The 576716-nt window shown below is 38.3% G+C and overlaps 4 protein-coding genes, 2 long non-coding RNA genes and 1 other non-coding gene across 11 annotated transcripts; 5 read left to right on the top strand and 2 right to left on the bottom strand.

Annotated features, from left to right (window-relative positions):
- The first annotated feature begins 103853 nt into the window (after positions 1 to 103853).
- Scn7a (sodium voltage-gated channel alpha subunit 7) lies at positions 103854 to 168095 on the top strand. The gene is made up of 25 exons (XM_041631544.1): positions 103854 to 104040; positions 123791 to 124038; positions 125834 to 125952; positions 126352 to 126441; positions 128245 to 128373; positions 129870 to 129961; positions 133502 to 133708; positions 133953 to 134022; positions 138032 to 138173; positions 139313 to 139519; positions 144207 to 144303; positions 145337 to 145575; positions 146978 to 147148; positions 147661 to 148017; positions 148892 to 149326; positions 151497 to 151602; positions 154037 to 154191; positions 154797 to 154970; positions 156772 to 156879; positions 159417 to 159695; positions 160388 to 160441; positions 160828 to 160965; positions 162541 to 162645; positions 163150 to 163420; positions 166903 to 168095. Exons 2-25 carry the CDS (start codon positions 123805 to 123807, stop codon positions 167964 to 167966), a joined length of 5043 nt encoding a protein of 1680 aa, XP_041487478.1. The 5' UTR covers positions 103854 to 104040; positions 123791 to 123804; the 3' UTR covers positions 167967 to 168095.
- A 29098-nt stretch (positions 168096 to 197193) lies between these two features.
- On the bottom strand, positions 197194 to 209743 carry LOC121433148. Its single transcript, XR_005972288.1, has 4 exons — positions 209601 to 209743; positions 202655 to 203620; positions 197971 to 198063; positions 197194 to 197628 (listed from the first exon to the last, which is right to left on the bottom strand). It is a non-coding gene; the product is annotated as an uncharacterized LOC121433148 (long non-coding RNA).
- On the top strand, positions 201304 to 326867 carry Scn9a (sodium voltage-gated channel alpha subunit 9). The gene is made up of 27 exons (XM_041631406.1): positions 201304 to 201421; positions 261232 to 261539; positions 264582 to 264700; positions 265001 to 265090; positions 265614 to 265742; positions 267048 to 267139; positions 268093 to 268305; positions 279115 to 279178; positions 280319 to 280460; positions 282290 to 282496; positions 285133 to 285420; positions 287494 to 287865; positions 290679 to 290808; positions 291773 to 292011; positions 293578 to 293751; positions 294458 to 294814; positions 296359 to 296835; positions 306224 to 306341; positions 310337 to 310491; positions 312067 to 312240; positions 315676 to 315798; positions 319327 to 319608; positions 320316 to 320369; positions 321199 to 321336; positions 324005 to 324109; positions 324372 to 324642; positions 325675 to 326867. The coding sequence occupies exons 2-27, from the start codon at positions 261282 to 261284 to the stop codon at positions 326865 to 326867; spliced, it is 5964 nt and encodes a 1987-aa protein (XP_041487340.1). The 5' UTR covers positions 201304 to 201421; positions 261232 to 261281.
- Positions 244749 to 350979, bottom strand: LOC121433146. 2 transcript variants are annotated; one of them, XR_005972287.1, is made up of 5 exons: positions 350653 to 350979; positions 282317 to 282428; positions 281290 to 281434; positions 252895 to 252939; positions 244749 to 246043 (listed from the first exon to the last, which is right to left on the bottom strand). It is a non-coding gene; the product is annotated as an uncharacterized LOC121433146 (long non-coding RNA). The 2 variants fall into 2 exon arrangements; XR_005972286.1 differs by lacking the exon at positions 244749 to 246043 and adding an exon at positions 249736 to 249973.
- A 12273-nt stretch (positions 350980 to 363252) lies between these two features.
- Positions 363253 to 486640, top strand: Scn1a (sodium voltage-gated channel alpha subunit 1). Of its 4 annotated transcripts, none has more exons than XM_041631641.1 (27): positions 363253 to 363497; positions 401541 to 401853; positions 422146 to 422264; positions 424598 to 424687; positions 426389 to 426517; positions 428135 to 428226; positions 428922 to 429191; positions 435083 to 435146; positions 435607 to 435748; positions 436301 to 436507; positions 441586 to 441867; positions 443360 to 443740; positions 444947 to 445079; positions 446531 to 446769; positions 448073 to 448246; positions 449530 to 449886; positions 451014 to 451496; positions 458680 to 458800; positions 460387 to 460541; positions 462289 to 462462; positions 464168 to 464290; positions 471740 to 472021; positions 474151 to 474204; positions 475697 to 475834; positions 478513 to 478617; positions 480415 to 480685; positions 483280 to 486640. In XM_041631641.1, the coding sequence occupies exons 2-27, from the start codon at positions 401590 to 401592 to the stop codon at positions 484455 to 484457; spliced, it is 6027 nt and encodes a 2008-aa protein (XP_041487575.1). In that variant the 5' UTR covers positions 363253 to 363497; positions 401541 to 401589; the 3' UTR covers positions 484458 to 486640. The 4 variants fall into 4 exon arrangements, with proteins under 4 accessions (XP_041487575.1, XP_041487574.1, XP_041487577.1 ...); XM_041631640.1 differs by having other exon boundaries at positions 441583 to 441867; positions 483280 to 486639; XM_041631643.1 differs by having other exon boundaries at positions 443360 to 443707; positions 483280 to 486638.
- LOC121433318 lies at positions 428306 to 428441 on the top strand. The gene has a single exon (XR_005972307.1). It is a non-coding gene; the product is annotated as a small nucleolar RNA SNORA43 (small nucleolar RNA).
- Positions 486641 to 497173: 10533 nt separating the features above from the next.
- Positions 497174 to 557737, top strand: Ttc21b (tetratricopeptide repeat domain 21B). The gene is made up of 29 exons (XM_041631498.1): positions 497174 to 497301; positions 501824 to 501953; positions 502049 to 502159; positions 508224 to 508390; positions 510296 to 510418; positions 514535 to 514692; positions 515879 to 515963; positions 517296 to 517394; positions 517634 to 517826; positions 518271 to 518368; positions 518679 to 518879; positions 522275 to 522404; positions 524444 to 524601; positions 526522 to 526743; positions 527283 to 527521; positions 529102 to 529174; positions 529702 to 529812; positions 530681 to 530819; positions 532035 to 532141; positions 533553 to 533741; positions 534944 to 535054; positions 536332 to 536413; positions 540185 to 540335; positions 540540 to 540701; positions 543627 to 543822; positions 548671 to 548895; positions 551669 to 551789; positions 555809 to 555876; positions 557253 to 557737. Exons 1-29 carry the CDS (start codon positions 497281 to 497283, stop codon positions 557328 to 557330), a joined length of 3948 nt encoding a protein of 1315 aa, XP_041487432.1. The 5' UTR covers positions 497174 to 497280; the 3' UTR covers positions 557331 to 557737.
- Positions 557738 to 576716: the final 18979 nt, after the last annotated feature.

The raw sequence follows: 576716 nt of genomic DNA, 5'->3' as shown, positions 1-576716 counted from the left end.
GCCCAGAGAGGATAAATAACAGATACTCCTTCGCTTTTGGTCCATGTTTTATTACAGCAACAGAAAGGTAACTAGAACAGTAAGATATCATTAGTAGTACATAAAGGCAGTCTGCAGAAATCTTATACGGTAAAGATCTCCTTATTGTGTTGGAGGAAAAAAAAGTAAACATTCCTGAAGAACAATGATGAACATATTCTGCTGTCTCTGCCATATTCAGGTAACAATATCTTATTAATGGGGGTTGAGAAATAGGCCCTTGAAAATTGAATATTCATGTTCCAAGTGCCATGAATGCATCTTCATTAAGATATTATATCTACCACAACTATGATTAGAACTACTTCCTTAAAGTTATGGTAGGCTAGCATACAGGTGTCCTAATGCATTTTTCTTTATTTCATTAATTAAATGAAGATGAAATAATTAAACATGGTTTAATTTTTGACACTGGTACTAATCTGTAATTTTTCCTAGATTGTGTTTCTGATTACTACATTGGTAAGTATAGAAAGTGGGAAGTTGATAAATTTCAGAGTTTCCACTTGGACATTACTAGCATCGTGACCCTTATTTCACCAGTCAGAGAACCGACGTGAACATTCTGTTAACTACATCTGTCTGAATTATATATACTTTGAACAGGAATATGTTCAGAGATTTTGCCTGAGGATTCAACGGACTAACTGCAGATGAAATAGAGCCAGGTTCTACTCACAAGTATAAAGTAGTTCTCTAACTTAGGACTATGATGACATTGCAGGACCTTGATCAGAACTCATATCACACTGTCAGAATCTGTGTCCAATAGTTATGAAAAGTCAAGGTATTCTACTGACTAGGCAGCAAGTGCCCACGCGTTCCTATTGGGAATGACCAGAGGAATGTCTACCATGGGTCACTGCAGTGATACTTAAGAATCTTTCCCAAAGAAAAATCACTCTTCTCTTCAGGTGGTAGCCTTTGGGACTATTTGGTAGTTCAAATCAAAAAAATAAATGAGTGACTATTGTTTTTCCTTTTGATGACGGAGTGAATATATACATTTTACAGATAAACAGCTTTATATAAGAATATACTTTATATGTGTATATTTATACAAATCTGAGAAATGCACACTATAGATGATATATACCTACATATATAAAGTTGAAAAACACCAGATGACTCCAGGAGTAACACAATATGTCAGTCACTGCCCTGTCAGGTTAGTTTTAGAAGGATGGCGGCAGGGTTGGGAGAACATACATCGGAATCTTCAGACTGGATGGTGGGTTTTGTTTCAAAACATGATCTGGTGCACTCAAGTTGAATGCTAGTCACTTTTGAGGAAGACTCTTCTCTTCATGTTGGCAAATATCCAGAGCACCCAGTCATTAATGGACATCAAGCCTGTAGACAAGGGCCCCAAAGAGTCAAGTGCAGTGTCAGACCCAAGTTTCTCTTACTCACTTGACCTTCTTCAACTACTTCACACAGAATGCTCAAATATTAATCCAGTTTTATGTAGGGAGATCATTCACTCATGCTGCCTTAAGTTACTCCAATAAAAACTTAATGTCTATTTTTCCTTTGTAGAAGAAAGCATGCCACCTTCCTCCCAGTTCAGGTTCAGAAAATGGTTATTATCCTTAACAACAGTAATTGGTAAAACTGGTTTACATTTCTCATTCATCATTTCAAAAACATAGAAACTGCATACCTTAGCCTCCCTCTCAGTTCTGGTAATGTAATTCATGGAATTTATCAAAGATACAAATTGTATAAAGGACACAAATAGTCAGAAGCCAACATGTTAATCCCAGTGATAGGTTTATTTTTTTTGGGGGGGGGGTTAATTCTATTAAAAGTATTTTAAAAAGAACAACCTGCTTTTGTTGTTTTAAAGGGTTTTAATTACATGTATTTCTCTATTGTGCATGTCTGAGCATGTGCAGATGCATGTACACATACATGTGCCAAGGTCTTTGTGTAGAGAATAGTGTACAAATTGTAAGAACTGGTCTTCTTCTACCATGTGGGTACCAGGGATCTACGTTAGGTCACCGGTGTTACAGTTGAACAAAACATGTCAGCCCCTGTCTGTTTTCAATTCCCGGGTAATATACTGTTTAGTCAGTTGTTAAAGGGGAAAGCAAATAAACTATAAATACAAAATAGTTGTGTGCTACCGTGACTTAGCAGGTTAATTAGAATGCTCTCTGCTGGTCTTCTGAGACATCAGATGTGACCCATGGAACGCATCCAAAAGGCAAGCACTAAGTATCAAATGTCCTCTCTAGAAGCCTTAGTTTTAAATTAAGTCAACCATAATTATGTGCTTGTTGGAACGCATGCACCTGCAAATGTTATTAACATTGCAACCTACTTGGCATATTAGCTGCTGTGTTTACAATCTTAGGAGACAAAAACATAAAACAGAATTTTTTTTTATCAGAGTCAAAGCGTGGTCATTAACTCCATTCTTCATCGTGCATCTTTAGGTTTGTTTGTGGTTATTTTCCAGGGAAGGCTGTCAGTTGCTCTCTCTGCGTTTGCTTTATTGATCTTTAGAGAACAATAGCATTTCAAACTGAAGAGCTATGTTAGTAGCAACAAATAATTAAAAAGGCATTCTGAAGGTGAGATGTATTGTTGGAATTTGAAAACTCAACGGAAGTCATGAGCAGAAATGGACTCTTTTGTGGCTTGAGGTTGCTAAAGAAAATTGCCCATTGTCTTGTAAAATGTATCTAAAACAATATTTCTAAAGGTGAAGAGACAGTTGATGATAAATGTTTCTAAGAGAGAGGTCTGAGTGAGAAGGACCAAATAATTTTACTATACAAAATGATCCTTTTTGAACTCTGGGATCAAGTACAATCAAAAACATTTATACTACCAGTTTATATAATTAAACTATTCTTTTATTTCCCTTACAATTAAAATAACTCCTTTATCAAGACACTCATAAATGTGTAACAAAATGCTATCCTACACAGACAACTCTTCATGCCTTCTCTCTTGTCTTGCTGCCAGTGTTTTTTCAAGTTACAAAAGGAATGGATTATTTAGTCAATTAGAAAAATAAAATCTAAGGAAATGAAGAGGTTCATATTCATTTCAAATCACCCAGTAAATCACGCTCACCTTGGATCATGCACAGCAGCTGCCAGGAACATACACCTGCTCAACTTGTTTTTGATCTTGACACCTCAAACATAAACTTGCAGGTCTTTGTTTCCACTCTTGACTCATACCACACCTTAGCTTATAAATTTCATTAGAACGCTACATCTAAACCAGTACTTAGACAACAGCCTGTACCTTACTAAGCTAGAATTTCTAACTCAGCATTGGTATTATTCTCTGCTCTTCCACTTCTGTCTCCTCTTTACCCACATTCTTCTCTTTACACCTGTTGACCGAGGTTTCTGTCCTTCCAAGTCCTGCAGCCATTATTCCCAAATAAATACACCAAGGTCTACATTAATAATAAACTGATTGGCCTGTAAGCTCAGAATTCTTATTAACTAATTCTTACATATTACATTAATCCATTATTCTTATCTGTGTTAGCCACGTGGCTTGCTTCCTCTGAGGCTGAGTCACAACTGTAGACTGAAACTTCCCTCTCCCCAGAATTCTCGTTGCCCCGCCTCTACTTCCTGCCTGGTCACTCCACCTATACTTCCTGCCTGGCTACTGGCCAGTCAGCATTTTATTAAACAATTACAAGAAACAAATCTTTACAGGGTAAAACCATTGTCCCACAACACACACCTTCCATTCATATCACAGTAACACATCAAACAACCAATGTAGGTCACAGGTTACATGGTGAGTCTCACTAAGGAAGAAGATGTCAAATCACAGTGAAGTTTATGGCATCATGAAAACAATCTGCATCAGGAACAGAGATTTTTAACTGTCATAATTAATAAAATATTTAAGAATTATTGCTGTACAATTTCCTCAAATAATTCGAGATATACTGCAAAGATTATCTCAAGTTGGATAAGGAAAAGTACACAAGTACACAATGCCTCAACTCCACTCACAGAACCACAGGTCACTAAGTATAGTTAGCATCAGGAGAGATCATCCTCCCCAGGAAAAAGCACACTGATTGATTGTTCAGTGCCAAAAGGTCAACAATGAAAACATGCATTATCAGTAACATTGTATGAACTCAAAAGGTTATACTTAGAAACACACACACATGCATGTAATAACACTGAACAGAGGGATAACGAACTTGTAGAAGCTCAGGGAAAGGTATATGCAAGGATTTGGAGGGAGAGATAAAAAGGAAGGGAGAAATCTAATTAAATAATAATCTCCAAAATAAACAAACAAACAGAAGACTGTTCCAACTATAATTGCATTCTTTAAACGCTAAGAGCCATCATGTAAAAAAAAATAAAAGTTTAAAATATTGTTAACTTGCTTGAAATGCAAATTTAAATTTATTTGAGATAAATGTGATATCTCTATTATTCCTAAAGGAAGAAAAAGATTCTACTTTCAATTCTGAGCTTAGTGGGTGCTTAGAAAACACTAGAATTCATGCCTCTGGCTCTCAACAGTTTACAAATTGTGCTAGGATTGGAGATAACTTTTTCAAACTACTTGCACACACCTCATTTAAAGTCACATGGGCCTAACTATAATCTAGTTCAGATGCTTCATTAAAGTAGGGGGGAATGTAAACCCGGAAAGAAAAAGCTTGCCTAAGGTTTCATTGCTAATTAAAGTCAAATGAGATTCTATTGCAGCCTAGAAAGGCCTTTTTTCTTGTTTTTTTTTTTTTCAATATGATCTTTTCCTCGAAATGATGAGTTAAAACTTCAGTAAGGATACAGAACATTTAGGAGACAGCTCAGTTTCTCAATATCTTAAGAGTGAAGGCTTCCTTCAGATCTGTGAGTAGATTCCCTTGAGGGGACATGCATCGCCTGAAAGCTTCACGGTGTGAACTATCAGCTCTTAGCATACAGTCTAGAATGAGTGGCTGGAGAGATTTTTCAACAGTTAAGAGCACCTGCTTCTCTTGCAGAGGACCGAAATTCAGTTCTCAAAACCCACACATGTGGCTCACAACTGTTTCAGCTTCAGGGTTCCAATACCCTCCCTCTGGTCCTCAGGAGCACCTACACACACATGGTCCACATACGGCAGGAGCACACACACACATGAACACAGACAAATAAAAAAATCATGTTTGTATAAAGATTAAATAATGTCATATTTCACCCACATATAAGTCAACTGCAGATATCACTGTAACCCTTTACTCTTTAGGAAGATCTGTAAAAATCATTACAATAAAATAATTTAGCTTTCAGTAAATTGCTATACTTCCTGGAGCTCCAGAAGTCAGTACATGGTGAGTCAGCATGTAGGCAATTTCAGGCCTCTGTGATATAGTGAACCAGCATTAAAAATTTCATTGAATATATTTTAATAAAGGCTGAAGCATAACAAAAGAAAAAGGCACTTAGATAAGAAACACACCCATACAGGGTATGCACTTCTCAAGGAGGATTCGGAGGAGTAAAACCTAAGCAAGCATGGGTACAGGCTTCGCTATCAGACAGTAAATGACTGTGTTCCACTATTAGTCATATACATACTATTGATGCTTTTTTTGTCTGTATGCGCAAAAGCTAAATCTTCCACAGAGTGTCACTGATTAGCCTCTCTGTACCAAGGTCTGTGTGGAAACCCGTCATGTCATGCTGCTTAGCTCATGAAGCCTGGTGGCAAGCTCCATCTCACAGGCAGCTGTTGAGAGACGCATCTCTGCGTGGCTGCTGGCACGAGACTGTGAGACCAGGAAGCCCAGTGCAGCTATATTCTTGTGCATTTAGAATCTTATTATAAAACTGAGTTTCTCAGGCCCTCTGGAAATTCAAGAGCCTCACATTGGTACACCAATGTGAAAAGGGAAGAGGATGTGCAATGCCCTTCTATGTGCTGTGAATATGTCTTATTAAAGTTGATTAATAAAAAAAGCTTATTTGGCCAATAGTCAGGCATAATAGAGACAGGTGGGAAATCCAAACAAAGATAAAGCGAAAAGGAAGGTCGAGAGGGAGACACTTGCAGCTGCCTGGAGAAACATGAGTGAGACAATGCCACAGCCAAGTGGCAATACATATTAATAGAAACGGGTTAATTTAAGATGTGAAAGCTAGTTAGTAATGAGCCTGAGCCATCAGCAAAACAATTTGTAATTAGTATTAAGCCTCAGGGGGGATATTCAGGAACTGGTGGGCAAAAGAGAAACTTCTATTTACTAGCTGTAATAGAGATGCCCAAATCATATTCAGTTCAAGATAACAAATGGCATTTTAATTATGAATATTCTTTTTTGAATTTGGAAGTAGAGAATTGTTTCTTCAGTAATAATATAGATCCAACACACCCCACCATGAAAAAAAAAAGATGTTTTTTGAATGAATGTTAAGTTTTCTTCCAGAAATGAACAATGCTGAAGGCAGGGCGAGGTACTTAATTTTTGAGACCAAATTTGGAATGTTGTTTGTGTTATGGTTCAAGATTTATGATGAAATGATCACAGGACCCTCAATTTTGCATAGGAAGGAGATGGAGATCAAGGGGCCTGGTAGGCAATGGTGATATCCCAAGTTGTTTGGAGTATTTTCCCAGAACTGTTCCTCAGAGCTGTGGTATGCCAAGAAGATCACTGCTGTTTCAGTAAGGCAGACAGCTTTGTCATTCGCTTAAGATGTTCATCAATCAAGCCAATTGTTCCTTAGATGAAGGCAGAGAGAAGGGAGCTCAGAAAAACTCAGAAGAAATAAAGAACAAATAAAATTGAATAGGTTAGGTCACTGCTGATCCCTCTGTTCAGATGTCAGTGAGACAGAATTTTTATTTACTTTATTTTGAGACTTATTTTGTAAATGTGTTTGCAGATGCTTAATACATGTTGAAAAGATCCAGAGATAGTAATAATCAATAGTTTCAATTAACTTCCTAAAAGACTCAACACACGTGGCTCCAACAGAAGAAACAATGTGTTGGAAGGCATTACTGGCTGGTCAGAGGTTACAGTCTCGCATGGCCTGGCAGCTTATGTCAACAGCTTGACAACATGGGGCTCCCTTCTTCCAGAAGAACTTCCTGCCTCCACCTGCTCTTATCTAGAGAATACCCCAGGGCCTGACCTTATCTGGAAGCCATCTCTAAACCAGATGCCTGATTTATCTTTAGCTCAAACCCTGGCATGGATCCCTGCTAGAACCCTTCTCCTCTGCACATACTAGGGGCCTTATGATAGAGCCTTGCCATTTCGTGCAAATTAGGGTTTGTCCTCAGACTCCACAATCCTATACATTTCTTATACTCTGGAATAAAGTTAAACTGATTCAACAAAGGCTGTGTCCTATGGAGAAAGAATAGCTCCTGCCATTTGTGCTCATGGGCTGCCACGTACAAACCTTTCTGTTCTGTTTCTCCCTTTTGCCCTCTTGGCCTGGTAGCCAACAGGCCAGGAGGGAAAGAGGACCCCACACACAGTGGGGAGCAGGGATGACAGAATCAGTAAGGTAACTTTCAGCCATTTTCTTCTACCAGTTTTCACATCAGTCTTTGATTTTAAGTGATTATACTACTTTCTGGCTTTTTTTTTTTGAGAATATTATTTCAGTATCTTATTGTTTATTTGTTTAGAAACTTCTCCCGAACCAGTCATTTGTGGCCACAACCTGTAGTTTAAACAGCTTTTTCATCTTTGAATATGGACTATTGTAAAATTCTCTTTGCCTCACTCTCTGGCTCTATGTACTACTGTAATGCCATACCTGACAAGAACCAAAGGAATCTGCAGTGCTTAATAGCTAATAAGGAAAGGAATATAATCTTCAAAATTCCCTGAAAAGCAATAGGGAGTAGAATATCATTAAAATGAAAATGACTTCAGAACAGTAGCATCTTTTAAAAAGCCCACTTGGAGGTAACTATAAGATGATGGCTCATTTATCATCCCCCTACTCATCAGCTTATGAAAAATTGTAGTATTAAAAAGGACCACTGTGTCTTGTAGATATAAAGTCAGAAAATCAATTTATGAATCATGGTAAGTCATGGTAGGTACTAGCAATGAGGCAGCTTTTGAGATATTTTTTGAGCTTTCATGGTGTGGAGGAAATAGAAAGATTTTAATCAAAACAACACTTTTATTTAGGTAGTTAGAATGAGTCTGCCTCTCTATACAATGCATGATTTTCTCTAGTCCTTCACTATGACAGAATTTATGATAATGAATGTATTTGTCTGAGGCAAAATTTGGAATCTAAATTAGTCATTGTTTATTTCTCCAATGTACACCTTTTTCATGTAATTTATATTAATGGATAAATCATAAATTTTGCTTGAAATAAAATAGATTAATATTATATAGAAGTAGACATTTTCTAGCCAATCTGGAACTGAAAATTGCATAATTTGGGTTCAACATTTTAACTATGTTGCAGCTTTCACATATCCTCATTCAAATTCATATTTGTATGAGTTATTTTCTTGTTGATATTTTCACCTTTGGGTTACTATAAGGCATTTTACTTTCTCTAATTTATGGACTGTAGGAAAACATAGGCATGTAGGGAAATATAAAAGATTAATCCAAATTACTGAGTTAGCTCTACTTTTCCACTGCTGAGACAAAAAAACCATGAGCAAAGAAATGTAAAGAATAAATGGTTTATTTTGGTTTCAGGTCCCAGATAATTAGAACCCATAAAAGCAAGGAAGGTCTCATGTGACAGTGGGAGCGATAAGCTCAGAGAGAAAACAGGAAATAGTGTGACAGTAAACCCTCAAAGGTCACCCCCAGTGGCCTACATCCTCGAGGAGTGCTGCACCTCTTAAAGGTTTCATAACCTCATATGAGTTACTTCTCTATTGTTGTGATGAGACCAGTAACCACGACAATGTAAAAATGAAAGTACTTAATTTAGGTTGTGGTTTTAGGGCATCAAAGTTCACGATGCTGTAGCAGGGGCATGGTGTTTATATCATGGTGTTTATATCATGATCTACAACCATGAGATCCAGAAACATCCTGGGTATGCCTTGCCCTCATGACACACCTTCTCTGACACGGTTACACCTTCTAATCCTTCCCAAACAATTCTATTTCCTGGGAACCAAGTATCCAAAGTACGAGCCTTTGGGGGCTACTATCATTCAACTTACCATACTCCCCTAATTGCACCACAAACTGGGTACCAAGTGTTCAAGTATATGAATCTACAGGAGATATTGCTCATTCAAACCACCACAGAATAATATTTAAAATCTGGTCAGAAACAAGCGGTTTTACTTTCTAGAGAAACAGAAGTGTTCTAGGTCATTTGGAACTTACACACTGATACTTTAGATCTAACATTCATAAATATCACGTATACTGAAACTTTTGTATGTCTCTCTGATTTTACATATTGAAACATTTTCCCCTCAGTATTTTCATTTATAAATCATTATAAGGCACTTTTGTTAGTTCTGTGCTATAAACTATAGGAAAATACAGATATGCAGGAAGAAAAAAGATGATTTCAATTCAGTACTTCCAAACCATGCATGATGCAATGAAACACTATCTGTGTTTAAGTATAAAAAATACAAATACATGACACTAAATCAGAGATTGAAATAATTTTTTCATAAATTAATTGATTCAAAGTAATTCCTACCTTCAAAGTCTTAATTTTTCGTCATATCTGGAAATTTTTTTTTGGTGCATGATAAAACACTACTCCAAAAAGTTTCCAAATCATGAAACTACTAAACTGCATCTCAATAGCCCAGCTTCCGTTTGCCAATGCATAGACTTTATGAGTTGGAAGCCAGCCTGTGTAATGCAGTCACAGGTTTACTAAAACATGCAAAAGTAAGGGTTATCACAACTGAGCAAGAAAAAGAAAGAAAACTTTACATGATGGTTACAATTTTTATCAAATTGACTGGGCTAAGGAGTTTCCATATAGCTGGGAAAAATTTTCCGTGTGTATCTGAGAGTGTTTCTTGAATACTTAATGGTGAGTAGAAATGGTCAAATTCACCAGTGCACTGGGCACCATATGACCCAATGAGCATCTAAATAGGACATCGAGGACACCCATCTTCTATTTCATACAGTAGGGTCTTTGGTATTTTCAACATGCAGGTTGGGACTAGATCATTGGTGTCTCTCATTAGACAATGAGTCTCAATGAGAATTATGATCATTGGCTTCACTGGGCGTTTAGAGGACAGATCATGATACTTATCTCCTCCATTTTTGAGCATGGAAATCTCTCAAATCATTGATACAACTATTGTCATATATCTATATCTAAAGATATGCATGATACATGGTGTGCTGTACATGGGATGTGTGTATTTTTCTGTGTACACCTCCATACCAAAAAAAAATCCCCTCGGAGAAATCATTGAAAGTGACATTCCCAACAGGCTGAGCAAATGGGTCAAATAGACAAGGAACTGTGATCCCGAGCTTCAGTTCTCAAAGGTAAATGTTGTAAACCGTCCTTAAGCTAGATCCTCAGCTATGATGAACCACATCCTTCAATTCTATGCTGCTGTAAGCCTGTGCATCCTCACCTGCCCTGTACTTTTGTATTATAAAGATATCCTAAGGTGTGCATGGAAGTTGGATTGGGAAAGAATTGATCAAACTGAATTCCATGCAAAAAGAAAAAGCCTGAGGTTAATGAAGTCTTTGCCTGTGTGAGTATGCTTTCACAAACATAACAATGAATATTACAATAAGATTTGAAGTTAAATTGATTGATTACTGTTAATTATGCCAAAAGCTTAAATCTGAGAACAAATTCTATTAGGTGATTTTGGTGTCAAAACAAGAGTGTTGAGACAATGCAGTTGAAACTCAAATATTAATTACATTTTTACCTTATTTGTAGTACATAAAGGTTTTCTATTTTATTGTTCTCTTATTTTATTTACTAAATGGAAATAATATAACCATTACTTATATGGAGACAAAATGACCACCAATTTATTTACATTTGTCTTAATAAGAAGAAAAAACATCTGATATTTTTAAAGAATATCATAAAGTTCACTCTAATGACATAAACAAAAAAACCTAAAACTTCTAAGTACTCATGTATAATAGTGGAAAGAATAAATGCTTTGTCTGGGGTCTCTTTTATGGAAAATTATAAGCACATACCCTCATGACCTCCCAACACTTAATATTTACTTTGGGATTAGGATATCAACATAAAACTTTGGAGGAAAACCATACATTTCAAACACTGAGACCATATTAGTGTGGTCTCTACTTAAAGTTTGTACCTGGTCAGGTATTGCTTACATACATTTTTCTTCCTCAGATTCTAAATTTCATGTAGTTTTCTGTCAGAGTTACAGCAATAATAAAACCCAAAAATTAAGTGCCAAGTCAGAAAATTCAAAAGCCTGAGGAGAAATGCTTTGCTTAGAACCATTTCATGTTAGTATTTTTACTAGATTGTATAACTCCGCAATAAAGTTAATGCTCCAGACACCTCTAAAATGCTGTTTTCAATATAACTTTTCCAGCATAAGTCTCCTTGGTTCTTCCTCCAGGGCACATCTAAAGTTTAGGTAAATGTCAAATATTCTTTCAGAGGTGATAAAACGAAGATGAAAAGATAGTCATCCAAGGAGGGAACTACACAGTAAATTTAATTAGGCCAATTTATCCTCTTGAATCCAGGCCCCGCCCTCATAACTAACTAACTCTCTTGCTTCCCCACAGACCCCTTTCCTGTTCCTGATAAATGCTTTTTTATGTAACCTAAGGGGCCGGTATATATGCATACAATTAATTTGATGGCATATGAATTATAGCTGTGCTAATGATTTACTACCTGCATTTCTTTTCTTGTGGATATTCTCAGTATAGTTTCCACAAAAATAGGCTGCAAATAGTTACGTTGAATTTAGATTTTGCCTGAGCCCAGACAGAAACAGCTGGTGAAGCCAGCACAATGTAATGTTCAGACCTTGCCTGAATGCTATGCTATAAATACACAGCTTCTGCATTTTACTTTATGGGAGAATGGAGATCTCTGTCAAGGCTTTAAGACAAAATGATCTGATGGGGTGATGTATAAACAATGAATCTCTTTTCCTGCCCAGCTTACAGGCCTGGTGTGCCCAACATCAAGGATACAGCAGGTTCGGTGTCAGGTGAGAACTGTGTTAACATGCGATTTAAGAACTTCGGGGTACATCTCTTTTATTAGTTCACCTTTTCTTGGTTTATTTTTCCTTGATTTCTCTGTGTAGGCTGGATGTTGCTGCTCTATTGGATGTATCAGAAGCAAAGATTTTCTCCCACTCTGTAGGCTTCCTCTTCACTTGCTTACTTGTTTTCTTGGCCATACAAAGGTGGTTGTTGTTTTTTTTTCATCTTATGAGGTTCCATTTGTCAATTGTTAGTAAAGAGAAAAGATGAATAAAGCAATTTACTCATGACCTACCCAGCCAGATATTGCCAATAGCACAATAATGGTACTAAGATCTGTTTATTTAGACTTAAGGCTTGCTCAGTAAGATAGCATTTATGCCTAGTATGGTAAATCTAGCCAGCTAGGTGGCTAGTAAGGTTACAGACTCCAGCAGAGAAGCTACTACTGCCATTTTGCTCACCCAACATAATTTTTTTACTGCATTATAAATACTTATCCTTATATGTACAGGTTGCAGCAAAGATGAAAACTACTACTGAAAACCAAAACTGGTGAAATTGCAGGGAAAACTGACAAGGGGGTACCCAGCTGTAATGAATACACCTGTAATTTTACCCCCACACCTGAGGCTCAGGGCAAATTCGGGAGGAGGGAGGTGGGAAGATTATATGGAACAGTAGACCAGGATGTGTGCTGCAAGATAGTGTCTTCTAAACATGATTGGGTTGTCACACCAGCAAAATCTCAGCAATAATGTTACTTAACAAGACCTGCATAATAACAGGGTTGGGCAAATTTTCAGAAGGCCTCACCGTAGATGAAGAGCTACAAGCAATTAGCAGCTGCTAAGGAAGGGAAAATCAGCTTTCTTCGAGGATGGGACTCCTGATAGGTTCTCTGAGACGAAGTTTCAGCCCTTAGCATGTACAAATGAATGGCAACCAAGTGGTCTAAAGGACTAAAGTGTTATGTATGTGTATGTGGGGTCTGGGGGGGGGGAGGATAACAACTTATGAAGAGGTTTTGAATGTGAGGACAAGGCATGGGAGGAGTTGGAGAGGGAGGGGCAAAATAATTTATCTTGACTGATGGCTCTTCTCACATCTGTTCCAAACGTCAATCTGCCCTTGAAGATATTCTCCTAAGCACCAAAAAAATTTTACTCTCACAAAAGTCAGGGAATAGGCCGAAACATGTAGATAGGGCTAGTTGGCCACTGTGGGTTTTTAAGTGCTGGGGAGGGTACGGAGTAGGAGACATAACCAGGCAGAGGCAGGGAGTGCTAAAGTGAGCCATCACAAGAAGGCTGCCTACAATTCACACAAAGCAGCTGCTTATCTGACAGAAAGCCCTTAGTATAATGACAAATTTCCAAGCATTGCTCCCCTCTCACTCTCAAGAGCCCTCAGGAGGACTCAGGGATCTCATCTGCAGACCTCCTCAAGCAGGGTCCCTGAAGAAAGAGGATGCCTCCTACAGAATCCAGGAGCAGTGACCTCTAGATAAGGTTCCTGTTGGGTGTTGAGCTTTCCAGATAAAACCAGGGAGTAACAGACCCTTCAGAACCAACTATACACAGCCAACAAACCCCCCATATTTTTCATATTTTCCTGTGCCAGTTGTGAGCAGTTTCTCCCTCTCTAGGTATTAAAAATGTAAAACTAACATTTGGAGCCTTTAGATGGTGCTACTAATCAAAGATTTAAAAAAATATTATGCGAGGTAACTGAGACAAGCATAATCTTTAATTTTTTGAATATTTTAAACGTTCTCTGAGCAGCCAAATGAGGACTCCTGGACCAGCTAGGGAGCCACTGCACTATGCCAGTGATCTCTACCATTCAGAAATCATTCAGAAATCAAATCGAATCACCATCCTCTTCGTACCTTCCAAATGTGTTGCAAATGCCCTACCTCTTCTCAGAACATCCTACTATTCACTCTTCAACCGTCTCATGGCCTTGAGAAATGCTAATAACCTAAACCTACTAATATCTCAGGATTTCAGAACTTCTCAGTCCTTCCACATAGACACTCTCTTTTTTTTCATTTCCTTTTTTAGATTTAATTTTTGTCACAACATATTTCTGTGACACCCACAGAAATGTGTTCTTTCATATTATACATATATGTACAAATGTTTTCATTTTTTGATGTTTTTACTGCACCATGTTTTGGAAAAACATAGGAGATATAATAATATACAATAAACTTTAAAATTCATAATTGTGACTATTGCTCAAAAAATAAACAATGCAATAAAAAATAGGACCAGATTACATTGTCCCAGAGAACCGAGACTATATATCATTGCTATTAAATTACCTAGTACATAGATTTGTCTTTATTATCAACTTATAAGACATGACAAAAATAAATGATCTGCTCCTTCTGTTGCCTCATCCCTTTGTCTTACCGCCATGAGGCAATGACTACTTTATAAAATAATAGAGTTATTTATCTTTCTCTTATGCTTCAAATCATAGGAGTATTTCATGTTCGTCTAGGTATTGTTAAGTTGGTTCAGTCATTTAGTTCTAGTGTGAATCTCTGCATGGCTCAGATCTGATATGCCTATCTCACTTCAAAACCTATTTATTGTTGAATCCCTTTGTAACCACTCCATCTAAAATTCCAACCAGTCCAGGTCATTCTCTATGAGCCCAGGCTGCCTTATTTTCTTCAAACCCTCTACCATGCTCTTAAAATATGAGTTTTTGTATTCATTTTTTTGTTTCCCTTAATATAATGTAAATTCATGAGCTAGAGGAACAATCTCTTTTTTCACTGTTCTTAGCATACAAAACAGATGCCAGAAAATAACACATGCTTAATAAATATTTATGGAATGAATGATTGAATGCTAGTTATCATTTTTATCAAAACACCATTTTGCTTGTTGCTCATAACAAAGGCAATCTTGGTCTAGTTCTGCTTCAGCAATCTGATCTAAAGCCTGACACTGAAAGAAGCAAGATGACCCACATACTGACCAGAGGGAGGTTGGGCAGCAGAAATCACACAACACAGACAGTCATATGCTTGCAAGAATGAGTAATCTAGCTTTCTATTTTAGTCATAATAGGCTTATTTCAGTTCTAGGTCCATAAGTATAATGACTACATTAATGATCCTAATTAATATACATACCTCAGTTTGTTTGTATATTCCCTTGCTAATTTTAGTCCTTTTCCAATACAGCTCTTAGACTGATCTTGTGCATTCTCATTTCTAAAAGGATGTTTATACTTATTGTGCAAGCAGAAGTTTCATAAATAGGTATAATCAGTCAATGGATAACTGTGTATTTCTGTTTCTCTATGAGCACACATTGAAAACAATGAAGGATTTGGGTGTCACAGAAATATAATTGCAGCCTTTCTAAAGTATCCAACAGAGAGTTACCCCTCTAGAATACTAGACAAATAACCCCAAATTAAAAAAAAAGCTCAATATAGACACAAAAAATAGAACAAAAAGCAGAAGACAGGCTCAAATAATCTGAAGACTCAACAAATTTCAAATTTTTATATATTAATTTTTGTAGCACAACTAAAATAGTAGATAATCCAATGAGGAAATAAACATTAGTGTGTTAATAACGCTTAGATCTGTAGATCTGCAATAAAATTCATCTCTCTGATCCTCATAATTCTCTACAACTTAAGACATAAAAGGTCCATTTTTTTTTTGGTGACAACAATGAAGTCACAATCTAGTGAACAATAGTGGGAGCCTTCTATACATTGCTAAATTTAATCTTTATAACAGGTCACTTGTGGCTGAGACATACAAGGTAAATAGTCATCTAAGTAAACAGTAGATAAAAATCTCAAAACCTGGATATTTATTTTTCCAGTCTATATTCTTACCCATTGCTATTTTTAAATGGTTTATATTTTCTGTTTTTTATTTATTTATGAGTATGCATTGTGTGTGTGTGTGTGTGTGTGTGTGTATGTGTATGTGTGTAGATGAATACGTATAGCTGCCCTTTGAAGTTAGAGAGTGTGTTGGAAACCCTGGTTGCAAGTGATTGTAAGTAACTTGAAAAGGGTGCTGAGGCCCCAACTTGTATCCTCTGGAAGAGTAGTAAACACTCTTAACAGCTAAGCCATTACTACAGTACCCCATTTGGATTATTTAAAGTAACACCTCTGTTTAGAATGTTCTGAAAATCTCAGAACCAACATGTGCAATGCTTAACTTTCTTTTAGTTACTTTTCTCATGAGTGATAAAATTCAAACAAAAAAAGTTAAAGAAAGACTTCCTTTGCCTTAGATTTCAATAGCACAAATGTCATTTTGGGGACACAATGGTATCTGGCATGTGAGGTGTCCAATCACATTGCATCTGCAGGCGAAGAGCAAGAAAAGATTAACTCCCATCTCAGGAGCACTTCCCATTTCCATTCAGCCTGACACCCGGAATAGCGCTACCCACATTACACCGCTGCTCACCCAATTCTAGAAACGCCTTCACATAAATGCCTGTCCCAAAACCTAAACTGCTAAAGTTCGAGTTAGCTGCATTGTCAACTTGATACAGCCTACAGTCATTTGACAGAAAAAGCTCCACTGAGAGACTGCTGAGTTCAAGTTAACCCAGTTATGTCTTTGGGGGATTTCCCTCTTTATTAATGCAGGAGGGGTCTAACCCATGATAGGTGGGTACCATCTCCAGGGAAAGGGTCCTGAGTTTTACAAAAATAAAACACAAAAAGCAAAAACAAGTCTGTAAGCCATCGCACAAGCAGCATTCCTTCATCTTTTCTGCTTCAAGTTCCTGCTTGAATTCTTGCCATGACTTCCTCCAAGAATGGGCTTTTTGCAATCTTTAAAGCTAAAATAAGCCTGTTCTCTTTCTAAGTTGCTTTTTATCAGCATGTCTTATCTCAGCACAGAAAGGAAACCAGAACAGCTATTGCTTTCGTGGCTTCATTTCTTTTAAAGTGTTAGATACCTCTATGCGAAGCATCCTTCCTCTGCCGTGTCCTTATCCTTCAAATTCTGTGAGGCTTTGTCTTTCTCTCAGAAAAGCTCTTTGCCACCACTTCAACTCTTCCATCTTGTCACATCACAACACTGGTGAAGTTACAACTGTTCAGTCTCTATTGCTTCTCTCCCCTACTATGTCAAGTTGTTCTTCTGTGCCTGTTCTTCAGCAGAAGACAGAGGGCTCCTGAGTGCAAGCAAACGCCTTGTTAATCATGGTGTGCGGCGTCTGGCATGTTGCAGATATTCAGTGAATACAATCTAGGTGAAAATTAGTAAGTGCATGAAGCACTTTCGTTATCTTTTCTTCTCAGTCTAGGAACAAAACTCATTCTGTTGATGAGTTTTTAGAAAGAAGTTCTCAAAAAGAACAAGTAAGCATTTAAATAAAAATGGTACCTAACGCAAGGAAAGTGTGAAGGTATTGAACATGGCAGGAAAGATCTAATAAACTGTTACCTTACCACTCTATTGAGATATTTTTTTTCCTTAAACACAACATACCCTTAAGCACTAGGTCAAGGCTTTAGGATGACAGGATATTCTATTCTTTGTAATCTAAACTGAAGTATAAATCAAACAAAGTTTTCTCTGGCCTATGGTATGTAATTACTTTATTTTCCTTTTCTCTTTTTACCTACTAAAGATCCCTGGCAACATTATAGGTTTCCTGTTCATACAGAATCAGTTACAAACCTTTATCATGTTTTATATACTCAGTCTTGCTCAAAATGTGAATGAGAAATTTACTCATTGACAAAACCACATTTTAAAAGATAGGAAACAGAAGCTTTTAAAACTGTCATTTTGAAAGTTTATGAAGACAAAAAGACTAATCAATTCTTTCTCTAATCTAATGCATCAATATATCATGAAATTAAAAGAGTGAAATTAGTTGTTCGCTGAGCCTTTCCCAGTTCTGATTTTTGAAGAAGTCTTACACACCATGGAAAATGGAGTAGAAGTGTGTGTGTGTGTGTGTGTGTGTGTGTGTGTGTGTGTGTGTGTGCGCGCGCGCATTTATGCGTAGATGTGTGTCAAAGCCAGAAGCCAAGGACAGGTATTTCATAGGCTTCTACCTCACCTTTTGAGATAGTTTCTCATTGAGATAGTCAAGTCAACTCAGAGGTTGATTTGACTGGTTGGACAATGAGCTCCAAGAACCTGCCTATATCTGCCTCCCTCCACTGCATGGCAGAGTTAAAGACCCTCATGATCACATCAGGTTTTTAGTGCAGGTTCTAGAGATCTGAACCCAGGTCCTCATACTTCTGCTGCAGGCACTTTACTGACATCCATGTCCCCAGCCTTAGTCATTTCTGTATAACAAAAAAATAAGAATCATTAGATATCTTTAATCTAAACAGCCAGTATTCTGCAAAAGTTTTTATTTAATTCAGCAATGACATGTCAAAAGGAACAAAAGAAAAAAGATTTTAAGGAGATACTTGTAGCTAAGTATAATGTATCTTAATCAGAAAAAAATATTGTTTTTGCTTTATTTGTAATGTAGTTTTCTGAGCCCTGTAATTTTGGACAAATAAGGCCTTACAATATGACAAAAATTGGTAGATAAGCACTGATAAATTCTGGTAAGAAGGTGGTATTTTATTTTTCACAAATAACATGGATCTTCTCTCAATTTTTTCATTACTCTGGTTAAGACTAATATACTAATTTTATGCACTAAGTTAAGGCTGGTAGAAAAGGTCTTTTGAATGACATAATCCTGTGTCTCCTTCAAGCTCTTCATTATAGGTAGGACTGTACTATGACTAGCCGCACATAAATGTCACTAAGATTTCATGTGCTATTCATCTTGGGTTTACCAAGTACCTGGTTTTGAGTAAATACTCAAATAAACACAAGGCATCTCCAACTCATAGAAAAAGTAATTATAATATCCTGTTGTGGTTTTACAGTGAGGAACAATTAATACCCAAAATTACACCAGTTCAAAGGAAAGAGCATAATCATTACATAAGATCAACGTCACCAGGAATTACAGCCATCAGCTATCATACATATCACTGCCTGCACCCAGGGCGTAAACATTACACAGCATCATAAACATCACTAGACTGCCCAGAGTTGACGGATAGGCTCCCTGTAGAAAGTCCTTGTAAACTGATTTGCGTTCTTCATTGTATATTTATCTGTGTTCTTTAGTTTATTTATTTACTAAAGATTTCTGTCTCTTCCCCACCACCGCCTCCCATATCCCTCCCCCTCCCCCAATCAACTCCCCCTCTCTTTTCAGCCCAAAAAGCAGACCGGGTTCCCTGCCTTGTGGGGAGTCCAAGGACCTCCCACCTCCTTCCAGGTCTAGTAAGGTGAACATCCAAACAGCCTAGGCTCCCACAAAGCCAGTACGTGCAGTAGGATCAAAACCCAGTGCCATTGTGCTTGACTTCTCAGCAGTCCTCATTGTCTGCTATGTTCAGTGAGTCCGGTTTTATCCCATGCTTTTTCAGACCCAGTCCAGCTGGCCTTGGTGAGTTCCTGAAAGAACATCTCCATTGTCTCAGTATGTGGGTGCACCCCTCATGGCCCTGAGTTCCTTGCTCATGCTCTCTCTCCTTCAGCTCCTGATTTGGACCTTGGGGTTGTAGTCTTTAGCAGCATTGTTTGTAATAGCCAGAACCTGGAAACAACCTAGATGCCCTTCAATGGAAGAATGGATGAAGAAAGTATGGAATATATACATATTAGAGTACTACTCAGCAGTAAAAAACAATGACTTCTTGAATTTTGCATGCAAATGGACAGAAAGAGTAAACACTATCCTGAGTGAGGTAAGCCAGACCCAAAAAGAGGAACATGGGATGTACTCACTCATATATGGTTTCTATCAATAAATAAAGGACATTGAGTCTATAATTCGTGATCCTAGAGAAGCTAAATAAGAAGGTGAACCCAAAGAAAAACATATAGACATCCTCCTGGATATTAACCTTCATCAGGCGATGAAAGGAGACAAAGACAGAGTCCCACATTAGAGCATCTGTGCTCTTTAGTATCCAGACTGATAAATATTCAGGTAATCAAATTTATCAGATGTGCTTATTTTCATTCAAAAGCATGAATGGTCCTTGCTTACATTCTCTCTATGAAAACTTGATGCACTTTATGTTATGTTCATTTCTAAGACTGGATGAACACTTTTAGAAAATCAGTATGTACCTAAATGCCGGGGACACTTCAAAAACATTGCTCCTCCACTTTCAGGCAGAAGAAGAAGAAGGAGGAGGAGGAGGAGGAGGAGGAGGAGGAGGAGGAGAAGGAGGAAGAGGAGGAGGAGGAGGAGGAAGAGGAGAAGGAGAAGAAGGAGAAGGAGGAGGAGGAGGAGGAGGAGGAAGAGGAGGAGGAGGAGGAGGAGGAGAGAAGAAGAAGAAGAAGAAGAAGAAGAAGAAGAAGAAGAAGAAGAAGAAACAGGTTTAGCAATTTCGTTTAAAGGAAAAATAAATCAAGATCTCCTAATTTTGATCATTCATTTAAGATTGGTTAAAATAGGCCAAGTGGTGGTGGCGCACACCTTAAATTCCAGCACTTGGGAGGCAAAGGCAGCCGGATCTCTGTGAGTACGAGACCAGGTGAGTTCGAGACCAGCCTGGTCCACAAGAGCTAGTTCCAGGACAGGCTCCAAAGCTACAGAGAAACCCTGTCTTGAAAAACCAAAAAATAAATAAAATAAAAGATTGGTTAAAATGACTCTGTTCATAAAACTCACAATTTACAAATGAAAGAAAATAAATAAAATACAACAAAAGCAAACTGAGCAAGCAATAGCAAACTGAGCAAGCAACAGAGAACAAGTCAATAGGCAGCACTCCTCGATGGTCTCTGCCTTCTTTCCTGCATCCGGTTTCTGTCTTGAGTTTCTACCCTGACTTCCCTTCAGAATCAATTGTAAACTGTACAATGAAGCCAGTCCTTTTCTTCCCATGTTACTTTCGGCCATTGTGATTTTCACAAGAACAGAAAGTAGGTTAAGACAGAGTAGATCTCAGAATGTTCCTCCCATGAATTTTTCCCTTACATTTCCCAGACTTCCTCACAGCTCTCTCCAATGTGTCCTATTGAGCAATTCTATTGTCAGTCCTTCAGCTGTTCACTGACTATAAGCTCTAACCCTTCTCATAAATAAGACTTGGATTTCCCCTATTTAATGTGGGGCAGCTCTGGTTCTGTTATCTGTATCCCTTTATTTCAAACACTCTGGGCAGTATCAGTATGCCTGGGACACTTCAAAAACATTGCTCCTCCACTTTCAGGCAGAAAAACAATCTTCAACTAAAACCTATATTCTATGCTTTCTCCTCAGTCTATATTACCATGAGCAAAACCATTGATGCACCCTTGACATTTGCGGTCTCTACTACTTGATATTGAAGATATTGAATTGTACTGCCTGGATTCATTAAAAATTAACCCAGATATATTGGAAGTCAGATATAATGATGTAGCAATTTCATTATAGTTATGCTACTATTCTTTTCACGAAATTTCATCTGTCCTACTATGTAGTAGATTTGCTCTTCTGAAACTAATACTCAAAGCATCGATTCTCGCCAGTCTGTGTTTTCTCGCTAACAGACTCTCTACTGTGGCAAAGGAATCCTGAACCTAAATTAAACTGAGCTAGTCAATTAGTGTACTGGAAATGGCCCACAGGCAAGGGAAATTAGCAATGATTAAAGCATTGACACATTGCAGGGCCTAAAGAAGGAAGTGAAGTCAAGCTAACTCCTTGGAAATCTAAAATTCTTGGCTCTCCATAAATGAAAGTCTTCCAAATACAGTGTCTTCTGATATCGTGTGTATATATCTTGATGTCCAGGCTTCTTCTGAACAAGAACTCAGAAGTGATTTGTGCATGTGCAATACACAACTTTATCCCCTTTCAGCCACTTCTCTTACACATATTAGATCAGTACATAGTGCATAAAATAAATTAAGGATATTTAGGATCACCAAACAAATATGATATAGAAGCTTACTCTGGCTGACTCTAAAAAAACCATCTCTTCAGGATTAGAAAGCAATGGAAAAATTGGAAAAGTAGTATCAAAGAGTGACAGAGATGGTTTGGGGGTGATAGATTTTAAAGTAGTGAGAAGTGAGTGACAGGGAGCTTTCATTTCACTATGAAAGGAATTCAATATAAGATCTAGCTTCAGAAAATTATATAAGCAATAGTTTTAACTCCTGGGATGTAACTGTAAAAATAGATTTCTAGAATTATTCTTGCACAACTGAGACTACATCCATTGATTAGCAACCCATTTCACAGCTTCAGTAACCATAATTATACTCTGGCTGTATGTGAGACAAATTTATATACATCATATGAATATGATCTTACATTGTTTGCTTTTATGACTTTTTAAACTCTTATTTAGTTTAATATTTTCAAGTTCATCTGCATGTTGCAAATTAAATTTTTCTCATGAGAATAAAAAATCAAAAAGATCCAAGTACTAAATAATATTTTATTGAATATCCTTTTCTCTCTTTATTTATTTATCTTGGATCTTCTTAATAGTGCTGCAATGAACACTGCATTGTTTGTACTTGAAGGTGCTAATTTTAGGATGTGTGCGCCACGTCTGTCACCTCATTCGCCAACAGAGTCCAGGAGTCTGAACTGATTTACTATATAAATGTCCTGTACATCCCTCAGAACTCCATATTGCTTCTCCTGATAACATTTTCTGAGATAGAAAGGCAATTTCTTGGTAAAGACTAAATGAGTATCAGTGCTCTTCTAGAACACTCAGACAAGCTTTCGAAGGAGTTGCTTTCATGAATAAAAATACAGGGATGGAATGCTTGGGTCATTTCTGAATTGTATTTTTTTATTTTGAGAAATACTTGTGCAACTTTCTATAATGGCCCTATCATTTTCCATTCCAACACATAGTGTATATGGATTTAGTTTGCTCACACCTCCAAAAATTCATGTCTTTGGAGGTTTTTCTTTTGAAGCACTACTCTATCCAGTATGAACTGTTGTCCCATGTAGATCAGCGCTTGCAGAATAATCTTTCCTGATTTCAAGCCCTTTACACTACAAAACCGTAGCAATTAAAACATCACAGTTTTGTAAAACACCAAGCACGAGGAAGGTAGGAACAGCATCCTCAAAACTAAATGTGGTAATTTCATCTGTATACAAAATATTCCATGTAGCATTCTCTAAATAATTAGCAGGTGTATTACTTCTACATGCTTCTTCCTAAACACTCAATAGCAAAATACTTTATGTTATGTTGTGCTTATTAGGTTTAGAGCTTTGGAAAGGCATCATCATGTTAAAAAAGATAAAAATCTGTCACCAAGCACTGTCTACAACATCCAGTCTCTTATACTGATTTTAAGAACTGATCTGACCTTGAATATTTCTCCATCTTTATTTGAAGTCATTCTTCATATTACTTATTCTTTTTTAGTCACAACGACCTCTTGTTGGTTCTTCCAATATTTCAAGTGTTCCACATTGGAGTCTGTAATGACAGATCACTCTACTGAGAACCCCCCTTTCTCTTCTCAGAGGACTAGCTCATCCCTTCCTCCATCTTCATCTTCATAAGTAGAACATACACTCCAGGAAGGCAGACATCAGCCTGTTCCTAGGCAGACTTCACTGTCGCAGATTCTGGAAGAGTAGATGCTCAACAAGTATTTAGAGTTGTTTAATAAGTGAGTGATATGTTTTTGTTTGTAAATATATTAAACCAAAAGGCAGTCTGTTCCTTAAAATATGGATTCAACACAAGAATTTCTTTTTTGTATATTTGCTTGTTTTAGCATTTTTTTTAATTTGGTAATTTTTGAAAACAGCCACACTTCATTCTTTATCTTGGAAAGGCATGCTAAAATTATATAACACAAGATGTGGTACAAATGTAGTTAATTGAGGAAAATTTTACCTGAACAAACCAAAAATCCAATATAAACAACTCTCAAATGTTTTCTATGCTCTTGTTAATTCCGCAGTATTCACTCCAGGTTTCTGTGCTATGAAAGTCAAATCAGACCATTTTTATCTGTCAAAAATTTTAATTTAACACAGTTAAGCTAAAAAAGAAAGTTAGCCACATCAAAAAACTGACTCCAAAAAAATCAAGGCGTATCTAATGATTGAACAGTATTGAGCCTGAAAGAAAAATAAGAAGACTGCTACCATCCTAGGATACTTGGGGCTTGTGACCAGCAATGCAGTGAATATTCTGGTATTTTTAGAAACATTAGGAAAACTCACAATTTTGCCAGACTCACAGCTTAAATACTCTGTTCTTTCTGTGTCAGATACTTCATATTGGAGGGGATGGAAGAAGATACAAAGTCTTTAGATGGAAATAATAAATCTTGAGAGAAATTAATAAAAAAATAAGTTTCTCTGAAAAGATACACAAGGTTTTCAAGATCCTAGATATTACTCAGAAAAAAACATTAAACTAATCAAATTCAAATTGAAAGGAAAGCTACTAGTAGAATTCCGATTAGAGCATACCTTAAAAATATGTATTTTAATAAACCAGAAATATAAAAATAATAATTTTATAGATACATATAACCTACAAAAAGTAAAGATGATAGTATAACCCATTAACAGCTGTAATGAGAAATAAAAATGAAACAATAATTAAACATCACCCAATTAGAACAAGTCTGGGTCCCGATGGATTTGCTGCTGAATTCCACTAAAGCTTTAAGGCACATAAACTATGCTTCTCAAACTACTTAATAAACCAGAAAAGGGAGGGATACTACTAACCTCAACTTATGGAGCAACTTTTATTCTGATGCCAATGTCTGATAAAGACACAACAACCAAGATGAATGTCTAATTCTGAGGAGCGTGTATAGGAAAATTTTCAGTAATGCACTTGGAAATTAAATTCAGTGGTGCAGTAGAAAGATCAGCCAGTATGACTAAGTTGGATACATTCCAGGTGTACAAGGATGATTCAATACACAGTCAACTTAATATATCATATTGGAAGACTCTAGGACAGAAATCATATTATCATCTCAATGGATACAGAACATGCTTTCTACAATGTCAGAAAATCCCCTCATGATACAATCTCTAAGGAAACTTAAGAACTGAGGAGACACATATAATATAGATAGATACCGGGCATGCAGTAGACCTTAAACCACCGCTACACTGGGAGAGAAAAACCCCTAGGCACTTCCAATTTCCAAATAAGAAAAGGGCATCCAATTTCCTCACTCTTATTGAATATACTTCTCAACGTCTTATCTTCAACAATCAGATGATGGAAAGAAATAGGGCATAGATGAAGGAAAGGCCGAAGTCAAGTAATTCCATTTGTAGACATTGTGGTTTTATACACAACAAGCTCCAAAAGCTCTAAAACTTCCACCAGAAACTACTTTCAGATTTGAAAAACACTTTCAACAAGGTAGTAAAATATGCAGTCAGCATATTAAAATCAGTAACTTTTTTATATACCAATTATAATCATATGAAAAAGTAATTGTGAGCAATAATCTGATCACAGTTTCTTCCACAAAAATCATCCACAACAAACCAATTTGTGGAAACAATGTGGATTTTTATCAGCAGATGAATGAATGAGTAAAAGGTTGTATGTATACATGATGTAGTTTTATTATGCCATTTGTAGAAAAATGGCCAAAACTGGAGGGAGTCATGCTATTTATAAAGTAAGCAGACTCATAACAGCAAATAACACATTTTCTTTCTTTCATACATGGATCCTAGATACTACACAGATACATAAATCATTTACATGTGTGTGTGTGTGTGTGTGTGTGTGAGAGAGAGAGAGAGAGACAGAGAGAGAGAGAGAGAGAGAGAGAGAGAGAGAGAGAGAGAGATGCAATAGTAGAAAAGATATTGATGAGAAAGGAAGAAGATTAACATAGGGTGGAAGAGAGAGAAAAAATATTGGGGGAGAATATATGCAATGAATGTAATTTACTTGAATGAAAATTTCTCTGTGTGTACAATGAATATATGCTAGCATATTTTTTATTCTTTACACTGAGAATTTCTTTGGCTGCAGCAATTCTTTTAAAATTTATCTTACTGTCATTCATCTACGTTTCCATAATTTGATAATTTTTAAACGTACATTTTAAAGTTATATTTTGGAACTGTACCTGCTTTTAGAATACTAATGTATGCTTTTATTAAACATTACAACAAGGCAGTTGATTTGGATGATGTAGGTCCCGGTAATTGGAGATAAAATAGGATATAACAACTTTTATGCAAATACACGATACACATGTGTGAATATGAGCCAAACTGCATTAGCAGTGACAGCCAGCATGTCTTTATTTCACACACAGGAAAACTGAAGCTTGGAGAGATTGTAAAATTTACAGAATTAGAAAAGAAACCAGGATCAGGAGATATAAACATGACTTCTGGACTGGTTCTCTTATTTCAGAAAACATTGTCTAATAACTTTAGCAAATCAGTGGCATTTTCAGCAAAGTATCCTAAGTCTTGAGGAGAGTAATCAGGTCCTCATTAGCAAACCCACTTTTGTCTAATGAGCCTCTGTGGCCATAGCCCTGTCCCTTGTGGCTTGAGAGAGCAACCATTTGCACATTGCTGGTTAGTTGTGTATTTCATGCAGAGTTGGAGGAAGCAGCATCCCCATGTCTGCATCACACAGTGTTTAAAGCAACAGAGCTAATATGAGTCTCTAAGTACCGACAATAGAAATGAGTTAGGGGGAAAATCCAAGAGTAGGTACAAATTGAAACAATCTTTCAGCCTTCTGTGAAATTGTTTTGTTTTCCTTTTAGGGTTATAATGATCTCTAATTTTGTATGTTGCACAAAGTGTGGGTTTTACAGATTACTCAAAATTCTAGCAGGTCCAGATGTACAGCAAGCCAGATGCAAGGCTTACAGAATTATTACTCTCTGCTGTCAACCTGGCTCACACATCTCATAGTGCATTTTTTATTTATACATGAAAATTACCAACACTGTCGACAAGAAAGAATATAAACTAGTTCCCTGGAAAACAATCTTTCCTTGGAACAGAGAGTATCAACATTCAAACTTTTAAATATACCCTGGTTATTTTCCTTTCCTTTACACAGTAAAACTTAACTGAATTTAATTAATATATTGATCTAATTTCTGCAGTTTTTGTAATGAAGATGATATTGGAGTTAATGCATACATTATATATTTTGATACAAGGTAGCATTTTTGTATGCTCTACATCAGCACACCATGTCCAAAATCCTGCTGAGCTGAGACAGAACAATTATTGATGTACCCCAAAATTTTGCCTTTGGTAACCAGACAACTCAAGGCAGGAGAACACTGATCTTCACAAAAAGGAAAAAAAATTAACATTCACTCTGTATAAATTTTCAGTGATCCTTTAATGAAAACAGCCATTTTCTTCCAGATGTTCTTTGTTTTGTTTCCCCTTTTCAGGTCTTCTAAGGCACAGGACAAACTAGCAACCTTCATTTTTTTTTTTGTTTACCTCAGTTGGAGATTAACCCCAAGACTCACTCATGCTACGCAAATAAGTGTTCTATACCCACTGAACTAAATCCTTAACTATCTGAAATTATTTTTAAATTTTACAATATAGTTGTGACCATTACAGGAGACAGCCTCATTACCTTCTTCAAGATTGCATCCTAATGCAATCCTCCCGCATCAGCCTCCCACATTCTAGGATTACAAGCATGCACCTGGCTACATACTGAACGGAGAGGGACTTACGTGCCCTGTAATAGATCACCAATACAAGCCAAGCCTTGTGGCTGGCTCTCTCTCATACATATCCTACCTGGTAGTTGCCTTACATGAGAGGCTCATCCAAAATGAGGGGAGATACTTTCAAACTCTTGGATTACGGGTATGGAGCTGCAGGATATCGTGATGAATAAGAGGAAACTGATCTCCTCGAATGGTATTTGACAGAAATGCTCAGTTTGTTCTTAGACTATTGATAAATCTAACTTTTTCAAGGGTTCATGATGGTTTAGCCTTGATTATCTTGCATTCACTAGAGATAAATATTAACTATCTAAAAATCATTGTGAGATTAAATGTGAAATGTCGCTTTAAAAACAAAGTCTTCACCTTTATATGGATAAATGCAGTTGTACTTCCCGTTTAAGGAAGCGCAGTTGCATGTGTAATACAGAATTCATATTTAATAACAAAGTATTTTATTTTTTAAATCAGATGAGTAGATTTTTAACTTTTATCACCATAAAATGACCAAAATTTTTAAAGTTTATGTTAGTTCTATCCACTCGAATAAGTATTATATATGCCACAATATCAAATTATGTATCAGAAATATATTTAATTTATTCATTAAAAAAATCAAGTTGAATTTTTACCAAAAATAGTTTATCAGTTATGAAATTCACATGCGATTGTGGCTTTATTTTGTTTCTATGACTGCAGTATCTTAGAGCTGGTTAATTTTCAGTGCTGGGTATGGGTCTGGCTTTTAATCAACAATCCTGGATGCAAATATTGCTTTGAATTAAAGACATTACTTCTTATTTATTAAATTTTATTTTGTGTTTATGAACATTTTGCCTATAGGCACACATATTTATCACTTCTTCAAACTTCAGAAGAGGGTTCTGATGCCCTGAAACTGGAATTATGAATGGTAGTAGATAGGGAGGGGACAACTCTCTGACCTTGTGACCCAATGATATTTTAAAAGAACTATAATAAAAACTATGCATCTGATTTCATTTCACACAATTCATCTTACAAATTAACTTGATTAAATGTGATTGCACATAATGACTTATAATTACCCAAAGTGTGCGTTCCAATTACCTTTAGTCAGAGATACAGCATTAACTAAATAAAACTAAGCACATCAATTATAGAATTGGCATTTTTGCTTAGACTTATAAATAGATATAATGCTCTCCAAATTTGCCATCTCTCTTGAAACATTTTTCATAACTTTTATCTTTTCTGGATCTTTTCCGTTCCTACTGAGTTACAGGGCATTAGTTTCTGTACTATGGTTAAATTTCTACACTTATTGAGTTCTTCCTCATATATAACATTTGCCAAGTTTGACAATCCCATTATTTAAACTTACAGGTATTGCTAGTAAAAATGACATTGAAAGAACAGCAATATTAGCTGTGGGGGGTGGCCCACACCTTGAATCACAGCACTCAAGGGAAAGGCAGAGACAGGCAAATATCTGAGTTCCAGGCCAACCTTGTTTACAGAGTGAGTTTCAGGACATCAGCATTGGTATTGAAAATACTATTTCTCTTTTACATTACACGTCATTTTCTAACTTTAGCACCTCATTAGGAGGAATTTTAAATGTTTCTGGGTGACATTCTGAAAATGTAAGCAATGCTTGTATAATATAGTATATGCTTGTATAGTAGAATAGGATTTTGAAGTAGCCCCATAAATGGTGATTTAAATATTGATTGTTTTAAACTTTACTAGTCTCATCATGTCAAATCATTTATAAATTAAATTGGCAAATATATTATGCAGATATTTTCTCCTTATTGAATGTTGTGATGTTACCCTTTGAGAAACAAAATTCTTCTGTATGTGGAGATAGAGGCAATAATTTTCACATCACTTTATTTTTAAATTGTTGTAGATTTTTAATTGAATTACATATATGTATTGTAATGGGAATAATCTAGTAACACCGGAGTAGTATAAAACAAAATGTATCAGCATGTCCTTAAATTCTCGTGATTTATCTATTTGTTTGTTTGTTCTTGGCTTATCTATTTGTTTGTTTGTTCTTGGCTTCACTGGTTAATTTTTACAAACATCCTAAAACTTATAATTAAATTTTCAAAATCTTCTAAAAGTAAGAGTATATTTTCTAACTCATTCATGAAGCCTTCACTGAAGGCAGAAACTATAGCTCTCCATATTTTATGAACACTGACTATTGTTTTACAAGTACAATGAAGCTGAATATAAAATAAAAATGTTTCTAAAACATGAAAAAATAAGGTTAGTTCTAGTAGGATAGGGTTAGGTAATCATGGAAAATCTAGTTAGTGCAATTTTTTTTTTTGCCAAAAAATAAAGCATTAGAAACAAGGTCATTTTTAAAAATGCAGAAAACATATGGACAAAGTCAACATATCTTTGTCGTGTAAACACCCACCCCATCAGCAACAGAAGGGACTCATCTAAACTAATGGGGTATATCTAAAGATGTGGGCAGAAATAAATAATAATTGCAACCACACTTAATAGTATAGCACTTATATTTTTCTTGCAAGGTCAGGGAAAATACAAAGATATCTACTGTTGTCACCATGTTCAATCATAACACATGCAGTGCCAGTCCGGATGATTAGACAACACAAAAATTATCCACTCTGGGAAGAGATAACCAATCACACGGTGCTCACTAAAAACACTGTTAAAACTAATAAATGAGTTGAGCTGAAAAATGTCGCATAATACATAAAACACATAATCAACATTCACAAGTTGTTCATATTTTATAAACTAGCAAGGAGTAATCTGAAAATAATTCTGAGGAAGCAGTGAACTAATGTGAGCACTAACTACTAATAAAATCAGAACAAAACCATAAATTCTCTTCTTTGAAAACTATAAAACACTATTATTTAATGGAGGTGGGTGGTCCTTGGACTTCCCACAGGGCAGGGAACCCTGATTGCTCTTTGGGCTGACGAGGGAGGGGGACTTGGTTGGGGGAGGGGGAGGGAAATGGGAGGCGGTTGCCGGGAAAGAGACAGAAATCTTAAATAAATAAATAAATAAATAAAATAAAAAGACATACTGATAGCCAAAATCACATGGCCCGATTCTTTGCACTAATGGTAGGTAATAGAAAGCACATCAGATCCACAAGGGGCCACTGAACTACATTAGTAACATTGAACACATGGTAGTGTTTATGAGGACATGGAGAAATAATATTCCTAATAGAGTATTAGTGGCTTTATAAGACAAGGTAAGAGGATTGGAAAAGAATCTTGCACTTCCTAAATAGTTTCAACATAGTTATAAATAAGCCGGCAATTTTATTTCTAAATATATAAGCCAGAAATATGAAAGCATAGACACACAGAACAACCAATACATTAATGTTCATACTGTTGTTCACAGTAGCCAGAAAGTGTAAATAATACACAGGCTTATGAACTAATCAGTGGTAACAAGGAAATTGTATATTCCTCAATTGAAATAGTATTTAACAACTAGCAGAAATTAAGTACTAGCCCTTGATACCTGATACCATGAAGCAAATCTTGGAGAAATTATGCTAATGAAAAGGAGGGAGTCACAAAAGATCACAACCTGGAAGGTTCTAGGTTCCTGCATGCTGACACATGCCTGTAATCCTAGCACTTGGAATTCAGGTACATGAGGGGAACAAGTTCAAAGTCAATATGAGCTACATAGTAAATATAAAGGTGACTTGGGTTGCATAAAAAGACAGCCTCAGCATCTTGCACACATAAAGAAACAGATCTGTGAATACAATGTATTAAAAGCAGACACACATCATACTACAGACATAGAAAGAAGCTGGTAATGGCCATGAGGTTTTTGTAGGGGAAGTGATGGAAAGTTAAAAAAAAAAAAAAACAGTTTGGTAACATTTGAAAAGCTTTGTCTCAATATTAAAAAAACTCTTTTTTATAGACCTCAAAACACTTTTTCATGGAAGAAGTCTCAATATAAAATAAGTGCAAACCTGTGTTTTCCACAGTTCGTTAAGGCACAGTTTCATAAAAGGTGTTGTTTCCCTCTCCAAATAAGCAAGACACATCAAAATAATCGCCATTTTCAAATGTTAGCATTTTAAGAATCGTTAAGCTGGATTGTTGAAACTCTTCAAAACCAGCACTCTAAGTTGATTATTGTCCTTGATTATTCTACAGAAGATGGATTTTCCTCACTAATGTAAGTGAACTGATCTACTACTTTCAAAAAGCTAATGTAAGTACATAAAAAAAAAACAAATAATGCTGATTTTTCTGATAATCTCTTGTTTAGGGCACAAGACTAAATGATTCTAGGAGCAGTTTGTCACTGAATGTCTTGAAGTGTTTTCTTTCTTTCTTTCTTTCTTTTTTCTGCTTTCTGTAATTGGTATGCAAACTTCTGCCTAGAGGACCTAAATAACAAAGTGAGTCACATCAAGTGCGGTGTTGCTGTAAACCCAGATTAAATAGTGCACCTGAACTGTAATGCAAATACTGTGATTTCTAGTAGCTCAAAGACAGCAAATGTTTTACTTTTGCAAGGCTATTTGTTGTCACCGTCCCCCTTCATGAGTTCCTCAGAGGATGTGGAAACTTTACTCAGGGTTTCAAAAAACCCAGAGAGAAACACTTCAAGGGTCCAGGCACCCCTCAACCTTTCCGGCCCTTTAGCAAGCTCATTGCCTGCACATGGTGATTAGGGTGGCCCAGTGAATGCTGGGTATATTCTTGTGCCATGCAACTCTTATTTGAGGCTTGGGATATCCAGATATACCAGGTACTCAATTGCTTGCACCGTTGTCAGATTTTTAAAGTTAATTGTGGGGCTAGCAGCTGAGATGAAGCCCTAAAATATGTATGCATTGAAATCAAGTGAAATATTGGAAGTTATCATTTTCCATTACTTCACGAACTAATTTCAGAACATTATCGCCTTTAATAAATGGCTCTTCATTGTGTACAGTCTTCACAGTTATATGTGACAATGTTGTTTGTGGTCACAAAAATGAAGCACGCAGAAACCTAACTAAAGCACAAAAGGTGCATTGTTTATTCAGTGTGTTTGATCAGCATCCTGTATTTGAGGAAGCTGTACTTTCAAAAGACCCTCTTTATAAAGGGTCAGGTCAACTGAAGCCAAAATGTTCACTCACAGAATTGGGAAGAATGGCCCATGGGCCAACTACTTCCACAATTTTAATTCAACTTGTAACATTTGTAGAGTTTGCTTCATTTCATGAAAGCCTTAGCATCTGCCAGCATCTGTTCTTTATCACTAGAGGTCTGCAGCGTTATCCTGCATTCAGATATCAGTGGGTATTAACTCACTGCTACACAATCTGATTCAAGAATTAAAGTGATGGTGGCTTTCTGTGTGCCTTAGAAATTTCTACTCCTTAACAACAGGAGGGGATAGCCCTCATATTTGTTTGTAGAAAAGCATTAGAATCTATGGAAGAAAATGTCAATATGAAATAAGTTTCTTATATTGTACTATATATATATATCTTGAAATAAATGTTAAAAAGACAGATTTCATTAAATTCTAAAACATCTTTTTTGTCTTTTTAAACAAATATCCCTAGTTGCACCTCTTGACTCACAGTGGTTCCTGGTTAATCATGAGTTGGTCTTTTCACCTTGGCCCTCCTCTGTGAATACCAATAATTCTAGAAGCAACACTGGCTGATGACATTGCCTTGAGAAGGAAAAGCCAATGTTCTGTGTAAGGGAACTTGCTGCCTTTGTACATTACTCAAGAATTAAAGCCAGGAGCTTGCCTTGTGAGTCCACAAAGCAAGCTGTGCCCTCAGAGACTCAGATCCTCAGTGCAGTCACAAAAGTCCTTAAGAAACATTATGCTAAGCTATTATACTCACTCGATTATTCTATAACATTGACAAGTTTTTGGTAGTTAGATTAAGAAATGTTATTCACTCAAGCTATGAAGTTTTGAAAAAGCCATGACGCAAGATGACACTTTAGGTAGGACCACATGCAAACAATTATTAACTATTGCCAAGGAAATGTATTTAAAGGAAATAAGAAAGAAACATTTATTTTAATGCAAATTTTGCAAATTGTCTTAGTCAGGGTTTTATTGCTACAATGAAACACTATGACCAAAGCAAGTTGGGGAGGAAAGTGTTTATTTGGCTTACACTTCCACATTGTAGTGCATCATATAAAAAAGACAAGACAGGAACTCAATCAGGACAGGAACCTCTAGGCAGGAGCTGATACAGAGGCCATGCAGGGATGCTGCTTACTGGCTGGCTCCTCATTACTTCCTTAACTTGCCTTTTTATAGAATCCAGGACTACCACCCCAAGGTGGCACCACCAACAATGGGTTGGGCTCTCCCTCACTAAGAAAATGCGCTATAGTCTTGCCTACAGTCTGGTTTTATGGATGCATTTTCATAATTGTGGTTCCCTCCACGCAGATGACTCCAGACTGTGTCTAATTGACATAATACTATGCAGCACAGAAACAAAATACTAAGTGGTACACCCGAATTTCTTTTTTTCTGTTTTAATATAACTATGATCTCTAGATATATTATGACTGTAAATGCTTTATAATAATAAAATAGAAGGAAGCTATTGAACTTCCACATCCATAGTCCAGAATTACATGGAGCTGTCTATTAAGAGGAGGAATATGGTCCCATTTTTCTGTATTAATAAACGCTAATAGCGGTTCTGTCTCAACAACTCCACTTCAGCAGCTGTCGCAAAACCTATCTCCTTCTTGGAACTGTGACTCACAGCTCCAACAAAAGTTCTATAAAACAATGTCAGGAAGCAGCCTGAGAGTCGGCAGCACGGATGCCTTAACCTTATCCTCATTCACACAGACGAGACAAATGATAAATTATTTTAGTTAAAAATTCTTTTGGTGTTACTGCTTTCATTTTTACCCTTTTCATGTTCACCTTCCATGACATGCCGTGCTCAAAACCTACTCCTGAATTCTTTGATTTTTTTTCTTTGTTTTCTCTCACATCTTTGTCTCAGAGCCAGAATAATGTCAGAGGCTCTCAGCATCTAAAATCATGATGGTTCCCCCAACACAAAGGCAAATGCAGCAGAAAGTGCAAAATCACTAAATCAAAGACCAATTGTTATTAATTTTACTTCTCTTATTTCATATGTTTTGTCAATTTTAATATTATTTCCCCATTTCTAACAAACTTTCATTCTGAAGTATGAAAAAATAAACGAAAGAATTGGGTAGAGAATAAAAGAGATGAGAAGGAGCACCAGGAGAAGGGGAAAGGAAGAAGGCGATGAAAAATGAGCAAAGAAGGTAACATAAAGTGAATAAAGTAAAAAAGAATGAAAAAGAAAATAAAAATAAAGAAAATTTCTAGGAGAACTAGAGAGATAAATGGCTGGAATGTGTGCTGCATATTTTAAACATGCTTTAAACTTACCATTTTATTAATAGCACAATGGCTCAAGATTATTTTATTGTTTTTCTAGCTGGTGGAATTATTTTGCTTCTGCCCTGTCTATTTGTTATCTTCTTCCTCCTCTATGTTATTTTCAAAACCTGATTGTTAAACTAGCAGTATCAGTATCATGGTGCTACTTTCTAGGGGTTCTTAGGTCTCACTACAGACTCAGTACTGGGAGCGCTAGAGGGTGTGGTAGTACAATGTGTCATCAACGAGCTAACCAGAAATGTCTGACCCCTGAAATGGGTTTGCTTCCCCTTGTTTCTCCATGTGCTGCTTGCCAGACATGAAGATTCTGTGTGTTTATTATTTTCCCCATTGCTCTGATAAAATATTTAATAAATGTTACTTTAGAAAAGAGGTGTTAATTTTGGCTCCCAATTTGAGAGTAGAGTCTAACATGGCGGGGAAAAACAGCAGCCTGTTCATAAGGCTATTCTTAAGGCATGAGTTGTTTCATCCCCAGTCAGAAAGCAGAGGGAGATGGAGGCTTTGCCTCCTTTCTCCTTTTCATTTAGTCCAGGGTCCCAACCCATGCTACAGTACTGGCCACACTATGTTGAATCTTCCCTTTTTGATTAAACCAGTCTAGAAATCCTCATAGACACTCACAAACTTTATCTCTAAGGTCATTGTTGCAAGGAAAGCCAGTCTGCTTGTTTGTCCTGGCCGCCCAACTAGCTTACACCTGAAATAAGCATCAAAAAATTGTATTAATTAAACCACTGCTTAGCCCATTAGTTCTAGCCTCTTATTGGCTAACTCTCACATTTTGATTTAACCCATTTTTATTAATCTGTATATCGCCACGTGGCAGGCGCTTACCGGATAAAATTCCCAGCTTCTGATTCTGGTGGCTCCATGGCAATTTGCTGACTCTGCTTTCTTCCTCCCAGAATCCAGTTCCTTCTTCCCCGCCTACCTAAGTTCTGCCCCTATCAGGCCAAGGCAGTTTCTTTATTCATTAACCAATACAAACAACATATAGAAAGAAGGACCTCCTACACCAGGTGATCATAGATCATATAAATTTAGCTGGAGGTCTAGATACAATTAAATGTCTAGATACAATCATTAATTGTATGTCTACATCCAGAATACTGCTAGTCATTCCTCAAGTTTCTTTGCAATTGTACCTTTTTAATCCACTTATCTTCTACTCCAGTAACTGTTGCTACAATACCACAGATTTAGATTCACTTTCTTTCTCTATTTTGTGAGACAGGAATACTTTAATGAAGAATAGAATTTGGCTGATGATATCTTGGTCTTTTCCATGCAATCTATACTGGACACAAAGGAGAAATATCTTCTGTTCGTGAACAAAGCCTGTTGTGACATTTTAGTGTTCTAAGCTGATAATGTGATTTTAACTTTCTATAACATGCTTATGAACTAGAAAGAAAACACATTTCAAAGCAAATAACCCCCAAAAAAGTAAGCTAAGAAACTTTAAAAAAAACCCAAAACATAGACATTTCAAATGGTTCATTTTCTTATAGAGATCTATTGGTTCACTCACAGATTTTTCCATTAGCTTTCTCTTCAAAACTACTTGCTCTTGCCCTTCTCTCCCAGAGAACAAATATAAAGACTGCTGCTGAAGATGGGCTTTAAAGACACGAATTAGGAAAGACCAGGAGTGGAGTCTTTTATGGGATTCAGGACTCTGATGCTGGTATAAGAAAATGAGGTATTTTGTCCTCCAGGTTGGAGAAGTTTTGACTTCACATATTGAAACCTTTTTGTTTGGTTGGTAAAACCAGGAAAACATTTCTCTCCTGTCCAAGGAATCTCTAGGCAAGGTAGGTAATGGTAGCTTAGGGAATCTTAATACAGTGAGACATTGTAGTCATTCCAACTACAAAATGAAGAGAAAATCGTGTTACCCAAGTCCTGGGTTTCAGACTCTCCAAATCTGACTGAGTTTGGCACGAGCCAGTGCAACAGTTCTATTGGTGAGATGTGTCTTGCTCTGTCTAGAGGCTTCATTCCAGAAACCCAGCTTCTAACTGGAGCCCTGCATATCAAGGGAAGATGCACTTCTGCTGGAGCTTCTGTTCACTTCTGAAGGCTATACATCTTCACACCCCAGTAATAGACAGAAAGCAGAGAAACCTTTTCCGAAACCCAAGTATCTGTAGAATATGCGTGAAGCCCTCTTTCCTTCCACACTGTTGATGCCCCCTTCCTCTTCTGCCCAATGCAGTGTTCAGTGTTGAAGGAGTTAAAACACAAAATTGAGCGAATTCACAAGGTGGGAATAAGTCACCGATGATACAGTGTTCTGATTGTGTGTCAGACATTTACACTAAAACAGTAAATGACTGATGTGTATGGATTTTAGACTAGTGGAAAGAGAAGAGTAAGAATGCTTCTCATTGTGGAAAAGAGGTTGCAGATATTTAATTATGTTTGACTACCTATATTAATTTTTTATCATATGTTGATCATTGTAGAGATATTTAACACAAAATACATATTTTAATACTTTAATTAATTCCTTAGCCTAGTAAGCAGATTCCTGTTCTTCCCCATTGTACAGATGAAAAGTGAAGAACAAAACAAAAAAAACTATATGATTTATTTTTCCAGACATTTTGATTTCAATATGTGGAAGCTATATTCAATCCAAGTCCCATTTGAAACCTTATATAGAAAGCCATCTGCCTCCCAAGCCCTGTGACAGCAAAAACTGAGGATTTTACAAAAAGAATCACCCTGTGACTTCAACCTTGGAAAAGTTCTTCCCATGTCTTTTTGAAATATGAGTTTAATTGGTCTTAAATTGGATCAGCCACATCCTGAAGGCTTAGAATTGTCTCTTCTAAATTCTTCTTGCCCTAAAATGTTCTTATCAAGAAACTTAGAAGGAACACAAAAATCTTGTTAAAATTATTTTAGCAGGGTTTTTTTTTTGTCAGAAATCCTTTAAAATGCAAAATTTGTTCAAGGGCTCGGCTTATAGAAAGTTATCCTGGCTAAATCAAGGTAGTTAAGTGATTCTGAAGCAGTATAGTAAATAAAGACAATAAAGTATTGGAAAATTATCCTGTGTCCTTAACAATATATTTAATAGCACAACTCCTTGCTTGTATCTGTACCCTTGCTGAAGAGGTTATTCTTATCACATATTAGACAGTTGAATAATTTTTAAGGTGCTACAGAGTTAACATCCTGGTGATCCTGTTTCTGGAATGGCAAAGTTGTTGGAAGGGAAGTATTTTACACCGAATGCTGTGTTACAAACCTCCCAAGACTGTTCTCAGCTAAGCACATAATACCGTACCTTGCAGGAGCTGAGTGCCAGAGAAGTTGCTCATGCTGCAGGGTACACTCCACAAACAGCAAACCCTAAAATCTACCACAAAATAAAACACAGCTAAGGCATTCCACCTTCCTTCAGTATCTTTGTGGCTCCTGCAATGGAAAATAAATTTGTAAGATTCATGTAGAATTTCTGCAAGTCGGGAGGTGAAGGGTGAAGTTAGAACACAGAGACAACACATAGGGAGGTATTTCAACTCCTCACAGCATATATAGCTTGCAAGAACTGGAAGTCTGCTTCATTATGTGTACTGTAAGACTCCAAAATCTCTCCTTAACCAAAATTTCCAGATGATCATTTCCCTTCAATCTTTTCCCCTTGATACCTAGAACCGTATTAGCCATATGTTACCATCCCTGAGAAGGTCATGCAACTGTAGACTTCACTCACACCAACAGTTTTTCAAAGGCAACCCCTCCTCTTGCTCCTGACAGATTTTTTCTTATAATGTTGTTTAAACATACAATGTAGGCTTGTCATTATAAAAAGTTGGTTGGGTATAATTTTTGTATCAACTATTTAACCATTTCTTCTGCAGAGGGCTCACTGGCCAATTTGCCCTGGAAACATGACCAGAAGCAATGACTCTTTAAAAATCAGTGGGTTATGGGGTGAAACGACACCTTCAGGTCCTTCTGTTCTTCAGCATCCAGTGGAAGCAGAAGTGCCTGAGATATTAAGGTTCCAATTCCCCACTTAAAAGGCATTATGACTTATTTCTCAAGATCACTGTCGGCTCTTTCTTTTCTTATAGACTGACTTTGATAAGCTCGATGGTCAATGAAAGTATTGCCTGTGTTGATGAAGATAATATTTCTTGCTACCAATGAATTATTTACCGCTTTCATAAAACACACTGACTTCTAAGAATTGCACTGCCTAACCAGGGGCCAATATTACCAAATCTCTTTTTCTCCGGGATTGTGTTCATCCAACGGTATGCAAATAGATGCTACTCATGTCACATTAAGGATAAAAAGATCAGGAATAAGTATATTATAAACTCTTGCCAGCTGGAAGAGAAAATATCCACAACAGTGGATGAATTAGAGCATAATAAATTATAAGTAGCCAATTTTTAACGTACAAAGCGGTCTAGCAACCATGTGTTGGCTTATACATAAGTAAAAAACAACATTCCAGCACTAAGGATGTAGCTTAGTAACAGAGTGCACTATGGGTATGTGTGAAAACACTAAAGAATGCCATCACACCACAGAAAGCACAAAAGCAAATTAAACTGAAATGTAAAGTAAGTAATATAGAATGATTAACTACTGCATTTTAGAGTCTTTTTCATTAGTAACAAATGGACAAAATAACAAAGTAAAACCCTAGCAAGTATGCCAAAGGGAAATTAGTATAAAAGCTTGTGTCCAAACTGTATCAATACAGTCATACTTACTTTTAAATTTTAAGTATATTTTAAAAATAAAAAATACCTTGTTATTATAGTTAAGCACACTGTGAATGCATGAAATTACTTTAAATACCTCAGCTATGTTGCACACGTTTTATAATTTCAATTCTTAACTCAAAGGGAGAAGATAAACCATAAGCATTTCCAAGCAATAAACTAGTTCATTTCTAGATCTGATATTATTTAATATATTCAATTTCCAGAATTTACATGAATACGAAAATCTTTGGTCTGTTTTATACCATTGACATACATACATTCCTTATAACTAATTATAATAAATTCGAAAGTGTTTAGAGTCCTGCTTCTTGAAATCTGAAATGTCTTTTCTATCATGACCACAGTTTGCTAACAGTTTCTACTACTCTTAGAGGCAAAGTTCAGCCTCTTGTAAGATGATGGCAGTTGCTAGGGTGATGGTAACCCACTGGAATTGACAGTTCTTAGAGAAGGAAGCATGGGAACAAAGCATAAACACTTTTCCTGTTATTGTAATGAATGACTGGCAGGAGCAACTTAGGGATTTAGTTTTGACTGACAGTTTCATAAGATACAGTTCACTATAGCAAGGCATGGCAGCTGTGACAGCTCACCTACAGCATCAAAACAAGAAGTGACAGTTCCTAATGACTCAGAGGATCAGGAAGCAGAGAGCTCAGCTTGAAGGAATGGGTTATAGTATTCAAAACGCAACACCACCAGCCATGCTTCCCACCACAAGGATGCTACTGCCTCCACATGCAGAGTCACCAGATTGGCATCAAGCCTTCAAACCCATGAGCCTGTGAGAGACCTTCATATTCAATCCACAGCAAAATGAAACCTCAAGAACATTTATTATAGAGATAAGACAAGAACTACTGTCCTTTTTTCTAAGCCACCTAACCTTCAGCATAAAAATAATATTCCAAAGTTGTTTGTCTCATGTAATTAAAGTTGATAATATAATATGAAAATACATTTTTTTTTGGTAAGCAATACACTTTCTTAGCTCTCCTAGTTTATTTCTTCTCCTAAGTGTTCCTTCCCTGATGTTGCTGAGTAACCATTTACAGGTTTAGGCTTTTCTGATAATTACGATAGCTAGAATACAATAATGAAGATATGAACTTACCTTCCAATATGGGAGACAAATCTTTGAATACCCCCAAATGGTATGGCCCTCACTCCACAGGTAGTTGGAGGATGTTGGCAAGAAGGGTGCCACAAACAGCATACTGAGAACTGGGATTCTCAAACCGCCTACAATTAGAACTCTAGTAGTTCCAGGGCTTTGAAAAGATTAACCAGAAAATCAATCATAAAATAATTACAGTCCCCACCTTTTCTGTATAATATGAGATTGTAGATTGCCAGTTGGGGAAAGAAGTGATCTTAAGACAATATTTATTTTGTATGCCCCCTACTGGCCACATTGGTGAGCCACAGTTTTAGTGTGAGACCCTTTGTTCAGCAATAAAGTAAAGAGCAGTTGAAAAAAATTCCTGATGTCACTCTCTGAAAATCACATGCCAATCTTTTTTTTACCATACACAAATGAACACATAGACATACAGACAAACAAATAAAAGAGTATGAAGCTACGTATTTGCTGGAGACTTGCAGTCGATATATTCATATATTTATATGAATGTGTATTATTAGTTTCTAGCATCTATCCTCTTTAATGCCATCTACAGGAAAAGTTCCTTTTGCTTAGTTTTATTTTGTTTGGTTGACAATTCTTGCTTCAGGGAAGCTACCTCAGTGCCAGACACTAGACTGGAGCATGGTGAACTGTGAGTAACCACAATGACCCTCTTGTCAGTGATTGATTTCAGAAAAGTGTCCCACTTTCAAAGAGGGAAATATGAGGAGATGTTTTCTGGGAATCAGCGACACAGTCGGTTTTTTTTCTTCTGAAAATAACTCCTGGAATGACCTACTGTCTAGTCTTTGTGATGATAGTGATTTAATTGGAAGTCTGAGAAGTTCGGCAAACTTAATTAACAAACTCAAGTTAAAGCACCTGGGGTGGGGAAGGAGCAACAGCCTGAAGAGTTTTCTGGAAAAAAAAAATAGAGACACTAGATAACACATAGTTCAGCTTATGATAAATATTAACGGATGAAAATCCAGTTATATTATTTCTAAAGGAATAAAACTGATAGGGTAAAAGCAATTTTTCTCTATATGACAGGTGTTTCCATATCTTTCTATTTTTTCTTCTGCTGCTCCCGCATGCTTAGGAGATGCGGAGCAGATCTGTGAGATTATTCTGAAACTTGCCTTTGTCTTGTGGCTTCTCCCTCTAATCACAGAGAGCTATCAAGGCTCTGTGCATTCTTGATGCCAGCAAGTGAAAAATTAATTTCTGTTGAAAGCTGAACTTTAGACTTTCATATCTCAGAAACTAGAAATAGAAACTTTTATCACTTCAGCTATAAAAACAATCTCAATAACTTTTTGGTACTTACGTAATGCCTCTTAAATGGGTCATTTTGTCACACACATACAAACAAAGATAATATGATGTTATGTTTTTTTTTCCTTTTGTGTGCTTCTACAGATTTATACGTATCAGTTATTTCTCTTTCAGAGTTCACCGGGTTCAGAATATTGCCTACTGAAGAGCAGAATTCCTATTTACTAAGAAGATGAAGAGCTATTGGAAAACCAATATATCATGATCTATTTTGGTATTAATTCAAGCTAATCTATCTAGTTGTCATGATGCTATGGATACATTGTTCATTTTGACTCACTATGTACTGGTGCCACCATATATCAGATTTATTTGCCACTGAAATCAATCTGAGGATTTAAAAATAAAATGTTTGCTTACTGAAATATTAAAACACAAGATACTATTTGTTGCACTGATAAATAAAGAGCGGTACTTTGGGAAGGATGAGTGAAGTGAATAAGGCAATAACCTTCCCAACAAAGGAGATGACAGATGGTAAAGATGGGAGCAAGTGTGAAAAAGCAGCAATGAAAATGAGATATAAAATTGTATTTAAATTGTTCACTTGTTTTTTAATTTGTTTATATTTCCTTCTATTTTCTGATAGCTTTAAGGAAGACTTGGTTGCTTTGATATTTTTAACAGGAAACATGATTGTTTTATTACTATCACATTGAATATTTTGGACACGGCTAGGATCAAATCCAGGACCTCATACATTTTAGATTATTCTTCTGTTACTGAGTGAAACCGAAGCCCCTGATTGTGTGTTCAAGGATGCAATGTCCTAGTTTTGACATGAAATATCCTTGTAGTCTTTAAAATTAACTACGGAAAAGAGCATAGACACATCTGCATGAGGACAGATCTCTAACAAAGAGAAACGTTTTGTCCTTTAAATATGTTTGTCAGTAATTACAGAACAGGATCACTCTAAATTTCCAGCTGTATCAACTTCAACACAGTTTTCACTGCTGAAACTTATCTAAACATTATTTCTGTTGTTAAATATCGGCCTATAAAAGCATTGGTTCTAGTCAAAGATTTTATCAGTTATGGGGAGTTTTTGAGTCTTTCTTTTGAAATGCTAGATATTTAGAATGTTTCTGTACATGAAGTTTTGACATATAGTTATTATTAAAAAGAAGATCAGAAATATGTAGGTTTGTTTTTTGTTTTTGTAACAATAAAAGCTGTATTGAGGTAGCAGTTGCATATATGTCGACATTTTAGGATTGCTCATACTGACTTCATTATTCATAGTTTGACTGTAACTCTCTGTACCAAAGCCTCCTCCCAGAGGAGCCTGTCCCTTTGCATGTGTCTACATACTGAGCGAGTTGTCCAAAGTTCACTTGTCATCTTGGATATGATTGCTAGTTGCAAGACCTTGCTTTAATTACAGATTCATGAGCATGGTTGAATGCACAAAGGTAAATGAGATCAAAATTATTCAAAAGTTGTTTAGGCAATTCAGCGAGTGTGGCAGGAATATAACTTGAATTCAACTTAAGAAAATTTAAGAATTATGAATTAAACAGTTGATTTAGTGTAACTCATAGAAACATATGAAACATGGTATTTTGAATTTTATTTTTAAAAAAGTCTATGTGTTGACTAGATCCCTATATGTACTGTGAACCATACTCTAACCTAGGGGAAAAAATCATAGTGGTCAATTTATCTCTTGAAAGAATTTCAGTAGTTGTAAACTTTTGCAGTTTGAATATTTACAGATAATTACTTGATATATACATATATAATATCTTTTCTAAGCCAGGATTTGTTCTGATCACCAGGGATGCAAAAGTAAACCATCTATCACAGAACAGCTGCAATGAGTTAAAAAGAAAATTAAGGCAAACTAGAAAAGTTAACAAAGTTGATACAGAACACATTTCATTTTAGATGGTTGGAGATGGCTTCTCAGGAAATGAAGCATTTAAAAATGCATTGAATGAGCAAGTTATTCAGATATCTGAATAAAAGAATTTTGCAAAGAGAGACAATAGCAAAGTGGAAGTTGAGATACAATGTAAAGCTACCATTACTGAAACAGACAAAGCAAAAAGAGAAAGTAAAAGAGATATTCAGAGCAATAGCTGGGTGATGTGGGAGTGTCATATATCAATCTGTTGATTTCATTGGTTAAGCAATAAAGAAACTGCTTGGCCCTCATAGGTTAAAACATAGGTGGGAGAAGTAAACAGAACAGAATGCTGGGAGGAAGAGGAAGTGAGCTCAGACTTGACAGCTCTGCTCTCTGGAGCAGAGACGCCATGCTCCCTTCTCCTGGGCAGACGCGGGGATAGCTCTGCTCTCTGAGGCACACACAATGAAGCTCCAACCCAGGATGGACGTAGGCAAGAATCTCCCTGGTAAGCCACCTCTTGGGCTACACAGATAATTAGAAATGGGCTAGTCCAGGTGCGAGAATTAGCCTAGAAGAGGCTAGATAGAAATGGGCCAAGCAGTGTTTAAATGAATACAGTTTGTGTGTTGTTATTTCGGGCATAAGTTAGCAGGTGGCCGGGGTGCTGGGGACGCAGCCCTGCCGCTCATATTACAACAGCTGGGGTCAGATCTTGTGGGCTTTTTAATTATATTTAAAGACAATAAAGGCAAATCTATTTTACTATTTGTGAAGGAACCTGTAGATGTGTTCTGAGGAAAGTGATTAGGTCTCCTAGCCATGGGAAGATTCCTTTGAATCCTAAAGATGAAAACAATAGCAAAAATTTGAACAACAGGGAGATTAGAAAGAATGACTCTATGTGTTTACAGCTCTGGGAAAACTGTAATCTCTTTTATTTCTGTTTTAAGTACAGCTGAGAACCTTTGATATTACTGGAATAGCTCATCCTATGCTGCGTCATAGCTGTGATGGACAGCCATGGTTCTTAGCACTTCATAATTAAAAAGGTCAGATTTCTGCGTACTTATTTTTCTTGTAGTTTTCTTCAAAAAAATCTTTATTTGTTGTTTTTATTCTTAATTTTGAAAACATTATTAATTCTTTAAGAATTTTGTGCAATGTATTTTGATGACGTTACCTGGACCCCTCCCGTTAGCTCTCCCACGTCCACCCTCTCCTCACTCCTACTCCCAACTTCATACCGTCATTTTAAAATGTTTTATTGTTTTATAGCCCATTAAGTTAAATTGTTGCTACTCGTACATGCCTACAATCTAGTCAACCTAACAAAGCGTACTGACTCTCCTTCCCCCAGAAGTCATCAATTCTTCATAGCTTTTCAGGTAACTAGAAGTGGATGCTCATGGACCACTTTCCCTCCAGGCTAGGATGCTGATTTACCTGATCTTGTGTAGATCACTTGCAGGCAAACACAAAAGCTATGAGTTTATAAGTATAGCTGTCTGGTCATGTTCAGAATCTACACTCTCATATTGGTCCTCCGTGACCTCTGTCTCTTACAATTTCAATTCACTTCTCTCCTACAATGATCCATTAGCCTTGCATGGGAGGACAGATGTTATATTGTGGTAGTTGGTATAGTTGCCATATGTGTGGATGAGCACTTCATTGAGATTTATTCTCTAAATCTTGACGAGATGTGAGTTTCTTCATTAACCACCATCCCACTACCTGATGTAGTCTGTGATATCTACTAATATATGGGAAAGAGATACAAATTAAAAGAAAAGTTTAATAATATATCCATTTAGCAGAATAATAGTAATAGTGTTAGCCCTGGAGTTTATGAGCTTCTCAACCATGGATTCTTGCTTAGATTTAAGGTACAGGCCTGTAATGCCTGAGGGGTGATTTCTAAAACAATTAGAAATTACTGGGTTGCCCCCAGGACCTTTGTACCATTATTGCACCCATGATCATATTCTGGCATGCCGGTCATTATTGTCGCTCACAGGTTTCACAGCTGGGTCAGATAACTGACTCCTCTTTTCTCCCCGCTGCCTACGTAGTACATTCTGATTCTATGGAAGTTACAAGCTTAATTTTTATTGACTTATTTTGTAGAAATGTCTTCTCAATGCCTTGACTGAGTGTCCTCAAGAATCTGAGTTTACAGGGAGTGATGAGGAACTAGAGCAATGGGTGAGCTCATGCCAGTCCTGAAAGAAAGGCAGTAGCATTCATTACCTGGTGTTTCCTGGATCATATTGGGATGATAGAAAGCAAACAAGAAGAGGAAAGGTGAGAGAGAGAGAATTCTTTAGAGTAGAGTCAGTCAACCACTGACTGTATGAAAACAGAAAACCTTTGATTAACTAGAAAAAAACTAAAAAAGGAAAAGGCACATACATTGCTTTGAGAAAGCTGCCTCTGTGTTTTGGGAGATGAATTGGATGAGAAAATATAGCATTATTTATTTCACAATCATTCCCTGCCTGGAATCAATTCAGCACGGAAGAATTTGCCTCCCAACTGATTACGTCCATTTAAATGCCATTCTGTGTTATTTTTCTTTTATTCAGAAATATTTGTTTTGTGCCTGTTATGTGACAGAAACCATACTCAGTAGAGCAATGAACAAAACAGAGAAATGTTCCATACACCGGCAGCTAAAATTCTAGCTTCAAAGATACAGGAATAAAGGCCAGCTGGCCTGGGTCTGAAAAAACCTGGGATGAAACTGGACTTGCTGAACATAGCGGACAATGAGGACTACTGAGAACTCAAGAACAATGGCAGTGGGTTTTTGATCCGACTGCACATACTGGCTTTGGGGGAGCCTAGGCAGTTTGGATGCTCACCTTACTAGACCTGGATGGAGGTGGGTGGTCCTTGGACTTCCCACAGGGCTGGGAACCCTGATAGCTCTATGATCTGACAAGGGAGGGGAACTTGATTGGGGGAGAGGGAGGGAAATGGGAGGAGGTGGCAGGGAAGAGGCAGAAATCTTTAATAAATAAATAAACGGAAAAAAATGTAAAAAAAATACCTAATAAAACAAATAAACAGCTAAACAACAAGCAGGCAGTCTGAAGACATAAATTCTATGAAGAAAAATATAGTTGGGTCAAGGGATCTGGGAAGCTGTAAATGGGGGGCTCTTGTTTCACACATGTGACACATGCCTTCAAATAAGGTTATTTAATTTCCCCTTTTATCCCACTATATATAGTACCTCACAATAGAAAAGGCAAGTTTCTTGGTCCCCTGTCATATCTGACCATTGACCACTGTTGCCTAATGAAATGTTAAGTAGAAGGGATTTGTGCCAGTTCCATGCAGATTCTTAATGTACAACTGCCTATTTTTGTGTTTCTACATTGACCTTCTAGAAAAAGAACATGCCCCAAACGTGAGCTCACATTTACACAGTTTTTATATTAAGTTCATCTTTCACAGACTCACCAAAAACAAAAATCAGTACTCATAAAGATTAGTAAATGTGTCAAAACTAGCTAAAGCTTATTAATACATATGTATGTGCAATTTCTTTAAAAATGAGATGGCATTATACATATGTTTTTAGCTAGCACCACATTCCTTACCAATCAATTTTATTAACATTTAAATTACAAATAATGCATGCATTTCCTGAAAGTTTTCAAACAACTTATATTTCTCCTGCTTGCCAAATTCCATCCCAAGCAACATATAGTGGTAAAGATTTGTAACCAATGCACATCAAAGCCTTCTACCTCACTTCCAATCTTATAACAAATACTAACAAAATAAGATGATAGGATCACCTCTAATATGTAATAAATTGTATGCCTGCTCCCATGTGCATTCTCATTTATAATAGTATTATGGTTCTCTTACCAAGATGCAGTAAGCATATAAGATAAATTGCTCTGTTGTCCATAGGAATTAGAGTTCTATAGTCCTACTGTTCTTTGTTTATTTGTGTAAATGTGTGTCAAATCTCTGTTTTGTGATTACAAATTTAAAAAACACATCCTTACATATACTTTTCAATAGTGTTAGGAAATAATTTTTGAAGTGAGTAAGAATTACATGTCTTATTAAATAAAATACCATATTTTTGTGTCTGCATAATATTTTCATTGATTTTTAATTTATTTTTATTGAGCTCTACATTTTTCTCTGCTCTACTCCTCGTCTCTCCCCCTCTCTCCAATCCTTTCCCAAGGTCCCCATGCTCCCAATTTACTCAGGAGATCTTGTCTTTTTCTACTACCCATGTAGACTAGATCTATGTCTGTCTCTCTTAGGGTCCTCATTATTGTCTAAGTTCTCTGGGATTGTGATTTGTAGGCTGGTTTTCTTTGCTCTATGTTTAAAAACCACTTATGAGTGAGTACATGTGATAATCATGATTCTGGGTCTGGGTTACCTCACTCAAAATGACATTTTCTAGCTTCATCCATTTGCCTGCAAAATTCAAAATATCGTTATTTTTTTCTGCTGTGTAGTACTCTGTTGTATAAATGTACCACATTTTCCTTATCCATTCTTTGGTTGAAGGGCATTTAGTTAAAATGTGTATGTAAATGGCTGATTGTTTACATTTATGGATTTTCTCCAGTCTTTTACTGATATGTATAAAACTGCCATTAGCATTCTTATAATTTACTAATTATTACATAAGCATAACTTTAAGTCAATTCAAAATGATACATAATTCTAGAATTACGATAAATACTGCCATGATTTTTGTAACAAGATAATATCATCAACATATAACAAAGAAGAATGGTCTTTTTTCAAATATATATTTACTTGAGTTATACCACATTAATGCTGAGTACTAATAAAGAAGTCTTATTTACTTTTAGTTCTTTCCCAATAACATAACAGTATTTTATTGTATTTAAATATATGCATATACTCATTGTGATGTTTCCTATGTTCACTCTACTAAAATAAAATTTGTAAAAGGAGGACAGAAGGCACACACTTCCTTACAGAGTATGATAGTGCATTTCCATGTGCCAACTCTGTATGTAGATAGAACAGAAAACTTCAGTTAGCTGTTGCTTAGATTTTGGCCTGTTGAATTTTTCTCAATTGTATTGACATACTATTGGGGTATATAAAACATATATTTAACTATACAACTTGATAAGTTGTGACAATTACTTAAACCCAAGTACGTATTACTGTGATTGAAACAATAAAATGTTCTATTTATTCCCATCAGTTTCATTTTGTTTATTCATAATTTATCCCTTATAGACAGTCTTAGTCATTTTTCAGGAAAACGCCTTGAATTCTCCTATTGGGTTTTGAGTCCAGCCTCAATATGAGGGCTTTTGCTTTTTCCTGTTGTATCTTTTTGTCCTGTTTGGTTGTCATCTCCTGGAGGCCTGCTCTTCTCTGAAGAGGAAATGGAAGGTGAGTGGATCTGAATGAAAGGGGAGGTGGGAGGAGCTTGGGTGGTGTGAAGGGAGTGGAAACGGTGGTGTCTTATTGTATAAGGGAAGAATAAACTTCTTGAATTAAATACAATCAGGACAACATACTATGCCTTTTATAGTGTCTTCCCTTTACCATAAACATTTTGGTGCTAATTTCAAGTAGTGTCACATACTGAAAAATTTTCTTGCTATTGCTAAATTTTTATTACCACAATTTGTTCATTCATTGATGAATACACATTGGTGGTGTTTTCAAATTTGACTACTTTAGAGAACATTTCTATCAGTACGGATACATCTTTCAACAGCTAAACATTTTCATTCATTCAGAAAAAACGTTTGTAGTGTATGGTCAACGTGCTAAGCCTAAGTTTTACTTTTCCAGAGGGAGGAAAGGTTCATCTGTCTCAAACTTTTCTTGCTGAAGATTTGCAAGCTGTTTCTCAGACTCATTGCCTCATTTTATGTTCTCAGAAGCAGCCTCATTTTTGCATGCACTCAGCTTTGACTTTGTCCTGACTTGCCACAGCAGCTCCACTGGGGTGAGAATTGTATAATCAGACGACATTATGACAAGCATTATACTTGAATATCCATGATTTCCTTCGGCTGTATTAAATTTTGAGTAAATGTTTTGACGATTGAATTGATGATATAATAAATTTCTGAATTTTATTAGATTTCTGCTTATTCACAATGTCTCCACCAACCTATGTGTGAATAACTGGTTTACTCACATCGTTTAGCACAGTGAATTCTAAGGGCCCATGTAAGGGGATAAAATCTACAAGAGGTAAAAAAAAAATATTTAAAACTTTTAAGATACACTATTTACATTTTTATAATGTTATAAACTCTCCAAATATTTAAACTTTTATTTCTAATGACAAATGGGTTTTCATTTAGTAGTAACCTAAATAACTTCTCTGGATTGCCACATAGCTTCATATAAAAAAAAAACAATAACAAGAAAATCAAATGTGATAAACTTTATATCATAATACAAATTAAAATCATAGCCATGAGTTGTGTTTTATTAAAAGTATAAGAATTTCATTTCTAGAACTTGTCCCTGTACGCCTCTAGTTTCAGGGCTTTTGCTTAAAAGTTTATAACTGTCAGAAGCACTCAAGGAAACTTTACTGAAGGATTAGTTCAATTTTCTAAATTACCACAGCTTCTAAAAAGACAATTCTTAGCAGATGAATATTTTTTATAACTGTATCATTTCTATCAATATTATCACTATGTGACACACTGAGTAGTAATTTAGTTTAATGACTATTACTTCCAGTAATATCCTCAACTTATGATGGTTTGAATGTGACTCCATAGACCCATGTGTTTGAAGGCTTGACCCACATAGGGAGTGGTACTATTAGGAGATGAGACCTTGCTGGAATAGGTGTGGTCTTGCTGGTGTAAGTGTGTCACTGTGGGGGTTGACTTTGAGGTCTCATAGACGCTCAAGCCTACCTAGCAGCACACCATCTCCTGCTGCTGCCTGCCAATCAAGATGAAGAACTCTCAGCTCCTTCTCCCGCACTGTGTCTGCCTGTTTGCTGACCTGTCCTGCCATGAAGACAATGGACTAAACCTCTGAAACTGTAAGCAATTAAGTGTTTTCTTTCGTTTTAAGAATTGCTATGGTCATGATGTCTCTTCACAACAATAGAACCTTAACTAAGAAACTATTCTATATTTTACTCTACTACTAATAAATGTTGAATACTATGATACTCAAAGACTTTATTTTCTATTCAATTCAATGACACTGTTTTTCAATCCATTAAATCCAATGAGATGTTCATATATGAATGGGTGTGAATCCATCTAGTAGAGCATTGGAAACCTTCCACGAGTCATTTTTTTTTAAAGAAGGAATGATTCTCTCTATCTCAGGACCTATCCACTGTCAATAGCTCTTCAACATCTGGATAGGACTGTAGATAATGCATGCCATTTATGCTGGGTTTTCAGATGACTTGATCTTGTGTGGGGCTTATGTAGATGATGTGAGATCATGATTGTGACAGCCATGTCTTGTCCAGAAGGAGGCATTTCTTATCACTTGTCTGGCACATCATTTATCATAAGATATATGATTCAGAACTGGGTAAAACCCTTCATACCTTTTCTTCTCAAGAACCCTGCATTGCACTTTCCAGCACTGCAGAGGTTATCTATCACAGAGTATGTTTTCCGGTTGGTTGGGATTGATATTTCCTTGTCTCATGGCCCAAGTGTTTGTTATCTTCAATAACAGGCCTTTAACATCAGGTTATAAAGGCTAATCAAGGGCTATGATAAGATCCTGCATTGTTTTTGAGACCTCTGGGAATTCCCTGGCCAATATCTTTCAGGGAGGCAACCTATGTCTTGTACTGTGATTTCCATTAAACAACAAAAGTCCTCTATATTCCCCTCTTCTTTATGGCTGCATTATGTAGGTTTATGGCCTTGTGAAGTTATGATGACTTTACTTTAAGGTGGTTATACATACCATGACATTATTGCAAATTAGGTCACATTCACATCTGCTAGCAGTCACACCTGGAACATGTCATTTACATAGACACCAGTCAATCCATAATACTATGTATCACAAGCTTTCATTTCCTTTCTAAGAGAATTTGAGGCCAGTCTGGTCTACAAGAGAATCTAGATCAAAATACTGGGATGCAGGAAGTTTAATTTCTCATAAAATAGGGTATGGATATTGTGAAACAGTCATCCATTCCCATCTTCTCACTTTGAATACATGCATATGTGACTTTGCTGTCAAATTAGAGCCAGAATAGTTACTGGGAGTTACATAGATATGGTCATCTCCACCATCTATAAAACTGTCAAGTAAATTCTTACTCCAGAAGGTTTGCTAAGATGTTAGTGACTAGAAGCAACATAAACATAGTTTGATTTGCTGTTGGCCTGCTGTGTTTATGACATGAGAGCATTAGGAAAAAATGCAACTAGAGAGCATAAACCAAGAAGATTTAATGCAGACTTCATTGGTGGAGTCATAGAAGAAACAATTTCTCAAGCCTTAGAGGTGTTTTATTGCTGCTTTTAGCATTCCCTGCATCTTTCAGCAATCCTTGCATATAAATATTAAAGGTATCTTAAAGAGTAATTTATATGCAAATACATGGATATTAAACATCACATGATTTAGAAACTATTACATAGTGTTTTGAGGGCTACAGGAAAAACCAATTTGGGCTTTTCTAATTCGCATATTTTTATATTTCAGTAAGAGTTTGCCTTAATTTTACCTTTGCTTTATGAGAAAATAATTTGCTAAGCATATTTATCTTATGAAGAAATTGCCCTGCTTATGTGACAAATTATATACATATTCTTTGTAGCCTGAAAACATTTATATATGAATAATTGATATACTAATTATATCTTATTCTCAGGCATTAGTTAAATCAAGTTCGCCATGTTATGCTTGTAGGAGACTTTAGATCAAAGACTGAAGAGAACATGGTAATCTATCTCACAAAAAGTTGTATCTGTTTAAGAAAACGGCATTTTAATTCATGGTTTTATTGTTTAAAAATCAGGTCTTTTGTCAGTGATGTAAAGAAAAACACAACATTTCCTTCACTGGATGTTATTTCTAAGTGCTGATTTCTCTCACATTCTGAGACAGAGGGAGTTTGAGTGTGTCAGTGTTGAGACTGGTCCTTGTTATAACTGAGAGAATAATGGCATTTTGAAAGTATAATGCTTTCCTTTACAGCATGGCACTGCCCGTGGTGTCGCTTCTTAGGAAAGTAATGAGGTAAGTATATCAGGTTAGATCTTTGGGAGCAGTGCGGACACTAAGATATTTGTGTCTAGCTTTACTCAACAGGATTTCAAAGGCTAGGGGAAGCTGCTAAATTTATTGTAATTTACAGATAAAAATCATAAAGCATTTTTAACTTTTTAATATGAGTCCTCAAGGAGCCAAAACAATACTGGTGTCTGGTAAGAGTCTGGAAAGAATTTAGAGCCTAAATGCTAAAATGGAAGCAAAGGATGTCATTCAGGTGTTCAAAAGAAAGTAGAACAGATTATAGACTCAACAGCATTTTATAAAAGATAGTTACTGCTTTGTTCAAGCCTTAATTATTTCCTCATTTGAGCAGACTATAGTTTCAAGGCCAAAGAGTCTCATAGGATTTGAAAATTTTCTAATGCATTGAAGAAAGCACTGAACCAAGAGGTCGGCATGACATTTTATATCTACCAACATGATGGTTTTACATACTTGCAATGTCAGCTTCCTCGATTCTTGTATTGGGGATAGTTAATGAAATGCCAATTGCATGTTTTCTTATTGTTTTTATTGAGCTATGCATTTTTTTATCTGCTTCCCTCCCATCCTCTCTCCTTCTCTTCTACCCTCTCCCATGATCCCCACACTCCTTTCTTGGGTTGGAGTTTTCCTTCTAGTACTTTGTGTAGGCCTGTATTTGTGTCTAGGTATTGTTTAAATCCTGTTCTGTCATGAAATATCTTGTTTTCTCCATCTACTAAATCTACTAAAAGGTTTGATCGACATAGTAGTCTGGGATGGCATTGTGGTCTCTTAATGTCTGTATAACACTTGACCAGAACCTTCTAGATTTCATTGTTTCCATTGAAAATTCAGGTGTAATTTTAAAAGGTCTGCCTTTATGTTACTTAATCGTTTTCCGTTGTAGCTCTTAATATTCTTTCCTTATTCTGTATGTTTGGTGTTTTGATTATTATGTAGTGAGTAAATATTTTTGGTCCAGTTGATTTGGAGTTCTTTAAGCTTCTTATATCTTCATGCACATATCCTTCTTTAGGCTGGGAAAGTTTTCTTCCATGATTTTGTTGAATTTATTTTCTGTGCCTTTGAGTTGGATTTCCTCTCCTTCTTTTATCTCTATTATTCGTAGGCTTGCTCTTTTCATGGTGTCCCATATTTCCTGGATATTTTATGATAAGCTTTTGTTAGATTTAATGTTTTCTTCCATTGACAAATCTATCTTCAATGCTTAAGATTCTCTCTTCCATTTCTTGTATTCTGCTTATGCTTGCATTTGTGGTTATTGATTGTTTACTCAGATTTGCCATTTCCAGAATTCCCTTGCTTTGTGTTTCTTTATTGTTTCTATTTCAGTTTTCAAGTCTTGAATTGTTCCCTTATCCCATTTTATTGTTTTTTTTCTTGGTTTTTTAAAAAGAGTTTTGTTGATTTCTTCTAATTTTTTGTCTTTTCCTCCATTTCTTTGAGGGAACTTTTTATTTCCTCTTTAAGGGCCTCAAACATTGTTCTAAAGTAAATTTTTTGGTGGCTTCTTCTGCTTCATCTGTGTTTCAGCGTTCAAGAATTGCTGTTGTAGAGCCACTAACTTTTGGTGGTGCCATGTTGCTCTTTATGTTGTTGAGTGTGTTCTTACCTTGTTGTCTACCTATCTTTTCCTCCAATTGGTGCAGTTGGGTCTATGTCTCCAATGGTCTCTCCTCCAGGTACCAGTAGATACAAGGCTCAAACGATCACTCCTCGTGGTGGAGTCGGGGTCAGGGTTCTAGTAACTCTGGAAGTCGGGTCTGCTCATGCTGGCTCTGGTGGAGGGCTGGCAGGCACACCTTCCTTGTTTACTTGCTCGGATGGAGTTCCGGTGAGAGGGTGGGAATGCCTTCCTTGCTTGTCTTCCTCGGTCCGAGATGGCGATTCTGCCTCCAGTAAGCTCAGAATGAGACGTTTATATGTTTTTAAAACAGGTCTCTCCTGGTGTGTTTGCTGCATTGTTTGTTACTACAGCAGAGATGTCAAGTCTCTGGCTGTAATAGTTTCCTCTGAAAGCCTCCAACAGCAGCTAGGAGAAATCAGAGAACATTTTTTTTTACTTCTCATTGAAAACCTGGCTAAAGAGAAAGATTCAGAATGCTTTGGTGGACATTCGACAGTTTCCTTATCACCTATAGTCATAAAGTGTGTGATAAGAGATGATTATAAGGGCTATAACATCACATTGTCAATTAAATGTGGGAAACTCGAGGGACCCTCACTAACAGTTGTTCATAGATTCAGAAACCTAATGTACAGAAACATTTCAATGAAAGAATTTAAAACCAAGAACTTGGAATCCCTAAATCTCCCTGAATTCTTTCTAATAGGAGCGCCCCTCCTCAACTGTCTTACACTCCATAAGATTACTTATCTTTGGCCACAGACACTGGTAGTGCGCAATTCTCTGGAAAATAACAACCTATTATGCCCATGAGCTGAAAACAAGAAATATATTTTATACTCAAACAGTCCCAAAGGAGAAATAACAGACCTGGTGTGAATAAAATAACCTTGACAAAAAGAGTTGCAGAAATCTGGTGATCCAAATATTAATAAAGTGGTGTTGCCTGGAGAAAGAGTTGGGAAATACTCAGCTGTTCTAAGAGTAATGATGTGTAAACTGTGAACTGAAGCCAAAGACCAAAAATTGTCCCATGATTTAGTGGTCAAAAGTGGCATTTGAGGCCAGAAGAAATCCAGATATATGGTCTGTGTCATGGTGTGGGGCATTCATTAGGAGCTTGATGTGTTATTAAGGTATCCCAGCCATGAAAAAAAAAAAAAAAAGACCTAACAGAAACCATTCAGGAGCAATCCTGTTTTAGGTGTGAGTTTGAAAGGCTGAAGTTCACAGCTGACTTGCTTTATTGTTTCCTAAGCTCTGATGATTCAGGTCGTCATTGCAGAAAAGCCTGGCAGAATAAACTTGCTGCCTTCACAGTGCTGTGAAGCAGAGAAAAAGAGAGATCTGAGAAAGAAAAAAGATTTGTTTTTCTTTTAAAGTCATGACCCTGTGACTAACTTCCTCCTGTAAGACCTCTCATTCATTTGTGAGGCTGACACTTTTGTTCACACTACATTTCTATGGCACCACCAGCTGGGCACCAAGTAATCAACACGTGAACTTTTGGAACATTTTATGTCCACAAAAAAAAAAAAAAAAAAAAAAAGAAAGAAAGAAAGAAAAGAAAACCAACCAAACAAAAAATATAGAAATATAGCCTGTTTTCTTTGTTCTTAGAATGTATTCTTAGAAATGAAAATACTTTTTAGGTTTGTTCCTATAAGTTAAGAGTCATTACAGTTGATCAAGTTATTACATTAAATAATGGCATATCTACAACCGTATTTAATGTAATAATTTGTTCTACAATACCGAAAGACAACAAGTCAGTATCAAATGACTTGCAAATTTTAAGTGAGTTGATGTTCTTATTTTATCCACCATTAATTTATTTCTTGGCTGTGAATGATGTTACATTGCTTCATGCCTGATTAGGGGATTTTACCAAACTTATCTGAGAAGCAAAACAGAATTTTAGTGGAGAAAGATTAATATCTGTTCACATACCTGTGTTGATTTCTTTAGCATTCTTATCAATAAAGATAATCACATTCAGAAATGACAGACTATCTGGCTGTTTCACATAATTCAACACTTCTACTCCTGGTTCTGTGTGGTCCAGAGGGATATTGAATGCAATATTACTCTTCAAAATATATCATTGCATTTTGATGATGAAATGCTAACCAACTGTGGTGGATGTTCTTGGTTGTCAACTTCATTACATCTGGAATTTACTAAATTCCAAGTGGCTGGGAACACCTTTTGGGTATTTTCTTAATTAATCATTTGAAGTGGGAAGACTCACTTCTAGTCTGAATCTTCTGAGGTGGGAAGATCCACCTTTAACCTGTTCCACTCCTTCTGCTGGTTGCCTATGTAAAGGACATCGAAGAAGGATGCCTGCTTTCCCTCTGCCTGTTTGCTTTCACCTACCTAGTAAGTCCATTCCTTCATTGACATTGGAGCATCCTTCTCTGTGATTCCAACATATACTGAAGCCCAAGTGAGACATTTAGTTTCATGGACAGTAAGCTACTGAATTCTTGGAATTTCCATTAGTAGACAGCCATTGTTAGACTAACAAGACAACAGCCATGCTAATAATTCCTCTGTCTGTCTCTCTCTCTTTCTCCATTTTTTATATTCATTCTATAAGTTCTGTTCCTTTAGAGAACCCTGAATAATACATTTACAATGATTGATTGTTGCAAAATCTTGCAGCCTGAATAAGTAACCAACAGGCAAGACAATATGACATAGACTTTGCAGTGTTACGAGGACAGTCACATCTGTGCACTATTTATGAAAAAGGCATGTGATGGGATGTCCCTTCTCGGTAAAGAACAAATTACATCGTATCCTATGAGCAAAGAATGGAAGTGTTGATTTGCATTCTTGAATTCATTCAAAGAAACGCATATCATATTAATGACTTCTGTTCTGAGATCTTTACCAGACTGTTTATATGGGAGGCTGGAGGGAGAAAGGACTTTATTACAGAAAAGGGACCAGTTGGTCTGTTATTTGAATCATTATTTACTGCACTCAATAGTGAAAGTAGGAGAGTTATTAAGGATTGGGAGCCAGGATTTATCCCAGAATTGGGTCCTTTACCTGGTAGAAGCTGGTTTTGGAAGGTAAGAAACAAATACAAGGTCTTTCGTGATTGGATCATATCTGATCACTGAATGATCATGTTGGGCATTTGAAAAATAAGTGTAATGCTTTAAAATGTTTTTATATTTTATTCTAAAAATATTCATATATTTTACAAATGTGGATGACTTTATGTCTGTGCCTGGTGCCTGTGAAGTCCAGTAGAAAGACCTGGACGCCAGGAGTTGGTGTGACAGACGATTGTAAGTCTCCATGCCCATGTTAAGATATAAAGCCCAGTCCTCTGCAAGAGCCACAAGCACTCTTAACTGCCGAGTTATCTGTCTAGCTCTGAAATAGGAATTTTTAAATCAATTTTCACCATTAAAACACCATAATATTAATAATATACTTAAATGAAAGGAATTATGATTAAAGAACACTCTTAGGAGAAATAGTTTCCTGAAAAGTGACTAGGAGTTAAGCATTCGTTTGCATGTTATCAAGGCACCGAAGTCGCTTCCGGGCCACATTGCATGTCAGACCCTTAGTCATTCAGTCTCTTCAGTGACAAGTTATAACACATACAGAATTAGCAGACCTGACATAGTTGGCCAATCATATATTTATTTATTTGTAGATCTAAGGTGTGAAACTAAGACATGTGATAGCTACTTCTTTTTCTTTTTTTGTTTGCATTTTCTTTTATTTTTTTTAATTTATTTATTTATTAAGGATTTCTGCCTCCTCCCCGCCACCGCCTCCCATTTCCCTCCCCCTCCCCTGATCAAGTCCCCCTCCCTCATCAGCTCGAAGAGCAATCAGGGTTCCCTGACCTGTGGGAAGCCCAAGGACCACCCACCTCCATCCAAGTCTAGTAAGGTGAGCATCCAAACTGCCTAGGCTCCCCCAAAGCCAGTACGTGCAGTAGGATCAAAAACCCATTGCCATTGTTCTTGAGTTCTCAGTAGTCCTCATTGTCCGCTATGTTCAGCAAGTCCGGTTTTATCCCATGCTTTTTCAGACCCAGGCCAGCTGGCCTTAGTGAGTTCCCGATAGAACATTCCCATTGTCTCAGTGTGTGGGTGTACCCCTCGGTCCTGAGTTCCTTGCTCGGGCTCCCTCTCCTTCTGCTCCTGATTTGGACCTTGAGATTTATGTCTGGGGCTCCAATGTTGGTCTCTTTCTCTGTCTCCTTTCATCTCCTGGTGAAGGTTAATATTCAGGAGGATGCCTATATGTTTGTCTTTGGATTCACCTTCTTATTTAGCTTCTCTAGGATCGCGAATTATAAGCTCAATGTGCTTTATTTATGGCTAGAAACCAAATATGAGTGAGTACATCCCATGTTCCTCTTTTGGGGTCTGGCTTACCTCACTCAGGATAGTGTTTTCTATTTCCATCCATTTCATTCTTTTTTTTTCTTAATTAAGTTTAGAAGCCAGGGTTATGCAAAACACTCCACCAACATACCATACTACCACCCAAAGTTTTAGCACAGGTGTTTGACATTGCACATAGATTGGCATCGAAAACACTTCTGCTTTCACTGCTTAGCATCTTCATATCTAAATTGGGATAGTTACGTGATTGACTTTAATAGAGGTAAGAATTAGTGTTAGTTACTTCCAAACTTAATCAATGTTCTACAGTAAGTTTCCTTAAAATTGAACAAAGGTTCAGCTGTGTTTACTGTCTTTATGATGACTAATTGGATGAATGAAGCTGAACACAGTCTGACAATATTTAAAACTATTTAATTGTCTCCATATTGATTTAACAATGTAAGTGTTCTATCAACCATAAAGAAAGGATGTTAAATGATCCAAAGTTAATTAGCTTTCAATGCTTAACCAGTCTTTTGAGCCTAAAAGCATAACAAGAATTTTTTTAAAGTATGATTTTTCTTAGCTTGGCTTAAGAGTGCTAAAGACACTAACCATTATTTAATGAGGCATAAGTAACTGTAATGGAGCATAAATTTTTTGCTGAAATTTCCGTTTTGTGAGACATAAGACTTCCTTTGATTTCTGATTATAGGGATGTTGCTTCATTTCTGAAAAAAAAAACCTAGCTTAATCCCTTACGTGTCAGAGGCTATGTTAATATTCAGCATATGGCAACTGATAATTCAAATGTCCACGCACCAGAGGAGTGACTCTTATGGAGGGTAATCCTGTCCAGGAAAGGTCTGCAGGAATATTGATCCTGAAAACTGTTACTCACTTTTGCTTAGGCTTGGTATCTCCCCAATACCTGCATTGTAGGGTGTAATCTCATGTAATGTGTATATGTAATACCTTGATTACATCTCATTCTTATGAGCATATATATCTGTGGGTGATCAGGAAGATGATTTTTCATTTAGTTATTTAGTGTTGATATATAGAATTACAGCATGCTTCAGAACTGGATCCATTTGTTCCACAAGGACTGTGGACACTTACTAGCCTGACGTGTTCTTTTGCTCAGATTAACTGCACACGATAAGCTCACTTTCACCTCAAAGTAAGTTCAAACTAGACAAAAGGCTTTTTGTAAATAGATCATAAGTTTGGAGCTTTGCAGTTATGCACAGAATCAGAGTCACAGATGTCTGGCCAGGTTGTGGGGCAGAGTACCCCAGGAAGGGCATGCAAGTTCTTTGCTATCCAAGTCCATTATCAATGGACTTGTGTCTCAGTGTTTGTCACCCGACACACACACATGCATGTACGCATATACACATGCATGCACGCACACACACACACACACACACAAACTTGTTACATTTTTTACCTATAAATATGGAGAAAAAGGTAATGAAACTTTTTGTAAAGAAATCAGTCTGCTGTTTTATACCAGCTTTCTGTACAATGCTATGTAACCACTCAATAAATACTCTTTAATTAGCAGTAAACCACTAAAAGATAATTAGAGGGGTAGTTTTTGCTTGTTTGTTTGGGGTTACTTTACATTTTCATTGATTTGGAATTTTATTAGAAGTCTTAGACTGGCATGTTGGTGCACACTCATAACCAAAACATTTGGAGGGCTGGAGGGCTGAGTTAACCTAACTTGAAAATAAGTAAAGTTTATGTTTTGTTCTCTCTTTGGGTATGTCAATATATATATATATGTATATATATATATATGTGTGTGTGTGTCTGTGTGTGTGTGTGTGTATATTTGTCTTTTGTTTTCATTTTTTCAAGACAAGAGTCCCATGTGAAATAGTCCTAGCTATCCTTGAACTCACTCTGTAGACTAGGCTGGCCTCAAACTCCAGAGATCCACCTGTCTCTGCCTCTCAAGTGCTGGACTTAAAAGCATGTACTAATACCACCTGGCTAGGAATGTTTTTGACCTGTGTAGACTGAACCTATATTTCTGAACATGGAATAAAATAATTGCCTGTAACATTCACAGTCATATATATTTCCTATACAATTAAAAATAATGTTAGATATTGAGATATGAATAAGAAGATCATTCTCAGTTTGTGTGATCTGAGTTTAATTCATATCAATCAAAATAACATTTTCAATGTTCCAGGTTTTACAATTAATTCTTTGATTCAACTTGATTAAACTATATTTTTGTGTAGGGTGAGAGATGTGAGCTTAGTTCTATTTCTATACATGTGGACATATGTTTTAACAGTACCATTTATTGAAGATGCTGTATCTGTTGGTAAGTCTTATGTGAACTTGATACAAACTAAATCATCTAAGAGAAGAGAATCTCAATTAAGATAACATCTCCTTAAGATCAAGCTGTAGGCAGGTCTGTAGGACATTTTCTTAATTAGTGATTGATGTGGGAGGACTCAGCTATTGTGGGATGGGCCATCCCTGGACTGGTGGTCCGGGGTTCTATAAAAAAACAGATTGAGAAAGCCATGGCCTCTGCATCAGAGCCTCCTTCCATATTCCTGTTTTGTTTAAGCTACTGTCCTGATTTCCTTCAAAGAGGAACAATGATTTAAAAGTATAAGCCAAATAATCTCTTTCTTTTCAAAGTTGTTTTGGTCATAGTGTTTCATCACAGCAAAAATAAGACTGCCCAAGGCAGTCTTTTCTCTAGTGTGTATTTTGGCTTCCTTTCCAAATACCATACTGTAGTTGCATGAATTCATGTGCAGATTTTCTATTTTGTTCCATTTTTTATGCATGTCTGTTTTTGAGGCAGAACCATGCTGTTTTTATCTTTATATCTTTGTAAAATAGCTTAAACTCTATTATGGTAATCCGTGCATTATGATTCTTTTTTTCTCAACACTGTTTTGTTGTTTTGACAACAAATACTGACAGGATATATAGAAAGGTTACTCACTATTGGTGCGATTGCAAGCTTGCACAGTCAATACTGAAATCAGTGTGGAGGATTTCCAAAATGTTGAAGCTAGATCCACCATATGACCTAATCAAGCCATTTCATGGCATGTGCCCATGAACTGGACATCCTGTGCCATGGATCCTGTTCAGCTGTCAACGTTAATTTTCACTCCAGTCACAGTGACTAGGGAGCAAAAATCACATGACGGTACCTCTGATAATAACAATGGAAGACCTAAGCAACAACAAAGCCAGGTGACACACCAACACACACATACACACACGTATATGAAGATGTTATGAATTTGAGAGGTAGTAAGTTATGAATTTGAGAGGCAACCAGGAGGCATTGTAGGGAGAAATAGAGAAGTAAGATGCATAAATACAGCACTCATATATAAAATTCTCAGAAAATTAAAATAAATGAATGATGCTGTTGCTGTCTTTTTATCTCAGTATTGATAGCTTTGTACAGTTTAGAAAAATCTTTCTATAATACAACATTAACTTATTTGCTTATGATACATTATTTTGGTTCAGTATTAGACTTAATTTGATAAGCTGTCATTTGTTTCATTAATGAGTTATTTGTTTTCTGCCCTTGACTGGTTTTATTTGTAACTATGGTAACTATTTTTGTTAAGTATATTGGTGAATCTTTACTGTTGGAAAAAAAACCATCTTGGTCCTGTTAAGATGGGTTCTTTCAAATATCAGAAATTCAATTATTTATAATCATAGGGAAAAAATGAAACAAAGCTTTTACTACATTTTAATTTGCAGATACCTTTCTGAAGAAGAAATAATGTATTTTAAAGGGCTATGAAAATGATACCATCATGTTTGTTTACAACAAGATTCCTTAATCAATTACTTGAAATACTTTCTAAAAATCATTTATTTTAATTTTTTGAGATATAATATTCTAATAGCATAACACTTCATTTCATCCAATTTGCAATATAACAAACTTCTTGGATTTTAACTTTGCCTCTTTTTGCAAGATAATACAACACAAAAGTAACTAAATTAAATTCTCTATATACTTTCACACAATGAATTGAAAACTGTTATCTTGTGGTGTAATATTCATAAAATATATAAGAAATAAAAGGACAAACATTCCTAGTCCAGTTGTATTGACATATACACAAGCATTCTCTTCAGCCAGAGAAACCAATACCAATAAATCCATAACAATGCTGTTGAAAAGGATCAACAGCTATTTCTTTGTTATTCTCTATCGCTTTCTGCCTTCTGGAAGTCGATTACAACATTTGGAGAACAGCTGCTCTGACTTACCTTCCCATGGTGATTTGGAAAATCATTATGATGATGTATTTTTAGACCTAGAAACAACCCACCTCTGTAAACTCAGCAGAGTAACACGTTGTAGCTTACTAAGAAGTGCATTTTGTTTTATTAAATATTTTAAAAGCATTTGTAGGCATGATGTGAACAGGAGCATTTTAAATGCCATATAAATGACAATTTGTATATAATTTAAAATCTGAAAACATGGAGTAACTAAGTATTTGAGAAGAAGATATCTCTGAGATAGGATGGACTAGGAAGCAGAAGAACTGAAGGTAGAAACAATCTCACAGTTGTATAATATTACCAATTACGTTTGTAATGTGTTTTAAATACTAATATCCCATATTGAAAATGATATTAAATACCACTGACACACTGTCCCCAAATGTGTTCATAATAATCTGTATGCCACATCTTCTATTTACTTATAACCGAGACATTGCCTACAGCCTAGTGGGATTTTAGTTAGAATAATTTATTATACTGTAATGTGATATTTAACTTACAAAACTAAGTCCTTTGTCAAAGAGTATTTAATACACAAACATCAAGGTGCATGTGTACAGATTTTGACATGGTCACAAAAGCCACTGGAACCCACTAGGCTGTGATTGAATGGTAGTTCACAGCTTTTAATAGGATGTAGCTAAATGCTATGTGTCCTATTCGTTTAAAGAGAGCAAGTGAAGCCAGTCAACAATAAATGTGCTGTTAATACTACCAGATATTTTTTTATTTATTATTATTATTTATGAAATTTGTTCATTTATTCTTCATCCCACTTGCAGTTTCCCCTCCCTCTTCTCCTCCTGTCCCCCATGTTTCCCTGTCCCCCCATCCACTATTCCTCTCTTTCTGTTCAGAAAGGGGCAGGACTTCCATGGGTGTCAGCAAAGCATGGTGTATCAAATTGAGGTAGTACTGTGCTCCTCGACCTTCTATTAAAGCTGGGCGAGGCCACCAAGTATGAGGAACAGGTTGCTGAAAGGCAGCCAAAGTGATAGAGACAGACCCTGTTCCAAAACCTAGGGGTTCCACAGGCAGATCAAGCTACACACTTGCATGAAGAGGGTCTAGGTTGGTCACATGCAGCTCCCCAGCTGTCTGTTCAGAATCTGCAAGCTCCTATGAGCCCAGTTTAGTTGTTCCTGTGGGTTCTCTTGGCACCCTGGCTCAGACAATCCTTCCTTCCTCTCTTCAATAAGATTACCTGAGCTTGAGAGTAATAAGAGAGACTTCTTGAAGGGATGGTCACATAGAAACGTGGTGCAAAGGAAACTTCCACAAATCTACAAGGATGATCCCAGCTAAGATTCCTAGCAATAGTGGCTAGGAAGCCTGAACTAGCCATCTTCTGTAACCAGATTAGTAACTACCCCTGTATCATTAGAAAGCCCATGGCTTTGCATAATAGTTTATTGAACTCTCATAAATGGAACCCATTTTTGCTGTAGTATTGGAATAAGAAGTCTGGGGTCAGGAAATTTTAAAAAAAGTCAGATGTAACATGGCAGAATTTGTTTCAGTCAGTGCTAACATTTTGTTTTCTTTCTATGAATCATACATTCTCCTTTTAAAAAAAAATGCTCAGCAGTAGAAATCCTCCTGACCTATGCAGTTAACCTCCTTTGATCCTCAAATCTTGTCATCGCTTTCATGTAAACACCTGTTCTATGAACTTTATTGAAATGGAAAGACATTAAGCCCAAAACTGGCCAGTTGGAATTTTCCTCTAATGCTAACGGAGTTAACCCAGAGGGATTAGAAGGAGCAGCCTCCAACATCAAGGCACCTGACTTCCATGAACTACTTAGGCAAAAATGTTCATTTTACATGGGAAAGACGAAAGAGGCAGAGCCACAGGCACAAGCAGAAGTAAAAAAAAAAAAAAATGTAGATTCAGCCTGAGAACAAGAAACAGGATAAAAGCTATTTTCATCATCTTATAACAAGATTCTAGTTCCCTTTACATTAAATTAGGAAAAATTTGTATTATAAACATTCTTTCCCACCCAAGTAGAGTTAAAAATGCTTTCACTTTTAGCAATTAGAACTAAATGATGTCACATAAATAATTCAAAATGATTATTGATTAAAGTTTATGTCTATTTGTTTTCTGCTCAATAATCATTTATTTCTGCAAACAGGGCATTAATATTCTACCGGGTGTGTTGGGATAATTGCAAAAAGAAAAAAAAGAAAGTTCAGAGGAAATGTTGACTTTCATCTTTCCACTCACGGAGATGAAGTGATTGTACAAGTACACAGAGGAGGGAAGAGATTGGGCCTGGCTTGATCTTGCTTCTCATCAGGTCACCCATATTTATTTATGCTTTATTGTGAATACATCACTGGTGCTCAGCTGTGGGAAAGGAGAAAAAGCAGGGTGTGTGTATGTTCAAAAGACTATACCTCAGCCTTAGGTGTTCTGATTCCAAAGAATCAAAGCAGTTACATGGATTTTCTACATCTCATGGGGTCGTTACACATAGAGAATCACAGACACATGATAAATGTGGAACCAACAGTCACTTTATCTCAGTTCATCTTCAAACAAACATGGGACTTAGCTACCTTACAAATGAAGAAATTGAGATTCAAGTAATGTCTTTAATGTTATAGAGGAAGTAACTGGCAAAGCCAGAACACACATTCAGGTCTTTTTGAGCAGCATTCATGCAAGATGGTCACTTTTGTAGATCTCAGGGTTTGCAGCTATGCTGGTGGCTATTTTACAATTCTAATAACATCAGAAATTGCGCTATTTTCTTTTATGACTATTAGAATATTGATGAGGTTTATTTTTCATCAAACCAACTTAACAGTGGGATGTTTATTCTAGTGTAATGATAAATTTAAAAGTAAACAACATTGTAGAAATTCCAAGGAATATGTGTAACTACAAACTTGCTAACCCAACAGAGTACACAAATTTAAAATTTAATGATATATGAAGTTTGATTTAGCTACTTTCCAAGACTAACAACTCCCCAAAGCACTTCACTTTAATATATTAATTGTTTTTAATTATATGTTGTAGAAAGTAGGAAATCTTTGAGTCTTTAAAAATATTTGAAATATTTTCAGCATTATTTATAATGAATATTTTATCATCCATATCTTTATTGGATATATATATATATACTTACTGCTATCTAAACATAATGGTATAGATAAGTTTGTAATAAATATCTGAAAATAATTATCCACAGAAATGACTATTTTTTGTATATTTTATAAAATCTACACTGAAAGTGTTTATCACACATTGGGTAATTTTACTTATTAATATCAAACTACATTTATTTTTTGTAATTAAAATATTTGTGTAAAATTATAAATGCTGTGAAAAATTATAAATGCAGTGATTTTTTTTTAAAATTCATTTCAAAATTCCATCTCTTGCCAGGTGTCAGGGCCCATAGGCCCCAACATAGAAATTATTTTTCCCTAACTGGACTGGTACGGAGGCGCAAGAAATAACAAGACACAGTTTATACAGTCAGCCCACAGTCATCTCAGAAGGGCATTACAGCGCACAACGCCTGTCTGCACTCTATGCGCTACCATACAGTTCGCCAGCTTCAGGCAAGGGGCTGGAGGTTGAAACACACAATGACAAACAGACAGAGAGACAGAGACAGAGACGCAGACCTCTAAGTCACTGGTAAGAAGCCCTTTATTCAATAGCCCTATGGAGGCTTCTATACCCAACAGTCAGGTGGGTCAACAGGTGAAAACCTTATCCTCTGATCCTGAAGGCCAAGGCAACTCGTGCTCGTGAAGTAGAGCTGGTAAACAACTTTGACACAGCCTTTAGTAACTCAAATCAGAAGGAAAGTAAAGATCTCTAGCAGGGAAGAGCAGCTGGAGGCCAGGACTCCAAATGGTCCCAACAAGGCATCTCAGGTTTCCTCCATCCCTGAAGATCTACCTGCATTTATTATACAAAACACCTTTTATCCCCCAGGTAAACCAAGGTGGATATTCATTAATATTCACTTTCCAAGGAACACGGGGCTAGCGAAACTCCTGCAACTTAAGTCACCAGCTTTGGAAAACACCTCTTCTTAGACGATCTACCTTATAACAAAGAAGGAGCAATATATCCTGGCCTTTGTTAGGTGGCTATCTTGCTTGTTTGCCAGGATTGCAGCTGCCTAGCGGTCAGTGAGCTTGCCTGTAAATATTTTGTATGAAATATGGGCCCACAGCAAGGATCCCACATAAACTCACACATTCAACTAGAGTAATCCCCTAAATTAATTACTCATAAAATACATATAGGTAGGACAAGATGGTACATATCTTTAATCCCAACATTGGGAGGCAAAGGCAGGTGGATCTATAAATTCAAGTCTAGCCTAGTCTACCATGTGAGTTCCAGGAAAACCCTATCTTAAAAAACCAAAAAGTCAAAACCCCAAATAAAGCAAAATCTCATAAATTCAGTGCTGAGTTTTATTGTTACAAAATAGATCCTCTTAAACAAGTTTCATTAAGCCTTTAAACTAAGTCTGTCTATTAAGAGATACTGTTTGCAATTATGCTTCACAAAATGACTTAATTCTTCTAAAAGTCATAATTATTCCATTTTGAACTGTAAAATTCTGACTAGTAACTAGCAGATTAAAATTAATTCACATGAGTCTAGAAGAATAATTTTGAAATACCACTTGAAAACTGCAATATAGTTATGTATTTAGGGCATTCTTTGAAGAAATAATTACTTTCAAATGACACCAAATCTCCCTTAAGCCTTATAACAAATTATTTTATTTATTTAGAAAGAAAATGAAGATTCAAGGTGATCCTTTTTTTAAAAAATATTCATTTATTTATTATGTATACAATATTCTGTCTGTGTGTACATCTCCATGCCAGAAGAGGACACCAGATCTCATTACAGATGGTTGTGAGCCACCATGTGGTTGCTGGGAATTGAACTCAGGACCTTTGGAAGAGCAGGCAATGCTCTTAACCACTGAGCCATCTCTCCAGCCTCAAGGTGATCCTTTTTATTATGTTTTAAATGTGCTTTCTCTTTGAAGATTTCATACATATATATCATATAACTTTATCTTTTCTTTCTTTTTTTTTTTTTTTTTTTTTTTGGTTTTTTCGAGACAGGGTTTCTCTGTGGTTTTGGAGCCTGTCCTGGAACTAGCTCTTGTAGACCAGACTCGTCTCGAACTCACAGAGATCCTCCTGCCTCTGCCTCCCGAGTGCTGGGATTAAAGGCGTGCGCCACCACCACCTGGCCCTCATATAACTTTATCATTTCCACCTCTCATTTCTCCTCCCCCAACTATCTCCAGAAATCCCATCACATCTATGCCCAATGACTTATTTTCTTTCCTTACTGAAGACAATCAGTGATGCCTATATGCACATTGGCCTGCAGTCTGGGTATGAGGAACCTTCTAGTAACGACAGCCCTAAGGAAAAGAGATTCTCCCTGTAGCTGTTAGCTTCCGATGTTCCCCAGTCTGGGGTGAAGCCTTGAGATTCTCTCTCCAATCCATGTTAGGATTTTTAAATTATAATTTATTGTTTGAAAATATTATAGATACAGGTAAATAAATCTGAAAAAAAATCATTCAACATTCCTCGTGTCAAATTTCTTCATTCCAAATTGTATGTGTTCTATCTTTTTAAAATTGAAAATGAATTTTTTTCATACAATATATTCTTTTGTTTCATGCTTCCCCAACTCCTGCCAGATCACCCCCGCCGTCCCACCCTCCCAGGTCTACACCTTTTCTTTCTCACCACCATTAGACTACAAACAGACATCTAAAATAGTAAAAACAAAAAACAAAAAAAAAATAAAGACAAATCTGAATAGGACAAACCAAATATACAGAAGAAAAAGAGCGAAATAAAAACCACAAGAGACATATTTAGACTCAGAAACACATACATTGGCAGATACAGAGCCCATAACAGCTCAAAATAAAAACCATAATATATAAGCAAGAGATCTGTATGGTAAGAAAACAGTTCTCAGACCAAGAATTATCATTCAAAGAACTTCCAAAAATACCATTGAATTCATTTTGTGTTGGCCATCTAATGCTAGACATTAGACTTGGCCTTAAAAATAGTTTGTATCCCCAGTGAGACTAATTTTTCCTTCATGAGTGGTTATCAGTTGGAGAAGGTTCCAGGTTAGGGATATGGCCTTGTGTCCACTACAACTCTCAACACTTCGACTCCATCAGATCCAGATCTGAGCAGGCCCTGTGCACGTACCATTCTCTGTGTGTTCATATATGGATCTGCCCTTCTGTGATTAGAAGACCTCATTTCCTAGACCTCTCCATCTTCTCTGACACGTATACTCTTTCTACCTCATTTTCTCTTGAGGTCTCTAAGCATTGGATGGAGAGATCTTAAAGAGATAGCCAATTTAGGGCTGCGTAACATGAGGTCTCTCACTCTGTATTGTCCTTGTGTGGGCCTCCATTCAAAGAGAATGGCTTTCAAAAAGCCAGTACAAGCAGTAGAGATAAATCCTAGTCCCACTGCCAGTGATCCTGCAGTCTGCCCCAGTCATAAACTGTCACCCACATTCTGAGGGCCTAGTTTCATCCTATGCTGGTTCTTTCCCTGTCTGCCTGGAGTCAGTGAGCTCCTATTAGCTTGGTAAGCTGTTTCAGCTGGTATATCTATCATGGTCTTGAACTCTTTGCTCATGTTCTTATTCCTCCCACTCTTCAACTGGACTTTAGGAGGTTAGCCCAGTGCTCTGCTGTGGCTCTCTGCCTCTGGTTCTATCAGTTGCTGGGTGAAGGTTCTATGGTGACATTTAAGATAGTCATCAATCTGCCTACAGGGCAAGGCCAGTTCAGGCACCCTCTCCACTATTGCTTAGGATCTTAGCTGGAGTCATCCTTGTGGATTCCTGGGAATTTCTCTAGTGCCAAGTGTCTTGCTAGCCCCATAACAACTCCCTCAATCAAGATATCTCTTCCTTTGCTCTCTAGTCTTTTTTTCTTACCCATCTCAACAATCTCGTTTCCTCATGTTCTCCTCCCCACTTCTTCCCTCCTTCTCCCCTTCTGCCCTCACTTCTCCCCACATCCCTATGCAGTTGCTGTCTGTGTTTTCGGAGTTGTTCTTGTTCTGCTCTGTACTGCTCGGTTTGTGCCTCAGGGAGCCATTGAGGTCTCTCACGGTCCACTTTCTTGGTCTGCTCTCTCTGTCTGCTCTGTGCAGTCGCAGCCTGTGCTCTAAAGTTCCTCTGAGGTTGTAAGGCGGGTTGGGGAGGATAGGAGGGTTTGGGGCAAAGTGGGACTTGTAGCTTACAATGTCTGATTGATGGGGTGAGGGTGTTGTAGCAATCTGTCTGCAGGAAGCTTACCTGCTGGCTGGCTAGAAAAGCTGATGCAGGTGGGGGAGGGTAGAGGAATCTGGGGTTTTGGCCCAGGTACTGAGAATCTAGAGAGTGGAGTGCTCCACTGTATGGGTGATCACTCACCTCTTGATCCTCTCTGTGCTGTTGCAGCCTGTTCTTCAGAGTTCCTCTGAGGTCATGGGTTTAGGAGGATTTGGGGGCCGAATGGAATTGCAGCTTTCAGGGTCCAATCAATCCATAGTGAATATTCTTATTCTGTAGCTTTTACAAAGGCACGGGATCACTCTTCATCATGAAAATGTTTTGAAAGAAAGCTTTATTTTCACAGTATTACCTGGAAACTCTATGGAATGCATGGAACCAGTTGCAGTAGGCATGCTAGTACTGGTTCTGAAGATAATACTGTCGTTTGCAAATGCAGTCAGCATTATGCACAAATGCACACACACACACACACACACACACACACAGTTTATATTTTCACCCTGTTAATTATCATCTGTCTGAGAAGATCAATGCCTTGCTATTTTGATTTGCATTCCTGTGACTCTGCAGAGCATTGTCTAGCAAACTGGTCAGCAGCACGGTAGGTACTCTATCTCCTTCAATGATCTTTTGTCCCTCTCCCTCCATTGGACTTCCTGTCTTTTCTCTGGTTAACAGAAGTTTCTACTCCTTTATCTCTGTCATGTTGGATCTAGCTTCTCCAAGAGAAAGACCTCTGTCTCTGCTCCTTCATATCTATCATGTGAGACCGTTAAAGAAGGCTGCCCTCTGCTGGCCGGATGGAGTCCTCACAGCGGGCACCAAATTGACACCATGTGGTTTGGGCTGGACCTTTCAGAATCCAGAACTGAGGGAAATAAATTCTGGTGAAGCCACCTCAAATTCTGATATAGTTTCCTGAACTGGTGACGAAGAATCCTTCTCTAAGTTACTTTGCAACCTTTGTTTAGAATAACTTTCACATTTATTTCCATTTCCTGTCGTGTATTTGACACAGCACATTGCTTGTTATGCTGTTAGTCACTGTATTTCTCTTTCTGGATGCTCTGTAAGGTGTTATTCATTGCAATTATCTCACTTCAATTCATTAGTGGGTTTTTTTTTTTTTGGTTGGTTTTGTTTTAATTTCCCAATATGTCTACCTCCCTATAAGAAAAAATAGACATATTAGAACATTCCATCTCTCTGTTGTGTCTAACTACCCTCACTGCCTTTTCTTCCTTGGTCAGACACTTATTTTTTCACTAGAATAATGTCAGCAAATTGAATTGCAGGTTAAAGAAAAATATATTTAGGAGAGGATGCAATTTAAAATTTAAAAGAAAATATAATAACAAACCAATAAAGGGAAATATTCTTAAACCAAATTCCCTTCAAAAAGTATAAGTAATATTTAATTTGCATTGTACTTGGTAGATAATGAATGAACAAACCAACGAGCTGGTTCACTGTTCTGGAATTTGACTTGTTCTGAAAGAATCCTGTGAAGTTTTATCCAGAACAATATCTTGCCTTGCTTTAGCAAATTTCTGCTCCCTGCTAGCCAGAAGATTTGGTGGTTGTTAGGCAAAGTGTGAGCTTCATCCTTGGTTAATTCATACTCCACATTAGCTTGTGTTCCAGGCTAGGTTACATCATAACAGCTTTGGCTCTGTCCCTAAGCAATACACAGTGTTTTGCTACAGAAAAAAAACTTATAGCCCATTTTAAAAACACTCTGTAGACTCTGTTCTTTATAAAATGCTTAAGAAATGACACACACAAAAAGGACATCTTACTTTTTGAGTTTGATTCTTTAAATACAGAGCTTTGGACTGTGCTAGTTGTCAGTGAGATCGTAGCAGCACCTAGTGTCTGGCTGTGGAATCACATCAGATACTGGGAATCTGATGGGTAAAACATAGAGGTTAGGCATCTGGCATAAGTTTGGATACTGATTCACAGCAGGTCAGTTCAGAGACGATGCCTGTGTTTCTAGATAACTGTTCTGAGACACGTCAGTGCAAGAGAAGTCTTTTTCATAACCAAGAAGCAGCCAAATAGTTACAAGGATGCTCAGTGGAAGTAGTCAGTCATGTGTCAACTTTAAAAATAGGGAGGCCTGGGCCTAGAGAAGTGGCTCAGTCAATATAGTATATGCAGGGAAAGGAGGAAGACATAGGTTAGATTCCTGGAACTCACATAAAAAGGCTCGATATAGCAGCATGAGCCCATAATCTGAGCTCTGGGGAAGTAGATAGAGAAAGACACTGACAGCTTGGTGCTTAGAAAATCTAGTTGAGTGGGTGAGCTCCAGTTTCAGTGAAGGACTTTGCCTAACCTTGATCTCTGACCTCCACAGCCACACACATACAAAGTCATATGGACACACACACAGACACACACATATTTGTGCAAACATATGTGAACACATACAAAGAAATAAAAGACTTAAGAAAATAGAAGTTCTGATTTGGTGGCAATAAAAATATGATGTATTAAGTAAGGTGTGTGTGGGTGGCTTTGGTACCTGAAAACCAGAAACCATACATGTTTAAGAATAGTCATGTATATGCATGAGTGAGGTCATATTACTCTTCTTATTGTCTAAACTCAAGTAGATCTTAATATACCCACTTTGACATTGATTGACCTACCAAATAAACCACAAGGAAAAGACATGGAGGCTATTTATAAATCAACCAACGAATGTGATTACATATCTCTGATGAAATATTGAGAAAGAATCTGAATTTCATTAAATAAAGAATACACTTTATTGTATTTTTGTAGGCTATTGAACCTACACTTAGCTGAGTATCTCCGTGTAGGGGAGGAAATGTTGGGATCTAGCCAGGTGCTTGTATGTGTTAGGCAAGAACCCCTCCTGGCTGCTTTGTCAGATAGAGATGGTTGTCTTAAGTCTAGAAAGTAAGGATTTTATCTCAAAAATCAAATAACTAGATAAAAGAATTTAAATATCTCATATTATTTAGAAATAATAAAAGAGCACAGTCAAATAAGTATCAAATTAAAGAAAACAAAACTAAAATTACAAAGAAAAAAGAAAATATCTAATTTATACTGTATGATAGAAAAATATGTTTATTGAGGTGAAAAGAAATAGAAAGAGGAATTGGCATTTACCCTAAAATACTACAAAATGCAAATAGATATAAAAAGAAAATTGTATCCTAGCTATTCATCTGTGGCTGAAGGGTCCAAACACATGAGGGAACATCAAGCATTCCAGAAATTTCCAAAGTCTGGATGCTTCTTAAATCTGCATATAAGGTGTGCTCACATCTTCAGCAGTGCATCTATCACAGTGTTTGGATCTTCCATCTAATCTTGGATTGCTGAGAGTACATCCTACTATGTAGGCTGGGGCTCTGCGATATCCCCTGTCTGCACAGATGTCAGGAAGAGGCCAAACTTCTTTTACCTAACAATGCACAGGTAAACATCCAGCTACGGAACCTACCAATAGTAATCATTACCGTTCCCGTACAAACTCATGTTCAAGTTGTTGGCGTGCACTTTATGGAGCTTGTCTGTGTACTCTAGTTAGAGCCGAGCATTGATGAATCAATGAATAAAAGAACCAGATCCTAGCATACCCTTCAGTTCAGCTTCATTGGTAAAATTTCGGAGCCTAATTTTCAAACATACTAGCCTTTTATCTCGCCTTCACGTGCTAAGTTCCAGAAGATGCAAAGAGAAATTAACTAAAATCACTCAACCTTCCTGATCATGGGGACCAAAGAAATCACAGTAAATTGTTGAGTCTGATTGATAGCAAGTCCATGTTGTTTTAAAAATATCACCAACTGCCTAGACTATACCAAAAGGCAGTGTAAGTCTGAAATATGCCAATGCCCCCCCCCTCCCATTTGATAAGTCCGTGGAGGGTCCTTAAATGGCGGACTATGCTGAAATTAATGGAAGGTTAGCAAGTTGCAGTTTGTCCTTGAAATGATCCATAACCGAACCTAATGAGACAATGTAAAATCACAAAGAACTGTAGAATGAATTACCAGGGTCACTGAAATGAATGGCTAGACATAATGAAGCTCAACTACAAAGTGATGATTGATGGGAGAGCAACCACATACGAGAAGAATAGCTGCCCACTGTATTTCTGTCCCTTTACCAAAAGCATTTAGGTCAAGCACTCATGTCCAGTCTTTACGTGATGGATGTGGTCGGCCCATGAGTGACCACAGTCAGCAGGAAGAATTAACTCTCCAATTTCACAATGACATTTGAAGTTGGTATCTTCTCCTTTGAGATTCTGGACTCTGCAGATCTTGCCTAAATGGGTGAACAGAGACCCTTATAAGCCAAGGTGTTTGTCTAATCAGGCAGGAATAGCTTTTCTTGGCAACATCTAGTGAGATCACACTCCACTAGGTGAGTTTACACTCCAAAGCTGAGAAAGCCAAATATTAGCCTGTGAGAATTTTCCATAAGTTTAGCTATAGTGAGACTGATGTTCGCCAAGTTGAAAGCTCTTTTCTTAGATTACTCTGAGGAGTAATACTGGTTAATGATTCAATATTTAACAAATATAGTCAAATGTCATTGTGGACCCCCTCCCCCCAGTTTGTGGGTTTATCATCACCAGTAATAACGTACCAGAAATACAATGTATATAACTTATCACCTTTAGATAAAAGACTATACCAAGAATAAATCTCTACTATTTAAATATGCCTTTAGTCATCTTGGGAAAGTCTCTGGCCCGGAGATGATAGGTAGATAATGTGTGGAACAAATGTGAAAATAAAAATATTCTTCAATTGTGGAAATATTTAGTTTATACATACACACAAACACAGTGGTGGGAAAACATGTAGTTTGAGGCACAAATCTTAATTTGGCGTATGGTGAGAGGGAACAATTGACAGCAGAAAATGTAAACCTTGCTATTTTTGTTTTGTTTATTGTTGATTTTCTTCACTCTGCAATGTATGGAAATCATAGTCTTCCTGCTTAAGTCTCCTTAGTTCTGAAATTAGAGATGTGAATGGAATGACCATATACCAGGCTGGCCTTGCTTCTGATTTATCACAAGCATTCGGTTTGAATGATTTGAGTTCACGTTGCCTCTTACATAGTGGAGTTTATATATCAGAATTGTAAAGATTTTTGAATTTATGATGCTTTTGTCTTTCTTCCAACAATCTCATACAATGTAAAAAATATGCTGCTGAAATTAAACAACTTTCAAAATCAGTAAGTCATCATGTGTTTGTACCTGCATGAACCACCTCTTCCTCTTCCTCCCTTGCTCTAAAACTATTCTGAAAAACAAAAATCTTCCTAAAACACTGGCTAAAAACAAAGCAAAACAGGATTTCCTGGTGCAAGAACTTTAGATAGTCCCTGCCTCAGCAGCTGAAAAGTATTTGCATCTTTCAAGGGTGTCAACATTAGTCCCTGCTGCTTTACAAACTCCCAGGTGAAAACCAACCAACAAAAACTCTACTGCTATATCATAATGATATCATGTTCCTATTGCTTATGTGGTGAATTTCCACAAATACAGGGGCTGTCCACAAGACTTAAGGTTGTCAGAATTCCCAGTCTCAGCATCCTTTCTGAATCTCTAGGGAAGAACCTATTTCCTTGCTTTTCCAGCTAGGATTGGTCCTCAGCATTCTTTGACTCACAACCCTGTCTACCTTTTAATTACTCTCATTTTTTTATTTTTTTTTCTGTTTGTACTACACTTATTTATGTATTTGTAGGGACATGGAGACATGGCACTGACTGTGTATGGAAGTAGAAGGACAGCTTTAGGGAGTTGTTTTCTTCCATTATGTGGGTTTGGGGAATTAAATTTGTGTCATCAGGCTTGGAGGCAAGTGTCTTTATCAGTGTTACCTTCGTTCATCTTAAAGTTGCCACGTATTTTTTCATTCATTCATCCACCAAATTCCTAAAGAGCTAAAACAATGGAATTTCAATATTATAAAAAAAGACAATGGGTTTTTATCTGCATTTAATATGGATTTAGGAGAGCCCCAAAGATCACATGCATAAACGAAAAAAGAAGTCTATGCATGTAAAAATGACTGTTGGAGCAGCTGTAAGGAAAAGAAAGTGAGTTTGATCTGTTCAAGACAGTCAGTAGCTATTTCTGCGGGATGGGAAGGATAATTATTGCAGGTAACATAGATTGTTCTAAGAACTGCAAGAAAGAGAGCCACTGGGGTGTATTGATTATTGAAGTCGGTGTTAGAATGCCGGGAGGTTTGCGGATGGCGAATGCCATGAAGAGCCATATAAGCCATTTCAAGATTGGGGTTTTTAACATATTAAAAGTAGGTATACACAGTTTTATGATCTGAACATAGTTTTTCTTGAGTATAAGCTACAAAAAACAGAAGTATGTGATAGTGAGATTTACAGTTGACAATACAAGGCAGCACTACTTTAATTTGGGGAGACAGTTTATCAAGATAGATATCATAAAAAGTCTGATGGGTAATGTTTCTTTTTCCCTTTGGTTTATTTTCGCTGAACAGAGAAAACAAAGGAATCTTCTCTTCCAAATTATAAGAGAAACAACATTTTTCAATGCAACCATTGTAGATACAATATTTCAAGCATTAAGAACTGTTCTTGGCTAGAAAGAAGTCAGTGTTGAAAAAGCCTGGATGAATTTAATGCCATACTGATGCCCCGCTGCCTGAAATTGCCTGACCCAAGACTTAGCTGGTGATAGGAAATTTGAATGCAGTGAAGGGTGCTTTTTCTCAAAGACAATTATGTGCATGTTGAGTCAAGGCATGAAAGATTATTCATTGACATATAGAAAACACTGCCTACCTTGACTCTATTATGGACACATCTGGGCACTAGGTAACAATGATGAGTAATGAAGCAGGAAAGCTAAAAATGCAACAACATGCTAGCACTGAGAGAAGCGTGACCCTAGGCAAAGACTGGAAGGCATCGCATAAGCCTGGGCTTCTTGAAGAAAGGCGTGTTAGATCTGTGAGGGTAGCCAATTCCATCCCTGGCACCACAACACAGCTGGGACAGAATGGACTAGTACATTATTGCCAATTTCTCCTGAGACCTAGGTGGGTAGGCGGTGAGGACTGTGGTCAAAGAAGAATCCCAGACCTACTCCTTTACAGACCCTTCCGTGAAGAATGAACGACGCAATGGCAAAGTTGCTGGGTAAGCTGGCATGTTCAGAGAACCTTAGAAGTGCTGGAAGCATAAGCAGTGAAATTTGAACCACTGGGATTGTTTCACACTCAGAACAGAGAAGATTGGCCACATGGTTAAAATTATGATTTCCTTTAAAAGCTACTAAGGTTGATACACATTACTAAGGCATACGTATATCATATCCATGAAAAGGTATGGATGCAAGTGTATAATTCAGTGAATATTTACAGTGTGGATATATTATAGACAGACAACTAACTTACAGATCAAACCAAAACCCAACAATCTTTTTATCATCTTCTCCCAAATAAACCACTATTCTGTGGGGTTTTTTTTTTAATTATAACACGATTGCATCATTTCTCCTTTTCATCTTTCCAAACCACCCCATATATTCCCCACTTACTCTTCTTCAAATTTATGTTCTTCTCATTAATTACATACTGTTACATGCATATATATATGCACATATATGCATATCCATAAATACTACCTTCATAATGCTTTTTTTGTGAATATGTTTTCAATGATGGCCATTGGGCATTGAACAAAAAACTTAATGGGAATGATCACATCTCCTACTCTGAGCATCCCTTAGTTATCCGCAGTTCTCTGCATCAGGCTGAAGCCCCATGGCCTTCTCCCATACACTTTGGCAAGTCCATTGCTGTTGTCCTTGTTAGGCTCAGGTTTAGGTAGTCATGTTGGTGAGACTGCAACAACAATTACCACAGGATATCCTCTGGCTTCTACAATCCTTCCTTGCTCTCCTATGCAATGTTCTCTGATCATTAGATTTGGGAGCTGTTCTGCAGATGTACCTAGTGGGACTGGGCTCTATAACCCCATATCTTGATTGCTGTGACCATCTTTAAAGATATCTAGTATGGGATAATGATTTTGTACACTGTAAAGATTTGTCACTCGTATTGGTTTAATAAAATTGGTTTAATAACATGCTGATTGGCCAGTAACCAGGCAGGAAGTTAAAAAAAAAAAAGACTAGGAAAATTCTGGGAAAAGGAAAGGCAAAGAGAGTCACCAGCCAGATTCAGAGGAAGCAAGATGAGAATGCCTTACTGAGAAAAGATACCAAACCATGCAACTAAAAACAGATATTTGGACCACCGGACAGAAATCTCAAGGTCCAAATCAGGAGCAGAAGGAGAGAGAGCATGAGCAAGGAACTCAGGACAGCGAGGGGTGCACCCACACACTGAGACAATGGGGATGTTCTATCGGGAACCCACTAAGGCCAGCTGGCCTGGGTCTGAAAAACCATGGGATAAAACCGGACTTGCTGAACATAGCGGACAATGAGGACTACTGAGAACTCAAGAAAAATGGCAATGGGTTTTTGATCCTACTGCACGTACTGGCTTTGGGGGAGCCTAGGCAGTTTGGATGCTCACCTTACTAGACCTGGATGGAGGTGGGTGGTCCTTGGACTTCCCACAGGTCAGGGAACCCTGATTGCTCTTCGAGCTGATGAGGGAGGGGGACTTGATCGGGGGAGGGGGAGGGAAATGGGAGGCAGTGGCGGGGAGGAGGCAGAAATCTTTAATAAATAAATAAATAAATAAAGGAAAATAAAGAATTATGGGTTAATTTAAGATGTAAGAACTAGTTAACAATAAGTCTGAGCTAATAGGCCAAGCAATTTATAATTAATATGAGCCTCTGTGTGTATCTTTGGGACTGAATGGCTGTTTTCTTGGCGTCCTCCATCCATTCTGGCTTCTATTATATTCTTTCTGCCTCCTTTTTTGCAGAATTTCCTCAGTCCTGTGGGAGGAGGTATTTGATAGAGACCTCCTGTTTAGGGCTTCTCTCTCTCTCTCTCTCTCTCTCTCTCTCTCTCTCTCTCTCTCTCTGTGTGTGTGTGTGTGTGTGTGTGTGTGTGTGTGTGTGCATGTTGTGTTAAGGAAACAACACTTATTTTTCTTATTTATATATGAAGTTAAATCAACACCACTCTTTTACTAGCCTATTCTATGTATGCAACTTCTTATAATCAGTTTCAGAATGAATGCTTGAATATCTAGACATATCTCTACAATTGTCAGTGTTCTATTATGATAGATTATTTGATTTGTCTGTCATCAGATGATTTTACAGCTTTAAAATAAGTCTTTGTGTCTGAAACCATTAGTCCTTTCTTGTCAACGTTGTAATTTTTATTGTTCTTGACTATTTACTACTGTTTAAGTTTATAGCTCGTTTGCCTGTTATATACAACACAAACAATGTTATATAGAGATTTTCCGTGGAATTGCAGTGCATGAGCAGAATAGTTCAGAGTAAGTGCCAGGAAGTAAAGCAAAGGTTTACACACAGAAAGAGAGACATGTACACACACACAGCACACATATATGAAAGATCTCAAAAGCATAGCCTCACTTTACAAACTAAGGAATTAAGAAGAGAACAATAAATGAATTTCAGAGCTAGCAGGAGGGAAAACTACTAAATAAGAACAGATAAGCAAAACTAACATGCATTGATGCAGAAAATTAAATGAAAACTGAAGAAAGCCAATTGAATTTTAAAGTTGTTTTCTTCAAGCTACATAAGTACTCTAATTTTATATTATATTTAATCTTGAAGACAGTTTCATTACCCTCCTCTATCTGCTCACTCATTTTGAATGCAATCATTTAAAAGTTAGATTGAAATCTCAATAAATAAATAAATATGTGGTATTTACCTGAAATAGTAATATATCTGTCAATTGATCTTGAAAGTATAGCATATTTCTTTTGGCATACTGATTTTTGTTTGAAATTGTTAATACAGAATTCACATCACCATAACATCTTTTACCCACAACATTGTCATTTAAGTTTGAACACATCTTTTTGGACTTCCTATTTTTTGGAGCTATTATACTAGTCTGTTTCATTTTGTTTTTGTCATATATGGAAATGGTATTATTCTTTTTTTTTAATTTATTTATTTATTAAAGATTTCTGTCTCTTCCCCGCCACCGCCTCCCATTTCCCTCCCCCTCCCCCAATTAAGTCCCCCCCCTCAGCCCGAAAAGCCATCAGGGTTCCCTGTCCTGTGGGAAGTCCAAGGAACCCCCACCTCCATCCAGGTCTAGTAAGTTGAGCATCCAAACTGCCTAGGCTCCCACAAAGCCAATGCTTGCAATAGGATCAGAAACCCATTGCCATTGTTCTTGAGTTCTCAGTAATAATAGACAACCCAATTGTTTCACCCTGTCATCTTATGTTTTACAGTAAGTGGTTCAATTTGCCCTACTTGGTATTCCTAAAATAAACACACATTAAAATGATTTTACCTCCTCCTTTTCAAATTTATGAATTTGAACATCATTAAATCCTAGCAGTTAATGGCACATCTATGACTTCTGTCTAATTATATTTCCAGTATATTAGACATAACTTATTGTTGAAAAAAACCAATGTCATAATTCTTTCATTTTCAGATTGAATAGAATAAAATTCAGATTTTATTACATGGCAAGTAAATAACCAACCTTTTCTGCTCAAATTAGGAAAAAACCTTTATATTTTCTTATAATGCCATGTTGCTTCCTCAAGTAAACTATATATGTGTTTACACACACATATATATACATATGTATGCCTTACCATGTTTCTTTGTACAATGAAATGTGCATGCGTCTCCCTCTATTGAATATTTTTTATTCTACATGGAAAAGATTTATTTTTCTTCTAAAGAAATGTTGAACACTCCCGCAAACTCTTGTCCTGGTTTCATTGTTGGTTGTAAAAGCTACTTCTTTGTTTTTTGTTCCTTTATCATGGAGTCTAGGTTTTGATGAGATTGTCTTGGCGGTGGGACTTGGTGTGGGGTTAGCCTATCACTGGTCACATCATTAAAAACCTGAATTCCTGTCCCAGCAGCTGTCTAATAATATTAGCTTCTGAGTTAATGATGGGATTCTGTACCCACGTCCCCCGCCCCCTTTCTGGGTTTTGTCGTTGATGTTGTTTGTTTTTCTGGCTGGAGCTTGAAGGGTCTTGTGGCCGTGTCACAATTGCTGCAAGCTCATGTGTTCATCTTTCTTTCTTTCTTTCTTTCTTTCTTTCTTTCTTTTTTTTTTTCGAGACAGGGTTTCTCCATAGCTGTTTTGGTTCCTGTCCTGGAACTAGATCTTGTAGACCAGGTTGGCCTCGAACTCACAGAGATCTGCCTGCCTCTGCCTCCCGAGTGCTGGGATTAAAGGCATGCACCACCACCACCCAGCTCATCTTTCTTATTGTGTGTGGAAACCAGTTTCCTTGGAGTTGCTCACCATGAGAAGTTTGCTCTTAAATCCTTTTGTCCTCTTTTTTTGTAAGGATGGCTAAGACGTGGAGTGAGATGTGACTGTCTGATTTACGGCTGAGCACTCTACAGGCTTTCATTTTCTGCACGTTGGCCACATGGCGGAGTCTCTGTGTGAGTCCTGCTTACTGCTAGGAGAAGCTTCTCTGATGAAGGTTGAGAGATGCTCTGATTTGTGAGCATAGCAACAATCATTAGAAGCCATTTTGATTCTATGTTCATTTAGCAGAATAATAGTATTGGCTTCTTCCCGAGGGTGCAAGACTCAACTATCCAGGGTAATTTTACAAAATACAAATGATGTGTCAATGTGTCTTATCATTGATTATATATGCAGAAAATGACAGAAGTTTTTGGAAAATCAGACTCAGTTTTTAATGTGGAGAGCATATAATGATTGTGTGGTTACATTTGCAGCATTTGGAGTTGGTATGGCCTTATTAAAGCAACCTGGACCAGCCTCCCGTTCCTTGACCAAACTCTTCACTTGACTGAATCACAATCCACTCACGAATTTCACCTCCTCATTTTTTCCAACTTCATTTACATCTTATCAATTTTTTCCCTTTGTTTTCAGAAGGAGTCCTGATCCTAGAATGATGGAATCGGTGAAGTGTAATTCCCAGTGTTTCTGTAACGACACTTGAGTGAACTGTCCTGGGCACACCATGCACCCTGCTGGACGAGTTTCTGAATTTTTAAACTCAAGATTCTTGGTAAAGTTAGTCCTTTAAGGCTTTCCATGGCTTCGCTAATGGAAAATGGACAGACTCCTACATCACTGAAAATTACATTAGGACTGAAATTATATTAAATATTAAACACTACCCATCTAGTCACACCGACTCCAGCAAGAATAATAGAAAATAAATTTGGAGTTAAAACATAATGTGCCTGGCTTTATTGGTGATTGCAATCTCAGGAGAGCAATTCTGAGCGATGAAAATCACTAGTAAAGAAAAAGAAATAAATATTTGCTTGAGATACAAGAAGTACCTCAAGGAGGATTCAGCAGGGTAGTCACAGTGACTTCTATTTGTCTTGTCTCTCTGAGTGTTCAAAGAGAAGCTGTGGGGTCCACTGCTCTGCAAATAGGTTCATTCAAGGTTACAGAGAGAGGTTTTGATTCAGTTACTGCTGGACTCCAAGGCTTCACTGGTCAAACTAGTTTTATTTTATTTATTTTTTGTTGGTTCTTTTGTTTTGTTTTGCCATAGAAGGTGAACTTCCATTCATTCGCAGGTGCCTCATCTCACTATCTCAGATCTATACGGTGATGTCCAGTCTCACCAAATGCTGCAGAGAACTTTCTCTGAGTGGAGAGTAGTGGAAGTAGCAATATTCACGCTGCCTCAGTTAGGGGTAGAAGATTTATAAAAGCTATGTAAAGTTGGCAAAGGAACAACTGGAGCTAAAAAATGATCTGGAAAAGACAGTTGAGCTGGTAATAGGTGTCAACACCTTGGGCATGGTGTTCTCCTCTGTAATCCCAGAAGGCACCAAGGATGGGTTCGAGTATGAGACTAGCTTAGACTACATAATGAGACCCTGTCTAGTAAACAATAATAACATATGCAGCAATATTTTATTACAGATATATTAATGTAATCTGTGTTTGTCCAGAAACTCCTGGGATACACTAAGTATTTCTACTTTTGGTTTATTAATGAATAAAATAAATTTATTTGTTGATTTTTTCATTTAGTGCTTAAAACAGCTAAATATTTCCCAGTGCCATCATTTTATAATAATTTTATACTGCTACACCCTTAGTATTTGGGAATCCTAGCACTTATTCTTGTCTGGCATGCCCACTCAACATCCCTAGTAATCAATTTTGCAGAAAAAAACTCACAGGTAGAAATTCCAGCAGACAATGCTGATGGTCATTTTTCCCAAAGCCAACAATTTTACCCACATGTCCCTTGGTTGTTTTTATATAGCCTTTTGCACATGCTCATTAATTTTTCAGTATGTTGTGCACTTTTCATATGATAAAAAAAACTTGAGGTGGTAAACTATAACATGATTTTTGTTAAATGTTGTGAAATGAATTTATAAATCAGCCAAGGCAGAATGCTGAGTAGATATAAGTAAGTCAGTCAGGGAAAAAATGAACAACACAGTAATTGCTTTTCAGGTCATTTTAAGATTTGTCTTTTTATATCTAAATCACAATAAGGCTGGAAACTCTGTTACTGCCACAAAAGATGGCTGTTTCTTCTTATTGTCTCTATTGGGTGGTATTTAGAAAATGGATACAAAACTGACTTACATTTCTGACTTAGGAAAGCTTAGGAGGGGTTCTCTTTTCAACACTGCACTCTGCAATCCCAATGGGCCAAGAGGGTTATTATGTTCTTCCAGCTCTTACATTTCTAAGATGTCAGTGCTTGGCCAAAGCAGCTGCCTTAGGAAAGTAGTTGGAAGAGGCCACTGCCGTTCTCCTTGGTAAAGAGAAATCCCTGGTAGAGGCCTGGCCTAGCTGGTGCTGAACAACCACGCAAGAGGCAGCTAGTTGGGGACAGAAAGTAAAGAATGAAGAACTGGAACCTCAAAATACTAGCAAACAAGTCAGGCACCTCTGGACAAATCACCCCACAGTTACATAACATCCACTGTTCACTGTATGGTAAATCAGCGTAGCACCACACTGCATATACACAAGCTTCTGCTTTTCTCTGCAGTTAAGTGTTAAAGCCCTGGATCCTGTTCCACGGGCACCATAGATTTGCTCAAGTTTTCCAGAATTTCAAAATGCAAACTTCAGCCTGAAACTGCCATTAGGATAGAATGGTTCATGGGCTAGGGCCTGCAGATCAGGGCACAGATCTTAGAATAAGTATGTTTTAAGTTACTAGTTATTCTGGGATAGCATGTTTGCACCATGTACCTTTATGTTAGCAGGTAACATGCTCATTGAATGTCTGTACTGAGAACTTCCCAGTCTAAGGTCAAGGCTGTCATCACTTTTATTCTTTGTGTGATTTAAAAGATCCCTGTCTCTTGTATGATGAGACTCTTGTATGATCTTTTAAACCAGTCTTGGAAAGGTTAGGTTAGCTGGGTTTTGAATCTAAAGAAGCGGAGATGCAATCATTGGGGGAAAAAAAAGTATTCTGTGTTTTTCCAAGGGTCTGAGCTACAGTTATCATGGTGTAATGATTCCCAACAAAGGAGAAAGTGTATAACCCTTAAGGAGCATCTCTGCTCACCTGTGATAAATGTCTGAGGAGCATAATCTGCATCTGTCTTAGTGACTTAATCTTGTTGTAGTTCTGACTAAAGGCAACTTAGGCAGGATAAGCTTTATTTTATCTTGCAGATTCCAGGCCATCATCAAGAGAGACCAAGGCAGGAACTCAAGGCAGGGACGTGAAGTGGCAACCATGGAGGAGCATGGCTCACTGGCTCATGCTCAGCTTGAGTTTTAGTACAACCCAGATCCACTTGCCTAGGCATAATGCCATACACAGTGTGCTTCCCCCCCCATACCATCATCAGTTATAGCAACCTATCTCCGACATAGCCCCATGCCAATCTAATATGGGCCAACCCTCCACTGAGATTCTGTCGGATGACCCCAGGCTGTGCCAGACTGACAGCTGAAGTTACTAGAACACTGACAAATTCACTGGTACTTAGGTAAGTACTGCTGTTGAGGCTTCAAAATAACCGAGTAATTGACATCTTGGCTTATCATGGGACAAAGGAATTAGGGAGGAAGAGGAGGGTCTGAATAATAATTGTGACTAATAAAACTCTGGAAGCAAATCCAAGAGTCCAAGGCCCTGGATTACTCACAAGCGCTGAAGCAACCCTGACTTTAGCAGATGACACCACTTTGAATATGAGCTGTATGCATGCAATATTAAAGATAAAACGTCAAAGGTACAAAAAAGAGTTTTAAACAATTGCTTCTAAACAAATGATTCCAGGGTGCTCCTGACAACTGCAGAGACCTCAGAAAAGTGGTCCCTCTGGTCTCAGGGCCCCTGGGGCTCAGAAATGGTTGGGTGGTGGTAGCATGTTTTCCACGTTTCTCTTCACTCTCTAAGTGCATTTTCAGCTTTTCTTCCTCACTCTTAGAATATTGGAAATCATTACCATTGCAGCAACGCGCACTTTTGTACCATTATAAATACTGACATTTATTCTTAATGCCTCGGTGTGGAAGCCAAAAAGCAATTACAATCGATATAATATGTAGAAAGTTCTTTTTGTTATAATCATAGCATTTGTAGAAGTCCTGAGATCTGAAGCTCTCGTTGTCTTTGAAGGTAAATTCTCAATTATTAGTCAAATGCAAAATACAAATTTTGAAAGCAAGTTTCTTAATAATAAGAAGAAATGTCTCAAATATGCCATTTTCTTTTTTTTTCCCTTTAGGATCCAATATAAAAATTCTTTTATGCTTTCAAAGACTCACCCCCCTCCAAGTGCAGCAAAGATTTTCTTTTATTCTCCTTCTCCAAACAAATTACCTTATGAAAATGAAATTTTAACATTGATTTCATACCTGTTCCTTTTAGCTTACCTGGAACTTCAAAATATTCTTTCCCTGAAGCCCTTCAAATCTAATGCTTCCTATCAAAGTAGCTTTAAACAACCTAGTAACTATTCTGTTATTTCTTATCAACGTATTTATTTCACTTTCCTTATCTTTTTATGACTGTGTTAAGAGAGCAGGCTTATTATCAAGAAAGAATGAGTCTGTATTATTTCCTTTGTATTATTCTCTAAGCACTAATTTTCATTTCTCAACAAATATGGACTTTCCATACTTTATGCTTCATAATAAATTTTTATAGACCAAAGTTCATTATTGAAATTCCTTCATTAGCCAAAGTTTCATAATCACTTCTGGAATTGTCTAGTTTACTTTTTAAGTTTTTTAAAAAATATATGTATGTGTCCATATGCATATGTGTAGAGAGCCTCAAAGTCCAGAAGACGATATCAGATCCCCTGGAGTCGGAATTACAAACAGTTGTGAGCCAACTGGCCTAGGTACTTAGAATCAAACTTGAGTCCTCTGTGAATGCAATGTATATTCCTAACTATTGAGCTACCTCTCCAGCCCTGAGTCCTTCACTTTTAATCCCGTTTGTCTGGGTGGCATACAAGGCATTTCCAAACACCAGGGGGCAGTAGAGTATGTTTCATGTTTAAAATACAACTTCTGTTCTTAATTTAAAATTTTCAATCACTCATATTTAGAAAATGCCACTATGCAGATTTTTGGAGAATATGTTGAGGAAGTCCATTAATAAATAATATTTATAAATCAGAGGCGTTACGAGTGCATTAAATTTGAGTTCACTCTCTATAATGCAAATGATTCACAGCTACGCATAGCTGCTGATTACCTTGTTAGTCAGACATATTCATCACTGCAGAATGTTTTTTTTTTTTTTGGATACCACAGCCAAAGGTAATGTAAAACCATATCTTCTGAGAAGATATGCCAGGAAAAAAAAAAATGAGCCAGAAAAGTTTGGTGTCAGCAAATAAAAGTGAAAAGTAAAATTTTCAAAAAAGGAATGATTCAACAGCACTGTGTTCTGTCATTGAAGGGATTTCTTCTTCGTGTTATACAAAGTCTCCAAGTGTCCATATTACAAAGTGATGTCATAAATTATCAGAGGGGCCAGTATTTCAAGTAAATGGAGTACTAAATTTTAAGACATCGTGGGGCATCAAGTAGCTATCATAGAACCATTTCCAATTTTCTTGTTTTGTTGTTAAACTGTGAAAATTATTTTCCAAGATAAAACAAAAGAAACAATAAATTAGGAGGACACCGTGTGATGAGGTGGACTACTCCCATGTACCTCTACAGGGCATTTTTATTCCTGTAAGATGCTCTTATAGTTAGTTGACCCTAGCGAGGTCATTTCAGGGTAAGAGCAAAGAATCTAAAGTCAAATTTAGGCCTATAAAAGAGTGAATGAGATGAAAAAAAATGACACACAGAAGCTATTTAGGAGAAAAAAGACAGGAGAGGCAGGAGTACATAGAAGATCAAAGGTTGAGTTTCTTGCATCATTTCCTAAAGAATTGATGGGCTGTTTCGCAAACCTTGTGAAACAAAATATCAAGTTTGCTGGGTTTGTGCAGGTATCCTTTTTCTGTAGAGATAGTGCATAGCATATCTGCAGTTGAATGGAAGAATTTTGAAATCAAGATAGATGGGAAAAGTGATTCAAGGAAGTGCCACCTAAAGTGCATAAAGAAATCGAAAAGAGAGAAAAACTCCATGAAGAAGCACAGGATCTCATATTAATGGGATGGGAGGGGATCAGTTTGGTAGAAAAAACTGAGGGATCAGTCTAAGAAAACCCACAACATTGTTCTCAAGGCCTTCTGTTTCTTCTCCATTCCACATACCATTGTCAAGAGAGTCTCTGTGAAGAAAAATGTGTCCGCTAAAACTTAGATTTTAGACTAACTTAGCAACACTTATTAGGTGGAGCCCTATAAGCTGACAGTGTTTGGTACTTTTAGAATTATTCTTGCACATGTCTGTTTGTACCAAGACGAGAAATATTCAGAAAGGCCGCAATGCAGCATCACTCATATGATTTTTAAATATTTAGTACATCTGGGAATCTTCTTTATGTTTGCTACTCATGATACATAATTTATTTGACCCCTTTCTCCAGCATTTCCAGAGACCTCGTTTTATTCTGCTCTAAGTTCCTAGGAAGCATACTTAATTGCGATGTGATATCATTATTCACTTTAAGCTGTTCGTCTTGATTTGACTCCAAACAGATATATGGAAGTAAATCCCTGATCCTACTTTTGCTCTAATTCTTCTGCAATAAACCACAGGGTTGTAGCGAGCGTTTATTAAGTAATTATAATTCAAAAGCCCTGTGTTGGGGCAATGATTTAATCTTCTATAACTTTGGATAAGGGTGCACTATCATACTTTCCAGGTAGCAGAATAATGCAATAATTAGGTTTGCTATTTACTCCTATTGTTCAGCCGTCAAAGAGGACAAAAACACTTCTGAGTTTCTAAGAAGCTGATACATCTGACACAAAAAGAGGCATGTTCTCAGATTCCTTGGGAATTGTCTTCTGGGAGGAAGATCTCAGTCAAGTAAATAATGACAGCATTGATAGAAATCAGAATAGGCTATGTGAATGCTTGTAACTGGTTTTGGTAACTGGAAACAATGGAATCCACCATCTCTTAAATATGCCTGGTAACAACAGCTGGAGGGAGATAAAGCAGGAGACATGACAACCAGATGATATTGGAGAGGTAGTTGTCTCACAAGTGTTGACTAATTCCTCCAAGCTATATAATATGGAGAAGAAAAAAAAGAATCATTTATGTTCTGCTGTGAACTTGTCGAAATGATGAATTTTGACAATAATCTATTGGGTTCCAGCTTGTCTGAAGGTTTGGTGTTTCTGCTTCAGGCACAAACTCTGATGGAACTGTAGCTATGTGACTGAGATGTCAACTTTGGAAAACTGTAGGAACTAGATAAAGCCTAGGAAGAATGTTCTCAGGGGCAAAACAAGACCATAACGATGGAGAAGTATGGGTGGTGTTCAAGAGACCATTTGCTCAAGCCCTGCTTCAAATGCTGTGTTTAGTAGCTAACTGACATATAAAGAACGTTGGAAAAACTACAAAGTGGTAAAATCTGATGTAAACTGAGTCTTGTGTCTCTGTTTATCATTGCCATACTTTCCAGGTTCCTGTCTCACCATAGCAATTAACTTTGCACTCTAGCCCAGATTTGCTGTGCAAAGGGGCCACCGCACTGCCCCCTGCCCCACCCCCTCAACCCTGGAATATTCCATTCTGGACTCACTGTGGATTCTTGGAAGATTTGTTCCATGCTGCAGCTGCAATTCTTATGGATGGGTCTTGAAGGACCTTCTCATTATTTTTGAAAGGAAAAATAGCCATCTTGTCTGTGAGACTGGCTGAATGAGATCCTTTGTCTAGAGAGCTTCCTGAAGATCAGGGGGACTGTGAAAGGCCCGCTAGGGTTTCTCAGGCTACAATTATGACTGGAATGTTATATAACAAGGCACAAGACAGATCGTGCTCTGGCAGCCTTTCTAGACATTCACCTCATCCTGCTCAGGTGGAAAGACAGGGAATGCCATCTCCTTAGTGTCTTTCCTTAGGTAAGTGTTCTGTAAAATAAGTAATTCCACATTGTTTTTCATTAACAGCTTAGACAAAGCCAGTGATTCTTGTAAGATGTAGGACACTAGTAGCTCTGTATTTGCTGATCACTTTATTTAAAATTGTACATTGATTATTTTTAATTTATTTTTTAAGTCAAAACATGAGCATAGTTTAGGACCTTAGACTTTCATTAAACTCTCATTCTTCCTGAATACTCTTTCAATTATTTAGCTGTCATTTAGCTTGAAATTAATCAAGTTCTATTTCACCTTATCAATGTATACGTGAAGCATTGATGCTGACCATAGCTTCTGACAGTATCCCACCAATTTCTAAGATGAAAATTGATCATCATCACGTTTCTTCTCCTTTCAGGCAAACACACCGTCAACGAGGCAGAAGATGCCTGGTTCCATCCATAGTGGCTAGATTCACAGTTATGATTCTTCTAAACAAACAAAAGTCGTGTGTGTGTGTGTGTGTGTGTGTGTGTGAATTAATATTAGAAAGGATTCTAATTTATTTTTAATTGGACTTTTAATTTTCTCCTGCTTTAAATTGTTCTGAGGAGTATACTTTTTCTGTTGCCTGAGCTGTGTATCCTCAAAAAAGGTGATGTATCTGGTCCATCCATTCTGATTATTAGGAAGCAATCCCTGCACTTCCTGTGTGCAACACACCTATTGGGTCATGGGTATTTGCTTTATGGAGCCCCCATACTTACTTCTTAGGAAAGCCTGCTTGTCTAAAGTTTCACCCTATGCTCAGGAACTTGTGTGTTTGCTTCTCCCTGGACATAACCCATTTTATAATAACTTCTTAAGCAAGAGTGAACATGAGATCTTTTCATTGTTTTTCTTGTGCTATACATTTTCTCCACTCCCTCCCTCCCTCCCCCTCCCCTTCTACCTGAGATATTTTTAATCAAGCAAAATGGATTTTTGAGACATTACACCTGAAAAGATCTGTGTTCTTTTGTGTTGACTAGTGGCTTGGCTTGGTATGAACTCTAAATTGGAAATAATTTTCTTTAGGAATTTGAGCATACCCATCCATGTTCGTGCAGATTTCCATACTCATACTCATAGATCTCAAGCCAATCCCCTGATCTTTTAATCTACAGTTTTATTAGAATAATAAATTGTGCTTTTCCAGTTATTTTTCTGGTTTTATTTCAAAAATTCATATTATATGTAATTTCTTTCCACCGCTCCTATATTTTTCCTTATTTTTAGATTTGTTTATTTTATTTCAAATTATGAGTGTTTGCCTGTGTGCCTATATGTGCATATATCTGTACCACATGCATGCTTGGTGACTTCAGAGGCCAAAGGAGGGTATTGGATCCTTTAGAATTGGAGTTTTAGGTGATGTTGAGCCAACATATGACTGCTGAAAACTGAACACCTGTCTTCTGTAGGGCAAAAAATGTTCCAAAACCCTGAGCCTTCACTTTAGCCATCCTCTCCTCTTTTATAAAAAAAAAAATCTCCAAATAATGTAGGAACAGAGGCCCAACTGACTGTCTCTTGTCCCCAAGTAAAGCAAATGAAGCTTCCAGTACTGGATTGGGGTTGCATCAATTGTGTTGTGGCCAAATGGGACCCATAGGAATCTCCCCCCCCCCCCCAAAGAATCTGGCTGCTACCAGGGCAACAGATTTCTCTCCACAAACTGTCAGAAAGACCCTACTGCTGAAGAAAACAGTCACACAACTCACTGAGAGTGGGGAAGTAAGTAAGTGCCTACATAGAGCCTTCATCCCTATGTTCTGGTGTCTTTGGCAAAGGAGGGTGCTCTATACATGAATAAAAGAGAAATATAAAGACCATGCCAGCCCCAAACTCTTAATTCTATGGTGGTGTCCTGCCTGCCAGATATGCTATGGCAGTGGTGACACTAAGCCTGTGGAAGGAACCAACCAATATCTGATGTGCCTTAAGGCCTGCCTCTTGAGATGAAACCCATACCCCCAAAAGATTGGGTGACCAAGAACCAGAACTAGGTAGCCCAGGGAACTAGGGTAAAACCAAATAATACTAATCTAAAAAGCAAACAAACAATTACCCAAAACAAACAAGCAAACATTGTTATAAAATGACTCATAATGACATTCTGATATACACATAGATCAGTGCTTGGTTATGCCATTGCCAAAGAAGAATCCTTTTGTAGCAACTGGGAACAAAGACAGAGAACCACAGCCAGACATTAGGCAGAGAGAGAGAGAGAGAGAGAGAGAGAGAGAGAGAGAGAGAGAGAGAAAGAGAGAGACTTTGGAACACTCAGCCCTAAACAGGATGTCTCTATCAAATACCTCCTCTCCCAGGGTTGAGGAAATTCTGCAAAAGAGGAGGCAGAAAAGAGTATAATAGGAGCCAGAATGGATGGAGAACACCAAGAAAACCAGGCCCTGCAAATCAACATGATCAAAACTCTTATGAACTCCCAGAGAATGAGACAGCATGCACAGTACCTGCATGGGGCTACACATGTGCATACATTATGGCTTCCAGTTTAGTGATTTTATGTGATTCCTGAGTGGGAGAAGAAATGATTCTCTGATTCTTTTGCCTACCTGTAGACTTTTTTTCCCTTCTGCTTGATTCACATTGGTTTTTATTTTTTTCTTGTTATATTTTATTTTGTTGTATTTTATCATTCTCTCTTAGAAACTCATTCTTTTCTAATCAGAGACAAACGAGGGGTGGATCAGAATGGAAGGGAAGATGGGGAGGACTATGGAGGAGTAGAGGGAGGGAAATCATAGCCAAGATCTATTATCTGAAAAGATATATATTTCCAATAAAGTGGAAAGGATGACGTTATCCAATGTCTCATGAGAGTATACAGTCATGATGCCTCCTGATTCTTGAGGCTGACTCAGATGTACAGCGCCTCAGATTTCTGCCCCACAAAGGGGATGTCTGTCATTTCAGATTGCTTATGAACTTCCCTTTTTTTACCTCCAATGATTCAGAGATTTTTAGTACATGTGCTTCTGTGTTTTTATTCCCTGACATTCTGAAGGCATTCTTCAGATTATAGCAGTGGCTATAATGTTCTGTGCACTGTGCTTATGGGTGAGGGTGAGAGGACCCATCCTTGTGAATTTGAAGGCATTGTCTTCTGTTTACCTGGTAATCACTTGACCCTTCATTTTCTTACATTTGTACTAATTATTTGAGAATTTCATGCAATGTATTTGGATGATTCACCATCTTATTAAAGTCATCAAATGCCAGCATCACTTGGCTTACATTGTGGTACATGTAATGTACATGAGAGAAAGACCTTGTAATTGCCCTTGTAAAATTCAAAACATGACAACTAGAATTCTCAGCACTAAGTGAGAAAATTGACACAACGGGAAGAATTGTTTTATTTCCAAGAACATTTTTCCAAAAGCTGTTTTCAATCAAGCCTTTTATCTTTGACTATGTTTATTAACCCAGATTCAAAAACTTTGTGATGAAAAGTTTCTAGAGTATGTACTTGTCATTTGAAATTGACTGCAAAAGAAGTTGACAGGGAAGATTGGGATTAAACTTCTGGTGGCCTAAAGATTCTTCAAAAATGTTCCGTTTGTAGCACCCTGGCTTTTCCAGTTGCACTGTGACCAATTATTTTTTTCAAAGAGAGATATATAGCTGTATAAAGAGAAACCCGACTTGATTCTCACCAATATCACTTTCTGAAGATAATGAACTCTTGGTGTTCCTTTGCTTTCCTTGACTGAATCATTTGTCATGAGTCTGGTGTGTTGCAATCCATATACATGGCATTAGTGTTCTAGAGGTTTCATAGTTTCACTGAGAATATGGTTAGGAGATTTAACCATGAAATCTTGAAAAATTTAACATAGCAATGGTTTTTGGCTGGTATTTTATCTAAACAAAATAAGGTTGTTGAAGAAAAGGAAACAGATCCACTGAAATGACTCAGTGGGAAGGGAAGGCACAGGTGCAACCTACCTTGATGACAAGAATTCTGTTACCAGAACCCAGATACAGGAAGGAGAAAACTGACTCCCACCAATTGTGTCCTGATACCATGGTGTGCAGAGGTGTGTGTGTGTGTGTGTGTGTGTGTGTGTGTGTGTGTGTGTGTTCATGCACATACATCCATGCAGGGATAAATAAATAAATAAAAGTAAATGGAAACAAATATATATTTTGAAAAACTAGTGATTTAACAGAACTAATAAAAACCCTACTGCTTACACTTGCCTACCTGAATTCATCACCTTATAATTCCAAATCACGTAAGAGAAATGTTTTATCATGTATCGGGATGTTTTGTTTGCAGGTACATTAGACATCCTGGAGGCAGGGATAATCCCGAAGGAGAGACAACAGATTTGAATAAGTTCAATTCTTTGGAACATTGTGGCCCTTCTCAAACCCTAACTCTTTGAGAGATACAAACTCTGCTGTCTTTAAGTTACTGGTTATGTTAGGAGATTTAATGATGTAATATGACTTCTGTACATGGCATGAACATGTCAACAATTCGACATATACACAGGCAACGAAAATAGAACTTCCAATAAGTTGCAAGATGCAACTTATCAATTATGTTTTATATTTTATTTTTATCACTTGGAGTCCTTTGGGTCTCTTCCAAGTGTGTCTGGGAAGTAATTGCAGCTGGTTGTTGGACATGTAATTGAAACTGGAATGCATTGTGGTTAGAAACACTTTGAACATGAGCTTCAGACAGGCTGATGTACACTGCAGTCTGATTCTGAGGATTAAGGCAATATTATAAAGCCAAGGAAGGCTTGAAACAGCTCAAAAATCCTAGATGAAAAGAAATTTCCCCTTCAAGTGTTTAATATATTTCCTAACTTTAAATGTTTAATTTATATTTCTTGTAATTTTCTTTAGAGATTTTGTCCACATTTAGAAGACTTTGGAAACTCTGAGATAAAATGATTATTATTTATATATCCTAGGGGTTCTGTGAAATTGGAATTAGTTTAAAATCTTTTCCAATGTATGATTAATGGTATAGTTTCTGCCTAACTATTATATGACTATTCAAGTAGCTAAAATTGCCAGCAGGTTGTCCCTTCATATCTGAGAATCTGAGATTTAGGCTGTTTACATTATTCTCTCTGCTATCAAACAACTTTTACTGCCTTATTCACTAGTTAGGCCCACATCCCAACAACTACAGAACATAGGACATGGCTGAAGATTGTGATAAGGTTTTCTTGAAGCAATGCCAAGAAGCTCAAGCTTATAAATAGAATTGTTTATAGAATTCTATGCACATAAAAGAACATGATGAGAAATCAACACTGGCTTTGTTTGCAAAGTCTTCAACCATGGAAGTCATCCCTAGTGATATTTCAGATTTCACCTTGAAAATCAATTAGCATTTGTAAAAAGTCTTGTGAATTCTGAAGAATTATACATTCTGTGGTAGGCAATGTAGTTCCGCGGTATGGCACTTGGCACTATAGCATGAGTGAGGATGTGGATTCAACCTCCAACATTTCAAAATAAAAAGAGACAAAATGCCAACACCCAGGAAGACATGTGTGTACAGTACGATTTATAATTTATTCACGCTTAAAAGCTATTGTCCTGGTTTTTGACAACAGTCCAAAAGCAGTACGTATTCTTTATCATCCCTCAACAAGGATAAAAAGGATGCTGACTAGGCAGAATGGACCCCTATCAATTTATGTTGAGAAAACGGCTTCTTTCTTGTATTGTTAATTGAGAGTAATTCAGAACATTTGTGAAGTTACACTGCAGTGTTTGGGCATCTGAATGCATTGTGAAAATAGTCAAACTAATTAACACATCCATCACTTCATAAACATCTCAGTGTGTGTGTAGTGAGAATTTTAAAAATATGTTCTAGGCAATTAGGAAATTGACTTGGTTAGTATATAGTACAGCGTGTCATCAAAGCTTATTGCTTCAGCATAGCTGAAATACCTGCACACTTTGGGTGGCATCTTTAGTTTCCCTCCTCTCCCACTGCAGCTTCTACAAAACCCATTGCTAAGGTCGATGTTGATGCTTCCACATATGGATGAGATCACTCCAGTGATTATCTTTCTGGGTGTAGCTTAGTTCCTATAGAGTTACAATCAATCGTTCATGCTCTACACATCACAGAAAGTTCTCCTCTTACAGGCCTGTAGCTTTCTAGTGTGTGCATATACCTAATTTTCTTCATCCATTGGTGATGCAGCTAGGAAATGAAGCAGCCTGTGAGTAATACTTAATTATACATGATGTATCAATTTCAATTCCTTTGGATTTTTACCCAGAAATAACAATAGCAGATCCTATTATAACATTATGTTTAATATTCTGAGAACTTCCATACACCTTTTCACAATAGCTACACTAATTTACTTTCCAATCAACTATATAGAGCTGTTCTACTTTCTGCATCTCCATAGGTGTTTTTCATCATCATTTCTTAAATAATTGCATATTTCTTATTTTTAATAAAAATATGACTCCATCATTTCCCTGATCCCTTTCCTCCTTCCAACCGTTTCCATATATAACTCCCAATCTACTCTCTCTCAGATTCATGCCCTTTTTTCCTCTGTTACTGTCAAATATTTGTATGTTTGTATAAATTCATAAATACACACACATACAACTTGCTAAGACCAAATATCTTTATTAGTATGTATATGATTACATACAGAGCTTGCCACTTCATATTGGATACCAAACTTAAGAAATTCACTTCTATGGAAAACCATGTTTTCCGCTTTCAGAAGTTTCTAGTTGGGGACAGTTCCTTGTCAACAGTGGCCCTGGTAAGATTTCCTTCTCCACAATAGAGTACCTATTGGGAGTAGCTATGTTCAGGACCTATTTAGTCAGACATATTGCGTAGGTATCAAAGATGTCATTTCCCTGATGCTTCTAGGAGATTTGACCTCAGAACTACTGGTTCCCTGGCTCTTGCAAGCTTTCCCCGCCCCCTTTCTAGTATATTCCCTGAGCCTAAGGGGCAAGAGTTGCATTGTGGGTGTATCCTATAGGAGCTTGGAACCCCAGAAACGGTTGTTCTCTGCATTTATTGAGTTGTGACTTTCTATAATTGTTTCTATCTCTTACAAAGACAAGTTTCTTTTATTAGGATTAAAAGACATATTTATCTGAGGGTATAAGGATACATATTTAGTTTGTATTTAGGAACTATGCTGGATTAGTGTGAAATAGGTTCTCCTTTGTGATCAACGACCTCACTAGCCTTGAGTAGTTGGGTAGGTTTCCAGTTCCAGATACAGTGTCTCTCCTGGAGATAGGATTTTAAGTCCACTTAGATTTGAGCGAAACCATTGTGATTCATAGAAAACACTGTTGGACAGGACTATTGGGTATTTCCCTCTCTTGGCAGATTACATAGGATCTCCTACTACTATGAAAGTTAGTCTTTAGGTGAGATCCAACTCAGATCCTCCAAATCCTCTAATCAAACACATGGTACCTTCAGTCTTTGAAAAGCAACTAAGGGCAGCAGCAAAAAAATGGTTTTGAGACTCAGTAGCTGATGTATGGAGAAAAGAATCCTCTGTTAGGGACAGAAGTCAGAGGTCTTCTGTTGGATCTTTCTTGTACATGATGTAAAGGTTGTTAGGAGTGGCAGCAAAAGTTTAGATGGAAAAGAGACTATTTATCAAAAAATTAACTCTTTTTAAAATGTGTTTTTAATTAAAATGTAATCACATCTTTTTCTCCCTCCAAATCTTACCATATACATCCTTCATTGTCCCTCTCTCCCTCCTCTCAAATATATGGCATCTACTTTAATCTGTGAATATATATATATATATATATATATATATATATATATATATTACTAAGTATATGTTTGCAACCTTCTCGGTCTTATAATATTACTTGGTTTTTTTGTGATTTTAGAATTGAGCATTTGGTATTGGATTAACAAACTGGGAACTATTCCCTGGACAAGGCAGTATTTCTCCCACTCTCAACTTTCCGTAATTGACTGTAGTTCTTTGGCTAAGGTTAGAGCCCCATGAGATTTCCCTCATCCTTGTTAGCAAGTCTATTGATGTGGATGGGATTCCTGTCTTGTACAGGCAGTCATCTTGGGGAAACTTCATGGGTGTAGCTTCTCTAGCATGTCTAGGAGACAAAATCTCAAAGAAAACTTCTTCTGGCTCTTACCATGTTCCCATCCCTTCTTCTGTTATGATTCCTGAGATTTGGATTCAGGACTTGTGCTATAGGTTTATCAGTTGGGGTTAGGCACAAAAAAGTCACTTGTTCTCTTCAGTTTGATTGGTTATTTCTTCTCTAATGGTCTCTGTCTGTTGAAAAGAGACATTTCTTTGATAACAAATGAGACATACATTTACCTATTGGTATAAGGATACGCATTAATAATGCAGTTATGAATTATACTCATTTAGTAAAGTGGTATTTGTAGATTCTCCTCCCAGAGGCATGACGGCGCAAGACCTCTGTAGCTGCCTATGGTCTAAGTACCAGGCATGATTCCCTTCTTGTTGGATGGGTCTGAAGTCCAGTTAAAGAGCTGTTTATTATCACTAGGCTGTGCACGCCACTATTGCACTCTTAGGTTTATCCTCCAATGTTGGACATTATTATAGCTCACAGGCATCACACCTGTGTAGGACTATTGGTTGCTTCGATCAGTTGGGAGCCTGTGCGACAACTATGGGACTGTGAAAGCTAGTCCTCAGCAAAAACGCTTTCATGTCAGATCCAGCAGGGAGCTCCCGGTCTTGTTTCTGAAGTATATGATATCCCCAGCATTCGAGACTTATGTTCCACTTCTGGGAGACAGCCGATGACAACAAAAATAGTACATACTACTGAGGGACTTTTCTGAACAACCCTGAATAGCAACTCAAAAGTGAATTTCTCATGCCCATTATTTGTATTATTATTTATAGATAATCTGTACCTCTTCAGTAAATAACTCTCCGCACAGATGGGAAATTTCCATTTACACTGTAAATGTCTACACATTTTTTAAAGTTATTTTAGGGAAACAGATATAATATACTTCCTTATGACTTTTTAAGATATACAAAATAAGTTCTAAATACATAGGGATACCAATAAATTCAGGTGAAGTTACAGAAGACAAGAATGGTGAAGTCTGAGGCATAATTTTGAAATAAGAATATACTTGCATTTGGTAGAGTTAATTGATATTTTGTTGTGATTATTTCTACACACAGATATGTAAATTCTGGGGTGGTAAGATAGATCAAAAAGAAATCCGGATACAGCTGCATTTCTGATACTGACATGTTTATATTATAAGAAACATCCTTTGTTTATAGGGGCTATAAGAAAAATACTGTTCTCATGTCAGGGATTGTTTTAAATAGTATGCTTTTTTTGATAAGGCAAAGCACATAGGTCCACAGATTCTGTATTTTTAATATATGCTGAAGAAAAGTAACTTAGAAAATATAATAACATGGCTCATTTTGTGTTTTAACAAGATAAGTTCCAAAACAAGATGTATATCCGAGTCTACATTTTACATTTCTTTTTGCTGAGAAAAATGGAAAGATGATTTAGCATATTCCTAAGAATATATTACATGTAGGAATATTTCAGATAGTACCATTATCTGACAGTGTTAGCGGAGTGTTTGTTTTAGAACAAGTAAAAGTTTCCATGTGGCAATATAGATCCAGTACAAAGGGTTTCTATTTTACTTGATTTTTCAGATCACAAGTTTGCAGATGCCTGCTTTTCACACAATATAGAGAATTGTCCTTGTTTATGCTCCTATCAAGAAACTTATTTAACCTTTGCGATATTGAGGGGTTAGTATTTTTGGAGAATTTCATGCAAATTTTGTTTTGAGCAAGTACACACCTCACTTTTTACCCTCTAATGCCTCGTTTTCCCCTTCCAACAACTTACCCTTCACATTTCATGTTCTTCTCTCTGTCATCTGTATTTTTTCTTAATCCTGTAGGTCCATTCTGTGCTGCCTTATATGAGCATGACAATATTACAGGGGGTTTCTCCAAATCACCATCAATCCTCCATCACTTCTCAGATAGAAGTAAGTTTCTTGAGTTCCTCCCAGAACTGTTCTTGGATTTTGGTTGCCTTGATCTTGTAAAAGTCTTGCCATTTAAGTTACAGTGCTGTGCACTCATGTGTATCCCAGTCTTGTAATATATTGACAAAGAGTATACCACTGCAGATGTCCACCACTTCTGAATCTTTTATTTCTGCCCCTTTCCCATAATGATTCCTGAACTGTAGCAGGAGGGGGCATGATACCTACCCCCTTTTAAAGAAAAGTACTCCAAATCCTCTTATACTCTGTGCGTTGAACAGTAGTTGTAAGTCATGGATTTCTTTGATGAGGGTTGAGAAAAGCACTAATCTATGTTTGTAAAGACAGGAACTTAGAGTGTAGTTTATTACTATGCCCATTTGGCATGATAAAATAATAAAGGTTCTCTTCTATGGTTCTGTGATCTAACTGGAAACTGGTCTGGGGCCCAGTTAACAATGCCAGGTATAATTTCTGTCTTGTGGATTGGGTTCTATGTCCAATCATAAAGTGGTTGCATATTCCAGTAACACTTGTGCCATTTGTACCACTATACAAAAGAATATATATCTTGCCCAGACACCCAGACAGTTATTCTTGTAGCTCGGAGGGTTTACATAGGACCCTCCAGCACTATTAAAGCTAACCAGTAGGAACAAAACTTCCAAGGTCAATACCAGATTTATTTCTGTTGACCGAGGTTTCTGTCCTCCCTGATCCTGCAGCTGTTCAGTCCCAAAGAAATACACAGAGGTCTACACTAACATAAACTGGTTGACCTATTAGCTCAGGCTTCGTATTAAGTAATTCTCACATATTAGCCCATAATTCTTGTCTGTGTTAGCCATGTGGCTTGGTACCTTTCATCAGCGAGGCATTTTCATCTGCATCCTCTACATCTGGGTGATGACTACAGACTGCCGTTTCCTCTTCCCAGAATTCTCCTGTTCTCATTGCCCCACCTCTACTTCCTGCCTGGTTGCTCCACCTACACTTCCTGCCTTGCTACTGGCCAATAATCGTTTTATTAAAAATAATAAAAGTGGCAGGATTAAAGACCATTGTCCCAGAGCATATCCTGATTCAAGTATGTGGTGTCTTCAAAAATAAAATCTGCAATCAAATTCTGAGGGGCAACCAAAAGAAATAACCTTGGTCTATAAAGTTGGGAATTGTGTCTATAGAACCTGACGGACAACTTAAATATTGGTAGCCCATAGTCACCACTGTGCATTATGAAAGCTTACGATACTTGAGGAAGGCATTTTCTCTCCATTATAGGATGATTCCATTCAAACTCCCTTTACACACACACACACACAACACACACACACACGCACACATGTGCTTCTACAACAATAACTTTCCATATGGTGTTTGCCTATGTCTGAGAATTTTTAAATCAGCATTGTTAGACTTACCTTATATTTGAATGTACTAAAAGACACACAAAGTCACTTTGGTGAGAGTGGAAGACTGTCCAAAGAAAAGCTGTCTGCATTAGGAAATGTATTTGCTGTGACACTATGAAACCTGGGGAAGCTGGAAATCCATGTGCCGGATTTGAGGAATAAAATCAAATGGATGTTTGGCATTGCAAAATTGTGACTTCCATCTTTTAGGTATGACAATAATACTGGGTTAAATTCCATAAAATGTTTTTACTCATAAAGGTATGCTGATCAAGTTTTGAATAGAACGTTATGATAAATATGAACAAAATAAGATTATACAATGAATGGTCTATGCTATGTTAAAATCTTTCCATCTCTGCCCTGGTTTAAAAAAAAAACAGTCTAGAACGTCTTCGCTATATTCCTCAAACCAAGATGTAGAGCATGCCACGTTTTGAAAACACAGATAAGTTTCTTCTGCACTTCCTATTCCACTAGCCAGCAAGGGACACAAATACACAGTGCTCTTAGTCTTCCAATCAAGTCTTTCTCTCTTTTTTTTGACGTTTTTATTGATTTTTTATTGATTTTTATTGAGCTCTACATTTTTCTCTGCTCCCCTCCCTGCCTCTCCTCTCCCCTTCAGCCCTCCCCCAAGGTCCCCACAATCCCAATGTACTCAGGAGATCTTGTCTTTTTCTACTTCCCATGTAGATTAGATCTATGTATGTCTCTCTTAGTGTCCTCAGCCAATCAAGTCTTTCTTAAGCAGCGGCACACCTCCACAGAACAGCATCCACAGTAATGTTCAGGTTTCCATGCTGAAGGCTGGCAGGCTGTCACAGTCTAACATTGAGCCCATTATGTTCTATTGGCAATCAAAGCATGGCAGGGAAAGTTTCCTGAAAGCCAGGGCACTGAGTTTGCTGTCCTCCACCGTCTCTTTCCCCTTTTCACACACTCCAGGGGCACACAAACACAAGTCAGCCCCACCCAGCTCTTGTTCTTCTCCCAGGCTTTGAATCCTTTACTCCTTCACCTCCTTGCCCAGTGTTTTCTCTCGCTCTCTCTTCACTAAATCCCACTCCCATTTGTCTGCCTGGCTCCTTCCCAGGCTGCAGGAGGATGCAAAGCCACTGCTGAAGCTGTTATTGCCTCTGCAGCTGGGTCTCTGTCAATATCACCCGCCCACGCTTATTGGGCTTCTAGAGTCACAGGCTGGCCAGACTAGAGGGTGGGGGAGTGGCCAAGAGAAGGGAGGGGGAAAGCAAAGGAAACAAAAACAGCTACCAGGCTTGTTGGGTATCTGTCTGTAGGTGGTCTCTGGGTCTGTGACTGTGGAACCACCCAGGTGGCTCAGTATCTAGCTGGCAGCAGCTGGGGATAGTGAGCACAGCACAACAAACCTCCTGAGCAGAGATCTGAGAAGAAAGAGAAGCCCAGGAGAGCAAAGAGCTCTCAGGAGCCTTGCTTCTGGGGCTCTTGCTGGGGCTCCGGTGAAGATTATCATTTGGCAGGAAGTAAGTGCATTCTTTTTCTCGTAGTGACAATTCCACTATGTGGATAGCTCATGACTGCGCCCTGCGTTTATGACCCACTCCACCTGCCGACCCTCTGATCAGTCTTTGGGAAATGATAGAGAACAGAAAGAGCGTTAAAATCTAGATCAGAACTAGCAGCTGCAAGGTGGGTGTTTTCTCTGCGTATGTGGTTAGTTATCTCACCCAACCAGGTAAACTGAGGCTGAGAGATGCTCTGTTACTGTAAAATTTCTAGAAACCCCTAAATGTAATGGTTAAAATAGACGTTACAGGAGGTTATGTGAGTTCGATTATACTGTTAAGGAATTCGGTCTCTGTATTTTGGCTAATTTTGTGCATGTAAGAGTAGAACTTTGGAATAAACATCAGTAATAGAGGAGAGGAAACATGTTACTGAAAATCATGTCTTTATTTTGAACAGCTTGGAGTTTAGCATATTTGGTTCAACGTGACTTATGTTTTGTTCATTGTATTGTTTCGGTTTCCCAAACACTTTTTTTCAGGGTCTGTTTTTCATATTAAAGTGTTGATAATGTTATTCTGGTCATGTTATCTTTAAGACTTGGGACAGTGTCAGATCAGTACTGATGCTGAATCCATGCAGAATTCTCAGCTGATGGACCCTGTCAATGTGCCATGTAGATGCTGGCTGGGAAAGCCTGAAATACAAGTGTGGCAGTATTTTGGTGGACATTTGGGGAGAACTTAGAGAACAGTAGGAGGGCACTGCTGTGGGGTGATCACAGTTCTGGCTCCACGCCTGCCATGGCTATCTCTAAGGCTAGGGCTACTGCAACTTTTGCAACCAACACAGCCAAGACCCATGAGGAGTATTGGCCCTCTTCCTTTCCCTTTAGGCTCCCTCCTCTCACTTTACGGCTGACTCCTGCTTTCATTACTATAAAAATAATTTCCTGAGTTACTGAGATGCCCCATAACGGAACTAGAATCCCTATCACGAAATTTTGGAGATGCAGGACTATAAAGCTTTATTTTCATTTTGCATAACAAAATTAGCTACTAATATTTAACTTAATTGCAGTTTGTTCTCCTGTTTTGTAAATGATACACCACAAATTTCTGCAAAGGACGAATAAAGACAATATGGCTTGTTTTAGGAAAATAATCGTATGTGTAACTGCTGGTTACAAAAGGAGTTTATCTGTGTTCTTCTCTTCTTCACTAGTGTTTCTCATTTGAAGTGCAGTACTATGGGAAAAGGGAGTCTTTGGACACGTCTTTCTAGAATGATGAGAGTGAGTGAAAGTCAAGTATGTCTCTCTCTCAGCAAGGGTAAACCTGGAAGTGTGTTATGACCTGTGAGAGTCGACCCTTTGCAAATGAGAGCCAGTCGTACTGTAACAGCCTTGGGGATTCCTACTTTTTCTCTTTTCAGTTTAAAATTTTGCTTTTGCTGTGTACTTTTGTTTTCTGGGTTAAAGTAATCAAGCATAATAAATAGATGGTGGGGAATTGATTTGCTGTAGCCATTAATATGGATGTAGTCAAGGTTAGGCATAAAACCCTCAGCTACAGAAATCCATCAAGCCTTGCAGGACACCAAGGGGTACCATGAGCCTCCCCTTTACGTGTGGATGTTTTTTAAATAATAGCATCAACTGAAATTGCCCATGAGGCTCTTGAAAAGAGGCTTGCAAGCCTTGGATAACATAGTGAGAACCTGTGCCCTGTTGTAGCTTGTCAGTCTCACCTGTAGAACTAAAGGAAGAAGTAAACACTTGGCAACTGGACATTGTGTCTCCTGATTCTCATGTGATAGCATGGACAAGGTAGTTGATATATACTGTGAGTGAATTTGTCAAAAGGAGGTGAAGTCATGTCTCATCAGAGTAGAAATGTAGAGTCAACCATTCGCCCAACCTTTCCTTGGATACAAATTATGCTAATGTTCCCAACTCTAGACCTCACTGGAATAAGCTCTAGATGGCAGAGCAGTACTCGGAGATTCACCCCCAAGTCTCTCTCCACTCCTTAAACTTTGTCTTCAAAGCTTATGGCAGAAACATTAGTGCCAAAGAGACATTCTTTTAAAGAAACACTTTTAATTTTTGAAATTATAATACTGTCATATCATTTTACCCCTTGGTTTACCCCATTTTTCACTGTACTGCTTTTCCCCACCCCATTGCTCTCTCACAAATTCGTGGCTTCTATTTCTTTCATTGTTGTTGTATTTCTGTGAGTGTGACCTTTTATTTCCATGAGCTGATATCAGAGTGAATCACTGTGAGACTATCTACTACTCCTCTCCCCCTCCACTGGCTGTCCAAAGATGCCATTTTTTTCTCATGTGAAATTAATTTGTAGAAACAGACATCATTTCCCTTGCCTTATTGTACTCTTCTCTTCTGCACCTCCTCTGCAATTTAATATCAACTACAAAAAGTCTCACCTCCCAAACAATGAACGATGGAGCCTTTGGCTTTGAGGAGAATGTTGCCATATGATGGTTCATCCTGGGTCATAAGGAAAAAATGTGATGCCACATAAGTATATGGAGAATATAATTTAACTGGGGAAAAAGATTTAACACAACCGAGAAATATCCACAACAACCATCATATAAATACCATGAAAAGTCAGAAGAAGAATATGATCTTTTCTTAATTAGACCAAGTAAAATATTTCTTTGTGATAATGTGAGAGGGGGAGCTTATTTCTATAATTATTTTTATAATTAAGACATTTGCTTTTAGCCTAGAACATTAGATGTTGATTCTTTGGGAATCATAATCCTGGATGAATTATCAGTGTCCAGTGGAATATTCCATACTTTGTACTTGAAATGCAGAGAGGAAAACTTCTAGTTCTGTACCCTCTCCCTTTCAGTCTTCCCAGAGTCCACATGGCCTGCACCACTGATTAACTTGTGGAAATAAGTCTCATTTTCTCTGCCTCAGTCCTCTTCTGTATTTCTTGGGTGATATAGTTACAGGTTGCAACCCCGGCTCTGGTCCATGGCTACTATCTTCTCTTGACCTTATAGCCCTTTATAGTCATGGTTTTGCTCGATGCAAAGTGAAATTAGAAACTAATTTATGGTCATTTGCCAAAGTTGTTTTAAAAGTTTCTCTGTTATTGCTCTCCAATTTGAGAAGGCTAGGCATCCATTGTGTTTAGTTGTTTTCATGTTTGAAAACCTAGAGAGGCTTTTGGGGACTCGTGGATCCTAGAAGATCAGACTAGGGAATTGTAAAGAGAAGTAAAGAGGCTATTCCCAAAGGCCGTCAGGCCTTCAGGAAATGTCACAGTTCTGGTTCTAAGAAGAGCATTTTGTAGATCTAGTGGCATTTAAAACTCTTGTCCAAAAGGTCTTAGGGTTCCTGGGTACTGTGTAAGCTCCATTCATTACTGGATTCCCTTTGTATTTCTCTAACAGAGACAAGAATGCATTCCTCCTCCTTGAGGTCGTAAGTGGCCTCTGGCCAGCTTCTTCTGGCCGAGGGTCCGACAGACGAGGCTTGTAAGAATATTTGTTTCTGAAAGCTTTTGGCTTTTCCCAGCATACTTGTTTTGTAGACCAAACAAGCACGGAATGAGAGTTTTCACTATCTCAGTGGGAGACCTTTATAGGGAACCGTGTAATTGGCATAGAAAAGTCCAAATGGATGTTAATCAACTGAAGCGGCGTTCATTCTGGTACCCAGGGTCCTCCCTTAATTCCACTGTCTGGATAGTTTTGAAAGTTCACTATGTTGAAACCCACCTTCTTTCACAGACTTGTTTACAGTGTATCACCCAGGCATTCTAGTTCATATTTAATTTTCTTTGGATTTTCCCCCTTTAAAAAAATAAAGTTAGTTTTTGACAGTTTCCTAAATATATACAGTCCATTTTGAGAATACTCACCTTCCATTGCAACTCCTATTCTCTTCCTTTCCCCATCAATTTCCCCTCTTCCTTGTAATTTCCCTTTCCATCATTTCACATCATTATTTTATTTTGTGTGTGTGTGTGTGTGTGTGTGTGTGTGTGTTGTAACTCACACCTTTAACCAAGGTTCTGTCTGTAAGGAAGCCTGTGAGGCAATCTGCTGAAGCATGGGGGAATCACCAATAGCTACACCACTGAGAAAAATAAAAAGACTTCCCCATTTCTCAGCACCTAGCAGCACCCACTAGTTTCTCAGCTACAATAGTATCTTTCTTTCCATGAAATTAACTTGTAGAAATAATTCTAAATTTCTCTACATTTTTCCTCTTCTATATTTCTTGGGTGATGCAATACCAGCTAAGTAAAATCTCTCATGCACAACAGTAAATGATAGCTTCTTTGAGGTTGAGGAGAATATTTTCATCTGATGGATGTAACATCTGTGACTGAATGTTTACAAGCCCTGTCTTGTGAACCCCAGCGCAGGAAACTATACCTGCTAAGAGTTCCTGATTTCAGCTGGGTGGTGGTGACACACGCCTTTAATCCCAGCACTCTGGAGGCAGAGGCAGGCAGATCTCTGTGAGTTCAAGGCCAGCCTCGTCTACAAGACCTAGTTCCAAGACAAGTTACAAAGCCACAGAGAAACCCTGTCTCAAGAAAAAAAAGAGAAGAAAATTCCTGATTTCAGTGACCCTCTCATAACCATAGGGAGTCTTACAGTCCTGTTCTACATCATCTGGTCCTAAGATTCTTTTCGTCCGTTCTGTGATGTTCCTGAGCTTTGGAAGGGGTGATGTGAATGTTTTATTTAGTCATTTATTCTCAAGTGACACAGAATATATTCAGGGTATTCTGGTCATAGATAGTCATCGTTTATTTACTTATTCTGTCCGAAGCTTGAGCAACCCTGGGTCTCTGTATTCAATATTATTTGCTGGAGAAGCAAGCCAGTTCTCTGATCCAGGATGAGAGTTACATCTATCTATAGTCACAAGATTCAATATTTAGAAAGTTTTATATCACATCTATCTAGCAAACAATAGTAGTAAGTGTTCTCCTAGGGTATATGATCTCCCCATTAGACATGGGAATCTCTGGTATCAGGTATGCCTCCCCTCTTGTGGACCAAACCCATAATCTAACAATAAAGAATTGTTACTCTGTAATAGTCTCCACTATTGTACCCATAGGTAGATCTTGCCAGTTAGGTCAACATTATAGCATTCAAAATCTACCACTGGGAAAAAAACTTCTGTGTTAGGGTATCAACTGCGATGAAGAGACAGTATGATTTTATATAAAAAAAAAAAACTCTTACAAATAAAAAGCATTTAGGCCGGGCGATGGTGGCGCACGCCTTTAATCCCAGCACTCGGGAGGCAGAGGCAGGCGGATCTCTGTGAGTTCGAGACCAGCCTGGTCTACAGAGCTAGTTCCAGGACAGGCTCCAAAGCCACAGAGAAACCCTGTCTCGAAAAACCAAAAAAAAAAAAAAAAAAAAGCATTTAGTTGGGGTAGTTTCATTTTCAGTCCATTATCATGGTGTGTCATGGTGGCATACAGACAGACATGGTATTGGAGTTAAGAGGCAGTTCTGGGGCACTGGGGGTGACTTGATCGTATATGAGATCTCAAAATCTGCCTCTACAATGACACATTTCATCCAACATGACAATACCTACTCCAACAAGGCCACACCTCCTAATAGTGCCATTTTCTTTGATACCGTGACTACTCCTAATGACTTTCTCTACCACATGCCTATCAAACATCTTCTGTTTGGCAGAGAGGAAGCTTTCACTTCATTTTGACATTGATTTTTCTGTGTTCTACAACCAAAGTATGTGTTGTTTTACAATAGTTTTTTACCATGTATTCTAGTGTGCCATCAAGAGTAATATAATCTATTTTGCTTTAGGGGTTTCTGGCACCTTTTTGAGCAATAATTCTTAGCGTTGTTTCCCACATCTGGCACTGGTAGTGATCTCAAGTTTTTATCCTGTGGGCTCTTATAATTAACTTGACCCTGCTACTCAGACTGTGGATGACATTAATCCCTCCTTCCTTTGTTCAAGGCATATTCAAAGACTATCTATCCTGATTATAAAATTGACGCATTATAGCTGGGTAACGGAGGAACACACTTTGATTCCCAATACTCAGAAGGCGGAGGCAGGTGAATATCTGAGTTTGAAGCTATCCTGTTCTATAGAGTGAGTTTCGGTACAGCCAGGTCTAGGCAGATTTTTTTCAATCCCAGCAATGCTTCCAAATAACTGCTCAGAAACTTAATATTAAATGTAAATGATTGGCTAATAGCTCAAGTGTATTACTACCTAACTCTTACATTTAAATTATCCCATGTTTCTTATCTACCCTCTGCCATTTGGCTCTTGGCTTGTTACCTCATTTTCTACATATCCTGCTTCCTCTGTGTCTGATGACTTCTTCTGACTTCACCCTCTTCATCTCAGCCTCATTAGTTTGGTTGTCCCACCTATATTTCTTGGCCTGTCTACCAACCTGTCAGCTTTTTATTGAACCAATTCAAGTAACAAATATTTACAGTATACCAAAGAATTATTCCACAGCACCCAGGGCTACACAGAGTAACACTGTCTTGAGAAACAAAAAACTAGTTCCAGACTAAGGTTAATATTCTCTTAAAACTGTGATGGACTCTTTACTTTAGAATTTGCTGACATTCCTTCACATATTAGGCCATCATTTGTAGTTTGCAATTCATAGAAAATCCTGAATTATAATCAAACAAGAAAGGACGTACACATAACTGAGTTTCCTTCCTCTTTAGACTGAAATTTATATATTTGCTTTATTCACTCTTCTATTGATAGATACTGAGGCTGCTTCTGTATCATTCTGTATTTACTGTGGTAAATAATGGTACAATTAATAAGTTCATGCTGACAATCTCTTAAAGATTCTGATTTCAGTTTTTATATGCACTATTCATTGCACTGTGGATGAACCTGGGATATATTATGCAACATTAACATAACTAATAGAAAATAAATCTAGTTACCTTGCCATTCATAGAAGATTGATTCTAGGACCCCCTTTGGGATTCCCAAATCTGTAGAATTTTATATTTCTTATATCAATTCATGTAATGTTTTCATTTATCTATGCATCTTTCCCCATCTATATCATGTCATTCCTAGACTACCTACAATATATATTATAGTGTCACTCTATATATACAACATATAATATAGAGGCACTGTAATATACAGCATATAATATGATACCACTGCATATATATAAAATCTAATATAATGTCGCTGTACATATACAACATATAATATAATGCTGGTGTATATAGCAACGTGTAATATTGTGCCATGGTGTGTGTGTGTGTGTGTGTGTGTGTGCATAAGTGTGTGTGTGTGTGTATCTGTGTGCCACTCTATATGTACAACATATAATAGAGTTCACTGTGTGGATACAACATCTTATATAGTGCAACTGTGTATATATATATATACATATATATGTATATATATATAAATATATATATACACATATATATGTCACTGCATAATACAACATATAATATATTACCACTGTATGTATGTACAGCATATAATACAGTGTTGTTCACAGCATAATGAGAAAATATTTATATATTTTAAAGCAATATATAGTGATTTTCATGAATGATTTTTCTCTGTCTTTGGTAGAATCCCTCAGTGTTTAACACACAGATACTGAGAACTAGCCATATTCCAGGATTATTTATATGAAGAATTTTTTTCTTTCCATTGCAATGGATTTTTTTATCACCTAATGTATCCTGATTACTATTTTCACTTCTTCTATCCTCCCAGTTTCTTCCCACCTCTGGTCCCATACAGGTCTTTCCATTTCTGTCTCTCATTAGAAAATAAACAGGCTTCTAAGGGAAATAATAAAATACAAAATGATAAGACAATGTGGAATTTAAAATAGTTTGACTCCTAGAATTAGAGTGAATATGATGATTACCTGAGGATGGGATTGTGGATTGCAGGAGTAATGATGTTGGATAAAGCTTTCAAAATTTCAGTAAGGCAGGAAGAATGTTCCAAAGGTTTGCCCTATGGTACAGTAATTGCAATCAAAAATATTTCTGTGTATATATATTTCATAATTGCTAAAAGATTATATGGTAAACATTCTCGCTACTATGAGCACCTATAAGAAGTGGTGGATATGCTGCTTAGCTTGATTAAATCATTACAGAATATATTCTGTGTTAATATTGCATTGTACCCTAAAATAATTGTTAATTCAATATAAAACAAACTTTAAAAATATATTAGTGTATTCTTACATTCTTCAAAAAAGTTTTTTATTCATATTTTAATTTCCCAAGATGACACTTCCTCAGAGTATGTTGGCTAGTGGGAGAGCTGGTCCCGCCCTTTGTTGGAGAGCTACAGAATCCAATCGCCCGCCAGTGCAAAACTGGTCCTGCCACGAGGCAGCATCGATGGTAGCATGGACACTGAGCTTTGGAACTGTCTCTCATGGGTCCAGAGCACTGCCCTGCATGTGGTGATGTGGGTGCAAGAGAACTAGCCCAGCCCTACTCTGGCCACTGCATGAATTTCTTCATCTAATGACATTTGGGATAGGTGCATGGGGAGAAAGACTCATCCTCACTTGGGTGCTAGCCACTAGGAATTTTACCATGCTGCAGTGAATATATGGATCACTCAAAATGGACTTGGTGCAGGGGACAGAAGAGAGGGTTGAACCTGGGAAGATTGGGAGTTGAGCACAATCGGGAAGCTTGATGTGAGATTCCCAAATAATCTATAAAAATAGAAAAAAAAAGTGTGTTGGCTAAAACTGTCAGAGTGAAAGAATTGAGCCAGAATTGGGGGTTATACTGAAAAGTAGAATCTAAAGCTAAAATTACTTGACCTGGTTACAGAACAGCTGCAAAAAGAGTAGGTCCTAAGACAATGCGGCAAAGTCTATAGGTCAGGCTAGATGGATTGTCTGTGAGGGACAAGTTACAGACTGAGCATCAGTTACCTGCAGTAACCAGCCCAGAATCAACGCAAAGGAAAACACCAAATGGAAGTAATCTCAGTCAAGTTATCCTTTAGTCTGAAAATTTCACAGTTTGACATTTCAATGTCTAAATTTTGGCAATACATACTGACTGCAAATTGTGTTACCGTAAAGAAAAAAGGAAGTTCATACTCTGATCTCAAGTGTATCACAGTGCCTTCCTGCATATGCCAGTCAAAGACCGTTCACTGAGATAAGTCTCCATTATATCTCTATAGAGTTTCACCATTAAAATTATTGATTATGTTAATTTCATTCAGGCTTCTCAAAATCTTATTAACTTCAATCATCTTTCCTTGTAAGCATCTGCTTTCAAAAATCAATGATTCTATATTTCATAGAGTCCCATTTAAAAACGAGAAAAGATCGGTGCCCTGAATATGATCACTTGGCTATACTCTGTGGAGAAAATGGATTCTGGTCAGAGAGATTCGAGAGGAAAGAATGTACCAGCGGGTGCAGCTGCGAGTCATCCTGGAAGGCAGCGAAGATGAAATATAAGCTATGATGCATCTACTAAGTGCAACAAGGCAGCCACAACCAAAGAAGATGTCAGTCTAAATTGGCCATTAAATGGCTAAATTGATTAGCAGTTAGCTTCCTGTATTCTCAAAAATTTATAACCTATTCAATGCTTGCTTCCCTCTGACTTTCACCTATGCCAGTGTCTGGAGTAAATCTAGTTTAACATATTATGGTAACTTATAATTCTCATTGTTTAAAAAAAAACAATTATTTGAATGGCACTGGAGTAATAGCTTGATGCATTGCCAGTGTCTGGTGCTTAACACTACCCATCCAAAATAGTTTGACAACTATTAAATGAGAAATAGTTTTATAATATTATGCTGCATGAAATTGGCATCTAAGCATCCACCTTTAATTGATGCACTCACTCTGTGGTTTTCTTTTTCCTTATTCTTCATTTGTGTGATTCTTTGCTGTGCCCTATATCCTTATTTGCTGATCAAAAACTTTTTGCAAGTTTCCTGGAAATGGTCACATGTATATCCGTATAAGATGCATACAAGTGGTATGTAGGACACTTCTCTGTCAAACTAATCTAAACCTTTGTTTCTTGGTGATTTTCCCCCATTCCCATGAGTTTGCTGATTAATTATTTACATTCAGTACATTAAATTCCCCAAAATAGCAATATGCATGAAGAGGCATTGGGTGGTAACCTAAAAAATCTCTGGAGATTTTAGCTGCTCTGCTTGGCTGCTTTATTGCAGATTCTGCTCTAGATTTCAACCTGAAAAAAATAGGCGTGAAATTAGGAATAAGAAAGAAAACATTGACTGCAACATTCCATTTTATTCTTGTCCTTCATTGTCTCTGAGAGGATCAAACAGCAATTGTGGGGCAGAGAATGCCACTGAAGCTGACTTAACCTTGTGAGCTGAGTTTGGAGAAGCCTATCATTGACCAAGTGATTGAGTGGACATTTAATTCATCATCTAAATCAGGTTCTTGTGGCAAATGAAAGAGGGTGTTGTTGATAGCTTTCTTCCACAGCTGGGGTACAGTCAAACTATCACCAGCTACTGAGAACTTTTGGCTGTACTATTTGAAGGTAAATTAGGACTCCCTAAGAAGAAGAGGAGAGAATAGAAGCAAAAGGATAAAGTGGCAAATAAACTAGACAAATATTAGTCATGGGGTAAGATGGAGGAGGTCCCCATGTGTTTAATTTCAAGCTTCAAGGCTTTAATGTCCACATCTTCTGTTCCCTGAACATCACTCTGAGAAGGTCACCCTCAACCCAGTACTCAGAGAAGGAGGAACTGCAGCTGAGTGAAAGTGGATACCTAAATAGGAGAAAAGAATGTGAATCTTATGGACCCAGGTGTTCTTAGTTATTTCATTCATTGACATTGGCTTATGGTTGATTCCTCTTATTTGGTATGCTTATCGAGATGAAAACAAGAAGCAATCTAGTGATGTATGTGCTGTAGAGATGTGGGAAGACGTTTGAGAAGAGCATGGTTATCAATGTATCTTTTTGTCTGCAGTACGCATCAGATTCACCTCACCCAGAGCTGGTCTGGTTTGGACCACTGTTTCTTCATTCTTGATAGATAGGCCATGGAGAATTCTGAAGTCATTCAGGAGCTAATATTCTCTTCAGCAATGCTGATGGGTCTGTGTCATTCCACAGTGCACATGCCGAAACTTTCAGTTTGTCCTCTCAGAGGTGACAGGCTTTCTGAAACACAAACTAAAAACCTTACATTGACGGCACGTTGCTGAAGGTTTTGTGTCCATATCAAGTTAACATGGGTCATGAAGAGTTAAAAAAAATACCTATTAGATTCGGTGATTGCAAACAGTAGAAATAATTTCTAATTTATGCAGAATGCTAAGTATGGACAGAAGATGGGAGCCCTGCAGGCTTATGGGTATAGAATGTGGCAAGAATGAAGAAATATCCAGAGAGTACTTGGGGAACCTACCTGGTCCCATCACCAGAATCTACTAGACCAGCAACTGCTAGCATACTGGCTGATGGGTCTTTCCTCCCTTTATGACCTCATGTAGAATGAGTGCCTGGGAAAAGATCATGCAGCTGTCCAGGTCTGAGTTCCAGGCCTGTCTCTTGGCTGCTCCGCGTGGAAATGAGGCTTGTTTCCTTTGGTTTCCTTTATGGGTATAATTTAAAAAAATAATATATAAAGTATATGACAGTATTCTAATTTTAGTGTCACTTAGGATTATTAAATTGATGAACAGTCTTTTGAAAAGGCTGGAAACCTTTAATGTATCCAGAAATATTGCAGTATAATAATAAAAGGTAAGGGCCATGCCTGGTAGCAAGCACATGTAACAGCAGACCTATGGAACCTAAAATAGAAATACTGCAATTTCAAGGCCAACCTGGGCTACTTAGTGAGAACTTGTGCAAAAATCATTTTGTTCTTTTAAAGTGAACAAGATTCTATTGTAGACACCTTCCTTTATTTTCAAATATTCTCTATGAGATGTTCTATTTCAATGATGTGTTCCATGAAGTTAGAGTAGGGTAAGGCGAAAGAAATAATTAATAACAGATGTAAGCAATCTGGAAACATGAAGCCAGGAAATGTGAACCACATTTGTTCCCAGTGTGATTAAGTTAATTATTGTCCAGGAAGTTAAGTTGGAAGCATTAGCCAAAATTTGCTGAATTTCAAGGAACCCTAGAGAAAAATAAGAGCTGTAAGTATATCATCAGTGGCTTATGTTAAAAACAGAATAAAACAAAATAAAGTACTTACTCTCAGGAGCAAGTACAAGAATTGAAATAAAGAAAGTTAAAGTAGCATTAAGGAGCTGAAGCCACAAGAAGACAAGAGTGCCAACTAAGTGTGCAGTGATGGAGTGAACACCAGCCAACTTCGGAAGCAGAAATTCTGTTCTAGCAGATGGGTGTGACCATTTCCTGTTAGATGTAGGTCTGAGCAACTGGATTCTTTCAGTATCCCCACATGAAAGGTTTTCTACCCTTGAGACTTACAGCCATTAAGGCATAATTGTGACAAATTTAGATTATGCTTGCAGAATCATTTGCTCCTTCTAAATCTGACGAGGAACTTCAAACCTAGAGAGATGTATGCAATGATTTATATATAGACCAGGCTCATCCTCTATCCATTTCAAGCCTTCAAGCTGAGCACGTTACAAGAAAATAATAAAGCACTGGGTGTGGCTGAACACAGGAAGGAAGGGAATATAAAGAGTCAAAACATTGATAATATGGTTGACCATTTCACTGGCTATCACAGGCTGCTTTTTATAGCTTGTTATTTCCATCATCATATTCAATTGTATTGAGATAGAGGCAATTGTTAGAAGAGGAAACAGAAGCAAACACTATGAAAATAGTAATAAGCTCAAAGCCCAATCAGAGAAGTAATATAAATAAAGTAGAAGAAAGCTCACCGCGTTTTGGAAATTCTTCAAGAATGTCTTTGTATTACAGTTGATCACTATAATTTAATGTAACCAATATTATTGGTTACCTGTAAGGACTTACACTCTCTTCTGAATATGTCTTTATAAATTTCAACATATTAGATGATTGTTTGGTTGACAAAGATTAATAGGTATAAAAGACTACTCTTTAAAAAATAAAGTAATAATAAAGGATATAATAACTAGGGTAGTGTATAACACCTGAAAGGTGTTGTCCTAAATGCTTTATATTTCTTACCATTGCTAACATTATCCTCACTTTTATCATTTCCACTTTATAGTTGAGAAAACCAACACATCAAGATGTGAAGTATCTTGTCTAAGATCAAAGACAAAGGATGTGTGTTTTATAAATTTCATAATCATTTACAAGTGCATAAATGCTATTTTAAAATAATAGTAATAATACAGGGCTGGAGAGATGGGTCAGTGGTTAAGAGCATGGGATATTCTTCTAGAGAACCCAGGTTTAATTTCCAGTACCCACATGGCAGTTCACAATAGTCTGTAACTCCAATTAGAGGGGAGTCAGAGCCCTCTTCTTTCCTCTGTGGTTACGGTACACATGTGGTACACAGAAATGCATTTGGGCAAAACGAACATCATCTTCTGATGTCCATACACACCCACACAAGCACCAGCACTTGCACACACAAGTGCAGACACATACATACATCACCCACAGACACATGAACACACACCAAATTCACACACATCTCACACAGGCATGTGGGTACATACTTAAGCACATAAACACGCAGAAAAAGACACGCATTTTATAAAGTAAGAAAAAGAATTTCATCCATTTTTCCCACACACAATCCTTTGTTAGACCCTGGTTTCAGTCATCTGTAAAATCATATACTATACATGCACTTGTTCTAATATTTATATATGCAGATTTGTACATAAAACACATGCACATAAATAAAACTTACTTATCTTTATCAGTATGCAGATTTATATTTACAATTTCTCACTGAATTTCCACTTTTGGAAGTTTTTAGATGTATCACAAAGTTGAGAAGTCAAAAATCCTAAGAGTATTATCATATTCTCCTAATACTTGAAATATTTCCCATATTCCATAAAATCATAAATAATAGTAATCGCTTTCAGCCAAATTTTATAACCCCCATCACAGCCTCTAGCCTGTACCCAGATGTCAACTATTAGGGTTTAGTCTTTTTAAAGGGTATTAGAGAGAACATTATCTCTTAGCTGCCACATATTTTTGTTTTTAATTAATTATAAAAAGATCTACTGTGGTTTGCAAAGCATAATAATTTATAGGAATCCTATCTATGAGTGCACTATATAGTTTGGAGGGCTACATCTGAGACATCCCAACCCAGAGTCCTACATGGAAATGTTGCAACAACTTATGCTGCCAAGAGTTCCTTAGGATGTGTTTCTGAACGTGAGTAAACACCCCGTGAAACCAGGACTTCTTTTATGCATATTTATTTATTAACTTATGTTACCGAGTGTTCCCCTAGGATGTGTCTCTGAATGTGAGTAAAAACCCTGTGAACTCAGGACTTCTGTTATGCATATTTATTTTATTACATGGCATGGATATGTCCACATGCATGCGTGTTTGCATGTGTGTGAGTACACATATATATGAATTATATTCATGTGTATTCCTAGAAGTTGATATTGAGTGTTATCCTAGAATGCTCTCACTTTATTTACCAAGAGGGGGCCTCTCACTGAACCTAGAGATTGCATATTTTTCTAGACCAGCACTGCAATTAGAGGAAAGCCATCGTTCCTGTGGGGATCTGAACTGTCTTCACACTTGATTAACAAGCACTTGAGATGCTGAGACTCTTTTCCAGTCTCTCTATTTTAAATTTTTGTTTAAAATGCATACACGCTTACTTTCAGAATCCTTTCAAGATTTTAAATTTACACCTTAGTTTTCCATTCAAATAATTAAGCCATCCGGAAATGGATCTGGTTGTAAAAGTGCTGGAACCAAGTAAAATGGCAGTTTCTCAGTTCTGCATCTTGCCACAGTTGCTTCTCCAAGCTTGGAAAATGCAAAGAGAAAGCACCCCAAAACTACACAGAACTCTCCCAGTTGACATAGTAAAAATATAGCAAATATCCAACCTTCCCAATATTGAACAAAAAGAGTAAAGCCAGGACCACGTGAAATTTTTCCCATAGTACCAAATCTTTAATGGTATTGTGACCAGCAAGGAAAGATGAAAACACAACTGGTGGAGGAATAAAATTGATATAAGATGATTGACAGGGAAAATGGCCTCTGTCAGCAAAAATACTGGAAAAAAAATCATTTTCCATAATCATTCTTTGAACTTCAATTTTCTGCTCCAATTTGAAAGCCATGTCTCAATATCTATAGATCTACAACCCGCCAAAGCTTAAAATTATGTTTAATGGTAATAACAAGAGTAGCACCGAGAAATATAAAATTGCTTGCTAGATTAAAAACCAACTTTAAATATTCTTACTTACATCTATGAGGGGAATAAGTCCTGGCTAAGTCCACAGCTGATATCAATAGGCTAAGCCGCTTCAGTGAGCGTGCATAATACTGCAGCTTCGAGATGTGAAACACAGAGTGTTGGACACCAAACCTGGCGCTGTCGCTGCTGTGTCCCCCAAACTGCCAAAAAGTGCTGCAAAAACTTCTTCCTCCTGCAGAAATGGATTGCCCAAGTTCCTGCCAATCTAAGAGCAAAACCTTAAACTGGTGCATGTGGTTGATTTCCCCCAAGCACATAGTTACTGGTAACTATATGAAACCAGGCAAATTGTTCTCCCAATTATCTAGTTCTTCCTTTTCACTTGTTCAGGGAATCTTTTACCATGACAGAACTGCAAATTCCCTAAGTCCAAGTGCAAATTCGTGCAAGTGGATTATATGATAGCAACCTCTTGTACTCCTGTCCTTATTTGTGATTTCATTTAAGCTCACCCAAATGTAGATCTAAGCACAACTGAATTAGCATTGGTCTTCATCAATTCCCCAGCTGTACCGTAATGCGGCAGTCATGTAAGAGACCAAGACACACCCACTCTTCTGTAAAATGATACTCACAAGAAAACTATGAACGAAAATGAAATAAGTTAACAGTCTTATCTCAAAATGATAGTCATTCAGCATGAGTGTCCGTAATTATGGTCACTATAATATTTTGATAAATTTGTCCTTATTAAATTTTAAATTCAAGAACTTGTTTTTTTTTCTGTGAGAATATACTCCACACCCTTTCTGATTCTCAGAGAAAAGGATTCCATTTTAATGAACAGTCTAAAATGTTATACAACTACAGCTTGTCAAGAGTGCAGCTGTGAGTTGAATGTGATATTATTATTATCTCCCAAAGCTGACTCTAGCTATTCAATTTTTTAGAAAGGCCATCTAATGGACAGATTAACTATTAATCTTTGTTTTCTTAGGCATTGATGCTGTATTAAGATAGCTCAACAGAAAGCATAGTGCCTGGAGCATATTGTATAAATTTCCCACAGAAATGCTTTTACTGAATTATGTTTAAATGATTAATAATTCAGTCTGCACTCTACCGTCTAAAAGTCAGAGGCCTGCCAGTTCCATTTGACAAATGTTTGCATTGCTTTGCAGTGCATAGAAGACAAATGCCTGCTGTCCATTTGTTTCTCTAGTCAACAATTTGGTATAGTTTCTTTCAGTGTCTGATTCACTGATAAAAACGTCATCAGGGATAAGTTGCTGTGAGGAGGGAGACAATGAGTCCCAATAAAGGCTACAAGGTGGTTCAAGGTTTCTGCTATCTGATTTAATCTTGTAGCATTTTAAGTTGCATATATATGAAGGATCCCAAATACGGAGAATTTTACTGATGTTCTCTGTTAGCTAATAAAACAATGAATTATTGTATTATTTTACCAAAAAACATACAGAAAAGGTAGGTTATATTTGGACTGTGCAATAAGAAAATGGACTGGCAACTTGAATCTTGAGGTTTCAGTAAAGTGTGTCTAGACTATTTCCATTAATGGGAGCGTTGTATAAGGAGTTTGAATCATCTCCTTCGTGTTTAGTGCTAATAAATGCAATTTTAATATACATGGGTTTAATACTTTTGGCTAGCCTTCTATGTGCTTCTTTAGGATGGGTGTGGTGGAGCTGTAAATTCAGTTTACCGAATTCCTAATCCTTTGCTCTCAGCTAACCTTTTTATTCTGTGGTGCTGTATAAAAGTAAAAAAATAAATAAAAAAATCTTAACATTTGATTGCTCCAAGATTATATTATATTGACATTATCAATCAATGCTTGTATCCATTGCAAACATCTCACCCAACTATCAATAATTGCATGCTTCCTCTTGCTTCTTAAGCTAAGGCATGATGCCCACATCAACTCATTCAATTTTAGAAAACACTTTATCTTAAAAGATAATCTCTTCTCCTATTGCCTCATTAATTCTAGTTTCTCCTCTGTGATAATACGGGAATCTAGTTTCCCTTCCATAAGAAATACTTGAAACACGTTGAAGCAATGTGGTTCCACACTGTGCCTTTTCTGTGTTGCTATGACACACTGTCCATCTGTTAGTTATTTTATTTTAATCAAAAAGGTTTTGCTCCATTTTACCTGTACTGAACAGAGGAGGATGTCCTCTCCATCTTCTGTCAACACAGGCTAAGGTTATAGTATCTTTCTTGGCAAGAGAAATTGGTATTGACTTGATATTAATACTGTTATTGATGTTAAGAAAGGCATATTGGCAGTTTTCTCTTTTACCATGCCTATCTCTTCCCTCTTGTACTGGTGTAGCTGGATACATCTTGTACAGGGTTCTGAGTCTTATATGCATTGTCAATATCGATGATTCTATTACATTTGATTCACATTCCAAATTTTATCACAAAGAAAGTTCTTTTTAAGGAACTGGAGAGATGGCTCAGTTGTTAAACTCCTCAACTGCTCTTCTAAAGGACCCAGATTTGATTTCCAGAATCATGAGGCAAACAGCCATCTATAACTCCAGCTGCAAGGAGTTCCAGGACCCAAAAGATCCACAGAAAATACATGCATATGGTAAACAGATACACAGATATGCTAAATGCTCAAACATATAATATGAAAGTAAAAATTAAATTTCAGAAAAATTTATAGTGATTTCTTATCTAGTATGTGTCCATTACTGTACTGGGGCTTTTTGTCAATGTGTATAATTTTATCTTTAATTCAAGAGGAAACTGGGTTGCATAGCTGAAAAATAAAATGTAAATATATAATTAACTTGACTGAGATGTCCTTAAGCAATAGGAACAATTTTAAATTTGAATGTCAATCTATCCAATTTCAAGTTTTGTGATTTTATTTGTTTCATTTATTTCCACCAAGCTTTTCCCACCACAGCCTAACTTACCAGTTTAAAAGTCACAAAAGATAATAAGGGGATGAATGGATCATAGTCATTGGTCAAAGTGGTTTTGGCAGAAATCCTTATAAGCCTATGATATTGCGGATATTTTTCTTTCATGCATGTTTTTGTATGTTGAGTCATTTTATGATTTGATTTTGTTATACATTTTAGTATTTTATTTTTATTATTAAATATGCAAAGTTCGTGGTAGAAATCTAAAGCACAAGCTTTATCAGTGTGTGTGAATGTAAAACAAAAGTCCTTGACATGTTTTTATCTATTGATTCATTTATTCTAAATAATGGAACTCTACAGTCATTCACCCTTTGAATTTACTTTCTCACTTTATAAATAAAAGGAGTGATTAAGAAATAATGAGACAATAACAGATAACACTTGACTACAGAAGGAAACAGTTGATGACTAAAAGCACAAAAGACGCTGTAGTTATTTCTTATGAGGTCAAGCTGTATCATATCATGCATGATACAGTAATAGTGATTAACATTTAATATTGTAAGCACCAGCCAGTAATAAACCAGTTTGTGTACAAAGATGCCTATGCTACATGTAATTTTACAAAACATATTAAATATTATATAATAAAAATTTCTAGAGAAAACTACTACTTGCAACATAAATCACACTTATTCAAAGCACTTTGACACCCAACACTAAAGTTTAATACATGAAGTGTCATTATTTGCACAGCATGGGTCTTTGTGTCTTGAAAAGACTAAATGGAGTTATAAATCAGAATAATAATACTAAGTATAATAAAATTCCAAAAAATAAAAAATAAAATAAAAAGCTTCTAAAACAATAAAACTGAGATATGATATCTTTAAATGTACCTACTCAGTTTGGGTGTCGCTATTTCTTGTATCTTAAATTATAAATTTTAATTTGGAGACCATAACTACTTTATGGTTCAGAGAATGATCCGTAACATTCTTATTTTTGATTTTGAATGAGACGAGTTTAGTAGGTATATAAGAATGAAAACTAAAAGAACAAATATCAGCAAGGGGTGGATGGATAGGAATAATTAGATAGTAGGAGAGAGAGATGGGGGGGTCACTAAATCAAATGCTCAAAAGAGGAAGCAGAGATCAATCGGAGAAGCCCCATTGAAGTTGTCAGCTGAAGTAATAGATTGATAATCCTGGGTGGAGCAGTGACTCAGGTAAAACTTTCCACTAAAATGAAAAAAAAATAGCAACAAAAACAAAATCACGTCATTGGAAGGGCTTAAGATATCCAGCAGAAACCGACTGTGGTAACTAAGGCCATCAGATAAGGCCCCAGAGCTTCTCCCTGAGTTCAAGGATCAGGAGACAATGTGCTGATGCAATGACTTCACACGTAACCAGATTTTATATACTTGTTCATTTTTCACAGGTGCAAAATTGAAAATGTTGACTTCCCCAGAGCCAAAGGGCCTTGTCCCCTTTACAGCAGAGTCGCTTGAGCTCATAGAAAATCACGTTGCGAAAAAATGCAACGAAGAGCATGAAGAAGAAGATTTAAAGCCAAGCCCGTGTTTGGAAGCCGGCAAACAGCTTCCGTTTGCCTATGGAAGCCTTCCCAAAGGAATGGTGGCAGAGCCCTTGGAAGATATGGATCCATACTACTATGTTAAGAGAAATGTAAGGATTGATTATCATTATGGAAACTATATTTTAGTTAGTTTATTTTCAGCCATTTAAAATATAATTGAGATAAGACATAATAAAAATAATAGAAAAAGAGCTTTTTAATAATGAATTTTATGTGAGGTTAGCATATTTAAGATAGTTAATAAACTTGATAAGGCATCGGGGTAATATTAATAAGCTTAATTAATTTAATAAATATATTAATTAATGTAATACATTCCTTAATATGAATGGCTTTTTGTGGAAATATACTAATTACATTTTTCTATTTATCAATTTAAAATAATCATAAAATAATTAGAATATGGGCAGAAATTTCAGACACCTTGATAATTTACTCAGTAGTCAGAATAGTGCATCCAAAATCAATTTTTTATTTTCATTCATGTATTCACAAACTCAAACCTACAAATTCTGTACACACACACATACACACATATTACCAGAACAAGCACAAAATGCTAAGTAAGAGAATGATTTTTTGTTAGAAAATACAGAAATATATGTGGGTTGGTGAAACCGGAAGAATACTTATCTCAGAAGCATAGTTCAGGGACTGGAGAAATGTCTCTATGGTTAAGAACGGTGAGTGCTCTTTCAGAGGTCATGACTTTGAGTCCCAGCACCTGTACAGCAGCTTACGACACTTACCTCTTTCCTGTAATGCTAGTTCCAGAGAATTTGAAGACCTTTTTTTGACACCCTGGGCACAAGACACCCACATGGTTCATGAATGCATCATGACAAAACAGCTATTCAATACAATAATAAAAATGAAGTAAAGTAACATTTCAATTACAGCTTGCAGAATACTTGAATTCTAATAAAGGCAAGATAAAATCTTGAGCAGGCAACAGCCAAGATCAAACTCAGGCCTTGCTAAAGGCTAAAAAAACACTGTCACCAAGTTACATCACCACACAGATGTGTTTATGCATACCCCAAAACTAATAATATCACTAAAGGAACATATTTAGTGAATATACATGCTTTATACTTTCAATGACCATATATATAATATATAGGCTTATCCGTCTATATAAATCTAAAAATATACACAAATGTCACTGTACACAAGCCCACATGCGTATATGCATATATAACACATTAACCTATATATGAATCACTTTCAATTTCAGAATATGTCTGTTCTTCTAATACACTCATTAAGTTAATGCTTTAATATCTAAAGTTCTTTTGTTTCTATTATATAAATTACCATTTTTAGGTAGGTTCATGTCAGTAATACCAAATAAATTATTTTTTCAAGCATTAATTTTTAGTATTTTACATTTTCCTTGTTTTATTTTTATTGCATCTTAATTAAAATATGATTGCAGCACATTTCCTCTACTTGTCCCTCCTCCGGATCCTCCCTCATAAATAATTTAAATAATTGACATGATATTTCAAAACATTGGTTCTTCTTTGCGTTTATAATGCTACATTGATTTTCCCTGGTATACAATTAACATTTCCCCATTTATTTAGTGAGATATTGCCCCTCTGATACCTTTAAGTGTGAATCCGTGCACCATCTGGAGTTCAGCTGGGAGACAGGGCTGTGGTAGCATTGCAAATGACTTTCCTATGTGTACGGCCAGCAAAACAAAGCAAAGTGGTGAGCAATCAGGTAACACTAACTATAGATGAAAACTGTGAGAACAGCTTCTTTTTACTTTAACTATGATTAGATAGCAAAGCCAAGGTAATTATGCCCAAATGTCAGACTGCTGAGCAGTGGTGGCAACTCTTAGCTAACTGTATTTTCTGTGGTTTCTTACAGACTTTCATGGTCTTAAACAGAAACAGAGTCATCTTCAGGTTCAATGCTGTTTCCATCTTCTGCACGTTGTCTCCATTCAGCTCTCCCAGAAGAGTAGCTATCAAGGTGTTGGTGAACCCATATCCTCCTAAGGGTGGTTGGCTGTGTCTTCAAAACACTAATAACCAGTCCGGATGTTCTCTTAGTCAATAAGGCTTTACCTTCAATACGCTAATAAGTCCAGATGTTCTGCTCTTTAACCTCTGCTGAAGAACTCTTTTTCCCATTGGTACTTTATGTCATCATATTAAATACTAATTTTTCTGGGTTAGTTTTTAAAAACACATGGAAAATAGAACTTAATAAAATAGTAATAATAGTTAACAACTGTTAATTCTTATTTTCCAATACAAATAACATGGATTTTCAATATTTACAAGAGGACCTTATCCCTTGTCCTTGTATCTATAAATACAATTTATAATAGTAGGCCTTTTCTAATGTAATTTATTATCTATTTTTCCTTGACCTTGCCTTACCCTTTTTCGCCTGCTGATTTTGATTAGTGTCCTCACTGACAGCTTATTTTTGTCGATGACTAATCCACCAGAGTGGACAATGGCAGTTCAGTAAGTTCTTTATTTTTATTATATACATAAAACAGTCTATAGTTATGGTTTTCAGAATTTTAAATTTATTGTATTTTACTAAGTTATAAAATTCATTATGGGTTGAAACAATACAATTGAGCTTGCTTAAAATTTAGTTTTTTAAAAAAATAATTATGAAGACAAGAGGTTTATTTTGCTCACAGCTACGAAGGTTCAAGAATACAGCACCTCGGCTCTTAGGTTTCAGTTCTAGTTAGGATATAATATGGCCAATGAAAAGAGCAGGAATTCTTTTCAAAGCAGCAATTCATATCTTGATACCATAAGCCAATGAAATTCATGAAGCCAACCTTAGGTTTTCTATGACTCTCTTGTGAGTCCTGTGGAAATGGGTGGGCAGGTACCTCAGTGACACCAGGACCTCCAAAAAGGCGCTACATCTTAAAGATTCCATCAAGTCTTTTTTTTTTTTTCTTTTTTGGTTTTTCAAGACAGGGTTTCTCTGTGGCTTTGGAGCCTGTCCTGGAACTAGCTCTGTAGACCAGACTGGTCTCGAACTCACAGAGATCCGCCTGCCTCTGCCTCCCGAGTGCATCAAGTCTTACATCACCACAGAGGGACCAAGTTCCCAATATGAAGACCCTGGCAGAACAATCCACAACTTAATATTTCTATCTTTTATTTACTCATATATTTGTGCAAAATACTGATATGAGCACCATGACTGCATTTTCTAAATAGAAACAAACATAAGTATATGTCAATTTGAGGGGTTTTTTTCCCACCTTACATTATTCTTAGTTTTTGTTTTGTTTTTGATTTTTTTGAATCAGGGTTTTTCTGTAGCTTTGGAGCTTGTCCTGGAGCTCTTGTAGACCAGGCTGGCCTCAAACTCACAGAGATCACCTACCTCTGACTTCTGAGTGCTGGGACTGAAGGCATGTGCCGCTTCTGAGTGGCAAATTATTATTAGTTTTTGTTGGTGTTTTGATTCATGATTGCTCTGTAACTCTTACTTGCCTTTACGCAGAGCCTTCTGGCTCAAACTCTTGAGTGCTGACATTCTAAGTGTTTATTATTAGTTTAAATATCTGCAGCTCTAAATGGATTGAAAGTTTAGTTGTATTAATTGGAGTGTTTAGGTCTTTCGCTATCTATACATACCATGGTATCATTTGCATGGGGTCTCACCTCATGATTGATTTCTCTCTTCTTCAAATTTTTTATTTATTTTTATTCATTAATAAATCATCAGTTGTGTACATTTCACTGTCCTTGGAAATCTAAAGAATCTGTTTTTCGGTAGACAAATGGGAAAGTGCATTAATTCTTTTTTTTTTTTTAGGAAGTAAGGCTTCTTGACAATATCTTCGAGCTTTAACTCTATTCAAAACAATTCTGTGTGTGTGTCACTGAACATATTTGTATTAAATTTGGATTTTAACCCTATGATAATTAATAATTCTAAAGTTTCTATTTGTAGTATATTTGAAATTTTCATAATTTACCTAGGTACTACATAAAGATTATATATAACCTCTGAGTCGGGACTGTTGGGAAGAAGTTTCATTGGGAAGAAGTGATCAAATCATTAAGCAATGTTATCACACAGGCATCACTGAAGGCCTCTCTACAGCTCTCTGCTAAGCTTCAAAGGGAACAGTACCTTGTCTGATTGACTGTTCCTACCCTACCAAAAGAAAGAATTTTAGTTTCCAGACAACTTGTTTTGCATAGTGGGTGGCTGTCAGAGACAGTTTTTGAGCTGACAGTATACTATTCTCAAGAGTTAATATTTGTGTGATTTTTTTTTTCCTACAGGAATACTCTTCTTGGGATTTACACATTTGAAATCCTTGTAAAAGTCATTGCAAGAGGTGTCTGGGCAGGGTCGTTTTCCTTCCTTGGGAATCTATGGAACTGGCTTGATTTCAGTGTGACCTTGTTTGAGTGAGTAGTGTTTTACATTGCAAATATTTTAAGGATTTCAGTTCATGGTTTCCTCGGACAACGGTTTCTGAGTGTCCATTACAAATGAAAGGAATGGGTAGTTTGCTGTCCTGTAGAAAAGGGGTATCACAAGATACATTGTGCGTGGTTTTTATTTTTGTTGTTGAGTTCAGGACATGCTTGTGTAATTTAGGAGGCTCTATTCACTCGAGGCTCAGTATTGAAACAGTTCCTTTAGCCCCATGGTTTGAGACCAGTAAATGTGCGAAATATCTGAATAAGGTGTTTAAGCCCTCACAGTTCGTGAGTGTTATGTATAATGTCATTTTTATCTAACTTTTCATTGTTTGTATTGACTGTATTCTCTTTGATGGATATGAAAATGGTCAACAGAGTAAAATTTATGTTAAAATTTTGAAACAGATCACTTTTTCCTTAAAAACAATTTTTATAAAAAAGAAAAACCAGTGTCTACCATACTGTAAAAATGAAATGTAATGACTGCTATCTTTATAATCATCGTCATTACTATTCCATTATCATCTGTTGTGTTTGCTGCCAGCTAACACTCATCTAACCTTGGTAACAGGCAGCCTGTCTTATTTGAATGTACACAGCTATGAAATTTGAATATATCGTTCTATGAAATTCCCACAAAGTCCTCTGACTAAGGAAATACCCCCCACTTTAAAACTGAGGTAATTGTGGCACAAAATATTAGCCGTATTTCCTGTCACACAGCTAGTAATCAGTGGGTATCACTTCCACCCAGGAATTCTGGCTGCAGAGTAGATTCTCTTTCACAGTATACATTCTACCTTTTGCTCGTATTCCTGATAATCATCATGGTCCTCATCACCAGGAGTTTAAATACTGAAGATGAATTGCATTCCTGTGTGTGTGTGTGTGTGTGTGTGTGTGTGTGTGTGTGTGTGTGTGTGTTTGTTCTAGACAGGGTTTCTCTGTAGGTTTTGGAGCCTGTCCTGGAACTAGCTCTTATAGACCAGGCTGGCCTCAAACTCACAAGAGATCCGCCTGCCTCTTCCTTTCGAGTGGTGGGATTAAAGGCATGCGCCACCACTGCCCAGATCTGCATTCCTATATTTAAAACCAGCTAGTAGGTTTTATTTTCATTCTCATGGTTTGTAATAAGATAACATTATTTTTTGTTTTGTTTTCATTGAGCTATATATGTTTTCTGCTCTCTTCTTTCCTCCCCACTTCTACCCTCTCCCATGATTTTATAGATGTGTTATAGACTGTTGTTCCACATGAAATTTGGCACAGAGTAAAAGAGTTACAATCTCAAAGCTTGAATCAGTGAACTACTACCACATAGTGGCTGCCTTTTTCAGAGCAAATTTGTCTTCCAATCAACAATTTCTAGAATGAGAAAGTGGGAGCATAGGAAATTCTTGGAAATATAGTTTCTCTAGCACCTGATTTCAAAGACCATAGATCCGATGACTTCTAAATAACTTCAATTACTCCCACAGGCTTATCACAAGATTTTCTCCTCTCAACTTTCTTGTAATGCTTAAAGCTGTAAGAACCTTTCGAATTTTGAAGATTATTCCTTTGCACCAAGGTAAGAAATGCTATTGGATTTATCTTCTTCATTGTGATTATTTTTTGTGCATCTGTGGATCCATTTGAACTTTCTTGTTATTACTCAGAAAGTATGTGAATTTGAACATTATTTCCAATTTGAAAACTATCTTAAGTCATGTAAATCTTAAATCTGCTTGTCAACCAGGAAAGGGAGGAAAAACAATACATGTAACTGTTGTTTATGTGGTGGGGCTTCAATACTTGTGATGCAAAATAAAAATTGTGATTATATTTTTGGTTATCTTTACATATTGTAAATAACTTATAAAGGTTCCTTAAATTACAAGGAAAGCAGAGATTCTAAAATAATACTTTTGACTCCTTATTTTCTTCATTTCAAAAAATCAGTAGAAATGAGTGAACATAGACTAATGTGGTTATCAGCAATACTATGTAAGAAACATAGTCAAACAAATTTATGACTTTAGTTAAAGAAAGACTTGAGGCAATTACAGTGGCTTCAGAAGGTGAAAGGTTTCAATTTCAGAAGCTTTCCAGAAAATTCTGTCCATCTTCGTAGTCTGGTCAAAGTGAATACAGACTTTTTTTTATTCCAATCATAGTTTCTGGTTTTAATTCTCATGTCATGCAACATATAGCACACAATAAATATAGCTATAACTTCTATCTATATGGTTTACAGAATAAATATAATAAATACAAGTTAAAAAGGACAGAGCAGAGATTGAGGTTTTGAAATAGGCTGAGAAAACGTATATAGAGTGTGTATTGATAACATCATGAACCCAAACCAAATGTAAGGAAGAAGATGCTATTGAAGCCATAGGAAGAAGAGTCAAGGTTGAGAGTGAAGATGCAGAATTAAGTTCTGCTGTGAGGGAAAAGAACGGAAATCAGGTCAGATTAGAAACTGCAGATCCAGGTTTAGCAGGTGAGCTTGGAGACAGGAAGATGCCAGTAGTGTGTGTTGCATCAGTGATAGAAGAACTGAGCCTGGCTGAAGCACCAGGCATCATCGGGAGTGCTCTGAATCGTGGTGCTTTCCAAACACCAGGTATCTATGACACTGCCATGCTAACTTTCTATCACTTGGTGGGGTTCAGGTGATAAGAATCGTTCATACCCTTTGCTCAGTCTAGCCTTTCCAATCTAATCTTGGACCTGGGTTGTCTGAAATGATTTTAATATGCTCATGCACCCCTCCAGACTCAGTTTTCCCAAGTAAATTTAAAAGGCAATACACTTTATGCTTTCTGGACTGTCATCTTTTATCTAAGTGCCAGGCAGTTGGCACTATTTTCAGGTCCTACCATGACCATTATCATCTGCACTCTCAAAATATAATCAAAAGCTGCCTATTTATATAAATAGCCTATATAATCAGGGCTATGGCACATCTTTAGAAATGACCATCTTACATAACCTTGAATAGTTTAGAGTAAGCCATAACATGATCTCAACTAGTAAGATTCCCTTGCTCCTTAGTACTTAAATACGGTACCAACATGTTCAGAGATGTTCTCACAGACAGTTAAAACAGAGCTGTGATCCTCACAATGAAAGATAGTGAGAAGTAACTGCAGCTTCCATTTCTGAAAGTTAAGCAAATGTTTACCTGTACCTTTTGATATGACGTGTCGTTAAAAACAAAAGACACACACACATGCACGTGCGCGCGCGCGCGCGCACACACACACACACACACACACACACACAAACAAGCAGAGTAAAGCAAGTTCACTGGGCTGCAGCAAATTATATAAAGTATGATGCAATCAACAGTAAGGACACCCAAGGTGGATGCAGTGTGTCAATAGTGAGACTTATAGGTAACTTTTATGGTCAGAACACTATGAAAAACAGATGTGTCCACATTATGAACTTGATGTACAGGCTGAGCAAAAAAGACAAGTAGACTAGAGAGTGATGTGACGAAAAACCCACCTATAAATATTTTAGAACATCAAGTTGCATATAGTAAGCATGGGTATTTTAGGATCTCTCAATTTACAGCCCAGTAAATATGTTTAACAAAAGTAGTTTGTGGCATGGCAATCGACCCACAGCCAGGAGTGAAACCAAATAGTTCTGCCCTGGTGCGAACAAAATAACTTTAACTTCACTTGTCCCCTGAGAAGAATAAGAACATAAAATGGCAGCATTTTCTTCTTCATGAGACTGATTTTTAAGAAAGATGAACAAGTTTTAGTCATTTCAAGATAGACATGTCTCTTCCTTGCACAAGGAAAGCAGAGTAGGGCACCTGCCAAAGGTATACACTATGTGAACAGATAGGACAAGACAAGAGGAGAAATGCAGCGCTCGAAAGAAAGCAATTTCATCTGTGCATTAAACAGAAATAAGAAAAAGAGCATATGGGGTATTTTACTCAATTCTAATGTTTTAGTTCTTAAAAATTGTTTTGTTTTTAGTATTTCATAATTATCCTCCCCCTCAGATCACTCTAGAACCCTATTCTGTCTCCATCCCAGTGCCCAGCATATTCTGTGTTGTTAATTCACCCTTGATTCTAAATGTGCTGCCCTCAAATGCTTGAGTGTGGGGCGATTCACTGGGCATGGCATGGTTGTTGCACCTGCTGGCTGCTGCGCACATCAACTCACAGAAGCCCTGCTTACCGCACAAGACATATATCGGCTGGACCCGTCTTCTTATTCTGAGAATTTCAACAGAAAAAAAAAACCTAGTTTTTCAGGCAGAAAATGAAAATTAGATAAAAACAGACATATATAGCCGGGCGGTGGTGGCGCACGCCTTTAATCCCAGCACTCGGAAGGCAGAGGCAGGCGGATCTCTGTGAGTTCGAGACCAGCCTGGTCTACAGAGCTAGTTCCAGGACAGGCTCCAAAACCACAGAGAAACCCTGTCTCGAAAAAAAAAAACAGACATATATGTACATTTTTAAGAATAATGATATGAATTATAAGATACTGGATGAACACTGCGTGGTCATATAAGTAAAATGTGTTATTATCAGTGCAGCAAACAAAGGCACAATATGAGGGAACACTACAGGGGTTCTGTTTCAGCTCATAATGGGTGTATAGAAAAGTTTAGAAAATCACATTCCGTGTTCTGCATGATTGGTGACCCTCAAAAAGACAGAGCAAATATGAGATATAGGCTTTCCCAAAACGTTAGAATTTGTTTCTTTGAGTTGTTAACAAAAGGAAGCCTTTAGAAACAGAAAAGTAGTTTTACTAGATAATTCAGACACAATAATTTAAATCAAAGACGATTTGTCTTGCTTTTCTGTATGAAAAGCCTGGGCAATGACATGACAAAGCTCAAACAGCCATATACTTTAAATACTATCTCTGTATTATCTCATTGAGTATCATAACTACCAATGTCACAGGACCCTCAAGCTATTACTTTGACTCCCAATATTTGTTAGTCTCAGGCAATAGGAAGTAGAATGAAGGAAAGATCTATCAATTTCAAAGAGACAGATATTTGCCATGAGGTTTGCTGTAACTGCTTGGTTGGAAATATGTTCTCTTTTAGGTGACAAAACGTGTGTCTTTCTTTTCAGGCCTACAGTCAATTGTGGCAACACTGGCCCAGTGTTTGAAGAAACTATTCGGTGCTATTGTCCTAACTCTGTTTTCTCTGACTGTATTTTCTCTACTTGGGATGGGTCTCTTCATGGGTAATCTAAAGCACAAATGTCTGCGTTGGCCGCAAGAAAATGAAAATGAAACCCTGTTCAACAGAACTGGAAGCCAGTATTATACTCCAGGTGAGAGCGGCTCCATCGAATGATGGAGAAATCTTTAGAGAAATGGACACTCCATTTCTGGGGAAATTATAAACGTTATAACTATACTCAAGGACAAATTTGAATCTCTTTTTCTTTTTTTGTAATCAAAATTACAAATTTTCTGGACATGGGCAGATGCACGAATCCTATGGAAATCCAGATGAGCTACATGTGACTGGCTTGGGATTAAACACAGACCCTCATTTCTTTCTCATCTTTTCAGAAAGAGCGAACTTCTACTATTTGGAAGGCGAGAGATATGCTCTGCTCTGCGGCAACAGGACAGATGCTAGGTAGGCGCGAGCAATGCTCTCCTCTAACATGAAATTATCACATATGCATTGAATGATATATGATTTCCTGCTACCCTCAGTTGACTTCATTTCCTTACTTTGTTGTCAACATTATGACAAAGAGCTGTCTTATGTTGTTTGAGAAGTTTTTCACAAAATTCTGTAGATTATGTATCTTGGAAACAACAGAAACACATTCCTCAGTCAGGCAGACCTAAATCTTCAGGTCCAATTTCCTGAAAATTTGCTGTCTTGCTCTTTTGACTTTTAGAAGGTGCCTTTCAGCTGAATCTTCATAGCTGAAGCAGGACAAAGTCTCTCAGATCGCCTCTGTAAAAGTAGTAGCCATAAACAGGAGACTTCATCTTGACCCACTCTATCATCAAGAGCCCCATCCCGTAATACCATCACCTTGGAAGGCACAATTCCAACATAATGACTTTGAACAAAAGCAGAAGTGTGTATTATGGAATATCATTAATTAAAGAAAAGCAACAGACACATGAGGAGAGTGACTTATTCTAGCCTAAGAAAATAGGAAATTACATGGATGGAACTCCAGTGAAGATCTGATTTATTATCAGTGAGTCCCAGCACCAGCAATTAGCAAAGGATAATATATAATAGATCCTAAGTTGTGAAATTTTATATTTTTCCGTAACTTATTCATTTTTTAATTTTATTTTTTTCTTTAAAATTACATTTTACATTCCAACCACAGTCTTCCCACCTCACCCCTCTTTCTGTCCCCTCGTCTTCCTCCCACCCTCCATCCACTCCTCCCAATGGGTCAGGACTTCCATAGGGTTAGCAAAGTCTGGCACATTAAGTTGGGTAGGACCAAGCCCCTCCTCCCTGCATTTAGGGTTGAGCATTGGGCATGGCATCCCAACATAGGTAATGGGCTCCAACAAGCTAGCTTAAGCACCAGGGATAGATCCTGGTCCTATTGTCAGTGGCCTCTCAGATGACCCAAGATTCATCACTGTCTCCCACATATGGAGGGCCTAGTTCGGTCCCATGGAGGGTCCACGGCTCTTAGTCTAGAGTTCATGAGTTTCCATGAACTTATTTCAGCTGTCTCTGTAGATTTCTCCATCATGATCTTGACCTCCCTTGCTCATATATTCCCTCCTTCCACTCTTTGATTGGATTCCATGAGCTCAGCCTGTTACTTGGTTGTTGGGTTATTCACCAATCTGATTGCAGGAGAAGGCCAGTTCTGGCACCCTTTCCACTATTGCTAGGAGTCTTAGCTGGGTCATTCTTGTGGGTTCCTGGGAATTTTCCTAGCACCAGGTTTCTCCTTAACCCCATAGTGGCTCTGTCTATTAAGATATCTCTTTCATTACTCTCCCACTCCATCCCTTCCCCCTTTGACCATCCTATTCCTTCACGTTTTCATCTCCCATCTCCTCCTTTTACTGCCTTCCATGCCTCCAGTTTACCTAAGAGATCTCATCTAATTCCCCTTCCCAGGGTGACCCATGTGTCCCTCCTAGGGTCTTCCTTGTTATCTAGCTTCTTTGAAACTGTGGATAGTAATCTGGTTGTTCTTTGCTTTACATCTAATATTCACTTACGTGTGAGTACATAACGTGTTTGTCTTTTTTTAATAAATTTATTTACTTATTTATTTTACATCCTTGCTGCAGTTTCTCCTCTTTCCTTCTCTTCCTGCCCTTCCCCTCTTTTTCCACCTTCCATTCCACTCCTCCTTTACTGTTCAGGAAAGGGCAGATCTCCCATTAGAAACAACAAAACATGGCATATCAAGTTGCAATCAGACTAAGCACCTCCACGTGTCTTAAGGCTGGTCAAAGCGACCCAGTATGAGCAGTAGGGCACTAAAGCCATTAAAAGAATCAGAGAACTTCCCTGATTCCACTGTTGGGGTCCCACAAGAGGACCAAGATACACAACTGCAACATAGATAGAGAGTCTTCAACCAGCAACAGATGGAGAAACCCACAGTCGAACATTAGGCTGAGCTCAGGGAATACTGCAGATGGAGAGAAAGATTGTAGGAGCCAGAGGGGTCAAGTACAACACATTAAAACTCACAGAATCAACTAACCTGGGCTCATAGGGGCTCACAGAAACTGAACCAATTTAACCAGGAAGCCTGCATGGGGCTGACCTAGGCCCACTGCATATATGATTGTGAGCTTTTTAAAGAAGAGAAATATTAATGATATGCTGTTATTTTAATTATTTTGTGTCTATACACATTTTACATTAATAAAATTACTTTAAATTATTAGTACATAATTATTTAGCAAGATCGCAAGGCTCATGCTAACACGAACTCCTTTTTTTATTATGTACATATGGGGGCGTGTGCCATGACACACATGGAGATAGAGGACAACTTTTCAGGAGTTGATTCTCTCTTCCATCATGTGAGTATGGAAACTTAGAGAGGTAAACTTAGGTGACTTAACCTACTTAACCACCTCACTGGCTGCATCCCGTAGATTATAATGGAGCAAATAAGAAAGTGACAAGCCACTGTCATCCAGCCATCCATATGGATTTGGGCATTGTCCTTGTTGCTTTGCTCTCAGTTGAGATGTGCCACCCATCCATAGGCTCCTTTCTTATTCTTTCTTTCCCCTTACATTCTGGGACTTAACTAAAGCACTAAAAAAGAGAAAGCTCACCAGTACAGTTTATATAACTTTGGGTGATTCAGAAGTTTTATTACTTAGCTTCCCTTCTATCCTCAAATCCAGTGTTTGGTTCTTTCTCTTTAAAGCAACTTGTTAAGTAATTCTCCACTTCAAATATAATCCATATGTTTTCTGAAGGCATCGACTGAATATTAAGGACATAATGCTATATTTCAAGGCAAGAAATACAAACCATATGGTGTTTCACCTCTAACACCATAGTCATCAGCATGGTAAGGTACCCCTATTTAGGAGATGACTGTAACAACAAGCATGCCTTTGCTCTGACTAGGACTAGCAGGCCTTGGTACACAAGTGTTTTTAAACCACTGGTTATTCCATTGTTTGTCTAAAACACACCAGCCCCAAAATAGTGTCGGGGAGAAACTACACAAGGCTATAGAGAAGAAAATAGCATTTATTGAGCCAATACCGTAAGGAACCGCATCACTCCAACCTTACAAAGATAAGTCTGAGAACTCCCTGAAAGGGAAGGAAATAAATATTTAATGTACTCTTTCCCACAAGTTCTAGCTCTGCTTTTCAATTATTAAAGTGACAAATGTTTTCTCACCCTTAAATATGGGAACTGAGGGTCTTAGGTGAGATCACTTGAAAATTAAGCCCTCAAATATTGTAGTTTATTTTTCTCACCCTTAAATATGGGAACTGAGGGTCTTATGTAAGATCACTTGAAAATTAAACCCTCAAATATTGTAGTTTATTTTTATCAGTGCTGTTTTCCAATATTTATACTCCCACTATATTTTCTTTATTTATACTTTCTATAGCTATACTTTCACCCTCCCCCTTTCTCTTTTACTACTATGGTGTTATTGCTTGGACTTAACGACTCAAAATGCTAAATAAATAGTTTACCACTGAGTCACATTTTCATCTTTTCCAGTTTGATTTTGAACAGCAAAATTATGAATAATAACACTGTGTTATATTCTTGAAATTGGTAGGTATTCTTGCAACAGTCATTGTAGATATGTGAACGAAGCATGTATTAGCCTAATTTAGACATTCAATAATGTATAACCATTTAAAGCATATATGTGATATACATTTTTGTCACATAAATCAATCTTTAGAAACACTTCTTGAAAGTCATCTTGAAAGTACTTATAATTCCTGTTCAAAACTTTTCATGTGTATCAACTTGAAATATAACTGAGGCTTAGTGTTTTCTGTAAAAAGACAATTATTGACCTTTGTTCAGGGGATAGCTCTCCGCTTTTGGGCAAGGGTAGATAGTATTTATGACTGCTCCATTGCCTGAAAGTTGCTTGATAGTGAATATTTCTCCCCCCTCCCCTTTTTGTCTTCTTTAGCCAGTGTCCTGAAGGTTACGTATGCGTAAAGGAGGGCACAAATCCTGACAATGGCTACACAAGCTTTGACAATTTGGGTTGGGCCTTACTTGCTTTGTTTCGATTGATGACCCAGGATTATCCTGAATTGCTTCATCAACAGGTAAAAAGAGATAATCTGTGGGTAACGTAACTGCAGATGTTAAAGACAGCTTCTGCACCCTTGAAAAATACAGCCCCAAACGTAAGTCAATTTATTAAAAAGAGATCGGACTGCACACAGGGGGAAGGTGTTTGTGGGGGCATTCGTGTGAAGAAAACTTCAAGGGCAAAAACAAAGAACGCAGCTGCTAAGTGTGAAACTCCCCATCAACTCCTGACCCTCTTCCTGTTGAGCCTTTCAAAGTTCATATCTACAGTGCTGCTCCAAGGTCAAGGCACAGACCCCGGTTTACAAGGGTTTCACTGTAGGAGGAGGGCCTGCTTGTATGTGCCGGCCGCCCTGAACCAAAATAACCACACAGAAACTGTATTAATTAAAACACTGCTTGTCCCATTAGCTCTAGCTTCTTATTTGCTAACTCTTCCATCTTAATTTAACCCATCTCCATTAATGCGTGCATCACCACGAGGTTGTGGCCTACCAGCAAAGTTTTAGCACATCTATCTCTGGCAGTGTCTCCATGGCATCTCTGTGACTCTGCCCTTCTTTCTCTCCTGTCCTCTCTGCCTACCTAAGTTCTGCCCTATCAACAGGTGAAGGCAGTTTCTTTATTCATTAATGGTAATCACAGCACACAGAGGGGACTCCCACATCATTTCCCTTAGGACATCCCAGCCTTAGAATGGTGCCAGGAATTGCACATTGTCACTTTCCCATAAATTAATGATCAAAGAAAATGATCTTTGTAACACATATTGAAATTTTCCTATACTTAAGGGGAGAGGGCTTTTTCTCTATTGATATTTTTCAGCTTCTTTTTTGAATGGGATAAATTTGTTTCTCTCAGTGTTTATTTGGTAATGAAGACATGAATCAAATACTTACCCTAAATTAAGGCATTCCTTATATCATGTCCTGATTTGATATCATATATGTTATACCATATGTATATATTTAAAGTTGAAGCAATTTTATTTCTTCAGGTTGTGCATAAAGACATAAGTTGTGATTTTATTTTCTTGAATTCATGACTAAATTACTTTTATAAAAAATTAATTTTTCATCTTAAATGAGGGACATATGGAAAGATAAAGATAGATAATAGTCCTCTTTCACTTCTGTATCCCACTGCTCCACAGATTCTTTATGCTTCAGGAAAGGTCTACATGATATTTTTTATTGTGATCAGTTTCTGGTTTGCCTTTTATATGGCAAGTTTGTTCTTGGGCACCCTTGCTATGACCTATGAAAAGGAAAAGCAGAGAGTTTCTGAGAAACACAGAGACATGGAAGCCAATGTTCAACAGACCACAAAAGAACACGAGGAAGGAAATGAAACAGCTGAGGTACAAGTTTATCATTTTAAGACTCATAATATTAGAAGGACTTCTCAAAAATCTTAGAGTATTTAGCCTTCTGACATATGATCGTATCTCTGTATTGTACACTATCAGAAAAAAATCATGCTTTTGTTGGGGCTGGAAAGATGGCTAATAAGTTAAGAGCGTGTACTGCTCTTGCGGATGTGAATGTGATGCTCAGTATCCATATCAGTCAGCACAATTACTTGAAACTACAGGTCCTAGCAACTCTGACATTCTCTTCTGGACTACACTGGCACAAGTATCAAATATACACACAAACAACACACACACAGGAACAATCACATGCCCACACATGAACTCACAAATACTACATTAAACAATGAAATAAGTATTTCATAATGCGGTTTCACTAAGAACTATTCACTTTTGTTTTCTTACATCACTATTTTTATGTACTCGTTTTTCTTAATATAATGTGTCAAGAATGACCAGTGTGTTTGAATATTTCATATGTGTGATTATTTGCATTGCTAATATTGAGAAAGCCTTGATATATTGTCTTCTTATAACTTGAAGTCTCCTGGTAGATATATAATTTATTAATACAAACTAGCTTCAGATAGCACATCAGAATTAGATTTAAATGGTGTACTCAATTTTAAATGATGACTTTCTCAATTTTTGCTATAAAGTACTTAAGATAATGGGTAAAAAGTAAAGTGCCAAAGTTAAAAAAGCAAAAGAAGAAATTAACCTCTGGCCTACTTAAGAAACAAGTGATATCATGACATATGAAATTATTTTATCCATGGTTGATTAAATCCATAATATTAAAACTAATAATATTTGACTATAAATTTAAATTCCTTAGTCTCATACTTAAATAATTTCCCAGACTGCTAGCATCCTACAAAAATTCAGCCTGTGTATCTCAAGGTATTAGCTGGAGTAATGTTAAGGAGATTGTATAAAATCCTTTTTAAAATTAATATACACAGCCTGGTCTACAAGAGCTAGTTCCAGGACAGACTCCAAAACCACAGAGAAACCCTGTCATGAAAAACAAAAAAAAAAGAATATACATTTATGAATAGGAATGAGGGGACTGAAGAATGGAACAAGGAGTAGATGTCAGCATTGCAAGTCATCACACCCCTTCCTTTGAATACTTTTTTAAGAAGAATGGAAATTCATCAAAATTGAGACAGAAAACAAAAGATGTGAGTTCTTCTATAGAAAGAAAAATAGGTAGTGGAAAGTAGTAGGCCAACAAATTGTCTAACACTAACTAGAAATTGTAGGAAGGCTAGCTGAGAGCTTCATTATTACAAAAATCACTTTTGCATTCAAAGCAGCTGAAGACTAGACTCTCCATACATGTAGTGATCAACACTGAACAGTCTCTGGGAAATTACCCTAAATGGGACTTAAATAACAGGAAGTAGGAATGTACCCAAGGACTTCATAGACTCTTGTTTCCATAACATGCATGCGATCGAACAAGAAGCAATTATGGACCGTATGAACAAAACATGTACAAAAAGAGGCTATTATCAGTCATAAGTGACAGAAAATGACAAAAGCTTTTTGTCTCTACAAGTCCCAAGACTTCAGATTGAACTCATAGGGTCTGAAGGAAATGTTGACTGTGTAATTTGTTTTAAAGTGGAATTTAAGAATCTCAAGAGCTTGCCACTACATCCCAATGTACCCAATAACTTAACAATACTTCTCTTATTCCTAGATGAAGTGTTCCATTAGCTATGATTATGAAATAGCTCTGATTATGAAAGAACATTGGTATTTCCCAGTTTCTTTTTTTTTTACTTTGGTAAAATCGGTTTTAGAAAGTTTTTCTAGTTTTTATTAAAATCATTAAGTTATGAAGAATTTCTTTTCTTGAAAAATCCTTGAACATTTCCGATGTAGAGTTTGCTAGCTAATGAAAATAAATCCATTTTTATAAGATCTCCTTTCTTTTTCCTTTTTATTTATACATAATGACATGCCAGAAGAGAAGTATTCAATAACTAAATGACCTTTCAAAATGGGTCAAGTTTCAGTTCTAAAGATGGGGTTGTACTCGAGACAAATTTTCATACTGTAGAAATTCTGAGAATTTTGTTGACTAAAACCACAGTGGTTCAGTCAGATAAACATGGCCTTAACTTTAGCGATACAGTAGATGCATGATGTTCACCACTCTGTCAGTCTTGGGAAACGTTGGCTTCTTCATCAATAAAATATGGATCATATGTATTACCTATTGCACAGGTGGTATAAAACCCAAATGAAACACACACACAACACTGTGTAAGGCTTTGACTTTTTTAGACAGCAAAACATATTATGAGAATAAATGTCGGGAAGGTCATTGTCAGTGTCATAGAGCATGTAAAAGATTGTTTTGATTTATCACAATCAGCATTACAATCTAATAACCCTTGACCTTTGCTTTTTGTTTCCCTGTTGACATAGAGTCTCACAGTGTACTTGTCACTGGCCTAGAACTCAATTAGGTAGCTAGCCCAAGATGGTCATGAAATCATCCTCCTGCCCAAGGCTCCATAGGCATAGATCACTTTACTCAGGTGGATCACATGACATTTAGAGGGGAAAAATTGCCTCACATTATGGGTAAACTAGTATATAAGTATAGAATGCTAATTTTATGAAACATAGCTCTTAATGAAGAACACAAAGGTATGAAATGTTCTAATTTTGGAGGGCAGTCAGAATGCCATATCCCCATCTAGAGGCAGAGGTAAAACTTAGGTTCTATTCTTTTGACCAGGTAGAAGTATGTTCCACTGATAGGCCTTAGAGAAGCTCTAATGCACCTCCCATCTGGTATTTTAAGTATTTCAGGGGCATTTGTGAAGCTGCCCTTTCTAGTGTTACCATGGGAGCTTTGGTGTAGCAACCTCTAATCTGCTGCACTCTCCTAGCTAGTACATATGGCCCAGTGCCAAAGCAGTGTGACCCTAAATTGATGCAGTTTACATGCATGAGCCTCCTATACACCATTAGCTGCTAGTACAACTTCAGGAAAAGAATGGAATATCTAAACACCAGAGTAATGCAAGTTATTTGAAAAGTGTAGGGTACCTTTAAGCTGACAGCCTTATGGCATTTATCTAATTAATCAAAATAGTATTAACAGTTCTCTAAATATTGGGGATTAGCTTTGATAAATGAATTAGCAGTATGATATTTGCATGAAACTCTTGGCCTAATAGAGAGAAATATCTATGAAACTGTCAGAAGCCCAGAGTTATCTCCAGGACAAAAAGAAATTTCACTGTTTTTGAATTTTGTCTCCTATAAATTGTAAGAGTCATAATATCAGTTTTATATAACCTTGCAATTCAGGTAAAGTATTTCCTTAAGTATGTCTAGCTTGAGTAAACAACTAACCTGACATCTGAAATTTAGTTTACATTCTAGTCCAATTATAAGGTGAGGGATGACGCTCTGTGGCTTTGCAGCATCTCACTTGGATGAAAGTGGGCATGTGCTGTGGTTGCTCCTAACCTCCTCTGCCTCTACTCACTGTGAAACCTGGGGAGACATAACAGACACGGATGTGAATGCAGTGATCTCTGCACTCTCTAGCTGCATCCGATGTACAATATCAGAACTTGTCAAAGAGCAGACTCTGCCAAGCAGGGTCTGCGATAGCAGTAGACTTGTGCAATAGGCGTTCCCATGATAGTTTTAACAACACTGTATATGCACGTCAACACACCATCCCAGGAGATTTCTTTAATTCTTCCTGTTATTCTTATGATTGGGTAAAACAAGAATCCATGCCAAAGCCTGGGATTTTAGAGTAGCTTTCTAATGCAAGAACTCCTTTATTAAATTTGTTTCAAAGGTTGGCAAAACCCAAGCAAGACCAGTGATCAGAGTTCCATCCTAGGGACCCAGATGACAGAAAAGAGAACTTACTCCAGAAAATGTCTTCTGACTTTCACATGTATGCTGTGTCATGTATGCGCGCGCACACACACACACACACACACACACAAACACACACACTCACACACACACAATAAAGAAACCAAAAACACACAGAAGATAACCATAGCAGAGAATATGTTGAAACATTACTGAAGGTACATGAGACACTGGAAGAAATGATATCTCCATGGAGTTAGACAAGCTCCACTCATTTACTGTCATATACATTCTATTCACACAACACTTTGAGTCCAATCCACTGTCTTAGATTCTTTAAGAGTTGATTAATCATATTTCCAAATTATTTTAATTGTATTGCGAGAATTGACCAAGTTAGAAAATTAATATATCCTTGAGCAAGGGGAGTATAGTTTTAGGGAAATATTCTCATTATTTAGTAGAATATTTGACAACTGGACATTCCATAACCATCCTGTAATCTTTATTAAATTATTTTTTATCTATAAATACTGCTGCTAGCCTTTACGGTCTGCCCTATTGATTGTTCGGCTCAGAATAGAAAATTTGATCGGCTTCAAATTTTAGCATTTATTGTCCAACTAATTTTAAATCACTCTAATACAGCCGGTGCCATAGGAAGTGGCTAGTGGTGGAACCCGGAAGGTCCCTGGAGGCAAGAACCTGTAGAAAGGTCAAATTCCTTATTCTCCTAGAGTCTCATTCTAAAGGTGTGTGTGTAGGTGGGAGGAACTAACTACTACAAAACCCACTTAACTTCTTTCAGATGAAAAGGACAGAAATAGAAATGAAGAAAAGATCACCAACGTCTGTGAACACAGTGTTGGATATACTGGAAGAGACTACCCTCGGACCGAAAGGAGGTAAATTGAAAAACTACCTGAACTCTACTCAGTAATGAAGGAACTAATTGCAAAACCTGTTCTTACATCGCTTCAGTTTATTTTTTTAAATCTAGGTGGGAACAAGCAAAATACAAGTAACAGCACGAGGCGATTAGAATGAGCATTATGGAAACATTGACAATAAGGTGTCTTCAATGTTAGAAAGTGTCATTAAAAAGTACCGAGAAATAATCCCAAACAGCATGTGCTACCGTTGAAGTGGAGAGAAACAGACACAGGTGTAAAGAGGTAGAGCTAAATTCCAGGTGTCCAGTATTATTTTCAGTACTTAGCACGCTCATTTTGTAGCCACTTCCCGTTGCTGTTGCCATGGGCTAAGTCTTCTGAAAGTCCATCCACACGCTGCTAATCACAGCCACAGAAGTAGTTTGTCTTTTCAGTTAATTGCTTGCTGCATATGTCCATGCTGCCCAGATATTCCTCACAAATAATACCTAATGAGTGTGTTAACTGTTTATGTTCTGTTAGTAAGGTTTCTGGAAAACTTCAGATTGCTAGTACTTCTGTTGGGATGGGAAGTTATATCTGGACTTTGCAGAGGTCTTTGCCTTAATACCGTGTTCTTCAATGATTGCTTGTATAATCATGATGTCTCAGGGTACTTGAGATCCAACTACAGCTTTTGTTTATATATCTAACCAATCGTTCTCTATTACTGATGACTTTAGAAGCTAATATAATGTAAAGCTTGTAAATCTCGAAATTGAAAATCGTGTTATCCTCACTCATAATCGGTTTATTAGAAATTTATGCTTTCCTACTAATAAGTTGTTTGCTTCATTTACATTTACATTTTTAGCTCAATAATCATAAACAAAATAGGGGTCATGAATTTTACTTTGTTATGTGTTAGTATAGACTATTTCTATTTGCTGATTCTACATACAAAATCAAGATCTGTAGCACCCTTTGCGTGAAAATGTTTAATTTGCCGACTATCAAGAATCTAAGCAATTTTTCAATAATTAACTTTCCTCATCATTCTTTTCAGAACCAGAAACATCCAGGAAGAAATGCCCACTGTGTTGGCATAAGTTTACTAAAACCTGCTTCATCTGGGACTGCTGCCCTTGTTGGCTAAAGCTGAGCGAGTTTGCTGATGGAATTATAATGCACCCATTTGCTGATCTTTTCCTTGTTATATGTATCATTTTAAACATATGTTTCCTGGCTCTTGCACATTTTCCAATGAGCGAGGAAATCATGTCTCTCATTAGCATTGGAAAATTGGTAAGACCTCATCACACATTGTTTTGATTCAGTTTTAGTTTTTTCTAACTGTTGTTCTAACTGTAGATTTTATTGCTATTGAATGAGATGCTGTATTCATATGTTCACCTAGTCCCTATATTGTAAATACTATTTTCATCAGCATTTTTACAATTAGAGTTCAGAATTCTATTATTTAAATTTGGAATCCTAGCCTGTCCCCGACAATGAAATTAAATGGGTTTAATTATTTTATTGTTTCTTTATTCCCAAGCATACATTCTAGGTATCGCTATCCTATAACAAACATAGAGCATGGGATGTGACAATAACACTGGTAGCTTCCTTCTGAATTCTGAGTCCTGACCACAGAAATACAGGGCCTCATTTGTTCCAAAGCCTCTCTTTATCTTATATTGAATTTTATCATTTTAACACTACATTTTGAGATTCACATATAGCTTTTCACATAACAATGCAAAAGGATAAAATAGATTTCTATGGATTTATGAACATGTTAACGCTCAAGCACATGTATGTTGCCTAAATTTCTTAACTTCTTTTGTTATTTAGTTGCTAAGTGCTAAATACAAAACAAAACGACAGGCCATTTCCAACTATATATTTTGTTGATATTAAAACAATTACAGGATTCAGGTGAGCTGGCTCAGTAATTATGAGTGCATACTACTCTTTTAGAGGACCTGAGTTCAGTTCCTAGATTTCCTAGTATCCACATCAGGCGACTCACAATTGCCTGTAATTCCAGCAGAAATCTGACTGTTCTGGTCTCTGCAAGCACACACACACACACACACACACACACACAAATTGTTAAAAAAAATAAATGAAATTGTTAAAATAATAGCTTAGTAAGTACATCCAATTTAACTTTTAAAAGATCATTTCCATAAGTTTATTCTGGAGTTTTTCTATATCATGTATGTACTGTTTTAGACTAGACTATAATTACAGCATTTCCCTTTTTCCCTTTAAATTCTCCCAAATAACCCTTCTCACCCTCCACCAATTTTACAGCCTCTTCTTTTTCAGCAATCGCTGTTGCATGCATATATGCACATGCATGTATATGTACTTCTTATAGTCTTTCATGAGTTGAATGGTTATCTTCATATATATACTATATCTCCAAAGGAACCATTTAAAATAGAACCACTTTTATTCAAATACTCTGTTTTATTCAAAATAGCTTTTGTTAAATAACCATGTTCAATAAACTAGGTCCTGAAAACTAAACAAAATGTATGAATTTATCATACTACAGACCTTGAAACCAAATAGGATCTGAGAAGAGCTGTACAGCAGGCAAGAGTACAGAGCTCACTCCACTTCACAGTTCTGTATGCATGTGTCAGGTACAGCCGTGGGAAGCCTTCTTACCTTTTCTTTGGTCTCCTTTTAGGTTTTTATTGGAATCTATACAATAGAAATGATTTTGAAGATAATTGCTATGCATCCATATGGGTATTTCCAAGTAACCTGGAACATTTTTGACAGTATAATTGTTCTTTTTGGATTAACAGAAATCTTCTTAGCAAGTGTTAGAGAGCTAACTGTTTTTATTTTATACCCGGTAAGTAGAATTTAAGAACTAATTTTTATTTCATCATAGTATATCTTATTTTCTTAAATGTAAAATGACACAGTTGAAACATTTTAAAAGGGAAATATTAGGATCCTTTGTGAAATTCATTCCATCATAAAATTAGTATTTAATGCTTTCTGTGTATATAACTGTGGGATAAATCTAATAAATTATGAAAATCCAATGTTATATATAAAGAAAATAATGAACAGTGTATATTTGCCCTACCAGAAATTAAAATTCAGGCCTGTCCTAATAACGTGTGCAAAACTGAGTGTCCCAATAAAGTGTGCATAGAATTAGTGCATGAAATTATAAAGTGTGTAATTGAATTATGAGTGTCAAATAGTCACTTGATTTTATTATTAATGCAACTGGTATGAATTGAAATTATATATATAATGACTATATAATTCTGATGAAACATTTTAGTATGCAAGTATTATAATCAACACTGACCTTTGTTGCTGTTTTTCTTTTATTTTACATTTATTCATTAGTTGATATTTATTAAATTGGGGAAATATTGTCCACCCTTTGAGAATTTGGTCCGTATCCTTGGGAACACATTGATGGCCCTGAAAGACTTGGTCCTGTTGCTGTTCTTATTCATTTACTTCTCTGCTGTGTTGGGCATGAACCTGTTTGGTCAAAGTTACGAAGATTGTGTCTGCCAAATAGACGAAGACTGTCAACTCCCCCGTTGGCACATGCGTGACTTCTTCCATGCTTACATGAACGCGTTTCGAATTCTCTGTGGCGAGTGGATAGAGACGTTATGGGACTGTATGGCGATTGCAGGCCTATCTTGGTGTATTCCTTTCTACATGATGGTCATTTTAATTGGAAATTTATTGGTAAATATTTCATGCCTTTATATTTTTTCTTAACAAAACACTTGGTATAGTGTATGTGTTTGTATGTGAAGGATTGATGGGATCCAGGGATTTCTAGCTTGATTGTCTACTAGTAGGTACTTGGTGATTATCAATTGAAATACAGTTGACCTAGCATGAGATATGTAGTAGCCGAGAAAAACTAACTGCAATTGAAGTTTTACCAAAAGGAATGTATGTTATTAGCAGTTTTATGTTTATGTCTTAATAGTATTGAAATAGATATAGTTTAATAAATTCACTAGTATATCCCTTATAAATGCATGTGTGAGTGAGTTCCATCATTTTTCTATTGACTTGCACTAGTTCATAATCTTGTTAGTCAAAGTAGCTTTGACGTCATGTGGAAAACCGTTAGATCTGCAGTCTCCAATTCCATGCAGACATATGAAAATGTAATTCATTTGTAACTCCATTCCCAAAGATGTGTTTGCTTGTGAGGTTTTACAAAGCACTTAAATGTAAGGCTGGCTGTCTGTCAAACCTACCTGCATACTGGCATTACCTGGGGAATTGTTAATGGTGTACTCATGCCTTGAAGCCACACCCAGAGATTCTGAGGTTATTGATATGTAGTCTTGTCCTGATCATCAGAATGATTTTTTATTATCACGTGACCAAACAGCACAGTAATTATTGTAAAACAATGGGTAAACAAGTTGCATTATAGAAGGGAGAAAGCTTTTACTTTTCAATATCCTTACAACTGAACTGCTGCCAAATAAGTTGAATAAGGAATCTTTACGTCTTCCAAGAAAATGATATGGCATAAAATATTTTAAAAATATTTTTTTGCAGAATATGATATAATAGTCAGTCTCATTTTCATTTAAAGGTACTTTACCTTTTTGTGGCACTGGTGTATTCATTCAGTTCATATGAAGCTACAACAGCAGAGATGAACAAAGAAGCCAAAAACTTTCAGCTTACCATGGCCAGGATAAAAAAAGGAATAAACTGTGTGCTTCTTAAAATATTGTGCACAAAAAGCACCGTTCCTATGGAAGCAAAAGACCAACTATGTGATACAAGTGTTAAAGACATTTCTGGCCACACTCTTTCTGAACTGAGCGATACCCAAACATTCCTGAGATATAAGGAAAAGAACAGTAGCCCAGAGAAAACCCCAGTAACTGAATCTGAAAGCCAGTCACTGATTGCTAGTCCCAGTGTCTCAGAAACTGTGCCAATTGCTTCAGGAGAATCTGAAATGGAAAATCTGGATATCAAGGAGACTCGAAGCAAGTCTGGGAATGGAGACAGTAAAGAGGTAAGCAGTTCTTTTATATTCGTTATTTAGAATGGGTTTGTGATTCTATTTGAGAATTAAATCAATATTGACATTACAGAATAAGATCGTGCATTTGATATTCACTCCATTGTCCCCAACTACTGTATTTCATGGTTTTGACCAAACTACTTAGATGTCCAAGTTGTTGTTTCCTCATTGGAAAATGAGGATACATTTTTTTTGGAAGGAAGAAGCAAGGAAAATAGCATAGCAGCGGAGAGAATTTGCCTAGAATTTAGTTATCATGTTGGAGATATTACATGCTATTACTGTGAAATTCTATAAACTAAAAACAAGACAATCTGTGGTGATGAAAAACCCCTTTAAGGAATCTAAGTTAGAGAACTGATGTGTGTGATTGGGAGATTTAATTCTTTATGCATTATCATCTTAAAGATATGAGAATAGCTATCCAATGGGTGATGGGAATTCCTATTTATCACACACCTACACATCTCTGTCTCATCTGAAGACTTGGCTTCCATGTATCTCTAGATAAAATCATTATCATTCTACTTCTAACTGGTGGAAACTCTTGATAATATCATTAGATTGTCTAGAGCACAAAATATAGAGTAAAACAATTATGTAAAATAACTGTAAATATTTGGATTCCAGAAACTGTCAATAATATTGTATAATTAGTTGTGCCTTTATTTGGTTAAATAACTCTTCAGAGATTTATTCCAGGATGTTATGTTTAGCTATGTATTTAGTCAGGTACTTTATTATGTAGTCCAAGAATATTAGTGTACATTGATTAAAAATACAACAAATTAATCATGTAAAGCACATTAATTAAAAAGGTTTAATATTTTTATTTTTGCAACCTATCCTTCCATTAAAATATTTATGTGTGTACAAATTATAAGACTGAACAAGCTACATATCAGACTGTAATACTTATAATATAGTTCTATGTCAATTTTTCATTATATTTAATAATCTAAAAAGTAAATTATTACTGTAACTTATATTTTGTTCTATTTGTTATATAATAAAGTAAAGTTGTTAAAAGATCATATTTATAGCCTGTATACATGTGTTTGAAATATTAAAAAATATATCTGGTGTATCATTTCAGCAACTGAGTCTCTGCACATTATTTTTCCTTTGCTCAGTGCCTTTAACCAAACAAATGCACTGGTATAGTTTTTTATTTCACCAAAACTAAATAAAATTGAAAAGAAAAGGGTTTCAGTAATAAAAAATACATATCTAAGTAATATTTCCTGCACACTTTGTATCTCTACTCAAGCAACACTTTTTGCTGAGATGACAACTGGCCATGTAAAGACTAGCAAAGAAAGCTTCCCATTATACTGATTGCACATGATCAAAAGGAATGACCAAACATTGTTAAGGTCCTTTTCCAATTGCTACCTAAATAAGCCTACATTAGTAAAGTTTTTTTTTATACATTCATGTTTGATTTATGTTAATTAGGAAATATTGTTTGATGCTACTCATGTACAGGATCCTGTCAAGGTTAAAGGATGATATGTCCATATTAAAATAAGGTAAACTAAAGCATTTGTCAGATGAATAAATCAAACATCACCTTGACCCAGCAGCCCTGTGCTTCATTCAGTCAAGGGCGAGGGGAAGGAAGAACCCTCTCTTTCCCCAGGATCTTCCTCCAGGGCTTGTCCATTTGCCCCATTCTGTCCTGGGCACAGATCACTGTGTGATTTTCTCATTTCCCATCATGATAAGCTCACACTCAAAGTTGGTGAACACAGACTCTTCAGAATGGATTTAAGATTATATTGAAAAGCATTCTTGTCTGCTTAAATTAGCATAGAATGACTTATTGTGATGCTGTCTAGCTAATTAAAACTTCATCTAGGTGGTCCAAGTGAAAGCCTTAAAATTCAAACTCCCTTATTTTTTTTTAAACTATGATCAAAGTTCTTTTTAGCTAACCTTTGATTTTATCTAATGTTATTCACTCAGTATTTCAAACCAATTTAAAAAACAAATCCTTATTTACAAAATGAGTTTCAGTATCAGCTCCCAAATTAACATGATGTTTTTTTTTTAATTTTGATAATATTTTTCCTGTATATAATATTTATATGAAATAAACCTAGAATTATCAAGTTAAACTTTGGCTGTAACTATTTTGTTGGGGCTATATTTTTTCAAGAAAATGAAGCAGTCTAGTTCATCTGAATGCAGCACTGTTGATATTGCAATCTCTGAAGAAGAAGAAATGGTCTATCAACATGAAAAGCCAAAGCTTCACAAAAATGGCAAGTAGCAGCTTCTTTGGTAATTTTTTCAAAATTAGACCTAATTTCTCTGAATCTAAATATTTTTTTTTAGCCTTAATTATAGAAGGGTTGTATTCATATTGAAATGTGTATTCATTCACCCACCCATAACTTAATAGATCAAGAAGTATAAAGGAAAAATCCATCTTTGGGAAAAGAGAGTCTATTTGGTATCATCTAATATGACAGCTGTCTCTGCCATCAAGTTTGATTTCACCTCCCTATTTACTGTCTGTTTTCTCTTCCTCTCATTGCTCCTTAATCTAAACAATGACAAACCTCATAAGCTGGTTAAAAAAGTTAGTGTGTGTGCTTGTCCATGCAAACACTGAATAATGTCATCAGTATCATCATTATCCTAGCTCACCGATTCTGCCTGTAGTGACTGACATAGTTGATAGAGAAAGAAACTTTGAGCACTTGTCTATTAGTAGAATAATATTGATCCTAAAATTTACTCAAATGTAGTATTCCTGATATACATAGTATTAAGAATATATCTAATGTTCATATTTAATTGCATACTGTAGTTATGCAACTGAGTACATTATTCTATAACATGAAAAACAGGAAGTATAGCTAAATCAATACTCACATTCATGTATTACATAAAATATTTTCATATATCACATATACTCTAAAGGGAAGTAAAATAATCTTAGACATTACAACTTGAATCAAAAATTATATAAATATAATAGGAAAGTAAATTATATGTTTAGATATTTTACATAGAAATTAATAAAGTCTATGGGAAAATGGTCTGTACCCTGTCACTTGTATTTTAAATAAATGCTGATTGGCCAGTAGCCAGGCAGGAAGTATAGGTGGAGCAACCAGGCAGGAAATAGAGATGGGGAAACCAGGCAGGAAGTAGAGGCAGGGCAACAAGAATTCTGGGAAGAGGGAAGTTTCAGGCTGCAGTCATCACCCAGACGGAGAGGAAGCCAGACACAGAGCAAGCAAAATGTGACTGCCTCACCAAAAAAGGTACCAAGCCATGTGGCTAACACAGACAAGAATTGTGGGCTAATATAAGTTATAGGAGTTAGTAAGAAGCCTGACCTAATAGGCCAATGAGTTTATAACTAATGTAGACCTCTGTGTGTTTATTTGGGACTAAACAGCTGTGGGGTCGGGTAGGACAGAAACTTCAGACAACAATCTACTGCATGAAAATATACAATTTCAGTGAGGTCTTCATCACACTAGATACATGACATATACTTCTCAGTGATTTATAATTCAAATGTGATTCCTAGCAAGATTAAGAAATTACTACGTATTTGGACTTTTTAGATCAGTGAAAAGTCATCGAAGTACTAACTGCCAAAAATCGTCAATTAATAGTTTTACAATAAGAACATATTTTGACTGAAGAGATGACTCAAGGAATAAAGTGCTTGCTATACAATCCATCATGACCAGATCCCAAGCATCCATATGAAAGTCAAGGCTGGTAACACATGTCTTTAATTCTAGTGATGGGGAAGCAGACACGGGGGCGGGGGGGTATCCAGGGAGCCAGCCAGTCTAGCTGAAATGGTAAGTTCCAGGTCCGGTGAGAAACCTGTCTCAAAACACAGATATAGAAGATATTGAGGAAGACATCTCAGTGTCAACTTCACACTTACCAACATGGGTAAATGCCCTGCCCTAAACACACACATAAATATTTCAGCAATGTAAATTCAAGGATATTAATCATCTAAAACAAAGGTATAAATATATCCCATTTTTAGAAAGATACATAATTTAACAATAAAAAACTACTAAAATGATTTTTTTAACTTTACATTCCACTCACATTCATATATTCAATACCTCCAATAACCATTCCCTTGTCAAGCTACAGATTTGTTTGTACTAGCTCTTTTTGGCAGAAAGGCAGGCTTCCTGCAGCTACATATACTCAACCCATGAAGTACTTGGCATTCCTGACTGTCTCTTTAAATTGTATCACTCAACTTTCCTATTTCCACGATGCCTAAGAATCAGTTTCTAAGACATTTAGCTGACTTAATATTATATGTGTTAATATAAGTAAATATCTTAAATCCTTGCACTGAGTATTCAAAATGTGATTCACCAGCTCCCACATGTGTGTGTACATTTGGGGTAGCATGGAGGAAGAGCTTTGATTTGTGTTAGTTCTCTTCGGTGTAGGGTTGAAGGACGTTCTGTTATATCTACCTGCTGGGTTATTTCCTCCTCCTCCAAACCCACAAGTTCAGTTCTTTGCTCCTCACTGATCGCAGACCACTGAGCAGCAGTAAAAAGTCAATTGTGTGTAAATCACACCCCATCTGTATCTGATTCAGTAAATAAGTCATTGATAAGGCATCTAAAGGTTGAGACATTTACTCTTTGTGAGTTTCTAGATATTTACTTCTACCAGTTTCCTTCTTGGCAGGTTATGAACGAAAATCTTCACCAGGTCATGTCAGCAGAGACTCTCGGAATGGAAATATTTGGAAGAACATAAGGAAAACTTGCTGCAAGATAGTGGAAAACAGCTGGTTCACGTGTTTCATTGGCATGGTCACTCTGCTCAGCACAGGCACCCTGGTGAGCACTCAGCCTCAGTAAACGTCTTGTGAAAATAACCTCTATGATTATCATTTCAAGATCAACACTATGCCAGATGGCTTTGCCCAGAATACTTAATATAGCTCCAGATTTAATGTTCTGCGATTTGTTATCACTAGAAAATATCTTACATTTTATTAAACAATACGTACAAATGATTCAATATTAAATTTAATATCAATACTATTTTATAATATGAAATTTTGTATCACTGGTCTACCTATGGTAAATGTTATATTTATAATATGTACAAACACTTAGTATTGATGTTAAATTTAAGTATCAAAATTAAATAATAATTTCAAAATTACATATAGTAATGAGAAAAGGAAGTAAAAATAGATAAACTAGATATAATGTACTATATATTAGTTTTATTTTTATTGATTTTATTGAGCTATACATTTTTCTCTGCTCCCCTCCGTTCCTCTGTCCTCCCCTTTCAACCCTCTCCCATTGTCCCCATGCTCCCAATTTACTAATGTCTTTAGTTTATGTCTCAATGCACTTGAGTTGAATTTAATTCCTTATAATCAGAGTTCCTAGAATTATTGTATATTAACATTTAAAAATTTTAATTACAGGCTCTTGAAGATATATATATTGATCAGCGAAAAACCATTAAGATCTTACTGGAATATGCAGACATGATCTTTGCTTACATCTTCATTCTGGAGATGCTTCTCAAGTGGGTAGCTTATGGCTTTAAAGCCTATTTCTCTAACACGTGGTACAAGCTGGACTTCATGGTCGTCCTCGTATGTATTTTTTTAAGAACTATTTTCTGTTTACTCTCAGCATTTCACCTTATTCCTACCTTCTCCCCCAGCACAGCCTCAACATCAGCATAATTTCTATAATTTCCCCATCTGTAATATTTAATTCCTATTCATATCCTGTCACTGCACAACTTGAAATATTCAACATTACAGTTCTAGATCCTTTTAATAATTCACCTGTGAAATTACTGATGAGAACAATTTTATTGAACAGTATCTTGGAAACATCACTAAAAATCTTTAAGTTCTACTGAATTGGCTTTCAAATACGACATCCACACTTTGACTTTTGTGTCGCCATCATCATCCTTCAAGGTGTCAGGGTTTCTCATGCCGCTTCTTAGCTGATATTCTTCCTCTGGCCAAGGTGTAGCTTCTGTTGTTTTCTGCACAGAAATCAAAGTGAAAAGTATAAGGTGGATGTCATTCAATGCACTTCTGTTTGTGGGATCCTATAACAGTCTCTCCTCCTCAGAGCAGAAGATTCTTCCAGACCCTACGTGTGATGAGATCACCTGCTACTCTACTTCACGACCACCCTGTTATTCTCTTGACATCTCATCTACCAGCACTGGCTTTTGAAACACTTCAAATTAGCCAGTGTGACTTCTGTCCTATTGCCTGGTAGTTATCCCACAATCTGGGATTTTGCTAGTATTTTTGTTATAGCTAAAATGAAACCTTTGAAGTCCTTCATCCTTTGCTAGCTAATTAAAACTACAACCATCCCTAGTATTTTCTTTGTCATTTTTTCACCTCAGTAAAACTTAGGAGTGTTAGATAATTTATTCCCTTCTTTGTTTTATGGTTTTTGTTCTTGATTTTATTTTCAATTTGTCTTCTTACACTATAAGATAAGTTCTGTTAGGACAGAATTTTTCTGAATATTATTTTCCCTCCTATCCCCAATGCCTTCTAGGCATACCATATAGCTAATAACATTTACCCAATAACTAGATTACTGTCTATCCTATGAACAACTGTGGAGGCTTTTCTACTTATAATTAATGACTTGCAGTAGGCAACCTGTGTCATCTAAGTCAGTTCTTACCATTAGCCTTATACTCCATAAAACAACAGAAAAAGACACTGCACATATGCTCAATGCTCCCTGGACGCTTATGTACATATGTGTTTCTAAGGCTATCTCAACCATCTTTATAGTACAGAATTAAGAACAAAAAGATATTATTTCTCTATATTGTATTGAAAATATAAGAAGCATATAGATATAATAAAAGTTTGATTATAGCTATACTGATCTTGTTTAATTCTAAGTCCCATATATTAAGTTCTGATGATTTTCTGAATATAAATTTACAAATCATGTAACTTCATACTAATAATTTTATAATTAATTAAATTAATATCTTTCTTCATATCTGGTTTCTGAATTCTTATTTTATATGATACCTTAACCATAATAATTCAGAGGTGAATATGTAAGTATATTCTATATCTTGTTTTAATGAATATATTTTCATTGCCATATTAAAAATGATCTTGTTTTAAACTGAAAAGCAATATAAATATTAATCTTGATCATATTGAATATCAAATTTATAAATCTTTATATAGGTAATGGTATTCATTTATGGAAATGATTACTGTCAAATTATTTTTAAAAAGATTTTAATGAAAATGATATTCTTACAGTTTGTATTATTAAGATACTGTGAAATGTATATTTAAGTGTTTTAAAGGTTGGATGGTAGGTATTGACGTGTCTTTTATTATAAGCACAAAGTTCATGATCACACTCTTTTTTAACGTTTTTCAGGTGTTTTGTCTTAGCTTAATAGGCAAAACTCGAGAAGATCTGAAACCACTCACTTCCCTCAAATTCCTTCGAGCACTCAGAGTTCTGTCTCAGTTTGAAAGGATGAAGGTATGACAGAAGGCTTAAAACTGGGCTGGGAGTTTTCATTTGGGACCATTACATTTCCACGAATTTACAGACTTTATTGTTGCTTTTAACCGTTCTTTTAAAACAGAAAAATAGCATATCACATTTCATGCAAATAAAGAAGCTCTAGCTCTGTTAGTGCTCTCTTAAAGACTTTAGTAGTTGATAATTAGATACAAAATTAACAGTATAAATAAAGATAAGTTACAAGTTGACAGGTTAAATACAGTTTCAGAAACAATGTATTTCTAACCCATATGTGTGTGTGTGTGTATATATATATATATGATATATATATCATCTGTGTGTGTGTGTGTGTGTGTGTGTGTGGTGTGCTTGTAACTGCCAGGAAATAAAACTTCAATCAGTTCATTAACTATTTTAGTATTTCAATGAATTCTTTATTAATTTTATAAATGTTTTGATCACATTCACCCACAACTCTTTCTTTGAACTTCTCCTAGATCCACCCCTATCTCCTTACACCTCCTACCCATATCATGTCTTTTTCCGGTGTTTTATTTAATAACTCATTGACTCTAATTTGTGTATACTTCTGGGTGTGAGAAATCCACTGGAGTACAGCTGACCCACCAAGAGCCACACCCTGAAAGAAAACTGACCCTCGTTCACCAGAAGACATCACTAGCCACAGCTCTTCATTTACTAACAGGGGCTCAGGAACCTCTTGATCCTCTTTTTACTCCATCCTAGAATGTAGACTTGTTTAATCTGTGCTGGCAGCAATGGCTGCTATCAGTTCCTGAGTACAGGTGTCCTGTCATGTCTTAAATACAGTTTCACCCTGGTCTTTCCTCACCAGTGGCTCTTAGAATCCCTCTGCCCCCTTTCTGCCCTGGTTCCTGGGCCGTGGGGAGGAAGAATGGTTTGAATGTTCCATTCGTGGCTGACCACGCCACAGTCACTTAGCCGCTCTCCTCACATTCTCCTGTTGTTTGGGCATTAACTGTTATCCGAGGCATGGAGAGACTTCTTCGGCCATGTCTAAGAGTTGGACTAATCTACAGCAAGAGAAATATAAATTTTTAAGATAGTTTGATACAATGTTCACTTAACAAAATAATAGTAGCAGATTTACATTTAGGACCTGGTCAGACAGCTTTGCAGCACTAAACATGTCTCCTCCTGAGGAGGATACCTTACATCCAACCAGAAATCGGGCAATTATCCCCATAATGCTTACAGCTATTGCACCTTGGCCATATCTTGTTTCACCATTCATTACTGCAGTTCCCAGCACTTGCAGCTTTTTTGAAGGTTTTTAAAGACTTTCCCGCCCCTCCCCCCAGCAGTCTGCATAGCACATTCTGATATAATGATGAAAGCTAATACGGAGGCAGCTTTCAATGACCACCTGATTTCTCTAGATCCTGTGACCAGTGTGTGTGGTGTCTTCTGCAATAGGGTCTCATCATCAAATACTTGTGAGAGACAAAAAGTAATGAGAATACTGGGGCCCTCAGGGTCCAACTACTCAAGAGGAGATATCCCACACATGCCCTAGGCTTTTGGTTTAGCAGCCTATGGCTTCTTGAATAAGCATAATCCCTATGTCGGGTGTCTACAATTAAACTAGTAAATGAATGTATGTAGATAAATATGTATGTGAATACATATATAGAGAGAGATTATAAAATAGTAGGTTTCCATATGGCTTTAGAAACATCCTCTGTGTTAATTGTCCCTCCCCCAGCTCCTATCCAACCCAACATAAACCTCATCCCAATCACTCCTCTTTTGTCCTTCTTATCACCTATGTTCTACTCACCCATCCCATTCCCTTAAGGTCCTTCTTCTCCTTTACCACCAATGGACCCATTTTAGTTCAAATTAAACAATGCAAAGATTCCAGGCTAAGATCACATAAAAGTTTTAGACAACATGTAATGATGATTGTTCTAGATCCGGGTTATCACTCAGCACAGTGTTTCCAGCCCAGTCCATTTACATAGACATCCCATAATTTCATTTTATGGTAGGTAGAGCTGCATGATCAGTGAGCCAATCCATCACCAATATATCCATTTCGGCTTCATATCTCCTGGGCCGTTCATTTATTGTCTCCTTTGTAAGTCCATCCTTTCAAAGATCAAAAGCTTCAAGTCAGTTCTCAGTCCATTCCCTATCACTTTTTATATACTTTCTCCACAGTCTAATTAATGCATTGAGTTTAAGTTATCTTAGCCATTCTAACATCATATACAATCTCAGTGAATGAGTGTGGTCACTGAATAAAAAATTTAGTCTAGTATTTGAACTAATCAGTTTTATTGCCTATCAATGATGTACCAATTTTTTACGTTTAAGGCCTTTTAGTATATTTTTATTAAAATCGACTATCTAGATGATTCTAACACTTTTTTATGAATTATTCAATCTCTGGATATGCATTGTATATGATTCACTATGGCACTATGTTAATGAGTACTTTTAATGTGATCAGACATGAAGACTGTTCTCCCTTCCTGATATAAAACCTTCATTTGTTTATTCTCCAGGTGGTTCTGACAGCTTTGATAAAAACAACATCACCCACTTGGAGTGTGTTTCTGATCTGTCTAATGACCTGGCTGCTTTTCAGTATTATGGGAGTATACTTATTTGCTGGCAAGTTCTACAAATGCATAGATCCAACAAGCGGAGAAGTATTCTTTATACATGAAGTTATGAATAAAAGTCAGTGTGAAAATCTGGTATTTAATGAATCAATGCCCTGGGAGAATGACAAACTGAACTTTGATAATGTTGGAAATGGTTTTCTTTCTCTGTTCCAAGTGGTGAGTATACTTTTTGAACTATTGAAAATCAAATTGACTTTCAATCTAGAGTTCAAACTTGTATTTTGAAGAGAATTTGGGTAATTTATAGATATGGCCATAAAATAGCTGAGCAGTTGTTAACTGATAACAATAATGAGATTCATGCTGTTCTAGTTTTCTTTGAAGATCTAATAAAACACAGTCCTTGCTCTTGTGGGGGAGAAAGTAGGAACAGCAGTGCAGACAGAAGCAAGGAATGGCAGGACTTGGCTCTTTCCTCCCCTGCTCATTTAGTGACAGGATCACAGCCTTTCAGTCTATTGGCTTGCGATGGTCTTCATACTGATTAACATGCTGAGGGATGGGTCCTTGGTTGTCTGATACCAACAAATACGAAGGGTCCACCATTTACAAGTCACGTGAATAAGACCAAAAGCTTTCATGCTTATTAGCATATATTTACAATTCAAAATTAGTTCCTATTTTCTCTCTTATTCTACTGAAACCATGCTAAATAGTTTATGAATATTAATAATTAGATAAATAAATTGGACATGTTAAGTGTCTTAGTTCCACAATGTATGGAAGTGTGGCAAGCCTCATCATTCAGCGTTTTAGAGCACTAAACAAGAAAAAAATGAAGGTTTGATTTTTATTTACCATAAAAAGTTTTCTATAAAATTCATCCATATTTATCTTACTTTCGACAGGCAACATTTAATGGATGGATGGGAATAATGTATTCAGCAGTTGATTCTGTTGATGTAAGTAGCTGACATTTGCAATGTCATTATCAAGACGATAACTTAAGCACAGATCACCAGAGTAATTTATAAGGATTAAGAATTTCAGAGTTGGTGTTTCATGGGCACTGAATATTTTCCCAATAACACATCAACAATTGAGTCTCAGCTATGTCTCTTGAAAGACTGTTATCATTTTCTTCACAATAACTGGACTAAATAAACACATTTAAAAGCCCAAATGAGCAAAGCCATGAATAAGACCATGATACCCTTGCACCAAGAAGCTAGGGAAGCATTTGATTTATGTATTGGGGTTGGGTTTGTTGTCGTCAGTTGTCTGATGAGTCTCACGTTTTAGAAAATTAGCATCCATGTTTTACTAATTTGTTCACGTTCAATTTTAGGTATATATGCAGCCTCTTTATGAACACAGCCTATACATGTACAACTATTTTATCATCTTTGTTATCTTTGGACTATTTCTCCCTCTGAGTATGCTGGTTGGTGTTACTGTTAGCAATTTCAACAAGCAGAAAATTAAGATAAGTATAAATATTCTTTGTATGTGCTTAAAATTAAACAACTTTACAAAATACTTCAAGAATTGTCTTATTGGTTTAATGTCATTGTTACATGTAAAAATATAAGTGAACAATAACTAATGTACTTATATATTGTAAACTTATATATTGTAAAATGTAGTCAGACAAGAGCTAAAGTTAAGAAGTTTCTACATTTATGTGTGTGTTTATAAATAATGGTGTAATGACCTTACTATGTCATTAGACAAATATATGCGTACATCCAGAAAAAAGTCCTATTCTTGAAATAGAGTCTGTCTGACTATTGTTTGATATAAGGAGATGATAGTCTTCAAAGCATTTTTGTGATCAAGTACAAGACACAAATGATGATATATGGTGATTAAATGTATTTCAGATTTGGTATTGCACAAACAAGGAAATCTTTCCAGAAATATACAAAATCAATGAGCTCTAATTGGTCAAACTGGATCAATTTCAAGATACTTCTCTCTCTACCTACAGTCATCATCAGCTCTGTCCAAATAGCGAGTGTGTGTGTGTGTGTGTTCACATATATATGCATATGTATGTATCCACATTTGCCTATCCATATAGAAACCAAAAGTTAACTTTGACAGAGCTCACCAAACTAGCCAGTGCACTGCAGGGATCTGTCTCTGCTTCTGCCTGCAACCTTGAGATTACCTGTGAGGTCCTCCTACAGGCTTTTGTCAGTTCTTAGACTCTCAGAATCATCCCTTTGTTTACAAGGCAAGCGCCTTGCCCCAGGCATCTCCCTAGCCATAGACAAGTTCCATACATCAATGTGTTCTAAACCTTTAGAGTCATAACCAGCATGGATCCAGCCTAAGTTAGAAAGCTCTTTTTTAAGTAGAGAAAGTTGCAGATCATAAAACGGATGCAGAGGCATGTTCAGCACATGGGTCTGCTACTCAGAAGGAGCTGAAAGCTAATTGACAACCTATAATTTGAGTCGATGCTGCAGCAGCCTAGGACTGCCCCACAATGGGACAATATATTAGGGTTTGTTTCTGGATTTCATGATGGTGGTACATGCCAGTTCTAGTGACGAGATTTTGACTCAAAAAATAAACAATGACTATTCCTAGATTAAAGACACTCTTCACTTTATATATTGTTATGAGATACTGAAATTAGCACTAAAAACACAAAAATGAATCAGCTGTTAGATAAGAGTGCTATACTTTCAGAATTATGTATAAGAATCTTTCAGTTGCATTTGTAAAATAAGACAATAACTGAATTTATTCAAATGCAAATCGATCCAATTCTAATTTTATTTATTCCTTCTTGTTAAAAGACTCAAATGTTATTTGTTGAAGTCAGTTCTTACAGTGGGCCTTCTCTATCTCTAACAAAAAATAGAAAAGTATAATGCAGATGATTGAACATCATGTATCCTGTGTATTTCATATGAATTTTCATATAGAAATATCAAAAGTTGACTAAGTAAAGAATGATGACCAGGTCTCTGAAGTACACATCAGTAAAGGAAAGAATTAGATGAAATGCAATTCGATTTTCATATATTTTATTTATTTATTTATTTACCAGGGAGGATCAAATATCTTTATAACAGTAAAACAGAAAAAGCAGTACTGGGCACTGAAGAAGCTCCTGTATGAAGACCCTCAGAGACCAGCACCCCGTCCCATAGTAAGAAAATATTATTTTAAATTAAATAAATAAATTTATTGGTAATAGAGTGCTTTCCTAACTAACCCTATCACCATGATGCTCGATCCCTATCACCATAAATAAGTAAACCTCTTTACCAAAAAGTAAATATAAGTTTATTCATTATCTTTTTTAAAAAGTTAAAAATGTGTGTTATTAACAAATATGTTAGGTGTAGTGGGGCATGCCTCTAATCCCAGCACTTGGGAGGTAGAAGCAGGAATATGAGGAGGTCATGGCCAGTCTTCACAACATAGCAAGTCTAAGACAAGCGTAGGTCACATTATCCTGTCTCAAAATATAGAGATAAATACAGTATGTATGTATATAATCTTTTGACACAATTATAAAATATATTCTTTGACAAAGAATTCACATGTTCCTTATTGTATTATTTTGAGAGGGAACTTGTAGAATCCAGAACTATGTATATATTTATATAAGTAACTTGTTAATCGATATTGCACCTTTCTTCCACTACAGAACAAGATCCAAGGCTTCATTTTTGACCTAGTAACACATCGTGTCTTTAATGTTATCATCATAGTTCTTATCTGTTTCCAAGCAACAACCATTATGATACAAAATGATGAGCAGAGTCCACAAATGGTAGCTGCCATCTACTGGATGAACTCCGTTTTTGTTGTGCTGTTCACTCTGGAATGCATACTGAAGCTCACTGCCTTCCACTGCCACTATTTCACCGATGTGTGGAATGTTCATGATTTTACAGTGATTGTTTTCTCCATTACAGGTGAGGTTTGTTTCTGTCAAATTTTCTATATAGAGTTAATTCAGTCGATCACAATGCCTACCAAGATAGTGACCCTTCAGAAGCAAAATGATGAGACTATTTTCTTCCTCAAAAGAGTGAATTACTGTTTGTAATATATATTTTTCTTTATATATTTCATGTGTTAGAAAGCTTAAAGTATCTGTCACAAACACATGATACCTGCTTGGTAACCTGTAGTTTGTGACATTCAAGGCTGCAAGGAGAAGGAGCTCTGTATTTTAAAGTGGCACTCACTAAGATTTCTTGCTTCCAAATTTAAAAAAAAAAATCCAACCATTGCAGCATTAGAATTTTAGGATTTAAAGGATTTTTGTTACTAGTTTCATAGTTTTAGGGTTTAATGAATTTGTCTCTAATTTTCTCTTCCTTGGGTAATCTCACTCTTTGTTGACTAATACATTCCATTAATCCTCTTGCCAAATAGGTCGGGCTCTGCATATAAAGGTTAGAAATAACTTGTATACGTACCTAAATTACAGACTCTCAAAGGATACATGTGCACAGCAGTACACGCGCATACTGCTGTTGTGTAAGAAGCAGGAGTGCTAAAGCACATATAGAGGGAAGGGTACCTTGTCAGTAAATGATGGTCAGAGAAAACATCATATAAGAAGCAAATTTAAACAAAGACATACTAGGTAAGGACATAGACAGTCACTGCGTCTAGGACAAAATGATTTCAGGAATCATTTTGCTTCTGTATAAGCAGAATGTGAGCTCCATGAGAGTAGATAACGTTTAAGAATTCATGATGTTAGATACTGCACCTAAGGCTCGGGGATCCTTACAGAAGAGGAATCAGTAAGTTTGTAAGAGCTAGAGGATCAGGAAGTTGGATGTGTCTCCTAGAAATGTCAGAAACCACACCCATAAAGTCTCCCCACTATGACTGTCTAAACATGGCTGAACAAGGATGCTAGACATGCTCTGGGGGTAAGTCAAAGAGATCTTGATCCTACACAAAGAACTACAGACAACTAAGGATTGTTGAGAGTGAAATAGTCTTTCCCAAGGAAGAGCACATCAGTTGGTGACCCAATACCAAATGGCCAGCCCTGAAAACATACATGCTATAATATTATACAGACGGAGCAGGTTATATTTATTTATTTAGGTGTGTGTGTGTGTGTGTGTGTGTGTGTCTAACAACAATTACTGAAAAAAGAGGCCATGAATTTGAAAGAGAGTAATGCAAGGTATATGGGAGGGTTTAGATGAAGGAAAGGGAAGAGAAATTAAAGTGATTAGATTTCGGGGACCAGCTTTAACAAAAAGACTTCTTGCCAGGGTAGGGGCATTGGGATTTAGAAATATAGTAAAGAATATGAAGACACATTTAAAAATAATAAAACAGAAACATATAGAATAGTACCAGGAGAGAATTCCAGTGAATACTGAAATCGCCCATGTTTAATTTCCAATTTCTTAAAGTACCCCTAACCACAAAAGGTAGGTGTAAGACAAAAAAAAAGGTGCTTTAACAGGGTACAAGGAAATGAATAGACCAAGTGAAGGTCACAGGCTTAGTCTGCTGTTGCAAGAACAAAACAAGTCACACTCACACCCTAGACCAAAATATTCTGTAAGCAAACCTCTCCCTGGGTGGAATCCAATGCTCTCATCTTAAAGGAACTTGAACCTTAGTCTTTTGTTTGAAGCAGAAACATATCTGCTTCTCTATTCCTGAAATGCAAGGGCTGGCTATTAGCCACACCTGTTGACAATATCCTTGAGGATAAAGAACTCTCTGGTCAAAATCTAGGTGGGACCTTTGTGGGAGGTAGAAACACAATAACCTTGAAGGAATTTACATAAATCCCAACTCTGACCTTTGGTCATTGTTGACATAGGCTCACAGTTTTGGGCCTCCCACAATTAGATTATAATCTCAAAAAATTAAAGAAAAACTTTTAAAGGTCTAATGATATTAACCAGGACTTTCATCACAGAAAACATAAACTACCCACCTGAAAGCACTTTAGCCCTTTCGGAATTGTCAGTACTTTCAGGAGAATAGTGAATTCATGCCACCGACTACTGAAAGAAGGACTGTGCGAAGATTAATAGAAAGATACAGAGAGCTGGAAGAAAACAATTACAGAACGACAATGAAGGGGAAATCAGTCCGTGAGAAAGCGATTAAAGCCTGATGCTCCACTCTTCTGGCCCCAGGCACTGATGCAGGCATCTGTAGTCAAGTAAAGAGTATGGTTGAGTTGAGTTGAGATTGTGGAAGCCTGGGGGGAGTCCTTTATTGAGAGAGAGGCTGAGGTGAACGGGCTGGAACCATTTAGTAAAGCCTTCATCTGACTAGAAAGGATGAGGACGGTGTGGAACACAAAGCCAGGGCATAGGAAAGGACTGAGTGGAACAGCACGATCCAGAGAGTCAGAATCTGACCTCTTAATAAAAAGATTGAACAAAATCTGCCTGCGAGTCCCACTGAGAAGGTACAAAGATCCTTATTCTGCTTTTGGCCTGAGAAATGTAGAGGGAAGGAGAATATGCCTTCTTCACTTTTGACAGTGTTTCATGGAAAATCATGTCATCAGGAGAACAGATTTTAGATAAGGTGCTTAATTTCCTGGTGATGAGCATGTGGATGAATTTGTGCGTGGTGAAATGAAGATGCTTTTTGAATAATGGAAGATCTTGGGAGACTGGGGAGAAAGGGGATTTTGGCTAGGGTGAGAGTCACTAACATACTTTAGAAGGAATATAGACATGACGGAACCTCACAAAAATGCCATCTTATCGGGTCGGCATTTTAACAAAAGTGTCAGCCATGATCCCTTCTCTCAAAAAACAGAGCAAAGCCTCATGACACTTCTCAACCAAAACCCAGTGTGACATTATAAGGAAATGCTTACAACTTCTACTCATATTTAAAGTTCTTTGGCCTGAAATACTACTTATAAAAGAAACAAAATAGATTACAATTTATGATTCGCTGAATGTTATACATTTTATACCTATAGTTATCAATAATGTCTTCTTGACTTGCATCGTTAATAGCTATCATAAGTTAATGGATTATGAAATCTTTGTGAGAAATTATATTATGCATCTCCCAATATTTACATGATACATTTTTAAGGCATTCAGTATAAAATTGAGCAAAATTCCTTAATTCAGAAATATTCGGAAAAATTTTGATTATTGACCTAAAGTGTACATTTGGTCATCTGTGATTTCAGAAGTACCTTGAAAGTGTGGAAAAAATGTCTTCAGAATTTGGTAAGTAGCCTAGTCATTGCTACAGTTAGTATTTAGCTCATCCAATGTTTAACATGCTGTTACGTGAGCTATGTTAAGGGAGGGATTGACGGTAGGTTCATGATCCATAGAAAAATAGAGTGCTTGCAAAATAAATGATGTTTTCTGTACATGGTTGCATTTGGGTAATTTTGTTGCCTACTTGTATCTCTTCTCACACTAAGGATTGTTGCTGCCTGTGACAATAGGACAACACTTGGTGCCTCCTTCATTTGTGCAACTGATACTTCTCTCTCGGGTCATCCACATCCTCCGTCCCGGGAAAGGACCAAAGGTGTTCTATGATCTGATGCTACCGTTGCTGCTGTCACTCCCTGCATTGCTGAACCTTAGTCTTCTCATCTTCCTGGTCATGTTCACCTATTCCATCTTCGGAATGTACAACTTTGCCTATGTTAAGAAAGAAGCTGGATTTAATGACGTGTCCAACTTTGAGACCTTTGGAAGCAGTATGCTCTGTCTCTTTCAAGTTACAACATTTTCTGGTTGGGATGGCATGCTGCATGCAATTTTCAACAGTCAATGGTCTGACTGTGATCCTGATAAAATTAATCCTGGCACCCAAGTCAAGGGAGATTGTGGGAGCCCTTCTCTTGGGATTTTTTATTTTGTCAGTTACATCCTCATATCATGGCTGATCATTATTAATATGTACATTGTGTTGATCATGGAGTTTCTGAGCATTCCTTATAAGAAAAAACACAGGACCTTGAGCGAAGATGACTTTAAGAAATTCTTCCAGGTATGGAACAGGTTTGACCCTGATAGGACCCAGTACATAGACTCTAGCAAGCTTTCAGATTTTGCAGCTGCTCTAGATCCACCTCTTTTCATGGCAAAACCGAACAAGGGCCAGCTTGTGGCTATGGATCTCCCTATGGCTGCAGGAGACAGAATTCATTGCCTTGACATCTTACTTGCCTTTACAAAAAGAGTGATGGGGAAAGATGAGAGAGTGGAGAAAATGCTTTCAGAGATAGAGTCCGGGTTTATCTTAGCAAACCCTTTCAAAATCACATACGAACCGATTACAACCACTTTGAAACGCAAACAGGAGGCAGTTTCAGCAACCATCATCCAGCGTGCGTATAAGAGTTACCGTTTAAGGCAAACTGACAAAAACACATCAGATATCCCTGTAATAGATGATGACAGAGATGATATCGCTTCTAAAGGTGTCCGTTCTGACAAAATCAAGGAAAAGACATCTATTCAAACCCACATCTAATTTCAATTCTCATTCCTGACTTCTTCCCACATCTCCCAAACACTTAAAGTTTAACTAAGTATGAGTACTGATCGCAGAGTAGAGAAAATAATTACATGTTTCTGTGCCCACACATCTCATCTCCAGGCCAAACTCATGTTCATGTTCTGTAGTAATAAGGGTGGCGGGGCTGCGTCCCCAGAACCCCGGCTGCCTGGCTAGCTTATGCCCGAAATAACAACACACAAACTGTATTCATTTAATCACTGCTTGGCCCATTTCTATCTAGCCTCTTCTAGGCTAATTCTCACATATTAATTTAGCCCATTTCTAATCATCTGTGTAGCGCCCCTAGGTGCGCTTACTGGGAAGATTCTAGCCTATGTCCATCCTGGGTCGGAGCTTCATCGCGTGTGTCTGCCTGGGCGCTGGGAGCATGGCGTCTCTCTCTGAGGCGTCTGCTCCCAAGAGGAGAGCTGTGGAGTCTGAGCTCACTTCCTCTTCCTCCCAGCATTCTGTTCTGTTTACTCCTCCCACCTATCTTCTAACCAATGAGGGCCAAGCAGTTTCTTTTTATTTAACCAATGACCTTCCTCCATCATTGTTCAGTCTGCCCTATACATCAGGGCCAAAAGCACCTCAGTATTGGTACAGTTAGCTAAAGCAGATTACTGTTGTAGTTTGGCTATTTAATTTTTTCAACATGCCTTGTCTGTTGGTGTCTCTAGTGGAAGATGAGGGGGAGGAGATGGGAAGAAATGACAGTAAAATTCAACAGCTAAATATTTTTCCTTTTCTATCTTATATGTGATTTTACAGGCTAGGTCACCACTCCTGGGACTTAGTTTCAAATATGTGATACTTCCTTAGATTGAGATTTTGCTTCTGAAATAGGAAGTACTGGATTAAATCAGAAACTTACATAAATAAATGCTTCTGACAGTAAGGGAAAATGCAGTTCTTCAGAAAGTGCCTTTGAGTTCAGTCATAGAGACTTTAGGGCTAATTTGTAACAAATACTTCTTAAGTTTGGCTGAACACCTCTTTTTGCTTTTCTTTCTTCTTCGCTTTTCGTATGCTTGCTTGCTTGGTTCTGTTGTGGTAGTGGTGGTGGTTTCACAGTAGTTGTTTAGTTCTGATTAGTGTATGTTGCTTCATTGCTTTTGGATTCCTGGTTCCTCATCACTCTGGCACTCTGTGCATAAGGTCCAGCTCAGCTACAGATTAGATTCATAGAGCAAGAAGCATAGAAGAACCTACACATTGAACCTACATTTTCTGTATTTTCTTTACATTTATACTTTTGTAAAAGTACACATTTACTAAATAGATATAATAGATATAAAGGTTAATGGACTAAAGCTTCACCTCATTATAAAAACTGATGTATTTTTTACCATTTATTCACAGCAGATGCATGCTATCACATAAATTAGAAGGGTTGAAGGGAACCAGTGTGCCTAGGGATTTTCAGTGCCCTAACCCTTAATTAGGAAACTGGTCAATTGAAAGTTCTTTTCATTGCACTTTGTATTTGCTGTAACTTAAAAAGTAGAGTGATCCTTAAAACAATGAGGACTATGAAATAATAGACAAAACTAAGTTGGTATTTTATAACATCATTGTACGTAAATTAATTTTAATCGCTCATTTATCTTTCCCTTGTCATTTGTTTTATATATTGTCATACATATAAGTGCTCACAAAATGTTTTATATTTGAGAATCTGTAAAATAAAAGATTAATTTTCACTACTGACATCAATATAAATAGTTGATTTTTACTTATTCATAAAATTGTTTACTTCCATTCCTGTAGTTGAGACTCTGATATTTATTCCATTTATATGAAAACTGATTTCACTGTGCCTATGAAGTCCTTCAGAATTAGCCAGAAAGAAAAAACATATTCTGTTGACTTACAAAGCAAGCTTTAAATGTGTTTTATGACACTTGGTGCAATTATATCCTAGAGATTGTAATTTGGGATTAATGCATGATCTTCAGCAACTTCTGTTATCCACTTCCGCTCCTCAGAAACTTAGTAAATTAACCAATGTACCTTGAAAGATCACCTAAGTAAATGTAATTTCAGAGTCCGGTGGGTTATTTTGACAGAAGTATTTCCCTTTCACGGTTCTCTCCGTCGTGTGATGGAGACAAGAAAGGCGTGGGAGGTTTAACTGGTGACAGCTGGCGTATTATCTCAACTTCTCGGATTTCCAATTCCTGGGAATGCCTTAATGTGGAAATTGCTGCAGATACTAAAACTGAATTGTGACTGGCTTTGCTTCCATAAATCCCACGAAGACCACACACTAATTTGAGTTTAATATCATTTTGCTATTACTTATAAAGAATGGTAAGCAATAATCACCCAAAATTGCAGGAAGGTGAAGGACTGTTGCCATATGTTCTACTTTTGAGATACTGCAAACATAATAAATGCCTCCTGTTAAGCACTCTTGGCTTTGTTCATTTTTATATTATAGGTTTGTAAGCCAGATTAGCAAATTTGATTAGTAAATGTTTGCATAATATTTACAAAGTAATTTATTCATTTTTTCATTCTCATGACTTGAGTGAAAATCACTGTGTTGCCCGTGGATCTCTGATGTTTAGGTGTCAGGGTTTGATCAGCTATCACATCTGTGAAAGAACAAACTGGGATTTTACTGACTCACACTGTATTTGAGATTCATTTAGTATAATCTCTGTATTTAGTCTTCTGTCTTACTAACATAGGATGTATTTCCGTTTTAATTAGAGGCTTATCAATTGTAAGGGCTTTCTAGAAAACAATTTTTATTCTATTGGTTTCCCCATTTCCTTTTATTAGTTTTATCGATTGTTGGTATAAGGCCTCTTGTTGGTTCCTGTTGCGGGAGGTCCTCCCACTCCTCCAGCCTATCACCACTGAGGTACCAGCCCATTGGGGCGTGGTTTCTCTCCCTTTAAAAAAGCGGCCACTTCCCTCTCCGCTCTCTCTTCACTTCCTGCTCCACCTGCGACTAGACTCCTTTCCTGGTTGCGTAGAGGGCTGTTGCCTGGGACAGTGATCTGTAAGTTTTTTCCCCTTTAAATAAATACCACCCTAATAATCATAACCCCGAATTGGTGTGGCATTGTTTGTGATTTACGCCTTCATTTTGGCGCCCAACGTTTGGTTTTAGAACCTCTCCTTTCCCCACTCGCAGCCGCGAGTTCGGCTTGGCGGCCCCAAGTTCGGCTTGGCGGCTGCGGGCTTGGCGGGCTCTAGTTCGGCTTGGCGGGAGCCCTCCCCTTCCTCAGCCGCCAGCTGCCTTGGACTCCCCACGTGGATTTAAACTCCACAGGCCCCCATAGTCTCTGGCCGCGTGGTTTGCTCTTTTCTGAGTCATTTTTAAATCTCCCTTGCAAGTACAGCTCTTAAGTGGCACGAACCAGAGCACGTGGTTGCTGAAAGCTGCAACCCCTCAGGGTGACTTGTTCCGTCTCAGGAATTGATTTAATTACATTTACTTTGTTGAGAAACTTGCATTTTCCAGTTTTTAACATCTACTAAGGCACTGAAACAGGACCATGTTTTCACCGCGACTCTGCAACAGCGCCACCTGCTGGATAATAGGTAATATTGCAGTTTTTGTTTCTAACGCAAATTTTACTGCTTTGTTTTCACTAATACAATGGATTAGTAAATTTATATTTACTAATACAATGAATTACATCATACAAGGTTTATATGATTATGGGGATACCTTAATTTGCTTGTTACTAGCCTTCAGTTTTCTTTTCCATATTCTATCATTAAGGAAGAATATGGCACTCCTAAGAACGATTGAATCTTTACGTACTAATAATGAACAGAAGAATATGGCACTCCTAAGAACGATTGAATCTTTACGAACTAATAATGAACAACTAATTGACAGGATTAAAATTATTGAAAATCAGAGGTTATCTGAACAAGTGGATACTATGACAGACAAAATTGATTCCATATCCAAGGGTATTAGAAAGTTACCTGAAAGGGTTCAGGCTGTTGAATTTGACGTTCAGACTTTATCACAAAGTTTTGATAAGGTAACAGACAGAATGTACCTCCAAGATGGGAATCTACATGATATACAAGAAAAGTTTAAGGAGGACATGTTATCTTTGAAGGAAAAAATTAAAGCTTTGGAATCACAGGTGCAGAATGGGGACCAAAAAATTGATACATCAGTGAAATCACTGGAAATATATACAGGTCAGGAGATTCAGGATTTAAGAGAGACAATGATAAAAAGATTTGAAAAGATTGGGGAAATTTTTGCAGCTGGTGAACAGAGTAAGGAGGCACAAGGACAGGATACAAGGCCTCCACCAGCTATTAGAACTGGCTTACCCAGGGTTCTAGTGACATACCCTATACTTAATTCTGAAAAAGCATCAACTTCTAAAGGCTCAAAGGGAGTCAGAGAAGCTAGATGGACACCAATAGCAATGAATGATCTGAAAGAAATTAAGCAAGCTGTTGTTAATTTTGGCTTGCACAATGCATATGTAAAGGAAATGATAAGGACTTGGGCTTCTAATGCTAGAGCTACTCCCCATGATTTCCATCAGTTAGTGTCTGCAGTTTTAGATAATGGACCTTCCTTGATGTTTGGAATTTATTTCAGAGAAGAATCCAAACATATGGAACAGCAAGGAAGAGCAAAAGGTATTGAGGTTTCCCAAGATCAAATTCTTGGTGCAGGAGAATATGCTGATCCACAGGTCCAAGCTCTTTATGACGATGAAGTACTGTGTCTATGTCACCAAGCAGCTTTAAATGCTTGGAATAGGATACAAGATCCAGCAAAAAGGGTTGAATCATATACCAGAATTAGGCAGGGACAGAGAGAACCCTTTATTGACTTTTTGCAAAGATTAATTAAGGCTCTGGACATAGGGGTAACAGACCCAGAAGCTAGACGAATACTTCTTGAATCTCTAGCTTTTGAGAATGCAAACATAGAATGCAAAAAGATAATTGGGCCTTTAAAGTCTAGATCAGCACCTATGGATGAATGGATTCAGCATACGATGAATGTTGAGACGTTTAGATATAATGATGAATCTTGGGTAGGAGAAGCGATTTCCAAAGCAATGAGGAGACATCAAACTGCCAGGTGTTTTAATTGTGGTAAATTAGGACATTTGCAAAGGAATTGCAGGCAAAGAATTTCTAGGAATAATATCTCTTCTGGGAATGACAAAAATAGGAGACCTCGGCCTTCAGGTATATGTAGGAGATGCGGTAAAGGCAGGCATTGGTCCAACGAATGTAGGTCAACAACAGACAGACGGGGCAATCCGATATCATCGGGAAACTCCTTGGGGGGCCTCTCACAGGCCCCCAAGCCAACAGTGGCCCAGTCATTCCCAGTCACAGTGGAGAACGTGCCTCACCAAGAAAATTAAAAGCTCCAATTTCTGCTGTAAAAAGTAATACTGGTCTAAATGAAGAATTACGTGTGGAGGATGAGTCAAAAAACCCAATAGGACAGAGTAAACGTATATTTTGGCAGACTTCTATTAATGATCAAAGACCAAAGCTAAGAGTCTGTATAAATGGCACTTTTATTGAAGGCTTATTAGATACAGGTGCGGATGTAAGTATCATTACCCCAGAATCTTGGCATCCGAATTGGCCTCTTCAAGAGGTAGATGTTCAGTTCCTGGGAATTGGAACCCTATCTCGTGTAAAACAAAGCACAAGATGGGTTGAATGCATAGGGCCCGAAGGGCAAATAGGAAGACTAAGGCCATATATAGCCAATATTGCCATAAATTTATGGGGCCGTGACCTGCTACAGCAATGGAATACCCAGATTAACATTCCTGTATTTCCAGGAACTCATAATTCTGGGAAGGATATGATGAGGTATTATGGAAAAAGGCCACCAGCCATTCAGGCTGTACAAGAACATACAGCAAATACCAAACCTTTAGAGGTACCAACGGCCCTACCTTTAAAATGGCTAACTGAGAAGCCAATATGGACCAAACAATGGCCTCTAGCTGAAGGTAAACTACAGGCATTGGAACAGCTGGTGCAAGAGCAACTAGATGCTCACCATATTGAAGAATCAACCAGCCCTTGGAATTCTCCTGTGTTTGTTGTAAAAAAGAAATCTGGTAAATGGAGAATGGTGACAGATCTAAGAGCTGTCAACAAAGTAATTCAACCTATGGGCCCACTACAATCTGGAATTCCTTTGCCTTCTCTGTTACCAAAAGGATGGCCTCTTATAGTTATTGATTTGAAAGATTGTTTTTTCACTATACCGTTACAAGAAAAGGATAGAGAAAAATTTGCCTTCACAGTGCCTACTTATAATAATTCTCAGCCTAATAGGAGATATCAGTGGACTGTCCTCCCACAGGGTATGCTCAATAGTCCTACACTGTGCCAATATTTTGTAAGTAAGCCATTGGAAATAATTCGTAAACAATTCCCCAAGTCCATCATTTATCATTACATGGATGACATCTTATTATCTGATTCAAATAAAGATACTTTAGAAAGGATGTTTGAAGAAGTAAAGAAAGTCTTGCCTAGGTGGGGATTACAAATTGCCCCTGAAAAGATTCAAAGAGGAAATTCTATTAATTACCTAGGTTACAGAATAGGGTTAGAGAAAATTAAAACGCAAAAGGCACAAATTAGGAGAGACCGGTTAAAGACTCTTAATGACTTCCAAAGATTGTTAGGAGACATTTCCAGTCTACGACCAGCTGTTGGGATAACACCTGATCTAATAGTTCATTTAAACAAAACCTTAGATGGTGATAAAGATTTGAATAGTCCAAGAGAACTGACAGCCGAAGCAGAAAAGGAACTGACAATGATTGAGGAAAAATTACAGGAGGCACATGTGGATAGGGTGAACCCAAATCTTAGCTGCATCCTAGTCATATTGCCTTCCAGAATTTCTCCTACAGGGATTCTAATGCAGAGGGAAGATATTATTTTAGAGTGGATATTTATACCTAATAAACCAAGTAAAAAATTAAAAACTTATGTGGAAAAGGTCTCTGAATTAATTATAAAAGGTAAGCTGAGACTTCGTCAACTAGCAGGTATAGACCCAGCAGAAATTATAGTGCCTTTTACTACTGAAGAAATAAAAAAGTTATGGGAAGACAATGAACCGTGGCAAAGAGCTTGTGCTAACTTTTTGGGAGAAATTAATAGCAACTATCCCAAAAGTGATAGACTTAATCTCATAAAAAGAACTTCGTGGATTCTTCCTAGAATTGTACGTGATGCTCCAATAACTGGAGCCCGTACGTTCTATACTGATGCAAATAAATCAGGGAAAGCAGGTTACAAGTCAGATGAATTGAGTAAGGTGGAACAAAGCCCTTATAATTCTGTCCAGAAGGCAGAATTATATGCCATTCTTATGGTGCTAAGGGATTTTAAAGAACCTCTTAATATAGTTACAGATTCACAATATGCAGAAAGAGTTATCTTGCATATTGAAACCGCTGAATTTATACCAGATGACACAGAGTTGACTTCATTGTTTATCCAGGTACAAGACATAATCAGGAACAGGCTTTGTCCAATGTACATAACACACATCCGGTCCCATACAGGTCTGCCTGGTCCTCTAGCCCAAGGCAATGCTGAGATTGATCAATTATTGATTGGAAGTGTGTTGCAGGCCTCAGAATTTCATAAGAAGCATCATGTCAATAGTAAAGGCCTAAAGAAAGAATTTTCCATTACTTGGCAACAAGCTAAGGACATTATAAAGAGATGCCCTACTTGTTCTTTCTATAATCAAACACCGTTGCCTGCAGGGAGTAACCCAAAGGGTACTAAGAGAAATGAAATCTGGCAGATGGATGTGTTCCACTTTATGGAATTTGGTAAATTAAAATATGTACACCACACCATAGACACGTATTCAGGTTTTCAATGGGCTACTGCCCTGAGCTCAGAAAAGGCTGATTCAGTAATCACACATTTATTGGAAGTTATGGCCATCATGGGTATACCTGCACAAATAAAGACAGATAATGGTCCAGCATATGTATCTAAGAAAATGAAACGCTTTTTTGATTATTATAATATAAAACACATTACAGGTATACCAAATAATCCTACAGGTCAGGCAGTTATAGAAAGATCAAATCGTACTATAAAGGATATGCTGAACAAACAGAAAGGGACTGAAAATACCCCCAGAAATAGATTACATAATGCTTTATTAACCTTGAATTTTCTTAACGCTATTGAGAAAGGAACGACAGCAGCAGAAAGACATTGGATAATGGAAAAGTCTGCTGAACTAAATCAACCGATTTATTTCAAAGATGTGCTGACCTCTCAGTGGAAGCCAGGAGATGTGCTACGTTGGGGAAGGGGTTTTGCTCTTGTTTCCACAGGAGAAGAAAAATTGTGGATACCATCAAAATTAATAAAGTTTCGATTTGAAGAGGAGAAACCTCTTGGAAAGGAGAAATGACAACTCATCCACAACGATGATATTCATACAGGTGGTAAGAAAAACATATAGAATGGGGGCAGGGTTCTGTTCTTATCTCCACAGGAAAACACTCATCTTTGAGAAATTCAAGGGACCCTGGATGTTTGGATACTGACAGATGGAAAAATACCTGCCCAATAGGAAATATCAAGACAACTGAATGGGTTGTGTAAGTAATATTAAACCATATTTCTAAATTTATAAAGCTGGTTTTGAAGTTGGACTCTGGCTCAGTCCCTCTCCAATTCCAAGCCTGTTAGTAAGAGAAAAACCCAGAGTTTCTGGAGTTTCTGTCTCATGTCAAGAGCCATGATATGGGACAGAAAGAAATATGAGTTTAGAAAACATCTTTGCTTTTCTTCATATCTATCATACTTTTCATTGAATATATCTATCATGTCTTTCATTGAATATATATATATATATGTCTATATATGTCTATATGATTAATGTTTAAGTTTTTCATAATGAACAATGAGTTTTTCCTGAAGTGACATTTGAAGTTTCCAGGAAGAAGATGGGGCCCCATAACAGCAACTCCACCTGGTTGATATGACGTCATGATACTGATAGCGCTACTACAAGACCTGCTTTTGGTACCAGCTGCACAAGACAGTTCCAACTTGGTTAGCTGAAATGGTGCACATCTTATACAACATTTTGGCCAGACCTGCACGAAAATACTCAGAGACTATTTGCAATTTTAAAAGACATTTTCTTGAAATTTAACCATCATTTTACTTTCACAGGATCCCCCAGAAAGAACGTCGCCCCTATGACAGCTGGAAGTAATTCTAGAGAACGACGTCCCCTCTCCCAGTAAAGTTTGCCCTTGGGTTTAGGGACATCATTTAGGGGTTGATTATAATTAGTATACGATTGAGGGTTGGGGGAGGAATTTTATACGCTCAGGGATCATTTTGAAAAAAAAAAAAAAGAGGGATGATGGGATAATAGATTTGTAATTGTGAGTTACTGTTTTTAGACAAATACATTGGTATAGATTCTTGTATATTGATACAAAGTTAAATTATATTGACTATTGTACGCATGCATGTTTCTACCTCTGTTTAAAACATTTTTTTATGTATTGACATATATTGTATTGATATATATATATATATATATATTGTATATATTTACCATATTGCAGTGTACATTTCTACCTCTGATTAAGATACTTATATAATGATTGTGTATTGATATATATTTACCTACTGCAATGTATATTTGTACATTGTTTATATTTGGAGGTCATTGTCTTCATTTGTTTCACAGTCGTTCATTGTCTTAGTCTTTAAGTTAGATAGATATTGAGAATTATATAGACTAATAGTCATCTAAGTTTGTCATTTATAATAGACTAATCAGGTTCTTTAGATATATGGAGATTATACTCAGTATAGATAGATAATCTTCAACTTCTTCAAAGAGCTGTAGAAAATGGCCTTTAATCTAACTCAGAGTTTTGTGGTAGTGAGACACAATTGCTCCTGGCAACACCACTCTATTCCCGAGAGAATGTTGAGCACCAAAGACACTCCACCTGGAGCCTTTCTTTTTGGCAGAACTGGCGTTTGGGCAAAGAAATGCCCATACCTCAACAACTGACAAAGATACAGAGCATGCATCAATGGATAAAACAGGACTGTCATATCCTGCCAAGACAGGGTAAGATAGTTTTGAAAAGTTGCTTGCCTTAGAAAATGGTATGTCAGTTATGTTAGGCCTTAGCCAAAGTTGGTTGCTTCAACGCTGCTAATGTGACTTTGGGTGATTGCCCAGGTAGCTAGTTGTCTCTGTAATTTGTTGCATGTTTTGGAAGTTGTTTTACTGAACTTCCTAATTACCCAGGTAACATTATTTCCCTTCTCAGATCTTCGATGGGGTTGAAGACTATATAAATGTAGTTACTTTCTCTCATGACTTGGCCAAGTTATTTATTATACAAGACCTAAGCAAGTTAGAATAGGATATTTGTACTTATTGTATATAATTTCATAGTAGGTTTAGAACTCTCTTATTTAAACAAAAGGGGGAGGTGTTGCGGGAGGTCCTCCCACTCCTCCAGCCTATCACCGCTGAGGTACCAGCCCATTGGGGCGTGGTTTCTCTCCCTTTAAAAAAGCGGCCATTTCCCTCTCCGCTCTCTCTTCACTTCCTGCTCCGCCTGCGACTAGACTCCTTTCCTGGTTGCGTAGAGGGCTGTTGCCTGGGACAGTGATCTGTAAGTTTTTTCCCCTTTAAATAAATACCACCCTAATAATCATAACCCCGAATTGGTGTGGCATTGTTTGTGATTTACGCCTTCAGGTTCCCAGCAGCTTAGCCCTGAAATCATCACACAGAAACTATGTTATTTAAAAGACTGCTTGGCCCATTAGCTCTAGCTTCTTACTGGCTAACTCTTACATCTTAATTTAACCCATTTCTAGTAATCTGTGAATCACCACGAGGTCGTGGCCTACCAGCAAAATTTCAGCATTTCTGTCTCCAATAGCAGCTCCATGGTTTCTCTTGATATCGCCTCCTTTCTCCCAGCATTCGGCTTAGTTTTCCTCATCTAGCTCTGTTCCCCTATAGCTCTGTTATAGGCTCAAATCAGTTCCTTTATTTATCAGTGGTAATCACAGAATACAGAGGGAAATCCCACATCAATTGATTTCTGTTATTATTGTTATGATATTTTTCTTTCTTCTCAATTTACATTATTCTATTCCTTCTCTTCATTTTCGTCCAGTAGAAAATTAAGTTGTTTATTTGTATACTTTCTTCATGACTAATATGCCTTAAGAAAAAAAGTTTTTTATCTTGCTACTCCCTACACTCATAATATTCAACATAATGTGTTGTATGTTTGTTTTTTTCAATATATTCTTTTTGGAAACATACAAAAATATAAAAGCAAGTTTGATCTTGTCTTACATATGATATTACCCAATAAGTTCAGAATATGCACTCTTTCTGAAACTGTGAATAATTTACCAAAACTGAACATCTGGTCCATAAGATAGATCTTCATCAATTTCAGAATATGGGTATCTGTAGGTCATTTTCTCCTACCACATTGAAATTTAGGTAAAAATTAAATGGAAAATAATTGAAAAGAGAGACTGGCACCTATACTCATGGGTGCACACAAGTGCATGCACACACACATACACACACACACACACACACGGAGGGCTCATATTCAAGAACTCTGACTATGCCTACATCATGGAATATTGATATATGTTTTATTCTAGTTTTACAGTGTTTCTTATGTTTGGTGTTTTAGTCCATTTTGAGTTGAGTTTTGCAGATCATGTTAGATAAGGGTTCATTTTTGTTCTTTGGCTGGAGAATATTTGGTTTACCCAATCTGATTTACTATGAAGACTTCCATGTGTACCCTGTGTGTTTTTGGCAACTTAGTCAAAAATCAATTGATGATAAGTATATGGGTTTATTTCTGTGCTCTCCATCATGTTTTTTGTCAAATAGTCTTATTTTTATGCCAATATGATAATATTTTGTCACTAACAGGTGTGTCTAACACACAATCTATGAACTGAATACATCCCAGGATGTCTGTGGTTGTGGCCAATCACATATAACTCAATGTCATGCCACAGTGGAAAAGGTTGAACACCTTGCAGACATCTTTAAAGTAGGCATTCGGATTAGATAATATGATGTTCTAGCTTTTAGAATTTTACTCACAATAGCCTTTCAATGCTTTTTGTGGTCCCATAGAAATTTTGAAAGTATTTTTTACAAATTTGGAGGAACATTTCATTGGGATTTCAGAAATGATACCATTGGATTTGCAGATAACTTTATTTGTATGGCATGCCACATTAAAAGAACAAAAGCTAACCAGGTAGTGGTGGTGCTCACCTGTAATCCCAACATTCCAGAGGCAGAGGCAGGTGAATCTCTGTGAGTTTGAGGCCAGACTGGTCTATAAGAGGTACTTTCAGAACACCTAGGACTGTTACACAGAGAAACGCTGTCTAGAACCCTTTCTCCCCCATAAAAAGAACAAAAGCTTAAATATAAGATCATTTTAACTCAATGGATACAGAAAAAACATTTGGCAAAATTCAACATCCTTTGTCATAAAATATTCAATAAATTGTACAAAAAGAATGTATGGGAATGCAAAGAATACCGACCACATGTGACAAAATGGCAGTCAACACCACACTTAATGATAAATAGTTAAAAGTTGATTTGACCTTGATGTTCAGGGATAAATTCCACTTAATTAGGGTAGGCTAGCCTTCTAAGGTTGATGGATCTTATATTCCTTTTAATTGCAGACATTGATGTATAATTTTCTTTTGTTGTACTCTTTGCCTGATTTTTATATCAGAAATGTTGGCATAATTAATTAAATTTGGCAATATTCCCTGTACTTAGTTTTTAAAAAAGCATTTACAAATGATTATTATTACTTCTTCATTGTAGAAGACCACCATGGAGTAGTTTGTCCTAAACTTTCTGTATCAAAATGTTTATAGAATAGAATCAATGAAATCCATATCAGTACCGCTATTATATTTTATAATGGAAATAACACTTTATTTTTAGAGATTTATTTTTAATGGGTTTTTTTGTCTTTTTTAAAAAAATATATATTTTCTCTATATTGAAAATAGTTTTTTTCACATAATGTAGGTAATTATAATTTCCCTTTTCTTTTTACCTCCCAGAATTTCCCTCATCCCCTGACAACTGAATCCACTCCCTTTCTATCTCTAAAGAAAATAAACAAATAAAAAAAAGACTATTCTATACAATGACAAAACAAGAACTAACATATCAGAGTTGTACAAAAACAAGCAGAAGAAAAAGAGCCCAAGAGAAGACACAGAATAATAGACCCACTCTTTTGCATACACTCAGGAATTCCATTAAAAGATACCAAATTGCCAGCAATTTTATATATGCAGAGGACCTGGTGCAGACCCATATAGTCCCTGTATATGCCGCCTCCTTCTCTGTGAGTTCTTGTGAATGTTGTTCATGATTGATTAAGAGGGCTTTATTTTATTGGTGTCCTCAATCCCCTCTGGCTCCTCCACTCTTATAGATATTATACTGATTTAGAAAACCAAGAACAACAACATGCAAAACCCTATGAACAGCAAGTTCTCTCACCTCAAAAAGCCGCTAATACAGTAGGCCAACAGCTCATGAAGAAAGTGATATAAAACACTTCAACCTTAATTACTAACAAAATTAAACATACCACAACTGCAGTGCTGGAAGCACATTGAACTTGTCCCAGTCTTTGACCACATCCTAAACATTTATATACAAATGAGGTGAAAATAGTTTTGACAAGTTTTACACCAATTCTTTTTCTCTGTCACTTCAATTTCCTATTTCCAGATCCATTCCTTGGAAAATCGCTTCGTTATTGCAAAAGCCCAGATGGCACACTTGACAATTTATTTGTGTGTGTGTGTGTGTGTGTGTGTGTGTGTGTGTGTGTGTGTGTATGCTTTAGGCATTGATTTTTATTAATCTTTACTCTGAAACATTACACATTATACATGACTAACATTATCAAGAACACTGATTGAGTCTTAATGCTCTCAAAGCTCCAACCTAGTAGAACTAGGGGTAGCCTGCTTCTCAGCTGTGTACCATGATGCCAGTGAATGAGCTAAGCCTCCCTGATAAGACATACAATTACAATTTATCAATAATACATGTGTCAAATAAAGTTATGCCACTTGGTGATAATGCTTTCTCAGAGAACTGTAAATTATCTAACAAAAAATTCTAAGTACCAGACTTGCAAGCCTGCTTTTGAGTTGTTGGTGATGGCAACCCAAGATGCTCAAAACATATAGGCTATTGCTGAGGCCCTTTGTTACCTCCCAGAAGATGAAGGTAGGTAGGTACCTGGTGCTGAAGACAGCAAGCACTCAGGACAGAGACATTGGAGGAATGAAGCTGGATATGTGATGGAGGTGGGTCTTGTATCTATCTGTTGCTTTCATTGGTTAATTAATAAAGAAACTGCTTGGCCTTTGATAGGACAGAAAATTAGGTAGGCAGAGTAAACAGAACAGAATGCTGGGAGAAAGAAGCCGAGTCAGGCAGTCGCCATGATTCTCCTCTCCGAGGCAGACGCAGATTAAGAATCTCCCCGGTAAACCACCAGTTTGTGGTGCTACACAGATTATTAGAAATGGGTTAATCAAGATATGAGAATTAGCCAATAAGAGGCTAGAACTAATGGACCAAGCAGTGTTTAAAAGAATACAGTTTCCATGTAATTATTTCGGGTAAAGCTAGCCGTGCGGGAGCTGGGTGGCGGGAAGCAGCCCACAGCTCCTCACAACAGCTATGATATGAAGCCACCTCTCTGAGGACTAGCTCTTCTTGTCTTAGAACTTGATATCCATGTTGCCAAGGCAGGAAAGCCACCAATATTTTTACCCAGTTGTGATACTTGTGAGCCACAACAATGACAAGCATGGCAAAAGTTCACTAAAAGGGTAATAGCAGCACTTATGTCTTAGAGGTAATCAACTGCTCTCTATTTAGATTTAGGATGTCCTCAACAATAAGATAATCAAACCTGGTTCTATGAAACCAGCCACACTCACATGTCTAGTGGGAACATGAATCTTTTTTTTTTGTTTGTTTGTTTTTCCATTTTTTTTATTGAGAAAAGGAGAAAAAAAACAAGTTTCCACCTCCTCCCAGCCTCCCATTTCCCTCCCCCTCCTCCCACCCTTCTCCCCCTCCCCCCACTCCTCTCCCCATCCCTCTCCAGTCCAAAGAGCAGTCAGGGTTCCCTGCCCTGTGGTAAGTCCTAGGTCCTCCCCTCTCCATCCATTTCTAGGAAGGTGAACATCCAAACTGGCTAGGCTTCCACAAAGCCAGCACATTATGTAGGTTCAAAACCCTGTGCAATTGTCCTTGGGTTCTCATCAGCCCTCATTGTTCGCCATGCTCAGAGAGTCCAGTTTTATCCCATGCTTTTTCAGTCACAGTCCAGCTGGCCTTGGTGAGCTCCCAATAGATCAGCTCCACTGTCTCAGTGGGTGGGTGCACCCCTCGTGGTCTGACTTCTTTGCTCATGTTCTCCCTCCTTCTGCTCCTCATTGGGACCTTGGGAGCTCAGTCCAGTGCTCCAGTGTGGGTCTCTATGAATCTTAAGAGAACCCACTACTGCCACTTTCTTCAACAAGGATATATTCCTTCCTGAGTTATAAATACTTACACAGTCCTGCGTGGCGGCACACAGCTTTAATCCCAGCACTGGGAGGCAGAGGCAGGTGGATCTGTGGGAGTTTGAGACCAGGCTGGTCTTCAGAGTAAATTCCCAAAGAGTTAGAACTGTTACACAGAGAAACCCTATCTTGAAAAACCAAATAACTAACTAAGAAAGTAAATAACCTTTCATAATCAGAGTAGTAGTTTTCTATAAAGGTATTTGCTGCATCTCTAGCTCTCATCAAAGACTCTTCTTTCCACAGCAATACCTTTAGAGAAAGTTACAACTCAATAAAATGCAAAGAACAGTTGACTGTGGGGTTCTCAGCTCCAGCTGATCTACCTAACAAACAACATATGCTCCAAAGGAAGTGAGGATAGGGAACTCTAATTCACTGAATACACTATGTCTTATCATATGTGAAAGAACTTCTAGAATTTGTTAAATAATTATTTTTAGTTGAACTTTCAATCATTCTTGGCATTTCAAGTCAAGATAAAGTATTTGTTCTTCCAACTACATGATATGTATTCAAACCAAGGTAAACTCTGACATATTCAGGATAAGTAAGATTCCTCAACATACATGCTAGTTTAATTAAAGGAGGCATGCTGTTTTATGTCACAGGAAGTTGCAAAAATTTATCTCTAAGATGCTGTTTTTCTTCTCTACTAAATGGTTAAATATATTACAATGTTGTCACTTCAATTTCTGCTCAGGAAAGCTCTGGATTTAGAAAATTCATACAAATATTCTATCGAAATGTGGCCTAAGTACATTAAGCCAAGGTGGCCCCATCCATTGCAGCAACATTCATGTACACAGAAAATGTCTCGTCAATAATGTAGTTATAAACAGGTGGCCATTCTGTGCTCTCTTCACCTAATGCTCTTCCCAAATACATTCTGAGGGAAGTAACTGGATGCCTTCATTAGCTATTGATCTACACAGGAAGAAGGTGTGATTAAAAGCTTTGCAAGGAAGGCATTGATTGCATGTGCATTAGCTTGAGTTGACCTGCATTTTTCTCTGCAGAATGCTGCTGAATATTGGAGCAATGATCAAAAAATGCAACACTAAACCAAAAATTGGAAACATTTCATAGTTTCGGGAATCAAAATCGAGAGTTAATACTCCAGGGAATGAAAGAAGCCAAAGGAGCTAACATGAACCTGATTTATAATGGGTTAGTGATGGTGGAGCAGGATTCAGTCCTGCCTGGGGTGTGTCTGATGAAACAGCATGATGGCTATGAGCCTTTTCCTCATTTATTTTCTTAATACCAATGACAAGAAATATCAAGTGGCTCCAAACACTTTCCTGAAATAACTATCAGGCGTCTTCAGCATAATTATATTTTTTATTATTGAAGATGAAATTATAGAACATTACTTTTCCAATCAAGGATATGTATTGAATTTTAAATATCACACCTTTGTGGATATATATCAGCATGATTATTTAAACTTTTGCCACTATTGGTTAGGATGAAAAAAAGGTAATCCCATAATTAGGTAATACACTGCAAGTACAAAGCTCTTGACCCTTTGCACAAATACTCAACATAAAATGGAAATGTGACATAATGTCTATGCATTATTAAATAGTTAAATAGGACTTTCAAGTAATTGTCTGATTGCAATGTTGTCTGTGTGTTTCATTTTGTTTTGTACTTTTGTATTTTAATAACAGTTGTATTTGATAATTTCTATCAATGTTTCCTCTACAATATTAACTGTGCTTATGATTTTCTCGTTGAGAGAAAATGATTTATCTAGAAATTATGGTCCTATATTGCTGAAGAGTTTTCTATAACTACTCTGTTAAACTTGTATGCTTCAGTATTTCCTGCTAAATTTTTTGTTTAATGCATAAACAATAAATATGCTAATGTGAAAAGACAAAAAAAATCAAACTCTCAGCTGCCATAGTGCAGGGCATAACCACTATAGATATGTTGATTTGGTAATAAAGTCTGAATCTTTGAGACAATTTATGAGGGATTAACTATAATTGACATTGCTCTCTCACAAGAAATGAGAATAGAAATGCATAGAAGAAATTTTGTTTAGACCTTAAACAGTAGCCCAATCAAGAATATTAAATGACAAAAGTGAGCAGGAGACAACAAATGTAGGATTCTCAATCCTATATTAAGTACTACTATAGATTTGACTTAAATATGACTCTATACCATGTTCCAAAGGAAGGCTCTTAAATAACATGATATAATACAATATTTGAGTGAAATGAAATACAATACTTAATAACATAAAATTCATATAGTCCAGCATTGACAGTATTATGTTTTTGTAAGTGCATATGTGAGCATGGGCATGTGTGTACACAAGAACATGTTTAGGTATGGTTCAAAGGCTGTCAAGATCAAGTGTCTTCCTGAATTGCTTTTAATCATTGTTTTAATTTCAAATTATATTTATGTATTTATTTGTATTTGCGCATGTGTGTATGCATGTAGGAACATGAACATACTGTAGCACATGTGTGGATACCTGAAGAAACATTTCAGGAGTCAATTCTCTCCTTCCACTATGTGGGTCCTGATGACTGTACTCAGATTGTCCAATTTGACAAGTACGTTTACCCAATGAGACATCTCAAGTGATTTCACTCTTATTTTTGAAGCTGAAGCTCACCACTTTAATAGACTAGTTGACTAGCCAGAAAACACTGACGATTCTTTTTATTTTTTTTTTTTGTCCCCTAAAGCTAGGAGGACAAAGCATGCATTTTGCAGTGTTTTATTTGGGGATTTTACTGCTTTGCAGAGACACCATGAACAGAGCAACTTTTAAAAAGAAAAATATCTAATTATGGCAACTCACAGTTCAGAGGTTCAGTTCATCATCGTCACTTCAGGAAACAAGGCAACATGCAAGCAGACATGGTACTAGAGAAGAAGCTGAGAGTTCTTATATCTTGACTCAAAGGCAACAGGAAGTGGTCTGTTACAATGGGTGTGACTTGAGCATATATAAAACCTTAAAGCCCACCTCCACAGTACTTCCTCCAAAGAGACCACACCTACTCCAACAAGGCTATCCTTCCTAATAGTGATGCTCCCTTTGAGTACAATTTTCTTTCAAACCACGACATTCCATTTTCTGGGTCACAAAGGCTTGAAACCATAAAATAATGCAAAAATGCAATGCTCTGTGCCACCCTAATATGTTGAAATTACAATAAAGTGTTCTTGCTTATTGCATATGTGACTGGTGTTTTTTTTTATGGGGACTCCTCACAGACCCTCACACTGTAACCCCATGTAGAATCAAAATGAAAAAGCATATCACATACAGCCAACATAAAATAAGACAAAATATATATTACTCTTCCAAAATATAGGGAAGGGAGCATAGTGAGGAAATACTCCTTTCTTCTATCCTTAACTCTGAAGTCGGAACCATACAGCTGAAGCTGCTGAGCTCTGTTGCTTACTGTCACTGACACATGGTCCCCTCCTTCAATTACTTCTCCACCATCTTTTTGTTTTCAGTTTCCTTCGCTGCCTAAACTTAGCTGTTCAGGAATTAGTTCTATAGACTAGGCTGGCCTCAAACTCAGAAATCCACCAGTCTCTGCCTTCCTAGTGCTTGGATTAAAGGCATACATCACTACACCCAGCCCTAAACATTTCTTTAATTCATTTTTATTAATTGGAAATTTAACTAGGTGGGATCTTGCCCTGAGATTACCACTCACTTTATTCCATTTCTTAATCTGTTTATGACGTTCAATACAGGATTTAGCTCCATCACACTTACTGGTGCTCTTTTTCTCCTCAAATTGTACATTTTCCTGCTCTTTTTCATTATAAATCTGTATAAGAGTGACCACTAGTAACCATACAACAGTGTCTATATTAGATTGTTTTGATAATTTTTTTTGCCAAAAGAATTAATCAAAAACTCTTAACTTTAGCCTCAGGCAGACTCTTTGGATAAAGGCAAAAGGCAGCCACATTCTTCATCAAAATACAATACTAGTCTTTAGGCTACACAAAAACATTCTTCTCTGAAATCTCCTGATCCTGGCACCCACAGTTCACAACAGACAGCACCTCTATCTCCATCCTCCTACTAGGATGGCCCATTGACCAACACAAGACTGCTTTTCTAATCCACAGTTTCAAGGTTCCTTCAAATAAAAGCGTGGTTAGTTTATCATAGTAACACCTCAGTTCCTGATACCAAATTCCGCCTTAGTTAGGGATTCTATTGCTGTGAAGAGACACCATGACCTTGGCAACTTTTATAAAGGAAAAATATTTAATTGGGATAGCTTACTTACAGTGCATAAACTTAGTCCATTATCATCTTGGCAGGAAGCAAAGCAGCTTCCTGGAGAAGGAGCTGAATGTTCTTACATCTTGACTCACAGGAAACAGGAAGTGATCTGTCACACTGGGTGTGGCTTGAGCATATATGAAACCTTAAAGCCCACCTCCACAATGATGCACTTTTCCCACAAAGACCACACCTACTCAAATAATGCCACTCCCCCTGATTGCGTCACTGCTTTAGAGAGCATTTTCTTTGAAATCACACATGTGGGCTTCTTTTTATTTGGGAGGTAGAGATTGAACTCAGGTCCTCATGCTAGCATGGAAGAAATTTACCATCAGACCAAGCTCTCCAGTGTATGTTGAGCATTTCATTAAAACTGGCATTCCAAGTAGAAAAGACACAGCAATGTGGCTCTGAAGATAATTTCAGTCACACGTAGCAACAGAATAAGCCAATTAGAACATAAAATTAGACACCGCACCTTATATAATTATATATCTATGGGCATGAATTAGAGGACTCTGAGATAGAAGAAGAAAAACAGAAAATATTTTTAAGCCCTGGAAAATCCTGGAGATAAAATTTTATTCAAAATAAACTGCATAGCTTTCAGAGATTGGATGCTACTGAAGAGAAGACAGGAAAGCATACAAATTTAACAGAGTAAGATGATAAATGAAAAAAAAAAAAACCTCAGTGACCTCTTGACCAATATGAACCAATCTGATGATCCCATCGAAAAAATAATAAGTACTTTGCACACAAACAAATGGTAACTGAATTCATTTCCCATAGTGCTGTGTTTCAGTGGAGGTCAGAGTGCTTTTCAGAGTAGAGCTGATCTTTTTTTTGGGGGGGGGGTGCAGGCTCAGGGGAGTCAACCGAGGTACAGGGGGCAGGGCTATCTGGTCCCATCCTCACCACCTGTGGCCGGTGGGAGAACTGGCATTGAGGTTATGAAAATGGAAGAGGTGGTTCTGCCCCTCACCAGCTGCACACTGGAGAAAGTGACTCCTGCACTTCATCTGGGCAGCACAGAAGAGCTGTTCTTGTTGGGGGAGTCAGGTGAACTGCCCATGGATGTGAGAGGAATGGGGAGGTACCTGGCCGTACTCCTCACTACCTGTGTGGGTGGTGGGAGAGCTGGCCCTGAGGTCTTGAGAGTGGAAGAGTTGTTGTTGTAAATAGGGGCGGCAGGGCTGCGTTCCCAGCACCCTGGCCGCCTGCTCGGCTAGCTTATGCCCCGAAATAATTACACGGACACTGTATTCTTTTAATAACTGCTTGGCCCATTTATATCTAGCCTCTTCTAGGCTAATTCTCACATATTAATTTAGCCCATTTCTGTGTTGTAGCATCTGTGTTGCGCCCCTAGGTGCGCTTACCGGGAAGATTCTAGCCTATGTCCATCCTGGGTCGGAGCTTCATAGCGTGCGTCTGCCCAGGAGCCAGGAGCATGGCGTCTCTCTGAGGTGTCTGCTCCGGAGAGGAGAGCTGTGGAGTCTGAGCTCACTTTCTCTTCCTCCCAGCGTTCTGTTCTGTTTACTCCTCCCACCTATCTTCTAACCAATAAAATGGGCCAAGGCAGTTCCTTTATTAGCCAATGACCTTCCTCCATCAAGATGTCCCTGCCCCTCACTAGCTACAGCACTTGGGAGAGTGTCCTCTCAACTTCCCCTGGCCCTCTTGGTGGAGCTGTGAGTGAGCTGATCTGAGCACCTGAGAGCCGAAAAACCAGTTCTGCCCCTTGGTGCTTACTGCATAGGGTGAGCTAGCCAGAGCAGGCCAGAGAGCTCCAGTGGTGAGGGAGTGGGAGAGCTGGTGGGCTGACCAACCCAGCTACCACCCAGGCCCAGAACCAGAGCTATGAGATGACCCACCCCAACACCCACACCATCTAGGATGTGCTGGAGCACATTTTGCAATTATTTAAGATAAGGCCTTTTCTAATATGCTCAATCAGATAATAAAGATGCAGAACAATTAAATGCATTGTAATGAAGTTTGTGGGGGTTTTATGCCAATGTCTGGCAAGCTACAAACTTTCGAAAGAACATTGCTACATATTCACATATTGTATTTACCATTGAACATTAACTGTTGCTTCTGTTTGACAGTCCAGGTATTTCTATAGATATGGTTTTACTTAATCCTCACAGACTTGTACAAGACAGGATTACTGGTCTCATGATGAGAGAAGCAGAGCCAGAATATTTAAGTAACTCCCCTTACCACACATTTGATAACCTTCCCATGCCTCTGGAGAAGAGACCAAGTCCTTCATTGATTTTTGAAATTTGCATTCCTTGGCCTGGATTTAACCTCCGTAGCATAACATTTACCTTTCATTTTATGGACCCCAACTTTGATCCCCTCATTTCAATAATAATAATAATAATAATAATAATAATAATAATAATAATTTTAAATACTCTTCAGTTTCAACCATAAATATCTTACCCATTGTGCACATACAATGATTTTGAAATTGCATGCTGGAAGAAACAAAAATAACATCACATTACTTTTTGGTTTGTTATCAGTTACATACATAAACCAATTTACTAAGAAAGCTAAATGGCAGGAAAAGGCTAAAGAACATAAATAGTCAAAATTGGGACATTTTATTTTGAATTCCTGAGACCTAAATATCCTTGTCAACGCAGGGTGATGATGTGGATCATTTCCTGAGAATGTATAATATGAAAGTGTCCCACAATTTAGCAAGCTCGAGCGAGCCAGTGCTCACCATTTCAGCTTTCCATCACCATCATCTCGTTTCTGCACTCCTCCTGGGGGTCCTAAGCAGGGTGGTATCCTTTACCGTGGGACAGCCACTGAAGAGTTTAGTAAAAGCAGTCGTGTCCATTAGGTCTCAGTCTGCATGTCTCTGATTATGTGTGTTAAGTTGTAATGTAGGACAAGCTTAATCAGACAACAAACTGAGATGTAACACAAAGAGTAGCAAGGTGTCCAGACAATGGGCTGTCAGTGATGGCCCAAGGTGTGTACCAGTCTTATTAAGTGTTTTCCTTGGTTCCCAACTTCAGACTTCCCTTAAGTGGAGATCAATAGTCTAGAGCTTTTGGAAGACTGGAAGACTCTTCCAGTCTCCTTCCTCTGGCTCCTAGGATTCTATCAATTAGCCAATTCATTCCTTGGCCTCCAATCCTTTATTTTCTTCCTTTAATTGAAGAGTCAGAAATAATGCCAAACTTTAGACACAGGAGACACTTTCCCACAAAATGCCTGCAGTTTTCCCGTAACGATTTAACATAAGGAAATTGACTCCATTTGCTCAGCATTGCTGGGCAAAGTAGATTTGCTTCTGTTATAAAGTTGTCAAGTCAAAAGCTTGCTGCAGTATTTCATTGGAAAATACTATCTAGCCTGGGTAGTAGAGAACTTGAATATCTTTCTTCAGGAACTCATAAGGTCCAAGCAAATAATCAAGACACTCATGACTGTGCTAATTGGTCCTTAGATATGAACTGCCTCTGCTGAGGGACTACAGTCTTGTGTGAGGCAGCTACTAGGGTGCACACAATCTAGGGCACTTCCTAAACAGGATCCCAGATATAAGCTGCCAATAGCCATACTGCCTCTGAATTGATTAGTCCATTGGTCCCCTGGGGGAAGTACAAAACAACTGTTTTCGTCTGTCACTGCCATAAGCCAGATCGCAGCATGCACTGAATGTTTTCTTTCCCCTTTATAAATGACTATTAAATGTGCAAGTCCCTAACAAGGGTAGATCTAGAAAATTATTGTATATATGTTGTGAGCTTGCAACACAGGATTTTAAGTTGATTTTGAAAATAATGAGGAAAGCCAAAAAGAAATAGAATCTATTTTTTTCCATTAAAGATGTAATTTTATACGGAGACTATATTCTATATACTCATTTGTTTTAATATTTTATATTTTACAGTATGTAATGGAAATTCAAAACATAACTTACTCTAACTTTAGTGCAGCATATGCATTTTTTTCACTAAATATTTGACCTTGGCTGTCAATAGCAAGTCAAACTCCGTATGTATAAAACTTTGTCATTTTCCTCCATTAAACCTGTTTCTCTGACAATCTTCCTTTGTTATGGAAAAGGAAAGATTTGTTAGTGAAGCTATCATCACCACTTGGACACTAGCTTGTACTGGTTACCTCCATGCGGTCCCTTGTGTGAATTCTATGGCACCCATTTCCTCTCATGTATGCTTAAACAAACCATGGCTTTTTGTCTCCCTATTTGTTCTTCACACCATTAATTTCTTAGTGTTTAGTTTTCTCCACAGCTTTCTCGCAAGTAATTTTATTTTATTTTAAACAAAGTCTCAATTCAGTGAGGGCTGGAACACTCTGTGCAACTCAGACTAATCCTAAAACTCAACTTTCCCACCTCAGTTTCCTGAGGATTGGAATGGCATGAGCGCACTACCACACGTGGCTGAAGTTTTCTTTTGTAATGGGAATGATGCTTCTAAAAATAAAATCTGACCACGGCAAGGTATGTTTATGAAACATTTAACTTATCTCCATTTTTGAAAATGCAAATATTCAAAACCTTTTATGGCAACATTGCTTCATCTTTGTCTCATCTTCTCCCATCTTCCCAAGTGCATCCTGCCTTTTGCACAGAAATGAGGTGTTCTGAAAATTGATAAAAAGAGTTTGCCACTGGAAACTACATTCTCTCTGCTTGGAATTTCTTCTTCAACCCCAGCCAACAACTTCTTAAACAACCTCTCTTGTCCAGACTAAGCATCACCTTTTCTGAGAAGCCTTTGTTGGCATTCAACTAACAATTACAATAATATGACACACTGTTCAAGAGGGCATAATGGAAATATGCAGGATGGGAATCTAAGAAATCCTTTTTAGGCCAAGGAGAATTTAATAATTGTGGAAGATAAGATTTTGAAGATGAGGTGATCATATGCAGGTTATAAGGCAAAGTGCTTGTCCCAGAAAGTGAAGGAGCAAATTGATCCCAGGGTGGAAGCTGTTTCTATGGCCTTGATAAAAATGCAAACCATTTAAGCTAAGGCAGTACAAATGAGACATACATGAAAAATATAAAAGACACACTTCAGTGTAAATATTTCAACAGAGGAAAGAGGGAGAAAAGGAGGAAGCAGAGTAGAGAAAAAGAAGTGAAGGGGGATAGAGATAGAAATTTCAGAAAAAAAAATGTTCTGCGCTGCTTTCCTTTCTGTTTGCATAAATAGGAACCACTGACTTTAGTTGTCTGCCATCCATCTAATTTACTTTTGTCTGTGTGTATCACGTTGTTTTTTCTTGTAATAATATCTAAAGTTGAGCAAAAAAGGAAGATACAAATTTTTGTAGTAGCACTCATTGCTAATTTCTGCAGTTCATCAAAGACACAGATTCTCCTCAGATGCTCCTTATTTCTCTGCCTTTTCTTCAGACTCAGTTTCTTTGGTTTTGGTCTTTTTTGGGGTTTAGTTGTTGTTGTTGTTTGCGAGGAAGGTGAACTTTTGTTTTTCCTGTCATCCAAGAGCAGTGACCGGCAGAGGTAAAGTTAGTGATAGTTTGGAGCAGCAGGTCAAGCCTTGCCGTACTTGGAAGTAATCTTCAAACACTGACTCAGAAAGCCTCAAAGGGCTGACTTTAGACAGCCTGTCTCAGAAGTGTGAGGACACCTCTCCAAAGAATGAGCCTCCCCCATGGATGCTGCCCTCTTTCCCTGTCTCACTCTCCTCCAGCAATGACTATATCCTGGGCATCCACTGTGTTCTAGACCTCATCTACCTGTCTGCTTATTGGTTCTGCCCAGCATCAGCATCATTTTTTTTTTATTTACTCCCATCTAGTTTTGTTTTGGTAGAGGAAGGAAAGAAGTCTCCAGGAATTAAGCTTTTTTATTTGAGATTCATTACTTGAAATCTAATTGATAACTCTTAAAATTTTCATTTACATTTAGAGTTACAGAATGAACATTTAAAAAAGTAGCATATCTAAATGCCTAAATTACTCTAGTGTTTATCCCTGTTCTCATTCTCTTTTAAAATGTGCTTGCATATAGCTTTGGGTTTACATGTTCCTTGTTTTCTTTTAAATAGGGAGAGACAAAGACAATCCTGTGATAAATGACGTTAAGATTCAAGAAAGGTTTTTCTGTGTCTGGTGTGTGTCTCACATCTGATTATATGAAAATGTTTAGAAAAAGCTTTTCCGGTGCTAAAAGATTCTATGCAATAATTATACAATAATCACAAACTATTGGGAACATATCAAAAAAAGAGAAATTGGTATTCAAATTAGATATATGAAATATAAAAGCTGAAACTAACTTCTTTAAACATCACTAATATATCATCAGAAAGATTGTCTTATGGCATTAAAGATAGATTTTTCATGTTTTTGTCAAAAATCTTGTTTAATATATTTTGATCTTATTATTTTACATCCCTCAACTCTTCACACTCACACCGCTAGAAAAGCAAAGAATTAATTTACTCCAAAGGAAGGACACTAGATATGTCAACCATACTCTAGGGCAGATACCATGGCAGGAGTAATGGCCAACACAAAGAGGACCCCATGTTTTATATATCCCTTTGTTTGGCTTGGTAAAGACACATCTAAGTCTGAATAGCCTAGCATTTCTATCCAGGCTGTTAATTCAACTTACACCAGTCTATTTCTTTGAACACCAGGTGGCAGTAAGTGAAGCATTTATCAAAGATGAGGAAGTGAAGTTTGAACATCTTGAATTCAAAATATATACAGTATCTACAGCATGCTAGAATTTATAACAGGAAAGAAATATTTCTGATCACGAGCTCTAACGTCAAAGTAATATTCATTTCTTTGGCCTCCATTCAACTAAGCATCCTTTAAGGGTGTCTTTTAACTTCTTCAAGTCACATGTTTCAGTGAAATTATACAGTTTTCCTAATTCTAAATGTTGCATAAATTAATAAAAAGAAATGAAAAGTGCCAATAAATAAAAATGCCTTGATATAATTTGGCACAAATGTTTTTATTTATATAGCAAAGAACTAAAATAAATAGACATTTGGGGACCTGTCCAAGACAATTGACCAACCAGGAAATGGCTTTATACTCTGCTCACTACACACTGATGTGTGTCATTTTTCTTCTTTACTTACTTACTTCGTTCTCGGGTCTAATTGTGAATAAATGAGCTGATGACAGGTTGATGTGCTTAGGGTTTATTTTGTTCTTCTACAGATATCAAATTTTATTTTCAACTCGGGTGATATTTTCTGACTTGCATTTATTGTACTTGTGAGACAGAGTAGCAAACTTCTCTGTGGGAATAACAAAGCCTGGTACTCAGCACCTGCTCCAGAGTCAAGGGATCTAAAGCAATAGCTCTGGTCTTTCTTAACTGTGTCTTCAAGGGAGATGGGTAAATATAACTTCTTCTGTTTTAACAATTCTACCTGGGGTGGAGAGGGGATAAAGATGGAGAGGAGATGTCAACAAGATCTGTTGTGTAGAAGAAATGAGTTTAACAATATTTATAATTTTATTCCAATTCCTGAGAATCAAAATGAAGGTAAACACAGTGGAGTTGAACCATGAGAAGTTCTGCTGTTTGTGTGACCAGTTTCAAATGATATAGTAGTTAAATTGACTCTGAAAGGATCCTGAAATTACCAGATCTTAACCAATCCTTGGTGTGTTTATTTTGTTATATTTTATTCATTGTTCTGTCTCTCTGGCATTGCCTTATTAGGAAAACAAGATCACCAGTCTGCTTGATTTTGGTGCCTGTTTTCTTCATCACTTTTATATCTGCAATCACATTGCCCTACCTGTTCCTTGGAACATTGACTCTACTTACATTAACTGACTGTACAATGTTGAACTAAACTGCTACAACACTGGAAGACAGACACAAGGATGGGCTATTACTCCTGTCCAGCCTGAGACACTTCAGTTGCTAGCTAGTGGTTCTGGCTTCCTGGGTATCAGTGTCTCATTAGCTGGTTAATTCAACCTTCAATTGCTTCAGCTTAGTTACCTAGAAAACATAGCATTGCCATTAGAGGAATAAATATCTTAGAGAATTCCTTCTTCTTCCTCATGACTCTGGAACAGAAATGGTTAATGGTCAGAACAGCCATGTTGCTTTCCTGACCAAGGCAATATTGACTGCTATTTTACAGTTGATAATCCGCATTGCCCTCCTTCTCCGCATCTTCTTCCATGCCTTGTTCATACAACCGCACTACCACTTCAGTTCAATGGATGTATTATAGACAAATAGAACTTATGGTTTTCAGATGGCCACCTCCCTTCACTGCAAATAAACCCTTTTCATTCTGCAGGCCTCAATCTGACATTTCAATCGATAGTTTCCATGAATGAGAAGGGTCCTAACAGACTTTCCTTTATTCTCCCTCTCGCACCAACCTCTCCTAATTCAATGCTTCATACCATTCATCTCCTTCTCCATTTCTCTGTACTTTTCGACATAGGAAATGACCTGGTGGTCATGGTTCTCTCTCTGACTCACTTCTCCTTGGCTTTTGCTGATATCGTGTTTTATCCAAGGTGTGTTCTGTGTCTTTTATGTGAGAATTCGGAGTAATCTCATTTTCCTGTCTTTATTGGCTACCAGGCTCCATCTTCTTTGACAGAAGGGTTGAGTCTCAAAGCGGGTCAGTACTGCATGTCAGTGAGGAGTCCCATGAAGGATTTTATTCCAACGAGTTTAGTTTAGGCTATTTTGAAAAGTGCAGGTGTTTGATAATTTGTAATTCAGATCTATCTTGACTGTGAGCATTCATTTGTAGTATGTTTCTAATAAAAATATGTGATAGTAAATCATAGTTCAAAGAAGACATATCTGTGTTTCTAGCTAGGGCACTAGAGCCTTCAAGGCGATGGTGAAATTTGGTTTCTGACCAGCAGCTATCAGAAAGAATTCTCCGACAGAAGACTATTTTGAGGGAACATTCAGTTCGTCTGGAAGGAGCACATAAAGCCTGTCATCTGGAATATTCCATGTACCATGGAGTAATTAGCTTCTCATGATGCAAAAATAGCAGCACCAACTCAAGCTCGCAAGGGATCCTTTGTGAGCATAAATTAAATAAAGTCCAGTACTTTTATCATTAATCTCAGTGACCAAAGCTAAGAGCAATTTTAAAGGCTAAATCTTTTATTTTTCTGATTTAAACAGTATTTTGTACTTGTTTATTGTTCACATGCAAAAGTGTGTGCCTGAGTGCATACACAAATGCTCCACAGCATGGAAGGGAAGATTAGAGGACAAAGTTTGGGACCCAGTTCTTTTCTTTGCTAAATGAGTTGAGGGGGGGTAGATATAAGCCAGGTCCTCAGGCTCGGCAGAAACCAGCTTTATCTTCTGAGCCATCTCAACAGCCATATTTTTCTGAATATTTTTATGAAAACATTCTACCCACTATGTATTTTATATGATATAGTTTCTTATTCATCAAATGATACATTCTTAGAAGAATCTGGTGGCAAATAAGTTTATTTCAATGTCACCAAAAATGGGCCTTCAAGTTACAATGTGTGGCATTCTATCCAAAATTTTAAGTACATTCTGCTTGAAAGAAAGCTGATATGTTGAAGGACTGTTTCTTCCTGGAGTCGATCCCAGTCCTGTGCGGAGAACTGCAGAGGGATGGAGAGAAACAGAGTGCTTATTTTTAACTCCTTCTTGTAGCAATTTAAGTTAATTCTTATAAAAATGCAGGACACATGGTAAATATGTTTTTTAAATTGCATAAAAACTAAATACATATCAAAATAAAAAATCCATGACATTAAAGATGCCATGGTTGTTATTCACATCATAGAAAATTGTGTTGTAGGGCTCTTTATAATGATAAACTTAGTACATAGTAATAAAACAACTCCTAATTACATAGTTCTATATGCATACATCAGCACTTCACTCATCTAGATCAGAGATATGCCTCCTTGTAGTAGATGGTAATTAACTCAGAGACTCACTACTGGAAAATATCCAGAGTTTGATAGACATTGGAGCACTCATTCCTAAGTGGTATGTCATCATCAAACCCATCCCTCAAGGTTCAGGGGTTTCTGTGGAAGAGAAGACAGAAATATTTTAAGAGCCAAGGTAATGGATGACTCCCAGAAAACAGTGTCTTCCTGATACAACAAGACTGATGTGCTTATGACTTCACAGAGACTATGACAGCATGTACAATATCTGTGTTTTAATAAGGCCGCTAGTTAGTTCCTGGCTGCTCAGCCCCAAAGTAATCACTCGGAAACTATGTTATTTGCAATACTGTTCGGCCAATAGCTTAAGCGTATTTCTGGCTAACTCTTACATTTTAATTTAACCCTTTTCTATTAACCTATGTATCGCCACATAGCTGTGACTTATCGACAAAATGCCAGCATCTGTCTCTGGGGGGGGGGGGGGGGGGCTACATGGCTTCTCCCTGACTCTGCTCTTCTTTCCCCCAGCGTTCAGTTTAGTGTTCCCCGCCTAGCTCTGTTCTACTCTGTTCTACTTTATCAGGCCAAGCCAGTTACTTTATTAACCAATGGATTCACAGCATACAGAGGGGAATCCCACATCATACCTATATAACTTCAGTTAGATGAAGTCCCAGTACCAAAATTGGAATTGGACATGGGGTCCCACCTCTAACCAAGAAGTCATTTGCAACTGGTACCCAAGAAAAATCACTGGATATCTCCACCACTTCAGGCAGATGGCCCCACATCTAGGAGTAGTTGGCTAAACCAAGACAAACTTCAACTCCTCCTATCCATGGACTTTTTGTGTGTTTTTTTCTTTTGCTGTTTTTTATTCGTTTTTTTCTGTTATTGGGTTTTTGTGATTAGTAGTTTGATTTTCATTTTTATGGTTTATATTTGTTTTGGTTTTGTTTTTGAAAAAAGAGAAATCCAGAGAGTAAAAGAACATATGGCTGGTCACCTAGGAAGATGAACATGATCTGTGAGGAAATGGAAAATAGGAAAGGACAAAGTCAAAATAGGATATGTGAAAAATGTCTAATTAGTAATAAAAAATTTAATACTTACTAAGAACTCTCAAACCAGTCCACATTTACACATCAAAAAATTGAACCACTGGGTTTCTATTGGTAACCACAGCTTTACTTAAGTCCCAAAGTTCTTAAGAACTCTGAAAACATATTGTAAATATAGTATTATTGAGAACATTTTACCTTCTTTCTCAAACATCCTTTGTTTTTTAGAAAGTGTCATGAAGATCAGAGATTGGCCTGTAGCTCATTATATTACATAATGATGGCCTTGAACTTCTGATCTCCCTGTTTCTATCTGCCAAGTACTTGAATTATGGGTGTGTTCTACCATGTCCAAATTCTGTAAGGTTGAGGTCTGAACCCACAGCTTTGTGAATGTACAAGAAACATTTTACGATCTGGCCTATGCCATCAGACATTGCTCTGTTTTCTTTTCTTTGTTGTTCTATTTTCTTCTTCTCCTATCACTGTGTTCATATTTTATTCTATTATGGAAAGGTGACATATTGCAGAATTTTCTGTCCTTTTATCGATGCTTTAGTCAAGATGGCCAACCCCTGGGAGCAATGAAGACATGAATTAATAAACTACAGTAGCTCCATATGGACAGCACTTCAGTGCTCTAAAGAAGTGATCCTTTAAGCAATGTAGGGTCATCAGTTTTAATAGACGCAGGGCGTTGGTGAAGACGTTGATAATGAAAGGATTCTATGCACATCTGGGAACAAGAGATTTGTAGACAATCTCTAAAAGACCTTCTCAGTGTTGCTGGGAACCTAAAATTGCTCTGCAGTTAGAGTTGCAAGATTCTGGGAGTGTGACATTGTTGCTTCCATCACCATCGAACTCTTCCTACATCTGAAATCAACCAAGGAAGAGGTGACTTGTCCAGCAAGTGGTTTTGAGAATCACAGACAAAGGAACTACTTCTCCAGAGAACAAACTCAAAAAATTATTTGCCTGTCCAGAGAACAAATAAAAAATTGTTTTCCTGTATAGGATGCAATATCCAAGCTCCCGCAACCCCCACCCCTTCCTCCAAAGCAGCAGGCCACGTGGATCTGGGGTTTCAAACCATGAGTACTGACTGAACTTCTGCAGTAGGAAACAAGGGAGCAAAGAAAGGTACTGCAGAAAAAGCCCTCCTACCTAAACTCATCTACGCCCTGTACTTTCTGAAAGCTGGGTCCTTAAGTCCACCGTGCCTCCGAATCCACCATCCTCTGATGATGGATTTTTTGTTGCCTCTCTTTAAGGAATATAATTTATTGCTTTTCCTGTCAAGTTTCTGTGTAACACAAGTGCAGACACAGCACACACACACACACACACACACACACACACACACACACACAGAGAGAGAGAGAGAGAGAGAGAGAGAGAGAGAGAGAGAGAGAGAGAGAGAGAGAGGTGCTGGACAGGGCTCTGCTCTGAAATTCCTTGGGGCAAATTGTGTGTTAAGGTAAGAGATCTAAAGTCTCCCTATCTAGACCTTCACTGTTTGCAGTCCTCCTTCAAAAAGAAATATACATTATTTACGTATTTAGAAGACCACACCCGTCTCTTACAAGAAGCAGGTAGAAAACAAAGACTACAGGTGGGTTTTGAGTACCACTACCCAGCTCTATCAAAGGCAAGCCCCATAGGAAGGAATAGTTCTTGGCCTCAACCTGGAGCCAGGGAGGAACCTGGAGCACAGTGCTTCGTTGCACCCTCTTCCCGAGCTCCAGCCCCTTGCTACTCTTCTCAACCTTGGAGTTTTTTTTTTTTTTTCAGGCTCAGTCATCAAGCCACAGAAAGTGGCTTCTCGGAAACATTAGCAGATTGCGCTGAACTGGAGGAAGGAAGGGCCTGGAGGGAGGAGGGGCGAGGTAAGAGAAGGGCTCTTTTATCTGCGGGGTCTCACAGGCGCAGGCTCGCACACACCCTACGAGCAAGGTGGCGGTGTATGCGGGGCTGTGCGATCCCTTCCTGTCCCCTTAAACTAGCCACAGTACAGAGGCTGCCGCATCCCGACCATCACCGCACCGCGCCCAACTGCTAGGTCTCCGCCCCGCGCGGTCTGCAGGGCTGGGCGGAGGGAGCGAGGGGTGGGGACCTGAGAGCCCAGGGAGCTTAGAGGAGGCCCAGCGACACTGCTGGCTGCCCGAGGGCGGGGTCGCCTCATCCAGGGCAGACGGGGAGCAGACTCGGTGCAGGCCTCCCCAACGCTCCAGTTGCGACTGAAGGCTCTCCAATCCTCCTGGCTAGCCTGGGTATCCGCGGCTGGTAGTAGCAGGCGCTCTGAGCAACAGGATTTGAAAGAAAGAAGCAGTGGCAAGAAAGAAGTGTGGGGAGAGAGGAAGAGTTCCCCTGGATAAGACTCTCGCAGGTGCACATCCCGGGTGGGCATGATCCGTGAGGCCAGGTCGCAGGTCAGTGAAAGTCTTTTTTTTTTTCTTGATCCTCCCTCGGATGTGGCAGAATGGGGACCTAAGGGTCTTCTTCCTTGTGCTCCCCTCAACTGCCACACCCACCTGTGTCTATTTTCACATAACTCGGATTTAGCCACCAAGTATTGCGCCACCAGGGTTTAAAAGTGGGTGGGTGGTCAGCGGAGAAAGAGATCCAACTACTTCAACCGGAAAGCTGCCCCCTCCCATACACACCCCTGCAGCTTCTCATCCTACCAGTTCTGGTAATGTGCAAAGAATAGGTAGCGATGCTTAATAATCTTTTTCTCTCCGGCTGCTCCGGCAGAGTTGTTACGTGGGTCTCAGTACCAGGGCCAGCTCATACTTCTTGACTAGAGAAAAGGCATATGCCCTACAGCTGTGTCTGCAAAGATGAGCACGCAAACGCAGATTAGCTGATTTACCTGGGAGAGACCAGAAAGGCTACGATCCCGGAAAAGCACTCACAGACAGATAATGGATCAGCTCCTTTCTCAACAGCTTATTTTTTCAGGCCAATCAGTACTGTATAATGGAACTTAGTACGTTATATTTCGACTATGTATGTACTACAACAGTGTGATCCAAACAAGATTATCAAGCAATAAACAAACAAAAAAAATCAATGCCAGCTTTTGTAATCATAGCAAAAAGTTTTACACATTTTTGTTTGTTTGTTTGTTTTGTTTTCTTGAGTTTAACATCCATAGTAAATAATCCGAATACAATGGCATTTTTTTTCTACAACGAAGCTTGGGGAATTTTTTTTCAAAGCTAGTTGAGAAAAGATAAAGACCAAATTAACATATGCTTTTACACAAATGATGGGATTTTCTGAAAGTGAGTCAGTGTTGGGGGAGGGGGTCTCTTCTGTCTAGAAGTATGCTCTTTTCTATCCCCTTTCCCTGTGCACTGGAAAAATATACCTTTTTCTTTCTGTTTTGGTCATTTTCATGTATTTAAACTAGTGTTTTCCTTCTTACCATTTAAAGTAAATGGGGTTTCTTTTTAAAAGTGTAATTTAAAAGAGACTTTTATTGGATTTCCATGTATGACATTATCAAGACAGCTAACTGTCTTGATAATTAGTTATCCTAATCATTCACTACAAGATGCTAGAGAAACTATGGAGTTTGATGTTATGGAAGACATACCAACCGTTTATAAAATTGATGCCAATTTTGTTTATGGTATTTTTTTTAAAAAAAAACCTACAGTTTTTAAAGGAACGTTTACTTTTAGAAGTAAACGATGGTGTCGCTGGCAGACAGCAGCACGCTGTCACGGAGGCCGGATATGCAGAAGGTGCGCCGTTTCTGGGATGTACGGCTGGGCTTTCCGTGTACCTGATGCTGCTCCTGGGGAGAGAGCTGAGTCAGGTTTGGACGTCTGCCAAAAACATCCAGCACCTCCTTATCCTTGCCCCAGCCCCTGGGGGAGCCGCAGGTGATCATGGGAGCCGTCTAGTCCTAAAGCTTCTGTGTTTCTTGCTACTTGTTGCTGAGGTGATTTGGCCACAAAGAAATTCAGAGGAGTCAGTGCGTTTTCTTCGGGGTATTTAACATGTTCAACTCACTTCGTCTACAGCAAGGGAAATCACTTTGAGCATTCGCATCGATAACAAAACCTATTTGATCTACTTGTATTATATGTGGGCACATGGCTACAAAGTGTGAGAAGGGTTTGTGTGGTATTTTTCTAAAACTTATCATTATTCTTATAAAGGAGCTAAAGTTTATTAATATAAATGAACCATGTTAGGCATGCTAATGATATTTGATTTTGCCTAAAGCTCCGTGTTAGATTTTTAATGTATTTCCAAATGTTTATAATCTGAGTAAGTGACTCATATTTCATTCAGTGTCAAAGTTGTCTTTGACTGTTCCCTCTCCCTCATGACCCCGTTTGTTCTTATCCGCGTCTAGAAAGACCTATGAGCGTTTCCTCCAAAACATATCTCTATTCCACAATACTTCTCTAATGTAGCTCATCCACTGAATTTCTATCTATACAGTCACCAAATCAGTATAGGTTCATGTCAGACTCATGGTTTACTTGGAATCATACTTCAGATGGAACACTTCTTCTCTCTTCACTTGAATGACTGGTTTCTCTGTGATGCATTCTCCATTCACAGCAATATCATCATCCTTATTCTTTGAAATACTCACTGCTTCATATCTGCAAAAGAAAATTAAAATTAAACATGGAAACACTAAGACTAGTAACAGCAACAACAAACTCCTTTTGGAATGCTGTTTATTTTCTAACCGCTCTGGTTAGTCTCACTTTCTAACCTCTACAGAACTCATCTTTCCCTCTCCCTTCCTCCCTTCCTCCCCCACTGTGTGTGTGTGTGTGTGTGTGTGTGTGTGTGTATGTGTGTATTCAGGTATCTTAGTACCTGAAACCCTGAAAGCAGTACCACAGCCAAAGGATGTCTCAAATACTGTCTCTGTTGCCTGTTGACACTCAAAAGAGTGTGTGACCATCTCCTTCTCTGAGTTTGTATCACAACTGGAAGATCTCTGTCTCCAGCAGATTGCTGTTGACACCTTGTCAGAGTAGGTTGTTGCCCTTTAATTTTTTTTTTAATCATAAACTGGTTGGCCTATTAGCTCAGGCTTTTTATTAACTAATTTTTACACCTTACATTAACCCATTATTCTTATCTCTGTTAGCCACATGGCTTGATACCTTCCATCAGCAAAGCATTTTCATCTTTCTTTCTTTCTGTCTGGGTGACAACTGCAAACTGAGTTTTCCTCTTCCCAGAATTCTCCTGTTCTTGTTGCCCTGTTCTACTTCCTGCCTTTTCACCCCACCTCTACTTCCTGCATGGTTGCCCCACCTATAACATCCTGCCTGACTACTGGCCAATCAGCATTTTATTAAAATACAAGTGACAGATCTTTACAAAGTACAAGACTGTTGTCCCACAGCACTCTCCCACACACACATTTTTTTCAAAACAGGAATTCTGAATCTAATCTCCCTTTTTCAGCTTTCTTTCCTCTATAGTAATTGTTATGCTCCTCAGATGTTTTTCAGAGTTGAACATTAAAAAGAAAATATCTTCACTACTGTCTTAGGTTTTAGAATAGAGTTGCCATGTAGAGGGATTATATGTATTTATATAAAGAATGTTGCATGAATACATGAATTATTTCACCATAAAATTCATCAATAATAAAAATGTATTATCTTATGTATCATCAACATTGTAGGTAATCAAACATCTAGCTTGTTTACAACTCTGCTTATGATTTTGAAGAAGTAAAATTAAAATTGCCTGGGATTCAATCCCATTTATCATCAGTACATGCAGTAATGTGTTCAAAGATAAGTAGAGTATTATGTATATTTAGGAAGACAGTGACAATAAGTGGATTAAAATATATTAAAAAGAAGTTGAAATATATGAACTAAAATGATTTCTCTATAAGTGGAAACTAATCAATAGTCTCATCACACTATTAGACTAAGACTTTAAGCATTTGAGGATCACCGAAATCACTGGTTAAGATACTAAAGTATTCGTTTTAATAAGGGCAGAGACTTGAGTAAACTCGGGGCATGGGCATATGCTGAGATGACCTCAAAGGTTCCTTATGATCTTATTGTTTCCTCTCAGTACTTGATGAAATTATCTTACATATTTGAAGTACTTATTTAGGAGGGCTCAGAGAGAGTGGAGGGGCCATGAAGATGCATCACCAGTACTGGGATAAAGATAGGTACTTCATCACTGATCCTGGTTAATGGTAGTATCATATAAAGAGAATTTTATCCCTTCCTCAGCATTTTGAATATGAAGTAAGTCTCTTTATTGCCTTCATTTTTCAAGATTCAAAGATTCCCCTTAAGACCCACAACCAAACACTAGACAGATCTCAGGAAATCCTGCAGAAGAGAGGGAGGAAGGATTGTAGGAGCCAAAGGAGTCAAGGACACCACAATAAACTCCCCAGAATCAACTAAAGAAAAGCAACTGACAACCAGGGAGCCTGCAAGGAAGTGACCTAGGCTTGGGAGGAGAGGAGGGAGGAGAAACTTAGGTCAGGATGTAAAAACAAAAATAAATACATACAAAAAAAAAACATAAAGTAAATGAGGACTGGAGAAATTGCTCAATGGTTAAGACCACTTGCTGTTCTTATACAGTTCCTAGCTCATACGGGGTGGCTCACAGTATTCAGTAACTCCCCTTCTAGGGGACCTGATGCCCTGTTCTGGCATCTGAGGGTATTACAAGCACATAATACATATGCAAACATGTAGCCAAAACACTCCTACATAGAAAACAAGAGCAAACTTTCTTATAATAAACAAACAACTTTGGTGTTAGTATTTTGTTGCAAAAGTAACTTTTGGTTGAGTGACCAGCTTTGATTAGTGTGTGAGTGTGTGTGTGTGTGTGTGTGTGTGTGTGTGTATGTGTGTGTGTGTGTGTGTATGTGTGTGTGTTCCCATTTGGCTTGGGTTTATTTTTCTCTGTTCAAATTTTGGCAATGTTTTATATTAAAAGGATCCATGAATTTTGACCAAGCATGTTGTAAAATTTGTTATTAATGTGACACACTGTCATAGTAAAGGGTTAGATTGGACCTGAGTACTAACTGAAAAAGGTCTTCCATTTTATAGCTCACTAATGATCTAGCTCATTTTATATAGGAATGTCTGGCATTTTCAGAATTAGGTGGAGTCATAGCAGCACTTGGCATGGCAAGGCTATATAAAATAGACTTTACGTGATGTCATAAAATACTATAAAAATTGTGAGAGGTCTTGGAAATATGTACATAATGCTTTTATGGAATCTCAGAGATTGATTTTGGTGTGCTGCTATCCTACAAAATGGAATTTCTTCATTGAGGGTTTTATTTACTCTTTCCTCTTTGCATTACTGGAAGGAAATGGCCTTCGGTAGCAAGGAAAGCCATCAGCCCTTGGCGGCTAAAAAAAGTAATGAAATTTGGATAGTCAAAACCCTTGTGGGTGGACAGGAGAAGTGCCAGACCATAATAAAGAGGGAAGGAAAGGGGAGACCTTGAGTGGTGCCAGAAAATACTCAGACAAATAAATGTGGATTGGCTCGATGTATAGAGCTGGGTGCTTCTGTCCTTGGAGTCCCACTGAGGAAATGGTCCTTTCTGGTTCTTTATTTAAAATAGCAATTATTACCAAAGAAACACACTGTCGTTGCTTATTTAATACAGAAAATAGAACTTTTTGGTTTTTTAAAAGTGGTAAAACAGAGACAAATTATCATAAATTGTTGTTTTTAAAAAAACCTATCATTGTAATTTCATTGCTAGCTACTTTGTGTGTCAAGGGTTGAGAGCACTGTGATTGTTCAGAATGTTCTTTAAAATAACTACTTTAATCTTTTTAAACAAAGCTTCCTGACTCCTTTATCGCAAATACAGTAAACCTCAAATGTACCTATGATTTTTTTCATTACGTATTTAGAGGAAATGAGCGCAATTTCTAGCACCCCACCCTGCAGTGAAGAAATGTCTGGCTTCCGTCTTTCCCTTTTGTCTGTCCTCTTTCCTCTGTTTCTTTTCGTAAGCATTTGCCATAAATGCCGCTACATACTCCACTGTCAAGTCAGACAAGACAAACAAAAAGAAAATTGACTTTGTAAATGAAGATTAATAATATCAGACAGGCGCATTAAGACATGTACAAGGACGGTAATTTTTAATGAAATTTGATGTGTATCGCAGGCCAAACAGGACTGCATGGTAACTACTCGGTGGCTTTTTAAATTTTGGGATAATGTCACTCGTTACAATCTTGCTTGTTGCTCATGAGGCATACATCTTGAAACCTGAAGTAATTAGGATAAAATATAATGTCAATATTTTCAAAGTCAAAATGAAATAAGTGTACATATTCAATTAAATATCAACAAGTAAATCAGATATAATAAATGTTCATCCTATTCCATGCATCGATTTGCATTCTATTAAGTAATTATCATTTCAAATCTATTGGGTAGCACTTCCTCAAGAACATGGCATAAGGAAATATGTAGTAAATAGGTAAAATAGAATGCTTTGCTGGCAAATTATGCTTTTACTTTCTCCTGTATGATAAAATTAATGTTTTTTTTCTGGCAAATATATTAGCTCCACTCTCTATAAATAATCCTACTAAGGAATAAAATATTTCAAAGTAAAGAGTTTGTATTCCACTCAACATATTGCTATGAGTGTCCAGATGGGCCTAGAACCCAAAATAAACCTTTCTTAACTGCACTTCCTGGTTGGTGGGAAACCAGCAAATGCAACCACACCTGGCTACATAAACCCTGATGTGTTACTCTGTGCAAACTCCTCTGCTCCTGGCAATTAACATGGAGAGAAGGGAAGTGGCATCCTCAGGGATCAATTGGGATCAAAGTCCTTATGATCTCTTCATTATCATATGACAGAATTTCAAGAATAAACTTGAATGGACTATGAAAAATGCCTCCGAAAATTCCTATTATATCCATATTCTGTTCCAGATCATTGTAAATCATGTTTATAAGATGCTAAAATCACATAAAGTAAATTTGTGCTTACTATAGTAGCACAACTTTTTATTCAAGATTTTTGTGTTAGTTGCTTTGCTTTTTCAGTTAAATCCGATGTCTCAAATTCAGTTTCATTCTCTGGAAAGTCATCAATATCCACTTTAATGATCGCTAAAGAAATAAATTATATTTGTGTATATTTATATATATGGCAAAAGTATAGTGATAAATATATACTTTTACTGTGCACACATGATGAGTAGGCATTAAATAATAATGGTTATTCATTTGGAAAGCTAGCATATTATAATAAGGATTGTTTTGATCATATTTTAAATATAATCGACAATACAGATAATTATTTTTATTTTATATAGAGTTCAATGATTATTGATGAGACTTTTCTCTAGCAAGTTTAAAAGGCAATTATCAGTTTTCATTTCTAAGTTACTACCATTTCATTTTGAATTTAACATTCAGTTGGTTAAGCATTTTGATAAAGGTCATTGCTGAACATTTTATATGAAGTATCTAAAAATTAAGAAGGAAAATATGGATGAATCTTGAAAATGAAGAGATAGATAATGCCCTTCTTTATTTCTGTCATCCTTTCGAACATGCACTATGATAATTCTACATTAAAGAAGAATTTCATTGATGGAAGTTATCTGTCAGATGTTCTACTAGCACTTTCGGTAATCAATAGTTACTTATCAATGTAGCTGTTGTCACAATATGGGTCTCATTGTGTAACCTAGAATCACTGGTCTGTGTTTGCCTCTCTCTCTCTCTCTCTCTCTCTCTCTCTCTCTCTCTCTGTGTGTGTGTGTGTGTGTGTGTGTGTATGTGTGTGTGTACTTTATATAACTGTCAGTGTTATATATATATATATATATATTACTTTTAAGGGATATTTTGGAAACTATATATCTGAAAAGTTCTTACCTATAAATGCCATTCAAATTTGCTCTAATAATTTTCTATCCAAATTATATCTTAGAACTTTCAAAGAAGCAAAGTTTCTGGGCATGGAACAAAATATCTGTCACAATCTCTATGTACATGACATACTAATAAAAATCAGAACCTTGTAATGTAATCCTTAAATAAGGGTAATAGTTTAACAGGTTTTATTCAGTGTTTTCTTCAGAAGCCCACAATTCTGCAGTTACAGAAAACAATGGGCCATATACTGCTGGACATTGACTAACACTACTCTAAAGATACTAGAAAAGAGACAGATAGTGAAAATGTTTCTGTTAGGGTGGACATGACAATATCTCGTTGAAATTACTGATAGTAAATGTATTAGTTTAGTAGTCTTACTAAGGAAGATCCCACTTATACAGAGCCCAGTGTCAAGGATTTGCAGCTGTTCCCTTTGAAAGGTAGGCCCCAGTCATTCTTTCAGGTGCGGATAGTAAGATGGAGAATTAGCCAGGTTTCCAACAGCTCAGTGAGTGATCTCTAAATTTTAGCAATGTGAATATTTTTATTTATTTATTTATTTATTAAAGATTTCTGCCTCCTCCCCGCCACCGCCTCCCATTTCCCTCCCCCTCCCCAATGTGAATATTTTTAAGGTTAAAAAAACATTCGTGGCTAGAAGTGTAACCCCAGTTGATAAAAAGTTACCTTCTGTAAGGAAGTCACTTTCCATAAGTATGATCAGCAGAACCGATCTAAAGTGACCTAGCAATAGTGGCCTGTCTTTTGAGTCTCAGCGTTAGAAACATGAGGCCACTGGGATATATTTTAAATTCTTCTATTTGTTGAGTTCCAGTCCAGCAGAAGACTCTATCTGAAATCAAGCAAATAAAACAAGAAAAACCCAATCTTCTAAAAGGTACAGAGCACCTGATAAACAACACTCAAGGTTTTATTGTAGTCTTTATATGCATATGTACACACAGAGACACACTTACACATAAACACACACATTTATACATATGAACATATATACACACACAAATGCTGTTCATATACAGAGACACATAAATGCCCTTCCTTGTATATATGTATGCATGTATGTATGTGGGGGGATATATATGTATAAATAGTGGGTGCTTATGTATTTATATATATGGGCTTATTCAACACAGAAACGTAGAAACATCTGGTAGTTTAACTAATTATTCAATAAAAGCTTTTAAATATGTAATGGGGCTAAAGTAATCCATATTTGTAATTAAATAGTCAAACCACATCACAACAATACTAAAGAAAAAGGATAAATGGGAAGATGGAAAAATGCTCAGTGCTCATCTTACACTTGAGGAGCATATTCTGCTTAAATGGAAGTTGAAACCGAGGTTGAAATTTCGGAAGAGTTACTGTATATTTGAAATGTCATGTTTTTTTTTTAGAAGTCCAGCAGCTGCTTATTGGTGTGATGTGATTGCAATTATTGTTGTCATGAGTTGTTTAACGTGAGAGAGAAGAAGCAGTCTTTCCAGGGAAGGCCTGAGGTGACTAAAAAACCATTTATTCCCCAAAGAAAAGAACTGCCATGAAGCATGGTGATGTTCTGGATGTTAGGAGGCCGGGAAGTAGAGGAAATGAGATGGCCTGGTAAAGAACAAGCAGGAGAGAAGAGGACAGTGTTTGTTTGAAGAAATTTTGTGGCTTGAAAAGTATGAATTTAGACATTTTAAATGAATGGATTATGAATATTTCTACTACTACACACATTGCTATACTCAAATGAAGCCTAAACCACAGTATTTTTACTCACAGTCAATTATCCCCCCAAATTAGTGTCTCTTTAACATTAGTATTTCAAGAAGATTACCCTTTGGAGATTTAGAAGTATTTTTAGAAGATCAATTTATTTTACATTATTGTCCTAATAATTGTGTTAATAGATTATTCTTTTAACATTTTTCTTAATAGAGTTCAAGTCAGCCTAGACCACGTAGTGAGAACTTTTCCCCCAAAAGAGCATAGGGATTTGACCTCTGAATTCTGTGATATATCTTAACCTCTTAAGTGACTGAGACTTACACCTTGTCCACTAGATTGCTAAGGTTTTTGAAAACTATAGTGAGATAGCATTTCATAGTTGGTAAGACAACTTGTATGCTCTTGGCAGGAATGTTGAAATGATGTAACTACTATTTAAACAGTATGACTTCCTTAAAATGTGTGTCTGACTCTTTTGCCTACTCTTGGGACTCTTGTCCTCCTTTTGGGTTGACTATTCCAGCCTTGGTATGAGGGCTTTTGCCTTGTTGTATCTTGCTTTACTGTGTTTAGTTGGTATCTCTCACAAGCCTGGTCTTTTCTGAAGGGAAATGGGGAAAGTTGATCTGGGGGAAAGCAGAGATAAGGGCAGAGTGGGAAGTAGTAGAAGGAAGGAAAACCATGGCTAGGGTACATTTTATGAGAGAAAAACATTTTTTTCAATAGGAATATTAAAATACAGTTACCATTTTGTACCAATCCAATCCACAGTTTCTATCAAAGGAATTGAAATCAGAACCTCAAAGAAATATCACTTCCCTATGTTCATGAAGATTATTTAAATAGTGAAGTACTGGAAATGACATTGTGATAAATTCAAAAAGAAAATTTGGCATATGCTTCCAAATGAATGTATTTAGCCTAGACGAAAGAAATCTTCCCACTTCTGTCAGAGTAGATAAACCTTGAAGTCATGCTATCTAAAACCAGCTGGGAGGGGTTAATGACTTATCTGAAATAAGTAGATGTAGTAGGAAAAGAAACTAGGGAAGTGATAGAGTGAGTGGGGGTTGTCAAGTGTTTTCTATAGATTTAAAATAGGTCTACAAGATGGATAAGTTCTAGTTATTGAGCACACAATGCAGTATGTGTAGTTAGCAATATAATGCTAGACACTTAAGAATGGGTTCAGGTTCTACACTGGAACCCAGCAGTAAGGTGATTATGTAACATCTGTGAGCCCTTGAACTTGATCTACAGTTCTGAAAGAAACAACAAACACAGGCTCAGACACTTCCAGAAGAATATGTTGGACAACAAGCCTGCAGTGTAAACTTCGGTTAGATCCCTGTTGGCATACAAAAAGAGTTCCCACAGCAGATCCTCAGGAATTACGTGTTGGAATCAGAAAACTGATTCCCAGTGGGACTGGTCTCTGGACTCTGGAAGTAAGCTGTGGCTTGGGCCTCCCCAAATGGACTCTATTTTTTTAAAGTCTTTTCTTCAGAATTTCATGCTTGTGTACAATGCAACATGATAATATCTAACCCTTTGCCCCTCACCAAATTCCCTCTATGTCTCCTCCAACATGTCCCCTCTCAATTTCATTTTTTGGATAATCCATTGCATCCAATTAGAGGCACCCTTTTTGCATTGGGTGTGGAACCATCATCTGAATCACGGGAAATTTACCAGTGCTCCATCCTCAGGAAAGAATAACTTTCCCCCAGCCTAACTATCCATTGCCAATATTTCCTCAGGACCTGGTAGAGTCTAGAGATCATCTACATCACTAATGTTAAGACTTTTATCCCACTTGATCTTTTATAGATTTTGTGTAGGTAAGAGCAGCTGTTGTGAGATCATGACTTCAATAGACGTGTCATATTCAGGAAGCAGCATTTCACAGAAGTACTCCACATCCTCTGATTCATATCTTCCCCACCTTGTTCCTCAATATTCCCTGGGCATTGGCCTTCACACAGATATCAACCCCTTATTCTCACTAATTTGACCAATTATACATCTTTCCATGGAATGTTATCCATTGCAAAATGAAGTTTCACTGATCAAATAAGAGGCCAAGTATAGTAACATATAGTATATGTTTCAAAAAAGTTTGACAACATAGCTACTTAGACATACAATGAAGAATCTCCACAGAGGCCTAAGATCTCTACCATGGGCTTTTGATTAGGATTACTGGGCCACTGAAGCAGGCCTCAGATCCAACAAGAGAGCAGCTAGTTACCCCATGACGGTAGTGTTACTATTGTGCCAGTAGGCACATCTTGCCTGGCAGGTTGATGATGTTGCAGTATATAGGGTCAGTGCCAAATACAATCACTGATGCCTCCTCCACCCCCACAGCAGCCTGAAGAGCTTCTTCTTGTACTATGGACTCTAACCAGCAGCATGGAACTTCCCTGTTTTGAGATTAATTTCTTTATGTCCAGCAGCCAAGGTGTGTGATGTCTTCAAAAATATAGGATCTGAAGACTAGTCTTGGCTTAACATACCTGGGAAGATGAAACCTCTATTAATGAATTGGGTTAATCAGATTGACCTGTAAGTGTGTCTATGAGGCATTTTCTTGATTGCTAATGGAAGCAGGATGGCCAAGCTCACAGAGGACAGTACCAACCCTAGGCAATTAGGCCCGAGCTATGTAAGAAAGGTAGGAGACATGAGACTGGAAGCAAGTCCAGAATTGTGTTGCTACAAGGTCTTTGCTTCAGTCCCTGCCTCCAGATTTCTGTTTGGCTTCCTTCAATGATAGGCTGTAATTTGCAAGGTGAAGTAAACCCTTTCTTCATCAAGTTGCATTTAATTGTGGTATGGAATACAGCAACAGAAAAGCCAGAGAAGAGGCTTACCATCGAGTTATGATGGGTAACAAAGGGCAATGACTGTATCCTGTGTTGTTTAGGAGACCTCTAGACCCCCCACCCCCCATGGCCAATAATTCACCAGAAGATGTCCCAGGCCCGGTACCGTGATTTTTTGTTTAATAACCCGTGTCTGTTGGAAGTGACATTACTTGCCCAAGCAAGGCAAATCCATTCAAACTCTTCTGTACGTTGTATTTTGAAATGAGCTCTACTACCAGTGACTTTTCTACAATCAGGAAAGCACAGGAATTTCTTCTGTTTAACCACAATTGTACTTCCAGGCCAGGGCCTTAGAATTAAGCTTTCTGTGGATGACTGAGTGGACATATGTTAACATGTACTAAAGTTGGTACATTAAAAAAATGCTAAAATGCTAATTTTTGTAAAGGTGAAACATTAACCAAAGATACTGAAAAGATGAACTATGGATCAGAGGGAGACAGCTGCAATCTCCTAGGGCTAGTGATCAATCATTAAGCACCATTTGGCCATTCTCCAGAATGAGCAGGACAGGTTTTGGCATCTAGGCTGGTGCTGGTGCCACTGAGGTTTGTGGGGAAAGAGGCCCTGGCAGGATCCCAAAGACCTGGAGAGGGTATGCCCAGGCGTCTCCGGCTACTTTCCAGAAGCCTCATATCTGTTCTCAGCATTTAGAGTTTCAGACAGCCCTTTGCTCTCTTACTTTTTAACCCCCCTTTCTTCCTTGAGGATGTCTGTGTTGAGCAGCTGTCCAGGTAATATTGCAAACACTATAGATTTCCCTGAGAAAAACGTGAAGACGTAATGCTAGTTGTGAGAGGAACATAATAAATATCCTCCATTCCTCATAATTGTATTTTAATAAATACTATAAAGGAGTATAAGACATGACAGAGAGGTGTGAAGAAAGGAAGCAATGGCTAAGTTGGTCAGAAAGCAAGGCTGAGACTAGTACTTAGTAACTCCTTTGGTTTGAGATTACTACCCATGGCTAGAAGTCTGTGTGGTAAGTCAGTGCTACAGTGACCATCAAGGGACAAACTAGAAAAAAGGAGGACAGACTGTGTCTCTTTTTTTACTCAATCCCTTTCTGGAGATACATAACACAATCAGAATAAATGAGTTAGAAATTAAGAAATTTTCATGAAAAAATTGTATTGTTTCATTTTGGTTTGGTTTGCACAAAAATATTTCATATTTTCTTTCTACCTCTAATGAATTATTACATTCTTGAAAGTTCTATTTTCTGTGTGGAGAGAAACAAGTTACTGCCACAAAGGGGAGCATTGTACCTCTGAGGTTCACATCCCAGACACTAAAATAGTAAGAGAGTATGAAAATGATCAACACATTTTGAGTAAGTTTGTAATTGTTCAACATTCCCATGACAGAGTGCTTCCAAGAAATAAACCAAGAAAAATCCCTGGTATCTCCCTAGGTGAGGCTTACAGGAGTGACTTTAGAATCCCAATGACTCCTCCTCTTTATACATATCAGGAAATAGTTCTTAGAGGAAAACAAATACCGATTTGTATTTCCCCATTTGCAAGGAATGATGCATATTTTTGAAATATGTCTTCAACATTTAGGTTTTTTTTTTCTTTTGAGAACTCTGTGAGTGGATCCTAAGTCCATGTTTTGAATTGGTCACTTTTTGTTGTTGTTGTTGTTGCTGGTGGGTAGTGGTGGTGGTGGTGGTGGTGGCGGCGGCGGTGGCGTTGTAGGTGGTGGTGTGTGTGTATGTGTGTGTGTTTTGACCTCTTATTTTTTGAGTTCTTTATATCATCTGTGCATAAATCCACTTTCAGATGTACAGTTTGCAAGGATACTCTCCCATTCCGTGGCTTCTTCTTCATTTGATTGATTGTTTCTGCAGCTGTGCAAAAGCTTTTCAGTTTTATAATGTTCTGTCAATTGTTGACCTCAATTCCAGGAAAATGGAGTCTTAGTCAGAAAGTCCATTCCTACATCACTAATCTGTAGAATACTTCTAATGTTTTCTTCGAGAAGCTTCAATGTTTCAGTTTAGGTCTTTGATCCAATTGCAGTTACCTTATGTGAAATTAAACACAGGTATAATTTCATTCTTCTCTATGTGGACATCTAGACATCGAGGTGGACATTCTTTCAACTGTGTGTCTTCATAGAATATTGGATGGTTGGAGTTACACATCCTCATGTTTGGTTCCTCTATTTTGTTCCATTTGTCCACATGACAATGGACATGTGCCACCACCATACTGTTTTCACTACTCTTGCTCTGTTATGTATCTTAAGGTCTGGAGCGACAATTCCTCCAGCCTTGTTCTATTTGCTTAGGATTGTTTTGGTCCTTTCCTCAGTGGGATAAGAATTCTTCATCCTTTGTGTAACTAGTCAAAAGTCAGATACTCTATTTTCTAATCTGGGCTGCTAAGGGTTATAATCAGCAATAGTGAAGGAAGCCTGGGTCCTGTCTCACTATAATTACACTCTCCATGGACCAATGCAAAATGTTTGTAAGGAATAAACTTTCAGTTATTGTGTAATAAATCAATGTCTTGTTTGGAAAAAAGCCAGAGATGCCTACCACTTAGAATATTCAGCAATACGTTATGTGGTACATAGTATTGGTTGTGACCAAACACATTTCATAAGTGAGACTGTCTATTGAAGAATTGCTTTGATCAGGCTATAGTCTTATAAGCATGTCTATGGGGCCATTTTCTTGATAATTAATTGATTTAGGAGGGCTTAATCTTAAGTTTATTTTAAGAAAACAAAATCAAAATATTCTTTTCTTTGGTTCACTTAATTCTTAATAAAACCACTATTTCCCCTCCATTAATTTCAAACTAACCCTCAGAGAAATTTCTTCCTAAGAACTTAAATGTGAAAGTTAGAGATTACCCCCAATATTGCTTATCTGCTCTCCCTTGTGGAGTTTAAATTCTTAAATTTTGCAGCCATCGACTTCCAATTTAGAGGCGACTGAGGCTACTAGTAGATGAGAAAAAGTAATGAAATCGTAAATATAAACATTTCAAAATAAATTGTTCAAAGTGATAATTAGAATTGTGACTTTTTTTTTTTTTTTTTTTTTTTTTTTTTTTTTTTTTTTGCTAGTGTGATCACTTTACTTCAGAACTCAAGTCTCCTGATGTTTTCTGGAGAGTAAATCTGAGGGAGGATAAAATGTTTCCTTCCTGCAGGCCTTTCCCCTCCACTGTGGTATATCTCTTAGTATCATCCTTGTTCATCTCACATCCCAGCAGACAGGTTGGTGAGTCTCTAAGGGTGTAGCTTCTAATGTTACTAAGAGGCACATTCTCAGAGCAAACTCCCTGTTCCTATGGGTCCTATACTCTTTCTACCCCCTCTTCCACTATGTTCCCTGAACCTAAAAAATTTGTTTTTGAAATTATAAAAGGTGGTATCTGGACCATTTTTAATAAATAATACTCATTTAAAGAGTTCATTAGTTTGGTGAGTGCATTACTAACTATGAAGTCAAATTATCAACAATTAGGAACATAGTCGAATAAAATTATTAACTTCTTAAATGATGATTATTATATTTAACTTATAGATGATATGCTTGACATTAGAGGCTCTATCTTGGTAGCTAGCTAAAATCAATTTTCTTATTATGATAAGGGGTTTTTATAATCCAAAAGGGAGAAAATCCAAAAGGAAATAACAATACATAAAGATGACATCTCTTTATGTCTTTCTCTCTATTGTACCACCCAGACATAAGTTAACTAAAAAAGATACACAGAGAAATGACAATATCTGATGTAAATAATCCCAATAAATATTCAATCACTTTATGAAAGCAATATAATTTAAATAGTGGGTAAAACTGAACTAGTGGGTATCTCATAAAAATTGCAATGCCTATATATATATATACATATATATGTATATGTATGGAAATATTAAAGTTAGTACTTCAAATATGTAGGGTGAAATATTAGTCAAAAGGTATTTTTGAGACACATTTGTTTGCATGTGATTAAAGAGCCCTTCAGATTACTATTTTACCTGTTATTCCCATGTGTATTTCAGAATAACCAAAATTATATACCACTCGCCTAAAGACAAGCTCGAACATTCCATGAAACATTTGTCCTGGAAGGTAGATGAGATTTGGCAATCTTTTCTTTTTCAGAATTAAAATTAAAATACAGTTTTGACTCCACAGTTCCAGTCTTGGTCTTTCGTCTTACATCTTACAAATGCCATTCCATGCAGTAAAAACATTCAAGAGAAGATAATGCATCACTAGGTAGAAGCCCAAATGTTCTATAGTGAAGGACTAGCTACCAAATTTCAGCACATGTATACAGTAAAAGGATATGAAGCTATGTAATAAGAAATGGTCCTGTTATTATTAATACAGAGATTTTTTAGGTTATAGATGATTTTAAAGATAATTTTATCTTTTATTTTATGTATATGAAATCTTTATTGGATGTTTGTCTGGGTGCCATATGTGTGATTGATGGCCATGGAAGCCAGAGAGGGTGTCAGATCCTTTGGAACTAGAGTCTTGGTTCATGTGAGCCACCATGTGGGTGCAGACACTGGACTCCTATCTTCTGCAAGAGCAGCGAAAAGAAAAGAAGAAAGTGTAGAATGTAGGAGAGAGGGAGCCACTGCCGCGCACCGCGCTCCCCTGTCTGCGCTCTGTGTGCTGGCACCCAGTTCGCGAGCTTTGGGCAAGCGGGCTGGAGGTTAAAATACACAAACACACACACAGACAAAGAGACAGCGACACGGGGTCATCCTTGAATTCCCCAAGAATGCCCTCTTTATTGTGTCCAGGGGCAGATTATATAGAGATAGCCACGCCCCAGCCAAACGCACCAGAAACCACTCTCCTGCCATCAGGAACTCCTGAAGGTCTCGTGCTCAGAGCAGCTGTAGGCACTCAGATCAGGGGATTACAAGAAATTCAGGATCTGGGGTCTCACTGCTCCCAACAAGCCACAGTATTTTCTAGGGAAGCATTTGTTTCATCACTCCTGAAACAACCTGAGATTTGGAATTTATCCTTATTGTAAAAAGTTCAATTAGTATAACTCATTATCTTATTATAATTGTTCAAGGTATTTCAAATGTTGGAGAACAGTACCCAGATCCAGTGTGTAGGAGATAGTCTAGATCGTATTGTTACTAAATGAAAAATTAACAAGATTAAATGTGGGGATTTAATTCACCCACAAAATTATAATGAGAATGTATTTAATGAAAGCATGATACATTTTCTCATTTTAAATTCAGATATATATCTATAAATGCATATAATTCAGACAGATTATATGTGTATATCTGGATGAATGTGAAATGTCCTTCTCAAAGATATTTCGTGGTACAGCATACACATTAAGGTTCTGGCTCAGAAAAGTTTGCTTTCATTACATTCGTTCTTTTCAAAATTCTAAGATAAAACCATAAAAATATCAGAAGAAGATATGTCAATATGTTTCCAGAATCTCAAGGTAGAAATGATTTCAATGGTGGTGGTACAAAGCCTTGTAGCCATGATAAAAGTTTTGCTCCTGTTTAAACATAAAACCAGCCTACAAATCACAATCCCAGAAAACCGAGACAACACTGAAGACCCTAAGAGAGACATATATGGATCTAATCTACATGGGAAGTAGAAAAAGACAAGATCTCCTGAGTAAATTGGGAGCATGGGGACCATGGGAGACGGTTGAAGGGGAGGGGAGAAGCAGAGAGGAGAGCAGAGAAATACATAGAGCTCAATAAAATTAATAAAAATCCCCCAAAAATTTGCTCATTCAGTTTAATTAGTTAAATACATTAATATGAACAAAATTCAATATTAACCAAAAAAAACAAAAACAGATAAAAATATGTGCATCTTTTACAAGGAGGAAGGCAATTTATCACTATGGTAAGCATTCTAAAACACATAATAAATTAGAAGCCTATTTTAAAGCATAAAATGCTGCACATAGTACACAAAAAGAAAAGCATACACAGTATCTGAAGTTATGAAAAGATCCTAGTGCCACTCGCAAAAAAATGCTGAATCTGCTTTTATAAAGTACATTTTATTAAAAAGTATATTTGTGTTTTATCTACATGTTAGTGTGTGCACAACATGTGTACTGTACCAGATGAGGCCAGAACAGGGCATCAGATTATTTGGATGTGGACTTAAGGACAGTTAACTTCTATATGAGTCATAGAAATACAACCTGTGCTCTTAACCACTAGCCTGTCCTACCAAGCCCTGTAATCTGCTTTATAGTAGGTTCATATTTTTCTCAATTAATGACCATCATTAATTTGTCACAAAGTTTGATTTGTTTCAACTTCATTTAGTAGCTAGATCAGACCCTGCCCCTGAGAGCCAGCAATTCCACTGCCGTTGTATCTCCTTAGGAGACATTCTGTTGGGAAGACACTTACATTCCTATGCATATTGTACTCTACTCAAGAGTGATAAGGCGTTACAAATCTATTCTCTGATAATTTAACTTTCCATACAGGCACCATTGAAGGTTTTGACACTGTGAATTTACAGATTATTTCTACCCAACCCCCAGTCCTAACCCCCCCCCCCCCATCATCTTGTCTTCTCATGTCCACTGCTGAGACAGATGGACCAGTCAGGGCATGCTCCCCCAGCGCTGCTTCTCTGAAACCACGGAGTCAGGAAATGTAATGAGAGTACTCAGCTGAAGCAGGGCGAGCGCATTTCTAATGGGGAGCTGTGACTTGAGAAATCACATCCATTAGACAAAGTGATTAAATATGCATCAGTCCTCTGGAAGGCAGCCGGGCAGATATCGGATACCGCAGCAGCGCAATCCCGCGTGCTCCATCTAAAAGGAGCATGTTTTTGCCGTCCATGTGTATTGTCTTTCAGTACCTCAGTTCAACTGCTGAAAGCGGGTTTTCATGAGAAGTCACACGGTTGATGGTTTTCTGTGAACTATCAAGTAAAAGCAGTTGGATCTTGCTAAAAATCACAAAGGAAGTGCTTCCTGCTTGTTCATCTCCACGCTAGCATATGCTTGCTTTGAATTACTGTTGTTTTTGTTTTGGGTTGTGTTTTAAGATAGGACCTCATGTTGCCCAGGCTGCACTCAAACATGATGTAGCTGAGGCTCGTATTAAACCACTGGTCCTCTTGCTCCTGTCTCCTAGGTTCTAGGATCCTAACGACATTACAGCCACACCTAGATTGGCTTTATTGCTCTTTATGGTTTGGGCACTTCAATCTTTCTAGTCATTTTATTAAATGCTTACCCTGTGATGGAGGAAGGTCATTGGTTAAATAAAAAGAAACTGCTTGGTCCTCATTGGTTAGAAGATAGGTGGGAGGAGTAAACAGAACAGAACACTGGGAGGAAGAGGAAGTAAGCTCAAACTCGACAGCTCTGCTCTCTGGAGCAGAGGCACCATGGTTCGCTCTCCCAGGCAGACGCACTCGATGAAGCAAGCCGCTAGGTTAGACATGCTGAATCTTTCCCGGTAAGACCGGTGCTCACAGATTATTAGAGATGGGTTGATCGGGATGTGAGAATTAGCCTGTAAGGGCTAGAGCTAAAGGGCCAAGCAGTGTTTAAATGAATACAGTTTGTGTGTTGTTATTTTGGAGCATAAGCTAGCCGAGCAGGCGGCCAGGTTGCTGGGAACGCAGCCCCGCCGCTCCAATTACTACAACCCTGAAAATCTTTGTGTCAAAAAAATGGACTTTTAAAAAGCATATGTATAAACGCATATCTTAAATATCTGATTTTAAAAATAAAAGATTGTAAAATACAAATTAGTTATCATTCCAAATAAGCCCTTTAAAAATGTTTAAACATTTTTAAATATAAAGAAAGGTTGCTATCAAAAGAGCATTTATAGTCCTCGTAATTCCTTTCTTCTTCTCATGTTAGCGAGATTGCTAGTAACCCCCTCAAGAGGTAACACAGGTACTTACAATTTTTTTTTTTTGGAATGAATATCCTTTTCCTCCCAGTGCCCATCAGCAAACATTTGGAAGATGACTGACAGAGAATATGTTTGCCGGATTGGAATCAGAGACAATCCCAGCATGTTAAAAAGTGTACTTGTTATATATAGGTCTATACCTTTATTCAAGACAAGTTCCAGACAACTCAATCTGTTGTCTCAGAAGATAATAAATTACTGAAAGTATTGTCACTAAACTGTTTTATTTGTAAGGGTACCTAAGGAGTGCCCTCTTGCAGAGCAATCCGTTTCTGTGAACAATTGCTTCCCTGTGTTATCCAATGGGCACATTCTGAGTTTCTCAGTCATGAAGGTCTAGAACACTGAGATCTGCCTCTGCTGTCTTCTGAATCTGCTGTAGTGATGCTTCCTTTCCCAGGACCAAGCGCAGCACAGGAGCAGGGGGCTGGTCTATCTGATAGCCCCGATGATTCAAATGACATGTCCAGAGGGAGACCTACCTGATAACCTCTCTGCTTACATAATAATATCAAATGAGCCCCTTACAATTTATATGTAGATAAGAGATAGAGCACTTTATACTACAAGGAACCTTGCAAGTGATGTAGCTGAAACTATGATTTGGTAAAGGATTTTATAAGCTGTGATGTTTTAGCTGGTGGAGTAGTGGGTTTTATAGAAAACAAGATCTGGGAATAGGAAAGATCTTGACTGAGATGCAAAGCAGACTGGTCATGCCAATTTAAAAGTTTCTCTCCCATATTTGAAAGAATATCTTTGTATAGATGCAACACAAGCTGAACTCCAGCCTTCTGTCCTCCATCTCAGCTTCTGGAGAGTTGTGGTTATTGGTATGTTCTACCATGCCAACCTGAAATATTTCTATAAATACGGGCACCATAGGCTTGCATGGTACTGTCCCAGTTGTCTGCATGGTTTTTCATCAAATGAAGTCCTGATTTGTCACATATGGATGGTGTTCTACTCTTTCCTATTGGTAGTATCAAACTTTCTCTGACATTAGAAGTAGCTTTTCTTAAGTTACAAGATGGTGAAAATTTTCTCATAAAATAGCTGATTCAATGCAGAAATTACAGAAAATTGAAATTACGTAGAAAATAATTAAAAATAAAAAAGCAAAGAGAAGGGTTTCTGAATTATGTGACATTTTCTTTGTTTCATTAGTGGACTTTGCATTGAATTACTTCTCATTTTTACATTCCTTTCTTTATGAAGTAAGAACTAGAGAGAGATGAATTAATAGCTATGTACTGACTAGGCATTTTATGTCATATCATCATGTAATTTAAGGTTGCACTAGATGCCTAAAGGATGAAGAGAAGGCAGGGTTACTTTGTTTTTGTTGTTGGTTTTTCTCTTTTTTCTTTTTTCTTTATTCTTCTCTCAGATAGTACATCCCAATCGCAGTCCCCCTACCCCCTTCTATCTTCCCAGTTCTTCTACCCCACCTCCCTTCTCTCCCAGATCCACTCCTCCTTCCTCTTCAGAAAAGAGCAGGCCTCTCAGGGATATCAATCAAAATGGCATATCAAGTTATAGTAAGACTAGGCACATCCCCTCATATCAAGACTATACAAAGCAACCCAGTAGGAGAAAGGGGATACCAAAGCAGGCAAAAGCAGATACAGCCCCTTGATCCCACTGTTAGGAGTCCCACAAGAACAGCCAGCTACACAACCATAACATATAAGCAGAAGACCCAGGTTAGTCCCATGAAGACTCCCTGATTGTCAGTTCAGTTTCCATGAGTTCTAGCCCTTATGAGTTCTAGTTAGTGATTCCATGAACTGTGTTCTTGTGGTGCCCTGGACCCCTCTGATTCCTACCATCCTTTCTCACCTTCTTCAGGTTTCCCAAAGCTCTCCTAATGTTTGACTGTAGATCTCTGCTCTGCTTCCCTCAGTTGCTGGATGAAGCCTCTCTGATGATGAGGTTGCTAGGCTCTAGTCTACGAATATAGCAGAATAACATTAGGAATCGTTTTATTGATTTTTCCCCAGTCATATTTTGTTCTGTCCTAGGTCTTTGGGCTATCCAGCCTCTGGTTCTTGGGCATCCCAAGGTGTGAGCTCCCTCTGGAGTATGGGTCTCAAGTTAAGACACTCATTGATTAGCCATCCTTATAACTTCTGAGCCACCTTTCCCCCAGCACATTTTGTATGCGGGACAAATTGTAGGTTGGAGGTTTTGTGACTGGGTTGATGCCTTAATCCTGGTCAGGAGATAGACAGTTCAGGCTCTGTATTTCCCATTAGTAAGAGTGTTCACCAGGGTCACCCTTGTGAATTCCTGCGAGTTTCCATTGCACTAGGCTTCTATCTTGCTCCTCACATCCCCACCAATTTAAGTCATCCATTTCAGTATTCCTCCCTCTACCCCCTGCCTGATCCCTCCTTTTCCCATCTCCATCAAGCCCCAGTCCACCTGTGAAATATATTCTATTTTTCCTTCCCAGAGATATTCATGCATCCCTTCCATGAACCCTACTTGTTACTTGGGCTCTCCGGGTCTGTGGATTGCTGTGGGATTACTCTTTACTTTACAGCTAATAACCGCTTATAATTGAGTGCACATCATGTGCATCTCTCTGGGTCTGGGTTATCTCACTCAGGATTGTTCTTCTAGTTCCATCCATTTGCTTGCAAATTTCATGATGTTATTTTTTAACAGCTGAGTAGTACTCTGTTGTGTAAATGCACCACATTTTCTTTATCCATTCTTTGGTAGAGGGACAACCAAGTTGTTTCCAATTTCTAACTATTATGAATAAAACTGCTATGAACATAGTTGAGCAAGTGTCCTTATGGTAGGATGGTATGTCCTTTGGTTATATGACAAGATGAACTATAGCTGGGTCTTGAAGTAGATTAATTCTCATTTTTTTTTTTGCGAAATTGGAAAACCAAATTGTTGTATCACAGTGAGAGCAACTACTTTGGAGACATGGATGAAATCCATGTCTTAAAAGGAAGAAGTCATGGATGAAATCTTGAAGGATGACCATGAATCCCTCCTGGGACAAAGTCTACAACTCAGGATCCAGGGTTTTAAATGAGTTGGTGGGAGTACATAGCTGGAAATGAGGCCAAATACAACTCTAAGCCCTTTGTGGTTGGTCCCAAACTCTCTGAGAATACCACTGTTGACTTTCAAACACAGAAGTGACTGGGTTGACTTTTCTAGTTGCCACTCTGACAGCAAAGTATATCCAATGGATACGAGAAAAGGAAATTGGAAATCTAGGGATTGGGAGACTGTGATGATAGTTCAGAGCAGAGATGGACTAATATAGAACCAAAATGAAAGCCTCTGAGATAATTCTTTATGGATAAGAACTGAATCCGTGAGCCTCCAAGAAATGGATGGTATTTACCATTTTTAGAACTAGCTATTGACAATCAGAGTGGTAAAAGTAGAAGAAAAAATTACAGCTTTCTGAACTTCAAGGGCACATCAAAGCAGATGCTTTTCATGTGGCTATATTGAATACCTTTTCATTCTTGGTTTGTAGGAAACAATCCATATGACAATCAATAAGCAATTACATAGAGAAAAAGGTGAGATATTATTCACTTTCTGTGTCTCGTGATTGATTGCTCCCTGAGATGCTTCCTGAGGGTCACAAGTTACCAGCTGAGAAATTAGAGGTATCTTTTCTTTGAGTTTGCACCGAGTTTAGGTCCCCCTTAATTTGCTGAAGTATAAGGCTCAGTCCATATAGAATATGTTTGTGAAAAGCTTTGAATTCACTGTGCAGATTCAAATTCTTAGATGTGGATTAGCTGGAGGACATGGATTCTGCTTGAAACAAATTCCCTTAGGTTTTTAACTGTTCATTCCTTTTCATGCCTTTGTGACTCTCTTAACCTTGCTCTGGATCAGATGGCATCTGGGCCCTCCAACCTGGAGCATATGTAAGATAGGTCTAGAGAAGGACCACACATCAGTCAATTCAGGTACTTCCAACCCTGGTCCCTGCATTTGTTTTCAGTGTTGCAATATATTGATTACTTCCCACAAAGCTGTAATGTTTTACAACACAGAAAATCTGATGGAATAGTACCAATACTGCCCACAGGTATGCCTTCAGCATTAATTAGTCAATTACAAAACAGAGAGATTTTAAATCACACAGAACTCAAGGACTTTCACACCAACCGAGGGCTATGGAGATAGCACTTAGTAAACCAGGAGAAACAAAAGCCACTCGTGACCAGGCTCCTAGACTCTAGGATCTGGAATGATTGCCTACTTGAAAAAGTCTGTCAGGGTGTCAAAGACTTTCTGAGAGCAATTATTTGTGAACTCCTGGACACAGCACAATAGCATAACCTTACTCTCATCTCTTCTTTTAAGATGTTTCTTGATTTGAGACATGTTTTATTTTGATCCATGAGGTGGGGGTTTAAGTAGAAACTACAGGAGACAAAAAAGGCAAGGTCTTGGAGGAGATTAAAGAAGGGGCTCTGGGTATGGCTCAAGAGAGAAATACAGGGAAGAACACAATATGGACCCTAAGATTATTTAGCAGTACTGAACTACCTTATGTTCTCAATTCGGCATAATCACGCAAACTTTGTAAAGTGTGCCATACCAATGACAACACATTGGTATGAAGAAAAGTGAGAGATACAGGATGACTCTGTCCTACTTAACATTCCTTATTCAATTTTCCATTTAAAATACTCAGTTTTTCAGGCAGAGTTCTACCTGAGGTGAAAGCGAATAGTTGTTTGGTCTCGAAACTATTATACAAGGACTGGAGTGTATCACAGGGATAGAATTCTTGATTGGTATGGGCAGGGCTCTGGGTTTGAGCCCTAGTAATATTAAAACAATAAGAACATCTGAAATGCAGAGATCATTTTCCTATGTTTCATGTTCAAATTTCTCCTCTGTTGGACTTTCAACATATTATTAAAAACAATGTGCATTATTATGATGTCTTTGGTCACATGCCTTTTCAGAGAGCTGGATTCCCAAGCTAAATCCATGCTACTGAAAGAAAAATGGTTCGTCTCTACATCTGCATGATGTTTAGTCCTTGCCAGCTACTTTAGGTGTCAAATAATAATGGATGCCTCCGCAGTCCCTTAGGTCACTAATATACTTGGCTTTGTTGTCAGGGTTGCAGCCGAACAATACCTTTCACAAACAGGTGTTGATTCTTTTTCCAGCCTGGGCGCACATCTCACCTTCATTAGGAGAAATGCCTTGAGAGGCCATTTTCATGTCATGATATATAGTTCAAGCAGGATCGACTTCGCAGTGTTTAATATAGTTTCAGCTGCTGTCACTGAATTATTTTATATCATTAATAGCATTAGCACATCCTAGAACTTTGCTGAGGTGAATAAAAGGCACTTAGTTTTCCAGAGGCGATACAGGTTGCTATGTGAGAAATGCCAAGTCATGATGGATGCATGGTGGGAAGGAAAACATGGTCCATGGCAGGAAAGATCTTTACTATTAAACTCTAAAATGAATCTGAGTCCTGGGTGATGAGAAGAGTCTCACGATGTGCTCTTCGATTTTGAAATGTTCTCCAATGAAGGCAGGGGACATGCTGAAATATTGACTGGGGCAGGACAAAGGTTAGGAGGTAGGTCATCACTAACTTTGCATTTCCTCTTTTTTTTTTTTCTTTACAAAGCAGGGAGACAAATTGCCTCTAATGTGGCACAGTTTACTGCAAAGGTCTTGAGATGCAGAAATATGAGATACCCTCCATCATCTATCTTGTTGGGCCATGTTTTCTGTTTGGGAATTTTCAAGGCAGATGGCAAAAGTTCCTCATTCCACACATTTCAGGAACAAGACTCACAGTGTAGATCTTCTTGAGATTGCCGAATAATGACTTAGTGCAACGCTCACAGGACTCAGTTATGCTGGGGCTGTGGGATTGGCTCAGTGCTGCTGAGTAGCATAAAATTTTATGCTTCTGTTTAAACATGATTTTTTTCTACCAAGAGGTCATATTTAACATTAGAAGACATTCTTATAAGATAAGAATCAAAAGACACTGAATAGATATCATCTACTTTTGTGGTGGAGGAAGATTTGGTAGTTGTTGAAAATAAAACTAATGGGCCAGGTAGTGTTGCTCATACTCATAACCCCATGTCTTAATTAGTGTTCTATTGCTGTGAAGAAACATCATGACCAAGCAGCTCTTATAAAAGAAATAATTAAGTTGGTGTTTGCTTACAGTTTCAGAGATCTAGTCTATCATCATGGTGGGGAGCATGGCAGTAGGCTGACCAGCATGGTTTTTGAGAAGGAGCCAAGAGCTTTGCATCCTGATCCTCAGGCAGCAGGCAAAGTGAGAGACGGGCTGCTGTGGGTTTTAGAAAATTCAAAATTCCCTCCCTCCCAGCAGCACACCTACTCTAACAAGACTATACCTACCAAAGAAGGCCACACCTCCTATTTCCTCCCTACAGCCCATCAACTGGGAACCAAGCACTCAAATGTCTGAACCCCTCCTCAACCCAACACACTCTCCTTGTGGTCTTGACAGCTTAGTCAAGGTTCCTTTTTACTGGTCAACTTTATATACACCTAACAAGACAGTCACAACACAGTCATAAAATTCTTTAAACATATCTCTTTTTCTTCTCATTGTGTAGAACTCCTTATGTTCTCAAAGCTGATAGCAAACTGACAGAAAGCCTCCTGCTTCTGCAGATGGAGTGCTAGGATTTAAGCTGTAGAGTATCACACCCAGCCCTAGATATGTCTTTAAACCTATAGTCTGTGGAAGAATTTCAGGATGCACACAATTAAAGTACTTATTCTTTGTCAGTGGATGTTCTGTTATTCGACTACATGTATGAAGAGTTTAAGTTTCTATAGCTCTAGATGTCGTACATGAAGCCTGTGATATTTTAGCTCCCATAATAATTGGGGCATATTCACAATAGAATCAACTGGAATCTAATTTGTCAATGCTATGAAGTTTGAAATGTGGTCAAAGCTTTCTTTTGGTGCCTGGAGGAAAAGGAAAATGCTTACCAAGGTAGCAAAGGCCATGACTCAAATGCTGTCATCTGAGAGCCTCTGCTCTGCATCCAGCGCAGAGAAATTGGGTTTAGTGACCTTCTCCTCCCACGGATTTTGTAGTTTCTTGTCATAAACACAGCTATGACATCAGTGACGGAAATTTCCATCTCCCAGCTTGTTTATATTTGTGAGATTATGCAAAGAATTTTAAAGGGATTTTCAGAAATCACACATGAAAAACATCACTAAAAGGAGATTTTAAATAAATCACATATTTTTAGCAGAGAAAGAAATCAAAGTAACAAGAATTCCAGTTTCACCTGTTACCAAAGATCTGACTTGCAGTAATGAAGCATTGATTTGAGGACTCTTTATGTAACAGAGATACATCTTTATATTTGTGGTAATTTTGAATAAGCATAGGAAAACTAAGTTTGAAGATCTTTAATGTCGAATAGCTAGAAGACTTTTCCAAACAATATAGGGAATTGTTCCCCTTCAACATCGTAAGAGGACATCTCACCCCTGAACTTTATTTTGTAGTTTCTCAAATTTCACGTGTGCCCATTCCTAGGTGACAGGTTGTATCTGTTCTTTAGAAGTTTACTGTTATTAGCCTCAAACTAAATAATAATTACTAAAGAGCCTTATAACATTGAAAAGATTACAAAAATATGTTCATTTATTCTGAGTAATGTGGTATGGCTAATAGATTTTTTTTTCAGCTAACTGCTTCTCTGGGTCATGCTTGATTGGCTAACTGGTACAAGATGCTGCTGGAGACAATACATAGGACAGATGGCTAAAGGGACAAATGTCATTTTCTCCCTGGACACATGGTCTTCTAGACCAGTGGTTCTCAACCTGTGGGTCTTGACCCCTTTAGGGTTGGTAATACAATCCTTTTAGAGGGGTCACCTAAGACCATAAGAAAGCACAGATACATTTACAGTATGATTCATAGCAGTAGCAAAATTGAAGTTATAAAATAGCAATCAAAATAATACTATGATTGGGGGTCACCCCAACACAGGGCACTGTATTAAAGGGTTGCAGCATTAGGAAGGATGAGAGCCACAGTTCTAGACTTTGCTCCCATACTCTACCTAGTAGTATCTCACAAGCATAGGCTTGGCAGGATTTTGAAGTTTTCTATGTGTTGAGGATATCCGGAGTCCTTCCATTACTTACGCCACAGAGCTTCTATAGGTAAGCAGAATATTAATATATACCATTGACTGCAAAAACATAAAACCAGCTAGAGAAGATGGGCACTGCTGTCATCTTCTCTTTTAGAGAAGCTGGGGTTTAGGGATATAAAGACATGCTGCCTCACATGACCAAGAAATGACAGAGTTGGAAAGTAAGGCAAGACCTGTCTATTTCATAATGACTAACACTGCATTGCATTCCTCCAACTCAAAGACCTCCTCTAAAGTGAGTTTCACATAAATGGAGAAATCCCTGAAAAATAAAGAAATTGTTTTTCCTTTCCAGAACACCCATCTAACATATATTTTATACAAATCAGGAATTTGTATTTAAAACAGAGGCATTTCTAGTTATATAAAACATTGGAGAGATGTGTTAGATGGAGAGATGGCTCAGCAGTGTAGAGTTTTGTTGCCCTTGCAGAGGACCCAGGTTCAATTCCCAGCACCCACTTGGAAGACTGCAACCATCCATTACTTCAGTTCCAGGGGATTTAATGCCTTCTTCTGTTCTCAGTGGCCACAAGACATCCACATGGTGCACATAAACTCATGCACGCAAAATATTCATGCATATAAAATAAATAAATCTAAAAACTATTTAGAACCATCAACATATGTCAAGTGGCTTAGGGTTGTGGCACTTCTTTAGGTAATGGTTATGTGTCTTGTTTCTTTTCCTAATAAAGCATCATTTGGAATCTAATTGAGTTGTCATAAAACTGTACTTTTGTTCTATAAAATGATGGATGTAGATGACAAAAATTATATGGAATTTTCTAACTTCAGCAACAAAATTTAGCTGATAATCATCGAACTTAAATAAGCTTTCTTCATCTGCACTATGTTACTTAATCAATTTTATATATGTGTGTCACCATGTTTATTGAGGAGAATACCAAAATTAATATTATGTTGAAAATGTGAATTCTAAAACCCATTGCTCTCTCGTTTGCTAAAACCATTTTTTGCGGTGTGAAAAACAGGTCATCTGTACATACAGATATATACAAACTACATTTTCTCTATAGTTTGGTGATTGATTCATTAGCTAAACCTATAAATAGTGTTTAAATATTTGAAAGTCCAGTCTATGACATTCACAGTTAAAATTTCATACCTCAGGTGAACTATAGAACAGTTTAATTTCTACAGGTTGTCTTTAATTTTTTGTCTTTAAATATTTGGAAGTACAGCCTATGACATTCATAGTTAAAATTCACACCTCAGATGAACTATAGAACAGTTTAATTTCTACAGGTTGTCTCTAAATTTTTCCATTTTGTGCATTTTGAATAAATAGCTACTATTTGTACTATTGAGGCTTAATTTAGAGAATCTATTAGGGCATGCTCATTTTGTTTGTATTTTAATTGTTATTTTGTTGCCAAGGATAGGTGATTAAAATTACTGGAGACTACCAACATTAAACACGTTAAGTATGAAATCTTCACTGACACAAATAGACTTTTAAATGCATGATAGTATAATTAACGTTATGAAGTTTGAGACTTAATGGCAAGGACTGGAAATGTGGCCGTATGATATAATCATCGCCAGCAAATGCCAGAAAACTAATCGCACTAATCAAGCATGACTACGGAACAATAATTATGGTCAATCTTGTGCAAAAAGTGAATATAACAGAACATGTCTCTATGACATTGACGAAATAGAATACTATCACTATTACTTGAAGGGGCTTATGTTTTCCACAAAAACATGAGATAATTTAATAGTTCAGAATGACTTTAAAATAAGGAAATGAAATATTAATACTACATGGCTTATGAATGTATGCATGTTCTTATATATTTTTCTTTTGTGCTTGAAAGACATCATTGCTTTCCAATGTCAGGTACAATATCATCAACAAATGACTTTGGAACAGCAAAGAACACAACTATTACTCTGTTATTATCTGATAAATTTTTATGACGCACATTGGAGTGCATGTCTGAGACATTTCCTGTTCCTTGGTCTTGTTATACTGGAGGTATGTTTACAAAGCAATGCAATAGGTCCTAGTATTGTCAGTGCTAAGGCCTAGCCTGTCCTCACAGTTCCTGACTGAAATGACAAGTTAATGTTATTGATGGAATGATTATGGCTCAGCTTCCTTGAGACCCAAACTATTAGTGGAAAAGCAATAAGACAATAATATGGGAAGGAAACAGCAGCTCCTGTCAGTGGTTATCCCCTCCCCTCCTCTCTGCATTGTATCATAAACAAAAGCAGTGCAGCAGCCACTAATTATAGGAAACCTTCTAGACTTTTTTGTAATTGGATCTATAATTTTTCCCATAGCAACTATGAGCTAAGACAAACCAGTTCACAAACCAGGGCTGGTACATTCCCTGGAGTTTTTACCTTGTTCCTCTGTAGAATCTTCAAATGAAGACGCACAAATAGATATTTGTGTATACGTATACTGGTGAGTTGGTACTTTGTTTTTCTTTTTATCTTTCTTCCTTCCTTTTCTTTTCTCTCTTTCTCTATCCCTCCCTCCCTTCCTTCCTTTTTTCTTCCTTCTCTTCCTTCCTTCCTTCCTTTCTTTCTTTCTTTCTTTCTGTCTCAACTATATTTCTGATGTTTCTAATTATTTCATCTTAAGTAGTATGGAGTGGTTGAGCCAAGCCACTAGAGCTCCAAATTCAAACTTGACCTCAAATCTGAGCTTTGTTTTTACTAGGATAGGACTCACTGGTCAACAATGAACGCTATAACAATGAATACTATAAATTTCAAAGCCTGATGTTGACGTGTTTTAACTATGTGAGGTGTCTATTCATTTTACCTTTCAAGAACATTGCTATCAATGAGGAAGCCATGAAAATGACAAGCTGAAAGACATGTTATGTTCTATGTAGGTAGTAATTCTCATTATTGTTAAAAGTTTTTGTTTTTCTCTACAAATGACATTCTACCACATGCACAAATAATAAAAACATCTTATTTTCCATGTTCAATTTTCAAAATTTTAGTTGCTTTCATAAAAAGACAAATTAATTATGAAGTGTTACCCATGGAAATAATTCCAGAAACAATGCAGTAATATAGCAATGTCATCAAATAACAAAAAGACGATTAGAAAAATAACAACAACACAGCTGGTAATTCTGGAGAAACAGGAGCATATCGAGAAATGCATGTATATAACCAGAAACTTTATTTTTACAGTTTAAAAAAGGAAGTCAGCAATGGTAAAAAGAGAGAAATTCAGACTGAACCAGAAGGATCAATGAAAACACCTGTATTGGTGCTAACAAGCGAATGTTTAGAGACAAGTCTTGGAAGAAAAAAACTTCTTGCAGCCAATTGTCAACCATATTTTCTTAAAGTAAATCATTTTAATTTGAAAAGTCCCCAAGTCTGTTCTTGTTCCTTCATATTACTTAGAACGTTTTGTCTTCATTTTCATTGTATGGACAAGTTTTTCAAGTGTTTTCTATTTCTACAGCTATGATATTATAGAATGACTGAATTCTTTCTTTTAAAGAAATTTAAAACATCAAAGTTCATTTTACTTGAGGAATACAAAGCACCTGGATGCTGAGGATATAGAAAATGCAGTATCCTGAAAGAGCAGCTGGTCATTGTCAGAGTGAGGTAAAGGGAGAAGAGGCTTCAGAGAAGACCCCTGTGGCCTGGAACCGTAGCTCAATTGATAAAGTGTTTACCTTGAAAGCGCGGGGACGTGAGTTTGATCCTCTAGAAACCACATTTTTGAAAGTTGGGTATGATGGCGTATGCTTATAATACCAACGCAGAAAGGCAGAAGCAGGAGGATCCCTCGGACTGGGGTTCCAGGGCTGATCATTTGCCTTCTTTTCCAAGAAGTCTTCCAGGCAAGCCAAGCCCACGCACAGTGCCATGGGCTGCAGAGCTCCTGAACAACTGAGAGGTTACACGGCTGTGGATGTTGGCACACCTGGTGCAAAGTCAGTGTTTCTCATTCTTCAGTTGTAGCCTCCAGCCTCCCTAGACAGTAGGCTTCAACGTCAGAGAATGCTGGGGGAATTCCATGAATATTTATATACCGAGGTTCTCCTTTGATTTCCTTTCTATCATTTTATTTCACAGATGTCATCTAATTAAAATTTTGACCTGTTGTGTTAAGGCACTTTTTTGTTACGGTTTGTATTTTGACTTTTAGCGGTGCTCAAGATAAAACCCAAGGGCTTGCAGGCCTTAGGCAAGTGCTCTGCCATTGAGCTGCCTCCAGCTAGTTAAAAGTGAGCTTTATGCTACCAACTAACTCTTCTTTGCTATACTAAGCTTTAGGATGAAGAGTCAGGTGGGGCAGGGACTAGTTTAGGTACAAAGAACTCAATGCTTTCTTGTTAGTGAACTCATTCATTTTAATCTCAATGTGTTTGTGTGAAAATTCACAGATTGTACCTTTTCATTAATCTTCCTAAAGTCACTGCACTTAGGGACAGGAGCATATGACAGTATGAGGACATATATATGGGTTACACTTTGACATAAGTCTAAGCGGATGTGTTCTCTTCTCAAAGACTTTCCATCGTTCCTCCTCCTCTCACGTAGTTTTCAACTAGAGTGAGGAAGATGTCACTTAGAGATTATGTCACTGTCACTTGAAGGGTATTACGAAGGTAACGAGTCTTTTCTCTACCACATAGATATCAGAGGGTTTGTGATTACTTGCCCATGCCCTTAAGGAAGTTAAGAACAACTTTCCTGTCATGTTAAATTAGATTTTTAAAGAGCAGTGAGCCAGAGATTTGGCCTAAACAAACCGACAAAGTGTGGCTTCTAGATTCCTGATGGGCAGGCATTATTTGATTAAATTTCTAGGGATTGTTTTATTTAATTACAAGAACAGCTCACCAAACAAGTTAGTCACTGATTGAATTTCTAAACTCAGGTCTGTTGAATAAAGCCAAATGAATCATTTTTCCTACCCGGGAAAATCTTCAGTGATTCAGATGCCAAGACCTTCATGGTAAATAAATATTCCAGGTCATGGACTTCTTGCTATAAGCCTTTATACACAGAGAAATTCTTCTCCTGGTGTTATATTTACATATTTTTCTACACTGAACAGGAAATAGAAGATCTTAGCCTTAGTTATTGCATCATTAACTATGATACACTTAGCTAAGTTAAAGCATCTAACTAACCCTCTAAATGACACCTGTTTCCTGGCAAAGTGGACTGAAAAGATTGACTCCAATTTCTTTTAAGTACCCACTAAGTACCGAAGTGGTTTCTGGTGGGATTATTGTGTTGTAAAGTATAGATTTGATCCCACTGGCAAAAACCAATGTAAACGATGAAGACAGAATATAGAATATTAGTAAGCATTACCCCTAAGAAGAGTTTTCATTGCTTGTCATGATCAAAAGTTCTTGAACTTTTCCTGAACATTAACCAGTATTTTCTTTCTGTTGGTTCCCAAATGAAAGCTTCATACATTGCATCTGTGCCCCCACTGAAGGATTCAATTGTTGTACCCTTTAAAATACTGTGATGCCAAATGACAGATCTTAGAATGAACATGAAGCAAGATCATCCATGCTTGAGATAGACTCTATATGGAAATAGTTGGTTCTCTAACTTATATTTGGCTGTGGGAAATCGTAAGGGGCTCTTACAATGTTGTGTAGTGTTTTCCTTTTAAGATGTATGGTGAACTCTAAAAGATCTCCTCATCTAAAGGCTGATGGCTAATTTCCATGCTAACTTTATTGAGCGTTGTTCCCATCAGAACAATGAGTTTGAAATTGCAGGCTGAGATTTGCATATTAAATCAAGATGGTTAATAGCCGTTGAGACCCAGTAGGGAGTAATTGATGTAGTCTTAGAATATTTGGATTTTCATCACTAGGCCATAAAATAGATTCGAGTGGTACATTATTTATTTCACTGCTGTGAAAAAACACCTGGCAAAAGCCACTTAGTAAATTGATTTTGGTTGACAATTCCAGGGGATCCATATCCACCCATGATGGCAGGGAAGGGAAAATGGTAGAAATGGGAAGTGGCTGGTCATCTTGTGGCCACATCCAGGAAGCAAGTAGTGATGAATGCTTGTTCTCAGTTTGCCTTCTTCTTTTTATTCAGACTTTGGACCCCAGCTTGTGAAATAGTATTATCTGTATAATCCACAAGTGACCTGCTCTAACAGGTTCTACAACAAACATGCCCAGAGTTTAGTTTTTGGTGAGTCTAAACCTCATCAAGTTGATAACCAAGATTAAACAACACGTGTGAGACAAATAGAAAGTGACAGTTAAGAAGATCATTTGCTTTAATATATTCTATCACTAATAATGTATTATATATAAGAAGTTGACTACTATCTATATATGCCATGTGGGAGTCTTAGTTAATTGGTAACTTTAGGAGGGGGTGATAGTACATACTTATAATTCCAGGACTTTAGTACTCAGTGAAGAGGAGATGAGGGCTCAGAAAGAATGTTCATGAGTTTGAAGCTTGTCTGGGCTACAAAGAGAGCATATAGGTGGGAGGGGTGTGAAGAGGTGGCAGACTACCTCCAGGTTCATAGGTATAATCCACTGATGCTCTTCCAAGTAGAAATGCTATTTTTGTGTGCCTTTGGGCTTCCTTTATGTAGTGCCAAAGTTATGGTCCTTTCATAACTTATGATAGTATTGAAGTTGTTCAAATATGGGATTGTTTTCTATCCCTCTATTTTAAAAGCTTATTAAAATACCATCAAAGAGCAGAGAACAATTGATGGTGGCATTCCTAGCCCTAAATGGAACAGCTGTATTATTTACTCCTAGTCACTGAGAACATTGCTGAAGAGTGGGTGGAAAGAATGTAAGAGCCAGAGGATGGGGAGAAATGCAGCAGAAAAGAAGTCTTCTGCTCATGACAAAGCCATTGCACACATGAATTCATTGCAGCTGTGAATATCTGCATAGACCTGAATGTGACTGGGTCAATCAACATTCATCATGTGTAAGAGGAGCCCATGAGACCACACTCCTCCCTGAGGGACTACTGGCAGTTAGTGGCTGTTGGGGAAGTGCCTGTCATTTTTTTTTTTTGTCAGCGGTGTAGCCTCTGAGAGGATTGTTTTTCTACAATGCATGATCTTCCCATTGAGGCTTAGTCAATGCTAATTAAACTTATTTGTGAGGGCCACATACAAATTAGACATGACGGTGGGAGAGGGACTTGCTGGGAAGAAGTGTCTCAGTGGGTGGTGGTTGGAGGTGAGGGAATAATAGTGTTAAAATAACTAAAGCTTGTTGTGGAAATGTAGGAAACTGTCGTGCAAGTAAAGTATTAAGTAACAAGCAATGAGATGCTTGTCCAGCACATGCAACACTCTTGGCTCCTTCTCCAGTACTACATACACAGAACTAAAAACATTTATTAAATCTCCTTATTCAAAGTATAGTTTGTTTTTAAGTGTTTCCATTATTTGTTCGCCTTTCACCCGACTAAACAGAGAGCAATTTAAACAGGCACTCAATAAATGCTTCAATGAATGTCTACAATGGATTAATGAGTTAGAATTTGAGTGACATGCAAAGTCATCGAGGACCCAAATAATTTGTTTGACTTTTTCTTCAACCTGACAGTTAGCGTGCAGTCCAACATCATTATCAGAGGACTAACATTTCAATTTGAGGCAGGGTGTTAGCTTCTCCTTTTTCAGGCATCGTATGGTATTCTGTGTAACTCTTCTCACATTCCTCTAGCCTGAGCTAAATTCATCTTCACTCATGAGGAAAGCTAGACAATGTAGTTTCCTAATTTTCCTTAAATTATTAGCCTTTTACCACAACAAAGTACTTGCCTAGGAACTTAAAAGAGAAAAGATGTTCATGTAGCTTCTACTTTTAGATGCTGAAGGTTTAAGATAAATTGGCCCCATCAATTCGGTATCTGGTGCTCCCTTGCTGGGCTGGATAAAGAGAGCACAGGGTAGTGAGAGTGACAATGGAAACACACGGAAGAGGTGAGTTAGAAAAATGAGGTCTGGGAGTCAGGGACCAGGCTTGCTCTTGTTATGGTAATCTACTCTTGTCTCTCTCACTATTCTTCAGTCCTAGTCAGCCTCAAAATTGTCATCCTGAGGGCTGAAATGGCAGGTAGGAGCTATATTGTAACTTACTAATAAAGGCAAAGGGATCCTGCCAAGTAATCTTTCCTAAGGACAGATGCAGTGACGTAGTCGCTATCTGCATCTCTTAAAGGTTTTGCCATTTCATACACCACCCTGTTGATGAGAGAGATGATGGCATATAAATTTTTTCAGGACAAACCCTATCCAACCCATAGGAGACTGGTTACTTGGATTTTCCTGATAAAAGAGGGTTGGGCAATGAATATCAAAATATGCATTTCCTGTTTTGTTCCAAATAACTAATGAAATTTATAGATGTTTTGTTTTTTTTATTTTCAAAAACAGTTCTATCATAAAATAATATTTTATTTAGTAATTATTTATCAGCACCATTACTTTTACTGAAAACAAATTCTGATATATTAAAACCTTCAGAAAGTCAGAATGACTTAAATGGATATTTTAGACAAGAAAAGCACGTTAGATATTAGCATCAAAATTTTATATTTTCTATAGAGGTAACCAGCACTAGGGCAAGCTAGGTGACCTTCTGAGGGTCTCAGAGGTAATAAAAGTGGTGAGGCTGAGCATGAATATAAATGAGGCTCACAAGACCTTCTCTCTACTACATTAGGATGGGCATTATTGACTAAACGAGCCTGTGTTTGGCACTTTGCTTCTCTGAAATGAACATTAGATTATAAATATTTTAACATTAATGCTAATCTGATGTCTTTTTCGTTTTAAGCTTTCCACATGGAAAGGAAAATTCTTACTAGGTTGCTTGCGGTTTGCACTGTGGAAGTGTGTTTATACACCATTGTTAGGTTGCTGGCAGCCTGTACTGTGGAAGCGTGTTTGTACACCGTTGCTAGGTTGCTGGTGTTACTGTGGAAGTGTACACATCATTGTAAGGTTTCTGGTCACGCTATACTGTAGAAGTGTGTTTATATACCATTGTCAGGTTGCTGGTTGTACTGCAGAAAGGTATTTATACACCATTGTTAGGTTGTTGGTGGCTTGTATTATAGAAGTGTGTTTATGCACCATTATAAGGTTGCTGGTTGTACTGTAGAAGTGTGTTTATACACCATTGTTAGTTGCTGGTTGTACTGTAGAAGTGTGTTTATACACCATTTTTAAGTCGCTGGTGGGTGACACTGTAGACGTGTGTTTAGAAGCCATTTGATAGGAATTCAGAGGATGCTTCCATAGAGGGATTATACAGCGTTTCCACAGCTGAACCAGATATCTATTTAACTCTTGATGAATGTGCTATACCATGCAAATAAAATGATCACAAAACTATTTTGGGAGGTTTAATAAGCTTTAAATGCATCACCAAGTTGTGTAGACATTGTGATGTATAGAGGATATAAAATAGACTTAGTACATTATTTTATGGCAAAAGAGACAGACATTTAAAATGTTTCCATGAAAGAGATTAAAGTTTCAAGAAAACATCTGAACTAGAGGAGGTGAAGTAAATTCAGTTTCCTTAACATGCAGAGAAACAGACAAAATGTAAAAGTATTCCTTCCTTCCAAACTTAATTGACTCCAGATGCTGGTGAATATGCCAAGAAAAACTATTGACATAAAAGGGTTATTTTGCTCATAGAATAAAAACACTATATCTTCTGCCATGGCATCTACTCTAGACCTGGTATTCCTTGTCATCCTGCTCCTCTCTCCCAGGAATGGATTTGAGCATCACAACTTCTGCTTGATAAATCATGGAGCTTCAAGACTCTTGAAAAAAATATATTAACTGTGCCTTTTTTCTTTTCCGTGGCAATTCAGTCTTCAGTTAATTTACCAGTTCTGATTCCTTTGGCAATCACCACTTATGCCAATGTGTTACTAAGTCACCTTGTCTATGTTAACAATGGTTTCTGATATATAAAGAGTTTTACTGATCAAATCCACCACCACTGGTTCTGAAATTTGGGACAAAAATCTAAAGAGAAACTGAATTTCCAAAATCTCAGACTGTCTTCTGAAAGGTACTTCATAACACTCGTTACAACGACAGTGAGGGAAGTTCTCACTGCTTAACTCCAGTTCCTAAAATAAACATCCTCAGCAACACGATGACAGAGCTCACTAGCTACGGTATGGATTTCTACAATACTTCTACCAAAACTTCAAAACTTTATTCCTAAAATGAAAAGAGCCATATTAATCCAGACTGAAGATTATTTCACAAAACTGGTTGCCTTCAAAAGTATGCAGGTGGTGAAAATAAATACTTCTCTCTCTCTCTCTCTCTCTCTCTCTCTCTCTCTCTCTCTCACACACACACACACACACACACACACTCACATGTATGATCTTTTCTGGCCTTCACATACTCTCCACACCACACACACCCAAACACATACATACACACACACGTATACACACACGTATGACTTCTGGCCTTCATAGGTGCTTCATATACTCCCCATACCACACACACATATACAAACACATACACATAATTAAAATAAAACTAAATAAGTAGAAATCAAAATTTGGTGGCTGTTGAGATGCTCCATGAGAAAGAAAACTTTCTGTGAATGCGAAAGGCTCTAAATCCAGATCCCCAGTGCTAGCTGTGGATCTCTGCATCTGCTTCCATCAGTTGCTGGATGCAATTTCTTTTATAACAGTTAAGGTAGTCATCAATCTGATTACAGGGGGAAGGCCAGTTCAGGTACCCTCTTCCCTATTACTAACTGGCTTTTTGGAGCCCATGCTCTTTGGAAGGATACCTTGCTCAGCCTAGATATAGAAGGAGGGCCTCAAAGTGATGGGCCAGACTTTGTTGAGTTCCCGTGGGAAGCCTTACCCTCTCTGAGGATGGGATAGGGGGTGGGGTGAGTGGAAGGTGGGGGGAGTGGGAGAAAGAGAGGAAGAGGGAACTGGTACTGATATGTAAAATCAGAAAAGATTATTTTAAAAAATAAAGAAGAGAGAGGGAAGTCAGAAAAATATTCTCATACAAATTGTCAGATGTCTTGCTTTCATGAGACAAGGCAGATGAGGCATAAATAATTTATTTAATGATTTTATCCTGTACCCTGCATTTTCAATGTACCCTAAATTTCCTGTAGTCACATGTCAATGAATTAGAGAAGTATGTCAGTTCAATCTACTTCTCCTCCATAGTAATATTGACTTGCATGACATCATTAGCATGAACACACAGACACACACATACACACACACACACATTTGTCTATCTACAACCTATGATCTCTTCTGCACAGTGATTTAAGGTATCACTTAAAGAACATGTTAGGAGTCATTGGAGCTGGGGCTGGCCAGATGGCTCGGTCAGTAATGGCACTTGCCTCCAAACCTGAAGACCAAAGTTTGATCCCTAGAACCCACATGGCGAAAGAATAGAACTGACCCCTTCCATTAATTAGTCTTCAGTTGACATTATCGGCAACTCAATCAAGCCATTTCATCTTTACAAATGAAATAAGATTTGAGCCAAGTCCTATTTCTTGTACGAGTCAAGTCTAAGATTACAGATGCCTATGGATAGACTCGAAAGACTCTGTGTGGCTTTCCATTTGGCATTCTGTGATAAGACAGAGCTGAGATGACGTGTTTGCTGCCTGGAAAATTAAGATCACAAGGGACAGTCAGATGAGAGAGAAGCCTGACAACAAAGGAAAGGCTTGGGGCCAGCAGCAAATGTGGAACAACCATAGAAGGGGTTAGCTCACTGCAAGCAAAGACCCAGCTGAGGTCTCCTCTTCCCCTGACCGAGTCTTCCTTCCAGAGTCCGTCAGATGTCTTTCCTGGGTGCTCTGGCTGCTCCCGGGTGGCAGGAGCGCTGTCATTGTTTACCTGCACATGTCCCCCAGGGGACTAAGCCTTCGGGGAAAGGACTAAGAAAGTCTCCTTTGTATCTGTGTCGTCAGCATCTGGCTTTAGCTATGGTACTCAGCAGACTATTCAAAATAAAATTTGCCATACACGCACACACAAAATTACAAGAAGTAAAACAGTAAAAAAAAATATACATGGCAAACCAGATGTGAAGCTATGAGACCAGATACTAGACTTTTAAATGTCTATTTGTATTCCAAACCTCCATGGAACATACCTTACATATACACAGGAAAATGTATTTTTTTAAATGTTGTTGGTAGGGCATGATGACTCCGACCTGTGCTGAAAGCAATTTGGAGACAGAGTCAGGAAGATCATAAACTAAACATCATTCTTTCCCCAAATGGGAAAAAAAAAACATATTTGATGAAATAGAAATAAAATAGAACAAACATTTTAAAGAGATATCAGAGTCATACAAGGCCAAATGTTTTGCCATGTGTGAAAACGGCCAGAGGTGACCTTAAAATCAGGATAACTATTCATTGTCTTAGCAATTTGTGTAACAATAAACTGGCAATGTATAGATCTCCTTGACCTTCATTATTGCTTTAGTCTTTGATCTTGATTTTAAAAAGTCTTCAAGATGTCTAAAATAAACTATAATGACAACAATAACCCTGTGTAATGTAACCAATCAATAGTAATGTATGATATAGTACTACTTAATTTTCACTTGCTAAAAACCCGTCAAAAGAAGGCGAATGTTCAAAATCAGTACTTACCACACTTTACACAGTAAAGTAATTTACTGTGAGAGAACATGAAGCTGGGTGGGAGGGAGGTGGGAGGGATATGGGAAGAACTGGAGGGGGAGGCAAACATTGTCAACATATATTGCATAGAATTTATAAAATTAAAAATGATACCTAAAGGGTATGTCTCGCTATACCCACTCTGAGAACACACCTGAGAAGGAGTCTAAATTAGCCCACAATAGGCGTGGGCACTCATGATTGCTATGCCACAATTAGCAACAGCTATGTTATTGAACCCATTTCCCTGTCTACTAGAAGACGGATGAATGCAGAAACTATAGCATCTATACACAATGGCGTTTTATTTGGTAAGGGTCATTTGAGGTCATTTGAAGGAAAGGGGATGCAACTTTAGATATTATTTAGTTAAGCAAAATAGGCCAGACTCCAAACAAACTAGAAATACCAGTTGCATTCTCTCATATGTGTAATTTAGTTTATGTATAATACATATTTAAGGCTATGAACACAGTATCATATGGAATGGAATGGGTAATATTGGAGAAAAGGAAAGAGATTTTCAGGATTGGGAAAGGAGAGAAGAGCAGTAGTGGGGTGAGATGAATATGAGCAAATGCAAATCTTGGATTGAAATACATCATTTTTACAGTGAACATACACTAAAGAGCATAATTTTATAATCAGAATATATGAAATCATATATATCATAAAATACATAGCCCCATGGAATCTTCACAAATAAAACGAGCCACGTGCCCAGCTCTGGATAAACGCAGATCTCTAGCACTGCAGACTATTCTCCTTCCTGTTATTAGTCTGCAATGCCAAGACTGGAAGGCTGCACAAGCAAAAGGTAAGTCTACACTGTTTCAGACACGGTTACACTAAAGATACACTTTGCGCAAGGCCTCTAATTTGAATAATTGTTTTAGTGGCGCCATATAATAATATCTGTGGACAACAGTTAAATGGAGACATGGGCTGGGAGTTTTGCCCTCTCATCAGGCAGCCTTCCAATGGTGCTAAGAAGGAATAACGAGGAGCTAGTGTCCAAGATGGTAAGGAAGAAGGACTCTAACTGAAATTTCCATCTCGGTGCACCATACTAGTCAAGACTATGGTAAAGACAGGTGGTTACTTGATAAACAAGGTTATATTGTATTTATTTGTTCTCATCTGGTGCCATTGTAAGGTTAAAAGCAAACAGAAGTGTTATACTGAGGATAATAAGGGTGACTTAAAGATTGATACAAACTGACCTAATTCTAGACTCCTTACTCCAAACTGATGTTTGTGAAAATTTTAGGTTAGGTTTTGCCTGATTGTTGAATTTAAGATAACAGAACAAATAATGCATCTATCACATAAATCTCTAAATAAAGAATATGACAAACATTGGTTGTACTGATCTTAGAGGGGCCAAAGTTAAAATAACACAAATGGAAAGCAATCCTATATGTGATAATACATATAATTTTTAAAAAATTTGAAATCATATCCAAAATTGTAGGTGCCTCTCTCACAGTGGAATAGATATATGCAAAATATTTTAATAAAACTGCAAGAATGAAACTTTAAGGCCAAAAATGATAACATTATTCAAGAGGTTTCTCGGGTCTTTTTTTGCAATTTTATCCAATGTTAATCAACATATGGATGTAGCCAGGAGTTCAGAATCTCCAGTTATCCAAATAATCCCAAGCTCTACGAATCACTTAGGAGACACTCTATTTAGAGCTACAGTGTCCAAATACTAGTGGCTTAAGAACAGGTTTCTATTAATGTTTATTTTCGCATCTGTACACAGACACAAAAGACACCTTGCAGAGAAGTACATGGTAACTGTGTTGTATATTGATGACTAGCAATCAAAATGGTTAACTAATGTGTTTATATTAAAAACAAAATTATTGATGCTTGGGATGTAGCTTGGTGAGTAAGATAACAGAACTATAAACAGCAAAAACCGAGTCTGAATCTCCATCATCTACATAAAAGCCAGGCACGGCGGACAGTGCCTCTAATCCTACCACTGGGGAGCAGACACTCAGATCCTGAGAATTCACTGGCCAGCCAGGTAGCTGAAAAGGTGAGCTTCTAGGTCAATGAAAACCATGTCTTAAGCTAATAAGGTAGAGAGTAAGAGAAGACACTCAATATCTTACTGTGGCCTCTTCATTTCCATGTGTGGACTCACATGCCACACACATACACAGCATTATACACACAAGGTATCTATGTTTTAGCTGCACTACTTATGATAAGCAAGAAGCAAAAATGGAACCAGCCTAAAATCTGTCAACAGAATAATGAATAAGGAAAAGAGGGTACAAATCCACAGCAGACTTTAATGCAACCATTTAGAGCAATGAAATAATAACATTTGAAGAAAAACAGATGTAACTGGAAATCATATTGTTAAGTGAAATTTAAAAAGACTCAGAAAGAGAAACACTGCATGATTTTTCTCATACGCAGAATATTTATTTATTTATTTATGACATGATTCCAAGGGGAAGTATTTTTATTTCTTACCTTAGTGTGACAGCAATGCATTATTGGTAACACAAAATTAATCACCAGTGTATATAATAGACACACTATCTAAGCAATTACCTTGATCTTTCCCCTTTCTTCCCATCTGTTCATCAACACCCGTGTCTGTCTCAATTAAAGTTCACCTATTAGGTCAGAAGATTCAATGCCTCACTTTAGCCTTCTCTGCAAATTTGCACCGAAACCAACTGAACTGTTGCATTTCTTCTGGCTCTTTAATAGGCATTCACTTAAATCTGTGTGTATATAGATACGTATTTAGACATTTCTGTACATGGGTGTAGGTCATGAAACTAGAAAGAGTATCATGCGAAGGAAGATACAATGAGGGAGTTAGGAAGCAGAGATGCTAATAAAATATATGCAATAATAATGTAGAACTTAGGACTAGCTGGGGGAAGAAAGTTAATCAGCTCGAGTGGGGAAGGGTGTGGAGGAAGGCTGTGGAGAATAATCAGGAACAAAGTATAATGGCATAGATAGTATATATGAATAAGTCATGATGAAATCTATTATTTTGGTTTTTGTTCGTTTTCTGGAGCTGAGGACAGAACCCAGGGCCTTGCACTTGCTAGGCCAGTGCTCTACCACTGAGTTAAATCACCAACCCCCAATATCTATTATTTTATATCCTGTCCGAAACAATTGATAAAAAAAATCAGAAAAAGGGAGAGAGAGGGAGAGGGAGAGAGAGGAGACTGGTATTCCCAGAAGCTGGCTAGCTGTGGTCACACAGTACAGTTTCATCAATGACCTGATTCTAGGCCACAGAGTGCCTAGAATATGTTTCTGGTAATTGCTCAATATTTCCCAAAACACTTTGTTGTAAATGAATTTGCCATTTTTTGTTTAGTTACTGCCTTCCTTTACAGTATATAAAGGAAGAAACCCCATTAGATAAAAAGAAGAAATCTTTAGTTAGTTTAGTGATCTTGTCATCCCACTTGGGTGTCGAGACTTGTGAAGGAAGGACACAGTATCTCCTTCAGTGCCATATGTACAGACAGTGTCAAGCACCATTGGAGTCTGCAGTTCTCATTTCGCAGTGTTACCAAAACGCATGCCTGGTCTTCCACAATGCTTTTCCTGTCACTGGAACTGAGATCCTACAAATGCAAAAGATGTGAAGGGGTGAAGAGGAGTTTTAGCTGCCGTGCTGACAAAGAGCGCTTTGTGTTTATAATCCATCTGTAAGTGCATCCAAGACAGTCACACTGGGGCTGTCGCTTTGCTCTGACGATGTCAACAGGCACTTGAATTTCTGTATAAGGATGCTTTCTGAATTAAATGGCTTTCTTTCAACGGTGTTATCCTGCAACAAAATCCAATGAGTGAGGATGCTTGTGCCTTGACAGCATCAGTATGATGGCTGTGTGATGAGGCTCTTATTAGTAACTTAAAATTGTCTAGTATGTTGACCACAGATGAGTTAAGCTGCTCATATTCTCACAAAAAAAAAAAATCCTTTACCACGCACTCTCTAAGCCACTTCGCCAAAGGATTCCCAAGTGTAATTAGTGCTCAGACACTGTGACTCCAGTCAAGTTCTGTTTCTAAGAGGAAAGCTCATTCCTCATCCAGGAGAGTACATTTATAGAAAATTATCTTACCAAGTCTAAAGACTTAAAAATTGATCAGCATTTCTAATGGATTTCCCATTGATCAAAGCAATGCAATTTTGTATGGCATAAAATATACAATTTCTGTATGAATTTTAACCCATCTTAATTAGCAAAGGTAAAATAAGAGATTCTATAGTAACTATACCTTGTCTTGATGAACAGCAGTTCCAATTATTAGTTAGTTATCGCAGGTCCACTTTATGTGATAAACACGATTGTATAAACATGATACGTTAACTGCAACGCTATTGGTTGTTTGGTTGTTTGATTTTTGGAACAGAGTGTTATACAGCCCAGTCTGTCCTCAAACTTGCTATATATCACAGGCTGTCCTTGAGTTCATGATCTTCCTAGCTTCACCATGAGTGATGAGATTGGAGGCATGTACCACTATGGGAGAGTCTGGCTTTTGTATAAGTTTCATTCTGTGATTGAGTTTTGGACAAAGTTTTTTTTTTTGATCTCCTATCTTGGAAATGATTTGTTTGCCTATTTTTATTAGATCTTGAGGAAATTCGTACAATATATTTGACCATGTTCACCCCCAACTCCTCACAAATACCCTTTCCCTCCCCACTCAACTTTGTGTTGTCTGTTTTTTATAACCTCTCAAGTACAGTAGCACCCTCCAGCAATAGGAAATCTAGCCAGTAGATACAATGTCTCCAGATCAATACTAGCTTCATTTCTCCAGGTTTTATGTTTCAAGGTTGATTTATCTTGAGCAATAGGGTCTTAAGGTCAAGTTCTAGCTGGTAATCAACAGCATTGGCAATAGTCTGTAATGTTTTGGGGGGGCCTGAGGGGCCTTCTAGCCAAGAACCCCACAAAGAGATAGACAATTTCAAACACTGAGGTGTTTTATTTGTTACTCTGAGGTGCCTAGTAGGGGCATTGTTTATTTGTGATAGAGGAACTCCATTAGAGCTATTTTTACATATGTGTGTATTTGTTTTAGAAAGTTTATACAGTAGGTGTGTATATAACTTTTTTAAAAAGGTTTTTAGTGTTAGTTATTCTCTCGCTTTGTTCACTTCTTTGTCCTGGCCTCTGATCTCACACCCTGTTTAACCCTTCCTGGGCTTGCCCTTGGCATTTCCCAACTTCTTTCTGTTGGTCCAGTGCAGACTGCTAGTTTTCAAACTTGTTCACACAACTTGCTTGTCAAAGTTGACATTTACTTATCTTTTTTTTAAAGATTTATTAATTTATTATGTATGCAGTGTTTTTATCTGTCTGTATGTATGCTTGCTGACCAGAAGAGGGCACCAGATCTCATTACAGATGGCTGTGAGCCACCATGTGGTTGCTGGGAATTGAACTCAGGATCTCTGGAAGAGCAGTCAGTGTTCTTAACCTCTGAGCCATCTCTCCAGCCCCCACACTTACTTATCTTTTAACTTATTTTTTGTGCTTTCTCTCTCTCTCTATCTCCTGCTCTTCTTCCTCCTCCCCTTTCTCTCTAGACACGAACAAGAGAAATGAGGAGTAACTATGAGACAGACAGAATATGTTTCTGTCTTGAAATTTCCTCTGTCAAACAAACATTTCCTTTAAACTAAACCTCCTTTGATTTCTCAGAACAAGGACATAATGAAGCCAGATTCTTAGCCAGAATATCACACAAGTGTCCCTGAGCCCAAGGAAGAGTCATTTCCCCCCACCCGAAACTTCAGGATCTGGGTCTGTACAGCCTGTGTTCCTCTTGACATTCCTGTCTTCCAAGCTTCTACAAGGATGGCCCCATTCCCTCTGCTCTGTGCTCAGCAGCTTTGCTCACACAAAGTAGAACCTTTTCCACATCCCTGCTATGAACCAGTTCCAAAAACCTAAGAACCACATTGCTGCGTTTACTACAACAGCTCAACTTTGCAGCAACATTTTTCTCGTTGTAATCAAAAGACCAAAGGAAATTCAGGAAGAATTGATTGTGTCTCACAAAGCATGATGTAGTCTGTCATGGTTGTAAAATTGGTGCTTGAAATTTCTGGCCACGTTGCTTCTATAGAGATAATGAACCCTGGTGCTTCTTTGTATTCAGTCTAGCAGTTGATGTGAATCTCCTTTCTTCAGGTGACCTAACTCAGATAATCCCACACAGCACACTCAGAAATTAGGAGATTCTGTATCTTGTTGATTTGGTGATCACTGTAATCTATCACACATTCCTTATTCTTGCATTGGGTTTTCTGATAGCTTTCTCTTGAGAGATATATATTAAAAATTGGGGTGGGGTGCCACACTAATAAGGTTTACACCATCACATCGTGTTAATGGCATATGTTATCAAGCTAGGTTATCTTCATTGATAGTAGTGATTTAGTTGAAGACCCTTTTTAAAAAGCACTTATGAAGATTTCATTCTGCTAGAAAATGCTTCAAAATGAATATCAGGACAGGTGACTCATAAACATAAGATAAATATTTTAAAAAAATGAATGAAGTCCAGTCAACATTTTACCTTTAAAAAACATCACTCTTTCAAAAGAAGTGACATTTTCAGAGCAGATTTTTGCTTGGAAGCAGACAATATCAATATAAAATATAAATTTTACTTTCTTTTTTTGCATTTCCACTGTTTTTATTTAATTTAGATCTGAACGGATTCTATCCAGATTTTTTTACATTAAATCATATTTAATATTTTAGAAAAAACATACAGAAATTATCTTCTTTGATTTTCTTTGTTAACTGTACTCTCTAAAAGTTTTTTTTATTGAAAAAAAAAATTTCCGCCTCCTCCCAGCCTCCCATTTCCCTCCCCCTCCCCCCAGTCCTCTCCCCCTCCCCCCACTCCTCTCCCCCTCCCTCTCCAGTCTGAAGAGCAGTCAGGGTTCCCTGCCCTGTGGAAAGTCCTAGGTCCTCCCTCCTCCATCCTGGTCTAGGAAGGTGAACATCCAAACTGGCTAGGCTCCCACAAAGCCAGAACATGAAGTAGGATCAAAACCCAGTGCCATTGTCCTTGGCTTCTCAGCAGCCCTCATTGTCCTCCATATTCAGAGAGTCCAGTTTTATCCCATGCTTTTTCAGTCACAGTCCAGCTGGCCTTGGTGAGCTCCCAATAGATCAGCCCCACTGTCTCCGTGGGTGGGTGCACCCCTTGTGGTCCTGACTTCTTTGCTCATCTTCTCCCTCCTTCTGCTCCTCATTGGGACCTTGGGAGCTCAGTCCGGTGCTCCAGTGTGGGTCTCTGTCTCTATCTATCCAGATTTTTAAAGATTTTTTTTACTTTCATTATATTTATTCATATATCTTGATTCCATTTCAAAGATTTTTTTTTTAAATTTGGTTTGTTGGACTGGCTTAGTATAGATACAGTTTAAGTTACCACAGGTAAGAAGCCCATTGGGTTCGGTGGTGTAAAATAGCCTGAGATGACAAGGCAGTTGTACACTGATCACTGTTTCCAACTCCCTGAAATAAAGGACAGACACTTTCATTGTCCTAAAGTTATAACTACGGAAGCAAAAAATATTGAAAACTGCCAAAAAAAACTTGCTGTTTAAATTTCTGAAGAAGATTTTTAAAAGAATACCTCCATTTTAAAACACAGATATTATATATAAGACATATGCTGATCATACTCATTAGAAATGAAAATCACCAATGATACATAACACAAATCTAGCCTATCTGAAAACAATAGAGTTCTCACATAACATATGATAATTACAATTTGAATTTCTATGACCAGAAGCCTTTTATGTGGTCAAAATGATAGAGAGGTCCAATAAGACCTTTGCTAGCTATAATAATGGTCAAACACGGCTCATGTTTTCCACATCTAGTTACTAACGTAAGAATTAATATGGAGATTCACTTCCATAATTTCCGAGTCACATCTAGGGGGATTCTTCCGTGAGTGTTCTCTGTACAAGAAGACTACAGCATCCTGGAAACTAAACAGATATCTTCAAAGTAGTATTTTACACTGTCGGTTGCCTCTGATTTTTGCCTCCTTATAGGTTTTAAGAACAATATCCATTCCAGACACCAGAGTCCCTAAGACTCTCCAGAGACTGCAAAGAACTGAGACACTTCTCTGCCTGCAGGAGGGGATCTTCTATCCTTTGTTCAGAGACTCCATTAGTGATGCTTAAATGTTTCTCAGAAGAGAAATCAAGTGTTGGAATTCACTTCCCTTTGAGTTTAGAAATATTGATTATGACTTTTAAAAGAGCCAAAGAATTATAATGACATTTCCTGAGCCACATACTTTGTTCTAATTAGCAGTACTTATAATATCTTCAAACAAAGTTTCAAATAATGAGAATTTACCTGAATGAAATGGAGCCACAGACTAAGTGCCCCTGCAATCAGTACTAGGGAAAATTCTGCAGTGTCTACAAAGGCATTTTATAAAGTAACTGGTAATGTTCTGAGTCCTCATTTTATTTTTGACAAAAAAAGAAGTTGCATATTTGGAATGTCAAGTCTCAAAACTAGTAAGTGGCAAATACAAGGTTCAAATCAAATATTTTCCAGCTCTGAGCTTCTTCTAAAGTCATGACATCAGATCAGATGTCTGCTACTTTAGAGAGACATGAAATGTTTTGTGTTTAAAAGGCCAAGAAACTGTTGGAAACTAAAGTCTTTTCAAACTAATGTGGTTAACAGACATTAGCCATAGAGGCATAACGGACTCAGGCGATGAATTAAAACAGAGACCGGAATTGAGGTCACACACACATGGCTTCAGGTGGCAAACACTGTCTGATACTTCCCACATTTTCTATCCCATATGAAATGTTTGTTTGAAAGTGCAATGATTAATCCTGCTTTTCTAATTAGGAAATTACAGTTTAAAGTGATCACACTAGCTACCTAGAGCCACAGCTCAGAACTATAGAGCCCAGATTGTGGCCATGGAAGATTAATCTTTGTCTTTGAGCTCTGACACATTGTGGAATTATATTACTCTATTGCATGCTGACTTCAGGGTAAACACAGACTGCTAGGAATATTTTAGCCATTTTATACTGCATAAATTAAAAGTGGGGCCATATATTCAGTATTTTATGAGAACTTAAAATTTAGATGAAATCACAGAAATTAGTGTATGTGAAAAAATTTAAAAGTATATATGTTTATAAAGCCACAGGCAATTGACAATGGCTGATAATGTCTGTTCTAGAGATGGGCCTCCAATCTCAAGCAATCACAGCCCTAAACACATATACATATGAGGAACAATAAATGAAGTTATAAGGTTTCGTTCATAAGAGTGTGTGTGTGTGTGTCTGTATGTGTCTTTGTGTCTGTGTAAAACAATAATAATTAAAGAATAAGAGGTTATGAAGTTAAGAAGGAGCCAGAAGGACATAAGAGGATTTGAAAGTATGACAGGGAGTAAATGTTATAAACACAATACTTAAATATGAAATTAAATAAATAGTTATCAAAATAAATAAATAGGACAAACAAAATGATCTGCACCTTTATTTCTAAGATTGATTAAAAAAAATATGTTCCTTTCAATGTCTTTGCTTTGGTAGGAAATTTTGTCATCTATTTCTGAAAGTTGGCAATTCAGCTTTCTAAAATAAATGCTAGAAAGGCTAAATGTACCTCCTGGTTAGTTTACCACAGCAATGGTTCTTCCTTGTCCTTGCTCGTTGCTTAGCAACAGATTGTCTGAGGTTACATTAGAGCTGACAGGTCTGGGGGATGATTGACTATGTAGAATACTCAGAGGAGAGCATTGCACGTCTCGAATGGATATAAGAGAAAAGGTTCAAGAGTGGACTTGCTGATGGCGATAAACTCATGCCAGCGGCATCAGTAAGGGTGAAAACATAAAGAATTAAAATAAAAATAAATATGCTGAAAATATTGCTTTGTTTTTTGGCTCTCTTGCTGCTGGACGTATGCTAGGAGAGCATGGGTGTTTTGTTACTCACTTACTGTTTTCTTTTATCATTCCTCTCTTTTTGTTCACTTATATTCTTTCTTCTGTAAAAATTCCCCCCTCTCCTCCTTCTTGTCCTCTCTCCCTCCCTCTCTTCCTCTCTCTTTTCCTTTAAACACGTTCCCTTATTCCAACTCTCCTTTTATCCAATGGTAAAATGATACAGAATTCTAAATAGTTTCTTTATGATGATGTTATGTTTACCTATATCAACTTTCAAATGGATAATTTTAATCTTCTATTTTGTGTGTTGTTCAAATAAAACAAAATTCAAAAACTTGTCTTTCAAGTAAAGGTCTCCTATTTTGACTAATAAAACCTCTCCATGAGTTTGTGCACGTTTGCATAAATATCTAGTTTATTTTTAAAAAAGTCCTTGGTCCAACAAGATGGCTTTCTAGGCAAGGGTTCAACTCCCAGGACCCACCTGGTGGAAGGAGAGAACAACTGGCTCCTCTGATCTTCAAGCTCCCTGCAACACACGTTTATTCGCGTTAGTTCTTAATGAAAAGGTCCAATTGCCAAATTAATAGTCTATAAAAGAAGACACAATAGGCCCTTCCCATTTCAGAATTACTAGGTATGCTCAAGTATCTGTATGTATTTAAGTTACATATATATTGTTGTCAGAAACCACAAAGTAAATAGGTGAACAGTGACATAAGCATGTTGTGGAAGCCATACTTAATTAGTTCTTGATGACTGCCTAACACAAACTTGAAAAATTACAACTTTAGTATTTATGGAAATATGAGGAACTAAGACTCATTAATTCCAAACTAAAAAATCTTGGCTTTATTTAAGGTAGAATGCCTGTGCACAGAAGCCCATCACGAGAGAGTTAAGGGTTACCAGGACACTTGATAATATGGACATTTGACATGCATTCCACTAATCCCACTCCCCAGCCATAGCTTACACCTGGTGCAGTGTCCAGTGTTCCCGTATACTGACCCAGGAGAAGACAGAGTCTTCCCATGTGTCACTTTGTTCTCTTGGCATATATCAATAAAATGAATTGCAAATTGTTGACAGTTTATCCCCAAATATATTTAAATGTTCTGAGTAGATAGCTTTGGAGGGATATGAAGCAGGCAGTCCTTTGAGGGCCAAATGCAGATGATGTATGTTTTCTATGCTAGAAGCTGCATGTTGGCTTTTTTTGGCTAAAAGTAGATGTTCGGGATCTCCCTACAATTTATAGCTTATTTTTTTTATATAATTAGTTTTATAAAATTAAGACATACCCATGGAAATGAACTCACAGTATTGTCTCATGCCTCTAGTCATTCTTTCCCTAATGTTTCCTGTTTTCTTCATATCTGTTTGGACTACACTTCTCTCATTTGCACTAGCTTTAAGCATAATTTTCTAATTTTCTAAATTGAATGGTAAAGTGCAATCCCCCTTTTACCCCATTTTCAAGTTCTCATCCGTTTGAACTATATTTATCTTCATTTTTTTTGTTGGATTTTGACTTGACCTGAACCTCTGTCTATTTCCAGTCTTACCTAACATGTCTGTTCCCACTGTGTGTTGGTTGTTTTTTTTTTTTTTTTTTTTTTTTTTTGTCTATGCTGTGATAAAACACTGTGACCAAGGAAACTGAAGGAGGAAAAGGTTTACTTGGTCTTACTGTTCCAGAGTAACAGTCTGGAGTTGTGAAGATACAAGGCAGAATGTAGCAAGCATGATTCCTGGAATAGGAGGCTAAGAGCACTTATCTTGAATTGAAAGCAGGAATCAAAGCGCCTGCTATCAGTGATAGGAGTCTTTAAAGTTATAAAGTCCATTCCTATGTGGTGTACTTCAAGAAGATACAATGTCACATCTTCTAAATCTACTCAAACAGTGACACCAACTGGGGATCAAGTATTCTCATGCCCAAGATTACATGGGATGTTTATCATTGAAACCACCATAACTCAATATAAGATCAGGACATCAACTCTCCTGCTTTTCCTGCATGTCATACCCTATCCCCCAGCTTATGCTCCCTATCTCATTGTGTGTCCAGTGTCAATGTGATATGTTCATATACACCTATCTGCTTGTTCAGTAACCACACTTACATTTCCTATAAGCATTAATAATTAGCAAGCTAGCAAAACAAACTGACATTCTTGTTAAATCATAAAAATGTTTTCCATGGTCATAAGTAATAAGGTGGTTTGACAAAGAGAAAGACATAAAATGCTCATTTAACTTTTGTAACTTGAGAACTCCATCAACCTTAATTAGTTCTTTTCTTCATTAATTCCATTGACTGGTCAACTCCATGCATATTTTCACTTGCTCTCTGTTTAGACAGCTTTTATAATACATAGCCAACACTTATTGAAGAAACAAATTTCCTAACCATTCTTCACACTTTTTGCTAACCAATCTAATCTTTTTTTTTTTAATAATTTTTTTTATTAAGAAAAGAAGAAAAAAAAATAAACAAAAAAACAAGTTTCCGCCTCCTCCCAGCCTCCCATTTCCCTCCCCCTCCTCCCACCCTTCTCCCCCTCCTCCCACCCTTCTACCCCTCCCCCCACTCCTCTCCCCCTCCCTCTCCAGTCCACAGAGCAGTCCAGGTTCCCTGCCCTGTGGTAAGTCCTAGGTCCTCCCCCCTCCGTCCATATCTAGGAAGGTGAACATCCAAACTGGCTAGGCTTCCACAAAGCCAGCACATTAAGTAGGATCAAAACCCCGTGCCATTGTCCTTGGCGTCTCATTAGCCCTCATTGTTCGCCATGTTCAGAGAGTCCGGTTTTATCCCATGCTTTTTCGGTCACAGTCCAGCTGGCCTTGGTGAGCTCCCAGTAGATCAGCTCCACTGTCTCAGTGGGTGGGTGCACGCCTCGTGGTCCCGACTTCTTTGCTCATGTTCTCCCTCCTTCTGCTCCTCATTGGGACAGGCAAATGGATGGAAATAGAAAACACTATCCTGAGTGAGGTGTCCCAGACCCAAAAAGATGAACATGGGATGTACTCGCTCATAATTGGTTTCTAGCCATAAATTAGGGCCACGGAGTCTACAATAGGTGAACCTAAAGAAGCTAAGTAAGAAGGTGAACCCAAGGAAAAACATATAGTTATCCTCTTGGCTAAGGGAAGTAGACCCAATTGCCGGGTAGAAAATTAGGATCTTGGGGGTGGGGTGGGATGGGGGTAAGGGGAGATGGGGAGAGAAAAGGTAGAAGGGAAGGAGGGGGGATTTGGGGAATCAGGAGAATTGGGATAAAGGAAAGGTGGATAGGGGAGCACGGAACCACAATTCTTAGTTAAGGGAACCACTTTAGGGTGAGCAAGAGATTTGACCCTAGAGGGGCTCCCAAGTGCCCAAGATGAGGTTCCCAGTTAGTTCCTTGGGTAGCTGAGGATTGGGAACCTGAAAGGACCCTATCCGAGAGCAATACTGACGAATATCTTGCATATCATCATAGAACCTTCATCTGGTGATGGATGGAGACAGAGACAGAGACCCACACTGGAGCACTGGACTAACCAATCTAATCTTGACTGCTTTCTGTATTCTAGGTGTCTTTTGTTTTTTTGGAAATACCATTTAGATCCAAACAAATTGTCATAGAAAATAAGAAATAAATTTTGAGTCTTTTTATGCCTCAACGTCTGTTCCATTTGCTATCAGGCTTGACGTGAGGCAAGAGGACACAGAGATTGACACACCCTACTTCTCTCACTGTGTTAGAGTGAAGAAGGTGGCTGGGACTTTTTAATGGTGATCTGATGATCTTTTATGTACAGTGATGCTCTGATTTCCGGAAGCTTTTAAACTCTCCAGAAATGTGTACATGAAAGGCAACTGCATTTTTAGCATTCTATTTCTGACATTGCTTATCAATTGTGTGCTGAAAAATTATTTTTAGATCCATGCATTTAGTTATAAAAAATATATCCTTATTGTTGCTGTGACCTATTATTTTATTTAATAGATTTTCTACTTCCTCAAAATTCTCAAGTAATAACCATTTTGTCCTTTTTACCATCTATAATAGTTGTACTTTTTATCTGGATTTAAGTGTTTGGTAAATTCACTTGTGTCTACAACTCTCTGTTTGGTACTACTGGCATGTTAATTTATCATTTATTGTCTAATTCCTACTGGGGAAAGAGTGGATTGCTTTTGGAGGAGGTTGCTTCTCTGTTGTAATATGAGCGTCAGGGCTGCCTCCCCAGCACCCGGCCGCCCGCATGGCTAGTTTATGCCCCGAAATAATTACACGGAAACTGTATTCTTTTAAACACCGCTTGGCCCATTATATCTAGCCTTTTCTTGGCTAACTCTTGCACCTGGACTAGCCCATTTCTTATAATCTGTGTAGCCCACAAGCTGGCTTACCAGGAATGATCTTAACCTGCGTCTGCCTGGAGTGGGAGAATCATGGCGACTTCTTGACTCAGCTTCTTTCTCCCAGCATTCTGTTCTGTTTACTCCTCCCACCTATGTTTTAACCTATGAGGGCCAAGCAGTTTCTTTATTGCTTAACCAATGAAATCAACAGATTGATATATGACACTCCCACATAACTTCTCTCTATGTGCAGGTGTAGGTTTGTGACCCCAAACAACTCATTGTTCAAAAGGGAGGAATGGCTTCCAGCTCTGTTTATATGCCTTGTATCCTCATATGCAGGCTACATTTTAGCATCCATGTGCAAAGAGAAGTAAGAGTCCCCCTCTCTCTGGACTCCACCCTGTTTTATTAAGGAAACACGAACACATTTAAATAAATGCAATAACTTTTGTAGAAGAGTAATTATTAATTGTAGACCAAGAGTTGCTTTTATTAAACATATTATATACTGAATATACATTTACTGTTTTATTTAAAAATGTGTGAATGTTAATTTCATTCCATCAGCTATCCATTATAAGACGCTTATAATCTATTAGTCTCTGAAAGCACTATTTAAAAGTTGTACATGTTTCTTCTTATATATTCATTTTGTTGCTTAAAAAATTTTGACTTTTGTATTTATTACAATTGTATTAAATACAAAAACATTTTAATAAACATCTTCATACTTGTTTGAAGGAATTTGACATTATTGACTTTAAATTCCTAGAAAGGAAAGCATTTGGTAATGAACATTAGCCAGTGTACTTAAGAATTTTGCAAGATCTGCAAAATATCTATGCACACAGCTTTGTAACTTATTTATTAATTTTATTTAGGCTTTTCATGTAAAATGTCATTGGTGTTTTGTTAATACCTTTGATGCATTAATAAACTATATTTAGCTTCCCATACTTTACTTTTTCTGTCTTTTACTACTTGACTACTTGTGATGTCAGTCATAGATAACATGAAATGTTGATTAAGTATTTGTATATTTTTAGTCATTTTGTTTTTTGTTGAGTTTTGCATGCTGATATGCTATTACATTAATACTTTATGAAGTAAACATTTTCATCTCTCATTTTTGCTATGTTTTCTTTAGTTTTTCTAAATGCCTTCAACTCTTTGATATTACATGGGTCTTACATTCTTTTTCTCTGTCAGTTATATCCTTCTTTTAACATTTTAAAGAGTTTTTGGGGTTTGAAATTATGGCCCAGTAATTAAGAGCACTGGCTTCTCTTCCAGAGAACCTGGGTTCAATTCCCAGCAGCCACATGGTGAGATACAAATCTGTAACTCCGTGTCTAGGAGATTTGAGGGCACACAATATACTGCACACCTGAAGCTAAATAAACTTTAAAAGAGAGTTTCTGTGATTTTGGATTTTCAATTCCTTTATAATTTTTTAATTTCGCTTAAACTTAAAGATTTATTTAAATCTTTGCTCAGGAACATCCATTCTGAAACTGGATGCCTTAATGAATAAACCATATGTAGTCTAATTACTCATCTCACAAGAAGGCTGTTAAGGCAGGCTGAAAGCAGCTGCTGTAACTGAGAAGCTCTAGCCCATCACTGATATCTTTGTTTGTTGAAGATTCCATTTTTTAGTGTGTTCCCCAGTAGAACCCTACCACCCAACCCTTTCACCAGACCATTGCACTGTAATTTCCAATGACACTCAGAGGCCAACTAGACCTCTTTCACTTTAATCTGGTCTTTATTAATAAAACAAAATGAAGTTTCACTGCTCCAGCATAAATAAAGATGTTGAAATCCTAACACTTTCTATATGATGTTGTTTCCCAGATAATGATATTAAATTCATTTGTCCTTCATCAAGAAAATATTGCCTATTGTGCTGCAAACATTAATTTACCATACATACACTCACCTCCTGTTTTGTATGGCATTTGGTTTTTCAGGAGTTTGTGTGTTGAGGATATACAAGGACAGTGAAAGTAATGGATGATGATGCTGATGATAGACAGACTGACAGACAGACAGATAGATAGATAGATGATAGATAAACACAGAGACACAGAGAGACTAAAGTAAGAAGGAAAAGAAGGGAGGAGAAAAGAAGGGAAGAAAAGGAAGAGCATAGACATCACAGACCATGACATGTGTCTGTTTACATGGATTTTTGTCAAGTAATTATTAAGAGGGGTACAATGGAAAACTCTGCCACCTACTCCAGAATGTGATTCAGTCAGTTCTCCACTGTAGCAAGGAAGTAGAGAAATGATGAAGATACAACCATTTATGTCAGAAATGTAGAACTTCATGCCACCACCAGAAATCTAGCACCTTCTATTAAGCTATAATTATCTCTGACACGTGCTTATAATTCTATTTCTTCATGAGAGCAGTAAAGACGCCTCAAGCTACTTCTCCTAATCACATTTGCCTTCATGCCAGAGAAGTCAAGGCTGTCTTTGGAGAGGATAGTGTGCCACAAGTTTGTTGAAGACAAAGCTATATTTTCTCTTAATTGTCACAGCTATAAGTATATGATATAATGAAGTGTGCAGATTTAGTGTTTGGTGAGACACTTCTTGTAAATAAAGATGGGTTAGCCGTTTAAAAAGGAAATGTGAAGTGTACCATGGCATGTCAACTACCTCATAAACCCCAAAAAGCATTCCTCACAAGAGCTTGTCCTACAAACCCTAAAACAAACTACGTTAAAAAAAGAAAATTGTATTGCTTGTAGGCTTTTTTGAAGAAGACAACAAGTTCTTCATGTCCCTAGTTAGTCATCCAGCAGAGTAAGGGAAGCAAATGAGCCACACCTCACTTTGACGTCTCTTGGCATATTGGAGATCTGTTTTTCAGTGGTGTCACCTGAGGGCATTGCTATGTGGTCAACTCCCTTGCAATGCACCCAGGTGCCTGAGGAGAAACATAATCCACTTCATCCTTATTGAACCACTTCTTGGTTTTGCCACGAGAATGGGAAAAACAAAACAAAACAATAGTTTCAACAATTTCTTTCTGCATTTATATGCCTACTATGGCCATTACTACAATTCACATGCAGTTTACATTGGGCTTTGGGGAAAAAAAGAGCAGAATACAGCGACTCTTCCTAATTTACTCTTTGGCATGTAATGAGGTCCCTTAAAACACAGTCTGTCAAGTTGTTGCTGCTTTCGCTGTTTTGGTTTGGTTTCAATTTTTCAGTTAGGATATGCACTGTAGCACAGTCTAATATAGAACTTAAGATTTTCTGCCTTTGCCTCTGGAGTTCTGGCATTATAGTGATGGGGCACCATGCTGAGCACCATGAGAAGAAACTTTTCTGATTCCTGGTATAGACAGCAAAATCCAATGTTCATATTGCCATTAAAGTCCTGAGAAAGACATACTTCATGACTCAAGTAAACATTCCCAAACATTTCTATGCATTTCACTTTTCACCTTAATATACAGAAATGTGTACATTGATGTGAATAGTCACATTGAGTAATTTAATATCAACACCAGTTCCAGAACAAAAAAGCCCGTTTTCTTTTTAAAAACATTGACCATAACTGACAATAGAAACAGTGTTATTTCATCTGACTAGCATTAAATAACTTCAATGATTGTTTATATGTAGATATATTAGGTAGATACAAACACACACAGAGATGAAAATTACACATTTAAAATATTTTTCTGGGGGAGTTGTAATTGGTGTTTCACTTTAAGCTGTGATTGTCAGATTCAAATATTTTAACCAAGAAGTTATACATGTTTCTTGCCCAACAGTTGTTACTTAATATATTGAGTTTATACACACATTTCCTCTTATATCTGAATCTGCTGTTTTGCTGTTTAATTTTTGGATTTGAAATTCAGATCCAAAGCCCTTGTGTGTGAAAGGAAAACACTCTACCAGTCCACTGGTTTCTTTGTTTTTGCTGTAACTAATGCCTGATGAGAAGCAAGCTTTAAGGAAAAGGGGGTCTAATTTGACTCACTGTTCAAGGCTACAGTCCACCATTGCAGTTAAGTCATGAAAGCACGACATCAAAGCAGCAGGTCGCACTGTGTCCATAATCAGGACACTCAGAGTAGTTAATACTAGGGTTCAGTTAGCTTTCTCCTCTTTATGAAGTCCTGGATCCCAGGCCATGAACTGGCGCAGCCTACATTCAAGGAAGGTCTTCAACTTCAGTTAATCTAATGTAGAGACTCACCCCCAGTCATATCTACAGTCATGATTCATATATATCAATATATATTATCCCTCACAGTTGGGTCTAGGGTCCTGCCTCCTAGGCAACTGTACATCCCATCAGGATGGCTCTAAGAGCAATCACAGTCACAAAATACACCCTGTACTAGAGCTGGTTGACATTAGCTTTTAAAGTGTCTTCTCTAGAAGCCGTGTAGTTACGTTTTCTCTTCTTTACTTTTAACCAGGTCTCTTAGGTAAGGAGCCAAAGGGGAAATAAAACAAACAGGATGAAAAGATGGCGATGCTGCCTCCCCCAGGACCGCAGAGCTTTGTCTACTTCACCAAACAGTCTCTCGCCCTCATTGAGCAGCGCATTTCAGAAGGAAAAGCCAAGGAACACAAAGACGAAAAGAAAGAAGATGATGAAGAAGGTCCCAAGCCCAGCAGTGACTTGGAAGCTGGCAAACAGCTGCCCTACATCTATGGAGACATTCCCCCTGGGATGGTGTCGGAGCCCCTGGAGGACCTGGACCCCTACTACGCAGACAAGAAAGTAAGTTATTGAGACTCCAGTGGTAGAGATCTGATGACTTCATTCCATCCAAAGATATGTAAAACGTAATGACTTCATATCATAAGCCTTATATTAAATACATATTAGCATGTTGAGAATATGTTCTTTTTGTAATATTTCGTTAAAACTGGTAGTGGAATTGGCCTTCTTATTTGATTTGGTTTGATTAATTCCTTCAACATATTCAATAGAAAATCTGCCTTTTTAGGTATGGCATAATGAACACATCTCCTATAATTTTATAGTTATGTGTTGGGAGCAGTTGAGACCCCAGATCCTAAATTTCTTGTGATTCCCTGATCTGAGTGCCTACAGCTGCTCTGAGCACGAGACCTTCAGGAGTTCCTGATGGCAGGAGAGTGGTTTCTGGTGCGTTTGGCTGGGGCGTGGCTATCTCTATATAATCTGCCCCTGGACACAATAAAGGGGGCATTCTTGGGGAATTCAAGGATGACCCCATGTTGCTGTCTCTCTGTCTGTGTGTGTTTGTGTATTTTAACCTCCAGCCCCCTTACCCGAAGCTCACGTACTGTTGGGTAATAGTGCACCGAGCGCAGACATGGGGGCGTGGTGTTCGGCAGTTATGACTATAATTTTTTACACTTATTTATTAAGTAGGGTGCATGGATGAAGTCCTAGCTTGTATTGAGTCAATTCTCTACTTTTACTATGTGAGGCCTAGGGATTAACTAAAGTCGTCATCAGGTTTAGAAGAAAATGGCGCTACCTGCTGAGCTATCTTGCCAGCTATTCACAGTAATTTTTAATTCTTATGTGTATGTGGATTTAAAAATTCCTCTAAAGTTTTATTACAAATGAGTAATGATAGCATACAAAAATCACTATACCTTAGTAACATTTTTATTTTCTGGTGAGAGAGAGAATGGCTGGATTCGAGGGGAGGTGGGAAGGAACAGGGTGGAGTAGAGAGAAGGACAACAGTAATCAGTATATAGCATGTTAGGAAAAAGTCTATTTGCAATAAAAAGAAAAAAATATAAAACACCAAAGATGCTCTTTTTATTTTTTAAATTTTGATTGCAATGTAACTTTGTCTTGCAAAGACTGTGTAATAACATAGTGGTTTAAACGTTAATTTTGACTCCTTTCATTGCCTTTTATGACACAATTCCTTGCCATGCATTTGTCAAAACCAGTTTGTTGAGACAATGCTTAACTCAGAAAAAGATAGATTTCCCCTACAAAAGACACAGACTTATGAGCTCATGTTCCCAATTTGGTGAAAAAGATTTATTGTAGGAAGCTTGTTTATAACTATATATAAAACTTAGTTTAAAAGTACAACAAAAGAAAAAGATCACTGCTTTCTAGACAACACAAGCATTTTGCCTTCTAAGTACAGGGAGTCATAATTTAGGCTTAGTGTTTTAGACTTAGTATTTCTGAGTTCCTAGCCTAGGATTGTTTTAATATGCTGAGGTTAACATTTTTTATTTGTCTAACTAAATGCAAAATGTATGAGAAATGTCACTTGCCTTGCACCGGACAAAACACAATATATGTTTTCTTTTTATACCTTTGTTGATTGTGGGTTTCACATCATGCATTCTGATTCCATTCATCTCCCTGTCTCCTCCCTCTCCTAAATCAAAACCAAATTTAAAAGAAAAAAAATCAAATACCAAACAAAAACAACACAAAAACAAAACCAAAGAAGGTGAATCTTGTAGTTGCTGTAGTGTGGCCCGTTGAAACATACAATTTACCTTTTAGACCATTCATCTTTACTTGCAAGTATTCATTTCCATGAGTCATTGGTCTAGCTTAAGGGAAACAAAATATTTTAAGGATTTTTTTTATTTTAAAAATTTTAAACAAACTTTTAAAACTGAATTTGGCCAATGAACTCCAGGACTGTGTATTTCCAGTAAAGGAAGAACTGAGCTACATACAAGTATATATTATTTTTAACAATTTCAATGAATGAACTTTTTAAAAATTGTTCAACGTTATAGTTATATAAGTAAAATACGAGAATCAACCTGAGTAGTTCGAAGGATGGTCCCAAGCTGGGGAAACAGCTCCATCATCAAAGTGCCTGCATTGCAGGAGGCCCTGTGTTTCTGCCCGGAACCCACATTAAAAAGAAAAATGGACTTTATGCTTTATAACCCTTGCCCTGAGAAGTCAGAGACCCACTAGACAGTCAGCCCAGCAGAATCTAAGAGCTACAGGCCAGTGAAAGACCCCGTCTCATAAAAACTAGGTCTGTTATACCTGAGAATACAAGTGAAGTAGTCCTCTGATTCCACATTTGCAGGTGCATCAGAACCCTCAGGCAACGCACACACACACACACACACAAACAACAAAAAAAGAAGGATATTTTCAATTCTGATATGCCTTACTTGTGAAAATTTTTTAACCAGTTTTGTATTAACTATGATAATTCTCAACAAGCTTAAAATCTCTCAAGGTATTGCGGTAAAAAATTAGTAATAGTTTCTACTCAATCTTAAACTCTTTGTAACAGAAAAGAGAAATTTATTCCTAAAGCCAATTTCAGTTATGACAAGTGATTGTAATCATTGAAGGACGCTGATAAAGGAAAGACTTAATGCTTTGAAGGCTTCCTCGATGGGCCCATCTCACTCCCCATGGTCTGCAGGGAGCTGAGATCTATGGCTGTCATCCAACACATCATCACAAACACATTTACATCATGAGACTTTTTCGGTGACTTTATTTTAGGGCAATTCAGCATGAACTTTGTAGTTCATGAAGCCATTGTGGCGGTGTTTAAAGACTGGCAATACCTACAAGTGAGCTATACATACTTGTATATAGCTCAAGTCTTCATTTATTGCAAAGAGGCCGCCTTGAAGTCCATTGACCAAAGTGACTGACACCTGCTTACAGGCATTGGAACTTCTTGTAGAGTTCCATGGCAGCCTTTCTTCTGCCCTGTGCTGCGATGTGGAGGTATGAACTTCTCACAGCATTGTGTTGGGTGGAAATGCTGGGAATATAGTGTCATCCTGATTCTTTTTTCTCCTGCAGACTTTTATAGTATTGAACAAAGGAAAAGCGATCTTCCGCTTCAACGCCACGCCTGCGCTGTACATGCTGTCACCCTTCAGTCCTTTAAGAAGAATATCTATTAAGATTTTAGTACATTCATATCCTTTCCGAAGCCTGGCTTCAGCAGTACCCCAGGATGCTGGGCTTGCTCCTGTCCTTGGACCTAGATGTGGGCTCTTCTGCACCTTGAAAGGTCTTTATAGATTCCAAAATAAATTATTCTCAAAAGAAAATGAGAGGATGGTCTTATTAGCGTTTTGGAATAGGTTAATTTTATTCAAAGCACAGAAAGAATAATCTATGCATCCATTTCAATTAATTTCTAAAGAAAAGTTGTGTTTGCGTTTCAATAAGTTCTTCCCTTTGGTGGTATCCCACACTCCTTGACTAAGAGCTACCTTATTCAGCATGCTGATCATGTGTACAATTCTGACGAACTGCATATTTATGACCATGAGCAACCCTCCAGAATGGACCAAAAATGTAGAGTAAGTGTGCATGGTTATATTTTAAAGTAGGGCTAAGTGGTCATTTTCATGATTTTTTTTTTATCCGACTAGAAGTTGAGAAGTTGAGTCTTTAAAACAATGTAGTTTATCTTTTCATGCATACAATTTTATTTCAGTTTTTCCTTTCCTCTGTGTTCATTCATTGTTTGAAACATTAGATACCACCATGTTTATGAAGAGTGAACTTGTCCTATCCCCTTGCATGTTCGTAAACATGATATGCACAGCATGTTAGTGGCTATGTTCTTCTTAAGCACTTTATTGGGATTGTCTAGGCAGATCTAATACCTATGTTCTCAGTTCCTTAAAAACCTGTGTCTTCTGTGAGTAGCTCTCATAGGGACGTTTTAAGAGTTCCTGGATATTTCTTTTGTAGTATATTCTGTGAGGTGGGGTGATCTACACACCAGCAGCATCCAGGAGATACTTCAAAAAACTGTAAAGATTTCAATGGGATGTTATTCATTTCACATCTAACATTTCAACAAATTATTTTCTTTAGGTACACTTTTACTGGAATATATACTTTTGAATCACTCATAAAAATCCTTGCAAGAGGCTTTTGTGTGGGAGAATTCACCTTCCTTCGTGACCCTTGGAACTGGCTGGATTTTATTGTCATTGTTTTCGCGTAAGTACTCTCAATTTTTTTTTTTTGAACTGGAAAATTTATGGAAGTCTTAGAACAGTATTCCAGTAAAAACAACTTTTGGAGACTGATTTTTCTTGCATGCAATGGCTATATTTAAAGGTAAAGGATTTGTATATAAATTACTTATTCACAGTCATATTTTTTTCAGAAAGTGTTTTTCACTCAAAACACATTTAATATAGAGATTATCTTTCTTCCTGCCCAGGATTTGAATTGGCATGTTTGCATTCAGTGTCAATTAGGTACACACTTTTCTTAAGATTTTATTTAAAAAACTTAATAGTGTGTGAGACACACTCTCAGTGCTCACTAAGGACTAAGCCTCAGATTTTAAGCACAGTGTCTGTATTTATGAGCTAGTAAATAAATTAAAACAAAAAGTTATACTGTGTACTGCTCCTACCATTACCATTAATGTACTGTAAAGCTATTGCACGGGCACCATAGTCTGCTTTAAGTATAATTTAAAGTTATTTATATCTTTTTGAAAATGAATTTAACAGAAACATTTATAAAGCCTCAACCTTAAGAGTTTCCTCTATTGTCTTGAATTATAAAAGTAATTGATATCTATCTAAGACATTTTGACAATTCAGAAGGGTCTTAGATTTCTAGTCTCGGGGTCCGTCATCCTTGCCCACCTCCTCACTCATCATGTTTCCTCCAATAGAAAAGCTGTAGCTCCATTGTCTCCTGTGGATAAGAAAATGGCAAGATGGATACCCTTCTCCTAGCTCCTCTTTCTCTATTGCTAAATTCTTGTGTCACGAAGTTCAGCCTTTTTAAGTAGGCAATTCAGTGTTTTCTAGTATGATTGCAAATTGTACAGTTATAACTACTATCTAAATTGAGAATATTTTACTCACTCCGAAAAGAAATCCTTCACTGATTACTAGTGACCTCCTAATACAGACTCTTGGAAACACTATATTGATTTTGCTCTAGGAAAACCCTGAATGATGAACATTTCATCTGGATGGAATTTGTTGAGTTTGGCTTCTTTTCCTTAGTATAGTGATTTCAATGTTTTAAAGGAGATTAAAACTATGTATTACTATACTAAGCTGGTAGGGGAAGCATTAAATTGTTTAGATAAATGAACCACATTAAAATACAATACTTGTATTTTTATCAAATGATTCAAATCCATATATATTAGATTACATTAGGTTAGAAAAAAAAAAGACTTGCCAAACTACAGATAGAAAATACTTAACAGTAACAGCACGGGTGAGTATTATAGACTCTACCTAGATTCTGAATAACTCTGATTTAATTCTACAGGTATTTAACAGAATTTGTAAACCTAGGCAATGTTTCAGCTCTTCGAACTTTCAGAGTCTTGAGAGCTTTGAAAACTATTTCTGTAATTCCAGGTAAGAAGTGGTTGATGTGGAGCATTAGGCCACTCAACTCCAGCTGTTTGGGAGTTTTCTTTGTCTGTGTGTGTGTTGTCACTGTGTCTGTGTATAAACCCCCTATTGCAGATATGTGACAGAGTTTGTGGACCTGGGCAATGTCTCAGCGTTGAGAACCTTCAGAGTTCTCCGGGCATTGAAAACCATTTCAGTCATTCCAGGTGAGAGTGGGGTTAAACACAGGGGCTGACTTTGACCTTTCAGAGAAAAGCAGTTCCTTCTAGAGCTCAAATCAAATTACATTTCTTCCATTTTGCATTGCAATCTTTATTTTAAAAGTCAGCCCTTGAGTTTAAGCAACTGCATGGGTCTTGGAGAAGGCAGATGACCACTTGGCTCACATCTCCTCTTGAAATTTTTCCTCCTGCCAAAGGGCCGATTTTCCACCTTTTCGGGAAGGAAAATTTCAACTAATCAGAACTTTCTATAACGAAGAAGATAAGACATTTCCGCATGTGGGCAGTGCATGAAACTGTCTCATCTCCTTCAGCAAACTGTTTCTTGTGTGAGAACTGCTTCAGTAGACATTGTCACTGTGAGCTTTCATTCAGTTTCTTACATTTTTCGTTTCATTACGTAGAGGTAGTTTGTTTGACTAACGTTTACTGAATTAGTGATTATAAAAGTTACCTTTGGGGGTGAGTGTGGCTATGGTTTCAGCAAGCATCATACTTAACGAATGAATCTGAAGATTCTTTGGGAATGTTTCACTAGTTTCAACCACTTGCTGAACTTCATAGAAACAAATTGTGCAGATCCACACTTTTGAACCAGAAGACTTCTCTGGTTTCAATTCAAGGCCATTGACTTGACATAATGCATGCATTCCTAGTAAGGCTTGTCTTTTGATGTGCTTTTCACTCAGAGTCTTTATGTCATTGTAAATGTGCTTTTCTCCCCTACATTTTAAGGACTGAAGACCATCGTGGGGGCCTTGATCCAGTCAGTGAAGAAGCTGTCTGATGTCATGATCCTCACTGTGTTCTGTCTCAGTGTTTTTGCATTAATTGGACTACAGCTGTTCATGGGAAACCTAAAGCATAAATGTTTCAGGAAGGAACTTGAAGAGAACGAAACATTAGAAAGCATTATGAATACCGTTGAGAGCGAAGAAGAACTGAAAAGTAAGAATGTCCCTGTAGTTGCTGTCAGGTAGAAATAACACCAAAAGTTCGACTCTCTTCTGACAATGCACGGGGGCTTGAATTTTTATTATTTTGAAGGTATTCTAATATACAATAAAAACTTGTCAGTATGTGATTTCTTGTCATTTTTAGAAGTAATATTATAAGCATTTATTTTCCTTGGCTTTCTAGTGATTCTCTGTGTAGAAAGCTGGGTTAGATCCATAACAATGAATTTCTACATGATAAAGAGTCAAGTTGCTAGGAACTAAGCGTGACTCACACTAATCATTAGATCTATTTATACAATATGGATTTTGTTCTATAATTTTATTTTTATAAAGACTAATTATATAATGTAATGGGCTATGCGATTCTATTTGTATTTAGATTAGGCTTAAGAACTATAATATCTTATAGCTAAATTAGTGGTAATAATGATCGAACTATCACTATTAAGATATATATCTATTGATAATATTTTGTAGTGTTTTATAAAACAAGACAACTTAGTTTTATTAACACCATTCTTATAATAATATTTTATTAACATGAATTTTATAAATAATGATAAATTTGAAAGGCTTTGTAGCACTTCTTGATAATATCTTCATTTATGATTGATGGAGTCGGCAAAGACTAATTCAGAGGAATCTCCCCCTTAGTAGAAGATGTTACAGAATCTCGGAAGTCTGCCAAATACAAAGCATATGCCAAACATCTCATAACGCTCACACTGCACTTTCTCTAATGGCTTCCCCTTAGACTGCTTTTCCCAGGGGCTATTGATGAACAAGAAGCAAAAATGAAGTCAGGTTGTATACATCTTGACACCTGGATAGTGTCTGTGTGACATGCCTAATTACCTTGGGGTATAAAATTCCAATCTGATCTCAGGATGAGGTAGAAAACAAAAAAACCTTACCAGCTTACGTCCCTTTTGCCAAAAAGAAATTGAAATTTCCTTGGTAGCAGGGAATTTACTTTCTACTTATTCTGGGTGTTTTTAAATACTCACTGGTGAAGTAAAAGCAAACCATGCCTATCTCAGATGGTGAAAGAGTGTAAGAAAAAAAGGAGTGCAAGTGGGGCTGATGGGAAGAAAAGCAACAGTTCCGCAGTCAACTGTGTAGTATGGACCTCATTACTATCACAGTTTACGACAAATATCATGTTTTCTTCCTTTTATCATTCTGTAATGTTCCAATTTCTGATTTTTGTAATCAATATCTCCAGGTTTATATTTCTAGAAAATATTATTTCTTAATATGTTTGCTATCAAAGTGGTGAATGCAATAAGTGGTTGTCCACATTTGTATTCATTTTTTTTAATTCAATTTGCAATTCTTACCTAAATTTAGGTTCTTTAGCACTCATGACACTACCATTTTACCTCTGAGCCCTAGCCTCTTCTGAATTCATAGCTTGAATGTCTTTCAGACCTTGGTTAAAAAAAAATAATCTTCAAACACATTTTTAGTAGAATTTGTTTGAGCAAAGAATGATTCATGAAACCAGTTGACTTGGGAATGAGATGTGCAGACAGTTCAGTCCATCAATTAGGTGGGCTCTATTTATAGACAAAGAAAATGGTCATGACTTAGAGAAACAGCTTCTAGGTTATAGATCAGCATTTGCCAGATATGGCTGTGGTCTGATCAGTTCACAGTTCACAATAACAAGCTGAAGTTCAGCTGCTGTGCTTGGTTAAGACGCAGGTGCTTGACATAAGGGTGGATTAGTAATTGTTTGTTTCTATTACATTTGGTTGCAGTTCTTTGTGTACGAAGATAATATTAAGCCAAATTTGATTTGACACTTTCCCCTTTTAGGCCAGTCCTAAATTTCAAAGTTTAGCTGAAATCACGGGTACCAATACCTCTTTCTGTTACCATGCCAACAGGGTTAGTGGGCCTCAATTTGGGATTCAGAATTCCCAACACCTGGTCACATTACTATTCCTTTCTGTGCTCATTGTGTTTTCATTACTTTTACTACAGTGAGATCATTTGGTTCATAACTGATCACTGCATAGAGTCAATTAAGTCTTTTGAGAGAAGAAAGTATATAAAGAAAATTATTTTTATGTCTATAAGGAAACAGTATAGGGTATTAATGCATATTGCATAACAGAAGTTCCCACAACTGAACTGATAAAAATCTAATACACAAAAATTACCCAAAAGCAGGTGATTTTTAAGTATTATTTTGCTTTTTCTTATATTTCTCATATCTCCCACTTATTACATATTAATATACTTATTTTTATAATCTGGAGATTGAGCTAGGACCTCACATATGTTAGGTAAAAGCACTGCACACTGAGTTATATCCCTAGGCACACTGAAGAGCTACCATTCCAAATATATTTATTGAAATGGAGTTGATGTTAGTGCTTGCTTACCAGCATATGGTTCAAAGCAATCTTGTTACTTAAAGAAGATAGCTGGACAGCTATGGCCTTTACAGTACAGTTATCTATTGTAGCCTATCCTATAATGAAGCCACTAGTCATGAATGCATTTACATGTATGTTGAGCTAGGGAAGGAATATTCCCTGCAAATATATCCTTTTAGATGGTTATATGGCGGCATCTACTGGTAAAATTTAGATGACTACACTAGGGCTCAGTTGCCTATTGGCTGTGTACTTACATTTGTGTTGTTAGAATTCTTTATCTATATTGGTCATTATTAAAATGAAAAGTTGTCCATGGAAGTGATGGGATGAGAATTATATTGCTAAATCCTCTGTTCCCTAGAGGATGACTGATGGAGGAAGGTCATTGGCTAATAAAGGAACTGCCCTGGCCCATTTTATTGGTTAGAAGATAGGTGGGAGGAGAAAACAGAACAGGATACTGGGAGGAAGAGGAAGTGAGCTCAGAGACTTGACAGCTCTCCTCTAGGGAGCAGACACCTGAGAGAGACACCATGCCCCGCTCCCGGCATGAAGCTCCGACCCAGGATGGACTAGGCTAGAATCTTCCCGGTAAGACCGGTTCTCACAGATTATTAGAGATGGGTTGATCGGGATGTGAGAATTAGCCTGTAAGTGCTAGAGCTAAAGGGCCAAGCAGTGCTTAAAAGAATACAGTGTCCGTGTAATTATTTCGGAGCATAAGCTAGCCATGTGGGCAGCCGAGCAGGCGGCTGGGGTGCTGGGAACGCAGCCCCGCAGCCCCCATTACTACAGATGACATTGTAAGTTACCAAAAAGAAAGCATGACATTCATCAAGGTTCCACTACGGAATGCCTGCATGGTTGTAGGCTACCAACAATTAAGAGATTAAGGATATACATTTGCTTCAGACTTTCCACTTTGATGCTGCGTTGTCCAAGTTCTGATATAATTTAACTACAAAATCATCTACAGCTTTTTAATATTATTATATTTAGAAGAATCCATTTATGTGATTCTGAAAACCCAACCCTAAAGAGAAGGCAACATTTGCAAATTGAAGAGTTTTCTTTACATTTCCTACCTTCAACTTTTAAAAACATTTTGCTCTACTATGGCATAAACAAGGTACACAGTGCAAAGTTGTGTTTTTTTTTTTTGAGAAAAGGAAAAAAAACAAGTTTCCGCCTCCTCCCAGCCTCCCATTTCCCTCCCCCTCCTCCCACCCTTCTCCCCCTCCTTTCATCCTTCTCCCCCCCCCACTCCTCTCCCCCTCCCTCTCCAGTCCAAAAAGCAGTCAGGGTTCCCTGCCCTGTAGTAAGTCCTAGGTCCTCCCCTCTCCGTCCATATCTAGGAAGGTGAACATCCAAACTGGCTAGGTTCCCACAAAGCCAACACATTAAGTAGGATCAAAACCCCGTGCCATTGTCCTTGGCTTCTCATCATCCCTCATTGTTCGCCATGTTCAGAGAGTCCGGTTTTATCCCATGCTTTGTTTCTACAGTGCAAAGTTTTTAAGAATGGAAACTTGGTAAGAATTAGGAATTTATTCAAATCATCCACATTTAACACCAGATCTACTTTATTTTAAATACTTCTTTATTTTATCCATGAGACACACAGCAGTATTTGGCTGACCAGATAGTACCTATTATTTGATGTGGATAAAATGACATAGCTTAGCAATATTAGTGCTGACCGTCTGAGGTAGTATAAAAACATGAAAAAGCTTTTATTGATATTTAATTATTTTATTAGATAAGATGTATTTTTATTATTTATTTTTTCTCTGCTCCCTTCCTTTTTTTCTCCCTTCCCCATGATCCTCATGCTCCCAATTAACTCAGGAGATCTTGCCTTTTTCTACTTCCCATGTAGATTAGATCCATGAATGTCTCTCTTAGGGTCCTCATTGTTGTCTTGGTTCTCTGGGATTGTAAATTGTAGGCTGGTTTTCTTTTAGTTATGTCTAAAAGCCACTTATGAGTGAGTACATATGATATTTTAATTATTTTCCTTGATGTTGAGGTATGAATTTATAAAGTATAGTGATTTCATCGTCATTAGAGCTGAAGAATCCTTATCTGTCTAATTAATGGAATGACAAATGCTCTGGTATCTTGGAAATTTATGTGATTTCTAAAACACATTTTAATAATTTGGCCGTAAAGACAGAACTGAAAGGAAGCCTGAAATTATGTATTACCTGACAGCACTACTTGGGTACTTCATAAATCAACTCAATTCTGTTTTTCTTGCTATAAGAACAGACGCCATTCTGAGATGACTAATGGGCCATTCTCTCAAGAAAAAAAAAATAAAGTTAAAATTAAAATAATAATAAATAAATGAATAATAATAATACAGCTAAATTCCAAGAAAGCACAGTTGCTTTCACTTAGTGAGTCAATCTAGATTTTAAAAGTTGAAAAGTTTTAGAAAAATATGTTACAAGTAATTCTCTTTTAACCTTATCCAGTTCTATCACACATAAAATTTCTTTCACAAGGTCTGTTTTGTATGGGACCCCCACGACCTTAATAGTCCTTTAGCTATTTGTGCTGTTCTGTGAGGAGTTTTCAGTCTGAAACAACTACCTGTTTTACTATAAGGCAAGAACAAAACATCCTCACACACCAAAGCTTTCTGCTGGGAGGGGACAAAATTTAAGTTAACCATGTAGTGAAGCAATGTTTAAAAGACATTAGATAGAACATTAAAAAATTAAACTATGTGAGAACTGAATTTAAATAAAACATTAGCACTAATGTACTCTAACTGAACCGAGAGCAAAAAAAAAAAGAGAAAACATTTTTGTCATTGTGAATATTAAAAATAAAAGCAATGGCTTGGTAGTAGAGTAAAGCACATGACGCTTACTCAGTTCTGAAAGCCTTACTCAGATAGCTCTGGAAATACAAACACACCTCAGGAGGGTCATAAGGAAGTGGAAGTGCCTTCTCAAGAAAGGCCAAAGACAAAGCCTAAAACATAACTACTTATCATATAAGGATAGGACAGAAATACATATGCATATTTTCAATATTATCTATTTCAAATGACCTATATTATATGAGAGCTTAATGTATGTTTATCTAAATATTCTAAAAGGCAGCCATGTATCAAAAATTAAAAATATAAAACTCTAAGCAACAACCTCCTTTAATATTCTCTTTCTGCCAAGAAACTACATAGTTGGCATTCACTAAAGCATATCAGAACAGTCGGGTAAACTGGCCAAGTCTATACTCCCAGCACTTAGTAGGCAGAAGCAGGACTGCCTCAAACTCAATGTCCTCCTGGCCCATATACTGAGTGTCAGGCTCATCAGGAGTACATTAAACCACCAACTGCCTCACCCCACAGACAAAAACCCCAAAGAGCCAGAGGTAGTGTAACATGACCACTATCCCAGCACTTGGGAGATACAGGCAGAAACATCAGGAGTTCAAGGTTATCTTCAGAAAACAGAGTTTTAGGTGACTCTAAGGGATTTATGACACTGACTCAGAAGCCAAAACCAAATCAGAGCCTTAAAGTCAAAACAAAAATTAAAAAACACGCATACATTAAAAATTAAGAAATACATTTACTGCACAGGGAATAATACGAAGTCTTTGTAATATGAGCATTATTATACTGAAATGGCACTGGGGTGTGGTGACATTTCACTTGTATTTTTTTTTTTTTTGGATTTTTTGAGATAGGGTTTCTCCGTAGCTTTTTGGTTCCTGGCCTGGAACAAGCTCTTGTAGACCAGGCTGGCCTCGAACTCACAGAGATCCGCCTGCCTCTGCCTCCCGAGTGCTGGGATTAAAGGCAGGCGCCACCACCACCCGGCATTTCAGTTGTATTTTAATAATAAAACATGCCTGAGGATCAGACGGTAAAATAGCCCCAGTGGTCAACCTTACTGACCAGGTAGTGGTAGCACACACCTTTAATCCCAGTAGCCATACTAGTTTGCCATAGAAACTGGGTGATGCATGACTTTAATTCCAGTCCTAGAGAGAATTATAAAACAGGAGGAAACAGCCTTTAGTCTCATTCTGAGATCCCTGGAGGCCGGACTGCCATTTTCGGACTGAGGTTGTGGTAATAGCTAATGGCTGACTACTTTGCTTTTCAGGTCTTCGGGTTGGTTTAATTTATTAAAATACAAGTGAAATACCACTATACTGAAGATCTTAAGGTACAAGCGTTAAAACAAAACTGTATTGGAACAATACGTAAAGCTGTCTTCACTTTCCAAAACCTTGCGATAATTTTTTTTTTTTGCGATCACTTTTATAACTACATATGTTGGGCTTATGGCTTCCGATCTCTCAGGGTCTGATCCTTGATTATAAGGGTTCTCAGCTGATGGTGGGCAGAACGTCTTAGCAGCAGAATCATGCTAGTCGGAGATGCTCAACTCTTAACTACCAGGAAGGAGAGTAATCTATAAGAGCAGGGGGAGAGAAGATACAACAGGACAAATCTCCAACCCCAATGACTTATTTCTTCAAACAAGCCCCACAGGCCACAGTTCTACCACCTTTCTACAGTCGGTTCAAGATTTTAGTGCATGGATGAATTAAACCAGTCCTTAGGTCAGAGCCTCATTATCTAACTGTCTTTGGAAACACTTTGCAGCACACAAAAAAAATGTGCTTAATCTCATAAGCATCCTTGATCACTCAGTAGTGTCGTGAACATGAAATGTTTATATGTACATGTGTCTTCCTTTTTTTGACGTAGACCAAATCTCATGTATCTCATATTGGCACTGAATTTCCTATAAATAGGACTTTGAACTTCTGATTTCCCTGACTCCATCTCTTAAGGGCTGGGGTTATAGGCATAACTCACCATACCTCATTTATGCATTGCTGTGCATCAGACTTAGGCCTTCATGTGTGCTGGGCAAGCATTCTACTCACTGAGCTCTGTTCACAAGTCTGGGAATCTATTTTCGACTCTCAGTGTGTAACTTGTGGTTGAATTCATGAGTCATGGTTATATCAGCTCATGAATCACTTTCAGAATCATTTATTTTACATTTTATACAATGATCACTTTCTCTTTCCAGGCCATTTCTCCTTTCCTTTAGATATTAAAATTATATTCTCTTGGGGACAATTAGCCCACAGATTCAGTGGCTATTTAGAAAAGATTGTAATGTGCTCTGCAAAAGCAAGGTGAGCTAGATGCATTGCTAAACCTTTCATCATGCCTGTTGAATTAAATGGAAGCTTGGTAGCATGACGGTTCAGGCAGCCCTAGAGCCTCTTCCTATGATTTGGCTCCTCAGTGACTGCTGAATATTCCTTGGTAATTTTATGGCTAATCACTAGGTAATCTTACCTCATTAAAATGTCATGTAGGTTTATATATTGAAAAAAAAAGATATCACAAGAGCCACATTTAGTAGTCCATATCTATAACCTCCACACTTAGGAGACAGAGGTAGGAGTATGAGTTTGAGACAAGATTGGGTTACATCAGGTTTTATGTAAACCTGAAATACATGGCAAAAGCCTTATATAAAAATCACAAAGTAAGTAAATAAACATACAAAAAAGGGATAGAAAATTGCATCTTATCTTGACTACCTTTATGTTGCCAGAGTCATCATCACTGAAGCATGGGCTTTTTCTTTCAAAGCTATTTACTGTCTCACTAAGTAAGAACTTTTCCAGTTTTGCTTGTATCTTATAAGTCAGACAAGGAGCTGGTGTGTGAGCCAGTTGCTCAATCTCCTCTGAAATTAAATGATAGTTTAATGGTAGTAGTGCTTGTCCTTCAGTGACGAATTTGTGTAGAACTTCGTTATTGGTCTATCTGAAAGTCATATATATGGATCATTTAAAAACTCCATAGGTATTTTAAACTATAATCCACAAATGTAGCATCTAAAGCAGTAAGATAATTTAATTGTATTGGATGCTGTAGAATCAATACCCAAGTATAAGAATATGCAACTTCGAAATATTTTAAAAAATTTTTAAACGTTTTTTTTCATTTTACATACCAACCACACTTCCCCCTCCCTCCTATCCTCCTTTTCCCCTGCCCCCCAACCGAAGTCCCCATCCATTCCTCAGAAAACATAAGGAGAGTCATCAAAGTCTGACTTATCAAGTTGAGGCAGGACAAAGCCCCTACCCCCTGTATCTAGGCTAAGCAAGGTCCTTAGGGAACGGACCCCAAAAAAGACAGTTAATGCGTTGGGGATAAATCCTGGTTCCACTGCCAGGGGCCCCACAGACTGCCCCAGCCACACACTGTCACCCACATTCCTATGCAGGTTCCCCAGCTATCAGTCCAGAGTCAGTGAGCTTCCACTAGCTCTGGTTAGCTGTCCCTGTGGGTTCCCCATCCTGATCCTGATTCTCTCTTAGACTGGACTCCGGGAGCTGAGATCAAAGTTTAGTTCTGGATTTCTGCATCTGCTTCCATAAGTTACTGGATGAAGGTCTTGTAATGACAATTAGAGTGGTCATCAATCAGAATACAAGGGAAGGCCAGTTCAGGCCCGCTCTCCACTATTGCTAGGAGTCTTAGCTGGGTTCATCCTTGTGGATTCCTGCAAGTTTCCTAGCACTAGATTTCTCCCTAATGCCATAATGGCTCCTTCTATCAGATAACTCTTTCCTTTCTCTCCCTGTTTGTCCCTCCCCCAACTCACCCATCCCATTCCATTATTACTACAAAATCCAATAATCATAATTTTCATTATCGTTGTTTTGAGCCAAATGGGAATTTGAACCCTTTAAAAAAAAAGAATGGAATTACATGCAAGTGTGGAAATGCCATAACGAAATCTATTATTTTATAAAATTAACACTCATAAAAATGCTAGAATTTGGGAGAGATGATGTAAGCCTTAGTCCTCTATGTATGTAATTTGGAAGACTGAGTTGCCCTCCAGTCATATCAGGAAGTCTTACAACTGAATGATGAAGAAAACAGGACATCCTTTACCAAGAAAAATGGGGATAAAGGGCACCAGAAAAGAGCTAAACTCTCAATATCTAGAACTTTCCAAGTCCTATAGATACTGCTTTGTGGGTGAAGAAGAAGAAAAGAATAATATAAAATAAATTGCATCCATTTGCAGTATTGTGTTATTGATTCTTTTGCGTCAGGTGTAGTACTTTAAGACACAGTTTAGAGCTTCTTCCTTCTCTGTCTTCTCTTCTCTCCTCCTCTCTCCTCTTTTCACCTCCTCTCCTTTCCAGCTCAGCTCTACCTTCTCTCAGAAAAACTTGCTAAAACCTGCAGCCTTGAATAGAATTTTTAAAATAATTATCAAAAGCTGTCTGTGTCTCTCCAAACCCCATCTTCATCACTGGTGCCTTCCATATACTTCACCTGTCCCCAGAAATAGTTCCTACCTACTGTATCCCATGCCTTCTTCATATCTAAGTATTCTTGAACCTGTTCCTACATCCATGTTACTCCTCTATCAACATATATCTTACAGGGTGATTACAATGGCATTTCAAACATCAAAGAATGGTTTCTTTGTCAAATTCCATCCCCTTAGAATTTCCTGGACACTGTTTTTCTTATTGCTTTAGTATATTTTCATTAGATCAGTTATAACTCTATACTTCTTTTTTAAGTTATGATTAAATTTGTTTAAATAAAATAAAAGTCAGTTTAGCTCAAGGTCTCAGAAGTTTGGTTCCATGGTTACTTAGCTTTGTTGTCTCTGAATTTGTGGTAAGGCAGAGCACTATGATAATAAGCACGTCCAAAGACTTGTGCTTACTCATCTTTTGTGGGAACCAGGAGGCAGAAAGAGAAAGCGGGAGATGGAGGAAGAGACCAGTGACAGAATGTGTCCTTCAAGGGCATATCCCCCAGTGACTTACATTTTTGATCCACCGGTGCCTGACCTTCATAGTTAGTTCTCTGTTGCTCCCAACATCCCGTTGAGATTGGTTCCATAATGCATTGATCCTATCATGAGTTTAGAGTCATTTTAATTCAACCAATAACAACCCAAAGGCTCTAACTATGACTCTGTGCACTAAAGAACAAACCTTCAACTCTAGAGTCCTGACGGTAACAATGAAGACACAAACCAGCCACTATCTGGGATTGCTACACATATTTACTTGTTAATTCCTTTCCTACATACACTAACATCCATATGCACCAGATTAAGGAAACTTCCCAGAGCTAGGCATTTTGTTTATCACTTGTGTCTTCATAATTATTCATAAAACTGGTCCATAAAATGTTATAAGTAGAGTCTTTATCAATAACGTATGAGAATATTAAAAGAATAAATGCTCATTACTGGGGATCAGACTTAGATGTTTGCGTACCTGTCTATATTCATTAACTTACTTGCCTTATGACTCTTACTGATTACATCCTGTAATGCGATATTGTTCAAATTCTTCCTAAACAGGATATTTTTATTACTTGGAGGGAACCAAAGATGCTCTCCTTTGTGGCTTCAGCACAGATTCTGGGTATGTAATATTTGCTTTGCTTTTAGTTGAAATGCTGCCAAGGAAAAATCTCACGCTCAATGAGTACTTTTGATTCGATATTACAATTTTCATAAATTTCATGGCATTGATTTTGCTCATTTTATCTAACAATAAACAGAGATTTTAAAATGTTTATAGTTTATGCATGCATTGGAAAGCAAGACCAATCATGAGATCAGGCTTGAATCAAAACAAAATAGCCATCATGAGAATCTAGGGATATACAAGAATACTTTCTAAAAGCCTATCAAAAATCGGTTGGCTAGTATAAGGCCTTACTTCTTGGAAAGAAGAATAACAAAATCAATATCTCTTTCCATCTCAAAGCTCTCCACTGCCTAATTCAATATGACTCATAGGTAACTGCTCTGACCAATTTACACAAGATCTTGTGAACTAGTTGTTTTCAGAATCTTCTGTTTATAATTTTTGATTTCTCCATACACCACCTTCAGTTTGCAGCAGAGCTTTGTTCTTGTCCTGCTTGCCAGCAAGGGGTCTCTTCATCGGGTTCTGGAAACTCTATGAACCTCAGAATCAACAGTGCTGCCCCTCCCACAAATGCTTCAGACACCATGTTCATCTAAGGAGGCTAAAAACCAATCTGCCAGTTTTAGAAAGTAAAAAATTTTAAAGCCAAAATTTTTATGAACATTTTCAAATGTTGTATATGACTATCCCTGGCTTTAATTCACCACAAGAGTAACGTTCAAAGAAGCCATTTTGCCAGAGGCCTTCATAGCAAACTCTATTGATCTGAATTTATGAATATGTTGCTAATGAAATCTTCCATTTACTAAATGGTTCTATGGTCAAGGAGTGGGTTAATCATGTCATTGAAATTCAAAGTCAATCTTAAATTCTTGAGGAAAGTTATTTCGCTATTCCCACTTGGAAGAAAGTGTATCTTTGAGAATTTAAGTAATCTGGCAAAATGATCAACTAGTAAATAGTGAAATGAGAAGCAATGGCCATTCTTTCTGACCCCAGGTTACAGTCTCTTAGTTGTTTTGCAATGTTCAACCTCTACATTGAACCTTGAGGTTAACACTCTGCTATAGTGTTCCTTACCTACACGCCAAACATATCGTGACCTGTAATTCCCATTTGTATCTGTAGCCAGTGTCCAGAAGGGTACTACTGTGTGAAGGCTGGCAGAAATCCTGATTATGGCTACACGAGCTTTGATACTTTCAGCTGGGCCTTCTTGGCCTTGTTTCGGCTAATGACTCAGGATTACTGGGAGAACCTTTACCAGCAGGTGGGTGCCAACAGAATCAGACATCTCTAAAGGCGATCAGTGCTCAGTGTGCTTTGATTCTGCCTTGGGAGCTGTTGTGGTTGCTGTTCCTTTCATTTCATTTCTGTGGACAATATGGGAATCCCGACATGCATTTCTAACATTAGAGATAATTTATCATGCTCATATTAGAACAGATAGTTCTTAGATCCTAAATTAATTTTCTTCTATGTTCTGAGAAATGTTAATTTTTAGGTCTTCCTTAGTATCCAACATATCCCTAGGGTCCGACACAAAGAGCAGAGTACATTGCAGTTTCTTGAGCTGTCTTTGCACACTCACCATTTCCTTCACATGCCTGGGCTGTCAGAATCCTGGAGAATTTCCTGTACTGTGCCCACCAGACTCTCCTGTTCTGTGCCCACCAGACCCTCCTGTCCTGTGCCCCCAGATTCTCCTATACTGTGCCCACTATACCTTAGTGTTGAACCTTTATTTACAATTAAATACTCAATTCTACTCCAAACCTTCCTCTCCCTTGTCAACTACTTCCTCTTCTGGGTTTCATGACCCTTAAATGTTCCTCAGCTTAAGCATCAATCTGCTCTAGTGTTCATTCCCATGGCCATGCACTTTAGCATGAATGTGAGGCACTCGCCACATGGGCTTCTCTATGTGTATATTAAATATCTCAGCACCCAAACCAAGAGGAAAGTAGTTGAAATGATAATTCTCTTATTTCATGTAACAATGAATTTCTTTTCTCAGAATTGTTAAAAGTACTTCTTTTGGCCTCTTTTATATTTACTTCTGTGACTATTATAAATGTTATAAAAACTATATAAAATACCTTTTGTAGGAAAATAAAATTAATAGAAATAATTCAGAGGTAGAAACCGAATCTTAGAATGCTGTACTGCTGGGCTCAGGTCCTCCTTTGTCATCCTCCAGAGTCTCCAGGGCCACTGTCATGGGACCAACATCACAGTCCACACCTTTATAATAGAAAAGAAGACTATCTTAGCTCAAAGTTAAGGTCATGCAAAATAAAAGCATTGACATACAAATTTGCAAAGGGACGACGAAAGATGGCCGTATTTAAGTTGAGATACGGAAGCTAGACTTTCTCACACATTGGTAGTAACCTTTGTAGAAAGTTAATGAAAATAAAAAGTTTCCAATGACCTAAATGTTCCACTTTTATGAATTTATTCAAGATAAAAACAATAACAACAACAGAATGATAGAGTGGGGAATTGAATAAATATTAAGGATTCCAGAAGTATATAGGTTTCACTTATATCTCTATACTATTCTGAATTTTTCTAAAAATGAAGCAAATGGCAGAATATACTGCATTTAAAAATAAATAATTTTAATTATTAATCATTAATAATGGTTTTACTAGATAAAAATAAATATCCATGGAGTCAACAAATAAATTTAATCATTAAAGCAATCTGTCTGCATCAAAATTTAAAATGATAATAATTTAAAAAGGAAAGAATAGGACTTGAACAATAAAGGGGGCTGTTTGAAAAATTAAAAGACAGTATGAGAGCTAAAGTTACCAGTAATTTCAAAAATGTGAAAAATGAGAAAGTTATGCTATATTTAATACTAATTATCAAACCTTAGTACTAGCCTGTTACATTGCTATACCTTTTATACTGATTAAGACAAGTTTGTTTAATACTGATTGTCTTCAAATATATTGCTTTCATTTATATTTATATAACATGAGATTATACAAAATATTTGATTTGCATGTTCTTTATCTATCAACCACAATAAAAGATTTAGTAAAATTTTTGCATTGTTAAAATAACAATTTCCTTTTCTACTCCCAGACTCTACGTGCTGCTGGCAAAACCTACATGATTTTCTTTGTTGTGGTGATCTTCCTGGGCTCCTTTTATCTGATAAACTTGATCCTGGCTGTGGTAGCCATGGCCTATGAGGAACAGAACCAGGCCAACATCGAGGAAGCTAAACAGAAAGAATTAGAATTTCAGCAGATGTTAGACCGACTCAAGAAAGAGCAGGAAGAAGCCGAGGTAAGTGTTTGTCACTACAAATATGAAGGCAGAGGAGAAACAGAGGTCCTTTCCATGTAGATTCTCCTGATTTCAGTAGACTATACTTGATGTTGGTAGAAAGGCCAAATAACAATTCCTGTATTCTGTGTGAATCGCATCCTTTTGTTTCTAATGTGCTTGAAGGAATGAGCTCTAAACAGAGCTAGAACGGACACTTATTATAATAATCTCCCAGTTCCATAGCAGATGTTCTGAGACATCACTTGTAATTCTACCACCCAGAATGCATCAGCATGACAGCTTCTAAGAATATAAAAATTGTGTCCATTCTCAGCAATAACAGCTTTTCCTTTGCAATTTCATGCACAGATAGCACATTCTGATTATTGCCCACCCTAATTCTCTCTTACTTTCCTCTCACACAATCGCCCTGCAATCGCAACCTACAAGTTCCTTTCCTACAACTATATCTTTTTTTCCTAACCTACTGAGTTTAATCAGGGCAGTCACTGTCCATGGATTTGCTACTATTCCCTTGAGCCCCATGAGCTAATCAGTGGGTACGAGACTGAAAACAACGTCTGCCTCTCCTCCAGAACCAATAAAAGCAACACATACACATAAGGCTGAAGGCCTCCTCACTCGTGGTTTTTAAACTTAGTTGATAGGAGCAGGCAAGGATTCCATCTTGTGAAGTGACCCTCATAATAGTAAGAAACTGTAACATGAAGTTTAGTCAACAATTTAGATTAAAACAAATGCTCATTAACTTTTGCTAATGTTATAAACATTCAGATTAAGACAGTCACAATAATGATTGTGATCACTTCTAAGTAAAGCACAGTGCGTGCTAGCTTTCTCTGCAAAGGCTTTAGTATTTCAGCTGTACAACTGTTTAGTAAATGCTTTAAAACCTGCCACGTGATTTGGTATAGTTAACCTCTTGAATGGCTCCAAAACTAGCCAGGCCAATAATCTGTGATATGGAGAAATACTGATGTACAGGTTTATGTAGTGCCACATATATTTAACATTAAAATGGTAAAATTAAGAAATATAACACATTTTCAAACTGTCCAAAAATGTATAATAGGATTATATCTTTGTGTCTTGACATTGTACTCATATATAAAATTATACATTTTTTGAGAAAATTTTGTAATGAGGAAAATGTTGATAAAATAATAGTGGGTGTAATGATAGACAGGATACAATCACAATTTAACTGTTAGACTAATACATAAATGACCTGGAGAAGTATAACCACAACTCCTTTCTGAGGGTAAGACTGAAAGTATCTTTCTGCTTTTCCTTTACATCTTTACATCTAGTTTCCTTAAATGATTTTCCTTTAGTCTTGAAATATTCACATCCACTCAAACCTATAACCTCATTTTTCCATTCTCTAACTCTCCCAGTCTACCTCTCCCAATTTCAAGTCAATTTTTGACAACCCTCTAAGTCTGATTAGTACTTCCCATAAGTGCTTGATTATGGGGTCATCCCCTGGACTATGGGTAAACTACCAATGGCCATACATACAAAGAAAAAAATGATTCTCCCTGTCCCAGGTGCCCCAACTGCCAGTAGCACTTCCATAAGGGGCATGGCCCAGAGAGTACCTGCCTACCTTCCTCATTCTTCCTGAATTTTGGTTAGTTTGCTCTTGTACAGGTCTCACGCAGGTAGCCTCAGTTGCTTTGAGTTCTTGAGTGTGATAGCCACATTGTGCCCAGAAGTCAACATTTCAAAGCTCTAATCCCTATTCTCTGGCTCTTGCCTTATTGTTGCCTCCTTTTCTGTGGTTTTCCCTGAGCCTGGCTGGGTGTAAGGAGGGAGGCTGATAGATGCTCCACTTAGGGCTGAATACTCAGTTTCTTGTTCTTAGTACTTAGAACAATCATGCATTCTTGCATTAACTGTTTCCCCCTGCAAAAATAAACTTCTATTACCAAGGCTGAGGACAGTCTAAATATGTGGGTATTGACATAAATACTTAGAAGACAACTTAGCAACGTGTCATTTAGCAAAATAACTAGGGAGTCATAAACCCTAGGATAAAACCCAGATGGAATTCTAATTTTATGTTTAGAACATAATTTATTATTTATTTATTTATTTATTCATTAGTGAGGTGGGATAGCTATCTTCTCTCCCTTGTAATTCAATTTCGAGATTTCATCAATCCCTTAAGATAAGAATCATTGACCTTATAATTTTTCTTGACACTTTATTTTCTTATTAACTTATTTCTATTTTCAGACATGCCACTCTCACTAAGCTATGGGGTTCCTGATTCCATGGGTCACCCTGAGTTGCTTACCTGATCTTCAAATCCATTATCTTAGCACACAGTTTATGTGAGTTTTATATCGCAAAAGTACCTGTAAAACTTCGACACATAGTACTTCAATTTATTTAATTCTAAGGAAGCTTACAACATGAAAGAGTTGCATTACAAAGGTACTGAAATTTATTATAATATGTGAGAGGAGAGACTATGCTTCACATGCTCATTGGTTATAATGCAACACAACACGGATTACTTCCTGGACAAGATTTGTAACTGAATGCCCAGTCTGGGTACCCTGAGACTTGTTTTTTTTTCAAGATTTGGAAATTACTTAAATGCTGGGATTGTCTTGGTTCAACAGGCCATTGCTGCAGCTGCAGCTGAGTACACGAGTATTGGGCGGAGCAGGATGACGGGTCTGTCGGAGAGCTCTTCAGAAACCTCTCGGCTGAGCTCCAAGAGTGCCAAGGACAGACGAAACAGAAGAAAGAAAAAGAACCAGAAGAAGATCTCCAGTGGCGAGGAAAAGGGCGACGACGAGAAACTGTCCAAGTCGGGATCGGAGGAAAGTATCAGGAAGAAAAGCTTCCATCTTGGTGTGGAAGGACATCACCGCTCCCGGGAGAAGAGGCTGTCTACCCCGAACCAGGTACTACCGGCGCCACCAGGCGAGGCTGCACAGCCAAAAGCCATTGCAAGGTTTAATGCTGGGGTCAGGGTTCAAGAGAGGAAAGGGACTTCACCATCACATTTTACCTAAAATGCTGCCTTTAGCTGGGTGTTTATGGAAAGAAGAGGGATGTATATGGTTTCTCAATTAAGTTGCCATTTTCATTTTCATAAAAAGCTATTGTTTCAGAATTGCTATATCTTCCTTAAGAAGCATTTTTCTAAAATAAAATGTTTCTGCAAACTACTATAGGAATGAAGAATGGTGTTTACAACACAGATTAATTCTTATGGTTGTATTTTGTCAATATTTTTAATACCTCACTCCTGATAAGAACAAGAGGAGAGAAGGAGAAAAGTGGGAGAGGGAGGGAGGGAGATAAGAAAAGAGAGAGGGAGGGAAAGCCATAATATAATCCTAAAAGTAGTTCCTCTATCTTTTTCTGTCCTGTAGACAAGCATGAACCAAAGTAGCAGGCAGCCAGTTTTGAATTTTGTCCATTCTTTTAATATCTTCACTCCAAGCACAGAAGCTTCTGGTTGACAAATAAATGAATTTCTTTCTTGTGGATTTTCCCTCTCACTATCCTGTTTTTCACACTGAAACCTCTACACTCTGGTTGGTCCCCCTGCAAGCCCATCAGATGAGCCGTGGGTCCAGAGCTACCAAACATTTACACACTCTACAACCCCATCTCAATTGTTGTCAAGACAAAAATATACTTATGGGTTTGATACTCCATTGAATAAACACTGAAGATCAAGAATCACATCTTATGCCGATCACAGATAGCTTTGACTTCACCTTCTCAGCTTCCTTTACTTTCCTGGATTGCTCATTTCCCATAACAGAGATGCTCACTGTTACCTAAAGATTTTTACACCTTCCCTTCCTCTATTACTTCGTACACATTGTCCCCCTTTTATTTATTTCTTTTTCTTTTCAAACTCTCTGTATAGCCAAGAACGACCTTAAACTTCTGACCTTATCCCTTCTACTTCTCCAGTGCTGGCATAGTAGGTATTGGTTACCACGGTTAATGCAGTGCTGGGATTTGAACTGAAGGCCTTATACAAACTAAGCGAGCATACTACCAACTTAGCTATGTCCCCAGCCCAGTCTGCTTCTTACTGATAACTTTCTTCATTAATTTCTTCTGACACAGTGGCACCTCACCTTCCACTATTTAGCTCAAGTACCCCACCCTCATAATCCTATACATCTTCCTCTGTCCTCTGCATCCCCTAATCTGGGGTTCCAGACATGGCCCGAGTTATCTGCCATTGTCATCTTCGCCATAGTTGGAAGTTTCCAGCTTCTGTTACTTAGGTGTGAAGCACAGACAGAAAAGACAGTCAGTCCTTGTCTGCAACAAGGTGCAGGCTAGGATAGGCAGCTAGAATCCTCATGGTACTAATGCAAGGAAAGACAAGAGGGAGTTTCTGCTTGTTCTGAGGCAAAACCCTTCCTTGTCTTACTCATTCTCCACTGTTCCCAGTGCCTGCCACTTGTCTTTAAAATAGCCAGCACTAACGTTTATTGAATTTAGTACTTCTAAATAATCTATCCTGTTTTCATTTATGAAATCAGTTTACAATGCAGAGGAGTCATATGAAGGGGACAGCTTTCCACTGTTCCCTTGGGAGCCACTCCCCCAACCGCCCCTCGCCGAACCCCGACATCACAATAGTCCCTGTCTCTTAATTTCCTTGACTACTATGTACTCTAAAGCATACCCAACTAGACTCCAGTCTATAAAATGATAGGTTCTCACACCTTATAGTGGATGAGTTTTAGTGCTAGAACTGGGGCAAGTCCTTTGCCAGGGTCTGGGAATAGATTCTTCTGATTGTTGCAGCCTTTTCTTTATCTTTTTCTTTCTTTTTTTTTCTCTAGAATTGATCTTTTTGTTGAATTGCTTTTCTTTTAAATACGATTCTTTTAAACATGCACAGCGTCGCTGGTCTCAGGCTAACGATTTGGTGGTAATTTCACAAAGTCTGCTCTTATTTGGAGCTCCAGAAAACACTTTCTGTCTTGTTTTTCTCATAGTCACCACTCAGCATTCGCGGCTCCTTGTTTTCTGCACGGCGCAGTAGCCGAACGAGTCTCTTCAGTTTCAAGGGTCGAGGAAGAGATCTCGGATCTGAGACAGAGTTCGCCGATGACGAGCATAGCATTTTTGGAGACAACGAGAGCAGACGGGGTTCACTATTTGTACCTCACAGGCCTCGGGAGCGACGAAGCAGTAACATCAGCCAGGCCAGTAGGTCCCCACAAATGCTGTCAGTGAACGGAAAGATGCACAGTGCGGTGGATTGCAATGGCGTGGTGTCGCTTGTTGACGGACCTACAGCCCTCATGGTCCCCAATGGACAGCTTCTTCCAGAGGTGATAATAGATAAGGCAACTTCCGACGACAGTGTAAGGATGTTTTCCATAGCTCAGGCATGCCTGGGCAATTACTCGTGCATCAGTCAGTCTCTCTGCTGGGGCGGGGGGGGGGGGGGGGGTGTCTGCTCTCTAGCCTGTGAATGGCTCTGTGTTTGGGGATGCCTTCTCTGTGAAAACACAGCTTTAATTCATAACTCAATCCCCACGAGTTAGGTGCTGCAACCACCTAATTAAAAGATATTTTATGGGGCTATCCAGATGGCTCAATGAGTAAGGGCCCTTGGCACAGCACGGAAGTCAGGCAACTCACAAAAGTAACCACTGTACAACTCTGGCTCCAAGGTTTCTAAATCCCTCTCCTGGCAGCTGTGGGTACTGCACTCACATGTGCATAACAACATAGACACAGATACACATAATTACAAACTTATACATAAATCTTAAGTTAACAATGATATTTTATGTCCCATGTTGGTAAAAGGATACATTTACTTATATTTGTGTTAAGATTACAGGCTGAAACCCATCACTTTAGAGAACATTTATGCCTACAACATATAGAGTAGGTTGAACTTATTAGTAGGCAGGCCTCACTTCTGTAAAGAAACAAGGATTCCTTGCCATCGACTTCTGTTTATTTCAGGTCACTTAATATATATTTATTGCAAGGGATTCTTACTTGAGTTGTTAATAACAAGAGTAACAACAGCAAACATACTCTTTAGCTTTTTAAACATCTGTATGAGAATATATAGTATTGTCAGCGCAAACAGAAGAAATAAGCCAGAATATTCTCATGGGATCATAGTTCAGGAGCAGCTCTGACATTTCCACAGAGGCCCTGTGTTTTAATTATATGTTCTTAACCTCCATCCCCACTGATTTTTTTTCCAGTTCCTGGGGTTTTCAGGATATGGCTCTTGTACACTGATTATGTTGTGTTGCATTAACAAATAGCAAGAGCTGTCACTAACGCAGCAAGTTTGATTCATAGACTACACACCTGTATGCTTGTGCTAGCAAACTGTGTAGTATTTGAAGTGAGAATAAAGTTCCATCAAAGTCATGGCCACATACACATTTCAGCTTGAAAAGAATGCATGTGCTCTGTGGTGACTTTGAAACGTCTATGCTTGCATGATACAGCTTAAGCCTTTCTGTTAAGATGGTGTTTCCTTGTGAAGTAGCATGTTACCTTCATATGAAATGACACCTAAGCTTTAGATTCCAATGATGTTTGTAATCTGTTAAATGCTATGCTATTTATGTCATATTTGCAGGAGATTTAACATTTTTTTAAAAAGAAATATTTTATTTAAGAATTGACTTTTTACCAGAGGAAAATCAAAACCACAAAACTAAAGGGCTAAGTTTACGAAACCTGAAGATTTGACCATCATAGAAGTCCGACATATGCACAGTTTACATGTGCACACCTACTATTGCATGACAAACAGTAAAATCTGTATGTTATAGACATGCCCATGTGAAAAAGAGTTGGTATAGGCAAACTCTTTTTTATTTGGGGCAAAAAGAGAGAATGGCAGAGAAAACACAGATTACATTCCCATACACATATATACAAGTGTGATTATGTATGCACAGCTATATTTTGATATTCATATATACATGACTATATACAACTTTGCATCTTTTTAATTATATAATTAGATGAATTATTAGCATATATGTATATTATACATATATTGATATATATGTGTTGGTAAAATTTTTGCTATCTATCACATAGCACATATAAGCTAATACCTGGTGCTGTAGGACTGTATAATTCTCTCTTTTTTTGGCTTTTTGAGACAAGATTTTTCGAGACAAGTTTTTGGGATTTAATTGTTTGACCAATTTTTTGGTTTGCTTGTTTGTTTGTTTGTTTGTTTGTTTTGGTTTTTCAAGACAGGGCTTCTCTGGGTAGCTTTGGTGCCTGTCCTGGAACTAACTCTTGTAGTCCAGGCTGGTCTCAAACTCACAGAGATCTGCCTGTCTCTGCCTCCCAAGTACTGGGATTAAAGGCGTGCGCCACCACCACCACTGGCTGGCTATATATATAGTATGTGGGTGTAATTTTTAGAAGACCAGTGCAGTATTTTTGTTTGTTTGTTTGTTTGTTTGTTAAGTCGGGTGGCATGCTTGAAAAACAAGCATTTTTGCTTAAAGAAGAATATGCCCGGCATGCCTCCATTCAAATTACTGCATGTCAGTGGCTTTTAGGGCTGTGGTTTTTAGCATGTGTTCACCTCTTTGAGGCAGAGCCTGTACTCTCCATGCTGCTAGTGTTGCCATCAGTCCGAAATATCTTTTTCAAACTGAGTCACTTAGCACTGTCCACCCAAAGTGTTATAAAGTCTTCTTTCAGCGATAAGAAAAAAATTCTCGAAGTAGTTTTCATTAATGTTGGTATCCCAACAGACAACGGAAATAGCAATGATGGAAGTTAGTGTTTGACCCTGCCCCTTTCTTCACACACCTCTACAGCCCTTGTCTGGTTGTTGTTGTGTATGGTTTTTTTTTCTTGGTAGATATTGGATTAAGTGGGATGTGCAGAGAGAACACAATAGTGCTGTAATGAGAAGAGCTATTTCTTACCCCTGAAGCAAGAGTAGAAGGCAAGATCTCTCCCTAGATGCATTTTACTTGTGATGGAAGCATTAGGTAGCCTTCCTCTTGCAAATATCTAGCAAGCAGCAGGGTCACCGTTTGAATCTAGTAGTCGAATCTCTGCTTATAAGCATTCATTACAGCTACCCAAGCAGGATTCCATTTCTACCTATGCTACATTAGACTTAGGTTCTTAAGAAGGCAATCAGTCACCTTTCCTCCCACTTCAGGGCACAACCAATCAAATGCGCAAGAAAAGACTTTCCAGTTCTTATTTCCTGTCTGAGGACATGCTGAATGACCCACACCTCAGGCAGAGAGCCATGAGCAGAGCAAGCATTCTAACCAACACTGTAGAAGGTATGTGATTAAAAAAAAAACTGAGCTTATGGGTTTTTAAATAAAATTAGTATAAACCATGATCACCTCTAAAGAGATTTGTGGAATTATTGACAGTAATTGGAAGCATATTAAAGGTGAAAGGGAACAACTAAAAAAAATGTTATTTTTATGAAAGGGAAGTTAAAACCTCAAGAGCATGTGAATTTATATGCCAGAGTATTCTATTAAACCTTTCAAAAGTGTTTCTTCATTCAAACAAGAAGCAGGTTACCTTAATCAATAAACATCACCAAAATTTATGTATATTTAAGTACAGTATGATTTTTAGTTATACAAATAATTTATGCATAATGTAAATGTAGTGTTATATATGTACATTTTTAATGAATGAAGTCACTTTCATGCAAAAAATAGTATTTAATCAATAGTAATGATAACCATTTGCTGAGAAGGTATGTGCACATGGGTATGTGTGTATTTGTAGGCTGACATTGAAGATATTCCTATATTGTTCGCCATATAACTTGGGGGACAGGGAGTCTCTCACTGAACCTGGACATCACTGATTCAACCAGACTAGCTGACCACCAAGTCTAATGGTTCTCCTGCCTCCACCTCCCCAGTGTTGGGATTACAAGCATGAACTTTAGTGCCCAGCTTTTTGTGTAGGTTCTAGGGATCAGAATTCAGGTCCTCATGACATGGCAAGAACTTGACCATCCGAGCCTTCTCCTCAACTAGTGTATATTTAACTGCGAGGTGCCCATATGTATTTGGTCGTTAATACCTTTTTTCTTCTTCAACTTACTTATACTTGTAGTACAAGACTTTTATGTAATCTCCTGGGCTTTCAAAGAAATAGCACTTTTATACAAAATTTAAACCATGACAAGTGTTTGAATATTAGATTTTATTGATGATTTCTAGTTGGTAGTGTATAAACTACATGATGAGTGATTTCATGTTTGTCGTTTTTTTCCAGAACTTGAAGAGTCTAGACAAAAATGTCCACCGTGGTGGTACAGATTTGCTCATACATTTTTGATCTGGAATTGTTCTCCATATTGGATAAAATTCAAGAAGTTCATCCATTTTATTGTTATGGATCCTTTTGTAGATCTTGCCATTACCATTTGCATAGTTCTAAACACATTGTTTATGGCTATGGAGCACCACCCAATGACTGACGAATTCAAAAATGTACTTGCCGTGGGGAATCTGGTGAGTTGTGTCCCCACAATCCTCTCCCTTGGGGTGTCAATCTTGCCATTTCCTTCTGGTTTTTAAACCTGTGGGTCTACAGCTAATTATACAGACATTGAACTTACCATATGAATCCAGCTACAAAATCAACCTTCTGATATTTATACACTATTTTAAGATACTTTTTCCAGTAGTGTTGGTTTCCATAAATAACAATATTATTTTCATATGTGTTAGCATTTCAGGACTTACAGTATCTTTTAACTGCCAAAATACCTAAACAAAAAAAAAAACATTTGAAAGTTTTAAATGTTTTTTGAAATGCATTTTATAATTGCATTGCTCTTCCTGAATATTCAACATTTTTTGAACCGCTTTGGGTGTATTGTTCTGAATTAATGCTGGTGAGGTGTCCAGACCTTTATAATTTCAAAGACCTCTGCTTGATTAAACCCAGATTTAATCTTTTATTAATTATGTCCATGAACAAATTCCAGAGTGTTCTGCATTAGATTTTTTCTTCTTTTTTTATTTTTTATTTTTTTTAGGCAAAAGGCAGAAGTATGTGCTTTCTAATTTCTGATGGAGTCCTAGGTCATGGAAATCAGTCTCCTTTCTGAGTTTATAATAACACATGAACTCAGAGGTCAACCTTTTCTCCCGTCTAACAACACAACAGCAAGTGGAGAACTCCCTGCTATTGCTCTTATAGTCCTTTTTATTTTTAATGGTCTTACCACTTCCCTTTGAACCATTTTTGTTCAGCTAAATTCTTTGAGGCAAACTGTGCCACAAGAAGGCCTAAGCAAAACTTTTTATGTTATATCTTTGAGTTTTCTGAGTCCTCTGTCATGAATTAATTGTTTTTAATAATACACGTTGCACATCAGTGCTTTAGGTATCTAACTTTATATGCCCCGTGTAGGTTAAACACTTTTCTTCTGCCCTTGTAAACCTTTAAATGTTGAGTCAACATGTTCTTTATAACTCTGTGAGCAGAAAGTATAAAAAGGAGAGAGGATCAAAATTTCAATATCTGAGTAGATATAATAGATAAATAGATATATGATATATAGATGACCAAATATATAAGTGATAGATACACAAATAGATGATTAGATAGAGACATAGTAGATAGATGATAGATAGAAAATAGAGTAAATGATAGGTAAATAAGCAATAATTATCAGACAGATAATAGATATAGATGATAAATGATGGAGAGATGATAGATAGATAGATAGATAGATAGATAGATAGATAGATAGATAGATAGACAGATGTAGTAACAGAATTATTAGGCAATTATCAAAAGCTCATGTCTCTGAAATTTTAAAAGATCCTTTTAAATGCTGTCTCTGATGATGAAAACTGACATGATAAGTAGAACTTTTAAAGTTTTCAATCTTTATATAAAAATTATAAGAAATATATGCCTTGCTTATAGAAAGAAACGAGGAAATTGCCACTTTTGAAGTGTCTAGCACATTGTATGGAACACAGTCACTACTTAGCTAATAGTCATTGTCACCATCAAGATGACTTTACTTTCCAATAACAGAAAAAATATTGTGTTTCATTTAGATCTTCACAGGGATCTTTGCAGCTGAAATGGTACTGAAGTTAATAGCCATGGATCCTTATGAGTATTTCCAAGTAGGGTGGAATATTTTTGACAGTCTAATTGTGACATTGAGTTTGGTAGAGCTTTTCCTCGCAGATGTGGAAGGATTATCAGTCCTGAGATCATTCCGATTGGTAAGTAGAAGCTAAAGATACTGCTGTATTCTGTAAGGAAGGGCTATCATGTTTGTTAAGGATTTCATTTGTTTTTTAATCTACATTATTATTATTTAAAATTTTTACAAGCTGAATCAAAGACAATATCAAATCTTACACTTAGCAAAATAAAATTCATTCATTTACAAATAAACTTAAAGCATTAGAATCTCATGTTTAATTAGGAACTTGAAATTATGTCCAGTTCTGTCTATGATGTATTCTAATATGATAGGAAAACTTTTAATCTAATATATAATGATACAATTCACAGTAAGAAGATTATGATTCTCAGAAATTTATGCATAATATATCCATAGCTTTATGGGTTTAGTAATTAAAGTTTAAATCATTATCACCCAAACAACTGTGCTGTCTAAAAAATATTAAAAGCATTAGAAAGTAAAATTAAGGTTGAGCTACCAATTCTAAAAGAACAAATACCATGCAAATAAGTTGCTTTCAGAATCATCAATGAAAACTACAACACTTTTTTCATAATATGCACTGCCATTATTATGGTAATAAGAAACTACAGAAATATTAAAAGACAGATAAAACAAACTATGGCCTTCAGCTAGACAATAATAACATGGAATGTAGATTGCAACATAAACTAAAAACAAAAATCAAGAGTAGAAACATTGAAAGCTGTTTTATAACTAATTCTAAACTTTGTTTTCAGCTACGAGTCTTCAAGTTGGCAAAATCCTGGCCCACACTGAATATGCTCATCAAGATCATTGGCAACTCAGTGGGCGCCCTGGGCAACCTGACACTTGTGTTGGCCATCATTGTCTTCATCTTCGCCGTGGTCGGCATGCAGCTGTTTGGAAAGAGCTACAAGGAGTGCGTCTGCAAGATCAACGAGGATTGCACACTCCCACGCTGGCACATGAATGACTTCTTCCACTCCTTCCTGATCGTGTTCCGGGTGCTGTGTGGAGAGTGGATAGAGACCATGTGGGACTGCATGGAGGTCGCGGGCCAGACCATGTGCCTTATTGTTTACATGATGGTCATGGTGATTGGCAACCTCGTGGTATGTAAGAGCTATTCATATACTTAAGTTTTCTATTACAATTATTTTCAGATGTTATTTTTGTAATTTTAAACTTTACTTTATAAACAAAGTAATATCTTTAATCCCCTTCACCAGAAAAACCTATATTTATATTTTTTAAACTTACCTCCTAGAAAAAGTCCTACATTATTCTCTCATTTTGATAGCTTTGTCATACAAATTAAGTTCTCTAACCTTTTAAAACATGAACTGTCTTCAAATATGAAGCTATAGTGGTAAATAATACATGATTAAAATTAATGATCCCAAGCTAACGGAGCAAAGCCAAAGAGAATATTGGTGATAGGGCCTCAATTCACAAAACTAGCAACTGGACCAACCTCAGAGTTCTTGCCCCTTCTGACCCATTGACTTAAAAATGGTTTCCATATTGCACAGTGATTACAAAGAATAAATAAAGAATAGTTTATGCCATATATACATCATGTGAAGTTCAAATTTTAGTGTCCATGCAAAGTTTTATATAAACATAGATATATTCATATGTGTTCTTAATAAAATACTAAAAAGATAACAGTTTAAAAGTACCTAAAAGTACTTAGCAAATACAAAATTGTTTTCTATGATTCTGTGTCAGCCAGGCTTTTTATTCCTGTAACAGACACCTGACATAAATGTTTAAAAATTGCTATCCATAATGGCAAGGCAGCATGTGGAGCCTAGCAGCTCACGGGATGTCAGCCAGGAAGCAGACAGCATTTTTAAGCTGTAATCTTTCTTCTCTTTCCCAATCTATTCCATTTCTCCCAGCCTATATAAAAATATGAGGTAGATAATTTGGGCTTGAAGACACTTAATATTTAATTGTAGCTCAGTTTTGTTTGTGACTCGCATTTAAAACTTTTAAATATACATACAATTTACATGTCTTCTGCCCTTGGTGAAAATCTAAAACTTGAAATTCACTTGGATACATAATTCAGAAATAAAAGGCAGGAATGACTTTGCTTTCAAAAAGACCTTGCTTCTAGGATACAGATTGCCCTGACCTCATTGGCCACTTCTTCCAGGACCTAAGTGATGCTCAATAAAGTCAGCCAATCAGTTTTATTGTCTTGTATGAATTGTGTTCAATGTGTTTAAAGCTTGACCTGAATGGTCAGGTACAATGAATGACAGTATAGTGGCAATAGTCTAATTTTCTTGCACACTTTGCTTCCCATGAAAGTAAGTAGCAATCAGAGGTGAGTTAAAAGAATGTTCGGGATCCATTAAAGGAATTTGGCTAGCTCACATGGCTGAACAGAAACAAATGGATAAATGACATGATGATCATGATGGGGGATGATTCTCTGCTCTTGTGACAATTCATCAGGAGCATTGCTGACCCTCTGCTGCCCATGCCCCCATGTCTGTATGCGGAGAGAGTTCTGACAAAAGCATTAAAAGGTGCTTCACTTTTTTGTCATTGTGGGTTTGTATTGTGACCTATATTTCTGAAAAGTGTACTTCTTTGTATTTCCCGTGTCCCTCTTCCCCCTCCCCCATCTACCCTGCTGTAGGTCTTGAACCTGTTTCTGGCATTATTACTGAGCTCCTTTAGTTCTGACAATCTTACAGCAATTGAAGAAGATACTGATGCAAACAACCTCCAGATCGCAGTGGCCAGGATCAAAAGAGGAATAAATTATGTGAAACGGACCCTACGTGAATTTCTCCTAAAATCATTTTCCAAAAAACCAAAGGGTTCCAAGGACACAAAGCGAGCAGTAGATCCAAACAACAGAAAAGACAACTATATCTCAAATCGGACACTCGCTGAGATAAGCAAAGATCACAATTTCCACAAAGAAAAGGATAAACTGAGCGGTTTTGGGAGCAGTATTGACAAAAGCTTTGTGGATGACAATGATTACCAGTCCTTTATTCATAATCCCAGCCTCACTGTGACTGTGCCAATTGCACCTGGGGAATCTGATTTGGAAAACATGAACACTGAAGAACTTAGTAGTGACTCAGATAGTGACTACAGCAAAGAGGTAAGGTCACCTTACATATATTGTTGCCCTAGCAGTTTGCAGATGTACTAATATTTGAGATGTCTGGTGCTCTCTGATCTAACGTTGGATATGCCGAGAGAGAGAGACTGTGTGTGTGTCATTACAAACAGCTTGCTGACCGTTTGCATAATATTTTCTTGCTCCTTTTTAATAACTCATTTAATCCAGTTTAGCTAACAGCTGCACTTCCCATCCTCCATTGCTTTCTTGTGGCCACAGCCTTCGTCTACACCCTAAGATTGCCTTGTCATCTCGATCACTCTTACCTGTACACTCCCTACCTGTCAATTCCAACTAGTCCCTCTGCCTCATGTCTCATGTAATCTGTGTATGAAAACTAATTTCAGTTCAGTCCACTCCTAATCATGTGCTTCCCGTGGTAGAGTTTCTGAAGTCTCCTGAAGTGTGCATTACATGTAAGGTTTCACACTAAAGACTGAAGCAGCTTTGACCACCACTACTTCCTCCCAGTCTCCTCCCAAGCCTCCTGAAAACAAGTAACTTTCCCTGTAAGCTGTAAGCATTTTATATCTGTGTTACTTTGCTTGAGATTTCCTTCTGTGGACAAACTCTGCATAAATGTTTAAAATTTGAATCTAAATTCTTCTATTAAGTCATTAGCTCCTAAATCCCAGCTTCCGTGAGTGCATACAAAGCTCTCCAAACACCTGTTGAGTTTTTCCTAATTTCTGCTCTAGCTGGCAGAAACTCATCTAATTTTGAGTCCTATATAATTTTATGCCTCTCTCTTGATTTATTATTTAGATTTGGGGTTTTATTTCTGGGGGAATTTTGGGATACATTAAATGGTGGTGTTGTCTCCCCAAACAAGATGGACATACATCTTTTGAGGAATGACAGCTGAAGTTATCTCTGTATTCCTAGTGAGTCAGAAATCTGGCTTTGGTCCACTATGAAAACCCTGGGTTCTTTTGCTCCAGTTTTTCTAGATTAAAATGTTCCTGGGCTGACTTTGCAGTCTCTGCCTTGTTTTTCAGTTAGGAGCTAAGGAACACAGACCACATTTGTCTGAAGTACATCCCTCTTACTTGCACACCTCTCCTCTAATGGCCGCCATCTCTAACTCCACCTTCCCCTTCCAGATTCCCAGTAGTTTTTTTCCCTCCCTTGGAATTGTATTCATTTTCTACCCTTAAATGTCTTTGAGATAATGATCAACATGTTCCTAGTGAGGGCTGATGACGCTAAGCAGACTGTACCTACTGCAAAAGTAGCTCTAGTTCCACATCAAATATTTCACCAGTTCCCTATTTCAAAAATCTACATTTTGACCAAAGGGATGAAACACGTCTCCCTCTTGCTTTCATTTCCCCAAAGCTCTGCTCTTTGTGGGCTATGTGTTATTTCCAGTATATTTCATGAAGACATTTCTATCCTTTCTTGTGTCACCTCTCACACAAGCAGGTTTGCTGGCAGAGGCAAACAATTAAATGAGTACAACATTCAAGTCAAAATATTCCATAGAGAAACATCTTTCCAAGGAATGACTCAGCAAAGTATCTTCATCAGTTCTGACTAAATTACTGTCAATAAAAGGGCATATTTCTCTAAAAACCCAGTTTCCCTCTGAGACAGAAAAGACATACGATCATCTACAGTGTACTTAGCAGAATAACACGGCCACTGCCTCTCGAAATGCAGACACTGGATTGATAGTTCTCACTCAGACTGCTGGGCTGTTGCAAGCCCTACATGTACTCCGGGAGCGTTCACACACTGCACAGATGTTTCCCATCAGCAATGAATTGCTTCCTCTTTAGAAATCTCAGACGAAGCGTGGGATGAAGCCATTTGCTCGATAAATACATATTTCAATTTACTATCCTCCAGGAATTGTTCTGCACTGCTGAGAGAGAGAAAAATCTTACTTTCTTTCAGCCATGAAACCCTACTGTGTGGTTTAAGCAGCAAGTTAAAATATAAAGAGCTCTGGGTGAAGATATGTTAGTGATTTACTAACCGTCTAGAGCTTCAGAAACACACTCAGGGACTCAGGTCATATTCCTTAACAGTTCTTGACTCCAGAGTTCTGGATTCAAGATGCGGCAGAGCCAACTTCAATCTGAAAGCACTAGAGTAAGACCCCACCAATGCTACTGCTTCTACGCCATCTGGTGGTGGAAAGCAATCTCGTTCAGGAGCAGCTCCACCGCCTACTTCTGCCATGATGTCTCTGTCTTCTGCCCTCTGTAATTACTCGAGACCCACAGTTTTAACCTCATCTAACAAGACCACATGTTGTTAAAGATTATTCCAAACAAAGGAGCACCCGAAGGGGTTCAAAAACTACACCAAATTAGAGTATATGAAGCTTAAAGATAAGGAACTGTAAATATTTAACCATTTTCATATCTTAAAATTCAGTTTCATATATGTCAATAAAACAAAGAAAAAATTTTAAAATTACATTATTCTACAAGTATTATATTCATTTTAGTTGCCTAAACACTATGCAACTAAATGAAATTATTTCATCCAGTACTTGAAGTCATGTACAAAAGGGATCGAGTTTATTATTTTCTATGACTATGTACTTAGCATTCAGACAGGTATAATTCTTTCTTTCATAAATTATAGTCATTAAATATTTTGACCCTTTTAAATATTTGATTTTCAAATTGACCTTAAAAGTTCATGTACACTAAGTAACCATTGATTAAAATAGTAATATCATTTTAATCTGACAGTTTGCAGTTGTGATAATATGCAGGCCATTGCTACCTTGGCAGACTAAACATATTCTATACCAGATCCTGTCGTATCCCTTTGAGGGCCCTGAAAATAATTGATGTATGTCTTAAGGCTGGAGAAGGTGGTCCATGAGCCAAACCCTGGCACACAGGGGTAAATTCACTAGCCGACTGTGCCACAGAAGGAAATCGCAGGCCAATAACAAAGCGTTCATATCCCTTACCTCACCCTCCCACTTACCCTCCACTCACTCATCTCTTCAGTATTTATTACTGTAAATCTGAAAGCCATCATCTCTAAAGGAAACATGAGGTGCATACCTGATATGAAATGCATGCACTTGATTGATCTGATAAAAAGTTACTTAAATTTTATGTAATCAAAGTTAAATCTTTTATACCAACTTACCGTAATGGTTTTTAAATTGTTCTTGTTTGTATCTCTTTAGATTTTATCGAATTTTTTTCGCATTCTCTCATTAAAGGGCAGTTTTTATTTTCACTTAGTATTGAACTTTGTAAAGTATTATCGTTCTCACCAGAAAAGCTCTTACTGGCTAAATTTCATTGTTTGTTAGCTCCTATTAGAGGGCTTGACTCTGCTCTTTTCGCTTAAGGTTCCTAAAGGAAATCACGCTTCTAGAAAATTAGACTTCGATCATTTCTTTTTCTCAGTTCCAAACGCTTTGAAAAATCTTTCCATCTTTATTGGACAATGAAATTTTTTGGTCTGAAATATCTAACTTCCATAGGTTTGGAGTATTATTTTCCCTCTGTGATGTCGAAACTCTTGAAGCTAGTTAAACATGACAACTAAAAGTTAGTGGTCAGATGCTTACTTTAAGAGTAGTGTTCTCACATTACATACTATTACTCACACCCAGCCCACAGTGTATATAATCTGTTGTTAAAGCATTGCTTGTATTGAAGGGCAAATTAAAAAATTGCTTAGTATATAATAGTGTAAGTATTCATTTTCTGAATAAGAGAACTGTAAAACTTGTTTTTATCTCTACTTCAGTGACATTTATTTATTTTTTTATTGTGTTTCAAATATAATACCTAATGGTGAACCCACAGCATGTATTTCAGACAAATGCTAAGTTTCTCCTTGCAGGTTTAAGCCCTTACACACTTTACGTCACAGCTGACTGCTTCCTCATGCTGCCTTTCTCAGCTTCAGAACCTAACCTTCTCCCTTCTGCAGGGGTAAAACCACAGTGGAACTCCCCAGGATGCAGCTCTGTGCTTTAACTACGCAGAGACACTTGTGACCACTTTTACACAGGTTACCTAAAACCTCATACATATACGATGTTTCTTCAGTGTCTTGCATGCTGCTCAGCTACAAAATCTTTCTGTCTGACCCATTGCAAGAAAATAGAAAAGTAGACAATTGTTGCATCGACGAATCTATGTCACAGCATGTCACTGGGGTTATTCCATCATTTTTTGTGACTTTCTTGATTACTTTTGGTATATCTTTCATGTTCTGAACTGATTTCAAGTGCATGATCTATATGATGCTATGGGATGGATTATAAAAGTAAGATACCATAGTAAATGACCTTTTAAATCATATTTATCACAAAATCACTGCCAGCTTATAAACTGAGTGTATAAACAGTTTTATTGAACTAAAATTTAATGGGAGGAATATTTTAGACATTAACACTAAAAGCATATAGAAAAGGACCATTTTTTCTAGCCCTGTATTCACAGATAGGAAAATGAAGACTCAGCATTTGGCTGCGTTCAGAGTGTATATCCAGGAAAGTAAGAGTACAGCTGACGAACCCAACATCTAAGTTTAAATTTTGAGTAATTTTAAAATGATTTAGCAATTACTAGTACTTTATTTTTTATAATCAATTCAAAACCTTAGATTAGACATGTTTATTCATTTTTAAACGCAATCAAGTAAATGTTAATGAGCTATGCCTCCCAAGGAGAAATAAGTGTTTGAAATGTGTCGTTTAATTCCAGAAGTAGTATCACCTACTAATGAAAGTCCGTTTCTGCTTCTACACAGAGCTGCCTCTGCTTCCAGTTTTAAAAAGAAATAAGTGGGCACTTCAGCTCTATTTTGGTGAGACAGAGACACTTTTGCTAAGGTTATGAACAATAACATAGGTTGCTTTATCTAAATTCTCTAAAACTTATATTTCAAAAATAAATTGTTCTGACATCAAGAAAAATTTTTTAGTTTTAGTATAATCTTTGAAAGACTGAGTAATAAAGCCATATTAAGAATCTTGCCTATTTTATAATCCAGTTCATATTTCTACTTTCTCTGTCATGTCGTATTATTTGTTGTCTATTGTGCAGTGAAGAAAGCAAAGTGTTATCCTGCAACAGTCACATTCTAGGAGCAAGGACACTAACAATTTACAAGGAAAAAGGAAAAAATATAAACAAAAACTCTGATATTTTAGTGTCCTGTATATGTGAAGTTATTGTTTATAGTTAAAAGAAATGTTTTCCTTTTCTCAATTGCTAGTGATTTGAATTCAATGATCTTAAAGAAAACTGTTTCACAATGCAATAAATATCCTTCAATTAGATCATGAATAAAATATGCATGTATAAAGTAGCACTTATATAGATATAGTAGAGCACACGGTATTTCAAAAATTTTCAGAAACGCACTTAAATGTACTTATATATGTACACATAAATATATATGTTGCTTACATATATGTTTATATTGTGAATTCATAAATTTTTGCCAAACTAATGTTATAGAAGATTCAGTACATATCAAGAAATTATATTCCTGGGGATGGAGAGGTGACTCGGTGGTTAAGAGTGCTTACTTCTCTTCTAGAGGGTCTCTGCTCAGTTCCAAGCACCCATGTCAGGTTTCTTATAGCTGCCTACAACTCAGCTTGGGGAATTCGATGCCCTGGTTCTGGTCTCCGAAAGCATTACACTAATATACTAATACAGACACACTTAAATACACATAGAATAATGGTTCAAACTGTTGACAAAGTAAAAACAGAGCTTTTCACTTTCACAGGGTGATTTGAAATATGATGCTTTGATGAAAGGCTGGATGAACGTTAGGAGAAACACTTTTCATGAATGAAACCTTTGTATTTTACATTGTACTTTCAATATTAGAAATTCTTATGTTGAAAAAAACTGGTCATTATTCTTGTCTTTGGCATTTTCCCATCCTGATCTTCACTTAGGGGATGACGAAATTGTAAAAAATATACAAATCATTTGTTTTTTTTTCTTTCTGATTTGTTTTGCATTTAAGAAAAATATATAAAACAGTTTGAGAGCCAGGCAGTGATAGTGCACACCTTTAGTCCCAGCACTCGGGAGGCAGAGGGAGGCGGATCTCTGTGAGTTCGAGGCCAGCCTGGTCTACAAGAGCTAGTTCCAGGACAGGCACCAAAGCTATGGAGAAACCTTGCCTCGGAAAATAAAAAACAAAACAAAACAAAACAAAACAAAAAAACAGTTTGAGGCTTTCAGTCTATACTTACACCTCACATTCTATCTTCACCTTTGCTTAGTTTAAGTCCTTGCCAACCCAATTGGAATTTCAACAGGTGTCAGTTGTGATAACATTTGCTAAATGCTTTTAGAATATTTTCTATCAATAGTCATCATGGTCATTCTTTGAAACCACACGGAAGCCTTGATACCACACGGAAGCCTTGAAACTTTTATTAGGGAAAGCCCCTCCTTTTTTAGTTACTAGAAAGTTTGAAGACTTCACTACTACATCTAGAAAAGAAATATGCAGCCTTCAAACTCCTTATGTTTCCAAATGTTGCTTTTGTTTGTTCATGCATTTAGCCAAAATCTCACCATTTAGTTGTATCAGTTGTTGTACATTGGATATAGAGTGCCCTTGTAGAAGATGCTGAGGGAAGTCACGACTCAGTAAGTTGTTGGCTTTCTTTTAAATCTTCTTGACAATGGCTAAGGCTGCTTTTATGATTTCTTTAACATCTGAAACTACTTGCCATGTTGACTGTGTGACTTATTACTGCTAATAACTGAGTAGAAGTCTGATCCTTGGGATGTCAACAAATCTTTCTGATAGCAGAAATGAGGAAATCTTGAAAAGAAAATAATAAAACAAAAGGGAGGCTTAGTAAAAGAAGAAGAATTTTGGTCGCTTATAATTAAGATGTAATGAATCATTTTGCTGCAATTTTGTTGTTGTTGTTGTTTAAAACCAGTTCTTTCTTTTCAATTTGCTTCTCTCGACCTTCTTGCTCTCCCTTACTTCCCACTGTTTTCATAACAGGGTAAAATAAATTTTCCAGGCCTTGCTACATAAACAATATATCTTTCCTTGTGTGAGGCAAATAGATTCAAGATGTGTAATTATTCTAAATGTAGCATATATCTGGGATGTCTTCTGTGTCAGACGTACAATAAGAAATGTTGAGTTCCGCATTTTCTACAGTGCATGCTATGTATTTTCTGGTTTTCTGCTTTTGAGTGAAAGATTGTTGTCTTTAGATAGTCATACTTGGAAGTTTATGGATCAAGAAAGAATCGAGTAGCAGTGACTGTTTTCCATTGTATCGTGAAGTAGTCTTTTGGTGCTAATGCCTGTGTTAGGGTTTAAAAGTAATAAATGTGTCTGAAATCAACATAGGGAGGAATTTTTTTAATATGATGAATATTTAACATGTCTTTCCTCACATTCAACATAATGAAAAACACAAAGGCAAATGAAAGAGAAAACTGTGAAATTTAATAAACCTTTTGGTTTTAACATATTTTCAATAATATAAGGGGATAGTTGTATAGTTGTGTAGCTATACAAGTTTAAAATGATAAAGATGCATTCCCAACCACTAAGTTAGATACACAGCGGTAGATAGATAGATAGATAGATAGATAGGCAGATGATAGATAGATGGATAGAGATAGATAGATAGATAGATAGATAGATAGATAGATAGATAGATATAGGCAGTAGGCAGGTAGGATAGAGATATAGATATATATATATATAGATATAGATATATATTAGCTATTTCAATAGAGTTGAGTCAAGGAGAAAGTGGAGATGACTTGTATAATTCTGAATCAAGTACATATTTCATAGAAGGAAAGAAATACTATTAAAATGCACTTGTAGTCAAGTCATAGAAGAAAGGAAGGCTAACTCTGGTAAACTTTATAACTTATATTAATAGTGAAAGCCTAAACCTTGTAGGAATAGCATATATATTGAAGTATTAATTTAATATTTAATAAGATGTTTCTAATTCTTCACCCTGGTTATTAAAAAGATCACCAATAATCCATGCCTATTTTACTGATGACTGATGTGTGATTATTATAACAATGCTTATAAAAAGAACTTCAATGTCCATCTTAAAATTTAATACTTCACTGGTGCTGAGATAAAATCCTTGATTACATCCTTGCCCTGATACTGTATCAGTGCAACTGTTAACTCAAGGGAACAGTAATGAAAAAAAAAGAAAAAAGAAAAAAAAATTTAATACTTCAAATGAAACCTATGATATTAATGCAAATTTATTGTCAAAAGAATCATTGAAAGGGAGTATCTTTTTTCATCTTAGCACCTTAATGTGCTTAAACAATTCTCCCAAACTTAAATTATCATCTTAATAAGGGAGTCACTGTCATGATAGGTGGTAGTTTTTCATTTTCATGTGTCATTTAGCAAACGCGGAGGAGAAATGAACTCTTCCATTGTGAGATGCTCTACCCCTTTATAAACCAATATTATGAATTTACCTGAGTTTTGCTGAAGTTACTGTATGTACTGTACCTGAAACCTTCTGTGTATGTGTGTATACGTGCAGACATACTACTCGATCATAAAGTTGGGGAGGGGAACTCGGTTACATTATGATCAGCAGACTGATCATAATGACGAGTTCATTGCTCTCCTGTGTGAGTCTACCGTGTTTAATTCCATTGACTTTTTGTTTCAGCATTTGCATGTGATGCTCTCTTAAGTAGCCACATCTTTTGCTTTCAAAAGAAATACTTTATGATCTCCTCTTCCATGCAATAAAATCTGAGATTAAGATGGGTGGTGGTTGGGACTTTAACATTTGGATTCCAATATGGCTTACATTTTATATTTGTCTTGATTAAAGACTTTCTATCTATAGCATCTGCTACCTATTCTGTCCTAAAAGGAAATAGAGCATATTGGGATATTATTGTACAATTTTTAAAATCCCAACTACTTAAAATCTTTTTCTGGCACCTATTGGCTCTGTCCTTTTAGTCGTGTGGAATTGGCAGCTTGTCACTTTTGTGTCGTGTTCCCCAGAGGTGAGTTTTCCCTAAAAAATAACTTCACCTAAGTCCATAATAAACATAATATTTATAGCAAATAATTTCTCAAATTTTAGCTAAAATAAAATGCTATCTTCTGCCAGCTTTGTCCAACTGCCTACTTACTGACATTATGAAATTTATTTTAGTGCAGGATGTGTAGATAGAACGATCAATTTTAGGTGTGCCGTAGGGTAACTTGATCTTAACATGTGTTTCTATGTTCTTATGGTCATCATACTGTTAAACATTTTTCATGACACTTTGCATGACTGGTCATTAAATGAGGCTTAACTGTCATATTTGAACATTCAATAAATGACCTCTTTGGTTGGGGTGGTGAATTCCTTTTTTAGAGACGGAACCGATCTAGTTCCTCCGAGTGCAGCACAGTGGATAACCCTCTGCCAGGAGAAGAAGAAGCAGAAGCTGAGCCCGTAAATCCAGATGAGCCAGAGGCATGTTTTACGGATGGTAAGGGAAAAACTGAAACTCTCACATTCATTATGTTTTGAAGTTTGTCTTAGTTTGTAATGCTACAGAGGACTATTTGCAAAACGGGGATTTCCTATTCTTCCAAGCATGGCTTTCTTAGGAAGTACCCTAAGACATTAGTGAATTAAGCAAAGACACTGGGAAATAAAGGGATCTACACTACAGTGATACACACATTTTTAAAGATATATATTGAATTTATTTTATATGAGAAATAAAAGAGCATTATAACCTGTCAATATATATTGTGTTTACAGAAATTAGTGCTTTGAGTATTTTCGTGAAGTTCTGTTAAGAGAGGTTAGGTTAAAAATATTTAAAGTTTTCATTCTGTCAAACCAGCTGGTAGCTGTCTGCAATCCCAGTAATTGGGAGATGGTGGCAAACGTACGAGGAGTTGGAAGCTTAACTTCATGTAGCCTGGGTTACAGAAGAACTTGTTTTAGAACAAACCAAAACAATTGCATCCAAATGTATGACTTCTGTTTTAACACGTTTTTTTAACAGCCTTGTAAAGATAATTTGTAAAATTATTTGCTGTCAAGATTTCTCCTGTGTAGTTTAGGAATGACACTTACTTAAAATTTGAGTATAATTATAATGAAATTGAGCTAATCAAATAATTTAACTCTTTAAACCGGGGTAGCATTAGGCCCACAGGGAATATTCTGTTGAGAAAGTCAACAGAAAAATCAAAGGAAGCAGAGAGATGCTAAGTTAAATTGGAACTTTCACCAAAGATGGGTTGGAAGATTTTGTTTGTTTGCTAGTTTGTTTTGTTTCTTTGTTTATTTTGCTGGGCATTGCTCAAATCTATTCATTCTTCTCTGATTCTTGCTTTCGCTTTGCTGGTGTGTTTTATCAGCTTGCTTTCCGTCTTTCTTTGCTTCCTTTTTTCCTCTCTTATGCCATGTCTTTCATTAGTTCTATGTGTGGCTTTATAATTCAGGTCTTTCTGCCCTTCCATGGGTGTCATGATGCTATTCACTGTTCTTAATGTCTTAGAAATCAATTCATTATAAGTATGGCCAACCAATTAATAATGGATATGACATAATTTACGGTTGTACTTGCTCCTATACTCCTCTGGAGTTATTCAATTAGTAAATTATATCATCAGAATCTGAGTTAACGTGTAACTTCTTTTTTAAAAGAATCATGGGTTTTCAGCTAATTTGGTAAGTGGAGCCAATTTATCATCTTTTAAAAATATTCTCAGCTCATCAATTCTTTGTACAGATAACTAATTACCAATTCCCACTTTAATATAGAATGGGCAACCCATTCAGTCTTTTATTTTCTTCATTTTGAGAGGAAATTATGAATGAAACATTTGTTTTAAAACAAGTAGACATTTTGAATGAGAGTACTAAAGAGCTTGTTCTCCTAATCAGTTTTAAATTGATTATATTGATCATGCTGTAATATTCTTGGGCCATCTGTCTTTGGATAGTTTCTTTGTTATCGGGGATCATTGGTTTAACATGATGAAACCCAGCTTAGACTTTATGTAAGATATCACGAAAGCTGATTAATGAACCCCCCAAAAGACAAAGACTTGATGCTCTGGGACTCATTAGACTGTTTAGAGATTCTGTTGTGTTTACGTTTAATTGATAGTCATTCTAAAGAGAAGATGTGATAGCCTTACTAACCAGCGAGGCTGGAAGTCCCTGGGGATTTGCCTTTGCCTGAAAGTCAGGCAGGCGACTGAGCACTCCTGCCTCAAATAAAGAGAAATCTCTGGGGTGTGATAAACCCTAGGGGCAGTCTTTGTGAGGCTTTACTTCAGGCAAAACTTTCCTTTTCTAATTACAGTGCAGTGTGTTTTTAATTCTGTAGTTATAAAAAACAATGTTTCTTTCAATTTTGAGACTGCCAAAAATGCCTCCAACAAAGCAAAATCTTTATTATGGTTATCTTTCTCCTCCAACACTTCTTGTCTTTAAAATAACTCTGGTTATTTATTTATTTTTCTATCAACTTGAACATTTTAATAAAATTTTAAACTCTGTAATAATGATTTTTCTGGCCCCTTTCATTCAGACTTACGTTCCCCTATCCATCACCTCTCCACTGTGGCCTCTTGGCTTTCCATGAACACCACTTAACACACACTATCTGTTTCCACTGGTCCAGCAGTATTCAGATCAATGCTTAACAGCTCGTTGTCCAAGAAAAAAAAAAAAAAAAGGTGTGCTTGCACACTACATTCTCATGGAGATTAGATTCATGTATATCTCTTTTAGTGTCTGCATTGTTGTCTAAGTTCTCTGGGATTGTGATTTGTAGGCTAGCTTTCTTTGCTTTATGTTTAAAAGCCACTTATGAATGAGTACATGTGATAATTGTCTTCCTCTGTCTGGATTACCTCGCTCAAAATAATGTTTTCTAGTTCCATCCATTTTCCTGCAAAATTCAAGATGTTACTTTTTTCTGCTATGTAGTACTCAATTGTGTAAATATACCACATTTTCCTTATCCATTCTTCGGTCAAGGGACATTTAGATATCTCAAATCTCTTGTTGTTTTAGTTTCTTGTTCTTTCCCCTTGACAAGGATACTTAGTGCATTAGAACCTATAAGCTCAATGACTTTCGGTGTCTCTTCCACTTAATAGCAGCACACGGTGTTGAGGATATCTAGTTAAATGCCTATCATTTAATCCATCACTTACTCCTCAACCTCTATTCTGTATGATCTAATTCTCTGAGGCAGAACGAAATTGCTTCACAATCTGTCCAATTTCTCTAACCATGTATCTTTCACATGAGCCTCTAAGGATATCACTTTCATAACTGTGAACTGTTTTAATTCCCCCAAATGACTGCTTGTTGCACTTTTGTAGGGGATCTCCTTTCAAGCTTTTGCTTTTATTGCAACTAAACTCTTTCTCCTACTGGTATCTTAATTCATTTTGGGCTTCTGCCTCTTCCAGCAAGCCTCTTACTACCTATTTTTCAAAACATAAGCCAGATTATGTGGACTTCTGTTCTTCAAAAATGACATCTACATGTCTGATGTTAGTTGTTTATCCATTTAATCATTAACTTCCGTGTTTATTTAACCTAAATAAGATCAAAATCTTATGGAAAAGAAACTATATGCAAGCACACACTAAAACACTTGATGGAAAAACAAATGAACAAGCCCAAATATTTTAAATAAAATTGCTGTTAGCAGGGAAAAATGTAGAGCTCAATAAAAATCAATAAAAAATTGCTCTCAGTTTCTCATAGCAAGGTAATTTAATAAGGTAATCCCAAGTAAGTTATTTTTACCCTAGAATAGATAAAGCATATTTATCTGCATCTTCTAATGACGTTTGCTTTTTTTATCTTACTTTAAAGACTTCCCATTACTTTTCTCAATATTTTTTTCAGAATACCCTTTTTCAAAATGTTTTGTGTTTGTGTTTACTTTTGCTGTTGAGTCAGGTTTTCATGTACACCAGGCTAGCATCAAATTCCGTATATTATCAAGGATATCATTCAACTTCCTATGCTTTTGCAGAGATTGCATGTGTGCAGGCTCATCACCTCAACCTGTTTGCATGCAGTTCTGGGGACCAAACACCATACCAATTAAACGACACTCCCAGTCCCTCAAAAGTTTTAAACTGAGAAGTAGGATCGTGTTGAATTATATTTTCTGTAAGCAACAAAAAGCCTTGAAATTAATTTTGCTTCACTGTTAGGCTTGTTCCATTCATTCACAAATTTCTCTGTTAAACGATCTAAATGGTGTGGGAGAAATCAAGAAGTCAGAAAATCACAGGTGACAATATATTCCGAGTCGAAGAGAATTTGCAGATGCTAAACAATGCCATCAGAGTTAGAAAATGAGAGAAGGTGGTACCTTGAGACATTAAAATGTAAAAATGATGGGATCGGGGGAGAGTGTTTCCCCTTGGTAATGGATTTCAAGCTCTTACGCTGAGCATCAGGGTATTCTATGCATGTTTTTCTTGCCAGGTTGTGTGCGGAGATTTCCGTGCTGCCAAGTGAATGTAGACTCTGGGAAAGGGAAAGTCTGGTGGACCATCAGGAAGACCTGCTACAGGATAGTTGAACACAGCTGGTTCGAAAGCTTTATCGTTCTCATGATCTTGCTCAGCAGCGGAGCTCTGGTAGGTCGGCTACTCTCTGGATTCACATAAATGATTATCTTTATATGCAAAAAGGAAAAGTAAGTATGGCAAGCTTTGCTGAAAATTTATCCCTAGACTTTCATGTACATGGTTCATTTGCATTTATTTCTTAGCATTGTTGTCCAATGACTCTCTCTCTCTCTCTCTCTCTCTATATATATATATATATATGTATATATATATACATATATATATAGCCACTGACTTAAGATTCAGTTTATATTTTAGCTGTGTGCTCTGTGTGCATGCGTGCTGAGAGTGTGAAAAGATGCCACCCTACAGATGCCATAAAGGGACACCCGGTTCATTGGAACTGGAGTTACAGATGATTGTGAGTCACCCACTGTGGGTGCTGTGAGCCAAATCTAGGCCCTCTGCCAGAGCAATGTGTTCTTGACCTCCAGCAGTCTCTGGACCAGTCACAGTGAGGTCAAGCTGAGCATTTTGTCTCATCTTTGAGACTCGCTACCCCTCACACTGAACCTGTACCCCAATTCTAAGAGCACACTTCTTCTTTAGCACCAAACCCTTTCCTGTCACGTTTTAGAGCTATGGTTTCTGTTTAGGAACCTTGTATGAGTTTTCAGGACTGGGCTAAAGGCACAGGAAAACTTTGAGAGCTAGACTACACACACACACACACACACACACACACACACACACACACACCTCAAGCCTGCTGACTTTCACATGAGCCAGTGTTGCACATCGTAGCAGATCTGCCCATTCTATCTGTCCTAGTTCCTCAGTCTGCTTCAATATTGCTGTCAGTAGTTGAAAAAAAGAATGTGCTAAGGATGATTTTTAAAGTATTAAATTTTTTTTGAGGGGATGGATGAGAGGGTAAGAATGGATCAAGCCCATGACCATGGGCAGGTAATACAATGTTAATCACCAAAGTTATGCTATTTAGCTCTCATTTTTTTTCCCCAAAAAAGTGGTTAGTTCTTTCACATGGTAGAGAAGACTCTAGTAATTCAGATGGTTTTGATAAGTAGCCATTTTATTTAAAATTAGTTTACTCTTTAGATCAATTTTAATTATTTCCCAAAAAACTTAGGGCTATGACTACTGTGTCATTCCACTTATTTAAAAGTTCTTGTGGAATGTAAATGCTACTTGCATGAGAAAAACAAAACAAAACAAAACAAAGGAGGTTCCTAACCCTTTGGTGTGGGTGTGAAGTAGTGTGGAGGATTTACAAAGGTTTGCAAGAGAGCTGAGCCTGGAATGCGGGTCTAAAAGGATCAGTACTCTTTCCATTTGGATGGGGAAAGGTAAAGTAAGAACCCTTGGGTCTTAGAGACCTGATTCTTCAGAGGATTACTTGCCATATGTAATCACATTCTTTTGCAGTCCCTTTGCCTTTGGCAACAATGAAAAGAATGTCAGAACCACCTGCTCTGCAGTAGCTGCAAACTAGAGTCAAGTAGCAGTCTATTTTCACACAATTGTTTTCTGTGATGTGTCTACCAGGATTACATTTCCTGCTTCTCTGGTGAAATATAAAGTTTAGACTGGACAGGAACTAAAATTTGAATGCTGTTTCCACAGGCTTTTGAAGACATATACATTGAAAAGAAAAAGACGATTAAGATTATTTTGGACTATGCTGACAAGATATTCACCTACATCTTCATTCTGGAGATGCTTCTCAAATGGGTGGCCTATGGCTATAAAACATATTTCACCAATGCCTGGTGTTGGCTGGACTTCTTAATTGTTGATGTAAGTATTTTAGAATAATTTGTAAAGGATTGTTTATTCTAAATGTTCTGTTTTCACTAATGCTTTTCTATGTTATCATCTTGCCATCTTATTTTACTTGAAGGCCATTTATGTTTTTAAGAATATTAATGTAGCCCATGGAGATATACCTGTGATGAATAGAGGAATAATCTTTCAGCAAATGTAACTTGTCTTCTATACTACTCCATCAAATGCTTGTAACCTATGTTTGTATATGTTTGTCAAAATACAAAAGAAACGGTATTTTAAAAACATACATGATTTGAGCCTAGAGAGATAGCTCAAGGGTTAAGAACACTGGCTTCTCTTCCACGGCCAGTAATGCTTTCTAGCCTTTGTATGTTGACTCACAACCTTCTATAATTCCTGTCACAGGCACTCTGATGCACTCTTTTAGTACTTAATACACACAGTGAACAGACATACCTGTGATTAAAATCCTACACATAATTAAAGCAGAAATAATTTTCTTTAAAATGTGCATGATTTGAATATCATTCTGGTTAATATTTAACAAAAACAATGGAAGACCAGAGAATCTTTGAGAGGAAGGAACAGAAAAGGACAGATGAATGTTTCTAGGGGAGAAAAGACGCTAATTTTCATAATATAAAATTCAGAGATGAAGGGGAGATAGTCAAGCTATCTGACATAGTAGGTGAAATTTAGGTAAGAATTTAGGGTTAAATCTGACTTGGTATTAGATGGAAAGAAAGGCTGGGGAATGTTCATCTCAGTCACACTGATGAAGCAAACAAAAGGAGTCATTCTTGTTCTTCTCTCAAACATCAAGCTACCACCCCTACAGAAGGGCAGCAAAGCACAGAAGTCAACACTACTTAAACAAGTTCAGAGAGTGATTTAGGACTTGCATATTGGAAAATGCTTAAGTATACTTTATTTTACATGCCATTTGTAATGGAAGACAAAATGATTTGGGAGCTAGGGACAGAACTCAATGATAGGGTGTCTGCCTACCATGTGTGTGGCACTAGCTGCAATATTCAGCAGAAAGATAGAGAAGGAGATGGTGAGTCTCTGCCATTGTGTCTTTATTTGTTGACAATTCCATACACATGTATGCTAATTATTCCCCTCCCTTTGCCATCTCCTTAATTGCCTGTAGTTTTTTTGTGGAGGGTGGAGGGTTCTTGAACTCCCAGCACTCCCCCTGCTACAGTCCACATTAGTGTGTCTCTGATTGTTATCTTTGTTCAACTCTTAAGTTTAGGCACTCATGTTAGTAAAACTCTCTGGTGTACTTTCTGATATTCCTACAACTTTATGCATTTAGGAACATACACACGCATCTCTCTCTCTCTCTCTCTCTCTCTCTCTCTCTCTCTCTCTCTCACACACACACACACACACAGAGAGAGAGAGAGAGAGAGAGAGAGAGAGAGAGAGAGAGATATTTATGTAACAATCAAGAGAAAAAAGAGGTCATAAATTTGAATAGAGTGAGGAGGGGTATATCGTTAATCCCACAGATGCAAGTAAAAAGACCACTGACCTAAATCATTATGGCCAAATTAATTATAGTAAACAATTAAGCAAGCTTCTTTTTTTCATGTATGTGGGCTGTCTCTCCCTAAAAGTAGAGCTAAAAGGATTTTCCTGGGACATTGGTAAGATAAAGACTTTTTAAAGTACAGGTGTTTGAGTTCCTAAACGAAGGACTTGGCAGGCTAACAGGTGATATTACAGAAACAGAACATAACAGCTTCCTCAAACAAAGAAATGCTTGCAAGGTGGTCCTACAAGGTAATCATAACAACAGCAAGTCATAATAACCTTTGAAACAAAGGTATGGTTGCTCTTTCCTAGAACAGGTAGTACAGAGCCATTTGTCGTTAAGATTTACAGGTGGTACAAAGCAGATTTGAGAAACAGATTTAATCATAAATAGAAAAGAATCTAGTTTGTTTTTTACTATGAGATGGCTTTCAAGCCTCAGATGAAGGCAGACTGCTTTATCAATGTGAGAGGGTTTGGAGGTAGGAAAGGGAAGGATGGAATGATTTAACTATGATAATTTCAAAATATAAAGGAAATCCTTTTTTTTTCTAAAGAGTCTGAGAGGACATGGACATGTATTCCCAGGTATTGAATGGAGTGCAGTGTTCTTCGAGTTTATCAGTATGCACTATCAGAACATTCCACACCAGCTTGAAGAACCATTCTGCTATTTCATTATAGATTTCAAGTGTTAAGTAATAATTTTAGAATCTTTTTTTTATGAAAAAGAGAGCATACTTTTTTCCTTAGGTGGGAAATAATGAGCATGCATGACAGAATCAATTCAGGAGTGAGGAGTAATGGGTCCTCCTAGCTATAGGATATTAAAAATGTATACTCCACTTAGTGAGCTATTCCAAATTGAATACACAAGGGCTTGAGTTCCACAGAGCACTTTACCTGTGTCAAGTAGCGGCCATTAACTTCTAAGCCATGAAGTTTTACTCTCTAAACAATTAAACAGAAATTGACCTGAATCCAATCCTCTAGAAACACGGAGCCTCTGACATTACATTAGCGTGTTTAAGACTTGCTTGTCTCTTAGACGCAGTGCCCCTTGCAGGAAATAATAAACGAAAATTACTCAGAAAATGAATGCACTAGAGACACAGATTTCAGTTCGTGGAACAACTCAACGCTCTGCTCCAAAATGAATGTTGATTTCTTTTCTGCAAGTGTTCTTTCTTTTAAGATAGAACATGAAAAGAATTATTACATATTCCTGTAGGGTGGCCTTCATAGCTGCTAGACCTAACATGATGCAATTATTATAAATTTATGTTTATTGTTAAGCAGGGAATCATGTAGCCATACTCAGTCTTCAATGTAGCTCAGAATTCTTCCCTTAAATTATCACAGATTGATCTTTGGTGACAGTCCTGACAAACTGAAGCCTAAAGCAATATTATTTTAAAACTGTGTCCATCACCATCATGAACCTTCAGGTGGTTTCCAAATACAGATTATACTCATGTTTAGATCCATTTAAGCCTTTAAAATACTTTTATTACAGGCTTGGAAGCACACTTAAGTTTGTCATCAGTTTCATTTTAATAGACAACTCATTGGTTGCTGTAATTAAATTTTCATATTTAATAAACAAATAGGTAAGCAGTAATTATGAAATCCGAAGTTGTGTATGTTGTTTCTGTTTAGGTGTAGCAAGTAGCTTTTCTTCCTTCTATTGTTTCCTCTTTTGGTTGACCTTCCCTAAGATCTATTTTCTTTTAAAATTTTCTTCCTTTCCTAGTTGGAGTGTGTTCACTAGATAACTTTATCAAAAAAATTACCTTCTGATCTTTTTTACTTTCTCTTAGTGTGATTTAGAATTGAATTTTCATTTCTGTGTTTTGTCTCTTCACTAAAATAGTTACTGAGGGTGTCATTTTTTTGCAGGTATCTCTGGTTACTTTAGTAGCCAACACTCTTGGCTACTCCGACCTTGGCCCCATTAAATCCCTGAGGACACTGAGGGCTCTAAGACCCCTGAGAGCCTTGTCTAGATTTGAAGGAATGAGGGTAAGAAAAATAATAAATTCCTTACTGTAAAATCCTTGTTGTTTTAAGTATAACACGGAATAGTTCTAAAATAAATGTGTAGTTATTGTGGACTATCACTGAATACATAGGTGTACATATACATAACATATGTAATATGTTTATATCTAGTAATTACACATAGAATTTTAGAGTGCCTACTAATTAACAAAGTAATAAACAATACTATAATTCTTCCTTTATGTAATGTACATAGAAAATCACATGATCCTAATAAGTGGCCTTTCTTCTTTTAAAGTGGAGATTTTTCTATGCTAGAGTTAAATGATGATATCACGAGCAGTCCTGGTACTACTTCTCATATATACACCAATGATTTACCTCATCAGATACCCAAATGATTTTTGATAAAGGAACAACCTTAGTCAGGGAGCATAAGAAAGAATAAGAGGGTAAGGTAACATTAGCCATCATATCTAATTTTATACTCAAAGTAATGATGATTCAAATTCCGTGGAATTGTATCAAAATTACATTCAAAGAAATCTAAGTACCAAGAGTTTAGTTCATTGGTAATATGCTGCAGAATAGCCCCAAAAGAGACTAATTCCCTAGAAACAACGTGATACAAGCAGTAACTAGAGTCAGCCTAGTTTTAAGGGTTGTTGTATTAAACCAGGAACTTCTTCCTAACACCCATACCAGACAATGCCTCTATTTTTTGCACTTAGCTCAAGTCATTATTTCTCCCTGTTCTTTAGTTTCTTCTTCTTCAGATATATGCCTTATTCCTCAGCCAATATTTTTCGTTCACCTTGGAGTGCTTCTGTCTCCTGTTTTCATCCCTAACTCACCAACTTGAGTATAGTAGACAGCATAGCATCAATACAAGCACCTCACCATTAAATTGCATTTGAATTTACCTTGTCTGTTCAACACAAGACATACCCATGCATCCTCTCACCTATGACTACATACTCACCACTCCCATCATATTTTACTCACTTGCTTCTTTACTTGCAACCTCAGAGCAACTTAACATGGAGACCAATCTGGCTCATGTGTTTTAGATAATTGAATATGGCAAGCTGTCAGCATTGCCTGGGAATTTTCAGAAATGCAGACTTCTAATTCAGTCTGACTAGCCACTTTCAAAACTGAGAAAAGAAGGTCATGATTGAGAGACTAGCCTAGGCCATGTAGTGAGGTCACATTTCAGAGAAACAAGAATTAGAGAGATAGCTCCATGGTAGAAGACATGTCTCACCTTCATAAGAACCTGGATCAGTGATAGCCAGTGCATGTACATGAGCTCATGTGCACACACACACATGCAGCCTCCCGTGGTCCACTCTAGGTTCACTCAGCCTGCCAAACTCATGTGAGCATAAGAGAACGTTCTGACCTTCTGCCTTTAGACTGTTAACTCTGCTTGTTTAAGTAGCTCTCTAATCTTTTGCTAGCTCATGCATGCGGTTAATGATTCCCAAGTTTATGAGAGGTCAGTAATTGAAAAGAATTCATAAGCAAAACACTGTAAGAATGCAAAACTCTTTTACATTTTATGAACATAGATGGTGTTTAGTATTCCTAATTCTAAGTTATTTTTTTGAGCATTAGTAGAATGTTGTGTTATATTTATTGGCCCATGGATTTGAGCAATGTCTATTGTTTCTCTATAAGCAAAAAACATGTTTGTGCCTAAAAACTATTTCATTTGCTGATAAAGCCAGGCTACGATTTACAGGGTGTTTTTGTTGTTGGGGCTAGTAGTGTCTTTTGCTCATTTTTATTAAGGTGGATTGATCTAATTCAAAATATTTTAACATATTACAGAATCCAAATATTTATTTATGTTTGCCCTAAAAACAGAAGTGTCTCTTCAAGCAGCAGTGTCACTTTGGGGGAAGAAAAAAAAAACAATACAATTGAAAGATCTGAATGTAGTTTCCTCAGAATGCTGAGGCTCTGTTCCTTTCCCATAATCCTATAAATACACACAGAAACATCAGTTATTGTGCTGGTAAAAATGAAGACTGTAATGGTAAACAGACCGCACCTTCCCATCAGCAAGTAAATCTACCCAGGCCAAGGAAACAGCATTTTGTGGTACCTCCCGTTGTACTACATAGGCGCTTGTCTGCCTGTGACAGTTTAAGAAAGTTCTCAACATGTGGTAATATTGCAGAGCCATGACTATCTCCCCAGAGTCATTCTTACTGTTCCAGTTGAGGGGTTAGGAAGTCACCATCAGTCCCCTGACTGTTGCTATGAAGAAAGGTTCTACAGAAGCAGAGCAGGACCCTTTGTTTATGTGCAACAGATGGCTACAAAGGCATGGGACCCATACCAGCTAAAGAAATTTAACTTTTTTTTTTTTTTTTTTTTTTTTTTTTTTTTTTAGTTTTTCGAGACAGGGTTTCTCTGTGGCTTTGGAGCCTGTCCTGGAACTAGCTCTGTAGACCAGGCTGGTCTCGAACTCACAGAGATCCACCTGCATCTGCCTCCTGAGTGCTGGGATTAAAGGCGTGCGCCACCGTCGCCCGGCTAAAGAAATTTAAGAATATTTTCCTATCTCTATCCTGGACTCATTCACAGATAGTCAGGGACCCTAAATGTGTCTCCATTTGGAAGTTTCTTGAGGTCCTGCTTAACACGTTAAACTGAAACGCAAACACTCATAAACTAGCTCTAAATCGTTCATGCTCAAACATGGAAGAGAGCTGAAGGATGAGAAGAAAGATGGATTTTTGAAGGATGTGATAACTATGAAAACCCAGAGAGAGAGAGAAGAACTACTCCAGAAGCTATAATGCAGGAAAATTGAAGCAAGGAACTCACTGGATCCTTAGCAAAGTCAAGGCTGCGGAGCAGCAGAGAAGGAAGGAGAAAGGAAAGCTGCAGAGCATGTTTGTTTAGGCTGAGGCCAGCACGCTCTATCGCTCTATACTCGGGCAGGCACTTGCATAGGAGTCATTTTTAGAGTTAGAACAATAACTACGAGAGAATTGCCTCCATGTTGTAGAATCATCAAAATGTAAAGAGGGCAAACAACCAAAGGACTCCTAACCTTAACCCAGTGAAATACAATCCAGCAACTTCACTATACAGAAGAGTGGGCTTCTGAAGGCTGGTTACTCCAGGATGGTGAGACTGTAAACACACACTTCATTGGGTTTTGCCATTAATGTTTCTATTTCTCTCTTTTCTGAAGTTTGTACATTCATGACTTCGTCCTGTCAGCGTCAGGTTCTAAAGGTTTTATTTTATATTTTTTTATTTATTTGAAGTGCACTATCATTTTTGGCCATTTACTCTTCTGTTTATTCTAGTAGCTTTAACGTGTTTGTTAATCATGAAACTGGTAAATCAAAAACCCCAGGGCTTAGGACACACCTCATGTTGTTTGGCACACTCCGAGCCATTACCAGCTGTTCCATATAGATCTGTTATTGCTTGGTCTTCGACCTTGAATTTTGTATTGATGTCTGTTTGACATTTTCTACGGATCTTAACTAGTCTTTCCTTTTTTTTTTTTTCTGGTATCAGGTGGTGGTCAATGCACTCATAGGAGCAATCCCTTCCATCATGAATGTGCTTCTCGTATGTCTTATATTCTGGCTAATATTTAGCATCATGGGAGTCAATCTGTTTGCTGGCAAGTTCTACGAGTGCGTTAACACTACAGATGGCTCACGGTTTCCCACAGCTCAAGTTGCAAACCGCTCTGAGTGCTTTGCCCTTATGAATGTCAGTGGAAATGTCCGATGGAAAAACCTGAAAGTGAACTTTGATAACGTTGGGCTCGGCTACCTGTCTCTGCTTCAAGTTGTAAGTGATTCTTCACACGAATGCTTGGTGCAGAGTGGAGGGTGTCGTTCATTGTTTAGATAGATAAGCTGCTAGGTAGAAATTAAGATGCCATGAAATGTTTCCAATAGCCCTGCTTTTCTTTTAGAGTGTGTTGCCTATCAGCATGGCTAAAGAGCACAGAGTTCTTGAATTGTATTTTCATTAATACAGTATTAAGTTTGTTTTCACTCAAACCTCCATCACGGCATCACCAGAATATCAACTTCCAAGTAGCCATTGTGAAATTTCTATGTTTATCTTACAAGGGAATGAGAAGACTTTCCTAGAGTCACAGACAAGCCTTGAAGAAATGGAGACAAATTGTTTCTTGCCCTAACGATAACATTCTTCTCCACTTTTGGAAAGTAGAAGTTCATATGCATTAATTCATAATATTTGTAAAAATTGTAACAATTTGTAAATGTTTAATTAGGAAAAAAGTTTAGATAATGGCTATCTTTTTAAAAATTATAGCTGTTATAGCACGGCTTTTACATTTGAAATAAACAAATATGATACTCTGATTTAAAATGTCACAGTATTTTTATGTAAAACTCGTATTTTAAAATAGAATAAAACTTATTTGATGCTACTAGTAAATATTGTAAGACTAAATAGACATAGCTCTATTTATAATCACTTTAGAGTCTGGGCTCCACACTAAAGTTCTATAAATGTACTTCCAGGCAACATTCAAAGGCTGGATGGATATTATGTATGCAGCTGTTGACTCTGTTAATGTAAGTATTGATCAATATTAATTTTTTTTAGTTTAACTCAGTATGTTTTGAACCACAGGTCTCATTCATGCCATGAATATGTACAAATATAATGAAAAGCTGCCACCCTGCTGCAGTCAAGTGGTTAGGAGTATAACATTTCGAGATTAGCTGTAATGTAAATTCTGGATCTACTACATTTCGCAAATTCTTCAACCAACTCTGAGCACTGTACTTTCACTGTCTGAGTCTTAGTTTAATCTGCTGGGAAAAGGAAATAATCCAGTGCCTCTCTCATGGGTATGTTGTGAGGATTCACCAATCAGCACTTAGCATAGGCTAGTGGTCTCTAATGGACAGCAAACACAAGTTTATCAGAATAAATATGAAATTATCTTTATTCAGATTTTTTTTACTGTTTTTATATTTTGAAGCACATTGAAATAAAATCTTATCTAATAAACCTTTAAAGATTATGGGCTAGTTTATGTTCCTGAAATACAGTAAACATATTTATAATCAATAGAAATATAATAAAATTAATATGAATTTGGAAATTAGGAGTATTCTTTCCATCATTTAGCTGAGAGTTGTCCTATTTGACTGAGATTAAGCTCTGCATATGATTATATCTTTTATAAATCACTTTAAAATTGTGTGACTATACAGAGTAAGTATCTATCAAACACTTGCTATTACTGGATAAATTTTTAACAGTGATTATACAAAGTTTTAGCAATGTTTCTGAAACACTCTTTCTAGGACAGCAGTCTTAGAATTACCTTGCCAACACATGTAAGAGCAAAAATAATAAATTTTATTGTCAACATGCTATTGACTCTTTCCACAGGTAAATGAGCAGCCGAAATATGAATACAACCTCTACATGTATATTTATTTTGTCATCTTTATCATCTTTGGGTCCTTCTTCACTTTGAATCTGTTTATTGGTGTCATCATAGACAATTTCAACCAACAGAAAAAGAAGATAAGTATTTTAAGTGTTTCCTTCATTGCACTGAAAAAGAATTAACTCGAAGTTAATTGGTTACTTTACATTTTATTTTTCAAAGTATTGGTCAAACATGCAATTTCATATATACATAATCCTATCATTTTATTGTGTAAAAGTTTTCTGTCATAGCTTTAAACATACCATTAATTATTCTGTTTTCTCTGATGTTGCCTAAAAAGGACTGAACACTAGATCACTAATTCAAACCAGTGAGCTACTTTCAAAGTAGTTTTATTTATTTTAGAAGTATCCTTTTGTCCTGCTAGCCATTGCTCTGTGGCATTTTAAGATGGCGCGTAGGTGGCCATCACATGTGATGTGGCTGCTAAGGTGAGGTCACCTATGTTGTAGCGTAAGGAACAATGTAGCTAATGAAAGTAAGATCCCCTGAGTGTGCACATCAATCACTCTCCTGAGCTTTTTAGCTCATTAATCCACATAACAGCTGTCGTTCCTTTGGACTGTCACAAGAAAATGCTACAAAGAGTAGGACTCAAAACAACAGTGGTGGCTTCCCCTACAGGCTTAAAGAGCAAAATCAAAGCAGTAGAAGGGTCCTGCTCTTGTCCAGGCCTCTAGAGGAGGATCCACCACGTATCCCCAGTCAAGCTCCTGTCAGTCAAGCCTGACTTTGTTTTTTGGCAGTGTAAATCTAATATCTACCCATCATCGTATCCTTCTCTCCTTTTATACTGTCTGCTCTTCTAATAAGTACCCATCACATCACACTATTAACACTCTCTGTTTCACTTGGACATCCTCTTAAGTAAACAACGCTAGGCAACAGCACTATCTTTAATCAAGGTCATTTTCTATGTTGTTAGGAATTAGGGTTCTTATATATATTTAAGGTGACAGAATTCAACTTACAAGGTCAACCGTTATATTTATTGTTTATTATTTATTTATTGTTTCTATAATGTCCTAGGAAAAAGGATGTGGAAATGGGGATTTAACATATGTAAAGCACTTACCTAAGATGCACAAGGCCCTGGATTTAGTCCCATTATGAATACAAATAAGAAAAAAAAACAGCAAGAAAAGTAGAAAAGAGGAAAGGCACAACAGGATGAGCAACTAACCCTAAATCATACTCCTAATAATTAATATAGACTAAATCGAGCCAGTAATAGATCTCCTATCTGCTGAATATTTGCTCAACTTTTATTCTATCCACTCCACCCTGTTAAATCTGTCACCTGAGCAGCTCTTAGACTATTTAAAATAACCCCCCATGGCAATAGTTAATAAAGAACATATTCAATTAAGAAAATTTGTCAAAGAATGACCACGGCTGTTGGGCACTGCAGGAGAATAGAATCTATGCCTTAGGTTTATTGAAAATTAACTGAGTTACTATGGTTTTGGTACTACCTACAGGAAGAGACACTCTTGGAAAAATAGAAGTAGGATTCCTAGAGAAAAGTATTTCAGGTTTCAGCTAGGCATCTATAGATAGATATGTGCACACACTGGCATGCCTGTAGAGCACAGAATTCACTATTGCAAGCACAAAAAGGCGTCAGTTTGCTTCAAAGCCCACATGTTACCCAGGATTCAATGTAGCCTCTTAAGTATTTTAAATGCAAGTATTTTAGTTTCAGTTTATGACTCCGCCCACCCTTTTGAGATGCACACTCCCATTTTGCCAGTTCTCTCAACCATCCATCATCTCTATCAGTATCCTCTTCATCATTAAAACTTTCCTGTGACATTTCCATTTCTAAAGATAACCACAAGCATTTGACTGAAGGTTAGTAGGTAAGCCATGAGTAGGTTGACGTTTTAGAATGGGAAACTCAGAAGAAGCAGAGGCTAAACATGGATGTGGACACCAGTGTGTGAATTCTGAGTAATGACAACCCTTTTTAATAACCATTTCCTTATGAGGAAGATGAAGCGCAGCTACACTAAAACATCCTCCATTCAAAACTGTGGAGTCCCAAATGCTTCAGATGTCATATTTACTTGGATTTTGATATTAATTTTAATATTAACATGCATAATGAGATATTGTGAGTATGAGACAAAGTCAATACCAAAAGGTAATCATCTATGTTTTATAGACATGTTGTACACATAAGATGGTTATTATCTATAAAATTTGAAGTGTACACACACATAGATGCTGACATAGCTAAAGAACAGCACATACATTTCTAGCACTGTCTGTTATTTCTTTTCTCAATTCATGAAATAGTGATGTGGGGAAATAAATATAAAATAATAGAAAATTAATATTATGCTAATTGCTGTTGTAGAACTCTACTCCTGATACGAATCCAAGTCATTTGAAAAAGCATGAAAGGCATTTTTAAATATTCCTAATCCACCTGATTTTAGCAGTAATATGTTTTAGTAATAAAACTAGCAGAGGAAATGATACCTCAGTAAATAAACCAAAATATCACAGGTAAGTCTGTGAAAATATAATCAAGGTCATGTGTGTACTCTACAAATGTGAATTACATTATGACCATGTTTATACATAGGTATTCATTTTAGGCATCTTATGTATAGATTATAGGCATGTGAAAATAAATTTCATCTCTATATGTAAATATATAACTCTTTTATTAATCAGAAGAAAGAACTGCACATTGATTCTGGTTTTAAATGGGTTTCTCTTTTGTTTCTTTACCTTGGAGGTCAAGATATCTTTATGACAGAAGAACAGAAGAAGTACTATAATGCAATGAAGAAGCTGGGATCCAAGAAACCACAAAAGCCAATTCCTAGGCCAGGGGTAAATATATAATGTGTGTTTGTGTGTGTGTGTGTGTGTGTGTGTATGCATGTGTGCATACACATGCAATATTAATTTGTGTTCATTTCCTAACTGTAATATATTTTACTCTTTTTATAAAATTTATTTAATTTTTGTGCATTAAATTTTGATCATGTTTTCCCTCCCCCAACTCCTTATAGATCCCTTGTATATTTTAAGATGAAGATAGTACTTGAGAATTTTATTCTGCATTCTCTGTCATTTTTGGCTTGTTTTGCAGAACAAATTCCAAGGATGTATATTTGACTTAGTGACAAATCAAGCTTTTGATATCACCATCATGGTCCTCATTTGCCTCAACATGGTAACCATGATGGTAGAAAAAGAAGGACAAAGTGATTACATGACTGATGTTTTGTACTGGATCAACGTGGTCTTCATTATCCTGTTCACTGGGGAGTGTGTGCTGAAGCTGATCTCCCTCCGACATTACTACTTCACTGTGGGATGGAACATTTTTGATTTTGTGGTAGTGATCCTCTCCATTGTAGGTAAGGACATTTAATTTTAATTGTGGATAAAGTCCACACTGCTCAAAGCAGTGTCTGCAGGCTTGAGATCTGTTTTACTTTCAAGTGAATTATTAGCATGAAAGAATGGGGGAGATCATAAAAGAAAGCGTTTTCTACATCAGAATTCTATAGTTACAGGCAGTTGAGAGGCACCAGATATAGGAGCTGAGAACCAAGCTCAGGTCCTCTGCAAGAGCCCCAAACCTCTGAGTGACCACTCTCCAGCCTCAGGAACTAGTTTGACGAAATTAATTTATAATTTCCCTAAAACGAGCAGTGAAACTTTTCATCTGACAGTGGTTACAGACTGAAAACACAGCAGTAATAATAGCCATAACAGTGTTTAAAATCAAAGGTCAAAAGATTCAGAGAAACTAAACACTAGACTTTTACAATTAGTAGTTGACTCAGCTGATGGCCATAAAAATCAAAGGGCGGTATTTAAAACGTGGGGCAGCTGGAGTGGTGCCCCGGTTAATCACAGCACTGGGGAGGCAAAGGTTGGCAGATCTCTTTGAAGTTCCAGGCTAGCCTGCTCTACACAGCAGTATTCAGTCCAGCCAAGAGCAAAACTTGCATGGTCAGACCCGATTTAAAAAAAAAAAATTAAAAAAGTTAGAAAATATGTATAATTTTTAAATTTTTATTTAATTATTTCCCTCCCGTTTTTTCCATCTTTTAGAATCAGTTTATGGCTGGCTCTAGCACTGAACTCCATTCTGAGTCCTGGAAATAGATTTTTGAGCATGAGGGTGCATAATCCTTTCTATTCATGACACAACGTTAGTCTCAAGAGAATGAAAAACATCTTATAGATAAAAATAGAGAGGAATGCATCCATGAATTTAGTTAAGATGGAAAAATGTCACAAGCAGTTATTTGCTAAAATACTGAATTCAAGATAGAACAGAAAATTTGAATTTGTAAGATGGAGGACGAAGCTATTTAGATTCGTGATATTGTCCCACATAAGTATCTAAAATTTCCATTTATTTTTCCCCTCCCACATAGGAATGTTTCTCGCCGACATGATAGAGAAGTACTTTGTGTCCCCTACCCTGTTCCGAGTCATCCGCCTGGCCAGGATCGGCCGAATCCTACGCTTGATCAAAGGTGCCAAGGGCATCCGCACCCTGCTCTTTGCTCTGATGATGTCCCTTCCTGCGCTGTTCAACATTGGCCTCCTGCTTTTCCTGGTCATGTTCATCTACGCTATCTTTGGGATGTCCAACTTTGCCTACGTTAAAAAGGAAGCTGGCATTAACGACATGTTCAACTTTGAGACTTTCGGCAACAGCATGATCTGCCTGTTCCAAATCACCACCTCGGCGGGTTGGGATGGGCTGCTGGCCCCCATCCTCAATAGTGCGCCTCCCGACTGTGATCCCAAAAAAATTCATCCAGGAAGTTCAGTGGAAGGGGACTGTGGGAACCCATCTGTGGGGATTTTCTACTTTGTCAGCTACATCATCATATCCTTCCTGGTTGTGGTGAACATGTACATCGCTGTCATCCTGGAGAACTTCAGCGTTGCCACTGAAGAAAGTACTGAACCCCTAAGTGAGGACGACTTTGAGATGTTCTATGAGGTTTGGGAGAAGTTCGATCCCGATGCCACTCAGTTCATAGAGTTCTGCAAGCTCTCTGACTTTGCGGCTGCCCTGGATCCTCCCCTTCTCATCGCAAAGCCAAACAAAGTCCAGCTCATTGCCATGGATCTGCCCATGGTGAGCGGAGACCGCATCCACTGCCTGGACATCTTATTTGCTTTTACGAAGAGGGTTTTGGGTGAGAGTGGAGAGATGGATTCTCTTCGTTCACAGATGGAAGAGCGGTTTATGTCCGCGAATCCTTCTAAAGTGTCCTATGAACCCATCACAACCACACTAAAACGAAAACAAGAGGATGTATCTGCCACTATCATTCAGCGTGCTTACAGAAGGTACCGCCTTCGGCAAAACGTCAAGAATATATCAAGTATATACATAAAAGATGGAGACAGGGATGATGACTTGCCCAATAAGGAAGATATAGTTTTTGATAATGTTATTGAGAACTCAAGTCCAGAAAAGACAGACGCAACTGCCTCTGCCGTCTCCCCACCTTCGTATGACAGTGTCACGAAGCCAGATCAAGAGAAATACGAGACAGACAAAACAGAAAAGGAAGACAAAGGCAAAGATGGGAAAGAAAGCGGGGAATAGAGCCTCGTGTGTTTACAGCCTGTAAAGGTGACTCACTGGTGTTAATTAGACTCTTTCACGGAGCTCTATGCCAAACTCTTTTTATCCAAACATTCTCAAAGGCAGCCCAGCCCCTAGTTCTGATCCAATGAGCATAGGGCAGGCAGCATTGGCACATGGCTATTTTTGCATTGGTAAATGATTCTATAAGAATTATGAGTGTAACTCTGTAGGGAATAATCATTACTACAATCAAGGGTGATTTAATCATTTAACAAGTCCCAAAACCATGGAGACCATTTTATCTCCATATCTTTTCTCTAACTTCTAATTAAGTGTGTACCCCATCTAAATATTGACATTCAGGTACAGACGCACACATACACACAGACACAAATACAAACAGGATTAGTTATGATTGGGAATTCAGTGCAAATATTTTGCCTTTGGTTTGAAATGAAATTACTTGTAACAGTAATTGGAATTAGTAATGAAAGTTTTTGTCAAAACATCTTATTATTAGGGAGTCAGACTCTTTATCCATAACTAGAGTTCAGTTTATATTTTGAGGTGCTCTAACTTACCCTACATTGCATCAAAAACAATTTATAGGTATCTATAAGATGTTGTGGGATTGAAGCATATGAAGGCCACTTATTTGAGAAATCACTTGCATTTGCATAGATTAGCATTCACTTTGATTTATGATGACATCTGCAGAATTTTCTGCTCACTTGATTCTCCCACCTCAGTCGCTTAACTCGAACTTTAGGTTCACTGAGAACAGTTAGCCTGTCTTTCTTACATCCCACATTGTATGTACAATAACTACAGACCTTGAGAAATTATTGGAAATATTATATATATATATATATATATCACATTTCATAATATAAAACACAAAGACTGTTAACAGAAGAAATATTCTGCAAAGTTCCTTTTACTTACATTTATTTCATCCAACTTGCCCAATAAGACAGCTAATGACTCAACTCTGAATGCCAGTTGTCACATTTATCTTCTTATGCCATTTCGGTCCGTCATATTTTATCTCTAAGCAAATTTAATGTTTCCTTTTAATGACATGCACCTTGAAATGCAATTAGCTACTTGATACCCTAGCACTTGTTTGAGCAGATGACCGGAACACAGTATGTACTGCATCTCTTAAATACAATCCTTAATGTGTTTGGCAGCTTCCCAAGTTACAAGGAACACCAGGCTTTTAATACCTGCCCACCAGGTGTGCAGTATGAATGAAACAGCAGCCCACCAGGTGTGCAGTATGAAAGAAACAGGATTCAGAGAGTGAGTCTCAGCAACTTGCATTATCATCACTAATTTCCCTGATTGTGGAAGTAGACCTCTGGACCTCTATTATTTCATCTGTAAATAACATAGTTGACACTTCCTCCATAATATTCTAATCTGTGATATGAAATATACTTTACATTGAGCAGGAAAATAGCCCAGGCTTATCATTTTGAAAGCCCATTCATTTTGAGCTGATTGTAACTACCCTACAAAGGATTGGAAATCAAAAACTTTATGTTTATGAAGCACTTGGTAAGCATAAGTGGCCCTGACTCATTCTCTCGTAATTTTACTCTAAGAAGATGAAGCCATTCTTCCAACACATTATCTTTGCAGAGAAAATAGAGCTGAGTAAAAGTAGACAATGCTGAGGGAAACTTTGAAGTAACTGCATAAAACATACTTCATCAAATTGCTTTTGAAATTCAAAGGTAACACAAGTGTTGGTATAATAAGTAATCAAAACATACATTCTTTATTTCTTGCCCAGTTACAAAGAAAAGTTTAAACATTACTAGAGACATGAAGAGACAAAGATAGAGAATGAGGAATGCAAGGAGGGAGTGAAGAAGCAAAGCTATAAGACCAAGAAGAAAGATATAATTATACAGACTTGCTCAGAATGCTGTCCACTGTGGTGCGTTGTACAGTGTCCTAGAGAAGAGTCTCGTTACACCCATTTGTCTAAGGGACCTGAGAAGTTAAGTGTAAGACTGAAAGCTCTCTGCATCTATGCTTAACCATTTAGCCTAGTTTGGGGGGCTACTGTTTAATTTCTACAGAAGATTCCAAACAGTGCTCAGCTCAGCAATATAGAGCCCTGTGCATCTGTTAAGCTGCTAGACTAGGTTTGGTCGGCTTAATTTGGGGAGCCACACAAAACCTTTCATTTGTAACAAGCTTTAATACATTCAGCTAAGAAATTAGCTTGTTTAACAGTTGAAATCAGTTTCTCATTATTATGCACCCATTAAAAATATAACTACATTGTAAATATTTTATGGATATAGTATGTGCAGATGTTTGGTATACATTACCTGTGATTTGCTATTAATGTTTTTACCATGGTTGATTTTTATGTAAATGTAATATATTGGCAACTGGTTCCTCAATACACTTTTTTTTAGCATTGCAAAAAATAACAGTTATAAAGTTTCTCTTTTTTTTCTACTTCGTGCTGAACATATTTCATTCTGAACTATATAATTTTAAATGTGATATTAAGTTTTATACATACAAATATATTTATCCTCCAAATCACTACTTATGACATAGTATCCATTAAAAATGGTATTTTTGTTAGACAGGATTTCTCCCGGTAGCCCTGGCTTTCCTAGAACTCACTCTGTCTAGAACTCACTCTGTATACCAGGCTGGCCTTGAACTAAGGGAGATCTGCCTTCTTCCGCCTCCTGAATGCTGAGATTAATGGCATGCACCACCCCTGCCTGGTCTAAAAATGGTATTTGACAATAGAATAACATTTAGTAAAAGCTTAAAGCAAGCTTACACCCCTTTTCATATTGGCTCATGTTTGTACTAATTATAAAATGTCATCCCACTGAAGCTACTAGTCGTATATCCACTAAAATTATTTTACCTATTGACATAAAATGCTGACTATATAAATGAAAATATAGAAAGCATATGTGAACGCATATCCATCCTCATAATTTGGGTGAAAACAGGAGAATCTCATTTAACTAATTTGTCTGTTCTCACTGCAAATAGTAAAAGAAATCTGTGAGCTATTTCAAATTTCAAATTGTCACATCTTGCGGTCATAAATATCTAGCATGGTTTTGTAGAATTTTGATAGTTTTATAAGAGTGGAAATTAAATGCATATGTAAATAAAACCATCCACACTAGCAAATTTATCAAACATTAATTGAAGTGATGAAAAGGGGGCAGCGAAATAAGGATGGTCAGTACCTGACCTGGGTTTAGAACTTATGTGTAGAGCCATCAATTTTTCAGTATATGTTTTCACTATGTCATTAGTTTCCTGATGAAAACAATCAAGAACTGCTCCCAGCACATGAATAAGTAGCCATGCATATATGAATGCTGTTTACAAACCCATAGGCTCACGAATGCTCAAAATGTTTCAGTTTGTCAACATTACATTGTAACTATAATTGTTAATAGAATCTAAAATAAAAGTCACTAAAAATGAAAGGTGTCATATTTATTTTGTGTCTCAGTACACTTAGGGGTAAATTTATGGCATCCTTAATAATTGTTAGTATTTTTTTTCTTTGTTTCTTTTTCTCTCCTTTCCTTGTCTTTGCAACACGAACATCTTCATTGTAATGAGTCCTGGATGCAAAAGCTGAGGAAGAGAAGTGTGGAGTTCCAAAATAATTCATTCGGTTCCACAAGGGAGTTTGTATAGGGGGAGATATTGAGACAGGAAGTGACCAAAGGCAAGCATTTAGCTAAAGAAAAGTAATGTATGCCTTTTCTTCTTGTCTTGGCATTGCTAAGCTGCATAGCACGCGTGACAAGTCATATCGTGTGTGCGTGATTCCGAGCCATATATGGATTCCAAACAAACCATGCTCCTGGATAGGTTACTTTTGTGGACCTCTGTTCACACTGAAAATACGAGAGGGTGCTACTTCACACATGGTAGGAAGGTTAGGATAAAACAATTACCGTGAAGCCGTTCGCGCTGTTCCCAACAACGCAGCGTCAAGAACTTAGCTCAGTAGTGGTGTTAGGGTGACGCTCCAAGAGCTACCAAGGATTTTTGGAGTCCCGGCTACTTGTACATTGGGCAGCACCACAACTCAGCCAACATACATGCTCAATAATGGCAACATTTCCTGTTTCATATGAGTCTGCATAAATGTATTCCCAGAAGAGTTTCATGTCTTCTGCTGTAAACAATGAATATTTAGTGATGTGCTGTATATACAAATATTTCAAATGTAGGGTTTATGTGATTTGTAAATTGAACCAATGTGTTTAAGTCCGAAAACCTAGACATTTACAAAAATTTAAATCATTTTTAAAATGTGGATATTTGTTCTAAAATTTAGCTATCTAATTAATACAAACCACTGTATTTTAACTGTGAGCATCCAGGAATTTTTATTTATTTATTTTTAATTTTACATGCTAGCCCCAGTTCCCCCTCTCTTCCCTTCTGCCACCACCGTCCCACCTACCCCCAGCCCACTCTCCCCCACCCACTCCTCAGATAAGGTAAGACCTCCCTTGAAGAGTCTACAAAGTCTGGTACACCAAGTTGAGGCAGGACCAAGCTCCTCCCTCCTGTATCAAGGCTGAGCCAGGTATCCCATCATGAGGAATGGATTCCAAAATGTCCAAGATATGTCTTGGTACCACAGCCAAGGGTCCCTGCAACAGATCAAGCCAGGTAACTGTCACCCACATTCAGAAGGTTTAGTTAATTCCCATGAAAGGCTCCCCAACTGTCATTCCAGAGTCTGTGAGCTCCCACTAGCTTGTGTCAGCTGTCTCTGTAGTTTGCCCAATCATGACCTTGACCTTTCTTGCTCGTAGGATCCCTCTTCCCTCTCTTCAACTAAGCCCCCAGTGCTTAGCCATCAGTCAGTGCTTGGTTGTAGATCACTGCATCTGCTTCTATCAGTTACTGGTTGTAGGCTTTAGAGCATCCAGTATTTTTAATGATTTTCATGTAATATACAGTAGAATTAATAGATGTTACATTGTGTTATTATTTCAACCTTAGAAATAATATAATAGAATGCAAGATGGTTTCAAAAGATTGCCAGGAACTTCTGTAATGGTAATAATATTTGCCATGGTCACTCTGTTAAACAAAATTAAAGGCACTAATTGATAGCATAAAACACCCAACCTGACTGATGGATATAGACAAAAATTTCCCCCAACAGAAAAGCTCAAATCTTCCAATGTTGTAAGCAGCACAAATCCATAACACAAGCAAAATGAGATGTAGAAGTCATAGCAATCTCTCTCCTAGGCGGAGGGGATTATCCATCAGCCAGAGCAGAAGGGAATTCTGCTGAAGCAGCACCTCACGAACACAACAGAAGAACATGAATAATTGATAGTTATATGCAAGCAAGAGAGCAAACATGCTTCTCTTAGCTTGATTCTCTGTCACTCTTGAGTTGCACTTAGAGTAGTGATTGATCTGTCTGGGGGAAGCGAAATTGAAAAGATTTGAGTAACTTCTCCAGTGCTTTCATGTGCTACAGCTGGAAGAACAGAGAACCCTATGAACATCAAAACTCTAGAAGAACTGAGCAAAAATACTCCATGTTCCAAATAAGCTGATAGGCCCTAAGTTTTATAGTATTCTTATAGAAGCAGAATATCTTTAAAATTATGTTTCTCTTATCAAAATATAATTATCTTAAACACTTATAATTCATTTATACTTCAGTAAAATATAAAATGTCAAATTTATAGAAAATAAATCTCACTAGTATTAAGAACATTCTAAAATTAAATTACAATTATTTTAAATTTAACCTAGATTTCCGGGTGCTGTTTTGATGTGGGAGTGTCATATATCAATCTGTTGATTTCATTGGTTAAGCAATAAAGAAACTGCTTGGCCCTGATAGGTTAAAACATAGGTGGGAGGAGTAAACAGAATAGAATGCTGGGAGGAAGAGGAAGTGAGCTCAGAGACGCCATGCCCCTCTCTCCCGGGCAGACGCACGCGATAAAGCCAGCTGCCAAGTTAGGCATGCTGAATTGTTCCCGGTAAGACTGGTCTACACAGATTATTAGAAATGGGCTAGTCCAGGTGCGAGAATTAGCCTAGAAGAGGCTAGATAGAAATGGTCCAAGCAGTGTTAAAATGAATACAGTTTGTGTGTTGTTATTTCGGGCATAAGCTAACAGGCGGCCGGGGTGCTGGGGACGCAGCCCCGCCACTCCTATTACTACACTGTTTTAATAAAAACATTCTTTTACTTATGGTTAACCTTGTGGTTGTTTGTGAATCTCGAGATTTATTCTCATTTATTTAAGTATCTTTTCCATTCTTGTGTTCAAAAAAAAAAAAAACCTTTAACATGTGATTTTTCCAGCACTTGAGAATGGGAATATTTATATGAGAATTTCATCTCATTCATATAAGAGGCTTGAGACAACTGTAATACAGAACCTTCCCCTAAAAGAAGCAAAATCTTCCCATACCCTACCCTCACCTCTGTTTAGTCCTTTAATCCTTAGTATTCCTCCATTTCTTTCTTTTGAAAAGTGTTCTTCTATCTCTCAACATTCTTTAAAAATTGGGTTGTGGCCCCAGCTAGGTCCTTGGGCAGCAGAGCAGAGGTGCCTGAACTGGCCTTGCCCCACTATAACACTGATGATTATCTCGAATTATCACCATAGAATCCTCGTATGGCGACGGATGGAAATATAGAGACTGAGACCCTCATCAGAGCAACGGACTGAGCTCCCAAGGTCCAGTTGAAGAGCAGAAGGAGGGAGAAGATGAGCAAGGAAGTCAGGACCGCGAGGGGTTGGTCCACCCACTGAGACAGTGTGCCTGATCAAATCCAGGGAGCTCATCAAATCCAGCTGGACCGGGACTGAATGAGCATGCAATCAAACTGGACTCTCTGTGGCTGACAATGGGGGCTGACTTAGAAGCCATTGATAAAGGCACTGGGACTTGTTTCTACTGCATGTACCGGCTTTTTGGGACCCTAGTCTATTTGGATGCAAAGCTTCCTAGGCCTGGATATAGCGGGGAGGGCCTTGGACTTCCCACAGAGCAGGGTTTTCTGCCCTCTCTTAAGGAGGGAGGGGGAGGGAGGAAGGTGAGCGGGGGAGTGGGAGAGGAATGGGAGGAGGAAAGGAAGTGTAAATTTTTGAATGGAAAATTTTTTTAAAAAAAAATTGGGTTGTGGGGTAATAGCCACACGGCTGTGCATATCTCTTTAATTTCTGTCTGTGACTGAACAGTGTTGTTCTCCTCGATAGTTTTAAGTATAAAAAAGAAATAAAACAAATAACATCAAATACAAAATAATAATTCTACATTAATGTATCTTGCTTTGAGGATTCCTAATAGTGCTAGTCTTCTAGTTTGTTCATTTGTTGTTGTAAGGCGCCATCTGGTGGATTGTTCTGCACATGCCTTGTCTGTGACAGCTCTAGTAAAGGTCTCTGGAACACGTCAACCTTTTCCTGAGGACGAAATCGCTCCCATTTGTGAACCATTGTTCTTGGCTTTGTTTACCAATTAATGAGTGACAAATGACTTGTTCTACCCTTGCTAATAATTAAGTGCAAGAAGCACAGAGGGAAGGCTACTTTTTAATTAGAGGGGATTGTTGGTTTATTGTCTATTTGTTTAATGGTTTCTAAAAAAGAACTTCTTCTGAATAAAAAAAATTGCCTTACACTTATAGAATGTCAAGCCAGTTTTTGCATCCTTAATGAATAAGTGGTACCTTGTTTCATTACATGTGGAAATGTATATCTGTAGCTATATTTCCTTGTACCTTAATATAGAAAAGGCAAGTTCGTCAACTTTCTCCATATACTATTCTTCTCCAGCATGAAGCTTCCCATTCCTCAAATGACTTTGCTTATCCTAATGTGGCAGGAAGGATTCTGCTCAAGAAGAAAGCCATCTATAGACATCACACAGAATGAGACTTACCCAGCGTTCTCTATTAGAAAGGCTCTGTGTAGGCATTCATTACAATATTTTAGATATAACTTCCATAAAGATGTGGCACACCAGCTTTTTTTAAATATTGGGTTTCTCTGTGTAGCCCTGGCTATCCTGAAACTTTCTATGTAGTTCAGGATGTTCTCAAACTCAGAGATCCACCTGCCTCTGCCATCAGAGTGCTGGGATTGAATGCCTGGGCCACCACCACCCTGCAAGCTTTTATTCTTAATAGTAACTTCTCACTCCTAACTGAGTGATTTAAAATTCATGATTATTTAATTTGATAGGCTGAGTTAAAAATATTAATGAATTTGGACTTTCAAGACATCTATGGAAATAAATGAATAACGACTTCCATTAATCTTCTTCTCTATAACGCGTGAAAATTATTCCATGACTCAGACAAACATTTTCAGAACTCAGGGAATTAGGGAAAGTGTTTTAGGGAAGGTGTTGCCTTTTGGGAAGAGCAGGAAGTTCTGCAATAACTTTTGATTTAAAACAAAACAAACAAACAAACTGAGGCTCACAGCCTGACTCAGATATCAGTCAAGACAAAGAGACTTATGATACCTGGTGGGAAAGAAACCCTCTGTCAACAGAACGGTGCCCAATGAGGGGCGGACCAAATCCACTTAAAAGCCTGAGAGAGCGTGGGAAGTTATTCTAGATAGAAAAGAATAGAGCTAAGCTCGTCTTCTTGATAGCACCACTTTCTTGGATGGGCTCTGCTTGCTAGAGACAAGTGTTCTCAGTTAAGAGAGGCTTCCTGACTCAGCTTTAGCTGCAAAACCTTGCAGCTCTTTTAAGAGGTCTTGCCAAGAAACACTTAAGTGATGTTGATGAAAAGCTGACCGTGTTCTTTTTGGTAGTGGCAGAGATCTTGAAATGCCACAGAGTTGTGGCAATAAACAGTACCTCTGCCATGAAGCTTTTTAAACAAAATAATCACAGAATAACTCACTGTTGGCTTTGTTATTGAAGGAAAAAACACCAGACCCAGAGACCATTAACTGTCACTAGTTCTCATATACATACAAAGATCAAAAGAAAAATAAGTAGCCTATGGTAACTCTCACCCAGGTAATGCCAGATTCTTTATACCCTTGGCAATACTTAAAATATATCCAAAATTCTATGTTTTGGTAATTGGATTAAAAATATGTTTTTCAAAACTCACTTAAAATATGTTCTGTAAATTAAATATAACTGAGTCAGAAACACCAAGAACAAGTTTTCAACACACAGGGAAGACCATAAATATGCACAAAAATTATAAAGTGGCTACTGAAGGGTTCTATGTATAAGACAGAAAGTTTCATTAGAGTGGCTCAAAAGAAGACGTGAAATAAAAGAGAGAGAAAGTATTATACTAAAAGTAGTTCAATTAGGATTCTCTAATTTGAGGAATGGATAGGGAAAAAAGCATGAAGGAAATTGAGCATAATCACAGGCACCTGGAGAAAGCCAATCAACGCCCAAGAGGGAGAAGAGGAGCAGAAGAAAGAGAACAGGCAGGAAAGACACTTGGGGAAATAATGGATGGCAGCTTCCTAAATCTGCCGAAGACATTTCAGAAGCTCAGTGAGGCGTATCAGACATTAGAGAGCTGTCCAAAGTCACCATTGTCACACTGTCGAAAGTAAGTAAGTCTTAAAACAGAGACATGAGTTGCCTCATGCAAGGACTCTCTGATAAGACTAGCAGCTGGCTTAGCATTGGGCATCTTGAAGGTCAGATGACAGGTGGATGTTTCAAAGTTCTGGAAGAATTAGCTAGAACACCTGTGATTTTCATTGATCATAACGTCTCTTCACAGCAATACAACAGTGACTAAGAAATATTCTTATTTCAAATACATATTATAATCTGTCATGGCCATATATTTTATCATGCCTTTGTAAGATGTTAACACTAATACAAACAAGCACATCCCTAGGCTCCTGAGAGCAGCATGTCACTTAGTATCTGGATTACTTCTCCTTTGCCTTTGTCCTGGAAATCTATAATCGCTTAAAAGTGTAGTCTCTCGTGGAAAAGTGTAGTGAGCTGCGTGGTGTCACACCTGATGGAGATGTATAATCAACTCCTGAAATGGCTAAGGCCTGACCTATGCTATGATCACGCAATGATCATCAGCTGCTTGCATATGTGTGGGCCTATGGGCAGTGCCCACCTGGCAATCCAGGATTGGCAGCCCATGCCTACGTAAGGGCTGGGAGAAGTTTGCCCCGAGAGAGAGTGGAGAGAGGAGGGAGGTCAAGGAGAGAGGGAGAGAGAAAGAGAGAGGAGAGAGGGGAAGAGAGAGAGAAAGTGAATAAAGTCCTGGAATAAACTGCAGTGAGAAGAGCTCCAATGGTCGCGTCATCCTTGCTGGAAGAGGTGGGACATGACAGAAAAGAATATTCATTAGATATTAACCACAGATATTTTACTGTCCCTCAGCTATCTGGTCATCTAGTTGCTAGACACTAGATTATCACTAAATGATTCCCTGTTCACGAATCTCCTGGAATGCTGCCTAAAAGTGAGAACACTAAAACTATTACCGTAAAACTTGGACTTTCAACATAATTTCTTTCTTTTTTTTTTTTTTTTTTGTTTCTAAGGCCTCTCGGGGGAAATTGAAAATGGCTAAAATCAGAAAGGAAATAGAAAATTAAAGACTTGTAGAGACTCATTAAGAATGAGTATTGCATTTGTAAATTTAAATACTATTTTAAGTGTTTTATATTAGGGCACTTATTGGGTCATTTAGTGTAACAATCATATTCCAATTGCATTTAAAGTGTATATTACTAATAATACAGAGAAATCTATATGTTTGGAGATGTCAGAAATGCATTATCCTTTATTCTAGCAAAAAGCTTTGAAAGAAGTGAGACAGCATGAACAGCTCTTTCTCCCACTTGCCAAAGAATATACAGACCTTCAATCACTGCTTGGCCTACATTAGGACAGTACAAATGAACCGATGTACATTTGCACGTCTTGTTTACACTTTTGCTACATTGAAAAAGACTCATCATTTCTCCCCAGACCAAAAGAAAAGATATTCAAGGAAAATAACTGAGGGTTACCCTCCCGTGATGGTGGCTCTAACAACCAGAGGACACTGTCCTATTCCTGTCCCCTGTCCCTAAGTACAGAGTGGCATGGAGAGTAAATAACAGAACTGGAAGAGTGCAAAGGGGAAATTTTAAGTCACAGAGAACTGATATTGATCGCTATAAAGACGTTTGTCCTTAGACTTTAAAGGATGGAGGGAGAATTATATTTCCTCCTGCTTTCAAGCTATCCTCCCAGACTTCCTGTATGTAGAGCTCAAAATAAAGATGTTAAAGTGGGGGCAGGGGGTGACATTGTGACTCAAATTCACAGTCACAACAATTGAGAAGCGGGGTCTCATGAGTTTCCCACAGTCCGAGGTAACCAATGAGATTACCTGTGTCTCCTCTTACAGAACTCACCCACCCCCCACGCAAACAACCAGTCCTTCCTGTACATCCCCACTAGTTGCTAACTGTTCAATATTATAGCAATATACTAGTCTTTATGCACATGTAATATGTTATTACTCTTTAGGTACTAAGTACAGAGGGAAATTGTGGTTCTAGTGTGACCTTTAAGTTTCAAAATGCTTTGTCCAATGTCTCCATCTGCCGGCCTGCAAATCAGATTTCAGCATCTAAAAAGAAGTCAGCAAGAGGAAAACACACAAGACATAAGCCTACCAGGGACCTTTCAGACTCAATCCTTAATGTACATTATTCAAATCTGTTCTTTTCTGTTTCCCTCTTGTTTTCTATATGTCCATCATGTGAGTAAATTTATTTCTGATAAATCTAGTTTCTGATACTATGTAACAAATGATACTTGATTCTGCGGGAGGGGGGGGGGATAAATTCAGTTTTCAAATTCCATGAAGAAAACAGTGTAATATGTCAGGAAACGAGTACAGCTGGCTTCACACTTCTATTTGATAAGGCTGATGTCTTTTTTCTTTGGGGAATTTTATTTTGTTAGCCATTTCAGTCATCTCGTGCTTCTAATCCTGCCATCTGCAGGATTAGACTGTTTTCTTTCTTTCTGTTTTCCTTTGTCATCCTCAACAAATGGTGCTAATCCAACTGGATATCAGCATGGTGGAGATGCAAATACATTCCATGTCTATCACGCAGCACAAAAATCAAATCCAAGTGGATCAAAGATCTCCACATAAAGCCAGATACACTGAACCTAATAGAATAGAAAGTGGAAAATAGCCATGAACACATTGACACAGGAGACAACTTCCTGAACAGGACATCAATAACACCAATAACACCAATTAATAAATGGGATCTCATAAAACTGAAAAGCTTCTGTAAGGCAAAGGATACCATCAACAGGACAAAACAGCAGCTTACAGAGTTGGAAAATATTTTAGCCACTCCACATCTGACAGAGGACTAATATTCAAAAATATATAAAGAATTCAAGAAAGTAATCATAAGCAAACCAAATAATCCAGTATAAAATTGGGTACATACCTAAACAGATAATTCTCACCAGAGAAATGTTGACTGCCAAGTAACACTTAAAGACATTTTTAACATCCGTACTTGTCAGGGAAAAGCCATTCAAAATGACTCTGAGATTCCATCTTATACCTGTCAGGTGGATCTTTGTGAGTTTGAGGTAAGATTGGTCTACAAGAGCTAGCTCCAAGACAGACACCAAAGCTACACAGAGAAACCCTGTCTCGAAAAACAAACAACAACAACAAAACAAGCAAAAAGGTTAAGAATGATAAAGCAGCCTGGGAGTGGTGACTCATGACTTTAAACCCAGCACTCGGGAGACAGAGACAGTCTGATTTCACGCCCAGTATGGTTTACAAAGAAAGTTAGGACAGCCAGGACTGTTACACAGAGAAATCTTATCTCAAAAAAAAAAATGGTGGGGAGGTGATGAAGAAAAAAGAAAACTAATGCAAAAGCTATATGTGAACACAGAATAACATATACTAGGTGTTTCTCGTGTTTCTATACGTTGTTTGTTTCTACTCTCTTTTTTAGAGTTTTGAGAACAAAATTTTGTCTGTAAGGCTGTTTCACCTCCCCCATCTTAGCAATGGGGCCTTATCTCTTTTGTATTCTTGACAAGAGGGAGGAAATTAAATAAGTTACTCTTAGAATTTAACATTTCAAATATGGCTCCAACATGTTATCCAGAATCAAGGAAGATGTTGCTAGTGAATATAATAAATCTAACCAGAGTATTGTGAAGAAATGACTGGAAATAATTGGCATTTTCTTTTTCTACACACAGATCTTAACCAAAGAATCAGGAAGAGTTTTTTAGAGGTAGAACAAAATCAATAAATACTGGCCCTTGTTTGGTACCCTTAATGAACACAAGATCGTGAATCTGTCCTCATTTAAAAGGAAAAGAGGCTTCTTCATGATGGAACAGGTATCACTATGTTGTTGTGTCACACAAGTCAAAGAGTCATTACCACACATGTGGAGCTCGGTTCCTTCATGTGGTACTCATTAGGTACTAATCTCTTAGGAAGTATCAGCTAATCCTTGTGACGTTTTACATCTTGGATTAAGGCTGATTTGTTTACATTTTTGTGGTCTTCTGAGGATCAGGCAGGAGATGATGCTACATATGCCATTTTTCTTTTGTTATTATTCATTTGTAAGAAATAACAAATCTTGAGCCGGGCTGTGGTGGTGCACGCCTTTAATCCCAGCACTTGTGAGTTCGAGACCAGCCTGGTCTACAAGAGCTAGTTCCAGGACAGGCTCCAAAACCACAGAAAAACCCTGTCTCGAAAAACCAAAATAAATAAATAAATAACAAATTTTAGTTACTTATTGGTTTGTTTCTCTGTTTAGTCACTGATTCATTTTGTGTACCTATGTGTTTCTGTGTGTATGTATTTGCATTGCAAGTGTGTAGTCCCCAGGAGGCCAGAAGAGGGTATTGGATCCTCTAAAATTGTTGTTACAGAAAGTTGTAAGCTGCCCAATGCCAGTGCTGGAAACTGAGCCCAGGTTCTCCGCAAGAGCAAGTTCTCTTAACTGCAGAGCCATCTCTGAAGCCCTCTTTCCTTTTCTAACACTAGACAGAGAATGAACAGAATTTTATGAAACCTGCTACACGGCATGAAGCCCATCACAGTCAGAGTACACTAAGAAGAAAGATCAGACCAGTCAAGGACCCTAATATACCTTGCTAACATTTAAAAGTCCCATATTGCACACATAGAAAATATCTAGTGTCTTATGAATATTTTCTTTGTTACAACAGCAACACTGAACACTACAGATAGAAACATTGGTGAAATATTCCACATGAATGTTAAACATTAGTATTTTTGGCAGATACTAAAGCATTAAAGTCTATTATTAAGCATATTCAATATTTGATAGTTTTGGAGTAAAGGGCACATTGTAGTGTTTATCACATCATCTTGTGAAGTTATTAAGACAATATGGAAGACAGTCATTTTTCTGAATCTCCACTGAGCACTTTCTGCAAAGAAAAAAATAAGCATTAATTTGTGTATATATTTTATTTGTGTGTGTGTGTGTGTGTGTGTGTGTGTGTGCCTGTGTGAGTCATATGTATCAGGTGTATGCAGGTACCCATGCAGGACAGAGGAGAGTATTAGATTCTCTGGATTTGAAATCATAGATGGTTATGAAATACCCAATGTGGGTGCTGAGAACCAAACCTGGATCTTCCACCAGAGTAATAAATGTCCTCGACTGCTGAACCATCTTTTCAGACCTCAGATAATTACAATAACATAATAATAATGATGATGATAATGGCAACAATGGGGTATCATAAAACACAATTCTGTGTGCATGTTTACCATTTCTTCAGAGAAAAAAAACCCACAGTAATGCCAAATCAATGAGTGAAGGTATCTACAGTTGCTTTCATGGTGGCAGAAAGTACATAAAAATCTCATTGTAGCCTCTACAGCTATAGGCATTGATGACCAAAATCCCTATTTCTTAGATCGCTTGCAGTCATTTTTTGCTATTAAACACTGTAAGTTATTTAAGGGATGATTGAAAGTATGTAAGTAAGCTCTTATAGGTAGTATACAAATAACAAGGAACCATCTACAAATTTGGGGAACTGTGAAGAATCCTAGGACCAATTACCCATTAACCACTATGTAAAGAAAGATTCGATTTATTCTAAGGAAATTAAAATTGTATTAAAATAGGGGAAAATTACCTCACAACAAATTGTGTATGTACTATTAGCTCTGGTGTTATTTCGAGAGGTTCATGCCCATATAGAAACCGGCTTATGAAAATGCCTGAAAGAGTTTCATAATTAGAAGACACTATGAAAACATGAAGCACATCCTGTCTTCTGTGTAGGAGTTGTCAGGAAGCCCTCAAATGTCCTGTGAACAAAGATGAACCAGCAAGGCTCAGTCAATTGTCTGAGTAAGTTGGCCTTTGGGAAGCTCCCTGACTCACTTCAACTCAGTCTACCAATGGGCGAATCAAGAAGAGATGCTAACGTCGCAAGAGCCAGCAATCATCCCTTCATATCTGACCTCCCATGGGAGACAGTGCTTGTTCTTCATAAGGAAACTGCACCTCGGCCAGGTCCAGGGGAGAGTGTTGAATATCTATCACTCACTGAAGGTCAGTTAGGTTGAATGCTATCGCAGTGTAAAACACTGCACTGCCCTGTGATCGATCTATTATTATCTTACTTCAAGATTCTTTGCAAGTCATGCCAGAAACAAAAAGGAAGCATCCTTTTAGAGTGTTCTTTATCTCATTATATTTCTTTGGAAAGTTGGTTTGGGTATTAAGTTTTAACTAGGCTAAAAGCCGATCTGCAGACCTAGGAAAATTCCCCTGCTGCCTGGAAGGGAAAATGATTTTAATTGTGTGGCTTACTCATCGTGAGTGTGTTTGTTTAAAGGAATAAAATGGAAGAAGATTGCATTTTTAAAAAAATTAGAAAGTGAGAGGATTAAAATACATTTAAGTTCAGTCTCGGTTTTTTTTTTTTCCTGACTACACACGTTTACAGACAGGAAATATTCAAAGTTATATAAGAAGAAAATATTTAACGGTAAATGCAAGATTATTTTAAAATAAGAATGTGTACTCCCATACCACATTACCTCCTTCCATAATTTCTTGATAAATAATGAATATCAGCCAAAGCACTAGCAATCAATATGTACTAAGTGAAAATTTCAAGTCATATAATTAGATATTTCAAGGACATGGTATAAACCCCCACTAAGACTAAATTTTCACAATTTTCTTGGAGCAATAACATTGCTCAGTTCTTAAATACCATATATGAATCATTACTTTAATGAGCTTTGTCTTTTAACCTTCACTTAAAATACAAGCAAGTATATTCTGTCATTTAAGATGCCAAATAAAATACATCAACAGAAATTAATAGGCAATAGAACCTGATGGATTCTCCTGGAGATTATTTTCATGATGGAAACTTGGCAGCTGTGCTTGTGATTAATCACAATAATGCAAAACCCTTAGCCCTGCATAAACTGCCTTTTTTTGGAATATTCCTTTCCTCCACAAAAGATTAACTTCATCTTCTTGTGTAATATTTCCACCTCCATTTCTCTGTCCAAATTTCATTTTCCCAAGATCCCTTAGACCACCAAAGGATGAAGCACTCTTATCTTTTTCTAAAATCCAATTATTTTGTTCTTCCAGTCCTTGGTCTAGAGTGACCAATGCTGATATTGTCCATGCCTGTTATAAACTAGCAAGAGTCCAAGTATTCCAAAATAATTGTATCATAGGCTTCTAGAAGATTAAAAAAAGGCTATAATTAAGGGTCTTTTTTTGCTCCTAGATAAGAAGGATGCACATCAGTTAAGATTATTAGAAGTGAGACATGTGCACCTTCAATAACAGCATGGAGGAACATATGTGAGAAAACAGATTTCCCATAGTCTAGAGCACAAGTCATTAACCCAAAACAAGAGCATGTATAAAGTGGAACAGAGAATATAAATACCTTACCCAGGTAAGAATATGGTTGGCCTTTTCACTTTTTAATAAAAAATACTAAAAACAAGCTGTGGGCATTTCATCGTTTTCTAAATGTGACAAAATGGTACCATCTATTCTTTAATATAAATATACAATTATAATATTTGTAGGCAGGTATGTTAAGCCTGGCTTGGCTATAAATGTAAATACATAAAATGTGTGCAAAGCAGTCAACAAAATTGTGTCTGTTTGTGAATGGCTGAGGTACTGTGTTTTTCAATGTGGGTGACTGACCTGTGTTCACATTTTCTATGATATGAAGAGAACATGACAGCTATTGGCTCTTTCTCAATTGTCAAAAGTCTAGGACATTTGACAGCTCACTGGAATCTTCTTAGATGCAAGTTGGACAACCCAATATAATGATTAAATATGTTCATTTGATGATGGTAGGGATGTTGAATATGTAACATGAGCAAAAGTGAATGCTGCTAGGCTCACTGTAAAGACTGACTTTAGTGAGGACCACGTAACTGTGTAAGTTTACCCAGACTGACATAGCATGCCCAAAGAAGCTATCCAGTGCCTTGCAGCTGGGATCTGTAAAGGAATCTGCATGTCCCATATGATAATATATCATGTAAGAGCCCACCAAAAGAAAAACAAAAATCACCAGAAGCAAAGATACTTTAAAACTCAACCACTGGGTTATTAGTTAAGTTTGTAATGAATGTGGCATTTCCCAGTGAAGAAAAAAAAACTCAAACCTTCCAACTTTCATGCAACAGATATGTGAAGGTAGAAAGGGGTTAATCATGAAATTCAAACAGAATATTTTCAATGTGCTTGAATCTGATGATCTACCTGGTTAGATACAGATTTCTTTTGGACTACTAGAGAAGAAAAGTCTCATGTTTGTAGAAGGGCATCAAGAGTGGTAGAAGTGAACACTATCAGATTCATGTGACTTTCCATTGAATAAATTTCCCCACTAAGTTCACATGCCAGAGAGGTGTTACTGTCCCCACAATCTTGCAAAGTTTGCTTTGATGCTAAGTAAACAGGAATACTGACAAAATATAGTCAAGATGTAGATTTCCTGTAATAGTTTTCATTCTTTGTTCTATACAATAAGTATATATTAAGCAATTAGAGGGGCAGACTCAGTATTTAAGAGCACTGGCTGCTCTTGCAGAGGACCCAGATTCCATCTCCAGTACCCAAACTATGGCTGCTTACAATCATCTGTAACTCAAGTCTCAGGCAATCTATCGCCTGCTACTGCTCTCTGACGGCTGTGTGGATGTGGTGCATACACATACACAGAGACAAAACACCAAAAAATAATTGTAAAACATAAGAAAGTCATCTGTTTACAAATAGGTTACAAGGTTGAGGGACACCACAGTCAGTAAGATATTTGCTTTACATAAGGACCTGAGTTGAAGTCCTAGAGCCTACACAACAAAAGGCAGGCATATTGGTACATACTTGTCAATCTGGGGCTTGGGAAATGGAGACAGGCAGACACCTGGGCTTCCACTGGTCAGTCAGATTAGCATACTTGGTGAGCAAGAGAGCCGTGAATATAACATCTCAGGACCCAAGCCTGAAGACTCCTGAGCAAGGACATCCAAGGTTAATTTCTGGCCTCCACACATATGCATTCATGTACATACACCCACACCCACATATGTTCACATGCACCTGCACATATGTAAACACATGTACACACAATACAAAATTATATAGCTTAATGATTTTGAATATTCATAAACATAGTATTTTAAAATTATTTATTATATAAAACACAACTTATAGGGCTCAAAGATTATACATTAATCTACTCTTGTCTTACATTTCAAGATTGGCTTACATCACTTAAAAAAGATTATATATTTTAATGTGTTTTCAAAATATGTTGTCTTTAAACACAGTAGTAAATGAAAAATTTCTTCTTTTTTGCTGTTTTTCCTTGTTGGAAAACATTGGAAAACATCAAAACCAGAGTTTCTTCAGTCTCTGGGTGCTATTACTGGTTGATCTGTAATGTGCATTGCCTCGGAAAATAGAGGCGATTTTATCATACACAACTAAGTATGCTGACATAATAGTTCCTCGTAGGTGCAAAATCATTCATATTTGGAATCTTTTTGCCAGTCTTGCAGAAAGAGAAGTGCTTTCAAATCTGAAGATATTTGCAGCTGTTCATCTAGTTGGAAAATCACTTCTAAGATTGCCATCCCCAAAATAAAAGGCATCTTGGGACTAATTGTTGCTCACAATAATGTCAGAGCAACGCTTTGCAAAAAATCTCATCATCACCATTTCACGAGTCTGACCCCACCACTAAAATTATGAACATCAATCAACATCCCAAGTTGGGGGTTGAGCTCTCCTAGATTCTGTGCAATATTTTCTAGTAGAATTAGAGATTTCCACACATATTTCCACCTCACGTTTATGTAATTCTACAGAAGGTTAATAGAATACTTCCTTTCCATGTGACAAGACAGAGAAAGGCACAGAGGTCCATAAAAGATGCCAATCTCATGGAGATAGGGGATGACATTCATAAGTACTTTACAAATGTCAGATTGGTGGTAATAACCCAGGTTTCTAAAAGGCAGCTAAATTAGGGATTTGTAAAGAATTAAATACATTGAACCAAACACATGTTATGACTAGCACTCCTTTATCTCTGCCCAATATTCTCCCCATCTTTCTTTTTCTCACTTATAAAAGGGTGAAAATGGGAGAGGAGACAGAAAGAGTTTAAGAGCCAGAGGAAATGGAGAACTCCAAGAATACAAAGCCCTCCAAATCAACCGGATCAAAGCTCATTAGAACTCACAAAAAAATGATGCAGCAAGCACGGCCTACACAGGTTTGTACCAGGTCCTCTTTGTATATATTATGTCTTCCAGATTTGTGTTTTTATGGGACTTCCGAGTGTACACGATATTGGGCCCCTGTTTTTATTCCTTCTTTTGGATTCTTTTCTTTCTTTTGATTTATCTTGTCCAACCTTGATGTCATAGTTTTATCTCCCAATTTTCTGAAGGCCCCAATCCACAGTAAACCATAGATGCCCATAGAACATGATGTCCACATTCCCAGGAGTTGGGGTGGGTGGTTTATTGGTTATTTGGTGGGTTATGGATGTTTGCCAACATTTGGGAGGGAAGGTTACAAATTGTTACTGGTCAACATCAGAGAGAAAGCTAAACAAAGTAGATTATATTCAGGGATCATAAAAATAAAACAAAAACAAGTATATGTTACCAAATTCACACATATACATGTATATACATGTATATGTATATATATTTGTGTGTATATTTATATGTACATGTTTATATATTTATATGTACATAAACATATATACATATATAAACCACTGACTGCACCTGGATTTTAGTGGGTAAAGACTAGTGCAATATGCAGTTGCTTTTGAAGAGATTATTTCAAGACAATTGTGGTTTTTCTTTAGAATTCAACTATCTTGTCCATAAAAATTGGTTTTAAGATAAATTAAGATACATATTTTTTCCTGTAAAATTAGCAATCTCACATTCTGGTCTAACCATATCCCTGTAAATGTGTAAGTAAGGTTTTTGAGTATATCCATGTCCCAGGATGCAGACTAGCTCCTGGCCAACAGCAATGTTATATAATTAAATTGATAGAAAACAAAAAGATGCCCATGGATCAGCTAGTAGTTTAAGTCTAGTTGATAAATTTGCAAGGGTGAATTCTACTTATTACAGAGATCCTGAGAGTTAAGGTTTAATTCAGAATCCATTTATTGTCTCTTGGTGAGTTTTGTTTTGTTTTAATAAAGAAGCCTTTGAACAAGTGTACTTGAAGGACACAGTTATAAAATGAGATGCTTCAGGACTCAAGAGCTCATTGCTCTTTCATAGGATCCCAGTTCAATAAAAGCACCCCCGTTAGGGAGCCAACAACTAAATGCCTGTAACTCCAGTTCTCGGAAGTCTGTCATCTTCAGTCTCTGTGGTCAAGTGCACTCACAGGGACGTCTACCCCACACCATACACAAACACACAATTAAAAATAAAGTCTTAGTGCTTTTGGAATTTAAGCAAGTTTAAACTTTCAGGCACTGCTAAATGCATTACAATTTCACCAGCAATCCAAACTATAAAGTAAGAAGAATGTATAGGAGAGTGTGCTGGTTTACCTTGGTTGTCAACTTGTCAAGGTCACTAGCATCCCAGGGAGAAAGACAAGTGCATGTGTACCTGTTGGGGATTGGACTAACTAAGATGGGAAAACCCATCCTAAATGTGGGTGCTTCTATAGGCTGGACCTGTGCTGAAGAAACAGGAGTTATCTAAATCCAGCTAGCAGGGATTGTTACCACATTTTGCTTCCTTACTTTGGACATCATGTGACCACCCACCCGCCTGAAGTCCCTGCCACCATGCCTCCTTATAATGGAGGACCCTATCCCTTCTGTAAACTGATACTAACTCTGTGAGTTCCTTCTTGTCAGATGCCTAGTCACAGCAATGACAAAAGCAGGTAATACATGGAGGAACACCACATTGGCCTTAAAACCAGAACCCAAGCTTTGCTGGGATTTGGCAATGGCATAGCAAAACTCAGTTGTTCTTGACATTCCTTTGAAAGGCATTTTACACATTTCAGCACTATGAGATGTAGATCAATCTCAGGATGGCCCTCTGGAAATGTTCTTAGAGAAACAACTGATCTGCTGGGACCTAGTACCCAGCATTTCCCGTTTCTTCTCATCTATGTTTAGGCAAGATGTCAGTGGTGAGGCAGCCACGCTGGGGCCACGAGGCAACAAGCAGGAGGATGAAAGCAGGGTACAGCTCGTTGGGACATGGCTGCTCACCCCATGCCCGCTGGAGTCGGACACCAAGCACCCTAACACCAAACCAGAACAAGTAGGAAGACGAAAGCCATGGGCTGCAAATAGTCCAGAGGAAGAAAACCGAGCTCAGACCAGCAAAGATAAGGAGTTTGCAGGCCTGACTCTGAAATCCTCCCTCCAGATGACTGCATCACTGTGGAAAAACAATGTGTTTTGGTGTAAGGTTGTGGATACCACATTCTATCTGATGTATGGTCAAACTCGTACAGCCTCCATCTAATAGTAGAACCTTTCCATTAAACACTGTAAGAACAGTTTCTAAACAAGAATTGCTGAAGCATTCATTCACATAGGCACATATTAAATTAAGGTATTAATGAATAATTTTATAGATAATTTAAAATTATTTTACAGGGAATTCTACCAAACCATAGGAGATGCAGCTCCCTGTACATTAATTCATTGCAAACCCTATTTCTCCCACTATTCCAGCAAATATTCAATGAGGTACAGTAAGCACTGTCATTACGGCAGAGAGACGAGTGTGAAAAGCACTGTCCCTGACTCCAAGAGGCTTTAGTGCTCTTCAAACCACGTAAGACAGAACTTTTTAAAGTGATTCCTATTTTCCAGACCCTCACTTCCTATGTTGTTGATTCCCTGGTCATCGACACTTCAAAGCATGGACGCCTCTTACATAATCCACATCAACCCAGTCTCTATCACTTAATACTCCAAATACAACTTATGACTTTGCAAATGCAGCTCAATGTTATGCCAGTATGCTCCTTACTGTTCTTTATGGTTCTGAGGGGGGAATCAGACAAGTTCTCATTCCATCTTCTACAGAATTTGTTTTCCCAAAATCTAGACTACTGCAAAAAAGCAAATAAATGTTTAATGACAGTATAGTTTGTCTGAGGGAAAAAAAATTAAATCTTTATAAATCTCACCCATGTTCTGGTAGCAAACCAACAAACAAACATTTACTGTAGTGTGGTAGCAAAATCCCAGGTAAACTTGAAGCCACGTTCCATTCCCCTCGTCTATGTCAGCTGAGCCTCATCTGACTCCACTTAATAGCAGGTTTCCTTGCTGACTAGCGGCAGGAGGCATTAGATCACTGTGTTCTCTCCTAGACCTGCATTCTCTCCTTTCCTCACCCTGGTCTCAATGTGATAAATCAGCAGCAAACTCCTAGCTAAGAACAGAACACTGTGATTATTTTTGAGTAGTGCATGCATGGCTGCTTCTCTATTTCAGTCACCTCAGAAACTATATAGCTTAGTCTACAACCCATATAAAACCGTGATTTTACTTATTATTAAATAATATGATGTCATAGTATGTTGATATAATATCATCATCCTCAGATGGAAGGCTGGATTTACTGTTTGTAGGTCTTAAGGTTGCAATCTGTATTATGTATACTTGAGATAATTGATTGGTAATCAAGATATATATATACATATATATATATATATATATATTCTGCTGTTTAAAATATTCCTTCAGGTATTAAGAAGTGAATCTAACAAAGACTATCTTTAAAAAAAACAAAAAAAGATAAAATAATCTCTATGAATATGTCAAGAAATCCCTTGACATATTCATAGAGATTGCTTTCAAAGTCTAAAAATGATTATTTATATGCAAAATCTGATGAGAAAAATCATTAACTGTATTTCAGTATAAATAGTAAAATGAATGATGATATCTGACATTTATATGAAAACCACAGAAATGTGTACCTGTTCCCAGGTGACCATCAGGAGTTAAAATACATAAAACAGCCGTGCCCAGCACAGTCTCAATTTTATCCAGAAAAGCAATTCTGCTATCATCTTGCTTAAAACAATGTGTTAAAACTATGAGAAATCCTTTGGCTATTTCTCTGCAAAACAACCTGCAATCCCAACTCTCACTTCGTATCACCACATCCCCCTTCTCTCACCACAATGAGTTAAAGGCAGACCGAAGCTCTCAGCAGCATCCTCTGCGCTATGCCACCGCTTTACCGTCCTCTTCCCTCCAGATGTGATGCTTTAGAAGTTCACAGAAGGCAATTCCTCCTCCCGGGTTCACTGCACCCTCCACGAGAAATACCTTGCACTTGCTGGAAGGTTTAGCTTTCATGTTTCTGGTCATTCTTCCCACCCACAAAAATGAGACCTATTTCTGGGCTATTCATAACTCTCCTTCCAAAACATTTCAGAAAAGAAAAGCAAGGCAGGGCTCATGATTTCCATGCAAAATCCCAGCCTGCCCGCCTGCTTACTGCTGCCAATACTTCTTATTCTTGCTGGTGATGACATCGTACAAGCTCCCCAGCACTGATGCTTCGTTATGTAAGTCTGTCTAGGTCAAGTGTAGGAGACTCACTACTGGCCTGTGGAAACTCATGAAACTGTTTCTTCAGATTAACACTTCAGGGGCTATGGAAGATGCAGGAAGCTGAACTTTAACTACATACATCTTTCGGGGTAAATACTTATTTGCATGATTCGGTGGTTTGGGGTTTTTGTTGTTGTTGTTGTTGTTTTTTTTTTTTCTTCCTTTGGTCCTGGCAGGTTCCTGTGAGCCAGGCTGAAAGGTGCAGGTAGGCATTGCTAAGAGGCTCCAGTTCTGTCAGCATGCTTGATTATTCACTGGAAGCATTGGAAGTCTTGCACTGTTCCTAGCATTAAGATATGAGCAAAAGCATCATAAATTGGAATTTGCTAATCAGGCATCTTTTCTATGCTGCTGATTTGATGTGCAAACCAAATATGATCTGTTTAATCTGAGTCGTTGCAGAAGAGCATTGTTAGAGATTTCTGTGAGCCAGAAAAGATTTACTGCAGGTCTTGGCTGCTGTGCTGCCCTTGTCTCTAACTGTGAATTTGCTTGTCTTGGAAATGAGCTCTGTGTCTGCTGTACTCGTCCTCTGTTGCGAGAATGGAGCACGAGTAACCTGGCACTTGGGGGGACTTCCGCAGATAATAAATCCTGCCTACTTAGTCTCAAGATGAACACTGCAGCAGCGTGTCATTTGATGCTAGCACCGAATGAGGCTGGGTTAACTGCATTGGGTTAACGCCGGAGAGACTGTGCTTAGGAGATCTGGAGGGACCAGCCCGGGGTTTGACGGGAACAGTTACTCCTCTAAGGGTACGAGTGAAAGCAGGAGAGCACTGATTCTGTTTCAGACTCTCCCACACCGTGTCCTGCTGCAGGAAAAACAGCGGCCCCAGAGTTGCACGCTGCAGAAAATGCAGGACAAGCCGCAGAGTGAGTTTGCCGCAGCAGCAGGAGGTTGGCAGGGAACACTCATTCAGTTAACCCGGAGATGATGACACAACAGAGTGCGCCTCCTTTCAAAAGACAGAGGGGTTTTAAAAGTTGGGGGTAGATGCAGCACATTTGAAGGCTTGGCTTCCGATGTGTGTTTGGCAAGCAGTATTCTGTGATTTGGAGTCCATGGTAGGAGTTAAGGAATTAACGGTTTTATCAACTGTCTCCATGATCTCCAAGGGCTGAGTGGAAAGTTGACTCATGTTTGCCTTGGGTGTCTCCAAGAGAGCGCTGGTGCACAGAGGGGTATAAGTACAGCATGCTCTCTGGGTAGACTGCGCAGAACTCTCTGAAGCACTGGGCATTGCTGAAATAACAGACTGGAAATAAGTGTTGTGGAAGTTAGTTTCCCTAGGTGTCATTTTCACTAGGCTGTGATTAATATTGGAGGTGGGGGAGATGTTGGTCACTTAGGGTAGAGGTAGGCTGCATTTGTGCTATGTGTAATTGATTGAAGATGTACAGATTTTCCCAAATCATTTGAAGAGACAGTTACATCTCCCTAAAGGCCTGATTTTATCTTACCGATGTCAATAGATGCAAATTGGCACAGGAGCCCCATCTGATCAGGGTTACTTGGGGTCAGAAACAAAATGCTAAAAATAAGGAATACATACATAATCATATCTATACATCTGGAATATACATGTATATGTATATACAGACATATTTCGGGTGTCACTATCATCCTCAATTTTTTTTTCCGGTTTTACTTTAATGTTGCCTATACTGGCTTCTGTAAGAGGAATTGTTTGCTTTATGTAAGAACATAAAAACATACTGATCTCTTTCTTTTTAGATGTTTTGGAATTTGAATTAAATATGGTCTAAATTGGTTTTGGGCCTGCCACTTATTCCTTTGTGTGAATTAACATTAATCACTCTATGCTAAAGGTGATGGGAGTACATTGGAGTTTTAAATACCTATACCCTTGGGCCAACATTTGCTATTTCCTCATCACATGCTAGGCCAGAAGTTCTCAGTGATCTGGCTATCAACATCAGCATCTTCATGGAATTTGTAGGAAAGAAGATCTTCAGGCCTCACTGTAGACATGCCAAGTATAACTTCTCTATGTAGGTTCTTACAATACATGTTCTTATAGTTTCCAAGCAGTTGTGAAATGCATGAAGATCCACTCTATTGGGTTGTTATTTGATCAAATACAGAAATGGCTCTTGTAGTATATCTAAATATGTGTTACATAATTGAATTCTCTGTTCTCCTCCTTGCCTGGTCATCCTAATGCTTGTTAGTGGTACTGTGTTTTAAAGATTTGTAGAAATACATACTATATCTAAAGTCTAATGTGCTCACAGGAGTGTTTATTTTTCCATCAATTCCATGTAGAATGCTAACTTTCAGAAGCTAAATGGCATACTGGGAATGCAATAGAGGATTTGTCTCTTTAGTTTTCTCAGTGAGACTTGGCATATACCAATAGCCTCTTTGAAGTGTGAGTTCTCTCTGTAAAGTAAGTGGTTGTTCTAAGACAAGGTTTAGTCTTGGCCTAACTGAAGTGTGGGGTCATAAATTCTTAGCAATGGGTCTCTCTTGTGCATAGCAGAATACTGAACATTATCACTGGCCTCTACTCACAGGTAACAGAGGCAACTTTCCATTGTGATGACTAGAAATTGTGGTGGAGCCTAAGAAACATCTCCCAAAGGCCAAACTGCCCCCACGTCCCATTCTGACTACCACCAATTTAGGCTATCTTTCCCTTAAGCGTTAAAGCATAATACATAGGAAAGAAATGCACTGTTTCTCCTACGGACAAGTTAAACTGACATAAAAATAAAGTCATGCCCTCATAAATAATACAGTGAATTTAGACACTATCATATACGAAAGCATGCAGGTTTAATTCAATCAGGTACCTACAGACTGGGGAAATGCAACTTCTTTCCAGAACTTACCAGGAACCTAGTTCTACATCATCCCCTTTTTCTTAAAGTCTTGTTTTGTGTTCCTCCTGTTCTCCCAGATGGACCAGACTCCCTCGACTACTACCTTCTACCAAATACTTAGCTAAACCAATGGCTTTTAAATTTAGTAGATTTCACTAAGGATAGGAATTCATATTCTCTTTTCTTCTGCCCCTCTTAGCCCTGACTCACCTGCTGCTCCTGAAACATCCAAGAGTTCCATATGTTTCTTATGTACCATGTTCAGTAGCCCATTTTTCCATACCTTTTTATCTAGATACTAATACACAACTCATTAAAGGACTAAGGAGGTCAAGGATTTTCAGTTTGGGACTATGCAGCCTGTTGTCTGAAATACTGATTGCATCCTGATACTCCTGAGACTGGCAATAAAGTTTGCTTTGAATCAGATGGAGGAGCGAGCTACTAGCTGAGCAAAATTAATCATAGAGGTTTGGGAGGAGTAGGGACAGATAGAGAGACATGGGAAGTAGTAAGGCAGGTTTTAGATTGGATCTTGTTCCTTTTGGATCAAGGAACTAGAGAGAAAGGAGGTCCCTGGTTGCTTCTCTGTCACTTCTCTGATCATTCAGGTTACTACCCTGGTATCTGACTCCTGAGTTTTTACTGATAAAGAATAATTAGATAAATGCTTCGTCTGGCACCCAATACGGGGTGCCAAGTGTACCAGGCATTTTCTTTTGGGTCACCAACCATTCCCAAATCATGACACAGAGACTTATTATTAGTTTTGAATGCTCAGTCTAGCTTAGGGACATTTCTGGCTAAGTCTTTTAACTTACATTAACCTGTTTCTCTTTGGCTAACTCTTAACCTGTTTTTCTTTGGCTAACTCTTATAACTTAAATTAACCCGTTTCTCTTTATCTAACCCGTGTCACAGGGACTTTTACCTTTTCTTACTTTCTTGCTGTCTCTATGTCTGACTGGCTGATGGCTGCCTGGCTTCTGTCCCCTGGTGCCTCCCTCATTCTCTGTTTCTCCTCCAAACCTAGATTTCTTCTTCTCTTTATCCTCTCTGCCTGCCAGCCTCACATATCCCTCTTCTGCTTAGCTATTGGATATTCAGCTCTTTATTAGACCAATCAGATACCTTAGGCAGGCACCTTGCCCACCCATATAACTTCTCTAACTTGCATTTAGGAACAATTTAGCCAATGAGAAAAATGTTACTATTATGTTAGTTCCATATCAGGAAATAGAAAGTTCTCTCTAACTGTTAGAAAGGAACAATGAGAACTTGATTTTGTGTTCCCGGCACACAATATTCCTGATTTCCAAGTGAACATGGCCCCAGTTTTCTGTCTCTGGCAGCAGTATTGTTATTGGAAAAGCATATTTCATATACTTGAACATATATAGGAAATTTCAGAAAAATGATGGCTCACATCTATTCCCCTTGCAGAATGTGCTTAGGCGAAAAGAAAGTGGAATGTTAATTTTTTTACTTAAATAGACACCACGGTGAACTGATTTTCAAACTGTTACTTAAAGAGTGGATTAGGAGATGGTGTTTCTGGATTGGAGTAGCGGTGCCTAGGGAATGGCTGAATTCATATACTGGATTACAGGAAAAAGTAGGCAGCCTTAAAAGCATTAGGTTACATGGGGTACAAAATCAGAAAAGAAGTCTATAGAGGAGCATGAGGAGACAAAAAGAGGGGGAAAGAGGAAGCAAAGCAGAACAGTGAGGGGAGGGACAAGTAAAAGCAATATTTTGTGACATTTATGTATGAAAATGTTATAATGAAAACCATTCCTTTGCATTGCGACTTAGAAGTGATAAAAATGATGATAAAAGCACTCATGAGAGCTGTGAAAGTCCTGGGCTCATGGTGTGGGGTGTCTACCAGCAAAGGCTACTTGGACATGGGTTTAGACCAATAGAAAGTCTTTAATATTCTTCCAGAGACTTCACTGGGTGTTTGTGACACCAATGCAGCCCCAAACCTTTCTCAGAATGAGCTTTTAAGCACAAAACCACACCCTGAGTTGACACACCACAGTTAATAAGAACAGTTAGCCAGAGGCAGAACTATGGAAGCTAGAAAGCAACGTTAGTACATTTAAGGACTTTCCTAAAACTATGACCTTTGATAGATTGGGTCGTTGTCTTTGTTTCATCAGGTGGTGCTGCTTACATGCTGAGTTTTAAGGCCTCAATTAGTGGTTCTCAACCTGGGGAGGGTCAAACCATCCTTTAACAGGCGAAACCTGAAACCATCTTTCATATCAGATATTTATATTACGATTTGTGAGAGCATCAAAAATTCAGTAATGAAGTAGCAATGAAAATAATTTTATGGCTAGGTGTCACCACAACATGAGGAACTGTATTAAAAGGTGGCAACATTAGGCAGGTTGAGAACCTCCGGTCTAAATGGTACTTACATCATAGCATCAACTGTGCTAAAGACTTGAGTACCTGTTACAATGGTACCCTCCAGCACCATGGTTAACCAACAGTGTCTACATGGATTCATGCCTATGGGGCATCTTGTCAAAATGCACATTCTGTCCTGGAGATCATGGTACACAATTTCAACAAGCTCCTCAAAGATGGAGATGCTGTTAGTCCACTGTCACACTCGACGAAGAAGCAAGTCTTTAAAGCATAGAAAGCGCTATGTTCTCATGGGATCTGTGACTTCACAGATATCCAGCAGAGCCAGAAAGCACTTGTGTGTTTGAAAAAGAGCTAAGAACATGAAAAACACAGCATTCAGTATAATATTTGAAACGTGAAGCTTTGGCAGGACATCCTCATTGTCAAACTCATGACTGGCAATTCTGCTCTTTTAGTTTTCTCAAAAAAAAATTTTAGACTTCTGGATAGGAAGGCATTGGCAGACTGAGAGATACTTTTCCGGAGATTCCATGTTTATGTGTTGACTAGGTGAGAGTAATTCCAAACATAGTCCTATCTTTTCACATGCTATAGAAGATCTGAGACTCCAAGCCAAGTAAGAAGAGGTACCATTTGCCATTTTCCTTCCTGGCTACACGCCCCGCATCACATTTGACAGAACTCTGGCTGCAGGTCGGCCTTGTACTTGCCGGTTCCCTTGGCTTGGCCGCATGTAGAAATGTGTTTCTTCCATGGCAGTGTGATGTGCAGTGTGATGTAATCCAGACGAGTGAGGAATTGCTGCATCATCTCCTACTTTGCTCCTGAACTTGGATCCCGGAGACTTGTAGATTTCATAGCCATAATGTGTCACTGAAGAGAGATTTATATAAAACACACATGCCATGGTGCTAGGATGATATTATTACTTTGAAGAGAGATTGTTAGTTTCCATACTATATTTTACCTCCTCCTTTGTCAAAATGATCAAGATTTATGAGTCTTGGTTTTCTAAGCTGGATGATCACAGCAATAATATCAATGTCATGAAATTTCTGTGAGGTGTCAAGTTCCCAGTACATATTAGGTTTTAGCAATGATCCCCATTCCTATGAAATTATTACTAAATTTGACCTGAAAATAGAAATGTTTGAATATCAATATCTTTGTTCCTGAGAACCTATCTTTTTCTAGAATGGTACTAAGTATCGAAGGACTAAGTAGAATCATTTACCATGAAGAAACAGGCAGGCCAGAGCAGTAGCTGAGAACTAACAGTTTGACACACAAGCACGAGGCAGGGAGAGCTAACTAGGAAAGGGTGGGCTTTTGAAACCTCAAAACCCGCCCCCAGTGACACTCTTCCTCCAATCAGACCACTGCTGCTAATACCTTCCCAACTGCTCCACCTTCTAGAAAGCAAGTATGCAAATACCAAGCCTGTGGAGGTTGTTCTCATTTAAACTACCTCATTTACCTATCAAAGGTCGTGGATAAAGGTGACACAAAGTCATTCTGTAGGTTCAACAGCCTCTCTTGATGAGAGGAAGCTTCCTTTCTTGGTGCTGCAGAGAAAAATGTAGGAAAGCAACTTGTGAGAATACAGGAGTACAGCTGCCAAACTCCCCGCTCCCAGCAGAGCCCCAGTAACTTGGGATGTGGTACACTACTTTGCAGTCCTGATATGTAGTATAGATAATGTGAACAGAGACAATTCCAAAGGCAGTGACTCAGGTCAAGGGCCCAGAAGTTTCTAAAGGTCTGAGCAGCACGCAATTATTGGTAAAACTTTCATGTACCTTTCTGCTATCTGCTTGTTCATCTCCATCAAATAACTGAAACCCCTGCAATGTGCTGCAATGACCTCTGTCCACTATTTGGCCAAGGAGGAGGGAATCAGTTTTGCCAAAGTGACAGAGGAGAAGGAAACGTGATCCCATGTGGTCTGTGTGCAACTGTGAATAGAACTGCGAAGATTGGAATCACACAGGAATGTGTGAAAAGCAGTTTCCATGTGAAATATGGTGGCCCTGAGCTCTGATGTCACCATCACACAGTGTAGTGACAGTGTGATGTTCCTGGAAAGGTACCTGTCCTTTTCCTTTTAAACATGAAAAGAAAAAAGATGTCATCCATAAGCCTTTAGGGGAATAGAAATTATGTATTTGCTTCTGTTAAGTTATGGCAAAGTTGCAGTTTTATTCTGTAAGCAAAATTGTCCTCATAAATATCAGCTATTTCTTTTAACATCAAAAATATTCTCTACACCAAAAACTAACTAGAACTCTTCCATATATAGGAAAGTGTTGTGAATGATTTTAAAATATATTCAAATGCAAAATTGCTATTTATGCTCCGATAAGCAATCCATGATATTCTTGTCAGTTTCAGTTACTTATCTTTGTCAAGAGGGGGGATTGCTGAGTGAAAAAGACCAGGGAAGAGCCCAAATAATGTATTTGAATAACTTGCTAAGCTAAGAGTGAGCACTTATAAGCACAGAATAGAAGCCAGCATGGTACCTGAGTTCTCCACAGCGGTTCATGTGTCTTCTTTGTTTCTTGTTGCAGTTTCATTCCCTCTTCAGCCCCTCGTGGGAGTGGATCTAAACACAGCACTTGACTACTGTAGTGTGATGTAGGAAATTCTTCTGTGTTTGTGTTGCTTTCATTGGTTAATAAAGAAACTGCTTTGGGCCTGGTGATAGAGCAGAATTTAGGTAGGCGGGGAGACAGAACTGAATTCTAGGAGGAAAAAAGCAAAGAGAGAACCGCCATGGAGCTTCCAGGTCAGACATGCTGAATCTTTTCATGGTGACATACAAATTATTAGAAATGGGTTAAAGCAAGATGTGAGAGTTAGCCAATAGGAGGCTAGAGCTAATGTCCAAGCAGTGTTTTAATTAATACAGTTTCTGTGTGATTATTTCAGGTTTAAGCTAGCAGGGTGGCTGGGACGACAAGCAGCCTGTTCCTCCTGTTACAATAATGTACCTTGATCTTACCTCAGAAGTTGAGGTCTCATCCTTGGTCTATTTGCCAGAGGGGTATACAACTTAGGCATGGGCAACACAGCCTTTTATTTTCCAGTGGGTGTGTGGGTACATGACTTCAGTCTCCACTATTTGAGAGGATCCTTTGAGCCCAGGCTTTGGTGGTGGACTAGACAAGATAATAACTTGGTCTCCAAAAAAGTTTCCTTGTTTCCCTGCATGACTGTGATTTATTAATGAAAGAAACAAAGTATATTTCAGATTTTAATGAAATTATAGAACCTTGGAAGCATTTGCAACCTGGTTTCTCCTAGGCCTCTCCTTGGACCTGAGTGAAAGTCGCAAGTGTTGGATTCTCATGTCCTTGAGTTTGATAACTTTGTGGTCCTTTAAGAAGAGTATGCAGAGCTAGACACAAAGATGGTCACTGACTTTATTCTTGGCTAAACCCAGTGTTGGTTTTGTCCATCACCTTTTCAAACAGCAACTGCTCTTATATCCTCTATTACATTCATCTCTGTCACAACATGAGTGAAAATCAATCTTCGTGTATCTAGAAATAGTCTACTCACTCCCATTTTGCTTCTTATATGCTCGTATCCCCGCTCAATATTCATTTTCTTCAGAGTTAAACTGTGAAAAAAAAAACTTGAATGGACTTCTGCCACACTAAACTGTCTGTGTAACCTTGAATAGGTACACCATCTCTCTGGATGCCACATTTCTATTATCCAAAATAATAGACTTTTTCTGGATGGCCTGAGGCAACTTTCCAGCTCATAATTCCTTACTGATTATCAAAAATATATTCAAGTAGTGGTGGTCACAATTAATTATAATAAATATTCTAAGGTTGAAATTAACAAAGATTTATTGTTCTTGTTTTCTTATTAGGAGACTTTATGGGCTTAATTGTGGAATATTTGTGCTTCCTTTCCTTGAGAAAGCATGAACCTCTCAAGATACTAATCAAGGAGACCCTCTTGCTTGTCTTAAAACTGACTGGTAAAAAGACTTAGGGCAGCTTTTGCCCTTGACTCCCTTATGCATTCTTCAATGCCAGTGTTCTACTAACAGAATCAACATCTCACTGTAATCTCCCTTCCTTGGGCTCAAATCAGCCAGCTTCCACTAGCAGTAAGAGACAGAACCATAAAAGCAAGGTCAGGACATTTTATGCTTTTTTTTTTCATTCCTCTCTTTTTCTTTTTCCTTTTCTTTTTGGAACCATTCCTAAAAGAGGCATAGCCCATATCTCACAGCTGCTATGTGTAGTTCCTGCATTCACCAAGCAGGAAGTCAGGCAAGAAATCAATGGTATGTTCTGAGACAAAATCACACAGGGTCTCCAGAAAGGAGCCACATAGAGCTGGAAGGGCAAGAAATAGTCCTCTCAGTCTTTGGGGTTGGAAACTTTTCAGAGAGAATGAAGCAAAATTGTTCATTAATTAAGATACCACAAAACATATATACAGTGGTAGTTCCACTGTGGTTTATAAAATGGAGAGTAACTTTTAGCAAAAGTCCAAAGAAACAGGCACAGACAGCAAGCGTGTGAGCGGCAGCATAGAGTCGCAGGCTTCTTCTTAGTTTGTACTTTTCCATTTAGAAAGTGAACGTGTTTTTAAATTTTAAATGTGTAGATTTAAGGGTATTCTACAAAAATATCTTAAAATCTTGTTAGATGTATGATAATTAAAGTAGCCAGTGTTGCCGCCACTCTGATGAATCACAAGTCTGCTACAAAGTGATGAGCTATTCATTAAAGGCACTTGTGTACAACTAAAGGGATGCTAACCTTTTACAGAGTTATTATGCAAAGGAACACTCACTCTATCATGCTTAACATTTTCAACTTTATAAATAAATAACTTTAGGGCTGGAGAGATGGCTCAGCGGTTAAGAGCATTGCCTGCTCTTCCAAAGGTCCTGAGTTCAATTCCCAGCAACCACATGGTGGCTCACAACCATCTGAAATGAGATCTGATGCCCTCTTCTGGCCTACAGGCAGACACAGACAGAATATTGTATACATAATAAATAAATAAATAAATAAATATTTAAAAAAAAAAAAAATAAATAAATAAATAAATAACTTTATTTCAACTTTATTTATAAATAACCAGAATTCATAAAACAAAACCCAAAATTATTTCATGATGAGCAAAAAGGAATCTGTTCACTGAGTGCACAGGAAAAAGCAATAGAGAAAAACATTTGACCTAGGCATGTGAGACATTGACATATTTTGCCATGTGCAGATGGTACAGGCAATGACTGAAAGCCTGGTACACAGGGAGCTTTGGCACTTTGTGTTGTTATTCTTTGGGCAGGCTCCCAGCTATACCAGGGTTGATTTAGTTATATGACAGAACCAGAGGTCTGGGTAGACTGAGGCAGAGAACTACCAACCATCTTTGTGGCCTTGCTTTCCTGTTTCCATTTAAGTTGGTATTTCCATTTCCATCTTTCCCTTCTTTCCACTTAAAGGGAAAACACACAAATATTGTCATGTCAAGTTGCACAAGAAATGTGGAATATTAATCATAGGTATGTATGAAATTTCTTATACCAAAATTTGTGTGAAGGCTTGAGGCAGATCATGGGGCTAGGAGTGGAGAGAGGCAGTCTCTACCTCCCCGTACCTTTTCTGTGGCCTACCCTTCACCAAAGGGGGCAGAGCCTTCTCACTCCTGCTCAGGGGGACTTCTGAGGAAGCTTGGGTTCTAGATCTTGACCACCCTAGAAATGTGCTTTTGCCAGAACACTGGCAAAATGGGAATGCACATCTGGATTTGCACATCTGGAACACAGCCGGATTTGCACATCTGGAATACAGCTGGGACGCACAGCCGGATTTGCACATCTGGAATACAGCTGGATTTGCACATCTGGAATACAGCTGGATTTGCGCAGCTGGATTTGCACATCTGGAATACAGCTGGATTTGCACATCTGGAATACAGCTGGACGCACATCTGGAACGCAGCTGGATCTTCACATCTGGACCGGATTTGCACAGCTGTAATCTTCACATCTGGAACACGGCTGGGTTTACACAGCTGGAATGCACATCTGGAACACAGCTGGAATGCAATCTGGATTGTGCATCTGGATTGCACATCTGCTTATGCTTTAAAGATGGGTTCTTTGTGGTACAGAGAAGACCTAGTGGACACTGATAATACTTACATTTATCCTCTCAAGCACAGCAAGACAATTCAGGGTTCAACCTCCAGACACAGCATAACCCTAAATCTGTGTCTGGAGGTTGGGAAGACATATTGCAATCAAAGACAATGAAACCATGGAAACAGGTATGAAGATATTATTTGACATCAACAACTAAACAATGGAAACTGTAAGCTAAAACATGCTCATCAGTGTTGGGTTTAAAGTAGAACTCAAATGCACCTTCTTGGGAGCTGTTTACTACTTCATGGGAAGCCCTGTTAACACAGTGCTATTGAAGAAAGTATTCAAGAAAGTTCCTGCTCTAAAGCCATGGCTATGTAATAAAGGACTACATTTTTTTTCTCCTGGCAGAAGAAAAGGACAAATTTCATTCGTGGGTTCTATAATCTGGGAGGCTAACAATAATTTATTTATAAAAAGGGAAAAGTAACATTCACAAACAAAAGCAGCACTTTTTTTATTTAAAAGAAACTCTCTCCAATACTGAATATTTTCCTCTTCAATAGTGTTCTGGTCAACAGAGCAACAGGGGTTGAAAGAGAGGTTAGAGGAAGTAATAAAACCAAAACGAAGAGAAAAAAAAGGAAGATAAGCGAAGGGCATGGGAAAGAACACACAAACCCAGTCTTTGAGAGCCTATAACTATGTGACCGCTAGATGGGAGTGTAACGTTAGGTGCTGTCTCCACTTTTTTCTTTCTTTCTTTCTTTTTTTTTTTTAACAAGCTATTTGCTGATTTGTATTAGGTACCATAGAGTGAGGCGAGGATGAAGCCGGGAGGATACTGCAGAGGTCTCTGGTACATGTGTATGTGTGTGCGTGTGTTTATGTATGTGTGTTCTTCCCCTGTGAGGCTGCAGCCCTTGTGAAACACTTGGTCACCTTTTGCAAGAAGGAATCTGAACCGTTGCAACTGAAGGTACCGACTCGCCTTGGAGAGATGCTGTTCCTCACTGCAGATGGATAATTTTCCTTTTTTTCAGGTAAGCCATCCGATCGCTTTATCGTGATCTTCGGTGGTGAATTCGTACCTGGTAATACGTGGGGAGAAGAGCCCACGGAAATAAGAGTTGGGGCAGAGCAGGAAGTCTATTTTTGCATGTGAATTCGGACCAACTATCCCCCTCCTCCTTCCCTCTTCCTCCTCCCCTCCTCTTCTTTCCATCCTCCTCCTCCCCTCCTCCCCTTCCCCCCTCCACTCTCAACCTTCCATGAACTGAAATCAGGTTCGTTCTGCAGCTCAGCGTTTTGATAGAAGGATGAAATTCTTTGGCCTAAAATAACTTGGCGCCGGGCCAGCTCTTCCTTTTGCTTGCTTGCAATCCTCCTATGCTAGGACTGGTCCTGAAGCCCCCCGCCCGCTCTGTCATTTGTGCTTTGGAACTGCATTCGATGGCTGGGAATAGAGGTCATATTGTTCCTAAAGATGATGCAAAAATTAGACCTCATATGGGAAGCAAGAAGGCAGCGGGCTGCTTCTGAAGCCCAGCATCGCAGGGGAGACAGCTTCTTCCGGCAGAGGCTGGACTGTTGAGACGGGATGCTTCATTCCCAGGACAAGGAGGGGACAGCGGGTGTTTTATCTCCGACTCTTACTTAACTGCACTTGCAAAGGAACTTTAGAAAAGTGATAAAGAGTCCCCTATTTCATGCAATGCCAGACCGGAAGGACGGACTTACTTTTAACTAGGCAGAGGTCACCAACAGCAATGAAACTGCAGGTGCCGCCTGGTTTACATGAAACCGCTGTGGAGCGTCTTGCTCTCCAAAGAGCGCATAAAAAAAAAAAAAATTTCCTTGAATGTGTGAGGCTTTTTCACGTGTCTCCTTACCTATCGCGTTTTCTTTCTCTCCTACCTGTTCGAGGTCTGAGTATAAATACCCTCCCCTTCTCGCCACAACGACTGAGAGGCTGCTGCCCCTCCTTTCCACAAGCCAGTTGAAATCAGCGTGTGAGCGAGCGGGTGCTTTTTCATGTGTCTGACGAAATGACTGAGTCAAGCTTGGGTGTCTTTCTGTTCGGATGTGCATGTGACTAAATATTTCTAAGCCGCAGCAGCAAACTTGCACATTGCCAAACGCTGTTGCTATCACACCTAGGAAATGTGGCTTCTCCTTGGGTATGGATCTGCAGGGTTTGCATGGTCTGTCTTGTGCGCTAGTGTAGTAACGGAGCGCTTCTCCAAATAGCGCTTTAAATCTTCCCAAGAGGAGGATGCCAAAGAGGAATAGGAAAATTCCATGCTGAGGCTGGTGGTTCCTGACTCTCTTCCTCCTGCCTGAGAGCAGAGGGGAGCGTACCTCTCCCGTTTGCTGCAATACCTGACATGCCAGGGTGATGTAACCAGGACCACACGCTTGCCGTGTCTGACACGTCCCTTTCCTTTCAGAAGCAGAATAACTGTGGTGGGAAAAACTCTCAAACTCCCCTTTGTGGCTGCTGATTGGTAGTGCCATCAACCCTGGCCGCTCTCTTCACTGGAGGAGTGTTGCAATTTAGGCCTTCCCCCACCAAGCTCTCTGAAGCGATTTTCAGATGGTGTCTATTTTGGGAACATAATGTGTAGACAGGAATGGATGGCCACAGAGATTTACGGGAAAACAATCTCGGAGAGATGAGGTAGCATTATAAACCACCAAGACCCAGCACAGGAGGCTGGTTATGTCACATGAACCTGGCAGTGGGGGGAGTCAGTCTTGTTAAACTCACTGCCACTCAACTTCTGCGGCTTTTTTTCCCTTTTTGTTCTCCATTGCTTTGTTTGTTTTTTGGTTTTCAAATGTCTATTTCAAAGGCTAGAAACAGTTACACTGTTAAAAATAACACGTTGGATTTTGCTATCAACACTATATCTCCATTTATGTGACTCCCTCTTACTGGGAATGGGAAATTTGCTACCAGGAGACTCATTTGTTAGAGCAATTCCTCTTTAAGAGATGGCTGAGAGGGTTTCTCCATCTGTGGGGGCTGGGAAGGCATGGTTGGCAGCCTAATTAATAATACAGTATCCAAGAAGGCACTGGGGAGAAAAGCCAGCATTCTGCCCTTCCATCCAGAGTTCTCAGGAGTAGGTGGGCAAACTAAAGGACACAACACAAGGACCAGAAACTCAGCACTCTGCTCTACAGAGGAGCCTTCTTCTCTTGTGGAGAGAGGCACTTGAGACCCAGAACCCCCACCCACACACACACCAGAGCACATATTCTGAGTGTTCCTGACAATAAAAGTTAACCTGGGGGGGGGGTTGTTTAATGTTCTCTGTAGACAACCGAGATCTAGTAGTCCTTACAGGAACACAGTGGTAAAGTCTGGTGTACAAAGTTCTATTCAAGTTGTTTCCCTCCAGCTTAGGCAGAGAGACTGAATTCGACAGGAACTCCTTGGATTTGCCAGCAGCAAAAAGGTCTGATCTCTCTCAGCTACCTTGGATTAGGGAGGATGGGGAAGAAGAATGGCCTGGAAACAAAGAGAAAAGCAGCCGCAATCCCTCTGGATGGGTGGGGACCCGCCTAGTGAAGTAGCCACTTCCCTTCCAGATTCAGAGTTGTCAGGTAAGCAGTCACTGCCCAGGTTGGGTTTCTCAGGCTAGGGTAGGGCATAGGAGGCAACTTGCTCTTGGCGCTGTTGTTTGTGAAAAATCCAGATAGCTCCAAAGTGTCTCCAATTGTGCTAGCCCAACTCTTCTCCCTTGTCTGTGTACCTAGATGCCAATGTGCAATTTTCTTTTCTAAAAGAAGATACAGTACTCAGTGTTTGCCAGCTACTCTCTAAGCAGTACTTCACAAATGTACTCTTGAATCCTGAGATTCAATTCAATTCAATTCAGTGTTGCTAATTTGAGAAGTGAAGAAACCAAGGCCATTGGGGCTAACTTTGATTGCTAAATGGACAAGTGGCAGAGCCCAAATTTCAACCCAGACACAGTCTTGCTATAGCTTCTGCATTCTAAAACACTCTCACCCATGCATTGGGAGAGCCACCGCTTAGTCCTAAGAGTATGGACTCAGATACGGGTCCTCTGCCCTTGCCAGTAGTAACCTGTTGCCTTTCTCATGTGCAAGATGCCAAAAAAAAAAAAAATTATCTCACACACACACACACACACACACACACACACACACACACACACACACATTCTAGTCCTCCAGGAAAGTCCCTGTTCTAGGTAATGAAAGGTAGAGACCACAACAAAGTTCTTGAAGCCCACATGATGCCTTCAGTCTAGTGATGGAGTTAGATAGTAAAAATGCATAAAGGGCTATCAAAGCCCCTTAAAGAAAAGTAGCACAGCATACGGAAATGATGGGGAGAAGGGCTTGAAGCGAAAATGGAAGTGGAAAATGTGGCTCTTACAGTAGAGACCTAAAGAAGGAGAGGGATGGAGTGAACGCTGTGCAAAAGTAAGGAAGAAGAGTTGGAACGCAGGGAAGAGAGAAGGCACAGCGGCGGGCCCTTAGTGATGGAGGGGAGGACCATCTTTATGCAGAGGAGAGAAGATGGGACCAACAGCTACCCCCACCCTTGGATCCGTGCAGTCCTAGTGGCTGGACTCGAACTTTTAAAATGGCTTCTATTAAAGAACGTCAGGGAATTATGTTGAGGAAACTTAAGCCTTGTGTTTTATTGATAGCTTTCTAGGTTTAAAAAAGTGATCTGTTCATATTTACAAGAAGCTATAATTTTTAGCAACTTGTAAAGTGTCTGGGAGAAAATATTATAATTCCTAGAATACAGTGTTATTGGCTAAAAAATGTTGCTACGCACACATACACACACGCGCGCACACACATGCACACACATACATAATTAGATAAAGACTCGGTGAGGTTATTTGTTGCAGCGCTACAGTCTCTCAGGTAAGAACACCTCTGGTGGGGCTGGAGAAATGACTCTGCCATTAAGAGCACTTGCTCCTCTTACAGAGGACCCAGGTTCAGTCCCCAGCACCCTTACAACGGCTCACAACCATCACTTATTCCACTTCCAGGTGACCCAGGGCCCTCTTATGGTCTTCCTGGATGCCAAAAATGCTTGGGACATGTGGACATACATTCAAATTAAACACTCACATATATAAATGAATTTATTTATTTGTTTTCATTACGTAAAATTTTATTTTATTTTTTTAATTTATTTATTTATTAAAGATTTCTGTCTCTTCCCCGAGCTTCTTTATAGAAAAAAAAAACTCTGGCCATCTAGTCAGTCTTGCACAGAGGGGCTTTTTTCTCTGCAACAAACAAACTTGGGGATGGGGGATGTAAGCAAGTAGAGACAGGGAAGCCAGTGTTCTCAGGCTCCTGCAGCCAGTACTTAGAATCTGGCTAGAGGTGTTTGACTATGTCATGTTTTACAAGTCAATGAATGTGTGATTTTAAAATACTTAGGGAAAACAGAGCTCAGCTTCTATCTTTGTCTATGTTGAAATTACTGTCACAGCTTTGTTTACTCGGAACCCCCATTCTAAGGGAGTACAGTACAAATGACAGATCGTTTTCGACTTCCTAGCTACCTGTTTTTCTCTTTGCGCTCAGATCCGACATGATAGTCTGCCAGGAAATGTGGGTTTCCAACTTAGAGTAGACTTGGGTTTGCGTTTGTCCCTGTGAATGATCAATGAGCTGCTACCTCAAATGCTCTGTTCCTCTGTATTCTGTTTGCTACACTCCTCTAACGTCAATGTGTTAAAGGCTTTGCCTTTATATGTCATCTGTGCTTTTGGTTTCGGTACCATATATGCCTAACTCTGTGCAAAACCCTACACTTATTTTGCTTTGTTTTCAGTGTGATTTTTAAAGCTAATTTTTTTCACTTTTGTCTCTGGTCCAGTTGAGCTTCCTGTATGCAATATGAAGTAGGGTTTATGCTTCAGCCTTTGGCTTGTGAGCATCTAGTCAGCCCAGAAGTCTTTCCTGAAAGTACTATATTCCCTGCCTCACTTGAACATTCCTAACAACCTTGCCGGTGATGCATCTGGGATATTGCTATCATTCATTTTACACAGGATGCTGTAGACGTATTTCGCAAGGATATGTCACCAAAAAAAAAAAAAAAAAAAAAGGACCTTCTTGGAAAACCTTACACAATCTTAAAGTTTGAAGAAATTGGCCCAAATTCTGCTGGTATATACTTTTGAATTTAAGTGGACCTTAGAATGTTTCTTCTCATTGGAAAGGTATTTGTTTGTGACACTCTCAGAAAGCAGAGGTGATAATTAGGTTCAGCATTTTAATGAGCCTAATCTTCCCGAGAAGAGATGCCTAGTTATTTCCAAGAAGGATCCCTATGGCCTTGCACATCCTCTGCTGAACACACAGAAGTGATATTCTTGTCCTTCATTACCTTCTGTTTCTCTGCTTTTGTCTCTCAAATGCCCTGGAGGTACTGTCGGACTTGAAATAGAGATGTGTCTTTCAAATAGAGTTGGCTTTTATTTTAGATACTTTGGGTATATATGTATGTCTGTATGTATGTAGTTATAACAAAACACTGCATATTGAGAGATTTAAAAACTGAGATTTTTGTTTACGACCCTGGAGGTTTAAATGAGGTCAAGGTATTGACAGGCATGATTCTTTGTGGTGTTTCTCTGCTTGGCTTGCTGATGCCATGTTCTGTGGTCTAACATGAACTTTCTTCCGTGGTCCTGAATTCACGGTGCTTGCTTTGACAAACAGACAGAGTGCATCTAACTGAAGATCAGGCAAAATTAGTGATTTTAAAGCCCTTGCTTCCAAGTGCACAGAGATATGGGAGGAGTGATGTCGGGCCTAGGCAAATGAACTTGGAGGTGTACACAATTCAGCCTGTGATGACTGCCTTTGACTGGCTGTGACTACTAAAATAAACAGGGAAGATTGAATTGATACCATTTCTTTGCTAATGCATTGTTAAAATTGTTGTGTTAATGGTGGGTTTTCATCATTCAGACAATCCTCCTACTATAAGGAGTGATGTGGGCATGTGTTAATATACTAATGTGGCAATTAAATAATTACTATTATATCTAAAGAAGCATTATAAGTAACAAGATGCGCAGAAGTGGAAACATATTTAAAGCCACCATCTATGGTAAAAAATCAAGGCTCTTGCTCATTTTAATCATAAGAGGAACCAAGAGAAAAGCAAAATTCAAGAGCTTATGGACAAACTTATAAATCAAATAATCAATTTCAAAGTATTTCTATAAGCAATAGAAACTGGGCCAGGCTCATTTAAGTATAATGTCTTTGAAATATGTTGCAGCCCAGAGCCTGGTACATCTGTACCAGGAAATGGCAGGAATGAGGCAAGCTCTAAGAGTAGATGACCCCGGCGCTGGCCTTTGTGATAACGCCCATATGATGCTACAATCTCCTAAACAAACCAGCTAACTGCTTTCAGGCTTTCTTGGTGTTTGTGGGACTTTTGTATTTGAACTGCGGTTCTAAGAAATCAAAGTCTGACTGATTTATCCATCTGATCATTTCAACAAAGAATAAGCTGAACCTTTTCTGCCACTTCCATTGAATGATTTCCAATTAGGAAAAAGTATTGCGTCCAAACAAAACTTAAAATAGTATGCATATACTGTGTCAAATCATGATCTGTGTGAACCATGAGATATTGCAGTGCCATTAAGTATAATAAATCAAATACCATTTAATTCAATGAAAAACTGCTCATGACACAACAGTATAGAAACCAGCAGAATACAAATGTTTGTTTCCCCCCAAAAAGAAGAAAATGGGTGTTGAAGTTGAGTCTGCTAAAGGAGATTGCAATTTCTATTTTCTTCTTATAATTTTTTAAAACCAGAATTTTAAATTTTAATATTGTAGAACATGATCATATATAGACATAAGAAACAAAAAATAAAAAAATAAACTTAAAATTGTTACACAGCAATCATCAGTATTAGTAGTTTAATTGTTTTTGTAGTTTTTCTCACTTTATTGATTTGTTTTCAAATTCTTTGGTTTCTAATGGGAAAAGTATTTTTGAAGTAAGAATATGTTGTTCTAAAAGTCAGAATAGGGGCTAGAGGAACAGCTCAATATTAGAATAGTTGCCTAGTATGTATGAGACCCTAGGCTTGATCCCTAGCAGTAAAATAAAATGATAATAATAATAGAAGTTAGAACACACTGTTTTTCAGGTGGAATTTGGTAAATCAATTTGTAAAGATAAGCATTATATAATCAAAATAGTAGGCTTCATAGGGTAAATAAAAAATAACCAAATGTTTGAATATTTTATCACCTAGAATACTAATTTAATTAATCCATATATATTCAATAATACTAATTTACTATTTTGAAAATTTTTGTAATAATTAGAAACTGACTGACTCTATTCAAGATTTGATTTGAAAGTAGTCTGAAATTATATTGTTTTGTGGTCTAATGTCTTCAGTCAGGTTTCAGAAAATTTTCAGGAAATTTACTTGTATTTATGGAGTGTCTATTATTGGCCATGGGTTTTAGGAGGAAAAAAAAATGACCTTACACTGAAAAACTAAAGATACTAAACAATATATAAACAAAAAACACCATTATTTACATAAAACTTTAAACTGTATAGAACCCAACTGATTAAATTGGCAGAATCAAACGACATGAAGGGCAGGATGAGATGTGAGAAAACCATTGGTGAGCAAGACTGAGCCAGAGGCACTGGTGGAGCAAGGACAGCCATGAGGAAGAGCCTGGCCCTGGAAGATGCGAACCTGCCTAAGAGAAGCGGTGAAGGGAACCCTGGACCCATAGATAGATTATCAATGTCCTGTGAAAATAGGCATATTTAAACTGCTTTAAGGAATTTTTTAAGGTTCGAATACTGCAAAAAATCAAATAAAATAAAGAACCTAGAGGTCAAGATTCTCAATTGCATTCTCAGAGAGGAGAAAAATGTAAAGTAATTCTTCACACACATTTCTGCCTGAGGATCCAGTGGACTTGGCAACCCTGAAAAGTAGGACTTTGAAAGACTGGACAGATAGATATAACCAGCCAGCAGTTTTGATCCTTCCCCCGGAATGTGATATGCCATTAAAAAAGACCAGTGGTATTTTGAGCTATGTAAGGCAGTGTGTTGGTACAAAACCAAAGAGCCAACAGGCTGGTTTCGGGTCTAGAATACCATAATCTCAGAGCCAGCCAGCCGAGCATGTCAGGTTTCAGATAATTTGACGTGTCTGGAAGATTGAATACCAATATTTAGGGCATTAGAGACAAATAGCGCAAGTTGGGTAAGGGAAGGCGAGAGTGCCATTTGAAGAATGTCTAGATAGAACTTGATAAAAACAAGCTGGGAAGAAGTCATTAAACAGGTGACCGTAATCCTAGCAGTCTGGAGGCTGAGGTGAAAGGGTTACTGTAAATTTTGAGGCCATCTTGGACTGGCTACATGATGATATGCTCTCTCAAAACAAACAAGCAAACAACATACTTCTATTATTTGAAACTGGAGTCAGGGTTTAAAAATCCAATTCAAGATGGCTGGCTTATATGAGCTATCCAGGTTTGTCTCTTACCCCACACCCTATCTACCCTTCCATTAATCCTGTAGAATTAAATGCGGGTCTCTGAATAATTGAAGTGGCTTCTAAGTCTTTGAAACTGCTTCTTTCAATGCTTGAGAACCCATGACCTCTCCTGCCCCAAGGATGACTCATTCCCTTTGGAGATGTGGCTGTGCCTAGCACAGACTTCCATCACAGCTCCAACTGACCCTCATGGTGCCTGTCTCTCTCCCTCTGTGCCTTCCTTCAGCATGATGCAGTGTCTTGTCTGTTGTGACAAGGTACCATCATCACTGCCTGGTTCAACTTTGCCTGCTTAAGTAATTACCCAAGAGAAGTTAAAGGACATGAGACCAAACTAAGAATATTCTAGAGCATTCTTGCATATTTACTAACTCTATACTTTAAGAATATTTTTAAATGCTCTCATATAAAATGCACCTAACAAGTAAATAATTTAATAACATTATATTATTTTATACAAACTCCAAATTCCTAATATACTCCCTACCATTAGACACTTTTCAAACTAATTCTGAGATTTTTCTCAAACGATTATCTGCAGCTTTTACGATATGACTCACAGTCTGAAGATTTTAATTACTTCTTTTATACTTTTCAGGCATATGTTGGTATTTGTTTGGGTCCAATATTTAATCACCTAATTGATTGTATAGTTATAAATTACTAATGCTATTATAAAAACCAGAATATTTATAAAAGCATGAGGAAGAAAATAATATTCATAACCTCATTCTTCATTCTCTATATTAATCATTGATATTGCTTTAATATTTAATGTTTTATGCTACATTGTTCTTTTTAGTATAATAGAATTTTATGATGTTTTTAATTATATTCCATGTATCATATATTAAATATTTTTCATGTCACCAGAATGAATAACACCATCTTAAAAAGTTTCTTAAGAATTTTAAATTTATAAAACCATGCAAATGTTGTTTCTTTCTGGTTGGATCATAACTTTAGAGAAGCTTAAATAGCACCTTTAAAATATCAAGCATCACCAGGTGGTGGAGGCACATACCCTTAATCCCAGAGGCAGAGGGAGGCAGATCTCTGTGTTTGAGGCCAGCCTGGTCTACAAAGTGAGTTCCCTGTCTCAAAAACCTATATATTTATCAAATATTTGATATGCAGCATCCTGTTTTTATTAATAGTCAAAAGATAGTTTATTGCAACTTTTGTTGAGGAGGCAGAACCCTAACAATGTCCTCCTAGCACCACAAGAAGATAAAATCAAAAACTTAAAGGAAAGGGCTCCTATGAAGCGGGATCCTTATTAGTCTTAACAATAAAAACATTAGTCAGACAATGAGGTAAAAGTTGAAAGATCAGAGAAGCAAAGGAGCAGCCGCAGTCACTTCTTACCTCCAGGAATTCTCAAGCCGAACAGGCAAGATCCTTTCTCTAAGAATCCTCAGACTGAATGGCCTGATCTTGATTCCTGTCTCCACCTCTGGATGCTGGAATTAAAAACTTGAGTCTCCCATGTGCTGGGATCAATGGCATGAGATCCCAAATACTGGAATCAAGGACATTGGGCACCGCTGCCTGGCTCTGTTTCTACTTTTCAGCTGGTTCAGCCTCACACAGCCCAGGATGGCCTTGAACTCCTGGTCTTCCTGCTTCTTCTTCCCAAGTGCTGGGATTAAAGGTGTGTGCCACCACTGCCTGGCCTCTATGGTTAACTAGTGGCTAGCTCTGCCCTCTGATCACCAGACAAGCTTTATTTGTCAGCACACAAACAAAATATCACCCAATCCTTGAACACGGGCACTGGGGTGTAAGGACTGGTCTTCACATTTCTTTCTCGTGCTTGTTTCTCCCCTGTGGATAGAGATTACACAAAAGGGTTCACTTACCACTTTTTTATATTCTGCCACCATGTGTTCAAAATATATGTCTTAAGGCAATTCACTAAACTAACCCATCCTTTTTCTACTTTAAAGAATAGAGACAAAAAAAAAAAGAATAGAGACAGATAGCTGGGCGGTGGTGGCGCACGCCTTTAATCCCAGCACTCGGGAGGCAGAGGCAGGCGGATCTCTGGGAGTTCGAGGCCAGCCTGGTCTACAAGAGCTAGTTCCGGGACAGGTTCCAAAGCCACAGAGAAACCATGTCTAGAAAAAGCAAAAAAAAAAAAAAAAAAAAAAAAAAAAAAAGAATAGAGACAGATGATTTCGATGTCATCAATAATGACCTGATAGTGTCTAACTTGATTTGTCATATTTTTAGCATTTTCTAGCAGCAACCAACACTGGACTCTTCCAGACAAAGTTTTTAAGGGATTTAAAATATCCATTAGAATTTGTCTTTAATGACATACTGGATAATATTAGATAATATTAGAAGGGGAATAGTAAAGCATTTCTAAAATTATAATTCATTTTTCAAATATGTGTTGTTGAAGGCTTCCTCTCACCTAAGGGAAGGGAATCATTAATATGTTTCTTGAGACCTAGGAACCATATGGTATACCAAACCAGAGTAACATGCAATATTTTCCCTTTTATTAAAAATGGATTTTTTTCTCATACAATATTCCCTGATGATAGTTTCCCCTCCCTCTACTCCTCTCAATTCTTCCCCACCTCTCTTCCCATTCTCCACTCCCATTCTGTGTCTCATTGGAGAACAAGCCTCAAAGAGAAAGCAAAGTATAAGAAAATAAAATATAACAAGATTTTTAAAAATTATCACACTGAAGTTAAAAAAGACAAACCAACAGAAGGAAATGAGTCCCAGGAGAAGATTTAAGAACCAAAGACCCACTTGTCCACACACTCAGAAGTCCCATAGATACACTAAACTGAGGGCTATTGTGTATACACAGAGGACCTGGAGCACACTCGTGCAGGTCCTGTGCATGCGGCTTCAGTCTCTGTGAGTTCATGTGAGCTTTACTGAGCTCATGTAGAGGGCCTTGTTCTCCTGATGTCTTCCATTTCCTCTGGCTCTTATACTCTTCCAGGTAGTTCCCTGAACTCTGAGGGGAGGGCTTTAATGGAGACATCTCTTTAGATCTCACAACACTTTATTTTCGTGTTCTCTTCAAGTGCAGTCCTTCATCTCTTTCATCAATGATATATGTTTTAATATGTATAAACTGTGATGTGTAACTCTAAGTCACAGAGCATCATCTTAAATTTCATGCCTTTCAAAATAATATTGTGTTCAACCTCGTTTCAGTGACCTTGATGGGGTTGTATTCAAGGCTATTTAAAGGACCTTGCCTTCCTTTTGTACATTCAGTAATAGAACAAACAGTATCTGCCTGATTCAAAGCAGAACTGCAATTCAATATGGGTTCCCCCTCCAGGTATATCCAGAAGGCTTGGGTGTTGTTGGTTATTTTTTTACTCTTTGCTCTTTTGGGGGGCCCACTACCAAGTTCCAAGACTTACCCTTTCTTATGAATGCTGTCCTTGACTTGGCTTGATTTTGCCCAGCTTTTATTAAGTTATCCTGTCTACCTTTTGCCTCTGGACTTTTATCTTTCTCTATTTCTGTATACTTTTCTTTATTTCTTTCTCTGTGACTGAGTCTGTAGTGGTTTAGCTGGCCCCCGATGTCATACTCTCTTTCTCTTTTACTGGTTTCTTCGTCTTTCTCTTCCAGATTTCTTTTTCTATTCATTCTCTCTGCCTGTCAGCCCTGCTTCAACTTTTTCCTGCCTTGCTATTGGCTTTTCAGCTCTTTATTAGACAAGTTAGGTGTTTTAGACAGGCAAAGTAACACAGCTTCACATCATTAAACAAATCCAACATAAAAGAATGCAACATTGTCGGGTGGTGGTAGCATGTATCTTTAATTCCAGCACTTGGGTGGCAGAGGCAGGCGGATCTCTGTGAGTTCAGGGCCAGCCTGGTCTACATGATCTTGTTTCAGGACGAAGCTACAGAGAAACCCTGTCTCAAAAAACAAACAAACAACAACAAAAAGCAACACACCTTTGTATCATTAAACAAATGTTCCCCAGCATAATGAAAGGTAACACATCTTAAAATAATATTCTACAACACTGAGGAAATTAATTTATTTCACCAAAATTGGAGGGGAAGGCTGGTTTGTGAGTTCATTGTTCTGGTGGGGATTGAATTGGTATTGGGCATCTGACCTCATTAATGAAATATAAGGACAGTCTGTAGCCGCGCTTCCGGAAGAATACTTGTCACCTAAACAAGAGTCACAAGGGGAAATAAAGGCCTTCCTTCTTACTGCTGTAGCCTCTCTGGATGTCACCTCCCTTTTCGGCAAACGTCTTGGTCAGCCATCACCGATGATGGTGGAACCACAGAAAGTAAATCCTTGGAAAAATTATTGAACCACTCAATCAGTTGGTCTAAATCCTCATCTTCTGCACTTTCTTAGCTTGTGACATGTAAAGCTGAAGACTCTTGTCTAATAGAACAGTTGGTTGACTTGTATATAAAATGTAATATTATATAGGCCTCTCTTAAAATTATACTTAACCTAGTATTCTTATATCTATGTTAAACATTTATACTAGTTAGTCCCTTTCAGAAATGAATAAAAACATTGAACCAATACATGTTTTAAGCCACTATATTTATATTCATAGTTACTGGATCTCCAAATGAAACTGGAAGTTAGCATAGCAAGAAATAACATTCTCAGTCATTCGCTTTCTTATCTGTTGTTAATGAATTTAACCAAGTAAAAAAATGATCAAGACACTCTGACTCTAAAATAAGAAATAAGACCAGTAAGATGGCTGGCTGAGCAGCTAAAACTGCTGCCAGGCAAGCCTGACACCTGAGAGTCGTCACTGGAGCCCCTAGTGGAAGGATCTGAGATTCCATCTCTGAAAGTTGTCCTCTGGCCTTTACAAACTCACAAGATGGCACAACTGTGCCTTCCCTCTCATATATACAACACACACACAGAGACAAACAGACAACACACACACACACACACACACCAGTGAAAATACAATTAAATTCATAAAAAGAAAATTAATTAAATAATGAGTACTAGTATGTGAGAATCATATTGTCTTTCGTGTAGTTCGGTGGTCTTTAATATAATTAGAGCTGTGCCACCATCATCACAATTATTTTATAACATCTCCATCAAGCTTCAAAGAAATCGAATGCCATTTGTAGTCCACTCCCACCCAGCCCATGGCAATCCAGATTGTTCATTCTCTATCTACACATTTGCATTCTCTAGACATTTCATAAAAAATGGAACTATATGCTGTCATATTTTATCTGACTTTTTAATCTAAAGTGTTTCTGAGATTCATCCAGTTTGTGTCCCATACAATTATTTTGCTCATTTTAATTTCCCACTCATTCTCTTGTCTAGGTGTATCTCATTTTGTTTAACTATGACAAGTTAATTGATATTTGTGAGTTCTACAGTTTGAATACTGCAAATACCATTCTTAAGATCATCTCCACAAGGGTTGGACATAAGATAAAACTGTTCCTCTTAGGTCTTAACTTGAGGTCATTTAAAGCGTCACAAATGAGATGAGAAATGACCTCGTTTTCTCTCAGAAGTACTCTCCCACAGATAAGGTCTTTGGAGATGATTTTATTCCCTGGGAAGTACTTTTCTCAGAATGGTGGTGTTTCCCTTCACGTGTTCAGCCCCTTTGCTTTCTTATCCACAGAGGCACCCTGGCAAGACTAAGTGGCCAATTCATTTCAAAGTTGGAAAAATAAAGAAAAGAAAAGGAAATTACAAAAAAAAAAAAAAACTCTGTAGGAACTACTGGCCAAGAATAGAAAAGCCACAGGATAACATGTACCTTAATCTGCCTTTAAGTGGGATTATTCTGAAGGGGGAAATACTAAATATAGAGAAGATATAGGAACTAATTTGAACCTTAAATCTGATAGGAAGGATCCAGCTGTTGGTTTTGTGAAACTTTCTGGGCTATCAAGCTTAAACCTTGTTTTATAGATGAAGAGACGTGTTAGGAAGGTAGAGTGCCGTGTCTCTGAGTGTTGAACCAGTTCCTTCTGCGCAGGCTCGCTTTTGGCCGTCTTCATGTCCATCCTCTATTCCAGGGTTCCTATCAGTTCCTCGGTGTTTCTTTTCTCCAGTATATAAGACATCTGCCTCTGCTTGATAAGACTTCTCTGCTCCCTCTGAGCTCAGTAACATCTCATGCTTCTCCTCACAGTCCAGTTCCTTCAGCAGAGAGTTCTCAGCGTCTCTAGCTCTTCTTGCCTTTTATGCCATCCTACTTGCGTTCCATTTCAGCGTGGCTCATCTGATAGTGGTTAAGGGTGACCATTCTGATTTCTCAGCACACTGTTTTCTGTTCTTCCCATACGAGACTACGAGAAAGCACTACGTAACATTCACTGTCTCTCTTTTAAATCATCACTTCCTTGACTTCCTCGTCTAGAAAATGGAGATCACTACTTTGGATTTCTACAAAGACTGGCTCTTGAATTTTAAGAATGAAAATATTCCCAATGTCTGCAGCCTAAGTCAAGATTTTGGCCTACTTCAAGGCCTAACTATGATATTCAAAGGATGTGCTGAAATTAGACCCTGTGTCAAAAAAAAAAAAAGCAAAAAAAGAATGAGAACTATCATTTTGATCAATATCTGGTGTCATCATTTTCTTTAGAGAGTTTTGGTTACTCTAGTCTCCATAAATACCTCCAATAAAATTAACTGACTAAAGTGAGTTCTATTTCAATTGACTCACTTATTCTTTCTTTCAGAAGATATTTATAAACATGGTACCAGGCACTATGCCATGAGCAGAGATAAATTTCCAGCTAAAATGATTCAAAGCAACAACTCTAGATCCTGGACTATGGCAAATCAGCATTTATAGTTCAACCCTGGCTGCACATAGGATCACATTGATATTGTCATTTTGTTTTCTGATTTTTGCTTCCTCATCTATAAAATAGCGATTACAATCTACATTTGCAAATCATATCATAAAGACCAAAGTTATGCTTGCCAAGTACATAAGGTAATGCTTAGCACTGGTCAGACACTTTTAAACACTCTAAATGGTTCTATTTTATAATTTTCTGCTACATCTCAAAACATCATATTAATTTTACATGTTTCATGTATCCACAGCCCTTTCCTTTGCTTCCTGGTGTATTTTTGTTCATTTAAGTTCTAAACTAGTGAGAAAACTTCTTGGCATCATTTTCCCTACCTAAAATCCTGAAAGAGTTAATCATGCCCTCTTTTGTATGTCTGTGTTTCAAAGTGTGTGTGTGTGTGTGTGTGTGTGTGTGTGTGCATTTAATTTATTCAGTCAGTTTACATTAAAATACTAACAACAGCTATCTCACACCAAAGAGCCTGAGAGTCCAGTAGCTGCTTGATCTTTGAAACAGTCCATGTAGATCCACAGTGGATAGCTCACACTGGGTAGGCTGACAAAGATGGCTACCTCAGCAGTCTTAATCTAATGCCCAAATCCAGGATGGCACCTGCCAAGTGTCTAGACATTAGCCATGGTGAAAGCTCTTTACCTGGGTACTATAGTCAGATTTTTCTTTGGGACCACTAACTATTCAATAATAACAAGGAGACTTACTATTAAGTATGAAAGCTCAGCTGATAGGCTTGTGCCACTAACTCTTATTACTTAAATTAGCCCATTTCTATTTATCTATATACTGCCTGGAGTCTTGTTTGCTGCATCTACTTGTCCATCCTGCTTTCCTGCTTCCTTCTCCATGTCTGTCTGGTACTCTGCCTTTTTTCTTCTCAGCATTCTCTGTGCCTAGAAACACTGTCTATTGGCCGTTCAACTTCTTATTAAACCAACCTGAGTGACACATATTCACAGTGTACAAAAAAGATTATTCCACAACAGGGACCACTGGTTCTGATATCAGTGAGGGAATCAGCTGCGGAAAAAGAGGGTCAATAAACTCAACAACAAGAGGGAAGGCCAAGTCAGCAAACCATGAATGAGCTTCCTTCCAACAAACTCTCCTTTATGTGGGCTGCTGCCAGATCTGCCACTCACACTTGGGGTGGGTCTCCCCACATCAAGTGAGGCAGTCAGGACAATACTTTAACAGAGGCTCCCTACTCAGGTGATTCAAATTTATGGCAAGAGGACATTAAAACCTCAATTAAACTTCACAATTGATGTCCAGTGTGTCTCTACCAACGAACTTCTACAGCTCATAAACACGTTCAGTAATGAAGCAGGATACAAGATTAACATTAAAAAAATCAGTAGCCCTTCTTTATACAGATTATAAATGGGCTGAGTAAGAAATCAGAGAACCGGGCTGGAAAGATGGCTCAGAGGTTAAGAGCATTGCCTGCTCTTCCAAAGGTCCTGAGTTCAATTCCCGGCAACCACATGGTGGCTCACAACCATCTGGAATGAGGTCTGGTGCCCTCTTCTGGCCTACAGACATACACACAGAAAGAATATTGTATGCATAAGTAAATAAATGTTTAAAAAAAAAGAAATCAGAGAACCTACTTTCAAGAATTTAAAACACTGTATAATTTAATACTAGGATTCTTTGGATTTTAAAGTGTGACATTCAGAATGTCATTTGTTATTTTGTCAAAAGACTACATAAAAAATATCATCAAAACCTGACCTTCCATGGAAAAGAAAGACTCACTTTACAATGTTAGCATAACTTGGCGTGAAGCAGGCCAAGGCTTGTCTGTCAGACAGAGAAGCTCTTTGAAGTCTAAAATTGATTAAAATGATACTGTGAATCATTCAAATTATTGAATGAATACAATGTGTATAGTTCATTCCAAAGATTACACAGTTCTCACTGTCAGCCACTCTCCAAGACCCATTCTATTCTATGTTTATACTTAAGGCAGAACTTTAGTTTTGACCAAACTCTCTGTCATAATTTGTAGCATGGACTTATACTGTTGTACCTCGTTTGTTGGTCCAAATGCTTGAGATTATGTTAGAGGCCATTATTTTTGTTGTGGTTTGGGTTTTTTGTTTGGTTGGTTTTGAGAAAGACATTTTTATCTGTGGGTCTTTTTTAGAAAAATAAATGTTTGTTATTGTTGTAATTGGGTTTTTTATAATTTATTTTTATTCTATGTTCATTGATGTTTTGCCTGCATGTGTGTCTGTGTGAGGCTGTCAGAAGTCCTAAAACTGGAGTTGCAGACAGTGGTGAGCTGCTTTGTGGGTTCTGAGAATTGAATCTGGGTTTTCTGACAGAACAGCCAGTGCTCTTAAGTGCTGAGCCATCTCTCCAGTCCTTTTAAAAATATTCTTAATGTGAAAAATTAGGTTGACATAGTTTCTAAAAGATACATATCAAGCTTCTAGGACAAGAATGATACACAAGGAGCGCTGTAAAACTTTCTTTCCTGAATATGTCTTTCCTGAAGTTCTCATAAAGCCATAGTGGCTATGGTTACCTCCACGAGATTGGCCCCATCATAGTCAATCATATGTGGTGGGGACGCCACCCTTCCCTAAGGGGCCATTAGCAGGCAGTTAATTGCTTCTTGGGGAAGGAAACCAGTTTCATTCACTACTGAAAGTCATTTGTTAGTTGTCCATGCTCCAGTAAATACCCTTCTCGCCCCTGCATACGTACACGTTCATGAAAACAACTTTAATTACAATCATTCTGTGACCATCCAAAAGAGGGACATGAAACTATGAAAGAATTAATTGGGAATAAGGGATTCTTTGGGAGTGAGCGAAGAGGGAGATAAAAATGATCAAAATACATAATGAACATGTATGAAATTGTCAAAGAATAAAATTTAAAAATATGAAATTAAAAAACATTAAGAACCTAGCCAGGTATGGTGGCTCATGCCTGTAATCCCAGCACCTGGGGTGATCATCAGTAATTCACTATTCAGTGAATTAAAGGCCATCATAGGTTACAGAGTAAAACCATGTCTCACAAGTAAAAATTAATAATAAATAAATATGAAATTATGAACAATTAAATAAAGAGCATGTCATGTGTAAAAGACTTTCACATTGTGTTTTGCCACAGAACACTTATATCAAGAAATAAAAGAACTTTCAACTTGATAAGTAATTGATTTATTAATATTAGCCATACAATTAGAGAGCCGAGGGCCTAAATACAACTAACGCAGGAAGGCAGAGGGCAACTGAGAATTTGGCCACCTAATCAGATGAACCCATTTTTTATCTCCGTGGTTTAACCATGGCTTCCTTTCTACTTTTCTCTCTTTCTCTGTTTCACTTGGCACTTTGTATGCTCCAACTGTCGCTTCCCCAAATTCAACTCTCCATGGCTTTCGCTTCATGTTTCCAAGACATTCTGACTCATTCTTACCCCAATTATCATTGCCCAGAACTAGACCTCTATTTTCTCAGGTTACTAGGTGCATAGTTTAGAACCTTTTGATCCATTTTTCCCACGCGCCTATGGCCACAGCAAAGGGCTGAGAGTCCTTAGGCCTATGTACAGTTGTCTGTGTGCAAGTTTCTCAGGGAAGCCAATGTTTTAAACGGGAAAAGGACTGAATACGATTAGTTGGCTTATGGATGAGAAACTAATGAAATTGAAGCCAAGAGAAGTCAAGAAATAGTGTTTAGAACTAGGACCAGATTCTGAACCCTAAATTTTCTAAGTTTGGTGATCTCACCAAGAAAAATCCATGGCTGAGAAGCTAAGTCTGCAAGACAGAAGTGCTTCTTCTAATGTTTAAATTAGTTTAATCTTGGATCTGTCTTTAACAAATACACTTGCCATAAACTTACCCACTCCCCTAGACCCAAAACTTCATTTTGATAGTATAAAACAGTGGTTCTCAACCTTCCTATTACTGTAGCCCTTTAATACAATTCTTCATGTTGTGGTGACCCCAAGCCATAAAATTACTTTCATTGCTACCTCATAACTGTAATTGTGTTACTGTTATGAATCATAATGCATATATCTGTGTTTTTTGATGGTCGTAGGCCAGCCCTATGGAAAGGTTGTTTGATTCCCCCAGAGGGACCATGACCCACAGGTTAAGAACCTCTTGTATAAAATATGTTCGACTGGTACATTATTTTATATGTGTATCTCAATATCTAATTATCCACTATGCATGAATCCTGAATTCTAATTACCAACACAGGTAGATTTGAGATGAAACCTGGTCCCAGACTTATGCCTTATTAAAAAAAAAGAAAGAAAGAAAGAAAGAAAGAAAGAAAGAAAGAAAGAATTGAAGTCCTGAAGTGGAAGCTTTGGCTATAGGTTTTCAAAGTTCCTTTGCTTTTTTTAAAAAAAATATAGTGGCTCATATTCCCAACTTTATTATTTAGTAAATAAAACCCAATATATGATATTAATTTAGCCCACAAAAATACTTCCACTTACAATGAGGATATAGCTCTCCTTTCTTAGTTCTAGATTTAATCTACAGGACCAATTCCATAAAAAGTCTTCATTTAATTAAAATTTAGTGTGACCTTCTCAGATTCCTTAAGAGGTGTGTGTGTGGGGGGGTGAGTTAACTGAAGCTCTGCGAATAGTTTTGTGTTACTATGTTTGATTTCCTTTGATTTGGCAATGACATGCATGTTAGAGTTGGGCCAGAAGGATAATGGCATTGTCCTTTCTTGGTTTTGCATCATGAGAAGGTGACCAAAGAGAAATAATGGATTACGATTCCATTTAGCTCTTAATATTCAATTGAAAAATTACCAGGAACAGTGTGGAAATCATTTTGGTCCAAGATGTCAGATAAAAGGATTGTACTTATGATTCTAGGGAGGTGGAAGAAAAAAGACAGGAGGCAGGACAAAGTTTGGTGGATAGCGTTGGAGACATCACTATTTGCCCTTTGCCCTATTGCCGATTTATTCTCTGCCTTCCTTTTGGCAGAAAAAAATAAAATGGAGCAGCAACGGAAGGGCTTACACTGTCTGCAGCCAGCCAGATACACGGGATTCTGAAAAGGTGCTGAGTAATGCCTGCAGAAGCAGAAGGAGTGGCCCTTCTTTCTCTGCAGCCCTGCTCACTGCCCAGGAGGATTTCAGACCTGATGCTTTTATATCACCTCCCCCACCACCTTTAAAGCTCAAAGGGAACTTGACACTGTTGATAAACACATGAAATAAATACATCCGAATTCTCCTCACTCATTTCAAAAGTATCTAAGTTTCTCTTATGAGTTCTTAAAAAGTTGAAATTGCCATAGCAGCTTTATGTTCTAAAGCTCATTTGGTGACTTCTTGAGCTACCTTTCCTTGTGTCCAGCATTTAATAAACTTTCTGTGAGGCTAGTTAGCGAGTTTTCAAAAGGAGAGATTTTTATTTTTCTGCGTCAGATGTAAGCAAGATTGCCACCACAGAAAGAAATGGTGTTAGTGCCACCTTCCCTCTGTCCCCATACTGTATTGTCCTATTGCTGTAAAGATGTTCCTTGTATAACTTTGCCCTTCAGTAAGGTGCCATGCTGCTCTTTTGTTCTGTAAAATATTGGTGATTAGCTCATTATATCGTGACCTCTGTCTCACATCATTGATTGTGGTTAAATAAAATGCTAGTAATTAGAATGTAATTGTGGTTTGAAATCGTTTTGGTAAGTTGTGTTATTTTCAAATATAAATGTTAGGAAATTGAAGCTGTAGGCTTTGGCTTATTTATTTAGGGATAAGAGCAGCACAGACAAGCCAACAGATACCGAGCAATAATCAGCTATTGGAAATTGGTTAATATCTTAGCAGTTTGCTTTAAGCGGATTTTAATTAAAAACTATTCACTTAAAAATTTGGAGCAGCTATTAAGTGCGTATCACTCTTCTGGATTATAGCAAGGGTTCTTAATGATGTTAGTTACAATTTATAATCAAATATCTCCCTTCTGCTTAGTGAATGGAACACTGGAGAAGGCCGCAGGGTCTGGTTATGGTTACAGGAGAACTAACACGAAATTCATACTTATCACTTCACTTTTGCTAGGAATATTTTATACCACTTATGAAACTGAATGAAAAAAATTGTCCTTTACCTCTGGTGAGCGTATCTGTTATGACTCATACAAGCACAGATGGGTGAGCCTGCTTGCTGTGATGCCCAGGGCAGCCTTCGGCTCCTTGGGGGTCTCACTTGCATTTTCTTGGGTTTCTGTGTGTACAAAGTCAATTTGTAGGGTACTGAAATCTACAATGGGGAAAACACATGGTGCTGGCTTCAAGGAGATTGGCCCCCATAGGCTCAAAGGCTTGCTACCCAGTTAGTGCACTGTTGAGAAAGATTAGGAGACGTGAACTTGCTAGAGAAGACATGACCTGGGGGTTAGCTTTGGGGTTTCAAAAGTTTCTCTCTCTCTCTCTCTCTCTCTCTCTCTCTCTCTCTCTCTCTCTCTCGTCTCTCTATCTCTCTGTCTCTCTGTCTCCTGCTTGCCAATCAGGATGTAGCTCTCAGCTACCTCTCCAGTGCCTGCCCGCTGCTAGGCTCCCTGCCATGATGATAATGGACTCTGAAACTGTAAGCAAGCCCCCAATTAAATGCTTCCTTTATGAGAGTTGTCTTGGTCATGGTGCCTCTTCACAGCAATAAAACAGTGACTAAGACAACCACTGAAGTGGAAGTACTCAATGCTGAAGTCCTGGAATCCCTGATTGCTTAATGATAAGAACGTGACTAGCAAGCGCAGAAAGCTTTAGCAGCCAGGTTGTGAGTTGGGTTTGGAGAACCCTTGTGAGGGTCCTGCTAAAGCCAGAAACCAGGTTTCTCTAATGATTCTTTAACTTAGGATAGAAACTGAAATAACCTTCCTATTTCATTCATAATTTCTCTAAACTGAATCCTTTCTCCTTTTGTGTTAATTTTATTTTCACAAAGAATCATCCCCATTCTTTTATTTATTCTATATACTGCTTTTAATTTTCTCTTTAATTTCCACCCTGATTATTAGCCTTTCTTGTTGGGGGATAGGATCTGTTCTCATTTTTCTCAGTGCTTGATGTGCAACATTATGATATTTGCTTGATATCTCTCTGGTCTTTTATAAGTTCTTTGAGAGTCGAAAAATAATGTGTTTTGGTCATATTTGACTCCTCCCCCAGCTCTTTAACAGCACTCCGCTACTCACCTAACTTTGTGTCCATTGTTTTTTGTTGTTGTTGTTTATAACTTTATAAAACTCATTCATGTAAAGTCTACTACAGGAGACTGGTCAATGAACCAGGGATTGTACTCTTAGGAAAAATTGTTTCTCCCTCTCTGAGCAACTACCAAGTGTCAGTAACTTCAGGGCTTGGATAGGGTTGTACTCAATTCCCTTCTCCCTGCTGGCAACTGGACCAGTCTTACATAGGTATTGTACATGTGGTCACAACTGCTCTAAGTTGATGTGTACAAGTGCCCTGCTGGGTGCAGAAGGTCATGCTTCCCTGTAGGCATCCACCACAGTGGGTTCTTGTACTATATTCTCTTTCTCATCCTCTGTGATCCATGAGCCTTGAGGGGTGAGGGTCACAATAATATGTTCCCTTTAGGCCTGAGCATACTGCAGTTCCTTCTTCTCTCCACTTTAGCCGGTGGTGACTCACGGTATAATCACCCTCTACTGGAAATAGAGAGAGCTCTCTGATTTTTAATGTAAACACTCACGGCTAGAAACTTTCCTTGTAGAACTACTTTCTTTCTAAACCAAGGATTCTTTTAGGTTATGTTTTTTACTTTATGAGTGCAGCAACTTTTAAATCCCCTCTCTTGACTCTTTCACTGTCTCACTTGTCACTCAAAAGTATATCTTTCAGAGGCCAGGTCAGTAAAGTCTTAAAAGCAGAGGACCTGGCTTCAGATCTACAACACCCACATGATATGGCCAATAGGGCAGCACATTCCTGTAAGTGAAGCTTTGCGGAGGCAGAAATAGGAAGATGCTGGGAGCATGCTGGCCGGTCAGTCAATCTGACCAAATCAACAAACGACAGGTTTAGTGATAGAAATGTTCAAGAGAGAGAGAGAGAGAGAGAGGGAGGGAGGGAGGGAGGGAGGGAGAGAGAGGGAGGGAGGGAGGGAGGGAGGGAGGGAGGGAGGGAGAGAGGGAGAGAGAGACTGATTGAGGAAGAACTCACATATATGCACCTACCTCTTGCCTCCTCATGCACACACATACAAGAGAGTATATTGTTTCATCTCCATGTGTTTCTGTATTCTCTGCAGTTTCACATGCTGTTGATTTCCAAGTTTATTCCCTGTGATCGAAGTTGATATAAGAAATTATTTTAATTTTTTTATATTTATTGGTTAAGAGTTATTTTGCCACATAGCATATTGTCTTTTTTTTTTTTTTTTTTTTGATTTTTTGAGACAGGGTTTCTCCGTAGCTTTTTGGTTCCTGTCCCGGAACTAGCTCTTGTAGACCAGGCTGGCCTCGAACTCACAGAGATCCGCCTGCCTCTGCCTCCCAAGTGCGCCACCGCTGCCCGGCGCACATTGTCTTTTTAAAGGTGTTTCCAGAGGTTCCCCAGAAAAATGTGTATCCTATATACATGTATCTTGAATTGAATATTCTGTATATATCTTTAAGTCCATTTGACATATGATGTAGTTTAACTTTGAAATTCCTTTATTGGTCATCAGTTTGGATAATGTATCTAAAGACAGTTGTCCGATATTGTAATCATCTACCATTATTATAGAGTATATCTGATATTTTTCTCCATTAGTGTTTGTTTTATGAAGTAGGGGACTCCAAAATTTGGTGCCTGTCGACCATTGTTTTTTCGTCTTTTAGTTGAGACAGTGTCTCTATGCAGCTCAGTTTTGGAACTGTTGATCAGCCTGACCTCAAACACATAGAGAATCACCTCTTCATCTGTCTAGTGCTGGGATTACAGGGGTGCCCCTCAGTTTCAATATCTTCTTGATTAATTGTTCCAGTTATTGATCACTTGGCTTTCTTTATGTTTTCTGACTAATTTATCTTAAATCTATGTTATCATAGATATAGCACAGATCCACCAGCTTATTTCCAGCTTTCATTCGCTTGTTAGGTTGTCTAGACTGTCTTCCACCAACTCACTGTCTGACAGTGGCTGGCTTTACCCATAGGGCCTGTTTCTTGGAGACAGTAGTAGGGAAGCATAGGGTCACACATTTTTTTAATATTTATTTTGTTTTCTTTCTGTGTTTTATCTAGGCATCTCTGCCAAATCTGCATTTATTGTTGAGTTCTCGCTGTTTACATATAATGCTATTCTTGAGCTATGTTTACTAATTCCTATAAGTTTCTTTGTTGTTTCTTTTTTAGTTGGTTAAATGATTATTTTCTTTCTAGCATTAGGGATTTGCTGATTCCATCATATTCTTTTCTCTTTGATTAAATCATTTTTCCCAATTGGCTTGTTTGTTTGTTTTTTATTTCATTATTTCTACCATTTTTTAATTCTTTTTCAAAAATCTTAATTTTCCTGCTGAATCTTTCTTTCATGTCACTGATTTTTTTCATCTATGTCCCTGATTTTCTCATCAGTTTTGCTGACTTTTTATTCTGGGTTGTTGACTTTCCTCTCCAAATACTAGATTGAATTCATCTCCTTGTTTGCATCCTCTTAGAGGTCACTGAGAAAATAAACTTGTCAAATTTTCATCTAGATGTTTACCTGTTTTAATGTATGTTTTGACTAGTTGAGGAAGTATGACCTTTTGGGACAGTCTTACTTCCCTTTGTTTCTCTTGGTCACATTCCTGTGCTTCTAAGCTGCAATTTTTATACCTGTTGGTGTTAACACATCTCTTGCAGTTGTAGTTGAAAACTGCATGTGGAATATTTCAGCCATTTTTCTTTTCCTATTCCTTTTTTGTTTCTGTTTTGAGATATGATCTCATGAAGAGGCCCCAGCTGGCCTCAGACTGGGTTTGAGCTAAGTTTAAACTTGAACTCTTAATTCTCCTGCCTCTGTACCCTTAGTTCTACAATTATAGTTCCAATCCACAGCACAACACCGAGCAGGCTAGGGTTCACCGCACATTGCAGAGCAGGGTAAGATCCACCACGCAGTGCCGAGCAGGTTAGGATTCATCACACAGTGCCAGCAAGCAGGTTACTCTGAAGGTTTTAGTCACCAGTTCCAAGCAGAAGGAAGAAAGCAAAATGTTATAACAATACCAACACCATTGCATTCAAGATAGAGACATACTCGTTATATATGGTAAATGAGGATGCAGTAAATGAAAGAGAAAAGGATAGAGGCACAAAAAAAGGAATAGAGAAGAGGCATGAGGTTAACAAGAGAAAATGAAAAAGAGTATAGACGAGTGTTATAAATATGAGCAGGAAAGGGTAAGAATTTAGAAAAAGTAAAAATTAAAAGAAAAAAATTCCAAGGTAAAATAATACAAGGTAAGGTCAAAATACTGTGAAAAGTCTAGCAGACAGGAAAGAGAAAACACTGAGATAAAAAAGAAGTAAAAATCAAGGAAAAGACAAAAGATTGTCCAATTAAGAAAAAAATATGCATGAATAAAATTACATAAAGGTATGATGGAAATAAGAAACATATCTTTAAAATACTATAAAAGTTCTACTAACAGCTTAATAAATGAAAAATATGAAAGCTAGGAATCATGTGGGTTAAAAAGAAAAGAGGCAGGTAACATATTGTGTAGTAGGAGACCATTTGTTCATTCCCAAAATAGTCACTCAGAAACTATATTATTTGCAATACTGTTTGGTCAATACCTTAAGCACATTTCTGGCTAACTCTTATATCCTAAACTAACTCATCTCCATTAATCTGTGTATTGCTGCGTGGTTATGGCTTACTGGGTAAAGATCTAGTGCATCTGTCCCCGGTGGTGGCTATGTGGCTTCTCTCTGACTCTGCCTACTCTTTTTATACAGCCTAGCTACATTCTGTTAAGCAATTGGCCAAAAGCAGTTTCTTGATTCATTAACCAATAAAAACAACACATATCAGAAAGACTTTGCATAACATTATAGGAATGGATTCCTTCTAGGTCCTAGAAAATTGGAGATTACCAGTTACATGACCAGCTGGTGTGAAGATCATAGTCCTTTAATCTGCAGATTATTGTCTTGAATGTAGTTCTGTTACTGAGTCTGTATTGGAGAAATATGTGTTGTCTGCCAACGTTGTTTTAATTTGGTAGTTTCCCTTCTTGGTGTACCAGAGACCGTAGCTTTGCAGTCTGTGTGCTGGGAGGTTCCATTCACCCCACTGAGAAAACCCAGATTGTATCCCCTGAGGTGGCCAATGTCCTCGCAGTGAGTGAATTGTCTCCCAGGTGGATTGTGAATGTGCTAAGTAACCAAAGAAGGGAACTCTAGATAGGCAGAGGGCCTATCTTCATACTTTCAATACTGAGAATTCAAGAACAATTGCAGTGGGTTTTTGATCCTACTGCACGTACTGGCTTTGTGGGAGCCTAGGCAGTTTGGATGCTCACCTTACGAGACCTGGATAGAGGTGGGCAGTTCTTGGGCTTCCCACAGGTCAGGGAACCCTGATTGCTCTTCGAGCAGATGAGGGAGGGGGACTTGATCGGGGGAGGGGGAGGGAAATGGGAAGCGGTTGCGGGGACGAGGCAGAAATCCTTAATAAATAAATAAATTTAAATTAAAAAAAAAAGAACTTCTGATTTCATCAATCAGCCTATTGGTGAGCTATAGTTCTATAATGGTTGCTACAACTGTAGTTCTTGGGCCCTAAAGCAGTGGGGCAGAGAAAATACTCAAGCGGCTGATCTATCCACTGGCCTCAGACTCAGTTATCAAATTTCAAGTTTCCTCTCAGTGAATGAGATGTTTTCCCAGTGACTAACAGCAGGGCTCTCTTTCCCTATGTACTTCCTGCCTAAACTGAGCTTTCTGCCAACTGCACTTCCCAACTCCTTCCTGGGCCATTTTTGTTATCATAGGATGTTGTAATAGGAGCGGCGGGGCTGCGTCCCCAGCACCCGGCCGCCCGCACGGCTAGCTTTACCGGAAATAATTACACGGAAACTGTATTCTTTTAAACACCGCTTGGCCCATTATATCTAGCCTTTTCTCGGCTAACTCTCGCACCTGGACTAGCCCATTTCTTATCATCTATGTAGCCCAAGAGCTGGCTTACCAGGAATGATCTTAACCTGCATCTGCCCGGAGTGGGAGAATCATGGCGACTCCCTGACTCAGCTTCTTTCTCCCAGCATTCTGTTCTGTTTACTCAACCCACCTAAGGGTGGGCCTATCAAATGGGCCTAGCAGTTTCTTTATTGCTTAATCAATGAAATCAACAGATTGATATATGACACTCCCACATCAATAGGACTATGGCGGGCCAAGTTGAGGTTCCCTGATTTCTGGTTATTCCCTGATGTCATGTTCCTGGGTTCTCGGGATTCTGTTGTTTTCATCACTTGAAAAAATATTTTACTTTTTTTTTGAGAGTGTTATATATGAGCACTGTGTCTGCATAACTTCTCTCCTTCTTCTCATTCCTCCAACTCCTCCTGGGTTGTGTCCTCCTACACGCTGCTTCCCAAATTTGTGGCCTTGTCTTCTTAACTCAGTTTTTAAAAATATATTTCAAAATCTTACCTGGCCCGCACTCTGGTCCTGCAGAGTGACTCGATAGGAACTTTCTCTGCAACAAACCTGTGCAATGGAGGAGTCACTGTCTCACCAAGAACTGAGCCGGGTTTGAGCCTTAGAAGTGCTGTGAGACTGTCCTTGGGACCAGCGCCCAAGTCTCTTCCCTCTTTTTATTTTATTTATTTATTTATTTATTTATTTATTTATTTAAGATTTCTGTCTCTTCCCCTCCACCACCTCCCATTTCCCTCCCCCTCCCCCAATCAAGTCCCCCTCCCTCCTCAGCCCAAAGAGCAATCAGGGTTCCCTGCCCTGTGGGAAGTCCAAGGACCACCCACCTCCATCCAGGTCTAGTAAGTTGAGCATCCAAACTGCCTAGGCTCCCACAAAGCCAGTACGTGCAGTAGGATCAAAAACCCATTGCCATTGTTCTTGAGTTCTCAGTAGTCCTCATTGTCCGCTATGTGCAGGGAGTCCGGTTTTATCCCAGGCTTTTTCAGACCCAGGCTAGCCATAAATAAAGGACATTGAGCCTATAATTAGTGATCCTAGAGAAGCTAAATAAGAAGGAGAACCCAAAGAAAAACATATAGGCATCCTCCTGAATATTAACCTTCATCAGGCGATGAAAGGAGACAGAGACAGAGACCCACATTGGAGCACCGGACAGAAATCTCAAGGTCCAAATCAGGAGCAGAAGGAGACGGAGCACGAGCAAGGAACTCAGGACCGCGAGGGGTGCACCCACACACTGAGACAATGGGGATGTTCTATCGGGAACTCACCAAGGCCAGCTGGCCTGGGTCTGAAAAAGTCTCTTCCCTCTTAACTTTTGAAATGGCTTCTGCTTTTCTCCTCCTGACCATGGAGCTGTGCAAGCAGAGCTATTTGGTTTGTATCTTATGGTCTGTCACCGCTCCTCCTTCCGCTTTTCTTTGGAATGGAGTTTGTCCCCCCCCCCCCCTTATTCTGACGCTTCTCTATCTCTCCACATGTGTTTTCCTTATCTGTTAAATTGAGCCTGGAGAAGGTCTGATCCTTGTTGAAGGGCAGGGCTGCTAATCAGAGGCATTCATCGCTGCAATGCCCAGAGCAGAGAAAAATCTGCCTTCTCTGTGTGGAATAACAACCCTTCCATATGGAAAGAACATTCCAAATAGAGACACGAACCCACAAGCTCACTGTGAACATTTTGCCCCTTAGAATCATCTCCTTCCTCTCCACAAATGCATAGTATCTTTATCTTTATTGAGTCAATAATGATAATTACTTACTCTCCAAAGAAAATTATTCTCTTAGAAGTATCAAACTGAAATAAATTCCATTCTTTTACTAGGTTATTATACTTTCTCCATCATTTATGAAAACAAATGTCACTGGTTATAGCATTTTTTTATAATCTGCACATGAAATAAAGCATAGCAGCAGCTTCACTCATGAAGACTTTGTATTTCAAGCGAAATTGTGGAGTAAATTACTTTTCTCTGTCTCTGCCTTATCATGCTCTCTGTCCTCGCTCTGATTTTAGGTGGCTCTTTCTGTGCACATTTACAGCACCAACATGATCTCATAGGATGCATACAGAATGATGAAATTGTTCACTGCCATGAAACAGATGAACATATCTATCAACTCACATAGATACTTATTTGAAAAGACCAGCGAAAATGTGTTTAAAAAAGAAACAAAATCTAGACTGCGACACTGTTTTATTAAGTATAGCCTGCAGGTTACACATTAGCTCTCACACTTGCTCACCCTACCGCTCTTTCTCGTTTGACTTTACCTCTCATTTCTTTTTCCTCAAACTCATCTTTTGAAGACAGCATTCCCTGGCCCATGATAATCCTATAAGAAAAGAACCACTAAAATCAGTTTAACTCATTCCCTTCCTTTGAATTACCAATTCACAGTCTGTGCCATTCTTTTCCTCTTCCTACCAAAACCAAACCAAACACACAAAATTCTCTCGCATCCTCAATCAGATCAGCCCACATTAGGCCTGAGCCATGGTGATGCACAGAGCACAGCCCCCACTTTGTGGTGGTTTGCACAAGATGTGTCTTCCACACTCTCAAGCTTTTGATTCCCACATGGTGACCTCTGCTTAGGGAGGCTTGGTACGTCTGGCATTCCAGGAGAAAGTATGTCTCTAGGATTGGGCTTTGAGGTTTTGAAAAATCATACAACATTCCCAGTTCACTCTCTCTCTGATTCCTACTTGTGGTTCAAGATGTGAGTTCTTAGTTGCTTCTTCATCTGCCATGTTATCATTCCACCATCATGGACCCTAATCCTCTGGAACCCGGAACTAAAACAAACTCTTTGTTCTTTTAAGTTTCCTTGGCTGTGGTGTTTGATCACAGCAATAGAAAACTAACTAACTCAGCTCTCAAAAGGAGGAAGAGATCCTTATTGACTATGGAGTTAAATTTGAATGGCGATGGCTTACACAATAGGGCACAAGGTTATACCCATTCCATGCTCTAATGCGGAAGTACTTTCACTAAGTTGTGTAATAGCAATACAAAGGGAAGGTATTAATCAAGACAACTTTAAAATGCATTGGTGGGTGATCAAAGAAGCAGACCATAGACAGGCCTCACATGATATCTGATAGCAACCTTCTTAGCCCTGCTTTGGTGGTGCACAGTGGTTCGTTAAGTTGATATGTTATACAAATTATTTTTTTTAGTTTGTTTATCAAGATATTAGGACTGATACAGAGATGGACAAGGAATAGCTTTTTTGGGATAACGATAGTCCCAGAGGAGCATGTACATTGACCCACAGACGGACATTACGCTGAGTCTAAGTTGGAGGTCTCTATTGGTTCCCTCCTCTTGGAGCTCAGGGAACTCCATGGAAAATGGGCAGAAAAGATTGTAGGAGCCAGAGGGATGGAGGACACTAGGAGACCATGGCCTAAGAAGGGCTCACATGGGTTCACCAGGTCCTCCACATGTATGTTATGACTGTTAGTTTGTGTTTGGGTGAGGCACTCCTAACAGTGGTAGTTAGTGTATGTCTCTTTTCCTGTTCTTGGGACTCTTTTCCTCCTATTAGGTTGTCTTGTCCAGCCTCGATAAGAGAGTTTTTGCTTTGTCTTTTTGTAGCTTATTTTGCCCAGTTTGGCTGTGGTCTCTTGAAGGCCTGTTCTTTTCTGAAGAGGAAACAGAGGCTGAACAGGTCTGCAGGAGAAGAAAGTTGTGTGGGATCTGGGAGGAGTGGAAACTGTAACCAGGCTATCTGGATCAGCAACATTGCAGCCTCTCTGATGTCATTAAAGTTTTGATTAGTCTAGCAGCCTTTGCATACACAGCTTCTTTCTTCAGGAATTTTCTTTCACGGAAATGAGGTAGATATTGAGAAGTAATCAGTCTCTATAAATCTCTTTGAATTAATTCACAATAATACATGAGCAGCTTATATGTGTTCCAGACTTAAGTGTCTTTTGAAGAAAATTATATTAAGCTGTATAATTAATGTGAATCAAATGAATTTCAAACAATTTGAAGAAATATTTCATAACAGAGGTCTTTCTTCAGATGTAAGAGTACCAGACTTATCAAATAAATAAGAAAGATATTCAGTTAAACTTTAATTTCAAATCACTGTTACTGTCTCAATGCCCTGCTATGCCTATACTGAAGGCCAAAAATATATTGTGTATTTCAAATCCAAACTTAACATTTTATGTATGTATGTATGTATTTATGGGCAACCTGTTTGAGATTTGAGTCTTTAAAAATTCTTACATTTATTTGTTTGTTTGTTTGTTTGGTGTGTGTGTGTGTGTGTGTGTGTGTGTGTGTGTGTGTGTGTGTGGTGGTGTGTGCAGAGGTCAGAGGACAACTGGTGGAAGTGGGTTCTCTTGTTCCCCATTGGGCTCCAGGGCTGCAAATCAGGCTGGCCAGCAAGTGTCCATCTTTACCAATACAGCCATCTTGTCAACCTCCTATTAGGATGTCTTAAGTCATTGAGAGCATTCATATTCTCACTGACTCACTGACATAAAACCCACCTGGCCTCTTCTAATCTCCAGGCTGGAAGCTGAGTCCCAGCTGAGGAGCTGGTGTTACAGCATCAGGAACTCATGCTCCTCCCACCCAGGAATCTGTGGAAAGAGCCGCAGTTTCTCCCACATAGACTCTTCTAGACTCTTTCTGTAGCATCTCCAGATCAACAGCCAATAACACCCCACCAAGTTTAGTAGCTTCAGCAAATGATTGTATTGAGATTAGAATAACAGGAAGGATTTTTGAGATTTAAGTAGAAGAAAAAGTAACTTGGGTGTAGGCTTTTGTTGAATGTTATGGTAACATTTAAATTATTTGCAAAGTTTCAAGAACACATGCAATTATACTATGGCAGCTCTTATTGAGAATATGTTATTGAGAATAACAAAAATGATTTTTTTTCACAGTTAAAGAATTTTAGAAAACATACTAAATAGAATAAAAGGCATGGATTAAAAACATTATTTCCTGTAAAAGATTTTATTTTGACAGCACCATTTAAAAGTTATTCACCATTCAGTCTTTGAACAAAGGGCCAGAATTTCAAAACAAGTTAGGTCAAAAAAGTGAGGGACAAACACCAAACTTCATGTTGTGGTAGCTGACATGTCTATGGTGTTGACTTTACTGTACAAAAAAAAACAAAACTTTGAGATAAGCATTAAAATGAACATTTATTTTAGAAAAAATCTATGTAAGATTTCTGAACACAGGTTATACAATGTTTACTGTTATTTTTGAATGAGATAGTAATAATTTATGTTACTGCTCTTTGTCCTAGCACACATACAGACCCACAAACACACTGACTTGTGAAGTCAAAAGAGGGTTTCCATGCTTAGGGTGAATGCTGCAATGTTTAACCTCCATTTCCACTCTGTGACTTAAATTCATGACTCCATTAAAGTCAGAAACACCCAAATCCTAAGATGAATCAAAAGCTTGGAGCCTATTTCATAGAGAAGCTTATGAAGACCATTATCTTATCCAGCAATAGTTTTTTTTTCTCCCTGCTCCCTGATGATCTTTAAGATCTTGTCCATGGCACAAATTAGATGAATATTTTCAGAATGTATAAAATTGATTGCACAAATCATGTGTCATATATCAAGACAAAAATAGATTTGGCTCAGTGCCCCAGCTGCTGTGACAGATGTCGTGGCATCTGGCAGTGTGTCCTCTGTACAAAGTTACCAGTCATCCGCTGGTGGACACACAGAAGGCTTAAAACCCCCTGAAGGGTGTCTATAAATCAGAGCAGTATACCACAAAAGAAAGACAGGGTGACTGACTTTAAATTTCAGATTAAGCGCTACCAAGTACAATTTTAAAGAATAAACTGACTGTAGGTTTATATCATAAATTATTGAGGTCATGAAGAGGAAATTAATATAGTGAATTTTAAAATCAAGAAATTCTTTCATCCTTCATGACTTGTTTCCTATAAATTCTTTCCTCATACTCTCCGCTTAAATGACTTTTCTTTGAACAGGAGTCAGTAGTGTTAGAGATAGGACTGTGTCATAGGCTAGAAAATTGTGCAGGGTTCAGATGTCATACATAGAATCCTTCTCCATCAACTTGCTGCAGCCCACACACTGCTGGCCTGAAGTTCTGCTAACTAAGGGAAATTACTGTGTTCCTTGATCATTCCAAGAAGGTTAAGTGTGGACCGCAGAGAGCCATTTGCCAGGGTAGCCGATCCGTGGTTAACACTCCCGTCTCATTCCTTCTTCGTCTCCTTATGTCTGCTGGGGCACTTCGCTGTTTCTTCCTGGCTGTCCCTGTCTTCTGTGCTATACTCCTCCATGCACCAGCAATACCTTGGACACATTCGCTGTGGGATGAAACCATTCATAAGAATTATTAGAATGGGAAAGTCATCCACACATTAGCTTTATGTGAAAGAGACATCCGCCCCCTACAGAGAATCTGGGGCATTTCATGTGTCACACGATTTAAACATCTTTCTTGCTATAGCCGCTTATAGATTTCTTTTGAGCCATTTTATAACCTGGGTTGTCCAAGCAATGTTCACAAGAAATGAAAAGAGAAAAATCACACAAACCTTAATATAACTCTGAGCTCTTAAAATCACGAATGCCTTGATACACAGAAAAGAGTGTGCCACAGAGTGAATTTGCTGTCTCTCGGATAAATGGTCTAATTGTACCATATGCCCCGGAAGTGCTTTCATACACACGGAGAACACTGGGATTAAAACAATTTCCAACATCTCCTGTTACTATGTCATCTTCTTTTTCCATCTGAGAGGATTACATACGGCAAATCTGCCTTTTGTTTTTGCTTATTTCCATTATTATTTCATAGCAATAAAGAGAAGAATGCTGACCCTAGCAGAATCCTAAATTCCTGTAGGCTGCTAAGAATAGCTATGTAGTTCCCACATTTCCGGCACCATTGGCAAACATGACTTGCATTGCTGGGGAGAGCAGCGAGTGTGTGACATTTCTACTGCCTATATCTTTGGAGAGTTTATAGTAATATGGTTTTTCTTATAAAACTGAATTGATGCCTCCAATTTCTACCGAAAGTGGAATGGGGACAGGAAAATGGGAGGGAACTGAACTGGCTTGTGTTAAAAGCCTTCCTTTAGGAAGTGCGCCTTTAATTTCAAGCAGCCCTGTCAGACTTCCTGTGCCATCAGCCCAGTTCTTTCTCGTTATCTCAGAATCTGCAACATAAACACAGTGAAGGACAATGGCATTTCTAGCGAATATCTGTGGCTGGATCATCACTCACCACGCTATGGTTGTCTTTGAACATTTTAGTGGAAGACTTCTTTACTAAAACACCTTTTCTTTCAAACTTCTTATGGATTTTTTGTGGATTTCACATCATGCGTCCCAACCCCATTCATCTCCCCATTCTGTCGTATCCACCCTCTGCCCCTGTAGTCTCCTCCCCAAATAAAATTTAAAAGAAAAGAAAAAAAAATCTCATGCTGAATTCTGTAGCGTGGCATAATGAGACACACAGTGTACTCTGGTTTCTTCCTGGTCCTCACTAGGACTCCTCTTGGATATGGTGGTGTGAGTGAGGGAAAGATGTCCTCCCCTCCTTACCCCTTTCCTTTTGTGGCAGGCGGGAGAACTGGCCTTGGCATGAGAATGATACTAAAACATCTTAACTCAAATAATTTGCTTATAATTGGTATCATTAAGTGTTCTTTGCTGTATGTTTGTGTATGTATTCCCATGGGGGAGTGTGTCCATGTGCTTATGGCATGTGTGTGCTCATGCATGTGTGAATATGTGTGCACAGGGGTGTATGTGTGTGTGTACAGAGGTGTATGTGTGTGTATGTGTGTGTGTGTTCCTGTGAATGGGATACCAGAAACAGATACCAGATTTTTCTCTCTCTCTCTCTCTCTCTCTCTCTCTCTCTCTCTCTCTCTCTGACCCTGAAATTCTTGATTCTGCTACACTGACTGGCCAGGGAGGCCCATGATGCTCTCGTCTCTGCCTATCCAGCATAAGAATTAAAGTAAAGACTACTGCACCCAACTTTTTTCATGGGTACTAGAGATTTGAACTCAGATCCTCAAGCCTACATGGCAAACACTTTCCTAATTGATCTCCTCAGCCTGCTCTTTAGTTTTTGATTCCTGATACAAACTGATTAGAATTCTTTGAATTTTTCTGAATTACTGTATGATTGGTAGAGGATCCTGAATTCCAGTTTATGGAGGATCTCTGGTCTGGTTTTTCTGTTTGCCTAATGATGCTGTATTCTTCACCCAGAACTGTAGATGGAGCCTTTTATAGTGCAGGGTATTTCAATCGTAGGCAACATTTGTGTCTGGGAGACAAATATTCCAGATTAGTTAAATCTATTTAGCAGTCTAGCCTTTGATCTAGTCTTTGGGCTACACTTGCACAATAGTAAGCATACTGGGTCAAATGTCACTAATCAGTCAATACTTTTAGACCTAGAAGAGCCAGTTAGATGCCTCTTGACCTTCAGTGGATGCGTCTTCTTATTCCAGGATCCAGATTAAGGAAGAAACATCCCCTTTGAGACATGCCTTTCTCACAGCAAAGAAACCGAACATAAGGCTGCATGGACACACAATGGTTCATTGAAAGCTTCTACTTGATTGGAGTCTATCAGTCTCATTACACCAGCCAATGAAAGTTTATTACTAAAAACTATATAGTGGCAAGAATATCATTTCAGGACTTTTACTGGTTGGGAAGACCTGCAGGTTATATTGCAATACATACAGGCAAATAATTCTCCTCCAACTAAGTGAGTAGTTTGGCATCAACCACAACCAAATACTAAGCAATGCCATCTCACCTCATCAAATCTACCTTGGCCTTGCTGTGTTTTAAATGTATTGGTAGATGGGCAAGGTTAGAGTCTTCTCTGTCTAGGATCTTGTCTTCTAGGTATTCTCTGTTAGACTATGTCATCTGTCTATGAAAAGTTTACTTAATAGGTGGAAGGTGCTAAAATTGATACAAATCCTATCTCCTCCCTGTTCATCCACTTAAAAGTATATGGTCACAGACCTAAGAGAAATGGGTGCCTGGTTTTTTTTCATGTGAACTCTGAGGTCCAAGGAAAAAGCCAGAGGAAATGATTTGACTATAGTGTTCTATCACAGACCTAGACAGCAAAGCGACAATTAACCGTATCTGAGCATGGTGACTTTATGACCTAATGCTTTATCCAAATAAAATCTGTACCAGACAGAGCTTGGGCTCTGGGAAGTTTGGCACGGCTATATGTGTGAAATTTGAGCTCTTATCAAATAGATTTTAAAAGGATACATCTGGGATTTGGTCTTGAGGTCTGATTTTGCGATGCGGAGTTGAGTTTCACCCAGGTCCTCAGAATATGTGCAGACTGTAGACTCTGCAAGAGTATCAGAATGCTTCACTGAGGAAGCCACCTTGTTTTGTGAACTCAGGACCTGCTGCTATCTCCTGTGCTTGTAGATTTCCCTTCAGTTTAGTTTATCTCCATCCCACCCATGCCAGTGGCATTGGCCCCAGCTTGGACTGTATTTGTCTATGTGCTCAGGTAGACTCCACCAGGATAATGCAGTTCCCAGATCACAGCTCCACGGGCTCGCATCTCAGGGTAGATACAGGCACGATTAGGACAGCAATGGCTATCTGATGTGTGACTCTGTTGGACGGCAGGCAGCTCTCACTCATTTGTCCTCCCTTGTTGTTCCAAGGCTGCATCTGAAGCCTTCTCAAAGACAAATTTCTCCTTTCCCATCCTCTTGAACGGACTGATCTATTGTCCTATGTTTCTGTGGCCATTGGTATTATCATACAGGTGGGCCTCGGGCTGAACATTCCATCAGTGACCTGGTGGCAGTTGCCGTAATATACATATAGCTGTAGTGAACCAAGTTTTAAACTTTAAGGGGGCTGACTGAGAAGCCAAGGATAATGGCACTGGGATTTGATTCTACTGCATGGGCAGGCTTTTTGGGATCCTTGTCTGTTTGGATGCACACCTTCATAGACCTGGATGGAGGGGGGAAGGTCTTGGACTTCCCACAGGGCAGGGTACCTTGCCCTCTCTTAGGACTGGAGGGGGAGGAGAGAGGGTGTGTGGGAGAGAGGGAGGGAAATGGGAGGAGGAGAGGAGGTGGAAATTTTGAATGGTATTATTTATAAAGCAAAAAAAAAATAAAATATTTGAATTTAAAAAAAATTTAAAAATCCAGAGCCTTAAGAAGAAAAAAAGAAAAAAATATTAAACTCACAGCCCAGCTCCTTTATTAGTAAAACATAAGCGCAATTACACTGCAGTGCTTGGCTAAAACTCAACATAGAGAATACATTTGTTTGAAAGTTTTATTTAGAGATGCCATTTCAATTTGGGGGGAGATTAAATAGCGAAGTCTTCTGGTTCATATTTCTAGATAAGCATTTATAGATACTAACAGCTTTTAATCTTCTTGATGCCTTTGGTTCCTCCCTCCTTAGGAATCTCACATGAAGAGTAAATCGTAATTAAAATGTGCAGGATGACAAGATGGAGCAAACAGTGCTTGTACCACCAGGACCTGACAGCTTCAACTTCTTCACCAGAGAATCTCTTGCAGCTATTGAAAGGCGCATTGCAGAAGAAAAGGCTAAGAATCCCAAGCCAGACAAAAAAGATGATGACGAAAACGGCCCAAAGCCAAATAGTGACTTGGAAGCAGGGAAGAACCTTCCATTTATCTATGGAGACATTCCTCCAGAGATGGTGTCGGAGCCTCTGGAGGACCTGGACCCCTACTATATCAATAAGAAAGTAAGTGTTTTTCTTAGGTCTATTTTGCCACTAACTGCATGCCTTGGACTTCTGCAGACGCATCACATACTGAATTAAATTAGCACAGCCTTAACCATCTTTCTCCTTAAGAAATGAGACCACATTTGTGGGTGTTTTATACATATTTATGAGGAGAAAGTAAATTATATTATACCATATGGAGTTGCCCCAAACACCCCAAGACAAAAAACAAATCTAAATATAAGTGTAAGTTGTAGGCAACTAATTTAACAAATTAAAAGATTCTCACTGAAGATTACACGTACTAAGCAATTTTATGGATTTTTGTACCTTGAAATCTTGAAGTTACAAAAGACCTCAAAATGTACTGTGTCAATTTCTCATGGAAGAAAGTTTGCAACACAAGAGCTTCCAATTCCTTTGCCATGTTATAAATAATAAGTCAAGTAACCTTTTGTTTCCAATGTAATATAGTCATGCAATATACAAGAGTATTTTGTTGTTTTGTTTTCTTGTTTGTTTTGGGAGGAAATTATTTATTTTGGCTCATAGTTTTCATATATAAGACTGTTGGGGGCATTTTGCAATCAAACCATGTCAGTGTTCCTTCTAACATATATGGGCTTCCTCTTAACTGTATTATGTCTGCAAAGACTCTACCTACAAGCTAAGTTACAGTTTCACCTTGGCATGAACTCTTGGGAGACACTGTCCAGTCTATTACAGTTGCTAGTCCTTGACAGGAGGGGTTGTAAAATAACTTCAATTTTATTAATCCACCTGTATTCTAAGCCCATACAGCTGTGCGTATGCTAATCATCAAGGCCTTTCTGAGTAATCATCCCAGATGTGTATTGTTGTTAATGCTTTCATTAGTTCTTTGAGTTTGGATCGCATTCATCCTTCCTCCAGTCCTTCCCAGATCCAGTCCCCACTCTTCTCCCATTCAATGTTGTGTTCTTTTTTTTTTAAATTTTAATCCTTTAAGAAAATGTATATTCCTCTAATATTCATAGTTGTGTGGTCTCCTACTGAAGTGTGGCTGTTAGCTTAATAGAACCTACACTTGTAGAGAAACTGTCTCCCCTTCCTAGCAGTTCACAATTATCAGCAGCTCCACAGCTAGGGGTGTGCTTGTACATTCAGATCCAGTCTGCACGATGGGATTTGATCTGGCTTGCACTTGCATGGGTCTTGTGCATGCTGCTCCAATAGCTGTGAGTTCCTATGTTCAGCTCCCCTACAGTGCCTTGCTATGACACTTCTCTTGCAGTTTTCCACAACCCTTGGCTCTTATCCTCTTTTCCTGATCACCTCTCTGAGCACTGGAAGAAGAGGCATAGTATATATATAATATATATATATATATATATATATATATATATATATATATTACATTTAAGGTTGAGAAGTCTCTAGTATCTTATTCTCTCAATCTTGGCCAGTTGCAAGTCCCTCTGTAAATCACTATCTACTACAAATAGAAGTTTCTCTGATAAACATTATTTGTGGATACAATGATAAGTCAATAGGAAATGGTTTAATGCTATGTCCATTTAGAAGTAGGTTCCTCCCCCTAAGGCTTATGATCTACTGAGCTATAGGTTCTCTAACCCAGAACTGGTTCCAGGTATGGGATTGATCTTGTTGTTTTGGAATTACACCCAACCAGAAAGGGGTTACTTACACCTGTGTTGTTTGTGCCACTAGTGTTCCCGTTGGCATGTCTTTCAACGTCAAAAGCTCTCAAGATTCACACCTGGGTAAGACTGATGAGTTTTGAGGAATGTTCTTCTCTGGCGGCATGCACAGTACTTTATAGCACTATGAGACCAGACAGAAATGATGATTTCTAGCTTTGGGAGGAACTGCCACACTGATTTCTATCCTGGGTACACCAGTCTACAGTCCTCCCAGCAGTGAATAAAGTGGTGCACCCCTCTCCCAACATCCATCCTAGCATTTGTCCTCCCTTATTTTTGTTTTCTTTTCTTTTGTTGTGTTTTATTAACTTAGTCATCGTGATCTAATACCTCAATGAAGTTTTAATTTGCATTTCCCTTAGGATGTTGAACATTTTTAAAGTATTTTTCAGACGTGTATCTATCATAAAAGAATTCTGTTTAATACCATCCTTCTTTTTATGTTCTTTTTAACTGGATTGTTATCTTGTTTTGTTTCATTTTTGAGTTCTTTATATTTTCTAGATACTAACGCTCTATCAGATGTATAGCTGCCAAAGACTGTTCCCCCCATTCTGCAGGATGCCTCTTCTTTCAAGTGATGATGTCCTTCGCTGTAATGTACAGTTTTTAAAATACTTGGTCTTTTACTAGAAATATGTTGAAACTGATAAGAAATAACAAGAATCTGAAGGACATACATATTCATATAATTAATATATGAATATTATTAATAATTAATAACTTTTATTTTATTCTTGAAATGAATACCTTATATCAGGCACCTAAACTTTTATTTTCACCATGATTTCACCAACCCCTTTCCCCAAAAAAGCACAGATTTAAAAAGAACATTATTGATTGTCTTTTACATTTATGGCTTTAGTTAATTTTGACCAAGCGCAATACATTTCTAAATTCTTAATGGATAGCTAACAAACAAAAATTGTAATTAGCTAAGGTTTCCATTGGCTATGAACCCTAAAATACTCCAAACTTTCAGAGACAGCTTACTCTTAGCCCAATTCTGTTCAGGACAAAAGCTGCCAATAATGGCAATTTTGAGTGACAGAATGTCTTAGAGTTTCTATGACTATGATAAAACATCATCACCCAAGGTAAGAAATAGGTGGGGAGAATTTATTTCAGCTTACAGTTCCACATCAGAATCAACACGCAGAAAGTTAGGACAGAATGTCAAGAAGGAACCTGAAGTCAGGAGCTGATATACAGGCCATGGAAGAGTACTGCTTACTGCCTTGCTCTTCATGGCTTTCTCAACCTGACTTTTTTTAATAGAACCTAGGACCACCTGCCCAGGGGTGACACCACAACAATAGATTGAGCTCTCCCACGTCAATCAAGAAAATATACCATGGGCTTCCCCACAGAACAATCTAGTAAAGGCATTTTCTCAATTGATGTTCCCTCCTCAAAAATGACTTTATGTTATGACAAGGTGACATAAAACCAGTCAGCACCAAGGTTATTCATCCCATAGTTGATATTTATCAGAAGTAAATGTGAGGAATTTATGGAATAATGACCCGCATGTGTGCTACACAGAACTTGGTTCATCCCATAGATTGTATTTATTTATTTATAGTTCCTAGAGCCATGCAGTGTGTCAGAGGCTCCTGTGGTAATGGTTAGAAAGCCCTCTCCTTATCGGGCATCTGTTTCCCTAAATATGGAGCCTCCAATTCTCCAGTAAAACCCACCATCTAAAATTTGTTACAGTCACCAAGAGAAGACCTTGTCAAAATGTAGACCTGAATTTCAGCATTCCCGCTCCGATGCTGCAATCCTTCTTTTTAAATCTGTAAATGAATGGTCTGAGAAAGACCACAGTGAAACATGTTGTCATCAGGTGGAAACCAGACTATCTTAGTTAGTGATAGATTACTGTAAAGAGACACCATGACCGTGGCAAATTCTGAAAAAGAACACATTTAACTGGGACTTCCTTACATTCAGAGATTTGGTCAGTTATCATCAGGACAGAGAACATGGTGGCACACATGCAGACATGGTGCTGGATATGTAGCTGATAGTTCTACATCTGCATGAGAAGGCAACGGATAGAAAGAATCATTGGGCCTGGCTTGGGTTTTGGAAACCTCAAAGCCTGCCCCCCTGTGACACACTTCTCCAACAAGGCCACACCTACTCCAAGGACACACCTCTGAGTCCTTCTCAAGGAGTGTCAGTCCCTGATGAATAAACATTCAGTTATGTGAGCCTATAGGACCAGTCTTATTTAAACTACCACAGACTATCGTTTGTAGTTTTCTCTTTAACTTAAAGAACTTTCAGATTACCAGGTCTGGTGGTATCCATCTTAAATCCCAGTACTTGGGAGGCAGTGGCAAGCAAATCTCTGAGAGTTCAAGGTCAGCCTGGTCTATACAACAAGATACAGATCATCCAAAGCTATACAGTGATACCCTGTCTAAAAAAAATTAACCAATCAATCAGTAAGAAAATAAAAATAAAAGCCAAATACTATGCTTTCAAAAACAAAGAACTTTCAGATTGGTGGAAGGCACTGTCTTGAGGAAAGGTTTTGTCCACGATGGTCCCTAACTGGCTTATATTGAATTTAAATTTAAAAAAAAATGACACAAAGGAAAATGAAAAACAAAATCCCACAAGCCTGTGACAAATACTTAAAAGCTCTTACAAGAAGCACAAAATGAGCTCAGCTCTGACTTGGCAGCTAGCTCAGCATTGCTGGACCCCTCCTCTAAACTTGCCTTGGACATCCCACTGCTCTTATCTTCAAATGCACATTGCGTGAAGAAGGAAAAACATTCTGACATTCAGAACAAATCTCGTTTTGCAAGCAGAACAACCTGATAAGAGAAATACTGTTATCGGGAAATACTGTTATCCACTTTCACATTGAACTCCTGTCCTGCAAATCTCCAAATGTGAGCCATCGGGCAGCAGTGCTGTTAGAACTGTTTGCAGAGCTAAGTCCTTTAAACCAAACATGCTATGTGCTTCATTTGTCCCGTTTTGGAGACAGTAATTCCCTGTGTAGCTCAGACTGGCCTTGAACCCACACTCTTCCAGTCGGCTACGCTGTCATGGTAAGAATGCAAGCCCAGGATAGAGTACCTTAGAACATATGGCCAAGCCACGTTCATTGTATTTTCCTTCTTTCACTGACCTGTGTTCTAAAACGTTCTGTAGGTTGTCTGTCTATTGCTTTACCGGTCTTAATTTTTTTTTCAAAATATAGATTGCTTCATTAACAATTCATAAACAATCAATGGATGTTAAGTTTTCTCTGATGGAAGTTGGAGTTGCTTAGTAAATCATAATCTTTTAAAACTGCATCCCTTCTACTATTTGGTCATTAATTTTATGTAAGCAAGTAATATCTTCAACATTAGAGTGGTCTTCATTAAAATAAACAACACTCAAACACACACACACACATATTTATCTACATACGGAGAGAGAGAAGGAAAGAGAGAATGGGGAGAATGAGTTGATGGAACAACCAGGGATCTGCTGGTTAAATATCACTAGGGGTGAGATTCTCCATGACTAAAAACACTGTAAATGTCGATTTGTTTTTCAAAGTGAGGTGAAAAATGTAAGCACCAATGGTTTCCCTTAGACTGAACTCAAATACAGTTAACATATCACTTTTATATAAATCATCATGCTTAGTTCTTTGTAATATGTAGAATGTTTTTTAAATGCTGACTCTTTAAGACACTTTAGCCTGCAGGAACATTGCATCTGACATCTGCAATTGTAAAGAACAGGAGTGTATTGGCTTAAGCCTATGGAGACCAGGTTGTCCAAGATTGAACCATCACATGATGGAAGACTGTAAGGCAGGGAGAAACAAGAAGGGCCTTATCATTTACTGGAAAGGCAGCAATTCATTTCTCAAGGAGAAGCCCTCAATGAATAACAAACCTTTAAATGTTGTACTTCGTAATACTGCAATAGAAATAATTAAGTTTATGAGTTTTGGGAAGGATAGGCCTTGAACAATGACAGTGACCGTGAAAATGGTTACACAATGTATTCCTTGTGGTATATCTCAGGATAAAGTGCAATCGCATCAGATGTGCAGAAACTTGTGCAAATACACTTTAGCATGCCAAAGCTCTCTGTGTTCTTTTATAAAGACAGTCAATGTCATTGGGCTTATGGAAATGTCACTGCTGTCAGTGTATGTTATCATGACATATGCCCACATATTTTTATCCTAATTGCCCCAGTTTCTGATGTACAAAATATATAATAATTATTAAAGCAATTTAAACAGCGATTAGTGATACAGTGATGTGGACTTCCCTGGCGCATGGAAGCATTGGGAGTCAGAAATTCTTCAGATGTTTTAAACACACAGCACTTCAAAGGAGAAGAAGGTAATCACAGTACTATCCAGTCAAAATTCACGGAGTTTTCATCCTACGCCGGCCTTAGTCAGGGACCATTACAATGTGATCCCAAGCTATTGCTTTCTATTTTCTTGTTTACTTGGTCTTTGTCACAAGGACATTTCAATCTGTAAGTACAGTTTTTTCTATGAGATTTTTTTCCCCTCAGTTTCATAACTTGAGTTGCTACTGTACCATTTGGCGATATGTTCAATTTCACCTACTCTCTGTTCAGAAAATGTCTCCCCTCTATGTTCTTAAAATTACAGATGACTCATTAGTGCCACGGAAAGAAATATTCTTTTGACAATGTGGCATTTTTACTAGAAATAGAAAGATATTTTAGATCTGTAGTGAAAATAGAACCTTGTTATATTTTGGAATATAGAGATGCATTCATTTAAAGACTGTACTGTGTCCTTGAAAGTCTCCTAACAATTTAAAAAAAAAAAAAAACATCCTCTCTAGCAACAGCCCTAACACAGTGCGCACCATCTCGGTACTGGGGTTGTAGGATAAGCCTCACAGGAGAGGCTTCTCTTCCAATTTATGGTTGACCTATAGCAAGCTCTCATTTTGTTTTCAGTTAGGGTGAGGAAGGTTTTATTTTTCTAGGAAAATCTAGATGGCATTTAAAGTCTCATGATCCTGTGGATGGTTATCTCACTGGCCTCTGTCTTACAATTCTCCTTCTTATATCAATAGCATCTCTAGAGTAGCTGTCCCCTGGACACCCCCTTAAGTCCAACATACTGTGGTGGCTCCCTGAATCTTTCTCCTATCTCCCATTGCTTCTTCCTTATTCCTCGCAGCTTTTCCACTTGGTGGTGCCACTTTAGATGCTGTGTCTGTTGTTATTCAAACTGGATTTGGCCCATAGGTTTGCTTCCCCCTGCCCCCTTCCTTTTGTCTCCCCTTGAATGTAGTTTTTGCTGAGTTTGGGTTACTTTTATTCAAACAATCTCTTAAACAATATGATGATATGATATCTACTAAATGTCAAAGGTCATTTAGCTTGCCCTGGGACCTTTTCTAAGATAGACACTAAGGGGAAAAACAGACACCACAGACTGGGCCAGAGTGAGGAATGTTTGCTGTGATGGGGACTGAGACAAATCTCTTGCCATCTGTGTTTCACACCCCAAACTTCGAAGCATCTCCATTAATGCCATGTGACTCTTATTCTGTCCCCCACATTGCAGAGCCCAGCAACCAAAAGACATAACGCGCCCTGCTTTCTGGCAGAGTTAGGACAGTTTCCCATTGCCACCACCAGAGGGGTATGGAGGAAAGCTGCGCACCTGAGCCCAATTTAGAGCTAGCCCTGGGACTATTTCTAGAGCAGAGCGCCTCTTCCTTCTACATAGTGATGCAGTTCCAGCTACTATCAATTCAGATAAAATTTCATTAGGAATTACATAAGACCCGAGAAGAATTCCGTGGAAGACTGCTCACTTCCCACTTGTTGGATCCTGGCTTTGATCACAGCACCTGGGAAGGAAAGTCACATCGAGTTTGAAATTTGAGAAGCAAAACATTTATTTACTCCCTTATGTGAAAATATATTCAAATTCCCTGCCAGATATAGTTTTAGAATACACATGATTTGTAAATTAAAAATTGTCCGTGATTTAAACTTCCAGGCAAAGAATAAAGTCAGTTATAAACGTATGTATGCCTACAGCATATATTACTTATTTGTTTTGTTTTCTGAGAAAGGGTCTTACTCTATCACTTAGCCTTGCCTCAAACTCACATCAATACTCCTGCCTCAGCTACATTACAGGAGTGCTACAGTACAGGAGAGAACCTCCACATCTGGATGTGGTACTTTTAACTATTTCTTGTCATACAGCCCACTTTTATATTTTATCTTTTGTCTTTGCCTGCAAATTAACTTTCAGAGAAGGTAAGTGGAATACATTTGGAGTCACCCTTGTTGTGTAACAGTTTTCTGCTAATATATAGATGAAATGTTACAACTGAAGTTTCAGTTGTGTGCTTTAAGGAATATGGTTGAAATAAAGGTTAAGCCAATGGCTACATGTTCAGAAAACAAAGGTGAAAATAAACACTTATCAAATTCAAGTTTCCTCCTTGACAAAAGTCATAAGAAAAAGTCACTGTCTCTAAGTGCAGATATGAGAGAGATTACCAGATTGTGATGGGTAAAGGGGTCTAATCCATATATTCTATATAATATTGAGAACTGGGGAATCCCTCATAATTAATCACTAATCAGTCAAACAGGAGCATCACCCTGCCATTGCAGAATCATCTTGGTGATTTTTAATATATCAAATGCTACATATCTAATTCTGATTTCGTGAACTTAAATCACAGCTTACAATTTAGCCCACTTTATCCATAAGTGAAGCAACTTGGAAACATAGGGTCCAGAATCTCACAGGGAGAAAGAACAGAACCAGCTTAGTAATAGATCCAATCCAGGAGTCTGTCCTTTTAACTTGAGACAAATCTGCTGTATCTTTCCCTGGTGTTTCTTTTCTGGATCCTTAAATTGTTGATTACCAGGGATGCTTATCAGTCTTCCGTCAAACCACCTTGTGTTTTCTTTTAACCCCAGAAATGACGTTTTGCTGGCAAGGGTTGCTAAAGAGTGTGGCTTAGCTGGTCAGTGAGTACTTGTGGTTAGGTCAAATCTGTTCAGCACAGTAGATAAAGTGTGGCTCTGTGTACCTAAAATACAGCGAGACTAGATTGAAAAGACTGAAGACAGTACCAAAAAGTCACATAAATAGCTCAGTGATTCTCATACCACTTTATCTGATGTCAGTTAAGTTACGTTGAATTAAAGAGAAAACCACTAAGATGCATTTCACACTCTCCCTTAGCTTCGCCTGTACTATCAGAGTGTCTGAAATCTTTACAGTTCAGGTTTTTATTTTACGATATGCTTGCATTGGCTAGGGCTAGGTTATCCACACCTCCATCTAGTCTTCTAGGTTCATTTGTGATACCATGGGCAGCTGAGCATTCCCTTGTCCGTGAACAACTAAGGGCCAGGACTTAGTCACATGTGTTTTCTTCCCCAGATGCACCACAAAGCTTGGCAAGTATATTACTACAGAGACAGTTTTTAAACTGAAATCAACAGTCGCGCCTAAATTAGGCGCTGCTTTTCTGGGGTCTGCCATATGCATGCTACCTAATTATTTGTCATTTAAGCACTGCAAAAATATTATTTAACTTTAGTGAATATACAAAAAAAAGATACTTGACAGATCAGAGCAGTCCTTAGGTAGGTAAGAATGCTTCATTTTCATAAATGCATTCATGAATGATGTTTTTATACATCTGAATTTTACCCACAGTGCCTTGTTTTAAAACTTGTTCTGAGGAAGACCATTATTCTCCTAGTAAAATGTTCTCACAAAATGCTTATAATTCTATTTTTTTGCAGTGATGACATTGAACCTTTTGTTTTTCCCTTACAGTAAATGAACAGAGGGATAAGTATAAGGAATAGACACAAATGTGGCTAGTTGCCACTAAGAGGCAGACTCTTGGTACTTGACTTCCCGGTCTTACCGGGAAGATTCTAGCCTACGTCCATCCTGGGTTGGAGCTTCATCGCATGTGTCTGCCCAGGAGAGGAGAGGATGGCGTCTCTGAGCTCTCTTCCTCTTCCTCCCAGCATTCTGTTCTGTTTACTCCTTCATCTGGCGATGGATGGAGATAGAGACAGAGACCCACATTGGAGCAGTGGACTGAGCTCCCAAGGTCCAAATGAGGAACAGAAGGAGGGAGAACATGAGCAAGGAAGTCAAGACCGCGAGGGGGCTAGGGTCATTCACTCACGTGAATGTTCTTATCAGCTGTGAGTGTGGAGAATCATTTTAGACGAGGTGCTGGTATTTGTCGTTTCTCCTCTACTCCCAAGTTTGGAGTATTGGGTTGACATCACTTAGTGAAATTAAAATTGTCTTCGGGAGCTGTGTTGACCCTAAGTAGATCTATTTTTTAAAAAATATTTATTTATTTATTTTATATGCAATATTCTCTCTGTGTGTATGCCTGCATGCCAGATGAGGGCACCAGACCCCATTACAGATAGTTGTGAGCCACCATGTGGTTGCTGGGACTTGAACTCAGGACCTTTGGAAGAGCAGGCAATGCTCTTAACCTCTGAGCCATCTCTCCAGCCCCCCTAAGTAGACTTAAAGGGTGATGAAACATCATATTATCTGATCACCTACAACATTCTTATCAAAAATGATATGCCATTGAACACTGTGTAAACATTTGTTGACTTAAAGTCACACAGTATTTGTTCTTTTTTTTTTAATTGAGAAAAGGAAAAAAAAGTATCCGCCTCCTCCAAGCCTCCCATTTCCCTCCCCCTCCTCCCACCCTTCTCCCCCTTCCCCAAACTACTCTCCCCCTCCCTTTCCAGTCTGAAGAGCAGTCAGGGTTCCCTGCCCTGTGGAAAGTCCAAGGTCCACCCCCCTCCGTCCATGTCTAGGAAGGTGAACATCCAAACTGGCTAGGCTCCCACAAAGCCAGAACATGAAGTAGAGTCAAAACCCCGTGCCATTGTCCTTGGCTTCTCATCAGCCATCATTGTTCGCCCTGTTCAGAGAGTCCGGTTTTATCCCATGCTTTTTCAGTCACAGTCCAGCTGGCCTTGGTGAGCTCCCAATAGATCAGCTCCACTGTCTCAGTGGGTGGGTGTACCCCTCGTGGTCCTGACTTCCTTGCTCATCTTCTCCCTCCTTCCGCTCCTCATTGGGACCTTGGGAGCTCAGTCCAGTGCTCCAGTGTGGGTCTCTGTCTCTATCTCCATCCATCACCAGATGAAGGTTCTATGGTGATATGCAAGATATTCGTCAGTATTGCTATAGGATAGGGTCATTTCAGGTTCCCTATTCTCAGCTGCCCAACGGACTAACTGGGAACATCACCATGGGCTCCTGGGAGCCACTCTAGGTTGAAGTCTCTTGCCAACCCTAAGGTGGCTCCCTTAACTAAGAATTGTGCTTCTGTGCTCCCCTGTCCAACCTTCCTTTATCCCAATCCTCCTGTTTCCCCCAAGTTCCCCCCTCCTTCCCTTCTCACTTTTCTCTCCCCATCTCCCCTTACCCCATCCCACCCCACCCCCAAGATCTCAATTTTCTCCCCGGCAATTTTGTCTACTTCCCATAGCCAAGAGGATAACTATATGTTTTTCCTTGGGTTCACCTTCTTATTTAGCTTCTTTAGGTTCACCAATTGTAGTCTCCGTGACCTTTATTTATGGCTAGAAACCAATAATGAGTGAGTACATCCCATGGTCATCTTTATGGGTCTAGGGTACCTCACTCAGGATAGTGTTTTCTATTTCCATCCATTTGCATGCAAAATTCGAGAAGTCATTGTTTTTTACCACAGCGTAGTACTCTAGCGTGTAGATATTCCATACTTTCTTCATCCATTCTTCCATTGAAGGGCATCTAGGTTGTTTCCAGGTTCTGGCTATTACAAATAATACTGCTATGAACATATTTGAACAAACGCTTTTGTCATATGATAGGGCATCTCTTGGGTATATTCCCAAGAGTGGTATTGCTGGGTCCAGGGGTAGGTTGATCCCGAATTTCCTGAGAAACTGAAACACTGATTTACACAGTGGTTGCACAAGATTGCATTCCCACCAGCAATGGATGAGGGTACCCCTTCCTCCAAAGCCTCTCCAGCAAAGGCTATCCTTGGTGTTTTTGTCTTTAGCCATTCTGACAGGTATAAGATGATATCTCAAAGTTGTTTTGATTTGCATTTCCCTGATTGCTAAGGAGGTTGAGCATGACCTTAAGAGTCTTTTGGCCATTTGAAGTTCTTCTGTTGAGAATTCTCTGTTCAGATCAGTGCCCCATTTTTTAATTGGGTTAATTAGCATTTTAAAGTCTAGTTTCCTGAGTTCTCTATATATTTTGGAGATCAGACCTTTGTCTGTTGCGGGGTTAGTGAAAAACTTCTCCCAGTCAGTAGGTTGCCTTTTTGTCTTAGTGACAGTGTCTTTTGCTTTACAGAAGCTTCTCAGTTTTAGTAGGTCCAATTTATTCAATGTTGCCCTTAATGTCTGTGCTGCTGGGGTTATATATAGGAAGCGATCTCCTGTGCCCATCTGTTGTAGGATACTTCCCACTTTCTCTTCTATCAGGTTCAGTGTGTTCGGGCTGATATTGAGGTCTTTAATCCATTTGGACTTGAGTTTCGTACATGGTGATAGATATGGGTCTATTTTCATTCTTCTACAGGTTGACATCCAGTTATGCCAGCACCATTTATTGAAGATGCTTTCTTTCTTCCATTGTATACTTTTAGCTCCTTTATCGAAAATGAGGTGTTCATAGGTTTGTGGGTTAAAATCCGGGTCTTCTATACGATTCCATTGGTCAACTTCTCTGTTTTTATGCCAGTACCACACTGTTTTCATTACTGTAGCTCTTTGACGTCAGGGATGGTAATGCCTCCAGAAGATCCTTTATTGTATAGGATTGTTTTGGCTCTCCTGCGTTTTTTGTTTTTCCATATAAAGTTGATTATTTTCCTCTCCAGATCTGTGAAGAATTTTGATGGGATTTTGATGGGGATTGCATTGAATCTATAAATTGCCTTTGGTAGAATTGCCATTTTTACTATGTTGATCCTCCCAATCCAAGAGCAATGGCGGTCCTTCCATTTTCTGGTATCCTCTTCAATTTCTTTCTTCAATGCCTTAAAGTTCTTGTCAAATAGATCTTTCACTTCTTTGGTTAGATTTCCCCAAGATATTTTATGCTGTTTGTGGCTATTGTGAAAGGTGAAGCTTCTCTGATTTCCCTCTCTGCTTCCATATCCTTTGTGTATAAGAGGGCGACTGATTTTTTGGAGTTGATCTTGTATCCTGCCACATTACTAAAGGTGTTTATCAGCTGTAAAAGTTCTTTGGTGGAGTTTTGGGGGTCGCTTATGTACACTATCATATCATCTGCAAATAACGAAAGTTTAACTTCTTCCTTTCCAATTCTAATTCCCTTGATCCCCTTATGTTGTCTTATTGCTATTGCTAGAACTTCAAGCACTATATTGAAGAGGTATGGCGAGAGTGGACAGCCTTGTCGTGTTCCTGAGTTTAGCCAGATGGCTTTGAGTTTCTCTCAGTTTAATTTAATGTTAGCTGTCGGCTTGCTGTATATAGCTTTTATTATATTTAAGTATGACCCTTGTATCCCTAATCTCTCCAATACTTTTATCATAATGAGATGTTGAATTTTGTCAAATGCTTTTTCAGCATCTAATGAAATGATCATATGGTGTTTTTCTTTCAGTTTATTTATATGGTGGATTACATTGATAGATTTTCGTATGTTGAACCAGCCCTGCATCTCTGGGATGAAGCCTACTTGATCATAATGGATAATTTTTCGGATTCGGTTTGCCAGTATTTTGTTGAGGATTTTTGCGTCGATGTTCATGAGTGAGATTGGCCTGTAATTCTCTTTCTTGGTTGAGTCTTTGTGTGGTTTTGGTACAGAGTAACTGTAGCTTCATAAAAGGAATTTGGTAATGACCCTTCTGTTTGTATATTGTGGAATACATTAAGGAGTATAGGTATTAGCTCTTCTTGGAAGTTCTGGTAGAATTCCACATTGAAACCATCTGGTCCTGGGCTTTTTTTGGTAGGGAGGTTTTTGATAACAGCTTCTAATTCTTCGCGACTAACAGGTCTGTTTAGATTGTTCACCTGGTCCTGGTTTAACTTTGGTATATGGTATTTATCTAAAAAAGTGTCCATTTCTTTTACATTTTCCAGTTTTGTGTTATACAGGCTTTTGTAGTAAGATCTAATGATTCTCTGAATTTCCTCTGTGTCTGTGGTTATGTCCCCCTTTTCATTTCTGATCTTATTAATTTGCGTATTCTCTCTCTGCCGTTTGATTAGTTTGGATAAGGGTTTGTCAATCTTGTTTATTTTCTCCAGGAACCAGCTTTTTGTTTCAGTGATTCTTTGGATTGTATTCTGTGTTTCTATTTTGTTGATTTCGGCCCTCAGTTTGATGATTTCCAGTCTTCTACTCCTCCTAGGTGAGTCTGCTTCTTTTTTTTCAAAAGCTTTCAGGTGGGCTGTTAAGTCTCCAATATGTGCTTTCTCTGTTTTCTTTAAGTGGGCACTTAGTGCTATGAACTTTCCTCTTAGGACTGCTTTCATAGGGTCCCATAAGTTCGAGTATGTTGTTTCTCTATTTTCATTGAATTCAAGGAAGACTTTAATTTCTTTCTTTATTTCTTCCTTAATCCAGGCATGGTTCAGTAGTTGATTGTTCAGTTTCCATGAGTTTGTAGGCTTTCTGGGGGTAGCATTGTTGTTGAATTCTAACTTTAATCCATGGTGATCTGATAAGACACAGGTGGTTACTAATATTTTTTTGTAACTGTGTAAGTTAGCTTTGTTATCGAGTATGTGGTCAATTTTCGAGAAGGTTCCATGAGCTGCAGAGAAGAAGGTATATTCTTTCCTCTTTGGGTGGAGTAGTCTATAGATGTCTGTTAAGTCCGTTTGCTTCATTACCTCCATTAATTCTCTAATTTCTCTGTTAGGTTTCTGTCTGATTGACCTGTCCATTGGTGAGAGAGGAGTGTTGAAGACTCCTACTATTAGTGTGTGCGGTTTGATGGTTGCCTTGAGTTTTAGTAATGTTTCTTTTACGTACGTGGGTGCTTTTATATTAGGGGCATAGATATTCAGGATTGAGACTTCATCCTGATGAATTGTTCCTGTTATGAGTATAAAATGTCCCTCTCCATCTCTTCTGATTGACTTAAGTTTGAAGTCAACTTTGTTAGAAATTAGTATGGCCACACCTGCTTGTTTCTTAGGTCCATTTGCTTGATATGCCTTTTCCCAGCCCTTTACTCTGAGTAGATGCCTGTCTTTGTGGTTGAGGTGTGTTTCTTGTAAACAGCAGAATGTTGGATCCTGTTTTCGTATCCAATCTCTTAGCCTGTGCCTTTTTATTGGTGAGTTGAACCCATTGACATTAAGTGATATTAATTACCAGTGGTTGTTAACTCCGGTCACTTTTTTAGTAGTAGGGTTTGTGTGTTTCCCTTCTTTGAGTTGCGCTGGTGAAGGGTCTCTAGATGTCTGAGTTATTGTGGTCATTGTTGGACTCCTTGGTTAGTGATTTTCCTTCTATTATTTTCTGTAAGGCTGGATTTGTGGCTATGTATTTTTTAAATTTGTTTTTATCCTGGAAAATTTTGTTTTCTCCATTTTTAGTGAACGAAAGCTTGGCTGGGTATAGTAGTCTGGGCTTGCATCCATGGTCTCTTAGTTTTTGCGGTACATCTATCCAGGACCTTCTGGCTTTCATGGTTTCCATAGAGAAGTCAGGTGTAAGTCTGATAGGTTTACCTTTATAAGTTACTTGGCCTTTTCCCTTTGTGGCTCTTAATATTCTTTCTTTATTCTGTATGCTTTGGGTTTTGATTATTATATGGCGAGGGGATGTTTTTTTTTTTTTGATCCAGCCTATTCAGTGTTCTGTATGCTTCTTGAACCTTCATTGGTACATCTTTCTTCAGGTTGGGAAAGTTTTCTTCTATAACTTTGTTAAGTATATTTTCTGGACCGTTGAGCTGCACTTCTTCTCCTTCTTCTACTCCAATTATTCTTAGGTTTGGTCTTTTTATTGTGTCCCATATTTCCTGAATGTTTTGTGATGAGAGTTTGTTGGAGTTGCTGTTTTCTTTGATCAGTGCGTTTATTTTCTCTATGTTATCTTCAGAATCTGAGATTCTTTCTTCTATCTCTTGTATTCTGCTGGTTATGCTTGTTTCTGTAGTCTCTATTCGCTTACCTAGATTTTCCATGTCCAGCTGGCCCTCTGTTTGTGTTTTCTTCTTTGCCCCCATTTCAGTTTTCAAGTCTTGAACTGTTTCCATTATCTGCTTGATTGTTTTTCCTTGGTTTCCTAGGGTATCATTCACCGATTTACTCAATTCCTCAAAGTTTCTGTTAGACTTCTCATCCATTTCTATAAGGGCGTTTTTTATATGCTGTTTAAGGGCCTCTATCACTCTCATAAAGTCAATTTTTTCTACTTCTTGATTAAGGTGTTCATGTCCTCCTGTTGTGAGGCCACTGGGTTCTGGTAGTTTCATGTTGTTTTTCAGATTGTTGGGTGAATTCTTGCATTGGCTCCTGCCCATCTCTTCCTCCGAATGCTCCCCTACGGATCTTCTTTTACAGGATCAGGTCTTCTTGCCCACTGATGTACCTTCCCAGTGATGTCACTCCCCAGTGATGGTTCTCCTGGTGTCCAGATTGGATCTCCGTGCTGCTTGGGTAGCTCGCAAACAAAGGGCCCACCCTGCTTGCTGCAGGCAGGCTATGGAGACAAAGGAACTACCGCCCTCCCCTTTGCCCTCCCGCATCGGGTTGGGTCCCAGCACCCGAGCAGGCTGAGCTGGGAGATGCTATGCCGCCAAAGAGGGGAGGGAGGGAGGGAGGGAGGGAGGAAGGGAGGGAGGGAGACAGGTGGTGGCGGGTTCTGGATGTACGCTGGGTGGGATAGGAAGAGAGAGGAGGTATCAGGCAGTATAGCCCCTGCAGGATGACCAGGAAGTGAAGGAGGGATGAGGAACGTCTGAGTTCCCTGTTCCCGGCTGCCGCCGCACTCACTCACCCCAATGATGGCTCTCCCGGTGCCCAGATCGGAACTCCATGCTGCTTGGGTAGCTCTCAAACAGAGGGCCCACCCTGCTTGCTGCAGGCAGGCTATGGAGACAAAGGAACTACCACCTTCCCCTTTGCCCTCCCGCTTTGGGTTCGGTCCCTGCGCCCGAGCAGGCTGAGCTGGGAGATGCTATGCCGCCAAAGAGGGGAGGGAGGGAGGGAGACAGGGGGTGAGGGGTTCTGGATGTAAGCTGGATGGGATAGGAAGAGAGAGGAGGTATCGGGCAGTATAGGATGACCAGGAAGTGTAGGAGGGATGAGCTTTTCTTTGGATTTTCCAAGACAGGGTTTCTCCATAGCTTTTTGGTTCCTGTCCTGGAACTAGCTCTCGTAGACCAGGCTGGCCTCGAACTCACAGAGATCCGCCTGTCTCTGCCTCCCGAGTGCTGGGATTAAATGCGTGCGCCACCATCGCCCAGCTGTCACATGGTTATTTGTTTATTCAGATAACTGCATTCTGATACTTTCACTAGATTAGGAATTTTCCCTGAAAGGGAAAATATGTGCGTGTAAATAGAAAAGGCAAACATATCCAGATAGTTGGCCGCTTTGGAGTCAATTCTTCATGCCCGTGAACTTTGATTCTTCAGATTCTCCTCCCCATGCTGCACCGTCAGCACTATGATTTAGAGAGGCATTCTCCTGAGTGTCTTTACAGTTGCCAACTGCTTTCTTGGCTACAGAAGCATTATAGGGAGAGCGGACACAGACCTATAAGGAAATACACAGCAGAGTCGTTGCAAAAAGCAAACTTAAGTTCTAACTCAGATTTACTGACCTGAGAATGATTACAATTCTGCATACAATGGGGCGCTAGCCAAGTCCGGATACACTCTTCATTGCAAGGCTTTTGAAAGTAAATCCATAAACACTTCAGAGTGACATATATGGAGCTTGTGTTTGAGCACGTATGTTTCCACCTGGGAGGAGTGGAGCATCAATGTGGGGGAAACAAGGAGAATGGTTCTGCAGTGCTGGCGTTATTGCTACAATCCTTGGCAGGGATGGGAGGAAATCTTATGAAGAATTAAGGCACAAAAAACATGTTGTGCAGTCAAACCTCAATGGTCCTCTGTTTCTACTCAACTCCATGGATTCGCACATGGCATGCAAAATTCTTTCTGAAATATGTTACAAATTATTTGCATTTAACAAATAAATGTATCAAATATATCCTAAAAGATTGAAAGCTTGAGAAATTAAGAATTATGTTCAAGTATTAATGCATCCAGGGAACTTTCAAATATTCAGTGACTGATGAGTACTGGGGGTCCAGTGCTTCTATAAAAGCCACCTTGTTGAGTTCCCATGTCTAGAACTCCTTCCTGGTTCTCTCTTGCTAGGCTGAGCTTCTGATCTTGCCTTTGGCTTATTTTGCGAAAGCGTACTTTCTGCTCTTCCTCACCCACCGTTGACTTCCCTAACATTGCCTACTCTGCCATTGATTTCTCTTCTCTCATTTCTTTCTTTCATCAAGTATTTCTGTCTTCGTGATTTTCCTATTGCCATGACAAAACACCATGACTAAGGCAACTAATGAGAGCATTTTCTGAGTATTTTTCTGGAAAAGGAGGTGTAAGCAAAAGTTTAAAAGATAATGACACATAATCCTAAAATCTTCCCTTCTGTGTCCATTAATGCTGAGATTCCTTAAGGCAAAGGTATCTTCCTTGCTCAAGCCTGTCCATGTTTTATGATGATTTCGTACGGTCATTTAGGGACAGAAAAATTGAAAGAATCAGAGAGAATAAAGGGGATTACACATTGTCTGCAAGCAATTGACACTGGAGTAAGCACCTGTGGAAAGTTCCTCTCACAAATAGGCTTCTTAGGAAGGACTCCTTGAGCTGGACTCACCCCTTCAGAGGCGAGTGGGAATGAGGTCAAAGAGTAGCATTTCCCCACCCCAGAGACAGGGTCTCTGCTCCTCTGCTAATCTAGGAATACAATGGTGCTAGTTGACAAGGAACTGAAAGGAAATGGGACAGGACAACCTACTCTCTTGTTTTATTTTATTATTTTATTCGACAGACATAAAATTTCCTTACAACTTTCTAAACACAGGTTTTACTCTCGGTGGTTGAATTTTTTATATCACAGCCCAGAAAAGACTAAGAGACCTGCACTGGTTAGGGGATATTTTCATAGCACATTTAGGACATTTCTCCCTATAAACCCGATAGAACGTGCTATTTCCAAACAGCAGCTTTGCATTTGAAGATTGCTCCACTTGGAAATAATGAAGTTAAAATGGAAAATCTATTAGTGGCCCGAAGTTTGAGTGTGGGGAAGAAACCTATCAAAGATTCTTAGTAGGAAAACTAATAGCATGTTCTAATGCTAATCATAATAGAGGTTCGTGTAGATAGGGTTATCAAGGTTAAAAGTTGGGAGTTTTAAGGATTAGGTTTATGAACATTTTAAAACTGTGCTGGAGATATTACGAAGTGGTAGATCACTTGTGTAAGACTCTGGGCTAGATATTCAACATACATGCTGAACTGGGAATACAGCCCTGTGGTAAAGCATTTGCTCAGCATGCAGGAGGCCTTAATTCAATTTCCTATACTTAGAAATTTAAAAAAAAAAAAACCTTAGAACTCTTTTGCCTTGGTATGGTATGCACAAAGAAGTCAGCATTTTCCTCCCACGTAGTCTGAATATCGATAATGCCTTAGTAGATCTGTGTGAGAGTGTTCCATGGTGCTCCATTGCCTGGTGAGTCATTTAGTTTCCTCTTCCTCTTCTCTGCACACTGACTCTTGTTGTGTAGCAAGTTCAGCTTTTGGGATGGACTCTCTTCGTTATTATGAGTTCTGAGTTCTCTGGGGACGGTGAGCTTTTCCTCCATGCTGTTGGAAATCAATTGGGATTAGAATTCAATGTGTCAGCTAACCCAGAAATCCCAATACAGAACTTAGCACTCCTGGTCAACAGGATACTCTCCAGGGAGCCTGGCCTCCAGAAATCAATGCCTGGATGATATCCATCTAACCCAAGTGTGCTTGATGGCAGCAGCTTCTGTTTTCTCGTACCAATGGAGTGATAATGTTTATTTTATAAGCACGGATAGCAAAGGAATATTTATTTTTAAAATGTTCAGTTCTGTTGAATGATTTTGCATTCTGCAGGATTAATTTTCCAGATATTTGACCTAGGCAAACAAGCCATTATGAAAAGGAAGTCTTATGAACTTTAGAATAAAAATGAAATGCATCCCCATGTCAAACTTTGGCTTAACTAAGCCGCTTAAAATATTCAGAAAATAAGGACATTCTCCTGTCCTAGCTGGTGTACAAACTCAGGTAAGTGGATGCTGGACGGTAAGAACCCTCATAGGTCTCCTCTCTAGAACATTGATGATCAAGACGGAGCTAGTGTCCATTGTCTCCACATCAATAGTGATTGTTCTGGATGTACAAATTGGAATTTTTGACTGTAACACTACTGGAAAATAGAAAGTAGAGTTTATGCTTCTGTGTTTGTTCCTGTCTTGCAGACTTTTATAGTATTGAATAAAGGGAAGGCGATCTTCCGGTTCAGTGCCACCTCCGCTCTGTACATTTTAACTCCCTTCAACCCTCTTAGGAAAATAGCTATAAAGATTTTGGTACACTCATATCCTTTTACAAGTAATTTATGTTAACTGCTTGTATAAGTTGTGCCTTCTAGATATATGTATAATTGTGTTAAGATGTGCACACCCTCTACACTTTATCCTATCCACTAGCATCATTTATTTGTCACATCAATCTTGTTTTTCTACTTTGTAGTGAATGAGATTTGAACCCAGGGCCTTATATATGGCAGGCAAACACTCTACCACTGGGGCAGACCTCTAGCCCCAAAGGCTGGTCTACGCTCCAGGATTCTAGCCAGGGAACAGTGCCAGCCCCAGGAGCTGGGTTTTCCCATCTGAATTAACAAAACAGTCAAAATAACTCCCCAGAGGCATGCAATGAGTCCTGTTTCCTGGGTGATCCTGGAGTCAGTCAGGTTGACAATTGATACTGGCTGTCATGTGTTTACTGAATTCCCTAAGCTTGTGAAAGATAACCATATTTATTACTACCTCCTATACAGAGTTGATGAGAATTTTCAGAGAAATTGTATAACAAAAAAAATCTACTTTCAAAATAAAATACAAGTTAGTTGCAGATATGATATATGCCATCTTAATGGAACCTGGAATGACCTTGCAAGCATAAAAGAATCTCAAGAGCCTCCAGGATTTTCTAATTTTTCAGCTTTTCTGATTATTTATGTGAAACACAGTAATATTGACTGTATATCAGATTTAAACTGCTCAATATGATTCTACAGTGCAAAACTACCGTTTAATAAAGACTCTGGATGTTCGTGCAAAAGTTAAAACTGTTCAAAATGGTTGAAGGAAACGTGGCTCTGTCGTTCCCACTGGGGTTCAAAGATTTCCACAACTAAGTCAAATGTGGGTATTGATCCGTCAAAAACTCATTAATGACTAAATTTCTGTTGCTGGCCTTGGTCATAATATAAATAATATAAAATACTATTTTATGTAAGTATCATAAGTAAAGTCATACTAGCAAGACTTTTTTAAAAAATTGCATTCTAAAATCTATAGAATTGAACAAGCACAAAGCCTTGGGTTTGATTTGTTCTGCAACACTATAAAAATAGTAACTAACTAACTATCTAAATAAGTAAGTCATTTTAAAAAACAATCAAAAAGCCAGCACTACACTAACAAGAGGAGGAAGCAAAAACAGAAAGCAAAATAATTAGTTTCACAGTAGCAAAAACAATAAAAAACAACAACAAAAGTGAATGTCATTCTCTTTTTAAGTTGAGTTGGTTACAAGTAATTCCTTAATACTGTCAATAGGTTGTTACTGAAAACAAAAAATATCATATAAAAATGTCTATGTTCACTGTTTTAATGCTTAGAAGCTTCTCTAGCCGAGTTGTTCTTTCTAGTGCCACCATGTGGACGTTTGATGAAAATGTTCTTTACACCTAATGGAAGTGTTCAGCCAATCAATGGCAGTGAAAAGAATACCTGATCGTCTAGCAGAAAACAGCATTTTAGGGTCCTGCATCAACCGTCTGTGTTCTCCAGAGCTCAGACATTATTTCGGTGGTTTCTATAATGACTTTAGCAGCCACTTTCCGAGCTACAATTTTATTACATTTTCTTCCCTCGGCCTATCACTCACTGCATAGACAGGTCTCCAAGGGCATTCTTTGCAAACATTTTACACGCGTTAGTTTCTTTGATCTACACAGCTTCACGGTTGACATCCGCGTATGAATGCAGGTGGAGACACAGGGAGGTGAAAGCACATAGGAATAAGGTCCAAATGCGTGTTGCTGCATGGAATTTCAATTGCATCCAAGGGATGATGAGCCTTGACCTTCAAGAGTGCCCCGTTTTTATCTTGTCCCTGGCTGTTGTACATACATAAACTCACTCAAACACAGCAACCCAGTGTTTTTCACTGTACTCTGCTTTGACCGTAAAAATATTAATTCATAAATTCTATCCATTATTGAAGAAATTCCTCTACTGCAGAAAAGCATCTTCCTCAAAAGTGTACTATTCTCATTGTGTGACTTGGTTCAAATGCATACTTTCTGCTCAAGCGTGTTGTGAATCCATATAAACAGATGGGACCTCCTCCCCCCCCCCCCACACACACAAGCTCTCTAGAGGAAATCATGCTGATTTGGAAACAGCTACAATAAAGCTTATATTCTTATATCTGTGCATATTCTCATTTGATCTGACATGTGGAGGCCACACTATTATGTACTTTTAACAGGTGAAAGTGAAGGTTAAGGAGATTAGGTAATACACAGGCACACGTTTATCCATGAGTTGTTTTGCTGACATCTGTGTTTTTCCGTGTTACTCCTTTTTAAATGTCGTACATGAGCTTCTGTTTGTATGTTCCTTAACACTAACTTACATTATTCAGCATGCTCATCATGTGCACTATTTTGACAAACTGTGTGTTTATGACAATGAGCAACCCTCCTGACTGGACGAAGAATGTAGAGTAAGTTCAATTGTATATATTTTAAATGTATGTGTGTGTATATATATATATATATATATATACATTGAAATTCTGAAGCCTTGTTTCAATATATCCTTTAAGTGAAACTCAAAAGTATACTTGATAAAGCCATTTGCAGACACAATTGTACAATAAGACAGCACTCTCTGAGTGGTTTTCCCTTTACCTTGTAGCTGATTGTTTTGTTTTGTTTTTCAATGGGGTTTCTCTGTGTAGCCACGGTTGTCCTGGAACTCACTCTGTAGACCAGGCTGGTATTTGAAAAAAATACAATAAAAATAATTGCAGAAAGATAGACAAGATATGCTGGTTTTCCATCCAGACGAACTCCACATTAATTTGGCTCGTTAAGAATCTAAAAGGTTAAGCTGTAAATGGTACATTAAAAACAACATTGAGTCTTATTACCATGAGATATTCGTATTTCATCCAGATTTATATTTATTTCAAGTGTGATCAACAAGGACTTTACTAAAACTTCAGGATTATAAAACTTGGAAATTCAGTTGGTTGAAGGCTAAGCAGATGACAGTGAAAGTTCTGGTATCAGTTTCCAAAGCTGGAAGTGTTACTATGGTACTGACCATCTCCCCATGCTGGTGGCGGCACTGGAGAAGAGACGCACAGTTTGTGATAACTGGAGCTATGGCTGTTCCAGGCCCAGCTACTGTACCTGCTCACACTGCCCAGGTTCTCCCCCTCTACCTCTCTGGTTGCTACTCTACCATACACACAGTATTCCCAATGCCTATTCTTCCAATGCTTCTAGATGGGAGCCTATGAGAACATTTTCTCAGACTCTGAAAAAAAATAAACTGGTATAAGATGGATTCTGAAACTATTTAAGTTAACATGCAAGACTCAAACACATACAACTAACTAAAGAAAGCAAATCTTTAAAAAGCAATTGAGATTGAGATTTTTTTTTTCCTTCTAAAGGAAAATCACCTCATGCTTCTTCAATTATTGATTGTCTATTCCAGTCTGAAACCTCACTGGCTAACTCTCAGGAGACTGCATCTGTTGATGCCAAGACGTTTCAGAAAGTAGCTAGACTGTGCGTGTCATGTCCTTCTCCCACTGCTCTGATGGTAGCTTAGGAAATGACCCTTCACATAGTAGGCATCTATTCTAGTTTCATTTCTGTTGCTCTGGTACCGTACCTGACAAATCAACGTAAGTGAGAAAGAGCTTATTTTATTCACAGTTCCAGGTTTCACTGTTACTCCAAGAAAGTCAAGGCAGGAGCTTGAATCAGCTGGCCACACCACATTCAAACCAGAGACAGAACAACTGTATGCATGTCCTCCTACTCAGCTAGCGTTCTCTTCTCCCAGGGCCCCAAAAGCAAGGAACACAGTGCTGCCCAGTTTCTGGGGGAGGGGATGGAGGGGTCTTCGCTCATCAGTTAAGGCAGTCAACGTGCCCACAAGCGAGCCCGAGTAAACCAAACACTGAGGCTCTTTTCCAGTGATTGTAGGTTTTGGAAAGTTGACTTTTAACACCAACCATGAGAAAAGTCAACTGTAGATTAATGTGTTTTATTAAGGAACTAACATCAACTGGTTTAGCTTTCGTTTTTGGTGTCTGTGTTTTCTACTGACAGAATGTTAGGGAACTGGGGTACTCTGAGGGGAAAGCTACAATGTCCTTAATTATTCTCGGCTTACTTGTTCTTAGGTACACCTTCACAGGAATATATACTTTTGAATCACTAATAAAAATTATTGCAAGGGGTTTCTGTTTAGAAGACTTTACTTTCCTCCGTGACCCATGGAACTGGCTTGACTTCACCGTCATTACATTTGCGTAAGTACCTATTTTTGGAAACTTCAGAGGACAATATAGTTTGGGTTTCTATCCAAGCTCAGGTTTTTAAACAGTATGCTTTAGTGGTAAACCAAGCGGGTATGATTTAGGTAATTGAACTCTGTGTTTTAACACTTATCTCAAAAGAGCAAGACCATTTCACCGTTCCATCTGGATCAATGGATAAACTGCAGGATCAATTTTAGTGCCAATGAAGATCTACCTGAAAAGTTCATATACCAGTCTTCTCGCACAAACATGCCATAAGATAGAAGCGTAGATTATTTATCACCCGACCTGGAAGACGGTTTTGAAAATTCACAGCAGCAAAACTTTACTGACTCCAGTAATTTGCACTGATCTTTCTTATTCATGCTGTGCACACTCCTCCCGTAGCTTCTTTGTTAATTTTGGGGAACAGCAGAGAGCAAGTAGTCATGCTTCAAAATAGACTGAAAATTAGATCATAAGAAAAAAAAGAACTCAATGCATTACAAACTTAATAAATCGTTATCTCATGGGCAAACTGATCTTTAAGGATTGTAAATGGACACACCCTACTTCTATTGCCCTTCTGATTCATTTCTTCTTCCTCTCACCTCTCTCTTTATGGCCTTCTTTATTTTACTCACATAAACCTTTTCAGCTAGTTCTGTGCTTGTTTCCCGACTTCCTGTCTTCTTCCTTTTGCGAATGATGAACTGTCTCCCAAAAGAGGAGTAGCTATTGAAAATAACAGGAGTAGGTGAACGTAGGCGTGGAGGACAGTGGGCTAACATGACTTATCCCATCTTTGGGAGCTGACTTTCTCGTTATCAGCAGGTCTGAAGGGGTAGACAAGGACGGATGGTACTGATATGCTCAGAAGTGTATATACTGGCTGTCTGGTCTTAACTCTATAATTTTATATCAGATGAGGATAAGCAATCCTTCCCCATGCCTTTCGGCCACAACTTACAGGATGGCATTTGGGATTTCTCCTTTTTAGAATAAAATAGAAGAAATGACAGAGCAACATTGTGTCACATAAAATGCTATTGTTCATTTATCAAACTTTTACTCAAAAGTTATGCTAGCAAATGCTATCTTGAATGGTAGGGCAATTGGCAATCTATTGCAATAGTTACATTTCCATTGGACAATTTCATTTTCAATGGAAACCATAGCACATGGGACGTTGACCCTTTAATTTTGCCCAAATCACATACAATTTTGACTCGATTGCTTTTGAAATGACATCAGGGGAAGCACATTTTATGAAAGTTAACATTTAGCTAATGGTATTTACTGAGAAAATAAGGCTATTGTGATTAATTTTAAATTTAATTGGCAACTTACACTACTATCATTTAAAAACAGCCAAAATTCTCCATAAACGTGCCAGATAAACACTAAGTCCCTCCACATCTTTAGTAATTTTGATTTAACCCTACAGGTAAGTCACAGAGTTTGTAAACTCGGTAATTTTCAGCTCTTCATGCTTTTAGAGCTCTGAGTCTAAAAACTGCTTCAGCAGTTTTAGGTAAGACTTGATTAGAATGAAGTATAAGATAACTTTATCTACATATCTTTCTTTGCATCTTGTCACTGTGTTTGTGTGTGAACTCCCCATTACAGATATGTGACAGAGTTTGTGGACCTGGGCAATGTCTCAGCGTTGAGAACGTTCAGAGTTCTCCGGGCATTGAAAACCATTTCAGTCATTCCAGGTGAGAGCTATGTGCAAGCGTATAGCTTAATCACTGAGTTAACTCCAGGACTTTTTCAACTGGGCCTCCTTGCTTGACATTCATCGTTGTATAAAATCAAGAATCAGACACTAATCAGCTGTGCCTGTGACATCAGGGTGAAGAGCAAGTGGCTACTTCTATGCCCAGTGTTCAGAAGCCAGTGAGCACTAAGAATGGTTTATAGCCTGACATTTTGTGGAGGAAAAAAAAGAAAGAAAATCAAGACTCATAAAACTGATTACTTAACAAAATGTCACTCTTGCTGTCCCTACAGGTTTTATCTACTTTTGTGTTTAATGGGTGAACACTCTAAAATACATTCTAAACAATTTCTACTTTAAAATGTATTTTGAAATGTCAATTTTATTAAGGACTTGTTACATATTATAGGTATTAATTTTTATTCATTACGCCTATTGATTCCTGTGTGAAACAAACTTATTCTTTTCTAACAAAAGACAAATTATATAATAAAGAAAAACCTATACCAGCATGGAAGACTTGTTTTAAAATGTAGTAATACTCTGAATTATTTTTATATTAAATATTTACCTGTCATGGGCAGCATCTTGGGACTTACACATTGACACAATGTTTTCAAGGGAATTGTGGGAAGAATTTAATTATTACTTCGGATGCTTAAGCCTTCATAATAATAAGCTTCTTTCTCTCAGGCCTGAAGACCATTGTGGGGGCCCTGATCCAGTCTGTGAAGAAGCTGTCTGACGTCATGATCCTCACGGTGTTCTGTCTGAGTGTCTTTGCTCTCATCGGGCTGCAGCTGTTCATGGGCAACCTGAGGAATAAATGTGTACAATGGCCTCCCACCAATGCTTCCCTTGAGGAACATAGTATAGAGAAGAATATAACTACAGATTATAACGGCACCCTGGTCAATGAAACCGTGTTTGAGTTTGACTGGAAATCATATATTCAAGACTCAAGTAAGAATTACCATTATGAGTACTTATTCTTTCCCTGTTTGCCTGCCTTCTGTCTATTCCTGGACTAGTAAAGGACAACCAGAAGGAAGCTGTAATTACTAGAAAATTATCTGATGAGACTTCTTAAATAGTCAAATCTGTGTTTTTGTTTGACATTTCCTTCCCCTGGATTTTGTTTGTTTTCTCTGCCAAGAACGCTGGGGATTTAACCCAGGACTTTGCACAAGTTGAGCGGGTGCTGTACCTCTGAGCCACACCCCTAGTCCCTTCCATGAAGTTTAAACAATAGGCCTTTGTATCTTGCTGAATAATTTTAAGAAGAATTTTAAGCAGGTTGTACATGGTTTGCACACATATAATGTTTAATTTGACAGCTATTCTAATTCTTATTGTTGAATACTACTCTCTATTGTGTTATTATGTATAAAGCTAATGAATTCAGCCAGGGAGAATTTTCCTAGGATAAAGCATCAGTGTGCATTCCTCATGTGACAGCTATAACAACAAAAGAAAAGATGGTTTGTGAAAACCATTTGCTAACTGTGGAGACTAAAACTTATTTCAGAGGCCTGGACTAGGCAAGGATAAAGGGAAATATTGGTGACAATATATGGACTTAATAATTCATGATGAAATATTTTTTGTAAACTAGACTCAATTATTATTGTAGGCAAATGAAGTGAGATTCACAAGTAATAATATTTGATTGAAAAGCCATATCAAAGAAGAAAACAATAAAGTCAATTTGACTCAAAAGACATCAATTAAGAAAACAGATTAATCAACAATATTGTATGAATTAGCTTATTTTTGTTCAAAGAATTTAGATCAAACCATTGATCGCTGAAAGAATCAATTATGAAAGAATGGAAAAATAAGTGACCCTTATCTTTCTCTTTTTAAAGTCACAATGAAATAAGCAAAATTTTCTGCCTCCTTCTTTAATTTTAGCATTTGTCTGTACCAGTATTTGAAAAGCAAGGAAAGTTAAACCAGATTCATCTAGGAAGGAAATATGCTGATTAAGAAAAATGTTGGGGTTTAACGCCAAGCTCTCCATATGCTTGATTATCACCATTTTGTTATTACCTCGGGGAGATGAGTAATGTTCCGGAATAAAGAACAAACGTTGGGGTACTAGAAAGCTGCTGGGATTGTTCTTAAAGCCGCTTGATAGTTCTTAAAGCAGTGATAGTAAAAGGAAAGAGAAAACAGACGATCAAAGTCTCATTGTAACTGGATCTGAAAAATGCCTTGGTTTGGTAACTTCTTCTCTGTGATGTGCAGTTACCTGCCAGCCAATGGTCTGCAAATAAATATCAGTGATAAATGCCTTCTAAACACTGCCAGAGCAGGGGATCAATGTGCCTTAAACATGGCACATAATGCCCCAAAGTTCTCACTCTTACCAAGGCTCTGAAAGCTGTAGTTTGTCCAGCTTTTCTCTAAGATCAGCACTGACTATGAAAACATCCCTTAGGTTTATTCTCGCTCCTGAAAATTATTAGACATTATTTTTCTTACATTCTAAAAAAAGTAAAAATATTTGTTTATTTTCAACTATAAAGTCTGATTATCACTTTTTCTAATAATATTATACTTGTTGAAAAAAGACACTTTATATTATTTGTGGTTATTGTGAAAGGCGCTGTTTCCCTCATTTCTTTCTTAGCCAATTTAATTATCGTTTGTATATAGGAAGACTACTCATTTGTTTCTGTTTTTGTTTTTCTTTTTTGATCCAGCCACTTCACTTAAGGTGTTTATCAGCTGTAAGAGTTCTCCGATAGAATTTTTGGGGTCACTTATGTATACTATCATCTGTAAATAATGATCCTTTGACTTCTTCCTTTCCAATTTGTATCCCCTTGATCTCTTCTGATTTATTGCTCTACGGTAACTTTTATAGTGAGAGTGGACAACCTTGTCTTTTTTCCTTGGTTTTAGTAGAATTGCTTTGAGTTTCTCTCCACTTATTTGATGTTGGCTCTCAGCTTGCTATATACGATCTTTATGCTTAGGTATGTCCCTTGTATCCCTGTCTCTCCAAGATTTTATCATGAAGGGTGTTGGGTTTTGCCAAAGATCTTGTCAGGACCTCATGATCATGCAGTTTTTTTTTCTTTCCGTTTGTTTATATGATAGATTATATTGATAGATTTTCGGATGTTAAGCTATTCCTGCATCTTTGAGATGAAACCTCCTTGATTATAATGGATGATTTCTTGATGTGTTTTTGCATTTTGTTTGTTAGTATTTTATTGAGTATTTTTGTATCAATGTTAATGAGGGAAATTGGTCTGTAATTCTCTTTCTTTCCTGAATCTTTGTATGGTTTCAGTATCAGGGTGACTGCTACCTCATAAAAATAATTTGGTAATGTTCCTTCTGCTTCTATTTTGTGCAATAATTTGAGGAGTGTTGGTATTAGCTCTTCTTTGAAAGTGTGGCAGAATTCTGAGCCAAAACCATTTAGTTCTGATCTTTTGCATTATTTTGGTTTTTGTTTGTTGTTTTTGTTTTTGGAGAGGAAAATTTTAATGACTGCTTTTATTTCCTTGTAGTTTATAGGTCTATTTAAGTTATTTATCTAATCTTGATTTAATTTTGGTAAGTGATATCTGTCAAGAAATTTGCCCATTTCTTTAAGATTTTCCAATCTTGTAGAGCACAGGTTTTTGAATCACCTAGTGATTCTCTGGACTTCCTCATTGTCTCTTGTTATGCCCCCTTTTCCGTTTCTGACATAGTTAATTAGGATATTCTCTCTAAGTCTTTTAGATAGTTGGATAAGGGTTTGTCTATTTTGTTGATCTTCTCAAAGAACGAGCTTTTTGTCTCATTGATTATTTGCATTTTTCTCTGTGTTTCTATTTTATTGATTTCAGCTGTGAGTTTGATTATTTCCTGCCATCTTTCCCTCTTAGGTGTGTTCTTTTTGTTCTAAAGCTTTCAGGTGTGCTCTTAAGTCATGAGTATGAGAGCTCTTCAAATATTTTTTTAAGATAGCACTTAGTGCTGAGAACCTTAGCACTTCTTTCATTGTGCCCCATTAGCTTGGGTACATTGTACATTTATTGTGAATAAATCGTAGGAAGTCTTTAATTTCATTCTTTTTTATTCCTTGACACAGTGGTAATTCAGTAGAGAATAATTCAGTTTCTGTGAGTTTGTAGGCTTTCTGATATTGTTGAAATCCATTCTTAATCCATGGTAGTCTGATAGGATGTAGGGGATTATTTTAATTTTCTTTTATCTGTTGAGACTTGCTTTATGGCCAAGTATGTGGTCAATTTTAGAGTATGCTCCATCAGGTGCTGTGAAGAAAGGGTATTCTTTTGTGCTTGGGTGAAATGTTCTATAGATTTCTGTTAGGTCCATTTGAGTCATAATTTCTGTTAACTCCAGTAGTTCTCTGTTTAGTTTTTGTATGGATGATCTTCCATTTGTGAGAGTTGGGTATTTAAGTCTCCCAATATCAATGTGTGACTTAAGCTTTAGTCATGTTTCCTTTACAAATGTGGGTGTCCCTGTCTTTTGATCATAGATATTGAGATTTGAGATGTCATCTTAGTGAGTTTCTCCTTTGATGAGTATGAAGTGTCCTTCCCCATCTCTTTTGATTAATTTTGGCATGAATTCTACTTTGTTAGATTAAATTAGAGTCAGTGGACCACCTAGCTTCTTGGGGCCATTTGACTGGAAATTCATTTTCCAAACTTTTACTCAGAGGTTATATCTATCTTTGATGTTGAGACATTTTTTTCTCTTGTATGCTGAAGAAGACTCGACCTTGTTTTCACATCTATTCTGTGTATCTGTATTTTTTTATAGTGGAATTGAGTCCATTGACATTGAAAGATTTCAATGGTCAATTATTATTGATGCCCGTTATTTTATTGTAGTTGTTGATGGTGGCAGTGTGTGTGTGTGTGTGTGTGTGTGTGTGTGTGTGTGTGTGTTCCTTCCTTGCATAGTACTGGTAAAAAAATTATTTATTGCCTTATTTTCATGGGTGTAATTAACTTCCTTGGGTTGGAATTTTTCTCCTAATACATTCTGTATGTCTGGATTTGTGGGTAAATACTATTTAAATTCACTTTATGATGAAATATCTTGTTTTCTCCATCTATAATGATTGAAAGTTTTGCTGAGTGTAATAGTCTGTGCTGGCATCTGTGGTCTCTAGGAGTCTAGCTCATCTCTCTAAGCCCTTCTGACTTTTAGAGTCTCCAATGAAAAGTCAGGTGTAATTCTAATAGATCTGCCTTTTTATGTTATTTGACCTTTTTTCTTTTGCAGTTTTTAATGTTATTTCTTTGTTCTTTGTGTTTGGTGTTCTCATTGTTGTGTGGTGATGGATCTTTCTTTTCTGGTCCAATCTATTTGCTGTTTTGTAATCTTCTTATACCTTTTTAGGCATGTCCTCTTTAGGTTAGAAAGTTTTTTCCTCTATCATTCTGTTAAAAATATTTCCTTGGCCTTTGAGCTGAAAGTCTTCTCCTACATCTATTCCTATTATTCTTAGCTTTAGTCTTTTCATAATGTCCCAGGTTTCCTGGATGTTTTGCTTCAGGAATATTTTAGATTTAGCATTTTTTATCAATTAATCTATTTCTTCTATTGAATCATCAATGCCTGAGATTCTCTCTTCCTTCTCTTGTATTCTGTACTCTGTTGGTGATGCTTACACCTGTAGTTCGTGTTAGTTTACCTAGATTTTCCATTTCCAGAATTCCCTCCGTTTGTTTTTATTTGCTTCTCTTTCCATTTTCAGATCTTGTAAAGTTTTACTGGTTTCTGTCAACTGTTTGTTTGTTTTCTTGCGATTCTTTAAGAGATTTATTGATTTCCTCCAGTTTGTTATTGATTTTTTTGGATTCGTTTCAGGGATTTGTTCATTTCCTTTTTATTCATTGTCATAAAGTTGGTTTGGGTTGTTTTCTTATGTTTCAGTTGTTTTGGAATATTTGGGATTGCCGTAGTATAATGGTTGGGCTCTAGTAGTGACATGTTGCCCTGGCGTTGTTATTTGTGTTCTTATACTGACATTTGGGCACCTAGATTTGGAGTGATTTTAGGTGTAAGTGCCTATTTCTAGATTTGTCTTTGTTGAACGGGTGTTTTCTTTCTTTGTTTCTGTTTCTTCTCTGGTCTTCTGGCTGATGTGGCCTGTGGTTGAGGAGAGATCCCCTTCTGCATTGGGGACTGGACTTCTGATGGCCTGCATGGTCAAGGAAAGCCTTGTAGTCATGGTTTCTCAAGTAACTATTTAAATGAGGGAGGGGCTTTTTAGAACTAAGGTGACGTGATGCTCACCTATTGTAATTGTTATTCTAAAATTTTCACCTTTGTAAAAAATAGCATTTGTTTCATTCCATTCTAAAATTTTCATTTCATTAAAATATTCATATAGTTCGTATAATTATGAATCTTCATTATAAGCTACTGACATAAATTCCAGAAACATAAATGTAAATTATGGTTAATTTGAAGAATTTACTAATGGTATTAAATATGGTAGGGAAATAAGAAAACATATCATTTTATTTTGAAATATGTAGTTATTTTAAAATACCTATCATTCTCATCTTCTCCTGGTGATGAATTTATTTTATTTCATGAAAGTAATAGAAAATACTGATACCTTCCCATAAACGTTCCGTGCGTACGTATGGTTTTCACTAATTTTACATTGATAATGAAAAAAACCTCATACCCATAATACAACAGTAAGATTTGAAAGAAAAGAAGGAAAAACCCATGTGTTTAAGCAGGTAATGTGGTTTGCTTAAAGTCACTTAAAGAAACTGAAAGTAGGAACTGATTTCCGTACTCTTTTAGTGTTTTTTAACAAGTGTGTGTCACGTGACTTTCTTTTTTCCAAACAGGATATCATTATTTCCTGGAGGGTTTTTTAGATGCACTACTGTGTGGAAATAGCTCTGATGCAGGGTAAGCTGATCATTTGTGTGAGATGTGAGTATGTGTGGTTTATTCCTATATGTATGTCTAGCTCTTTCTGTAGGATATCACTGATAACAGAAACTAACTTAATACATACTAATTTTCAGTAATTATAATAAAACAGGACATGTTCTAAATATTAAGGTTTCTTCTGTAAAGCAAGAAACAATACATTGATCTATAATGCTGCTATTTCCCCGAGGTAAGTATCAAGCAATGAGTCACCTTTGCAGACTCCGCAGCGAGGAAGAAAGGTTACTTACTTAGCAACAGCTACACCTGGCAGCTAGTGATAACCTATAAAGTCAGAGGTGGGAAATGTATCAGGGAGTTGGATTCCACACTCTTGTGTCGTCTTAGTAGTGATGGAGCATTTTGTAAGCATAGTCTTCTACCAGAATAAAAAGACACAGAATGACTTGTCAACTTGCTTCTTCCCCATTTGCAGCCAATGTCCAGAAGGATATATGTGTGTAAAAGCTGGTAGAAACCCTAATTATGGTTACACAAGCTTTGATACCTTCAGTTGGGCATTTTTGTCCCTGTTTCGACTGATGACTCAGGACTTCTGGGAAAATCTTTACCAACTGGTGAGAATCTGAAGAGATACTTACTGCATTTAAGTAGAAGAATATAAGGATACACACTGAGTCATGAAATGCCAACCACAGCATGATATAGTAGAGAAAGTATTGCTTGAGATCAGAGATGTGGGCTTCTCTATCCTAATGCTTACAATCCATGTTGAGAGGAATAAAGTCAAGGAGAGTACATCTGTTCTGTTTCTCCATGACCCAATGCTATTTCACATTCTTCTTAGACACAATTTCATCCCAACGAAAGACAAATTTCCCCTCCGCCCTATCTCCCTCTCAGGTATTATCTCTTTCTCTTGGTCTCTTCCATGAAAGGCTCAGCTTTTTGATGGAGGTCCCAATTGTTTTCTATCCACTGTTTTATTCTTGGTGAATCCAAGAATCCTTTACAATGACTATGAATGCATAAGTCAACGAAGAAAGAAGAGACAGAGGTTAAAGAAATAGTGCAGGGACACATTGTTAATTTTGTCCAAGTTCTGCCAGACACACAGTCACTGGTTACTGAAATGACTGCGAAAGTAATTCTGATATTCTTGTTTCTAGACGTTGCGTGCTGCTGGGAAAACATACATGATATTTTTTGTGCTGGTCATTTTCTTGGGCTCATTCTACCTGATAAACTTGATCCTGGCTGTGGTGGCCATGGCCTATGAGGAGCAGAATCAGGCCACCATGGAGGAGGCGGAGCAGAAAGAGGCGGAGTTTCAGCAGATGTTGGAGCAGCTGAAGAAGCAGCAGGAGGCTGCACAGGTACTCTGCAATTCAGATAGATCTTGTCTCACAATCCAGACCTTTGCTTCTCTATTCTTCTTATACCCCCTTTTTTTATTATTTGCTTGTAACAAACGATCTGCAATGAAAACGGAAGGTGGAGTTGTCTGACAGTACCCGAGGAAGCTGGGAACAGCAAGATTCCACAAGGACTTTTACATGTGGACCATCTTTCTAGCTTGAGTTAGTCTAGTCACCTAGTTACACAAAGGTGTGTTCATACTAACCACAAAAGTCTCTCATGTGATTTTTTTTTTCTCACTTTAAGATTCTGAGAGTAAAAGGAAAATCGTGACTTTTTTTTTCCCAAATAAGAAAACCATTTCTGGATAAATCTGCTGCTGCTAGATTATTGTAATGTGAAGTAATAAGAGCGGCGGGGCTGCGTCCCCAGCATCCCGGCTGCCTGCTCAGCTAGCTTATGCCCCGAAATAACAACACACAAACTGTATTCATTTAAACACTGCCTGGCCCATTCTCTTCTAGGTTAATTCTCACATATTAATTTAGCCCATTTATAATCATCTGTGTGTAGCACCCCAAGGTGCGCTTACCAGGGAGATTCTAGCCTAGTCCATCCTGGGTCGGAGCTTCATCCCGGGAGCGGGGCATGGCTTCTCTCTCTGAGGCGTCTGCTCCCGAGAGAGCTGTGGAGTCTCTGAGCTCACTTCCTCTTCCTCCCAGCGTTCTGTTCTGTTTACTCCTCCCTCCTATCCTCTAACCAATAAAATGGGCCAGGGCAGTTCCTTTATTAGCCAATGACCTTCCTCCATCATTTCCCCTTTTTCGGTTTAAACAAAAAAAAAAAAAGCTTTAACTTTAACATAGCAAAATTACATATAACAAAACAGTTATCAAGTAAAAATTACAATAATCTTTATCATAACTAAGGAAAACTATAACTATAACTAACTATTCTTAACTCCATCAAAGACTCCAGAAAGATACAATACTACCTAAGCAAACAAGAAAAAAGCAACTTTTAAAACTCTAGAAATGACAGAGACATCTCACTACCTGGACAGTCACCCAAAGTTCTTTTGTACCGTTGGGGCATCCATCTTCAGCCTTCAGGCCCATGGTATCCAGCAGACATTTCCATAAAGCAGGAAAATTCAAAGTCAGTTCAGTCACTATCTGTTGTGTCCTGCAGAATGTCTCGCAGACTCTTTCATGAACCAGGAACCCCGAAAGATCATCTCACCTTAGGCAAGTTCAGTAGTCCTCTCTCTGCGGGTTCTCTGTGTCCAGTTTATGCAATAGTCCAGGCAAGAGCAGTTTCTTGCCCAAATGGCTATCAAAACTCCATAACGAGCCTCTTCGATGCCCATCTTCCTCTTGAAGTAGATTGGTGCTGCCAGGAGCAGAGTGTCTCATTGTCATGAAAAGTCCTCAGTTATTAAAACATTAAATGTCCTATTCTGTAATCTTTGAAAGACATGAAGAATGTCTATCTAAAATATATATATATATCTAGAAAATCTAACTAACATGACTACAAGCTTTACTATTATCGATGATTATCCATTAACAACCTATATTTCTTAATTATACAGTACATATTTAAATGAACTACACAATCACAATACCTTAATCAAAATCAGAAACACTTATACATATAACAAAATTGACCGTAAATCTCTATCAATAAAGCAAAATCTATACTAATGCAAATCATTCATACCTATATCATATCCCCCTTTAAATGTAAAAGAACGTTTATAAACCATATTTGGGAACATGGGCGCAGTTTTTTCTCTCCAAACTGCTTCCTGCTGAATGGGGGCGTCGTTAATTAGGTCTTTCACGGTATAACCTGTGTGCTAGCTTCATCTCAGTTGGCAGTTGAGCGAAGCAATTTTCTGAAGGTGTTCACACCAACCCTTCAGGAGGGCGTGGTCCATCATACCAAATCGGAATAGAAGAAATGAACAGCGTCTCATCCTCTGTGAAAACAAAATAAGAAACTCCTTTCCAAAGTATCATGTCCTTAGATCCAAATTCAAAATATCTATGTTGGATTAGCTCAGCAGCATTTATAAATAAATATCTTTTAGCATCTGTTGCTCCTTCCTCAGCATTTAAATAATTTAAAGAGAGCATAATAGCATACAGTATCAAGATTCTCTGTGTATTTTCCATCTTTGTACAGCTTTGTTTTAACCTCTATTTCGTTTATTTTTACGTTTAACTTTTTGCTTTTTGAGACAGGTTCTCTGTATCTTTGACCTGAAGTAACTCTGTAGACCAGGCTGTCTTAGAACTCTCAGAGATCTGCCTGTCTCTGCCTCCCAGGCATTCGGGATTAAAGGTGTACACTACTACACCTTGAACTCACAGAGATCTGTTTGTCTCTGCCTTCTAGGCACTGGGATTAAAGGCGTGTGTTACCACACACAACAACTCTCTTCCTTTTTTTGTTTTTTATTTTAAGAACTTCAACTTTTAGTCTGCATATATTTTTAACACACTTCAAACCATTTAGAAATTTTCTTTGTCTTTGAATCTCTCTTTACTGTATATCTCTCTTTTTCTGACCACATGAGTCTTTAATTTACCAAGCAATCTCAGTAGGACTAAAGGCGTGGCTTTGCCAGCTGGATTCAGTCCATTCCTTAGCTTTCCAGCCTCATGGAGGATATACAGGCTGTAGCCATGTTTACTGCCACAACTGTATGGCATTTCAAGGTCCCTGCCAGCAAGTGAGCTACAACAGACAACACTCAAGTCCTCTCTCTCGGTAGCCAGCCCTCCTGCCTCAAACAGTCAGAGTTTGCCCTGGCAGGACAGCCCAGAAAGCTGGCATTTTTAAACGGCGCAGCTTTTTGCTGCTACGGCTGAAAACCGAAAAGCATGCGTTCAGCTTTTCGTCAACACAGTTTAAGTGTTTCGTGGCAGGACCTCTTAATGAGCTGCAGGCTTTGCAGCTAAAGCTGAGTCAGGAAGCTTCTCTTAGAAGAAAGCGCCTGCTTGCCTCTAACAAGCAGAGCAGACCCGAGAACACAGCGAGTCTAGTTGCCATCAAACAAATCATAGCACTTTACTCCAAATGCTCTATTCAAAAGCTCTGTCTCCCGCAGGAGCCAGAGATCGCAATGGCAGCACAGCCCCAGGAAGTCGCGCTTTAAAATGACACAGCATTTTTTCTGCTACTGTTGCTGAATCAGGAAATCTCTCTACAGCATGCCACCAACAAACAGCAAAAATCTGTGTTAAACTCTCTCTCCCTTATTTTTAAGCCTTCTCAGGTTTTTTAAGTGGGTTTAGTCCATCACGTGGGGCGCCATATGAAGTAATAGGGGCAGCGGGGCTGCGTCCCCAGCATCCCGGCTGCCTGCTCAGCTAGCTTATGCCCCGAAATAACAACACACAAACTGTATTCATTTAAACACTGCCTGGCCCATTCTCTTCTAGGTTAATTCTCACATATTAATTTAGCCCATTTATAATCATCTGTGTGTAGCACCCCAAGGTGCGCTTACCAGGGAGATTCTAGCCTAGTCCATCCTGGGTCGGAGCTTCATCCCGGGAGCAGGGCATGGCTTCTCTCTCTGAGGCGTCTGCTCCCGAGAGAGCTGTGGAGTCTCTGAGCTCACTTCCTCTTCCTCCCAGCGTTCTGTTCTGTTTACTCCTCCCTCCTATCCTCTAACCAATAAAATGGGCCAGGGCAGTTCCTTTATTAGCCAATGACCTTCCTCCATCAGTAATGGAATCATCTTTTCTGCCAAGCAATTAATTAGTTGTCATATAGAACATATGTACCCATTTCTTTAAAGTCATTTCTTATTTTTCTTTGCTCAAAACATGCATTGTCTTTAGCCAGAGAGATGACTCTGTGGGGGGTTCACTTCCTACCATACACGTACTCACTACCATCTGTAACTCCAGTTCCAGGGGGTTTTACTACTGCCCTCTGAGAACTCTGAGAATACAAGGCACACATGCGGTATACATATATACATGCAGACCAACACTCATATACGTAAAATACATTGCCTTTTAGTGTGGTTGTTTAATTTCCTTTATATTAAAAAGTCCTCTGATCTAAGATTATTGAATTGGCAACGGAGCAACACTAGTAATATGAAGTAATTAACAAAGGTTTACTCAAGTTTGCCAGGACAAATCAGTGGAGCTGGTGCAATGAATGATAAAACTGAGTCCCATCTCCCATGGTTCCTTGTTGTTTGTAAATGGGACAAACAAATTCATTGTTTGTGTTTTTAAAAAGACTAATAAAATAAAATTTTATTCAAATCAAACTTTATTTGAAACCATCTTGGCCATGAAAAAGGAGTTCCTTCTGGCATACCAATTCTTCTGCTCCAGTTCTGTACTGGAGATATTGTGGGAGTAACAAGGACTAAAAAGTGCAGCTTCATAACCAAACAAGCTGTAACCACAAAGGATGGATTTACTCCCATACTCTCACAACTAGAAATAGCCACTGTTGAGATAAAGGTGGTTGGGGCAGCTTTTGGAGAATTGAACATCTCCTGCTTAGCGGAAAGGTAGTGACCCCTCTCCCCTTCTTACATACAGTAGTATTATGGAGGAGTGGGGAAGGGATTGAGATACCTTTCTTAACCTCAATTGATAAGATGTTGAAGGTATTAAATACTTTTGGAGAAGACCTAAGCTCAACTTCCAACTTTGGGGTAGGATATTAAGTAACTCTGCAGTTTTTCTTCTATGTTTCCATTTGTTTTTCAGAACAGTGAAGATAATGGCCATTAAAAACTAATTTTTAGAACAGATTGAGTCCTATGGGTTTTTTTATATATTTCTATTAATGCCCGAAGAATCTTTATGAACATGTGGTCTATGTTGCATAATACAGACTTAATAAATGTTACCAGGAGAAAAGTAGATAATTTCTTTAAGTCACTTTTAATTAAAAGAAAGAAAAAACCCTACACCCAGAAAGCACTTCTACATGATATTTCCTCCAGTTAGCTAGTATTTTGTAAATGATGCAAAACTTGAGCAACCTGAAGAAAGCTCTTAAGCAATCTTTTCTTGCACCGCACCAAAACGGTTTCTCCCCTATGTAGCAGGCAGCAGCTACAACCGCCTCCGAACATTCCAGAGAGCCCAGCGCAGCGGGCAGGCTCTCGGATAGCTCTTCAGAAGCCTCCAAGTTGAGTTCGAAGAGTGCTAAGGAAAGACGGAATCGGCGGAAGAAAAGGAAACAGAAGGAGCAGTCTGGAGGGGAAGAGAAAGACGAGGATGAGTTCCACAAATCCGAGTCTGAAGACAGCGTCAGAAGGAAAGGGTTTCGCTTCTCTATAGAAGGGAACAGACTGACGTACGAAAAGAGGTACTCTTCCCCGCACCAGGTATGCACTGCCGAGTTCTCTGACGAAAGATGGAAACCGGTTGGGGGGGGGGGGGGGGGCGGGCAGGGGAGCAACTGAATGGACTACTGTTGCCTTATGCTTCAAATTGCTTTTTCTCCATATTCTATAAAAAAAGATTTATTCCACTCCACACAAACGCAAATATGATCTTAGATGCTGTAGGAGGAGGCTTGCTTGTTCGTCCCGGCCTTCCAGAATTGAAATAATCACACAGAAACCATATTATTTAAATCACTGCTTGGTCCATTCGCTCTAGCTTCTTATTGGCTAATTCCTGCATTTTAATTTAACCCATTTCTATTATTCTGTGAATCACCACGAGGTGGTGGCCTACGAGCAAAGTTTCAGCAAGTCTACCTCTGGCGTGGCTCCATGGCATCTCTCTGACTCCACCCTTCTTTCTCCCAGCATTCAGTCCAGTCCTCCCCGCCTACCTAAGTTCTGCCCTATCACCAGGCAAGGGCAGTTTCTTTATTCATTAATGGTAATCACAGCACACAGAGGGGACTCCCACATCAAGACGCTTTTGAAATAACACAGGGTTGAAAGTCAGGAGAACTGTATTTTCATGTTGCATATGTCTTCTGGTAATTGCCTGTAACCAGTGGCAATTAATCTTCCGGTCCTCAGATCTTCTAACAACATCAATGAAATATAGACTAAGAGTTAGCTACTCAGAAATATGCCTTTGGTTAATTTAAAACACTGTGTTGATTTTCTTCCCCTAACTTGTTTCTCAGTTGTCCTATGAATTTCTGAAATATTAGTCATGGCACACTTTGCAGAAAAGCACATCATTCAGAATTTTAATTTCTGGTTCTACAGATACCCTATTTAACAGGTGAATCAGAAAAAAAGAAAGAAAATGGTAGTATGAAGATGAACTAAAACAGTCTATAAAACAAAAATCAGTGTTTGGCCGGACCGTGGTGGCACACGCCTTAAATCCCAGCACTCGGGAGGCAGAGGCAGGCGGATCTCTGTGGGTTCGAGGCCAGCCTGGTCGACAAGAGCTAGTTCCAGGACAGGTTCCAAAAAGCTATGGAGAAACCCTGTCTCGAAAATCAAAAAAAAAAAAAAAAAAAAAAAAAAAACAGAAAACCTAGTGTTGGAATTATCTGAAAGGAAAAATAAATGCAGAATCTCACAGCCCTACTGTGCATGTTTATTGCACATGAATTCATAAAGAGTCTTACAGATGCTTCTGTTTAAATCTGAGAGACAGTGTCTGGGTAATTTTCTTCTGTTATCTCAGGCTACATTCCAGCTATCTATTATTTAAAGTCAATGACTGGAAACCATACAGCTAATTTAATTTTATCGGAATGCCTATAAATTATATTAATCAGAAGGAATGTGCTACCTTTTTTAACAAATGATGAAATTTTCTTCAACTTAATCTTGCAAAAAACTATTCCAACAGATTGTTTTAATACTACTTTACTTTTTGTTCTTTGTATCAAACCTTTAGTCTCTGTTGAGCATCCGTGGCTCCCTGTTTTCCCCAAGACGCAATAGCAGAACGAGCCTTTTCAGCTTTAGAGGGCGAGCAAAGGATGTGGGGTCCGAGAATGACTTTGCCGATGATGAACACAGCACCTTTGAGGATAATGAGAGCCGGAGAGACTCATTGTTTGTTCCCCGAAGACATGGAGAGCGTCGCAACAGTAACCTGAGTCAAACTAGCAGGTCATCCAGAATGTTGGCAGTGTTTCCAGCCAATGGGAAGATGCACAGCACGGTGGACTGCAATGGTGTGGTTTCCTTGGTTGGTGGACCCTCCGTTCCTACGTCGCCAGTTGGACAACTTCTGCCAGAGGTGATAATAGATAAGCCAGCTACTGATGACAATGTAAGAAAGTTTTACATAGTTCAGGCATGGCTGGCCCATGATTGCTGTACCAGCCAGTGTTTCTACAGAATGGAACTCTTGAGAATGATTCCTGGTTGGTCGAGCTGAGAATGCCTCTGCATCCTGTAGCACCTTTAATAGACTAACCAACTAAACCTTAGAGCCTCACACTCCCTGCACAAACGTGAATGCATTACCTACTGTATATGCTAAAGATTAATTGTACAATAATTGCTATCTCGGATGATTTGCTATGTACCCATACTGAATTTAGAAATAAGAGACATCACCCCTACTGACCTTTTGTACAAGTAACTAAATAGCTTTTAAGTGTAAAGGGTGTATAGTAAATCTTCCCACCAGACTCTGTAATTTATCTTTGCTTTAGTTCAGATTTTCAAAAACACTGTGCATAGATATCTTCATCATTACCTGAAATTTCCAGGGTTCATATTTATTGTACTAAAAATGCTGATATAGGTATTCACAAAGTCAACCTACACAAAGGGACACCAATAAATTATTAATCCAGAAAAAATATTTGTCTGTGTAACAAAGGAGTATCATGTGTTTGTGACTATCCATTCAGAGAGAACTTTCCAAACAAAGGATGCTTCCTCTTCAACTGGACACTCACTTGGAAATATATCAGCATGATGAGGCATGACTAAGTTTACATTAGAAGACTTATTGCTTTGGTACCCTGGATGAAACTGTTAACTTTGCATCATATGTATGAATTTTAGCATATACTTTGTATTATCAATGACCATCTATGTCTTACACCAGAAAATGAGATGACAGCTAAGTTCTTTGGTGTTTTCTTAAAATGTAGTGGCTAATTTTTCAAAAGTGAAATGGTTTGACCATCTATCTGACTTTTTAATGTATTAGGATTTTACAATTTGTTCTTTAATTGAAAACAACTTAAATATGCCCATGAAAATCTTTACCAACTATATTATAATCATATATATCATAATTATAAAATCAAGGAGTCAAACATTTAAATTTTCTTTTATGACTACATGGTTAACAGTTTGAATATTCCAGGTTAATAATTCAATAAGTCCCCAGCATCTGCCATCAGCAATTACATATGAAGATGCACGATGCATGTGTTTCATGAAAATCACTGTCTCCATTTTTGTTTGTGCACCATAATGCTCAAGTTAAGCATTTAATGCCTTAGCATTTTCTTTACAGGGAACAACCACTGAAACTGAGATGAGAAAGAGAAGGTCAAGTTCTTTCCATGTTTCCATGGACTTTCTGGAAGATCCTTCCCAAAGGCAAAGGGCAATGAGTATAGCCAGCATCTTAACAAATACAGTAGAAGGTTTGTAACAAACCCCACTGCCATTATTTTAATAAACTTGCATTATCTTTTTAATTAATTAATTTTTTAAAATATTTATTTATTTTTATGTATACAATATTCTTTCTGCATGTATGCCTGAAGGCCAGAAGAGGGCACCAGACCTCATTACAGATGGTTGTGAGCCACCATGTGGTTGCTGGGAATTGAACTCAGGACCTTTGGAAGAGCAGGCAATGCTCTTAACCGCTGAGCCATCTCACCAGCCCCTAATTAATTAATTTTTAAACCTATCGTTTCTCATTTTACATACTAATACCAGTTCCCACTCCCTCCCCTCCTCCTGCTCCCTCCACCTTCCCACTTCACCCCACCTCCAATCCACTCCTCAGAGAGGGTAAGGCTTCCCATGGGAAGTCAATAAAGTCTAGCACATTGCTTTGAGGCAGGACCAAGGCCCTCCTTGCTATATCTAGGCTGGGCAAGGTATCACTCCAAAGAGAATGGGTTCCAAAAAGCCAGTACAAGAAGTAGAGATAAATCCTTGCCTCTCTACCAGTGGCCCCACAGTTTGCCCCAGCCATACAACTGTCACTCACATTCAGAGGGCCAGGTTTGGTCCTACGCTGGTTCCCCTGCTGTTGGACCAGAATCAGTGAGATTCCATTAGCTCAGGTCAGCTGTTTCAGTGGGTATCCCCATTATGGTCTTGTCCCCTTTGCTTATAGTATCACTCCTCCCTCTCTTCTACTGGACTTTGGGAACTCAGCTCAGTGGTCCTCTGCGGAGCTCTGTATCTAACTTGTATTACCTTATTGGAGTCAAATATCTCCACTTATATGGCAACTATATATATTCTCAGAAAAAAAGTAAATGACCCTGGTATTAAATGGGTGGTCATACATTCTGAAGGTGTTGAATATTAATTCAGTGTGCGGGACTCTGTACCCTTAATGTCTTAGTAGTATGTGGGAACTCTGAGAGGTTTCTAATTCAGTGGTCAAAAATCCTCTGGTGTAATTAGTTTCAAATTTCACCAAAATGGTTTCTTAGATCATGATCCAAAATAATTTTAAGATTGGAGAGAAGAGCAAGTCATTTTCACAAAATAAAAGCATGTTTAAAGCAAGATGTATCTCATTAATCCTTATCCTAAATATTACAAATGAGCAGCCTGTCAGGAACACAGGATTTTACACAGTTAATTATCTATGTTCCTGTTGCAACTTTATCTATAAGGCCAACAACCTTACTAGCAGCCAAGTGCGCAGCAGCAAGATCAGTACGAAAAAAGAAAATTATTTCTTTCTTACCTCTACCTTATGTATACGTCTGATGGTATCTATAAGTAATTAGCTTTGCAGCAAACACAAATACTCTTGCTATTGAAAGTATGTTTAGTGATCCAATGTAAATATTTATACTGTAAAAATAGTCATTTAGTATTCTTCCTTCTTCTTTTTTAAATCTAGAACTAGAAGAATCAAGGCAGAAATGTCCACCTTGTTGGTATAAATTTTCCAACATTTTCTTAATTTGGGACTGTTCCCCATATTGGCTAAAAGTGAAACATATTGTCAACCTGGTTGTGATGGACCCATTTGTTGATCTAGCCATCACCATCTGTATTGTCTTAAATACCCTTTTCATGGCCATGGAGCACTACCCCATGACGGATCATTTCAATAATGTGCTTACAGTAGGAAACTTGGTAAGCATACTAGAAGGTAAATCTGTTCAGTATTCAAATTTTCTGCTTGAGAAACTGTTTGCTATATTTAATAGCTTATTAAAACTCTTTCAACCACAATTCCCACATCTCTAATGCAGTTATAACCAACTGTCTATGCACTGCTTTTTGAGGTAGAATGGCATTTAATGTCTGTGAAAAAAAGATGAGAAATAGAACATAGACCTGTAATAACCATTAAAAAGTCAATAGTGATGTTTCCAATGTTTTGAAAATCTGAAGTGTTTCAGAATTTAAGGCCATGGTTTTTTATTAAGGATAGCATCACTGTTTTTATTAAGGGATAGTATCTAGATGGTTCAAATAAGGTCATGAATTCTCTTCCTTATGCATCCTTTCAAAAAGTGATCAACAATACAAAATGTCTTCCTCTTTTCTCCTTCTAGGTTCTAGGAAGTCAATGCTCTGCCTTATAAATCTGTTTTAAATACAGACAATGAAATATGGAATGTACCCACTGCATTTTGTACATCCCGTGATTAGTAAACCAATTTTTAATCAAAGTTTCCACTTTTAATACTCTCCTTTTTTTACTTTAAAACATCAGTTACTAGAATATTTTCTGAATGAACTTAGAAAGCTCAGATTTTATTTGAAGAAAGAAGTATGTAAAGTATGATATGCATTTAATATAATATTTACGAGGAATTTTACAATTTTATTGATATAGAAAATGAAAATACACATATCCTATAGAGTATTTGTATTTTTAAATCTCTACTATTTGTAGTATGGGAATATGCTTTAAATGCATATAATTATTAATGACAGTGATGGTAACATTGCAACACAAGATGCAAAAGAACAATAGCTACCTTATTTGAAAGAAATAAGGATAAACGTACAAATAAAACTTTGTGGATAAAATCTAATCATTATGTAGGTTACATGAGGTCTGGAAAGACAGACAATTTAATGGAATGAACATCATCAAAACTGTACATTGGTGCACAAATTCTAATTAAATTCTATTTTCTAGCTGGTTGATAAAAGATGGGTGTTTTACATACCTTGGAATATTGTTTTCTTCCCTTGTAATGGAATAATTATAGTATTCACTTATCTCGTTACTGGAACATCTGTGAGGATAATACAGTAAATAATTCAAACCAGCCTTGTCAACTAAATTTGCCTCTACAAGAAAGACAGCAACAGGATTAGGAATGGAGAAGTAGCCTAAACCGTTTATCTGTTGGAAAATATGATGGTATATTTATCATAATCATTATCTGATAGAATTTGAGTAATTTTGTTTTGATCTTAGGTTTTTACTGGGATCTTCACAGCGGAAATGTTCCTGAAAATTATAGCCATGGACCCTTATTATTATTTCCAAGAAGGCTGGAACATCTTTGATGGTTTCATTGTGACACTAAGCTTGGTAGAACTTGGCCTTGCCAATGTGGAAGGATTATCAGTTCTCCGTTCATTTCGACTGGTAAAGAAGACCATGGCAATAATAATTGTTTTTCCCCCACGGTGCCATATACTTTCCCACACATAGACTTAACATCTTATGGTTTTGTGTAACTTGATGCCTCTAAATGGGAATATTATCTCTCCAGTTATTTATATAAAAAAGAAGCTTTCTTCTGAAAAGTTTAGACATGTAAACTTTACTAATATTATCAGTTATTAGTTTTTAGTGCTTGGTTACATAACACAGAATCTTGAACATGCTTTGCCATTGAGCTGTTACTAACCCTGTTATTGAACACTAATATCTTTTTTTCTGTTGCCATGTTGATGAACTATTGTTTCTAATGACTGTAAAATTAATATTTTCAAATCGAAGAAGTGTGCTCAATGGATATGGTCAATATTTTGATAATGACTTGAAAATGTAAATAGCCCTTAGTAGCAGTGAATGACTTTCACCCAAAAGGCAGTAATTCTAATTCTAGAAAATCTATTCCATCAAAAACCAAAAAATTTATAAGACTAAGTAACATATGCATAAATTCATATACATGGTCCTGAAGATCAAAGAGGAGTCATAGTAAATATTCCAGGTGTACAATGCATGTATATTTATTTATATCTTTACTCCAGTATTAATTATGTAATATTAATTAACATAAATATTTTTTTCTATTCATATCAGGCTCAATGTAAAGTTACTTAAAACCTTCTTGACAAATGAATCCTTTGGCAAAACTTATTCACAATCAGATGTTAATATGACAGTATGAAATTTGGTATGTCTCAGAGAAACAAATTAAAGAACAGCTTCCAATATATAATTAAGAATTCACTTTCAAAGTAGATGATTTACATAATTAAAAGCTGGAAGCCGGGCGGTGGTGGCGCACGCCTTTAATCCCAGCACTCGGGAGGCAGAGGCAGGCAGATCTCTGTGAGTTCGAGACCAGCCTGGTCTACAAGAGCTAGTGCCAGGACAGGCTCCAAAGCCACAGAGAAACCCTGTCTCGAAAAACCAAAAAAAAATAAAAAAATAAAAAAATAAATAAAAATAAAAGCTGGAAAAATTAGATTCTTCCTGGGAGGATCCAAATATTAACCATGAATCTGAGAAAGTTAGAGCAAGACAATGTAGGAGGGCTTGGGGATGGGTAGGGTTAACTATGAACCTCATGGCTGCATTCAGGCTAGGAAGGAGTACTGTCACTGGCTGCACCCTCTTTTTCCTTAGTAAGCCTCCATATAATTAATGCTTGTGAAGATCATAATAATATATATTAATTTGTTCTCATTTTCTAGCTCCGAGTGTTCAAGTTGGCAAAATCCTGGCCCACACTGAACATGCTAATTAAGATCATTGGCAACTCAGTGGGCGCCTTGGGCAACCTGACCCTGGTGTTGGCCATCATTGTCTTCATTTTTGCTGTGGTCGGCATGCAGCTGTTTGGCAAAAGTTACAAAGACTGTGTCTGCAAAATTGCCAGTGACTGCAAACTCCCGCGCTGGCACATGAATGACTTCTTCCACTCCTTCCTGATTGTGTTCCGGGTGCTGTGTGGCGAGTGGATAGAGACCATGTGGGACTGCATGGAGGTCGCGGGCCAAGCCATGTGCCTTACTGTCTTCATGATGGTCATGGTGATTGGGAACCTCGTGGTATGTACCCAAATTCGATATGCATTTCAGATATACACGTACAGCATGACAGAGTGGTGCCCATTTTATTAAAAATAACTTTTATCATCATTAATGTTTAATGCCTCTGATCTTAGATATGTTTATGGTCTCATTCTGGAACAAATACTGTAATATGGTAATATATACTATCACAATACACTATGGTAATAAAGAAATACAGTTTTAAAATGTATGCACACTAATATTATCTATAATTTTTATCTTCAACACCATTTTAGGTCAATCATTTCATCACATTTATTTTTTAAATTGCATAGAATTGGTAAAATCTTTTTTAAATCTGCCACATGTGTATATATGCCATGTATGTGTGTCTCTTTGTGCATGTGTATGTGTGTGTGTGCACATGCATGTGGGGGCGGGGAGAGATCTTTTGATATCAAATAGTGTTGACAAGATTGGTTAATGCTGGTGCATACCTTTAGTCCCAACATGTGAGAGGCAAAGTCATGAGGATCTCTGTGAGTTTGTGGCTAGATTGGTCTACAAAGCTAGTTCCAGCACAACCACAACTACACAAAGAAATCCTTTCTCGAAAAAAAGAAACCAAAAAAAAAAAAAAAAGGTCAATGAACATTTTGAAGACTTCAACTTTTAATCCTAAATTTGGTCATAATCATGTTGATTTTGTTAACACCCATCAACATAAAACTATCAAGAAAGAAACTTCAAAGTATATTTAAATGCATATTTGCAACTATTAATGATTTTTAAATTTAGAACTGTTACATTCTATCAGTGAATATGTTTTATTTTACTCATATCACTTTAAATACAATGCCAAATCAATTCATTTGAATTCTTCATTTCATGTGTGGGAAATCTTCAAAGCAGTAGGAAAAATGCTTCTGTTTTATAGAGATAAGGTCATATCACAAATTCTGAATGTCCAAGACGTTTCCAGGGCTGGGTGTTGAACCCAGAGCCTATGATATGCAGTGTGTGTTCTGACTTAGCCCACCTAACTTCTCACAACTGTGGCATTTCTTGCTCTTATAGATTTAGATTATTTCTAAACCTAGGGGATAAGGGACCTGTGCTCTCCTCTGTGTTTTGGTGAAGATGTACCTATGTCTGTTTTCAAGGTCCTGAACCTCTTTCTGGCCTTGCTTCTGAGCTCATTTAGTGCAGACAACCTTGCAGCCACTGACGACGACAATGAAATGAACAACCTTCAAATTGCCGTGGACAGAATGCACAAGGGAATAGCTTATGTGAAAAGAAAAATATACGAGTTTATTCAGCAGTCCTTTGTTAGGAAACAGAAGATTTTAGACGAAATTAAGCCACTTGATGATCTAAACAACAGAAAAGAGAATTGTGTATCTAACCACACGACAGAAATTGGGAAAGATATGAACTGTCTGAGAGACGTGAATGGAACCACCAGTGGCATAGGAACTGGCAGCAGCGTGGAAAAGTACATCATTGATGAGAGTGATTACATGTCATTCATAAACAACCCCAGCCTCACGGTGACTGTTCCCATTGCTGTGGGGGAGTCTGACTTTGAGAACTTAAACACAGAGGACTTTAGCAGTGAATCGGATCTAGAAGAAAGCAAAGAGGTAAGATTCTATAAATTTGGGGAGGTAGAAATCTATGCATATGTATATGTATAAATAAATATATGTGGACTATATTGTCTGTACTTAAAATTTGTAGAAACTTTTGACATAAAGTAAAATATTATTTTACTGAGAAACCAAAGACTCAATCCCAGACAGAGGAATGACAAATCAAAGCATAATATACTAATGTGTGATTTTTCACAGTCTTATTAAAGAATATTAAATGTTAAATGAGTAACAAGTGGTAAATGAAAATAAAATAACATCATTATATGAGTACTTAATTTTTATAATGAACAGTGGGGGAACATGGCATTGTAACTTTTCCAGTAAAAATAAATCAAAACTATTTTGGATGCTTAGGAGCATGTAACTGATAAAAGTGAAATCCAGAGCTTTGTCTATGAGTATTTATGTTTTTCTATTTATCACCTCAGGTCAAATACACAGAAGTGAACTTTTGAAAGAAGTGGTCCATATTGTTCCTCACATTAAAATTGCATTATGTTATAGTTCTATGTGGGCTAAAACAGTATTGCGATATGAACTGGATGAGTGATATAAGCAAAATTTATTTATTCACAGTTCTGGAAAGTAGACAATTCAAGACCATGGTACCACAGGGTCGGTGTCTGCTGAGGGCCATCTTCTGAGGTTGTAGATGGCCACCTTCTTTGTGTCTTTACAGAGCCTGCCTGGGATATGTGCACATGAAGAGAAATAGATCTCTTTTCTCTTTCCCAACTTGTAAGGGCATCATGCTGCTGGATTATAGCCTTAGCCTCATGATTCACTTGATATGTAGGCTCATTGACAAGCCCCAGCTTCAGATATATAGATAGCTTCAGCATTTGAAGACGGAACAGAAGAACAGGTGGAGGAATACAATTCAGTGCATGGGATCTTACTTAAAAAATAGTAACCTTAAACATTAGCAGATATTAAGGCTGTCCGTGACTCGGACTGACTTACTATTACTATTTCTCAATAACCAATGTGTTCCTATTTACTGTGTTGCTAGCTACAGTGTTCAGTATGTGTCATTAATATACTTTTTACTTACATTTTCAACTTATAATGGGCGTTATGGGATATAATGATATATTATTCATTGAAGACAGAGATAATTTTGTAAGACAATTCTAAAAAAAAATCTAAAACAAAGAATCTGTGGTTCAAGCTTTGATGAAAGTCCCCAAAATAGTAAAGCATCCTTATAGTCCAAATACTTTAAAGACATCAATATGTCAAAGACATTCGATTCCTAATAAAAATTTGTTGGTATATCCACCATGTTCAAGCGAAACAATGCGGTATTTGGTAGGTAGTTGTCCGAGGTATATACTGCATGCATATGTCGTAATTTAGGTTATTGAACATGTTAATTTAAGGATGATTCAAGTTTTTATAAAGTTTGTGTGTCAAGTGACTAATTCCCACTTTTAGAAGTGGGAGCTGATATTAAAACTATCAGTGGCTACACTGAGATATTTTGGGGATTTATAATGAAAGAAGAGGAAGGGAAACAGCACAGAGGCACAATAGTGGGAAAATCCTGACTGCAATGTCTATGGAAATGAATTTGAAGTGTGAAAAAACAAAACATACATCTTCCTTCATACACTCCAAATCCATTCCCTTCGTTTAACACTCTGAGTCGATACTAACTGATAAACAGAGTATCATGGGTCTCATTTATATGTGTTTGCATATAGGTGTTATCTCAGTAAAAGGCTAAGGATTCAAAATAGGTCATGCTCTATTCATAGGTCGATACACGCTCAGTTTATACATGTGTTTTCTTTGTTGTTCTCTACGTGCATGCAACGGTGCAATATACCCTTTGATCATGACGTTCCAGAATGATTTATTTTGATCACTTATTAAAAGTTAAACTCTCATTGATATCCATAAATAAGATCTCTGTAATAAATCTGGTCTCCAAATAAAAGCATTTCATGTTTAAAATTAAAGCTGAGCAGAAGAATAAGCCATCTGATTGATTCCTCCCAGATAACACCAAGCGTGCTTTGCTTGTTCTGTGTTGTGTTTTTCACCTTCAAGGTCAAAATCACTTTCTGTACCAAAGAACATCTTTAAAAGCAAGAAACATGGCATAAATCCACTGTGAAGGGAAAATGCTCTTAGCATCAAGATGGCAGTTTTAAGTGATTTTGGAATGCCCTAGTGGGTAAGGCAAAGAGCATGTTTCAATCGCAATGTGGTTTCTGCATCCCTTCATCTCACCTCTTAAGAGAGCCTGCCAAGTATTTATGGATTCCACAGATCGGAGTATATGTGTATAATTTAGCTCCTGGGGTTTACGTGTAAAGATACACCCACTGTCCACTCTCTATTAAGTCCATTTGGGATTTAATAAGTTAAATATTGGTTAATAGCTTAATAAGTGCCAAAATGTCTTTAAAATATTTTATTAATCTCTAAACAGTGAAAAACAATACTTTCAATTCATAGTAAAAGTTAGTAGCAATTTAAGAACAGAAAAAGGAGAACCAAATTAAGTTTTAAATTAGTAAAATTCTTGTTTGAAAGACATTTGGGTTGCATTGTTACCTAGTATCTCTAAAATGTTGTTGGAAACATGTCTTGTCTCCAAAGTTGAAGTGTGCCCTTCCCTTACAACTAAAGAGCTTTCTTCCATGTTTGTTATATCAAAAAAAAAAGAACTACACTCATTTTTTTTTAATTTTGACAATGAAAAAAATAAAAATATATTGGTAAGCATATGTTTACTTCTAAAGTTTTGATACAATGTTTTTATCTTGTGCTTAAAATGTAAGTAACAAATTAAATGAAGACACCATGTCTCTTAATGACACAACAATGGAGGTGAAAGTATGAGTTTTTCCAAATTTACATTTATCTCATAAGTATTACTATTTTTAATGTGGGTATTATTTGCAAGTTTCCATAAGGGGTTTACAAAACTGAACTTTGTATTTAAACTCAAAGTAAATCGTAGTAAATTCCAGAAAATAGACAGTCAATGGAGGTATCTAACCTCAGATCTGGTCAATAAATTAATGTAAATTAGAAGAGAGAATTTTGTTGACATACAAAAGAGTTCCACAATAGCCTGGAATGAAATATATTTATTTGGGGATAAACTATCAGAAAGGGTAATGATCTGCAGTCCTCTGCGTGCGCTGGGAGCTAGAACCAAATCCTGCAGCCAAGAGGCCCACGTCTGCTTTTCATCTGATTTGTAGTACATGAGACCACACCCAAAGCGGGCTGATATCTTAAAGGCAATTATAGGTTGAAGGAGTTCCCACAGCAGAATTCCATCTAAAAATGAAGAAGGGACAGCTTTTTATGAAATCTAACTTTTAGTAAACATAGTTGAGTTTTTGTTTTTCCAATTACACACCAATGTTTACCTTGTTTTCATTATTTTTTTAATTTAACTGTCCTGCTATATCCTCACTACAAAGAAATTTTCTAATAACTCAAAAGACTAAAGTACAAGTAGAAATAATTTAAAGCTCATATTATCTCTATGAATTAGGATGCCAATATAAAAATAAGAAAAAGCTATCAACTTGTGTTTATTCCTTAAAAAGACTTTGTAAGAGTGAAAACCATATGTAAGCAGCCTTAAAATGTCAAAATATGCTCCTCATTGGGACATTGGGAGCTCAGTTCGGTGCTCCATTGTGGGTCTCTGTCTCTATCTCCATCCATCGCCAGATGAAGGTTCTATGGTGATATGCAAGATATTCATCAGTATGGCTATAGGATAGGGTCATTTCAGGTTCCCTATCCTCAGCTGCCCCAGGAACTAACTGGGAGAACATGAGCAAAGAAGTCAGGACCACAAGGGGTGCACCCACCCACGGAGACAGTGGGGCTGATCTATTGGGAGCTCACCAAGGCCAGCTGGACTGTGACTGAAAAAGCATGGGATAAAACCGGACTCTCTGAATATGGCGGACAATGAGGGCTGCTGAGAAGCCAAGGACAATGGCACTGGGTTTTGATCCTACTTCATGTTCTGGCTTTGTGGGAGCCTAGCCAGTTTGGATGTTCACCTTCCTAGATCAGGATGGAGGGGGGAGTACTTGGACTTTCCACAGGCCAGAGAACCCTGACTGCTCTTCAGACTGGAGAGGGAGGGGGAGAGGAATGGGGAGAGGGGGAGAGGAGTGGGAGGAGGGGGAGGGAAATGGGAGGCTGGGAGGAGGCGGAAATTTTTTTTCAATAAAAAAAGAAAAATATGTCAATATGAAATGTGAATATATATATATATATATATTGTGAGTGAGTCTTATTGAGATGGGGATCAATTTGCCTTCTACACACAATGACACCTTGGAAATAGTAACATAATACCTTTGGCTGAGTTCTTAAAAATTTCAGTCCAGGAAATTCTCAGATAAGTCTTTTTTTTTTTTTTAGGACAAGAAAAATAGTACTTAGTTTCATCAAATCTATCAACTTTGTTTTCTTTGAAAGGCAGAATAAAATAATCAGTACCTCAAAGGTATTTTAGTAAAAAACTGTGGCCCTTGTGAAAAAGGTTGGTAAAAAGTAAAACTAGCTCAATATTTTACTAACAAATGCCACTCTTATAGCACAAAATCATTGGTTCAAGCAAGAAACAGTTATGAGGCAGTGAGCTAGCTACTTCCATGACACTTGCCACCAAGCCTGAAGATCTGAACTGAATACCTGGGACTCAGAAAGTAGAAAGAAAGAACTGTAGTCTTTCATCAAGTAGTCTTCTGGATTCCATGTGTGCAGCAACACACATGTACCTTCACGTACACACACACACACACACACACACACACACACGTGTGTGTGGCATATTCGTGTCTGCATATGCAAACCAACTAAATAAATGTAATGATAAATTTTAAATATATGTTCCTGCTAACATCATTCAATTTATAACTTGATGGAGCAAGTTTTATTTAAATAATAACTCATTTGTGACGGCCTTATTTGACAATAAACTGCTTGAAAACTTTTTGTTCCATTTGGCACTGAAAAAATGATACTACTGAAGAAGTCTTATTTTAATTATATCTGATATTGTGATTCTTGCTAAAGACTAAAATAAATTTAGAGATCTAGCAGATCACTGCTAAATGTTCAGGAAGATAAATTTGCTATGTAAATTAAATTTCATCTGAATCTCAGCCCACACATAAGTTTATTCAAATGGGGGGGGGATTTCTAATAGGTGATGAATGTCGGTAAAGACTCTTACCTTCTGAAATCAATTCACTTATCATTACAATTAGAGAAGGCATCATAACAGAGAATACTGTTTTTATAGTGAAGAATGCTACATGATAATGAAATGCTACTCTGCTCACATATTGTTTTATAAATAAGTATTAGTTCTTAACAACACTGGCAATGCCAATAAAAGCTATTGGTATAACATGACTTAATGAGGTCTCAAGTCTCAGCCTGGAATTATTGCAATTGGTAAATACCAATTACGTTGAGGATAAGACATAAGGATCATCAGAAGGCCATGTTCTAAAGAATGATAGGCATTGTAACTCAATCCCTCCTTCTAATGATTCTCCTCATTTGTTAGAGAAGCAAATGCAAGATTTATCCTTGGGTATGCTTTAAGTTACACGAAGTTGTAGAATCAAAGATAAGGTCATTCAAAGCAAATGCAACCCAAATGTAGATGCAAAAATCTATCAGTTGTTACATCCTGTGCTGAACAATGAATACTCCAGGTGCTGAATGCGGTAAACAGGTTAACATCACATTTTTTTTTTTTGGAAAGTTAAGTTAGCTTTAAGTGAAGAATCTGTGTACAATGTCAGAGACATTTTTCAAAATGAGCACTCAGAACTAGACTTATCTTTCATATCAACACAGGTCCCTATGATCTGTAATTTTCTGTTCCACAAGAAATTTAAAAGGAAGGAAGACAATCAGCTGGATATAGACCCAGATGTAAAAGTCATCTTTCTTTGAGCAAATACAAAGGAAACCTCTGTTTCATATAGATGAAATTCTATTCCAAATATGAACAGTGTTGGTATGGTGTTTAATATTTATAAATACGTGCTGAGTGGGTCTTTGGGGTTATGTCTTTTAGGGTCTACATAAATCTATAGTTTGGAAAATAGTATACATTTTTTCAAATACTAAACAGGGCCATAGATGTTTTGTTTGCCAATAAACACTGAGCATCTACCATGTTGTTAGTGTTCAGTGTATCTTACCGGACTAAGTTATCAAAGGAACTAATTAGTTTTATCCAAATTTGAAGGCCAGCATGCCATCTTTACAAAGGATTCACAGAACTAGTTCCTATCTTAAGGATAAGTATGTATTTCCTGCTGTTTTTGCCATCCTTGTATCCCAAAAAGTCAAAAAGAGAGCCATGCATTTGGCTACTACTGCCAAACCCTGAGAACAGTGTTTCTATCTAATTAGCTTCACATGGGATATTAGTATAAACATTACGCATTGAGAGAAACTGACTTTTCTGTGGATTTATTGATCTGTCTTTGCAATGCTTTATATTCTAAAATATTTTTCAGTAATTGAACCTGCTCATTTACTAATGTAAGGATATTTGTTTATTGATGTATTTTTTAACTTTTTGTAAGACATCTTGTCTCCAAAGAGCATATGGAATATAAAAATATGAGTGCTTTTATAATAAATATTTCTGATCTTCTGATCTACCTAACAGTGGATATTATAAACGTAAATTAAAGCAGCAGGTCATAATAGCCCAGAAGTAAGACAGTTTTAAAGAATCATATATATACATTTAAACATAGAATAGACTAAGGATTTTATTTCTTCCTACGGTTTTTCTTGATTTCATCCTCTCTCTCTCTCTCCTCCCCACTCCTACAAATCATGACACTGCCCCTCCCCACCCCCGCGCGCCCATTCCACAGGACAGAAATGTCCTCACTATGTGTTACTGATGGTCACTTGTAACAACCTAACCTGATATGGCACTCTGATTGCATACAGAAATTCCTGGGAAAGGAGTTTATAATGAACTTTGCCTTCTTCTTCTGAATCTCTGTTTTACTGTAAATATTCAGGCCTTCTTTCCTCAAGAAAAACACAAAATAAAGTCCTAATAATAATCCCTCTGTGGTAGGCCACTCAGTAAGGAATTATTAAAGGGATTTGCTTTTTATGCCCGTTTTCTGCACAGAAACTCAATGAAAGCAGTAGCTCTTCAGAAGGGAGCACAGTGGATATTGGGGCCCCTGCAGAGGAACAGCCTGTCATTGAACCCGAAGAAACCCTGGAGCCCGAAGCCTGCTTCACTGAAGGTAAAGGGGAGGTGCCCTCGCCTGTAGAGGGCAGCTTTTGCAGCTGCCAACCACCCAAAGTGGGTCCCTCACACACGATAAAACTTAGGCCCATTTCAAGCATTTCGAAAAATTTAAATCCAGTGCCGTACTCTGATTATTTCCTTTCAACCATAGCAGAGGTTATGAGTCTAGAGAAAAACGCTTCTGTTTCATCAAAACTCATGACTAATTGACATTTTTTTCAGAGAAAATAGTGATTGTTTTTTCAAGAAGTTTACGTCTTAAATGTTTGTGTGATGCTCACCAAGAGAATTTGCCCGAATGGTAAATATTCTGGCTGTGAAAACTCAGGGGGTTTCAAATTTAAAGCCAGGTTTTTAGATGAAAAGCAAAATTCATAATCATACTGTGAACATAGGACATGCACAGTGCCCTGGATTCCTGGGCCCTGCACAGAGCCTGCTTGAGCCTACAGAGATGCAGCGAAAGTGTGAGACCCATCTCCTATAGTTAGTGTTTACTATGCAGCAAACGTGTGAGACCCATCTCCTATAGTTAGTCTTTACTATGGTTTCGCGCCTTTGCGATTTGAGTTTGGGAAATCTCAGTTTATTTGTAATCTTATATTCGTCGTTCTTTGCCTCATAGGCCTAAAATGTCACCCATCTTCCATTGTCCCCTCTATAAACTATATACATTATCACGCTAAACCTTTCTCAAAACCACCTTTGTGTGCCCATCAGGAAGTTTCTTGTGTTGATGAAACAGAATTCACCTGACAGCTCACACTTATGATTACTTCTCCACCCACCCACCCTTTTTGGTGTTTGTGGCAGCTTACTTCTTCCTTCTGCCCCTTTTTTCTTTCTCTGCTTTCTTCTGACATCCCACCTCTTCTCGCCATTATGTCTTCCTTTTGCCTTAGGGCAGTGTTCCTGTGTTTATCTCTTTTAAAAAAAAACAGTGTAAAGTACTTAAACACAAGAAGATATATAGTACTTTCTTCTTTCCCTTTTAATTTTCTTCCACAGTGTTTATAAAGGCAATTAGTGATGTCCACTAGTTTGATTCAGAAAACAAAAGCGATGTGGGGAAGTCAAAGGCACATTGAAGCAGGACCATGCAAATCACCTGTTAGTAAACTCAGCTATCTCAGAAAAACATACACACCCTTCCACGAGCACCACAAGAGTACCCATATGCTGATGACATCTGAATTGCCTGTCCACACACTTCTTAAGGGGGATGTTTAATCTTCATTTATGTTATCAATTTCATTTTGTAGTCCTTTAATAGAACAGCCACAACAGAATGTACTACAATTGTACCGTAAAGATAAACTACTTGTCACATTTGTGATTTACAAAGTATTTTTTTTTTTGAAAGCATCATTGTGTAAAGAAAAGGTAAAATCTGAAGCTGCCATGTGGCCCATCGATTTCCCATCGCTCATAAATACACACTTGTTGCTGTAAGCTGAAAGTGTGATCACAGCCAATTAGGGATCACACTGGTGGTGGAAGGATGAACCTGGGCTTGGCAAGGTGCATGAGGGCGGCGGGGGAGCTGTCTTCTCTACTCCTATTGGAACCCTATGTTTGCAGGCTGTGTCCGGAGATTCAAGTGCTGTCAAATTAGCGTGGAGGAAGGGCGAGGAAAGCAGTGGTGGAACCTGCGTCGAACTTGCTTCCGAATAGTTGAGCACAACTGGTTTGAGACCTTCATTGTGTTCATGATCCTCCTGAGTAGCGGTGCTCTGGTGAGTGAATGTAATTAAGTAATTAACCCAACATGCTCAAGCCGGGACTCTGACAATCACCTGGCCCAGTGACTTTCTAACCCTTTGTACTCCATAGCCTTAGTTGCCAATGGGTCTTCAATACTTCCACCTTTTAATCTCCCAGCCACAAATTTAATGAATAACTCTGTATTGCTGAGTTTGTTTTTTGTATGTATGTATATTTCTAACCATTCATCCATGCTTGCTTATTATGAAGACACTCAGAAAAGTTGGCCCTTCTGCTTGGTCATTATAAACAAATGAGTATTCATTTACTCTTTGCTGAATGAAACGTGAAAATGAGAACCACAAAAAAGTTCATGGAAGAGCTGATACTGTGATTCCATGTCCTCTGAGTTCTAATGGACTCTGTGTAGGCACTCTAGTAGGTCCTTAGGAAGCACTTCTCTGTCCCTTTTCGTGTGTGTTCACGACTCTTGGGCTTCTCAGAAAACAGTGAATATTGGTGAAAATAAATAGTGGACAGAATGCCTAAGTAATGATTTAAAGATTGGATTCTCTTCATTGGAAGGTGCTATTTCATCAGGATCTCTTTAAATTTAAATGAAAATTATTTACAAAGATAGAACTATATTGGTAGCATTTTAGAATTTTAGATGTAAAGAAATATTTAAGTCATAAAATATTTTGGTTGGTTGGTTTGTTTCTGTTTTGGGGGTTATTTTATTTTATTTTTGGTTTTTCGAGACCAGGTTTCTCTGTGGCTTTGGAGCCTGTCCTGGATCTAGTTCTTATAGACTAGGCTAGCCTCTAACTCACAGAGATCCACCTGCATCTGCCTCCCAAGTGCCTGGCTGTCATAAAATATTTAATAGATAGATGATCAATAGAGAGAGATGTTCATACATATATGCATACATGGATTCACAGATAAAATATATGCATAAATAAATACAAAGTGCTTGCCTGAGTAAAACAGAATTTCTTACAAGATTTTAAATCATGTATTTATTTTCCTGCAGATTTCTGGGTAGGATAAATGTTTTCTTCATATCACTTTAGCCAAAAAATCCTTTCATCATTGAAAGAAATATATGTCAGAAGTAAAGTACCAACTTGGGTTTATTTTAGTACAGCACATAGTAGGATATAACTGAAAAGTAATGTCACCTTAACATTAAGTAATGTCGCCTTATCTCTGCTAAGAAGTAAAATTATCTGCAAAATCAATAAACAAAATACGGTGAAGTAGTTAGTAAAATTGGACAGTATGTTGATAAACCATTTCTGCTTTATAAAAAACCATCAGTGTTTATTTATTTAATCTCTTCTCTATAAAAAACATAAGTAAGAGATGGAATATTTTTCCCTCTCGTGGTGCTGAAGATAGAACTACTGGTCTCACATAGCTTAGACAAATAGTCTAGCCTCTGAGTCACACCCACAGCATGGAAACCCAAGAAAAAAAGTACAATGGCTGCCATGCAATATGACAATGAAGAAATACTTTCTGGCCTAGCCAATTGGCTCATGAAATTATACTTTCACTTCAGAAAAAGTTGAGTCATGAAGACCCCTCTGGTTTTAGTACCTAGAAAAGTATGCCTTTTCCTCTAATTTAAAATGAAAAGACCCAGAGAGTAGCAGAACAACATCAAAGCTCTCCTGTCTCGAGGGAATACCATGTGCACATACACTCGGAAAAAATAAAGCTTTCAGATTCTGTGGCATGTGAAAGCTAAAATGTGTAACTTTTTCTTCTTAGGCCTTTGAAGATATATACATTGATCAGCGAAAGACCATCAAGACCATGCTGGAGTATGCTGACAAGGTCTTCACTTACATCTTCATCCTGGAGATGCTTCTCAAATGGGTGGCCTATGGCTATCAAACTTATTTTACCAATGCCTGGTGTTGGCTGGACTTCTTGATTGTTGATGTAGGTATCTTTCATGTTATGCCTTTTGCTAGAGGTAGTTTGTCTCATTTGTAGCCTTCTTCTAAAATGATGAAACTCTGGCCACTGTGTTGTGATGACAAGATGGACTACCCAGCCCTTGAATCAATCTCTCACCAAATGATAACATAAAACTCGGAAGAGGCCAGCCTGGTCTACAGAGCATGTTCCAGAACAGCCAGGGCTACAAAGAGAAACCATTATGAAAAACAAAATAAGTAAATGAATGAATGAATAAATAAGGGAGATAGATCTAGTAGAAAATATAAATTTATATTTATAAAACATGTTGGAAATATACAAGATAAGTGATGGAAAAAAACATTTAGAATGTGGTGTTTATGCTGCCAGGTTATGATTCAGACAGACTCCAGTTTGGCTCTCCACCAAACTGATTTTGTGCCCCAAGAGCAAAGAAAATTGGTAAACTAATGGGATAGTGGGTACTGCTGAAAATTTTTAAATCTCTGTTGCCTACTGGAGGATTTTATGCAGAGATTTCTAGCTCCATAGCCAGTAAACTTGCAGAGGATAGAAAAAGACATGTATACTTTATGTCAGGGAGAAAATTTTCTCTGATATAACCAAGATTTACAGAAAGCCCTCGGTACAGAAGATGTTCTTATAGCGAATTTTAGTTATCAACAATCAATACTTCATTTACTTAGAACAAGTAACAAGGCCACCCAGTGAGGTTAAGATGAAGTGAGTGGATTGAAGGGAACCCCAAAGGAACGATCAGTTTTATAATATTGAAGGAAATGAATCATTAGAAATTACCTCATGTTTTGTTAACTCACAGTTGGGGTATTTTGTAAATTCTTTCCTTTTAATATTAATCTATGTTCATTTATATTTTTAATATTTTTGAAGTTTTTCATACAGTATATTTTGATATCATTTCTCCTCCTCCAAATCCTCCCAGATCCTCCCTAGCCTCACAACTTCATGTTCTTTAAAAAAAGTGGAAAAAAAAGAAAACAAACCAAAAGTAAAAATAAAAACCACCAAAACAAAACAAACAAAAAACAATCTTGATTCCATTTTGCCTTGATCAACTACTTATCATGAGGACAGTCCTCGAGTGTGGGTGATATATACCCAGTGTCACTACACTGAAGAAAAATGGTTTTCTGTCTCCCAGAGGTTATCAGTTACAGATAATTCCTTCATTAGGGGTAGGACTTTCTGCTCTTGATCCCTCCCCCAGGCTGGAATTTAGTCCGGTTTAAATTTGCTTCTGGTCCTGCGCGTGCTGTCGCTATTGCTGTGAATTCAAGTGTGTATCACTCTGTTGTGTCAGGAAGACACTTGTTCCTTGGAGTACTTCACCAACTCTGGCTCTTAAGATGTTTCAGCATCCTCTTCCTCATGGTCCCCTAAGCCTTAAGAGGAGGGATCTAATGAAGACATCCCATTTAGGGCTGAGTGCTCCAAAGGTGGAGTGCTCCCACTCAGCCTTGTCCAGTTGTGGGTATCTACTGCAAAAAGCAGCTTCTCTGATGAGGATTGAATGACACCATCTATAGATACAGCAAGATGTCATTGGAAGTCATTTTATTGCTATGTTCTTTTAGTAGAGTAACAGAACAACTATCAATTTAAAAAACTGCATCTTTTATATTAGATGGTAGCTACAAAAACGAGAGCAGTTTTGTTTATTCATCATTTTATTTGTGTTGTGCAGGTTTCTTTGGTCAGTTTAACAGCAAATGCCTTGGGTTACTCCGAACTTGGGGCCATCAAATCCCTCAGGACACTGAGAGCTCTGAGACCGTTAAGAGCGTTATCACGATTTGAAGGGATGAGGGTAAGAAAATGAGAACTCTGGAGTATTCTATATTGCCAAAGCTAGACTGAATCCAGTTTAACTAACAAGAAATAGATGCATGCAAAAGGAATGGCGACTCTTTGCAAAAAAAAATTGCTATTTTATCATTTTCTCTGTTGCATATTGACTTCTTGGTGATATGCAAGAGAAAATAGCCCTTTCTGAAAATGATTCAATATCATTTATCTGCTTGGCTAATTAAAATGACCTTATTTCATAAGTGATCTTGGGAGTTTCCTTATAATCCCAAACTCAAAAAAAAAAAAGCAGATACTCTATTTAATAACTGAGGAGTTATAAGATATAATTTTGTGTCACGTCATTCTCCGTTGTGATGACCTGTCTGTACTTAAGGAATCTTATTGAAATTAATGCTAATCATGAATATGTATGAGTACAAAGGGGACAAAATGAGTTGTTGAGTGTTTTGTCTTTAGAATGCCAACATTTTCATTATTTTAATGTATTCAAGGACAAATATGAACTACTGGCTGACTTATCCCTTATACCACCAAGTTGTAACAAAGCTAATCTTAATACATAAGTAAGATACCAATTAAATATATATACCCACACGTCTTATAACAGCAAAGCCAAGCCATTAAGGAAAAAGAAACAGAATATGTATTTTATATTCATTACCATAGATGACTCACTATCTTAACTTAAGTTTAACTTAAAACTCATTTCTCACTTATACAATATTTTATTGCACCCTTTTGAGCAAACATTAAGCCCTTCTCCATAATTCATCACAGGGTAGAATTTTGCATTTATTGATTTATTGTTATTATGATTATTTTAAAGCATAAAACATTCATTTATGTAAGATTACAGTGTAAAATTTGATTTTATATTTTTAAGACCCAAAATGCATGTTCTCTAAACAAGGCATCTGAAACATGCAAATGAAAGAGAAAGCCTTTGTCCCATTACTGCCTTAGGGTCGCCTATGCTCTCAAGCAAGTGACGCTACCGGATCTTCTGCAGCGTGGAAATGGCAAGCACCCTGTGTTCCCTCATAATAGAAGTCTATTATCAATTTTATTACACTACACTTCAAGAGGCTTAACACTCATTTTAATTTCCCTAACACATATGGAAACATCTCTTTACTAGTCACAATCAGGCTCACAGAAGCCTTGATTTCATATTCACATTTATATTAAAAACTATCATATACTTTCTCCAGATTATGCAGGCATTAATCTTTTCCAGAAAAAAAAAAAACCACTGTCATTCCGGAACGGCAATTTCAGTTGTCAAGGACAACATCGTTCTCATTCATTTTATATAAAATCATGTTGACTGAATTAAAATCCATAATTTAAAAGGCTCCCCAATACTGAATGATGCTAAGTGTACACGATTGTTAGAAAACGTTTCAAATCTGACCTTTTATAAGATTATTAAATCTCCAATCTTTTATTTTTTAAATTTTCATATATTCTTATTTTTTATTGATTTTTATTTTTATATGTAACATTTACTTTCCATAACAAGTGGCTTTGTTTTCTATTTTCTGGTTCTGATAAAAGTGACTATATCTATGATTATTAATAATGCTTTCTTTTTTTAAAAAATCTGAAGTCATAAAAATAAAAACTCTGTGTAGATGCTAAGAAGCTGATTTCTGACTATGATTCCTTGGCTCAAAGTGAAGCCAGAAACACCACACACCAACGGTAACTCCTCAGCACCAGCTTGGCATTGTAAAGTCAAAATACCATTCTTCTCGCTCCTTCTGCTGTGTTTCTAGCATATGAATTTTTCTACTCTGTGAAAATCTGACAGTGGGTGGTGGGGAGGTTGGATGTGATGATGCCTGTGACCAGGAACTGACATTAGGATGTCTTCAGAAACTCTCATTTTATTCTCTGTGGCAGCATAGAATCGCAATAAGCGGGGTCACAGCGAAAACCAGGCACTCATTCTGCTTTGGATTTCTGTCACTCTTTCAAAGCATGTGCTTTTATGCAACACTACTGAATACGGCATGCTGCATAATGCTTGAGAAGGAGTTAGCAAATGATAAATGAGACATCATCACGTTGTCCTTTTTGTTCTGCATGTTTTATGCACATTTTTGGCTGACAGCTTTTGAACATTTATTGTATTTCAAATTTCCAGTCCAAATTTTTCAACTCGTGAAATTGAACTGAATGAACCAATGTCGTGAATACCTAGGGTCAAATAAAACTGGTATTTAAGTTAGCAGTTTTAGTTTTCTAATCTGGGAAATCATAAATACCGTTTCAAAGGAACTCAATTCTTAATTGCTAGGGAAACAGACAGCGAGCATCATATACAAAAAGTAACACCAAATGTTCTGTCATATCAGATCTCTCACTAATAATAAACTATATATTTTTATTTTATATAGGATAATCTTGCTCCAACTTGGATGGGGTGGAGCGGTGGTTCCTCCCCTCAGCCCTTTATTATGGGTACTGTATTACCCCTTTTGCTACCTTTAATCCTTGCACTGTGACTTATGTGTAGTGGGGATGAGGGAGGGAACGGGAAGGGTGCGATTGCACCACAGTAGGAACAATGCAGCGTTACGACCCCAGTAGCGCATATTTTTGTTAAGTTTCACTAAATATATATGATTTAGCTACTGTGTACTTCATTGTCCATTTATTGGGATATGACTTGATTGGTGAGGGTGGGGGACCCTGGTGTAGGATGATTATTATGAAATCGTTCTGACTTGTCAAGCTGATGATAGTGTCTGAGGCATATATCTCTTGCCTTGGAGACACTGCTCTAGTCTCTCCAAGGGCCAGCTAGAGTCTATCAGTTGATTGTCAATGTGAGTGAGCAGAGGCTAAGGTGCCAGGCATCAAAGGGTCATTATTGATTATGCTCAGTCTCAGTTTATATCGCTAAAAATAATTATTTGCAAAAGGTAGCAAGGTGAGATACCTGTGAAAGAGCAGAACATACAAAAATGTGTTTTAAATTCTAAAACCAAGAAATGTGAAAAGGAGCTTAATTGAACTATATAGAATAGAGCACACATATAGAAATAAAATAAAACTCATGAGCACTAAGGTATTCATGCATAAGCCAACTCCTTGCAAGCCACCACAGCATCTTAGAAGACATCACAGTGAACCCCAAAATAAAAGCAAATCTCATCTTCATTACCTCTTAAAATTCAGGAGTCTTATGTAAGAAAGATAATTTTTATTATTTAGAATAAGAAAAATAGCGTTTTGTTTGGATAATTGATACATTTGCCTATCAAACATATTAATAAAATTCCATAATACTGATCTAGGTGTTAGGCTTTTTGAACATATTATTTTACTTTTCATATTCAGAAGTCATGATTTCTGCTTTCCTATTATTACATTATTACTCACATAATTTTTCTGTATTTTTTCGAAAAACTATGGAACCCATGATTAGCACTGACTTGAAAAATCAAATCAGTTCATTTAGAGGAAACTTGAATGCACTGAAATTCCTAACATCCACTAGCATATTTGTCTGTTTCTCATTTTTCATCAATTTAACCAGAAGTGTGGACCTTAAAGAAGAAAGAGACTCTAAGAACTGATGGTGCTACTAAAGAGAAATCCTACTGGGAGCTGGTTTAAAAAAAACTTGTTGGAAGAAGCAATCTCTAAAATCAACCCATTAAGCGTGCTTCTTTCTGAGACATCTCCTTTTTATGCACCTTATAACCTCAATTTGTTCTTTCCAATTTATTTAGACCAACTCTTCCCAGTACATCCCCACATGGGAGCCAATTAGTGACTCTCCCTAGAGACTGATAGGAATTAATACATCTCCCTCTCTGCAGAACCAAGGGATGCTTGGGGCTCTTGGGAAAGACAATCCCTTTGTGACCTTTTGCTCTGTACTTTAATGAAATAACAACTTTAAGTGCATTTTGATTGACAAATCCTCTGATGCTATGCCAAATGGTTTTCTAAGACAAAGTTCCCTGTGAAATAAAATTTCTCACTGGGCCAAATCTATGGCAAAATTGTATATCTTCTTCTGAACTACATTCCTATACGATACTGGACATCATCACAAACTCAGTAATGAACATTAATTTCAATTCAAACCCAAATCCTGTTTCAAAAGATTCCACTCATATTTATTACATTATACAAAAAAATACTTATTCAAGTCTTTATTTTTCTCATATAATCCAGAAATAAAATCTAAAAATTATGTTGTGTTCAAAACATACTAAGATAAATTTTACTTCATTTTATTTTCCTTTTCCTATCCTGAAAGATCTCTGTCACACTCAAGACAATCAAAGTATTAATTAATAGTAAATATGTCTTTGTATCTTACATTTTCACAAAGATATTATTACCTGTCTTTAGAGGTGGTAAGTCCATCTCCAGATGGTTCAATTCCTAGCCAGTCAAGCATGAGGATTGGAATTTGGATCTCCAGAACCCATGTAAAGTATAAATGGGAATAGCAGCTCACCTGTAATTCCAGAGCTAGGCTGATGGGAAGAGATCTCCAGAGAAAGCTAGCTAGCTAGACTAGCCCTGACAGCAAACTCTGAGTTCAAATGACTCAATGAGTAAGATTCCAAACAGTCAAGGAACACCTACTTCATGCCTCTACACATGTGCTCCACATGTGCATGTACACTGGCACATATATATCCTGTCACACGGAAACACACATCTATTCAAGAGACATACACACATCAAAGTATCATAATCTACCAAAGATATAGGAATCTAACTTTCACATAGAGCAGTCAGGGAAAACCATAAGTGGTGGAAATTCTTGAACAAATAAGCAGGGAGAACAAGAAGGAGCATGAAATGCCAATTCTGGCCCACTTTTCTGAACCTACATTTTTTAGGCTTCATTAGTCTCATTTTCCAAATGAAACCCCAACAGTAAATTGTCTTTGAAGTTCTTTCCAGGTCTAAATTTATGATTCTTGAGCTCAAAGGACACAACTCTCAACTTTGTTAAGGAGGTTGACCTGGTGGGTAGAGTTAGACTAAGTAAAAGATGTGCTTATTTTGAGCTAAAGTCTTGAGAAGTGGAAGGGTCATCTTGAGAGGAAATACTGGGAAGGGAGTTATAAAGAAAGAAGAGTCTCAGGCAGACGCATTAGCACATAGTTACCATCAGAGAGGAGTTTGGAGTGTATGTGGTCAGCTAGGGAATCTGGAAGGGGAAATTTACCATGGTAGTGAGATTTTTCTGCAGCCATGTCTGACACCTGAGCAGAATCCCCATAAACCACCCTGTATGGTGGAAAGAGGAGAAACAGCTCCTGAAAGTTGTCTTCTGACACAGTGCTATAACATTATAACATGTTCATACACACACATACACACAGATAGATAGATGATAGATAGATAGATGATAGATAGATAGATAGATAGATAGATAGATAGATAGATAGATAGATAGATAGATATGGTGGGTAGGTAGGCAGGCAGGCAGACAGATAAGTGGATAAATAAGTGGACAAATAAATTAAAAGTTTCAAGGAAAGTAGATACAGACTAAGGAGTGATGTAGATGTCAAAGAGAGGTAAATGTTTTCTGATGGCTAGAGACCACTAGAAAATTTTAAAATGGGACTTGGAATAGCTTTCAGCTTGGATAGAAGGAATTATCTACCCCAAGTATCCATGATATCCATGTAGCAAGATATCCATGCTGAAAGAAGGGGAGAGAATCTGACAATAATGTAATAATGTTCTAAAGTAACAGAGGTCAGAGTCAAGGAGATCAGGAAGGTGGGCAAATGGCCAAGTCAGAAAGGTTTGAAGAACACATTACGAGAGCTAAAGACCAGTATCGGGATGGTCAGTGCCATGGGGGTCAAAGGCAGAAACTCACTTGTTAGTACTGACTCTGTACAGCAGACATACACTCCAGTGTGGATTGAGACGATAAACCCAAAGAGGAACAATTGCTCCATTTCATTATCCATTACTCAATTCAAAAAATTAACTCTATGAGTACATTTAAAATAATACCTAAAAGTATTTTTAGAATCCTTTTCAATAAATAACTTCAAAATGAGATTGAAGATAACTTCAAAAAACAATATATAAAGGAAGGTTTATGTGTTAACTCTTTCAGGCAGGCTATAGAGTGAGATAGTTGCTATGTATATATGTATTATGTCTCCACACAAGCCTGTCCTCTGCTTCTGCCTGGACAGCTCAGTCGAATTAACCTTTTCATGTTCATTCCCCATCTCCATCATTATTTCTTTGACCCACTTAACACACTGTTTTGTGGCCCCCGGTAGTTATTGTTTCCTACAGAGTTCAACTAGGGCTCAGAAGAGCAAGGAATTGGCTCTTATACTACTATCAGAAAGACAAAAACGTTTATTCTGAAATTGAACTCTAATCAAAAGAAAGTAGATAATATTAAGAAGCACCAAACTGACAGAAGCAACAGGCATTGCCACATGATTGGCACCAACTCAGCCATTCATGTTCAAGTCTGAGACACATCTGGCACTGAAGAGTATTGTAGGTCTAGCCTTTATCCCCTCTCTTAGCAGCTCCAGGGAGAGCTATGGAGAAGGAAGCTGGAACTCCAAGAGAGTAGATATGTTTAATCTGTGGTCCTGAAATAAGGATAAGAAGGAGAAAAATTCCTTTTTTATAAAAAAAAAAGGGTGGGGGAGATAACAGTTTAGCACAGGGCTTTACAGAGTCACATCCGATCTGAGAAGTATGGCCTCCCTCCTCTTCTCATTTTCCTCCGAAACTGATCTTCCTAGTGTTTCATTTAAAATAAGTTTATTGGATTAAACTCAGTAAATGAAACAACAGACATGACTGGAGCTTGAAATAAACGATGTGATGATCTACTGAAATACATAATGCTAAATTGTCTTGCTTCGTATGCAAAAACTATTATTAGCTATAGCAATGCATGGATAATTAAGGCCAAAAATATATTAGGTGTTTAAAATAGTTTTATATTTCTACATCTTAATTTTAGTTTATTTCTAAAGTATACTGGTAAAAATCAATTCATGCCCAAATGTTTTAGTTATGTTCTTTGACATATTGGTTTCATTTCATTGTTTTTTAAATGAGCTAATCTTCTGCCCAGAAGTTCCTACTTCTCTTTTTTTTTCTAATAAACTACACATCTGATGTCATCCAGTAGCAAATTCCTCTGATTTTGCTTTTTCGTTAGCTCCTCCTTTATATTAAATTTCTTCTTTTCCCCCCATTTTTTTTGCATATGGCCTATATTTATGTTTCTAAGCATAGCATTGATGGAAGAATGGATTTATTTTAAGATTATTTTTGCTTGGCTCTTACCTAAATAGGCTAAGTAGTCTTGGTAGAAAAAAAAAATAAAGATGAAAATTCCTAGGGGAATTTTTTTCTGCTTTTAACCAATGAGAATTCTGACTCTTGTTTCTCTCCATTTGTGTATTAGGTGGTTGTGAATGCCCTGTTAGGAGCAATCCCCTCCATCATGAATGTGCTTCTGGTTTGTCTTATATTCTGGCTCATTTTCAGCATCATGGGCGTAAATTTGTTTGCTGGCAAATTCTACCACTGTGTTAACACCACCACCGGTGACATGTTTGACATCAGCGAAGTGAATAATCATTCTGATTGCCTAAAACTCATAGAAAGAAACGAAACTGCCCGATGGAAAAATGTGAAAGTCAACTTTGATAATGTAGGATTTGGGTATCTCTCTTTGCTTCAAGTTGTAAGTGAACAGTCTTTTCTCTGAAATTTTTACTGCTCAGAATACTAACAAAGTGGTTATGACAGCTGTTGTTTGGTTAAGAAAAAAAGCTTGTAATAATTTTTCAGCATTATTTGTTGGTACAAGTCTCAGAATCCAGAAGAGTAGAAACGTTCACATGAGAAGGCAGAGTCAACAGAGGTCAGGCGTTTCAATTTTTTCCAAGGGTCTTATTTTCTTTTTCTTGTGTTTCCTCAAATTCCTGTCCTTATGAAAAAGTTTGTTATTAACTAAATGAAATCACTGGTATTTATCAAACATTCCTGGATAGTAGCTGATGTGTAAGAATTCACACGCTCAGCTACACCAGTCTGAATTGGAAGTTTGAGGAAGATGGTTGGGTGTGAAGATTATGTTTTCCCAGTTGGGGGGGGGGGGGAATAACAAAGTGCCAGCATGTAGAATCCAAAGGCAGACAACTCTAGTATCATACCATATGAGATTTCATTGCCATTGTTGAGTTCTGTTCTACCCTAAACATCCCATTAGTTCCCTAAGAATAGTTCATATGTGTAGTTTTAAATTATGAAAGATGGTGGTTCCTTAAATGTATTTATCCAGGGACACTTCTAACTGCAACACAGTGAGTGTAAGCAAAAAACAGATTATCTATTAAAAAAAAACAAAACAAAGCAAAATACTGGTCTAGTTTTTCTGCTTAAAAAAGAAAAACGCTATATATTTTCTTCTCGTTTGCCTTTTTAGGATGTTCAGAGAAGAACTGTACTTGGTTTGCTAAGATAAGGTTTTGGGTCCTTAACAGAGACCCAGCAAACAAGCCTATGCTGTTCCCAACAGCTTTCATAGACGTCCTTACAACTATTCTTTGATAACTTTGTCTCTTTTTGTGTTCTTGGAATATCTTTCTCGCAGACCTTGTAGCGTACTCTGAATGTTTACTGATGAATACAATGATTTTTGAAATACAACAAGAATAACCTCTTAACCATTACAATGGGTTCACCGTGTTTTGCTTCCATCCATGCTCACCCTGTACTGACACTCGCACTGATAAGTTGTGTGTCGAAAATATCACTTTCTTCATAAAGCCAAGGACAGAAAAATCGGGCATTTTAGATAATCCTTTGAAATTCTAAGTGATTCTGAAAAAGAAGGGGCTGTCTGCACATGGGTCTTCAGCGTAGTCTGCTCTCAATAAGCAAGTCTTTAAGGGCCATTTCACACTAGACCTTACAGAATCACGTCTCACCTCTCTGTTGATTAGTACTTCCACTGAAATGGTTCCTCAAATCAATTATTTCTGGTTCCTGTATGAAGTGTGTGATAGACAAGTTCTATAATTGACCTCGGCCACTGGCATATTCTCCATCTCTCTTTCTTTTCTGAAAGAAAGTATTTTTGTGTTCTGGCTAACATGCATTCCTCTCACGTCATCCACCACTCCACGAAGGTCAAGGACTTAAAAACAAGGATGCCTCAAAAAAAATCATTCTAGGCTTCCTCATTGACTAAGGAATAGGTACGCAATTCAGGGCCTCTGAGCTCAAAATCGATGTTCTAAGACACATAGCAAATGAGGGTAAGACATTAGAGAAGGGATCCCTCTTCAATATGCAAATGACAAAATGCCCTACTCTTTCCCATGTCTCTTATTGATATTAACTTATTCTCTTCAAGGATTACACAACAGAGAGTGAATGTAGGGCTGTTTCTGAAATTTTCTTTAAAAGCTGGTTGCAGCTTTTTATATAAAACCATATGATTTGTAGAGTGTTACAGTAAAGAACAACCTTAAATGTTGTCAGTTTGGTCACCTGGAAGACAGATTTCTTCAGAAGATCCTCAGACCTAATTTATAATTGCTGCATATATTGCCAGCTCTGCTTACATTTCTAAAGCTTTCTACAAAATTATGATAACATGTTAAGCTTGAGACTAACTTTAGAGCTGGTTATAAAATAGGAAGATGTGTGGTCACCTGCTTCACTTTGTATCTTCGTTCGAAATCCCTGCAAAATTTGCTTTGAAATGACTTTAAAATACTTCTTTAAAATGTACAGTAAGAATATTTCATAAGTATGAGTTTTGAATTTTAACCCAAAGTAAGACATGACTGTCCTTTCCCACAGGCCACATTTAAGGGCTGGATGGATATCATGTATGCAGCAGTTGACTCTCGAAATGTAAGTATCCTTTATAGCTTACTTCTTCTGTAAATACTGATCAGGTGCCTAGATTAGCTCAATAGTTAGTCAGATGAACTGACTATTTTAGCTAAAAATATTTAGGAAAAACGTTTCCACTCAAGAACAGCAAATGCTGTATTGAGTTTAACCAAAAATCTGAAGGGAAAGAAGAGGAAAACAAACTCGACTCATTCATTTAATAGCCGTGAAAATGTTCTCTAATATCTATATTTGATGGAAAGGAGCAAGTAGAAAAAGTATATGATTGTCATCAACAGCTGAAATGTATAGGCAGCCTCCAGGGAGGCCTGGAAACCTGAAGATACTGGTGGAGATCTCTTAGACACGTCAGTCTTTTCAAATCCACTTTACATTTACAGTATCCATGAATTGACTGGAGCCTGTAAAAATGCTTTTGGCAATTCTACTTTATTTGGTTACACACTTTTTCTTCCAGATGTACATTCAAACCTCAGGCTTCCTCTAAGATTGATCTCTAAACTGTAAAATTTAGAGTTTCTTCCTCCCTGTTATTTTTTTCTTTTGTTCTTGTTTCGTTTTTCCTTGGTAGCCCAGACACCTAGCTCACTATGTAGACAAATATAATCTTGAAACCCTTCTGATCTCCCTGGGTACTTTTTGATCATGTCTGGAGTTACGTCATTTCACTTCATTACAACGACTTCCCTTTACTTGTTTGATCGATTTTAATTCTGTTGTCTTTAAAAAGAGACAATGCGTTAGAAATCTTTGTATAGTAAATCTTGACTCTTTTGTTGTGCAACGAGTAACAGGTCTGTCTATGTCTATTTTTATAACGATAAGCTTGAGAGTTGGCTATCAATGGACGATTTTAGAAAATGGAATGTTTAGCCTGTCTATTCGATCTAAAACTTTTTGTGACTGTGGTGATGGTTAGTAAAAGATGCCAGCCTCCAAGTGAACAATCCTGCTTTTTTACTGGCTGTATAGATCCATACACAAATGAATCAGCACCCTAAATATATTCTCTATATATTTATAAGAGCTACTTTTTTCACTAACAATTTTCTTTGGTTGTTTTGAAGACAGGGTGTTACATTGCAGCCCAGGCTTGTCAATTACTCATGGCAGGTCTCCAGCCTCATCCTCCCAAATGCTTGGGTTGTGCAGACATGAGACACCACACGGAACTCACTAATATTTTCGAATTACTCAAAGTTAGCTAACTTAAAACTTACCAAATTTAAGGCAATGCTTTCCAAATAACAAAATATCCATCATATATAAAGTTACGTAAATAGTTTTAGAATGCCATATTACATTACTTTTAACACCAAAACTTTTTAGTGCCCAGTTTCAGGGTTTTTTCTTTTCTTTAGAGGCAGTTGATATGGGAAGAAAATCTACTGATTGATTACTAGGAATATAATCTACTATGTGGAAAAGCACCAATGTGGTCCCCACTTCAAAGCTGTCTAGCAGTTAACAAAATGCTCTCCTCTGGCAGGTGGAGCTGCAGCCTAAGTATGAGGAAAGTCTGTACATGTATCTCTACTTCGTCATCTTCATCATCTTTGGGTCCTTCTTCACCCTGAACCTGTTTATTGGTGTCATCATAGACAATTTCAACCAGCAGAAGAAGAAGATGAGTATTTTTAAAATATTTCTAACATACTGACTTAGAGGAAATAACAAAGAATTTGAATTTGAGTCAAAATGAGATCTTGAATTCAGACACAAATTACCTTATGATTTTTTCCATATGGTTTATCCATAACAGCTCACTCTCCTTTACAATGTATTTGAAACTAAAAGGTCACTAGAGACTGGAAAAGCATGTGGAAGGGTAGATAAAAGGGGGTTATGTTTGATCAGTGAATACCGTATGCAATATACATGTAAATATCCATCAAAATTATAGGCACACATCACTTTGCCTGACTTGGAAATATTCTGCATGCGTGAGTGCATGCATGTGTGTGTGCATGGTGTGTGTGTGTGTGTGTGTGTATGTGTGTGTGTTGTACGTATGTTTGCTCGTGTGAGTGTGTGCAAGTTTCTGTGCAGTTGAATGTGCCTATGCATATAAAGGCCAGTGGTGGACATAGTGATCTACCTCAATTGCTACCCACCATAACCTTTAAGGCAGGATCCCTCACTGAACCTACCATAACCTTTAAGGCAGGATCCCTCACTGAACCTGCAGGTCATCAGTTCAGCTAGGTGTCCAGAGAGGAAGCCCAATGGGTTTGCCTATCTCTGCATTCCCAGCGCCGTGATTATGAGCACATGTTGCCATGCCCACTTTAACACAGGTGTTGACATCTAAGCCTAGTTACTCATGCCTCCTTGTAAAGCATTTACCACTTAGGCCCTCTCTGAAATACTTTTTAAAAAAATTACAGTTATTTATTCATGAGAGTAAGGTGTGCATGCCACGGGTGTGTTTGTGGTAGTCAGTGGACAACTTGCAGAAGCTGGTCCCCTCCTCCTGGGTCCCAAGGTGGTTAGTCTTGGCAGCAAATGCCTGGATACATGGAACCATTGTCCCAGCCCTGAAATACTTTTTCTTTAATTTTTAAAACAGTCTTATTTTACCTACTAATCCCAGTTCCCTCTCCCTCCCCCACCCTGCCTTCTGGCCTTCCCTGCTCCCCACCTGCATCCAATCCTTAGAGAACATGAGGCCTCCCATGGGGAGTCAACAAAGTCTTCACATCACTTGAGGCAGGGCCAAGACCCTTCCTTCCCCCTATTTCTTGGCTGAGTAAGGTATCCCTCCATAGGGAATGGGCTCCAAAAAGCCAGTTCATACTCTAAAGGTAAATTTTGTTTTCACTGCTAGTAACACCACAAACTGCCCAAGTTGCCCACATTCAGAGGGCCAATTTTAGTCCTATATAGGTTCCTCAGTTGTCAACGCAGCTGTTTGTGTGGGTTTCCCCATCATGGTCTTGACCCCTTTGCTTATATTATCATTCCTTCCTCTCTATGGCTGGACTCAAGTAGCTTGGCCCAGTGCTTAGTTGTGGATATCTGCATCTGCTTTCACCAGTTACTGGATGAAGGTTCTATGATGACAATTAAGTAGATCATCCGTCTGATTACAGGGGAAGGGCAGTTAAGGCACACTTCCCACTATTGCTTTTGGTGGTGCACACCAGTAGAATTTGCTGAAGGAGGCAGAGGCAGGAGGATTACGAGTTCAAGGCCAGCCTAGAATGAAATACTTTCTAATATATAATTTTAAATGCTCCTTTTTGGCAAAGTTTTCTCAGTATCATATGCATTTATCATAACTTGGTTAATGTTGTTGTTTCTAGTCTTTAATGACTTGCCAATTTTTCCCATAAAATATTTGAGTGTTTAAATCTTTTCTTACAGTAAATTTGCAGAGTGAAATATTTTGCCTCCTTGGAGTCATGCATGCAGTCAACTGTATAAACTGTATGACCGTGACCTTTTTCCAGCTTCCTCACTGACATCAAACATTCTCTTGATTTTTAATAGTTGGTATTTATAATATGGAAGCCAAATTAACTTTAACGTTTGTACGTTTCATGGCTAATAGATTTGAGTGCATTTAAGAGCTTCACAACCAAAGAGGTCTTTAGTTCCCACTACTTCATACTATTTATTGAGTCTATTTACTCATCGATACCGAGGATTTTTACACTACAAATCATTGCTGTTGTCAGTGCTGATAGTATCCTATTTCTAGCAGCTTCCTCTGCTCCATTTGCGCTTCTCAGCTGCTGTTCAGTCCTCTGGGCCACTCTCCTGTCCCACACCTGGCATTCTGATGAGCACTCATCTCTGAGCTCCCCCAGGCTTCTTTCGTCCCCTTTCCTAGAATTCTTGACAGTATTAAGGAGATTGTAAGTTAAGAAGATGTATGCACACACGCATGTGTGTATATGTGTGTGTGTGCATGCGTGTGTGTGTGTGTGTGTGTTCAATTCTTTCTACATCTGAATAGGAAAATCATTGTATTATTGTATTACATCCAAAAGGGGATGTGTTTAAATTAAGGAACTAAATACGTAGTGTCCCAGTGAGCCAAGATTTACAGTTCATGTATATGGTCCTGAGTAACTACTTAAGAGTTTCTGTGCTTTTTTTCTCTCAATATAATAATAATGACCATTTTGAATTATCTTAAGAAATAAATGTGATTTCAATCACCATAACATACTTTTAATTTTTCAGCTTCAAAAATCACAGGAATAGTCATGCTAATTTCTTTAAATTTTTTGTTATAATATTGAAAAGTATGTAGGACTGGACATGGTTTTAACCAGTTTTGATTTTTCTTTTCTATACTTTGGAGGTCAAGACATCTTTATGACTGAAGAACAGAAGAAATATTATAATGCGATGAAAAAATTAGGATCAAAAAAGCCACAAAAGCCCATCCCTCGACCAGGAGTAAGAAAGAGTGAATGAAAATCCTATAAGACAGCTTTGAATGTGTTATGTTACACAGAGGGAGTCAACTACTATTTCCAGTGGGGGGAAAAATTGTACTTCTTGAACATCATTAATTTATGTCTTTCTAAAGTTTGTTGGGTTTGTGTTTGTTCTTTTGGTTGGTTGGTTGGTTGGTTGGTTTTTAAAGACAGGGTTTCTCTGTAGCCTTTGGAGCCGGTCCTGGAACTAGCTCTTATAGACCAGGCTGACCTCAGACTCACAGAGACCTGCCTGCCTCTGCCTCCCGAGTGCTGGAATTAAAGGTGTGAGCCACCGGCGCCCGGCTCTGATGGATTTTTTTGACACCAAAAAGAATAAGAATATACAGAAAATGAAAGCTCATCTTCAAATGACTTAAAACTATACAACTAGAATCCCAACTATATAGCCAAATGACCCAGGGAGTGTGATCTGCACACTGTGTCTTACCATAGCTGTCGTGCAACGGTGAGGAACACACAAACATTGGGAGGGACTAACATCCATTGGGCTTTCTTAGATTAAGAGGAAGACAAAGTATTCACTGGCATATCATCTCCAATGTAGTTGTTGCTTAATTAGTACAAGTATTGAAGCATTTTGGAGGAGGTAAGAATTCCAGTATCTAATATATATATATATATCCAGTATCTAATATATTTACATACGGCTAAAATGTTACCAATTACTGATGTCCAAATGATCACAATTTGTGATAATAAATAACCATTCTCATATTTCCAAGATGACTTCAACAAACTATAATAAAAGAGTGTTTACCCTATCATAGTGATTTTCATGGCAGTAATCTTTTTTATTTTTTTTATTATTTTTTTTATTGAAGAAAAAAAAACTTCTGCCTCCTCCCAGCCTCCCATTTCCCTCCCCCTCCTCCCACTCCTCTTTAATCTTTAAACTGAAAATATTTCCAAGGATGAATCAGAGAAGAAAACATTAGGAAACATTCATTTCTATTTTGTTAGCCAAGCATTGCTTTCTTAATGAGAAAATTTTTTCATTGAGACTTAGTGCTGCCCAGAGAAATGACTCAAGTGTGTGCCTCAAAGTTTATGGTAATAAAATATCCTTAGGCTCCTTCAATTTCCCAAAGGAAGAAACAGGCAATGGTCTGCAGGTTTGAAAGTAGCCATTTATCAGTAGCCAAATTCACATGTTCACCTTGCAGTAGCACAACAAGGAATGCCTTTATATCTGATAATCTCCATGGAGACCATCCTTGTGTGTCTGACAATATCAGCAAGAGCCGCTTGCAAGGAACAGATTAATGTTGCCAAGGTGTGATATAAATATATGCTGTTTCAGATGTGTCCTTGAAGTCAAGGGTCCCATTGACAATCCTCTAGGAAGAAAGCAAATCTAATATTAATATTTACTACATGTTTTTAAATGGTCACAGGGTCCAACTGATCGTTGGAAAGTGCTGCAACCAGAGCAGCTGATGTTTGGAAAACCAAATCAGATGGGCTTCCTACAGTCCTGTGGCCTTGATGTGTGGAAACTCAGGGTGTTTCTGTATAGAGAATACAGAGAGAAGCCCTTCAGCAAGGGATTTGATATTCTCAAGAATATACATGGTTAAAACAATTTAAGTAACTAGATGTAAAAGTGTACTACAAGGTTTCTCACAGGGATTGGTGCCAATAGGTAGGTACCATGTATAATACTAGAAAGGAGGTCAATAGAGGAAGTAGTTAACATACATCATGTCTACCAGGAAGATCTCCCATGGCTGAAAGTATTTGCGTTTTTCCGCAGAACAAATTTCAAGGAATGGTGTTTGACTTTGTTACCAGACAAGTGTTTGACATCAGCATCATGATTCTCATCTGTCTGAACATGGTTACCATGATGGTGGAAACGGATGACCAGAGCGATTACGTGACTAGCATTTTGGCACGCATCAACCTGGTGTTCATCGTGCTGTTTACGGGCGAGTGCGTGCTGAAGCTCATCTCCCTCCGCCATTATTATTTCACTATTGGGTGGAATATTTTCGATTTTGTGGTGGTCATTCTCTCCATCGTAGGTAAGATGTGCAAAGACTGTCAAACTCATCCTGATAAAGGTGTATGTTGAAACAGCCAATTTGGAATGGAGATTATCTCATTATTCAAAGTGAAAATGTTGATAGGTTTTATCAAGCTGTATTTATTTTTCTTCCAAAGTTAGGCTCCTAGAACATTCCATTATTTATTTTTTCCATTGTATCTATTTGATACATTATTTATTTGAATTTATTTGTCAATTAGTAAAATCTCCGTTACTGAGGTAGATTTTATTACGTAGATCTGTGCTATTAACCAAAACAAAAATGGCATTTTAAGTGACTGAGACTGAATACTTTATACACTATTGAGAGCACCAACATTCAACCTGTGGGATGTGACCCCTTTGAGGTCAAATGACCCTTTACAGAGGTCATCTAAGACCACTGGAGAATCCAGATATTTATGTTATGATTCATAACAGAAGCTAAACTACAGTTAGGAAATAGCAACAAAAATAGTTTGGTTAATATAAATAGTTAATATAAATAAATGGTTGGGCTCACCACAACATGAGGAACTGCACTAAAGGGTCGCAGCATTAGGAAGGCTGAGAACCACTGATGTAGATAATTCTGATGAGAGAGGCACTGCAAATCTGGTCTGGTGATAGGGAATGGCAGTGCATTAGACATGTAGTTGTGGGGTCAATGGCGTAGAGTGGAACATGGTTGCAATGGGAAAAGGAAATCAAAGAGGGATTAAAAAGCAAGTGTTAACAAAGACAAACAGTAATTCACTATGACTGATAATGAAAATTATCAATATTTCTAGAAGGAAACTGGCAGCATAGGCTATCTCCTACTTAGTCATATCTTTCAAATTGTGTAATGTATAAGGGTCTCTTGAAGGTAGATCATTCCACTGCATGTACAAATAATACTTTATAGAAGTGAAGAAGTCCTTACATAGGCCCAAAATACTCCTTCTTAATTAAGACACGGTCACTGCAACATTTTAACCATAAGATTCTCTGTTGGAAGGGATTTTTGTGTTAGTATCCATTCTGATGGGCTATATATCTTAAATCTCACTTATATGTAGTCTTTAGTTCCAACACAGATCAGTGGATACAATCATGTAACTACAATATCCAGAAAGAGAAACACAGAGATAGAAACAGAGACAGAAACAGAAAAGGCTGACTTAAGAGAATGAGGCCTTTGTACTTAAAGGCCTTTGGGGTTCATTGTTTGGTTTGTTGTTTTTTTTTTTCTTTTTATTTGGTATATGTGCACTCGTGTGTGTGTGTGTGTGTGTGTGTGTGTGTGTGTGTGTGTGTTACTCTTTAGTGGAGTCTTTATATAAAAAGAATGGGAAGGAGCTGAGAAATATCCCAGCATGTAAAGAACTTGCTGTGTAAGCTTAAGAACTGGAGTTAAGATTCCTAGCAGCTGTGTACGTTTCGCTCAAGTGTGACAGCTTACCTACAACTTCAACACTTAGAGGACTCTTGGTTGTTCCCAAATAACAGAGCAAGTTATTCTATCCATACCAGAGAGCTTTGTATTCAACTGAGAGACCCTGTCTCAATAAATAAAGTAGAAAACAATCAAGGAGACTCTGAATGTCAAGACACATACACACACACACACACACACACACACACACTCGAGAACATGCATACACATATTCATACCACATAAACAGACATGTGCCAAAAAAAAAAAATCTCAGGGAGAAAGGAGCTCTAAAATTTAAAGACTTGAGATGCTACAGGAGACCAAAGAAGCATTAACCTTGGAGCGTGTTGTGAGTGTACAAGCACATGCACAAACAATTCTGTAAGAGTATTGTGCAAGAAACTCAAGGAAGCATCGTTTATAGGAAGAGGAAAACAATATTAAACACTCCAATATTTTGGATTGATGAGGTGAGAAAAGGAAAGTTATGTTAAAAAAAATTAGAGAAAATCATCATAGCCGTATGAATTTGTACTTCCATCTTTAGCTGTTGATACTGAAGCAAACTTCAGCATCTATTTCTGATGAGATTTCAGGTTAACTATGGCATATAAACACCTCTGAAAACAAAATACTATGGTTCTTATCTTTTAATTTTTTGCTGAGTTAAAATTAATGTTGATTTATGTTATACATTGTAGAATTCTATATACATTCAGGCTTCCATATCTATGAATTTGGTATCCACAAATTCAGAGATCAAAAGCATGTTTAAGAACCCTGCACATCTACTGACCATACACAGACATTTCTTTGTTTTTTTTTCTTTAAAGTGAAGTGCAGCAACTCATTTTCTGACGTTTATGTTGTTTAATATGATAAATAGATTAAGAGTAATTTAAAACCTTCAGAAGGGTGTATATAGGTTATATGCAAATGTGATTCCCTATGATATAAAAGAATATAAAAGAATTTTGATATTCTAGAGAGGGAAAGTGCTTCCTGGGACAAGTCTGCTGCAGACACTGGAAGATGATTGTATTATCTATGTACCATGCCTAAGATTGCACAGTTGAATCTCAATGTTCTGAACTGACTTTGGAACTTTGATAAATCAAATATTTTAATGGATGACTTCTTCACTGATTGAAATTCTAATTATTTGTCTATAGGAATGTTCCTGGCAGAGCTGATAGAGAAGTACTTTGTGTCCCCTACCCTGTTCCGAGTCATCCGCCTGGCCAGGATCGGCCGAATCCTACGCTTGATCAAAGGCGCCAAGGGCATCCGCACCCTGCTCTTTGCTCTGATGATGTCCCTTCCTGCGCTGTTCAACATTGGCCTCCTGCTTTTCCTAGTCATGTTCATCTACGCCATCTTTGGGATGTCCAACTTTGCTTATGTTAAGAGGGAAGTTGGGATTGATGACATGTTCAATTTTGAGACCTTTGGCAACAGCATGATATGCTTATTCCAAATCACCACGTCGGCAGGCTGGGACGGACTGCTGGCCCCCATCCTCAACAGCAAACCCCCTGACTGTGACCCTAATAAAGTTAACCCTGGAAGCTCGGTGAAGGGGGACTGTGGGAACCCGTCTGTGGGGATCTTCTTTTTTGTCAGCTACATCATCATATCCTTCCTGGTTGTGGTGAACATGTACATCGCTGTCATCCTGGAGAACTTCAGCGTCGCCACAGAAGAAAGCGCAGAGCCCCTGAGTGAGGACGACTTTGAGATGTTCTATGAGGTCTGGGAGAAGTTCGACCCCGACGCCACTCAGTTCATGGAATTTGAGAAATTATCTCAGTTTGCAGCTGCGCTTGAACCGCCTCTCAATTTGCCACAACCAAACAAACTCCAGCTCATCGCCATGGACCTGCCCATGGTGAGCGGAGACCGCATCCACTGCCTGGACATCCTATTTGCTTTTACAAAGCGTGTGTTGGGGGAGAGTGGAGAGATGGATGCCCTTCGAGTCCAGATGGAAGAGCGGTTCATGGCTTCCAACCCCTCCAAGGTCTCCTATCAGCCAATCACTACTACTTTGAAACGCAAACAAGAAGAGGTGTCCGCCGTTATCATTCAGCGTGCTTATAGGCGCCACCTTTTGAAGCGAACGGTCAAACAAGCTTCCTTCACATACAATAAGAACAAGCTCAAAGGTGGGGCTAATCTTCTTGTAAAAGAAGACATGATCATTGACAGGATAAACGAAAACTCTATTACAGAGAAAACTGACCTCACAATGTCCACTGCAGCTTGTCCACCCTCCTACGATCGGGTGACAAAGCCAATCGTGGAAAAACATGAGCAGGAAGGAAAAGATGAAAAAGCCAAAGGGAAATAAACAAACAAACAAACAAAAATAATAAATTGGGTGACAAATTGTTTACAGCCTGTGAAGGTGAAGTCAAAAGGACTCCTTTGGGAGGTCAATGCCAAACCGACTGTTTTTACACACATTTACTTAAGGTCAGTGCCTAATAAGACAGTGACCCCCTTGTCAGCAAACTCGGTAAAGGGGAGACGACCTTGGCAGGCGGTTACTGTTCTCACTACCAGCTGACACTGCTGAAGACAGAGACAATGGCTATGCAGCCTGTAGGGAGCAGTCTAAAAGGGGCGGAGAGCTATCATTTGGGGGTTAACGGGAAACACTCTAGTGTAGTAACTGTATCCACCATTCGCATTTCAACTGCCAGATTTGTCACGTTTTTTACAAGCTCAGTTAGCGGATTCATCTTTTTTTTTTAATCATGTGTCCTTTGTTACATGTGACTAATTTTGTAAACACGGTTTCTGTTGGGAAATAGAGTAAAGGAACTGTTTTCCAGGTGTGTCACCTGGAGGTATGGCCCTCCTTTCTGCACAAGGTGTGGTTTTGCACGGGGCTATGCTACACCTTAGGATTATGCCCGAGGAAAGGTCAAAGGAAAGCAGAGCCCGTTCTTCAACAGTTCCATATCATCTGTGTTCCTGAGGGGGTGCCCGGGGTGCACACTGTGGTGATCATCAGATTAGGGGCTCTGTTCATCCAGTTTTGTCAAGTCTAGCCCTTAGTCCAAGGAGACTTTTCAGGATAGGTCATTAAGTCTTAGTGGGTGCACACTTCATTCAAACGTCTGGAACCACGCCGTGTTTCTGTTCGTTGTCTCTTAAAAGTCTCTCACTACTGAATATGACGCCCTACCCCCAACCCTAGCAGAGTGAATTGAACCAAGCGAACCCTTTATAAATTTCTGCTTAATCCTGCACTTTGTTTAGCCACCTTCAGCTCTCAGCGAGGTTGACACTGTACGTGTTAATGAAATGCTATTTATCATGTAAATAGTCATTTTACTCTGTGGTGCACGTTTGAGCAAACGAACAGTGACCTAAGCACAGTATTTATTGCATCAAATATGTACCACACGAAATGTAGCTTGCGAGCTTTCCACAGGTAATATACCGTATTCTGTACCATTGTAGATAGTGTGGATGCTGCCAGTGCATGTTGATATTACCATGTTGCGGTATCTAGTTTCTCCCACCGCTCAGAATCTCCTTCATGAGAAACCATAGGTCAGTGGCTAAGTCAAGGAAACCGTTTAGCAGACTTCGTTTCTTTAAGTCAATAAGCAATAGTTTGCAACACTTTAATGACGTTTGGGTTCTTTTTAAATTTCCGGTGGGTAACATTCAGTGTATAGACAGACTGTACATACATGTTTGAAAAAAAAACCAACTACACTGCTTAACCTGTTAAAACATGTTTAGAGTTTTATAAGCGGATATAAATACTGTACAAAGTCACTTTATTTTATTTTTCAGCATTATGTACATATGAAGAGGAAATTATCTTCGGGTTGATTTCACAATCACTTTTCTTACTTTCTATCCATAACTGTTTTTCATGGAAGATCTTTGCTAACTAAGAAATGAAAACATGCCAAGGTAGCAGTAGATCTCTGCCTTTTTATTACATTTATTTCATTTCACAATTTTAAGGGGCAAAACACATTCACCACTCCACATCCAAGTTAGGATTTGCAATTGGAAAAGGGGATAACATTTGATTTATAGTTCTTGTCGTCTCTATGCTAACTGCTGATTGTAGCGCTTACCTACCTCTGTCCTTAACCCCAATTGCTGTTTAATTTTCTTTTTTTTTTTTTTGCTTTGGAAACAATTCTCTAGATTGTTCTAAATATCAATGTGGGCTTCCTAATTTCTTTTCCTCAAAAACAGAGAGCATTACACTTACATAGTCAATCACATAGACCTATTTTGTGTTTCTTACAGAAGCAGACCATAGGCACCTCTTTTCTTAAAAAATATTTAGACAAACCATATTCATGAACTGCATGTGGGAAAATGCTACTATTACCCAAAATGATGCTAATCACAATGAAAAAATGTGCAGAACTAATAAAAATTAATTTTTTTATTTTATTGTTTGCCCGGTTACTTTTTGTTAGCAGAATTTTATAACAACATGAAGATGCTTTGATGTATGGTGAAGAGAGCTGCACACACGCGCATGTGCGCGCACGCACACACACACACACACACACACACACACACACACTTGCTATATGGAACAGAAAACTTGGAGTAAAAATGAGACTTTCTAGAATGTGCCCCTCCCACAAGTGGCCAGCAGCTAGAAACAACAAGATGTGAGCTTGGTGGGAACAAAGAGCCAATGCTAACACATGAACTGGTATTCATAGAGGGGAAAGTTATGCGAGCCAATGCATTCAGGATGGCCTCTTGAGATACAAAAGGAAGCCTTGAAAGCACCATTGAAAAACTCAAAGCTAGGAGTGGGCTACTGTGCTTCTCCAGAAGCTCAGATTATCACAAAAAGCAGAAATCTTATATCGCTTCAAACTATCTCTTCATATTTATTAAAAATTTTAAAGTAGAAAATTAGCAATGGATAAACTAAGCAGAGACAATCATGAAAAGCATTATCAGAGAGGAGACCAAATGATGCTATCTCTTTTTAAGCTACCCCAAGAAGGTCACATTACTTCTAAGTCACCATTGGGATTTCATAAGCATCGTATAAGTGTTTGCAAAGTAAAATCAAAGACATTCTACTAAAGAAGTGGGTTTGCACTTAAAATGTCAGTGTCACAGAAAAATCCAAGGAAATCCAATGAAAAAATGTGCAGAACTAATAAAAATTAATTTTTTTATTTTATTGCTTGAAGATGAAGGGTTATGCAAGCCAAACACCATGAGGTAATAGACTAAAAAATAAAAATTGTTATTGGCAATGCTGGTTAAATTTAAGTATGAACCACCAATTAGCTATTGGGACTGTAATGTTGTAGTTTTTAAGGCTACTATAGCTATTGCAAATTTAAAAAATAGAAAATTGCATTATTCTTTCACCTTTCCCCTCCCCTTTCCCTCTCCTCTTAGCTGTAGAAGAGTCAGTGCTGTTTTGATTTCTCACAGTTCTTTATAGTACCGCACAGGGAACTATAACCTTAATGATAAATACCTCATGCAAATATTGCTATGGAAAAATGAATTTTCTCACCACATGTTAACGAATTCGTTTCTCACATTGAAGCTGCCAATGTGAGTATATGTGTGTTTTACCAGAAAACATTAAGACCCAAGTGTTATCTTCCTCCTTTGAGATATTGGCGATACATTTGAAGTCAGGCAATTTGACTGCGGTAGCAGACAGTTTAATATATTGTGAAGTGAAAATGAATACTGCCAGGAGCTGAGAGACAGGTAGGGGTCCGATGATAGAAGGTCTTGACTGTATTGTATAAGAGCTGCATTTAAAATCACACATAATGCCAGCTAAAATGCTAACGCAATGCTAAACTGCATTCTTCTAAAGAAAGCTTGTTTTTTTCTTCATGTTCGGTGTCTGATTCCTGTTCTACCAGTTTAAAGGCAGGCAAATTTAATTGTCTGTATTCAATCTTAATGGGATATGGAACTTTTTGAGAACTTGCTGATCATGACCATTATTCCCATCTTTCTTGAAACTGTGACCTTTATTATCTTTTAGGAAACCAGAGTACCTTAGGTATCTTTCCACATCTCATTTGTTTTTGCCTTATAGCTTTTTCTCCTTGGAATTATATTGCAGTCAGTATTGGTCATTTTGCTGAGTTGGTGTTGTAATTCCAACTGTCTACTGGTGTTTTGTGCTAATACATTCAGCTGTCGTGTTCAATTTAGCATGTCTGACACCAAAATTTCTTCCCATTCTATCCCTCTCAGTCACTAAAGAAACTATCCAGGAGCTGAGAAAGTGGCTTAGAGGGTAGAGACGCTTGCTGCCAAACCTAATAGCCCGAGTGCAATTTCCAGGTCCCACGGTGTCCCGCAGCCTCCTTTTGGTTGCCATGGTTCATGTGTACACAAACACACATGCACATAAGTACAACCACACACACTCACAGAAACACACACATACAAATACACCGCCAACAACAACCACTAGCTAAATAAATAAAACAAAAATGAAAACAGCAAGAAGTCAACCTGATTTCCTAACGTCTGTTACTGAGTTACTAGGCTAGTTCACGAAGAGAAAAAAAAGAAAAGGAAGAATGTATAAATTATAGCAATGAGGGAATAAATGTGCAGCTCAAAGTAAGGCTACATGGCGACTTCTGATCTGGGTTCTACTGAATAAAAGAGGGAGGAAATGCTTAACAAAAAAAAAAAAAAAGAAATCATGGTCAAAAGTATATAGTAGACCACCTGAATTCAAGTTGCAGCTGTACAAAGTTGCTCACTCACCAAGTGGCTTCTAAAGTTCCCTTAATGTCTCTCTGATTCAGTTTTACCATCTGCAGATATTAATAACTTATTCTCATGAAGACAAAACGACTCAGTGCAAGTGTTCCTTATCGATCACTGGTTCCAGGCATCCAGTCATTATGGGAGCTATGTTCAATCAGACCCAAAACTGAGAAGCAGCCTGGTACAGTGGCAGCATTTGCAGCAGGTCTGTGAATGCAATGGAGGAGGTCAAGAACAAGCAGATTCTAACCTTAGGACAAAAAAAAATGAGAAACAGAAACATAACTTAAGAAGTTCCTTGAAGAATAAATAAATATATCCAGGAAGGAATAATACATAAGCTTGAGTACCTTCTCTTTTAGGGTTCCATGGTTTATTTTCCTGTGCGGAAGATGTTTGGGTTGACCTAAGAAAATGGATACTCAGATGTAATGAGTAGTGCCTAAGACATTATATACTGTGGCAAAACAGGAGTCAAGTTTGTGAGACTAATTATCTCAAAAGAAATGACATTAAATACTGCTGTTTCTAGATAACTAGAAATAGGAGAAATAGAGATTGTGAGGAACCTGGAAACAAAAAAAAAATTAACAAAAAGTAGGTACTTTGTATTTCATTTGCATTTCTCATTTATAAAGTTTCAATGACTAGTATGGAAACATATAATAAAATATACCACAAAAATGTTGGTAGACTTGTTTATTTAAACACATGGAAGATTTTTCTTCAATTTCTTTGGCAGTCCTCCTAACAGATAAACCAGGCCTAATTTTTAAAGGTTAAGTAATGTTATTTAAGACTGAAAAACAAGTTCCCAGTGCATTCTTTGAGAATTTATGAGCATGCCTTGAGAAGGAAGACAGTACCAATGACCATACCAACACAGCATGTGCTGGGGCTAGCCTGAGCAGAACACAGCATGTGCTGGGGCTTGCCTGGGCAGATCAGGATGGATGTCTGGTTTCTTCATCTTCTCCATGCCCCAACTCTCAGTAGGCCTTGAAGAGTGTGACTTGGAATTCATACGTACATGCCTATTGGCCTCTGCCTCCTCTCTGACAGAAAAATACAGACACCTGTTGCCTAGCAAACATCAGCTGTCTCGTGAATGAGAAAAATGGTGCATTGCTAGCATTGCTATAAACAATTCTTTGAAAAAGGATTTAGCTGAGGGTATGGGCTCACACCTGGAATCCCATCCCTCAGGGGGCAGAAGCAGGAACTTTAAAGTGAGTTTGAGGAAAGCTGGGCTTACATAGTGAGTTACAGCCTGGGCTGCAGAGTTAGAGTTTCCTCAGCAGAGTGGGACTGGCCTGGATGTTTTTTCAAGCCATTAGTTCAAAAGTAATCTTTTAATTTTTTTGAATTTAAGAAGTCTATAATACTCCATTCTTTTTTATGTTAGAACTACATAAGAATAAATTTATTCTTATGAAAGGAACTGGGACTGTTTTCCCTTCAGTATGACTTAGCCTCATTCTAATCTGCATTATTAATGTCCATCTTTCATCGGGGATGGGGAGCAATACCTTATTCAGCAGTGTTCCTTGCAGTCATAGAAAAAAAATCTAAAAGCAAATAAAGAGTGCCTTTGATTCATTCTTTGCTGTAACTGTATTCAGTTACACTACCGTAGGGAAAGTAGCTCCTGGGCTACATTGACCGATAACGTAAAACAGATGAAATGCTAGAACACAGTGTGTTACGGATAAGGTAGCAATGGTAAATTGGGAAGGGATAACATGACTTCAGGAAAAATGGTTGAAGTACTCAGAAACAAATAATTCATCAAAGAGAAGAACGTGCATGACATCATTTACTTACGGACAGCAGAGACTTCTTATATGTCACATGCTATAACTAGTAACAAAAAACTCACTGGGCACTATCTGTATAAAATTTAGTGTGAGTGTAGGCTCTATACCTTATAACATTCTGCCATGCCCCTTTCTCCACATCAGAACCTAAATATTCCCATGGCCTTATCCTTGGACCATACTTGAATTATACACCTCAGCATCGTGGTGGATACCGAGTCTCCAGGTCTACTGTATAATATCAGCCACCTCTCAGTATCTTTAACTATTCCTTTTATAAAAATATACCAGGCCATTAGTTTAAAATAAAGTCCCAAACCTTATCTCAAATCAGAATCTCCAAGAAAAGGCTATACCCATGTATTGCGCATGGGCACCGAGTCTTGCTGCCTGTTCCAGTGAGGTAGAAGAACATTATATAGGAAGCTCTTCTCAGAGTCTGTGATCAGAAATGTCAGACTAACTCCGGCTTTGGGGTATTTAGCCCCACAAGTGTCAAAGCTCTCAGCGACTCATCGTGGTTGACTGCAGGACATAGTCAACACAACATACCGAGGAAGCTGTGGCACCAAGGAAGCATAGATTAACTCAGGACAGATGGATACACGCTCTTATACTTCTTAGTAATATCAGAATAAACATGACATTGCTTCCTCTCAGTAAGTACAATTTGACCTTACCAAAAGGACCCATGTTGTAACAGCAGGAACACGACAAACATTTACAAGGCTTTGGGAAAATTGGAGAAAGATGTCTGTTTGGCTCTGGGAGAAATGGTTAAGCACAGGAACAAAGGGATCTACACCAGGAACAAATTCCGGACATCTGGGCTGTTCTGAGGAGCCTGTGGACACTTAAGATGAAAAACCTATTAGGGCCCAAAGAGAGAGCAGGAAAGGTCACCACCCCAGAAAGATCACTGCTAATATGTTTTAAGGACACAGAGTGTATTTTGGTTTTGACAGAAAATTATCCTACAATAAACTCAAAAACTAAACACCAATCCATTTGGGAACGAGGCCAGCATTCATAGGTCATTGCGCCAAGTCTGTAAACTTTATTAAAATTTTATAATATTTTCCTGATTAAGCTGCAAAAATAAAGCATGTAAATTATTTATGGGGAAAAGGAAATCACCCCCAAAACAGTGGAGACAAACACAATTACAATTATCCTGTTCCTGAGTAATTATCAAGATAAGACATCTTATGTGCTTATATATGCAAGGGTTTTATTGTAAACACTGTAATATTTTTATGCTTTGCTGCATCAATATTTCAATGGCTATATCTTGGATATTTTCCCATGTGACACATAAATCAGGTTCATTCTTAAGTGGTGAAAAATATTACATTATATAAATTTAACAGTCACTTATTGATGGACATTGATGGTGGGGGTTTCCTTTTTTTATAGCTAGTAAGAGTGCAACAAATAATTTTATTCCTTCTTTTCCCATCTGTGAGCATTTCTGTTGTGTAAACTCAACAAAATTTGATTTGCTAGATTTTAAACTGTTACTGTCCCTTCCTATTTTAGATGTGGATAGTTCTCCTGGAAGCAAGACCATTATACCACTCCACAAGTTTTTTGTTGCCAAATATCTCTTCTAGGACAAATAATTCTGCAAGCACAACATCTATGAAGCCATATCTATCTTCACAGAACAGAATGGACCCTTCTTCGTACAATTTTAAAAGTTGAATAAAGTGGAGAGGGACAGAGAGGGGCACAATATTTTCCTTAGACCTACAGACACACACACACACACACATTAATTTTTAATTTAAAAATTAAAAATTGTTAAAGAAAATACACACAAGATCAAGCAAGAGCTCAGTTGGTAAAGTGTTTGCTGTCCAGCATGTGGACCTGAGTTCAAATCCCCTGGCGCCAGGTAAAAAGCCAAGTGCAGGTCTATACATCTGAAACTCGAGTGCTGGGTATACTCATGTCAATCCCAGCATTTACTACCAAGCCAGTGTTGCCAAATCAGTAATCCCAAGTTCAGAAAGAGACTAGTTCCAAACATACTGTGGAGACTGACAGGACGACACCTAATGTTAAAGCCTGGCTGCTACATATATGCACTCATCAGCATAGACATATGCACCAACACATACAACATGCATCCAAACATGCAGAAAGGGAGGGAAGGAAGGAGGGAGCAGGGCAGGGAAGGAGGAAGGAAATGACAGTTTTTCCTGACTGGAAAAAGTAACTGTTCCATGCATGCTGGTTTTGGCACAACCATCTGGGAAAAATATCATCAAATTTACAATCATCTAGGTCTCAGAAATTGATAGAAAAATGGCTTTTTTTGGACACGTATGTGGGAGCTTATGTGTTACCAGAACATTCATGGCTCAGTGTCCAATTCATCCCTCAAACTGAACCAAACTCTGGATTCCCCTGGCAAACATAGTCTCTCAGTATTGCCTACGTTTATATTTGGAAATGGATGATTTATTCTACAGCATCTTCCATTTTCAGAGACAAGTGTTTAAAATGTTTCTGGTACCCAGAGTCTGGGAATCTGGCTGTGAGTTGAAGCTAGCTTAGTTTTAGAAGCCGTTATGGTTTGGGGGGCTCAGCAAGATGGTTCTGTGGGTAAGGGGCTTCCCAGGCAAGCAACAACCTGCATGTGAAACCTCTTACTTACACAAAGATAGAAGGTTAAAATACATTCCACAAAGTTGTCCTCTAGCTTCCTTATGTGCACCATGGCATATGTGCGCACACACACAAACACACACAAGGCTGGCTGTACTCATCCATACACATCTTCTCCTCAACTGTATGGAAATTGTGACTTTAAATATTCTCTTACTATTGGCATACAAAAACGTTTGCACACACCACCTTCTCACGCAAGACAAAGGGCAACTACATTGGTGGGTGTGCATAGCAAAATAATAGTATGGTAGAGAAAAGATGGTCAGTATACGGGGTTAATACCACACTTTGAAAAATGCTGGTTTTTGAGGTGTGATCCTCAGACAGAGAAACATCAGCAATACTTAGAAATGTGTTACTCACACATGCTTTGCCTACCCAGTTAGACCCACTACCTCAGACTCTGACCAGTAGCTCACGGAGTCCCTCCCCACCCCCTGCACACCACATGACTGCTATCTGAGTATCTGAGCCCAAGCTTGACATCATTGATCATAAAGCCTTCTTTGTCTTTCCCATGGGACAATAATGTCCTCCAGTGGCCAAAAACATGTACACTATTTTAAGGAAATATAATGGAACATCGCATTTTATTTAAATGGTGTACAAATCAATAAACAATATTCATTATGTTTTTAAATGGGTATGGACTCTTTGTCTTAAAATTAATGTATACACAAGAATATTTTTTTATTTTTAATTTAATTAAATTCAAGGCTGATCATCAGTTATCTGACAAGAACATTTTGTTGCTTTTTAAAAAAAGATTGTTTGTATTTCTTGTTGGCTATCTTGAACTCCTGGTTCGTGTGACTATCCTGCCTCAGTTTCCCTTGTAACTGGGATTACAGACATGCACTACAGCTCCTGGTTCCGGACACTAGAGCTGCCTTGGGTCAGTGTGTATGGAGAGGTGCGCCCTTAGGCAGAGGCAGCATGTTTTATCTCCCTGAGGAAGTTAAATGGCAGGGGTTCCCATGTGGGATCATCGCCCCATTCTTCATTTCCCATAATTTTGGGAAAACATCCTAGTGATTTGCCCTGCTGTTGAGTCTCACGTATAGCCGCGGTAAACCCCACAGGTTCCCTTCATTTCTTTTCATGTTTTGCCGGAGCTGTGCAGAATTAACTATAGAAAGTATGGCACTGTGGGGTGGGCTTTGAGGTCTCTTTTCCTCAAGCTTCACTCAGTGTGACAGTCAGTCGACTTCCTGTGGCTTCTGAGTTAAGATGTGGGCCTCTCAGCTCCAGCACTACATCTGCCTGCAGGCCACCATGCTCCGGGTCATGACTATAATGGGCTGAACTTCTGAAACTGTAAGCAAGGCCCTCCCCCCAATTAAATGTTTCTTTGTAAGAGTTGCTGTGGTCATGGTGTTTCTTCACAGCAATAGAAACCCTAAGACATGCACTTGAGAACAGCGCATGCATCAGGGTACAGGGACACTTTGAGGAGCACCTGGCCCAAATGTTATTAAGCAGAACATTCAGACATGCAAACTACTACACTTTCAGGGCCAGCAAGTTATAACAGCAAGCTACAAAGAGACACGAAAGGCTGCAAAGAGTGCCGCTTCCATAGTATGCCACTTGGGCACAGCATAATATTGAGCTAAAGATATCAAAACAGCTGATACCTTTATCTAATTTTATCTAATATCCAATTTTTCCTCTTCTTCTAAAAAAAATAGAAACATGTTCTTCTTGTGTGGACAGAAAATGCATACTTTTCCAACAGAAGCAGAGAATGATGTACAAACAGGTCTTGTTCAAATAATGTCATTTTTCTTTGTCTTCCTTGCATAGTTTCTCTTCTGTGACCCTTTTCCTTCTGTCTTCACCAGAGCCATTCAGATGTTTAAAAGAAACCTCCAAGTTTTCTTTTAACCTGATGCATAATGATCAAGATAGGTCAGCATAAGAACTATGGAGAAAAAAGACACAATTGAATGGAAGCATTGATGACATCACAGGCACTAAATGCTTATGAGATCAATATGCTTGCCATAAACCTAATACCACTTCTCCAAAATAATCACTCTGCAAGTCACAGAAGTTAAGTAGCACAAATCAGCTCCGTCTCAGGCCTAGAGACCAGATCCACCCCTGCCACCCCCCCCCCACACACACCCATATTCTTTCTCAAACCCATCCGCTTATGGTGATCTTCATAGGTTTCTCAGAGAATGGATTAGAGCTCTCTCTACAGAAAGAGTAAATTTTGGTAGGTGGAAAAAAATATCTTGGTGCCTAGGAGAAAAAGGCAACCTACCAAAAAAGGTATCCCTACTTCTACATGGATTAAAGACATTCTTAGGGGATATTGGGGTTATAGTCAGACAAGACATGGAGGTGGTCTTAGGTTCCATGCCCAGACATGTGTAGCTAACAGTAGGGAAATAGTAGAAATATTTGTGTTAGAGAACATAGAGTGTTTCAAGACAGACGGAATTAAAAAGAAACTCCCTGCCCAGAGTTTATGGAGGAACATAACTAATGCTTGGTGCTAATCAATTTACCATTAGAAACCCGACAAGGGGCTAAGTCAATGTGCTCCAGTGTGTAGCTTTCCGCTGGTCTTTGCTCATCAGGTCATCTATCCCCATAACTGTGATCCTCAGACAGACTTTCTATCTTGGATCAAGTTTGCAATCTCAAGACTACACACTTTATTTAGCACCAAGGTTTTATAGCCCGAGGTTTTCTGTGCGGCGTGATTTGGAAACTAGATCAGTAGGTATTACAACTGCCCATCCCCAGAGCCATTACCTGGACTGTTAGAAATAACCCCACGACGATAATACGTGCCTCACTGAGTGTAATGTACTTTAAAGAAAAGCCAGTGGAAACCCTTGCTTCATTTTAAAGCCGGCGGTCAGCTTACTGGTTCTCATAAAAGATACACTGGTAAAGAAGAGAAGCCCTCAAGAGGCCAGGAGGATAGGGGACTGTGGAGTGGCCTCCTTTCAGGCCTGTCAGAACAACAGAACATCGTGGTTGTTAGCTCATGATGGAGGAGGCCCAGTCACTTTGGGAGTGCCAGGAAGTAAGCTGAAAGGTGGAGAGGACCAGGGTCCCAACATCCTCAAGGGCACTCAAGAATCAAAGGTTCCACCACTTCCAGCAGCATCACAGACTGGGGAATTAAGCATCCAGCACGCCTGTCTTTGAGGGACAGTTTATATCCAAATTACAGCAAACCCTTAAGAAATACAAATCTGAAAGAGACAATCGCACATTTCAAATAACACTTTAGGGTGGGAGTCTGGCGGCCCAGTTTAATAAGCACTCAGATAACAAAATTCCAGCAGTGCTTGCCAAGATTTAGAACAGGCCCAAGCCAGGCTTCACAGTTTTGCCAAATTGTGATTTTTCTGCGCCACCTTGTGGCCATGACGCTATTACTACACGGGGCCGGTAAATCATTTTCCCTGGTCAAGCACGCCACCGAGCCGCATTGCGCAAATCCGCTTTTAAACGCTGAGAAAATGGAGTCTGCCTTTGTTTGCAGGGATGGAAAGCAGCGTTGCCCTTCTTCCTGTTTCCTGCTTCATCAACTTCATTCTTAAATCTCATACCTCTAGCTCCACCCACCCCCTCCTCCTGGGGCAGTCTCAAGCTGAACCTCCATTGTGCGGCCCCACCATCCAGCCGCACTCGGTGCCCAGCGGATTCCAAGCTCAGTGGCCCTCGCGGTCCTCCCTCTGGGTTCCCTCCGAGCCTGGCCCAGGGCCCCGCCCTCGCAGTCCTGTGGTCAGGCTCCACCCCCTCGCGCCTGCAGCCAATGGAGATCTGGCCACGCCCTTTGCACTGCCCACCCTGTCCCTTAAGGTTTGAGGGCCGGGGCAGAGGGTCCGAGCCCCTGACCCCGGCGGCTGGCATCGCCCGGCACGCTCCGGGCAGCTGGTGACCATGGACGCCCAGAGGCTCAAGGTGAGCGGGTAGCGCGGGGCGTGGGCTGGGCGAGTGGACACTGCGAGGTGGTTGGTACCTGGCCAGGGTGGCATGGGCAGCGTCCGCGGACGGTGAGGGCCTGCGGCCTTGGCCAAGATGTCGCCCCCACCCCTACTCCCCTGAGGATGATCCCGAGGCCCGGGCACAGCCGCTGCCTCGCCGTTAACGGCCAGCACCCAGCCTGTTGCTTGTGTTGGCTTTGGACCTCTACTGGGGGAGCTTGCTTCGTCCCCAGGTGTGATTTTTAGGGAGTTAGCCGTCCTAAAGTCCCACTCTGCATTCGCCTGTAAAAGACCATGACAAGATGTGCAAGCAGTTAAAGACAGACTTTAAAAATGTCATTTAGCATACGAAAATGTTCTTCTGATTGATCCATTGAGCAAATTTTTCAGAAACGATGCAACAAAGACGAGGTGTGGAAGTGCAAGAACTTTCCTTTTCAGAGGACGGTTTTTCTCTGTTCTCAGACTTGTTCAGTATTTGTGGGGCGCTTCTTCCTGGATATCTTCTGGAAGTTGCAGCTAGCGGAACGGACTCCTGGACATTAAACTGACCCATTTGCAATCTAATGCTGGAAAAAAATCCCAAGTGCATTTAACAAGCATTTGTCGCCCGCCTTCAGTGTGGCTCACATGCACTATTTCTCAGTATCTTAAGATACTGCTGTAAACATGCCGGGTCTTGCAGCTTACACTGGGTTTATGAGGGCTGAACCCAGGAGCTGGTAAAGGCATGAATGCCACGTGAGCCACTGATCATGCAGAGGAAAACCAGCTCTGAAGGTTAGGGAAGACTGACATGGTCAGCTTTTTTATTTTTCATAAATTTCTGCCTTGCCTTTCAAGTTTTTCCTCCAACTTTTACATTTTTCATCACCTCCAATCTATCCGTCAGGTTGCCCAAATGAGTTTCTGAAAAAAAAAAAAGCTACTTAAATGATAAAACCATTGTTCAATTTTTCATCTTTCATCACAGGAACAAGTCATGTCCTTAAAAATGAGATTTTTTTGGCCCTGCTTCCCTTCCCCCTCGATCTGTCCAATATTCTATCTAGAAGGGGTTCTTGAACAAACATCCTCTCCAAAATGTGAGGCGGTACCTATTTCAGGATCTCTGTCTATCCACACTGCAGTTGAGAACCAGCTGTGGATGTACTTGAATGATCATCCCCTTATGCCAATAAATCTTTATGAGCTCCGAATTTGTCTATGAAATGTTGCTCTTGGCCCCTTCTCTCCAGCCAGTTTTAGTTCACGGGCCGGACCAAGCCAAGTGGGAAGCCAAATGTGTCCAAGCCCACTGTTGTAGATTAAGGGCTGGCTTTTGGCTCCACGCATCACTGCACCCATCCCAGGTACTGTACTCTTAGCTCCTTGTGGCTAAGGGCTGTTCCTCTGCCTTATAAACTCCGGGGCCTTTCTCAAGAATCATCCAGGCACATCATGGTGCTCTATGTGTGAGGTGAAGGAGCAATGGGCTTATAATTGGAGAATCAGCTCTACAATGCTCTGCAGGAGCGGATGCTCTGGTCCCTCCACTTATCAACTGGGTACGATATTCTGTGTTCCTAATTGTAATGTACTGGCCGCTTTCCTACATTAATCACTGCAGTGTCTCTCAACTGGCGTTCGGATTGCAATTTCACCAGGAAGTTTAATGTTTTTTTCTTTCAGGACAGTGACCCTCTTACTAACGTTCCTCAGTACCGAATAATCACTCTCTTCTCAGTCTGTAGCGCTAGAGAGTAGCTAGTGACTAGGACTAGAAAGTAGACAGTCAGCAAATGCTTGCCACCCTGCTGAGCATGGAGAACCTATCAACTGGCAGCACTTAGGGCACAGGCAGGAAGAGAGCACGTTTGAGCCAGCCTGGGCTACGTAATGAAATCCTGTCTCAAAAATCAAACTCAAGTTTTTTGAACTAAATGGTCTAACTTGAACCCCAAAAGTAGCCATAGGTATGGGGAGTAATACGAAAGCCAGAGGAACATTCAGGCTTGAAGATGGCTTCACTTAGCAGTGCTGGATGAATGGGAAGGGGGTGTGGTCATTCACTTGATGATCTGGGTAGCAGGTGGTGGAGTCTAAATGCACAGGTTGGCAGAGGGGTGTGGGCCTGACAGCAGAGTCTGGTGGATCCTACTCCTGTTTGTGCTGACTGGTACTCTTACGTCATCTTCAGGTACTCCTCATTCCCACCTCGACACCGTTTGTAAATGAGCAAAAGTGTAACAGAGACCAAGACTCAAGGCCGTGTCTGCACTTTCAATGCATGTCTTGTCTGACATCCCAGCACTGCCTTCAGCTCAGAATTGTAGTTGATGGGTGCTTTTAAATGTTCCGTAGAAGTCAAGGAGTATAATACTGTGACAGAGAAAGCTCATTTGTGACCCCAGAACTTGTGATAAAGCAAACTAGGGGATGGCATATGCGTCCTTCTCGCCAGAAGCAAGGCGGAGAGGGGGTGTGGAGTAGAATGCACAGGAGGCGAGCAGAGCAGAGGTGCTAGAGACTGTTGTGTGACTGTGATCTAGAAAAGGCACAGATGTAGCTAGCCTCCAGAATGCAGACTGTGAGAGAACTGTCTGCACACACATCTGTCCTGTCCATTTCTTACTCATGCTAGACCTGCATCAGACAGTAGCACAGGATTCTCCACACGCTGTTTGATGGAGTCAAGGAGTCTAGTCGTCGCAACCATGTGAGAGTCTGATTTCCCTCTTGTATCCGCGCAAAATAAATGCAATGCAGATATCAAAGAATATTTACCACTTTAATGATAAACTTACAGAACCAAAGTTCCAGCGCAGTACAGGAGGTAGGGCGGGGAAAAAAGGGCCGAGCCGCTGAGCCGCGCGCCCATTTATCGGCAGGCATACGCCCGAGGCAAACCCCGCCCCCTAAAGGGGCTGTCTTAACCCTACACCCTCTTTGAGTAAGTCAGCAGCTAAACCTCAGAGAGAGCTCCAAGAACCCTTAGACTAATCCCAACTGGCTACTGCTGGTGTGCTGGCTTTGACAACTTGGCACAGCTAGGATCATCTGAGAATAAGAAACCTCAGTTGAGGAAACGTCTCCATCAGATTGCCTGTAGTCAAGTCTACATTTTCTTATTATTGATTTTCTTGATTATTGATGTAGAATTTCTGTGGGGGCTGGTGGTTCTCTGTGCTATAAGAAAGCAGGCTGGGCAAGCCAGTAAGTCATGTTTCTTCAAAGCCCTCTGACTTCCCTGCACTGTAAAATATAAGGTGAAATACGCTTTTGGTCATTGTGTTTTATTAGGGTGGGAACTCAAGGAAGCACTCTGGAGACAGGAACTGAAGCAGAGATGATGGTGGTGTGGGAGTATGAATGTAATTGGCCCCCATAAGCTCAGGAAATGACACTACTGGGAGGTGTGGCTTTTTGGAGTAGGTGTGGCCTTGTTGGAGGAAGCATGTCACTGTGGGGGTAGGCTTTGAGGTCTCATATATGCTCAAGCCATGCCCAGTGTCCCAATTCACATCCTGTGGCCTTAGCTCCTTCTTCAGCACCACATCTGGCTGCATGCTGCCATGTCCCACCATGATGATAATGGACTGAACCTCTGAACTGTAAGCCACCCAAATCCTGTCTTAGTTAAGGTTCTATTGCTGTGAAGAGACACCATGACCATGACAACTCTTATAAAGGAGAACACTTAATCTGGTGGCTTACAGTTCAAAGGGTTAGAGTCCATATCTGTCCAAGACCAGGTAAATGACAGTAACTGAGAGCTTTTGTCCTGATCCATAAGCAGGAGGAAGAAAGACAGACAGACACAGAGAGACAGGAACAAATACAAGTAGGGACTACCATGGGCTTTTGAAATGTCTAAGCCTCCAGAAACACACCTCCTCCAACACAGCCAAGTCAGTTCATTCTTCCCAAAGTTTCACTGAGCAACCATTCAGATATATAATCCATGACCCCCTGTCCAGGGGCAGCATGTCCAGAATGAGCTGGGCCCTCCCACGTTAGCCATTAACCAAGAAAATGCCCCTGGAGACTTGCCTACAGTCTGGTGGAAGCATTTTGTCAACTGAGGTTCTCTCTTCCCAGATGACCCGAGTTTATGTCAAACAGAACCAAATAAGAAACAGCAAAACACTGAGAACAGCTAAGTGGGCCAAGACTCTTCATTTTCTTGGTCTACTTTTTTCTGTTTTCTTTTTTGTTCTAAAATTTTTAAGAAAATGTAGCCAAAGGGGTAAAATATAAAAGTAATCTGACTCCAATATTCTTTACAAAATTATTAAAGGGAAAAGGAAATCACATTGAAAAAGAAAACCCCTGAGTCGTCAGAAATCCCACGGTCATTCTGTCTCGTCCTTACTGTTATGTGTCCGTTTGTAGTGGTATTTTAGGAGTAGAGAAGAGATTGTAATGTTCTGGATTATCTAAGATTTTAGACTGATATCTGCTTCTGAATATTTTTCAGAATAACAGATTATTAACCTTTAGCCATTATTTCCTTTTAGGCACTCATTAATTACTATTGTCAAGAGAGATATTATCACCATGTGTTGCTTGTTGCCAGTGAAGGGATGAAGAAGTATGGCAGTGATCCAGTGTTCAGGTTTTATCATGCCTACGGGACCCTGATGGAAGGTATTGCACTAGTCACCAGATGTCTTCGCAGTCTCTGAATCCTGGCTCTGAACTAAGAATACTTTTTCCTCCCACACCCTAATCTTGATTTCCAGGTAAAACTCAAGAAGCCCTTCGGGAATTTGAGGCCATTAAAAATAAACAAGATGTATCACTGTGTTCGCTGATTGCACTAATGTATGTCCATAAGATGAGCCCCAATCCAGGTATAGTATTAAGCACAGTGTTTGGATGGATTGTCTATATCTGATTCACTTTGACTTATGGCTTTATTGTGGAAGGAACATTGTTCTGTGTAGTAGTTGGAATATGTGGCTATATTATGGAAGGAATGTTATTCTTGGGACATATGGCTATATTATGAAAGTAACATTGTAATTTTCCTGGTTAGTAGTTGGGACACTTGGTTATATTATGGAAGGAACATTGTTCTGCACAGTGGTTGGGACATGTGACTATATTATGGGAGGAACATTGTTCATAAGCTGGTCTTTAAAGTTTAATTGCATTGTGCTGGTGAGTAGTATAACCTATGACTAAGAGAGAAGAGAATCCAAGCCACAGGTAACTTAAAAATATATGTGTATATGTCCAGTAGCAATAGCACTGCAAATAGTTCAAATAATTAATTGAACTACATGTCATGAGTTTTTAAATATTAGAAGCATTTTTTTCTATTTTAAGAAACCTATCACATACCTCTTTCATGCCAAGCACACATGCACAGATTACAAAAACAAAATAAAACATTGCTTGACAAGTAAACAGGTGTACACTTTCTATTAGGGATGTGCCAGGTGTGTTTCACAGTTATGAAACAGTTATACTGGTGTCTGTACATACGTGCTTCAGGATTGGGCTTCAGAGCCGGGAGGTTTGGGAGCTAGTCCTGACACTACCCCTGGTGTTTGTGTTACTTTAGAATGATTACAATGATTTCTACGGTTCTTTAATGAAAGTATAATATAGTTGTCTATCTTGGGAATGACAGACACTACTCGGTTGTACTGCATAACTAAGTGTGGCTTTGGCACATGAAAGGTGGATAATCTGATCGTGTGGCTGTTGTATCAACTTTAGCAGAGTGGCTGTGCCCTAATCTACTATTTCAGCCAGCAACTGTGGCTCCGCAGCTAGCTGCCTGCTTCTCTAGTAGTGGCCTGGCCACTCGGTCACAGCCTGACAGGAATTTTGTCCCACAGGCACCGGCTCTGTCACTGCCTCTAAAGGTAGCTTTAACGGAGTGTCTATCATTCTATTTATAAATAAGACTCCAAATTCAAGGCTGGGGTGAAGACCTGTACGCTCAGAGAGACTAAGTAACAAAAAAACTTACCTCCTCTCCTTCTTGGTGTCTTCAAAAGCCCATGCTCCCACTCTGCCATGCTACTCCAAATCCATCCCTACTACTTTCTGTGTCTCTCCACCTCTCCCAGATGCCCTCCGATGCTCTATGATCTGTGTCAACTAATTGCTAACTCAGCCTCCTGATCCAAGGTTAATTTTATTTAATCAGCACAAATAAAAACTCAGGTTTCATAGTGTGATCAAATATTCCCCAAGATGTGGTAGAATTTTTTATTTAATTTTTATTTATTTAAATATTATTATTTGTATGTGTGTCTGTCTGTCTGTGAGGCAAGGGGTATGGGAGGAGCCGGCTTACGCATACCATGGCATGTTCAACTTTTCTTTCCTCCACCTTTTAAGGCAGGGTTTCTCATGTTTCTGCCACACTGGGAACTCCAGGTTATCTGACCCACAAGCTTCCAAGTGATTTTTCTCTGTCCATGTCTTAATTTTCTGTTGCTGTGAGAAAACACTGTGACCAAAAGCAACTTGGAGAGAAAAACGTTTAATTCACCTTATAGATTATAGTCTATCAATCAGGGCCAGAAATTGATGCAGAGGTCATGAAGGAGTGCTGTGTATTGGCTTCTTCCTCATGGATTGTTCAGCCTGCTTTCTTTTACCATCCATGAGACCTGGCTTGAGGTACCACCACCCACAGTGGGTTAGATCCTCCCACATCAATTATTAATCAAGAAATGTTCCCATAGACTTCCCCACAGGGCAATCTGGTGGGGGAATTTTTCAATTAAGTTTCTTTCTTTCTTTCTAAATGACTTTAGCTAGGATCAAGTTGACATGAAAATCGACCCCGTGTCAGCCTGACACACAAATGTGTCGCCGTTCATCTAGAACCGTTCCTTGCCCATTTGTCTCGAAGATGACATGTTAAAACTCCTCAGTCTTTAAAATTTTAGACACTTTAAAAGTTGGGTCTCTTTAAAATACTCAGGGTGTCTAAAATATTAAGTCTGTAAAATTCCCAAGTTTCTGTTAAGTTTCAGTGTCTCTCTGTAGAATTTTAAAGTTACTTTAAAAAAAATAAATATTCGGGGTCTCATAACTGTACATTCCTGTGAACTTAAAAAACAAGTTAATTACTTTCTTACTTCAAGAGGGAACAGTCAACTTCAACAGTGTATGTAATTGCGTGTCCAGTGTCTGGGAGTGACTCATGATCTTCTGGGCTCCACAGGACTTAGACAGCTGTGCTTCTCTGGTCTGCCATTCATAAACTAGCACCTTATCTAACCAGCCTTCATCCATTCATGTTGCTGTTCTTGGTGGTCCTCCCATGGCATCTCCAAAATGTTGGAGTCTAGACTACAACTGGGCTGTACCTTCACCAGTAGCCTCTCCAAGTCTCAGCTTCTCTCCATGACCCCTTCACGTCTTCAAAACCATTACCACCTGGGAGACTGTTACACCAAGTTCAGTTGCTAGCACAAGGTACAACCGTGGCCTCCTCTGGACCACAGTTGTCTGTGTGCTGACTCCAGGAATATCCTTCTCGGAAGACCTTGCTTCAGTGATGCTGCTCTCTTCTTAACCACCACGAATTCCCCCGGTCCCACTAAACCAGCATTAGTTGTCCCAAAGCAAAGGTTTATCGTCACTGGTGCTTAGCTATTGTTAATCATGTCTGATTTTTTAGCCCCAGCTGACCAGAACCACAGATTCTTTATTTAAAATCAAACTGCCATGCTAGAGTCTTTGAGGGACTCTGACTTCCCTCTGACATTTCACAAACCAGGCCTCCATCATCTGCGCTGTTCTCAGCATTATTTCCTAAGTTCCCAGAGAACAACCCACTGAGCTCTGAGCACTCAGTTGTTTTTCCAGCTCAAAGTCACAAAGGCCCTGAACAGTACTCCCCAAAACATCGTGGTCAGGTCAGTCACCTCATGACCCGGTATCAATTTCCATTATAGTTAGAGGTTTGCTGCTATGATAAAACATTTGCAAAGCAACTTCAGGAGAAAAGGGTTTATTTCATCTTACAGTTTGTGGACCGTTATCCTGGGAAGTCAACAGGAACCTGGAGGCATGGAAATATGCAGAGGCTGTGGGAGTCGGGCATGAGGGACCTGCTCGGTGCTGACTTGCCCCTCATGGCTTGCTCCAACTGAGTCTAGGACCACCAGCCCAGGGTTGGCACCATACATAGTGAGCTTGGCCCTCCCATATCAATGATTAATCAACAGAATGGCCCACAAGCTAATCCTGAAGGGACGTTTTCTCAATTGAAGTTCCCAAATTGCTCTAGTTAGTGTCAAGCTGACATAAACCTAACCAATACAGTGTGCCTCCCATCTCAGTGTAGGAGCTCTGAGATAGATGTGTGCTGTCCCTTCTAGGCCTTTTACATAGGTTCTGGGGATCAAACTTGTGATAGCAGGCTTATTCTGTAAGCATTTTTACACACCGAGTCATCTTGCCAGCCCGATTTTTAATTTATTTTTTAAATTTTAAGTTGATACCTGATTGATTAGTCAATTTATGTATGGAACAAGTTGAATGTATGGATCTGTCTTTCAACTCTGAGTTTGAAGGCCTCGACACATTCTCTCTGAAGATAACTTAGCCTTGGTTGAAAGGTACTGGGAGTGTAAAATAAGCCCATTTCAAAGATTCGGTTTTTAAAAAAAGAGCAAATTCAGTAACTCTTATCCACTTTATATTTTTAATTTGTACATACTGGGTTAAATAAGGCATTATTCAGATTCATTTTGATATTTTTTCTTTTCCATTTTTTTATTGAGAAAAGGAGAAAAAAAAACAAGTTTCCACCTCCTCCCAGCCTCCCATTTCCCTCCCCCTCCTCCCACCCTTCTCCCCCTCCTCCCACCCTTCTCCCCCTCCCCCCACTCCTCTCCCTCTCCCTCTCCAGTCCAAAGAGCAGTCAGGGTTCCCTGCCCTGTGGTAAGTCCTAGGTCCTCCCCTCTCCGTCCATTTCTAGGAAGGTGAACATCCAAACTGGCTAGGCTCCCACAAAGCCAGCACATTACGTAGGTTCAAAACCCCGTGCCATTGTCCTTGGCTTCTCATCAGCCCTCATTGTTCGCCATGCTCAGAGAGTCCAGTTTTATCCCATGCTTTTTCAGTCACAGTCCAGCTGGCCTTGGTGAGCTCCCAATAGATCAGCTCCACTGTCTCAGTGGGTGGGTGCACCCCTCGTGGTCCCGACTTCTTTGCTCATGTTCTCCCTCCTTCTGCTCCTCATTGGGAACTTGGGAGCTCAGTCCAGTGCTCCAGTGTGGGTCTCTGTCTCTATCTCCATCCATCACCAGATGAAGGTTCTATGATGATATGCAAGATATTAAGGGCAACATTGAATAAATGGGACCTACTAAAACTGAGAAGCTTCTGTAAAGCAAAGGACACTGTCACCAAGACAAAAAGGCAACCTACTGACTGGGAGAAGATCTTCACCAACCCTGCAACAGACAAAGGTCTGATCTCCAAAATATATAGAGAACTCAGGAAACTAGACTTTAAAATGCTAATTAACCCAAATAAAAAATGGGGCACTGAACTGAACAGAGAATTCTCAGCAGAGGAAGTTCAAATGGCCAAGAGACACTTAAGGTCATGCTCAACCTCCTTAGCGATCAGGGAAATGCAAATCAAAACAACTTTGAGATATCATCTTACACCTGTCAGAATGGCTAAAATAAAAAACTTCAATGATAGCCTTTGCTGGAGAGGCTGTGGAGGAAGGGGTACCCTCATCCATTGCTGGTGGGAATGCAATCTTGTGCAACCACTTTGGAAATCAGTGTTTCGGTTTCTCAGAAAATTCGGGATCAACCTACCCCTGGACCCAGCAATACCACTCCTGGGAATATACCCAAGAGATGCCCGATCAGATGACAAGAGCATTTGTTCAACTATGTTCATAGCAGTATTATTTGTAATAGCCAGAACCTGGAAACAACCTAGATGCCCTTCAATGGAAGAATGGATGAAGAAAGTGTGGAATATCTACACATTAGAGTACTACGCTGCAGTAAAAAACAATGACTTCGCGAATTTTGCATGCAAATGGATGGAAATAGAAAACACTATCCTGAGTGAGGTAACCCAGACCCAAAAAGATGAATATGGGATGTACTCACTCATAATTGGTTTCTAGCCATAAACAAGGGTCACGGAGTCTACAATTGGTGATCCCAAAGAAGATAAGTAAGAAGGTGAACCAAAGGAAAAACATATAGTTGTCCTCTTGGCTATGGGAAGTAGACAAAATTGCCGGGGAGAAAATTGAGATCTTGGGGGTGGGGTGGGATGGGGTAAGGAGAGATGGGGAGAGAAAAGGGAGAAGGGGAGAATGGGGGGAACTTGGGGAAGAAGGAAGATTGGGATAAAGGAAAGTTGGATAGGGGAGCACGGAAGCACAATTCTTAGTTAAGGGAGCCACCTTAGAGTTGGCAAGAGACTTGAACCTAGAGTGGCTCCCAGATGCCCAAGCCAAGGTCCCCAGTTAGTTCCTTGGGCAGCTGAGGATAGGGAACCTGAAATGACCCTATCCTATAGCAATATTTTTTCTTTTTTTTTTTCCTCTTTTCGGATTTGTTTGATTGATTTTGTTTTCAAGACAAGGATTCTCTTTGTGTAGTCCTGGCAGACCTGGAATCCTCTTTGGAGACCAGACCAACCTTGAACTCACAGAGATCACGTCTCTGCCTCCCAAGTGCTAGCATTAAAGGTGTGCACCCTCACAGCCTGGCTTGCTCGTTCTTCTTAACTGACGCAGCATACCTGCAGTATTTAGATGGCATTTATAGTGCGTATTTTGTTATTATTAATAATGCTGTCCTTGAGAGAATAACTCAATTCTCTACCTGGTTAGTCATCTAACCTATCCTAAACACTTGATCTGAATTTTAATTTAGATTTAATATTATTTCCCCCCCTCAGATAGAGAAGCTATCCTGGAATTAGACACCAAAATGAAGGAGCAACGTAAGGAAGCCGGACGCAAAGCCTTGTATCACGCAGGCCTATTTTTGTGGCACATTGGTCGCCATGATAAGGCAAGAGAATATATTGACAGAATGTCGAAAATGCCACATGATGGCAATGAGGTGACCGCTTTTCCTAATTTAAAACAATGATATTGAAAGAAGATTGTGTTACTATATAGTAGTATCCTTTGTTTGTTTCTTTATTATAGCCACTCTGGTCTCAATAAATAAGAATTTTCTTTTAATATTCTTTATTGCAAAATAGGACTTTTAAAGGTAGCCTGTTTCTTGCATCGTGAGCTTATTTGTTACCTTTACCTTACAAATAGCCTTCCTGTATATGGAATATTCATAAATAATATGGTTGGACTGAGGTTTCTTGTTTCTGTACTAGTAACTCTAGAATGGATCTGTAGCCTGTTTTCTTCTGTTCCCTTTCTGTCCCCCTTCCTTCCCTCTCAATGAACATGTCTGCCCTACAACTCCTGTATTGTAGTATTGGTAGTCCACACAGGAAGAGCACACAGGCTTTGTTTTCTTGGGTAAATCAGTATAGGGCACCTGCCTCGCCTGCCTCCTGGGAAGACTGAAGCGATTGGCAGAGATGTGACTAAGATGCCCATGTAGATAACGGCTGACATTTATTGCTTGCCTATTTTGTACAAACCATTACTTTGATGAATATTTCCCTCAATCACATAACATCTGAAAGGTTAAGTGATAGAAAGCATTTTCCTCATCATGTAACATCTGTAAAGTTATGTGATGGGGGGGGGATGTTTAGAAGGGAAATAGCATCAGCTAAAACCAAGAAAGCAAGCCCCCAGCCCCCCTCCAACCAGTTTGACCAGCAAACCTGGAAAGGGGGAGTAGTTCCCCCAGGTTGGAGATGATAGGTAGAGATGAAGACACCATTTCTGCTTACCTTGAGGGCTTTACATTTGATGGAACATTGGGGTACATGAAAATGGTAAAGCTGTAGGGAAATAGAAGGACCACGGTTGCTAGGCACGAGTATCTATAGATAATTTGACAGACATCAAGAAATCCATAAAGACTTTCAGTCATGAACGTTACATTATTACAGTGCCGATCAGGAAAATTAATTGTTTATAAGCTGAACTGATTTAGATAGAAACTAAAATTTGGAGAAAAGACTATATTCTGGCCGAAGGTTTTGAGTTGCCCAGAGGAGTAACAAGTAAAATTGTTAAAGACCCACCAAGATTTGTCAGCTGATAGACGTAATGAAAGAAAGATGCGGCCTGCGCTCAAGGAATGCCTCAGCAGTGTCCTGGTGAGATCTGGTTTCCGTGAGGAGCAGGTGTGGAGTGGAGACACTGACAGTAGAGGGCAGTGAGATGTTGTGTTCACATGTGCTGTGTGTCAAGTGCTGGCCAATCAGGCCAGACAATGAGCTTCAGGAAAGGAAGGCAACTGAAGGTTCAGTGACCCCACAGAAACAGACTTTGGAACATACTCACATGGTAGGCGGCCTCCTTAGTTGAAGGGGCACGGGTTGATAGCCTCACCCATAGCTCCAGGTGAACGTGCAGGGAGGCAAGTGTGACCTTTATTAAATGCCATATATGTTACTCTAAAAACATAACAAGGAGAGCAAATCCCATTTCTCATTTGACTTTAAAGGGAAACTATCTACTTTGTGGTCATAGAGACCTTCCGATCCATTGGGAATACCCGTGATTTCAGTTCTTATTTCCCAGGACTTTTCTAACTCACGAGACTGTTGCAGAGCTGTGAAGGTAGCTGTGCACTTCTCTAGGTCTTTATCATGTGCAAAGTAAGGCATCATTTATCCTCCTCACCCCGGCTCATTGGCGCTGTATGCGAAGAGAGACGACACATCCTCACAGAGTGAGCCACACGGCAGCTATGACTATGCTGATATCATGGTGGCTATTTGCTGTCAAAGGCTCCGAGAAGGAGGTGTGTTTCAGCAGGAATGTGATCACTGACAAACTTTGTGATAGTCATACTGACTCGGGTAGTAACTTTCTTTTCCAGGGGCCGATTCTGAAAGCGTGGCTTGATATTACAAGAAGGAAAGAACCTTATGCTAAGAAAGCACTGAGGTATTTTGAGGAGGGATTGCAAGATGGAAATGATATTTTCGCTCTGCTTGGTAAGGTGAGTTGGAATCAAAGTGAATGAATCAAGTGTTTTAAAATTTACAACTTGAGATCTAATCAAAACTCACTAGGTCGCCAAAGAGGATACTTGTGATCCTGCTGTCAGCTGTTAGAGGAGCTCACATCTGTGTAGGACAGAGTAGAGAATGGTGTCTCTACTGAAAGGCCTGAGTTCTGGATAAGTGCTCTCTCTGTGATTGGTTCTTTATTCCCTCCTGCTCAGTGTTTCCCTTACATCTAGTGTGTGTGTGTGTGTGTGTGTGTGTGTGTGTGTGTGTGTGTGTGTATGTGTTTCACAGGAGAGGAAGCATGACATGGAAAAGGTATGAACAGGGAGGAAAATGTGTACATTAAACCTAGTGTATGACTCGAGAGTAGATGGGAACTGCAGTCAAAAATAAAACGGGTGGGAGATGGGAGCTGAGGCATCAATTTGCCGTTGGAAAGGAGGTAGTCAATGCATTTGGCTTTTGAACAAAGACTTATAGACCATGAAGACTACAGGCCTGATAGCATGATGCAGAAAACATTAAAAATAAGAAGTGACAGATTTCAGTTCCCGTAAGTCACCTTCAGGACATAGCGAGATAATGCAGGCGGTCAGAGGAGAAGGAGTGAGACATTAAAGGCTAAAGGAAAGAAGGGGCATGGACCCCAGGTCAGGGGTGATGAGGACAGGCGACCTAATGGGCAGTTCTCTGGCTTTGGCTTTATGTTTGTATTGGAAAGGTAGCTGGTGTAAAGCTTGAACAGCTTTGCACCTTGGTTTGCATTTTCAGGATAAACAGTTGTCAATCTTTAAACATCACTGTGAGCTGGACGAGGTAAGTCACAGCCTTTCATCTGTCTCCACTAACATCTCCTGAACACCTTTCAGAATTTATCGGTAGACTGCAGTGAGATGGCTCAGAAGGTAAAAGAATTTGCTAGAGCCTAAAAACCTGAGCTTGATCCCCAGAACCCACATGTGAGAAGGGAGGATGTGACAGACCGTGAAAGTTGTCCTCTGACCTCCACTTGTGTGTCCTTGTACTCACCTGCAGGCACACACTGAATAAATAAATAAATAAATAAATAAATAAATAAATAAATGGTCCTGGTAAGGTAGTGGATAAAAATGCTTTCCATGAAAACATAAGGGTGTAAAATTGATCCCTTAAACCACAAATAAGATTGGATGCCGTGACTGAGATCTGTAATCCCAGCACTCTGACAAGATGCATGAGGAGGTGGGGTGGAGACAGGAGGATCACTCAGGAGCTCGTAGGCTAGCTACCCTGGTGTCCACAGGCGGAGAGAGACAGTAAGAGAGACCATGCCTTAACTGTACAGAAGGAAAGAGTTGACTCTGAGTCCACACATGTGCTGTGGTCCATACCTGCATTCAAACACCACAATAAGAAAATTAAGTTTTTTCAGTACCATTTTAGGAGCTGGAAAGATGGCTCAGTGCTTAAGACCTCTTGCTGAGGATGTGAGTCCTGTTCGCAGCGCCCGTGTCTCCAGCTGAGGCTCCACTCCAAAGGATCTAGTGCCTCCAGGGGCAACACATGCACACAGTTAAAAATCCATCTTGAAAAGGCTGTTTTCTCTTTTAGCAGTGCTGGGGCCTCTTACAATCCCAGGGCTAAACAAGTGCTCTGCTGCTGAGATATATTCCTAAGTGTTTTTCATTTTTTAATTGAGAATAAATACATAAATTTATACTGGGAATGGTGGTTCAACTCCTGTAATCTTGTAACTCCAATCAGCATAGGCTGTGTAATGAGACTGTGTAAATCACATATGTTCAAAAGTCATTATTATTGACACCAAAGAAAGGAAAAAGGTGATTTCTAGCGTTCATTTCTTGCTACTGTCCCCATGTGTCTCCCAGCCAGTTTCCGAGGATAAGCTTGTTCACATTTTTAGCAGCCCGCACAGCTAGTATTCAGGGTAATTGGATTCAGGAGCGCCCTCACTGTGCTGTTGTAGGAACCGGGCGTTGGCAAGTTTTTAAAGAGTTGGGGTTGTTGTTGTTTTAATGATCTTGTTGCCCTCTATTCTTTTTTTTTAATATTTATTTATTTTATTATGTATACAATATTCTGTCTGTATGCCTGAAGGCCAGAGGAGGGCGCCAGACCTCTTTACAGATGGTTGTGAGCCACCATGTGGTTGCTGGGAATTGAACTCAGGACCTTTGGAAGGGCAGGCAATGCTCTTAACCACTGAGCCATCTCTCCAGCCCGCCCTCTATTCTTTAAAAGAAAGTGAGTGTGTAATCTTCCAGGGTTAGGCTAGTTTAGGTGTTAATATGAAGAATTTTAGAGGGTTTTATCTTTTACCGTGCTGGAATACTCATGGTTGGTTTAAATGATTTCTCTGAATTACCGTGGTGTGATCTGCCTTATGTTGCTTCAACAAAAACACCTGAAACATAGACATCGTGACTCTCACCTATAATCTCAGAAACTCGGAGGAGAGTCATGAGTTCAAGGTCCCTCTAGGCTCCATAGTTAAACTGCTTGAAAGCCCCACAAATGAAGGAGACTAAAGCAAAGAAGCCAGAAACCAAGTGCTTTAAGAGGAACAGAAATGCATTCCTTACAGTTCTCAGGCAAAGAGCTGGAAATCAAGGCACTAGCAAGTGTGATGTGTGGTGAGGGCCCTGCCTCCTACAGGATGGCCCCTTGGACAGTCTTCCCTAATGGAGAAGTTCTGTTCCTCAATGAAGAGCGGGTGCCACAGCCCCGGCCCCTTTTATAGCATCACGTTTTCACGGTGGACTGCCTCTGGTCAGCCCTACCTCCCAGCACAGTTGCTTTGGGAATTAGGTTTCAACGTCAGTTTTGGAAGAGACAAGAAATTGATCTGGGAGATTCACTGTAATTATGTTCATACTTTTCAATTAAGTCAGCGTAAGGGACTCATTAATATTCCAGGTAGCAGTAGCTGAAGATGCTGCTTTGTGTTCCTGAAGGACGGAGTGGTCTAAGGAACAGTACAAGTGTTGACCCATCAGCTTTTTGAACAGGGCTTTCTTATTTCAGTATTAGCTATGTAGGTAGATTCCAAGAGAAAATTTGTACTAAAATTTATCCTAATTTTTCTTCTAGTATTGTCCATTATTTGAAAATCTAAATATTTTATTTTGACATAAGGGATTTCTGAGTGACTATACCTTCCTATAACTATATGAAAATATGTATATATATGTATATATACACACACATAAAAATACATATTGCACTTTTATATTAAATGATGAGATAAAATGTTGATTTTTAATTGAGATATACTGAGGCAAAACTTAATGTAGAAGGAAAAGTTAAAAGGAAAAAATATGATGACTTACGAATATTATGTTAGTGTGTGTGTGTGTGTGTGTGTGTGTGTGTGTGTGTGTGTGAGTTTGCGCTTGCACATGCATAGAAGAGCTTGCAGGGGTCAGTCCTCTCCTACCGTGTGGTTCTGGACGGTGAGCTCAGGTCATTAGGTGTTGGTGGCAGATGCCTTCCTCCACTGAGTCGTCTTGCAGGCCTCTCCATGCGCTTTCAATATTCTAATTACATTTATAGCTTATTTTCCTCTGGAAGAGACACCTACCATCTGTTAAGTATATGACCTCCAATTTAATGACTCATTTACGGACATTGTGGGCAGTTTTTTATTTTTCCTCTATACACCAACAGTTGGGCAAATAGCCGTCCTGGGTGTGCCTCTTCGTGACGTCTTTCAGTTCTGCCTGGAGATAACCCCAAAAAGTGATCTCATGGCGTTGTTGGAGCTTTTTCTTTTACTTGCTTGCTTTTTTGTTTTGAGACAGGGCCTTATTCTGTACCACATCTGCAGCTAGTCTGGCCTCAGTGTGTAGAAGAGAGACCTTAAATGTAGTCTCTCTTTCTGCCTCAGCTTCCTGAGTACTTCTGCATACTAGTTTAAAGTTTATCCTGTTATCAAGTTAAGAATCTTTTGTAGAGCAAAATTGCTAATGTGTGTTAATTTCTGTGATATTTTAAGATATGATTTTGATAAAACTAAAAAAAAAAGCAGCAGTATTCTGCCTTAGCCCAAGCTGGCCTGAGAGGGCCTGGTGTACACAGTTTCCATGTCAACTTTCTCCTTCTATTAGGTCCTGTGCCTTGAAATGCGCCAGAATTACTCCGGAGCCCTGGAGACCGTGAGCCAGATAATTGTAAACTTCCCAAACTTCCTTCCTGCCTTTGAGAAAAAAATGAAATTGCAACTGGCATTACAGGATTGGGATCAGACGGTGGAGACAGCACAGAGGTCAAGTGGGAAATGACGTTACACCCTCTTTGATCTGGTTATGCACGAGGAAAATAATCTGGTTGTGTTCTATCTGTTACAAGACCTTCATAAACAGCATAATTTTTCAAGTAACATGCAATAATTTTATTCCAAGCAGCATAGAATTGCAAAGACACTTCAAATTGTACTGCTTTTAAACATGTAATTGGGGCTGGAGGGATGACTCGGTGCTTAACATGCTTGCTGCCAGCCTGACAGATCTGAAGTCTGGGTGGGTGTTTCACCCACATAAAATCCTATGTGTGGAAGGCATGGACAAGGAGTCCTCAAAGCAGAAGACACTGTCTCAATTTATAAGGTGAAAAGTGACTGGGGAAGAAACAGGAAGTCAACTTTGGGCTTCCACATGCATGTGCACATATAAGTGCCCATACACATGCTAGCATATATATATAGCATACAACACATACCTATGCAAAAACCCTGAATTTGCTTATTTACATCAATATCTGAGTATTTTAAGATAGGCGCTTTCATCAGTACGTCTCTCTGACGTTAGGAAACTGATATTAAGGAGAGATGAATCATATGCTAAGCAGCATAATTAATTTATGTAGCCGTTAAACGTAGGTCCTAGGGAGGAAAAGGGTTGAGTACGGCGGCATGCTGGAGTGGGAAGTCAGGAGGGGATGTGGAAGGTCTCACTGGAGAAGGGCATTTGAGAAGAAACCTGGAGAAGGTCATGGGAGCAAGCCTGCTTGTATGCAAGTGCTCCACTTGCTGTGGTTCCCATGGAGACCAGCTGAAAGTGTCAGATCCACTGAGACTGCTAGGAACTTAGAACTGAACCCAGGTCCTCTGCAAGAGCAGCAGGTGCTCTTAACCACTGACCTTGTCTCCAGCTCCTGAACTCAACATTTAATACACTGCTGTTTATAGTTAATATAGTATTAATTATAATATAATTAACTATAGTTAACATTATTAATGTTAATGATATCATATGGCATACATAATACTTTATGTAGCATTACCACAGTATTAAATGAGACAGGCACAATCCCTATTCATAGTTAAATTCCAGATAACTTTAATTTTAAAGTAGTCATTAAAACTACTTAGTTGAGTAGTGGAAAGGTCAAGGCACCAAACTTTTAATCCCTAAAAAAACAAACAAAGTCATTAACTGTGTGTCTTCTTGCAGGTTGCTGCTCCAGGACAGCAACAACGTGGAGGCTCTGAGAATGCTGGCTCTGTATTATCTATGCAGGGAGGGGGACATAGAGAAGGTAAATCGTGTTATACAATTTAAGTTGTCTGTGTCACAATGAATCTCATTACACACCCTTATAAATGCATGTGTGCATACTCATTAGAAGCTCAAAATTCTATCTCACAATATTGCTATTATAATTTTTAATCAGTTGCTAGAAATACAGAATTACAAAGACTTGATTGTCTTGTACCAACTAGTAAAGTACACATTTGTAGGGAAACTTCTCTCCAAAATGATTTTAGGTTGATTAAGTAGAGTATGTGTATTTTTTATGTAAGATGCCAGTGCATAGCATTGTCTTGAGCATATTTATACAAAGTAGAATTTGTAGTATGTTTGCAGTTTAATTGAGTTTGCATGAGTTAGATGAGCTCAGGAACTACAATAAATAATTTGCTGTTGTTTATGGTTTATGAACTGGGGCTGGTATATAAAATAAAAAAAAAGATTGTTTTTGAAAAAAGTAAAATAAAATATTTATCCTAACCACTTTCATGATTTTTATATTATAGATACCATTTCAAATATAAACTCGGCTATCTGTGTAGTTCAAAGGTTCATGTAATATTTTTGTAACTATATTATCATTCCAACGGCCTTTGTGGCTTGGCTTCATTATTAAGGCGAGAGCTCAGTTTGTACATTTGTTGAATAACTGTGGCCATCTTCACCCATGCAAAGACTTGTATTCAATGATGGTTATTTACAAGAAATAATTTTGTATTATTACTGGAGCTTTTTTAAAAAAAAAAAAAGACTGGAGCTTCAAATTGATTTTAAGTCATCCTACAATATATAAGATTCCACTGGGGGACCTGAGGACATACTCAGCATGTAAAGTGCTTTTATAAAAACATGAGGGTTTGAGTTTGGATCTCCAGTACCCATAAAAGCAGGCATGCTGGTACATGCTTGTATTGCTGACACTGGGGAGACAGTGCACACATACACACACATGCATAACACACAGGAGAAATTTGTAAAAACCCAAGGTCTTATCAGTAAAAGAGAGCTGGAGAAATGGCTCAGCAGTGACTGATGCTCTTGTATTGCTGTACTCAGTGGTAGTTGTTGCTCTTGCAGAAAACTGGGTTCAGTTCCCAGCACCCCTGTGGCAGCTTACAACCATCTGTGTTCCAGGGGATCTCACACCCTCTTTTGGCTTCCACAGGCAGCAGGCACATACATGGTATGTACACATACAAGCAGGCACTCACACATACATGTAAAATAAAATTAAATCATTAAAAAGTATATCGGTAATAGTATATTAGAGCATATATTCATGTAATAGATTATTTTTTCTTAGTTTATTTTAAGGGTAATACTGTTTACCTTGTTTTAGGCTGCTTCCAAGCTGGAAAATTTAGCAAGTGCGTTGGATGTCGTGGAACCACAGAATGCTCAACTATTTTATAAGATTACAATAGCCTTCAGCAGAACCGTAAGACTGCCTCCAAAATATACAACTAGTGATGGGCCATGCACTCCTCCTTGATGCGGTATCTAGAAGACGGGAAGCCCTTTCCCTTCTTAATAATGTTTAGTCCCTTTCCTTCCATCCTGTGCACTTCAGGCTGCATTTAATGTGGAGAAGCAGAGGTCTTTGTTTTCAGCACTGCTAGGCTTCTTGTCTAGATTTGTTTCGTTTTGTTCTTATTTTGGTTTTTTTTTTTTTTTCAGTGTGGACGTAATCAACTCATTCTTCAAAAAGTTCAAGGTTTCCTAGAAAAAGCATTTAGTTTAACCCCGCAGCAAGCAGAAATTGCTACGGAGCTTGGCTACCAAATGATTCTGCAAGACAAAGTTAAGGAGGCCTGGAAGTGGTACAGGACTGCCATGACCCTGAACGAAAGCAACATCTCTGCAGTCACGGGTATGCTAATGCTTAGACGGTTTCCTCCAGGGGAAACCTGCTTGAAGGGCCAGCCCACTGAAGCAGAGTGTGTGTGTGTGTGTGTGTGTGTGTGTGTGTGTGTGCGCGTGCACGCACAAGCGCTAAATAAACGGCTTCTTCTATACACAAGAGGCTGTCATGTATCTTTAAAAATAACAATTTTTTTCACAAATACTATCTTGAAAGAATGGATTTCATTTGGTTGCTTCTATCAAGTTATGAATTGTATGGTAAAAGATGTTACCTACTCCCCGGCTACTGATTTTCTCCCCCACCTCCACCCCTGTTGTGTTGTTCTTTTAGTTTTTTTTTTTTTTTTTTTTTTTTTCAGTCTAAAGCAAGATTGCTGTGGAGGAAGAAAATGTTTTTGTTAACTTAGTTTAGTTGTTTGAAATACGCCTTGACTGCTTTTGCTTGATTTAGGACTCATCCGATGTCAGCTAATGGAAGGGCAGTTGCAGGATGCAGCCCAGCAGCTGGAGTTCTTCAGTGAATTCCAGCAGTCAATGGGGAAGTCCGCGGTAAGGCGTTTTCTCAGATGGCAGGTCACAGCTGCTGTAATGAGACGTGAACTCTAAAGGACAGTTCAGCCACAGCTCTAGACGGTGAAGAAGCGGTCACTTAATGTACGACTGAATTTGTTAGTTCACTGTGCAAGTAGACTTTAAATATTTTTCTCAGTGATCTTAAAATTCCATGCAGCTAATACTTAGGTTTAATGATTTCATATCAATTTCTTATAAATAAAACTTCATGTATATTTGAAATCTAAACAGAAATAGATGCTTTATAGCCAAATGTAATAACTTGTGAAATATACTTATTTTTCAGGAATTAATGTATTTGCATGCAGTTCTTGCTACAAAAAAAAATAACCGACAGGAGGAAGTTATAAATCTGTTAGACGATGTTGTGAATACTCACTTGTCACACTTAGAAGATTTACCTCTTGGAATCCAGTATTTTGAGAAGCTCAATCCTGACTTCTTACTAGAAGTTGTTACTGAATATCTGAATTTCTGTCCGATTCAGGTAGGTAATTCTGCCCCTCGTCTCCTACACTGCCAAGCTAACAAGTTCTTTTTGCTGTGTTCAACTATATCTGTACCTGTAATTAGCATTCGTAATTGTGTTAACTGAAATCATTTTAAATCCATCTTTATAGAAATGTTTACTACCAATAAGGAAAGTAATGATTTGTAAAAACTAATTTAAATTTTTTTTTAAATCCTAGAACTCTCAGTTTAGAAGTATTAAAGGAGTTTAATGCTCATGCTTGCTTCATATTTGGATCTGATTGATAATGCCAATTGCAATCTCACCTTAGGCAAACTCAAATCTGCAGTTCTTTTTATTAAACCAATGAAGCCACTTCCCATATGAAATCAAACTCTATGCCAAAAGTGGACCATTGACTATTCTTTCTGTTCCTTGGAATGACATAGAGAGCATCTAGTTATTTAGTCTAAAAATAATCATTTCTCTTCATAAAGTAGATGGTTAGATTTGGATTAGATCCTTCTTGTGTGCAACATTCCCATTCTTGTTCTGTGTGAGTACAGGTGAGTCATTGTCTTTTTTATACCTACAGAGTTAACAGTTAACAATACCTTAATCTATTACTCATGCCTTTGAGTTCCAGAGTAGGACTCCTCATCTCTCTTGACATTCTGCATTCTAGGTTCACACTGCAATTACCATACTCCTTTTAGCTCTTATCATCTGTTTTATTTGGAACCTGATTGTCAGTCGCCATCTGCTTGATTTAGCTTGGAGATATTAGTGGTCTTTTGAAAGCCTTAGCAATTTTGAGTAGTAGCCCTAGAAACCCGTGTGCCCTACCTGGGAATCCATTCCAACACGACATGCATTCATTAGACAGAGTCCCTTGGCATTGGCAGTAATTGCAATTAACCTATCTTCCTGTGCTCAGCTCATATTTCAACATTGAGTTTTTAAGATAACTCTACCCAATACACACTGCCAAAACCAAAGGTATTAGCATCCCCCTATTTACAGCCTTAGATGGTATGTGAACAATGAAAATAAGAAAAATGGTCTTCACCTGGGGAGCTCCGCAGAGTGTTTATTATCGTGTCATTTGCCAGGCCTTTAGATCCTCTTAAAACTGTGCTCTCCCAGAATCATTCTTGATGATTAACTCAGGCTGATTGAGATCAGTCTCCTATGGCAGCATCCATCCGAGTTGCTTAGAGGGTTGAATGCATATTTCAGTGATTATTCAGCACCTACGCTTCTTTCTGCAGAGGTTTTCTGACACACGCAGCACACTGCGTGGAGCTGGGGAAATGTGCTTGGAAAAAAATAACTCTGGCCCCAATGGCCATATTTTAAAAGGGTGGAGATACACCTTAAGAAGACTGGATATAGTAGAGTGTGCTTCAGGCAAACAGCAGAATAGGGAGAGATGATGACAATTTATGTGAAAGGGTCAGAGTAGGCCTTAGGAAAAGAATTGAAGGTCACCTGTGGAAGCAGCTGGTTTCAACAAAGGGAACAGCTGATGAAGATACCCACGGGGACACCAGGGGATGAGTGGGACTGGACTGGGAGTGGGAGGGGAGAAATCATGGGTGAGACTATCACAGGGGAGACAAGGACAGACAAGGCTTCTGTCTGTGAGAACTTCAGAGGATTTCTTTGATAATTGTGCTATGAATAAACCAAATCATAGTTCACAAAATAATATATTCCTTGGTAGCTACATCTCTAATCCAATTACACATCCCGTTTTCTCAGAATGCAGTTTTTATCTGCATGTTCTAACTTGGTCAGTTTACATGGAACATTCCAGAAAGGCAACACTGGCCACAGATCTACCTGTTCCTCCTTCATTGGCCTCTTTCACTTTCCATTTTCGTTTTCTTTCTAACCTAACAAGTATAATCTCAAAGATTGTCTCTAGTCTTCTGCTTTTAATATTTGACTGTATAGGAACCCCTAGTAAAAGTGATGGCTGTTTTATCTGGATGAAGTTGCCCACACCTATAATTCTAGCTCTTAAGTAGCAGAGGTGACAGAATTTTGTGAGGGTGAGGTCAGCCTGGGTTGCATAGTGAGGCCCAGTCTCAAAATATAACAAACAACATAAAATATAAGAAAAAATGAGAGTTGTTCTCAGTATGTCTTAGCAGGTGGCAAGGTGACATTTTCTTCAAAACACGATTACTTTTTAGCCCTGACTGCTGAAAAACTCACTATGTAGACCAGACTGGCCTTAAACTCAGAGATTTGCCTGCCTCTGCCTCCTGAGTGCTGGGATTAAAGGCATGCGCCACCACCTCTGATGGCTAGGTGACTATTAGATACTTAGCATCATTTTTACTTTAACTATTTCTCTGGTGTGAAGAATTTGTATCAATGACTTGTATTATTGCTATAAGAAAAATACCCAATAAAAGCAACTTAAGGAGGGAAGGAAGGAAGGAGAGAAGGGAGGAAAGGAAAGAGGAAAGAAGGTTGGAAGGAGTAAAGGAGGGGGAGAGGGAGGGAGGAAAGGTGGGCTTATTTTGGCTCATGGTTTGTGGGTATAGTCGAACATGATGGAGAAGGGATGGCAACAGGAATGTGAGGTGACTGTTTACCTTGCATCCAGTCAGGAGGCAGAGAGATGAATGCGGTGCTCAACTCCTTTGTATTTGGTCCAGGAGTTCGGTTCATAGAATGGACTCAGCCGCGTTTAGAGTGGAACAGTCACTATCAACCATCACAACAGCTTTAAAGAATTAGCTTGGTTTCAATTCAAAGAAGCATAAAATTATGAACTTAAAGATACATAAAGTCCCATGAAAGCAGCAGCACTGGGTGGACAGCACTATAGGGTGTGTGCTGTGGGGATTTGAAGAGGTTAGGCAGTAGTCTTACTTCGAGTATCTTCTTGAGAACATGCTCTGTGCCTCAGCATAGGACAGGAAGTGTGGCACCTTACTGTTAGCCATGTGGCCCTCATCCAGAGGGATCTTCTGTAAAGGAGCACAGTCACTGACCTGAAGGATGCAGCCGATGGTACATCAGGAGAATAGGATGGGGACAGCATCTTTCAGGTCAAGGAAGCAGCATCAGTGAAGCAATGCAGGGTATTTAACCGAGAAATGTCTCTCCTTTTTTTTCAACATATGTTTCTTTGAAAACTTTTGGACTGATAACTGCTTTCATGTGTTATCAAAATATTAATTACATAACAATCCCTAATTTCTAACTGCACAACCCACTATTTCCACAGTCTATTCAAAGATGAACTAGGAAGATAATTTAATATTTGTCCAATTATATAGCAAAGAAAAAAGCAAGAGAAATTTTATTAAAAATACCACTTTCTTCTAATCACACTGAAAAATGAATGTATGTCTGATCCTGGCTAAATGCAGTTAGGAACTCAGCAAACTGCTCTGATTTGCTTTGTTTAGCCTGCAGGTCCGGGGCAACCTCTCTCCCCAGTTCTCAGACATTGTTCTTCAGTCTTGGAGACGATTATAAGGAGTGTCCCAGGTCTTCCGCAAGCTGTCTTCTTGATGGCCAAAGTGAAGTATTTGTCAGGTGATATATACTTTAGCTCTGAAAGTAACTGAGGAATGTGGTCATGGTGTTGGCAGTGACAGATGGAAATGGGTCCTGTACTCCACTCCACGGAGCACAGTCACGTGCAGTGCGTATCATGTCTGTGAATGTGTGTTTCATCTGAAACTGAAAAAAATGCCAAACCTGTTATCTTAGATCATTTCATCCCCGTGTTCATACAAGTGACTCCAATTAATTATTGTTAATCTTCTTAAACAGTTTTCACTTGAAAACCTAACAGCAAGTAAGAGAGGCCATCCAAATATTAAAAATATATTGGGGAATAAATAGAAACATTAAAGTGTAGGATGTGTATGCTTTAGTGGACCAAGAGCATACTGGAAACACAATGCAGGCATTTATTTATGAAGCTTCAGTTTCTTAGAATCTCTTGCAGTAGCAGCTATTAAGAGCGAAACCACGTTCAAGGACCCACTAGAAACAGTAGTAGTTCATATCATTGGCACTACACATAAAGGCCTTTCTCAACCCCTTACCTCTATTATTGTAACAATATACTGGGGTTGGAGCTACAGATTGATAGAACCACTCGGTTTTGAGTCTAGCACCACTGACACACTTAAGTTTATCAGGCTTAGTGTTTTTATCCCCTTTTGCCATTGTAGTTCTAGGTATTAGGCATTACAGTAACAAAGATCCCAAAGTTACTGGTTTTGCTGATGGTTGGTTGCCAGACTTTGACAATATGTTTAGTAAATCATTGCGCTGTCTCTCAATAATCTGTTCGTTAATTTTCTACCTCTGAGGGGACAGTGGGTACTGTGAGGGTTCTGTAGGCTGAGTTCTTGTAAACTAGGAAACTGAATTCATCTCTGTTTTTTCTGTAGATAGCAGGTAAAGGTGAAGTACATTTAAACAGAATATAATTTAGGACCCTTTCTCCCCCCATTCTTAGAAGGCTGGATGGGAAGTGGGCCTTGTTATATCTACTTAAAGGCAGTATTTGGGAACGGCACATAGGAGTCTGTATGGACTGCATCCCAAGGCAGCGGCAGCACCTAGAGTCAAGGCTGAAGATGCTGTGCAGAGCCTCTGACAGCTCCGTCTTCCAGCCCGAGATTAACTTTACGATTCTTACACATTAATCTTAACCAATGCTTTAAAATTAAGTGGATTTTGTAAGACTTCCAGATACATAGCAGATGTTTTTCCAAAATATTTAATATTTCAGTTGGTGTTTAAAGGCATTTTAATCCATGTCCCATGCTTTAAAATTTCAGGAATGTGTCATTGGCCTTTTTCCTATTTTACACACAGTCATGTAGCCCGGATTTAGAATGTGTCTTCTTTGTTAGTGTAAGTGATACCCCAGAATTCTAGGTTTATTAATGCATGTGTCTTTGTCCTAGTCACTCTTCTATTGCTATGATAAAACAGCAAGAGAAGGCAATTTATAGACGAAATGGTTTACGTGGCCTCAAGGGTCCAGAAGGATCCAATCCATTATGGTGGGGAAGTATGACAGCAAGTGCAGGCACAGAGGCTGGAGCGAGAGGCTGGGATCAGTCTTCACTTGTGAACATGAAGCTCAGAATGTGAGCGAGAAGTGGAGTGAGGTTAAAAACTCAGCCCCCGCCCCCTCAGTGATGCATTTCCCCCAGCAAGGCCATCATTTCTAAACCTCCGCAAACAGTGCCACCAGCTGGCCACCAAGGGCTCAAATGCTCAAGCCTCTGGGAGACAATTGTCATAGAAATGATGACAGTTCAAAGCCCTTTTAATGCAATCAGAAACAACTGTTTAGAAGGAAAATAAAGGTAGATTTTTAGTCCTGCTTGGAATAATGGGGACCAACTGGCATCCTTTATGTTTTCCCTGGCTTGCTGTGACCTACTCTTGGCCTGACATAGAGGCCTGTCTTAGGTGACTCCAGGATGGGGGCATGGCTTCAAGAACAGAGGGTTTAAACAGCAGAACCATAGCTGCTTATAGCCTGGGTCCTGTCTGGGTTCTACCTCTGAACTCCGCAGCCTCACAGGCGCTTTTTCCCCCATTAGGTGACACCGAAGCCGCGTACAACAACCTGCAGCATTGCCTGGAGCGCAGCCCCTCTCACGCAGAGGCCCACCTCTTGATGGCACAGGTGTATTTGTCTCAAGAAAAAGTCAAACTGTGTTCTCAGGCCCTGGAACTTTGTCTGAGCTATAATTTTAACGTAAGTATTCCAGATTAAAATGGTTAAGACATACCCTGTACTTTTAATGAATGTATACATGTTCAATTGGTTTACATCTGAATCTAAAATATTTTGCCAATAAATATTTTAATAGAATTTTGAAATTACAAGAAATGGGAGAAAAAGTTCAGGTGTCTTTGATAAAGATTAAAAATAAAGTGTGAATTGCCCCAACACAACCACCACAATGTCAGACTACCTAGGCAATGGGAACTGTAATCCTCGCGACTTAAGAGGCTGGCGACCAGGAGCTCCAGGCCAGCCTGGACAATATGGAAAACCTATTACAGCATACACACGTACGTACACACATACACACACACACACACACACACACACACACACACCCCAAAGCAATAAAATAAATTTGTATGAATTTGGTAATTAATGATAAAGAATCAACTTCTAGACTTTGTAAGCTTCAGGGGGTTTTTTTTGTACAATTTATTGAGTAAGTACTTGTTACAATGAGAATTAAATATAGTAATTAGTATATATACAATAATTTTGAACCATGGAGAATTGTGCAAGTACTTTTATGGGTAAGGTTAGTAAATGTTGCTGCCCATTTTTTTTTCTTGAACTTTGCTTTTCTTTCTTTTCTCTTATTTTTTTTTGTTCCTTTTCTGCTTTTTTTTTTTTTTTAGAGGTGGTATCCTTCTTTATAAGTTAGGCTGGCCTGGAATTCACTTTATAGACCAGGCTGTCTACAAACTTACAGCAGTCCTCCTGCCTCAGCGTCCTCAGTCCTAGGAGTATAGGTGGAAACTACCACAACCTCTTAAAGTTGTTTTCTCATAATCTCTTTTTAAGACTCATTATCAAGTAATACACATTAATTTTCAAAATGAATATTATGTGGTTTGCAGCTATAAAGACACTTCTTACTATTCATAAAATTTCAGTTAATTTTTCCTGAATGCTTTCAGCACTATTTAAGACTCGTAGAAGAAGCATCAAACTGGTGGTTCACTCCATTATTGAGGGAAAACTATTAAATGAGCTGGAGAATTCAGATTCTAAGTAAGAGTCCAGAGCTAGTTTTGCTTTTCCTTAGGACAATAGAGGAGCATCTGGTGCTGTGCCCATGCCCTGTGCACCAGTCTCAGGATGAGGAGTAAGGTCCATTCAGTTCCCCAGGTGCACAGCCTCTCGCCACTGGAGGGCTAAGGCTCCTTCGTTCTTTGGTGGCTTCCATCCCACCACTCTGGTAGCCGTCTCCTTTGGCTTCTCTCATCTACTGTGTTAGCCCCTTCTGTGCTCTCTGTATATCGGTTACAGCTGTGATACAAGTGGAAGATTCTTTACTTTGTGTTTAGGGGTAGTATGAAAAGGGAAGGCCAATGTTTAAGGAAAGCACCTTTGTATTAAAAGCAGCTTTTAACATATTATTAAAAGTAAAAGTAATAGAATGTAGGGTTTTTTTTTTTCAGAAATCTAAGAGACCTATCACTACTAGAGGAGCCTCAAATAAAGATATCCCTTTACTGAAAAGTCAAATTTTACAATGTAATTGTTAGCCTGTAAAAAAAAAAAAAAAAAAAAAAAAAACAGTTGTTCAACCTCTTAGGCATCAGGAGGATGCTAGAGTTGCAAATTCCCTGGACGTTAGAGTTAGCATGATTAAGCTTCTACATGGTTGGTCAAGATGTACAGTATTTGGGTCTGGTTAATTTCAGTATGTGAGGGTTTTTTCTCTTTTAATTTGCAAGTCCTTTCTAATAAAATTTTAATTTAAAATTATGACGAGGAAGTGAATAAGTAAAAAGTCAGAAATAGACGTTGTGCATAGGATCACAAATGAGCTATGCTCAGGAATCCTGTATCATACGTGGTGGTTAGTTAATCTGCTTTTCCATTGTGTAAACTCCAGAGAATTACTGCTAATTTTTTCCTCAGGTAAGAGACTACCCGTTATATCATTTAATCAAAGCACAGTCACAGAAGAAAATGGGAGAGGTAGCAGAAGCAATTAAAACTCTGCACATGGCAATGAACCTACCAGGAATGAAGAAAAGCAGAGCCTCCTCGAAGTCAAAGCACAGAACTGAGGTTGATGCGAGCCACCGATTATCAATCTTTCTTGAGTTGGTGGAGGTTCACCGCTTAAATGAAGAACAGGTAAGTTATCTCAGATTGGAGTGTGTGTGTGTGTGTGTGTGTGTGTGTGTGTGTGTGTGTACTACTTCCCTAATCTCCTGTGTAATATGTAATACATAGATTTGTAGTTCTATTTGAAAAACCTTCTACATATATATTTAGCAACAGACTTTTTCCTTAGTTTTCAGTAAAGCATGTGTATTCTGCAAGTGCCTGGAAGTTAAATGTAATTTGCCTGGATGACTTTTCCAGTGTGTCTGCCTTGTTGACATGTTGTATGAAATAAAGTCATACAATTTATGATTCTCTTCTGGAATAGTAGTGACTCTGTATAGCAACTGCTGTCATCCTGGTTGTAAGAAAATAATCACTTGACTAATATTTATAACCTCTACTGGTTTTCGTCTCCTTACACTTACAGACTTTAAGTAAAAATCTATCAATTTATTTTTGTAAATACCATGAATGTACTGACATCTCTTAGTCATTGTGTTTAGGTAGATGAACTTCCTCTCTGGGGTAATTTGTTTTGAAGGAGTCTTTAATTTTTTTCTTTACAGCACGAGGCAGCCAAGGTTTTGCAAGATGCCATCCATGAGTTTTCTGGAACGTGTGAAGAATTGCGTGTCACTATTGCTAATGCAGACCTGGCTCTGGCTCAAGGAGATACAGAGCGTGCATTAAACATGCTTCGGAATGTCACAACGGACCAGCCTTATTTTACAGAGGCCAAAGAGAAAATGGCAGATATTTACCTGAAGCATAGGAAAGAGAAAATGTTATATATCACCTGTTACAGGTAAGTAGTTACAGGGAACCTTTCCCTCCTGAAATGAACCCTCTCATTTACACTCTATCTTTTTCATGTCACAGATTTTTTATAGGTCTTTTCTTGGAGGTGGTCCCCTTCTTCCTTCTGTTCATGACCCCTCTCACCAAGGCCTTTATTCTAAAACAGAACTATGGTTGCTTCTCTATATGGCCTTGTAGTTTCTTAAATCCTCTCATCAAATGGTCCTTCTAGCTATGACTCCTTTGTTTGGAGAAAAAGACAAGAGTTAGATACACCCTATAATAGTAACATGTTATAGCACCAGTTCAGGGAGCAGACAGGCATATTTAATACTTGGCGTATCTGTTGGAGAAGAGGGAAATTGTAAGTGAGTATGCTCTAAACTCTAGTGGACAGTACCTTTAATAGCTTTGTCGCACCGAGGCCCTTAGAGTTACTGGGATGTACCTACATACATGTTTCTGTTCTTTGTCACAAACAAAACAGTAGCCACACAGACATACTGTGTGTGACTGAGTAAGCGGACCGAGTCAGTCTTTGCTTATCAGAATATCCTGTGATCTAACCAAACATTACTCAAATGCTTGGTAAGAAGTATTCAGAAAAACCCGCAGCTTCTCTTGGTGAGGAGTTCAAGGGCCAGATTCATGTTTTTGTACTATTCCTATAAGAGCCCAGTATTATGGCTTGTAGCACTCAGCAGTCTAAGGCAGGAGGATTGTTGTGAGTTTGAGAGCAGCCTGCACTATATAAGAGTTTCAGTTCAGTGAGGTTGTATGGCAAGACTCTTATCTCCACAAACAAAACAGAGACCAAAAGGTTTCGTTTCTTTTGACTGTGCTGTGCTGTGATAATGAAAAGCATGGTTGGTTTCAGGAAAATCTGATAGATTAGCTAGGGGCATGTTCTGTTTGTTTGTTTGTTTGTTTGTTTGTTTGTTTTTTAACTGGCTCTTTGGAGCCCATTCCCTATGGAAGGATACCTTGCTCAGACTAGCTACAGGAGGAAGGCCTTGGTCCTGCCTCAATGGAATCCACCCTTAGCATCACCTATAAAGATGAAATAGTAGTTAGCTTTATCTAGCAAATAATAGTTAGATAAGATATGCTTAAAGCTGAGCAGCAAGCCAGGTGCACACTTGTCATTGGAGCACTTGGGGGAAGGGTGAAGCCGGAAGATAGCAGCAATCTAATTGCTGCAGTTAAGTAAACAGCAGATCCTTGGTATTTTTGAGGTATTCATCTAATAATTTTTACCTCGAAGATGAGAGCTCAGGTTGTATAGGAGGACAACAAAATGTATTCCTCCTGTTAAGGAATCCCTCTAGACAATGGGAGCCTGTCTGTTCACTGTCTACCTTTACTCTCCTCCGTGTATGTCAGAAAATGGAAAGAGTCAATGAAAAGTACATTTGATGTAGCAGAAAATGTATGCATGCAGAGTGTGTGGTTTTTAGCAAGATAGCAATGCTGGCAATATTCTGAAGGCTGCTGTACACTTGAGGCACATGATCCAACATTATAACTAACAGGTTTGTAAATGTTACCAGTATTCAATATGCTAAGTAGGGTTGGTCTAATTTCCAGAGAAATTGCTGAAAGAATACCAAGCCCCCGGTCCTTTCTGCTCCTTGGTGATGCCTACATGAACATTCAAGAGGTAAAATTTCTAATTCTACTTAACTCAAATTTATTTAAAAAAAAAACAAACATGTGGAACTCTATAATTAGTGTAACTTTCTGTTAAAGGGAATTTGGCTTTTTCATCATGTTTAAAATTTGAGTTCTAGTGATTGCAATAAAAGGTTAGCTTCCACAATGTTTTCCACATAGAGACTTAGCTCAGCGATCTTCTTATCTGCAGTAGAGATGTTGCTAGAAGAGTGTCTGAAGTTTCCTCTAAACAGAAAGGAGGAGAGAGAGCTTCTGACAGTTATGATGACTGCCAGGAAATGCAGAGTTGCTATAGTCAAAGAGTGTGGTCACTGTGGGTGTGCCTGCAGTGATGAATATCCGGCCTACTTCTATCTTCCATCTAGAATTATTTACTTTTATGTCCTGCACTATATACTGTGTTAAAACAAAAGTATTCCAGGTTGGAAGGGGCTTCCTTATGGAAATATTGCTCTTTAATGGGTCCAATTAACTTGTTTGTTAATGTCTGTTGTTTGTGTCTGACAATATTAGCCTGAAGAAGCCATAGTGGCCTACGAGCAAGCATTAAATCAGAACCCGAAAGATGGAACACTGGCAAGAAAAATTGGGAAAGCACTTGTCAAAACTCACAATTACTCCAAGGTAATTACTTCACAGTGCCAGAACATCTGCTGAACCAAGCTGATCCCGACCTGCTGTGGAGAAGTCTTCATTTTCTGCATCTTTGCTGATATTAAGCTCTACATTCGTGTGTGCAAACTGGTATTGGTGTCATGTCAGATTTTCCCAGAGACTTTCTTTCTTCAGTGTTGTATTTTATGAGGATTGTTTTGACCCGAGCATTTCTTTAAGCTTCTTCGTTTTTTTTTTTTTTTTTTTTGGTTTTTCGAGACAGGGTTTCTCTGTAGCTTTGGAGCCTGTCCTGGCACTAGCTCTTGTAGACCAGGCTGGCCTCGAACTCACAGAGATCCACCTGCCTCTGCCTCCCGAGTGCTGGGATTAAAGGCGTGCGCCACCACCGCCCGGCTTTTAATCTTTGCAACCAAATAATGGTAATAAAGTCACTAATATCACATTTCCTTTATCATAGAATGTAGCATAATCATTTTCCTTTTGGCTGTGCCAGTTTGGTCAAGTTGTAGGTTCAAGGAGGTTGTCTTTTTGTTTCTAATAGGGATAAAGTGCTTCCTTTGGTGTATTCTTGTATGTACACCAACTAGAAATCCAACTAAAAAATGCAAGTGCATTTAGGAAGGCTTACTGACCTCTATAATAATCTCTAAACATATTTTACCAGCTATTGTTCATTATTCCTTTATTGTAAGAAAATGCTGGTTGCTATATGATCTGTGATTCTCTAAGAACAGCGACTTACTTCTCTGACAGCATAGATATATTCCTAAAATTCTTTATATGTTACTTCTGATTATCAGTATGCCTTATGCCTGGGATGTATGAAATTTCCTTGATTTTTTTTAAGCCCTGACTGAAATGGACTTACTTTCTTTAGGCAATCACCTATTACGAAGCAGCTCTGAAGAGTGGGCAGCAGAATTGCCTTTGCTATGACCTGGCTGAGCTTCTACTAAGGCTGAAGTTGTATGAGAAAGCAGAGAAAGTTCTCCAGCATTCTCTAGCTCATGAACCTGGTATGAAAGTCATTCTTATTGGAAAAAAGTTTGCTTGAAAAATCTAGTCCATTTATTTTTCTAATACATAATTATATATTGATTTTCTTTATATTTTTACAGTGATTAGTAATATTAATTCACATGTATTTTTATTCTTTCAGAACTCAACTCTGCCAAATCGGTGTATTTTAAATCTAATAATAAATTTAATAAAAAAATAGTTCAATGTGTTATACTAGAACTTAATTTCCCAAAATTGTATATACAAATTACAATTACTGGTATTTAAGCACATCAACACTTTTATAATCTTGACCTTATAAAATTATTAATTTTTTAAAGAGTTCAAGCGTCTTGAGAGGTTGTAGAGATAGATCCATTGCTAACGTGCTTCCTTGAAGACCTGGGTTTGGATCCTTAGCACTGACATTTAAAAGAAAAATTTTAAGAAGCCCATCACTTTGTGAATGTAATCTTAGAAATGGGGAAGCAGAGACAGTGTTTGAAAAAAAAGCTGCACTTGAGAGAAAGATGCCATGTGACAGAGCTCAGGTGGAGGGGATTTTTATTGGAAAAGGGGGAAGGGAGAGGAGGAAGAGGAGAGACAAATAAATAGTGCTTGACCTAAAGGTGCAGGATGTATCTGAAAATTTGTAGCAGATTGTAGCCTGTATTGTACGCTCCATAAATGATGCAACAGCTTACTTTTTCTTATTTAGTGGCATGGCATGCCTCCTTGTTTGGACTATTTATTGGACTTATTTGAAGTTTTACCTTGCATGCTAGTAGGTAATATTATTCTACAGGGTAATAGAGATGAGCCTAGATTAGAAACCAAACCTGTTAGCATTACCCTTTGGGCCCTTAATGATGGTAACTTATTAAAAATTAAAAAAGCAGTTTCCTTCATAATCACATGCAGAGACTGTTCTATTTTAATGGCTTCAACAGACATTTTTATGGGCTGAAAAATGACAGTTACGATCTTGTTGTGACTGATGAGATTACCTGCTAATAAGTGTCTAAAAACAAATGCCAATTACTGTTTGGTTCTCTACATTGTCTTTCAGCCAATTACTATCCTAATTTTTTTTAAGGTTTTGCTATACTTTAACTATATAAAATTTTAAGTTATTTGTTGTCAAAATCTTTTTTTAAGAACAGTTTCTTTAATGTAGAGAAATATGGACAGGTATTAAAGATGATATCATCCCCTTTATATTCCATTCCTAGTAAATGAACTGTCAGCTCTCATGGAGGATGGGCGGTCCCAAGTCCTTCTAGCAAAGGTCTACTCTAAAATGGAAAGACCCAGCGACGCAATTGCCGCATTACAGCAGGTACGGTGTGTGTGACTGTGGGCCAAGGGTGGGAGATGGGCTGAAAATACTCCCTGTTGACCCGATAGTTCCAGAACATGTGCCAAAAAAATAAATAAATAAATAAATAAATAAAGATTCAGTGCCTAAACAATGGTCCACATAAGACCCTGCAATTGTAACAGACAAAGATGCTTCACCATTTTGTTTCTGCTACAGCTCAACAACCCGGGAAAGTGGCACAACTCGTGTGTGAGCAAGCTCAGTACTGAATATCTCCACTCACTTTCATCTTTCCTTTTTCCTGTACTTGGTGATTTTCAAAGCAGAAGTTTTGCATTTCTTTGGTTATTTTCTAAAGTAGTTAAATGATTTTCAGTTATTTTTCCACTTTCTTGTTTACTAACAATTTTTAAAAAGAAAGTGAAAGTCATTATTCTATCAAGATGGTTATATGCCCTGTTTTGTGTCTATTAATGTGGTTTCTTAAGGTAACTCTCAGATATTAATCAATCCTTATATTTATGAAAAATGTCAATAAATCAGGATTCGAGTCTGCTTGTTAAGCACTAAACAATAGGCATTCTCTCCTGCTTATTACTGTTCTCCAAGCCAGAAGTATGGATAAAAAAAAAAAATCTTTCCCATCTAGCAATCTGCTTGCTATTCTTACACAGGTGAAGACCTCTCATTCTAAGATGCATGTGCTTAGCATATGTTTCTATACACTGACAGGTGATTTGCCCATCAGGAGACATTTAGGCAACTTCAAGGGCTTTTCATTCTGTTGCTATCATTTCTATGTTAGTTTTTTATCTTATAACAGAGATAATTCTTTACAATGGGTAGCAAGTTGCTGTGTTTTGTTTCCATCCCTTCTGAATAAATCATTAATTCCCAAGAGTAGAAAAGCTAAGTTCAATAGCCTGATTGGGTTATGGTATAGCTTTTTCTTTACAAAAATATTTAATTAGTTCATAAGCTGTCAACATGCAATGTACTTGTTACTTATAATCTACCAATATTTCAATTTATTGTTTTACTTCATTAATATAGTAAACATTTAGCATTTATAGTTATTTACTGATAGCATCTAGTGATCTTCCTAATTGTTCCGTCACTGTTTCCTTTTGTGATTTTTTTTTCCTGTGTTCATCCCTATAACACAGAAAAAGACTCAATATTGCAGTACTCTGGTTGGGCAGATACTGCCTACTGGCTAATTTGCTAGTCACTGCATGTTTGAGATCTTCATAAGGCTCACAGACCATCAGTGCTCATATTTATATTTATATTTATATTTATATTTATATTTATATTTATATTTATATTTATATCACACTGTAAAATTACATTCTTATATGACCTGTCGAAAAGCGCTTCTTTCCCTTTCCTGATTCTTTCTCCTTTTTCAATGCTTACTGTTTTCTAGGCTCGCGAACTGCAGACTCGGATACTGAAGCGCGTTCAGATGGAGCAGCCAGATGCCGTTCCCTCCCAGAAGCACTTCGCAGCTGAAATTTGTGCAGAGATTGCAAAACACTCCGCTGCTCAGCGAGACTATGAAAAGGCAATTACGTTTTATAAAGAGGCCCTGGTTCATTGTGAAACAGATAGTAAGGTCAGTGCTATTCCAAAACGTGTAAGTACCTCTTATTCCAGGTGTCATCTAATTTGCTTAGATGCAGAAGCCTCATAATATTATTAATAAAGATCATTTGACAATAAAAAACAGCAAAAAAACAGGTTTTAGAAAATCAGTACTGTTTCTGGAAAGCTTTCAGAGCGCATATGGGACTGGGGTAGAGCTCCACAGTATATTGCTTCCCTAGCATGTTCCAAGCTCTGGGCTCAGTCCCCAGTGGTAGGAAATCAAACAAAAAGCCTGGTGATGCCTTACCCTGGAGGGACTACAGAGTTGGCACAATCAGTGACGTGCCTGCCACACAAGCACAAGGACCCAGATTGACACCTTACACCCACCACACAGCTGGGCACAGCAGCACACATCTCAACCCCACTGGTGAGTCAGAGCAGAAGGATCACAGTATTGCTAGAAAGTCAGCCTCTCTGAATTGGTGATTGGTGAAAGGCCATCTCTAACATGCAACAGAAAGTAACAGGGAAGTATACCTGATGTTGAGCTCAGGCCTCCCTGCACACACCACCACACACACAAAATTTGTAGTGGAATAACCAATGTAAATGAAATCTGCAATTGCTTTATTTTAAATATTCATCTATGTTTTCATACTCAGTTTAAAGCTCCTTTTTAATCACGACTATCTCAATCTAGTTTGATTCAGTTAGGTAAGCATGCTGTCCACTTCAGCATCTGTGGATGGTTCCCTGGTGCGGGGACTGAAGGTGACCGTAGTGACTCGGTGTTGTCACTACTGGAATAGTCTTCAGTAAGGCATTCCAGGCAGGCACCCTGTCCGGTGGTGGCTAAGAGAGGAGGAACAGTAGCTCTGACTCAGAAGCCTATGTGGCCACTGTTAGTTGATCCTTTCTCACTTTACAATGAGACAGCAGGTTTAAAGAGCTTTGCCGTGGTCCTTTCAGAGAAGTCTGCACTGAAATGCAGTGTCCCGCTTTAGGAACAGCAATGCCTTTTGTCTCCCTGTCTTTGAAGTGAGTTATCACCTGCTTTTCAGTCTTTTCCTGAGGAGTAGAGATGAATGTACCTATCGTTTACTGGGTCTATTGTGCATGACATTTTTATTGTGATGAGTTTCAAACACGTGAAGTTTGATTTTATCCAGACATTTCATTCATTTTATTTTGAAACCAGTTTCTGACTGTCTTGATTTCCTTGCCTAGATAATGTTGGAACTGGCACAATTATACTTGGCCCAAGAAGACCTTGATGCCTCCCTGCGGCACTGTGCACTGCTTCTCCAGAGGGACCAGGATAGTGAACCCGCCACCATGGTCAGTCTGGAGTTCTCTGCTCAAGCAGTTGCCATGTCCAAATTTACCATAGAACTGTTACTAGATATGAGGTGCTATTCATTTTTGCTTATGGAAGAACAACCTATGGCTAACATGGGCGTGTCTCCCGACAAATACTGAAGATCATTCATTAGCCACACAGTTACAGGGGTGACAGCAAATTAGACTGCACTCAGCTTTCCCTTGGGATCCTGAGGGGCATGTTGGATGGGTGTAGTTCTGTGGTCATCCTTCACGAGACCTGTTAATCCCTGAATTTGACATTCTGGGTTAATGTAAGATTCCAGTAGACTTCTGGAGTCACAGAAGCAGTAAATTGACAGATAGATAGATACATACATACATACATACATACATAGATGATAGATAGATACATATATAGACAGATGATAGATAGATAGATAGATAGATAGATAGATAGATAGATAGATAGATAGTAGCAAAACCTCGATGTATCACTATCTTGTTTTACACGGTTCTTCTTTTCTTTTCTACCTGGATCGAAGCTGTTTCAACTTTTAAATCTCATGTGTGTGACATTGTATAAGGCTCATTACAACTATGTAGAATTTAACTCATCCTGCTTTAAAACACATGGAAAAATCTCAGCAGGTCTTGCATGTTTTCCACTTGAAATATATGTAACATAAGTTTTTTTATTTTATTATTGACACTTTATCGTAGTGAGGCAAGTTTCTATAGTAGCACAGTGGAATGTTAAATAAACTTCAAATTGGTGTTATAGATATATGTTTATAATTTTTATAGTGTAAGGATAATAGGGGGTGTGCACTTCGGTCCAGTGCCCTCGGAGTTCAGAGGCATTGGGTCACCCTGGAACTGGAGCTAGAAGTGGTTATGAACTGCCCACGTGGGTGCTGGGAATTGAACTTGGGACTTCCGGAAGAGCAGTGAGTGCATGCTCTTAAACTCCATCTCTCTGTCCCTTCAAATTTATTTTTATGTCACCATAATTGACATAATGAATTGAGTTCGAGGCCAGCCTGGTCTACAAGAGCTAGTTCCAGGACAGGAACCAAAAGCTACGGAGAAACCCTGTCTCGAAAAATCAAAAAAAAAAACAAAAAAACAAAATAAAAATTTGTCAACCGAGCAATCTGGTTTGCATGCTTGATTAGCTTTTTGCGAATTCTTGTCCTTGTATTTTTCATAAATATTTTATAGGGATAAATCTTTAAAAGAATAAACTTTGTACAAAGATGCGGACTGTTTTTAGAACCAGCTTATCTTTGCAGTTGATGGCTGACCTCATGTTCAGAAAACAGGACTATGAACAAGCAGTGTTCCACCTGCAGCAGCTTTTAGAGCGCAAGCCAGGTAAATGCACGCCGACAGTTTTCCTTCGAACGTAGTCATCCCGCTGTCTGCTTAGGTTTTGTTTGTTTGTTTTCCTTTTTAGCTTATCAACTTAGGGAAGGAGAAGTTGCTTGAATCTGACTCAGCTAATCCCACACTTGGGGCTGAGTAACTCAGATGGCCATCAGGAAAAGGCCCACTGTCTGTTGGTGTCTGTAATTGTGAGCCTCGCCTGGCTGGCCTGCCGTGTAGTACCCCTGTTTTGCTCTAGTGACTTCACCATTCCAACTGTTTTTCACGTTTTCTTTTGTCTCCTCAAATTTCTGGCACTTCTACCACTTTCCTTCCCCTCACCTAAGTGAGAACATGCAAGGAGTTGAAAGGGTATTTCATTCCCAGTCGCCCACATTGCAACGACAGTGCTCATATATGAGCTGCTCCATATTCTCTCTGCTCACTTTGCCCAAGCCCACCTTTATTTCCTGTAGGCCTCCATCATGGCTTTCCTGCCCTTTCTTCTAATCTCCCACAGGTTGTTTTCGTTCTTCCTGAAGCTGTTGCCATTTCATATTGCTATGAAGGAATTACCCAGTCTTATCTCTTTAAAACACAGACTTGACTTCCTCTTGAGTAGGTTTAGCTGTTCTTGGCCATATTGCCCTCACACACTGGCATTTCTTTGACAAGCTTTAGAGAACTCCTCTTGTGTCTCATGGGTGTTCTCTCACCTAGGTTTCTGTTCCTCAACACCAGCATTTGTTGCAGACAGCTGATAGTTACTGAGTTGGTAGACTGGCTGCTTCGGAATATTTATAAATAAACATGGCCCTTCTTTTTTACAAGTGTATAGTACTTGTGCAAAGTTGGGTTCATGTCTTTTAGTATTGCTGGATTACAATGTCCTTACATTGACATTATGAAGAAATAGGTTTTTTTCGGGAAAGAAAAAAGACACAAAAGTAGGGGATGGGAAGATGCTGCGGATCTGTAAAAACCCATGTAAAAATGCAAGGGTGATGGCACGGTGAACCCAACATGGCATTTTCCTGTATGTGTATAATGAGTCCACCATGTTCATTTCCATTAACCCTTTCTGTCCCTCTCCCTGCCACTCGCATCCCCTCCCTCTCTCAAATAGCACTACTCTTATGTGCACAATTTTCACCTCATCAGATACTGCCATTTTTAAGAAGAAATGTTTCATTCTCTCAAATGCCAATGCTAATGAAAAGATAACACAATGTAGTTTAGTCCTTCTGTGGTCCTTATTCCTTGAGCTAATGATGAATACATTTCAGCAATACTAGAAGGAGAGAATTTTTCAAGAAACTGGATTCCCAGTGTTGAAAGCACATATTTGCAAAATATGTCTCATGCATATTAGCAATAGCACACAAGAAGTTCAGCCAGGTAGTCTAACTTTTAGTCCTTGATTAGTTGAATTCTACTTTTAGCCTCGTTGGCTCTCTGATGGACTATGCATCCTATTGTACAAAGACTGGTAAATGTGGCTAATCATATTGGAAGCTTACAAATCTCTTCCAAACCTTCATTTGATTTCATTTCTGAAGTGTTCTGAAGGTTGATATTATATTCACTTTAAGAAAAAATTAGTCATCCATAGGTAGAGATAATTTATTTACTTGTCTTCACACTGCTAAAGAAAAGGTCAGTTTTGAATTTTCTTTCCTTACTTTCTGTTCTTTATAATGATACCACAAGGCAGGATAAACACAATCTATAGACTCGAAATTAGGTTTTGGAGAGGGCTAAGAATTTGCTTGTGTAACGGAATAAATGCAATAAATGCAAATCTTCCAAAGTTCTTTTCTTAATTTTTTTATTCTGACAAATTGTGCAGCATAAAATTTACCATCTTACCCATTTTTTTCTTTTTTAAAGATTTATTTACTTTATGTATGAGTGTTGTATCCGCACATACAATTTATACCAGAAGAGGGCATCAGGTCCCACTATAGATAGTTTGAGCCACCATGTGAGTGCTGGGAATTGAACTCAGGTCCTCTGGAAGAGCAGCCAGTGCTCATAACTGCTGAGCCGTCTCTCCAGCCCCATCCCAACCATTTTTAAGCATACAGTTCAGTGACTGTATGTATGTATGCTGACACTGTAGTGAAGCCATGGTTAACCACCCCAGCTTGTGTGATCTTGCCAAACTGTGACTTTGGGCCCCAGTTCTCCTCTTTCTCTTTCCTCTGCTGACAATCTCCATTTTGCTGTCTGCTTCTGTGATTCTTAGCAAGTCCACATGGCTAACATGATTACCTGCAGCATGGTCTATGCGTCTGGTTTATTTCACTTACCTTAGTCTTCAGAGTTCATCCCTCTTGTTATATTAAGAGTTTGCTTACATTTTCCAGAAGCTAATGTCTTGTGTGTGCTTATATCACATTTATCTGCCATCTTTAATGATATGGGTAGTGCCCCCTTCCTGGCTGTTGTGAGCAGCACTGCTCTAAAATGTGCACAAACATCTGGTTGAGATTTGATTCAGTGCTCCAGACATGGACTCATAAGAGTATGGATACATCATATAATACCATCTTTTTATTTTTCAAAGTTAAAATCAAGAATAATTTGTTTTAAAAATTGGGGCTATGTTTGTTTGCTCACGTAGATGCTTTAGTCCTGTGAATTCACCCTAAGAAAGTCCTCGTAGTAAGAGGTTTAATAAAGTCCTAATGAGCCCTATGGTAATTGAAACAGAGGAGCCCTACAACCTAAAAATAAACTCCCAGAGAAATCACCTACTAATATAATATACTATCAGGCAGCTGTTAAAATCATAGCATTGACAATTGACTCAGTGACAACTGGAAAATATTTATTATTTAATATTGAATCAAAATCAAAACCCTAAGTGTCAGCTAATTTTTTTTTCTGAGACAGGGTTTCTCTGTGCAGCTCTGGCTGTCCTGAAACTCACTCTGTAGACCAGACTGGCCTCAAACTCAGAGAGACCCAACTGCCTCTGCCTCCCGAGTGCTGGGATTAAGCCAAATTTTATTTACAAATGATTTACCATTGGTCATGCAAATATGACTTTCCTCATCTCTGTGTCATGAGTTGAGTCATTTTTTTTTCTACTTCACACACAATTTTGTGTATTTTTTCCTCTTCTGGTGTTCAGAAATCTTGATCAAAATGATCCTCAAATCCTAATACATTACTGCTAAGGGAAAGCTGGGAGGAACTTAATAGAAAGTTAAGAGAACAAAATTAATTATTCCTCTAGGAAAAGGTAAACTCAGATTAAAATCCTGCGACTGCTATGGTAAGGCTGCAGTTTGGTCCACTGAGTCTAATCTTCAACATTTCACCCCTTAAATAAATTCTGGAATAAAACTGTGGTTGCCCACCTTAATCACCAGGACGCACTTCTGTTACCACCTCCACCTGCAAGCAGGAAATAGTCTCAGAGACAGTTGTCAACCCATCTTCCTGAATTTTAGATTTCAGATGACCTAGATAAAGACTTTCTCTAGGGGGTTTGACTCCAGAAAAATCGAAAAGTAGCATCAAAACAAACGCTTTTCTAGACATGCCGGTGTTACGCCTTCTTCCACAGTAGCCAGGCCAGGAGAACAGGTATCATTTGATAGAGGATCAAGGCTATACATCTCATTAGGAAGCTATAGCACATAAAGCTGTCATTTGATGATTGCATGGTGTTTCATTTGAAGTAAATTGTACATTAATAAAGTAGAATCATAGCGATCAGAACAAATGTCTTAACATGTTATCTATATCTGCAACATTGCTTGTTTCTAGATAATTTTATGACTTTGTCTCGTTTGATTGATCTCCTGAGAAGATGTGGGAAACTTGAAGATGTTCCAAGATATTTTTCAATGGCCGAGAAATACAACTCCAGAACAAAATTGGAGCCAGGATTTCAGTACTGTAAAGGATTACATTTTTGGTAAATTTATTGGCAGATAAATCCTGCATCATAATGATTTTCTCCCTTCATTGTACAGAAAGTAAAAACGGCTTTTCTTCATTTTTATAAATAAATCTGTAATTTGAAGTGTTTTAATAGATTTATTTATGAATCATATTGTGATCTAGTGTAAAATTTGTAATCAGTGATTGAATTAGCTTTTTTTTTCAACCATACGATTAGGTATACTGGAGAACCAAATGATGCCCTTCGACATTTTAATAAAGCTCGAAAAGATAGTGATTGGGGCCAAAATGCACTTTATAATATGATAGAAATCTGCTTGAATCCAGATAACGAAACTATTGGCGGTGAAGTATTTGAAAACCTTGATGGAGATCTGGGGTGAGTAGCAATTGACACATTTCCTTTGGTAAAGTTTTTAAAGCATTTGTTGGGGATAATAAACAGGAAATCAAAAGAAAACCACCTTCTAGCATGATGCAGAGGAAAAGGCAGATTGGATAAATATATCATGATATATGATACTAGATAGATAGATAGATAGATAGATAGATAGATAGATAGATAGATAGATAGATGAAAATAATAATTTTCCATCTCAGTGTGTAGTTTGAATGAGTGTGACTCCCATGGGCTCATATATTTCAGTATTTGGTGCCCAGTTGGTAGAACTTTTTGGGAATTATTGGGAAGTGTGGCCTTATTAGAGAAAGTGTGTCACTGAGGTGGGCTTTGAGCTTTCAAAAGACTTGGAGATTCTCAGTGCTATCTCTGCTTTGTGTTTGTGAATCAAAATGTGAGCTCTCAACTTTCCTTTGCTATGTCCTCATGGACTCTTAGCACTCTGAGTTAGCCAAATTAAACAGTATATTTTATAAGTTATCCTGGTCGTGGTGTTTATCTCAATGTTAAAAGGTAAAACAATTAGGCAGGAAATGCTTTTCATTCCTAAATCATAATAGATGGATTACAAAGGCACTCCTCTAACTCCTCCGTCAAAAATAAAGTGACAGAATTTGACAACCATAATAAACACAGTCCGTGTAGTAATAGTAATGACTGGCCCTGGGGAGCTGTCTCTGTAAGTAAAGTATTTGCGGCAAAAGTATGAAGACTTGAGTTCAAGGCCCCCAGACCCCTCTAAGTGTTCAGTGGGCTTGGTGGCTGGCTTGTAATTCAGTCACTCAGCGGCCAGAGGCCGAGGATCTGCAGAGGAAGCTGGCTGACTAGATTGGTTGTATAGGCAAACTCTGGCTTCCGTTGAGACAACCTACCTTAATAAATATAGTAGAGAGTGATTGGACAGCATTCCTGATGTTCCTGGTGTCAGCCTCAGGCGTCCACATGAACACATGCATCGTGTACACATTCATACATGCATACCATACACACACTGAAAACCAAAACAAAGAAAAAAGTAATAGTACCTATGTAATACATGGTACCATATGCTAGCCCTGTGCTTTGTTCTTTATGTGCATTATCACACTGGTTTCCTGAAACAGCGTTGTGAAATAAGCTCAGAGTCACATATCTAAGGCAGGAAAGATACAAGGCTCAAATTGAGTGCTAGCCCACCCCGCAGCTCTGCAGTCTTCACCCTGGGCTACTGCTGAACGTGGTGGTATCCCCTCAAACTGTGTAGGGACAGTTAAAGATATCAAAGGTGTGCAACAGGCAGTGGCTGCCTTTCATTGGCATGTGATCCATTGTTAATGCAAGACCATATCGGAGAGCGTTCAGTTGTCCACACCACAGATAGTGATCTGAGAGGAAGCTGGCGTTGAGGGCTGTGGAAGGCCAGAGTCATACAGTGCGTAGCTGCCAGGGGAGGGTGCGAGGAGGAGAGGAGGAAGGTTAGGACAAGAAAGGACAAATCTCCAGATTGGATTAGAGAGGCCAGTGAAGCTTAAAAGTAGAGAAATGACCTGTTTGTTTTAGGAAACTTAAGATAATAAATATACTATGAGAGACCTGTGGGTACCCGAGTGCAGCCCCTCAGCTAAAGAGTTCAAAGTGCAAACTGGAACTCAGGAGTGTTCACATACCAACGTGAAGGATGTCTCAAGGGTCAGATCTATGTTAAGGATTCTCTTGCAAGTTTTTATCTGTAGCCACAGGAAACAGACTAGATTTTGGCTTTGCTAAGTCTAGCAGTCTCAAGGTTAAAAATGAAAACCAAATTCAACAGTTATGGAAGCCAGAGCATAGGAACTGCAGAGAAGATTTCAAGAGATATTTTCAGTAATATTAAAGTCACTAGGGCCTGTGCCAGAGAGATGACCCAGTAGTGAAGAGCACATACTGCTCTGCTCTTCCAGAGGACCTGAGTTTGGGTCTTAGCACCCATGTTGGTTGGCTCACAACAGCCTGTAACTCCAACTCCATGGGGCCTCTGTTGCCTCTGGCCTGTACTTATATGCATGTGCACACAAACACACACACACACATACACACACACACTAAAAGAAATAGTTCTTTAAAGCTATAAGGGTAAGAAAAGGTAAGTGGTTTTAGTGTGTGTGTGTGTGTGTGTGTGTGTGTGTGTGTGATAAAGCATTTGAATTGTTACTATGCCTGAAATGTGCTTTTTTGTGTCACCTAAAATTTCCTTTCCAAATGTCTGATAGGTAACAAAGTGAAAAAAAGATTTTTTTATGTTTGATTAACATAGCAAAACTTTTACCATTTGTGAACTCTGAGAAATTGTTCTACTTTCTGAGTCTCAATTTCCCCAAATAAAAGATGCATTCAGCCTGTACTGACTAAGCATGTCCTGAAGGAACATGTACTAACTGAACATGCACTGACTGAGCATGCGCTGACTGAACATGTACTGGAGGAAATCATACAGTAATAGAACCATTTCCTCCCTTTTCTCTTGCCTTGTTCCTTTTGAGTATACAGAGTGTTAGAACAGCACTGGACAGTATTATGATTCTAATTAGAATTTTTTCTTCTTTTTTGTGGAGCTAGGAACTGAATCCAGGACCTCAGCTATATTAGCCTAGGAAGGTTGTATGTTTATTATAATTATATATTAGCTAAAATTAACATGTTTGCCATGTATAAATATTGTCTAGTTTTTATTCTAGAGTGATTCAGGGTTTAATGGTATCTCACTGAGGAGATAGTAATTTTGGTTAAAATTAATTTATACTTCATCTCTTGGTATTAGAAGAGAATGAATGTATGGTCTTCACCAAGAATTCTTTATACGAATGATAAAGAGGAGCCAGTGCCCTGAGTTCTAATATTAGTCCATTTTGTGCCATGAGTATAATGGTTTATTCTTCATGTCCACAGTAGTTCGACTGAGAAGCAGGAATCTGTGCAGTTAGCAGTGCGGACGGCAGAAAAGCTCCTGAAAGAACTAAAGCCTCAGACCCTCCAGGGCCGCCTGCAGCTCCGCGTCATGGAGAACTGCTGCTTAATGGCCACCAAGCAGAAGTCCAGTGTGGAGCAGGCACTGAGCACCTTCACTGAAATCGCAGCCACTGAGGTGAGTGGCTGCCCTTTGTGGCTTTGTCGGCCTCCTCTTGATAAGACAAAGTGCTGTTTGGGTAGCTGATTATTTTCTGAACATGACCTAATAACTGGTGCTTAATAAAAAGTAGATAGATATTTTTATGTAACCTTACATAATGTTCCATCCATTTTGGTGTGCTAGTCTCTGAGGGAACATGGAATTAATTCTACAGAAAGGAAATTCTTCACAAGAGCACGAGGTAATTCTAAAGAGAAGAACCTTGTGTTCTGGAGGTTTTTCATGCTGTAGCTGTGGCTGAGTGTATGTTACTAAGTAAAATGAATGCTGCCCAGCTGGTCCACCTTCTCACTCAGGTGTACTTGGAGTTTCTCCAGCTGAAGAGCTAAGTAGAATCAGCACTGACAACATGTAATTCAGTTATACAAATAATGATTTTTCTCTAGCAACAATAAAATAATCTCCTGGAATATTTCTTACTGTTATTTCCTTTTTCTTTTCCTGTCTTTCTCAAATCTCGTCCCTGTCACTAGTGTTTGATCAGACCTTCCCTTCCCGTACACAGTACTGCTAAGGAAGGGACAGTCACAGTTAGCAATAACTGTTTCTGTCATCACTGACCTCTTTCTCATCCACCGAACAATGCCCTAGACCCCCAAAAACTCACGATTATGTGCCTCTCAGAGGATATCAAAAGTTTTTCTTATTGGGTTTGGCTTTGGAGGCTACCAAAATTCTCTTACTGTGGTCCCACTGCCCAGTTTCCAGGATTCTGAGAATAAAATGTCATAGATTCGTGCAGACTTGCTTTAGATGACAGCTTCATTATCACTGTAAACCACCATAAGACAAAACAACAAACCCGCCACGGCATCAGCACCACAGAGAGCAGAGCAGGGCCCTTCTGTAAACACTAAGATGATGTTCTCAAAAGTATTGCCACATGCCCTGAAGGATGGAAGAGGGGACAAAGGCAGATAAGCTGTCTTAGTTAGAGTTTCTGTTGCTGTGAAGAGACACCATGATGGCAACTATTAATAAGGAAAACATTTAGTTGGGGCTGGCTTACAGTTTCAGAGGTTTAGTCTGTTTTCATCATGGCAGAAAACAGGGCAGCATGCAGGCAGACATGGTACTGGAGAGGTAGCTGGAAGTTCTGGATCTGGATCTGCAGGTAGCAGCAAAAAAAGTGAGACACCAGCCCTGGCTTCAGCATCTGAAACCTCAAAACCCACCCCCAAGTGACACTTCCTCCAACAAAGCCCTGCTACTCCAGCAAGGCCACACCTTCTAATCGTGCCCCTCCCTATGAGCCTGTGGCGGCCATTTTTATTCAGACGACTAAATATACCTTTCAGGATTGCTTCAATTTCCTTCTTTGAGTGACAGTGTGATATTGTTCATGTCAGGTTTGGCTCAAAACGCAGGAAAAGACGTTTGTGAACACTCCTTAAATGAAGTGCTGATAGTCACTATTAGTTTAGAATGATGATCTAAGTCTGTTACGTAAAATAGTGAGTTTTTCAGATCTAGAAATATGCTGATTTGTATAGATTTTCTCATTATAAAAAAATTACAAAAATAAAAATAGTTCAAAAAATTTATGTAATATGATGTTAAACATTTCACTTAATAAGAGAGAGTCATTCTTTGTAAACATAAGGCAGTAATGAAGGCAAAGTAACAAGGGTTCTTTAGTTAATTTCTATATTATGGGTCAGGTCATAATAAGGATATAATATTCATGTATTATATAAAATTTATAAGACTAAAATACAGCTTAATTTTCAGACCATGACTCTTGGAAGGAGGCTGTCATGATTATTGTTCCCATTTTAAAGATGAGCAGTCTGACCTCAAGGTCAACAGTAATTTACTGTGTCATCTTATATATTTTTATAAAGAAATAAAATATATTTATAAATGTAGTTTATAAATAAAATAATATATATTCCATCAATACATTGTTTCTGTGATATGGTTTTGTTTTTTAAAACTAAGAAAAGAATAGGCCTACCCGAATTGGCATTCTGTAACAGATGAATGTCAGCTACTGAAAAAATGGGCACTGGAATGTTCATGCAAATCTAAAAGAATTTTGAAAGGTACAAATTGCAGTTAGGTGTCCCAGCCACCAACTGCTGTGAGGGGTAGTCTATCACATAGTCATGAGTTTTTACTGAGTAAATCCATCATTCTCCTGTAAAGCTTAAGAGAAATAAAAGCCAGGTGCAGTGACTAGCCTTGCAGCTCTCTCATCGAGAGACTAAGCAGGGTTTTCTGTGGAGATGAGACTGCATTGTTTTTAGCCTGCCTGTCTGTGTAACTCAGGTATTACCTGCAGATCTGTTTACTAACTGGATCAGCCAAGAGATGGTGATGGGGGAACTAAAATTCAGGAACGCGGTGTTTGCTCTGCATTTTTTTCATGTAACTCATAGGCAGTGTATTCACTACAATGAATATTCATTAAGCAGCCATTCGGGATTCAGCAGAGTGTGAATCACAGAAATAAATAGCGTATTCTTCTTTTCAAATTTTCATAATCTTCAGAAAAAATGAGAGAAGCATACTGAATATAATGGTTATCTGAATCCAGAAAATGCGTTCTAATCTCCCTTGTAGCTGCAAATGGAAAGGAATATAAGGAGAGTCAAAGACTCTTGTATAGAAGCTGGCATTCTAGAAACAGCTGTGGTTCAAGGTCTTGGGAAATTTGCATTTTTACAGAGAGAAGTGGGCAAAGTATCCTCTGAGTGAAGTACGAACAAAGGCAAAGAAGCGCGATGTCTAATTCAGAGCACTGTGTCGCTCAGAGGAACGTGACAGGAAGTCATGGGGAAGGGGCATGGTGCACGAGGCCATGCAGCACTGGCCCACTGGCTTTTGTGGGCCCACCTGAACCCTGTGTAGAGATCACGCTGGCACTGTATTGTCCTCTGTGGTGGCTGAGAGTAAAGGAATTGTGCTTCAGAAGCTGTGTGTACCTGGAAAGTGCTGAGTCCACGTCTAAGGTCAGAAGAAGGCCCGATGGTCTACTGCTGAGATTTGAACTCTGTTTTCAGTTTCAGAAACTCTTAGCTATGGAGATTGGGAGATGGTTGTGTTGATAAAGTGTTGTCAATCAAGCATAGGCTCAGACTCCCCAGTACCCAATATCAGTCAGAAGTAGAAGTGCCCTTCTATAGTCCCAGAACTTGGGGGGCTGGGATCTCTGGAGTTATTGACTACACAGCCTTAACCAAATCATTGAACTTCATGTCTAGTTTGTGACCCTGACTCAGACAAGAATATTTGGAAAATGACTGAGAAAGACACCTTGGTCTTGACACACATTCACAAGTATGTACACAAACGGGGACACACACACACACAGAGACGGGGGGCGGGGGAGGGAGAAAGGGAGAGAGAGGGAGACTGTTCACATAGCAGTGACCAAGCAATGAAGGAAGAAAAAGCTGATCTAATCTAATCAGACTGAAGACTGTAAAATTAATGACTTTAAATCTGTATGGCATGGACATTTTTGCCCATGTGAAGAGATGCAGGACTAGTCTCTTCTTAGGTTCTTGTAGGACCAGTTGACAAATGCATGGCCAGCCACTGTTAACTGCCATCCTCTGTCCACCTGAGATAAATAGGACACAGTTTCATAATTTGTAACAGTCTCTGCAAAAACTACTTCTATTTGATTGGATTTGGTACCAAATGAAACTCATTTGCCTTGCCTTCTTATCTGGGTGAACAAACTTCATTTTCAAAATAAAATTAGAATCTGGGTGTGTTAACATACATCTTTAATCCCAGCTCTAGGGAGGCAGAGGCAGGTGGATCTCTGTGAGTTAGAGGCCAGCCTGATCTACATAGTGATTTTCAAGACAGCCAGGGGTATGGAGAAAGACCCTGTCTCAAAAAACAGAAAATAAATAAACAAAACTAAATAAGAAAAGAACATTAGAGCCAAGAAAGTCTTGGGCGTAATCAGATGATCGCTCCATGCTCCTTTTTGGATGTTTGCCATTAGTTGTCCGAATGCAGCCTTACAGACAGCCTTTGCTGTGGCCACAGCAATGTCCTCTCCTCTGTCACATTTCTGCTCTCCGAGCTTTAAACTGAGACCCTCTTCCTGAAAGTATTGTGATTCCTCTTCTGAGCTTAGTCGGGGAATTGCACACTGTTGCTTAAGTCCGCATTCCCATTTGTGTGCCAGTTCTTATTAGCCTCTTGGCATTACAGAAGTCTGACATTTTGGAGCTTTACCCTTATCTAGAGGAATCTTGTGCTTTATAGACCCTATCAAGTGAGTGCAGGCTCTTCAACTAGAAGTCTGCTTTAAACCACGAGTATTCCATGGACTGTGCAAACAGTTTGGGGCACACCTATTTTTGGCATTTCATTAGCTAAACTTCACTGGGAAAAGATTTTTTTTTTTTTGTCAATAAAAGCGGGAAAATAGCAGTAAGGTCCGTCATTTCGATGGGAAAGTATTACTCCTGTTTGACAGGTGAAAAGAACCAAGGAGGCAAAACTCTGAAAGAAAAGCTGCTTGGGAAGCATTATGGCAGAGTCAGGTTTCAGTCTTTCTGTTTCTGTACAAAACTACATGAGGCAGTCAGTCCTGTTAGAGATGAAGCTGCACAGGTCGCTGGGACTGCGCTTCAGCATCTGCATAGTTTGTGAATCCATCTGGGCCACAGCTTTATTGATTTCCTCACAGTGGATTCCTGGGGATCCCTTGCTGTGTGAAAGAGTGATAGTCACTTAACTGCACACAGCCAGACAGAGGCACAGGTGAGTTCCTAGCAGGTGTTTGCTGCTTTCCGGGTGGTGCTTCTTGTGATCTAAAGTTCAGTTTTCTTACAGAAGGACCATATCCCTGCTCTCTTGGGAATGGCAACAGCGTATATGATCTTAAAACAAACTCCAAAAGCCAGAAACCAGCTGAAGCGGATTGCAAAAATGACTTGGAATCCTATTGAAGCCGAGGACCTGGAGAAGAGCTGGCTGCTGCTTGCTGATATTTATATTCAGTCAGCGAAATATGACATGGCAGAAGAATTACTAAAGCGGTGCCTGTGCCATAACCGTGTAGGTGACTGAGAGACAATGGTCAGCTGTGTTCTGTAAGCGTCCACTGTAGAGCAGTGGGTCAATTCCTGATGTTTCCCCAGGTGTCTTGAATTTTAAATGTTTCTTCTTACTGTAATCAGGAAATGAACGCGATGAGTGAGAAAGAAAGAAGCTGTGTTCTCTTGAAGGTAACGGGAAGATAGATTTATGCAGCTTCAAGTTTCAGCTGAGGGTGCCCTACTTACAGGAAGTGCTTTTGGAATGTCAAGCATTTGCAGTGATTACCCATCTCATCCCAGAGCTAATGAAAATTGCGGAGTATTAATTGTGGCCGTCTGTCCCTCCCTTTAAGAAGTGTTTTTGATTAAGTTATTGCAGCTGCTTGTCATTTCCATAGTATTAGAACCCCCTATGCATAACAGAGATAAAGGCTTCCAATTTAATTTAATAAAAGTTCTTATCTTTAGATATAAAATGGAAAATCTTTAAGTCTGTACAATGTAAACCCTTTTATTTACATTCTGTTGTTTATACACATAAAGAAAATATCTTACCATCGACATATTTAAGTTCAGATATGAATTAGTATTTGCTGAGAAATAATTATATTTGACTTAGAAAGTTGAGGCTGTTTATATTCACAAATTCATACCAATTAGCTAAAAATGTTAATAACAGTAAATCTTTTTTTATTCTCTTTAAGCAAATTAGATTATAAAATGGATCATTTACTTTTTAAGGAGGAGTATAATAGCATTAAGATAATGTCTTAAAAATTAAAAACTACAATGCATTTGTCATTTTTCAATTGACAGGCTTCTTTAAATGACCAGTTTCTTCAAATTTAACTTAAATTGGCCTTGAAAACAAAATATTCATTAATAAGTTTTAAAATCTAAATTACTGCACAGTTGAATGCTCCATGCCTAATCTGATGTTAGGCAACATTGAATATGATTTAAAACTCTGTCACAGATAGATCTCAGCTTTGTCAACACTGAGCAGATACAACACCTTATATGATGAAACTTGGTTGCTCCTTTAGAGCCTTCATTCAGCCATGTTGGTTTGACTTGTCTATTTGAAATCATGAGGCTTAGGGACCTTGAGTTATGTAATTTTAAAGTGAAAATCACTGATAATTGGACCAAGAAAGCCTAAGACAACACTAGAGCATCTTGCCATAGCAGATGGCAAGGAAGCTATCAACGACAGTGAGAGTCATGCCAGGCACTCGGGAGCCACACTGAAGACAGTCCAGCAGCCAGAGTTGGGACACCAAGTACCAAAGGGAATGAGAACTGCATCAGATTAAAGCACATCCAGTATGTTAAACCAATACTCCTTAAAATTACGAACAGAAAATAGAATTAGTCAACACTGCAGCGTGCTAATAAACTGACTTCTTTGTCAGACGATTGGGAAGAATTCAGCCCTTGTCCTGGTTTTTCTGTAAAATGCACTGTTAAGTAGTCAATTCTTTGGTAAAACATCTTGATGTAAAGATTTTTTCCAAGTAATAGGCAATGATAAGTATCACTATTTCTTCCAACTTGAAGAGTTTATGAATGGACAGAATATTACAAAAAGGGAGAAAAGCAAACACCTTGGGCTTTATTATGGAAGAACAAAATGTCTGTGACAAAGAGAACTCTAGGATGAGACAGAATACACAATAATTAAGTTAAATGCAAATGTACACTGTATTTTCAATCAAATGAAATGAAAAAAGTAATATCAAAGCATTAAGACTGATCTGGACTGAGCATCTAAGCAGTGAAAAGGACTTTCCCAGATGTTCATTTTGTCTGTGTTTTAATGGGAAGTAGCTTTAATGAAAATACTGATGAAATGTCTTAGAATAAGGAAAAATGTTACAATAAATTGTTAGGATATAAAGGAAATATTCAGACTGAGCCCCTAAAACAGCATTTCTCAACCTGTGGGTTGTGACCCTTAAGGGGTCACATATCAGATATGCTGCATATCAGATGTTTACATTATAATTCATCTCAGTAGCAAGATTACAGTTATAAAGTATAGTTGGAGGTTACCCAGCACGAGGAACAGTATTAAAGGGTCAATATTAAGAAGTTTGAGAATCACTGCAAAAAGCAGGAACTATCAATGTTATTGGACTATATTATAGAAATACCACAAAGATGCAGTCAGCTAAAGCTGTGTGGAAATAAATGCTCCTGTAAAGACTATACTACTTTTGGTTAAGATAAGAGAGACAGAAGAGAAATTCTCTAGATCAAAACAGACTTGAACTATTTCAAACCACTCACAATCTGTGGCATGACAATTTGAAATATGACTAGTGTCTGAATATATGGGTGATTTGGAAGCTGGTACATTCTGTGTGCCATGAATTTGGTGGTATTTAGGAAGCCTTCTTTAGAGAAGTATCCCAGCATTTATATGGCTAAAATTACATAGCATCTAAGGATGATTTGCTTGGTCATGTGGGGCAGGAGCCGAGTCAGTAGTTAATTTTTGAAGGAAAGTTATATATGCATATTAAGTCTATATATGTGTTTAAATTATTCACAATAATCTGGGTGCCTGTATATGAGTAAACCATGCACACCATGGTATGTGTTTCTATACAACAAACTCTGCTCCTGAAAGGTTTGTGCTGGCTCTTGGTGTCAGAGTCAAGTTTGAAAGCCATTCCTTGAGCCACCATTTAGATGGGTTCGTGTGTCTGGTGTGCATGTCATACACATCCCATGAAATTTGATTGGTACAAAGCTTGATCTGTTCATGCTTTCCGTTTTCCCCTCAGTCTTGTTGCAAAGCTTATGAATATATGGGCTACATTATGGAGAAAGAGCAAGCATATACAGACGCGGCCTTCAACTACGAGATGGCGTGGAAACACACCAACCAGACAAATCCAGCCGTGGGTGAGTTCAGCACACTGGGCCCAGGGTGTTCACAAGAAATGGCATATCATCTCTAAATCTTCTCTGAAATGCATCTTTAGAACAATATATGTGTTAAAAACCAACTTCCATTGTCAGTGTTTCCTATTCAGGAGTTATTGCCTGTATGTAGTTAAGTATGATTTCCTGAAGTTCCGGCTTGTCTTCAGTCAGCTTTCATCTAGACTGATTCTGCCTTTTCCTCTCTCCCTTCACTCTCCTGTTTGCAGAAAGGTAACGTTATGGACGAAAAGTATCACGTTGCCAAATAAACTATGCAAATCTTACATTCCATCATCACCTACATTTCTTTTGTTGATCTTCTAAAGCCTTTTAACATTCAAGTACAATTTTGGGGTGTTACAAAGGGCTGCATTACTCTAAGCATCTAGAACCATCTTTAGTTGTGTCTGTAGACTCTTGCGTGAAGACTGTCAGTCTAGAGTCTCTGAATAGTTGAGTGACATCAGAAGTGTGCTCAGTGACTAGCCTCAGCCTCCTGGTAATGAGGTTCCTCCCACTGAGCTGAGTCTGGTTCACTGAAGCAGTGCAGATCTGTCTTGTGGTGCAGTCTAGTGTCTTTCCCTCTCACAGAGGATGGCCTCCAGTGGACCTTCCTCCTGATGTGACCCTCAGGTACTTTCTGTCACCTTTCCCGTTTGACATTGTCTTTTGAAACTGCTAAGCAGACTTCACCTACACTCCCTTAAAACATTGGCCGGCTTTTTATAGTTGACAGAGAGTGATGGAGAAAGTTTATGTGGCCACAAAGCCTGTAAAACTGCTTTTTTTATTTGCTAGGTCCCTTCGGATCTGCTTTACTGCATGTCAATGTGTTTCTAAATATGGTTTGGCTCATTGTGAGTATAAAGGTGTTGATGTTTTCATTAGATTAGGCAATTTCAAGTTATTATTAGCTTAGCCTGCGATGGCCCCAGTTTGTAACAGCTGTGTGGTGGGTGTGACTTGTAGTCAGACATTCTTCCTTCACTCAGTGCCGTCTGTGTAGCTCGGCCCTGACTTGTGTGTCTTCAGGATTAGACAAAGTGCAGGAACTAAAGATTGTTTAGAAGTTTTCATTCCATTTCATATTATACATCACATGAGGTAGAGTCGCCTTGTAACATGTAAATTTCTAAATACCCATAAAATATAAATAATTTTGATAATTTATTCCAGGGTAAGATGTTTCCGAGTTATTTATATACTCCATTCCTTGGAAAGCTTCTGAAAACACAGAGCCTCCAGCCCGCCAGCTTTTCCTTACATTATTGTAGTTTATAAATGATCTTGGCAGCTGTCCCAGCGTTCCTTTCATAGCTGTTCCTCCGACATTTTCAATTATTTTGTTTCCCCTTTCCAGCTGTCATTGTATCCACTCCTGCAGTCTGACTGGCCAAATATACGGTGCATTTCTCTTTCACTTGTCAAGAGACCCCTGAAATCTACATACTGTTTCCATAGCATTCAGAATCGGGTGCTGTCACTGCAAATGGCACCAAGATAGATATGCCGGTAATATATTTATAATCCACATTTAATATATATAGTTGCATACCTTATCTAACTATGCACAAGAACACATTTAAAATGAGATAATATTTTAACTAGAAGAGCACTAGGAGCTGAGAGCCAGGGAGGGAACGACCCACTCACACCTGTGCTCAGGTTGCATGGCAGCCACTAGACCGCTGGTTCGCTTTTCCTTTCCCCTGCTTGCCCTATAATTGATTGTGCACACTTTTGAGTGATGTTCCATGCCTGTATTGTACATGCTCGCTGTGCTTTCTAGCCCTTTATTTCCTTTCTCATTTTGCTTTTGTTCAAGATAACCTTATTGACTTCCAACATTCAAGTCATGGTTTTTAATATAGAGTTTGTCAGAAAAAAAGTGCTATTATTTATGTGGTACTCCAAAGTTTTTAAAAACATTCCATAATAAAATTACCATATAATCTTTAAAATTGCACAAAGAGGGACTAGAGAGATGCCTCAGCAGTGAAGAGCACTAGATGCACTTCCAGATGTCCCAGGCTCTGTTCCCAGCACCCACAGGATGGCTTACAGCCATCTGTATCTCCAGTTCTAGGGGAGTTGACTTCCTCTTCTGGCCTCTGCCGGAACCAGACATGCAAGTAGTGCACATCACACATGAACCATCACCCATAGCCATAAATAAAACAAAAACAAGTATAATTATACTATGAGAGGTTAATAATTGTTTAATAATAATAGTTAAGAAAACCAAAAACTCAGGCAATGTGCCTGTGATTCCAAAGTAGTCACTCTCTTCGTGTTCTATTGCTGTGAAGAGACACCATGACCATAGCAGCTCTTATAAGGAAAACATTTAATTGGGTGGCTTACAGTTCAGAGGTTTAGTCCATCATCACCATGGCAGGACATGGTGGCATGCAGACAGACATGGTGATGGAGAAGGAGCTGAACATTCTACACCTTGCAGGTAACAGGAAGTGAAGTTTCTCACTGGGCGTGGTTAGCATGCCATATACCCTAAAGGAGAACCTATTAGATTATTCTGCTAAATGGCCAGAGTATTAAACTGACTCCTAGTGAATGGCTTATTGCTCTGACCCTAGATCAATGCACCTCTGAACCCTCATGTGAGAAGTTTCTATTTGCAGTAGATGGTGACTCAGAAACTCACAAGTGGCTATGGTGCAGGTAATGAGAGGATGAGAAATGCTCAGCTCTAAACTGGGCATCAATACTTACCCTCTCCTCCCAGGACTTGGGGACCTGTAGGCAGAGGCTGCTCGTTTGTTTCCCCGCTGCCCAGACCCGAAATATTCACACAAAAACTATATTAATTACAGTACGATTTGGCTAATAGCTTAAGCATATTTCTAGCTAGCTCTTACATCTTAAATTAGCACTTTTGTATTATTTTGTATTTTACCACGAGGCTCATGGCTTACTGATAAAGTTCCCAAGCTGTCTGTCTCCTTCAGTGGCTATATGGCATCTCTCTGACTCCAACTACTCTTTCTCGCTCCATCTCTGTTTTGGTTTCCCTCATGGATTTACTCTGTTAAACCATTGGCCAAAAGCAGCTTCTTTATTAACCAGTGGCAATAAAACATATTCACAGCATAGAGAGGGGAATCCCACACCAGGGACCACTGTGGAAGAGGAAGTGGAAAGACTGTAATCTTAGTTTTCTTTTTCTTGAAGTTCTTGTAGGAGAGCAATAATCATTTCGAGTGTCTTAAAACTTGCAGTTGTCAACACTAGAAGAGTGGCATTTCTGTGTGCATAATTGTAACAAGACTTCGAGTTCATTAATTGGACATCTGATGACAAATCACCTGCGCTGCTCTCTGATTTGCTGTTTTCTAAGCAAGGACTCTGAAGGGGCTTTGTTTCTTCTGTGTCTTACCACTCACTGGTCTTGACAAATGTAACCATCCCCCTCTCACCCCCACCTGAAAGAGGAAGTGTTTTTGATTCCCAGCCAGCTCAGCCTAGGCCTTACCCTTCCATTTCAAACACCGCGACACCCTCTTCCTGTGGTTTAGACTCCTGCTATAACTTTCTGGGATTGGCTCATGACTGGAATCTCTCTCTGTCTGAAATTACTCATTGACTCATCCAATTGCTTAAATAAGGTACTTCCTCTCCTAATAGAAGGTTGGCTACTGAAATCAGTTTCCCTAATATGAACAAAATGAACCTGTACCATAAAAATTAGTGGGTATGGTGTTTTTTTACTGCCTTTTGATGAGTTTTTACTGTAACCTGAAACCAATGAGACCTTTTCAGTACACTGTGCAGTGTCTCTCCCAACAGGTATTCACTGCAATCCTTTTTTTAGCTTTGCTCTTTTCTGTTTCCACGTCTTAATTTCCCTTCATTTTCTAATACCTTGTCACTTCTCTGTGCTGGTTTGGCCAACAGCCTCCCTTGGGGCTTCTCTAATGAGTCAACAAAAGAGGAAGGAAAAAAGCATATACCACTGTATCATTTTTTTGTCTTAACAGGTTACAAATTGGCATTTAACTACTTAAAAGCAAAACGATATGTGGATGCAATTGACATTTGTCACCAGGTAAATGTTTAAATTACAGTTTCATTGCTAGTACAGATGGAGGCTGGAGAGATGGCTCAGCTCTTCAAGGCTAGGGCTCATAACTCAAAAGTACAGATGGACAAGTTTCTTTTACTCTCAAAATGTAATCCAATCGAAAGCAATAGACAAACGCAGTCCTTTAGCTAGTTTATTAAATAAATTGTGGAGAAATTATCAGTGTCAGCTCAAAATTTAGAAAATAAGTTTATTTAAAACAAGGACGTGTTTATGATTGGACTTCAAGTAGTAAAGTGTTTGTGTCATTTTAAAGACAAAGGCTAGTAGGGAAAACATGTTCAACAAAACCCAGCTTGGAAGATATGTGAAGGCCTGGCAAGATGACTCAGCAGTTAGGAACGTCTGCTGCTCTTGCAAAGGGCTCAGGTTTGGTTGCCAGCGCTAATGTGCAGCCCTCAACCACCTATAACTCCAGGTCCAGGGCGCCCCCACCATCCTTTCTGGCCTCTGCAGCGCCAGGCACACATGTGAAGATAGTACTGGTTTCCCAGGTCATTATTTGAAGTGGAACCTTTTGTGAATATATTTGAATCTATTTATTAGAGAATTTTGATTTGTAAATTACAGATAAGATTACTCTATAAGAAGTACTTCTGCATTTCATTCCATTAAAACCCCACAATTAAAATAGCATATTTAAGTTCTTTCCAGGTTTAGAATTTCCACAGCTCCTTTGGACCTGCCATGTCTCATGATCCTCCATGCAAGCGAGAGTTCCAGAATAAGCTCTTTAAAATGGTTTCAGGTCCCTTCGATCAGATAGTTAAGTTCCCACACTGCTGTAGTGAACATCTGGGGAGGGGACTGCTGTTGACTGCTTTATCTGTAAGAGCGTTTCTCACTAAGGTAACTGTGGACGCTACAGACGTGCTCTAGACTCCCACTAGGGAGCAAGCAAGGCTATGCATCCTAGTGCATGTTAGGGTCACTGGTAGAGCTCTGTCTTTTTAAACCAGTAACTCCTCACGCTTAGACATGGTATTCCCGGAATCTGAGTGTTCCAATAGTCCAGAGAAAGCTGATGCATGCTCCCTGTAACTTCATCGCCCAGGGTTTGTTAGCCATCTGAAGTAGCTGAGTTACAGAAGTATTACAAGTTGCCCTCTAAGCCATCTGTTTAGGAAGCGTGTATGGGATGTTTCCATGTGTGGTTCCATATTCTGCTGCTCTTACCTGCTCATCTAAATGAGTCACCACTACAGCTGTGGTCGCCTTTGCAATCTTACAGTTATGGTGTTAATACAGTGACCTCTTGGCCGTAATGCCCGTTTATAGTAACAGTCGTGGTTCCTCATTCTCAACCGTTCATTACAAGTTATTTTGGCTTTCTTTCCCAGGTTCTTGAAGCGCATCCAGCTTACCCCAAAATCAGAAAGGATATACTTGATAAGGCCCGTGCATCTTTAAGACCTTGAAAATGATTATTTCCTTTGAGCTGTTGAGCAGGAGGGGGCGGGAAAGTCACACAGCTCCAGCTGACATGGTCACAGAAGCCTGTCCCCCCCTTCTCCAGCAGAGGCTGCTGCTGTCCACGGATGAACATCTTCTGTGGTGTTTGCTGGTGGAGAGGCTGGGTGAGAGCCGGCTCTCCTCTTCCGTTAGCCGCAGATGAGGGAGTTCTGTGATAAAGGCTAGCTCCTGTCTCCAGAGGATATTTTTGTTAAGGTCTAGGTGTTATATCTTTTCTAAAGAGCATTAGATTTTCAACAATCCTATTTAAAGTCTGTAGTTATCTGTTGATTTTTATTATAGTTTATGATATAATCTCATGTAATTTATAAAAAAGATTTTAAATGTATATTTTAATAAAGATTTTTGTCAATATCTGGTTTACATTTTTCTCAGAACTCAAAAGATGTGTTGTTTTGTAGAATAAAGATAATCTCACAGGACAATCTGCTGTGTTACATATTAGAGGAAATGGCATTTCTTAGAAAAAGCTTTCCTGGAAAAGTTTGAAAGCATGCTTTGCCTCGCTTTGTCGTGTTTGTGCTTCCTACTCTCAAAGCTGGTGCAATATTAAATGGCCAGTTTTTGAAGCCTGTCTAAATAGGTAGCCCGGCAGTTCTTACCCAAAAGCCCCAGAACTGACTGAGTCTGACGTATCCCAGTCTTTGTATCTGATGGGTCTGAGGCACAGGTCTGCTGAGAAGGCTGGGCATTGCTTTTGGTCACCAGGGAATCAGAAAGCACAGAAGGGGAGCGAGCGCAGCTGCAGGCCCTGCCCTAACTAGTAGCTCTCTTCCATAGCCAGGCTCAGCTTTGTTATGTCAAAATGCCCAATTCTTAACCAGCTCAGTCCTCAGGGTTCTCTTCAGTCTCTCATCTACATCTTTTTCAGTTTTTTAAAAATATAATAGTCTTCAGTTTTATTTTCACTTGTAATAAAATATTTTAATAATTGGTTTTCTTTAAAATAGATTACTTTGGGAATCGCATCTCTGTGATTTTAGTGTCCCGTTACTGCCAATTATGTGCTATAAAATTCCAGTCATTCTTCACCAAAATTGCAACTATAGCATTTCATAAAACTCTGATAATGACATTTAGGAACTATTTCATATCTAATAAAAACACTTTTACATGTCTTACAACACTTGCTCATCCCAACTCTGGGAAATGTGTTATTCCCATTCTAGAGACTCCAAACTGCCCAACCCCTCTTTATAGAACTGTGAGCATTAACAGCTGCTGAAAGAGAATTCTTCCCCAGTCGTGAGACTCCTCATTGGCTCCTCTGCCCCCTCCAGCTTCCACACGATGCTTATTCCTTCCTTAACAGAGAGTGCGTATGTGCGGGGAGGGGGGTGTGTGGACTGTGAGACATCCCCGCACCGACTTGTGTATTTGCACACTTGCCCCCGCCCCCAGCTCGGTAGTGCTGTTTGTGAACATTCGGAACCTTTAGGAGTACAGCCGTGCTGGAGCAAGAGCATCTTTGAGGGTGGGCGCTCGGGGCACAGTCCCTTGAACGGCCCTACTACTTTCGTTATTTTTCTTATCGCTTTAGAAAAGCCTTTGCCAGAGCCAGGCTGGTTTCAATGTAACCGTCCTACCACTCTGGCTCCTGCCGCCCTGTCTAAACTTTTCAGTATTGACCGCCTTAGAATTTTTTTTTCCCGCTGAGTTGATTTTTTTTTATGACATCTCTAAATCACAAGTATGTGAAACTTGAAGCTCAGATTAGGCAGCTACCTCTCCAAACTACACTTTCAACAGCCGCAGTAGTTTGAATAGAAGTTGGTACTTGCCTTCAGGATGGGGAAGAGTCGTAAGCCTCACAGGTAGAAGAAGCTTCCATGGAGCCTGGCTCTCAATAAATGCCCTCAGGGAAAGGGGAGTCTTTGGAAGTTTAGCATGCTTTGATTTTAACAGGTCTAGTGTGATAAGTGGGGGTACCCCAGGGTAGAAATAGTTTTCTTTCCCCAAAGCCAAGAAAACCCAGAGCAAGTCTGAGAAGGGAGGGCTTCCTACAGGAATGGTGGAGGGATTGAGGTTGAACTTTAGACTAGGGTTCAAGTAGATTGGAATCAAGATTCTGAGAAGAGCAACCAAAGAAGACGAGTCATTTCCAGAGACTCATGTGGCACTGTTGGTGCTGACTGAGCTCTTTATAAATAATGCATGGAAGGCAAGGGCTGTGCTTATGCACTGCCCTAGAAATAAGGCCGCACAGCGAGTCTTTCCCCCGGACCACCTGTCCAGTTTAGAGAAGCAGAGCGGGAGTACTCAGGGATGGAGGGGGCGTGGGCAGCAGGGCCTCAGGGATGGAGGGGGCGTGGGCAGCAGGGCCTCGGGGATGGAGGGGGCATGGGCAGCAGAGCCTCGGGGATGGAGGGGACGTGGGCAGCAGGGCTTCGGGGATGGAGGGGACGTGGGCAGCAGAGCCTCGGGGATGGAGGGGACGTGGGCAGCAGGGCCTCGGGGATGGAGGGGACGTGGGCAGCAGGGCCTCAGGGATGGAGGGGGCGTGGGCAGCAGGGCCTCGGGGATGGAGGGGGCGTGGGCAGCAGGGCCTCGGGGATGGAGGGGGCGTGGGCAGCAGAGCCTCGGGGATGGAGGGGACGTGGGCAGCAGGGCCTCGGGGATGGAGGGGGCGTGGGCAGCAGGGCCTCGGGGATGGAGGGGTCATGGGCAGCAGAGCCTCGGGGATGGAGGGGCCATGGGCAGCAGGGCTTCGGGGATGGAGGGGCCATGGGCAGCAGGGCCTCAGGGATGGAGGGGGCGTGGGCAGCAGGGCCTTGGGGATGGAGGGGGCGTGGGCAGCAGGGCTTTTATTTTTCTTTTGTTGTTGCTGAACTGACACTATTCACATTAAAAACAAAAGAAATAACTAAATATATTCACGTTTATCTAATGATGGGTTGCTATGTGGATATTACATATATTCAAACACTCAGTAAAATTTTCCAATAATATTTAACTGTTTAAATTGTAAAAGTTGAAAAATATAATTGTTCAAATTATATACCCATTTCTCAAAAATTTATAATTAAAAAAATAAACCAGCCCCATATATAACAATCCCCTTATACATACATACACAAGACTGAATATATATATCCCATATATATTCTTGTTTTATAATTATAATTTAAACTGAGTTATAATTATTTCTTTGCCATGATGAAAGCCAACGACAATAAACATTTTACAATAAAAAATGGGACATTTTAAATGTAATTTTTAGAAGGCAACCTTTGCAAAGTTCCTTTTTACTGTTCAAAGCTCTTAGCAAATATGAATTGGAAAAAAAAGAGCTGACATTCCTTTCCTAAGTCAAATTTTTCTAATTGTTCCGACAAAATATATTCTAATTTCCTTTGCTTGCCTGAGATCCAGAGTGAGAAGATAGAAGAGAGACTTCCAGGAAATGGCACTGTCTGACAGGACAGAGGAGCCCTTGAAGGATCACACGGAGAATCCCTCACCCAAAGGGGCACAGAGCTTTTAGTGACACCCTGAGAATGGAAGGCAAGGATCAGGAGACAGAATAGACAGATATTTAGAAGTCTAATATTTAGATAAAGGACAGTGGAAAGAAAAGGGTTAAGAGAAGTTTTGACTTGCCTGATTAATTTTAAGAAAGAAGTATTTGGTATTGAAATATTTATGTGGAAAAACCAATCAATATTGAAGGGAGAAGAATCCAGAGTTTTGGGAAAGTTTAAGTAGGAAAACAGTGGGGTGCAGGAACTTTAGAACGAGTCAGGGTTGCACAATTTTTGTAAAGAAATGAAGAAAGGACACTTCAGAAGGGATGGCATGTACAGAGGTGTTTGGAGGAACACTCATGCTAATAGACTTTAGCTATTTTATAGTAAATAGTCTTTGACCAAAGGGCAGCCCCTTGTACTGCATAAACATGGAATCTTGGCCCCTGTTTGGCTTGGACTTGAGGGACTTTCCCACTTATTTCCAAGTTCCGAGTTGTGACTGTTAGAAGTCGGCCTTACAGATTTGAGATGGGGGCAAGGGGGTGTGGCACTAGACGTGATAAATCATAGTTCTGAGCAAATATGTGTCACCTAGCTCTTCCTACCTTTCTTTAGAGCCAGATGTTTTTGAGGCAAACGCTTCACTTTGCAATCTGCCTTACAGTGCTCATCAGGAAAGCTGGTGCGGTGCCCATGAAAGCAATCTGAGCCCATAAAAGAAGACAGCTGAGCAATGGGGTTCTGAATGCCTCCTTCCTAGGGGTGACCCTTAGAAGGGAAGGCAGTCTTTAAGCCAACCTGCTTTCAGATAGTGTGGGTTATTTTTATCTTCCTTCAAGCAAGTTCTTTTGGCAATCTTAAGCTGTTTTGAAGAAAACAGGGATATTTTAAGAAGGTAATTACTACTTCCGTTTCCGCCCAAGGCAGCCTGGTTGTATTTTTAATGGGGGAAGTGATGTAAGCGCCTGAGAAAACACTTGCAGCAGGACAGGTGCTTGGCGGTAGACGGCAGCATCACTCCAATTCAGCTGTCACTGGAAGGCTCCCTAAGCTTAGCTGCTCTCAGGAAAAACGGTGAAGCCAAAATGCTGACCTGCAGAAGTGTTCTTTTCAAGAAACTACAGCGAGACCATTGAAATCAGCCGATTCAATAAAAGAAAACTCCTGCCCGAGAACAGTGTTTATGGAAAATTGCTATTCACGCTCGCCAGGACGGACACGATAAAGTGCAGAAGATAGTGTGACGCAAGAATCACCGAGTAGAAAAAAGTCTACACACACACATATCCATATATATATGTGCAAATTTAAATAAGTGAACACGTGCCACACAAGATAGACATGGGCCTATAACCTGGTGTCATTTCTCTGCCGTCAAAACGTGTTTTGTTGGATGTGTTGACTAATCATATATTTGTCTGGTTCTGTTCCTGTGTGTGTGTGTGTTTGTGTGTATGTGTGTGTGGTGTTTGTGTGTGTGTGTGTGTGTGTGTGTGCATGTACATGGGTGTTGGATGTGTGCACATGTGTATGTCTATATGTGTATCCAGGCACATAGAGGCCAGAGGAAAACATTAGCTTTCATGCCTCGGGACCATCCACATGTTTTATGTTTTGTTATTTGTGTGTTTTAGTCAGAGTGTCTCATTGTCCTGGAAATTGCCAGGTGTGCTAATATGACCAACAAGCCCCAGAAATAAGCCTGTCTTTTCTTCTCCAGCACTGGGTCTCAGAGTGATATCATCATGCCTCGATTTCTTTATGTGGATTCTGGGGGACAGAACTCAACTTGTTGGGCTTCTTTATAAATACTCACTAGGCTATCAGTCCGGTCCTTCATATGTTTCTTAAAATGTTAAGGATCCATTTGTATTCCAGTATAAATGAATTTTCCACCGACAGATATGAATTGCTAAATAAACAATTCATTTGGAAATCATTTCAGATTTGTAGGGAGTTGCATAGATGAAAAGACTGCAGAGGCTCCCACACCAAAACAGATATTTACCCAGAGACTTAATGAAGTATCTAATATTTTATCTTTGCATAAGTACAATTTTTATATGCATTTACGCAATCACATATAAATAACCATGGCTTGTTTTTTCAGAGCATCCCAAGATTGGGTTGAGTAGCATGTGAGTTATACACACCTCTACCCTTAATTATTTCTTCCATAAGTAGATAGTTGCCTGTGTAGTCAAACTGTTGCCATTATCAACATTAGGAAATTCAGAATGGATACAATACCTTCTAGCCTCCTACTGCCAATTGATCCCATAGGGTCTTTCCCCACTCCCAGCTTCACCCCCTGGATTAAGATCCACTCTCTGGTCAGCTGCTGTCTTGTAGCCTTGTTTAAATTTTAAGCTTTGGGGCTGGAGAGATGGCTTAGTTGTTAAGAGCACTGGCAGCTCTTTCAGAGGTCCTGAGTTCAATTCCCAGCAACCACATGGTGGCTAACAGCCATCTATAGTTGGATCTGATGCCTTCTTCCTGCATACAGGTGTACATGCAATAGAGCACTCATAGACATAAAATAAATAAATCTTTAAGTTTCAAACTTTCTCTGTCTTTTATGCCATGCATTTTCTTGGTAACTACACTCCCCCACAGCACCTGATTTTTATGCTGTAATACTACTTATTTGGGGTTTATCTGATAATTCCATTTGAGATCATAAACATCACAGCCAGCACAGAACATGAGTGTTATGTCCTCAGAAAAATCACATCTAAAAAACACACACAAGTCCATTTGCCTGGCAGGTGAATTAGCTTTGATTACCCAGAGTTCTGCATGTATAGCTTTATTTCTCCTTACAACTATAAATCTATAAAGAGACACTTTGGGGATCACATGGGCTTACCACTCTTCTTCCAAAACTCCCTCTACCTGTGCTGTTAGTCTTGTTTGATCCCATTTCCTCTCAATGGCCGTAAAAGATATCACCTCTTTCTCCTCCAATGTACAGCATTCAGCAACCAGAAGTTTACTATATGAAAGGATATTTTCTCCATTTTAAATCTATTAATTTAGCATGTAGGGTAAGGAATTTCAGGTTTTCGGGATTTTTCATCATTTTTTAATGTCTTTAGTAATTCTGGTATGTAAGCTTTTTTAGGTTTGGCATCTGAAGTCCCTTCAGCCAATTCCTGTGTCCTTGTGACACCCTGCATCATCCGTGTGTGTGTGTGTGTGTTGCTGTGGGGTAATGCTCTTGTACGCTGTCAGGATTTCTTACTCATACTGTTTTAATAAAATGCCAGTAGCCAGGCAGGAAGTATAGATGGGGCAACCAACTAGGACAATTCTGGGATGAGGAAAAGTAGAGATGCAGTCACAAGCCAGACACAGAGGAAGCGAGATGAGAATGCCTTACTGGGGAAAAGGTACCAAGCCACGTGACTAAACATAGACAAGAATGATGGATTAATTTAATTTGTAAGAGCTAGTTAACAATAAGCCTGGGCTAGTAGGCTAACAGTTTATAATTAATATAAACCTCTGTGTGTTTCTTTGGGACTGAAAGACCATGGGACCAGACGGGACAGAAACTTCTGTCTACTGTGTGTGCTTCCTTACTTTCCAGCATGACGAGGTCCCTTAGATTCAATTTCTGATTACTCTGCCCAGGGCCTTGGAATCCAGGCATTTCTATTCTGTGGCATTTAAGCAAGACTGAAAAGACATGAATCCCTTTTGGGGGGTTGGGGGGGTTGATATTTGAAATTCAAACCTGAGGTAGGAGAAGAGATAAACAGCTCAGAGGTTGAAATCACTTTCAGCCAAATCTGATGACAGGAGTTTGATCCTTAGAACCAACAGAATGGAAGGTGGGACCTGACACCCACAAATCATCCTCCATTTTCCACACACATAAAAGAATCCTAGTACCAACACACTTATACAACAAATAAACAAAGGGAAAATAATTGAAATATGGATACAAAAATCTGTTCTTTGATCCCAGGGTATAAAATTGTGCTCTTTCTGCAGTCAGTAAACATGGATACATGCATGAAAACACACATATATGGATCACATAGGTGTACTTCTTTTCATGTGTACATGTATATTTTAGGAATCACAAAGTCCCACCAATTCCAACTCATTCCACAGAGCTTCTTGCTTCCACCAGAAATATTTCCATGAGTCTTCATACTGAAACCCTGAATCCTAGCTCATTCATTTCTCATTAATCCAATGAAAATGGTTCGGAATTACCTCACCCCAGCACCCACAACAAACACAAATTCTCTAAAGTCCATTTGTTTGCAGTCCTCCCTGCCCAGCACACATGCACCACCAACTTTGAATTTTAGTATTGATCCATGCAGCCTATCTTAAAATGTCCCCTTAACTATACCCTAGTGGCATGGAGCATTGAAAAAGTCACAGGAAAGAATGCCTTGTAGGTATGAGCCTCTGCTGTGCTCCACAGAGCTCCATGGCTGTTTCCTTCTAAAAGGCTCCTCCCCCCTGCAGAATGAATTCCATCTCTTCCCACGCCAACAGTGTCACTCACATTAATGAGGTAGTGACAGAAAGGAGAGAGGAGACTCTGAAGCTTTTAACAAACCACCAGGTGATGAAAAACGTGAGTGGATCATTGTTGTTAAAACATATAGAGCAATGGCATCATTAGAAACTGAGTTATTGGGCTGGAGAGATGGCTCAGAGGTTAAGAGCACTGGCTGCTCTTCCAGAGGTCATGAGTTCAATTCCCAGCAACCACATGGTGGCTCACAACCATCTATAATGAGATCTGGCACCCTCTCCTGGCACGTGGACATACATGGAGGCAGAATGTTGTATGCATAATAAATAAATAAATCTTAAAAAAAAAAAAGAAACTGAGTTATCTTTCCATGGACCCTAAGTATTTTCAGATTCTGCTGTGATGGTCTACATGGCAGTTATAAATATTTCCCAAAATACTGAGGAAAGTGTTGTCTTCCTATATTACTAAACAAGGTGAGTTTCTGATTTACAACAGCCAACACTGTTTCCCCCCCTCCGCCTATCCTTCCAGACTGCTGCCCAGCTCACGGAGCGAATCTTGGTCTTGTCTTGAAAAGGATTTATTTCCCCTATTCTTTATTTTGTATTTACATTTTATATCTACTTTCTTGAATCCTACAGACTCATAAAATGGTTTTGAATAGCATAGCTGCAGAGATGATGGGGAGGTCAGCTATGTTAATTTCAAAGCGCCCCAGACTTCGGTGTGAGGTTGCCTAGCAACCCATCTCTCAGACCTCCTTTGTGGGAGAGAGAAGAGAAAGCAATTCTGTATACGCTCAAGCTGAGATGGCTTTAGAAAGTGAAAAATCCTCCGCTAAAGGTCCGGCATAACCCCTGCTTCTCCTCTCTTGCCCACTCTGAGCACTTCACACATGATGAGAGAAAGATCCTGTCCTTTGATGATGGAGCTCTGATACAGACCTAAAACAGAACTCAGAGAGATACGGTCAAACAGTGCAAGTGACCTATTTCCTTGCATTAGCTTGAGATGCAATAATTAAACTGCCCACCTTCCTTTTTCTCTTATATGAAAGTATACTTTCCCCTCAAGTTCTTAAAGCCAGTGATGTTAAATGAAACAGCAGCTGCCTGCTGCGCATCCGTTACCATAGCGACCTGAGCCAGGAGTGGTGTTTTTCTCCTTAGGCACAGGATGGCTGAAATATGTTCATCCAGGGAACCCAAGGAGCATGTTGACTAGAAATCAGCGTCTGGGAGGAACCTGCTCTGTTCCCTCTTATCCACACTAACTTGAAAAAAAAAAAAATAACGAAGCCCTCTGCTATTCCCTCAACCGCTGAGAACCAAACTGCAGTGGGTCGCGGAGGAGCCCTGGCAGAAGGCAAATAGTGGAAGGTGAAAAAGAGTAGCAAAACCTACACCAGTGGCCGAGAGAGCTAGACAAGATATCCTACCCCTTCAAACAGCACCAAAAACAAATTGAAAGGGGACAGCTGGAGACTTGCATTGTAAAAATAGTCAGGTACAGTTTTAAAACCGTTTCTAGCCCATCCTCTATGGTTATGTTCTAAGGAGACAGCACAATACAGGAGCACAGTTTGGTTCAGATCAATATAATTTTAATAGACTCTCTCTGACTTAGACCAACATGAGGCACCCCGCTTTGTACTCGGTCTGACCTGCCTCTAATCGTGGATAAGAACAGAGAGGCCCCAGTAGCATCCTGTCCTTTGGAATCAGACAATCTGGGGTTTCAGCCTTCTTAACAGTGTGACTCGGGGCAAATTCTCCAGGCTTTTGAAGCCTCTGTCTTCTGGTGTTTAAGCTGATACTTAAGGGTAGACTGTTGACATGCAAACGAGCCTACAGATGGGAAACAGCTGATTCAACACTGACCTGCTGTCAGGAATGTGGTTTGAGCAAGGAGTGCTCACAGAGCAGGTGGGAAATGCCCTGTTGTGCTTAGTAAGGGAGCCATCCTGGAGCCCCAGCCAGAAGGACCACAAAGGAACCTGACAGCAGACTGCTCAGCCTGTTCACACCTATGCGACGTCATCCTCCGTGCACACTGACAGGGCACTCTTTAAGGGTCAGCCCCCAGAACCTTTTTGAAGAAAAAACATTCTTACATATATTTTACAGCTAAATCTTGTTTCTGGGCTCAGATGATTATTCCTAGCACAACCGTCAACCTGTGATGCTGAGGAACTTGCCTTTAAGGAGGCAGTGCAAAGAATGGGCTGTTCTGTCTGAATGCAGTTTCCTAGAGGGACACCCAGTGCTGCTGGCAGTGAGATAAAATGCACTATGCATCCGTTTCTGAAAATGCCTCGTCAGGGCATTCATCTCCAACAACAGGGTGTCTTCTGGTGATTAGTATGTCATTGACATTGCTTATGGAATGCATACGCCTCTTAACATTTCAGATTACTGTCCTTTTGTTTTAGAAATGAGGGGTAGAGCTCAGAGAGTATGATTTATTTACCACATCCATTCACCAATGTGTGTGTATGTATGTATATGTATATATAATTAAAATTAAAATATAATATAATAAACCCATTATATTATATATAATATAACTATTATATTATCATATAATATATACAAAATCAATTTTAATTTTAATTATAGTTTAATTTTATATAGAGTAATCCCACACCCAAGGGGAGTGTGTGCTCAAGGCATATCCCCTAGTGTTCTGACACTAAAAAGCAGTGAAAACTTGAGATGTGAGACCTAGTGAAAGGTGATTGTGTCACCTAAACCTTCACCTCTGAAGAGATTAAGGTAGTTCTCCCAAGACTCAAGTTAGAGCCTCCAAGACCAGATTATTATTATAAAAAAATCGGAACTGTCCCCCACTCCTGTCTCTGGCTTCCTGTTGTAGTCTGTGATCTCTCCTTCCGTTATATTAAGTTATACGACCATGAGACCATCACAGGAGGCCAGCTGACCATCTATCTGCCTCCAACACTGTATTCCGTGCAAGCCGTGTTTGTTCATAAACTACCCATCCTATACCCAGGCATAGCTAATCATCTGCATTTAAAAAGCATATTTTAATTAAAAATAGAGAAAACATTAAATTTTCATTTCATCATTTTTGCCATCTTTTTTACACAATGTCTTATCAAGTTGCCCGCGATGGTCTTAAGTTTGTGATTTTGCTTGCCATAGCACCCCAAGTGAACCAGCACACCTGCCTCTACACTGTAATTCCATTTATTTCCTTTCTACCAGATGTCTGCCATCTACTAAGACTACCACAAGACTTTCTACTTTCCAAGCCAAAGACAGTCATAAAGATCCATATGACTGCACTTGGGTATTGTGTTGGCATAGAACTCTCTGAACTTTTTATTGCTCTTACTGTGTTGAGTTTTATATTTATATTAATATATTGTTTAATTGTCATGTAAAATGCACCTTAACTACCATCTCAACTGCCTTGAAAGATGAGGAGAAACTTGGAGAGGATCAAATCAGGCTGGCTTACTTGAGCCCTAAGGATTCCCTATTATGCCATTCGCCAAGTGTGAGTAATAACACCTTCATCTTCTTGGGATCATATGTCTGTCCTGGGGCATTGTGAGTTAGCATCAGTCAAACAAGGAAGGCAATCCGAGAAGATAGATGAGTGTCACTCCTTCAGGGGCTCAGCACAAACAAGATGTTATCTGGTAAAGTGAACTTATCTGGAGAGGCAGAAGGCAAGTGAAGACAGGGAGCCCTTAGGGAGGAAGAGATGATTCTCCGGATGGATTCTAGGGCTCTGTCTGAAATGACTCCACGGTAAATGCCACCCTGCTGACACATGCTAAGAGCAAAATATCATTTCAAGGTTGCTTAAGGTCCTAGCGATTTAACTATAAAACTATGACCGCCTCTCTTTCCCTCTCTCATCTCATGGATACAACATACTATCCTCTCTCTTCTCCTGCTTCCACAGAAGAACCCCTTACTTTATTGAACAGAAATCAACTCTCTTGTTTATATTTTAGATATTTAGTTAATGCTCCAAATTTTCCTGTTGTGGCTCTTATTTAAGAAATTTTATCGTTTTCATAATAACTAATATAGAAAATTCTCCAACATTCAGCTCTTGTATGATAAGCATTAATGTCCTTTAGACACAAATGGTTAACAGCATGACCCTAGGTCAGTCTTCTACTGCTCAACTACAAGAGAATCTGAAACTGGACTCTCTTCCAAGACAGCAAGGAACAAGAGAAAAACAGAACCCTTGATTCCATGTGAAAATAATAAGCATTTTGTCTTCCGCTACCACACACTAAATAGTTCTGGACAATCAATATTCTGAGGGCTAGACAGATACCACAGAATCAGAAGAATAAAGGAAATATACTTGTAAAATATTATCTTAAAAAAACACGACAGTATTGCTGAAGAATTGGGGAGAAAATCAGAACAGTAAAAAAAAAAAAGTGTCCTTGTCTAAAGAGTTCCTGGATTGTGCTTGCCTTTCTGTCAATCATTCTGCTGCCTCCGTGCAACTGTCCCGCCCATCCTAGACTCCCATCTGTCGGAAGAACATGGCCATCTGTACCAGTACTGATGATCAATCTTCCACACAACCAAGTTCTTTTTTAAAAAATTGTCTAATTGTTGTACAACTGAGAAGTCTTCTTGAACTTGTCTCCAGTTCGTCAAGTTACATTAGGGTTCTTCTCCAGCTAAGGATCAAGTCAGAGTGATGTGGAGAGAAGCCCTGATTTCGGGGTAAAAAGCCCTGCCCTTGGGGGTGGGGGGGTCTGTACTAGTATCCTACTGCACAGTGGTTGGCTCCCAACAGCACAAGTTTTTTTTTTTCCTCTCTCTTAGGTTAGAAGTCTGAAATGGGTCTTATATGCCTGAAAGCAGGGTGCAGGGTGTTACCAAGCTGTCTTCCTTTGGGAGTTCTAGGGTAGAGTTTGTTCTTTGAACTCACCAGGTTTTAGAAGGCTGTGCATTTTTTTGTAGGGTGGGGAGAGGCTCATGGTCAATCACTCCAATGGGTTTCTGCCATCATAACTTGTCTTAACTTCCATCTCCTTCCTTCCCTAGTGAGGAGCCTGTGCCTGTAGTGGCCTGAAGTGGTTCCTGGCGGACAGAGAAAGGTGCTCCTCCCATTAATGCAGCCACACCTGCAGTTTCTCTTGCCCTGACAGTTAGCACGCCCGCCATTCTAGAGATTGGTATGTGGACGTCTTTGGGAAAGTGATTTGCTTTGCTGCTTACAAGGCTGGAGCCATCTCAGGCCGACAACCCGGAAATCCCAGAACCTTATGGCAGCGCATCAGGATGGTGTGTGAGGATGGCGGGGTCTTTGGCTTTACCTTTGACCTGTTGGGCTGTGCCCATTCTTCTGGTCATAGTCTATAGGATAGTGTGAAGACTTTGGGTGAGAACATCCCTATTCTCAGCACGTAGGGACTGTGCGACCTTGGACAGTTTCCCAGGCTCTCTGAGCATCCATATTCATTTCTCTTGCCTGATACCACCCAGGGGAAACAGGCAGAGGTTCACCTGAAGAAGCATCTTTGGGAATAACACTGATGAAAGAAAAGGGGATGAGAAGCAGGGCTGGACTGTGCAGCAGGTTTCTGCTGATCTCCAGGGGCCTCTCTGCTGCTGGAGGAGCCCCTTCAGGGTTGGCCTTTTTTAAGTCCAGGTAGACAGGCCTTTGTCCCTGATGAAACAACCCAGCAGTGCCAGGTTAAAGTGGAAGAGTGAGACATTTGCCTGGAGGCAAAATTTAGGCCCATCCAAATCTTCAGTGGTCAAAATAGTGAATGTATTTACACATCATTGTTAAAAAAGATATAAAATCATGAAAAATCACAATGTACAAGATATCAAAACCTATAAATTAATGTGTGATCAGTGTTCATGTGGAGACATATCCAAGTCTCTGGCAAAAAGAAAAACTTATCCATACTGATGGTATTGTTATATAGAAGTGTGATGGTATTGTTATATAGAACTGTGTAAAACGACAGGATCTGACGTTTTACATTCAGCTGAGGAGGCCAGCTCCTCACTTACCTTTCCCCCAGCCTGGCCCTGCACTGCACAGTCAGTGAGAGAAAGCAGTCTCACGCCAAGGACAGTTCCTGGAGAGGCTTGGCTGGGAGCCATCCGCAGCCAACACTTCTGGCACCAGACGGGTGATGGCCTTGATCCTGTCCTAACACGCAGTCGGGGAGCACAGAAAGCATCCACTGTGGGATAAAGCCTCCTTCCCAGAAGGGTACCCCGATGGCATCTAGTCATTTACTGTCTGAGGTAGAGAAGCTCTGTCAGCCTCCTGCAGCCTCGAGGCTAGTTGTATCAGGTGCCAGGGAATGGAGTCTCAGCCCAACAGGGACCTGACCTCCCCTTTCCCTTCTCCTGGCAGCTTGAATGAATGAAAGGTCCAGGTCGCTGACTCAGACCTGAAGCTGCCATTAAGATCACCGAGGAAACCCGGCTTTGATCTATGGCTCACTGGCTTTGGCTAGAGTTTCTAAGCAAATAATCCAAAGCAAAAAAAGCATCATTCTATGCCCTGGCCTTTTAATCCCAAAGCATCTTCTTATGGTGTGGATCACAACCAAGCTGCTGGTCAGATGCAAATCCTTTGTTGCTGGGAAAAATGAAAAGAAGTCGAGAGTGAGCTCTCACAGATGCTAGTGCACTTCCTGGTGCATTTTTCGGTGCAACTAGCACACACGGCATGTTCTAGAACATCAGCGAAAGGAAAACTGTAAAGTCTCCGTGCTCATTCAAAGACGAGGGGGTCTCAAAGGGAGAGGCAGTTTGTAATATTTGAGAATACGGGAGATTTTTCAGAAGGGGGAGGGGCTTTCAAAGCAGGGCAGAGGGGCACAGGTCAGAATCTCCTGAGAAAGATTCTTGCCTAAAGCAATGTCCGTCAGAGGGGTTTGAACGCTTCACGCCATTTTCTCGAAAAGATGTTCCGCTTAGTGCTGCAAACCACCATGACTCTTTGGGAGACCTAAATCGCGTCCGATAAACCCAGACAGCGAAGGGAGGGGGCGTGTCAAGAGCTGGAGCAGATGCAGTTAATGCAAAGCGAGCTGTTACACCAGTCGCTGAAGTGCAAGCGGCTGCAGTTTTTTCATGAGTCATATTCAACAGCAGCGACTGAATGAGATTTAAAGCCTATCAATTGTTGAAAACAAAAACCTTTTTCAGCAACCCTGGGGATTTTCGATATTAATTTTAAGCTTAAATTAGCAGAAGGAAAGGGACGGCACTTGTTTATCTTTCGCCGAGCCTCCTTGGAAGTGAAGCGGATTGGCGCTGCTATTGGTCTCCTGGCTTGACCCTGGCGGTTATCTGGCTGTTTGTTTGCTGTAGATTACACCCCCCTGAAGGAACGCAAACCTCGCCGAGATGCCCATGGGAAAAGCTGCACACCCTCTGAGTGCTGTGCTATTTAGATAACACATTTCCACATTGTATAGGTTTCTTTTCTAACTTTCAGATCATTTAACAAAAAATGATTGTTCCAAGATGCTTTTCTATCCACACAGTTTTAGTTTTTTCTTGCTGACTTCCTTTTCTTCTCTTCTCCTTCCCCTTCTCCTTTTCTCTTCCTCCTTCTTCCTTCTCTCTCTTTTTATTTCCCTTGGAATTTACCCTTTCTGATTTTGGACTTCTGTTAGGCAAGAAGAGTGATGATGTATGTATATAAATTTAATTTCCCCCTGGTGGCCTTTTAAGTTAAATACTCACTTCCCTTTCCTGATAGTCATTTCCTCACAGTCTAAAAACATCCCCGCCCCCCATGCTGCATCCTAGCTGGCTTTATGATATCTGTATGAAGGCACAAAGTGTAAGTCAGTGTGTCTTGAGAATCCAAGACTTGAGAATAAACTTCAAAAGGCAGATAGAAACATTAAAGATGACAAGATGAAATGAAGATGGAATTGAAGAATTCAAAAACTCAATTAGAACATTGCAACTAGAATTAAGCAAGTATACCAAAAATGGAAGGGGAAACGCCTACAAGGCCTCAGTCTTACATAAAAATTAAGGAAAGCTGAGAAGCGGAGAAATAGCCTTCCTCAGGGAAGAGAAAAGCAACTGGTTACCCAATAACAAATGGTCTTCCCTAAAAACACACATACAAGTAATATTATACAGAGCGAGCAGGCTATATTAAGGAATGTATATATATTACATATAAGGAATATATAATATATATATATAATATATAATATGTAGCCATGGAGTTCTAGTGATCTGCCTCCCTCCACTTCCCCAGTGAGAAGATTATAAACACGACCTACTGAACATAGTTTCTTAGGTATGTTCTGGGAATTGAACTCGGTTATCATTATTTCTAAGCAATCTCTTAATTAACTGAGACATCTCCCCAACCAATTTTAACACTTTTGGGGAGGACCAAGCATAACATGTAAATGCATACTTTGGCAGTATAATGTAATAGTATTCACAGAGAGAGAAATCATATATACAATAATGAATAAAATTTTAAAAATAATTTTAAAAATACACACCCACACATATATCTACACACCCACACAAATGGTAGGTAGAAACTGAGAAAGACACCTGATGCTGACCTCTGGCCCAACACACACACATAACCACATGTACCCACATACTGGTATGTACCTCCCCACATACGAGCATACATACACATACACACACAACTTAAAGAAATGTAAGTGTAAATTAAAGGACCATTTTCAATTGTTTCTGGAAAACAATTGGAGAGTCCTTGAAAAAAAAATGTTATCTATTAGCACCAATTTAAGAATTGATTGGATTAGAAAATGTTCAACCCTTTGTATTTGATTCTAGGAATCTACATAATGCAATTCAAAAGTCAGCCCTTTAAACCTTGTAAGTATGGTTTTCATTGTCTACCAATATAAATATATAAATACGTGTATTTAGAATCACTCCTGGAGTAAGTGAGTTGTGCTTTTGTTGGTCAATGGTCATTTGCTTGAACTGGAAGCAGACCAAAGACACGGGCAGAGCACAGACCCCCCAAGCCCTTCTTCAGTAGTTAAACTTCTGCAAAAAGAGCTGGTGTCTGATGCGTGAGGGAGGCAATGATGAAAGAATCCAGACGGATGTCAGCACACTATTAAATGTCTTTGCTTCCAAGTTTAGATAGCAGCTTGGGGAGTGTGTCCAGTAGGGCCAAGTGACTATTATTATTTTTATTTCTAAAAATGAAATAATAGCATTCAGTAGTAGAGGTTATTTTTAGGATGAGTTGAAAGTAATTCATGTACCATCCCTCTGGCAAGCCCTGTGCTTTGTGTTTGAAGGACTGATGTTGGCAGGACACACTTCAGGCATCAGTAGCCACGCTAAGAGTTTAACCTCAAAGGACTTCCAGGGAAAACATGATCAGGTTACAGGTCCTGTGGCTGAGTGCGTAGACACAGCTACATGCATGGCCTTTCTTACCTTTTATATCCGGAGGGTGGTGTTTGAGTGTGAAGAAAAGATCGGGGTCCTCATCAAACCTCTCTAGATTATGTAATGTTTATACCAATGCTAAATTTTGCTGTGGCTGTAACTAGAGAAGAATAAGATTCAGATTTTTTTTTAATTTTTTATGGTTTATTTAACTTTTTATTTTATGTGCATTGATGTGAAGGTGTCAGATCCCCTGGAACTGGATCTTCAGACAGTTGTGAGCTGCCATGTGGGTGCTGGGAATTGAACCCCGGGGTCCTTTGGAAGAAAGGTCAGTGCTCTTAACCACTGAGCCATCTGTCCAGCCCCTCAGATTTTTTTTTTAAGTTTCTGAAAAACTACAGTTAGCAGAAGAGAGAAAAGGGAAACTTATTCCAAACTCACTGGTAAAATTCAAGAGCTGTGGTAGTAAAATTCTCCTCATGCCTTTGATCGAATACCTTAAAAATGAAATGGATGCACAAAGAGATATTTGTGGACAAGTTTGATATGAAATTAATGTGAACGGGAAGGATTTCCTACGCTAGGTACCACAAAGTTTTTGAGTTCGCTTGTATATCTGAAACAAGTATTGAAGCCTTGAAGGAAGTAGAAAGCAATTTGTCTACATGCTTCGTACCAGACACACAAATTTTATTTTTGTCCACACAGAAAGATGTACCTGTATTAGCTCTGAGGGTGGCTGAGAAATGGCCTGACATGGAAAATCCTAAAGACAGAGAAAGAAAACATCCATGAAATACAAGCTTGCATGCTGTAAATAGCTCATGTGAGCTTCTAAAACACAGATAAAAAAAAAAAAGAACCTCCAAAACTTGTATATATAAGATGAACCCCTTAAACTCTCATACCCTGAGGCCTTTACAGGCATTTCTGGGCCACCCTCAATAAAATCATGGAGACACCAGACATGGCAAATGATCAATTTTTATTCACTGAAAGCAATAGAATATTTTACTAAAATGGTTGAATTTTCTAAAAATGGAGGTGAACTCCAAAGAAGTCACAGGTTAAACAGCAACACTCATATAAAATCCATTATTCTCCATAAGCTCAGTTAAATGACATACCTTCTTATTTAGCTTATTTTGACATTCCTCTCCTGATGATCTCGGTGATCGGTGTAAGGCCATGCATTCTAGATTTCCCAGTTTTTATTTTGTTCTTTAATTTGTCTGATTATTATTTATTTTATCAATTACATCTAATTTCTTACCTCATTAACAAACTCTAAAACTCTTCTTTCCTTGAAAATATATATTCTGGGCCCCTAACAAAAAGGTCAAAAGTGTATGATTTGGGAAAAGAGGAAATGTAACAACTGTCTTAGCAGTTTCTTACTTGTCAAATAAGACTGAACAGAAATATATATATATATACATATATATATGTGTATATATATATATATATATAATTGGTATATTCTTTATTTTTAAGTAAAGTGGTCACATAAACCTGAGTGGCCTGGGGAAACTATGCCTTATGCAAACCCGGCTGAAAAACTCTGTGCTCTTCCATACCCTGTAACACTCTAACTCAACACTCCCTACTCAGAAGCAATTATTGGGCTGATTGTTCTCATCCATGAAAATAAGAACAATGAACAAATTCCAAAGACTTGCCAAGACATCTTTAATTACATGACTCCATGGTCAAATCTAAAAAACTAGCCTGTTTTAGATTTTTAGAAAGAAAATCCTCTATTTCTATCATCATTTCCTTGTACAAGCTCCTGGTATAATTCCTTTCATAAATCAGAGGACTCAATTTTTTTTTAACTAAATCATCCAAAATCATCATTAAGCTATTTAGCCAATACAAAAAGAACTTCCTTCTATGGCCCCTTGAGTTGTCTTTGGGGGTCTTGGGTGCAGAGAGATGATGCATCACATCACAGCTCACAGC

This window comes from Microtus oregoni, unplaced genomic scaffold (assembly GCF_018167655.1).
Source record: "Microtus oregoni isolate MIOR12 unplaced genomic scaffold, Mior012 000037F_ref0000500, whole genome shotgun sequence".
NCBI classification, from domain to species: Eukaryota; Metazoa; Chordata; class Mammalia; order Rodentia; family Cricetidae; genus Microtus; species Microtus oregoni.
Note: the sequence above shows the minus strand (reverse complement) of the source record. Positions and strands in the feature narration are given on the sequence as shown.

What these genes read in the sequence shown, in the direction of transcription:
- Scn7a (XM_041631544.1), top strand. Translation starts at nt 123,805, where the DNA reads ATGTTGACTTCCCCAGAGCCAAAGGGCCTTGTCCCCTTTACAGCAGAG. An exon ending in ATCAAGGTGTTGGTGAACCC is followed by an intron (nt 125,953 to 126,351) that starts ATATCCTCCTAA and finishes ACCTTGCCTTAC; the next exon opens with CCTTTTTCGCCTGCTGATTT. An exon ending in GAGTGGACAATGGCAGTTCA is followed by an intron (nt 126,442 to 128,244) that starts GTAAGTTCTTTA and finishes TTTTTCCTACAG; the next exon opens with GAATACTCTTCTTGGGATTT.
- Scn9a (XM_041631406.1), top strand. Translation starts at nt 261,282, where the DNA reads ATGGCGATGCTGCCTCCCCCAGGACCGCAGAGCTTTGTCTACTTCACC. An exon ending in AAGAGCAGGAAGAAGCCGAG is followed by an intron (nt 282,497 to 285,132) that starts GTAAGTGTTTGT and finishes TTGGTTCAACAG; the next exon opens with GCCATTGCTGCAGCTGCAGC. An exon ending in GGCTGTCTACCCCGAACCAG is followed by an intron (nt 285,421 to 287,493) that starts GTACTACCGGCG and finishes TTTTTCTCATAG; the next exon opens with TCACCACTCAGCATTCGCGG.
- Scn1a (XM_041631640.1), top strand. Translation starts at nt 401,590, where the DNA reads ATGGAGCAAACAGTGCTTGTACCACCAGGACCTGACAGCTTCAACTTC. An exon ending in AACCATTTCAGTCATTCCAG is followed by an intron (nt 428,227 to 428,921) that starts GTGAGAGCTATG and finishes TCTTTCTCTCAG; the next exon opens with GCCTGAAGACCATTGTGGGG. An exon ending in AGCCAGCTACTGATGACAAT is followed by an intron (nt 443,741 to 444,946) that starts GTAAGAAAGTTT and finishes TTTTCTTTACAG; the next exon opens with GGAACAACCACTGAAACTGA.
- Ttc21b (XM_041631498.1), top strand. Translation starts at nt 497,281, where the DNA reads ATGGACGCCCAGAGGCTCAAG. An exon ending in AGTCAATGGGGAAGTCCGCG is followed by an intron (nt 518,369 to 518,678) that starts GTAAGGCGTTTT and finishes CTTATTTTTCAG; the next exon opens with GAATTAATGTATTTGCATGC. An exon ending in GCTTTTAGAGCGCAAGCCAG is followed by an intron (nt 536,414 to 540,184) that starts GTAAATGCACGC and finishes GCTTGTTTCTAG; the next exon opens with ATAATTTTATGACTTTGTCT.